This window comes from Microcaecilia unicolor, chromosome 12 (assembly GCF_901765095.1).
Source record: "Microcaecilia unicolor chromosome 12, aMicUni1.1, whole genome shotgun sequence".
NCBI lineage: Eukaryota > Metazoa > Chordata > Amphibia > Gymnophiona > Siphonopidae > Microcaecilia > Microcaecilia unicolor.
Window position 1 is genome coordinate 25,482,656 of NC_044042.1, and position 576,716 is coordinate 26,059,371.

Genomic DNA, 576,716 nt, shown 5'->3' on the forward strand with positions numbered 1-576,716 from the left:
TTTCTTTCTTATTAAGACTTAACACAATATTTATGGAAAGTTTGACAGGTAAATGGTAATAGTCCCTTTGATTTACTTTACATTCAGCATAACTCTCATTTGTAAGCTGAGTGAGTCTCCAGTGGTAGGACAGAACAGCAAGGAAAGGGTAGATTCAGTGGCATACCAAGGGGGGGGGGAGCAGTGGGGGCGGTCCGCCCCGGGTGTACACCGCTGGGGGGGGTGCCGTGGTGCGTGCTTGTTGCCCTCTCTCTGAGTTCGCAATTCGCATGTGTTCACTGCTCCCTCTGAGTCTGCCCCGGAACAGTGAACACATGCAAATTGCGAACTCAGAGACAGGGCAACAGGCGCGCGCCGCAGCACCCCCCCCCCAGCGGTGTGCACCCGGGGGGGAGTGTCATTTCGCCGGGGGGGGGGATAGGTGTCATTTCGCCAGGGGGGGGTCGCGCTGCACCCGGGGGGGGGGGTCGCATCGGCGATCCGCCCTGGGTGTCAGCTAGGGTCGGAACGCCACCGGGTAGATTGAAAAGCTTGAGTGCCTGCCTCAGGAGTCTCAACTTCAGCTAGACTTGTAAAATCCCTTGAACTGTTTAGAAACAGGTATAAACATACCCCGCCATCAAACAGCCAAACACACTACCTGCCATGGTGGCAAAATGACACCAACTGCTGAAAGTATGTGCAAATTGAGCACTTTGTTTTAGCACCAAAAACCACAATTCTGCATATCAGCTGTGTTACTCTTAGCAGTTGGTGTCAGTTTGCCACCACAGCACATATCAGTGTCATAGCCAGACCCAGATGCACTAAAGTCGTCGTTAGAGCAGTTCCCTACCGAATTCCATAGCGAATCGGTAGGGAACGGCTATGCATCGTAAAACAGTCGGCCAATCAGCCGGTCGAGCATGCGGAGAGCAGCAAAGCGTTATGCTGGCTGCTCTGCGCATGCCAAATATGCCTCCCTGTGCCACCCGAAGATGCCGCGCCGCTCACCCCCCCCCCCCCCCCCCCGCCGCAATAATAAAAACAAAAGTGCAGTTGAGGCCAGCCATTGAAAAAAGCCATCCGTTTTCGCCGTGGTTTTTGGTCGTGCTTCACTCAGCTAAACGCACTGTGATTGGCTCAGAGACTTCCAGGTCTCTCAGCTGAGTGAAGCACAGCCAAAAAAACATGTTTTTTATTATTGCGGAGGTGAATGACGGCGAAAACGGACGGCTTTTTTCGATGGCCGGCCTCAACTGCACTTTTGTTTTTATTATTGCGGCGGGGGACGGAATGACTTTTATAGCGGTTTTTCATCAGTTTTCAATCCCGCGCAGCCCCAACGAGAGGTACAGACCTCTCGTTAGAGTTTCCAGCGTTAAGGCAATCGGAAAAGCTTAGTGCATCTCATTACAATAGGGTTTCTACACAATTTGCTCATCTGCATTCCGTTTTCGTTAGCTGCTACCGTCGTCGTAAAATTGCTTTTAGTGCATGCCAGGGTTTACTACTTGCTCGTTAATGGCTCGTTATTGGCTCGTTAGGGTTTAGTGCATCTGGCCCCCAGTATTTTGGAAGGGCCCAGTTTAAACTTAGATGGTCCCTTCCACGTCATGTCACGTCACATCACGCCACACCCCACCCTCACCCCCAGAGATATAAAAAAAAGTTATAGGTTTTTTTTCACCTACCTCACATCAACTTCTTCCTCCTCTGCGGTGTCCCGGCATCTTTCGCTGAATCCTGTCCCTCCCTGGTGCACCTTACAGGCATCCCCAGCACCTTTAGTGATTTATTATTGCTGCCTGCACCGGCCCTGCAGGCTTCCATCGGCAGGGTCCCGCCAGGCAGGAAACAGGAAATGGCATCAGCGAGGGCGGGGCATGACTGATGGAAGCCTGTGGGGCCGGAGCAGGCAGCAATAATGAATCACTGCAGGCACCAGGGATGCCTGTAAGGTACAAAGGGGAGAAAATGGGGTTCAGCAGATGCTGGGTGGGCAGATGCTGGGATGCCACAGAGGAGGAGAGATGTTGATATGGGGTGCCGCCGCTGGGTGGGCCTGAGCCAAGAATGAGTGGGCCTGTGCCCACCCAGGCCCACCAATAGCTAAGTCACTGGCACATATTGCGGTTGGCTGTTTGATGGTGTTGTGTTTATACCTGTTTCTAAACAGTTCAAGTCCAATTGAAGTTGAGACTCCTAAATGCAGGATTGCGTTGATTCTTGATATTACATTTCTATGTATTTTATAGATCTCTATGTCCTTTTATGTGATGTTTATTAAATATCCCTTGATTGGTACTTCTCTGGTCATTCCCATTTTTCTTGTTGTTTCTCCATAATGCAGAGTTAATGCAGGACCACTTACCTACATAGGAGGTGACGTAGGAGCAAACTTTTCAAAATTATTGGGGGCGCTAAGCCCCACGGAAATAACCCCTCCCTGGGCATGTACAAGGAATTTTCTCAATACTGGGAGTGCTCAAGCCGGCTCCTATGGGAGGTGAAAAGTGCTTCACCTTAACCAAGAGCAGGTACCAAAGGTTAATCGGAATAAAAAATAGTGTGAACACCCCTTCTTAATGCAATATTAGTTGTGGGCTTGCTGCGCGTTAAAATCCTTCGTTATAGCATGTTAAACCCACAACTTAACGCACTTTAGTAGAAGGGCTCATAAAACCCCAGCACTGCATTAACATTATGCGGTGATGAGGATTTTGGCAGGTAACAGTTCACAAATGCAGAACTTAAAACATTTAAATGCTTTTAAAATAGATCGGACCGCACTTATAGTAAATCATCCAGGCAGACCTCATCCACCAGCTTCCCACTCACACTGCTCCATGCACGCACTGACATCCCTCATCTTTGTAAAGCCAAAGAGTTATTTAAATTTTCTAATCACTTCTGTTTGTTTTTTTTAGGGCAGTATTATAAATCACAATGACAAACCCAAGCTCTGAACATCTTTTTCAAATGTAATCTTATTTAACTGTATTATATGTGCTTGATGGAGATCAATGGTCCCTTTAGTCAACAGATTTCACATTAAGAGGGGGGTTATCTCATGGGGCCTATATAAGAAAGACATGACAGTTGGCGCTGGAACCTTTTTTCTTCATTACACAAAACGGTGCAGCCAGGACACAGGAAGGCAGAGATAATATATTTTCATGGCAAGATGCCCTGACTGTTCTTACCAGAGTGGCATCTTGCTTCTTCTGAAAGAAAAATAAGCCCTTGAAATGTTTCAAAGGGAGGGGGGTTACGCTTAGATATTCTAAAGCTGTCTTTCATGGGTTTTCTTAATAAATGATTATTTTGAAAGTCCTTTTGTGGCAAAGATTCAATTATCTAAATGCAGTTCAGTCATTATCGTCTTAATAAGAACATCTGTAAAAACAGAGCAAGCAAAACCTTGCATTTCAACTAAGAGCATGATCTATATTGTGTACTCGGTACCAAAATGCCTGAATAAGACCGTAACAGTCTTATCGGGGGCGCGGTACGGTACATGCAACTGCTTCCTGCTTTTTTTTTTTTTTTTAATTCACCCAGTACAAATTTCGCGCGTACAAAGAAAGAACTCGGCGCGCAGATTTAATTACTATTCAACTCGAGAAGAATTCAAAGTTCTGCCCTGCAGGAACAGGTAGGGAGAGTAGAGCTGCGACCCCCCCCCCCCCCCCCCCCGGGGGATTCCCTCCTCACCTGCAAGACACGGTGAGCTCCACTTTGGTGGCCGGGATGCTCCCGGAGACCGGATCGAAGTCGCTTACGGAAGCCATGTCCTCCAGTTGGTCCAGCTCGTTTTCCTCCATGGTGAAAGTGCCGGGTTCGCTGCTCCTCCACAGCTCCTGTCCAGATCTCAGCCACCGGCTCTCTCCCTGTCCTCCGCAGACTTCTGCTGAGGCTAGAGATTGGCTCCACCCCCAGCTAGGAGCCCCCCATCCCTCCTGCATTTCTATCTGCTTCGCAGCCCCCCTCCCTCCCTCTCGGATCTCCCCCCGGTCTTCCTTCGCACCCCCTTGGCAAGAACCTGAGGCACTTACTTGCAGCCTTAATTACTCCCCAAACCTACCCCGCTTTCTCTTTACCTCCTCCTCACATCCAGACCTCCTAGTTTCCAAACCCCCCTCCCCACACTCACTTCACTTATTATGGAATACCGCCTTCATATTAGAATGTTAAACAAAAATACACGTTACCAAACCAGAGATATTAGAAGTAAACGTGAATTGTAGTAACAGACCCTGGCCAGGTTTTTTCTCCCCAGGTTTCCTACCAGATCTATCAGTCGACTTGTGTTGGTAGGGCGTGTGCATTCTCCGAGGTGTTTCAAATCACTATTTTGGAGATCAGTGTGTCTATTCTTGTATTAATAGTGTACAGGTAGCTTATGGATGTGTTCCTATTTATTATTCTGGGTGTGCCCCTGTCTACGTGCTCATTTGAATATATGGCAGTGCCTAGGTATATTGTATGCATTCGTGTGTTCTCAGTGCTGTGCATGCTGTTTATACATATGTGTCCAACTCCTAGAGTGCAGCTACATGCTTATGGATATATATGAAAGAATGTTATCTGCGAGCGGGTCATTGCACAACAGCTGTGCCTGCCTGTGAATTCAATGTTGTGGGTGATTACAGTCAGCCTAGTGGTTTAATGATAGTGCTGTGTCCAACCCTGCAGAAGACCTGGCTTTGATTACCTGATTAAAGCTTCTACTCCCTAGACCCCGTCTGTTGTAGTGAGGTTTACAACCCTAACAACTTGCCCCCTCCTCCCACAGAGGGATTTTTAGACAGTGCTCCACAGTGGCACCTAGTGGCTGGCCTAAGGTCTACAGTGTTGTCTTGGTTTCAGAGAGCTAGCTGTGTATTGTAGCTTCTGATGGTCTGCCAGTAGGCTGTTTGGGGAGGAGGGGGGGGGGGGCAGTAGGTCAATAAAATGAATGCTTATGTTGTTCTAATCCAGAGATTGATTTCATTTTAACTAGAAGCTCAAGAGGGAAACGACACCTAGAAACAAAATAAAAGATTACAGAAGAGCAAAGATATTTCAAAATGTTTAATATTAACAGGTATCCAGGTCTTGCCAGGGAATTGACTGGGAGCTCAGAAACCAGGCCAGGTTGCTGAAGCAGTGGCTGCCCATGTGTATGGATGTGCACTTCTTTTCTCCCTATCCCTGCACCAGGAGAACAGTGGCATCTCTGTTTCTTGGAGCCTGATTCACAGTCGGCATCACAGAGGTCTCCCCCTGCCATTCAAACCATAAGTTGAACCCCTAAGATAGAGGAGGACACAGCCAAAGCCCAGCTATCCTCCTGCTCCTGTTGGTTTGAGTTGTTACATTGAAGGGGTCAAGGGGGACTGGAAGAAGTGAGAGAGGAGATTGGTTAGATGGAGGGTGAGAAGTGTATAAGCACTTGGGATAGGCAGAGAAAGAAGGCTCAGGGTGGAGAGGAGGACAGGGGAGGGGAAGGGTATCAACAGAGGAAGGGACATCTTTGTTTTACTTACCATATATTTATTTATTATATATGTCCCATCTTGAGTAGAGAGGTGTGGTAGCCGTGTTAGTCCACTCTTAAAGGTAATCAATAGAAATAAAACATGGAAAAGAAAATAAGATGATACCTATTTTATTGGACATAACTTAGTACATTTCTTGATTAGCTTGACTGCTTAAATACTTTAAATTTAAATGCTTTATTTTTTGTCTATTAGATTGTAAGCTCTTTGAGCAGGGATGTCTTCTGTGTTTGTACAGCGCTGCGTACACTTTGTAGCGCTCTAGAAATGTTAAATAGTAGAAGTAGCTTTCAAAGGTTGCCCTTCTTCGTCAGATCGGAAATAAGCAAATCTTGGTAGATGACAGTATATATAAGTGAGACATCAAAGCATTTCAGTGACAATCTAACAGGGTGGAGGTGGATGGGTGAGACGGGGATATGCATGGAGACAGGAGAGTGACAAACAAAGCAGTGCAATTTACAATTTTATGGCTTATAATGGGCTAGAAAGCCCAGATCTCTGTTAAGTCCTGTCTGGTGGGTGTCAAAATATTTAATCATTCTGACTTCAAATGTCTTACATTCCTGTATTGTTTTAAAGTTACCTTTCAGGATTCTTACTATGAAATCACTAGTACAGTGTTCTGTTTTTGTAAAGTGTTGCCCCACAGGCGTGGCATCCTGGTTGGCAATGGCATTTTTCATGTGATGTCTATGTAAGTTAAATTTTTTGGACACCACAGTCTCAATCAGCGATGCCAATATACAAATATCTATATACAAGAAACCCACAGACAGATGCAGCTACCTCCACAACTCCAGCTTCCATCCTTCACATACAAAAAGATCCATTATTTACAGCCAAGCCACAAGATACCACCGTATCTGCTCTGACCCAGGGGACAGAGACAGACACCTTGAAACCCTGACTGCATCCTTCAAACATAAAAGCTACAATCCTGAAATAATCTCCAAGAATATTGCCTCCTCCCTCAAAACACCCAGGGAAAATCTACTACAGTACAAAGAAAAAAAAAGCCACAGACAGAATCCCCCTTACAGTGACATACAACCCAGAGCTGGAAAAATTAAGAAGAATCATAAAAGATCTACAGCCTCTACTCCAGGAGGATGAATTACTGAAAGAGATATTCCCAGCCCCACCAGTGACAGCCACCCAACTTAAAACACAAGCTAATTAGAAGCTCCCAACACAGACTCAAAAAGAAGAGAATGGCACAAATCCTTGCAATATATCCAGCTGCAAACTATGCCAAAACAGCTCACAGGACCCCACAGTCATTCACAAAGGAAAAACATTCATCATAAAGGAATCCTTCACATGCTCATCTTCCAATGTGGTATACATCATCCAGTGTAAAAAATGTGACCAAGGATGCTATATTGGAGAAACAAGCCAGATGCTAAAAACAAGATTTAACTTACATAGACATCACATGAAAAATGCCATTGCCAGCCAGGATGCCACGCCTGTGGGGCAACACTTTACAAAAACATAAGTACATAAGTAATGCCATACTGGGAAAAGACCAAGGGTCCATCGAGCCCAGCATCTTGTCCACGACAGCGGCCAATCCAGGCCAATGGCACCTGGCAAGCTTCCCAAACGTACAAACATTCTATACATGTTATTCCTGGGATTTTGGATTTTTCCAAGTCCGTTTAGTAGCAGTTTATGGACTTGTCCTTTAGGAAACCGTCCAACCCCTTTTTAAACTCTGCTAAGCTAACCGCCTTCACCACATTTTCCGGCAATGAATTCCAGAGTTTAATTACACGTTGGGTGAAGAAACATTTTCTCCAATTTGTTTTAAATTTACTGCACTGTAGTTTAATCGCATGCCCCCTAGTCCTAGTATTTTTGGAAAGCGTGAACAGACGCTTCACATCCACCTGTTCCACTCCACTCATTATTTTATATACCTCTATCACGTCTCCCCTCAGCCGTCTCTTCTCCAAGCTGAATAGCCCTAGCCTCCTTAGTCTTTCTTCATAGGGAAGTCGTCCCATCCCCGCTATCATTGTAGTCGCCCTTCGCTGCACCTTTTCCAATTCTACTATATCTTTCTTGAGATGCGGCGACCAGAATTGAACACAATACTCAAGGTGCGGTCGCACCATGGAGCGATACAACGGCATTATAACATCCTCACACCTGTTTTCCATACCTTTCCTAATAATACCCAACATTCTATTCGCTTTCCTAGCCGCAGCAGCACACTGAGCAGAAGGTTTCAGTGTGTTATCGACGACGACACCCAGATCCCTTTCTTGGTCCGTAACTCCTAACGTGGAACCTTGCATGACGTAGCTATAATTCGGGTTCTTTTTTTCCCACATGCATCACCTTGCACTTGCTCACATTAAACGTCATCTGCCATTTAGCCGCCCAGTCTCCCAGTCTCGTAAGGTCCTCTTGTAATTTTTCACAATCCTGTTGCGAGTTAACGACTTTGAATAACTTTGTGTCATCAGCAAATTTAATTACCTCGCTAGTTACTCCTATCTCTAAATCATTTATAAATATATTAAAAAGCAGCGGTCCTAGCACAGACCCCTGAGGAACCCCACTAACTACTCTTCTCCATTGTGAATACTGCCCATTTAACCCCACTCTCTGTTTCCTATCCTTCAACCAGAACACTGTACTAGTGATTTCATAGTAAGAATCCTGAAAGGTAACTTTAAAACAATACAGGAACGTAAGACCTTTGAAGTCAGAATGATTAAATATTTTGACACCCACCAGACAGGACTTAACAGAGATCTGGGCTTTCTAGCCCATTATAAGCCATAAAATTGTAAATTGTACTGCTTTGTTTGTCACTCTCCTGTCTCCATGCATATCCCCGTCTCACTCATCTACCTCCACCCTGTTAGATTGTCACTGAAATGTTTTGATGTCTCACTTATATATACTGTCATCTACCAAGATTTGCTTATTTCCAATCTGACGAAGAAGGGCAACCTTCGAAAGCTAATCAAGAAATGTACTAAGTTATGTCCAATAAAAAAAGGTATCATCTTATTTTCTTTTTCAGGTTTTATTTTGTTTTATTTCTATTGATTACCTTATATATGTCCCGAAAGCTATCAAAATGGTGTACATTCAGATACAGTAGATATTTTTCTATCCTTGGAGGGCTCACAGTCTGTTTGTACCTGAGGCAATGGAGGGTTAAATGACTTGCCCAAGATCACAGCAAGATGCAATGGGATTTGAACTGGGCTCCGCTGGTTCTCAGCTTGCTGCTCTAACCATTAGCATATTCCTCCACTAATATTGTTTTTTTGTTCATAAATTCTATTTTATTGTATATGATGTTGCACCATGCTTTGAGCAATTTGCTTGAGAAGCTGTGTAATACATACAAGTACTATGTAATAATGCTGTTCTTTCTCTCTGATCCCTCTTGTCCCCTTCTATCCTCAAAACACTCTCTCTCTCTCTCTCTCTCTCTCTCTCTCTCTCTCTCTCTCTCTCTCTCTCTCTCTCTCTCCTCTCTCTCTCTCTCTCTCTCTCTCTCTCTCTCTCTCTCTCTCTCTCTCTCTCTCTCTCTCTCTCTCTCTCTCTCTCTCTCTCTCGCTTCCACCCTTTCATTTCAGAACCTACCTTCCTTTCCACCAATGATACTGGTACTTTCCTCCCTCTCCTGTCCCTAATCCCAGAACTTCACTCAATAGACTCCCCCCCCCCCCCCCTCCATACACACACCCCTCCAATATATCAGAACTGCCCACTTCCCCTTTTTTCTCTGCCCAAATTTACAGCTTCCATCTGCCCAATATCTCTCCCTCTTTTTCCCATCCCTGAGGTCACTTCCTCACCTCCTCCAGGCTTTCACAAGCTGTCCACCCCCATACTCACAAAGTCCCTAAAAGAACACAAGCAAGGTTGGAAAATGCTATTTTTATTTTACAAAAAAAATACATTCACATTAATATGCAAATTTATGCAACCATACTATGGAAAATATGCTTTTATACATCAATATAAACAAATTCAAATTTTCCTGTGCATGCTACAGGGAATCCCTGGAAAGAGATATAATAGGAGTTATTATAGGATATTCCAGCTATGGCCTGCAAACTCTTAATTCATCCCAGGCAGTGGGTGGAAATGCTCCTTGAGTTCCATCCTCAGACTCTCTAAATTGCTTTGAATCCTCCCAGCAATGGAATGCTACTAGCCGAAAGTGAAAGTGTAATCCTACGCAGAAACACAAGCACACTGGGCTGGATTCAGTAAAAATTTAAGCCAGAAAAAAAAAATCGATGCAGAGAGATATTCTATAAAGGATGTGCAGCCTCGAGCAGCCTTTACACAATAGCTGGTCGCAGGGGCGTAGCCAGACCCGCCATTTTGGGTGGGCCCAGAGTTAAGCTGGGTGGGTCTTCCCCCCCCCCCCCCCCCCCCCCATATTATACACAATACAGTTTGCCATACATATATACAATTTTTTTTACCTTACCCTCCATCCATCCATCTCTCTCTCTCTCTCTCTCTCTCTCTCTCTCTCTCTCTCTCTCTCTCTCTCTCTCTCTCTCTCTCTCTCTCTCTCTCTCTCTCTCTCTCTCGCTGTCCCTTTCTCAGAGAGAAAAAGACAGATGCTGAGATGCAAGTGGAGAAGAGGGAGAGAGGGGAGTGTTGCGCCGCTAGACTGGGTGGACCTTTGCCTACCCATAGGTACACCACTGGCATGTAGTGCCAATTCACCTGCCCAAATTTGGTCATCAAGACTTACGCCTACTGAAACCAGGTGTAATTCCTGGTGCCCAGGTTGGGGGCACATCTCTTGTATTCTAGAATATTGCATGCAAATGTCTGGAATGTCCCTGACCTACCCATGCCCCTCCTATAACCATGCCCCCTTTTGGGGTGCATGCTATGGGATTTGGGCACCCAGTGTCAGCCCGACACAGTTGCAAATACTGAAACCAGGGAAGCTCTTTCCAAATCCTGCTGCTGTTTCTCGAGATTTTGGGCAAGTCACTAAACCTTCCATTACCTCAAAAACCAAATTAGGGGCCCTTTTACTAAGCTGCATTAAGCAGTTAATATGGGTTTACTGTGCAGTAGACATTAGCACAGACCCATGCTAAAGTCTTCTGCAGTAGGGCTGATGACCCCTAGTGGTAGTATTGTGGTACTACCGCTACAGGGTATCTTTCCCTAGCAGTAGAACCATGAGACTACCACTAAGAGTAATCAACACCATTTTGGATCCCTGCACAGTCCCAGGAGGGAGCAGAAGAGCATCAGTTCTGCATGGGAAAACTGGACTACCACTGCTGATCCCCTGATAGGTCCCAGGATATGTCTGGGGTGTGGGGAGGGTCAGGATTTGTCACAAGGGGTGCTGATTGAGGAGTGTGGGGAGATCTGATTTGGGTAGGGAGGAGCTTGGAAGTGCAAAGGGTGTCAAGAGGATCAGAATGAAGTATTGGATGGAGGTGGAGGATTTGATCACGGAGGCTGGGTACAGATGGTGATGCTCCAGGCAGCTATCGTTTTGACAGTGCCGGGGCCATATTACATATATGATCCAGTTAAGCCAAGATCCCACACTATTAGTCCAGTCATGTAACTTACATAGTAACATAGTAGATGACGGCAGAAAAAGACGTGCACGGTCCATCCAGTCTGCCCAAGATAAACTCATGTGTATACCTTACCTTGATTTGTACCTGTCTTTCTCAGGGCACAGACCGTATAAGTCTGCCCAGCAGTTTTTCCCGCCTCCCAACCACCAGTCCCGCCTCCCATCACCGGCTCTGGCACAGACCGTATAAGTCTGCCCTCCCCTATCCTCGCCTCCCAACCACCAACCCCTCTTCCCCCCACCTGCTCTGCCACCCAATTGTAGCTAAGCTTCTGAGGATCCATTCCTTCTGCACAGGATTCCTTTATGCCCATGCTCTGTGTGGTAAATGCAGGGTAGAGGCAGGGCAAAACTTACCACACTTTAGTAAAAGAGACCCTTAGAATGTAAGACCTCTAAGGAAAGGAACACACCCAGTGTACCTGAATGTACCTCACCTTGAGCTACTACTGAAAAAGGTGTGAGGTAAATCCAGATAAATAAGTTTAAAAGCTATGGAAGAATAATGTCAAAATATAAACATTAAAATACAGATAAAACCAAATAATAAACACATAAAATGTATATTAAATAGGAAAAAAAATTAAAATATAACACACATTAAATAAAAGATCAAATGACTAAAACTAGGGGTAAAGGTACTACCTATCCAATTGATCTCATACCAGAATTAAATGAAAATAAAAACTGACAATATAGAAAATTACACACGATGAAACAAATGTGATCCCAGCAAAAAAAAAAACATTTAGCTGTAATTCTTGGTTGAGACTCTTGGAATGTGTTGCATCAAGATGGAAAAATAAGCTCGTTTTCTTCCTTGATGCAGAGAGGGGGAAGGTGTCTGCGTTGCCACACTCCGGCACGTTTTGGAAGCATGCCCACTAACTAATTCCAACTAACTGGAGCACACAGAAGTTGAAAATCTTTCAAAACTGTGACCAGCCTTCCACCTTTTGAGAAGCTGTTTACTAAAGGACGTTAAGCCCTTAATTCACAGCTAATGCACAACTACGTTAAGGGGCTTTGCAGCGGTTTGCCTGCTTCTGCGTGTTAAAACTGTGCATTTCTGCATGTTTCAGATTTTTGTTCCCCTCAGGGGATGCAGTATGGGCACAGAAGCATTAACCAGCCAGCAGTTACACTGACCCTGCAGTAACTGGCTAAAGCAGAATTAATGCAGGACCACTTATCACCTTCTAAAAGGAAGTGGTAAGTGGCCCCACGTTAATTCTCAGCAGGTACTGTGTGCTAATGGGACCGTTAATGCATGATCTGCAATAAAAAAAAAAAAAGTGGCAATGCTTCCAAAAGGTGCTGCATACATTTTACAGCTACCAATTCCACGTTGTCACGTTAAGGTACCCTTTTATCCCCACCTCTTTAAGTCCCTTACCTCTTAGTTGTTCTGTTTGCCTGTCCTATTTAGATTGTCAGCTCTTTGAGCAGGGACTGTCTTTTCATGTATGGTGTACAGCGCTGCATATGCCTTGTAGCGCTATAGAAGTGATAAGTAGTAGTAGTAATGTAGAAGCCTGCCCTTGCAGATCAGCAATGCGTCCGCGCAGGCTTCTGTTTCTGTGAGTCTGACGTCCTGCACGTACGTGCAGGACGTCAGACTCACAGAAACAGAAGCCTGCGCGGCCGCGTTGCTGATCTGCAAGGGCAGGCTTCTACATGGAATGTTGGTAGTGGAGGAGTAGCCGAGTGGTTAGTGCAGTGGAACATTGAATGTTGTTACTATTTGAGATTCTGGAATGTTGCTATTGAGATTCTACATGGAATGTTGCTACTATTTGAGATTCTACATGGAATGTTGCTATTCCACTAGCAACATTCCATATTTAGATTGTCAGCTCTTTGAGCAGGGACTGTCTTTTCATGTATGGTGTACAGCGCTGCGTATGCCTTGTAGCGCTATAGAAGTGATAAGTAGTAGTAGTAATGTAGAAGCCTGCCCTTGCAGATCAGCAATGCGGCCGCGCAGGCTTCTGTTTCTGTGAGTCTGACGTCCTGCACGTACGTGCAGGACGTCAGACTCACAGAAACAGAAGCCTGTGCGGCCGCGTTGCTGATCTGCAAGGGCAGGCTTCTACATGGAATGTTGGTAGTGGAGGAGTAGCCGAGTGGTTAGTGCAGTGGAACATTGAATGTTGTTACTATTTGAGATTCTGGAATGTTGCTATTGAGATTCTACATGGAATGTTGCTACTATTTGAGATTCTACATGGAATGTTGCTATTCCACTAGCAACATTCCATATTTAGATTGTGAGCTCTTTCAGCAGGGACTGTCTTTTCATGTATGGTGTACAGCGCTGCGTATGCCTTGTAGCACTATAGAAGTGATAAGTAGTAGTAGTAATGTAGAAGCCTGCCCTTGAAGATCAGCAACATGGCCGCGCAGGACGTCAGACTCACAGAAACAGAAGCCTGCGCGGCCGCGTTGCTGATCTGCAAGGGCAGGCTTCTACATGGAATGTTGGTAGTGGAGGAGTAGCCTAATGGTTAGTGCAGTGGAACATGGAATGTTGTTACTATTTGAGATTCTGGAATGTTGCTACTATTTGAGATTCTACATGGAATGTTGCTATTCCACTAGCAACATTCCATATTTAGATTGTGAGCTCTTTGAGCAGGGACTGTCTTTTCATGTATGGTGTGCAGCGCTGCGTATGCCTTGTAGCACTATAGAAGTGATAAGTAGTAGTAGTAATGTAGAATCCTGCCCTTGAAGATCAGCAACATGGCCGCGCAGGATGTCAGACTCACAGAAACAGAAGCCTGCGCGGCTGCGTTGCTGATCTGCAAGGCCAGGCTTCTACATGGAACAGTGGCGTAACCAAGGGTGGACTCGGGTAGGCCCAGGCCCACCCAGTAGCAGCACACCTATGATGTGACCAGCAGGGATCCCCATGCCCCACCAGCTGAAAACTCCCAACAACTGTCCCTCCTGCATACCTTGTAAATAGCAGATCTTCACCTGCAGTGAGACGCAACTGATACATACTGCTGGCACCGGCACCACAGCCTTCCCTCTGATGTATTCCCGCCTATGCGGAACCAGGAAGATGCATCAGAGGGAAGGCTTTGGGGTCAACATGAGCAATGTGTATTAGTTGCTGCTCGCTGCCAGTGAAAATCTGCTATTTAAAAGGTATGCAGGAGAGGGGGGATGTTTGATAGACCATATGGCATGCAGGCAAGAGAGGGAGAGACCAAATCACTTGTGGGACAAGGCAGAGTTCTTCTGCCCACCCATCTTAGACCAAGGCCCACCCAAGGCCCCTGACATGGAATGTTGCTAGTGGAGGAGTAGCCTAGTGGTTAGTGCAGTGGAACATGGGATGTTGTTACTATTTGAGATTCTGGAATGTTGCTATTACTTGAGATTCTACATGGAATGTTGCTACTATTTGAGATTCTACATGGAATGTTGCTATTCCACTAGCAACATTCCATATTTAGATTGTGAGCTCTTTGAGCAGGGACTGTCTTTTCATGTATAGTGTACAGCGCTGCGTATGCCTTGTAGCGCTACACAAGTGATAAGTAGTAGTAGTAGTAGTTAACTGCACATTTTAAAGCATTTTAGTAACAGGGCCTCTAGGTGCTGCCTTTAACTTTGGTTTTCATACAACAGTTGTGTTCTGATAACCTTTTCCTTGTTTTTCTTTTCCTATATTTGGCGATCTACAGGGACAATGGATCATAAATGACATTACTTGCTGGACCAGGCAGACTGGTGGTCACCAAGAGTGGCACTTTCAGGAGGGCGGCAAAGAGCAAGTGAGGTCAAAGCACAACAATCGGTCCTGACAGTCATACACTCAAAAACCCAGCAGTGTGAGCTTTATCCGCACAATGGGTGGGTAATTTTCAAATAACCCTTTTCCCAGGTAAGTGGATTTTTGAAATTACTCTCAGTGTGTGTTTATATTATATACAAATGTTATACAAAAGTTTAATATTTAAAAGTGGATGTGAATTATAAATGTTTAAAGGATTGTCCTGGGAGGGGTGGTGTTGGGATGCTTACAATTGTTGAGTTTAATTAGCAATTTTTTTTTTTTTGGGGGGGGGGGGAATAGAAAGCTGAAAATTTGCCTAGGACACTGATCGTCATTATTTTCGAAGTGGAGGCTTCAAGCCCACAGTAAGCATGTAAGGGCACAAGGGAGGGGCGCCAAAATTGCACCCTGTTTATTGCCTCCCCTGCACTAGGGGGCGTGTTGCACAGGGCACATTTCTGGCTCAGGATGCTGGTCCCTCTGTAATGATGTAGCCAGTCTAGGTGCTCAGGCATCTCAAAGTAACATCCTATATAATAATTCTCACCTCCAACATTCTGAGGCTGCCTGGAACCGTGGATCATGTTGGAGTAGATAATAGTGATGTCACACAACCCACACCAGATTGGCCAGTAGAAGGGAGAGGGGCGGAGCCACGGTACAGGGAGCAGCGAATCAGCACAACACGGGGAATGCACAGCAGCAGGAACAGAAGCCTCTCTCACACAGTCACTCTCACATACACTCTCTCAAACATACACACTCAGAGGAAAACCTTGCTAGCGCCTGTTTCCTTTCAAACAGAAACGGGCCTTTTTTACTAGTCTGTAAATAAAAGAAGGTTGATTGTCTAAACTCTTTCTCTTGTTCTATGTTGTCTCTCCCAATCCATATTTCCTCCGGAATTCTCTTCCCCAATGCAAACTCTCCTTCAAATCTGTCTCGATTATTCTCAACTCCCACCAGCCTCTCCTCCCTGTCAGCTACCATCATTCTGTTCCCAGTCTTCCGAGCTGGGTCTCCCCCATTTTGTTAATGTCCCCTAATCTTTCCCACAATCTTGCCACTGGCACTGCCTCTGGGACAGTTGTTTTCCTCCCAGAATCATGTGGCTCTTGGTAAGCTTGATCCGTGTGGCGTCTAACTTCTTTACTGTTCTCACAGTCTTGCAAGACTAGGGGGCCCTTTTGCAGAGCGGCGGTAAGTCAAATGCAGGCTTACCGCTCGCTCTTCTGGGATTACTGTCGGACCAATGCAGCCGCCAGCAGTAGTCCCGCCCCCAGCGCGCGCCATTTCCGGGGAAAAAAAAGAACACTCCTGGAAATGGCTTGCGCGGCAGTAACCTGCCAAGTTAGCGCCGGAGCCCCTTATCGCCACCTCAATGGAAAACAGCTGCCAGGCTTGGGAGCTAAGGCTGGATTGTTCCTGCGGTCGCAGCAGTACCCCTCCTAGGTCACCGTTGGCCTTTACGTGTCTCCTCCTGCTAACAGGTAGCGCTTACACCTCTCAAAGAGACTCAAGTTGGCAAACTCTGAAAGGCAGCAGTGCTCTGGGCCCTGCTGGTATTTAAAGTAAGACAGCTAAGCCTAATCAGGCAAAAACACCATGAAGAAAGCCTGAGCAATGAGAGTACTTAACACCCCTGCTAAATAGTATATAATTATTGTTCCTACATGCTAAAACCTTTCTGTTTCAAATAGGAAAGTGCAGGTTTCAAATTCAGGCAAAAGAAGTCATACGATTTGCATGTGAATAGTTAGAAAATGGATTTTATTCATGTCACTTCCTATAGAAACCGAGCACAGAGATAAGCACTTCATTCCCCAAAATTAACTTTAGATCTATCTTACTTTGAAAGTAAAAATAGCAGAGCTTTGAGAAGTCCTGGTCATGCTTTAAGTAGGGTTGCCAAGCCAACCAGAAAAGGCTCACTTTGTTCTCATTTTGCCCAATTGTATGTATGGAAATGCAACAGCCGATATTCAACCCTTGCCAGTCAGTGTTTTATTTTTTTTAATTAAAACACTGACCTCTATGATGAAATAAATCCAGATATTCAGCACTTGTATCTGGATTTGAATGTCAGACCCAGATGTAAATTCTTACCCATGGTTGCATTTGGTTGAACTGAGTCCTAAATCCTTCTTTGCACACTCCTTGCTTGTACAGTAATGTACAAATGATTTTTCATATCTTTATGCTTTTTTGAATTCCAGTTCTATCAAAACTGGGCCACGCTAGGCTATGATGCCATTAGTCTTTGTTTGAATTAAGCAGCTGCTGCGTCACATGAAACAATGACCAGGTATTATGCATTTTTGATTAAAGTCCAACTTACGGAAATAAAACTCAAGATGCACTATTGTCTAGATTAGAAAACAAAATAGAAAAGACAGTGAAATCCTGGATAATATTGCAAAATATTCTCCCAGCCCTACAAGTAGCCAACACCTAGGTGCCACCTGTATTTAAACTATCACTCTTTCCCCTCCTCCAGGGGCAGGGAAACACCTTCTTGGTTGGGAGGGAGGGGGATTTGGGGAGGAAGGCAAAGCCTAATGTCAGTGCTATGTGGGGCAAAAGTTGGTTGGGCCATCGCCTCAGTGGCCCAACACGTTCCCTGCCTAGGCCTTCTACTACCCCCAAAATACAATATTTGATTATTTTATTTATGAAAACATATGTGATCAAAACGCAGGTTGGAATCAGCCATTGAGAGGAAGCCAGAGAGAAGAGTGAGTGGTGCAGCAGGGGGATGGAATATAGCAGACTCTGGTTTGGTAAACATAAAGAGGTGATTATAAGCGAATGGAGCAAGAATTGAATGAAAAGTTCCGAGTGTGGTCAGAAGTCTCCCCAAGCTGCAGGACCACTGGAAGCCTTGTGCATCTCAAATCTTCCTTAACTGTTCATAAAGTGCATGCATCCAACATCACTCTTCTGCGACCGCAGGGCATGGTCAGGCCCCTTGGAAGCCCCTTCAAAGCACCGAAGGACCCAGAAATCTTATTTGGTATTTTATTGGAATTTTCCACTCTCCAGAACTGTGAGTATCCCGATGTGGAAAAAAAGGGGAAAGTAGTCAGCACTTCTCTTGCTCCCTCCACCCCTGCCCAATGGATAAGCACGCTGTATCGATAGCATTGACCTTGTCTGCTTTGGATGGGCCTTTGTCCATTTGTGTCTTTGAGCTCCCCCTCCTCAACCTGTGACTCTCCAATTTGACACAGCCACCTCGTCCTGACGAACGAGCCCCTAGTGTATCTGAGGACTCTAGTGTAGCCTGGTGTCCTCATGAAGTGACTATGCCTAAGTTTTCTATTCAGAGTCACCCTATTTCTGTTGATTCTATTACTTTAAAGGATAAACGGACAGCTGTAACCCATACGGAAGAATTTCTTAAATCAATCACTTCAGAATTGTGTACTTTTACTTCTGAGGTGGTTATTAAGTTTTAAGTCTTTGAATATGGCGGTTTCTACTACACAGTCCCAAATTTATTCTCTCGAGACTAAAGTATCTCCTTTGCAGACTGCCTCAGTTTCAGCTACCAAGGATTCTTTGGTTCTGCACCATAGGGTAGAATTTTCTCAGAGTTAAAAATCTTTGATTTCTAAATTTTCCTGTCACTAGATACTTGTCTCCAGAAATTCTTTTGAGTAAAGATCTTAAAGAATTCCTTCTATGCAAAAAATTGTTAAATGTTATTATGCTCCTTCCAAGAAAGCCTTGCAACATTTGCCAGATGGGGAACTTGAGAAAGGGAAATGGGACTTGATATACCGCCTTTCTGTGGTTTTTGCAGTAGCGTACCAAGGGGGGGGGCGGTGGGGGCGGTCCGCCCCGGGTGCACGCCGCTGGGGGGGTGCCGCGGTGCGCACCTGTCAGCTGAGTTTGCTGACTTTGCTAACTTCGCTGCAGCTCCCTCTGCCCCGGAACAGGTTACTTCCTGTTCCGGCCGGGGCAGAGGGAGCTGCAGCGAAGTTAGCGAACTCAGCTGACAGGCGCGCGTGCCGCAGCACCCCCCCCCCCAGCGGCGTGCACCAGGGGGGGTGTCATTTTGCCTGGGGGGGGCTGCGCTGCACCCGGGGGGGGGGGGGCGCATCGGCAATCCGCCCCGGGTGTCGTGCCGGCTAGGATCGCCACTGGTTTTTTGCAACTACATTCAAAGCGGTTTACATAGTATATACAGGTACTTATTTGTACCTGGGGCAAAGGAGGATTAAGTGACTTGCCCAGAGTCACAAGGAGCTGCAGTGGGAATCGAACCCAGTTCCCCAGGATCAACGTCCACTGCACTAACCACTAGAAATTAGTTCCACCTGATAGTATAGATCTGACAGTCTTCCTGTAAGATTCTATGGATTACATTCCCACTAGAGCGATTGTCTTGGTAGCATTTCAAGAAGAGAAAGATAGAAATGTGGTTCTTAAATTGTATTTTAGAAAAAGAAATGTGCTCTTTTGTGGAAAAGAAATGTTAATATTTTTCCTGATGTTTCTAGAATAACTCAATTGTCTAGGAAGGCTTTTTTGAACATGAAATTTTCTGTCTTGAAATTAGGTGGAACCTTTTTTTTCTAAAATTCCCCTGTGAATGCCTTATTACCCATTCAAGAGAAAATGTATATTTTCTCAGATCCTCAGCATTTGGAGACTTTCTTGGCAGAGCACAAGGATTCATTGGAACAGGCACTAGGGTATTTTTTTTTTTTTTTGCTACATTTGTACCCCACGCTTTCCCACTCATGGCAGGCTCAATGCAGCTTACAAGGGGCAATGGAGGGTTAAGTGACTTGCCCAGAATCACAAGGAGCTGCCTATGCCTGAAGTGGGAATTGAACTCAGTTCCCCAGGACCAAAGTCCACCACCCTAACCACTAGGCCACTCCTCCACTGTTGCTACTATTTGAGATTCTACATGGAATGTTGCTATTCCATTAGCAACATTCCATGTAGAAGTCAACCCTTGCAGATCACCAATGTGGCCACGCAGGCTTCTGCTTCTGTGAGTCTGACATCCTGCACATACGTGCAGGACGTCAGACTCACAGAAACAGAAGCCTGCGCAGCCTTCTACATGGAATGTTGCTAGTGGAATAGCAACATCCATGTAGAATCTCCAATAGTATCTATTTTATTTTGGTTACATTTGTACCCTGCGCTTTCCCACTCATGGCAGGCTCAATGCAGCTTACATGGGGCAATGGAGGGTTAAGTGACTTGCCCAGAGTCACAAGGAGCTGCCTGTGCCTGAAGTGGGAATCGAACTCAGTTCCTCAGGACCAAAGTCCACCACCCTAACCACTAGGCCACTCCTCCTAAAGTATAGCTCTTGTTTGGTTAAGGGATGTCCCTACAGTTTTCCTTGTTATGATATATTTCTGTTAATGTTTCAGGTATTTCTTCCCTGAGATGTGGGGCTCTAGGTGCCATTAATATTTTTACTCTCTATTATTATGATTATGTTTTTCCAATATTTTTGGTATTTTCCTACACACTGTTGTGGATGCAATAGTTACAAAATCTTCAATAAAAAGAAATAAAAGCGAGCCCCTTATGTATCAGGTGACTGGACCTTCTAGCCCGGTTGACTCCTTGGTTCCAGGTATGGGTGGGGATACTGCGTCTACTTGAAAAGCTGATCCCCGAGACTGCATTCCAATTCCTGGCACATTTTTATTTTGCCTTTGCAAAATGGTTAAAGGAAAAAAAAAATCTTCCATTTGACTGACCCTGGTGCCTTAAGGACCTCCCTCATCGTCAGCCCCTAGAGATTACGTCAATCAAAGTTTACCTGAAACACAGTGGACAGCCGCTACATTTCTCTTAACCCTCTTTCTCTGTACCTTCCCCACCACACTCCCTTCTTTACCAACTGGCTTCTTCTTCCCGCCTCCCAATAATCTCCCTTGCTGTTTTAGCTCTGCTCTGGGCTGTCTCCTTTCCTCTCCATCCTTAGTTGCAGACTCCCCCCCCCCCCCCCTTTCCGTTCTTTACACTTTTAGCTGCGTGCCTGGCACCCCATCTCCTCTGAAATATCTTCTCACTCATATCTGAAGTAATTGAGCGTTTCTATCTCTGGCACTGCCTCTGCTTTGGGGATTTAAGAAGCGAATGAAGCTAAAGTGTCAAAGCCAAAGAACCAGAAGGTTAGTGAGGGGAAAAAAATTAAAAAAGTATCCCCGTCCAATTGATCTGTGCGGCACAGCCACAGAGCTGCTAACATAAGCGAATGCAAATTGTGGATAACAGCAAGAGCCTGGTCCTCACCCCCCCCCCCCCCCCCCAATCCATCAGCACCTGGTTCTGTCACAACTGTGAGAATCTCCTTCCTCTGCCTCCCCCAGACATCCTGTAGAAAATCGCTTCAGAGAGAGAGAGAGAGAGAGCGCTCGAGCACTACTGTACTGTGCAGCAGGAATAGGATGTGACCCAGATTCTAGGGAAGACTTCAGACCAGTCCCGTTTGTCCAAAAAAAAAAAATCTCACCTCTCCTCCCTCCTTATGTCCCCCGCTCTTTCTTCCATGTGTTTTGGTACCTGGAAGGTTTATGTCAAATGCAAGAAAGTGAATGTCACATAATAGAAGACACTAGAATTTCAAAACCAAGCACTGGTTAAAAATACTTTCTTTGGAAACTGGATTCAGTTATTCAAAATCAGTTTTAAAGCATGTATGTAGCAGGTCAGAACCTGGTCATGCATTAACACATCCTAAATGTAACAAACTCCTTCAATATCAAGAACATGCAGCCATAGGTGCCGGGCTGCCAGATGGCTTTTCTCAGCTTCGTCATGAGTGTGAAACGCTCATAGGAAGATGGTCACATTCCTACCCACATGCCTCGCCTCCATGTAGTATCTTAAACAGAAGTTACCCCACTGTAACTAGTAACAGTCACTGTTTGAATAGGTTGAGGCAGCCCAGAGCACCTCAGTCCTACCCTGTAGCACTCATCTGCTATCCCAATAATGAGATCCACACATACAGCTGTCAGTGCATCTGCAATCAACAGCAACACAAACAGCCTCCTGGGAAAAACTAACGATCAGTACAAAGAGCATAATAGCCACACTAGGTCACAAGTACCCAACAGAAACCCAAATAGTAGCAACATTCCATGTAGAACCCCAAAGAGTAGCAACATTCCATTCAGAATCTCAATTAGTAGCAACATTCCATGCTACCGATCCTAGGGGCAGCAGTGGCTTTCCCCATTTCTAGCTCAATAGCAGACTATGGACGTTTCCTCCAGGAACTTGTTCAAATCTTTTTTTTAATCCAGACATGCTAACCATTGTTACCACATCCTCTGGTAACGAGTTCCCCTTCAAGCTGGCTCTCTTCCCCAGTTTCTTATTGCTCCCATTTATCTCTCCCCAAGGCCTGTTGGCAAAACCACTTCTGAATAGCTACTCTGTTTTTCTTCCAGCGCTACATGGCTCTCCAAGTTTGAACTGCATGGTGCCCAGCTCCTATACTTTTGTCCAGGTCTCATGGGAACAGTGTGGGAGACTGACCATTCTACAGGTCAAATTCACTGAGACCTGTGCAGCGCAGATAGAAACAGAACAGCTTTTGCAAGAAAGCGAGTCTCCAGAGAAGATGGAGAGACAGAGTGGGTACTGGGGGAAAACTCAGTTGTTCATGGAACCCGGAGTCTTACAATGGAAAAAAAAAAACCCACTGACTTTCATAAATTACTTTGGGACCACATGAAAAATTGCCATGCCGCAAAAGTTATCTGAATATGATAATTAAAAAATGTCTCCTCCTTCCACCTTCCTCATGTCCTTTATGGCTTTGGTAGTAGGGCCATCTTGTGTTCAAAGTTAATAATGCAAGTCCTGAGCATTTTGAAGTTAACATAGTACCTACATAATGTCAGTTGTATTCAACGAAAGTCCTCAAAGACATCCCTAATGTATATGCATGAGATGTATATAAGCAAATTTATCACATGTGTGTTCATTCTGAAAACCTGATGGTTTGCGGCCCTCAAGCACTGCAAGTGAATACTACCAACCTTTAAGCGAATAAGGCATTCAGGCTGGCTTTGTCTAGGCTCATTGATGATCTGCATGAAAACCAGAATTGATGTCCCATTCATAAAGGACCATTACTCACAGCCTCTTCTGACGTTACTACTCCTTCCATCCCTATCCAGCCACCTGTGACAGATTTAGGCTTTTGCCACACTCTGGGAACTGTTGGTACATCACCCTTTGCCCCTCAAGGAGATCAGATACACATATGACGTCCGGGGTCTGTACAGGATGAGAAAGGTCCCCAATATAATACCAGCAGCTCTGTAAACTTACCCCACATCTCCCCAACAATGGGTACAGAGAATAACCATTTTAAAATGTATTTACCACCTTTTCAAGAACTTCAGCCATGGCAATGCACAGCAAGAGTAACTTGACATAGACAGTTTACATCTATAGTAAGAATATGACCATAAAATTAGAATGGTTCCTTATACAACCTGCATATAAGACACTGGGAACCTACAGCACACAGTAAACTTGCCATATCAAAGCCACACTAACTGCTAGAACTCAAACAGCAATAAACCACCCCTATCACAAACCAACACTACAAACTTTACACCAGGCTCGAACACCTATACACCTCTTTCTGGGGAAAAAAAAAGAGGACAAGAATTAAGGTTGCAGAGGGCTGACAAAAGAATAACATCAGGAAGTACTTTTCCATAGACAGGGTAGTAGATACCTGGAAAGCCCTCCTGCGTAGGTGGTAGAGATGAAAACAGTAACGGAATTCAAAAATTCATGGGACAAAAACAAAGGAATCTTGTATGGAAAGAATGGAACCATACAAACTTAGTAGTGCTTAGATGGCAACTTCTGTAATTGAGAAAAAAGCCAGTGCCAGACAGACTTCTACGGTCTGTGCCCTTTACGTGGCTGCACAGATTTAGATGGGCTGGACTGGGCTTTGATGACAGCTTCAGTAGTTGGAGAACAAGGCCAGTGCCGTGCAGACTTCTATGGTCTGTGCCCTGAAAATGTCAAGGACAAATAAAGATCAAGTATTACATCATACCTTATGCTATGAGTTTATCTTGTTGGGCAGACTGGATGGACCATACAGGTTTTATCTGCCGTCATCTACTATGTAACTATGACTGCTATAGATACCTACACAGAAGTTGCATGCTAGCAGAATTCACCTCAATTATGAAAAAAAAAAGCCCAGACAGTCTTGCAACAAGTACAGAAAACAGGACCACAAAGTAGAAACAGAAATGTGTAGTAAAAAAAAAAAAAAACACCAAAATCCCTGCACTGGAAAATCTATATGCAGTGCAAAACTGGAGAAAAATAAAAGACAGAAATGCACATTCACAAATAGTCCAATAATTAAACAGTTTATAAATGTCTTTTTTATATCATTTGTTGTCCCCTCCCTTTTTTTTTCTTTTTACTAGTCATATGTTCCCCTTTCTTCTTGTTTGACTTAACTCTTTTCCAGGTCTTCTTTACATTTCTCTAGTCTTATATCTTGTTCACTTCTTCCTCCATGTTTGTCTTGAAATTGATTCTTCCCTTTCATCTTTTTTTCAATTGTGACCATTCATAGATCTCACCCTCTTTCTCCTCCACTTCGCCCTATCCCTCCCCTCTGTTGCCTCCTTTCAGTCAACCGTATCTTTCCTCTCACCAATCTCCAGGTACCTGGTTCTCTTGTCCTCCCCATCCATCCCAGCTTCATCTTTTCTAGCTTTCTCAAATCAAATCTCCACCCTGATTTTCTTCTTCCAACCATTCTCTCTCACGTCACCTACCGTTCCCTTTCCACTACCCACTTCTCTCCACTTTCAAGTTCTTCCATGCCAGCCAAGTCTCATCCTCTCCCTCTCACCATTTTCTACATATTTTATTTTGACCTCCATCACACTTCCCCATTGGCCCTTTTGCTCTCCCTCATCCAACACCTTTGTATATTATCCCTCCCAAAGGAGAAACAGCCTAGTGGTTAAAGTAGCAAATGAGAACCAGAGGAACTAGGGTTCAAATCTCACCAATGCTCCTTGCGACTTGGGCAAACCACTTCACTCTCCATCAAATATAACTTAGATTGTGAGCCCCCTGGGGAAGGGACCTAAAAATTACAACTGATTATGTAACCTGACTTGTACTGGATTTGGAAAAGATAAGAAATTAAGGGTCCCTTTTACTAAGCTGCGTTAGGCTCTACGCGCGCCAAAATGAACTTACAACCCAACTAGCGCGTGCCTCTTACAGTAATTTCATTTTTGGCATGTGCCCACTACGCACATCTGTAAAATATTTTTTATTTTCGGATGTGCATAGTGGATTTGCGCCAAGTGGCATCTGAGGCGTGTAGGTCCTTACCGCTGGGTCTACAGCTGGCGGTAAGGTCAGACACCCAAAATGGACACACGGCAATTTTGATTTTGCCGCACATCCATTTTTGGCAAAAATTGTTAAAAAAGGCATTTTTGGTACGTGCGCTGAAAAATATTTCTGCGCACACCCCAAACCCACGCCTACACTATCGCAAGCCACTTTTTACTGCGGCTTAGTAAAAAGACCCCTAAGTCCAATGTCCATCTCCAGCTTACATTCCTTTACGCCTCTCTTCTTTCATTCTCCTCTAACTCACCTGTCTCAAGTCCCCTTAGAGATCGGTTGTGTATCAATGAGGAACTGTTTGGCACAGTGCACCAGTGTCATTACATACCTATGAACACAATGGGGCAGCACACGTGCACACAGTAAAATGTGAACTTATAGGTGTGGCTTCAGTTACCAAAGTCCACATCGTAAAACCAATTTATAACCATAACCAAAATGCATCAGTCCCACTGGAAAACTGAAAGTGTCTAAGTCCAACACAACTTAATGGTCTTTTAAGACTAGCCACTTCTACGTTATATGCTCACCTGTATGAATGATTATAGTCCACACAGCTAAATGGGCACACTAAGGGAAGAGATAGGACTTGATATACCACCTTTCTGTGGTTACAATCAAAGTGGTTTACATATTATATACAGGTACTTATTTTGTATCTGGGGCAATGGAGGGTTGAGTGACTTGTCCAGAGTCACAAGAAGCTGCAGTGGGAACTGAACCCAATTCCCCAGGAGCAAAGTCCTCTGCACTAACTACTAGACTACTCCTCTACTCCTTCCTACATAAAATCAGTATTTGATCTGCACTTTGTTCAGCTCTAATAGTCTGCCCTTCCTTCATTAATGATTGCCTGGCACATTGAAGAGGAAAACCAAGACTCATTCCTATGACCCTCTTCAGCGGCAAAGGAGCATCCCCTCTCTTGAAGGCTGGGAATGGCAGACAAGGCATTCTACCCTGCTGTGGCTCTCTGCTATTTCTTCAAAGTGGCAAGAGGCTGTCAAAAGAATGAGTTGATTCTGGACTCTGTGGCATCCTTGAATGTTTTCTGCCTGTTTGTTTTGGCACAGCCCCTCTGCTGCCTTATGGGAAATGCCGGAATGCTGATTTATCTGATCACAGCCCTGGTCTCCTACAGCCTTCTTCCCCGTAGAAAAATGGACGAGGCTAAGACGAGGGCAAAAAAACAGAAGCCACAGAAAACCAAGAGAGAGGACTGAAGTGGAGACACACCATAGACACCACTGCAATGTCCGATTTTGAGAACAATCATTATTCCCTTTAGTCCATTCTGGGTGTTCCTAAAACAACTTCAACGTATCAGAATTTAGAAATGATGGAATGTAAAAATCTAAGCAATATAAATCAGCAAATACAGCTGAACTTGTCTAAATCAGATTGTGTGCACAGAATAAAGTTTGAAGGTCACAGGGGCTGGTCTCCAGAACCTGGCTGATTAATGGAAACATGTGTACTAAGGACATGTCTTCTTTGCTATTCCCGATGCCAGCAAAGTCTTTGGCAAGTACTGGTACTTTCTTGTTAAGGATAATTTTCAGACCACACACTTGCCCCTTTTTTCAGTAAGCACTGTATTGTTCTTTCTAGATAATAGCAACTTGTCAGGATAAATAGGATCGGCTTAATTCTAGTACAAAACAAGTTGCAACTTACGAAAAAACAGGCTGACTCTTTCAGCCAAATGTTCATCATTCATTAAAATGTATTCTGTCCTGCCGTGGAAATGTGTACATTATCTGTGAGAGTGAACTGCAAGCTCATGGTCAGCTCTTCTGCTATATAGTGTTGCACAGAAAATCCCAACGTTAAAACACGATGCCTTCCTAGGAATGACAGTTACACATCTGGATGTGCCATCGAAGTTAAAGCGTTTGTGTTTCATGTTCAACAGTGAAAAGCTCAGTGCTGGAAAAGATACATCTTCTAAGTTTTCAGCCACCTTGGGGAATCTTGGAGACAGGTCCAAGCAGGGGATTGCAGGTAACATGAAAAACTACTCTGAAACCAGAGTCCAACTAAACATCAAAAAGAGGGTTGTTGTTTTTTTTATCGATAGAATGTTTGTCACATTTGTATCCCACATTTTCCCACCTATTTGCAGGCTCAATGTGGCTTACATAGTACCAGAGAGGCGTTCGCCAACTCCGGTATGAACAAATACAAAGTGACGTTGTGGTAGGATAAGGTTCATGTGGAACAGACATATTAGGGAATCGTAGAGCGGAAGAGTTATGTTATGCCCATTACGTGCTTTGGTTTCGTTGTGTTGCAGAGTTCAGGCATTTAAGTTGGATCGGTAGGGTATGCCTTTTTGTACAGGTTAGCTTTTAGTGATTTCTGGAAGTTTATGTGCTCATACGTTGTTTTCACGGCTTTTGGTAATGTGTTCCACAGTTGTGTGCTTATGTAGGAAAAACTGGATGTATAAGTTGATTTGTATTTGAGTCCTTGCAGCTTGGGTAGTGGAGATTTAGATACGTTCGTGTTGATCTGGATGTGTTTCTGGTTGGTAGGTCTATGCGGTCTGTCATGTATCCCAGGGCTTCACTGTAGATGATTTTATGAACCAGGGTGCAGATTTTGAAAGCAATACGTTCTTTGATTGGTAGTCAGTTTTTCACGGAGGGGTTTTGCGCGTTCAAATCGCGTTTTTCCAAATATAAGCCTGGCTGCCGTGTTTTGGGCGGTCTGAAGTTTCTTTATGATTTGTTCTTTGCATCCCACATAAATTCTGTTGTAGTCTATATGGCTTAGTACCATTGATTGTATCAGGCTGTGAAATGTTTCCCTTGGGAAGAATGGTTTCCACATTGAGTTTCCACATTGAGTGAAACGCTTTTTTGTTGTGGATTTCACTTGGCTCTCTAGTGTAAGGTTACGGTCAAATGTAATGCCGAGGATTTTCAGGCTGTCTGAGATAGGGAGGGTGTAATTTGGGGTATTTATATTTGTGGGGCTGTCCGCATTGTATTGGGATGAGAAGATGAGACAGGGTGTTTTTTCTGTAGAGTTTTAGTTGAAATGCATTTGCCCGAGTCCATGATGTTCAAGCGGAGCTTGATTTCATTGACTTCTGTCAGATCATGTTTGTAAGGAATGTATATTGTGACATCGTCTGCATAGACAAAAGGGTTTAGGCCTTGGTTGGATAAGGACTTGGCTAGTGGGGTTATTAGGTTGAAGAGGATCGGTGATAGTGGTGATCCTTGGGTACTCCACAGTCTGCTTTCCACGGTGATGATATGTTTGAATTTGATTTCACTTGATATGTTCTAATGGTTAGGAAACCCTTGATCCAACTAAGTATATTTCCACCAATCCCGAAGCAATCTAGTAGTTTTAGTAGTATATTATGGTTTATCATGTTGAATGCACTAGACATGTCGAATTGGAATTATGCTTTTACCTGTTGCTATTTCTTGCTTGAATTTGGCTAGGAGACTAATTAGTACTGTTTGTGCTATGAAGGGGGCGAAATCCTGATTGTGATTCATGTTAATATTGAGAATTTGTTTATATAATCGGTAAGTTGTTTGGTTGAAAAAACTATGATGAGACAGGTATAATCTCAGTGTATAACCAAATGTGTTACAAAAAGGTGAATTCTAAAGACATACTGATGCACTAGGTCATTATTCAGCCATTTGTCCTATGAAGTTGTTTCAAAGTCTTGTAGTTTCGAACATACCAGTTGAGAGGTTTACCACCTTGTCAGGATACAGGGCTAGAGGGCCACAGCCAAGGTCTCCTCTGTCTTAATCACCGCTCCCTTTTCTGATCCTCTCCGACTCATTATAGGAATTTAACAATCACATAAATTAATGTCCCAAACTTGAACTAATGCAATGTGCATGGTTTCCTTCACCCTCACATTAGTTTGAGGAGGGAAGCAACACGCAGAATTGATTCAGCACTTCCAGGCACATAACAGTGCCACAGAGAGCAGCACAAATTGACAGAAGTGCCTACTGAGGACAAAAAGCCAGAAACTTGAGTGTTAGAACGTGTGCAAAGCTTCAGTACACTGTGTTGTAATGCACACACTAAAAAACCCAAAAACCCCATCTCACCCCTGCTGCAGAAACTTAATGGCAAGAATTTACCACAACATTAAAGTAAAAAGAAAAATAAAGTGCATACGTCATTGTTAATCTGCAGCACTTTCCTGCATCAGGAGCAAAATACCCCCTTTCCTGAAAATGAATGTGCAGTGATTGGCTCATGGATTGACAGAAGGGAGCAAATAAAAGAGGCTGGCCAGCTGGACGTCTTGGCCCCACACCCAAATTTCCTGGTGGGTCCTGGACTCCCCCCAAATGTTCCCTACCCCTGAGAACACTGACCAGTCTTCCTTCAAACAGCTGGACCCCTCTAAACCAATAACTGCTTAGTCTGGGGAGACATCCAGCAGCATCTCTCACCATTACCATCTTGTAAAATGATGACACCTGACACACTGCCAGGTGTCAGTCTGCCAAATAAGTTAATGTCTCCTCAGAAGCACTGCCTTATTTGACATACTGACACCTAGCTGTGAATCCTGGAAGCACTACCAGGGGTCAGGTACAGCCATTTTACACGATGGTGGCAGGATTAGGTGTTATTGGTGCATGGGGGAAGGGAGATTCAGCAATATGGCGGCTTCCCTATTTACAAAGCCGCACTAGCGGCTGGCGGTTCAGTACTGCCGACACAGCCCATTCACTTTGAATGGGATCTGTTGGCAAAGCCGTGCGCGGAGTTGTAAACTAGGGGGATAGGGTTTTTTTTTTTTTTTTTCAATAAAGTGACCGTTACCATACTGCTGTGGATGGTGGTTTGATATACAACTCCTTTTCATTCATCTCTGCATAATTTCTGCACACTGCTGTCTGTGCATACACTAAAAGATACCAGTTCATTTCCCGGGTGCTAAAGCTGGAGATGTCCAGCTCCTTTCTGCCGTTTGCTGATATGTGTTCAGAAGTCTCTCCGCTCTTTATGAGTCAGCAAATAAAATTTGAAACCCCTGAGCAACTGGTAATATGCGTTTGTGTCTCTTAATGTCTCCATGAAGGTAGTTGGTTAAATCACTGAGGATGGTATTCAAGAAAAGAGTTTTGCAGTTAACTTCAGAGTTAATCACATAAATCCTTTTTTTTCTTAAAGATTCAGGGTCAGCCAATACATAACTTTTGGCTAGGCAACCTTGCTGTCTGGCCAAACATTATGGAGCTTATTTTCAAAGCAAATGGACGTCTCAAAATGCCCAAATGGATGTCCGTGTGTTTGAACCGTTTCAAGTCCTGATTATACAAAGGCAGAAAAGGGGTGTCCCAACACTGCAGTACGTCCACACAGCGAGGAGGCATGCTGTGGGTGGGACTAGGACGGCCCAAACCAGGACACCCAATAGCGATAAACAAACAGGAAGAACTATCCAAATTTAAAAAGAAGGGCGTCCTAAGTTAGACTGGTTTCAGTCACGTCCAGGGTAAAAAAAAAAAAAAGGTGTTCTGATTGAGACCACTGGAGGGATTAAGGCATGACACCTCCTTAATCCCCTAGTGGTTACTGTCCCCCTCCCTGAAAGTGAACTGAAAAGGGATACCAGGCTCTATGATAGCTTCACGCATTATGGGCATTCTTAACAAAGCAGAACAGCAGGTCTGAGGAGCAGACTAGTGGTTAGTGTAGTGTACTGTAAACCAAGGGACCCAGGTTCAAATCCCAACTCTTTTTTTTTTTTTTTTAATTGTGAGCCCTCCAGAAACAGAAAAATTCATACTGCACCTAAATAGATAAGCCACCTGCAAGCTTCAAAGCTATTGAAGTCGGGTACATTCAGATAGAGTAGGTAATTTTCTGTTCCTAGAGGGCTCACAATTACAAATAAGAGAGTTAAAGTGAGATTTTAACCTGGGTCCTTTCGTTTAAAGACCACTGCACTAACCACTAGGCTGCCCCTCTGCTCTGCAGAGACACCTGTGTGGCCATCCTTCTTCTAACATCTTTGCCCCTGCTTTCTTATCATTCATATGCTGGACATTCCAGTTTGTAAAAAGGCTGATCGTGCTGGACATCCGTAGCACATAGACTTCCATCTCGTGTATTTTCCAACAGGAAAACCGGACATATTTCCTGTTGGAATATACAGGCGAGATATATGTTCATTTTGGACGTTCTGAGCAGGACGTCTCTATTCTGACTTGGACATCCTTTTGAAAATGCCCCTCTATGCGTTTAGGAAGTAGGGGCTACAGACAAGCTATTCAGTACTATTTTCATTACCTTTATCACTTTAAGTATGGCCACAAAGAATAGCCCTAGCTTAAACAGATAAGTTTAGGAAAGTATATTCAGAAGTCCTAACTTAAAACCAGATTATGCTGGATTTTCAGCAGGCCTTAAGTAAGCGGTAAGTCATCTGCCCCATGGAATACAGATCTTTTCTTTTTTTTTAACCACACCCACACATTCAATTACAACACTGCAATAAGACAAAACTCAAAATATATTTTGTAAAATTATCTAATATTAACAGGACAAGCACCGTCTAGTGACAATGGGTTTGGAAAGCAGACACCTTGGAGTTCAACTTTCACTGCAGAATAAAATACATGATGAGAGACAGGAAGAGGATACTGAAACCACCAGCCTCTTAACTGCTTTTTATTTTTCTTTCTTCAAGGCTCATCCAGAAAAGGGAAGGAGAACAAAGAGCTACTTATCACCTAGACAGCATTTGGTACCCACTGATTCCTCTTGGGCTCCTAAACCCAACTATAGTTCTCAAAGAGAAGGGAACCCTGAGAAAAAGCAGCCTTGCGGTTTCTAGCTATTCAGAACTTCTGAATCTGTCCTTATGATCACTTACCATCATGTTTCACACTTGGAAAGATCAGAAGCCTGATGCAAGAGGAGAGAGCGAGAGCACATTAAGCCCTTGGTTAAGGATACTGTAAGAGAACCTGGATTATTTCCGTCAGGCTTATATACCAAGATGCACTTTTTATCTTACATGAGAGACTTAATGGTCTAAAAAATACTCAAAAGCTCACCCCAAACGCCAGCTCTTCAGGATGCATCTTTTTTTTTTTTTTTTGTTACATTTGTACCCCGCGCTTTCCCACTCATGGCAGGCTCAATGCTGCTTACATGGGGCAATGGAGGGTTAAGTGACTTGCCCAGAGTCACAAGGAGCTGCCTGTGCCTGGAGTTGGAATTGAACTCAGTTCCTCAGTTCCCCAGGACCAAAGTCCACCACCCTAACCGCTAGGCCACTCCTCCACTGTTGCTACTATTTGAGATTCTACATGGAATGTTGCTATTCCACTAGCAACATTCCACTTAGAAGTCGGCCCTTGCAGATCACCAATGTGGCCGTGCAGGCTTCTGCTTCTGTGAGTCTGACGTCCTGCACGTATGTGCAGGACGTCAGACTCACAGAAACAGAAGCCTGCGCAGCCTTCTACATGGAATGTTGCTAGTGGAATAGCAACATTCCATGTAGAATCTCCAATAGTAGCAACCTTCCATGTAGAATCTCCAATAGTATCTATTTTATTTTTGTTACACATTTATACCCTGCGCTTTCCCACTCATGGCAGGCTCAATGCGGCTTACATAAGGCAATGGAGGGTTAAGTGACTTGCCCAGAGTCACAAGGAGCTGCCTGTGCCTGAAGTGGGAATCGAACTCAGTTCCTCAGGACCAAAGTCCACCACCCTAACCACTAGGCCACTCCTCCACTATCTTTGGGATATTAAGCCAAAAATCCACTCTTTGGCCTTGTCACCCACAGCCTGCATGAGTGTTATGCAATGGTCTGCTCCCTATATATCCAAATGTCAAAATACAAAGAACGTTGTCATCTTGTTATTGACAGACTGCTCATCGCAGAACGGGTTCGACTAATAACAGAGAAGAGCAGGAGAAGCCTTGGATCAACCAGAATGAAATCCAAGATGTGGAGAGATTTTCCGCCTAGCCTGTTAACCTGAAGGGTAAGCCTGGAGAATCTTCACATCATCCACCGGCCGATCTTGGGTATTGGTCTCTACCATGCCAATCCTGTTCACCACACTGATGCCCTGGCTCACACGGCCAAATATCGTATGCTTTCCATCAAGCCACTGAGTTGGTGCTAAGGTGATGAAGAACTGGCTACCATTTGTGTCGGGTCCAGCATTGGCCATGGCAAGGATTCCTGCACCTAGAACAAAAAGGAGGCTGGTTAAAAAGGGATTGTGATCACCAGCTATTGTATTTTAAGCTCTGGACAGGAACATAGTCTAAATGTAAATCAATAAGGCAAAATTTACAACCTCACATAAACACAGTCCCCATATGTTAATCCTCAAACACTGTCACCCTAATGCTCCCAGTCACTCTACTCAACAGCACTTGATATTGGCTAATAAAAGCAATTACAGTCAAGGCCTCTTACTGCTGCTGGACCTCACCCGACACTATGACATAACAGTCATTTCCTTTCTTACAAATGTAGTCACCTCTTGAACAAATGAAAAACGATCCCTTTGCCTATTGTTTTATTTGTTCCTCCCTTTTTGGCCCAACAACTTTCATCTGTTCTTTAGAGTTTCTAGATTAAAATCAATGTTTTACTCGTTCAAAAAGTACAGACTAGGGGACATTCAATGAAGTTATAAGGAATACTTTCAAAACAAATAGGAATAAATATTTTTTCACTCAACAAATAGTTAACCTCTTTGCCGGAGGATGTAGTAACAGCAGTTAGCGTATCTGGGTTTCAAAAAAGGTTTGAACAAGTTCCTGGAGGAAAAGTCCATAGTCTGTTATTGAGACAGATTATGAGGAAGCCACTGCTTGCCCTGAGATTGGTAGCATAGAATGTTGCTGCTATTTGAGTTTCTGCCAGGACTTGCAACTGTTGGAAACAGGATACTGGGCTAAATGGACAATTGGTCTGACCTAGTATGGCTATTTTTATGTTCTTCTAAAAGGAATTGGCCCCTAGGATATGCCACCATGAATCTTCATTAATTCATAAACTATCCCAGATGTCTCCACAGTTTTAGAAATTATCTTCAGTGTCTTAATTCAGCCATTGCAGTTCTGTCCTCGGAGGACAGAAGGTGATATCCATGCACCTTGAGTTTGGCCATTGTGTAACAGCTGTAGGGACATTCTCCTTAGATCCTCGGGGGCCATAAACACTCATCCTATAGCATCCCTAACTCTTGTGATGTAAAGGAGCAGAAGCTGGGTTGCTATTTCTTATAGCACTGCTACTGAACCTCTGAGCTGGGGGCAGCATGCCCGAGGTATCTGGATAAATCTGGATTTATGTCCTTTACTAAATCCTCTACCCACCTATCCCAACTGGTCTTTCTGAGGTATTCCTTTCAGAGGGATCAGGGGCGTAGCTATGGGTGGGCCTGTGCCCACCCAATTTCAGCTCTGGCCCACCCACCCAAGCGCACACACACTGCCCGCCCACTTTTCCTCCAGGCCCGCGCCAGCCCCAGCTCCCACTGCCAGCCACTGCTGCTTTTCCTGTTGAGCAGCAGGGCCGGCGCTACAAAAAGAAGAAGCGCTCAGAGCGCTAATGACGAAAAATGTAAAAAAAAGCGCGGCACTGCAGGCAGCCAATGCCTTAAGGCTGCCTGCGGTGCCGCACTTTTTTTTCAACATTTTTTGACGTTAGCGCGCTTCTTTTTGTAACGCCGGCCCTGCTGCTCAACAGGAAAAGCAGCAGTGGCCAGCAATGGGGGCTGGGGCTGGCGGGCCTGAATCGGGAGGGGGGAAAACAGACGGAAGGATGGGGCGAGAAAGAGGGAAAACGGACGGAAGGATGGGGCGAGAAAGAGGGAAAACGGACGGAAGGATGGCAGAGAAAGAGGGGAGATGGATGAAAGGATGCAGAGAGAAAGGGGAGAGACTGGAAGGATGTGGAAAGAGAAGGGACACTGAACAGAAAAGGGTAGAGAGATAGAGAGAGACTGGTTAGAAGAAGGGAGAGAGACAGAGGGAATGATCAGGAGAGAGGGTAGATGGGTGGAAGGATGGGGAGAGAAAGAGGGAAGACGCTGGATGGAAGGGTAGGGAGAAAGAGGTAACACTGGATAGAAGGATGCAGAAAGAAAGAGGGGAGACTACTGGAAGGATGGGGAGAGAGAGGAGAGCTGCTGGATGGAAAAGGGGAGTAGTGAAAGACTGGAGAATAAGAGGAAGGGGCATGGGGAGAACAAGGGTGAGAAAAAGATGAAAAGCCATAAGTAGATGAAGGAAATTAAAGAATGGATAGTAAGAATGAATTAAATCAGAACAGAGAGAGAGAGGCAGAAAAATATTGAAGAAAGCATAGAAAAAGGAGAGAAAAATGACAAATGGCCAGGAAACCCTGGCAGAAGAGTTAAGCGAAAACGAAGGAAAGCAGAATCTAGAGACTGGGAGCAAAACAATGAGAAAAAGTAAATGGCCATACAACAAAGGTAAAGAAAATAATTTTATTTTTAATTTAGGATAAGTAATATGGTACCTGTGTTAATAAAGTTTCAGAGACCAATACTTCCTTCCTTAGGTCAGGAGAGAATACCATAACAGCATTATACTGACCTGAGGCAGGAGGTTTTGGCCTCTGAAAGCTCACTGAAAAGGGTGTTAAGCTATTAAATAAATTGTCTGAAATCTGATGCACTGAAAAGCAGCACTTTACCCTGTGTGACAAATGCATCTGATTAGTGTGACTAAAGTTTGCTGGGGGAGGGGGGTAGAGAGAAAATTTTGTGCCCACCCACTTTGGTTTCAGGCCCACCCAAAATTGGCAGTCTGGCTACGCCACCGAGAGGGATGATTCATCAGGAAGCCAAACACACATAGGGGAGCTCATTTTCAAAGCACTCAGACTTACAAAGTTCTGTAGGTTACCATGGAACTTTGCAAGTCTAAGTGCTTTGAAAATGAGCCCCATAGCCTCTTTCATTAAGTCCTCCTTTCCAGTCCACATCAGAGAGGCCATCGATACACCTTTACCTCATGGTCCACACTTAGACAGTAATGTAAGGGGCAAATATTTCATTGATGTCCCATGGCCAGGATCACACTGCTACCTGAGCGATGCTTCACTGTCACTGGCTGCGAGAACTGTAATAGCAGTACCAGTAGGACTAATCAACAGGAGTCCAAGGAAAGAATCGGCCTCCTGGCCAGCAGAGAACACAGACCACAGACCATCAAAGCATTCCATACGTTTTCCATCTTCTGGTATCAGTGACTGGAAGGCAAATACCAGATGTCCAAAGGTTAAAAACAAAACCTATTCTGAGCCGAACACTTCAGTACTGCTTTGTGTTTGGATGGAGAGGTGAACTGTCACTGCTTCAACTATAATCATTCTTAAATTTCCCATCACATCTCACATAGGCAAGACATTCTGGTACATCAGAAACACAACTCTCACAAGTTACAGACTATCAACAGAAGGTCTGAAAACTTCAAGCAACTATAAATCACCCAGACACTATACTCTACCAACCTGTACATTTTAACTCTGGATGAAGCTCGTCTTCAAACTGTTTACCAAAGATAGATGCGCCACCTCGACCTGTTGGGCAACCAAGAAAGAATTCATACAAATTGCAGGCACTACAAATTGTGAAAGAATGTTTACCTACAATACAGTGGCGTAGCCACAGAAGAGGGGAGGAGAGGAAGCCCCCCCCAATTGGGTTCGGGCCTCCCCTCCCCCCCCCCCCCCCGTAAGGTTGCGGCGCTGCCTGCTGTTTTGGCTGGCAACAATCCCCAAGCCCTGCCAAGGGAAGCCCTCCTCCTTGTAAAGCCAAATGTCGACGTTTTTCACGACGTTGCACCTGCCCCCCCCCCCCCCGAACACGCATGGTTTCTCTGAAACCACGCATGAGAGAGGTTCATCCCCTGAGCAAGCTTGATTTTTATGCATCCACGGGAAGGCCTCCCTTGCGCATGCTCAGATTCATAATAAAAACAAGCATGTGGGGGGGGGGGGAGGGTGTTTCGGCCGGCACTGGCCCTGGAAAAGTGTCACCAACTGTCTGCCTTTGCGAGGAAGATGGTTTCCGCTGGTGGGGCTTGGGGACTCCCGCCAGCTCTGGTATGTGGATGTAGGACAACATTTTGTGTCCCGTTCCCCCACTGTGGGCTCAGCCCCCCCCCCCCCCCCCCCACTCAAAAGAAATCTGAGGTCTATGTGCCTGCTGCAGTAGGGCCTAATGTACCAAGGTGACCTTACAGAAAATGATTTTAAAAGTCTTTACTTGTATATTTGCCTCTGAAAATTGGGGGGGGGGGGGAGGAAACCTCGCAGCTTAACAGCAGCTGGATAGCATACTGTATAATGAAGGAAAATGATGTACTTTTAGACTAAAAATTAGCAACATAAGTTGGACAGAAGCAAGAATTCCTCACTGTGGACTCCTTTTACTAATGGGGCTGATTTTCAAAGCACTTAGCCTTACAAAGTTCCATCGTAACCTATGGAACTTTGTACGGCTAAGTGCTTTGAAAATACGCCTCAATGTGTGCTTAGCTTACTGCAGCTTAAAAAAGCTTATCATGGTGCACACTGAGGTGTCCTGTGGTAAAAGTCCAAAGCGTGCGAGCAAACCATTCTTTAAGATTGTTTTTTTCTCGTAGGGAGGGCGGAGTGGGCGTGACAGCGCAAATCAGTTAGCACAGCCACATTACCGTGCACGGATTAGCACATGAGCGCTTACCGCCTATCAAATAGGTGGTGGTAAGGGCTCATGAACTCATGGCAACATTAGTGCATGGCCATTAATTCAGAAAAAGGAAAATTAGCCATTTTCCAGCTGCAGTTAGAACAGCCTTAGCACGCGGGAAAAACCCACGTAAGGGCTCGCTAAAGGCATTTTTTACCGCAGCTTAGTAAAAGGACCCCTGTATGTTCTAATTCCTAGACCACCCCTTTTCTCTTATACTAAATCAATAAAGGATAAATAAACCACCAAAACAATCGGCTCTCTTGGTGCTGAACAAGAACAAAATGGCTGCATTGCTTTCATTGCCAGTAACACTGGATCTTACCTGTTCCAGTTGGATCACCTCCCTGGATCATGAAGTCTTTGATGATCCTGTGGAACTTGGTGCCGTTATAATATCCCCTTCGTGCCAGTTCTGCAAAGTTCTTGCAAGTCTTGGGGGCATGTTTCCAGTACAGCTCCACCGCGATGTTCCCCATACTAGAAGTAAAACGTGATCGAACTTAAAAGCAGCTTTGTGAGAGGTATTCCACCAGAAAAATGCTGAAGTGACAATTAGGCTCTGGAACTAACTACCAGAGCATGTGGTAAAAGCAAACATAAGTGAGTTTTAAAAAATGAGATCTGGACAAGTTCCTGGAGGAAAAAAGTTTATGAATTTAACAAGGCAGACTTGGGGAAAGCCACTGCTGGGAGCAAATAGCATGGAAATCTATATTTTGGTATCCTGCCAGGTACTTATGACCTGGATTAACCACTGTTGGAAACCGAATGTGTCCAAGGAAACTATTCCATACAACAGCCATCCACAAAGGATTAGATTTCTCGTAGATTAGTCCGCATCTCCCTAAATAAAGTACATTAAGCAGATAGCGTAGGTTTTTAGCCAGTTCAATTAAAATCCCAAGTTAATTTCTTTGCAAGGATTGGGGTGGGTTATTGGCAGAGAGAGCATGCCCAGTAATGACAGCATGCAGTATGTTACTGCTTGCTAACTGCTACCGATAGAAATGGTGATACACGTGCTACTGGCACAAGGTAGTGTGGCCACTGTACCCCCTCCAAAAACCTACCTCTGGTCACAGCGCTACAACTCAATCCACCCCTCACATCTCATTACAGTCCTCCTACCCAATCAGCATCCCCCCCCACCCCCCACACACACACACTTACCAGGCTAGCCCAGATAGTCATCTAGTGGGCAGGGCAGAAGCTATCCCTCTCTGCTCAAGTTTAAAATGGTGGCTATGACACCTAGCTGAAGGTTCACAGTCTTACCACTAGGGTCAATCTAAAAATAATAACAATCGCTCCTTATTAGCAAATTGACCCCTAGTGGTAGTAACATGAAGCTACGCAGCAATTGCTCAAATTTTGGCAGATTTATCCCTCCTAATAGTACCATAAGGCTACTGCTAGGGGTCAAAGCTGCCATTTTGAGCCCAGGAAGCAATGGGCAGAAGCGAGGGGGGAGGGAGGACTGTGTAGCTTTTCTTTTTTTCCCAAAACTTCAGAACAGAACAGCCTCCACTACACAGCGAGTGGGTAGAAGTTTTTAGTACCCAGTCTCTGTAAAAAAACAAAAAAATTCATTCCAGGTCTGGATTCTCTGTGATAGGGGTGCCAGCCACAGGGTGCAAGGCGAAGGCATTGGGAAGTGCGGGCAGCGGGAGTCCCTTTAAAGGATAATGATGATGATTAGGAGGAGGAGCAACTAGTACCATTACAGCCTCCAGAGCCCCATTCACCTGCGATGGATCAGAGGCCAATCCTGCCCCTGAGTCCTGAACTGCCGCTGAGCCCAGCAGCACCGGCTGGGTGCCAGGAGCCCCATTCTTCACAACCTGTCTCCAGCACTTTTCCCCTGGGAGTGGATCCTCACTATAGTTCCTGCCATATACGGTTGCTCCAGACGGCCCATAAAATTTATCTCGCTAAAGGTAGGTAGGTGATCCTTGCTGTGCATCCCTCGGAATGTACATTTCAACAGTAAGCAGCTCGTTTGCATAGATTTGCATGTGTTTCCTGTTGGAAGGCATTTTGATACTACAACCGCGGATGCAAAAAAAAGAGCCCACAGAACCATTTTGTGCATGTCTCGCATTAAAATTCCATGCCCACTAAACCGCTGAACCAGTCTAAATCGCACGTTCTGCCAGGTAACATATAGTAACATAGTAGATGACGGCAGAAAAAGACCTGCATGGTCCATCCAGTCTGCCCAATAAGATAACTCATATGTGCTACATTTTGTGTATACCTTACCTTGATTTGTATCTGTCTTTTTCAGGGCACAGACAGTATAAGTCTGCCCAGCACTAGCCCCGCCTCCCAACCACCAGCTCCTTGATTTGTATGTCTTTTTCAGGGCACAGACAGTATAAGTCTGCCCAGCACTAGCCCCGTCTCCCAGCACCAGCTATGCCATCCCATCTCCGCTAAGCTCCTGAGGATCTCTTCCTTCTGAACAGGATTCCTTTATGTTTATCCCACGCATGTTTGAATTCCGTTACCGTTTTCATCCACCACTCTCTCCGTGAAAAAATACTTCCTGATATTTTTCTTGAGTCTGCCCCCCCTTCAATTTCATTTCATGTCCTCTAGTTCCTCCGCCTTCCCATCTCCGGAAAAGGTTTGTTTGCGGATTAATACCTATCAAATATTTGAACGTCTGTATCATATCACCCCTGTTTCTCCTTTCCTCCAGGGTATACATGTTCAGGTCAGCAAGTCTCTCCTCATACGCCTTGAAAGGCAAATCCCATACCATTCTGGTAGCTTTTCTTTGCACCGCTTCAATTCTTTTTACATCCTTCGCAAGGTACGGCCTCCAAAACTGAACACAATTCTCCAGGTGGGGCCTCACAAACGACTTATACAGGGGCATCAACACCCCCTTTCTTCTGCTGGTCACACCTCTCTCTATACAGCCTAACAACCTTCTAGCTACGGCCACCGCCTTGTCACACTGTTTCGTCGCCTTCAAATCCTCAGATACTATCACCCCAAGATCCCTCTCCCCGTCTGTACGTATCAGACTCTCACCACCTAACACATACGTCTCCCGTGGGTTTCTACTCCCTAAGTGCATCACTTTGCATTTCTTCGCATTGAATTTTAATTGCCAAACCTTAGACCATTCTTCTAGCTTCCTCAGATCCTTTTTTATGTTTTCCACTCCCTCCCGGGTGTCCACTCTGTTACAGATCTTAGTATCATCCAAATTTTGTGCATCCGGAGCGGGAATTTTACACAGCCACAAAATAAAAACAAAAGTCTTAGGTACACCAGGTAAATGAAATTTTCAAGGAATGCGAGAAGAGAAAGGCAGCAAGCTCCCTACTCACCTGGTTTCCAGTAAGACACCCGGCGGCTGCCAAGAATCCGGAGGTACGGCCATAACTATCCCACATACGAAGCGCAGCGAGCTACCATCGCCGGCTTCCAGTTCCAACTACTTCCAAGCCTCACTCTGGACCGAGCAAGAACCAACCAGTCGTGCGCCTACCGTTAACCAATTAAAACCCAGGAGCCGAAAGGAAAAGGAGGCCACTCAACGAGGCTTGGAACGCACGTCCATTGACGTGGGGGCGGCACCTTGCGGGAGGTGGGTTTTGCCTCAGGGCCTGACGTGACGTTGAGGAGGGAGCGTTTGAATTCTGAATGGAGCATGGAGAGGGTGTGTGAATGGAAAGATCCGAGTTTGCTTTTGTTGGGATCGCGGCTGCCTTTCTGCCACGAGGGACAACAAATGAAGGTAAAACGTGCTGGTCCGGTGTGTGACGGCAGCACGCTTTTCAGTTGTCCTGATGCTCTACTTTTCTTTCCGATGCTTAATTTATTAAGTGTTGTTCCCACCACCACCATAGGCGCCAACTTTTCAAAAACATTAGAGGTGCTAAACCCTAGGGAAATTATCCCTTCCTGGATTCTGTCATGGAATTTGCTCAATATTGGGGGTTTTCAAGCAACACTGAGCCGACGCCTATGGTAAATGATATTGTCAAGGAATGCGAAAGGCAGCAAGCTCCCTACTCACCTGGTTTCCAGTAAGACACCCGGCGGCTGCCAAGAATCTGGAGGTACGGCCATAAGTACCCCGACGCACATCGAGCTACCACCGCCGCCTTCGAGTTCCAACTTCCAAGCCTCACTCTGGACCGAGCGAGAACCAACCAGTCGTGCGCCTACCGTTAACCAACTAAAATTCTGAGCCGAAAGGAAAAGGAAGCCACTCAGCGAGGCTTGGAACGCACGTCGATTGACGTGGGAGGGCGGAGTATGCGTGGAGGTGGGTTTTGCCTCTGGGGGTGGGCCGCTGGGACTGCTGACCGTTGAGGAGGAGGGAGAGTTTGAATTCTGAAATAAATGGAGTATGGAGAGGGTGTGAATGGATAGATGTGAATTTGCTTTTGTTGGGATCGCGGCTGCCTATCACGAGGGAGGGACAACAAATGAAGGTAAAACGTGCTGGTCCGGTGTGTGACAGCAGCACGCTTTTCAGTTGTCCTGATGCTCTATTTTTCTTTCCGATGCTTAATTTATTAAGTATTGTTTCGCCACCCCCCCCCCCCCCCCATAGGCGCCAACTTTTCAAAAACATTAGAGGTGCTAAACCCAAGGGATTCTGTCATGGAATTTGCTCAGTATTGGGGACTTTCAAGCAACACAGAGCTGACGCCTATGCCCCCCACCCCCCCCCCCCCCCCCCCCCCCCGCTGCTTCTGTGGGTAGAAAATAAATATATTTGTTTTGTTCACTTAGTAAAAGCTCAGTTCAAATCTCACTACAGCTCTTTGTGATTTTTTTGTCTCTGTTACATTGTGAGCCCTCCAGAGACAAGGAAATAACCTCTAATGTATATTAATGCAACTCATCTTGTGATAATGCAGGAAACCGTGTGAGCTAAATATAAATAAATACAACAGGTCTTGGCAGCCAGAGTAAATGGAAAAAAAGCAAAGGACATATTTAACCTGCGTTTTTAGATGATGTTTGCGTGATGGAAGACTTATGGGAAGTGGGATGCCTTTCTGTGGTTTTTGCATTCAAAGTGGTTTACATAGTATATACAGGTACTTCCATATCATCAAGCTGATCAATCCATAGACTGGTGGGTTGTGTCCATCTACCAGCAGGTGGAGATAGAGAGCAAACTTTTGCCTCCCTATATGTGGTCATGTGCTGCCGGAAACTCCCCAGTATGTTCTCTATCTCAGCAGGTGGTGGTCACACACAGCAGCAGCTCTGGCTAGGCCTCCAAGCCTAATTTTTAGGTTTTGTTGAGTGCCTGGGGTTGAGGGCTCTTTTGAGCAAGTGCAAACCTGGTGGTGCCAGGTCCCTCCTTTTCTCCCCCCTCCCGCTGGCTCCGTTAAAAAAAAAAAAAAAAAAAAATTTTTGAACGGCCTTAAAGGCGTTTATTTCGACGTTTATTTAAGCGTCTATTGCAGCTACTCACTGAGACACCAGGTCGTTACAACTCGGAGCGGACAGCAGGTAATTTTACCTTTTTATAGCGGGCGGGGGTTCCCCGATTCTTCTCCTCGTGGCACATGGCGTCGGAGGGCGAGGGCGCAAAGGGTCGCTCCCCGGGTCGCTTGAGCGCTTCTAGGGATGCGGGGGTCTTAAAGACTGATTCGCCCTTGTTGGGTGACAGTTTCGCGACCGATGAATGTCCCGGTCCTTCCTCCGGCGTGGCGGTTTTTCCCGCCATAAACGCCCATCCCCCGCTCCTCGCCTCCGCCATCTTGGCCGGCCACGCGGCTCGGACGGCTTCTTCTTGGGCCGCCCTTGAGGTTGGAGACATTAATGCCATGAACGCCCTTAATTTGGGCGACGGCACAGAAGCGGCTAAAGTTAAGAGCCGTTCTTCCCGCGCGGCTCCTTCGCGGAGTTTTGCGCCGGACGCCATTTTGGATGCGCAGCATGTCTCTCCCCCGCTGTTGCGAGCGCCGGTTGAGAGCGCGCCTAGGGCTGTTGCCCAGGCTGCGGAAGTGCACAGTCTGGGGGGTTTCTCCCCCGAGTTTGTTTTGCTGTTGCATCAGGCCTTCCTCTTGCACAACGCTGCCCCTGCTCCCTCGTCTGGTAAAGAGGTTGAGGTTCCCAGAGGTAAACGCCCTCGGGTTGATTCCCAGGCCTTGGAGGAATTTGTCTCCTCCGATGTAGATGAGGGCAGCGTGTCTGAGGTCTCCCAACGGTCCTTTGGGGATTCCTTGGAGGAGACGGATCCCCGCTCGGATGGAGCGGATGACCCCTCTGCAGCGCGGCTTTTTCGCCCAGAGGATTTGCCCAACCTGTTGTTACAGGCCATGGACACTTTGAAGATATCCTCTCCGGAGGACGTCTCTCCCTCAGCCCCTGTTGGCTCTGCCATTATGCTGGGGACGAAGCGCCCGCCTAGAACCTTCCACGTGCATGATGCCATGCACACCTTAATTTCAGCTCAATGGGATGTCCCAGAAGCGAGCCTTAAAGTGGCTAGGGCTATGTCCCGCCTCTATCCTTTGGCTGTGAGTGAACGTGAGGCCTATCTGTGGCCTACCGTGGACTCTTTAATCACTGCGGTGACTAAGAAAACGGCATTGCCGGTGGAAGGTGGCACGGCCCTAAAGGACGCCCAAGACAGAAGATTGGAGGCGGCCTTAAGGTCGTCCTTTGAGGCGGCTGCTTTAAGTTTGCAGGCCTCAGTTTGCGGCTCCTATGTGGCCAGGGCGTGTCTGACTATGGTGCAGCGGGCTTCCCCCTCGGATCATTCCTTGAGGGCTGATTGGCCGGCCCTGGAATCGGGCTTAGCCTATTTGGCAGACTTGCTGTATGATGTCTTGAGAGCCTCAGCTAAAGGCATGGCTCAGACAGTCTCTGCGCGGCGGTGGCTTTGGCTGAAACATTGGTCGGCTGACCACGCCTCTAAATCCCGCCTGGCTAGATTGCCTTTTAAAGGCAAGCTGCTCTTTGGGGTCGAGCTGGACAAAATCGTGACCGATCTCGGCACGTCTAAGGGCAAGAAGTTACCAGAGGTCAGGGCTCGGGCTAGTGCTCGTCCCGGTACCTCAAGAGGACGGTTTCAGGAAGCCCGTCGGTACCGCCCGGGCAGGTCGGGTTCTTCTGCCCCCTCTTCCTTTAAGAGGAATTTCTCCCCCAAGCAGCATTCCTTTCGCAGAGACCGCCGTCCCGGAGGTGCTCCCTCCGGTCCTCCCCCAGGGTCTCGTACCCAATGACGGGGTCTTGGTCCACGCCCCAGTGCAGATTGGAGGACGGCTGTCCTCGTTTCTGGGCGAGTGGACCACAATAACTTCAGACGCTTGGGTGCTGGAAGTCATCAGAGACGGCTACAAGCTAGAGTTCTGCCGACCCTTAAGAGACGGGTTTGTACTCTCTCCCTGCAAGTCTCCGGTCAAAGCTGTGGCAGTGCAGCAGACTTTGGACAATCTGATCCGCCTGGGTGCGGTCGTTCCGGTGCCAGAAAGTCAGCATGGCAAGGGGCGTTACTCCATTTACTTTGTGGTACCAAAGAAAGGAGGTTCTGTCCGGCCTATCCTCGACCTCAAAGGGGTCAATCGGGCCTTGAAAGTGCGGCACTTTCGCATGGAGACTCTCCGCTCTGTTATAGCGGCAGTGAAGGCAGGGGAGTACCTGGCATCCTTGGACATCAAGGAAGCGTACCTGCATATTCCCATCTGGCCTCCTCATCAACGCTTTCTGCGTTTTGCAGTCCTGGGCCGACACTTCCAGTTCAGAGCCCTCCCGTTCGGGTTGGCTACTGCTCCGCGGACCTTTTCCAAAGTAATGGTGGTCATAGCGGCCTTCCTGCGAAAGGAAGGAGTACAAGTCCATCCTTATCTGGACGACTGGTTGATCCGAGCCCCCTCTTATGCAGAGTGCGGCAAAGCTGTGGACCGGGTAGTTGCTCTTTTGAGCTCCCTGGGATGGATCATCAACTGGGAGAAGAGCCAGCTGCGCCCGACTCAGTCCCTGGAGTATCTGGGAGTTCGTTTCGACACCCAAGTGGGCAGAGTGTTCCTGCCAGACAATCGGATTGTCAAGCTTCAGGCTCAGGTGGAACAGTTCCTAGTAGCCTCTCCTCTTCGGGCTTGGGACTATGTGCAGCTGTTGGGCTCTATGACGGCCACGATGGAAGTAGTGCCCTGGGCCAGGGCTCATATGAGACCGCTACAACACTCTCTGCTGCAGCGCTGGACTCCGATGTCGGAGGATTATGCGGTGCGTCTTCCCTTGGATCCAGCAGTGCGCAAGGCGCTGAGCTGGTGGATGCAGACAGACAAGTTGTCTGCGGGAATGCCTCTGGTGACCCCAGAGTGGATTGTCGTCACGACGGACGCCTCGTTGTCGGGCTGGGGAGCCCACTGCTTGGGAAGGACAGCGCAGGGGCTCTGGTCTCCTGCAGAGGCAAAGTGGTCTATCAACCTCCTGGAACTCAGAGCCATTCGGTTGGCGCTTTTGGAGTTCATCCCGGTACTGGTGTTGAAGCCTGTACGGGTCCTGTCGGACAATGCCACGGCTGTGGCCTATGTCAACCGCCAGGGAGGTACCAAGAGCGCCCCTCTAGCCAAGGAGGCTATGAGTCTATGCCAGTGGGCGGAAGCGAATCTGGAACAGCTGTCAGCGGCCCACATTGCCGGAGTCATGAATGTCAAGGCGGACTTTCTCAGTCGCCATCCCTTGGAGCCCGGAGAGTGGCAGCTATCTGCTCAGGCGTTCTTGGACATCACGAAGCGCTGGGGCCAGCCGAGCCTAGATCTGATGGCGTCATCGGCCAATTGCCAAGTGCCGCGCTTCTTCAGCAGAGGACGGGACCCTCGATCCCTGGGAGTAGATGCTCTTCTCCAACAATGGCCGACACAAGAGCTTCTCTATGTGTTCCCGCCCTGGCCCATGTTGGGCAGGGTGCTAGACCGGGTGGCAAAGCATCCCGGCAGGATATTCCTGGTGGGTCCGGATTGGCCCAGACGTCCCTGGTATGCGGACTTGATCAGGCTCTCAGTCGACGATCCTCTGCGGCTGCCAGTGGAGCAGGGCCTGTTACATCAGGGTCCCGTGGTGATGGAGGATCCCTCCCCCTTTGGTCTTACGGCCTGGCTATTGAGCGGCAGCGTCTGAGGAAGAAGGGCTTCTCAGACAAGGTCATCGCCACTATGCTGAGAGCGAGGAAACGCTCTACTTCTACTGCTTACGCCAGGGTTTGGCGTATCTTTGCAGCGTGGTGTGAAGCAGGCTCTCTTTCTCCTTTCACTGCTCCAATTTCTTCAGTGTTGGCGTTCCTGCAAGAAGGTCTGGACAAAGGCCTGTCGCTCAGTTCCCTTAAGGTCCAGGTAGCGGCTCTGGCTTGCTTCAGGGGCCGCCTGAAGGGTGCTTCCCTGGCTTCGCAGCCAGATGTGGTGCGCTTTCTCAAGGGGGTTAATCACCTGCGCCCTCCTCTGCACTCAGTGGTGCCTGCGTGGAATCTCAACCTGGTGCTAAGAGCATTGCAGAAGCCGCCGTTTGAACCCTTGCCAAGGGCATCTCTGAAAGACCTGACGTTGAAAGCAGTCTTTTTGGTGGCTATCACTTCAGCCAGAAGAGTTTCCGAGCTCCAGGCGCTCTCATGTCGAGAGCCTTTTCTACAGTTCACTGAGGCAGGAGTGACTATTCGCACAGTGCCTTCCTTCCTGCCCAAGATTGTTTCTCGCTTCCATGTGAATCAGCAGCTATGTCTCCCTTCCTTTCGTAGGGAGGACTACCCAGAGGAGTACTCTGCTCTTAAATATCTGGATGTGAGACGAGTCATCATCAGATACTTGGAAGTGACCAATGATTTCCGGAAATCGGATCATCTGTTTGTCCTGTTTGCAGGTCCTCGTAAGGGTCTGCAGGCTGCTAAGCCTACAGTGGCAAGATGGGTCAAGGAAGCCATTGCAGCGGCTTATGTGGCCGCGGGGAAGGTGCCGCCTATCCAGCTGAAGGCTCACTCCACGAGAGCTCAGGCGACCTCGATGGCAGAGGCCGGATCCGTCTCCTTGGACGAGATATGCAAGGCGGCAACTTGGGCTTCGGCTCATACATTCTCCAAGCATTACCGTTTGACTGTGGCTGCACGGGCGGAGGCCCGGTTTGGAGCTTCAGTGTTGAGGTCAGGGATTTCAATGTCCCGCCCTGGGTGAGTACTGCTTCGGTACATCCCACCAGTCTATGGATTGATCAGCTTGATGATATGGAAGGTAAAATTATGTATAATCATACCTGATAATTTTCTTTCCATTAATCATAGCTGATCAATCCATAGCCCCTCCCAGATATCTGTACTGTTTTTATTCTGGTTGCATTTCAGGTTCAAGTTTAGTCTTCAGTTACTTCAGAAAGACTTCGTGTTCAAGTTTTTTCACTTGGATTCTTCAAGAGTTAAGACGAGTTTGTGTTACAGTGAGCTGCTGCATTCCTCTCCCCTCCGTTTTACGGGGCTGGATTGAGACTTAAAATTCTGCCGGCACTCCCTCCCGCTTCGTGCGGCTGTAGGGCAGTTTTGTACCCCTCCCGCTTCGGCGGTGTTAGGGTCAGTCAGCTCCTCCCGCGGTTGCGGTTGCAGGATAAGCCAGATCCCCCCGCATCGGCGGGTGTGGTGTCCCTCCCCCGCTCCGCGGGGATGAGCTGGACGGATTCCCCTCCCCCACTTGTGTGGGGATGAGCTGGGTTAATTCCCCTCCCCCGTTTCGGCGGTGGTGAGCTGGGCAGAGTGTCCCTTCGTGGGTGTAATTCTCTAAGTGCTGAGTCCGGCGGATGGAGCTTTGATATCGACATACTGAGGAGTTTCCGGCAGCACATGACCACATATAGGGAGGCAAAAGTTTGCTCTCTATCTCCACCTGCTGGTAGATGGACACAACCCACCAGTCTATGGATTGATCAGCTATGATTAATGGAAAGAAAATTATCAGGTATGATTATACATAATTTTACCTTATTTGTACCTGGGCAATGGAAGGTTAAGTGACTTGCCCAGAGTGACAAGGAGCTGCAGTGGGAATCGAACCCAGTTACCCAGCATCAAAGTCTGCTGCACTAACGGCAAGGCAAGGTGCCTGAAAGCTCATTGAACAAGGTGTATGGATGAAACTTCCAGGGATGCCACGTTTACCCAGTTCTGGGCTGGAGATTTTAGGACAGTCCTGGATTTCTAATCACCTCATCCTGGTGTATTATGGGATTTGAATTGCAGCCCTGATTTTCAATGGGCAGGATTAGCCACTAAATCCCACACTACTTTGGGATGTAGCTAAGTTCAAAACCAGGACTGGTCGAAAATCTCCAGCCTGGAACTGCTTTGTCTAAGACGCTCTGCATCCTTGCAGGGTTCTTTGCTGTGCATTCTGGGAGTATTTCTCTCAACAGTTCATTTTAGATCTAGGAAGTTTCCCAAAAGTGATTAGTTTCATGGCCTTATCTGCAGCACAGGTACATTTTTAATACTAATAAAAAGTAGTTTGCATGCAATACACTGTTCAGCACCATACTTTCTTTCATCTGTAATGATCATCAACAAGAGAATATATGCCTTACTGTTTAATATAACCCCAGATTTTGAGAGCCTTTACATTTGGTGTTGTACTGTAATGGTTTAATTTTGGCTCAATGTTGCATTTAATATTACGTGTTATTTCTTGTTTTTATAGTCTTTGGCTGGGCTGGGTTGCCTCTCACTTTTTGATATGTTTTAATAATTTTTGGTTTAAATTGTACCTTATTTTTTCTTTAAGGTACATCTGCTGTGACTCATTTGTATTTTGATAATGATAAAAGAATGGAAGGAATAAATGAAGGTAAGAAACAAAACATAAGGAAGAAATACAGTGCTAGTGAGAGAACTTGAATGAACTTAATGAAGGACTCCCAAATTGTGGCTCTGGAACTGGGCTTGGAAGATCTGTAGAACACTAACGGAAGAAAAGAAAAAAAGAATTCAGTCCTGTCTGACATTTTGTGGATGGTCCCATGGTTTAAAACGCTCTGGCTTCTATTTACTAAAGTATGTCAAGTTTTTGCAGTTACCTGCACATTAATTGCCAAAATTGACAGAGGTGTATTTTCAAAGCACTTTGCTAAATACGCCTCATAGTAACCACAAACTTCTATGTTTGCAGTCCCAGCGTCTTCTCATACAGCTAACAGACAGAACCAATATATTTACCACATTTTAACTGTCAGCATTGCACAATCCTGTTCAGTAGGGCCAGTAGCTACCATTCAGCAAACCTAAGTTAACCCGACTGAAGACCTCTGTGAAGTAGTAGTACGGACCCCTGGCCTCACCTTCTGAGGTGATGCAAGTGTTGACTGGATTTCTCCAAGCTATGATCCTCTCGCTGCCGCCGCTTGTTTAAAATGGCCGCTGATACTTCAAGCGGCAGTTTTGCAAGGCCACTGCTTGAAGTTTCGGCAACCATTTTAAACAAGCAGCGGGAAGATCAGCAGTGGGCAGGAAAAAGAGTGGAGATCTTTCCTGCCCTGAAGCAAGCCACTAGACCACCAGGTATGTGCGGGGAGGGCACCCAGGGCTGGAGGGGAGGTGGATGCAGTTATGTATGTGGCTGGGAGAGAGGGGGCTGTAAAAAGGGTGGAAGTATGGGTGCAGGGAAGAGGGAAGAAATTGGTAAGGGGCAAAGAGGATAGACTGAGGAGACGGTACGAGGGTATCTGGCCCAATGGGTTGAAACCAGTAGGCGGCGATTGCCACCACACTGGTTCACCCAAAACAATAGCAAATGCTATTGAAAACAGTAGCAAAAGATTATTAGAAATAATGGACTGCCTATGTGTAGTCCATGTGTAAAAAGTCAAAAGCTGTTCCAGTTGGATAGGCAGTGCCTTAAAAGGTGGAAGACAAAAGATGTGTGTTTCTTTTGTTACTTTATATTGTAGTTTGATGGATAATCAATAGTAAATCCAAGTGCCTATAATATATGATCCATATATGAAATCTGATATTCAGCTACAAGTCAGGAGACTATCTCTGGAGCCTGAATCTGTGATCCAGTGACTTTGATTGGTTGAACGTACCCAAGTGCTTAACAGTTGGCTAATTTTCTAACTTTTTTGCTTCTAATTTTTTTCAGATATTATTTTTATTGATGAGGAGAAGCTTGACTTTGGAACTTATTCTCCATCTGATAGGTAATCTTTATTATAGAGTATATATGCCTATATGAGCAGAGGCCACCTCCATTTAGGGTACGGTTTAAATACATCAAGATGAATTCTGCTTGCCCTGCTAAAGGTTTATGAATGCATAATAAAAAGAAATGAGTGAAGTGAGAATGTGACCAGGACCCAGTTGATTGGCCTCCGTTTTGGCTCAACCTCCCCCGTCTATAATTCCAAATTATGTTGGTCCTGTAATAATGAAATGGGCTCGCTTAGTCATGTGGTATTCTCGTGCCCTAAGCTGCCAACTCTCTGGAGCTAGATATGGAGTATGATTAAAAATAAAATTGGTTACAATATAGTTATCCTTGTGTTCACAGCTGTGCACTTACGCTCGCCACCTCTTTGATATATTGATTGCTAAACTGTTTTTCTCGCTGGTGAATCATCACTATTGGTGGAATGCTGTGTGCCTCACTTAATGCTCAGTCCGATTGCTTTGAATCTATAATAAAGCGGATGGAAAACCTTCTACGCTCCTGGGAATCTAAGAGCTCCTTGACATCGGTGTGAGAGGGCCAACTGATGCATTTTCTAAGTTTCATTGAAACAAATAGGAAGAAATATTATTTTCACTCAAAAAGAATAGTTAAACTCTGAAACTCGCTGCAAGATGTGGTAACATTGGTTAGTGCAGCTGGGTTTAAAAAAAGGTTTAGACAAGTTCCTGGAGGAAAAGTCCGTACTCTGTCATTGAAATGGACATGGGTGAAGCCACTGCTTGCCCTGGGATTGGTAAAATGGAATTATGCTATTAATTGGTTTTGTGCCAGTTACTTGTGACCTGGATTGACCACTGTTGGAAGCATGGTACTGGGCTAGATGGACCACTGGTCTCACCCAGTATGTCTACTCTTACTTTCTTAATCAATATGTAACGCTTAACTCCTGCGTGTCTTTTATTTTATTGTATTGTGTTATTTAGTTTGGTTGTCAATATAAGATGTATCTTTAGTGACTTTTTTTTTAATTCACTTTTTGTCTGTTTTACATTTATTAAATGTAAAAATAAAACTAATTCTTTGAAGTAAAGAAAGCACATTAATTTAAAGCAGGAAATGCTTATCGTGTAGTAACACTGCCAATACTTAAGGGGATGCTTATGTCAAACTTCAGGGATTTTTAATTCAGCATGGACTGTGTTGTGAGAAAACCTATATGCTAGAATCTTGAAGAGTAGAGAGATAAAAGAACTGTATGAGGTTTACATTTAACTAGCATTGGTCCATTCTTGCAAATTCCCTGGAAGATCACATGTATGCAATTAGCCTCTCACTTCTCCTTTTTATAAGGTCGCAAAATTTTATATTTTTGGAGTTTTCTTTTTGCTCTTATGGGTAAATAACTCGGTCAGAACTAGGGCTGAGATCGGATGTCATGAGCTTCCCTCTTTTGTGAACCCTTGCTTTCCACTCATAATGACTGTGGTCACCACAGCAGCAGGCGTCTGCCAATGATGCCTGATTTGGATAATGCATTTAGTAGCAATGACAATAACTGGGTCTAAATCCATGTTATAACTTTGTATACACCATTTCAGAAGGTCGCTTCACAATATGAATGGGCATTTATGATGTCATGACTCTTGAATTTAATTGTGCTTTTTGTTATTTGTAATTTTAATTTTTTAAATTAAGGCTGCATTTTGATTAAAATTTTTAATCATGATTAATCACAGGGGATAACCAGCAGCCCATTGGGGGGGGGGGGGCACACATTTGCTCTCTTCCCCCCCCCCCCCCCCCCCCCACCTCCCTCCCACACACATTAGGCATTGTAACTTTGCTGGCAGGAATGCTCAAGCTCTGCCAGTCAAAGAAATCTGCTGCCCCCTTCCTTCCTCATACATCAGGAGCAAGGAAGTTGGTGGCGTACTTCCAGCTGCCAATACTGGCACTTCCTGAACATGCTCAGGGAATGCCATCGGTGGCTGGAGACACACCGCTGACTGCCTCAGTTCTGAGGAAGAAGGGGGCTACTCGTGCAGTCGATTTTCTTCACCTGGCAGGGCTTTGGCTACCTCACCAGGTATTGAACAGGTACCTCAGTTTTGGACAGGGCCAGAGCCCAAAGTGGGAGGCCCAGGTCCCCATGGCTATGCCCCTCTTTGTCCCCTTGTGTCCAACACTTCTTTCTTCTCTTCACCCTTTCCACTCCCAGATCCTCTCTATTCACTTCCTGGCCCTGCTCACAGCTCAATCTCTCTACTCTCTCCCCCCCCCTCCCCAGTGTACCTGTTCAAAAGCAAGCACATCTTCAGTCCTGCCATACCAGCGACAGCTATACTCGCAGGCTGCAGGACTGGACATGTTTGCTTTTGAACAGGTACACTGGGGGAGGGGAGAAATAGGTGCGGGAGGGAGGGAGGGATGTTGGACCTTGCGTGGGAGGGGAAAATATGTACAGCAGTCGATTGTGATTAACATGTAGCCTTAATTTATATGAATAATTTATGTGCTGTATTTGTAGCCATACCCCTGAGGTAGCCCAATAGTAGACGAAACGTGGGCCATTTCAGGTACTCGTATCACTGTCTGTGGACCTGTAGAGCCTCTTCTGTTTCGCTGCATGTCTGTGTAATAATATTTTAGCTGTGTTATTTGGAAGCCACTTCTCCAATGAAAGGTGTGTGTTCTCTTTTGTATTTAGCCGAGATGAAGATGAAGTCTTAGTTGGCCCCATCCAGCATGTGGAAAGGTGTGTGGCACAGACAATCGACATGAACATTCAAAATGATGAAAGCAGGAGGAATAACAAAGATGTCATCTTCAACTGGAGCCCCCTCAGTGCTGAGAAACTTGAGGAGATTATGAAGGAGGCCAACCATCTGGCCACTCAGCTGGAAAAGTGTGCCCTACAGGAGAAGGAGAGTCCCAGCCAGCTGCAGGGGGACGAGACTATTCTAAATAAGTACTCGAAGGAGAGGACCCCCAACATGAAGGTCCGGCTATTGCAAGAGGAATCTAAAAGTACCAAGAGTCCACGAAGTCCTAGAAGAGAGACATACTTGATAAAGGAGAGTCCTATCAAAGCACTGCTACCCAATATTGATGGAATAGTTCAGTCGCCCCTGGCTTCCCCTCTAGCTATTCTTTCAAATGAAAACACACCTCCCCCAGAGTGCACTAAGCGTACTCCTGCTCAGGCAGGACCAAGTCCAAAAATTGGAAGCACCACCTCACTCGCCAGAAAAAAACCTCATAAGAAATCCACACCTAGCAGGACACCTGATTCAGCCTCTGCAAAGCAGCTGCCTGTGAGTAATCCTTTTGGGCTTGTGATCCAATGAAATCATAGAAAACAGAATGTACAAGTTTATTGGCTCCTGCTCATTTGATATACTGTAAAATTATTAATGTAAAAGATCTTTACAATTAGTGGAACATGTTCTATTCTGAAAGCAGCATTGCCCTTGACTGAGAATCAGACGGACCTTTGATGCGCTGTGAGGTATAACTTGGGGAGATGGCAGTTATCCAGCCTATAAGCACTGGCATAGAGGCATATTTTCAAAGCAATTAGCCTTCCAAAGTTCCATAGAAACCTATGGAACTTTGGAAGGCTAAGTGCTTTGAAAATATGCCTCATAGTCTAACTGCACACGCCAACTGATGATTGAAAGGATAAAGCATAAGCTCCTGCAGGTGGTCTTTCCTTTATGATAGTGATGGCAAAGGTGCCGAAGACCTAGAGCAGTGTAGGCAGAGGGCACTGGGAAGTGTGGCTTTGCTGGGTTTTTTTTTTTAGGTGCATTTGGTGCAGGCCGTCTCTTGGTACCAGTGGATACTTATTGGTAATCCCCATGGCAAGAAGTGCTTTTGTTTAAATTATGTTGAAAAATCCCTAATTCAGAGGAAAAGCAAAGGTTTGGTAAATCCAGATTCTGTGACCTCATTAACTGGTACTGAAATGTTCTTTATTGACCCAATTACTGTATCAGACTTCTGCTTTTCCTGTCTGTTACTGTACATCTAAAGGAAAATCACAAAAACAGCTGGTTATCCTGTGAGATAACCTAGGATCTTCAAAGCTGATCTTTTTATATCTGTAACTTAATTGCTTATATTTAACGGTCTAGGCAAGTTGCTGGGATTCTCCCAGTAAGCGCACCTCGCCCGCTGTTGTGGCAAGAAGACAAGTAACCCCGAGGCTCTCCCCAGCTTCTCCTGCTCCCAGACAGAACTCTTGTCCACAAGAGAAAGCAGAGCCAGTCAAAGCTATTACAGGTAAGGTCTTGCTTTTTTTAAACAAGAAAACTGAAACGGTGGCACACCACAAGGTGGAATGCAGAGCAGGAGCCATCTAGTGGTTGGCCATAGCAGAACACAGGAAACACTTATAGAGCAGGGGTTTCAAGCATAAGAACATAAGAGTGACCATACTGGGTCAGACCAATGGTCCATCTAGCCCAGTATCCTGTTTTCCAAATAGTGGCCAAGCCAGGTCACAAGTACCTAGCAGAAACCCAAATTGTGGTAACATTCCATACTACAAATCCCAGGGCAAGCAGTTGCTTCCCATGTCTTCTCAAAATATGGTGAGGGGGGCGGGGACAGCATAGTTGTTGCGGATGATAGACCATTCTTGAAGATTGCTTAAATTTGAGAGAGCAGTGTGAGTCCAGCTGTATCCGTTTGTGACCTGTGATTTAAGGCAGAGTTTGTGACTACTTATGTTAGGGACTCACGGGAAGTCGGTTTTTTCTTGAGTTCAGACTAAGTAAAGGGTCATGGATTTGACCAAAGCAGTTTACATTTATTATATGCAGGTACTCTCTCTGTCCCTAGTGGACTCACAATCTAAGTTTCTTACTTGAGGTAATAGAGTGACTTGCCCAGAGTCACAAGAAGCTTTCTTGAATTGCTGTTAAACAGATAGTTGTTTATCCAAGGCAGTAGATAAGTCTAGTTGAATAGTTATGAGTAGCTGCACGCCATCATCATAGATGTCCATTGATTGAATCAGCTCCAGCTAGTGGCTTGAGATAGATAGGAAATAGGCAACAGTATGGATCCTTGTACCCCACAAGTCACCGTCCAACAATAGGACCTGAATCGGGCAGGTGCAGTGTGTCCAAAGGAACTGATGTTAAGGCATTTCCTTTCAAGTGCCTCATTGACCGGCCTGTCTCGGATAGCCTACTTCTGCATCACCTCATCTTACTTTCAGTCTTTCTAGCCCTTTCCCCTTTTTCTTCTTACCCTCTTCCGTCTATCCTTATGTGATTTGTAATTCTGTATCCGCTGATCTGGTGATGGCCTAATCAGTGCATTGTAAGCCACTTTGAGTCCGCTTGCATGTGGCAAAAAAGTGGGGTATAAATGTTCAAAAATTAATTACTTAATTAAAGAAGACAACCCTTGGCCTGTATTGAAGTGCCCCTTGTCTCCTTCATGATCAATCACACCTACAAAGTTAGCTTGTATATGGTACTTCCCGATGCCTGAGAACTGGCACAACTCGAGAACTGAGAGCAGTGTGCTGCTTCCTTCCTTTGATCAGGTTTCCCTATTTTGAAATATGGTTGCCTCATATTTCAGACACCATTTATATGCCTGCACTTACTGCTGTGTGATTTCGTGAAGTTGAATCTCATTAAAAAACTCCAAACAGCCCAGAACACCGCAGCCAGACTCATCTTTGGAAAAACTAAATACGAAAGGGCGAAACCTCTAACAGAGAAACTACACTGGCTACCACTCAAGGAACGAATCGAGTTCAAGATCTGTAAAACCGTCCACAAAATCATCCACGCAGACGCCCCACTCTATATGTTAAACCTAGTGGACCTACCACCCAGAAACGCCAAAAGATCGGCCCACAAATTCCTCAATCTGAACTTCCCCAGCTGTAAAGGAATTAAATACAAACAGTCATACGCTACTACTTTTGCATATAAAAGCACACAGATCTGGAACGCACAGCCCTGAAAAATATGGACAGTCTAACCAACTTTCGCAAATCTTTGAAAACACATCTCTTCAACAAAGCCTACTAAAGACATCCTTAAATCATTCCTCAAACTACTCAGGTGCATCAAAAACACCTCTCACAACACCTTACCTAGCACCTTGCATCTAAATCACCTACCTTCTGCTTATTATCGACTGTATTTAAGATCATGTAATGACTGCATCATAACAACACTCTGTAAGCCACATTGAGCCTGCAAAAAGGTGGGATAATGTGGGGTACAAATCAATAAATAATAATAATAATTAGGTCTTTATGTGTTGGTGTATTCTGCTTGGGAACCTAGAGATGGTTTTTGACAGCATCAGGTCTTAGGAATTATTCATTGGCTTTGTTGTGTTTCATCTTAATCTACACAATGACTGTGTCCTTGCTATCCTGTGATTGATGGTAATTCTTTAAAAGGTTCTACTTGCATTACCTAAATACATATTCAACCTTAAAGATTTCATTTGTTACTTGTTTTTGTCAACAGGTAATTTAAAAATGGTAGCAGATGAAACTCTTCATAAGTCTGACTCTAAAACATCCATCAGTGTGTCCACCAACCAACACCAGATAAGAAACACAAGAATGCCCGGTCCTCAGAGCAAGCGGCCCATGTCTTCATTTCTGCCTAGACCTTCTGCAGCCCTGGGCAAAGGGAAGCTACCCATCTTTCGACACAAATCGGTTGCACAGCTACAAGTAGAACATAAAGGTAACAAGTTACAGCAATGAAAAATGCCTCCCCTGCTATTTTGGTGATAGACCCCTTGGTTTCATGACGGTGTAATAGTTCAGCAGAGTTACTAGTCATATTTGAACTTTGGCTATTATTCCTGGTCTTCTCATCACTTATGCCTGGTTGGATCCTGGAGAAGGCAACATGACACCATATATGTGCTGATTGACAAAGTAGGCCAAAAATGTGTCCTCCACAATTTTCTAAACACTGAAAACAGGAAAACCATTTAAGTAAGATAACAGATGTGATGCTTAATATTGCTTGGATGATGCTTACTGAGGCAGAGTTTTCAAGGAAAGGGAAATGGGACTTGATATACCACCTTTCTGAGGTTTTTGCAACTACATTCAAAGCGGTTTACATATATTCAGGTACTTATGTTGCTAGTGGAATAGCAACATTCTATGTAGACTCTCAAATAGTAGCACCAAAATCTCAATAGTAGCAACATTCCATGTAGAATCTTCAAATAGTAGCAACATTCCAGAATCTCAAATAGTAGCACCAAAATCTCAATAGTAGCAACATTCCCTGTAGAATCTCAAATAGGGAAAGGGAAATGGGACTTTATATACCGCCTTTCTGAGGTTTTTGCAACTACATTCAAAGCGGTTTACATATATTCAGGTACTGATTTTTGTACCAGGGGCAATGGAAGGTTAAGTGACTTGCCCAGAGTCACAAGGAGCTGCAGTGAGAATCAAACCCAGTTCCCCAGAATCAGAGTCCGCTGCACTAACCACTAGGCTACTCCTCCACTAGCAACATTCCATGTAGAAGCCTGCCCTTGCAGATCAGCAACGCGGCCATGCAGGCTTCTGTTTCTGTGAGTCGGACGTCAGACTCACAGAAACAGAAGCCTGCGCGGCTGCGTTGCTGATCTGCAAGGGCAGGCTTCTACATGGAATGTTGCTAGTGGAATAGCAACATTAACATTCCGTCTAGAATCTCCAATAGTAGCAACATTCCATGTAGAATCTCCAATAGTAGCAACATTCCATTTAGAATCTCAAGTAGGGAAAGGAAAATGGGACTTGGATATACCGCCTTTCTGAGGTTTCTGCAACTACTTTCAAAGCGGTTTACATATATTCAGGTACTTATTTTGTGCCAGGGCCAATGGAGGGTTAAGTGATTTGCCCAGAGTCACAAGGAGCTGCAGTGGGAATCAAACCCAGGATCAAAGTCCACTGCACTAATCACTAGGCTACTCCTGCACTTTTTTGTTTGCAATCATTATACGAGCAGTAATCCATTGTCGGTCTGTGATCGTTTATTCTTTTACTAGACCATCACTTATTACAAAAGTAAATCAGACGGTTTACAATTTAAAATAACAGTAAAACAGTAAATAGACATACTCTGAAATCCATTTATGATAGAAAAGCACTACAAAAATCAATACACATACAGATTTCATAAGCTATGTACCTGAACCCTGTCCAGATGATAAGCTTGTAGCTCCTGTGCCATACTGGGTGGCACAAAGCCTGCCTATTACACTACTGCATGGGATAACCTCAGTATGTCAAGGAATTTACTCACAATCCAGGCTCATCATACTACAAAGACTTACATGCAATATAACATAGCAACTCGGTAATTGGTTTATCTGGCGCAAATATTCAGCCCCCTACAGGCAGATGGGTGTGCTTACATTGGATCCAAAAGTTTTGTTCCTGTGACACAAAATGATGGATTTCTCAGCTATCTGCTCAGAACTCTCACAGTAAGCCAACGGTGCAGAAACCGAGCTTGCCACTGCTTCAAAGGAAATGGTATTCAAATTATATGTACGCTGTAAAAGCGAAAGTATGGGGGGAGGGGGCCTCGTGCTTGGTGCATGCGCAGAAAAGTTTTGCAGTAAGCTCATGTGTGCATTCACCTGGCAAAACTAAAAGCGAAGCACACATTGACATCTGTGTTCTGTGCTTTTAATTATAATTATTTTAAAAAAAAAAATTTTTTTTTTTTTTTTGGGGGGGGGGGGGGGGGTGGTTGCTTTGACTCTCACATATTGGTCTCTCACTATCAGCACTTAGGCTTGCACAGGATTCCTTCCAAATTATATAAAACCCGGCAGATTTTGAAGAGAGGATTTCTCATGATTCCCTCTTTTGAACACTTTAATGGCTGCACCGTGTTGGCAGTGGGAGGGAATAGGAAGTGGCCCCATAAATATCTGTTTGACTACATTAGTATTTGCGCTTATCTTTGGCATGCACGTTGTCTCCCACGCTAGAGCCTCTGACTATTCTGCGCTCGCTAGTCCGGCACCAATTGCCTGTAGCGCCCATGTTTGGTTCTGAGCATCAGCCCCTTTGTATTTCATTCCAGCTTTCTTCTTTTTTGCAGATCCTTTACTTAAACGTTCCCATTCTTCTGCTGCCACAACCCAGAGCAGACTGCTGCCTCCCAAGAAGGTGATTTTACCAAGCACCCAGAGATAAATCCATGCATCCCTATGCCTTGACTGCCACTCCGATTGGAACCTACCATTTGTGATGAGGAACTTGAAGGACCAACTCTACGCCTTGACTGCCAGTCCGATTGGAACCTGCCATTTGTGATGAGGAGCTTGAAGGACCAACTCAAGGGAAATGGACCTACCTTTGAGGAAACTTGAGGTGGTAGTGAAGGAGGCCTGACTGCAGAGAACAGGATAGCCCTAGCATTCACCTGGTCCGGCTGTCCATTTGAGCCATTCAGCAGGTGCTACTGGACCTCTGCGAAGCTGTGAGTTACTGTTGAGAGAAAGCCTAAAGTCCATGACACTAACCAGTGAGGACAGAAAGCATGTGAAACAAGAAGAATCTGAGGTTGTATTTCTTCAAGCAAAAATGTAGGAGGATGGGGGACCTTGAAACCAACCACCACCGTGGACTGTTTTCTCCCTTAATCCATGGTGCTACCTTTCGATTATAGCAATGGACCATATGTTTACCTAGCATCAATTGCTAGGCACACAGTAATTAACCATTGATTTATAGGGCCTATGGTTTATTATAAAACACAAACCTCACTATATGCATTTTTTTTAATCATAAAAAATGGTGTATCCCACCCATTGCTTTGTCCAATTTTTGTGTCTGGCAATGTCTACACACATCAGAAAGTAGGTACTATGTTTTTCCTAGCACCAAAGCCATCAATGCTTTATACACCGGGTTTGTTTGTATCCCACATTAGCCTGAACATACTTGAGTTTAATGTGTCTTACAATAAATAAAATAGGCAAGGTTTACAATACCATAAACAAAATAGCGAGTAAGAGCAGAGTAGCACAAATAAAATACAAATAAGAACTAAATAATAAAGCACTGATGGTCAGTTACAATCTCATACACCCCAGCAATGAGCAGAAACCTTTCAAAAAGGAGAGTTTTCAGTCTTTTGCAAAACACTAAGTAATCAGGCTGACCCTTCATTGCCATTGGCAGTGAGTTCCACCATGTAGCACCTTGATATCTTAAGTCTGCAGTGTGAACTGACGTATAGCGCACTCTTGCAATCTGGAAGATGTAGTGTGGTTTGTGCATGTCCAAACTGCAAGTGAGCAAATCCAAGACAGGAGGAGCCTCCACGTAGAATGAAAACAAAACAGCAAAAGCAGAGGCTGACAAATGTACAAACCAATCGGGAGATAATTTCAAAGAGCAGTTTATTCAAAACATTCATATCAAGGACCTGACCTGATAATTAAAAAATATATATATATATATATATATATCGGATAATATACAGTGGTGGAAATAAGTATTTGATCCCTTGCTGATTTTGTAAGTTTGCCCACTGACAAAGACATGAGCAGCCCATAATTGAAGGGTAGGTTATTGGTAACAGTGAGAGATAGCACATCACAAATTAAATCCGGAAAATCACATTGTGGAAAGTATATGAATTTATTTGCATTCTGCAGAGGGAAATAAGTATTTGATCCCCCACCAACCAGTAAGAGATCTGGCCCCTACAGACCAGGTAGATGCTCCAAATCAACTCGTTACCTGCTCATGTCTTTGTCAGTGGGCAAACTTACAAAATCAGCAAGGGATCAAATACTTATTTCCACCACTGTATCTGCCTTTATAAAATATATAACAAACATTTAACATTCTGCAAACTGCAAGTGAGAGCACACATCGGCTTCTGTGCCTAAATAGGAGCCTTGCAATAAGTGGTCGCACAATTTTTGCAAGGCTCCTATTTAATAGGTGCAGAAGACCAGGCACTGATTTGTACTTTCACTTTTGTTTTTGTTCAGACACACGCATGTGTCTTACCTCCCATCTGCCTCTGAACTATGCAGGGGCTTCCTTCAGGTTGCAAAGGGAAATAAAACTGCCGTGAAACATTCTTAGCAAACTGTTGTGTGCTGCCCTGCTCCTGCTAAAATAATTCTCATAGTAACTGCACGTTAAAAGCCCCCTGTTTACTTCTCTTTAGTGCTGCAGAATACTCGATGACCGCTTTAGCATTAATTTTAATGCAATGTTTGGCCATGTATTGTGTGTGAGTTAACACCTGTGCTCAATCCCTCTCTGCATTGCTTGGCTCGAGCAGCCTGTGTTTAACTTGTAGTAACCGCACAGGTAGGCTTGTGGTAGCTTTCTGCATTGGCCCATGAATTAGGTTGATACATTCATCAGAAGATTTATTTTATAGGGTTACTATTTAAGAGAATTTAAGTATTCAGCATCAAGAACTAATGATGTGGGGCTTTTATTTTTTTAATTCTGTGCTGTTGAATGCATAACATTTAGCTGTGACATTAGGAGGTGCAAGAGTTATAAATGGTATAGGCAGCAGCCCTACCTGAACGGATAGGGCTTCCGTCAACTGCTTATGTTCCTATAACAGCTACGTGGTTCGATAACTGTTTCATCCACCCCATATTTTTAGCCTAGATTTCAACTGTGAAACTGGCCTTATAAGATTACAAGATCTGTCTGTCTATTTCCCGCTCCACCCCCATAACATACACTAGTCATTCAGAGGCCCTTTTACAGAGTGGTGGTAAGCCCAATATGGGCTTACCACACACTAGTCTGGAACTACCACAGGCCCAACGTGGGCACTGGTGGTAGTTCCAGGCCCGGTGTGTGCCATTTGCTGTGCTAGGAAAAATAGCTAATTTCCAGTATGGCGCTAACCCCGCAGTAATCGGGCTGTGCCATGTGTGACCTGATTACCGCCAGGTTAGCGGGGGAGCCCTTAATGCCACCTCAGTGAGTGGTGTTAAGTACTCCCACCTGCATGGCCGTGCCATTTTTTTGGCCTTTTTATCCACTACAGAAAAAAGGTCCAGCGCGTATGGCAAAAATGCCCCCCCCCCCCCGCCCCGCCACTAGCGCAGGGCCCTTTTAACCACAGCTTGGTAAAAAGCCCCCTTAATGTGCTACAGATGAAACCGCTCACTGATTAACCCTTGTGCTTTCAACACCCCCTCCTCTTAGAATGTATCAGATTGATATTGCCAAAGGGTGCATAACTCCCCTATGTATATTTTTAAAAATTAAGCACATATCAAGCTGTTTAATGAGATAGCTGGCCTGATATTATCTTGAACGCATTCATAGTCTTCAATGATGCCAGTCAACAGCTGAATATTCAAGAATATTGTTGTAACAGAATAGAATATGATGGACAGGTTAAGTTTGCTGACATGTAACCAATCAGGATTTAGGTTTGATTGGTGAGAAAGATCTTTAAAAGCCTGCAGGAACACCGAGGTGGAGCACAAAGTAAGTACAGATTTACACAGGAGAACAACAGTTTTTAAATAAGAAATGAATAATGGATTGTTGGGGGTTTTTTCCGAGGTAAGTGCGGAGGTCCATTTTATTCCCTGAGGCAGCAGTATTTACACTGTGAAATAGTAACATAGTAGATGACAGCAGAAAAAGACCTGCACGGTCCATCCAGTCTGCCCAAGAAGATAAATTCATATGTGCTACTTTTTTATTTGTACTGTCCTCTTCAGTGCACAGACCGTATAAGTCTGGCCAGCCCTATCCCCGCCTCCCAACCACCAGCTCTGGCACAGACCCTATAAGTCTGCCCAGCACTATCCCTGCCTCCCACACCGGCTCTGGCACAGACCGTATAAGTCTGCCCAGCACTAGTCCCGCCTCCCACCACCAGCTCTGGCACAGACCGTATAAGTCTGCCCAGCACTATCCCTGCCTCCGGCTCTGGCACAGACCGTATAAATACTTGCCAATTGTCAGGAGGACTGTTCTGGAGCCTATTTGAACACCTGACTTAGGTTCTTGATGTTTTTTTTTTTTTTCTTTAAAGGTTTTTCTGCCAATAATCGATAAGAACAGGCATAAGAGTAAATGCCCTGCTGATATCTGAGGCTTTTGCTTCAAAGGAAAGAGAATCCTTCTGATTTGCGCTGTACTTTATAATTCTTAGAATTTGAACACTGCTTCTGTGAAGTTTTAAAATTTGTTTTGAGTTTATATTTCAACTTCATTCTTTACGATTTTGTTGTGCAGCCTTTTTTGTTTTCAACCAGAAATTAATAGAACACTGCAACCATAAAAGAATAAGGCAGAACTTTCACAGAACTAGTTTTATTCAACTCAGTGGAAGGCGAAATGGCTGCAATATTTACATCATCAAACTGTACAAGTTAGTAGCAAGTTAAAAGTCCAGCATCTTAAAAAATGTCAAGTTAACAGTAGTAAAAAAAGAAACTCCACTCCTCCCCCTCCAAAACTCCATTTAAAAACCCTGTGTGGATGCCTACTCCTGCTTTGTAACTTTGGCAGTGTGAAGACTCAAAAGGACACATTTGAGAGATTTTTGGCCTCTAGAATTGTATTTTAAGTGGTCAATTTGGTGTTTGACAAGCTATTTCTTCTGAATTCTTAAATGGAGAGCAGAGCACTAGATAACCATCTGTCATCATGGATTCTGAGATGTAGCTAAATTAAAAAGGAACAAATACGGGATAATGGAACCTGTTCAAATCCAAGCCTTGCCATTTACAAGTGTGTTCCATTAACATCTGACAGAAAAACCTGTTTAGACCAGGGTTCTAGCAAAGAAATGTGCTGTATCTACAATGTATATCAGTATCCTCCATTTCATTTACATACCCAAAGAATGTCAGAGTGAAATTCTGGTAACTCCAATCATCAGACATAGGGCTAGATTTACCAAAAGGTGCTACCATGCTTTAACACAGCCAACATAATCATTTGCAAATTTCTCTACCAAAGGAGAAAAATTGGCCATCATGAAATGTTCAGGCCCCCTTCGAGTCTTATATACTAATAACAGATAGTATCATTAGTGCACTTTAGTAAATCTAGTCCCTGTGATCCTAGCAATGCTTAATTTTGAGTTGGGATTAGTATAAATTGGTTACCCTTTCTTTTTCAAACCAGCACAAAAATCAATTACTCAGCCTAGATCCCTTAAGCATCTTGTTTAGTCTGAAATAGGGAGCTATGATTTAGCTCCACCACATACTAAAATTAGACAGACATAAGTATACAAAGCCCATTCTGTAAAATGCACCGCTACCATTACCAGAATGAAATCTGGGTTCTTTCAATAATTTGATCATTTCATTGTTTGTTGTGTAGGGGAGAGGCAGTAGTTTTGTTTAAAGGCAGGAGTTCCCAAACTTGGACCTGGAGGCACCTCAGTCAGTCAGGTTTTCAGGATATCCACAATGAATATTCATGAGACAGATTTGCATGCAGTGCATGCAAATCTCCATAAATATTCATTGTGGATATCCTGAAAACCTGTCTGGCTGGGGTGCCTCCAGGACCAGGTTTGGGAACCACTGGCTTTAAGGCTTGTCATAGGAAACTCACTTCTGTGGCTGAAATTAACCATCTTTCTCCACGGCCAAGCAGGATGAGTCAGCCACACGCTGGGTGACGTCATCCAACAAACCCGGAAATAGATAAGCTCTAAACTCCACAGCTAGAATTTGGGGACACAATTGCCAATAGGTGGAAGAACCTAGGTCCAGTTTCTATGTAGATAAGTCAAGCCTACACTGGAGAGAAGACTGAAACCAGCCTTCCTCCTCAAACACAGCCCCCTGCAAACCTGTGTCCCCAAATTGTATCAAACGTACTAATTCAACACCCTTTTGGAGCAGGTGTAAATGTGTCTGAGACAATTTGTGTGCTACTGGGAGTGAGATTATTTATAAAGGCTCATAGGCCCCCCGATGTTGCCTTTATATATATGGCAGCTTTTTGAACATTTCAAATAGGGCACCTCGTTATCAAACTATTCCCCCTGCCCACATATTTCCCCAAGCAATAAAAAAATGAAATAGATCCTAAGCTTTTATCATGGAAATATATTCTGTAGTACACAAGCTCCCTAAGTTGCAATTAATTGTACACTTTCACTAAATTCAGGGTTTATGTGTGTATTTTATGACTGGCTGTAGTATGGAAAAATCATTGACTTGTATCAAGACTCCTCCTCGGTCTTTATTTTCAGGGCTTACCTTCTAGGCTGTGACACTGGCTGATCCCTACTCCACCCTGAAACATGCCACAAGTGTAGTCTGGTAGACAGACCTGTGCAATTTGTTGCATTTTTATACAATTATTTGAGGCAGATTGGCAGGCTCAGAAGGGGTGTTCCTGACTCTGCACAGTATGGAGACGTTAGGGAGAGGTAGGGAACAAAACACAGCACAATATCTGGATGCCAAGGGGGACAACTCTTCACTTCCACCAGTGCCTTCTAAGGGGGCGACAGCTTCAAGAGCTTGTTTAGCTGAGTTATAGCCATGATAGGTACTAAGGGTCTTGCTATCTGGATCAAATATAAGATCGATAAAATTGGAAGGTCTAAGTAGATTAGGTTAGCAGCCATTCTTATGAAACCTTGACAAAGAAAGGTAGCCAAGGAGAAGACCAAGAAGGATGTCACTTCATAAGACTTCATTTATAGAAATGTTCATAGGGGCATCACTGCATTTCTGGGAGATTCCCAACTTTGCTTTCATGAATTAATCTACGGCAGCGTGTTCTATAGCCTGCTGCACCTCCAGTGAAATCCAATGCCCGAGCTTAGTCAGACCAGGAAGGAACACCACCCACAAATGTCTGTCAAGCAACTTGGTATAGGAATGCAGGCAATGCTATAAACTTCCACTGATATACTGGTATGTGGGAAGTCTGCTCTGGGGCAGAATTTGCAACAAAAAAAAAAAATCAGCTTCCTTGTGCGTTATGATACCTGTCAGTGGCTTTACCATAAGAACTATCCAAGCTCTACCTGAGTTTTGAGACCACGTAACTTTCTTCATGTGTGACCAGAGAAACTCCATACGGACTCAAGATTTGTGTGTAAATATATGGAGGCATATTTTCAAAGCACTTAGCCTTCCAGAGTTCCATAGGTTTCTATGGAACTTTGGAAGGCTAAGTGCTTTGAAAATATGCCTGAATGTATCCTCTGACTAGAACTAAGTTCACTCATACCAGTATGGCTACATAAAAATGTGAAACATCAAACGGGCAGCATCCACACAGGGTTAAAACATGGTCACCTCACACCCCCTTTTTTGTCATTTTTGTTTTGTTTGTTTTAATAAACCCACTGAATGCAAAAAATCAAACTAACATCTACTGTACAGTATCAACACACCCAGAAAAGAAGAGCTGGGATCAGTGTTCTTCTGTTTAAATAAGACATCCTTCAGATGACATCAAGTAAACGGTACATCAAAGTAAGCTCCCCCCCCCCCCCCCCACCTCCCAACAAAATGGTCTCCATGACAACAAATAGCAAAAGAACACTTCTGGGAATCAGTGCAGTAAAGTCCTCTGTCCAACGCAGGCATCAAATACTGAGGAGACTTTTCTTGTTGAAAAACAAAGGCTTTTGAGGCTGAAGGCAGAGATTCTTCTGCTGTAGCTGTGAGGGGACAGTGCAAGAGGGGCTCCCCTTTCACCCCATGTTGGAAAACTGGCTGTGTGAAAATAGACCCCTTTCCTGTTGGAGGGGATACAGTTTCCCGGTTGCTCTCCACCAGGGGCGTAGCCAGCCACCCAATTTCGGGTGGGCCTGGGCCCAAGATGAAGTGGGCAGAAGAACATCGTCTTGTCCTACAAGTGATTTGGTCTCTCCCTCTCTCACCTGCATGCCATATGGTCTCTCAAACATCCCCTCCCCTTGCATACCTTTTAAATAGCAGATTTTCACCAGCAATGAGCAGCAACTAATACACACTGCTCATGTTGGCTCCACAGCCTTCCCTCTGATGCAACTTCCTGTTTCCGCATAGGCAGGAATACATCAGAGGGAAGGCTGTGGGACCCGTCGCTGCTCACTGCAGGTGAAGATCTGCTATTTACAAGGTATGCAGGAGGGATAGTTTTGGTGAATTTTCGGCTGGTGGGGCTTGGGGATCCCTGCCAGCCACATCATAGGTGTGCTGCTACTGGGTGGGCCTGGGCCCATCCGGGCCCACCCTTGGCTACGCCACTGCTTTCCACAGGGCTTTTGAAGCACAACCTTACTACTTCCTCATCCCAAAATGCAAGCCTCTCCTGACCTTAGGGATGGACTACTCTATTGCCACAGTTGGTAACAGAATGAACTTTTAATCTGACTCAGTTCCACCCCCTTGCCCCCCCCCCCCCATACATTTTCTTTGTGCTGTGCCCTGTGCTGCTATGGTTAGCTTTCTGCACCCCTGGAAGGAAGGTACACATTTCCACATCCTGCCGTTGTATCGCTCCATGGTGCGACCGCACCTGGAGTATTGTGTTCAGTACTGGTCTCCGTATCTCAAAAAAGATATAGTAGAATTGGAAAAGGTACAGCGAAGGGCGACGAAAATGATAGTGGGGATGGGACGACTTTCCTATGAAGAGAGGCTGAGAAGGCTAGGGCTTTTTAGCTTGGAGAAGAGACGGCTGAGGGGAGATATGATAGAAGTGTATAAAATAATGAGTGGAATGGATCGGGTGGATGTGAAGCGACTGTTCACGCTATCCAAAAATACTAGGACTAGAGGGCATGAGTTGAAGCTACAGTGTGGTAAATTTAAAACGAATCGGAGAAAATTTTTCTTCACCCAACGTGTAATTAGACTCTGGAATTCGTTGCCGGAGAACGTGGTACGGGCGGTTAGCTTGACGGAGTTTAAAAAGGGGTTAGATAGATTCCTAAAGGACAAGTCCATAGACCGCTATTAAATGGACTTGGAAAAATTCCGCATTTTTAGGTATAACTTGTCTGGAATGTTTTTACGTTTGGGGAGCGTGCCAGGTGCCCTTGACCTGGATTGGCCACTGTCGGTGACAGGATGCTGGGCTAGATGGACCTTTGGTCTTTCCCAGTATGGCACTACTTATGTACTTATGCCCTAGAATCCTTTCTCCCTTTACCCAGGCCTTGGGAGGCTGGGGTAACCAAAGCATCTAGCAAGGTTTTTAAATGCTGTGGCTATTCTGTATTATTCATTTATAAAATAATCATGAGATGAAAGATCTCACCTTCCTACAGAACAGTGTATTGTGGGCAATAAAGAGATGATCCACCTTCCTTTCAACCTTTATCTCCTTTCCAACCCCATTTTCCTCATTGGCTCTTTCCCCATTTAAAACACAAGGTTTCAATACAGAACCCAGCAATCTCTCCTCTCCGCCCTGCATCCCTGCTCTCAAAAACCATAAAAACACAATGCACAGCACTACCGTTAGATCTCTGGGATAAAAGTTCATACTTTCTTTCCACCCCAAATCATCCCAGGTCCCCAAGTTGAGAGTGTGAACCCAAACTGGCCTTTCCTTCCTATCTATGTACAAGAGGAGGGATCTGTCCACGTTTCTCTGCAAATGCTCGCTCACCCCTCCCCTTTTTACTGGGTAGGTTTATGTCTTCTTTCTCTCGTTGTACTTCCTAATCGTATCTCACCTTCCACAGTAGCACACTCCTGTGCACGCAACAGAGGCCGCTACAGATTAGCAAGTCACTTCCTACCCCTGTAGCACTATCTTTCACAGGCAGCGGAATGGGTTGGGCCACTGGTGCATGGGCCAACCCTTTGCCTTTCACAACATTAGAAACTAGGGGAGCTTCAGGATCAAAGATGGATGTTGTTTTTTTTGCCCCACCAGCTGAAGTGTTCTGCTGCCCCCGGCCACTTTCATCCCAAGGTACAGAGGATTTCTGTACAGTAAGGTCGTGTCTCCAACTACACAACTTTCCACTTCTAGAGCACGGATACCTTGCTCTTCAGGAATGTGTTTCTTCCATGTTGTGCTGTGGGCCATTCAACATCTCTGGTCTTATATTCAGGTGAGAAAACATGTTACAGCAGTTAAAAATCAAGTCAGTGGTATTCCCTGCAGTTTTCATGTCTTACATATTTCTATGTTTAGAAATCAATATTTTATTTATTTTTTTGGAGCTGAGGGAACATTCAGCATGAGTTCATGTTGCAGTTTCTAGGTGCTTGCTGCACAAAATAGGATCTGAAGTGTATCCATCTCAGTCCAATGGTCTCCTGCCACCAACATCGGGATGGTAGTTTAATTTGGCACTAAACACAGTCACTTCTCAGATGAGAAAGCTTGGTCTCGGTGTGTGGCAAAACCCCTCCAAGCTCCATTGGTGCAGGTCCTCACGTGGGAGAGTTTAAATTGAACCTGGTGCTCTGATGTCACCCAGGCATCAGAGGGGAGGGGGGGTTCGGTGCGCAGCAGCATGCAGCGCTGAGCAGAAAGGAAGGGATGTCATCACCATCTCTCCAGCGAGCTCAGGCTTCCCTCAGACAGGATGGCGCACACGTCCTGCTCATATAGAGGTCTCATCACTCCTGTTTAATGGTGGAAAACAAGAAAGGGGGAGGGGAAATCAAAGAACTTTGTGCATGGCAATGAGCAATGTAGTAGGAAGGGACTCAAGACTACACATCGCCTGGTTTTGCAACAGGTATGTCTGAAGGAGAGAAGCAGGGCAGACACAGACAGGCCACTATGTTAATGGAGGAAGTTAAAGAACAGAAATCTGGACATTTGAAAAGAAAGAGAAACAGAAGTAAAGAAACAGGTTAGTTAGCAGTGGAAGACAGGCAGGTTTAAAGGCTTTAAAATACAGTGGGTTTCTTGTATACATGCCTGTGGAGCAGTACATCAGCTAAATGCATGCAGCTGAAGATGCTCTGAATACGCACAATCCTATCCCTGACATTCTGGGACATCAGCTTCAAAAGCAGGCCCTATCATTTTTTTTATTTTAGTTACATTTGTACCCCGTGCTTTCCCACTCATGGCAGGCTCAATGCGGCTTACATATACAGGTACTTATTTGTACCTGGGGCAATGGAGGGTTAGGTGACTTGCCCAGAGTCACAAGGAGCTGTGCCTGAAGTGGGAATTGAACTCAGTTCCCCAGGACCAGAGTCCACCACCCTAACCACTAGGCCACTCCTGCACTCCCTGTCACAGGTTGCCTGATGACTTGTGGGTGAGTACTGTGCCATCCAGGGCTGGCTTTACTAATTGCAAAGCCCTGTGCGGACCAGTTTGAGGGGCCCCCTGCGGTCCGGCATGTCCTCTGCTCTACTCAGGGCAGTGGCAGTGATTCACACAGGATGTTTGCTGCCAACCCTGGAGCCTGCTCTCTGCTGTGACCTGCCCTTATGGAAGTAGGAAGTTACATCACAAGCAGGCAAGGTACAGGGCAGAACGCAGCAGAGACCAGTCTTCATATGTGAATTGTTGCTGCTTTTCTGAGCCCTCTATGGAGAAACACAGTGTTAAGGTAGGAGGGGTGGGCTTGAAGACAGGAGGTGAGGCCCCCAGAGGGGGCGGAGCACTGTGTTGCCACCTCTGTTGCCCCTGCTTAAGGCCAGCCTGAGTGCCATCCAATGATAAGTGTGGCTTCCGTTCTGGACTTTAGCTATTGCTTCAGGGCCTGATCAGGAATGCTACTACTGCCCCTGACCTCGGGGCAAGGAATGACAAATACTGGCCTGAGGTAGCTCTTCCAGGAAACTGCATCTTCCTGAGCTGCAGAGGCCAGTGTTACCAGATGAACGCACAACCAGGAAGTGAGGACAAAATAATGGAGGTACCTTGAGAGCCACATGGGAAACCATAAAGAGAGCAAAGGCTAGAAAAGGAAGGGGGCGGGGGAATGCTGAAAAGGACAGAGCTGAGATGGAGGAAGATAATGTATTCGAGCTATAATATTACTGAACTGCAGGATGCAAGAGACAGAAGGGGTCATTTTACAAGGAACCACCTAATTTTTGGTGCTATGAATATACGCTGATGCTAGTATCTTAGCCATTTACACATGTTAATGACCTCTTATTAAAAACAACACCAAAGTGGAGGAACAGAAAAACCACTAAGAAATCCTCAAGGAAAAGGGAACAGGAGTAGGGTTGTAGTTGGCTCTTCCAACAGACACTCAATTTTCAACAAAAATTGTTTATTATGGACAGAAACAGAGGGTAGGGTTAAATGGCCATTTTTCTCAGTGGAGGAGGGAGAATAGTGGAGTGCCACAGGGATCTGTATCTGGACCTGTGCTATTCAGCATATTTATAAATGATCTGGAAATCAGACGACAAGTGAGGTGATTACACTTACAGATGACACAAAACTATTCAAAGTTGTCAAAACGTATTTGGATTGTGAAAAATTGCAGGAAGACCTTAGGAAACTGGAAGGCTGGGCATCTAAATAGCAGATGAAATTAAGTGATGCAAATTGGGAAGAATAATCCGAATCATAGTTATCTGATTCTAGGGTCCACTTTAAGAACCAGCACTCAAGAAAATGATCTAGGTGTCACTGTAGACAACACACTGAAATCTTCTGCTTAATGTGTGGCGGCGGCAGCCAAAAAAGCAAAGAGGATGCTAAAAATAATTAGGAGAGGGATGCAAAATAAGACCAAAAATATTATAATGCCTCTGTATCACTCCCTGGTGCGACCTCACCTTGAATACTGTGGTCAATTCTGGCTGCCGTATCTCAAAAAAGATATAGCGGGATTAAAAAAGGTTCAAAGAAAAGTGACCAAAATGATAGAGAGCAAAGGCTAAAGAGGTTAGGGCTTTACAGCTTGGAAAAGAGACGGCTGAGGGAGGGATATGATTGAGGTCTACAAAATCCTGAGTGGTGTGAAACGGGTAGAGGTGAATCGATTTTTCACTCATTCAAAATGTACAAAGACCAGGGAAATTACATAGAAATACTTTTAAAACAAAATAGGAGGAAATATTTTTTTTCATTCAAAGAATAGTTAAGCTCTGGAACTCGTTGCTGGATGATATGGGAATGGTGATTAGCATATCTGGGTTTAAAAAAAAAGTTCGGACAAGTTCCTGGAGGAAACGTCCACAGTCTGATATTGAGATGGGCATGGGGGAAGCCACTGCTTGCCCTGGGATTGGTAGCATGGAATGGTGCAACCAACTGGGTTTCTGCCAGGTACTTGTGACTTGGATTGGCCACTGCTGGAAGCGGGATACTGAGCTAGATGGACCATTGGTCTGACCCTGTATGGCTTTTCTTATGTTTTTATGGAATCAAAGCAAAGATTCGACAGCAAGCTTTGTTTTGGGGTTACCACCTGCTTCAGGAATCTGCTGGTGTGTACTTTTTTTAGTGGGTCATAAAGTATAAAAAGGCACAGTCTTATGCCTTGCTTTCCCTTATCCAGGATGCTAAATTGTAAAGCCTATAACAGGTGAGGTGGAGGGTGGATATGAAAAGCATTTAGAAAGACTTGAGTTTAGTTGACAAATGTAGGTCTAGGCCACTGTCCTTCTGTAACCTTGAGCTCAGCAGAAGAGCTTTCCTCAGGGAGGGGGCTAGGTATCTGAAAAATAATTGAGAGCTACGCAAGGCTGGAGATTTGCCCAGGACCTCTAAAACCTTTGCACTGGTCCTGGAACAATTGTGCCAGCATGATTCTATCCTTTTAGGGATACAGGATTTTCCAAAAAATCCACAGCTTCCCTTCTGGGGGTACAGCCTATAAAACTAAATACAATACTCCAGGTGAGGTCTGCCCAATGCCCTTGTGCAGAGGAGTCATCCCCTCCTCCTTTCTTTTGCTGGTTATATCTCTGCATATGCAGCCCAGCCTCCCTTCAAAAGACAAGACTAGATGCCCCAAGTACTTTAAAATGGCCATGATGTCTCTATATTTTTGGAACATCCTCACCGAGTGGTACATCAATCTGGAAAACAGCTACGGAATCTGATCTGATTTGAATTTACAATAAAGCTTTCCTATTTCAAAAATTATTTGGAGGGGAGGGGCTTTTCTCTGTTCTCGCATTCTCTGGCTGTGCTGGGGGTTTCCTAGGGGGCAACTGTCGCTCGCATCAAGTCGCATTAACTCAAGACATGCCTCAATAGCACTGAGCTGGTAATCTAAGCCAGGTATTTTCTACCACCGTAACTTTTCTTTTCTTGCTTCCTTTGTGAATTTAGAGTCAGTGACAGGAAAACTCTACTGGATTTCCAGGGCCTTTCAGGTACCATCACCAGCTGTCTGCTGGGAGCTGGGCTATTATTATTATTAGTTACATTTGTATCCCACATTTTCCCACCTTTTTGCAGGCTCAATGTGGCTTACATAGTACCGTAAACGGCGTTAGTCGATTCCGGTATGAACAAATACAGGTTTGAACAATACAAAGTTTAAAATTGTGGTAGAATGGGTTGCATGTATGGTAAATACAATTGGGGGAACTAGAGAGACCACAGATTAGCAATGATTTTCAACTGCAACCAATCTGAACCATATCACTACAGTTAGCTGCATGCACAGGGTCAGTTTAGCTGTACTGACTCAGAGCAGCCCAAGGGCGGTATTAGCTGCACTTTCTGAGAGTTGCCCAGGGGCAGTATAGCTGTTCTTACCCAGATCAGCCCAGGGGCAGTATAGCTGTACTTACTGAGAGTTGCCCAGGGGCGGTATAGCTGTACTTACTGAGAGTTGCCCAGGGGCAGTATAGCTGTACTGACTCAGATCAGCCCAGGGGCAGTATAGCTGTACTTACTGAGAGTTGCCCAGGGGCAGTATAGCTGTACTGACTCAGATCAGCCCAGGGGCAGTATAGCTGTACTTACTGAGAGTTGCCCGGGGGCAGTATAGCTGTACTGACTCAGATCAGCCCAGGGGCGGTATAGCTGTACTTACTGAGGGTTGCCCAGGGGCAGTATAGCTGTACTTACTCAGAGCCTGAGGAATCCTCATCCACTGTCCCAGCCTTGATGCTCATGGGAACTGGAGTTACGCCATTCAGCTGCTCCTGCAGTGTCTGTCTGGGTTTCGGAGCACTGCCGACACATCGGTTCCCATCAGTCCCCGAAGACTCCCGAGAAGAGGCCGTTCCTGGCCTATGGCTGGACAGCTCGTTGTGGATTCGGTTGATACTATTCTTCTCTGTAACAGTTGACAGACCCTTCTTCTTTTTCAGTATTCCTACAGAAGAAGACACAAGCATCATTCAAAGAGATGCGGAAGTCAGAAGAAAAAGGGATTTCTTTGTCATCACCATCTTTTTAAAATTCCATCATTATGATGATGGAAACACCCTGTCGGTGATTACCTTAGGTTCTTTGATGCCACTTACCAAAGTCCTTAAGTCATCTTTGGTCACTATTAACTAGTCATGTTAACTCTTCTGAGTGATATTCCTAAAACAGGAATACTTAAATCATAGTTTGGAAAGGAATAAACAGGAGACAATGCCCCCCAAATGCTCCAGGTGCTGGTTCTACTTGACCCCACTCTGCCACTATGAATTTGACCTTCCTAACCCTTAAACCAAATCTATTTGTTTACTAGGATTTATTTACTGCCTTTATGAAGAAATTAACACAAGGTGGTGTATATCAAGAATAAGCTGGACATAGACAATAGACAATCACAGCCGTAAAAATATTCAAACAACAGTACACATTACTTACAATGTCAACACATATTAAAACATCTTAAAAAGACATCATAGAGTGGAAGCAGAGGTGGAACATATAAACAGATAAGATAGAGGAACAGGAGTTAGACACAAATAAGGGTCACTAACTTAAGAAAAATTGCACGCGGATTCAGGAAAAGTACAGGAAGATGTTTTCAACTAGAGCAGGAGTGGGTGGATAAGCAAGTCCTGCTACAGTTTGTATGGCCAGTGTTCGTTCTTGTATGTGACCAGCTAGAAGGCAAACTATGGCTATGATTAAAAGCACTGGGGGGGGGGGGGGGGGGCATGATAATCCATGGAACTGCACTGTGGTGATGATTTTCAAGCTTGGCGGCAGGGAGTTCTGGATGCCTTTGGAGGAGAATTTTAGCTGGTAGGGCTTTAGGATCTCCACCAGCTCAGGTATTTATGTTGTGTTGAGTTTGGTGGTGGTGGTGATGGGGGGAAGGGGGTTGGTGCATTTTCGTGCCCACCTATTTTTCTCATAGGCCCAGCCAAAATTTGTCATTTGGCTACACTACTGGTAGGAAGGAGAGCTTTTAGAAGCCACAGAGGGGGACAGCAGAAGGGAGAGCACTTAAGAGCGGGTCATGAACAGGATGGAAGTCTGGGCTGCAGCTCTTGGACTGAGGTTGCCCACCTCTACTTTAAGGAGCTGCCTAGTTTTAAGCAGCAAGAACATGCAGAGTACAGACTTGTGGAAAAGTATATGCCATGCTTTGATGGTGTGTACTTAGCCAGTGGGTGTGTGCATGAGCAGAATTTAGGCAGAGCATGTGTAAATGATAGAATACTATAACTTAAGCAGGTTCATTTATACATCTGCCACTTTGAGTCTGCTTATTGTGGAAAAAAGTGGGGTATAAATGTCCATAAATAAATAAATGAAGGAAAACACTTAAGTATGGATAATGGTGGAGGGCAGGGGGGATTGCTCCCAGGATCTGGGGCTCCTCCCAAGTTTGTGCCCTGGGCCTCACTATATCTAAACTGGCCCTGGGAATGGGCAGGACAGTGATTCGGAAGAAGAAGATACAGGAAGAATCACAGTCTCCAAGAATTATGACCGTTGAAATCTTACAGCATGTTCAAGACAGAAGGAAATCAGGAAGGCAAGGGGTGCATACAGTTTTAGAGGCTTCAGTGGACATACTGAATTGGAGGGCAGTATCAGAGAGGACTGATGACTTGGTAACTGATAGGAGGAAGCTTTCTTTCAAGATAAGGAAGCATTAAAATCCTTCTTATCTGTTCCCTTCTCCACTACTGCCAACTCCAGACTTCGCGCCTTCTGTCTCGCTGCACCCTACGCCTGGAATAAACTTCCTGAGCCCCTACGTCTTGCCCCTTCCTTGGCCACCTTTAAATCTAGACTGAAAGCCCACCTCTTCAACATTGCTTTTGACTCGTAACCACTTGTAACCACTCGCCTCCACCTACCCTCCTCTCTTCCTTCCCATTCACATTAATTGATTTGATTTGCTTACTTTATTTATTTTTTTGTCTATTAGATTGTAAGCTCTTTGAGCAGGGACTGTCTTTCTTCTATGTTTGTGCAGCGCTGCGTATGCCTTGTAGCGCTATAGAAATGCTAAATAGTAGTAGTAGTAATTAATGCATTTTTTTATCTTAGAGCTCTCAATATTTCTTTGGTCAGGGATTCAGCTTTTTCCCAGTGTTTTCAGATGGACTCAAGGGAGGAGGCAAAGATTCCTTTGTTGCATCAGGAAATGTTATCTACTGGAACCCAACTTAAGGTTCCATATACAGAATTTGGGGGTTAGACTGTAAGCGCATGGGGAAGGCACATTTTTTTCCTGGATTCTATATAGGTCATCCAAATTTGGGTGCACAGGGCAGATGCATATGCAAATTAATTCGTTAACAAGGTGTCAACAATCAACAATTGGAGTTAATTGGCAACAATTTTGATTTGCACAAGCCTCTGCCTTAGTCGCTATTGTAGAACATCTACACCTATATTTCATAGTGTGCAACTCAAAAAGGGGCGTAGCTATGGGAGGTGTACAGGCAGATCAGGGGGTGTTCCCAGAAGTTAGGTGCGATGTTATAGAATAATGTCATTTCCGCACCTAAAGTTGGGTACTAGGTTTCAGCAGGTGTAAATCCAGCGTCCAATATTAGTTGCAAGATCCGTGCTAAGCTAGTATTTTGCACAGGGCAAGCACCCTTTGCAGAATACTTGTATATAGTGTGGATCTTTTTGGCATCTAAGTTTGGGAAGGAAGAACATAAGGAAGTAGACCATGGACTCAAGAGACAAGGACAATGGTCTGATACAAGAGAAGTCCAAACTTTGGACTTATATTTGTTCACATTGAGTTTGATACGGATGAAAAATTTCATGTACAAGGTTGGAAGTTGAGTCACCTTATAGTGGCTTGATTCTTTATTAAAAAGACTGCCTCTTGGAAGGAGATGCAAAAAACAATACATTGAAAGTGGACTTTGAATTATGATATTTGAAGATAAACAATGTGAAATGCATATGAGATTGTTAATTGTAGTCAAAATCTATCCAGCCTTGATTGAATTTGGAAGGAGTATTGGCTTGTGAACATAGGAAGATTATGTGAGTGTGTGGCTGACTGAATGAGTGTACACTGGAAATCTGATTAGGAAATATTGTTGAATATATATGTATTATCAAAAATAAAAATCTGTTTTTTTGATATAGATAGAGTACGTTTGAATTAGTACAGTTAAAATTTAATGCCAAGAAGTGTAGAGTGATGTACTTGGGGTGTGGAAACCCAAAAGAGAGATACCAGATAAGAGGGGAGAGATTAGTAAGCTCGACTCAGGAGAGAGACCTTGGGGTGTTGGTGTTGGAGGATCTGAAGGTGAAGAAACAATGCAACAAGGCGACGGCCGTGGCCAGAAGGATGCTAGACTGCATAGAGAGAGGCATAACCAGCAGAAGAAAGGAGGTGTTGATGCCCCTCTACAAGTCGTTGGTGAGGCCCCACTTGGAGTATTGTGTTCAGTTTTGGAGGCCATATCTTGCTAAAGATGTAAAAAGACTGGAAGCGGTGCAAGGAAAAGCTACGAAAATGGTATGGAATTTGCGTTGCAAACCATACGAGGAGAGACTTGCTGACCTGAACATGTATACCTTGGAGGAAAGGAGAAACAAGGATGATATGATACAGAAGTTCAAATATTTGAAAGGTACTAATCCGCAAATGAACCTTTTCCGGAGATGGGAAGGCCGTAGAACTAGAGGACATGAATTGAGGTTGAAGGGGGGCAGACTCAGGACTAATGTCAGGAAGTATTTTTTCACGGAAAGGGTGGTAGATATGTGGAATGCCCTCCCGCGGGAGGTGGTGGAGATGAAAACGGTAATGGAATTCAAATATGCGTGGGATAAACACAAAGGAATCCTGTTTAGAAGGAATGGTTCCATGGAATCTTAGCAGAGATTGAGTGGTGACGCCGGTAATTGGGAAACAAAACGGGAGCTGGGCAGACTTGTACGGTCTGCGCCCTGATCGTGACTGAATAGATAGGGATGGGCTGGAGTGTAAATTTTAAGGGGCTTCGATGTTAGCTTCAGAACTTAGTACAAGAACAGTACTGGGCAGATTTCTACGGTCTGTGCCCTGAGAAAGGCAAGGACAAATCAAACTCGGGTATACATATAAAGTATCACATACCATGTAAAATGAGTTTATCTTGTTGGGCAGACTGGATGGACCATACAGGTCTTTATCTGCCATCATTTACTATGTTACCATGATACGTCTCAGAAAGTCTTTATTGGTTGGAGACTCAACACAGTACTATGCAGAATTCTGCTGTACACTGTGCTGGGGTGACAATAGAAATACCTGGTCTTTAAAAAGACTTGGGTGCATGTATAAGCGACACCACTGGAAGTCATAGTGGTGCCAGGCATTTCTATTGTCACTCCAGCACAGTGTACACCAGAATTTTTGTATATCAAATAAGGTTCCTGAAGCAGGCCTGCTTGTGGCCGAAACACAGTATTGTGTCGAGTCTCCAACCAATAAAGACTTTCTAAAACGTATCAGACCATTGTCCTTGTCTCTTGAGTCCATGGTCTACGTCCCATTGTAATTCCTTCTTTGTCCATCATTCGGGGGAATCCAGTGTTCTTCCACCTAGGTAGATTTCATCTAAGTTTGGGAATCATTTACTGAATCTGGCCCATTCTATCTAAACACGTATCAGCACTGCACAGTGCTGCATACACTCAATAGAGCTGTAACAATAGTTACGATAGACAAGGCTCTTTGTTCTTTCTTTCCTCACTTACCTTTATGAGGCTGAGCAGTGGGATTTGGTGTCACTGGTGCTACCACATTCTCTTTATAATGTACATCTCCATTTTCTGTAGCCTTCTCCAGGTGGCTGAGGTTGTCCTTGGACAACTCAATACTGGCAACTGTCTCAACCTTCAGCTTCTCCGAGCCCGCGTGCCCTTCACTCTCACTGGCTGTGGTCACAAACTCCCCAGGCCAGTATGGCTTCACTTGTGCAGAAAGGTTATCCACTTGGGATAGTTGATGAGGGGAGGGGGGAGGGGGAGGGTAAGAAAAAAATAAAGGATCCAAGTCAAATTAGAAACGTTCTCCCAGGGCCGGCTCAATAGTGGCACCCTGAGCCAACATGCTTTGGCAGCACCTCCCCCCCCCCCCCCCATCACATCGCTGCTGGTGCCCCCTCCTTCCTCCCCTCCCACAGGTTCAGCATCTCCCCCCTCCCCATCCAGTCTCTCTTTCTTCCTCCTCTGTACCCCTCCCTTTGGGTCCAGCACTGCTCCCTCACACTCCCCCATGGTCCTGAGAGAGGTGATGGAGCAGTGCCAAATTTGCAGGGAGAGGAAGATAGAAGGGGAGAGACTGGATCAGGGACGGGGACAAAAATCAACCTGTAGACCAGGTGAAATCAAAGGCTGGGTATTTTGGTGGCCTTGATCGCCGGCACCTGGTCCAGAGCCTCACCTGGTCCAATGGTTAAGCAGGCCTTGTGTTCCCCCACTCTTGATCCAGGTCCTACTTCATTCCAACTGTTGAAAGCTTCCATCCTCAACATCATAGGTGCAAAACAGTGTTACCCTGGGATCTTTGGAGAAATTTCTCCACAAGGTTTTCAGGGTTAACCACAATTATTTTGCCCGGGTTTTTTTTGTTGTTGTTGTTCCCTTTGAACACTGCCTGTCTCTTCTGACTTATTCATGGCTTCCTCAATCTGAGGCTTGGCAGCAACTTGTGGCTTACAAAGGCCCTTGGTGTGATTGTTATATGAAAAAGACCTTCTTTGAATAGCTACAAACAGAACAATGTTAATGCCGACACATTTCAAGCCTGCCAGCTAAAAAACTCAGTTTGGCTGAAATATGCCTTGATGGTTTTTTAGGATGTAAATACAGCACCATCATTCACAGGAAAAAAAAATCCATACATTAAAATCTATTTTAAGGCATTTTTCATTCACCTTAAACCTTTCTGGCCTCTCGCAGGCAAATAACAGCTTATTTTTCAAGGTGTTTCATATATTAGATGGTGCATGCCTTTTAAAGAGCTTCACACCCCCCTATTGGTAATGTCAGGAATGAGGTAACAAGAGGTGCATATTTTTTTTAATGACATTCAGAGTGTATTTTGGGATTTTGAGGGGGGGGGGGGGGGCGGCCTTAAAAGCCACACAAAGAGGATTCACTTGCTTTTCTTGAGATAAATAAGGCTTCTAAGTCAAAAGAAATGATTATTTTTATTTAACAAAATTACTGAATCTTTCCTTGCTAGAAGGTTTTCTAAGCACAGAATCTAGCAGCAGAGTTTGGGTTATTCAGATCTCCCTCTGACCCTAGTGGATCTGCAGGATTGGCAGGCACTAGGACAAGAACACAAACTCACCCCCTCATCACATCCATCTCATGCTTATTTTCAGAGGAGGAGCTGTAAAAGGCTGTAGTAGCCCCTGTGATAACCCTCTGTGCCATTTGGCTAACAGACTTGTTGAGCAAAAGCTCTGGAGGACCAGAATTCACATTCTCAGAACTCTCATTTTCACATTTCAGGGGTGGCGAGGATAAGAGCCTCAAGACATGTGACAAGCTGTTAGAGACCTGTGCTGGAATGGTTTCTAAGGGGCCAAAATTCAGACCACGCTGACTCCCGCGATCAGCGCTAAAGCCGGATATTTAATGCTGGGGCCTTTTCCAGTGACCGGCATTGAATATCTGATTTATTTTTGGCCAGTTTGAACATAACCAGCTAAGTCAATATTTATTTATTTGTCGCATTTGTACCCCACATTTTCCCACCTATTTGCAGGCTCAATGTGGCTTACATAGTACTGTCAAAGGCGTTTGCCCAGTCGGTGGTTAACAAATACAAAGTTGTATAGTGATCATATGAGGTATAAGTGGAGGGCCGGAATGGATGAAGATTGCGTGCTGTCCTGTTCGATCATAGTCATGCTGTGTTGGTAGGTGAAGAGGGTTAGGTGGGGTCGTTGGGTATCTAAATGACTGTACCGTAGGTATTTGTTTACCAAACAGAGTAGGTGTTAAAGATGGAATAGGCCCAGGGCCAGTTATCCATGCAGTTATGGTTTTATCTGGATTTAATATCAATTTATGCTTCACCAGCCAATCGGCCACCTCCTCAAGACAATTTTGGATCGGTGCTAGGTCAATGTTTACTGCCTTAACGTAATGGATCAAAAGGAAGTCATCAGCATATGAATAAGAATTAATGCCTAAGGATTGAATAAGTAGTGAAAGTGGACTAACATATAAATTGAACAGCATAGGAGATAACACCGATCCTTGTGGTACCCCACCACAGCTGAAATAGGAAGTAGAGATTGATTGATTTTGAATAACTTTAAATGAACGGTTCTCAAGATAAGCAGTAAACCAGTTGTAGATTGTACCTGAGATCCCAATTCAGACTTAAAGTTACTGAAGACGTACCTGTTTAAAGAGACTTACAAAAAGAATCCTCCTTAATGACTTGCTTCCTAATCTATACCAGAACCAACCAAAATTGATCCCTTCTGATTTGATTATTTTACCATATTATCATTATTGAACATTACATAAGTACATAAGTAGTGCCATACTGGGAAAGACCAAAGGTCCATCTAGCCCAGCATCCTGTCACCGACAGTGGCCAATCCAGGTCAAGGGCACCTGGCACGCTCCCCAAACGTAAAAACATTCCAGACAAGTTATACCTAAAAATGCGGAATTTTTCCAAGTCCATTTAATAGCGGTCTATGGACTTGTCCTTTAGGAATCTATCTAACCCCTTTTTAAACTCCGTCAAGCTAACCGCCCGTACCACGTTCTCCGGCAACGAATTCCAGAGTCTAATTACACGTTGGGTGAAGAAAAATTTTCTCCGATTCATTTTAAATTTACCACACTGTAGCTTCAACTCATGCCCTCTAGTCCTAGTATTTTTGGATAGCGTGAACAGTCGCTTCACATCCACCCGATCCATTCCACTCATTATTTTATACACTTCTATCATATCTCCCCTCAGCCGTCTCTTCTCCAAGCTGAAAAGCCCTAGCCTTCTCAGCCTCTCTTCATAGGAAAGTCGTCCCATCCCCACTATCATTTTCGTCGCCCTTCGCTGTACCTTTTCCAATTCTTATATATCTTTTTTGAGATACGGAGACCAGTACTGAACACAATACTCCAGGTGCGGTCGCACCATGGAGCGATACAACGGCATTATAACATCCGCACACCTGGACTCCATACCCTTCCTAATAACACCCAACATTCTATTTGCTTTCCTAGCCGCAGCAGCACACTGAGCAGAAGGTTTCAGCGTATCATCGACGACGACACCCAGATCCCTTTCTTGATCCGTAACTCCTAACGCGGAACCTTGCAAGACGTAGCTATAATTCGGGTTCCTCTTACCCACATGCATCACTTTGCACTTGTCAACATTGAACTTCATCTGCCACTTGCACGCCCATTCTCCCAGTCTCGCAAGGTCCTCCTGTAATCGTTCACATTCCTCCTGCGACTTGACGACCCTGAATAATTTTGTGTCATCGGCAAATTTAATTACCTCACTAGTTATTCCCATCTCTAGGTCATTTATAAATACATTAAAAAGCAATGGACCCAGCACAGACCCCTGCGGGACCCCACTAACTACCCTCCTCCACTGAGAATACTGGCCACGCAATCCTACTCTCTGCTTCCTATCTTTCAACCAGTTCTTAATCCATAATAATACCCTACCTCCGATTCCATGACTCTGCAATTTCTTCAGGAGTCTTTCGTGCGGCACTTTGTCAAACGCCTTCTGAAAATCCAGATATACAATATCAACCGGCTCCCCATTGTCCACATGTTTGCTTACCCCCTCAAAAAAATGCATTAGATTGGTGAGGCAAGACTTCCCTTCACTAAATCCGTGCTGACTTTGTCTCATCAGTCCATGTTTTTGTATATGCTCTGCAATTTTATTCTTAATAATAGCCTCCACCATCTTGCCCGGCACCGACGTCAGACTCACCGGTCTATAATTTCCCGGATCTCCTCTGGAACCCTTCTTAAAAATCGGAGTAACATTGGCTACCCTCCAGTCTTCCGGTACTACACTCGATTTTAGGGACAGATTGCATATTTCTAACAGTAGCTCCGCAAGTTCATTTTTTAGTTCTATTAATACTCTGGGATGAATACCATCAGGTCCCGGTGATTTACTACTCTTCAGCTTGCTGAACTGACCCATTACATCCTCCAAGGTTACAGAGAATTTGTTTAGTTTCTCCGACTCCCCCGCTTCAAATATTCTTTCCGGCACCGGTGTCCCCCCCAAATCCTCCTCGGTGAAGACCGAAGCAAAGAATTCATTTAATTTCTCCGCTACGGCTTTGTCCTCCTTGATCGCCCCTTTAACACCATTTTCGTCCAGCGGCCCAACCGACTCTTTGGCCGGTTTCCTGCTTTTAATGTATCTAAAAAAATTTTTACTATGTATTTTTGCTTCCAACGCTAATTTCTTCTCAAAGTCCTTTTTTGCCCTCCTTATCTCCGCTTTGCATTTGGCTTGGCATTCCTTATGATCTATCCTGTTACTTTCAGTTGGTTCTCTTCTCCACTTTCTGAAGGATTGTTTTTTGGCTCTAATGATTTCCTTTATCTTACTGTTTAGCCACGCCGGCTGACGTTTAGTCTTTTTTCCCTTTTTTCTAATACGTGGAATATATTTGTCCTGAACCTCCAGGATGGTGTTTTTAAACAGCATCCACGCCTGATGCAAGTTTTTTACTCTGCGAGCTGCTCCTTTCAGTCTTTTTTTCACCATTTTTCTCATTTTGTCGTAATCACCTTTTCTATAGTTAAACGCTAGCGTACTTGATTTCCTAGTTTCACTTCCTTCAATGCCAATATCAAAACCGATCATATTATGATCACTTGTATGTTATGTATTATCATTTTATTTACCCTACCTACCTGTTATTCTTGTACATTAATTGTAACAATATGCTGAACCTCTTACTCTGTTAATGGTGATGCCGTTGCTATATAATGTAAGCCACGTTGAGCCTGCAAATAGGTGGGAAAATGTGGGATACAAATGCAGCAAATAAATAAATAAATAAATAACCCAGCCAAAGATATCCCATGTAATCACTTGGCCAAATACAGCAGCTAAAGTGGGGATGAACATCAGTGGATAGCCAGTTATATCGCCTGATATCAGGGGCGGACTGAGAGTGGCTTGGGCCCCCGGGCAGTGAGGATGGTCTGGACCCCTGCCCAGCTGCTGTCCACCTCCTACTGCTGCCGCCGACACCCCCTGCTGTCCCGGTCTTACCTGAAGGGTCCTGGTGGTCAAGTAATCTCTGCAGGGTGGGAGGAGGGGGAGCATGTTCTTTCCTGCCCGCTGCACTGCTGCTATTCTCTTGCCTGCCGGCACCGCCATGTTTTCAAAATGGAGGCCAAGACTTCCAGCGAGTAGTCTCACGGGTCTTGACAGTCTCCGTAGGGAGTCTCGGCCACCATTTTTAAAGTACGGCAGTGCCAGGCAGAGGGAATAGCAGCAGCATAACATGCAGGAAAGAACATGTGTCCCCCCCCCCCCCGAGGCCACTTGATCACCAGTGGCACACCTTTAAAGGGAAAGGAGGAAAAGGAAATGGGACTTGATATACCGCCTTTCTGTGGTTTTTGCAACTACATTCAAAACGGTTTAAATAGTATATTCAGATACTTATTTGTACCAGGGGCAATGGAGGGTTAAGTGACTTGCCCAGAGTCACAAGGAGCTGCAGTGGAAATCAAACTCAGTTCCCAAAGTCCACTGCACTAACCACTAGGCTACTCCTGTGCAGTGGGCATCTGGGCAGAGCCTCTGGGCCCTCGGGCACTGCCCGGTTGTTCGAATAGTCAGTCTGCCCCTGACCGATATAACCGGCTATCTGCTAGCCGTTAACTGGCAATATTCAGCGGGAGATAGCCGGCTATCCCCTGCTGAATATCGCTGGATAGCTGCTAATGAGGCATTTAACCAGCTGGGTGCCAATCCTGGCCAGTTAAATGCTTGTGAATATCAGGGGGTAAATCTTTAACAGACTATGCTCTTGACTAGGTAACCTCAGGCAGGGCAGGTACCTTTTGGGGTGCTATGTGCTTGTTTCTCACTGGGACATAAAAGGTTTTCCCAACAAGGTTCCCCCACAAATTCTTCATCCTCATCACTGTCTGAGGAATGAGTCGAGGCGTATGAGCCGCTCTGGTCATCCTCCAGGGACAAGTCGCTGTCTGAGTCTGTGTCATGCTCTAAGGAACAAACAAGACAAAATGGAAGAAATTACAGGATGGTTGATCAGCCTCAGACAGTAATAAATGCGAGTCTGACCCACATGACCATTCTCTAGGAACTAGACCAAGAGCAGCAGTTCAGCTCATACCAAGACCGTTGAATAAGACGGTTAGAACACTACACAGCTCCCATCTAGACAGGATGGATTTAAAATTCTAACTAAAAAATAAAAAGCTCTGTTTATCTGCACCAGTCTACTCAACCATCCAGTCCTAGTGAGAAAAGGCTCTGTATCTCCGTACTTATCCCCCAAGCCATCCAGTCCTTGGCGTGAAAAGGTTCTGTATCCCTATGCCCATCTGCCTAAGCCCTCCAGTCCTAGAGGTGGCAGGTCCTGTATCCCTATTTCCATTCCTCTCCAATCCTAGAGATCAGAGGCGCTGTATCCCTGTCTCTAGCCCCCAAACCCTCCAATCCTACAGATGAGAAGTGCTGCATCCTTAAGAGAATTACATGAACAATCCATAATCATTTGTGGCATAATTTATATTTAAATATGTTTATGTTTTAATGCTCTGGGTTAATTTCAATTTTGGTTTTACAGACAGTTATGGTTTAATTAGAAGTTGTTGTTTTCTATTTTTTTTTTTTTTATTAAGTTTCTTTTTTAAAATGAACCAGCTGAGCTGAATTGTGACAGTAATTTCTCAGTCTAGAGCTGCAACAGAGTAGCTGATACTGCACTGTGGAAAGGGTGGTGGAGCTGACTTGCGTTAGATAGAGAGAGTGATGGAGCTGAAGATATTGCATTAGATGAAGAGGGTGATGGAGCTGATGATGCTACATTAGGTAGAGAGAGTGATGGAGCTGGTGATATTGCATTAGGTGGAGAGGGTGATGGAGATGATGATGTTGCATTGGGTATAGAGTGATAGAGCTGATGATATTGCATTAGGTGAAGAGGGTAATGGAGATGATGATGTTGCATTGGGTATAGAGTGATAGAGCTGATGATATTGCATTAGGTGAAGAGGGTGATGGAGCTGATGATGTTGCATAGGGTAGAGAGAGTGATTGAGTTGATGAAATTGCATTAGGTGAAGAGGGTGATGGAGCTGATGATGTTGCATAGGGTAGAGAGAGTGATAGAGTTGATGAAATTGCATTAGGTGAAGAGGGTGATGGAGCTGATGATGTTGCATTGGGTATAGAGTGATAGAGCTGATGATATTGCATTAGGTGAAGAGGGTGATGGAGCTTGCATTAGGTGGAGAGAGTGATGGAGCTGATGATATTTCATTAGGTGAAGAGGGTGATGGAGCTGTTGACGTTGCATAGGGTAGAGAGAGTGATAGAGTTGATGATATTACATTAGGTGGTGTTGGAGCTGATGACGTTGCATTGGGTAGAGAGAGTGATAGAGTTGATGATATTGCATTAGGTGAAGAGGGTGTTGGAACTAATGATGTTGCATTGGGTAGAGAGAGAGATAGAGTTGATGAAATTGCATTAGGTGAAGAGGGTGATGGAGCTGATAATGTTGCATCAGGTGGAGAGGGCAATAGAGTCTCTCCTTACCTCCTTGTTGATCCTTAGCCTCAAGGAAGATGGTGTTCGGTTCTGCCATCACTAGCTGGCCATGGCTGTTATTCAAACCAGAATCCTCTCTACAGAAACAATGGGACAACATTACTTTTCTAGAAAAAGATACAAGCACAACAGATTCTGAGGACTATCTAATAATTAAAATTTCTGCCACTGCGGTTTAAAAGTAGCATAGTAGGGAAATTCTGCATAAATCAAATCATATGACTGTCAGTAAGCCAATTTGATACCAAATCTTTTTACCTATGCTTCTGAGCTACACAAATCCTGCTGTCCAAGGTTGAGCAAGTACATAACGTATAAATATATAAATTAGGCAAGAAAGGATGAAACTGCACAGGTCTGCAGATGAAGCCCTCCAGGTTCGAGCTCCCTACATTGGGTAGACCCTCTGCCTCTTTCCTGAATTCTGGATATCTTCCTTATGCCCACTCCATGTCCACCAGAAGGCTCTTCCTGACAGCTTTTATACTTTGGAGGGAGATTGGGGGTGGGAGTGGGGGTGTTGCCACAAAAGACAGACTTCACGGTGAAGGTACTATCCACAAACCCAAATGCGAGGAGCTATTACCTGAGCACAAATGGGATGTAGCTGTGCTGACTCTTCCCAGAGCGGACTGTGCTGTGCAGGGATCCTGTTGAGTCTCTGAAGGGCATGTGGTATAGCCGGCCGTCCACATAGGTGCTGTTGCAGTTGTAGGACTGTTCGTCAGAGAGAATGGGAAAAGGGAAATAGCTATGATTGTGAGGGAGAGGGAAGCCAGGTACAGCCAAGGCTGCAAGTCCAGGCATGCAACAGAGCAAAACCAGGATTACATCAAGCTAGAGTCTGTGAGCAACATTAAAGGTGTAATTGTGTAACAGTGCACCCATAAAAAGCAGTGGCGTTCCTAGGGTGGCTGACACCCGGGGCAGATCGCCGATGCGCCCCCCCCAGGTGCAGTGCGCCCCCCCCTCCCCGGTGAAAGGACACCTCCCCCTGGCGAAAGGACCCCCACCCCCCCCCGGGTGCATTTTTACCTGCTGGGGGGGTGCCGCGCGCCTGTTGGCTTTGCTCATTCCCTGCTCCCTCTGCCCTGGAACAGGAAGTAACCTGTTCTGGGGCAGAGGGAGCAGGGAACGAACGTTGTCTACAGACGCGCAGCATGCACCCGGGGCGGACCGCACCCCCTTGGTACGCCACTGATAAAAAGGCGTCGAGAGGGCACTTGATTGGTGCAGATTCTATAAAAGAAAGTAGGCACCTACTTTCCTGTATAGAACATAAGAATGGTCCATCGAGCCCAGTATCCTGTTTCCAACAGTGGCCAATCCGGGTCACAAATACCTGGCAGGACCCCAATTAGTAGCGACATTCCATGCTACCAATCCCTATCTTTGGGACCCTTTTACTAAAAGATTGGTGCGTGACAACAGACTTGCTTCGTGCCAACCCAGAACTACCACTGGGCTACCGCAGAAGCCTGGCGGTAGTTCTCAACCCCCGGCACACGCAATTTTATTTATTTTATTGGTTACATTTGTATCCCGCATTTTCCCACCTATTTGCAGGCTCAACGTGGCTTACATAGTACCGTCAATGTTTTTATTTTTGTAGCGCCAGTGCCTACCCGGCGGTAATCAGGAAGTGCCGTGCGCTGCCCGGTTACCGCCGGGTTAGTGCAGGAGCCCTTATCGCCACCTCAATAGGTGGCGGTAAGTGCTGACTCTGTGGCACTGTGGCAGTGTAGGGTTCGTAAGTCTGTAGTTCAGCGTTTCATTGGCTCTCACTGTCAACGAAGAGCCAATCAGACAGAACGGAACTTGGAGGAGGGAAGTGGAGTGGATTGAATCTCTAAGAAACAATCATATACAGGGCGGTACGAACATCAGTGGAGGCAAGTGCACAGAACGGAAGGGAGGACAAACATTTAATCACTTTGTCACTCACACACATCACATACACACACACACCACACAATCACTCTGTGTATCTCTCTCTTACACTGTCTGTAAAACACACTGTCACTCTCAGTCTCTCACATGGGCAACTGTATGTTGCATTCTCACGAGTAAGGAGCTCTTCTGATGTGATTGTTAAACTGATTGAAGGGCCTGAACAAGGAAAACTTTTACCACATTGTAACACAGTTTACACAAAAAAATATTGTATATAAAGAAATCTTACACATGTAAACAACAATTACATTCAGAATACAACCGCGGAAACATTAATGGCAGGAACTCATTACATTGCTAGCGCCCGTTTCATTGCGTTAAGAAACGGCCTTTTTTACTAGTTTATTAATATTTCCTTAAAATTGACTTTGAGTCAATTTTAAGGAAATATTAATTAATATTGTTTATTTTATTATTATAAACTTTGTCTGGTTCTAGTCTTTGGATAAGCCTGGTCCATATTCCCGCTCTTTTTGTTTTATCTCCTTCTCCGTGGGATCTACTGAGTTCGCCACGCACGTGGACTCTCTTTAGGTGTTGCAGCAAAAAAGTCTTTTATCCGCCACGGTAAAAGGGGGCCTCAGCTCACATCAAAAACACGCGCTGACACTAGCACAGGTTCCCTCCCCCCCCCCCCCCCCCCCCCGCTTTTTACCGCATCTTACTAAAAGGACCCCTTTATGCGGTGCTCCATCGCTGGTTAAGTGCTAAATAATCGCACTTAACCAGCTCTGTTTTCGCTGACTCCGTAAACCCAGAAATTCGATGTCAGAGCCCAGACATGGCCCGGCACTGGATTTTTAGAGGATAACGTCAGTGGTGGTCAGCAAAACGCTGATCACTGCCAGCTGAATATCAGGCCCTAAGATGCAATTGGTTAATGCAGTAGATGATTTAAAAAATAAAAATCAAAGCAGTGGGGTTTATATTCAAAGACATTTAAGCAGTTAATTTAAAGTAAATGTCTTGGTTTAAAAAAAAAAAAAAAAACCTCTTAACTGACAGACCAGCTGAATTCTGGACAGAGAACTAGATTTATGGCCAAAATAGATCCAGGTAATGATGGGAGGGGAAACAGGCACGCTGAATGCAGGGCTGTGGCAAAGGTGTCACTCGGAGCACAAAGGAAATGGGGGAGCAAAATTGTTCCCCATCCATTGTCTCCCCTGCGGTAACCACAGCAGAGGCACTAGGGGGCATGTCGCACAGGGGACAGGGTGCAATTCTGGCTCAGGGTACTTCCTGGCCGAATGTAGGCCAAAAGTCTACCTTGATAGCACTTATATTCTATTTCCCGGATAAACTTATACGCTTAAGCCTGACTTCAGATAAAACAGGAAACAGATATCTGCATATCTTTAAACTGCTATATCCAGTAGCATAGACTTAACCACGTAAGTCATTGAATATTTGATTAACCGAATATCCTGCAAATTAACGCTCCCTTGGAATGCACAAAGCTGAAAAGTTGATAGGAGTGGGCTGGAAATTGCCAAGACATTTCTTGCCTCAGACACTCACAGAGGTCAGGGTGGATTTGGTGGTGACAGCGGAATCGCTGCGGTGTTTCTTGCTGAAAGTGAACTTCAGAGCTTTCCTGACATCTTTGCTGAAGATGATGCAGAAGACAAAGATAAGGGGACCCTGAAGAGAGAGAGAGAAAGAAAATGTTAAAACTTTGGTTCAACACCGACTGAAGTTGAGGGTTTATGTGAGCTCAATGTGTTTTAGTCTACTCTTAGCTGCAGGAAGCAGTAGAGCAAAGGCCTAATCCCCTCGCACTGAGAGCTGCTTTGGGTTGTTGTTCAGGAAAATGGGTTGTATTAGGGGCAGACTGTTGGAGGGATATTTGGAGATTTCATTTTGCAGGCTCCACACCTAATTCCTTCTGTTTTTCCCCACACCCCTTGCACTTGTCTGACAGTAAGTTTAAAAAAGAAAAACTCCAAGGAGATCTTCCCTTTCAAAACCCACTTGCAAGCTCACAGGCAGCAAGTACAAAATAACTGGAGGGCTTCCAATTTCCAACTTAAAGTTCTTTAAACCTCTTGTAAATTAACTTGTGTAATTTGTGTGACAAAAAGACAAGTGTCAGACTTGTGAATTCTTGTACCAAGTAGAGCGCTGCTGAGCCCGGTACTTGGACCAGGTTCTGCTTGGCGGCTGGACAACCCCAGGTTTCACCTGCGCTGACCGCCGTTCCCCAGAGGTTGAGCCCCTAGGTGCGGGCGGCCTGCAGGACTTACGGGATGGAGCTGGAAGCGGGGTGATGAATGTATCAGCCAGGCAGGCAGCAGGTCAAGACAGTAATCCAGATGCAGGTGAAAGTCAGTAGGCAAGCGGCAGGCAAGAGAGTAATCCAGATGCAGGCAAAAGTCAGTAGGCAAGTGGCAGGCAAGAGAGTAATCCAGATGCAGGCGAAAGTCAGCATGCAGGCGGCAGGCAAGAGAGTAATCCAGGTACAGGCAAAAGTCAGTAGGCAGGCAGAAGAGTAATCTGGGTACAGGCAGTAGATAAGAAGCAGACGACAGAGTTAGAAACATCTACCAAAGTAGAAGCCGAAGCATGGAGACCAGGGAGCGCTCAGCTGATAAACTGCTGGCGTCCGACATCAGCAGGGAGAAAGGGCACAGCCATAGGACAAGAGCAGGGGTAGGCGGAGCCAGAAGACCAATAGGAGAGAAGCAAGGGAAGCCAGGCAGAGGAAGAGCAGACCCAGGTGGGTGGAAGCAAAGCAATCAAGGAGCCTGGAAGCCAGGCAGAGAGAGAGAGAGAGAGAGAGAGCAGAAACAGGTGCATGGAAGCAAAGCAATTAAGGAGCCTGCAACCACCGCTCTCTGAACAAACCCAGAGAGGACTACACACACATGGCTCAGGCAGTGCCAGTCAAGTGTGTGTGTCGACGGGACCCCACGCAGCCCGAGGACGCCACTTGCGTTGAGGTAGGGGACATGACAACAAGCAAGTGCCAGTATGTAGTGCCTGAGGCTCAGCCCAACAAGCCAGTAATAATCAGAACCCGCAGTGCCTCAGGCATAGCCCAATTAATTAGTAATGCTCACAGCCTGCATTTCATCCTGTGTTAATACTTAATTTTCCTCCTATGTGTTTGCATTGGTGGTGAACAAGCTGCACTTATTAACAGTTCTGCAAAAAAATAATTTCAGAAAACAAAAACAAATGGTTACTGTGAAACCCAACTAAAATTAAACTCTAAAAGCTTACGAACAGGCTAACCACGCAGGTGTTAAGGGATCCTTCCAGCCCCCTAGCCCACAAGAGAGAGAGTTATGATACCTGGATGCAGCTGGCCCCTGCGAAGAGATAGTGAAACAGGGTTGAGTCACTGTTGACTGACAGTAGGCCCAGAAGCCAGGTGGTGGTGACTGACAGCAACACAATAATGGCAGTCCTCAGCCCGGAGCTGTGAGGGGATGAGAAAGAAAAGAGCTGATGGGAAGGTCTCTGACAGACTGCTAAGTATTTTTCAGGGCCAGAGCACTGCATCAATGACTTTATGGTAAGAATACTACAAGGGAAGTTAAAAAAAACTATCCAGGAAGGTAAGACTTCTGAAGTTAAAACGATAAAATACTTTGATACCAACCAGAAAGGACGTAACCAAGATCTGGGTTTCCTAGCACATTATACACCATAAAATCATACAGCTTTGTCACCTTCTAATCACTCATCCACCTCTCCCCTGTTTCTCTCCTTCCCCATCCCTACCTTCCCCCTTGAGACTGTCACTGGAATGCTTTTATGTTTCACTTATATATTCTGATGTTTTGTCATCTTTGGCTCACAACTCAAAAGCTACTCTAAATGGAAGTAATTCTATAACAGTGGTATCCACTTTCCTTTACAGACTTCTAGAGTAATTGGGTGTATAGGATGCCACTTTCCACTTAAATGGCTCAGGGAAGGAATGATTCATGCAGCCAGATAGTCTCTGACTACAGGCAGACCTGAGAGGCCCAGAGAAGACAACAACAGCCCTCCAGCATCTGCCTTCAACACACACAGAGCAGAAGCTTAGGGTTGCCAGATTTCAATTTTGTTTCCGACCCAAACCAGTTCCCAAACCAGCCCAAAACCGCCCCGCCCCCGCAGTCATCACCCCGCCATCATCAACTCCGCCCCCGCCATCATTAACTCCGCCCTCATCATAATCAAACCCCGCCCCTGACATCATTAACCCGCCCCCAACGTCATCAACCCCATCCCCGACATCGTTAACCCCGCCTTCCGCGGGTCAAAAGGGGACAAAAAACCGCAACCAGACGAAGAAAAAAAAACGCCCTAGAAAAATCAAAAGCCGCCCAAAAAACCGCAACCCGCAGCGGTCAAAAAATTCCCGCAGCGGGTTGAGGAAAACCGCCCAGTTGGGCGGGAAAACCGCCCATCTGGCATCAACACTCTTACTTGAAACCAGGCCAGGGTCAGGCCTGGGTTTAGTTAACCTTGAAGACAAAGACTAGTGCACACTGAGACTGTGGTGCCCTGTCAGGAACAAGAGACTTTATTTCTTGTTTATCAAGCCTGTGAAGGGAACAGGATTTAACATTTTTTGACTACAAATAAAAGGGTTGATACCTAAAGCAATTTAAATGGCCAAGAGATGCTTTTGGCTGTTTAAATAGCTGGTCCAGGTGCTAAACATAGATATTCAGTGGCACTCAAGTGGTTAGTACCACTGAATATCCACAGCTAATTTGTGGACAGTCTGGGGCAGAATCGGCACTTATATCGTTAAGGACCCGATAATCAAAATTCCGACACTGGAACCAGAGGCAATAGAGGGTTAAGTGACTTTCCCAGAGTCACAAGGAGCTGCAGTGGGAAGTGAACCCAGTTTCTCTGGTTCTCAGGCCGTTGAACTGACCTCCACGTAAAATTAAGTCCTGTCTTTATGAAGTTCACCTTCTGCGGTTAAGTTCTGAATACTGCGTATAACCAAGTGGGTGTTAGCTGGCCACATGTGCTCGGATATTCAGTGCTGGTGCTGGCCATGGCCTGGCATTGAGTATGTCTTATCTGGGGATAATGCTGGCGGTGGCCAAACGACATGTCAACTGCCACCGACTGAATATTTATTGCAAAGTGTTTTGTTTACTTTCACCTCTCTCAGTGGCTGCCTACACCCTCGCTTACGCTGCTCCTCCAGGTATATACATGTATACGCGGTTATGTGCCAGCAATAGAGCATGTAACTTATAATATGCTACATGTTATGCACCTAAGATTGAGTCCCGCCCACCCTCCACCCAGACTCCGCCTATGGGTATGCCTTCCAGCAGGGGGCGTAGCCAGACCTCGGCGGGAGGGGGGTCCAGAGCCCAAGGTGGGGGGGGGCACCTTTTAGCCTGCCTCCCCTGCCGCCAACCCTCCCCACCACTTTGCTGGCAGGGGTCCCCAACCCCCGCCAGCCTTAGTCTTCTTCAGTGCTGGTCTCCAGCACGTTCGCTCACTTTGCTAATCTGTGCTGTGAGTCCTGACATCCTGCACATTCCCACTTAAAGGAACGTGCAGGATGTGCCTGGACATCAGGACTCACAACACAGATCAGCGAAGTGAGTGAACGTGCCGGAGACCGGCGCTGAAGAAAACTAAGGCTGGCAGGGGTTGGGGACCCCTGCCAGCAAGGTACCTTGTGGGGGGGGGGGGTCGAAAGTAGAGGGGGCCTGGACTAAATCTGTGGGGCCCATGCCCCCATGGCCCCACCTAGCTACGCCCCTGCCTACCTGTAGAAACATAGGGTGTACAACATGGGCCATGGCTCTACCAATATTTTGCCCAACACAGCATCACTACTACTACTACTACTACTTAGCATTTCTATAGCGCTGCCAGGGTTACGCAGCGCTGTACAAGTTTAAACATGGGGAAGGACAGTCCCTGCTCAAGAGAGCTTACAATCTAAAGGTAAAAACTATGTAGTCAGTGTAGGTATCAGGAATGGGAAGGTGGTTAGGCACCAAAAGCAAGGGAGAAGAGATGGGCCTTGAGTAAGGACTTGAAAATGGGCAGCGAGGGCGCATGGCGTATGGGCTCAGGAAGTCTGTTCCAGGCATAAGGTGATGCGAGGCAGAAGGGGCGGAGTCTGGAGTTAGCGGTGGTGGAGAAGGGTACAGAAAGGAGTGATTTGTCCTGAGAGCGGAGGTTAAGGGGTGGGAACATATGGGGAGAGGAGGGTAGAGAGGTAATGGGGGGCTGCAGATTGAGTGCACTTGAAGGTCAATAGGAGAAGCTTGAACTGTATATGGTAGCGGATCGGGAGCCAGTGAAGCGACTTGAGGAGAGGGGTGATATGAGAGTATCGGTTCACGCGGTAGATAACACGTGCGGCGGAATTTTGGACAGATTGAAGGGGGTGGCTAAGCGGGAGGCCAGCGAGGAGAAGGTTGCAATAGTCAAGACGAGAGGTAACAAGCGAGTGGACGAGGGTTCGGGTGGTCTGTTCAGAGAGGAATGGGCGAATTTTGCTAATATTATAGAGGAAGAAGAGAGCTTGGGAGCTGGGCCAGAGATAGGTTTGTTTGGCCCCTCCAGACTAAAGGTTGTTCAGCTGCTGCTGTGAAATACACCCTATGCTGTATAAGATATGTGTGTATTTAGAGAACTGTGCCCAGGCACATTTTTGGTTTTTATGCACATATAGGGCTAGATAATAATATGGCGCCTGAAAATTCTGCGTGGAAAAAAATTACCAAAATTTTATAGAATAGGCCTAAATTTTATATGTCTATTAGATTGTAAGCTCTTTGAGCAGGGACTGTCTTTCTTCTATGTTTGTGCAGCGCTGCGTACGCCTTGTAGTGCTATAGAAGTGATAAATAGTAGGTTAGTAGTCTCTTGTAACCAGAGCTAATATTGTGATGTCATAATGCCTCAGTCCACCAATAAGAGCCAACCTCATCAGTGATGTCACAATGGCTTGATTGTCCTATACTTGGCTCACTTTTATTACATAGCTCTTTGAGCAGGGACTGTCTTTCTTCTACGTTTGTGCAGCGCTGCGTACGCCTTGTAGCGCTATAGAAATGCTAAATAGTAGTAGTAGTAGTCTCTTGTAACCAGAGCTAATATTGTGATGTCATAATGCCTCAGTCCACCAATAAGAGCCAACCTCATCAGTGATGTCACAATGGCTTGATTGTCCTATACTTGGCTCACTTTTATTACATAGCTCTTTGAGCAGGGACTGTCTTTCTTCTACGTTTGTGCAGCGCTGCGTACGCCTTGTAGCGCTATAGAAATGCTAAATAGTAGTAGTAGTAGTAGAATAGGCTTACGTTTCCATGTGGTATATATGCAAGCTTGCCACGTGACCAAATTTGGTCGTGTCCATTTAGGCCACATTTTACTTAGGCGCAGATCAGTTGTATTCTATAGTAATGTGCATAGATTTTACAAATGTACATGCCACACCCCCTTTTCAACTATGCAACTTAGAATTTTGGAACACACCGTTACACAACACACAGTGAGTTTATTTATTTATTTATTTTTATTTGTACCCCGCACTTTCCCGCTCATGGCAGGCTCAATGCGGCTTAGGTACTTATTTGTACCTGGGGCAATGGAGGGTTAAGTGACTTGCCCAAAGTCACAAGCTGTGCACGTAAATCTCATTTAATGCCAATCAGTGCTGATAACTGCTAATTAACATCCAATTAACAGTACTGAATAGCTAGTTAACGAAGTAAAGGGCCCTTTTATTAAACCACGGTAAAAAATGGCCTGTGGTAGTGTAGGCAGGTGTATTAGGTGCGCGCTGGGTCAGTTTTTACCGCATCTACAAAAGAGGGCTTTTTTTTAATGGGACGGGAAAAGGGCCTGCGGTAAAAATAAAACCAGTGTACACCCAAAACCAAGCTGAGCCCTTAACGCCACCCATTGATGTAGCAGTAAAGGCTCATGTGCTACATTTGCAATGACCGGTTGGCGTCTGCCAAGTGCCAATTACCGCCAGAACCAACGCACGTAGGAGGAAATAAATAAATAAATCATCCACACGTTATGGGTGCGTGCCAAATCTGAAATTACCACAAGAGGGGCGCGCTGGTCTGGGGGTAGTCTCATTTGGCCGCGCACTGCATGTGCGTAGAGTCTAAAAGGGCCCCTAAGTTATGTGCATTGTTATAGAACACGCTTCGGTTTCCGCACAGATTTTCAGGCGCCATAAGTACATAAGTATTGCCATACTGGGAAAGACCAAAGTTCCATCAAGCCCAGCATCCTGTTTCCAACAGTGGCCAATCCAGGTCACAAATACCTGGCAAAATCCCAAAATAGTACAAAACATTCTATACTGCTAATCCCAGAAATAGTGGATTCTCCTCAAGTCCATTACCACATTCTCTGGCAACGAATTCCAGAGTTTAATTACACGTTGAGTGAAGACACATTTTCTCCGATTCGTTTTAATTTTACTACTTTGTAGCTTCATTGCATGCCCCCTAGTCCTATTATTTTTGGAAAGCGTAAACAGACTACTACTACTACTACTACTTAGCATTTCTATAGCGCTGCCAGGGTTACGCAGCGCTGTACAAGTTTAAACACGGGGAGGGACACTTCACATCTACCTGGGGACACTTCACATCTACCCGTTCAATTCCACTCATTATTTTATAGACCTCTATCATATCTCCCCTCAGCCGCCTTTTCTCCAAGCTGAAGAGCCCTAGCTGCTTTAGCCTTTCCTCATAGGGAAGTCGTCCCACCCCCTTTATCATAGAATCTGGGGGATAATGCTAATCTAAACGTTTACACACATAATTGGCCCTAAATGTTACTGCTGTTTTATAACAGTGTTTCCCAAGTAGGTCCTGGAGTACCACCTTGCCAGTCAGGTTTCCAGAATATCCACAATGAATATGTATGAAAGATTTGCATACAATGGAGGCAGTGTACGCAAATCAATCTCATGCGTATTCATTGTGATATCCTGAAAAGCTGACTGGCACAGGGATACTCCAGGACCGACTTGGGAAACACTGTTTTATAGAATTACCCAATGTATCGTTAGTCCAGGGGTTTTCAACCCAGTCAGGTTTTCAGGATACCTGCAATGAATGAGCATGAAAGAGATTTGCTTACAATGGAGGTTAACGCATGCAAATTTATTTCATGATTATTCATTGTGGTTATCCTGAAAACCTGACTGGTTGGGTGTGTTCCGAGGCCTGGATTGAGAATCTCTGCATTAGTCCAATAAAAAAAGGTATCATCTTCTTTTTTTTGTTTTATTTTACTTCGATTTAATAGGCTTCTGAATGCTTGTCCTTTTCTCCCAGCATGCAGTACTCACACTGTGCCCTTTTTCTCAAAGCCCCGGTGACGGGCTGTGCATGAAGCCTTGGCTGCCAAAATGTAAAGAAAGACGCTGACCTGTAGAGAGGGGAGAAATAGCAAAGTATCTCCTAAGAGTGGTGCTTGTACACAATTGATCACACAATACAGTCCAACACCAAGAAAATGTGGCAGAAAGACACAGAAATATTTCCCATCATTTTGGATCACAGGCTTGATCAAAAAGAACTTCCAAGCACACCTGAATAAGTTGCCTATCCATGTTACATCTTACGAACTTCAGAAGGAAGCTCTCTTTGGCACAGTGGCGTAGCTACGTGGGGCCACGGGGGCCTGGGTCCCCATAGATTTGGCCCTGGACGCCCCTGCCAACAACCCTCTCGACCCCCCCGTCCTGCCGCCAACCCTCCCCCGCCGCCGCCGTTGGCTACCTTTGCTGGCAGGGGACCCCAAACCCGCCAGCCAAGGTCCTCTTCTTCTGGCGCAAGGCTTCATTCTGTTTCTGTGAGTCTGACATCTGACGTCAGACTCACAGAAACAGAATGAAGCCTTGCAGATCAGCCAGCGGCCGATGTGCAGGACGTCAGACTCACAGAAACAGAACAAAGCCTTGCACCAGAAGAAGAGGACCTCGGCTGGTGGGGGTCGGGGTCCCCCGCCAGCAAAGGTAGCCAGCGGCGGGGAAGGGTTGGCAGCGGGAAGGGGGGGTTGAGAGGGTTGTCGGCGAGTGGGGGGGGGTCAAAGTTGGTGGTGGTGTGGACCCCCCTCCCACCGAAGTCTGGCTACGCTCCTGCTTTGGCACAATGCAAATACTATGGTGAGAGTTAGCAGTAAATTTGAGAGATCTGAGATCACATACCCTCGCTTAGGACTGAGGTTCATTCCTGTCACGTATGCTCATTTGGAGAAACTGCTCATGAAACAAGACATTGGTTTTCTAATGCTAATTGACATATGTCCAAAAGTCAATATCACTGATGCCTGGCCTGTACCAAGGTGGGTGCAGGACCTGGGGACAAATCAGCCTGTGCAGGGCTAGCTCCTTCTGCTATGATATTCTCCAGGTCCCCTCCCCCAACCCCTCCCAGTGTGATCCTCTCCCGCAGCCCATCTTGTCTGTGTCTGTCTCCTCCTCTATTGGCCTTCAATCTGAGGGCTTTTTTTTTTTTACAAAGACGCACTAGCAATTTCCACTTGGCAAATGAGAGGAAGCCCACAGGAACTGAATGGGCTTCCTCTCATTTGCCGCTCTGAAAATCGGTAGAGTGGCTTTGTAAAAGAAGCCCTGAATGCACTGGCGCTAGTAAGATCTGCAGGAATACACGGCTCCGCTCTGTACAGAATACAGACTAAAGCTAACACAGGAGAAGTCAGGCACAAGCAAGAAGCAGTGCCCTACTCCTGCCAGTAGAAGGAAACAAGAAAAAGATCAAGGAATGGGACTTTACTTAGGGCACTCGCCAGGATTCACAGCTATGCAAGCTCCCTAACCAGAGTAACATAGTAACATAGTAGATGACGGCAGAAAAAGACCTGCACAGTCCATCCAGTCCGCCCAACAAGACAAAAACACATGTGCCACCTTCCATGAACACCCTACCCCGACCCGTACCTGTCCTCTCCAGGGCACAGACCGTATAAGCCTGCCCAGCACTATCCCCGCCTCCCAACCACCAGCCCCGCCTCCCACCACTGGCTCTGGCAAAGACCCTCTGAACCACTCATCTCTTACTCATATCACATTTCAAAGCAAAGCCCACAACCCTTATAACGAGCCCACTCGCTTTTTGTTTCTCCTCTTCCCAGGGCCGGTGTTAAATGTGCTGGGGCCCATGGCAAAAATTTTGGAGGGGCCCCAACCCCCCCCCCCCCCCCACAGGTGCTCTCTCTTGCTCAGCTTCAGCAGATTTAAGGCCCCCTGAAGCATGGAGGCCCAGGGCAATTGCCCCGTTTGCAACCCCCTAACACCAGCCCTACAGATTTTGTTACAAATTTTCAAAGCAGAAGCATCTGTGTACTTTTCTGTGAAACCTGGTGCAGACACAATGTACCTGTAGACAATGGCACCTACTTTTTGTCTGGGTAAGCAATCACCCTGCATTATTTTCCTCCCTCCAATGACAACATGCTCCCAGGAATACCTGCTGCTAATGTGGTTAAAAATCATAGAGATTGCAGAACATGGGGTTTTTAGCCAAATTGAGGAAGGGAAGTTTTCAGATGCCCGATTTATGCATGCAGATTGCTAATCGTCTCCTGACACCAGTAGAATATTCTACCTTCAGCCCTCACCCACCGAGACAGAGAACACCACAGGTCCCACAAAGCTCCAGATCAACATGTCATAGATGGAAAGCCAGCAAAAATCCGGGTTCCCGTAACCTTCTGGATCCAGACCCACGGCCAGACCTGAGAAAGAGGAAAGCAAATGAAGTGAGAATCTTCCGCTACCGGACAGAGACGTCGTCTCCAAAAATAATGACGTCACCATACATAGTAACATAGTAGATGATGGCAGAGAAAGACCTGCACGGTCCATCCAGTCTGCCTAACAAGATAAACTCATATGTGTTACTTTTTGTGTATACCTGACCTTGATTAGTATCTGCCATTTTCACGGCACAGACCGTAGAAGTCTGCCCAGCACTAGCCCCGCATCCCAACCACCAGCCACCCCCCCCCCCCCCCCCCCCGCCCCGGCTCTGCCACCCAATCTCCGCTAAACTTCTGAGTATCCATTCCTTCTGAACAGGATTCCTTTATGTTTATCCCACGCATTTTTGAATTCTGTTACCATTTTCATCTCCACCACCTCCCACGGGAGGGCATTCTAAGCATCCACCACTCTCTCCATTTCCAGTATTATTAGAATTTAAGCACATCTGCAGCTTTTGCACCAAATGGGCTCACCAATATTTTAGCAAAACTGTATAGCTTTTCTTACCAGTTAAGTTCTTTCTACAAGGCAAATTTTACATTTTAGCGAGGGCTAAACTATACACCCTGAACTGTTACTCAGCCAAGGCAGAAGGATTAACATTTATCTGTATACAGAAAAGAAGAAGATTCCCCCAAGCACACCAAGAAACGAAAAGGAAAGAAAAATGGGGTACGATCAATCGAATTCCAACTCAAAGGTATCTTATTTATTTGAATGTAAAAAACAAATGTACAGTAGAACTAAAATGGTCCTTCTTATTGATAATCAACTTGTTAAAACTCAACGCAGTCCTGATTTTCGGCACAGAAGTCACCTGCCTCAGGAGTCACAAGTAATTCTGCAAATATATATACGGATAAAAGCATAAATCATGAAAACGTCTACAAATTAATTTACATACATACAGACCAAAAATAAATAATGATATGGAAATTGTGATAAATAAGAGGCTGTCCTAGCCGGGGCAGGCCACTAGATGGCGCTGTTCCCCTAAAAATGTCCAGGCTGTCCGGGGTAGGCCACTAGAGGGCGCTAGGAGAATAGGTGGAAGTTGCTAGGACCGGAGAGAGCCCTGGGAGGTCCAGAGGTGTAGGAGGTTATGGGCTGGGTCCTGTGTAGCTAATTAACCACTTTATACCCCACCTGAGATGGGAAAGAAAAGGAAGAGAGCTGGTAGCTGAAGAAAGAGAATCCCCCCTGGAAAGAACTGGCTAAACCCTATGGACTTGTGGTGGACTGTGTGCTCAAGGAAGAAAAACAGGCTGGGGTAAGAAGTCCCTAAAGCATTAGTGTTGGACTGTGTAGCCTCAGTACTTAGAGGAACTGTGTGTTCAAAGAAAGGACTGTGAGTCTAAAGAAAGAAAGGACTGTGTGTCCAAGGAAGGAAGGACTGTGTGTCCAAAGAAGAAGTAGGGCTGTGTGTCCCAGTACTGAGAAGCAGGCTGCAAAGCCTGGGGTTAGAAGTCCCCAAAGTATTGAGATTAATGCTGAGCCCAGGAATCTGTGTGGGGAGGCTCAGTGTGAAAATATGAAAATGTATAAAGTATTTAAGCTAGAAGAACTGTGCCCAGGGGCTGGAATAAAGAATTGCCTGAATATGCTGTTGGTAAGACCTGTTTAATATTGCTTCTGGAGAACCAGGTCACCCTGAGCGTGAAAGGATAACATGCTAATCTGCATACAATTTGCATACTGAGAACCAGCTCACCCTGAGTGAGAAAGGGGCCTAGGAGCTTGAGGTTGGATTGCTCAGGCTGGTGGGAAGAGACTGTTTGGAGTCCTGTTCAGAGGTCACAGGCCAGTGAGGCCTGCTGGAGAGTGGGAGCAGAAGCTTCATCTTCACAATATAAATACAAGTAATGCGATAAAAGGTTGCACAAATGAAAAAACAGTAAAATACACAGTATAACTCTGGAAAATTATACAGATAAATATAAAATACAAACTAAATACAGAAGTGAAAAACATTAAAAAGTATTAAAAACATACTGGTCTAGTTGATAATACAAGGACATTGGTCAGTAAGTCCAAAACAAAAAGTGGCACCATCTAGCCAAAATATATGTATGCAAACAGGAATTAAGAAACCTCTGAATTCATTAAAAAAGTTAAAGATATAAAAAAAATTATTAAAGATATAAAAACATCTAAACAAAAGCACCGAACAGAGAAGCGCAAAAGGGTGTATACATATATGAATCTACACAGAAGAATGCATATACACCCATTATCAAATAGACCGGTATGTTTTGAGTACTTTTTAATGCTTTTCACTTCTGTATTTATTTTATATTTATCTATATAATTTTTCCAGAGTTATACTGTGTATTTTACTGGGTTTTTTTTTTCGTTTGTGCAGTGAGGAGAATGACCCCTAAAACAATGATAGAGAAAATGTCCCCTAGAAATGTGCTGCTGTTGAAATCGGAAGTGTGAATGACGTTGTCTATTTTATTTTGTTTTAAGACTAAAGAAACAAAAAACAGTTATTCATTTTTCATTTTGTTACATGTGATTTCCAGTTCTGCAGCCCCCTGATTTCCCCCTTCCCCCACTCCCTCATTTCCCAAACTACCTGTCCTATCTCCAGTGCAGACATGTAGCCCACTAGCCTGCTTTGGGAAGGTGTGAGGACGTCTGCCCTGCCCCGCAACTGCTAGCTCTCAAACTGGCAACCAGTGCCATACAGAAAATAGTGCTGATCCAATGTCAGTGGGTGCCGTTCTAAAAACCATCAGTGGGTGGCAGGGCAACAGCCATGGGGGATCGCTTGTACCCATGGAAGACTTGTGAGCCATATGACCACATTGGAGACAGGGTATGTAGTGGGATAGGCCTGAAGGTAGAAGCTGCCTCAATGGAAGGGGGGGGGGGGGATGATTCTTTTTAACTTTGGACGTAGTGGGAGAAAGATCTGAATTGTTTTTGTTTTCATCTTTTAGTTGTTGTTTTTTTGTTTTTTTTAAAACAAAACAAATTAAAAAATGAAATAAAACAAACCAAAAAAGAATAGAAAACACCTCCCCCATTCTCCCGTGTCACCTAACAGCAGGCTGCCGACCCCTCACCTGTGATGAAGGCTGGCACACCCCAGCCCAGCATAAAGTAGAACCTCATGGGGCTGTAGTTGATGTCTCGGACCTCGGTCAGCATGCGGTAAAGGTGAAGCCCCTCCAGAAGCATCCAGGCAAAGGTGCACATGTAGAAGAAATGCAAAAGGATAGCAATGACCGTGCAGGCGAACTGAGGAGCAGAGAAAAGACAGAAAAAGGGACAAAAGCCATCAACCTATGCAGCACAAATGGCAGCCTCTATACATGAAAACCCTAAATTGCTACTGTAGGTGGCGCCAGAAGGCAGGACTAAGGTCTACTAGAGGAGCTCTGTGTGGGGGGTGGGGTGGGGGAAGCAGGTTGGTACTGAAATGGAAGAGGATACTCTAGGCCAGGAATGAGGTGCATTGGCATAACTTTGTGTGGGTTTCAGTACTGAAACAGTAGTGGGTGCTGTAGGTCAGGAATGGGGTGTACTGGCAGAGCTATGGAGGTGAGCTCAGTGCTGAAACAGCAGAGGGTGCTACAGGGCGGGACTGTGTTTGCATGCAGTGAGGGGGAGTGTTTTAGAACTGGAATAGCTGGAGAATGTAGGTCAAGTCCTAGTGCAGGGCAGCAATCTCCAAGCTGCTTGGCGGGTGTAAATGTTGACCATAAAGCTCTTTTCCCTGCCCCTACAAAAGAAACCAGAGCTAGTTACGGGGATGTCAGCTTGGTTGATCCCAAGGAGGAAGATGAGCTGGGAGAGGAAGAGCGCCACCATCAGGTTCTTCCGGATGCTGTGTTGGTTGGAGCGCAGGGACCGCAGGCAGGCGAGGAAGAGGAATGTTAGGAATATTGCACCCAAAGACACACTGACACAGACGTAGGTTATGGTCTTTAGCGGCAGGATCTCTCCATTCTAGGAAAAGCCAAAGTTCATTGAAATGCATTACCGGCAGTCCTAATAGCCCACTAAATCTAAAGCACAACATAATACTGCAATTTATAATCTGTTAATTCTTGATACAGTTATAATTTATTTTGTTATTCTGTGTGAGTGTTCTGTCTCTTAAGTAGTTTACATAATGCGGCTACTCAAGAAATTGTCAAGGTGAAGCAAGTTAGCTATCTGTAAACAAGTTTTACTCCTTGTCTGAGCTGGAAAAAATAAATTATTGATGAAATAGGAATCATCAGCTAATCAGAAGCCAAAAATAGCAGTCATTATAAACTCAGAAATTATCTAGCCAATCAGGACATGACTTTTCTCAAAAGCCACACCCATACTCAGTTACTTATCTTGAAATCCCGCCTGGGTTAATCTATTACTTATATCCATGCTCTTCCCCTCAAAACACCGTCAGCAAGCAAATGTGGCAAACAGGGCAACTGCACCTGAGTGCACCCCAAGGATGACACACAGAAGGGTCGGAAGTAACAAGTCAAAAATCACATCTTTACCTCCAGGTTTAGGCAACAAAGGAGGGAGCCCTGAACCAAATCTGATAACTAAAAAGCGGAAAATAAACTGTCACCTTGAAGAGTTCCATTCCTGAAGGGCTTGTAGGAAACTACAATCTGCGGGCAGAACTTACACAAACCTTATGAGCCTTTTTGTTTACCTATGCCTAAAACTTTAATCTAACTCACGGAACTGAAAAGGCAGAGAACCAGGGCCTGTCGTGCTAGAAAAAGTGAGGGTATACCAGGGGCGTAGCTACGTGGGGCCACGGGGGCCTGGGCCCCCGTAGATTTGGCCCTGGATCCCCCTGCTGACAACCCTCTCAACCTCCCCCCCCCCCCCCGCCGTCAACCCGCCGTCACCGTCTGCTACCTTTGCTGGCGGGGGAGCCCAACCCCCGCCAGCCGAGGTCCTCTTCTTCCTTCGTTCTGTTTCTGAGTCTGACGTCCTGCACGTCAGACTCACAGAAACAGAACGAAGCCTTGCAGAACAACCAGCGAGGTCCTCTTCTTCCGGCGCAAGGCTTCGTTCTGTTTCTGTGAGTCTGACGTCAGACTCGGAGACAGAACGAAGGAAGAAGAGGACCTTGGCTGGCGGGGGGTTGGGGTCCCCCGCCAGCAAAGATAGGTGACAGCGTGGGAGGGTTGGCGGCAGGAGGGGGGGTCAAGAGGGTCGTCGACGGGGGGGGGGGGGGTTCAAACTTGTTGGTGGTGGCGGTGGTGCCGGGGGGGGGGGCTAAAATGTGCCCCCTCACCTCTGGCTCTGGACCCCCCTCCCGCCGAAGTCTGGCTACGCCCCTGGGGTATACCTCAATGACAGTTCTTATTTCCGTAAATATGAACAGCAGGGCTGCAATCATGTAGTACATGCTGGGATAAGCATTGGTCACTCCTTCTTCCTGCCCTCACCTCTCTCCTGGAGATATCCATCAACACAGCAAAACTGGTCATGTGGTGGCACTGGCAGCTGATATGAGTCTCATTCCTGAAGACCACCTCACAGCCCTTTGCAGACCAGCCACCGACCCCGCTCACTCTGCCGGAAAGGAGAGACGGAAGACGCTAACTTAAGATGTGGCAGCCTGGGAGGGAAAATACTTGGCAATATCTAAGAGGGACAGCACCAAATACCAACAAATGCAAAAACTTTACAGAGGGCATCATGGAAGGAAAAAAGGGCTGAAAGACGTGGAGCTTCGTGGCCAAAGTGGAGAGACTATCCCTTTTAAACACAGGCGCTGGTAGCCCTGGGAGGAAGCCCACTTTATTTCGTTCTGGCACAAAAGCTTCAGCCTGCTACTTTAGGCTACCAGTTCAATATAAGTTCAGCTCTACACACTCTGTGATGCTGTAAGTGGGCAACAGGGCTGTGGTTGTTACCTCGTAAAAAGTACTTAAATGTACAAGTACTGCCTTCTGAAGTACTTAATTAAAGTAGTATTACCTCAGGTACAAAGTACCTGTATATAATATGTAAACCGCTTTAATTGTAACCATAGAATGGCGGTACTAGATCAAGTCCCACCCCCTTTCCCTTTAAGTAGCAAATCCACAAATCACTTAAAAGAAAGTACAAAAACACTAAGATATAAATATACCGGCCGCAGGCGGAAGACAGTGCGTTTTTGTCTTCCACTGGCGCTAAAAGTGGAATTTCAATTCTGGGCTCTGCGTAGGCTTCAACACTGAATTTCCATTTTTGTTTTTAAACTCAATATTCAGACTTAAGCAGTCATGGGTTAGTACATAAAGACATGACAGTATGTGATCCTATTTATGCGCTAAACATGGCTGCTTAGCTTTGAATATTGGCACCTAACTGGACTCTGCCCCTGAAATGCCTCCAGAACTCCCCGACTGAGGGCCCCTCTTGCTAAGCGGTGGTAAGCCCAATGCGGACTTACCACTCGCTAAACAGGAAGTACCACCAGGCTACCGCAACGGCCCGACAGTACTTCCCACCCCTAGCACGCCATCTTATCCGGAGTGCACCCAGTGGTAATCAGGCAGTGCCGCACGCTGCTCGGTTTCTGCCGAATTAGCGCAGAAGCCCTTACCGCCACGTCAATGGGTGGCGGTAAGGGCTCCCCCCGAAATGGCCGCGCAGCGAGTGCTTTACTTGTTGCACGGCCGTTTCCTGCAGGAAAGAGAGACTTCCCTTTTACACACCGTGGGGGCCTCGGCACGCACGAAAAACACACGCTAACGCCAGCACAGGCCCACTTTTGCCACAGCTTGGTAAAAAGGGGCCCTTAGCCGGCTTCCACTTCCGCACTAACCGGTCATTTTCAGTGCCACTGACCGGTCACGTGCTGCTGAAAATGACCAGATAGCCGGATACAAGCGAGTTAACTGGTCGGCGGCCATTCCTTGCTGGTTAACTCACTTTGAATACTGGCCGGATACTTTTTAATTACAAAGTAAAAAGTACCGCTACATCTCAGACAAAGCTCAACAGAAGAAACGATGTATAATATCAAATTAAACTGTAATTAGCAACATGTATCCAGAATTAAAAAAAAAAAAGTCAAGAATGAACAAAGAGACGCTGGATGTAAGATGGCATGCTTGATCACCATAGGAGTGAACCACAGAGAAATGAGCACTTGCAGTTAAAAATCATGTATTGAATAGTTTTTTTTTGGAAATGACTTCCTAACAAAGTAACAACATACACAGGAAATGTAATTAGTTACAAGTACAAAGTACCGTGTCCCTTTTAGTAACTCATTACAGGCTAAAGTACTCAAAAATGTAAGAAAGTAATGTAACAAAGTATTTTTACTTTGTTCCAATCCCGCTAATTATCAATAATCTGTTGTTAGCACTCAATTATTGATGTTTCTGAGCAGGGCCCGTCAAACCCCGTAAGCGGGGTAAGCACCGCAGGGGGGCACCTGCCTTCAAGGGCGCCGCTACGGCGCTGCACCGCCCTTGGAGGTTTAAATCTTTTATTTACCTCCGTCCCAGCAGCCGCGTCATTTCAAAGCCTTGCCCGTCTCTAGCCTTCCCTCCCTTCGTGCGTTCGTTCCCTCAGAGTCCCGCCTTCTGACGTCATTTCCTCTTTCCTTGAGGGCGGGACTCAGAGGGAACGAACTCATGAAGGGAGGGAAGGCTAGAGACGGGCAAGGCTTTGAAATGACGCGGCCGCTGGGACGGAGGTAAATTAAAAAAGACTTGAACCACGCAGGGTGGCAGGAAGAAAAAGGGGGATGTTGGGGGGAGAAGAGGGCGGAGATGCTAGGCGGGGCAGGGGGCACCAACTGATAGTTTGCAGGGGGGCACCAGAGACCGTAGGACCGGCCCTGTTTCCGAGCTCATTAGTCAATTTATTTGTGTGCGGATCTCTGCTGTATGCACAAAGTTGGGTGCGCAAATTTGGCCACGATATACAGAACCCACGGGATCTACGCATATACTATTCCCAGCAAATAGGTCAATTTTCTAAAAACCCTTTTCTGGGGGTAAAGCAGTGTTTACCCCATGAAATGGCTTTGAAAATTCCCCCCCAAACCAGAAGGTAACAGAACAACAAAATCCCACGGAACAAGCAATCGTACACAAATCTTGAGCGCTGACATTACTTTATGTTACATTTTGAGCATTTATTTTATGTTGCTTTTGCACATATTTCAAGCAATACATTTTAACTTTATTGTTCCTGAGTTTTGTCTAGCCTTCCTCAGTTCCCACCATCTTGTGTACGTTTGAAAATTCCCCTCCTAAGTAACAGCCCCTGTTGCACTCACAGGATGGAATGGTTCCAGAAGACACAGATGGGCTTGGAGCGTTCTTCCGTCTCCAGCAGCCGGAACTGCACAGTGATGGGCTTGTCCAGGGTCCGCTGTATCAACTCTTCATTGTCGTAGATGTTGATGCTGACCACTGGCGTGTTGATGACGGGGCGTTTGGGGACTCTGAGAAGCAGACAGCAGAGCTAGGGGTCAGGTGAAGACAAGAGCGCAGAAGAAGGCCAGAACATACCCAGACAATGAAATCAAGCAAGGCCCAACCTCACAGAACTGAAGGGATGGAGGTACTGAACTGGTGAATTGCTGACTTTGGAATGGTTCGCGGTTTCCATATTGCTTTTCCAATATTTTCTCTATTTCTAAATTCTCATTATACTACACCCCAACCATTGTAGTTACAGCTCTTTGGCTACAGACGATAGTTTCCTTCAGTGTTGTGTAAGTGCTGGAGAAAAGGCGGCTGAGGGGAGATATGATAGAGGTCTATAAAATAATGAGTGGAGTTGAACTAGGACTAGGGGGCATGCGATGATGCTACAATGTAGTAAATTTAAAATGAATCGGAGAAATTTTTTCTTCACTCAACGTGTAATTAAACTCTGGAATTCATTGCCAGAGAATGTGGTAAAGGCGGTTAGCTTAGCGGAGTTTTAAAAAGGTTTGGATGGCTTCCTGAAGGAAAAGTCTATAGACCGTTATTAAATGGACGTGGGGAAATCCCACTATTTCTGGGATAAGCAGTATAAAATGTTTTGTACTTTTTGGGATCTTGCCGGGTATTTGTGACCTGGATTGGCCACTGTTGGAAACAGGATGCTGGGCTTGATGGACCTTTGGTCTTTCCCAGTATGGCAATACTTATGTACTTATGGCTGGGATGATCTTCTCACAACCACACTAGCCCTCAGCTGAGTCAGGTCTCCAGTATAGCAGCAGATAACAACTGGTTCACCAAAACTTAACAGGAAATTGTTTGTCCCAGTCTCTAACAGGCCTAGATTTTATTACTCCCACAAGACAACAGTGGCAGAGAGGAAGTTTTATATGATAATCTGTCTTGGATAAAGGTGGAACAGACATGGAGAAATAAATAAATATATTAAAAATCTAATAAACAAATATGTAAACATAAATATTAGCATAAATAAATAAAAGTCAAAACTTGGAATTTAGGATCCGCCTAAAGGCTCAGCAGCACTGCTCTGTACCTGAGCCGGCTTCTGCTCCTTGGACTTACAGGGGCTGGGCTGGGCTGGCTACAGCAGAAGCCATTGCTCAACGTGTGAGGGATCAGGGTGTATGAGTGCAACATTCTAAAGGAAGACACGGGGCCATTGTGGAAAGATGAAAACTTCCTGAGCCTGTACGTCTAGCTTCATCTCTACCTATTTTCAACCCTCCATTGCCCCAGGTACAAATAAGTACCTGTATATAATATGTAAGCCGCATTGAGCCTGCCATGAGTGGGAAAGCGCGGGGTACAAATGTAACAAAAAAATATATATATATTAACAGAGCAATGTTAATGCATTTTTAACCTGTGCTATTGAACTTCCATTTCAGAACACCATTAGCACACCAACCCAAAGTGTGCTCATCTCTAAAAAGGGGTAAAACCTAATGCTCTGTTGTATAAATGCAAACAATGAAAGTAGAAACAATCTCCCAATGCTATCGCCAATAGTGAATTTCTCTTTTTTTTTCTTTTTCCTTTTTACAGCATTTACTATTACTTTTGAGATAAAATAGAGGAAAAAGACCTCAATAATCTTCTGTGCTCTGTCCTTTCATCATTAATGGGAAGGGGAAATGGGACTTGATATACCGCCTTTCTGAGGTTTTTGCAACTACATTCAAAGCGGTTTACATATACTCAGGTACTTATTTTGTACCAGGGACAATGGAGGGTTAAGTGACTTACCCAGAGTCACAAGGAGCTGCAGTGGGAATTGAACTCAGTTCCTGAGCATCAAATTCCATTGCACTGACCACTAGGCTACTCCTCAATTCATTCCACCAATAAGAGCCAACCTCATCAGTGATGTCACAATGGCTTGATTGCCCAATACTTGGCTCACTTCTGATATTGTGATGTCATAAGGGAATGGGGGAAAGGGAAATGGGACTTGATATACCACCTTTCTGAGGTTTTTGCAACTACATTCAAAGCGGTTTACATATATTCAGGTACTTATTTTGTACCAGGGGCAATGGAGGGTTAAGTGTCTTGCCCAGAGTCACAGGGGGCTGTAGTGCGAATCAAACCCAGTTCCCCAGAATCAGAGTCCACTGCACTAACTACTCGGCTACTCCTCCACTAGCAACATTCCATGTAGAAGGCTGCGCAGGCTTCTGTTTCTGTGAGTCTGACGTCCTGCACGTTCGTGCAGGACGTCAGACTCACAGAAGCAGAAGCCTGCACGGCCACATTGGTGATCTGCAAGGGCTGACTTCTACATGGAATGTTGCTAGTGGAATAGCAACATTCCATGTAGAATCTCAAATAGTAGCAACAGAATCTCAATAGTAGCAACATTCCTTGTAGAATCTCAAATAGGGAAAGGGAAATGGGACTTGATATACCGCCTTTCTGAGGTTTTTGCAACTACATTCAAAGCGGTTTATATATATTCAGGTACTTATTTTGTACATGGGGCAATGGAGGGTTAAGTGACTTGCCCAGAGTCACAAGGAGCTGCAGAGGGAATCGAACTCAGTTCCCCAGGATCAAAGTCCACTGCACTAACCACTAAAGCACTGTGCAGATCAAAAAGTCAACACTGGTCAAAAACCCTTTACCCTTTATACTCTTTAAACGCTTTGTGCAATGTTCATCAAAACATGTCAACTAAAGGCACACAATGTGTTTAAAGTGCATGGGACCGTCGAGGCTACACATGTGCCAAATAAAATTAGCTCCATGATATTAACCATTTTACACCCAGCACCTCAGATAACCCCAGGACTCATGAACCCTAGGCTTGGGACCACATCTTGGGGATCCCTGGCTCAGGACCACCAAGACCCTGGAAAACCAGTAGCCCTGAACTGGAGCCATGAATCCTTAAATCGTTCTGTCAACTTCACCGGACACAACTGTGTAACCCGTTGCCACTCACTACACTGCAAGTTACACTTCACCCCAGCTGAAGCTACAATTTTAGCACTAAGCAAAAAGCATTAAATTGCTAAGATTTTAACAAACGTTTGGAGGTACAATTCTAATAACAATGTTAAAATTCATTTAAAAGCTTATTAATTTTTTGCACACACATTTTCTTTGGTACATTAACCTTGTAAATTTGAAGTTAAAATAGGACAGATTGAAAATACAAGTTAAAGGTGTGCTATTGGGGCATCTTATTTTATTATATCAGCCCTGATGTAAGGACCCCAGACTCAAGATCCCAGAATCCAATACAAGTTTGCACACACACACAAAACTACCCCTCCCCTGCCTTCAATCATACTTCCTCCCTAATCGAAATACACAAACATAAGACCCCCTTCATCACTCAAAGTTCCCACAAGACCCCTTTCCTATTCAAGTTCGTCCCCAAGAAGACCCTCTCTCCCATTTCCACAAAAGATCCCATCTCCTACTCAAGTTCTCCCCCAAAGGTATATTCATCCAATGGTTGTTCTTCAGATTGTGAGGCAGAAGGAAACCCATGCTCAGGTCTATCACCTTCCAGTCTCATACTTCTGATTTCTCCTGTTCTAGAAACCTTCTTTAGCTTCACACTATGACTCTCCCTATTCTGGAATTGTCTTTAGCCTCATATAATGATCCTCCTCCATCCTAGAGTGGTCTTTCTGATGGAAACCACATGCCTCTTGTGCAGAGGCAAACCCAGCAGCCTTCATCATCCGTCCGGCCAGCCAGAACATCCCATGATCACCTCAGACTCCTTTTGTCTGTGTCGTATTGCTCCGGTAGTAGCGCGGCCAACGTGCGAAAGATGATGACACTGGCAATGGCCTGTCCTTCACTTGCATCGGGATGACGCTTCTGTCGGCTCATCATTGCAGACCCCTCTTCCAGGGCAGCACCAGGCTGCCTGCCGCTGACAGCCAAAGGATCTGAAGGTTAAGAGAGAGAAAGAGAAAATGAAAGGGAGATAGGCAGAGGTACTACTACTACTACTTAGCATTTCTAGAGCGCTACTAGGGTTACGCAGCGCTGTACAGTTTAACAAAAAGTTCAGTCCCTGCTCAAAAGAGCTTACAATCTAATGGGCGAAATGTCAAGCGTCAAGTGGGGGCAGTCTAGATTACCTGAATAGAGGTATGGTGGTTAGGGGCTGAAGGCGAGATTGAAGAGGTGGGCTTTGAGCAAGGCTTTGAAGATGGGCAGGGAGGGGGCCTGGCGTATGGGCTCAGGGAGTTTATTCCAGGCATGGGGTGAGGCGAGGCAGAAAGGGCGGAGCCTGGAGTTGGCGGTGGTGGAGAAGGGTACTGAGAGGAGGTACCAAAAGTGATCAGTATGTTTCAAGTTTGTTAAAATCTAAAATGAAAAGGGATAAACGATTTCCAAAGAAAAGCTTCTTAGGAAAGGGGAGAGCACGCCGTTTTATGATAGAAAGCGGGGATAGGTAAAAACAAAAGGTACTGCACTGCCTTCCAGCTCTACAGCGATCTAGCCAATTTCAGAGATAAAAGTATCAGTGGCGTAGCCACAGGTGGGCCTGGGTGGGCCGGGGCCCACCCACTTAGGGCTCAGGCCCATCCAACAGTAGCACATGGTAATGAAACTGCTGCTCTCCACAATACTGGCACCTTCGCATGCTCAGTTTTCAGTGCACGCCTGCTGCAGACTACCACGTTGGGGACTGGAGAGAAGCATTTTCCCACCAACTGAGATATTTTTTTGGTGTGGGGGTAGGGGAGAGAACATTTGGTGCCCACCCACTTCTTGCCTAGGCCCACCCAAAATCTGCTGATGGCTACGCCCCTGAAACGTATATGGATTGTGAATTAGAGGAATAAGCATCTTGGAAAAGAAATGTTTTAAGGTCAGTTTTAAACGTGTTAAGAGATTGGCAGTGTCTCGAGTGGCATGAAACAATTTTACTTCCTGCCTCGGGAGCTTTCAGTGTTCCAAAGGAAAACAAATGATTGAGCACACTTTGCATTTCTCTTAACAGCCATACTCACTAGTAAAACTATGCTCGCCATAAACAAAAAGCTCGCTGCAATTTGCTCAATTACCATGTCATTGAAAACAGAGCTGCTGGTGTTTTCATATTAATAAACCCATGTTAATGTCCATAATGCCCCCTTTCCCCCCCAAGGAAGTTTCAGGGAAGTCACTGTCACCCTAACAAGGTGCAAAATATGTTTCTTTTCTGTTGCAGAGCTACTGGCGTGAGAACATAAACATTCACATAATGATCTGCGGAGCTGGTTGATAACATGAAGAAGGTGAATATTAATTTGCGTGCACTGTGTAACCTTACTAATACAAACAATTGCATCCTGCGGTCAGCCAAATTTCCTGAGAATTTTACAAGAATTCACTATAATATAATGTAGAAATATGCTAGCCCTTGCTCTCAGTAAAATACAGGCCAATGGCCCAGGCTAAAGAGCTAGGCCTCTTAAAATCCAAAAATCATCTCTGATCAGTGCAGGGGCGTATCTGAGGTTCGGCGGTAGGGGGGGCAGGGGCTAGAGTGAGGGGGCACATTATAGCCCCCCCCCGCCGTCAACCCCACCCCTCGCCGTCAACCCCACCCCCTCGCCGTCAACCCCCCCCCCCACCGCCGTTAACACTCCCTCCCTCCCCCGCCTACCGTCGTCACCTACCCCGAGGTCCGCTTCCTCCGGCTTTTTAAAATATTGCTTCAGCTGGCGGGGGACCCCAACCCCCCGCCAGCCCAGCCGCGATCTTTAACTTTTTCATCCTCGTCGTGCAGCGCGCTGTGAAAGCTGCATGCATCTTTAGATCCAGTTGGATGGAGTCTGACGTCGCAGCACGTTGACGTTACAACGTGCTGCGACGTCAGACTCCATCCAACTGGCTCCATCCCCCGCCAGCTGAAGCAATATTTTAAAAAGCCAGAGGAAGCGGGCCTCGGGGTAGGTGACGGCGGTAGGCGAGGGAGGGAGGGTTAACGGCGGTAGAGGGGTCCGGGGCCAAATCTGCGGGGGCCCAGGCCCCTGTGGCCCCACGCAGATACGCCCCTGGATCAGTGGCGTAGGAAGGGGGGGTGGTGGGGCGGTCCGCCCTGGGTGCACGCGCTGGGGGGGGCGGTGTCGGCTTGCTGGTTCCCTGCTCTTTCTGCCCCGGAACAGGTTACTTCCTGTTCCGGGGCAGAGAAAGCAGGGAAGCAGCAGAGCCGACGCAGCTCCCAGTGACGTGCACTGGGGGCGGATCGGCCCTCCCGCCTGCTCTCCGCTGAAAGGTAGGGTGCATTTCGGGGGGGGGGGGGCGCTCCGGAGAGGGGGGGCGCCGTGCCCTGCACCCGGGGGGGGGGGGGGTGCAGCGGCGACCCGCCCCGGGTGTCAGGCACCCTCGCTACGGCACTGTCTCTGATACAAAATATATTTCACTGCAGCTCAAGCTGAAATGAGTTCCCAGAGAGCTAGGCTTTGTAAAAATCAGAGATCACCTTTGACACAGTTATATTTCACTGTAGCAAGTGCTGAACTGGCAAGGGAAGGGGGCATTTGCTCTTGTCCACAATCCTGAGACTGGCACCTCCAAGAAGCCATGAGCCAAGATGTTTTTGATTAAAATGAAAGATAGTAGAGGGTTAGCTGCAAGTAAAGGGAGAGGGGAGCTGTGAAGTCATCTCACAAGATCCGCTCTGAACTTATCTTGTTTAGAGTTAGAGCTTGAGAACTTGTGAAGTCATTCTGATCAACTGATAAGGGCCAAGAGCCCTGGTGACAAAGCTGGGGACCATTGAAATGAATAGGGCCAAAATGGTATATAAGGAGCAGTCTGAGGGGTATTAGATGCAGAAGTCTTCAGAAGGCTGGAGAGAGAGACGTGTTGTGAACTGCTGTACCATCATATGAATACCTGCTTGCCTGTACCATCTTTGGGTGAGATGACAATGCTAATAAACTATATTACTCTATCTACTGAATACTGGGCTCCTTTCTAATTGGGGAGGTTGCTACTGCCTGATAGTGTAAGCCTGTCATGAGCAGATACAAGGTTGGGGTGATTAAGTATCTAGAGGGGATATGCAGTTCTATCCAGGATAGTAGAGAGAGCCCCTGGCGTCCGCTGCCCAAACGGGTGAGGCAGACCTAATAAAATAAACAATAATAAGTAAAATAAGAAAAATATCAAGAAATGAATGTCATCATTTTAAAAAATTAGGTACACTGCATCCCAACCAGGAAGCTTGTACATTACATCAAGAGAGAACCACATCCTGGCAGGGATGGACTGAGATTGGTCTGGGCCCCATGGGCACTGAGAGTGGTCTTGGACCCCGCCTGACCGCTGTCTGACACCCCCCTACCACCGCACTGCTACCACCCCCCCATCGCCACAGCTGTCACCCCTGCTGCCCCAGTCCTACCTGAAGGGCCCTGGTGGTCTAGTGGCCTCTGCGAGCATGTTCTTTCCTGCCCGCTGTGTCACCGTGTTTTCAAAATGGCTGCCGAGACTTTCTGTGGAAGTCTCGTGGGTCTTGACCATCTCATGATGCCATTTTTAAAATATGGCGGTGCTGGGCGGGGGGAATAGTGGCAGCACAGCGAGCAGGAAAGAACATGTTTTCCCCCTGTAGAGGCCACTAGATCACCGGCGGCACACCTTTCAAGGTAGGACCGGGGAGGGCTGAAGTGTGCAGTGGACATCTGGGCAGAGCCTCTAGGCCCCCAGGCACTGCCTGGTTGCCCCAATGGTCAGTCCGCCCCTGCATCCTGGTAATGTTCTACCCTCCATGCAGGCACCGTGCAGATGAAAACACCCTGATGTGCTTACGTTTAATGTCTAAAGGTTTGAAGACGGATTCAGGGAGGATCACTGTAGTTTCCAAATCCGCAGGCTTCTCACCACGGAAGGCCTCATAACGTGGTAGAGTGGCACCAGCGAAATTCATCTTGTCCAACTGTACCACAGAAATGACTGCAAAAGCCAAGAAAGAGATTCCATAAGCTGAAGGAGAAGGGCACACTTTTGTGGTTAGAGTGCCAAGCCATATGTTGGCAGACTACCCAGTGGGTCCCACGAGAACAAAACTACCCACAGAATTTGCAGGTGCCAACTTCCCACTGGAAGCTGTGTATAGACAATTAAAAATAAACTCCGTGGGATAAATGTTCAGCAGGACATCCAGCATATAATTTGAAAAGTCTAATACAGAAGTTTTAAAATCTTCCTCCATACAATGTGCAACATATTACAGTACATCTTAGCTGTCACCTGGCCTGGCAAATGTTGCACTAGAATGGCAACGCTGCCTTCACCCTCCCTCTAGTGCTTTTCCTCGGTCCTATCCGATTTGAGGTTCCTCTCCAATTTCCTGTAAAATACTGAACAATCTGTAAACAGCCTTGTAGGAGGCATATCATCAAATACTAATAAAACTTGAAAATGTAAACAAACAGCACTGTATACATAACACGGGCATTCACACCGTCTCACCTCAACCTCACTTTACATACTATATAATAAAATAAAAACAACCAGCCCAGTCCTTAACGGCAAAACCGGTCGCAGCTTTATTGACTTTTCAAACGTTTCTCTGCCGGTCTCCGGTCGAGTAGTGATGCAGTTATGTTGGTATATCAAATATCCAGCTGCATTTGTGATTACATGTGGGGACTGTTAGCATCTTCAGATTGAGCAGCGTCTCACTGCAATTTTACGCATTTTTGGGACATTGTGCACTATTTTCAAGACCCCTGACGCAGGCTGACTGTGTCAGGTCTGTCCAATTAAATTTGAGTTGACGTCTCCTATCTTGAAGGCTCCTAGTGCTTTTGTTTCTTTGCTCCTGTGTGAGTGTACTTTGGTTTCCCTCTCCGATCAAATTCAGCAACACTACCAATAATATTTGAACCCCAACACATATAATCAACAAAATAATATTTTTTAGTTAGTCGGTCTCAAACTAACTACTGTCCACTCAAGATACCCCAATGAAAGGATCTACGGTGCCACAAGACCCTTCCAAGTTATCTTCCCTCCCTAAGGTCCATGACGGTGACACACATGAACCCAATCCAGCTCCCCACACCCTCAATACTTCTCCACCAATTTTGTATCTTACCCTCCATTCCAATTCACTGTCCAAAGCCCCAGCACAACCCCAGTTGCAGGCCAGTGAGGCTGGATGCAAGTTTCCAATAAATCCTGAGTACCTGATAAAAATATATCTAAACCAATTTCAGATAAATGAACCCCATCACCCTTATATAACCCAGGGCAATCTCCCAAAATCAAATCATGTATCAATACTAAACCTTCCAACATACCAACAAAACGAGCCTTGAATTCACACGTTTTCTCAGCTTCTCAATGGATTTAACATTTCTTGCATCTGCCCAAACCAAGCGCGCACCCTACTGTCAAATGCGCTAGATGTCCAGTAAAAACTCATCCCATGGGAATCACTCTACTAGCAAAGTTAAATAGACCCACCAAGGACTGTACCTGCTTCAGGGTTAGTTTTTTCGCTATACACACAGAATCAATTGCTTCCACAAACATCTCCACTTTGGTAGCAGGCAATCGAGACTCCATTTGTTGTGAATCCAACTCCACGTCCAAAAAGGTAAACAAAGTGGCCGGGCCTTCAGATTTATCCAAGACCATTGGAACTCCCAAAACAGAAGCCACATATTGAAACGCTTCCACTACCAACTGCCCACATTCTGAAGACCCCGCTGCCCCCACAAAAAAACCCCAAAACATCCAAATAATGAACCACTTTAGTACTACCTGCCACTGTCTCCATCACCTGATGCAGGAAGGACGAAAACGCTTCAAAATAAGCACACGCTACAGAGAAACTTATAGGTAAACAACAGTCAAAGTAAAATTGCCCATCAAATTCAAACCCCAACAAATAAAAAAACTCTGAGGATTAATGGGTAATAAGCGGAATGCAGCCTCAATGTCCCCTTGAGCCATAAGAGCTCCTGGACCTTGATCACAAACCAGTGCAACTGCTTGATCGAATGAAGAATATTGCATGGAACAAAACTCTGGAGCAATGAATACATTCACCCTTCCACCAACTGAAATGAGAGGTTACGGATTAAACGATAACTCCCTGGCTCCTTTTTAGGACTCAATCCCAATGGAGACAGAACCAAATTATGAAAAGGTAAGACCGTGAACGGCCCTGCAAACCTGCCCAATCTAAGTTCCTTCTGAATCTTGTTCCACACAATGTCCTAGAATTAGGGCTGCCGTGAGTGGGGATATCCATATATCCAGAATAGACTTATTATATCTGCTTGTATGACTACTATCATGTCTTATCATAATCATATCACCCAAGATTCGTCTGTAATACTAAATATCTATCTTATCATGTATTTCCACTATTCATGATGTATTGTAAGCCACATTGAGCCTGCAAAGAGGTGGGATAATGTGGGATACAAATGCAATAAATAAATAAAATCTTTATGCAGTGATCATCCCACCTTCCAAAACCATGTGTCCGGACACTGCGGCTGAAGCTTAATGCAGAGAAGACACAATGCCTTATCCTTTCATTGCAAATCATTCCAATATTAAGACCCTGAATCATACTCTTCCTGTTTCGAACACCTTGAAACTTCTAGGAGTCACAATTGATCAAAATCTCACATTAGAAAGTCACATGAAAAATATAACAAAGAAAATGTTCCACGCAATGTGGAAACTCAAAAGAGTAAAACCTCTCTTTCCAAGAGAGGTTTTCCGTAATCTGGTGCAATCAATGGTGTTGAGCCACTTGGACTACTGCAATTCCATCTATGTTGGTTGTAAAGCACAAATTATTAAGAAGCTCCAAACAGCCCAAAACACTGCAGCCAGACTTATATTTTGAAAAGCGAAATACGAAAGAGCCAAACCCCTCAGAGAAAAATTACATTGGCTCCCACTAAAGGATCGAATTGCATTCAAAACCTGCACCCTGGTTCATAGAATTATTCATGGAGAGGCCCCGATATATATGTCAGACCTTATAAACCTACCAGCAAGGAACACAAAAAGAACATCACACACATTCTTGAACCTCCACTACCCCAATTGCAAAGGACTTAAATATAAGTCAATATATGCATCTAGTTTTTCCTACATCTGTACGCAACTGTGGAATGCATTACCAAGTGCCATAAAAACAACGCACGAATTGGCAGCCTTCCGGAAAGTACTAAAGACTAACCTGTTCAAGGAAACCTATCATAAGGATCCTCCTCAAATGTAATGTCATCAAACTTTTTTACTAGAACAAGGTAATATTGTACTCTGCTATTTGTTTACTTTATCAAATTTTCATTATTGAACGTTATACTTTACCCTTGCTCTCAAATAACTGAAATGAATTGTATATTTATTTACTTCTAATTTTTTTTATTATATTTTCTGTTCCTTAAATGCAATAATATTCTGTATTTCTCATTCCAGAAATGGTCTTAGCCATTATGGTATTCTGTAAGCCACATTGAGCCTGCAAAGATAACGGATCAAATCATAAAATTGCAGAAAATGAATTGATCATAAATGGAGGAAAGGACCTCAGACTGGTGGCGACTTAATCTTGATCGTACTTAATAAGATTACATATGGTGCCACCATGATTTAATCATAGGTCCCTACCAACCTCCTTCACCTAGGGGTTGCTGAATTGTTGGCATATTGGGATTGAGCCATTATTTAATCGAGCAGTGGCGTGCAGTTGGGCGTCCTTCCCCTGATGAAGCTTGACCCGGTGAAACGGGACCGTTGGGGAGGCCCTCAGTTTAAGCTGCAACAAAGCTAAGTAGCCTTGCCCTATGTTTTGGCTGTTTCTTTTGTATTACACTATATTCATCTACTATAATAAAACGCAGCCTCAACGTTCTGAGGACACTGACGTCACTGAAGTCACTCACACACCGGTTCGTGGTTTCATGGTGGTGAAGCCACCACAACATCTTCATGCCCCGCCCTCGCGTCACACGTGATGACGTCGAGGGCGGAACATGAAAACAAATTAACGCACGGGGAGCAATAGGAAAACACGCGGAGCGTGTTTCTCTACTCCTCCCCTTCCAACAAACCCCAGCCGCCACTGACATGCACATGAACCCCGCCCCTTTCGCCACATAGCCCCACCCACAGTAGCACAAGCTTAACCTCACCAACCTCCCTCCCTCCCTGTCACCTCCCCTCCCCTTACTCATGTCTCCCTGGTGGTCTACAGGTACCTGTTCCGTCGGCCCAGGAAAGAACGAGCCCCCTCTTTCCTCCCGTAGCGGTGGCTTCCTTGCTGCATGGTGTGGGAGTCCGGCTCTCGGCGTTTCAAAATGGCCGCCGAGAGTTCAAGCTGCCTCGCGAGACTTCAACTCTCGGCGGCCACTTTGAAACGCCGAGAGCCGGACTCCCACACCATGCAGCAAGGAAGCCACCGCTACGGGAGGAAAGAGGGGACTCTTTCTTTCCTGGGCCGACGGAACAGGTACCGGAAGGGGAGGGGAAGGGAGTCCCGTGCCCGCTAGCGCCCGTTTCATCGGCGCCAGAAACAGGCCATTTTTACTAGTATATTTATATTTGTGTGAACACCGTGGAAGGAGGTTGGTAGGGACCTATGATTAAATCATGGTGGCACCATATGTAATCTTATTAAGTACGATCAAGATTAAGTCGCCACCAGTCTGAGGTCCTTTCCTCCATTTATGATCAATTCATTTTCTGCAATTTTATGATTTGATCCGCTATTGTCTGTTGGAAGATTATTAAAGCGAGCGGAGCTCTTTTTCCCATTGATTTTTGTTACTTGGATACAAATATAGCAAATAAATACATAAGATCCACTGCAATCTAACCAGCTACACCTTGAACATTTCAACTGAAAATTGCCTTTAAAATTTGGTTATGGATTCATTATTTCATCCCTAGAAGATCTCTTTCTTGGTCTGCTGGCAGCAATGACATATTTCTATCATTAACGCTTCCTTGTCTGAAGTACAATGACAGGATCTTGATCTCCTCCCCTGAAGGCTCCACAGCTTTCGGCACTCACCGACGTTTGGGGTGATGATGGTGAAGGGACTCAGGTATGTCTTCCTCATGTTCAGCGCCAACACACCAGCATACTCTTCATACTGTTGTAGGAGCCGAGCAGTGCCACCTTCCGACAGCTGGATCAGGTCCCAATGACGCTTGTTGCTGGCATCCAGGAGGGCACTGCCCACCTTCACAAGGTTCTGGGGGGGAGAAAAGATGGACAGTGGGTGAGGCAGGAAGGGGTGACCCGAAATAGGACAAACGGGTTTAGGAGTGAATTATGGGAATATTTATTCAATCTAAAATGTCTCAATGAGGTCTCATGCTAGGACCCTTCTTCCCACCTCAGAGTTGAACCAGTGGCAGAGATGAACAGCACCACACCAACAGCTGCACGGCCACACAGGGCACAAATATGGAGAGGTGTACAAACTGCTCCCAGCCCGCCGTCTCCTCTCATCATTAGTGGTGAAATTGGGGGGAGGGCAGAGGGTGAGTCTCACAGGGCACAACTATAACTCAGTATGGTCCTGAAATGGCCTGGATATTTTAACCATTTCCTGGTGGCAGGGAGAGCAAGGCCCAACGGCATCATTTCTGACCAAAACACTTTTTTCTGCTTCATTTATTCATTTAGGGGTCAATATTCAGCCGTCGGCGTTTTGCTGACAGTGGCGGCTTTATTTCCAGATATTCAATGCTGGGTCATGTCTGGGCACCAGCACTGAATATCCAGACATATGTGGCCAGATAAAACATGCCAGTTCAGTGTGAAATTCAGGACTTAACCGGCTACAGTTAAGACTGTTTTATGCGGTTCAATTTATGTAGTTATCCTAGCCGGTTAAGTGCTGACTCTGGGCCAGATGCACTAAACCTTAACGACCCTTTTACTGACCCTTAACGAATAAATTTTCAACCGTAGCATGCATCAAAGGCCATTTTCCGATGAAGCTAGCAGCTAACGAAACCGGAATGCAAATGAGAAACTACCATTGAAATGTTGACAATTCGGAATGCACTAACCATACCGATGATAGCAAGGAATCACTTACCGTCAGAAATTTAACGTGAGCTCAGACCTGTCATTAAGGCCTGAGCTGTCATCTCCCCGCTGGCCCCTGCACCATAAAAATCATGTTTAAAAAGAAAAATGAGCTCCCCGCTTCCCTCTGCCTAAAATAAAAATGAAACTAACAACAAAAAAGGATCGGGAGGGGGCAAAGGCGCTCATCAAGAGCGTCCTTCACGGACTGCCTTGCCCCCGCCCCGCCCTAATTCGCCGCTGCTCCCCGCTTCCCCCCCCCCCCCGCTTCAAAACCAAATTAAAAATAAAAATCAAACTAACTTTTAAGGCTGCCCCGGCCCCCCTCCCTTCCTGTCTCTTTCCCAGCCCCGCCTCCCGACATCCTCTACACTGTGCCCCGCCCTCTCTGCCCCCTCCTGGGGTCGTCGCCGCCATTCCCCCCCCCTCCACCGGGCCCCCCTCCTACCAGGCCCGTGCAGCACCTCTGCCTGAAGACGCTGTACGGGCAAGAAGCTCAGCTGATGCCTTCGCCCAGTCTTCTCGTTCGCGTCTCTCTCCTCCTGGGCCCGCCCCCGTCTGACGTCAGGGGCCGATTACCGACGGGGATTACACAGGTTTGATGCATTGTACTTTACAGTACTGCACCGAACATGTGCGACTTTTTTTTTTGGTGCATCCTTCGTTTTTTTTAATTCGTTACGGACTTTAACGTTTGAGATTTTTTAACGTTTGGTTGATGCATCTGGCCCTCTGTCCCTAGAATGGCCACTTTCAGTTTAGTTGCTAACTGGGAATTTTTAATGGCATCATCTGGTTCAGTGCAGCCAAATGTGCCTGGTTAGCCCTGAACAAGTGATTACTTGTTCAGATGGACTACTGCAACGCTATATATGCAGGATGCAAGAAACAACTACTAAAGAAATTACAAACAGCTCAAAATACTGCAGCTAGACTGATCTTTGGAAAACCCAAACTTGAATCTGCAAAACCACTTCAAGAAATTCTGCACTGGCTCCCCATTAGAGAACGAGTAGCCTTTAAAATATGCTCATTAATTCACAGGATAATCTTCGGTGAAGTCCCAGAATATATGCTCGAATTAATTGACTTACCACCCAGGAACAGATTCAGTACCTCAAGATCATATCTGAACTTACACTACCCAGACTGTAGTGGCCTTAAGTACAAATCAATTTACACCACCAACTTTACATATGTAGGCACTCAACTATGGAATGCTCTACCCAAACAAGTAAAATCTACCCAGAACTACCTACATTTCCCAAAATTATTGAAATCAGTATTAAGAAGGCTTATTCCCCAGGTTTAACCTAACTTGTATTAACTATTACTATAAATTCAGATCCAAGGACAATAATTACCTGTCATTATCACTTGCCTTTTGATGTTTAATCGTTATTTTATATCTTATTCTCAATTTGTATAATTGTTTTTCTTGTACTGTAGCTTACACTACAGACTTTGTAAGCCACTTTGAGCCTGCGATCAGTGGGAAAATGTGGGATATAAATGTAATAATAAATAAATAAATAATTAAAATTTAAATGGCCAGGAGCCATTTCTGGCTGTTTAAATCGCTCTGCATATCGACCTCTCAAAGTTCAGCAAAATCCAGGATGGTGCACAAATACAATCAGTGGCGTACCAAGGGGGGGGGGCAGGGGGGGCGGTCCGCCCCGGGTGCATGCCACTGGGGGGGTGCCGCGTGCCTGTTGGCCGAGTCCGCTCGTTTCCTCCCTGCTGCTCCCTCTGCGTGGAACAGGTTACTTCCTGTTCCGGGGCAGAGGGAGCACCAGGGAGGGAACAAGCGGACTCGGCCAACAGGCGTGCAGCACCCCCCCCCCCCCCCAGCAGGTAAAAATGCACCCGGGGGGGGGGGGGGGGTGTAATTTCGGCATGGGGGGGCGCGCTGCACCCGGGGGGGGGGGCGCATCGGCAATCCGCCCCCGGGTGTCAGGCAGCCTAGGAACGCCACTGAATACAATTAACTATATCAAATACATAAATAAAAAAATAATCAATACTTAAGCAAGGATCCTTTTAGGACACTCAGCAGCCCAGTATGTGGCTGTATTTCAGACTATATAAGTCAGAAACCCCTAGAGAGTATGTAGTGGATTTGTTAAGCGAAGCAGTGTGTCTCTGAAGTCAGCCTCTGGGCCTAGTTGGGTTTGTGGCTTATATGAAGCCTCTCTTGAGTTTTGAGTTAGTGTCCAGTATGAAGAGAATATAAAGGACAGAGATTTTACCCACCCCTCTGCCTGCTATTTGGTTAAGGAGTGGAGCAGCAGTTCTACACATGCAGTACGTGGTCACTTCCTTGAGAAAACCGAAGACGGCAAAACAGGACCCTGTCGGACGCAATACTGCAAGTCTGCTATACCATAATTTAGATAAGTGCAAAACACCTTATATAAAAGAATGCAATAGATAAATTCAGAGTGTAGTTGCACTTAAGGAGGTTTTTGAGCCGATGATGATTTTCTCCCCCTAAAAAAAAACAGAAGTAAAAGTTCCCGGATTGGGGATACAGAGTCTTTTCCTCCATCAGAAAAAAAGATAATAACAGCCACACGATTTACAGTCACGTTTTGTACTGAAGTTATACTTATTTCTAATTCAGTGGTTGAGTCCTACTCGTTATTGTTAAAATCTCCAATAATAGCAACATTCCATGTAGAATCTTCAATATTTATTTATTTAAATTTTGCTCACACCTTTTTCAGTAGTAGCTCAAGGTGAGTTACATTCAAGTACTCTGGATATTTCTCTGTCACAGGAGGGCTCACAATCTTAAGTTTGTACCTGAGGCAATGGAGGGTTAAGTGACTTGCCCAAGATCACAAGGAGCAGCAGTGGGATTTTAACCAGCCACCTCTGGATTGCAAGGCCAGTGCTCTAACCACTAAGCCACTCCTCCACTCTTGGATTTTGCATCACTGAGGGGTCCTTTTACAAAGCAGCAGTAGGGCTAATGCGCAGGTAGCACACGCAAAATTGGAACTATCTCAGGGGTAGTGTGGGCGGCGTGCGCCATTTCTCTCAGTAGAAAATATTTTTCTATTTTCTACCGCGGGGGCATTCCTGGCGGTAATTGGCAGTGCAGCCACATTGGTGTGCACTGCATGATTACCACACAAACAGCGTGCGAGCCCTTACTGCTAGGTCAATGGGTGGTGGTAAGGCCTCAGGCAGTAAACAGCCGCACGCTACTTTTAATTTTAGCGTACGGCCATTTACTGCCCCATTGAAAAATGCCTTTTTTTCCAGCCGCAGTAAAAAAAATGGCCCAGCGTGCACCAAAAACACATGCCCACACTACCACGGGCCACTTTTTATCACTGCTTAATAAAAGGACCCCTCAATTTGTAGAATCTTGAAGTGCAAATTAGTACCAATTAATGCTAATTAACTCCAATTATAGCCAATAATTAGTAGTTAATGCCAATTAGCAGCTAGCTGGGTGTATCTCAAGGGCTGTGTTGGGAACCTCTGTCTTATTCGGATAAAATCTGGCTGTTTAATGTGTTAAAGTCATTAGACTTTATGCAGATAACTAAAAATAAACAGATTAATGGATTATATGATCACTACCTACTGTTGAACGTATTACTTGCTATAAATATCGGACCCCAGGATGCATCACAGCAGTTTGCTGATTCTGACTCAGAGCCACACCCTTCATCAAGGCCCATACTCGGATTTCTGTCTTGTGATTAGAAAGACGGCAGTGAGGCTTGCCCGCTGGCCCAGGAAGAAAGCAATTGAAAATAACATTGGTACATTTATATAAAATGATTTTTAAAGGATAGTCACTTGGTTTACACCTCTATGCTCTTTCAATTCTTTTCCAAAGTGCTTTTATCACTAGCTGTTCTAAAGTCATGCTCTGGCAGGGACCGTATGTGGAAACTGGTGAGTGCTCCGTCCCAGGCCCTGTTCCTGGTTACCTCGGTCTATAACTGTTCTGCATAAGGCCCTACTTCCAGTTACCTCAGTAAAGTGAACGTCCTGTGTCGCTGCTAGGCCGAAGCCCTGCTCCCTGCTCTCATGCTCCAGGATCCTAGAAACCAGTTGATAAGCCACCTTTACGTCACTGCCAAAATAATGGGTCACATGTTGGGTGGCGTTGTACAGCGTCTTCGCAGCCTGCTGAGAATGCCCCGTGTTCAGCAGTGTCTCGTTACGGATCAGCTTCTCAGCCTGCACGGAAAACAAAACACTCAGTCTCTGGTTTCTGTTATTAAAATGATGTTTGCAGGAAGTGTTTCTGATGGGGACGATCCAAGCACCATTAGTGAAACGGACTGAAGAACAGTGACATGAGGGACTCCCTTTCCCTATAAGCAGGACTCCCACTGGGCCCAATCTAGTCTCAGCCAGGGGTGTAGCCAGACCTCGGCGGAAGGCGGGTCCAGAGCCCGAGGTGGGGGGGGCACAGTTTAGCCTGCCGCCGACCCCCCCCCCCCCCCCCCCGCCGCTTTTGACCCCTCCCTCCGCCGCCGCCGACACTCCACCGTCGCCACCGCTGCCACCAGGTACCTTTGCTGGCAGGGGTCCCCAACCCCCGCCAGCCGAAGTCTTCTTCAGCGCCGGTCTCCGGCGCGGTCACTGATCTGTTTCTGCGAGTCCTGACTCCTGACGTCCTGCACATGTTCAAGCAGGACGTCAGGGCTCACAGAAACAGATTAGCGAACGCACCGGAGACCATTGCTGAAGAAGACTTCGGCTAGCGGGGGTTGGGGACCCCCGCAAGCAAAGGTACCTGGCAGCGGGGGAGGGGCCGAAAGTAGAGGGGGCCAGGGCTAAATCTGTGGGGGCCCATGCCCCCGTGGCCCCACCTAGCTATGCCTCTGGTCCCAGCAAATTGAACAATTCCTAGTTTTGCTCCCAATACAACTGTGACTTCCACGTTCAATACAACAGAGGGAAAAGCAGAAATGGCTTAGCCTGCCAGGGTTGTCCCGAGTCCCGTGGCAGCATCTTTCACTCACGATGTTCCTACTGTTTCACATCAGGATGGTGAGCAGTGCCAGGACACTACAGGGGACATCTCTTAGTATGAAAAGTGAGCTCACAAAGTTTTGCTTGTTAACAGGAAACAGAGAGCTGGACAGAAATGACCCCTTCTTACTAAGCTAAAGTGTATTTTAAGCAGGAGCATAGCTATGTGGGGCCACGGGGGCTTGGGCCCCCACAGATTACGCCCTGGCCCCCTCTACATCTGACCCCGCCGCCGCCCGCCTTCTGCCCCGCCGCCGCATCAGGTACCTTGTTTGCTAGTGGGGATCCCCAAACCCCGCCAGCCGAAGAGTCTTCTTCAGCGCCAGTTGACTCTGGCGCCTTCGTTGTGTGATCATCTGTTTCTGACGCCTTACGTCCTGCACCTTGCATGTAGCCCCGTGCAGAACGTAAGGTTACAGAAACAGAAGATCACACAACAAAGGCGCCGGAGTCGACCGGCGCTGAAGAAGACTCTTCGGCTGGCGGGGTTTGGGAACCCCCACCAGCAAACAAGGTACTTGATGCGGCGGCGTGGCGTGGCGGGGTTGTGGTTGTGGGGGTGGGTCCAAAGTGGCGGGGGGGGGGTCAGCGGCTAAACTGTCTTCATCCTTTTTCTTGGTGCTAACCTGCACTTTAATCCCCCCTCCCCCAAGGAAGCAGGGGAGTAGGTAACTCACAAAATTCTTGAGCTGGGAGAAGGCCAAGGAGGTGCAATTGAAGAGGTTGGGTGGGAGCCAGCCCTTGTGTTCATCACAGTGCCGTACGGCTGTACCTACAGAGCGAGACAGACCACAAGGAAGTTACTACTATTAATCATTTCTATAGTGCTACTCATGTGTTTCTTTCTAGCAAAAAAGGTGCCGGTACTACCCTTCAGGGGTGGGGTGATCACTGAGGGACCCACCCCACAATAGCAAGGCCCCCTGCAACCAGTCACAGAATCTATGACAAGGCAAAATTGGTGTGTAGAGCCTGAGCTCTTTCATTAAAACTTGGGGACCATGTGTCCAATTTTAGCAGACAATAGAAAAGCTGCCGTTACTCAGTACCCCCTCAAAAAAAAGCCATGGGGCTACTAGATGTACGCACCGCTGTACGAATTATATATAGGTACATTTTCTGTCCCTAGTGGGCTCACAATCTAACTTTTGTACCTGGGGCAATGGAGGGTTAAGTGCAGGGCTTTTTTTGAGGGGGTACTTGGAGGACTGAGTATCGGCACCTTTTCCATGGTCTGCTACAATTAACCCATGAATCCCAAGTTTTAATGAAAGAGCTCAGGCTCTCCACATAGTAACATATAGTAACATAGTAGATGACGGCAGAAAAAGACCTGCACGGTCCATCCAGTCTGCCCAACAAGATAAACTCATATGTGCTACTTTTTGTGTATACCTTACCTTGATTTGTACCTGTCCTTTTCAGGACACAGACCGTATAAGTCTGCCCAGCACTATCCCCGCCTCCCAACCACCAGCCCCGCCTCCCACCACCGGTTCTGGCACAGACCGTATAAGTCTGCCCAGCACCATCCCCGCCTCCCACCACCGGCACACCAATTCTGCCTTGTCATAGATTCTGTAACTGGTTGCAGTCGACCTGGCTATTGTGGGATGGGTCCCTGAGTGATCACCCCACTCCCGAAGTGCAGCCTAGCGTTTGAGTACTGGCACCTTTTTTGCTAGAAAAAAATGCACTGGTTAAGTGACTTGCTCAAGATCACAAGGAGCTGCAGTGGGAATTGAACTCAGGTTGCCAGGATCAAAGCCGGCTACACTAATCATTAGGCTGCCTTCAGGAAAAGGTGCCAAACCAATTCTGTGAGGATCAGAAAGGCACCTGTTTACACATGTTTTTGGCTGGCGCAGAAACTTTTCTTCAAAGAAATTTTCCCCCTTCTGAACACTGCAGAAAAATAAGGCTTTCAGCCAAAAAGTGTCATTTCAAAAACTATGCAAAGCAAGCTCCATAAATCTGGCCCTTGTTGTCAGTCTTGAAAAAAGGGCATTAACAGTAAACCCCATTCTTGGCCTGGGCTGGTGGCTTAGTGATCCTGCCACCCACTACCATGAGGAGGGATATGGGTTCAACGTCTGGCTCAGGTCCTCCGCACTCTTTGGTCTTCCAGGGCTGGGAATGCTGTGGAGGCAGCACTCGCATCCGCTGGGGAGAGGAAGTCCTGTGCAATAGTGACACCTAGTGGCTGGACGCAGCCCTGAAACATGACTTCTGGCCAAGGACTCCAGTACATGATTGGGGAAGTGATACGAAATACAATAAACCAATTTTTTTTTTTTTTTAAATCCTGGATACTTAGGGGGTACATAGTACCAGCTTCCAAGCATGATTCTGACTGAGCTGGAATCCAACACTCCCCACCTGCCCCCCCCCCCCCCAAAAAAGAGTGACCCATTCCATCTTGGGTACAAGCAGTACAGACATGGGTATAGGACCACTAGATCATTGGAGCCAACTCTGTGGGTGCTGTGGGTGCTTGAGCACCCCCAATATTGAGAAAATTCCTTGTATGTGTCCACGGAGGGGTCATTTCCATTGGGCTTAGCACCCCCAATAATTTTGAAAAGTGGGCTCCCATGGACTAGATCATTAAACATGGACTGCCGTTCATTCTCTGATTAATGACATCCAATTACCACTGCCCTAGGACAGATATCAACCAGTTAGCTAGAGATGAATGACAGTTCTAGAAGTCACAGGCTCTGTGTCTAGATGCCAATCCGACACACGCTCTCCATATTGACATTTCTTTACATTTCTGTGTGTTGACCTCTATCCAAACTATAATCACAGCGTAATGCTTTGGCAAAGGCCAGCGCAGCACCTCCTCCTTCCACTGCTGGACCCTTTCCAAGGTTTGCTGAAGGCAGGTCCTCCTTCCACCCCATGTATCTCTTTAGATCCCGTTATAACGATTTACTCTGTGCCTGCAAAATCCCTGTCTGCTGAGCAGCAAGGGGAAGAAGAGAGCACAAATGCGACACCTTCCATGAAAAGTAATGATAACAATTCTCAATGGGATGGAATTTACAAAGACAAAAAAAAATTACCAAAAGATCCTCTTGGGCAAGGCACTGCAGCGGGCAACCCAAATCGGGTTCTGGGCCACCAGATATTGGCTTCTATCGCACGAGGGCAACTGTCGTAATTCACTGGAAGAGAAGGATGAGGTGGGAATTATGATATCAAGACTTTCTTTGAGACTAGAAGGAATAGGACTGGGGGACAGGGGTATTTAAAGCCCTAGGTGACCCTTCAGCCCAGTGGCGTAGCTAGGTGGGGTGCCAGGGGAGCGGCCGCTCCCCCAAACGGAGTTCTGCCGGCGCCTATTTTTTCCTCATCGTGTTCCATTTAAAATGTGCGCCGGCGGAAGTCCGCTCTCGTGCCGCTTTCGCTCCCCCCGCGCCATCAACCTGGCTCCGCTTCTGCTTCAGCCATACACCCCCACCTAGCACCTCCCCCGCGTAGTCCAGCATCTCCCCTTACCTAATTCCCTGTCCTCTCGGTAGTCCAGCACTCCTCCTTCCCCTTCAGCATCTGTCCTTCCTTCTCTCCCCATTGTGACCAGCATCTCTCCCCTTTCTCTTTTTCCTGCTGCTGCTGTTCCATCTCCATCTTACAAAACACGTGCAGGGCAGTGGCGTAGCTACGTGGGGCCTGAGGGGGCCGGGGCCCCCGCAGATTCACCCCAGGACCCCCCTCCCGGCGAACCCGCCCCCACCGCCGCCTACCTTTACTTTTGCTGGCGGGGGATCCCACTCCCCGCCAGCCGACGTCTTCTCAGTCCTTCCTGCTCTTCAATTTGTTTGCTGACGTCCTGCACGTAATTGTACGTGCAGGACGTCAGACTCAGAGAACAGTTCTGTTCTCTGAGTCTGACGTCCTGCAGTCAGCAAACAAATTGAAGAGCAGGAAGCGATTGAGAAGACGTCGGCTGGCGGGGAGTGTGATCCCCCGCCAGCAAAAGTAAAGGTAGGCTGCAGCGGCGGCGGGTTCGCGGCGGGAGGTGGGGGCGGCAATGTCGGCGGTGGGGGGGGCGCCGCCGGGGGGAGGGCTAAAATGTGCCCCCTCCCCCCGGGCTCTGGACCCCTCCCCCACGGAAGGCTGGCTACGCCCCTGGTGCAGGGCCATTCAATACCGCTGCAGACTGGTCTTGAGTGTGCACAGGTACTCAAAGACCCACCTTTGAACTGCTGCTGTCTTGCTGGACATGCTACTCTACCGCCCCACCAACCACCACCACCACCCCAGCCTTTTTGCTGTCCTAATTCTACCTGGATAGTTATCTGGTTAGCAGAATGAACATCACCATTAACCAGATAACTCTCGGCACCAGCCTCGCTCCATTGTCTGGACAGCGCCGGGACAGTCTGTAATGTCGCTGAAAATCACTGACTGGCCCAGTTGGCAGCACTTTCCTGAGTAGCAGGCCCTGTTACCTGGGTAAGTGCTCTTCAATATCAGGCCAATAGGAAACATGCCCTTGACTGTCCTTTACTCATACCCTGGATCATTTCATTGGGTGCTTCTATAGTGGTTTTCTGAGGTATGATGAACACAAAAAAGAGAGAAGGAAGACGAGGACAAGAGAATGAAAGGAAGGGAAGGAGGATGAGGCAAGGCAGCAGGAAACTGCACCAACCTTCGCAGCCATTTGTGGTAACCTCAGCAAAAGGGTTGTCACAACGGTCGCACTGCCTTCCGATGACACCTGGCTTGCACTGGCATTGCCCACTGTGCATGTCACAAGTACGAGAGAGCGATCCTGTGGGATAACAGTCGCACAGAAGGCAACGCTCGCTCCCTGGAGGATGGTAATGGTTCTCCTGCAAGAGACAGCAGCGGGTAGTGGAATATAAAAAAAAAGGTAGTAAATTACCTCCTTCAGGAGCCCACCCACATCCCCTCAGGGCACCTTTCTGCAACTGCTCAAACTGAGTATCCACATACCTAACTCTGTCTCTACCCACCCTGCACTTTATACCTATCCCACCCACCCCGCTCCTTGCCTTAGCCCATTCCTTTCACTACACCTGTCCTCACTTGGATTCCAGGGCTCTGTCCTTTCCTGGTTCTCTTCCTACCTCTCCCTCCGCACCTTTAGTGTTCACTCTGGTGGATCCTCTTCTACTTCTATCCCTCTGCCTGTCGGTGTACCTCAGGGTTCTGTTCTTGGTCCCCTCCTCTTTTCTATCTACACTTCTTCCCTTGGTTCATTAATCTCATCCCATGGCTTTTCCTACCACCTCTATGCTGATGACTCCCAAATCTACCTTTCTACCCCTGATATCTCACCTTGCAGCCAAACCAAAGTTTCAGCGTGCTTGTCTGACATTGCTGCCTGGATGTCTCAACGCCACCTGAAATTAAATATGACCAAAACCGAGCTTCTCATTTTCCCCCCCAAACCCACCTCCCCGCTCCCCCCGTTTTCTATTTCTGTTGATGGCTCTCTCATTCTCCCTGTCTCCTCAGCTCGAAACCTTGGGGTCATCTTTGACTCTTCTCTCTCCTTCTCTGCTCATATCCAGCAGACCGCCAAGACCTGTCGTTTCTTTCTTTACAACATCCGTAAAATCCGCCCCTTTCTTTCCGAGCACTCTACCAAAACCCTCATCCACACCCTTGTCACCTCTCGTTTAGACTACTGCAATCTGCTTCTTGCTGGCCTCCCACTTAGTCACCTCTCCCCTCTCCAGTCGGTTCAAAACTCTGCTGCCCGTCTCATCTTCCGCCAGGGTCGCTTTACTCATACTACCCCTCTCCTCAAGACCCTTCACTGGCTCCCTATCCGTTTTCGCATCCTGTTCAAACTTCTTCTACTAACCTATAAATGTATTCACTCTGCTGCTCCCCAGTATCTCTCCACACTCGTCCTTCCCTACACCCCTTCCCGTGCACTCCGCTCCATGGATAAATCCTTCTTATCTGTTCCCTTCTCCACTACTGCCAACTCCAGACTTCGCGCCTTCTATCTCGCTGCACCCTACGCCTGGAATAAACTTCCTGAGCCCCTACGTCTTGCCCCATCCTTGGCCACCTTTAAATCTAGACTGAAAACCCACCTCTTTAACATTGCTTTTGACTCGTAACCACTTGTAACCACTCGCCTCCACCTACCCTCCTCTCTTCCTTCCCGTTCACATTAATTGATTTGATTTGCTTACTTTATTTATTTTTTGTCTATTAGATTGTAAGCTCTTTGAGCAGGGACTGTCTTTCTTCTATGTTTGTACAGCGCTGCGTATGCCTTGTAGCGCTATAGAAATGCTAAATAGTAGTAGTAGTAGTAGTAGTAGTACACCTGATCCACTCAACCCTTACAATGGCTGGTCCCACTATTTTCATTTATAATTATGCTGTCGTCTCTCACCTTACATCGGCACTGCCCATTGGTTTTATTACAGTTAGAGTCAAAGCCTTTGCTGACATCACAGTTGCACGGACCACACATCGGGTGACCCCACCACCCCCGAGGACACGGCTGATCGATCCTGCCAGGGAGAGGAGAAGAAAACAGGGTAAACCTCCAAGCAAGTGTTGCTTCATGTACCATGGAAATTAGCATCCCAAACTTTTCTGCAACCTCTCCATAAAACCCACTGAGGAAGCATGGGGTTAGTAACAGAACCAAAACAAATCCATGGATGACTGAAAAACAAGAAAGCCCAGCAGATTGATAAAGTCTATGGAGAGGAGTTTTTCATTTAGAAACCGATGGACTTGATTTACTAAGGTTTGTCTCGCATTCTGTGTCTAAGGAAACAGTGGTGTTCCTTGGTCGGCTGCCACCCGGGGTGGATCGCTGCTATGCACCCCCCCCCCCCCCCCCGGGTGAAGCTTCGTTCCCCCCCTCCGGCGTATCACCTCGAAACACACACACACACACACACACACACACACAAGCCCCCCCCCCCCCCCCCCGGTGCATTGCTCTTACCGCCTGGGGTACTAGGAGCAGCTGCATGGCTGTCGGCTCCACCAGTTCCCTGCTCCCTCTGCCCTGGGTGGAGCCAACAACCGCACGGCTGCTCCCTGCATCCCCCTTGCAGCGTGGACCCGGGGTGGAACGTCCCCATCACCCCACCCTCAGTACACCGCTGTATGGGAAAACAGCTTAGGCCTAAGCCAAAGAGTCAGGATAGTGGTATCCGGTGATCAGGGGCGTATCTGGACTCCGGGGGGCCAGGGCCAGAGGGAGGGGGCACATGTTAGCCCCCCCCCCCGCCACCGACCCCCCCCCCCCCGCCATTGCCAGAGCCCCTACCGCCACCAATGACTCTCTCCAGCCCCCTCCCGCCGCCAACCCTCCCCCGCTGCCGTTGCTTACCTTTGCTGGCGGGGGGGCCCCAACCCCCGCCAGCCGAGGTCCGCTGTTGAATCCACTTCGGAGTCTGACGTCGTTGTACGTTGTATGTGCTGCGACGTCAGACTCCGAAGTGGATTCAACAGCTCCTAAACAGCAGCACGGCCACGGAGGCCGAAGATGAACTTTAAACACCTCGGGGCGGCTGGCGGGGGTTTGGGGTCCCCCGCCGGCTGAAGAAGTAGTTTTTAAGGCAGCGGCAGGTGGAAGCGGACCTCGGCTGGCGGGGGTTGGGGCCCCCCGCCAGCAAAAGTAAGCAACGGCAGCGGGGGAGGGTTGATGGCGGTAGGGGGGTCCAGGGCAAAATCTGCGGGGGCCCAGGCCCCTGAGGCCCCACGCAGATACGCCCCTGCCGATGATGCAGATGAAAGCATCAGCCAGAACACAGCACAAGCAGGATGGGAGGGAGGCGCCGTGCCAGTAGTGGAAGGAGAAGAAACGCAGGCAGTGCCTGCAGTAACTCACTTGTTCTCACAGTAAGCACCGAAGAAACTTTGTGCACACTCGCAGGTGTAGCCATGTGAGGAGCTGGGCTTTCGCACGCAGACCGATTCATGCTCACATGGATTCAAGGAGCAGACGTCAGTGCAGTTATCACCATAGTAACCTGGAGACAGAAAGGAAGTGGCACTGGTAAACAGCACTGAAGGAGGTAAGTTTTAAACTAAGCACAGGATCTTCAGGCCTACAGGTATCCTGCAGTCAGGGGTCTCCAAGCAAATTTTCAAAGGGGAATTACCCAGGGAAGAGGTAGAGATGAAGCAAGAGTGGTGGGTGTCCTAGGTGAACCTTCAGCCTCACACCTCCTTCAATCAACCTTCAGGCCCCTAGCCTGCAGCTTCCATAAGGTATTAATAATTTAATTCAACAATCACGATCGTCACAGATATTTTGGGTCCTGGTCAGTTAAATAGCTGTGAACCGGCTAAACTCTAATATTCAGTGCAAGATAGGGTTACCATAGTTTGTCAAATTAAAAAAACCCACAAGTCTTTTCCCTTTCCTGACCGAAATCTGTCCCATTTTACATATGGGGCCCCTGCTGGGAGGGTAGGGGGGCAGTTTTTGAACAAACCTGCCTTTTACCTGTATTTAAAAAAAGTCTGAAAATTACCCTCGGAGTGATGTCAGCTGCAGAAACAACTGTCCCCCTCCCCTCTCTTACCTTTTTCACAGCCACAAAAAGGAACAACTGCCCTCCTTCCCGTCCCTCACCTGCGTCACAACTATAAATATGAACTGCCTCCTGTCCCTCTTACCTGTGTCACAGGTGTAAAAAGGAACAACTGCACCCCCCCCCACCACCCCTGTTACCATGGTCGCAGAGGAACAAGCTCCCCCCCTTTACCTGGGTCACAGCTACAGGAGAAACTGTCCCAGTCATCATTGCAGTAACTGTTTGCTGGACACGGATTCGAGTCACACGGATCAGGGACACTGCAACCACGCTCTACATTCAGCCTCTCCGCCTGGTTCACATTCAGGGCTATGGCACTGGCTGCGTTCTCGCCCACATGCACTCCCTGCAATTATGCAAAACCACAGTGAGCTGGGCCTGCCGAAGAGATGCTCTGCAATTCTCTACCAAAACGCCTGAAATCTACCAATAATCTACGAAAAAAACCTAGAAACTCACCTGTTCAAGAAGGCATACCCCACAGTATCTGACATAAACACCGAATGATGAAATATGGCATTTTCCATAGTAACATAGTAGATGATGGCAGAAAAAGACCTGCACGGTCCATCCAGTCTGCCCAACAAGATAACTCATATGTGCTACTTTTTGTGTATACCTTACCTTGATTTGTATCTGTCTTTTTCAGGGCACAGACTGTATAAGTCTGCCTAGCACTAACCCTGCCTTCCCAACCACCAGCCCCGCAAATCAGGAAACGGAGCGTTTTCAACCCCGACGCATGATCACACCCTAACATTTTGTCTGATCACCCCAACCTATTTACCGATACTTCTTTACTGTAGTTGTCACTGTAATAGTAACCCTATACTGTATTTGTTCACATCGGAGTCTGTAACCACCTCTCCGGAACTATGTAAGCCCCATCATATATAAATAATATTATTGAATTACCCCCTCATAATGCTGTTTCATCATCTAGACAATATCTCGTCTTACATTTCCCTATCTGTAAGGATGTGATATATAAAACAATTCACTCTGCTAATTTCTCCTATCAAGGCACCAAAATTTGGAATTGCCTTCCTAAATCAATCAAGTTTACAAATGTTTACCTAACTTACAGAAGTCTTCTAAAAGCATATTTCTTCAGTCTTGCCTTTCTGAATACAAAGAATATTTGAATTTTACCCACACCCTTGTCTTAATCTCGTTTCCCTTCTAGTCCTGCCTAATTATGCTCTCACCTATCCACCCTTAATTATTTGTTTGTCCTTGAAATAATCTAAATCCCTGGTTACTTACTACACATGTATTAATTTGCTTCTTGAAGTTATTGTAATTTGTGTTATATTCTGTACATTATTATGTTTTATTCACTTTATTGTTTGTTTGTTAGCCATATTGAACTGGGCTAATGTGGGGTACAAATGTCATGAATAAATAAATATGCACCTAAGTGCCATTCTATAACTGTGACCAATAGAAAGATGCTCTGCTTCAGTCTATTTTCAACATACATTTATCATAGCTTACTGAGTTCAAAATCACAGTAGTTATTTATATAGATATTTTTGTAAATGGATCTCTCAGATCAGCGCACCTTCCCCTAATAAGGCTAAATGAGCCTAGCATATGTCTAGAAGGGGCGTAGCGCAATCTTCATCGATCCTTAATTATTTTTCATATCTTTTTTTCTTTTTAAACCATTTATCTCTATTGTCAATTATTACATCCAGTATTTTCACTAGGTTAAATGATATATTCAAGTACTTAACTTATCCGATTTTCTCATATCCGATATTCAGTTATGACATCTGCAGGTCTCCAGTTTTTGAAAATAGCATATGTCTAGAAGGGGCGTAGCGCAATCTTCATCGATCCTTAATTATTTTTCATATCTTTTTTTCTTTTTAAACCATTTATCTCTATTGTCAATTATTACATCCAGTATTTTCACTAGGTTAAATGATATATTCAAGTACTTAACTTATCCGATTTTCTCATATCCGATATTCAGTTATGACATCTGCAGGTCTCCAGTTTTTGAAAATAAAAATAACTGAATATCGGATATGAGAAAATCGGATAAGTTAAGTACTTGAATATATCATTTAACCTAGTGAAAATACTGGATGTAATAATTGACAATAGAGATAAATGGTTTAAAAAGAAAAAAAGATATGAAAAATAATTAAGGATCGATGAAGATTGCGCTACGCCCCTTCTAGACATATGCTAGGCTCATTTAGCCTTATTAGGGGAAGGTGCGCTGATCTGAGAGATCCATTTACAAAAATATCTATATAAATAACTACTGTGATTTTGAACTCAGTAAGCTATGATAAATGTATGTTGAAAATAGACTGAAGCAGAGCATCTTTCTATTGGTTATATTGTGAGCTCCCTTCAAGATAAATATCTTGGTGCTTATTGATTATTCTATAACTATGTGCATATCTAAGATAGTGCATAGTTTGCAGGTGGGCGTACACATGGGTGGAGTCTGGGTAGAACATGGGCAGGGCACAAAGTTACATGCATAACTTATAGAATACGGTGTCGCACAAGTATTTCTGGAACACAGGTGCACACTCCTTTGCCAGCTCTATGGCGTAAGTTCTGCATCTAAGTGCCAAGTGCTCCAGAGAACATAAGCATTGCCATACTGGGACAGACCGAGGGTCCATCAAGCCCAGTATCCTGTTGCCAACAGTGACCAATCCAGGTCACAAGTACCTGGCAAGATCCCAGAACAGTAAAACAGATTTTATACTGCTTCTCCTAGAAGTGAACTTTCCCAAGTCTATCTTAATAAAGGCTTATGGACTTTTCATTTAGGAAATTATCCAAACCTTTTTTAAACCCTGCTAAGCTAACTGCTTTTACCACATTCTCTGGCACCAAATTCCAGAGTTTAATTACACGCCGAGTGAAGAAATATTTTCTCCAGTTTGTTTTAAATGTACTACTTAGTAGTTTCATTGCGTGCCCCCTAGTCCTAGTATTTTTGGAAAGAGTAAACAAGTGATTCGCGTCTACCCATTCTACATCCCCGGCTGGGAGTGACACAACGGCTTCCTTACCTTCCACTTACCCATATCAGGTATAACATGAGAGGAAAAAGTCTGTGCCGAAAAACGTTAGCTAGCAGCCACCATCTTGGAATTAAAAAAGGTCTTCTATACTTACAACAGGCTAGGTGGTGGGACAAAAGGTGTAAGTATACCATCTATGGAGTGAATCTCTGAATGACAGATGTGCTACTAAGAATCTGCTCTCTGTCCAGGGTGAGTTCTTTTGCATACTATTAACAGCTGGAGGGCCATCAAGGAGCCTCAGTTTTGGAATAAATCAGGGCCCATTTTCCTGAACAAGCAAGCAATCTGAAGTTTGACTTTGATATGAAATTCATGCAGACCTCGAACAGCGAACCTGAGCAAGTGCTACATGTGTAATGCTCAGCAGGCGGAAGCAGCTGTGACTGTACTACAGAAGAGACTTACCTGCATGCAGCCGTGGAAGCCATGTTGCACTTCCCCTCCATCCCCTCGCACACCTCCCACGCTCAGGTTCAGCAGTTTCATTCCATGGAGTTCAGTGCTGACGTCCTCCATGACCTGTGGAGAACAGCAAAGGCCACACATAAGGAATAGGTCACAAGACCAGGGTGACCATACACTTCGGAGAGGCTGGGCCTAGGGGTACCTCAGCTGTGTGGGTTAATAGAGCTCCTTGGAGATGAACGTCTGTATTACCAAGGTGTGCCAGCAGGGTGTCCAACAGAGACTGTTACCATTAGTCTGTGAGAGGGTCATGATCAAAAGCAAAGTCCGGCTCTAGACGCTGTTAATGCCATACTAGCGCCAGAGTTTGCAGCCGACCCATGATCAGAGCCCTCGAGCGCCTGAAACAGCGCACTCGAGGGCTCTCAGCGCAAGTAGCATGCAAATGCATGCTAAACAGGGCTTCTAGCACAATTAGGCAGGCTGCGTCCCTCCTCCAACAAAAGGTAGGGGGGCCGGGAACGGGGGTGTCACGACACCACAGCACACCATGGACCACCAGGGAATCTAAGGACAACGCTGGGTGGGAGGGTAGGACAGCGTTTTTAGGGAGGCGGCTTGGGTTCGGGGGTGCGGCCACTTAAGGATTGGGTTCGGGGGGTGGGGATGCTGGAGACCCACCGGACCTCCAGCCCCCCCCCCCCCCCCCCGGTCGCTGGGCGGGAGGGTGGGAGACGGTTTGCGCGGCATGCTGTTTGACAGGTTTGGCCGTTTGACAGCCCAGACCTGTCAAACAAGTGCGGGAGGATTGTGCTGAGCTCGGCACAATTCTCCCGCACTAAAACATGATGATCAAAGATAATAGCGCTGCTTAGATTTGCATGCATTATCTTTGATCATCAATGCAGAAAAGCCCTGCGCTGTCCCTGCGCTATTTTTAGGGCGCTGTTTGGAACAGCACAGGGCTTTTGATCATCTGGGCATGAGTGTCTAAAAGTGAGGGGCAGGTAAAACATTCGTTGCATGTGCTGCTTTTTGAGACTTTCAATAATTTTCTGGGTCAATATTCAAAGTGATTTAACCAGCCAAAAAATGGCTCCTGGCTGGTTAAATCAGTTGTTCAGGACTAACCCATCATTTTCAGCGGCACTTAACTGGTTAGTACTGCTGAAAATGAGCAATTATCAGAGGAGTGGCCTAGTGGTTAGAGCACCGGTCTTGCAATCCAGAGGTGGCCCGGTTCAAATCCCACTGCTGCTCCTTGTAATCTTGGGCAAGTCACTTAACCCTCCATTACCTCAGGTACAAACTTAAGATTGTGAGCCCTCCTGGGACAGAGAAATATCCAGAGTACCTGCATGTAACTCACCTTGAGCTACTACTGAAAAAGGGGTGAGCAAAATCCAAATAAATATATGGAATGTTGCTACTATTGAAGATTCTACAAGGAAAGTTGCCACTTTTTGAGATCAGTGTTGCTACTAATTGAGATTCTAGATGGAATGTTGCTAGTGGAGGAGTGGCCTAGTGGTTAAAGCACCAATCTTGCAATCCAGAGGTTTCCGGTTCAAATCCCACAGCTGCACCTTGTGATCTTGGGCAAGTCACTTAACTCTCCATTGCCTCAGGTACAAACTTAGATTGTGAGCCCTCCTGGGACAGAGAAATATCCAGAGTACCTGAATGTAACTCACCTTGAGCTACTACTGAAAAAGGTGTGAGCAAAATCTAAATAAATAAACTCAAAAACAGCTATTTTGGGGGCAATCCAGTTAAGTGCTGACTATCGCACTTAGCTAGCTATGTTTTCAGCGGCTCCACAAACCCAGAAATTCAATGCCCAAGTTTGCACAGGGCCTGGAATTGAATTTCTAAGCAGAACACTGAGCGCCACCGAAGGAATATCGGGCCCTTCGTCTTTAATGTGTGGCAATTTCCTCCCGCTTCTTTGGGTTCCCATCTCAATTCTGTTGGGTCAGAGCCTCATGAGCCTTCCATAACTACTTTTGTCCTGTTTTATTTTCTCACCCTCATCACAGCAACAGTCCTCGGAAGAGAGCAGCAGGCTTAGGATTTCTCTGGACCCCAGTATGTGCCCACCCCGGCTCCCACCCATGGAAATGATGGTGGTGCACAGCCGAAGGCTATGAGTGCTGCCTTCACAGCATTTAGGGGGCCCTTTCACAAATGCGCGGTTGGCTCTACGCATGTACAATGCATGCCAAAACGAGACTACAGCCAGGCTAGCCTGTTAGTAATTACGGATTTGGGGCACGACCATACCGCCAGGAGAAATCTTTTTTTATTTCCTGCCGCACACGGCGTTTCCAGCGTTAATCAGCAGTTGGCGCATGCCGACTGGACATCACACGTGTAGCACGTGAGCCCTTACCGCTAGATCAATGGGTGGCATTAAGGGCTCAGGCAGTAAACAGGTGTACACTGCTTTCAATTTTACCACAGGCCCTTTTCCCGGCCCATTGAAAAAAAGCCCTTTTTCCCCCAGACATGGTAAAAACTGGCCTGGCGCACGCCAAAAACAAGCCCATACTACCACAGGCCACTTTTTGCCACATCTTAGTAAAAGGACCCTATGCTCCTCCTGTTACGTTATGTTACATCATTTTTCTATTCCGCTGCTACTTACTTAGTTCAGGGCAGGTTACAACTAAAAAGAGGCCAGACCAAAATGTCTGGGATTTATTTATTTATTTATTATTACATTTGTATCCCGCGCTTTCCCACTCAAAGCAGGTTCAATGCGGCTTACATAGTAACAGGGGTTACAGAGTATTGATAAAGAAGAAAATATATAGTCTAAGTATAATAGAATAATAAAGGAGATTGGTAGGTAGAGATAGGTAAGGGTGAAGGGAGTAGAAGAGTTATAAGTAAAGGGTACGTGAGCACGGAAGGAGGGGTAGTGGAGGCGGGAGGGGGGATGAGCAAGGGGTAGGTGAGCACGGGGAAGAGTAGTGGAGGTGAGAGGGAGAAGGACACTGGATAAGTATAGGGAAATTTGTAGGGAGATGTAGTTTGGATCATTGTCGCTGTCTCATGGATACATATAGGGTAGATGGGTTCATAAGATTACTTTGGGTCATTTGGGTAGGCTTGCCTGAACAGATGGGTTTTCCGTGATTTCCAAAAGAGTAGACAGTCACTGATTGATCTGATAGGTCTGGGAAGGGCATTCCAGAGTTGGCTGCCTAAGAAGGAGAAGTTAGATCCAAAACAGGTTTTGTACTTGAGTCCTTTGCAATTGGGGTAATGTAGGTTGAGGTAAGTTCGCGAAGTTTTAGACATGTTTCTGGTCGGAAAGTCGAGCATATAGCCCGGAGATTCACCATGGATAATCTTGTGGATTAATGTGTGGGCCTTGAAGTTGATTCGTTCTCTGATAGGGAGCCAGTGAAGTTTTCTACGAAGAGGTGTTGCACATTCAAATCGTGATTTGCCGAAAATGAGTCTTGCTGCTGTATTTTGGGCAGTCTGAAGCTTTTTCAGGATATGGATCTTGCAGCCTAAGAAAATACTATTACAGTAGTCGGCGTGGGTAAGTACCGTGGATTGAACCAAGTTCAATTTATGAACAAAGTATGATACAAGTAGTTTAATCTACTACACAAGATTTAGTCAGTACAAAAGTTGCATACAATGCAATGAATCAAAATCTGAAGACCTAAGACCAAATTTATGAAAAAGTACAGTCTTCAGGGTTTTTCTAAAAGAAAGATAGAGGTAAAGAATTCCAAATTGTAGCCATTTGATAATGTAACGACGGGAGGGGAGGGGGGGAAATGTTTAACTGATTTTAACTTGGCTGTATGTGGGAACCTCAAGAGGAACTAATTCCGGATACTGTGTTTAGAAAAAGCGCCTCGTAGCATCACAATTAGGTCTGTCATATAAGAAGGAGCATCACTAGATAAAATTTTGAATACCATTACACTCAGCTTGAAGTGGATTTGGACCATAATTGGTAACCAATGTAACAATGTCAGGCAACAAAGCCTGAGTTTGACTCAGTCTCCCATTCAGCAGGGTGGGTCATGACTCAGACCTTAATTATGTTTTCAAAGCTTTATTTGTAATCCTGCAGTGTGTAAACAACGAGACACTGACCTATGACTACTCTGGTCTATTTGGAGCTGCTTCTCCAGAGCTGTCTCTTTGCAGAGGGCTCAGCTTCATGGCAATAAGTGTAAGACCCATGAGTCTGTAATACTGGGGAGGGCTCTGCTCAGTGGCAGTGAATGTGGTAGTCACAGGAGTGCAGTAATGGGAGAGGGCTCAGCTTGGCATAGGAGACTGTTAAATAGTAATGATCAGCTTTGGAGTCAAGGCTCCTCACACTGCTCCCTCTTCCTCCTTTGTGCCCATACCTGATGCAGCCCATAGTCAAACGACATAACTGCCAAACTTTGGCTCTCCTGGCCCTCCGTGCCTCTCTGCAGCTCCAGCTGGACATGATGCCAGTCTCCATCATTCATCTTCACCTGGTCCAGCAGCAGTGAGGCGATGCAGCTACCAGCATGGTGGATGGTTGCCATCATGCTGCCTTCATTCAGCTAGAGAGAGAGAGAGAGAGAGAGAAGAGGGTAATCAGTCACCTCCCTTACCACAGACAGGCAGGTCTGAAGGGTCCATGCCACAAAGAGCTGACAATGTGCACAAGCTCTACCTGCTAACTGCCTCGGTGATCCAGGCATCGTTACCTCTTTCACTCATTTCTCATTCAATGGAGAGGGGGGAGGGTTTGTTTCTCAGAGATTGAGAGCAGGATGCACAAAGGTTCTGTTAAGAATCTGTCTGCGTTTCTTAGAAACACAGAGGGATTCACAAAGAGAACTGCATGCAAATGAGCTGCTCGTTACTTTTGCGACCCAGCTCATTTGCATGCGATATGGGGGAAGCCAGTCGGTGAGCTGAACATGCACAGAACAGTCAATCACTGCGCATGCTACAGACGGTTCTCATACATGCAGACAAGCTGCGTGTATGATAGAGGTAGATGTAGCCTTTTTTTTTTTTTTGCAAGCCCTAAAGCGCGTTTTTTTTTTTTTTTGGGATGGACAGACCTGTGTTGGGGCTCCCTGCCTCCCCGCTGCTCGGAATATGCTCGCTGCTGCTCTGGGCTCTGAAGAATCTACACCAGGGCTTGGTTCCACTCCCAGCTGTTCCTGCTGCTTCCTTCTATTGGCCAGCTGACATCCTGGAATGCCCACGTCTCTGAAGATGAATTCTCATTGGCTGACTGCTGTCCTAACTCCTCCTCCCTGCAGGGCTTCCCTGATGACGTCACTCTAGAGCTGTGAGCTGATTCCAAACTTCCTGGTGTCCCCCTCCAGTAGTGAGTGGGCGGGACACCCCAGGCTGACACTGTCCAATTGATTTAGCCCCTCTCAGTTGTGCTTCTAAGCATGGGGGATGATGTTTCCCAGGAGAAGTTGTTTGACCCTTATCTTCCTTGCATTTTTTGGTAAGCCACCATTACTTTTATGCTTTACATTTACTGTCCCCCTCTCCCATTTCTTGCCAGTAAAATGTCATGTGAGAAAAGAATCATGGCACGGCTTTCATACATGCAAAAAAGCTGCATGTAAGCTGGTGTACTTTTTCTTTTTTTTGTGCTCCATCTTCCCTGCCTTGTTTCTCCCCTTCTCCTACTTGCGATAATGAAGAACCGGCAGGTCCAGACCTCCCGTTAAAATTTCCACGGTAAAGGTAGGGACTGCTTTTGTGCATGGGGTCAGAAACGGTAGTGCATTGCATTGAAAGAACATTATAATAGTAATTAGCTCATTATAAGGGCTTTGCATTCTGTTTTTGTTAGCTGCTATCGTGACAGGAAAATGGCTCAGAGAACCCTTTTGTGCATGTCCCGGTTTACTACTTATGCGCTAAACCGGCTAGAACTAGTTTAAAAACCACATTGCTGGCTCGTTAAGTTTAGTGCATCTGGCCCTGAGTAATTTAACTTTTTTCAAGTTACAGATTCTTCACCCTCTTCTACTCATTGATTTGACTCCACATTCTTCATTTCCCCCCTGTGCCACATAATGCCAACAGATTCAGACTTCACACTCCTGCCAGGAAACAAGAACAAATCTACGCTGGGTGAGGACACAATCTATCAAAGTGCTTCCCAGACTCCCTTTTTCTCTTGTCATTTAAGGGGAAAAACTAGTAAAAGGGCAGGTGCTTGGATTAATATTTGGTCGTTAGCCATGTGATTCATCAATGAACACCTGAGCATTACTCGCCAGCATTTGTGGCCTAGTGGTTAGGGTGGTGGACTTTGGTCCTGGGGAACTGAGGAACTGAATTCAATTCCCGGCACAGGCAGCTCCTTGTGACTCTGGGCAAGTCACTTAACCCTCCATTGCCTGCCGCATTGAGCCTGCCATGAGTGGGAAAGCGCGGGGTACAAATGTAACAAAAAAAAAATGACAGGGGCTGACAAATACAATACAATTTACCTCTCCCTAGACATAATGAAGGAGCTTGCTGAATATTGGAGGTGCTCAGCACCCACTGGCACCCACACAATTGGTTCCTATGACCTGAGCAATATTTTTGCCACTCTCTGCACTAGTTCATCACAACTGCGAGAATTGGGAAGTGCTGGAAAGTAGCTGTAGTACTCCACTTTTCCAGGAGATGGCAATCAAAGACAACCGTTCCTTCATGGTCCGCGCAGAAGCAAAAAGGAGTAGATTCTATATATGAAAAATTGGTGTCAACATATTTTTCGCCTAGGCGTATTCTGTAAACCACACCTAGATTTAGGCGCGGTTTATAGAATATGCCTAGCCAGTTTATAAAATACGCCTAGAAGCCATGCCTGCGCCTAACTCTAGGCACTGCCATTTACGCCAAGTAAAACGGTGTAAATACCGACGCCTAAGTTAGGCCCGGAGCAGGTGTATTCTATAAGCATGCGCATAGATTTTCGGAATGCCCTTGGTCTATCCATGCCACACCTATGGCTATTCTTCCTTTTTGGCAGCACACATTAGAATTTACACACTCCACTGTACATAATACGCCTAGCAAGTTGTGTGCGTAAATTCTAATTAAGGCCAATTAGTATCAATAATTGCTTGTTAAGTGGCAAATTATCAGTGCTGACTGGCTTGTTAAGTACTTAAGTTGTGCACGCAAATCCAGAACATGACCAGATTTGCGAACGCAATTTCAGTCACACTATATAGAATCCAGGGGAAAACGTATTTGAAGACACTAAAGTTGGACAAAGCAAATGTCTTTATAGTTAATAAATATTTAAAGATACAGGATTTCAAGATTATAAAGCTCCTTTTTTTAGGTAAAGATTATTACTTAAGAAAGGACCTAAATACTTCAGAATGCCTGTATCTTAAAATATCCATTAACTGAACAAGGATTCACTGTATTCCTGGTTGGACAGGGAGGAACAGAGAAGGGCAAGTTCTACATATAAAATTAGACAGCAGGACTGAGCCCACATTGCTGTGGATTATTAGCAAGGCCTGAAGGTAATGTGGCACTTGAGACCACGTGCTGGTGTGTTCAACCACCTGAGAAGGGCCAATACCCCAATTCACTGTATGCTCTGGCATAGGAGCCAACTTTTCAAAATTATTGGGGGTGCTAAGCCCAATGAAAATAACCCCTCCTTGGACACATACAAGGAATTTTCTCAATATTGGGGGTGCTCAAGCACCCATAGCACCCACAGAGTCGGCTCCAATTTGCTCTGGAGTACTTTTATTGTAAATGTCATCATTATTTTTTAAAATTTAACTTGCTATCTGGATACTGACCAGGGCTATTCAGATGCACTATCCAGATAATGCCTTGGACTATCCTTACATAATGTAGACAGTGTCGGGCCACAGCATGGGTGGAGCCAGGCAGGGGCATAGCCAGACAACAGATTTTGGGTGGGCCTAGGCAAGAAGCGGGTGGGCACCAAGGGTTCTCCCCCCCCCCCAACCACCACCCAAAAAATAGCTCAACTGGAGAGAAAACGCTTCTTTCCATCTTGGCAATCTGCAGCAGGCATGCACTGAAAACTGAGCATGCGCAGGTGCTGGTATTGTGGAGAGTAGCGTTTTCGTTACCATCAGGGGGAAATCTTGAGCTGGCCGAGCTTGGGATCCCCACCAGCTACCGCTAAACGTGTGCTACTGTTGGGCGGGCCTGAGCCCTAAGTGGGTGGGCCCTGGCCCATCCAGGCCCACCTGTGGCTACACCACTGGAGCCAGGGCAGCCTGGAGCTTATCTGGATAGTGGAAGAGCAGCCTAATGGTTTATTTATTTATTTATTTTATTTGTTACATTTATATCCCACATTTTCCCACCTATTTGTAGGCTCAATGTGGCTTACATAGTACCGGAGAGGCCTTTGCAGACTCCGGTGTCAACAAATACAAAGTGATGTTGTGGTAAGATAAAGTTCATGTGGCACAGCCACACTAGGGAATCGTACAACGGAAGAGTTGTGTTATGTCCATTACGTTCTTTAGTTTTGTTGTGTTGCAGAGACCAGGCATTTATGTTGGATCGGTAGGGTATGTAAGGTTAGTACAGCAGGATCAGAACCAGGGGTGCCTGGTTCAAATCCCACCGCAGCTCCTTGTGATTTTGCAGCAAATCACTCAACCCTCCATTGTCTCAGGTGCAAGCTTAGGGCCCCTTTTACTAAGCTGCTTTAAGCAGCAGCACCTGCTTACCATAGCTTTAAAGGGCTTACCACGGGAGGCGCTCAGCTGTCCTGCGGTAAGCTCCAAATTTGCTCAAGCTACCCGTGAGCTAAAAAACATTTTTTACTTTTTAGTTGAGGAGGCATGTCTGTGCAAACCAGTTAGCACACAATTACTGCGGGAGCCCTTACCACCTACAAAATGCGTGGCGGTAATTGTTTTTAATAGTCATGTGATAATGGCAATAGCTAATGGAGTAGAGGAGTGGCCTAACGGTTAGTGTAGCAGGATGCGGAACCGAGTTTGATTCCCGCTGCTGCCTGGTGGTCAGCAGTGGGTTGACATCCTGGCGAACCAGGTTCAATTCCCCCTGCAGCTCCCTGTGGCCCTGGGCAAGTCACTTCACCCTCCGCTGCCCCGGTTACAACAGTAGTACAATGTACTGCTTAGATTGTGAGTCCACTAGGGACAGACCCAGTACCTGTAAAAGGAAACTGTAAACCGCTTAGGTCTAAGCAGAATATAAATACTTGAATGAATGAACATTAGCATATGGCCGTTAATATAAAATATAGAAAACTGGCCATTCTACTACTGCGGTAAAAATGGCCTAAGCACACGGGAAAAACACACACATAAGGGCGCACTACCCTCAGACTGTGAGCCCGCCTGCGAATGAAAAATACCTACCATGCCTGAACGTATACCAATAGCTTTCAGGGAGTCTATAAGAAAATAAATGAAGAAATAGTAGCAATATTCAGTTTGCTATCAAGGTAATTTAGGACAGATAGAATTCTGACATTAATTAGCCAGATAGCGGATTGAATACTATCACTATGAAGACAAGTTCTGCTGTTGACACCTGATCCAGATGTTCAGCATCAGCCACTACCTGGATAATGGCGCTGACCATCCAGATAGTCTCTAAATACCTCAGCTGGTGTTTAACGTGCTGAATATGGTGACTAAATCCTGAGGCAACTACACCTTCATGTAGCTGCACTGTAAAGCCAGCCTTTACCTGTGTGTGTACTGCAGCTATTCTAAAATGACCTCCATAATTCCACTGCCACCAATGCTTCCTGCACAAGACCTTTGAGAGGGAATAAGAGGTTCCTCAAATGGACAGAGCCAACTGTTTGGAAGTTTTTATCGTGAAGAAAGCAGTGTCTAGGGTCTTGGACTAACAGATGGAGCTTGGCTGTCTTGCAAGGTACTCACCTGAAGGGTGATGGTGAAGAGCTGATTGGTGTTGGCCTGCAGCAGAATGCCATTACCCTGCCGAGTGCGGAACATAAGCCCGATGTGCCAGGGCAGCGTGATGGTGATGGCCAGGTTGCTCCAGGAGACCAGGCTGGTGCCCAAGAACCGCTGTGGATTTGCCATCTCTGCCAATTGAGAATGGAAGGACAAAGGAGAGTTTTTCAATGGCTTCACTGGCTACTGTTATGTGTCTCTGCCATGACTTTAATTTGTAAGAGGACATGGCTACATCATTGATCAACATATCCAAAGAACTCCTAGGACAGGAGCACAAGACCCTCCTCAGACATAAGTTTGAGTAAGCCTGTATTTTCCCTCCACCTCAGATGTAATCCCCAGCTCTGCTATCGACTCTCCGCCTAGTTCTGGGCAATGTCACTCTAAGTTGTTGAAATTTACAAGGGTACCAACAATGTTCCACCTCAGTTTTGATGTCACCCCTACAATAAGTGTCACCAAAACATACAAACCCAATGTTTCATATGTATAGATGGGGCCCATGTGGTCTCCAAGCATGCACTGCTGCTCTGGAGAACTCTTCCTTTAGTCCAATCAAAGACATCACTCATTCTACACATCACCCAGTCTTCTCCAGTTCATTGTTTTGATAGTTGAGCTATCTCTTAATTGGCCTGCGACCAGACAGCACCACTCAGAGAGCCCTGAGGCGCTACCACCACCAGATCCTGGAACAAGTTTTTCTACAGCACACGGAATTCCCTGATCACCTTCTGAAAGAGATTTCCAGAAGTAATTGGTGGGGGTGAAAAGACATTCAGGTAAGTTATTACATCCAGCCAGCTGCTCAGAGAATCTAGAAGCTCCTTAAAGCCTCTTTCTCACACCCTGCTGTGCTTCTGTGGGGGTGGAGAGAGAGAAGCGTTCAAAGAGATCAGCTCCAAAGAATTGGGGGTAGGCGGACAAGGGATAGGGACCTAACAGGGAACAGCATGCTACCTCTGAAACTAGAAGCACAAGAGCCAGGGTTCAAATTTTGGTTCTCCACGGATGCTCTACGTGACCTCTGGCAAGTCACTTCACCCGAGGAAAGGGGGAGTAGGAGGAGTAGGCTCTTGAACAACACTAGTAGGCGACTCCTGAAGAAGGCGTCTGTAGCGCCGAAACACAGCTGTGTTGAGTCGAGTGTATATTTAAATAAAGAGATTGTTCCTAATCTACGTCGCCTACTAGTGTTGTTCAAGAGCCTACTCCTCCTACTCCCCCTTTCCTCAGATTCTACTTTTCGTAGGAATTTGTGTACCTCCACCCTTGTGGTGGTTTGGCTTGCAAGTCACTTCACCCTCCATTGCCTCGTGTTAACAGAGTAAGAAGTAAATGGCAGCAGATATGGTCTATCTAATAAACCTACTTGGGCAGAGAATTAACTTGTGTACCTGGCCCTGAGCTCAGACTGGAAAAGGTGAGTAATGTCCAAAAAAAAAAAGCCCAAAGATATCAGGGTATAACGAAACCCTTCCAGCAGTTCCGTGACCTCAAGTGGGAACTGGATGGCCAAAGCCGCTCTAACAGCACAACGGTGCCGCTCAGCTGCATTTTACCTTGGCTCCCAGCCTCTTTACTTAATTAGATTTGGTTGGTAAATCTTCAGAGGATTAAGGGGATCAGAAGCACTTTTTTTTCCCTTCTCAAAGCACATGCAGAAAAGCTTTGTGTTTCCCCCCCTGCAGCGATACAATTAGTCAGATTAATTAACATAAAGCGATATTACACCTCTCCTGTAGATCACTGTACACAGTAGGCAGCAGGTCCAATCCAGAAATCTCAACAAATTCCACATTCTGTAATCAAAGCAAGCATGTAACACTTCTGTTCCTGCTTTAGGGTTCGTTCATGAGCAGAAAAATGCTTCCAGTTCTCTGTGAAATTCCCCCCCCCCCCCCCCCCCCCAAGTCACTCTCCCCATTGGGGGCATTTCTTTACCCGGGTGCCCCCATTTAAAATGCCTCCTAGGATGCATGTTAATAGCTTATTCTCTAGGGCAGTGGTTCTCAAACCTGGTCCTGGAGACACCCCAGCCAGTCAGGTTTTCAGGATATCCACAATGAATATTCATGAGAGAGATTTGCATGCACTGCCTCCACCGCATGCAAATCTATCTCATCAATAGTCATTGTGGATATATTTTATCAATAGAAATCAAACAAAATAAAACATGGAAAAGAAAATAAGATGATACCTTTTTTATTGGACATAACTTAATACATTTCTTGATTAGCTTTCGAAGGTTGCCCTTCTTCCTCAGATCGGAAATAAGCAAATGTGCTAGCTGATCTGACGAAGAAGGGCAACCTTCGAAAGCTAATCAAGAAATGTATTAAGTTATGTCCAATAAAAAAGGCATCATCTTATTTTCTTTTCCATGTTTTATTTTGTTTGATTTCTATTGATAACCTTAAGAGTGGACTAACACGGCTACCACACTCCTCTACTTAAGATTGGATATATTTTGAAAGCCTGACTGGCTGAGGTGCCTCCAGGACCAGGTTTGGGAACCACTGCTCTAGTGGCATCTGGGCGCCCAGGCTGCATTGCAGGACACAAGCGTAACCCAGTACTGACACACGTAACATTCGTGTGCCCACAGAGTCACCAGCCAGAGACCTGGCGTAACTGTGGCTACCTAAATGCAGTAGGAAAGTGTATAACTTACAGTATTGTGTACATTATGCACATAAGTGAGAGCCCTGCCTATGCAAACAACCACGATGAATGCTCCACCCTTTGCATTTACACTGCCAATAGTGTTTTTCTTTTTTTTAATTCTGCTTTTCCAGTTGACCCCCTAAATTCCTGGAGAACAACATCTAAGCAGAAATACACTTTTCAGCCAGCACAAATGCAGCCAATTTTCAAATACAAGGCACCCATATACTTTCCCCCGCTATTAAGCTGGTGGCAGGCAGCGCAGTTAGCTGCCGGCACTGACCCCAGATATGCAATGGTGGGCTATTTCCAGTGACCGGCATTGAATATCTGTGGGGGGTTTGGTCAGCTCTATCTTAACCAGCTATGTGAGTATATATTTTTTTTTTTTTAGATTTTGCTCACACCTTATCAGTAGTAGCTCAAGGTGAGTTACATTCAGGTATACTGGGGATTTCTCTGTCGCAATCTAAGTTTGCACCTGAGGCAATGGAAGTGACTTGCCCAGGATCACAAGGAGCAGCAGCGGGATTTGAACCGGCCACCTTTGGATTGCAAGACCGGTGCTCTAACCACTAGGCCACTTCCAGATATTCAGTGCTGGCTGGTTTAGTAATGGACAAAGATAGGACTGTTATTTATGTGGTCCAATTTGAGCGCTAAACTTAGCCAGCCAGCGCTTGAATATACGCAATATAGCCAATTAGCTGCTATGCACTAAGGACTAGATTCTATATATCACACCTAAAAAATCCACACCGAAACAAAATACGCCTCTCCGTATTCTATAAAGTACACCTAAATTTAGGCGAAGTTTATAGAATAAGCCTAAATTTCCAAACAGCTTAATTAATTTAAGGCCTACCCTACGGATCCAACTTAAGGACCTAAATCTCTACAGCACAACTTAAACAAACCTTATAATGTACACTATACAGTTCTCCTTTTCTACTATTACTAACTGTTGTCTAGATCTGTAAACCTTATAAGACTACTAGTAAAAAAAGGCCCGTTTCTGGAGCCAATGAAACGGGCACTAGCAAGGCTTTCCTGTGCCCCCCCCCCCCCACCCGTCGTCGATGTTGGTGAATTGCTCCGCCTCCGCCGTCAACGTCATAACGTTTGACGCGAGGGCGGTGAATTGCTCCGCCTCCGCCCTCAACGTCATAACGTTTGACGCGAGGGCGGGGCCCAGAGACTATGATTTTCGAGGCTTCAGAGCTTCGAACATACGAACCTTGGCTTCAGTGACGTCAGCAGCCAATAGAACGTTGAGGGTGAGTTTTATATATATAGATAACATCAACCTGTATTTGTTTCTAAACAGGAGCTGGCGAATGCCGTCACGGTACTATGTAAGCCACATTGAGCCTGCAAATAGGTGGGAAAATGTGGGATACAAATGCAACAAATAAAAAAATAGAATACACCGAGTGTCCATCCACATGACTAAATTTAGTCGTGGGCAGTTACGCCAAGCATAACTTGGTGTACATGCCGACGTGTAAATTAGGCACGGACCGGGCGTATTCTATAACAACGTGCATAGATTTTAGAAACGCCCACGACCCACCCATTCCACGCCCATGACCATGCCCCCTTTTCAATTATGCGACTTAGAATTTACACACAACATGTTATAGAATACGCTTAAACAGTTGTGCATGTAAATTCTAATTAATGCCAATTAGTGTCAATAACTGGTTGTTAATTGGCATTGGCTTAACTAATTAAGTTGTGCATACAAATCCAAAATGTGAGTGGATGTGCACACGCAACTTAAGTTGCGCTATATAGAATCCGGGGGGGGGGGGAGCGCTAATATTCAGCGGAAATAACCAGCTATCTCGTGCTGAATATTGGCGCTTAGCCGGCTAATTGCTATTTAAGTGGCCAGAAGCCATTCCCGACCAGTTAAATAGCTCTGAATATTGGGCCCATTGTATCTGAAGATCAACTTGTTTAGGATTACCATATTTTGTCCCCCAAAAAGGAGGACACATGCCCTGCCCCCTTTCACACCCTCGCTCCACCCCCTGTCACATTTTCCCCTCCCCCCTGTCACACACCCCGTCACTCCCCCTACCTTACTACTGCCCTGGTGGTCTAGTGACGTCTTCGGGGCAGGAAAGAGCCCCCTCTTTCCTGCCCGGAGCGCTGCCCTGCATGCATCCTTCCTGTTCGTGATCTCGGCGCCGAGTCAAAATGGCCGCCGAGAGTTGAACTCTCGCGAGGTCACTTCAACTTTCGGTGGCCATTTTGAATTGACGCCGAGATCAGCAACAGGAAGGATGCATGCAGGGCAGTGCTCCGGGCCGGAAAGAGAGGGCTCTTTCCTGCCCCGAAGGCAGAAGAGGTCACTAGACCACCAGGGCAGTAGAGTAGTAAGTAAAGGGAGGGGAGGGCCGGGAGGCTAGCATAGGACGGCCCGCCAGCCTGTCCGTTTGTCCAGAAATCCAGACAAACGGGCAGATTGGCAAAACCCGCCCGGTTGCCCGGACATGCCCTCAAAAAGAGGACATGTCCGGGTAAATCCGGACATATGGTAACCCTAAACTTGTTGTACAGCTAAAAGTGAGGGCACAGTATAAGCGCCCGTTTCCAACCCCTGGAAATGGCTTGCATGACGATAACCCGGCGGTAATCAGGCATTGCCACGAACTGCCCGGTTACTGTCAGGTTAGCGTGGGAGCCATGATCACCACCTCAATGGGTGGCAGTAAGGGCTCCGAGCCGTATGGCCACATGGTATGAGTTATCTCACCGCATGGCCATTTTTTTTTTGGCTTTTACCGGCTGCAGAAAAAACTGCCCTGGTGCACGGGAAAAAATGGCCCCTGCTGCTAGCTAGCACAAGGCCCTTTTTCCAACAGCTTGGTAAAAGGACCCCTGAGGCTTTTCCTTCCTTCAACTTACAGTTGCTATTTCAAACGGAACTCTCTCTTTCTGTAAGTGGAAAACTTAGCGTGTGTGTGTTTTTACCTGATTCCCAGCCACATTTGGGGTTGGCAAAGCATTTTGATGATATTGTGCTAGAGAACTGGCATAGACATAGGGTGTTTTTTTTTTTTTTTCATCCATCTTCCTTGTCCTTCCCCTCCTGCCTCTCCCCCAGATTATCATAAAGAAAGTGCTGTCAGCCGTTGGAAGGAGATTCACCAGAACAGACGCCTGGTTCTCTTTCAACCTACACCAACTGTAACTTTCTAACTTCATGTAGCTCTGTAATTGTGCCATTTCAAGCTAGAAGACATTTGGAGCCTGCCAAAGCCAAATGACTGCTTTCAACACCCACTTTGCGCTAAGTTGCTGCACAGTAGAAACAGACTTGAAAGTTCAGGATTAGATAGTTAATTAGTATCAGATAGTAATCATCATACTTTGACATACTGACTCCATGGTGGTAGTCTGTCACAGTTTATTACAGCATCACCAGGTGCATACAGCAGCTGCTTTACAGCTATTGATTGATATGCAACCTCCTACTGCTGCCCCCTGCTGATGATTATGAACATACCCACAAGCCTGGAACATCACACAAGGGAGGGCGGGCAGACAGGCAGGTCATCTGATTCCAGCATATGATGCCAGAAACCTGAAATAGCTGGAGAGCTTCCAGGAAAGTCTGAGACAGGTGTAGTAACACGTGAAGACTATCATTTCTCCCACAGAGGTTTAGCTGTATTTCAGTGCCTTTGCCAGGCAAACATTACAGATTGAGGCATGCCTAACTTGGATCTAGAATACTGAAAAAGCTTTTGAAAAGCTGTGTTAGTAGAAGGATTACCTTTTTTATTCACCTCAGGCACTGTATACACCCAACAAAGCCTTGCCAGCAGACATGCACTCAGAACATTTGCATGTTAACATAAAATTCACCTTTACCATCTAAAGCGACAGAGCTGGGGACTTCAAAGACCTGGCAAGCACCGACCACACAAAATTACTGACTGTGGAATTTTCAGGTACAATACCAAATGTGTATGGAAAGATGAAAACAGCAACCCAGTTTTATAAGAAAGTGCAAATGTGAATAGAGACTTTGTGGTTAGCCTCTGTAGTGCTGGATGGCGCTAGCTTCATGTCACTGCTCTCTGGCTGGTACGTATAAGTTAGTTAGGTACCTGAAGCAAACAAGGTTGCTAAAAATCACAGCTTGTGGACCCCATCATCTGGGGAATTCTTCTCCCCCTGTCTCGCCACCCACCTTATTTGGTGGGGGGGGGGGGGGGGGTTCATCAGTGAACATTTGTTCCCAGACTTCAAGGATAATAGAGTCAGGATTTACAATCCCAATTCAGTATATCTTGCCAGTGGGAAAATCCTTGGATGAAAGGTGAGGGGAAGCGGTCTTGAACACAAAACATATAGGGCCAGGCTATTGAACCTGGAAGAGAGGAGGGAAAGAGGAGATATGATAGAGACGTTTAAATATCTCAAGGGCATTAATGTACAGGAAGTGAGCCTTTTTCAACTGAAGGAGAGCTCTGGAACGAGGGGGCATACGATGACGTTAAGAGGGAACAGGCTAAGGAGTAATCTAAGAAAGTATTATTTCACGGAAAGGGTGGTGGAAGCATGGAATGGCCTCCCGGTAGAGGTAGTGGAGTCGAGGACCGTATCAGAATTTAAAAAGGCATGGGTGATCGCTTAGGACAAGGAAGAGTTAGAGGTTACAGAGGATGGGCAGACTGGATGGGCCATTTGGCCTTTATCTGCCGTCATATTTCTATGTTTCTATGACCTTAAAATAAGCTTTTTTTAATCCCAGTCTCTAGAATAAAACAGCATGTTTATTTCTGCCTTAGAAAATTGGAGTAATTTATGCGCATACCTGCTCCACAGGTCTCATGTTATAAAAGTATTCTTTGTGGGTACAGTTTTATAAGCATGTCCCGGATTATACACACATTAAACTGGACCCCGCTACTACTACTACTACTTATCATTTCTAAAGCGCTACTAGACGCTACTCTGCTGAAGGATAACATATATATGCAGTATATAAGTACATGTTCTTGGGAGAAATCAGTGTCTCTACACGGAAGTTGCCTACAATTGATTTTGAAGTTAGATCTCCGTTAGTAACTAAATTTGAATTCTCCTTCGTTCTATATGTTCTCATATGCCTGTGCCCTCGTTTGACTGTAGACAGTAGTAAACAATCAATACCATTACAGCCAAATGAATGTAAGAGTCAATTGAGGACAGCTTGTATCTCGGCGCCACTTGGATATAACATGGAGGATAACAAACTTTGTACCTGCAAACCTCCAAAGGTGGAGACAGAAACTATCGGGAGCAGTATTAGATTTATGCTTTAGTTCTGTAGTTCCCCAAGGACTGAATGATGAGCCTTAATGGATGACTTTGGTTTGACAGCATCCGCCTGGTTGTGCGGAGTGATGTTGATATTGTACACAGGACGCCATGACGACAGTTCCCTTGCTAGCAATTGCTGTCCTGCCTCTCTCTTTACATCAAGAAGGCAAATCTTCTCCCAGTTGTGATTGCCATGATAATATCAAGACTGGATTACTGTAATACAGTCTGACTACAAAGGGTCTGCTCCAATTGATTCAGAATGCTGCAGCAAGACTAATAGAAGGTTGTAAGCGACGTGACCACACACCATTTTTGCATAAACTTCACCGGCTACCAGTACAATACAGCGTTAAATTGAAAACTCTATGTCTGATCTTCAAGGCCCTTAAAGGAAATGGCCTCGAGTACTTGAAGAACAGGATCACCTTCTACACACCTCCAAGGACATTAAGGTCCTCCCAAGAGGTATCCCTAACCACAACCTCTCCAAAAGACATTACACGATGTGATACCCGCAAGCAAGCCTTCTTCGGAGTAGCCCCCACACTCTGGAATGCACTCCCTGAAAGGTTCTGCTTCAGGAAGCAGGTGAATGCTTGACTCTTCAACCACTCACACACACACACACACACACAAGGAGTGACACGGGCTGCACATACTGAAGAAACAAGTTTATCCACTCCTACCCTAGCTGAGATAACCTTATTTTCAACTCCTCTAACTCTATCTATACGCTCCTTCTGTGCTTATACCCTTCACTGTCAATTAAAATGTTCTATTACGTATTGTGTTGACATTGTAAGTGGTATACTATGCCATACTTTGTATTGTTATTTGAATATTTTTACTGCTGTAATTGGCTATTGCTTATGTTTGATTTATTCTTACTGTACACCGCCTTAAGTGAATTCTTTCAAAAAGGCGGTAAATAAATCCTAATAAATAAATTAATTAAATAAAATGAATGAGAGCAACCAGCTGTAGCTGTAGAAACACTTGAAAAAAATCTAAAGTTAGTAATGTACTGCTGGTGTTTGCAAGTTATGAATAAAGCTCACTAAAGTTACTTCTCTGATACAGGGTTATTTCCTGAAATACAATCATGTCAGACAGCCTGATTTTTTTTTTTTTGGACTACTGAAGATTGTAACTACACTGATTTAAGATAAGTTTTGATATTTTTATCTTTATATCATTGAGTTAGTCACCTTTTCTACTACTAGTGGACTGATAATTTAAGTGATTGAAAATATCCTTTGCTTTTTTTTTTTTTTTTTGCAATAAGCTTCTACTCTTGTCCGATGGACCTTTCAGATCTTAGTTAAGTTACAGGAATAACAAACAGCTCGGTGCTATTATAAGACAGAATTTTTCCTATGTGTGACCGACCCTTTTTTTCTCATTCAATAGACAGAACAGATATTTCCGTTTGGAGACTGCCTTTATATTAAAACAGGCATGATTTTCAGAATTTTTATAGGCATATTTTTACAAAATTCATCCTCTAAGTGTCTACAAGAAATGCCTCAGAGGGTTTTTAGCATTACAAATCTAAGGGATACCGTTCCAGAGTCTCATTCATTTAATCTCCCTTCATTTTAAATTGATTGCTTGAGACAGAAATGGCCATTCCTCAGCCTCTTGAGCAAAATAACTCCACCCCCCACCAGAAGCTGATTCTCATCTCCCTCCACCCTCCCCCATTCAGAGACATATCAAACAGAAAGGGCTTTTCTCCTGTGTGTGACACCAGCACACATGTTGGTAGTGTCAAGTGGTGAGACAACATTGAGATCTGGTGGGAAAGTGAAAAGCAGAGATGACCACATGTTTGTCTTCTTAACACCTTCCTTATACAAGCATGAAGATACCGGACCCCCAATCCCTGGTGAAATCCAGCAGCTTGGTTTTTTACTAGTTTTTCTGCCTTATTTATAAGGTTCTTTACGGACTAGCTCTACAATATCTGACTAGTCATTTTCTCTTTTTACAAAAATCTAAAGTAGAGGAGTGTGGTAGCCGTGTTAGTCCACTCTTAAGGTTATCAATAGAAATCAAACAAAATAAAACATGGAAAATAAAATAAGATGATACCTTTTTTATTGGACATAACTTAATACATTTCTTGATTAACTTTCGAAGGTTGCCCTTCTTCGTCAGATTATTTCCGATCTGACGAAGAAGGGCAACCTTCAAAAGCTAATTAAGAAATGTATTAAGTTATGTCCAATAAAAAAGGTATCATCTTATTTTATTTTCCATGTTTTATTTTGTTTGATTTCTACAAAAATCTAGGAATACTAGAACCATGGCTCTTGTTTAGCTTTCCTTCTTTGAAGTTTTATTGAAAAGATTGAGGTTATTAGAACATCTTTTTTTTTTTTATTTCAAGCCGTTCGTCTTGAGAAAGAAGTTCAAACTTCTCTGCTTTCCGCTACAAATTACTTTTCTTTTCGAAAACAAGTTAAAACCTATTTATTCAGGAAAGACGTTTTGAACTCTTCTGATTAAAGATAGGAATTGTACAGGTTTATGTGGATAAATGATGTATTTCCTGGAAATATCAAGCTTTATTGTAGTGTGATCTGCACTGAACCGCAAGGTATATCGTGGAATACAAGTAGTGTTGTTAATGTTAACCTCCAGGAACACTTTCTCTCACTGTGGCCAAAAGCGCATGTCTTGCAGAACAACGCTCAGATTTGTAGCACATCCAGAGTGTCACAGTCTTACTATGACTTCTTTGATCCAAGGCTTTCCACTCCATTCAGGGCAGCTGTGGGACAGCTGCTCTCCCCGCCCCCCCTATCAGCTGCGCACCTTAGTTTATTGGGCTATTGGAAGGAACCTCCAGGGGCACGTCCATGATGACGTCAAGGGTCTGAGCATATTTCACGGTACCACAGACCCTCTTCCAGCCTTGCTCGTTCCTGAGTTCCAGCCTTGCTCGTTCCTGCCTTGCTTGGTCCTGAGTTCCAGCATTGCTAGTTCCTGCATTCCAGTTTTGCTCGTTCCTGAGTTCCAGCCTTGCTAGTTCCTGAATTCCAGCCTCACTTGTTCCTGAGTTCCAGCCTTGCTCGTTCCTGCCTTGCTTGGTCCTGAGTTCCAGCATTGCTAGTTCCTGCATTCCAGTTTTGCTCGTTCCTGAATTCCAGCCTCACTTGTTCCTGAGTTCCAGCCTTGCTCATTCCTGAATTCCAGTCTCACTCGTTCCTAAGTTCCAGCCTTGCTAGTTCCTATGCTCCTGCTTGCTGAGTCCTGTGTTCTAATCTCACCCAGCTTTTGAGTCCCTGCTTTATTTCCAAATGATTTATGCATATACAGAGCCCGAGGTGAGGGGGCACATTTTAGCCCCCCCCCTGGCGCCGCCGACCCCCCCTCGCTATTGCTGACCCCCCCCCCCACCAACTTTGATCCCCCCGCCTCTGCCGAACCCCCGCCACCAACTTTGACCCCCCCTGCCGATGACCCTCTTGATCCCCCCTCCCGCCGCCAACCCGCCGTTGCCTACCTTTGCCGGCGGGGGACCCCAACCCCCGCCAGCCGAGCCGAGGTCCTCTTCTTTCCAATCCCGCGCAAGGCTTCGTTCTAGTCTGACGTCCTGCACGTTGTACGTGCAGGACGTCAGACTCACAGGAACAGAACGAAGCCTTGCAGATCAGCCAACGAGGTCCTCTTCCTCCGGCGCAAGGCTTCGTTCTGTTTCTGTGAGTCTGACGTCCTGCACGTACAACATGCAGGACACCAGACTAGAACGAAGCCTTGCGTGTGATTGGGAAGCAGAGGACCTCGGCTCAGCTGGCAGGGGTTGGGGTCCCCCACCAGCAAAGGTAGGCGACGGCGGGTTGGCGGCGGGAGGGGGGTCGAAAGGGTCATCAGCAGGGGGGTCCAGGGGCAAATCTACGGGGGCCCAGGCCCCCGTGGCCCCATACTGGCTACGCCACTGGTTTAGCGTGCCTACAATTTTAGAGTGCCAAAAACGTAAGTGCGCCTTAGTAAAAGACGCCCCAGGATGCTGGGCTCAAGGGCCTTGGTCTGACTCCGCATGGCTTCTCTTTTGTTCTTAGGGAAGATTCCAAGCAGCTGGTGTCCTACTAAGCATGATTCAACTCAAACTCTTGCTGTAATTTGATAAAAGTTCTTATCTGTGTGTAAAACACGTTTTACATGCATTAAGTGCTTGGAATTATGTGCACACCTTAGCAATTAGCGACATTACTGAAACGTTATCCTCTAATCACCCAGGAAAAATTTCAGCTACTTTATCTAGACATTCAACTAGTAACTTATAAGTAGTAGTTTGGCAACACTGAGAATATATTTAGTGATACCTTCACTCTGCTAATTGCTGACCTGGAGATACAACCATGCATACATAATTGTTCTGTTTTCTGTTCTTGGGCTGGCTGAGATGGTTCTGTTTCAGGTGGACAAATCTGAACACATGAACACTGGAATATATTCTAGCATCAGTCCATACCTTGCTGGCAGTTCCGGCCTCCGTACCCCAGGGGGCACTCACAGCTGAAGCTGTCCCATTTGTTCACACATGTACCCCCATTGCTGCAGGCGTTGCTGTCACAGAAGTTCCTCTTGGCAGAGCATCCTTGGGTGGGCAAAGGGATAAAAAACAGACATTTGTTTTAGATGAGGGAGTATGATATCTTAAAATTCAAATGTAATAAGTCACGGCCATACTGAACACTTAAGATAAAAAAAAAAAGAGGTTGATGCTCAAAACAGTTCATTGATTAAATTCAGGAGACAACTTGGTATCCACTTAAAATGAGGACAAATCAGAGGTGTAGCAGGGTGCTTTAAACTTTAGCCGAATAGCAATGATATTCACTAGTCCAGATGTGTTGACTGCGATGTAGTAGGCCGACGTATCCAAATAAAGATACCTGGATATGTTCTGCAGCACTGACATCCAGATTTCTTTTTGAATATCCATGGATACAGTAGAAATAGACTTGCATCTGTGCAGAGAAATTTCAGCAAATCTTTGCTGCTAAAATACCCTTAATCCAGTGGTTCCCAAACCTGGTCCTGGAGGCACCCCAGACAGTCAGGGTTGTTTTTGTTACATTTGTACCCCGCGCTTTCCCATTCATGGCAGGCTCAATGCAGTAGGCAATGGAGGGTTAAGTGACTTGCCCAGAGTCACAAGGAGCTGCCTGTGCCGGGAATCGAACTCAGTTCCTCCGTTCGCCAGGACCAAAGTCCACCACCTTAACCACTAGGCCACTCCTCCACTCTATATTTCCACAGTATATCCCCAATAAATATTCATCTATCACTCTATTATGACCTAATCACCTTTTATCAAAATCAATACTAAATATTATTACAAACACATTACTTTATTCAAATCATATATATATATATGAATGTGGATTGAAACTAAACATCGCTGTGAAGGAAACTTGATATAAGGATCCGGTTTGAGTGGAGTCATTGTTTCAGAGAATACTGACCCATCCCGAGGATATTGTGTATTTCTTCTCTTTTGGATTCTGTTTCTGTTTATCAATGGACTAGTGATTGATACTCACCAATGAACTATATGATGGAACATTTAATATTCTATCGTCTGGAATGAAGATAAGATAAGTCATCTGACTTTTGTGATGATGTATTTTTTAAGAGGTTATGAAAGTTTGAAGAACTATATTGAGTATCAATGGCGTTAATACAGAACATAGTCCTTGTATAAATAGTTTGTTAAATATTAACCAGTGATTATGTTTGATTTGAATAAAGTAATGTGTTTGTAATAATATTTAGTATTGATTTTGATAAAAGGTGATTAGGTCATAATAGAGTGATAGATGACTAGATTGACCGATAATTAAGAAATTTAACCCGTGTTAGTATATTAACAATAAATATTCATGAGAAGAAAGCAGTGCATGCAAATCTCTCTCATGAATATTCATTGTGGATATCCTGAAAATTTGACTGGCTGGGGTGCCTCCAAGGCCAGGTTTGGGAACCACTGCCTTAAGCCCTCATTCTCTAACAGGTTGCCATCCATTTACATGCTTAAAGTTATCCTGCCTTATGTTTAAGTGGCAGTCATGGGCCTAGTGCTATTCTATCATTTTAGGGGCCCTTTTACCAAACAGTGGTAAAAAAAAATAGCCTTAGTGGGCTCTTACATGCCAATTCACTGACAATATTTGCCAGTACACAAATCATACACAGTCTTGGCTACATCTTGTGACTCCTGAGGCAGGCATTTATCATCAAAACCCAGATCTGTGTCAAGTCTGGCAACATGTTTAGGTGTATTGCAAACCTTTTTCTGTATGTAATTGAATCAGGGAACCAATTTATTTATTTATAACTACATTTATATCCCACATTATCCAGAGAAGTCTGGTTCAATGTGGCTTACAAAGACAGATAAGAGATATGGCAATGCTATGAGTAGATGGTTACATGGTTATATTGATGCCAGTATCATTGTTATATTGTAGAAAAGGCGATATTGTATGACGAAAATTACAGATAAGGAGGCATTGTATAAAGAAAATCATACAGGAAGAGAAGAGTTAATAAAGAAGAATTTGTCGTGGGTACATAAGTACATAAGTAACGCCACACTGGGAAAGACCAAGGGCCCATCGAGCCCAGCATCCTGTCCCCGACAGCGGCCAATCCAGGTCAAGGGCACCTGGCAGATTCCCAAACGTACAAACATTCTATACATGTTATTCCCGAAATTGTGGATTTTTCCCAAGTCTATTTAGTAGCGGTCTATGGACTTGTCCTTTAGGAAATCCTCCAAACCCTTTTTAAACTCTGCCAAGCTAACCGCCTTCACCACGTTCTCCGGCAATGAATTCCAGAGTTTAAATACACGTTGGGTGAAGAAAACTTTTCTATTTGTTTTAAATGTACTACACTGTAGTTTCATCGCCTGCCCCCTAGTCCTACTATTTTTGGTCATTATGATTGGACTAGGAGGGCTGGAGGAGATTGGGGCATACTGGTGAAAGGTGCTATATTTAGATCATGGGTCGGGTGGGTAATGCTCAGTGTGATTGATTGTGATGGTGCCCTTTATGGGATTGTGGTTACTGTTTTTATATTTTATTGGTGTTTTGTATAATTTTGTATAATTATTGTTTTATAGTTTGTTAATAAATAGCACTTTATGTATGTTTGTTGGAATATAATTGGTCCTCCCTTGCTCCATTCCCCGAGACTTGCATACATTCGTAGGGGTTTTTCTCCTTGTTTGCTTTTTTTCACATTTATGCCAGCCAAAGACCTAGCGTAAGCATGTGCTTAAATGTAGACACGCCAAAGCTGATTTATACTAGTATTCTACAGGTGTAAGTGTTCTTATAGACTAGGCTCACAGCCCACGTTAAGTGGGTGCCTAATTTGTGGTTCCCAGTTACAGAACTGCCTCCTTAATCTTTACTAGATCTGCACCTTCTGCACCACTGACAAAATGAGAGCTACATAACGTGTAGTGTAAATGTTCTTATAGACTAGGCTCACAGCCCACGTTAAGTGGGTGCCTAATTTGTGGTTCCCAGTTACAGAACTGCCTCCTTAATCTTTACTAGATCTGCACCTTCTGCACCACTGACAAAATGAGAGCTACATAACGTGTAGTGTAAGTGTTCTTATAGACTAGGCTCACAGCCCACGTTAAGTGGGTGCCTAATTTGTGGTTCCCAGTTACAGAACTGCCTCCTTAATCCTTACTAGATCTGCAGCTTCTGCACCACTGACAAAATGAGAGCTACATAACGTGTAGTGTAAGTGTTCTTATAGACTAGGCTCACAGCCCACGTTACGTGGGTGCCTAGTTTGTGGTTCCCAGTTACAGAACTGCCTCCTTAATCTTTACTAGATCTGCACCTTCTGCACCACTGACAAAATGAGAGCTACATAACGTGTAGTGTAAGTGTTCTTATAGACTAGGCTCACAGCCCACGTTAAGTGGGTGCCTAATTTGTGGTTCCCAGTTACAGAACTGCCTCCTTAATCTTAGTGGTGCAGAAGGTGCAGATCTAGTAAGATTAAGGAGGCAGTTCTGTAACTGGGAACCACAATTAGGCACCCACTTAACGTGGGCTGTGAGCCTAGTCTATAAGAACACTTACACTACACGTTATGTAGCTCTCATTTGTTAGTGGTGCAGAAGGTGCAGATCTAGTAGACAAAATGAGAGCTACATAACGCTAAAATAACAGGTACCACTATGTTAAATTAGGGAGTCTTGGTTCCATTGACTGAAGGTCAAGTCACATGATACGTTAGAATGGAACATCTGAATGACTTATTGAAATAACAGTGTCCACTGATAGGGCTTTAATAAAACATGTCTTCTTTTGATAAGGGTATGTCAGCAGAATTATCCTTGATCTTGAACCAAGGCAGAATTATCCAGAAATGACGTAGCTGAGCTTTCCAGACCCTGGAGGTCCCTCCTTGAGACGCCTGCGTGAGTCACATTGAAAGAAGGACCTTGTGTAGTCCGTAAACCTCATGTGCATCTTGGATAATTCTTGCCAGATGATGAGTTTGGAAAGAACCACTGGTGCGCCACTACCCCTCCCCCAGAAAGTGAAAAGGAAAACAGCAGTAATACCTGCAACAGTCCCATTGTTGGCAATGAAGTCTGCCATGTCCACCTGCTGGTTATCGATCAGTAGGTTTTTCATACAGCCCACAAACTGCCGGTTTTGGATGGGGAAATTCTCTGGCAGGTTCGGAACACCTCCAAGGAGTAATGGGCCTGTCAAATCCAAGGACCTAGAGAAAGCAGGACACACGTGGAAATCCAAGGTTGTCTTCTCAGAAATGGAAACGTGACAGCAGATACTCATCATACAGCCCATTCCACTTGCCCATATTCTCTGCCAGGGGTGTCAAACTGCACTCTTAGAGGGCTTCAAATCAGTCATGTTTTTAGGATATCCCTAATGGGATACACATGAGATGTATCCACATGCACTGCCTCAATTTTAGGCAATGTATCTCATGCACATGTATTAGAGCTATCCTTAAAACCAAACTGTTTGATACCCCTGTCGTAGACCCTGTTTGATCTCCAGTTCCAAACCCCCCCCCCCCCCCCCCAGGTAAGGGTCTTCCCTGCTTATCCCGCGGGAGGTGGTGGAAATGAAAACGGTCACGGAATTCAAACATGCGTGGGATAAGCATAAAGGAATCCTGTGCAGAAGGAATGGATCCTCAGGAGCTTAGTCAAGATCGGGAGGCGGGGCTGGTGGTTGGGAGGCGGGGATAGTGCTGGGCAGACTTATACGGTCTGTGCCCTGAAGAGCACAGGTACAAATCAAAGTAGGGTATACACAAAAAGTACACATATGAGTTATCTTGTTGGGCAGACTGGATGGACCGTGCAGGTCTTTTTCTGCCGTTATATACTATGTTACATGTATTAGAGCTATCCTTAACACCAAACTGTTTGACACCCCTGTCGTAGACCCTGTTTGATCTCCAGTTCCAACCCCCCCCCCCCCCCTAGGTAAGGGTCTTCCCTGCTTATCCTGCATGTTCTGCAATTCCAACCTGCCATCTCCACTGGTAGAGTGGTCTATGCACCCACCACCCTTGCTGTGAAGAAGTACTTCCCTCCGTTACTCCTTGAGTTTTCCTCCTTCCTTTCTCAAATCATGGCTCCTTATTCTTGAACATCTTTTCAACTAGAAAAGAACCTGTTTCTTCTGACGGACCTAGCTTCAAGCAGTATAACTTTGTCATTGCTAATAAACTGCAACCCACACTAATCTGGGGGATGTCTGAGACACGCGGACTAGCTGAGGATGACTCAGTTCTACATCTCCTGCATTACAAAGCTCTAACACACTCGAGCTGAATAAAATTAAGGCATCAAATAAAAGAACCCAGAAGAAATGGAAGGATATGGCAGGCAGCATAAAAACACTCTTCAGCTGCCAAGAAATGTAGACTTCATTATTTAAAGAGTGATTCGCTTTTCTATGAATTTGGTGTGAGAAAACACCCTGGTGGGAATGAAACACTGGTTGCCTCGTGTACTGTTTACATTTGGGTCTCTGTTCAGTGCTGGCCTGCCCAGGGTTAGAACTTGCAAATCAGAAGATGCATGCATTACCCAAAGGGCATCAGATTCACACTGCAATTTTTGTTAAGGAGACAGAGAGAGCTTGAGAGGGGAGTCCTTGAGGGATTCAAAGCCTGGCACAAAGCCGCAGCAAAGAAATCCCTTGAAAGAGCTGAGAAGCCCTTTGCCAGGCTCTTACTTCTTGCTGCCTGACTGCATCCCTTGCGCCGAGCAGGAATAGCTCCCCAGCTTGTCCCCAAACTGCAGAGCAACTGCCGTGTCACAGTCATCCACTGTTACTACAGCAACCTTCTGGTCTGAGGGCCCCTGTGGGACTCCGGACTTTCCAATGATGGGCTGTGAGAAGAAGGATCACAAAAGCAGTTAAGTGATAAGGGAGTGCTGGTACACAAAAGAAAAAACAGGAGATACCCTTCACAAGATGACCAGATGATTCCATCCCCCCCCCCCCTCCCCACCACCTTTTCCAGGCTGAGCCAGTCCTCGTTTTGCCCTGCTCCATGTGTGTGGAGGCCTAATCGAACCCAAGACAGACTCTGGCTTCTCCTGAAGGAATCTGGAGTCATTTGGTAGCCCTGGGTGAGATGGTCCCTGACCTTAAAGCAAACTCTACCCAAGGAATGAAGTTGCAAATTATATTGTATTTTCACGTATATAACCCGGCCTCACACGTGTATACCCCACAGAAAAGAGCACATTTTGTAATTAAAATTGTATATACCCCACACCCATTGCAATAAAATGTAAAATTGTATATTACTCCTATTGAAAAGCACTGATTTTGTAAATAAATTTGGGTATAACTCGCAGTACCCCGCACTTCTTGCAAAAAACATGTAAAATCGTGTATAATCTGTGGGTTACAAAAAGTGAAAACATGGTATTTCAAACATGTCCATGGTAGTTTATAGTTTATTCATGCTTTCCATAATGCTTTGACTAACTTTGCAGGACTAAGCGGTGTACAAGATACAAATAGAAAAAGAAAAGGAATTACGTTTTCTGATAGGAAGTGCAAATATTCACAGAGGTAAAGCATAAGCAGTAGGTGGGGAAAGACAGCATGTTGAGGCAGGGCAAACGCCATATAAATACGACACACCTTTAAGCAAATGGTACTCCAAAAGCCTGTAAAAATAACCAAGTCTTTAGTTCAACTTTGAACTACTTGAAGGAGGTGGTAAATACTACAAAGGGGCCAGTGGGAGATTGTTCCAGATGTGGGGGCGAGAGAACAAAAAAAAAAAGCACAATGCCTGGTGGATTCTAAGTAGGCGAACTTAAAACTTGGGAGAATCAAACGATGATCTTTGATCAAACGGAGGATTCTAGCTGGAGAGTACAGGATAGTAAGGGAAGAAAGATAGTCAGGTGATCCTACACGAAAAGGTCTGAACATTACAGTGGCAACCTTATAGAGAATACGTTGGTGAACTGGCAGCTAATGGCGTAGAACAACACTCTTTCCTGCCCACTGCCGCTATTCTGCCCGACCACCGTGTTTTAAAAATGGCTGCTGAGACTCCCTGCGGTAGTTCTGCAAGACTGTCGAGACCTACGAGACTACCACAGGAAGTCTTGGCAGCCATTTTGAAAACACAGCAGTGCCGGGCAGAATAGGGGTACTGGGCAGGAAAGAGTGGGGTTCTTTCCTGTCCCCGAAGAAGCCACCAGGGCCCTTCAAGGTAGGCCCAGGAAGGGCCCACTGAGGCTCAGGGGACTAGTGTGCGGGCGGGGGAGCTTTAGCTGCGGAGGTAGGGAAGGCTGTAGTGTGTGGGAGGGGGCGGTGGCAATGTGGCAGTGTGGGGGGGTTGCAAGCACTGCAGTGGTGGGAGTGCAGCGGGCAGTGGCCGAGGGGGGCCTAATGACCAGGGCCGCCGAGAGACTGGGCTGGGCCCGGGGCAAGGCTGCCCCCGAGGCCCCGCCCTTGCCGCCCTCGCCGCTCCCCCTCCATCTCCCCGAGATTGCCGCAGCCACTGCTCCCCCTCCACCCCCCCGAGGTCGCCGCCACCGCTCCTCCCCCTCCGTCCGCCACTGGGCCGGGCCCCCTGCATTGGAATCGCAGTATCACCTCCGTGAAAGCAGCGCTGCAGGCAGCAGAACGCCTTCCTTCGGCCCTCCTTCCCTTCCTGTGTCCCGCCCTCACGGAAGTTACGTCAGACGAGGGCGGGACACAGTGAGGGAAGGAGGGCCGAAAGGAGGCGTTCTGCTGCCTGCAGCGCTGCTTTCACGGAGATGAGACTGCGATTTCAATGCAGGGGGCAGACGGTCGACGACGGAGGGTGGGTGGGACTGCGGCACCAGGCCCCCCTTAGAGGCCCGGGGAATTTTGTCCCCCCTGCCCCCCCCCTCTCGGCGGCTATGCCAATGACCTTTATTGCCCAGGGGCCCAGATCACTGCCATTTCACCCCTAGTGGATTGAAAAGAACTCTTCATTGGCTGCTTATTGGGCTGTTTAGCCACTGTCTATCTTGCATTAATTATTTTATAAAAGATCCAGAGGCACATAGCCTGCATCCGTTTATAAAGATAACCCACTGGTAAGCAGGCTCAGGCAGTTACACCTGATGTCAGGCAGATGCTAATGGCCCAACTGAGCTTGTGCAGATACGTGTTTACTTTTATTTTAATTGTTATTTGCAATTTTTGAGAACACATTACAACATTCTCAGGAAAAAACGGAAATCCCAAAAGGGAATCCGGCCAATATTTAACGCTATTTAACCGGCCAAGAATAGCTCCCAAGGCTGTCTTAGAGTCTCTGGGGCCCTTTTACTAAGCCGCGTAAGAATCTACATGCGCCCAACGTGCGCCAAAATGGAGTTATCACGGCCCTTGCAGTAATTTCATTTTTGGCGCGTGTAGTGCATTACCGCCCGGTTACCATGTGAGACTTGACGGCTAGGTTAATGGCTGGCAGAAAGGTCTCAGACCCAAAATGGACACGCAGCAATTTTCATTTTGCCGCACGTCCATTTTCGGCAAAAATTTTAAAAAGGCATTTCTTGCAGGTGCGCTGAAAAATGATTCTGCACACACCCAGATCCACAATTCCAAGAATAACATGTATAGAATGTTCGTCCGTTTGGGAAGCTCGCCAGGTGCCCTTGGCCTGGATTGGCCGCTGTCGTGGACAGGATGCTGGGCTCGATGGACCCTTGGTCTTTTCCCAGTGTGGCATTACTTATGTACACGTCTACACTAGCGAAGGCCATTTTTCAGTGCACCTTAGTAAAAGGACCCCTCTATCAGCTCCAAATGCCTCCGTGGCTTTGTGTTCCAGCCTTCTTGGTTTGTTTTTTGTTAAAAAAAAAAAAAAGAGTTAAACAATTTACAAAACAATAAAACTGTTCCCAAATGCAAACAACTATGGTCCTACTGGCCAGGCTTCTGGTGATGTTCAGGCACCTCTCATTCTCCTGTGTTGGGAGCTTTCAAACCCCACCAGATCCTCTGGAAGCCAATTAATACCGTATTGTGTGGGGTGAGGGATCATTTATTCTGGACACAATATGGGTGTCCTCAGATAACACTTGTAGGTAACAACAAATACACAGGAAGATGGATTCTAACCCTCCTCCTTCCAACAGGTGCTGTAAACCTCCCTCCTCCCCAGCTTTTTGATGTGGCAGGCAGCTTAGAATAAATCAATAGGGGATAAAGGAATTCCTCTCCAATGAAGTCACCATCAGACTGACACGCCCACTGAGCCTTGCTCTCCTTGAATGGGTATGAATGAGATCCATGCAGTAAAGCACGCCAGGCTTTGCACTGTCAGTCTGCTGTAGTGCACAATTTTGTGGGCACCCTATGTAAAAGTGGGTTTTGCACGCAAGCTATGTACAGAGCCAAACACACACACCAGTGCAAAGAGCATTTAAATCCATGGTAATGAGGCTCAGAGAAGTGCACAAAAGACCAAGAGGCAGAGCACAACACGGGCTTTAACATCAGATTTGAGGAGGTGTAAAACGTTAGGGGTCCTTTTACTAAGTTGCGCTGAAAAGTGTGACCTGTGCTAGTGTCGGTGAGTGTTTTGGATGCGCGCAGATCCATTTTTCCGGAGTACCTGTAAAAAAATGCGGGGGGGGGGGGGGGGGGGGGGGGGGGGGGAATGGACATGCGGCATAATGAAAATTGACACGCGTCCATTTTGGGTCTCAGACCTTACCGCTACCCATACACTTAGCAGTAAGGTCTCACGCGTTAACCAGGCAGTAATGGTCCAATATGCGTTCGAATGCCGATTACCGCCATGCATCGGAAAATAAAATTACTTTCCGGTGCGCGTAGTGGAAGTGCGTAAAAAATGAAATTACCGCCTGGGCCACGCGGGAGTTAATTCCACACTGATGCACGTTGGCGCATGTAGGCGCCTACATGGCTTAGTAAAAGGGCCCCTTAGCTTGGAATTTCTGTGGTTGCATTAGTGAGGATGTCCTGCCTGTTTCTTCTTCCCTTTACTGTGAGCAAAAGGATCGGCAACAGTTTTAGCACGTGGTGGGAGGTGAGCTGGTAAAAAGAGAATATGCAAGTTGAACTGTGGGGAGACATAGATCTGGTCAAATTGTATCAGTTTATGCACAGAAGAGCACTGCAGCAAGTGTGCACATGCAGCTCCGACTGCAGAATTGTGTGCAAGATACAGCTGCTGCTTGCACAGAACCCCCCCCCCCCCCTCATGTGCATGACTCTGATGTCAGCGCACATTTTCTGCGCGGATCAATTTGAATGTTATTTAGTTACTGTATCGAGGAGCAAAACTTTGACATTATTCTTGCATTAGGAAGTCGAGAGCTAAGTATTCAGACATCGCTATAAGCAAAGTTGCAGCATCGGCTCCTCAGATGGCGACTCCCCTGCCCAATTTCAGAAAAATCCATCCATGGAAAGGGCCCCCAAAGTAAGGCAACAGACATCTTCACTGATGAAACGCACCACAAAAGCACATACTAGCAAAATAATTTGTGAATTATGTTTCTGACTCAAACAACTTTCAGGTTTTTTTTTTTTACATGTGCCTTGAAAGTAAGGTTATCAACTAGATCCAGATTCACATGACAGGGCAGGGTAGATCCGGTCCTGGGGTTTACTCCACTGCATGCAGGGATTTGTAGTCTTACCTTTCTTAGGGAATGCATTGGGGAAATCAGAACTACAAGTCCCTGCATACAACAGGGCAAATCTAGATCCACTTGGTAACCCTACTTAGAAGGTGACTGAACCCTTTACTGCATGATTTCAAGCACTGGTTCTGTAGGTGAACTTGGCAAAGTGCCTCACTACTACCAGGCAGGGGCATAGCTAGGTGAGGCCACACGGGCATGGGCCCTCACAGATTTAGTCCTGCCTAGGGTTACCATATGGCTCTAGAAAAAGAGGACACATTGATCCAATCCAGGTTTTGCTTCCATTGAAAGCAATGGAAGTAAAACTCAGACTGGCTCAATCTGTTCTCCTTTTTCTGGAGCCATATGGGGACCCCCCGCCAGCAAGTACCTTGCAGCAGTGGTGGGGGAGGGTCGAAAGTGGCAGGGGAGGAGCGGCGGCTGGGGGAAGCGGGCTAAAATGTGCCCCCCCCCCCACCTTGGGCTCTGGACCCCCATCCTGCTGAGGTCTGGCTACGCCCCTGCTACCAGGTGTGCCAGTGGTAATGGCCTGGCTCCCTCTGCCCACTCCCCTTCAGACAGTTTCCCACAGTTCAAAGTGTCAAGAAATATATTACGTGGTGTTTGAGCCAAGATGGACACAGTTCCAAGGCATCGAACCCTGAAAAACGTAGGCTCCTTATGGGAATGCAAAGTGCTGTATAAGCACGCTTGGAATGCCCTCCCGCGGGAGGTGGTGGAGATGAAAACGGTAATGGAGTTCAAACATGCGTGGGATATGCATAGAGGAATCCTGTGCAGAAGGAATGGATCCTCAGAAGCTTAGCTGAAATTGGGTGGCGGAGCAGTTGGGGGGAAGAGGGGGTGGTGGTTGGGAGGCGAGGATAGGGGAGGGCAGACTTATACGGTCTGTACCAGAGCCGGTGATGGGAGGCGGGACTAGTGGTTGGGAGGCGGGAAATACTGCTGGGCAGACTTATACGGTCTGTGCCCTGAAAAGGACAGGTACAAATTCAAGGTAAGGTATACACATATGAGTTTGTCTTGGGCAGACTGGATGGACCATGCAGGTCTTTTTCTGCCGTCATCTACTATGTTACTATGTAAGTACTAGATGAATTTAATATAATTTTTCTTCCATCAGCTCTCCTTTTTGTGTTTTCAAACATTGGTGGGTTGGTGTGTACTGTCATAGGCTGGTACGATTTAGCAGCTGAAACAGCATCTGAAAGGAGGATGAAACTGATATCTGTCCAAAAATGCATAAATGTCTTAAATCAGCAGGAGAGGAGGAATAGCCTAGTGGGGATTGAGTTTGGGTACTGCTGCAGCAGAGTTGGAACATACACGTCTATTTTTATAACGCAATATGTGTGAACATGCACAGATTTGCAGTATCATTAGAGCAGGTGTAAATGGAAGAAGTAACTACCGTTAGTCTCACTCACACACGCAGGGAGTGGCTTGGGCTACAGATACTGCAGCGGGACATGTTTATCCGCTCCTACTGTAGCTGGGATAATATTTAACCATCTCTCTGACCTCATGTGCAACTTTCTTCAAATCAGTCACCTTACTTTCTAACTCTTCCTACTTTCTTACCCATCTGCATGTCACAACTTTGCCTTACCTTTCACTACCAATTAAAATGTTCTATTACGTATTGTGTTGACATTGTAAGTAGTATACTACGCCATACTTTGTATTGGTATTTGAATATTTTTACTGCTGTAATTGCCTATTGCTCATGTTTGATGTAGTCTTACTGTACACCGTCTTGAATGAATTCCTTCAAAAAGGCAGTAAATAAATCCTAATAAATAAATAAAAATAATAAATTTGTGAAAGAGAATGTATGCGCTATTGAGGACGCATGTAAAAGCACATGGGAGGGGGTATGTATGTTCCAGCTACCACCTCCTTCTGCTGTTCTTTTCCTTTGCACTGATTCCGTGGTACATGTATAGACTCATAAGAACATAAGTGTTGCCTTACTGGGACAGACCAAAGGTCCATCAAGCCCTGTTTCCAACAATGGCTAATCCAGGTCACAAGTACCTAGCAAGATCCCAAAACAGTAAAACAGATTTTATGATACTTAGCCTAGAAATAAGCAGTGGATTTTCCCAAGTCCATTTTAATAATGGATTATGAACTTTTCTGTTGGGAAATTAGCCAAACCTTTTTTAAACCCTGCTAAGCTAACTGCTTTTACACTATTCCAGAGTTTAATTGCACGCAGAGTGAAGAAATATCTGCTGTATGCTTAACCTTTATGTTATCCAGTTCATTTTCCACAGCCAGTAAATGTATACATGAAACAGTCCACACATGTGCCAATAAAAAATTACAAAGATGAACATGCAGCCAGGTGCACGCGGCACAATGTTGGCACCGCAGCGTGCAAGCCTGGTGGCCAAACACAAGATGGAAACTCCCCAAGGAGCTTCTCTTTGAAAATACCAGGATGAAAGTTGCTGCCATTACTTTAGTACTCACAGGTTTTCAAAATGGCATCACCGAATGGTATCTGTCGATTCCTCCTGCCCTGCCTCTCTACAGTACCCACGCTGAAAAACAGCATATGCACTTTAACTTGTGGAGGGGGGAGGGGTAATGTTCAGCCTAACTAAGCAACACCTGATTCTTCCCAGGGAAACTCTTTTGAAAATGGCCCTTTCCCAGGCATTCCTACAGAAAGAGTAAGCGGACATAGCAAGAGGATGAGAGAGGAACCAGAGAGAATGAAGAGAGGAGAATGAAAACAGGGAAAAGGGGCAAGCTGAAAAAATGAAATATTAGCAAAGGCAGAGAAAGATTCTAGTCCATAGAGAGCATGGCGGGAGGTGGGGTTGAGAGGTCCCTTGACAGTTGGAGACAGGTGATTGGTGAGCATGTATTTGTGGTGAATTAAGCCAATAAAGAAGCGGGATAAAGGAGATGAGGAGGGGGCAGTATTTAAAGCAACCTGATCAGCAAACATAGAAAGGGGTCTAATAAAAGCGTGAATGCTGGCAGCCAACCCAAAGACACATGAAGAGAAAGGAGGAGGAGGACAGGAGGTCCAAGGACCATTGTTTTTCACCAGAGGCGTGGTCATGACAACAGGTCTGGGCATTACTCCCCAGGCTCTGAGTAAGCTCCATCCTGTTCAATAAGTTCCCATGTTTTCACCCCTTTCATTCTCTTGGCTGGAAAAGAATAAGTGAGTCTCGCCTCATCGCTTTCCTCTCCACCTTCCTAGAGCAATGGGGGCCCCACACAGCAGGCCAGAAATGTCTTTGAAATTCTCTGCACAGACCCTCCAAAGAGAAGTAACATTTAGAGTCAGAAACTCTGCAGATGAGTGATTAATAGTTAGAAAGGAAAAAAGTATCTCCTTGTTTCTCCCTCTGTTTCTACCCACTTCTCTTCCCTCTTCTGGCCCTTTCCAAGATTTTCATCCCTTCCCTCTCTGCATCCCTTTTCTCTTCTTTCCATGTTCCCTCCCTTCATCCTTCCCCCCCCCCCCCTTCACTTTCACAAAAGTGAGGACGTTATAATGCCTTTGTATCGGTCCATGGTGCGACCGCACCTCGAATTTTGTGTTCAGTTCTGGTCACCGCATCTCCAAAAAGATCGTGGAATTAGAGAAGGGTGACGAAAATGATAAAGGGGATGGGATGACTTTCCTATGAGGAAAGGCTGAAGTGTCTAGGGCTCTTCAGCTTGGAGAAAAGACGGCTGAGGGGAGATATGACAGAGGTCTATAAAATAATGAGTGGAGTTGAACAGGTAGACGTGAATCTTTCCAAAAATACTAGGACTAGGGGGCATGCGATGAACTACAAAGTAGCAAATTTAAAATGGATTGGAGAAAACTTTTCTTCACTGAACGTGTAATTAAACTCTGGAATTTGTTGCCAGAGAATGTGGTAAAGGTGGTTAGCCTAGCGGGGTTTAAGAAAAGGTTTGGATGGCTTCCTAAAGGAAAAGTCCATAGACCATTATTAAAATGACTTGGGGAAAATCCACTGCTTATTTCTGAGATAAGCAGCATAAAATGTATTGAGCTTTTTGGGGATCTTGCTTTTTGGGGATCTTGCCAGGTATTTATTTATTTTTATTTTTACCCTGCGCTTTCCCACTCATGACAGGCTCAATGTGGCTTACATGAGGCAATGGAGGGTTAAGTGACTTGCCCAGAGTCACAAGGAGGTTTATGCAGCTGAAGGCGTTCTATTTACGAGCTGTTCAAACATTGGGGAATATAACCTGATTGTTTATCATCTTTATCAACTAGCTAATTAGCTGACCTAGAAGAGCTCTTTGACCCCTGATGCAGGCGTTTGTACGCCGAAACACGGTCCGTGTCGGGTTTTCATCATAAATAAAGGACTGCATTTTTCTCATTCCTGAAGGCCCAGTGTTTACTTTGTTTGGTTGCTTTTGTATGCTGTTTTCCCTCTTTTTTGTGACTGCTAGTGGAATAGCAACATTCCATGTAGAATCTCCAATAGTATCTATTTTATTTTTGTTACATTTGTACCCTGCGCTTTCCCACTCATGGCAGGCTCAATGCGGCTTACATGGGGCAATGGAGGGTTAAGTGACTTGCCCAGAGTCACAAGGAGCTGCCTGTGCCTGAAGTGGGAATCAAACTCAGTTCCTCAGCAACATTCCATGTAGAAGTCGGCCCTTGTAGATCACCAATGTGGTCGCGCAGGCTTCTGCTTCTGTGAGTCTGACGTCCTGCACGTACATGCAGGATGTCAGACTCACAGAAACAGAAGCCTGCGCAGCCTTCTACATGGAATGTTGCTAGTGGAATAGCAATATTCCATGTAGAATCTCCAATAGTAGCAACATTCCATGTAGAATCTGCAATAGTAGCAACAGAATCTCCAATAGAAGCAACATTCCATGTAGAATCTGCAATAGTAGCATAAGTGGGCAATAGTAGCAACAGAATCTCCAATAGTAGCAACATTCCATGTAGAATCTCCAATAGTATCTATTTTATTTTTGTTACATTTGTACCCTGCGCTTTCCCACTCATGGCAGGCTCAATGCGGCTTACATGGGGCAATGGAGAGTTAAGTGACTTGCCCAGAGTCACAAGGAGCTGCCTGTGCCTGAAGTGGGAATCGAACTCAGTTCCTCAGTTCCCCAGGAACAAAGTCCACCACCCTAACCACTAGGCCACTCCTCCACTGTTGCTACTATTTGAGATTCTACATGGAATGTTGCTATTCCACTAGCAGCATTCCATGTAGAAGTTGGCCCTTGCAGATCACCAATGTGGCCGCGTAGGTGATCTGCAAGAAACAGAAGCCTGCGCAGCCTTCTACATGGAATGTTGCTAGTGGAATAGCAACATTCCATGTAGAATCTCCAATAGTAGCAACATTCCAAGTAGAATCTCAAACAGTAGCAACAGAATCTCCAATAAAAGCAACATTCCATGTAGAATCTCCAATAGTAGCAACATTTCATGTAGAATTTCCAATAGTATCTATTTTATTTTTGTTACATTTGTACCCTGCGCTTTCCCACTCATGGCAGGCTCAATGCGGCTTACATGGGGCAATGGAGGGTTAAGTGACTTTCCCAGAGTCACAAGGAGCTGCCTGTGCCTGAAGTGGGAATCGAACTCAGTTCCTCAGTTCCCCAGGACCAAAATCCACCACCCTAACCACTAGGCCATGATGTTAACTTCTTGCATGATATAATAAATATCATGAAAGAAGATAACATCATGAAAAGGATTGAAGTTATCGATTTGGACCGATGTTTAATGGACCTGTTCGATCATCTCATAAGCTAAGTACCGATTTGGTATTTAAGATACATTTGAGAAGTATAAGATACATAAAGAGATAGATGTATCTTATTTATGTGAGGTTTTACAGGAGTAAGTGATAGGACTGATTTGCTCAGCTCTGAGATTTGTGAGAGTTGAGTGTTTATTTATTTATTTAATTACACTTTAATCGCACTTTAAGCTGAGCACGGGTGGTGCTATTTTCAAAACAATATAATAGTGAGAAGTTCTATGATAGAGAAACTTACCCTAAGAGGTGCTACTTTGTATGGCACCTCGTTTTTGGGTGAGTCTACCACTCTGAGACCTTCTCTACTAAACAAACACAGTTTTGGTCACCCAGAGCAGGACCAGGTCAATCCTTGCACTTAATTATCTCCTAGAAGTACTCTGGTATTATTTTAATTGGTATGCTTATAAAAGCATAGGCAGAGAGCGATCCTACAGTACATACACTTTAAGAAGCATTTAAAGGTAAGTGTGCTGGAGTGGGGATGGGCCAAATTAGGAGTTTGCGTTCATGCTTTAAAAAATGCAAAGTATAAGTTCAAAACCCATAGTACTCCGGGGGAATTCTGCACAAGTGTATTACAGAGTAGAGGGCTGCATGGGAGCGGGGACTGCGGGAATCCTGTGGAGTCTGCAGGAAACCCACAGGTATGACTTCCGGGCAGTGGCGTTCCTAGGTCGGCTGCCACCCGGGGCAGATCACCGCTGCGCACCCCCCCCCCCCCCCGGTGCAGCAGCGTCCGTCCCCCCAGGGTGCAGCACGACACCCCCCCCCCCCCGGGTGCATTCCTAGCTGCTGGGAGCAGCCACACGGCTGTCGACTCCACTGGCTCCTTCTGCCCCAGAAGAGGAAGTAACCTGTTCCGGGGCACAGGGAGCAGGGAATCAGCGGAGCCGACAGGCACGCGGCTGCTCTCTGCATCCCTCCAGCAGCGTGCACCCGGGGCGGACCGCCCCCACCACCCCGCCCTAGGGTTACCATATGGCTCCAGAAAAAGGAGGACGGATTGAGCCAGCCGGGTTTTACTTCCATTGCTTTCAATGGAAAGCAATTGCTTTCAATGGAAGTAATTGCTTTCAATCGAAGTAATTGCCCATTGCTTTCAATGGAAAGCAATGGAAGTAAAACCCGGCTGGCTCAATCCGTCCTCCTTTTTCTGGAGCCATATGGTAACCCTACCCCGTCCTTGCTATGCCACTGCTTCCGGGTCTGTGGGATGACTTCTGGGTCCTGCAGGGATGGGAGAGGTCACCCCAGCCAGCGTTCCTCCAGGAACGTACCTCAAATCTCTGGCAAGGCCAGAACAACGCTTTGGAATGCACTGAGGGGGGGCTTTTACTAAAGATTAGCTTGAGTTATCTGCAGCAAGGCCCATAGGAATAAAATGGGCCCTGCTGCAGATAACTCGAGCTAAGCTTTAGTTAAAGACCCCCTGAGAGAAGCAATTTGAGCCCCCCCGAATGAGGTTTGGAATACACTGAATGAGGCTATTAGAGCACTGGCTCCACTGCTACAGAGAAATCAAGGGGACCTTTTAGTAAGCCGTGGTAAAAGGTGGCCCTGCATCTACCAAAAAGGGCTTTTTTTAATGGGACAGGAAAAGGGCCTGCAGTAAAAATGAAACAAGCGAACGCCCAAAACCAGCCTGAGCCTTTAACGCCACCCATTAATTTAGCGGAAACGGCTCATGTACTACACACGCGGTGACCGGCTGGTGCACGCCAAGTGCCAATTACAGCCGGAACAAGCACGTGTAGGAGGAAATAAATAATTCATCCATGCATTATGGGCGCACACCAAATCTGAAATTACCTCCAGGAGGATGCGCTGGCCTGTGTGATAGTCTCATTTGGGCGGGCACTGCACGCGCGTACAGCCTACCGCCATTCTGTAGGTATAATATAAACGTGCTTGCTGCTCTTAAGCTGTCTCGTCAAAAACGTCAGTGCCAAAAGATTAATCTGAAATAGTTTGAGCCTTTAAATATACCTGAATCTGATCTAATAATAAATTCAATGACGGGCCTCAGACTGAACAAATGGATGGAGCTAGACTTCCGAGGAAGCAATTTTATTAAGGGACCCAACATGGCCCTTGTTTCAGCAAGTGCCTGCGTCAGGAGTCAGAACCAAGTTGAAACGTACGGTAATGTAAGGCTGTCTTTGCTATTTACTGTATCAATAGAAATCAAACAAAATAAAACATGGAAAAGAAAATAAGATGATACCTTTTTTATTGGACATACAGTAACTTAATACATTTCTTTATTAGCTTTCGAAGGTTGCCCTTCTTCGTCAGATCGGAAATAAGCAAATGTGCTAGCTGACAGTGTATATAAGTGAAAACATTCAAGCATTACTATGACAGTAAAATAGATACCATTGGAGATTCTACATGGAATGTTGCTACTATTGGAGATTCTACATGGAATGTTGCTATTCCACTAGCAACATTCCATGTAGAAGGCTGCGCAGGCTTCTGTTTCTGTGAGTCTGACGTCCTGCACGTACGTGCAGGACGTCAGACTCACAGAAGCAGAAGCCTGCGCGGCCACATTGGTGATCCGCAAGGGCCGACTTCTACCTGGAATGTTGCTAGTGGAATAGCAACATTCCATGTAGAATCTATAGAAATCAAACAAAATAAAACATGGAAAAGAAAATAAGATGATACCTTTTTTTATTGGACATAACTTAATACATTTCTTGATTAGCTTTCGAAGGTTGCCCTTCTTCCTCAGATCGGAAATAAGCAAATGTGCTAGCTGACAGTGTATATAAGTGAAAACCTTCAAGCATTACTATGACAGTCTGACAGGGTGGGAGGATGGGGGTGGGTCGGAGGTATGCATGGGGACATCAAAGCATATCATTGATATTCTAACAGGATGGGTGTGGATAGGTGAGGGGTGGGGTGATCAACAGAGACATACAGCTTTATGGTTTATAATGGGCTAGGAACCCCAGATCCTTGTTAAGTCCTTTCTGTTGGGTGTTAAAATATTCAATCATTCTGACTTCAAAGGTCTTACGTTCTTGTATGGTTTTAAAGTTACCTTTCAGTATTCTCACTGTGAAATCACTGGTACAGTGTCCTGGTTCTGTCAGACTGTCATAGTAATGCTTTAATGTTTTCACTTATATACACTGTCAGCTAGCACATTTGCTTATTTCCGATCTGACGAAGAAGGGCAACCTTCGAAAGCTAATCAAGAAATGTATTAAGTTATGTCCAATAAAAAAAGGTATCATCTTATTTTCTTTTCCATGTTTTATTTTGTTTGATTTCTATAGATTCTACATGGAATGTTGCTATTCCACTAGCAACATTCCAGGTAGAAGTCGGCCCTTGCGGATCACCAATGTGGCCGCGCAGGCTTCTGCTTCTGTGAGTCTGACGTCCTGCACGTACGTGCAGGACGTCAGACTCACAGAAACAGAAGCCTGCGCAGCCTTCTACATGGAATGTTGCTAGTGGAATAGCAACATTCCATGTAGAATCTCCAATAGTAGCAACATTCCATGTAGAATCTCCAATGGTATCTATTTTACTGTCATAGTAATGCTTGAATGTTTTCACTTATATACACTGTCAGCTAGCACATTTGCTTATTTCCGATCTGACGAAGAAGGGCAACCTTCGAAAGCTAATCAAGAAATGTATTAAGCTATGTCCAATAAAAAAAGGTATCATCTTATTTTCTTTTCCTTGTTTTATTTTGTTTGATTTCTATTGATAACCTTAAGAGTGGACTAACACGGCTACCACACTCCTCTATTTACTGTAGAAAGCACATTTTCGTATGCAGATTCTTTGCACTTTGTGACCATACACGTGGCTAAGGAAAATACTATTGGGCCAAAAGGAGAAGCAACGCAGCAAAAGAGTTAAAACTGTTTGTAAAGCTGCTTTGCTCAGCCTGCTGCACAGACCACTGGAGATGAATAACCCTGGAGGACTGGAGTTTGCTTCAATGAACCCTCTTCCACTGTGGCTGTCACGGGGTGGGGGTGCACTTCTTTATGATACATGGTTTTAACTTGAGTGCTATTAGCATTAGGAGGGAATTAAATATGAGTCGTAAATTTAAAAAAAAACCCTGCATCAGACGATTGATCCTTTCTGAAAGCACAGAAGTTTACATGGCTGAGCCCAAAGCTACAGAGCTTCCTGCGACTCTGAATCTAAAGGCAGAACAAAGACCAGACTGTGAGATGATCACCGGTTTAAAAAGGATGATGGGTTCTGGGACCCGCCGTGACTCGGGCACACAGTCTGTCCCCACACCGTTTAATATAAGGGCGTTCCCAAGTCTTTCCCCAAGGGAACACCCGCATTTTGTCGGAGCAGTTCCTATTCAGTTTCACGTAGGCACCAATCCCAGCCGGAGTTCAGCCACGATCCAGGGAACAGACTCGGTTCCCTGTGCCACTTCGCCCACACGCTGGTGATGATGTCATGAGGAGGGGGCAGGGGAACGTGGAAAGCCACAACAAATGGCAGGCGGCTGGAACTGCCACCTCCACCTCCTCCTCCTCCTCCTCCTCCTCCTCCACCTGCTGTTTAGAAACAATGTCACCAAGCAACACCATGCTCCAGCAGTCTGGAAAAAATTAAAGGGGACGGTGGCCCGCTCTCCCCCCCCAAAAAAAAAGGTTTCCAAGTAGAACTGAAAGCTGAAGGTGAACACTCTGCTGTATCTTACAGAGCCGAGCTGCAGTCTGGCAATCGCCTCGCTGACCTCTTACACTGCAGATAACCAGATCCAAGTCTGGATTTTGTATAATCTCAGATCTGATGGCCAAGGTTAAAAAAATAAAAACCCCAGAGAATGGTAAAAGAGAGGAGGGAACCAGGAGAAACAAATATAGAGATACCAGAAGGCAATGTCAGATAAAGAAAAAAGAGAAAGAGAAAATAGAACCGAAGAAACCAGAATATAACGTGAAAAATAATGATATACTACATAACAAACTGAAGTAACTTCTGGTTTACGACAAAACAGAAAATAACAGTGGAGACAGCTAATACAATAGCAATGAATTAGTATTTAAAAAAACAAAAAAAGTAATCAAAAGTAACACACAGTAGTCAATAGGTGGAAAAAAGTACCATAGATGGAAGAGGAGAATAGAGAAGGTGGATTATGAGAAGAACAGGGAACGGCCAGGCACCCCAGGCCACATTGCCTTAAGTAACGCAATCCAAACACAGTCATGTATGTTGCTAAAGATGGGGTTCATTCTCCATTCCTGAGGTAACCTTCTCTAGTAGCAGATTTCCAAATGACCATTTTTTATTCTCTGATGCCTCCTCTCAAAATGCTGTCATTGGTGAGGGCCAACACTGGGGAGCTTATTCTACTGATAATCAGGGTTCTCTAGGACATGTTCCAGGGGCATGTATTCTTTGGACCTAGCTTCCTACAAGAAATGCTTGCTGTTGAGTTCTACGCCTGTCTCGGGGAAAATGGGGGACGAAGCCCAAAGCACTACACACCACCAGCACAGGTTCTAAGCCCAAAAGCGCTACACACTGCTCTCCAGCGCGTTCGCTGATCTGGATTCTGCAGAACGTTTTGCAGAACGTCAGGACTCACAGAAACAGAATCCAGATCAGCAACGCGCCAGAGAACCAGTGCTGAAGAGGACTTCGGCTGGCAGGGGTTGACGGCAGCGGCGGCAGGGGAGGGTTAGCAGCGGCAGGAGTGGGGGGTCGAATGTGGCGGGGGAGGGTCGGCGGCGGCGGAGGGAGGGTGAAAACAGGGGGGGCCAGGGCTAAATCTGCAGGGGTCCATGCCCCCATGGCCCCGCCTAGCTACGCCCCTGGCGCCGAGGCCCCCTTTTACCGCAGCAGGTAAAAGGCTGGGGGGGGGCTTTTTTAATTAAAAAGAAATGGCCATGCAACAAGTGAACCACTTACCACACAGCCATTTCCAAGGGGAGCCCTTACTGCTACCTATTTAGGTGATGGTAAGGGCTCCCACACAAACCTGATGGAATTACTACTACTTATCATTTCTATAGCGCTACAAGATGTAAGCAGTGCTGTACACTTGAACATGAAGAGACAGTCCCTGCTCGACACAGCTTACAATCTAATTAGGCCAGACAAACAGGACAAATAAGAGATAAGGGAATAACTAAGGTGGGAATGATAAAATACGGATACTTAACAAGTGAGTAAGGGTTAGGAGTTAAAAGCAACATCAGAAAGGTAGGCCTTTAGCCTAGATTTGAAGACGGCCAGAGATTGCAGACGTTTCCCTTTGAAAATATTAAGTACCCCGGCACCACAAAAATACAAAATATGTTTTTAGGACCAGAAATGGCACACGCTGGTTGTGGGAACTACCACTGGGCTCCTGCAGTAGCCCAGATTTGCGCGCAGGAAGCCCACTGCCCGAGCCAACCCTTTAGTAAAAGGGTTCCTGAGTCCTAGGGGAGAGGATTAAAACCACAGAATTTCAAATAGTTCCTACCTGAGCACACAATTCTGGAATGTGCTGCCGCGCAATTTAAAAACGATCTATGAACTAGCTAACTTCCGAATTCTGCTGAAGACTCATCTCTTCAACAAGGCATACAACAATGATCAACAAATATGAATTCCTGTAGACATATCCAGAACGACCTCCACTATATCTACCTGCCAAAATATTAACATGTTTTCTCATCATCTCACTACCCAAGATCCTCTTGCTATTACTAAATATATATTTTCTTATATAATTCTTACATATTTCTTATATTTCTCTTACTATGTTTGCTGAAAAATATTATCATGTTACCCAAAATCCTTCTGTTATTACTAAATGTATACTTTCTCATGCATTGTTACTACTCATGACGTATTGTAAGCCACATTGAGCCTGCAAAGCGGTGGGATAATGTGGGATACAAATGCAACAAATAAAATAAATAAAAATTATGCAATGGTATCGCTGGCCAGAGTCATGATATGCGCAGTCTCCCCACACCATACCAGCGAATCAGTTCCAGACAGTTCACCCTGAGTAATTGCCAAGCTTGTGTTCCCTAATCACTTAATGAAAGGAATCAAGCAATTAATACAAGATCTGTTCTCAATAGCCAGCAGCCACTGACATTCCTGGACTTCTCTGCTGCAAGGTCTCTGCTTGGAGGTCATGACATGGGCTTTTATTACACAGGGAAAGATGTGGATTCTCTGCCAAACTCCGATATCTTCTTACTGCACCATGGAAAGTTATTTAAGAACATTGCAAAGGTGCTTTCGAAAACCAGGAATCGGCAAAGAATCCGGTTTTCTCTAAAACTATTACAGCTGCCAGCGCTTTGGGAGGGAATGAACATTTAAAGAAATCAGGCCAGGCGCCCTGCCCAGAAAACGCCACCAAAGAGCGAGATGGCAGTTCCAGCAGGCAGAAGAGTCAGGTTAAAATAATATAACAAAAATGATTTTAAAGTATATATTTCATGAACTGATAATGAATAAGACTGTTGGGGCAGACTGAACGAACCGTGCAGGTTTTCATCTGCCGCCATTTACTATGTTACGATGGGGGGAGTCAATATTCAAAGCGATTTAACCGGCCAAAAACGTTTCCTGGCCAGTTAAATCGCTTGTTTGGGGCTAACTAGTTTTATTAAATGTATTTATTTATTTGTAGCATTTGTATCCCACATTTTCCCACCAATTTGCAGGCTCAATGTGGCTTACATTTGCCGTAATGGCGATTGCCATTTCCGGGTAACAGAATTACAAATGGTATTGCGTTAAGGTGCATACATACATGGTAACATACATGGGACGTAACATACATGGAATAGATCATGGTATGTATATATATATCTAGATACTAAAGACTCCAGAACTATGAAAAAACTTATTTTATTAACAAATTATCATTCATTCACACACCACGATATTTCACAATACAATTACCACCCATTCACTTTAACATGTGTCAACCAATTATCAAAATTCGGAAAAAACCTATGTAGCTGTGCCAATTGGTCTTTACAAATTACTATTATTCTTCGTTGTTTATATATAGTCCTTTAGAGCAATATACAACTTATGCATTTGATATTATAAATTCATCTTCGACTTTGGTTCTATAACATAGAACCATCGCATAATTAGTGCTTCGTTGCGTCGTTTATGTTCTTCTGTTGGTGAATTTAAAGTACAAGCTCGAGATATGAGCAATAGATTTATAGAGCGGGGTTATCCCAAACAGGTCATACGGAATGCTTACAAGAGAGCATTGTATGCATATCGCCCTTGGCTATTTCAGTCGGGTCAGGTCACCTCCAGCAATACAGTGGCATGTGTTATACCTTTTTCAAATAGAGCAGGAGGTATTTCCTCCATTATTCATAAATTTTGGCATGTTCTGTCTGTGCATCCTGAGTTCACGGAACACCCGAAGGTAGCGTACGCAAGGCAGGCAAATGTGGGTGAGCTGCTTAAACGCCCTAAACATTATAATATCACGGGTAGGCATTCCCCTTGTGGTAAGTGTGTATATTGCTGCTACTCTGTAGACACCAATGTTATCAATATCCCTCACAGTGCAAGACAATTTTATTTAAAACAGCATACAACATGCACCAGTGAAGGGGTAGTGTATTGTATTTGGTGCCCTTGTGCACTATATTACATAGGTCATACGAAGAGACAACTAAAGAAACGTTTGGCAGAACATATTAGCAATTTACGTTTGGGTAAAAGGGAGAACCCATTGGTGGATCATTGGCAGCAATATAAACACACTATTGATCAGCTTCAATGTGCTGTATTAATTCAGATTTTACCTGGTAATAGAAGTGGGGATATAAGCGCTCACTTACTTGCACTGGAGCAACGCTATATCTATACATGGGACACAGTAACACCACGTGGCCTTAATTTGGAGGTCGAATGGGTGTGACGTTTGTTAGGGCGTCAGTTACGTTGTGGAGTGCTGGGTATTTAACTCATGTGCCTTTTTGCCATGCGTATAGCAATTTCCGGTGTTGTGATTCCTGTACGGAAGCACTGCCGACCGCCACGCTGGCGAGCAGCCAAGTGTTAGATTATTCGTAAGTATATTTCAATATGATAATGCATGTAAAAATTCATACATTTTGCATGAAATGAACAATGGATGATGTGCTGTAATATTGTTACAGCTTTGGTTCCTCCTGAAGAAGGAGACGAAATGCCGATCAGCATCGGGGAACCGGCGATGTGAAAATTTCAAGCACGCCTACATGTTTTCAGCCATTTCAATTTTGGAGTGTCTTTATACTCTTAATAATTGTTGCCAGTAAGCAAGAAAATAGTTATGAACTCTTATGGACTGAGCATACTATTACGGTGCAATATGGTTCTAAAACTGTTTTAGTGCAGGACATTCAGCACTAATTATGCGATGGTTCTATGTTATAGAACCAAAGTCGAAGATGAATTTATAATATCAAATGCATAAGTTGTATATTGCTCTAAAGGACTATATATAAACAACGAAGAATAATAGTAATTTGTAAAGACCAATTGGCACAGCTACATAGGTTTTTTCCGAATTTTGATAATTGGTTGACACATGTTAAAGTGAATGGGTGGTAATTGTATTGTGAAATATCGTGGTGTGTGAATGAATGATAATTTGTTAATAAAATAAGTTTTTTCATAGTTCTGGAGTCTTTAGTATCTAGATGTTTAAACAGACTCTGGTTTTTGAATGTAACCCCTATGGTTAGATAGTTATGTATATATATATACCATCTGCACACATACATGGTAAAGAAGGATACATTATGGTATTGCATGAAGGTTCTTAAATAATAACTTGGACTGTAACATACATTAGGTCATCGACTAAAGAGATCATATTCGACATAAGGATTAAAGTATTAGTGATTGTTCATTTCTAGCAAAGAGGTTAATCAGTCAAGTGATAAGATTTCGGTTTTGTCTAGATCATGTAAAGTCTTATTATTTCGTGTTTAAGGTGGATGTTTATGGTATGCCTTCTTGAACAGATCAGCTTTCAGTAGCCTTCGGAAGATAGTCATTTTCAGAGGTGGGTTAGTCCCGCTGAAAATGACCGGTTAGCACTTACTGCAAAACCAGCTATTTTGGGGACATTCCGGGGGCAGAGTCAGCACTTACCACCGTGTAGTACACCCTCCTCACCTTATTGTAGTACTGGAGGTGGACACTATGCCACTGACCATCACTGACCCCTCCAGGAATGAACGGTGAGACCGTAGTGGTCGACTCTCCTGATAAAATAAAACACAAAAGAATAATCATCAGGTGATACCTCATGAGTTTAAAAAAACAGTGCCGTCAAAAGAACTTCTCTCCGCCATTTACCCAAATGTGGCCCAGGGTGGTCACCTTCCCCACAGTATTGAGTCCACGATGGTCAGCGGTTATTTTAAATGCTGGCCACTGTGGGCAAAACTAATATCTGGATATTCAGACAATGGCTGCTGCTGAAGATCTGGCTACAGATGCGAGAGGAGGGGGTCACTGGAGAGCTTCAGCATTTGCTGCTTTTGGTAAGACTGCTTCTCACTGAAACGGATGCCTTTGGTCTGCTTTATTTGTTTCAGTATCTTCTTGAACACTATCGTGATCCCTGAGGCAGGCGTTTGATTGCGCCGAAACACGGACCCTGTCGGGTCCCTTTCTCCAAGCAGCAAATAAAAGCGTCTTTTAAGCACCACCTCCTGTGCTGGAGTGTCTGTTGGCCAGCCTCTACTTTTGTTTGATTGTACTGTCTACGCAGAGGTCTTTCCTGTTTGCTGTGCCGGCTTTTCCAAGTTTACATGGCTAAAAATGGCTTACTGATTTTTTTTCTCCAGGAACTTATCTAAACTGCATTTAAACCTGGCTATGCTAACTGCCTTGACCACCATTTCCAGCTCCCATGTGACCCTCTTCTGTTATAAGAAGAAGGTTTGTTCACCATTGTGTAAGCAAAATGTGCACAAAAAAAACAGCAAAGGTGGTCCAGAAAGGAGGAAAACAACCAATGATGCAAGAAGAATACTTTTATTGAAGAAGGACCCAACTTGGCCAAGTTTCGACAAAAAAAAGCTTTCATCAGGGGTCATCAGATTCTTCAATAACAGATACGATAAGAATGCAAAAGGTCTGCGGGTATGACGACATAAGTCACATTCAGCACTGCGTCATTGGTTGTTCCTCCTTTCTGGACCACCTTTGCTGGATTTTTTTTGTGCCTTTTCGTCTTTTGCAAAGGTCGTATTCCTCGCTGGTCTGAACAAACCATGTGCACCAGGCTGTTCTGGTCAACTCGGAGAGTTCCCCCACCTCTACCATGGAAAAGTTTTTCTCCCTTTTTTCTGCCGTGAATGTGAACCTTGAGGCGTGGCCACTGACCTGCAGAGAACGTGAGCTGGATCTGTTCCTCGATGACCTCCAAGGCCACAAAATCATGTTTCTCATTAAAGCGACCGTTATACAGCAGAAGCCCATTCCGTTCTTTTGTGGCAAATCTATCAGTGAAAATTGGTCGGGGGGGGGGGGGGGGGGAGTGGAGAAGGTGGAGGAAGTAGAGTGAGATGAACAGTGAGAGTGGAAAGGGAATCATTATCACAAGGAGAAAATGATCATTGTTTAAATAAAGAGCTCAGTGCCGCATCGTGATAATAATCAGATACTAAAAAGAATAAATAATTATAATACATACATATATTGTGCATTGGGCAAGGTAGAAGTAAATAACAATGTAAACATAGTTTATAATATGCAATGGTCATAAAATATAACCTGCTTATTTGAACAGTGAATATACCAAAAAACATTTTTTGTGGAATAATTCTACATTATTTATGAGGGACTTTCTTTGTTCTTAGTGGACACCTATTTATTCAAGATTTATTCCTTTCTTGAAACTCCTGCACAGACTCTCCCTATATGTTTATTTATATTTTGCTCACACCATTTTGGGTAGTAGCTCAAGGTGAGTTACAGTCAGGTACTCTGGATATTCCTCTGTCCCAGGAGGGCTCACAATCTAAGTCTGTACCTTAAGCAATGGAGGGTTAAGTGACTTCCCAAGATCACACAGAGCAGCAGTGGGATTTGAACCGGCCACCTCTGGCTTGCAAGACTGGTGCTCTAACCACTGGGCCACTCCTCCACGTTGTACTCTTCCAGAACTTCTCTCAAGTTCTAATCATGAAACTTGACATTTGTGCTTCATCTAAGCCATACAATCTTAGCTGAAGAGGAAGGACCACCTTACCAAGCTCCTCTTCCGAGCACTGACAGCATACATCTATCTAGAGGGAAGAGGGTGTCAGACTGATGTGCACCTTTGAGTCTGGAATAAGAGCTGATATTCCACCAGAAAGACAGGTGATACTACAGCCTACCTCTTAACCCCCCACCCCCACTCCAGAGAAGCAGTGCACAGGTCCACTTAAGTTTCCTGCAGGGTGGGGATGAAGCAATTGCCTGTCTCCCCTTCTCCTGTAATATTTAGGCCCAAGCACACTTCACGGTCACTTTAACCTCTCAGAGACACTTTCTAAATCAGATATTCCTGACCTACACAAATCTATATCTGGCCAAAGCAGACATTCGTTGATTGCCAACCAGGTCTCTAAAGACCTCCATTTCCCTTAGAGGACAAGAGGAAGTGTAGTCATTACTTCTGAGGTTTCCAACTTAGATCATGGAATGAGGGGGAGCCTGCAACTTGAATGATGGGGAGCTCTGCTCCTGGATTGTGGAAAGGAGCCTTGTGTCTGTACCATACAAATGATTGAGGTGGCAGTAAGGGCTCCCATGGTAACCTGCTGTAACCGGGCAGTGAACGGCACTGCCCAATTACCGCCAGGTTAGTGTCATGCTACAAATTAGGGAATTATTTTCCGTAGTGCCAGAAATGGCATGCGCTTGAGGCCGAACTTCCACCTGTGGCCAGGGCCGCCAAGAGGAAGGGGGGCAGGGGGGACAAAATTCCCCGGGCCTGGGCCCGGTGCCAGGGTCAGGCCACCGGCGCTGCAGTCCCTGGTCTCACCTGCCTGCCTCCCTCCTCGGTTCCGGGCCCCCTGCATTTGAAGCGACAGTCACAGATCGCCTCCCTTCGGGCCTTCCCTCCCTGTGTCCCGCCCTAGTGGAAACTGGAAGTTACATCAGACGAGGGCGGGACACAGGGAGAGAAGGCCAGAAGAGAGGCGATCTGCGACTGCCGCTTTGAATGCAGGGGGCCCGGAGCCATGGAGGCAGGCAGGTGACACTGAGGACTGCAGCGACGGGGGGGGGGGGGCAGCAGTGGCGGGGGGAGCGACAGGGGGCGGCAGCGGCAGGGGGAGCGACAGGGGCAGCAGCAGCGGGGGAGCGGAGGCGGGGCGGCCTTGCCCCGGGCCCGGCCTAGTCTCTCGGCGGCCCTGCCTGTGGCTGCGCTGGGCCGGCGGTAGTTCTAGGTTGCTGCGCAGTAACCCTCTAGTAAAAGGGCCCTTAACTGATTATTGCAGGATTATCGCGTGAGCCCTTACCGTCTACAGAATGGTTGGTGGTTAGTGTTCGCATGGTAATTTTTTTAATGGTCATGCGTTAAAGATACCATTAATGTGTCAACACACTACAAAAGATAATGGAATAGTTCTGAAATGTCACAAACATGTTCTTTGTTTAACCGTTGTTAGATACACAACTTAGAACTGAATTAATGCATGACCATTAATACAAAAATTAGAAAATCAGCCATTTTACTGGTGCAGGAAAAATGGCCTTAGCACAAAGGAAAAAACGGTGTAAGAGAGCGCTGAGGTCAATTAACTTTATCTGCCTAACTCTGGGCTTCTTTTATCAAGCCTTGCTAGCAGTTCCTACGTGGCAAAGCCTACGGAGTCCGTGGGCTTTGTCGGCATTACCGTATCAGGAGCCACTAACGTGGCTTGATAAAAGAGGCCTCTATCTGGTTACTGGTCTGAATACCACCGCTACTCAGATAAGTAGTGACACCCACATACTGCTGCTGAACTATTCAAGTATAAAATAACCATGGTCGCCGGCATTTAAACCAAGTGCCGTCTGCTGTGACTCAATATTATCCTTTTTGCTAATTATTTTTGAAATAATTCTAACCGTAGAAGTCCACCAATATTCTACTCCAAGAACGGTGTTTGATTTGGGGATTAAAAATAATAGTTTCTTCTTTGTCCTTCTCAAAATTCCACTCCTCCAACCTCCAGTACAGGTGAATAATAGACGGACAGCCCTATTTTGCTCCAAAAGCGTCGCTCTGTATAACTTTCAGAAGTCATACATCCAGATTTTACACCTGTCGGTCTTTTATTATTTTTTTTTTATGTTGTTTTTTTTTTTTTTCTATTTTTATCTATTAGAAGCTTGAGCTGAATTTTGGAAGTCAGGAAAATGAGACAGATGGTACAAGTTCCAATCTGATCCAACGCTGGCAAGCTTCCATAGTCCAGCTGTGTGGCAGCGTATCCACTGCCACTTCTGCACTGATACCCTTTGCCAATGTAGCTGAATCCTTCCCTGCAGCACCCCCTGCTGTTCCAGTACTCAGACCCCCACTCCCCCCCCCCCCCAACACAGCTCTGTCAGTGCACCTCAGTCTGGACCTGCAGAAGATGCAGCTGTCCGGTGCCCTCTGGGCAGAACAGAAACGAGGCACTGATTGCATGATTTTGACAGATTCTTGGGGAGACCTGCACAAAACTCCTGCAAGCAGGTGCTCTAAAGGCAGAGAAAGGCTGTTTTGTGGAAGCCAAGGCTTGCAAATCTTATAAAATATGCAACGAACTGTGACAAGGCACTGCTTCACTTCGCCGCACTCTCCAGCATCCCTCTCCCACTTTACGATCTCACTAAAGCACTCTGACAGATTTATAAGGAGGACAGATCCTTCCAGTTCCCACTGCACATTCTCCGTCTCTGCATTATGCACTAGTCTGCTTCTAAGGGCAGAGAAGATGCTTAAAGAGCAGCAGAGATAAAGAGATCAGAAACAGAGAAGCTAGAAAGTAAGGAGTTAAAGGAGAGGAGAGAAACAGGGAGCCAGAGAGGGGAGGAATAAGAGTGAAGGAATTTCCACAGTGGTGCAGCTGAATCTGCTGAACCTCAGGGGCTATAATAGAAACAAAACGCAGCAATTTTATTCAGCTACTGGATATACATTGCTATACACAATAGTATATACCCCTGCCTCACGGGCGGATCAGAAGCAAATGCAGGCGCTAGAGGCTGTTAGCACCACCCCAGCGCCTGCGTTTGCTACCATCTCATGATCAGAGCCCCCGAACGCGTGAAACAACACGCTCACAGGCTCTGAATACAACTAGCATGCAAATGCATGCAAAACAAGGCTCTTAGCGCAAGTAGCATGCACATGCGTGCTAAACCTATTCATCCCCAATGATCAGCGACCAGTGCACCAAAGATTGGCTCGCTGGCTGTGGCGAACCCTATGCCAGCTCGGAGCTGGCGTTAGAGTTTCCAGACCACTGGGGAGGAATAGTGAGCCCTGTGCAGCATGCATTTGCATGACAGCAGGCCCCCATTCCCCCCCAATGCAGCAATCCCCTGCAGGAACCAACGACCCGACCGACAAGACCCCCCAGGAACCGATGACCCGACCGACGACCCCCTCCCCAAGTGACAGGAGGCTGGAGGTCCGGCGGACCTCCGGACCCCCGACCCTCTCCCCGACACAGGTTCGGGGGGGGCTGGAGATCCGTTGGGTTTCCAGCCCCCTACCCCCCCCCCCCCCCAGCATTTGTAAGAAGTCCCTGGTGGCCCAGTGGGCCGTGGTCAATCCCCTCACCCTCCCCTACCTTAGGTTGGAGAAGGGAGGTGGCCTCCCTCCTCTTCCTTCGGCGCCGCCTGAAAAAATGGCAAAGCCCAGCCCTGCCCAGTGTATCCTGGGATGCGCTGGACGGAGCTTCACACCATGTGACTGAGCGCATGCTCAGACACAATCCTCCCACACTTCTACCCCACGATCCGAAAGAACTGCGTGCTTAAATCTGCATGCAATTATCTCTTATCATAGGTGCGGTAAAGCCCCGTGTTGTTCCAGCGCTATTTTTAGAGCGCTGTTTGGAACAGCGCGGGGCTTTTGATCATCTGCCCATCAATGCGCTATAATTTAAGGACTTTTACAAAGCTGCACTAATGGCTGCCGTGCAGCAACGCTGACACAGCCCATTCAAAGTGAGCACTTAAAGACAATGGGAGATAAAGGGGATCCTTTTACTAAAGAACGGCAGTCTCTGGGCTTAATGAGTTTTCACGTGGGATTCTCCTGCACACTAAGCCCAGATTTAATGCGGCACTTTGTAAGGCATTTCTTTTCAGGTCGCACATTAGCGTTCCCATTAGCATGTGGAACCTGCAAAAAATTAATTATTTAGGAGGCACCGAGTGCCCCCCTCGTTAAGGGTTCCTTTTACCAAGACGCGCTAGAAACTGGCCAGCGCTGCGGTTAGTTGGTGGGTTTGCCGCACGCTCCGGCCACTTTCCAGTGTGGCTGAAAAATGGCCGTGGTGGGTATTTTTTTTTTTTAATGGCCGCGTGCTAAATTTCCTCATTAACATGTGGCCATTACCGCCAGGAGCCCTTACTGTCACCTATTTAGGAGGTGATAAGGGCTCCCATGCTATTCCTGCTCTAATCGAATAGCACGCGGTAATGTGCCTGCATTACCCAATTAACGCAGGCACACCTACTCTCTGCCCCCAGATATGCATCCCGCAGCAAAAATATTTATTTATTTATTTGTAACATTTGTATCCCGCATTTTCCCACATATTAGCAGGTTCAATGTGGCATACAAAATACCGTAATTTTGGACGCCAAGTACGGTAAGTTATAAACAAATACAATTAGAAAAAGGGTCAGGTAAGGTAGGGGTAAATGGGTACAATAAGGGACAAGGAAATAAGAAATAAAATGTCCATTGCAATGTATGTAGAGATGCATTGTAGAGTTGAGGCATTTAAGTAGAATCAATAGGGTAGGCCTTGCAAAACAGATAGGTCTTTAAAGTTCGCTTGAAGTTTTGATGGTCGTGCGTCGTTTTCACTCTCTTTGGTAATGCATTCCACATTTGCGTACTTAAGTAAGAAAAATTGGATGCATAGGTTGATTTGTATCTGAGTCCAATGCAGCTTGGATAGTGAAGGTTCAGATAAGTACGTGATGAACGGATTCTGTTTCTGGCTGGAAAATCTATTAAATCAATCATATATCCTGGGGCATCACCGTAGATTATCTTGTGGACCAGAGAGCAAATTTTGAAAGTGATGCGGTCCTTGACAGGGAGCCAGTGTAGTTTCAATCGAAGAGGTTTAGCGCTATCAAATCTTTTTTTGTTGAATATATTTTTTTTACCACAGGTGTAGTGTGCATTGACGGCCAAACTACCATGGGTTGCCTCAGTGTGTTCCACGGCAGTGTCCTTTTACCATGCAGTAGGCCCACATTAGGCCTACCGCGCCTTAGTACATGGGCTCCCAAATCTGCATTATCCAGTTAGCGCATGCTAATCAGAATGTGCTAGCTGGATAACACAAGACACCCACTCTCCACCCGTGACATGGCCACTCAGAAAAATATTTTTAAATAGGTAATTCATGGGTTTGCAAGAACAAATAGGCAAAATACCTCAAGACACTTGAACGCGTTTCTGTGGTAGCCTTTTTGAGTATACTAACATGCATAAAGGGCTTAACGCTCTTTAATAAAAGGGTCCCAAAGTGACCTGGCCCAACATCACAAGTAGTGTCAGAAGGAGAAGCTTACCTGGGTTCCCTCTCTACAGCAGCCTGGATTAGATTTCATGTGAAAAAGCCATGCACTTAAATCTAGAAAGTGCAAATTAACCTCTGACCAGCCAGAATTACTTCACCAGATACCTCTCAGAAATAACCAAAGCTGCAAATGTCCTACTGCCTGGAGGGAGACCTTGAGCCAGTACTGGCTTGTACACATTCTCTCTTCTGGTATTTTCTACTCCTTTTAGCAAGAGGCCAAAAGGGAAGAAGCAGGACTACAAGTACCAGAATGCAGCATTCCCCAAAGACATTCCCCCCTTTCGCCCCCATCACCTGTCCTGGGTACTCACGTGAGGGAAATGGTAAAATGGAAGCGTTGTCGAAGTCCCTTGAAAGTGATGAAGGACTGTGCAGGAAAGCTGCGGGTGGTCATCTCACAAAATGGCTTCTCGTAGTCCCCCGAGGGGCAGTCACATTTGAAGCCCCCCACGAGCAGGTTGACACAGGAGCCTCCATTCTTGCATACCCCAGGGGAGCAGCGACCAGAACGCAGGTTCAGTTCACAGTGGTCTCCTGAGAGAGAGAGAGGAGAGTATGAAGTGTGTTCATCCACACACACCCCCCCCCTTAATTGTATAAGGCCATGGACAATTCAGCTTCTTTAATCCTGTTGGTTTCCATTTGCTCAAATATTTATTGGCGTCATTGTACAATGGTTTGCTCTTTAGAAGAAGGACTGTGCAGAGTTCATCTGGAGACTCCAGGTCATCAGACACAAGCTGAGCCAGGCCTGGTTTCCCCTCACTGCATGCTTTGCTTGAGGAAAATAACTACAAGTCTCTAGATGCAATGGAGGGAAACTAGAACTGACTTACTCTATCCCTTGTGGACCAGAGTTATCTGGTAACAATGTGTGAAAAACACCACACAGTACTGTATAAGAGAAATCACAAGGTCATAATCAACGTGCCAGCCCCAAAGACCTAGCAATTGAAAGGCAGCTAAAGTGACTTGCTCAAACTTGACAATGGGTGGTAGATTTCAGTTTTCTAGGTTTCTAGGTTTCTAGGTTTCCAAGTCATAGAATAAAGGGAGAACAACCCAGAATTCTGCATAAATAAACAAACACTCAAAAACTGAAGAATTCTTTGCCCCATGATTGAGAAAAACTTACATTCATGAAGTTACAGTTTGAGCCTGGAGAGAGTGTGCAGGGTTCAGTGCATGTCTCTAAACCCCAGGCGCAGGGCCAGGTAGAACTGATCAATATAAGGTATCATAGGCTGGCAAGAACACAACAGTTTATGCAAGATACAGAATGGGCACACACACCAGCAGAGGTTCCCAACACGTGGTAGGCATATGTAAGAGATCAGCAAAGGACACGTAGCTTCTGGCACCCAACCACTAACTTCCCTTCACTGCCTCCACTTGCTCGTCTGAGGGGCTGCTGCCTTCTGAAGTCTGCAGGGGAAATAAGAAATAGAAAGTGCGACCCTCCCCTGTCCACTGCCTACCTGGCTCCATGGCTGCAAACCAATCAGAGGCAGGCATGAGGCCACAGCCTTGTGCTCACCACTGTTAGTTATTACCAGTCCTGCCCCTCCAAAACAGGAAGTTACATCATAGGGGCGGGGCCAGCAAGAGCTACCGCTGGTTGTTTTAAAATAGATAAATACTCCGCATTCCCCTGCTCAGCGAAGTTTGTATTTTAGTCCACGGTTCCTCCATGTAGATCACCCCAGCCTTCTTGGAAGCTATTATTCCTCATCACAGTGGGTACCACAGACTCGCTTAAAAGGAATTTTCAAGCACAACTTGATAAGTTGTTTATAAATATTACCCCGGATTCTATATGTAGCGCCAAAATTTCAGTACAGATCCAAGATACGTGAGCAATAAATTAGTTAACGAGCAGTCAAGTATGAACTAATGGTCCTTAACCATCAATAACTGCACTTCATTGACACTAATTTGGATTTGTGTGCGCATCTGCTTACGCGTTATTCTATACCCCGATCGCCTAAATCCCTTGGAGGGGCATAATCGAAAGGGGCTCGACGGACCTTTGGTCTTTTCCCAGTATGGCATTACCTATTTACTTATGTACCCTCAAGAGTCGTGAAAAAAGCTGCAGATGGCATCTTATTGGGCCAACGGTAATACATTTTTTCTGACTGGCTCTCGACAGCTAACCCCCTTCATCGGGTGAATGAGCTTCATTATTTCATACAGCAGTGGTTCCCAAACCCACCCCAGACAGTCAGGTTCTCAGCATATCCCTGATGAATATTAACGAGAGATAGCAAATCTCTCTCGTGAATATTCATTTTGGGAATCCTGAAAACCCAACTTGGCTATGGTGCCTCCAGGACCAGGTCTGGGAGCCACTGTCACAGGGTAACAGAATTGTATGGAGACTGGATCCTCTCTACTGACATTAACTTCCACTGGACCTACAGAACGAGTGCCAGCGTGAGCTCATATCTCAGCTTCTGGAAGAAATTCAAAATGCCGCTATTTATGGCATTTCTTGGGAGGCTGAGCTTTGGGGATGTACAGGTGTTGTACATTATTTATATGTGCTGTATATTTGATGCTGGTTTGGTTTTATTTTGTTGTGTTTAATGTTGAATTTGAAATATGTTAGTGCTTGTAGGCTGTGTTTGAGCCCTCCCTGGTTAAACGGAATAGAAATATTGGATGAAATGAAATGAAAGTGGTAGATAGGGTTACAATTAGAGGAGGAAAGGGAAAAACTGAATTTCACACTGATGTTCCTGATGGTGTTAGGATCGCAAGAGAGGAGCCAGAAGGAAGATGGCAAAAGGGAAGCACAACATGCGTGAAGAGGGGATTTGCCAGGAAATGATCTATTATGTACTCTAAGTGCAACCCAGAGGTAGATTTATAAATCCAGCAGGAACGGAGGTAAGAAATCAGAGATAAAGCCAGCGTTAACAGCAACCCCCGAAACCAACTAATGAAATGAACAGGGGCCAGAGAAGGACTGCATAGGGGGCAAGCCTTCAAGACACAACGTGCAATGTTTCTTTTGCAGGTCGGGAAAAAAAAAATCAATAGAAGGCCAAACATACAGAAAACGAAACCCTGGAACTCTCCTGCACAGGCTGTCAAGTCCCCCTCCCCCTCTCCCTTTGTCATTAACCTGTCAAGACTCATTTTCTAATCAAATCCTTGGCCTATTCTCTCCTCTCAGGCACAGGGTCTCTCCCCTAAGGGCACCCTGTAAAGAACATTACATTCCCTGCCTCTTCCCTTCCATTATTCCTCCCCCTCCCCGGAGACTGACTTTGGTTTCCATGGAAATTAAGAAGCCCCCCCCCCCCCCCAACTGCACATGAAATATGAAAAAAAGACAGCACCTCCTACCCAGCCCACCCGTTCTCAATTCTAACATGGAAGATTAGCATTTATAAGCTCAGTGCTGACAGAAGGAAAAAAAATACAGGAAAAGAACGAGAGAAGCAGGAGAAACTAAGAAATGGCTGGCCAGGGCAGGATTCAGACCCCTCCACACACTGGGTGACAGTCACTCTGACCCTGATCAATACTGACTGAATTACATCCCCTATGACTTGAGTTAATGGTCTTGGTATGGATGGATAGGGATCCATGTCACGAGATACAGCACAGGTGACTCAGACAGATAGGGCTCTGTCAATGTGCCTCAATCCTGCTCTACAGAATGCCCCTCTATTCCAGAACTGAGACCAACACATTCACACAGCTCTGTCAATGCACCACAATCCTTCCCCCGCTATTCCCTGCACCTCCCATTATCCCAGTGCTGAGATGAACATACACAGTTCTACCAACGCACCTCAATCCTGCCCTGCATGCACCCAAAGCCCTTTTTTGCAGGTGCGCTGAAAAATGGATCTGCGCACGTCCAATACACGCATCTACACCAGCACAGGCCATTTTTCAGACACCTTAGTAAAAGGACCCTTATGAAATGGGGCCTCGTTAATAATAATGAGTTGTAATAGCATTAGCACATGGTAAGCAGTAGTATATGTTACTAATTAACTGTACATTCATATAATTGTGGGCCAGGTTAGGGCAGAGGCAACCTTAAATATCAGCCATTTCTTATATGTAGAAGATGTTGCTAAAAACAAAAAAAGCTTCCAATGAGATTAAAATCAACAATAAATATGTTATAACAATGTTCTGAAAACATTCAGTTGACATCCAGCCACTAAAGGGCCAATATACAAAGCTATATAAGCGGGCAGGATCCAGCGATTGCCGCTGAATATCGACCCCTGCAATTTTTGAGATAGTTTTCAACTGTTTACAGAAGGCAGCCTTTATAGTCTCAGCAAGAAGCAGCCAACTGAAATTTATTACAGAAGCAATCTTTGATAATAGTGTCTCTGTATTGTCCTTCCGTGTAGTTGTAATGATAGCTGCCCGACATGTTTCAGCAATAAATGACTGCATCAGGAGCTCAGCTAACCCTTGTTGCTGTCACTGGTGACATCATACTAGTTATGGACCAATCAGATTTGGCCTAGGATGCAATTTGTTCCTCTCCTACTAAACATGGCTTCTTCTCGGGGTCCAGGAAGCACTTCAAAACAGTTGCACAATCAGTAACATGACAAGTATTTCTCATTTTATTAGGGGAGAAAAAAAAACCTCTTAGAAGTCTGGACAATATCCACATGGTACAGCTTTCCCTAGAAGGTAGCATTACTTTACCTAGGGTTAGTGTTGCTCGCTCTGAGGTCCTTTTACTAAGGTGAGCTGAAAAATGGCCTGCGGTAGTGTAGATGCGTGTTTTGGGCGTGCGCAGAATCATTTTTCAGGGCACCTGCAAAAAAATATTGCTGACAAAATGAAAATTGCCACACGTTCATTTTGGGTTTGAGACCTTACCGCTAGCCACTGACTTAGCGGTAAGGTCTCACGCGTTAACCAAGCAGTAATGACCTACGTGCGCCAAATGCCACTTGGCGTGCGTGGCTGATGCGCACCAGAAAATAAAAAACATTTTTTGGGTGCACGCCAAAAACGAAATTACCGCAAGGGCCACGCGGTAGCCGTGCGGTAACTCCATTTTGGCGCGCATTGGGCACGCGTACACGCTTATGCGGCTTAGTAAAAGGGCCCCTCTATTCATACGAACTTGGAGATAATTCAGAAGACATTAAGGGAGAGAGTTTTCTACCACACACATGCTGTTTGTGAAACCACAGTGCTGAGGTTTACAAGACAAAGTGGGAATCCCTCCATCCCATAATAAAGGCAGTCGCTGTTTACCGCAGTCTCTCTACCCTCTCTTCAAACTGTGTTTTTTTTTCTTTTTCTGCTCACAGTTCCTCAAATTAGCTGAGAGGAAAAATAAGTGTTTTGGGCACAAAGCCTAATATCATGCAATGCATCTTCTTAAGAAGTATCGCATTTCCTTCCCACAGGCGGGGTGCACCTTGCACGGCTCTCTGGGAGATTGCCATCATTGTCTGGGAAGCTGCTCACCCGCTGATGACATGCCAAAAAAAGACCTCTTCTAGCATATTGAGCTACAAGTCTAATGGCCTGGTGTTACAGCAATGGGCTGAGAACCAAGGAAGCCAGGATTCAAATTCCACTTCCTCTAGTGTGTACAGGTGATCTTGGGCAAGCCAACTTTATCTCCTGTTGCCTAATTACACCCAAAGTAAGGACAGGTTTGGCTTAAAATTCTAGGCAACTGTCACATGTCCTAGCTTAGTGTCAACCACAGAAATGCAAGTTCCTAGGGGGAAACATTCAAGTCTTTCCAGACATTTCTAAATGGACCCAATTCAGGAGGAAAACATTTCTTCAACTGAAAAAAAAAAAACACAGCAATTTCTATTGAAGCTGCTTATCAGCTGAGATTTCCCTGTAAATGTGTAATTTCTTTTCAGAATGTTCGTTAGATTTTTTTTTGGAAGGCAAGAGTGCACAGTTTTGTTCTAGATTCTCAGTTATTTTGGGCCGAGTTAAAGTGAGAACTGTTATGCTCCTGTCTCTTATTACTTTTTTATGCTACTACTATCTTCCTATTGTGTTTTAATGATTTCTCCCCCCCCCCCCCCCCCAGTTGTGGGCTGCATTTAAGGACCCTTTTACCAAACAGCAGTAAAAAAAGTGGCCTTACACACCCTTACGTGGGTCTTTCCCATGCGCTAAGGCGATTTTTACAACTGGGATAAAATAGGCGAGTTTCCTTTTTTTTTTTTTGTATTAATGGCCACACACAAATTTTCATCCAAATACACAGTGGTACACAATATAGTACTGTATGACTGTTACTCTGTATTCCTTCTAGGATGATCTCAGATCTATATAGTTCCACAAATCTTCTGAAAAGAAAACCCCCAAATAGTTTTGGGTTTCTTTTCTAGATTTGAAATATTTCAAGATTCACAAAAGACGGGAAATCTTTGCTTTGCGCGGGAAAATGCCTCTGTACGTCAGCGGACTGAATCACTCTCAATTCTGACATTGAAACAATAACGGACACAAGAAATGCTGGAAGACAAGCAAGGACACTGATAAAAAAAGGTTGGAAGTACAGTCCTGAATAACGAAGTTTTTCCCTGACAAAGCCAATAATAAATACAAGGGCGAAATGGGACCCCGTAGGCTGGTTGAGACCTGAAGGTAAGTAAACTTTGGGTCTTTTTTTGCTTTCAGTTGATTTGCTTCCAATATCAAAAGATCAGAAATTAAAAAAAAAAAAAAAAAAAAATCAAATTAAAAAATTAAATCGGGTTTTTGCCAATGAAGGGTCAGTTCAAAGAGTCTGTCAGAACTGAGAGTGATTCAGTCCGCTGACGTACAAAGGCATTTTCCCGCGCAAAGCAAAGATTGCCCGTCTTTTGTGAACCTTGAAATATTTCAAATCTAGAAAAGAAACCCAAAACTATTTGGGGGTTTTCTTTTCAGAAGATTTGTGGAACTATACTTCTGAGATCATCCTAGAAGGAATACAGAGTAACAGTCATAGAGTACTATATTGTGTACCACCGTGTACTTGGATGAGAATTTATGTGTGGAGGAGTTCTACTATTTTGAAAGTTGATCACACACTAATTTTGCCATTAGCATGTGGCCATTAATACAGACTAGCGCATGAGGCCTCATCACCTCCCATTATGTGGGCAGTAAAAGCTCACACGGTAAGCAAGCACTAATTGGTTTGCACGTGACAATGTAGCTACACTAAGTAATTAGCGCAGAACACTTCCACTCGCTGCCCCCAGACATGCCCCCCTGCGCCACAAAATAAATGTTATTTTTTAGCGCGTGGGTAGCATGCACACATACCGCAGCTTTGTAAAAGGGTGCGTACGTGCACGATTTCCTTCAGTTTAGGTTTGTTTTCCTGCTTGGCCTATCACATAGTAACATAGTAGATGACGGTAGAAAAAGACCTGCATGGTCCATCCAGTCTGCCCAACAAGATAAACTCATATGTGCTACTTTTTGTGTATACCTTACCTTGATTTGTATCTGCCATTTTCAGGGCACAGACCGTAGAAGTCTTGCCCAGCACTAACCCCGCCTCCCAACCATCAGCCCCGCCTCCCCCCACCAGCTACCAGCTCTTGCTGACTTTTTTTTCAAAGTTGTATCTTTGATGTATAATTTAAATGCAAGAAAAAAAATAATAAAGTCAATGGGACCGATTTCTTCCTACCACCAAAGTCTTAACATCATGGCAACCCAACCACCCAACAACATTTTGCTGACAGCAGTAGTAACTCACCAGTGAAGTCCTCCAGGCACTCACAAGCATAGCCACCCTCCCTGCTGCGACACACCCCATTGCTCCCACAGGGGTTGGAATAGCAGAGGTCCACCTCTGTCTCACAGTAGTCACCGGTAAAGCCTGGTGGGCAGCGGCAGCGCAGGCCATTAACAGGGTGGACAGGGCGGAAGAGGATAGTGTCCGAGGCAATGAAGGGGGCTGAGCTGTCGAACTTGAGTACAGAAACACAGCGCATGTAATTCTCGCAGGGCTCCCGCAGGCAAATATTGTCATCAAAGGGCAGCACGCGCTGGGCAGAGATCGCAGCCAGCAGAGTGCGGTTCAGGTACAGCTGCTCCTGCAGGGCCTCCGAGGGGAAGAAACAGTCACGGGAGCCACCGGGCAGCAGAACAGAGAGGCTGACGTTCAGGACAGGTGCCTGCACGTCTGTGTCGTTTTGGATGTTGAAGATCACCACATCGTCTCTGGGAGTGGCCAGCACGGCAGCCACACCCTCAATGAAGAGGGAGAGCAGTGGCGACAGGAAGCGCTCCTGGGACATGTTCTCCAATCGCAGGGTGATGCTGTGGGTTAGCATCTCATCCGTAATGACAATCACTTGTAGGGTGCACTGCGCAGTCACGCTGTGAATACCATCTGCAGAGAGAAGCACAGAATAAGACTTAAAAGGAACTTACAAACAGTTTATCTGATTTCATACAATATGGAAAAGCAGATAATGTTCATTAAAACATCTAGAACTTCAGAAAGCACAACAAGGAGAATGAGCAGCATCCATGCTTGTACACAGTTTTCTATGATATAACATTACGTAGTGAAAATTATTACTGAGAAAATCTTTGAGACACTCTTGCTTTGTCCGATGATGCTATATCCACTGAATACTCTTAGTAACTCACTGGTGTATGAACTTAGCTTTAATCCTAGAGGCGCTGATGACCTTCAGATAACATCACACCTACTACCTATGGATGATTTGAAGCTGTACCACTCCCATGATCATCATTTGATGGAACCAGGGCCGCTTTTAGAAATGCTGGGTCAAATGGCAGAAATTAAGGAGGGGGCCCCTGATCCCCTCTCCTCCTTTCTCTCTCCCTCCTGATCTCCCCACCTGCATCGCTACTATGCGATCCTGGCAACTGTTCCCTTTCTCCCCACCACAGTCTGTCTCCTCTTCCCTTCCCCTCACCTTGCAATCTTCTTTAAAAATTTTATTGCCCTTCTCAGACGGGCCCTGGTGCAGCAGCCATCCTCACAAGCTGCCTCCAGCTGCCCCAAAGCTTTCCCTCTCTGCCGCGATGACCCACCCAAATGGAAACAGGAAATTGAAACAGAGGGGGACACATTACGGTAGATAGGGAAACCTCGGGGCAGCCGGAGGCAGCTTGTGGGGATGGCTGCTGCACCAGGGCCCCTCTGAGAACGGAACTAAATTTTTAAAGAACATCGGGAAGGAGAGGAGAAGGAAAGGAGACGGACTGTGGTGGGGAGAAGGGAAAGAGATGCCTAGATCGCAGGTCTACTGGAGCTGTGGGGCCCAGGTTGCTCTCCCCCCCCCCCCCCCCCCCCCCCCCCACCAACACCGGCCCTAGGTAGAACACCTTCAAGAAGTGAAGACTTTCTCAGATGACATCACGATCACTTTTGGTCTGGGCAAATGTGCAAAGGCAACATTCCTTAATGGAAAACTAAGTAAAACTGAAAACATTTCTCTCACAGAAGGCTGTCAGATATAAGAGCTTGAGCAGGAAGGTATATTTAAACATTCAAGAGTTGAAGAAGATGCAGTAATTCAGGGTAAATTACTACGAGAAAATACCAGCAAAGAATGCTACAAAAGACTAAAATTGATATGAGAGAGTGCTTTAACAGGGTGGAATATGATGCAAGGTATCAATCAACTGACAATTCCCATGCTCACGTACAGCATTGAAATCAAAGACTAGCTTCTCAAAGATCTTGTAAAACTGAATATAAGAAGAAGAAAACTCCTTCATGTTCATCAGATATAAGAACATAAGAATAGTCATACTGGGTCAGACCAATGGTCCATCTAGCCCAGTATTCTGCTTCCAGCTGTGGCCAATCCAGGTCACAAGTACCTGGCAGAAACCCAATTAGTAGCAACATTCCATACTACCAATCCTGGGGCAAGCAGTGGCTTCCCCCATGTCTATCTCAACAACAGAGTACGGACTTTTTCTCCAGGAACTTGTCCAAAACTTCTTTAAACCCAGATACGCTAACCGCCCTTACTACATCCTCCAGCAACAAGTTCCAGAGCTTATGTGAAAAAAGTTTACTTCCTATTTGTTTTAAAAGTATTTCCGTGTAATTTCATGGAGCGTCCCCGGTCTTTGTACATTTTGAAAGAGTGAAAAAAAAAATCAATTCACTTTTACCTGTTCTACACCACTCAGGATTTTGTAGATCTCCATCATATCCCCCCCTCAGCTGTGTCTTTTCCAAGCTAAACAGCCCTAACCTGTTTAGCCTTTCCTCATATGAGAGGAGTTCCATCCCGTTTACCATTATGGTCGCTCTTCTTTGAACCTTTTCTAATTCCACTATCAGGCTTATTTTCGAAAGAGAAGGGCGCCCATCTTCCGACACAAATCTGGAGATGGGCGTCCTTCTCTCAGGGTTGCCCAAATCGGCATAATCAAAAGCCGATTTTGGGCGTCCTCAACTGCTTTCTGTCGCGGGGACGACCAAAGTTCACGGGGGGTGTCTGCACCACATCGAAGGCGGAACTGGGGCGTGATTAAGAGATGAGCGTCCTCGGCCGATAATGGCAAAAAGAAGGACGTCCCTGACGAGCACTTGGCCGACTTTACTTGGTCCTTTTATTCTTGCGACCAAGCCTCAAAAAGGTGCCCAAACTGACCAGATGACCACCGGAGGGAATCGAGGATAACCTCCCCTTACTCCCCCAGTGGTCGCCAACCCCCTCCCACCCTAAAAAAAATTTTAAAAATATTTTTCCAGCCTCTATGCCAGCCTCAAATATCATACCCATGACAGCAGTATGCAGGTCCCTGGAGCAGTTTTAGTGGGTGCAGTGCACTTTAGCCAGGCGGACCCAGGCCCATCTCCCCCCTACCTGTTACACTTGTGGTGGTAAATGTGCGCCCTCCAAAACCCACCTGAAACCCACTGTACCCACATGTAGGTGCCCCCTTCACCCCTTAGGGCTATGGTAGTGGTGTACAGTTGTGGGGAGTGGGGTTTTTTTTGGGGGGGGGGGTTGGGGGGCTCAGCATACAAGGTAAGGGAGCTATGCACCTGGGAGCAATTTGTGAAGTCCACTGCAGTGCCCCCTAGGGTGCCCGGTTGGTGTCCTGGCATGTCAGGAGGACCAGTGCACTAAGAATGCTGGCTCCTCCCACGACCAAAGGGCTTGGATTTGGTCGTTTTTGAGATGGGCGTCCTCAGTTTCCATTATGGCTGAAAACCGGGGACGACCATCTCTAAGGTCGACCATCTCAACATTTAGGTCGACCATCTCTAAGGTCGACCTAAATGTTGAGATTTGGGCGTCCCTGACCGTATTATCGAAACGAAAGATGGACACCCATCTTGTTTCGATAATACGGGTTTCCCCGCCCCTTCGCGGGGCCATTCTGCGAGGACGCCCTCATGAAAACTTGGGCACCCCATTCGATTATACCCCTCCACATCTTCTTTGAGATACGGTGACCAGAATTGAACGCAATACTCAAGTAGAGGTCACACCATGGAGCGATAAAGACGCATTATAATATTCCTAGGCTTATTTTACTAAGACTGTATATCCTAAGAGTTGATATACATGGAAATACATTATACGAGTCAATGATATAACTGCAGGGGACCACAGGGGCCTGGGCCCCCCAAATTGGCTCTGGGGCTCCCAGTTTGGCTGGCAGGGGTCCCCAACCCCCACCAGCAGAAGCATTTGTCCCACGCTAGTCTCGCCACATTGCCTACCCTGCTCTTCTCAGTCACGCCATGCATCTCGTTTTAGAGAAACTGAGCATGTGCGACGGCAGAGAGGCGGGCCAAAATGAACCCCTCACACTTTGGGCTTTGCCTCCCCCCCTCCCGTCGAGGTCTGGCTTCGCCCTTGATACAAGTACATATAACGCTGCTATTATAGTCCTCTAGGTATACTTAATAGCATCAAGAGACCAGGTACTCAAAAAGTGCTTAAGTACCACAGTCTACACTGTTGAGCGTAATCTGCTGAACAAAAGGAATGAGTGAGAGTCCACCAGCACATGAAGACAAGAGAACAAAGATCAGCAAACATGGGGACACAGGTGACTACAGCACAAAAGCAGAGGGAGATAACACAGATTTACTTCATAAAGCACAAGTAGATCAAAATTTGGCAGAAAAGCAGTCAAGAAGAAGGGAATTTAATAATAAAGATGAGATTGATAATTAATTGCAACACGGAACTGTGGATTCACAGCCAGCACAGACAAAAACAAAAAAACCCAGTAAAACATAGAAATGCAGGTTTTGTAGCACTGAACTAGGAAAGAGTTACACATCTTCACTGTGTGTGATGTGCTGATGTCAGAAGGTATTAATTTGTGGAATGCATTGTCTGGACAACTTCGGCAATGTAGTAGTAAAACACAATTTAGAAAGGTGCTGAAAACACAACTGTCTTTTTAACATTTTTATGAAGAATTGAACTATTTCAATATTGGCTTTGTGGTGTATGTATGTAGTTGTTCTCAGAAAAATAATATATCAAAAATCTAATAAATATAAACAAAAACATCAGAGGATCTGAAGACACACAAGTCTGGAGCAATGTGGAACAGGTGCACAGCCAGACCTCAGGTTTTGAGTTGGTCTGAGCCCAAAGTGGGGGGGGGGGGAGGGAAAACGTTTGCCCCATCTGCCCCCACTGCAACCCCACATACCTGGGCTGGTGGGGGTCCCCAAGCCCTGCCAATGGAAGCCCTCTTCCAGCCTATGTCAGCTCTGCCTAACCTTGTTCCCCCCCCCCCCCCAACTCCCAGACACATGCTTAGTTTTAGTGAAATTGAGCATGCATCAGGGATAATCACCACCTGTTTATACATGAAAACTCAGAATGCGTGGGGGCGGGCCTCCCTCATGCATGCTCAATTTCACTAAAACCAAGTATTTTGGGGTGGGGGGAACCTGGTCAGGCAGCGCGGTGGCTCAGCCCCTCCAAAACCAGAGGTCTGGCTATGCACCTGTCCCACATTGCTCGAAACTTGTGTGTCAAGAGAGCTTGAGACAAGTACATAGCAGCTCTCAGGGAGTGATAGAGAGAGTAGATGGCATGGATGAGCAGCCCGGATAGGCCAAATGGCCTTTACCTGCCTACATTTTTCTCTGTTTTTAAGTTTTAATCTCCCCCACCCCCTTACCTATACAAAGATGTAGGTCTGATTTTCCTATGAAAACTATATGTACATTTCCAAGTTTGAAAAATCTATTTGCCTGCTCAACTGGGGCAAGTAGATTTTTGTTTTTGGAAGGTGAGATAGCACTATCTTTGAGGAGAAGTAGGATCTTCAATCCCAATCATGGCCAGAAAGGAAGTTACAACTTTCACACCAATCAGGGTCTGTGAGGAGAGTTTATGGAGGAAGGGAATAGAAAAGTGAGGTGGGAAGACAGAAAATTAAGTGGGTGAGGAGAAGAAAGAGAAAGGACTGCACCATGTACTCTTAACACCCACACCCTCGAAACATGAGGGGTGTATTTTTGGGGGGTTTGAACTGTGAAGTGTTCTAGCTTCCGCAATCCTTTTGTGAGGTTCAATCAGCAAAGAATAAGGCATCACGTGTATTATATAGAGGCTATCTAAGAATTCCATACATCCAATAGAAGACTCCTGAAGAAGGCCTTTTTTGGCCGAAACACGAGTCGTGTTGAGTCTCGGATGTTGTAATAAAGCTACAATATACTTGACATTTTCTGCTGTTCCATCATTTGTCACCCTCGCTGTGTTTGACTTGTTTGTGTAACTGCAAGGGTTGCTGTACTTCTGTGTTTTTGCCGTGTCCTACTTGCATTTTGGCAAGGGCATATCAGGATGGGGTGGACTTGGGTGGTCTGTGTCACAAAAAAGGCAAAGACAGCTTGCCAAACGCCCTGTTTGTGATGCCAGTATTAAATCATGAAAGCGCGTAACTGAACACGATGCTGTATATGGCTCCGTACACCTTGTTGGATAGACTGGATGCACCAGCAGGTCTTTACTACATTTCTATATAAATGCAGGGGGGAATGGTTCAAATCCTGTGTGTTTCCACACAAGAGGGACAAAAAACCAGGATAAGATCAGCAGAGCAGCCAAGTTACCCAGTTCCAGGAGGGAGACTTTTGGTTCCTCCTAGTTTTATGGTTACATCCCAAAGCAGCGTGGTATTTGTAGCCCCTAATTCTACCCAATGAAATCAGTACTGCAGATCCCACAATGCATCAGAATGAGCTAGGCAGAAATCCAGAACTGGCTTTGAATCTCCCTCCTAGAACAAGGAGGTTTAATAAACAAGAGTGGAAGTGAGCCTATCTAGTCCACTGTAAGCAAGGAAGCCAATTAGGTTAATTTCTGTTTCCACTCCCTCATGCAGCCGTCATCTCTAGTACACTCAAAACAAAGAAAGCAAACCTGTGAGCTGTGCATCCGCGTTATTGTTCCACCTGTAACAAGTCTAAAGCTGTTTCCATTGGATAGGCACTGCCTTAAAAGGTGGAGGACAAAAGATTTTTTTAACTTATTGGACAGCTTTTTAAATTTATCTGACAGCTTCCCATATCTATATATAAAAAACTCACCCTCAACGTTCTATTGTCTGCTGACGTCACTGAAGCCAAGGTTCGTATGTTCGAAGCTCTGAAGCCACGAAAATCACAGTCTCTGGGCCCCGCCCTCGCGTCAAACGTTATGACGTTGAGGGCGGAGCAGATTCTCACCTCCAACGATCTACTCAGGCCACAAACTCCGGATTTCCACACTGTAGCTCTGCTCCGCCCTCGCGTCAAAACGCGATGACGTCGAGGGCGGGCCACAAAAACAGCCACCCACACAGAGCTACAACGGAAACAACAGCGGTGCACGCCACGAACCAGGTAAAACCGCGACGAGCCATGCAGCCATGAAACCCTTGCTAGCGCCTGTTTCATTGCTCTCAGAAACGGGCCTTTGTTTACTAGTGAAGATATAAATATCATGAAATAACAATTGAATATCACTAAAACAGCTTTTAAAAGTTGTTACAGCTGGTAGAAACAGCAATTTAAAAATCTGTATTTTGTGCTCATTTTTCTACACTAAAATCTAAGTAAATAAATACACTGTACACAATACAGATGGCTAAATTTCAGTGAGGAAATTCTGTTTCCTGATGGGTTCATATTAACTGTTGTTGTAATCTGCCTTGGGAGGCCTGGTGTTATAAAGATAATGGAATATATTGAAATTAAATGGAAATAAAATTAAACTTTCCTTTCATTGGGGCACCTTTTAGATACACAAATGGATTATTCTGTTTTTGAACATGTTTCAGGGGCAAGTGACTTTATAAGTCAAAATAAAAATAAATATTTTGTTTCATGCAGATCTCTTTTGTTTAAACATAACTAAATGGGCTATACACCCCTTATGCAGTCCATTGGTTTTCTTATATTTTGTTCCTGTGATGACTTATACTGTGCCAAAACTGAAAACGCTTATCTCTATCTGGTCGATAATAAAAGGAGTTCATTGTGAACCCTATCCACCCTAAAAGATTGTTTTGTGGCTGTACAATTGTGATATTGAATAAATAAGTGTATGTTTGTGTCCCTAGTCATGCATCCAAAGTTTATATAATCTTTTCAAGAAAGCCAGTTAATCGTTTAACTTATTAGTGGAACATAACCACAGAAGCATGGTATGGTCGCATTTTCAATATGGTAATACTAGGGCCCAGCAAAGGAACAGGTTATTTTGAGTTAGTCTTCACTGGACAAAACTTGCTCTCCTTGTGACATCACTATTCAGCGGGTAGGCAGTGTCTTATAAGGTGAAGGTTAAAGTTTTTTTTTACATTTAAATCACACATTATCCCAAGCAAAGCCAGGATCAATGTGGCTTACATTTGAAAATACAGTGAGACAGAATAATAGAGTTATTTCATGGGAGCAAATAGATGGATATGTCTGTAACATTTAGCAAATTTGAGATTAGCATATATACCCAACTGGGTGTTTAAAAGTTTATTCTTTAATGATGCCACATGTTCAGAAATCATAGCCATACGTACGGGCAGTTATTCAAAGCTTATCATATGCACACACCAGATCAGGCATCCATCATCACATTGCAAAAGTAAACAACTTCTACAGAGTACATTCAAAATTTAATTTTCATTTCCTTAATTCCATCTTCCAAAATTACAGACAGCAAATGTAGATCAGCAAGACCCAAAGCACTCCAAAACAAGTAAAGTCAGAAACATCACAGTTTATTCCTAACTAGCCGTTGAGCCCGTAAAAACGGGCTAGTATAGGAAAGGGGGGGTTGAAATCCCCTTCCCGTCGCCACTGCAAGGCCCCCCCCCCAGCTGCCGAGCTCGCCCCCCCTCCATCCGGCCCGGGCCCTCGCGCCGCTATTGAAACAGCGAGGGAACGCAGCACACAGCTCTGCTCTGCTGAGCTGCCGTCGGCCTTCCTTCTTCTTCTCTGCCTGTGTCCCGCCCTCGTGTGATGTAACGTCGTCGAGGGCGGGACACAGGCAGAGAAGAAGAAGGAAGGACAGCAGCTCAGCAGAGCTGTGTGCTGCGTTCCCTCGCTGTTTCCATAGCTGAGCGAGGGCTCGGCCGGGTGGTGGGAGCGATAGCGACGGCAGTTTCGTCCCTCGCAAATACGCAGTACAGACCCTCTCTGTTCCGCCCCCATCATCACGTATTGACGCGGGGGCGGGGCAGAGAGGGTCTCTACTGCGCATTTGCACTCAAAGCAGGTTCAATGCGGCTTACATAGTAACAGGGGATACAGAGCATTATATGTTTGATTGTTCAACCACCCTTAGGATTCACCTTTGGGTTTAAAAAGCAAAACTATGTGGATGCACGGTCTGGATAAACAAATTAAAATAATCAAAGTTTAAAGCAAATGCCCATAATATGTAATAGCAATAAAAAAACAATGACGGAATATTTACATAGCAAGCAGCCTGAGGCAAATGATTTATTTTCCACTGAAAATAATTAACTTTGTATGAACTTGGCTGCTAATATTGTGCTGAACTGGACAACGTTGGCGCATTTAGACTGACTCTGGACTTCTGCATGAAGGTAGCTCTGCCCTCATTATTTAATATCTTTCTTTTAAATAGTAGTAATAAACAATATTAAGTGCATTTTTATAATATACCACTCTAAATAAATACGTGCAAGGTAGCAAGTGAATCTAGTATGGATTTCTTATATAATTATTTTAAGCCATGTTCTAGGGAGGAAAAGACCTCAGGTGTTCGGCTCTTTCTCGTGAACTTTTATTCACAGAACTGCCGATGGAACTTCTTCACCAGTCTTAAAAACCTCCGACCATTAATTACTAGATTCACTTGCAACCTTGTACATATTTATTTAGAATAATTTAGCAAGATACCTGCCACAGATCACATCAATTATAATGTACCACTGCAATCCACTAAACAAAAGGAACAAGTTCCCACAAACCATCTTTCTCTTTTAATCTAGGCACAGGAAAAAAAAGATTTTAAATGCTCCCAGGTTTCAACCTAATTCATGTTAAATGTGGGATAAATTAGTAAATAAATATATAGATAGAAACTCTGAATGCTGAGCACCTGATTCTTATAACATGATGTCTGTTTTAGTGGCCCTAGGAGAAAAAAAAGTCTTTGCACAAATATAATACATGCTAGGGGGTCCCTATAACCAGCCCCCTCCAAATGACACATTGATTATGATTTATAATAAATTACTACTCTACCTATGAAAAGTTATTCCGTTATTATACTTCCTCTGGCATGTTTGAAAATATAAGTGAGATTAAATAAAAATGCTACCAACAATAAAGAACGACAACGTGGATGCAGAAGCTCATAGGTTGGTTTGCTCTGTTTTGAGTGTACTAGAGATGACGGCTGTGCTGGGGAGTGGAAACAAAGATTAATCTAATTGGTTTTTCAACAGGTTGACGTCACTTTGTCTCCTGTCTATTATTTATTTATTTATTAGGTTTTATTTACTGCATTTTCAAAGGAATTCACTCAAGGTGGTGTACCTTAAGAATAGATCAAACATGAGCAATAGACAATTGCAGCAGTAAAAATATTCAAAAACAATACAAAGTATGGCGTTGTATACTATTTACAATGTCAACACAATACGTAATAGAACATTATAAGTGATAGCGAAGGGTAAAGCAAAGATGTAACATATAGAAGGGTAAGGAAGTAGGAAGAGTTAGAAAGTAAGGTGATTGATTTAAAGAAAGTTGCACATGAGGTCAGAGAAATGGTTAAATGTTATCTCAGCAAGGGTAGGAATGGATAGCATGTCCTGCTGCAGTATATGCAGCCTGAGTACTCCCTGTGTGTGTGAGTGAGACTAACGAGTTAGTTAGTCGGGAATAGTGCTGGGCAGACTTATACGGTCTGTGCCAGAGCCGGTGGTGGGAGGCGGGGCTGGTGTTTGGGAGGCGGGGATAGTGCTGGGCAGACTTAAACGGTCTGTGCCAGAGCCGGTGGTGGGAGGCGGGGCTGGTGGTTGGGAGGCAGGGATAGTGCTGGGCAGACTTAAACGGTCTGTGCCAGAGCCGGTGGTGGGAGGCGGGGCTGGTGGTTGGGAGGCAGGGATAGTGCTGGGCAGACTTATACGGTCTGTGGCAGAGCCGGCGGTGGGAGGCGGGGCTGGTTGTTGGGAGGCGGGGATAGTGCTGGGCTGACTTATATGGTCTGTGCCCTGAAGAGGACAGGTACAAATCAAGGTAGGGTATACACAAAAAGTAGCACATATGAGTTTATCTTGTTGGGCAGACTGGATGGACCGTGCAGGTCTTTTTCTGCCGTCATCTACTATGTTACTATGTTACTTCTTCCAGTAAAGGCCTGTTTGAAGAGCCAAGCTTCCACCTGCTTCCTGAAGTAGAGATAGTCTTGTGTTAAGCGCAGCCTTTCAGGCAGTGCATTCCAGAGTGTGGGGGCTACTCCAGAGAAGGCTCGCTTGCGGGTATCACATCGTGTAATGTCTTTTGGAGAGGTGTGGTTAGTGAAAGTCCTTGGGAGGATCTTAGTGTCCTTGGCGGTGTGTGGAGGATCATCCTATTTTACAGGTACTCAGGGCCTTGACCTGGTTAAAAAGTTTATCTCTACTCATTCACAAAGCTGCTCAGTTACCCAGATCCAGGAGGGAGATTTTCTGGGCAGACCTGGTTGTCAACTAACATCCCAAGACAGTGTGGTTTTTGAAATCTCTGATTCTAGCCATTGAAATCAGTGCTACGGGTTTCATAAAGCATCAGGATAAGGATATCAGAAATCCAGGACTGGCCCAAAATCTCCCTCCTGGAACCAGTAACTGGGCAACTCTATAATTGTGACTCTGTAAAGCAACAGACAATACAAAGGTAGGTAATAATTGCAAGGCCCATTTCAGCATCACCATCAGTGATCCTCTTCCACTCCCACACAAAAATGATGGTATCTCTAGCAGTGGTTCCCAAACCTGGTCCTGGAGGCACCCCTGCCAGTCAGGTTTTCAGGATATCCACAATGTAAATTCATGAGAGATATTTGCATGCACTGCCTCCACTACATGCAAATCTCTCATGAATATTCATTGTGAATATCCTGAAAACCTGATTGGCTTGGGTGTCTTCTGAATCAGGTTTGGGAACTATTATTATTATTATTTATTGCATTTGTACCTCACATTTTCCCACCTATTTGCAGGCTCAATGTGGCTTACAGAGTAGTGTTATGATATAATCATTACATGATATTCGATACAATCGATAATTAGCTGAAGGTAGGTGAGGATTTAAATGGGAGATGTTAGGTACGGGAGAGATGCTAATGTCCTGTATTTGAGGGATATGTCCAGTTTCTACTTATGGAAATCAAAACGACGTCTCCCAGCTTCCAGTGGGGTAAGACCAGGACTGTATCAGGCTGTGTCTTATAGAGCGATGCAGTCACCTTCCTTTACTATTTAGCTGAGAGGATCTTGGTGAAATTTCAGCCTTTACTACTGAGTACTAGTTCAATAAAAGAAGAGGAAACTAGCCACTGTAACCCCTATCCCATCCCCCATTAATTGTGGCCCTAGGCATGATTTGTATCTGTAATGCAATGTTCCAGCAGGTACATGGAACAGAGAGCAAACTGGATCCTTTGTAAGATGAGAACCCATCACGTCTGCAAAAAGAGCCGCTGTGACCTTGGAATCTCACGTACGATTCCTACCTCAGCATATCACTGTGAAATCTTTTTATTAGAAATTATGATATGAAATAACAGCAAACACCCACCCCACCCCACTCCACCACTACTTCTGAATAGCAGACAACAGTAACCAAAGGCAGAAGCTATTCAAGGATAACATCGCTGTAGGGCCTGTGTTCTTATGATCCCAAACCAAAGCACTGTCAGCAAGAATTAATTCCCCCCTGACCCCCCCCCCCCCAAACCTCCCTCAGCACTCAGCACTCAGCATAAAGGTCAGTGCAATAAACACCAGCTCCAGCCCAGCAGGTTCTGGAGAGAAATTCCACCCTATGCAGCCCTTTGCACATTCCTGTACTAGTCTGACCAGTTCCTCTAGAGTCACTTACCACCTGATGTTCCCAGACTCCCTGAGAAGTGCAAGAATCACACAGGGGACACTCCAGGGTCTTTGGAGTTAGTAAAATCCATACTGGCTAAAATTAATTTTGCCACAAAGTTTCCTAGGGGATTAGAACCCCTAGTCAGCAGGACAAATAATACTGCAAGTTAGCCAGGAACAAGGGAAACCCAATGAAGTAGTGGTAATGCTTTGAAATCAGTGACCCAGGTTCAAATTCTGAACCCTTCTCCAGCTCTTTGGGGACAGGAAGCGAGGCTGGAAGCACTATAAAATTTAATTTAAAAAATGATGCCAAGAGGTAGGTAATAAAAGAGAGCTGCAACCTACCTCTGGCCATTAGAGGGCACTGCAGTACTTGGTTATAGAGAGAAGAAATAATGGCAAATAATAATAAACAAATAAACAAACAAATGGTCTATAAGCCCCTAATGCAGTTCATTGTTTTTCTTATATTCTGCCTATGTGATGACTTACACTGTGTCAAAACTGTAAATACAGTAAGACAGAATAATAGAATTCAGTAACATCCAAAACTTATTAATTAACATTATAATTGTGTTCGCACTTGGGTAATAACTGAGAAAATGCTGTTGAAAAATGACTTTGAACAAGAAATAAATATATATCACAGAACTGGAAAATGTTGGTACATTTAGACTGACTCTGGACTTCTGCATGAAGGTAGCTCTGCCCTCATTATTGAATATCTCTCTTTTAAATAGTAGTAATAAACAATATTAAGTGCATTTTTACAATATACCACTGCATTCCACAAAACAAAAGGAGCAAGTTCCCACAACCCATCTTTCTCTTTTGATTAAGGCACAGGAAAAAAATGATGTAAATGCTCCCAGGTTCCAACCTAATTCATGTTTAATGTGGGATATAAATGTCATAAATAAGCAAATAAATAAATAGACAGAAACTCTGAATGTTGAGCACCTGAATCTCAGAACATGATGTCTGTATTAGTGGCCCTTTAACAGGAGAAAAAAAAATCTCTGCACAAATATAACACGTGTTATGGTGTCCCTATAACCATCCCCTCCAAATGGCACACTGATTACGATTTCTAACAAATTCCTACTCTACTCATGAAAATGTATTCTGTTTTTATAGTTCCTCTGTGTACATCAGTATGCTACACAAGCTGGCATGTTTGAAAATATAAGTGAGATTAAATAAAAATGCTACCAACATTAAAGAACAAAAACGTGGATGCAACAGCTCATAGGTTTGCTTTGTTTTGAGTGTACGCAGAATGACGGCTGTGCAGGGAAGGGGAAACACAGACTAAACTAAGTGGCTTCTAATTTTGACATCATGCTGTCTCCTGTTCTCAATCTTCCTTGGGCAGGATCAGGCAAATTCCACACTGCTTTGGGATGTAAGCTCAAAACCAGGACTGGCCACAAAGTATCCAGCCTGGAATTGGGTAACTTGGCATCTCTGCTCTTGGTGGGTTGTCAGTGTTTGCAATGTGTGATTTCTTGTAAAATGGCTGAGAAATTTCAAACACTGTGATTTGTCAGACAGTATCACATGACCATGAGTAGTCATAATGCTGGCTGAGAAATTACAAACACTGTGATTTGTCAGACAGTATACTGTCCTGCTTATAATCGAACGAGAAAAACGCCCAAGTTCCGACCTAAATCGGGAGATGGACGTTTATCTCACAAAAACGAATAACACGGTTTAATCGAAAGCCGAACTTGGACGTTTTCAACTGCACTACGCATCAGGATGGGGTTGTCAAAAAACCAAGGCTAGGCTAAAATCTCCCCTCCCCTTGGAACTGGGTAACTTGGCTGCTGTGCAGTCATTGTATCATGGGGTGCTAAGCAATAACTGCGTGGCTTCAGCAATCCCTGATAACATCACAAACAATGCATCAGATCCACTAAAGTGACAGCTGAGCCACCTCATGGAAGGAAGCACAGTGGCCACTATTAGCCAACTCTATGGTAGCCATGGTGTATTGTAGCTAAAAATACCAATGAGGCCCAGCCTTTGGCATTTGTGTCTCACAAAGCACTGGGGCATCTCCTCTAACTACCAATCATCCCATCCCCACCCATTTCTCAGTCAGCGGATCAGCCATGATGTCACCTGGGAACCCTATGTCAGAGTACAGGGAAAGCAAACTCTGGTTTTCAAAAGCAGTGATTCCCAAACCCGATGCTGGAGGTACCCCAGCCAGTCAGGTTTTCAAGATATCCACAATGAGAGATATCTACAAGCACTGCCTCTACTAAATGCAAATCTCTCTCATGAATATTCATTGTGGTTATCCTGAAAATCTGACTGGCTGAGGTGCCTCCAGGACTAGGTTTGGGAACTTACTGTTCTAGAGCTACAAACTAGTCTGTGCTACTGGATAATCAGAATATGCAAACTGACCTGCTTCCTGGAAGATATGCATTATGAATATTCATTGTGTATAGTCCATAAAGCAGGCCTGTCTGTGTCCCTAGGTGCCACTTCTGGACAACTGAAGTATGTGCTTCTGTAACCCTAATAAAGGCATAGAGAGATATAAGCTGCGTGGTGCAGCAGGTACAACCCCAAATATCAGCATAGAGAGGTGTAATCTGGACAGAGCAGCAGGTACAACCTCAAACAGCACTGAGAACAGAGGTCAAGCAGATTTCGGTTTCAACACCCAAATTAGCTCGAAATCCAGGTTCAGGTTTTGCCCTTTTCAGCTGAAACTGAAACTCCTCCACCCCACCCCCACTGCTGCACACAGCCTCCCTTCTCTCTCCCCTGCCACCGCCGCCACAAACAGCCTCCCTTCCCCCCTCCCAGACCGACCCATCAGTCAGCCGCCTCCCCAGGCCTACCTTAGGGAACAGCAGGTGCAATCCTCATCTGCCTAATAGTGAACTGTTGGCAAGCATTCAGAGTAAGCTCGCCCAGCAATAAACTGTTGACAAGCTCTAAATTAAATCATTGCCATGCTTAAATACAAAGTTAAGTAACACTGTTGCTGCCAGCTTTGAACTAAATTGTTGCTAGATTAACTGAAAAATGTTAGCACTACTTCGCTTAAATTGTAACCAAGCTCAAATGCAATTGTAACGTAGTATTGCTCAAATACACACCAATCACTTATTTGCCACAACACCCAACACATAGAAATGAACACCAGCAATACACTCATAACCATCCAGTGTCTCATTATATTCTCATACGCAATCACAACACAAAACCTAGACAACAACTCCACTACTCACAATCCGCATGACACTCACACACACACCATGCACACCCAAAACAACAACCACAACAATCCACTTACATATCACCAAGCCCATGCACAACCTTTAAACAACCTACCAAATCAAAGACACAACAACCAACCAACAGGATCAAACCCCGAATATTTACGAGAAAACAGGGAAAACAATGACAACAACAAATTCAACCATCGAAGACACAGACAGTTAATAAAAATAAACACATCTAACCCCGCCTTGGAACCACATCACCAAATCAAACTAGGATACGTCAATGCAAGATCAGCAGTAAGCAACTCGATAGACATACTAGATTGGATCACCACAGACAAACTAGACCTCTTATTTATCACAGAAACCTGGTTCCATAGTCCTACGGACCCCGCCATCCTACTAACGTGCCCACCAGAATACAAAATCACGCACTGGACAAGAAATAGAGAAAAAAGAGGAGGCGGAATAGCTTTAATATACAAACCTGAATTCACCATCACAATCACAGGCGAATCTACCTCACCACAACTTGAAATTGCATCGACAAGAATCAACCATCCAAGTCTAATAGGACACCTTAACACAATCCTATTCTACAGGCCACCAGGAAAATGGCAAGATGCCCAAGCACAACTCATGGATTTCATCTCGAATACCTGCGTATCAACCTCAAACATCCTCATACTAGGAGACATCAACTTACACCTAGAAGATGACACCCTACCAAGCACACGAGAATTCAAAGAATTCCTACAACTCTGGGATCTGCAAACACCCGACGTACAACCAACACACGAAAAAGGACACACACTAGATATCATAACAAATAGACTCGAACCAAACTCAGCTATCACACTCACCAACACAAGATGGACACCCACACTGTGGTCAGACCACCATAAAGCAAATGTCACACTTTACTGGCAAAAAACACAACCGAACACAATCAACAAACATGAGCGAACAACCTACACAACAAGGGGAAAAATAGACCCCACAACATTCTGGCAACAGATCTACCAGAGTGAATGGACTGCAAACGCTGGCACCATCCAATTCCTCCAAGAATGGGACGATATAAGCACAACAACATTAGACAAAATCGCCCCAGTCCAAACCAGAACATCACACAGGAAAAATGCAAATCCATGGTTCAACGAAGAGCTGAAAAAACTGAAAACACAAGTCAGGAGACTTGAACGAGCCTGGAATAAAAAGAGAGATGAACAAACACTAAACGACTGGAAACAACTTCGGAGAAAATACAAATACACCATCAAACAGACAAAAAGACTACACTATAAAACATTAATAGGACCAAACTACAAAGACACACATAAACTCTTCAACCTCGTGAACAAACTGTTAGACACCACACCAGTTACAACCAACGGCAAAGATACACCAAGTGCTGACAACCTTGCAAAATACTTCAAGGAGAAGATTGTGCAACTACGACAAAAAATACCCGCCAGCACTACAGAATACACCACTCTCCTAGACTGTCTAGATCCAGAAGAAGGAACACACCCAGCAGACAGAACCTGGACCGAATTTGAACTATTACCAGAAGAACTCATCTCTAAAACTCTCAAAAGATATGCCAAATCCAACTGCAAACTAGACATATGTCCAAATAGCCTCATGCAAACTGCTCCTCAACAATTCATAACAAACCTAACAAATCACATAAACTACATGCTACAAAATGGACTCTTCCCAAAAGAAAAAGGAAAAATCCTACTCACACCAATTCCCAAAGACACAAAGAAAAACACAAACGAAATAACCAACTACAGGCCAATTGCATCCATACCACTAATAACCAAGCTAACCGAAGGTATGGTAACCAAACAACTCACAAACTATCTAGACAAACATTCAATACTGCATGATGCCCAATCAGGATTCCGTTCGAATCACAGCACAGAAACAGTATTAGTCACCCTAATGACCAGATTCAAACAAAGAATTGCAACCGGCAACAATATACTCCTCTTACAATTCGACATGTCCAGCGCCTTCGACATGGTTGATCATGAAATCCTAATACACATACTTGAATACTTTGGCATCGGAGGAAATGTCTTGAATTGGTTCAAGGGGTTCCTAACCCTGCGCTCATATCAAGTCACATCAAATTTAACCACGTCCAAGGCATGGACACCTGAATGTGGAGTCCCACAGGGATCACCTCTCTCTCCAACTATATTCAACCTAATGATGATCCCTTTAGCAAAACTCCTATCAAACAATAACCTCAACCCGTACATATACGCCGATGATGTGACAATATACATCCCATTCAAACAAGACATCAAAGAAATCTCCAGCGAAATCAATAAAAGTCTACACATCATGAACACATGGGCAGATGCGTTCCGCCTGAAACTGAACGCAGAAAAAACTCAATGCCTGATACTCACCTCCCAATACAACACAACAGAATTCAACGTGATAAACACACCAAACCTAAAACTTCCAATCTCAGAAACACTAAAAATCCTTGGAGTGACCATCGACCGCCACCTAACACTCGAAACCCACGCAAACAACGTAACCAAGAAGATGTTCTTCAGCATTTGGAAATTGAAAAGAATTAGACCATTCTTCCCAAGATTCGTCTTCCGCAGCCTAGTGCAATCCCTCGTCCTTAGCCACTTGGATTACTGCAACTCATTATACGCTGGCTGCAAAGAGCAAATACTAAGGAAACTTCAAACAGCCCAGAACACAGCAGCCAGGCTCATCTTCGGAAAACCGAAATATGAAAGGGCAAAACCACTACGAGAGAAACTACATTGGCTTCCACTCAAGGACCGCGTTACTTTTAAAACTTGCACACTAGTCCACAAGATCATTCACGGTGAAGCCCCAGCGTACATGTCTGATTTAATAAACCTACCACCTAGAAACGCCAAAAGATCATCCCGAACTCACCTCAACCTCCATTACCCAACCTGCAGGGGCTTGAAGTACAAGACGATACACGCGTCAACCTTTTCCTACAAGAGCACGAAATCTTGGAATACATTACCACGCAACCTAAGAATGATCAATGATCAAGCCTCCTTCCGTAAACTACTGAAGACACACCTGTTCGAACAAACTTATGGAAAGAGCCAAAACACATAGAGACCACGCATTGTCCACAATGCAATACACATCCGCATCTGTTCCATCATCCCTTTATCCAGTCATCCATACATTCGTCCACGGAACTATATACACTATATGTCTAGGCGCCTAATAACGCCTAATAATGTTTTTTCCCATTGTTTCCTTCTAATGTTTCTATGTTTTGTCCCATTGTTATACTACCAACGATATTCGAATGCCTCGCACAACTCTGTTCAATGTAATCCATAACTTATTTGTAACAAATGTATTTCTATTATTCAAGTCTTATTGTAAGCCACACTGAGCCCGCAAATAGGTGGGAAAATGTGGGATACAAATGCAATAAATAATAATAATAAATAACTAACAGCATGGAGGGATGTAACCTGCAGGAAGCGGCAGCCACAATCCCAAATAACAGCACAGAGGGCTGTCACCTGCACTGAATGGCAGATATAACTTCAAACAAGGGCACAGAGAGCAGTATGCAAATCTAGCCACCATTCTGGACAGACTAGGTGGACCATACATGTCTTTATCTGCTGTAATTTACTATGTTACTATGTAACGATATATACTTTGTTGCAGCTGACTGCTTGATTAATTATTCTTACAGTCGCTGAAGAGAGATCAGTGCAATCTGTGTATCCTTGCTATAGTAACACTGACTCATGCATCCACACCACCCAGTTTTTGGCTGTCAGCCTTTCTATCCTATAGCTCCATTGTGTGCTTACAACACACACTCTGCAGCCTTTTCATGCAAACCAACAGAATCAAAGAGAACTCGTTACCTGGGCACTAGGTGATTGGATACACTGGGCACCTGCCAGTTTTCTTGTCTACTCAACATTCAAAGTGGCAGGTGGTGAATAGTGTTCTGCCCCCATATTCATGGAGGCAGGGTGTATTGTGATGTATATTTAATATGACTATTATCTGTATTCAATTGCATTGTCTGTGTACCAGGGCCCCCCCTGCTCCCTTTAATTTTGAGATTTCGCTATGGGTTGTTAGCTCAGAGCTAGGGCCAGCCCTCCCTCTCTGCCCTTGCTAGCATGCTTTTGTGATCAGCAGCTGTTCTAGGGGCTGATCCCTCCTTAATTTACTGTAATTCCATCAGGGTTTTTCCATCATCTCCCCAAGTCATTCCCCAATTATTTTCCCCGAGTTCCTCCCTCTTATTCTTCTTTCAGAGTTACAGCTTTTCCTCTCAGCTGGGCTGAGGTTTTGGCCATCTCTTTGCCTCTGGGATAGCTAGATACAGACTCTATGTGCAGAAGGCAACAATTCTCTTCTAAGCAACTGAACTGTAAGATGGATTTGCTTTGTTTATTCTGAGTACTACAATAAATAAGATTTGCATAAGAACTGAAAGTCTACCGGTGAAGCTTCTACTTGGGGATGGTTTAAGCTGGCTGTTTAAGTTACACTATACTTTGCCTACAACAGTACAAACATAAAGCAAGAGAGGCTGGGGCTGGGCAGTCAGGTCAAGAGGCTCTACTGTCACATGGTGTACTAGTAGGGCCGGTGGCAGACACACTGGAGTGCAAGGCACAAATTTGGGAGGATGTGGCCTCAAAGTCCACCAGCAGGCTTTGTCTTCTTCAGCTTTGGGCAGGCTAGAGGCCTCCTGTGCCATTGGGATCCACAGCAATTGTTCTATTGGCACCCTCTTAATGCCAGCCCTATCTACCAGCCTTATTCCTTGTACTGTGCGATATACAGTGAGATAAAAGGGACAGGAAGGCCTAGGGGTGGTCCTTATACTCTGTAGTCTGTGATACAGTGAGATAGGAGGATAAAAATGTTTGGGGATGGTCTTTATTCCCTGCATCATGTGATGTGGAGGGGCATTTTCGATATGACGTCTAAGTCCAACTTTGGATGTTTTGCAAAAAATGTCCAAAATCTGAATAGGAAAGAAGGTTATTTTCAAAAAAGAAAAATGTCTATCTTTTTTTTTTTTTTTCAAAAATACTCTTTTAAACAATTTGGATGTTTTGTTTTTTGGTCCATTTTTGACAAAAAAAAAAAAAAAAGTCCAAGTGCAAAGCGCACAAAATCAAGCCATTGCAATGTAGAAGGAGCCAGCATTTTCAGGAGACTGGTCCCCCAAACATCCCAGGAAAGCAATAGGGCACCCTAGGGGGCACTGCATTAGACTTCATAAAATGTTCCCAGGTACACATCTCATCATTGCTGCGTTGTCTGCTGAGCCCCTCCCCCTCCCCACACACACACAAAACCCACCACCCCCAACTGTACACCATTACCATAGCCCTTACAGGTGAAGGGGGCATCTATATTTATTTTTTATTACATGTGTACCCCGCGCTTTCCCACTCATGGCAGGCTCAATGTGGCTTACATGGGGCAAAGGAGGGTTAAGTGACTTGCCCAGAGTCACAAGGAGCTGCCTGTGCCTGAAGTGGGAATCGAACTCAGTTCCTCAGGACCAAAGTCCACCACCCTAACCACTAGGCCACTGTGGTTACAGTAGGTTTCTGGTGAGTTTTGGAGGGCTCACAGTTTTCTCCACAAGTGTAACAGGTAGGGGAAGGTATGGGCCTGGGTCCACCTGTCTGCAGTGCACTTCATCCACCACTAAACTACTCCAGGGACCTGCATGCTGTTCTAATGGACCTGAGTATAACATCTCAGGCTGGCAAGTAATGTTTTTAATCACATTTTTGGGGGGTGAGGGGGTTTACACTAACAGCTCCTCAGGATCACGGAATTTACTTCATCACAGCTGAACAAGACAAAAGAGACAGAAATATTTGGGGATGGTCTTTATTCCCTGCTGTGCTACATAGAGGGGCATTTTCAATATGACGTCTAAGTCAGACTTCGGATGTTTTGCACTAAATGTCCCAAATGGAATAGAAAACATGACCACTTTCGAAACCACAAAAGCTCTATCTTTTTTTATTTTGAAAATACTGTTTGTAACAAGGTTTCGTGCTCTGTGCGTTTATTTTTTCAGGCCATTAAAAAAAAGGTACAAGTGAAAAACGTAGAAAATTAAGCCATTTGGATGTAGGAGGGGCCAGCACTTTTAGCAGTCTGGTCCCCTAGACATCCTAGGAGAGCAGTGAGGGCATCCTTGCGGACACTGCTGTGGACTTCATAGAAATACTCCCAGATACACATTCACCATTGCTCCCTGATCTTGTCTGCTGAGCCCTCCAATACCCACCCAAAACCCACTACCCCCAACTGTACACCACTACAATAGCCCTTATGGATGAAGGGGACACCTACATGTGGCCACAGTGGGTTTTACTAGTGAGTTTTGGAGGGCTCATAGTTTCCACCACAAGTGTAACAGGTAGGGGGTGGTATGGGCCTGGGTCTACCTGTCTACAGTACACTGCACCCATCACTACGCTACTCCAGGGACATTCCTGCTGTTCTAATGAACCTGAGTATAATGTCTGAGGCGGGCATAGAGGCTGGTGAGTACTATTTTTTTTCACTTCTTTGGGATGGAAGGGGGTCATTGACCACTGGGGGAGTAAGGGGGGGGTCATCCCTGATTCCCTCCAGTGGTCATTTAGGGCACTTTTTGTGTCTTATTTGTTACTAGTGAAAAAGGCCCATTTCTGACACAAATGAAATGGGCGCTAACAAGGTTTTCCTCGGCTCTCCTGCAGCCACCCATGTCCAGCGACCCTCCTCTCTCCCCTGCCCCCCCTCCAGCCACCTATGTCCAGCGACCCTCCTCTGGACATGGATCAGCTGTGAGGCATGGTTTTTTTTCCCCTCCGGGTATGAAGTTGACATCATAATGGCTACGGTGATGTCAGCCTGATCTACGGAGCCTAGCAGCCCAACTCGGAATGAGCCACGGTCCCAGGCAAGTCAGAACGTTGGAGGTGAGAATTATTATATAGGATAAAAACAGGTCTAGACCAAAACGTTGAAGTTTTCACCCTAGACGTATTTGTTTTGTTCCATTATGGCTGTACAAGTGTTAGGCACGCCCTAAGCCCGCCTTAATCTCACCTTCGAAATGCACCTGACACACCTCATTGTGATTTGGATGCACTGCAGAGGAAATGCAGAAACATCTGCAAAACAGGTTTTGAAAATACTGATTTGGACGTTTTGAGAAATATCTGTCCAAATGTTGCTTTATAACACTTTTTGTACGTTTTTCTTTTTTTGAAAATGAGCCCCACAGTAAGATAGGAGGGTTTGAACTGCCTGGGGATCGTCTTTATTCTCTGCAGTATGTAATACAGTGAGATAGAAGAGATAGAAATGCTTTTTGCTGTTCTATGTTCAGGGTCGCCGAGAGGGGGGCAGGGGGGGGGACAAAATTTCCCGCAGTCTCCTCCACCCACCACCCTTCGTCCACCACTGGGCCGGGCCCCCCTGAATTCAAATAATAGCGCCTCACCTCAACCTCGCTCCGTGTGAAAGAAGCGTAGCAGCGGCAGTCTGCAGATTGCCTCCCTTCGGGCCTTCCCTCCCTGTGACCCGCCCTCATGCAAGTTACGTCAGACGAGGGCGGGACACAGGGAGGGAAGGCCCGAAGGGAGGCGATCTGTAGGCTGTCACTGCTGTGCTTCTTTCACACGGAGCGAGGTCGAGGTGAAGCGCTATGATTTGAATTCAGGGGGGCCCGGCCCAGAGGTGGACAGAGGGGGGCGGCAACAACGACGACCTCGGGGAGGAGGGGGCGGGGCCCCGGGCCCGGCCCCGTCTCTCGGTGGCCCTATCTATGTTAACCAGATAGTTATCCGGATGTGCCTAGGTAACTCCCGGCTCTGCCCTGGACCATTAAATGGAGAGTGCCAAACAGTCAGAGAGGAAATTCAGCGACACTAACTGGTTATGGGTCACTGAATATTCTGTGGGGACCTGGTCAGCAGATAGGAGCCTCTTCTATGCGGTTAGCCTAGCGCTGAATATCATCCCCTCAGATACTTGCAAATTTAGATATATAGAATTCTTTTTGTCTTGCAAAAATGTTACGTTTATGGAATGCTTCACAAATAACCTGCTCAGAGCCGCATGTTTTCTATAACCAGAGACCCACCTGGTATCTCTATTCATCCAGAAAAGAGAAAAGTCCCAGTTATGACTACAGCAAACTCTGAAATGTCTGGGCCATGCACCTTCCTATTGTGCATCCACTGATCAGAGTTGCTGATCGCTAACATTTAGCCACATCTGAGCAGAGATATACATCAGCACCTAGGAAGCGCCTGAACCTGCAGCCCATATAAAGATGAGAAACATTTATGTTTATTAAAAAAGAGCTTTATGTACGCCATATCTAAACAAAGGTCACAGCGGTTTACAATAAATTAAAAACATAAAACACAAAAGACAGGAAGGAACTCCATTTTAAAATAGGAAAGAGGACTTTCATTCAATAATGACTAGACAGGAAGACAACAACAGTCCAAATGTTATATCGGTCAACAGGCCAACGGCCAACTCACTATGCATAAGTACATAAGTATTGCCACACTGGGACAGACCAAAGGTCCATCAAGCCCAGCATCCTGTTTCCAACAGTGGCCAATCCAGGTCACAAATACCTGGCAAGATCCCAAAAAAGCTCAACACATTTTATGCTGCTTATCCCAGAAATAAACAGTGGATTTTCCCCAAATCCATTTTAATAATGGTCTATGGACTTTTCCTTTAGGAAAGTATGTATGTATATGTATGAAGCCAGCCAAACCTTTTTTTAAACCCCGCTAAGCTAACTGCCTTTACCACATTCTCTGGCACCGAATTCCAGAATTAAATTACATGTTGAGTGAAGAAACATTTTCTCCGATTCGTTTTAAATTTACTACTTTGTAGCTTCATTGCATGCCCCCTAGTCCTAGTATTTTTGGAAAGAGTAAACAAACGATTCATGTCTACCTCTTCAACTCCACTCATTATTTTACTCCCAATTATAAGCTCCTCCTTTTCCTCCCTAGTTACAATTTATATTTAAAGTAACCCTTAAGTAACTACTACTACTACTACTACTTGACATTTCTAAAGCGCTGCTAGGGTTACGCAGCACTGTACAATTTAACATAGAAAGACAATCCCTGCTCAAAGAGCTTACAATCTAAAGGACAAATGAACAGTCAGTCCGATAGGGGCCGTCAAATTGGGCAGTCTGGATTTCCTGAAAGGTAAGAGTTAGGTGCCGAAAGCAGCACTGAAGAGGTGGGCTTTCAGCAAAGACTTGAATATGGGTAGGGAGGGGGCTTGGCGTAAGGGCTCAGGAAGGTTGTTCCAAGCATAGGGTGAGGCGAGGCAGAATGAGCGGAGCCTGGAGTTGGCGGTGGTGGAGAAGGGTACTGAGAGGAGGGATTTGTCTTGTGAGTGGAGGTTTCGGGCGGGAACGTAAGGGGAGATGAGGGTAGAGAGGTAGCGAGGGGCAGCAGACTGAGTGCCTTTGTAGGTAAAAAGGAGGAGCTTGAACTGAATGCGGTATCTGATTGGAAGCCAGTGAAGTGACCTGAGGAGGGGGGTGATATGAGTATAACGGTTCTGGCGGAATATAAGACGTGCGGCAGAGTTCTGAACAGATTGAAGGGGGGATAGATGGCTAAGTGGGAGGCCGGTGAGGAGTAAGTTGCAGTAGTCAAGGCGAGAGGTAATGAGAGCGTGGATGAGAGTTCGGGTGGTGTGTTCAGAGAGGAGAGGGCGAATTTTGCTGATGTTAAAGAGGAAGAAGCGACAGGTCTTGGCTATCTGCTGGATATGCGCAGAGAAGGAGAGGGAGGAGTCGAAGATGACTCCGAGGTTGCGGGCAGATGAGACGGGGAGGATGAGGGTGTTATCAAATGAGATAGAAAGTGGAGGAAGAGGAGAAGTGGGTTTTGGTGGAAAGACGATGAGCTCGGTCTTGGACATGTTCAGTTTCAGGTGGCGGTTGGACTACTTGTATATGTTTCTTTTTCCCTTTATTTATATCAACAAGCATTTAATAAACCATTTCAATACATATATTGCCTAATGGTTTTCTGCATCCATCCTTTCCTCTATCACTTTTCCAATCCACTCTCTCCTTTCACTCATATATTCTTCTATTACATTCGACCCATCGGGGCCCAAAGTGCACGTGATCAAAAATCCAAACTTCTATATCAGTCCAGATTCTTCTTTCCTTCCGTGGTGCTATTGTTCCCCCATATTTAAAGAGTGCGCATGCACTGGCGTTTTCAGCAGCAGCAGCCCCATTATTCTGGGACTCCTGAGGGAGATCATGCCTGTGGAAGCAGTCGTTCTGATTTTGAAGTTAAACCCCTGAAGACGCCATTGGGTGAAACGCATCGATTGCGTAGGGTTTGACGCTGTTTGGTGCTGTTCATGAAGCAGACCAACTGAGGTTAAGTTGGAGATTGAAAGTTGGTGATGCGAAGCACATAAACTAGACATTGAGACGTTAAGGGCCTGGAGTGACACGGGAAAGAAAGAAAACATTTTCAGCGAGCACTAGCGTGAATTGAAGATTTTTTTGACACAAGGTCGGAGGTAGTATACAGAAAAGAAGATACATCAAAGATGAGGACAGTGTGTACCGAGTATTAATCTGGACTGATATAGAACTTTGGATTTCGTGCAGAATCCCCTGCTCAGAAAACGATAATAAGATAAGGAGTTTTGATCACATGCACTTTGGGCCCTGATGGGTCAAATGTAATAGAAGAATATATGGTATACTAGTAAAAAAGGCCCGTTTCCGAAACCAATGAAACGGGCGCTAACATGTGGCTTTTTTTGTGTGTGTGTGTGTGTATGTGTCACAGAGTTATTTTGTGTGTGTGTGTGTGTGTGTGTGTGTGTGTGAGTGTGTGAGGGTGCGGTGTGTGTGCAGGTTGTTGATGTGTGTCTTTTTTTTTTGTTTTGTTTTTTGCTTGGGGGTTGTGGGATGTGCTGTGCCGGTCTATTTTTGCACATACCCACAGCAGGAATATTCTTCTCTTGTTCCAGTAGTGGTTCTGTGCTCTCCGTGCTGCACAGATAATGAGCCATTCTGCTGGGGAATGCTCCTCCCTTATTGTCACGTAGTTTCCTCTGATTGGTCCGTCTTACGTTGCCTAGTGTTGCCTGGGAACGGTGTTGTGATGGTCCTTTGTGTTTCAGAATGTTGAGGTTTTTTTTTCTGATTGGTCCGTCATGCGAGGGCGGGGCAGAGAGACATGGTCAGTGTTGTGGCTTCACCACCATGAATCCATGAACCCTTCAGGGAGTGACTGAGTGACTTCAGAACGTTGTCTTCAGAACGTTGAGGGTGAGTTTTATTATAGTAGATGAGTGAAAGGAGAGAGTGGATTGGAAGAGTGATAGAGGAAAGGATGGATGCAGAAAAACCATTAGGCAATATATGTATTGAAATGGTTTATTAAATGTTTGTTGATATAAATAAAGGGAAAAAGAAACATATACAAGTAGTTACTTAAGGGTTACACTCATTATTTTAGAGACCTCTATTATATCTCCCCTCAGCCGTCTTTTCTCCAAGCTGAAGAGCCCTAGCCGCTTTAGCCTTTCCTCATAGGGAAGTCGTCCCATCCCCTTTATCATTTTCATCGCCCTTCTCTGTACCAAAAGCACCAAAGGCCAAACTAAAAAGCTGAGTTTTCAACAGAACTTTAAATTTAGGAAATGATAGCTCAGTATGTGTGTGTGTGTGGAGGTAAATTATTCCACAAAAATGGAGATAGAAAGAAAAAGGCAATATTACGAGTGGATTTGTACTGGAGAATTTTGGGGGAGGGAGGAAACAGCTGGTGTGCATCCACAGAGCGAAGTGCAGGAGAGGGAGAATACGGAATTGTCAGTGAAGAAAGATAGGAAGCTCCACCCGAAAGAACGGCCTTGTGAGTCAGACAAAGAACTTTAAACCAAAGACAGTACTTAATAGGTAACCAATGCATTTGAATGAAGAGGGGGTATCATGATCCTGCTTTTTTGCTTTACATAAAAACCTGAATGCAGATTTTTGAAGGGTTTGAAGATGACTTAATTGGATGGAAGAAATAACACAGTTCACCGTGTTACAATAATCAATATGGGATATACCACACGCGTGAATGAGGATGTGTAAAGAAGTAGTATCCAGTTTACTAACGGAATGGAGACGTCTAAGTCAAAAGAGACAAGATCTGACTACCTGAGAAATTTGTTTGCTAAATGTCCAAGTGTGTATCAATGATCACTCCAAGGTACTGGAAGGAACTAACGGGTGAGATAGGATTATTGAAAAGGTTAGTGAAAGAACAGAAGGGAACCCTCAGACCTACAGCAGAAGTGCGATGACCAGCAGGTCTCAAAAGCATGCTGCACACCTGCTGGTACACCACAGGTCACTGCATGGAGTTTTATGACTGTTACTTTGTGATCTGCTTAGTACCGTAAAGAGAGCCAGAATATAGATGTATTAAAACGAAATGAAAGAATGAGGTATAAGTAAACAAAGGGTAATACAGAATTGACTCAGGGGAGAGCAGCGTATCCAATGGATGCCACATAGATTCATCTTGAGTCTGGGTTAGTCCTTTTTCATTGCTGAAGAGAAGTCTTTTATTTTTCATACCTACCAGTGTCAAGGCAGTATACTATATTGCTTAGGCTGAGACCCGTCTATATAGACCTCTTTCAAATGTATCGGTCTCAGAGCCGTTCTTATTCATTAAACAATATTCCTTCCCTAGGTATATTTTCCATAAATTGTCACAAATAATCTTATTCCATTTTCCAATCTTGCCTCAGTGGTGCATAATTGTCCAAAACGTGTTTTATGGCAATTTCGATAGCACCAAACTCCTCGTCGGCTTTACTTTATCATTTTAGTACATCTATAATATCTTAGACACTTATCTTAAAGATATTCGGACTGGGGGCTCAAAGCTGTCTGACACGCATGTTTCGCTAGAACGGCATAAAGGGGGATGTCCTTGACACAGCCCAACAAGCGAAACATGCATGTCGGACAGCTTTGAGCCCCCAGTCCGAATATCTTTAAGATAAGTGTCTAAGATATTATATATGTACTAAAATGATTAAGTAAAGCCGATGAGGAGTTTGGTGCTATTGAAAATGCCATAAAACACGTTCAATTATGCACCACTGAGGCAAGATTGGAAAATGGAATAAGATTATTTGTGACAATTTATGGGAAATATACCTAGGGAAGGAATATTGTTTAATGAATAAGAACGGCTCTGAGACCGATACATTTGAAAGAGTTTTATTTTTCATAGACAGCACTAAGATTTGGGAGAGGTGGTCACGCTCCCTTTCACCTTCAAAACTCCCTCTGTTCCATACTAGGAGGGGTCGTTTGTCTCTCTTTCACCCCCACATATTAATGCAGAAGGTGGAATGCGGTGACCTGGGGTATCTATTAGTCTCATTTGAAAGGATCGTTCTTGCTCCAGGTAGCATCACAAAAACAGCAGCAGAAAGGCACTTCAAGAGTCAGTGTTCCCACTCTGCTTTACATCATTGTGCCTTCTGCAGGTGTGATGAAAGATCCCGCATTATCTGGCGCCCACTTCGTTTGAAGAGGCTACCAACGTGTGACTCATGTACAAATCACTCAGTAAGTGCTTCTCTCTTTGAAGTAAGTGCTCTTCAGAGTATGAGAAACAGCGTGAACCCAGTCCTTCCTCATATTTCAGCCAGTGCAAGGGCCCAAAAGTTAGTAGCTCACTCAGTAAAGTGGGTCATCTGGGTTAAAGGATAACTTTATGGCCAACAGAGAGGCAGAAGGGATAGAAATACCACCAAAAGAGAAGGTCAAGGTTTATGTTGGCAATATTTAAGGAAAAGCAACAAAAAGCGGAGAGGAAAATCCTCACGCAAATCAAAGACAATGAAAACAAAAAAGTGAGGACAGATGTTGAGGAAATCCAAACAACTTTATTAATAATTAGATGACGACCTGACACAGCCGTGTTTCGGCATCAAAGCCTGCATCAGGGGTCAAACAAATCTTTTTCGGTTGTCGTTCAATTATAGACCAACAGAAAATATGGTAATGGGACTTCCTTCGAAATCAGAAATTGAGTGGTCAACTATGGAGTGCCTCAACGGCAATACACAGAAATGACAGCAATTACTGTTGGCACAATGTGGACATTCCCAGAAACGGCAGGAACCTCACACTCAAAGGAAGAGAGAGTTCTGCTGGTTAGCGTCTATCTAAAATTTACTGTAATCTCAGGCAGACACCTTCATCTAGCTGGACTTCAACCTTGTCCTTTAATTTGTCATGAGTTGCCCTTTAAATTGCTGGCTCAGGCTTCAGCTCCAGCTCTTGGGCTCGGTAGGTCTGAAGGTGCAGCTAGACAACCATTCATAACCTACATCCCTGTGACTCCAATCCCCCATGACACATGGAAAAAGAGGAAGAACCAGATCTTATAGTAACACAGTGAAACAGTTACCTCGTGACTGGCTGCGAAGTGCTGATGGCAGAAAACTTTTATACAGAAAGGCACAACAAGGTGGCATGTCTCAAGTATTACAACATCAGCATACCAGAAAAGCACTGGGATCATGACCCTAAGAGAATTATGGAAAATGAAGAGATTCTATCCCCATCCCGACCATAAAAAGCTGGATGCCAGAAAACCGGATATACTGGTAAAAGAAACATCAAAATGACATTGATTATGGAGGTGTTGGTCCCTAACGATTACTCGGTGAATCACATGGAGAGAGGGAAGATCTTCAAGTACCAAGAAATGCAGTCTGGGACCAAGAAAATGTGGCAGAAAGATACAGAAATGTTTCCCATCGTTTTGGGTGCCAGAGGCTTGATCAAAAAAGAACTTCCAAGCGCACCTGGACTGTCCATGTTACATCGTATGAAGGAAGCTCTCTTTAGCACAATGCAAGTACTATGGCAAGTGTTAGCAGTAAATTTCGGAGACTTAGATCATACTCCACATACCCTGGCTTAGGAGTGAGATTCATCCTCGTCATGGAATGCGCAAAACTAACCCATTTGAAGAAATTGCCTCATGACACCTACTGGCCATTCATGATACATATTTCTTGAGTGCCCCATGCTAATGTGTGTACCAAAAGGGTCCTCTAAAGAAAACTGGTGGCCTTAAAGTGTAGCTACCGACTCAGCATACTGACCACTTCTCCAATTATTTGCCCACCCAGTATACACATTCACCACCCTTCTCCCCTCTGCTGATGGGGCAGAAGAGTAAAGTAGCTCTACGAGAATGGTATGGGATTTGCGTTCCAAGACGTATGAGCAGAGACTTCCTGACCTGAACATGTATACCCTGGAGGAAAGGAGGAACAGGGGTGATATGATACAGACGTTCAAATACTTGAAAGGTATTAATCCACAAACAAATCTTTTCCGGAGATGGGAAGGCGGTAGAACGAGAGGACATGAAATGAGATTGAAGGGGGGCAGACTCAGGAAAGATGTCAGGAAGTATTTTTTCACAGAGAGGGTGGTGGATGCTTGGAATGCCCTCCCGAGGGAGGTGGTGGAGATGAAAACGGTAACGGAATTCAAACATGCGTGGGATATGCATAAAGGAATCCTGTGCAGTAGGAATGGATCCTCAGAAGCTTAGCCAAAATTGGATGGCGGAGCAGGTGGGGGAAGAGGGGTAGGTGGTTGGGAGGCGAGGATAGTGAAGGGCAGACTTATACGGTCTGTGCCAGACCCGTGATGGGAGGCGGGACTGATGGTTGGGAGGCGGGAAATACTGCTGGGCAGACTTGTACGGTCTGTGCCCTGAAAAAGGCAAGTACAAATCAAGGTAAGGTATACACATATGAGTTTATCTTGTTGGGCAGACTGGATGGACCATGCAGGTCTTTTTCTGCCGTCATCTACTGTTTCTACTACCACTCTTTAACATTCTGTGGCAGCTAACAGGAGAGTAGCTTATTGCTCAGCGCTCCTCCTGTCTGTTGGGGGTGAAGGGTAGGAAAGTAATGGGTAATGAACGTTTTTGGAGGGGGCTGAAGAACGCTGAGTGAGGCTCCTGTTCTTCCTTTTCCTACACTGTCTCACCTCTTCCTGTTAGGGCACCATTCATCATGCAGTGCGTGTAAGTTAAAGTATTCTGTTAGTTATGCAGGTAAGTGGGAGACACCCCCATAATCCATCCATGCTTGGCCCACATCTATGACCTCACTTGCAGTCCCATGTTATCACACTTAGGCGCAACTTTATATAACAGGGTGCTGAATTTATGGAACAGCCTCCCGGTGGAAATGGTGGAGACAAAACCAGTATCTGAATTCAAGAGAGCTTGGGACAAGTACATAGGATCTCTAAGGGAGTAATAGGGAGAGTACATGGCATGGATGGGCAGACTGGATAGGCCATATGGAGGCGATTACTGAGACCGCAGGAGAGTGCCCGGCTAACTCCTGAGGTTGGCGGCTAACCCAGAAATTCAATGCTGGGGACATATCTGCAGACTGCATTGAATTTACAGGGGGTTTTTTTGGCCACTAAAATGTAGTCGGTTAAGCTGATATTCATCGGCTGACCAGCTAAGTTATAGCGGCCAAAGATAGACCTACTATTTAAGCAGGTCTATCTGGCCGCTAAACTTAACTGATCAGCCAATGAATACTGGCGCTAACCTGCTATGTTGCGTGACATAGCCAGTGACAGGCTAGCCACTAAGCAATAATATTGACCGAGATAGCTGGCTATTTCGTGCTTAGCTGGCTTTAGGCTATTTAACTGGCCAGGAGCCATTCCTGGCTTGTTAAATAGTTTTAACTATCGGCCAGATGGTCTTTATCCGCCTACATTGTTCTATGTTTCTATAGTGTGCTAATGTGCTTAACTGTCAATTTTGGTGCCTCTGACACACATAAGTGGCTTGTAAGGTATAGGCATAGAAGAAAAAGCAGCCAAGAAGAACCAACCAGTGGTCGACCAGCAAAGTAAAGTTTGCTAAAAACAACCTTTGATTAAAAAAATAAGCTTATGTTTTCATTGTATATATATATGTGTGTGTTTTGATTGATTTGATTGTTTCTAGGTGTGTCATACGTCCTTTAGGTAAAGACCTAATGTGCCCCTGATGCACGCAATTACTTGACAAAACATGTTGCGCTTTCATTAACATATGACAGGACTACACAAGCACTTTTTTAAATCAAAGGTTACTTTTAACACACTTCATTTTGCTAGTCAATCACTGGTTTTTTCTTCTTGGCTACTTTTTCTACATTTTCTAATATTATCGGCTTTTATCTCACCTAGAAAGTAAACCGCACTGAACCCTGGAAAGGGGATATTAGCAGTATACAAGAATTGATTTGCTATTTCTGGATTTGTCGCTGCGGCTTTGTTTGTGCCTCTTTTCTTTGGATTTATCTATCGTAGGTGTGGGCCCCAAGTCATGCAATCACCCTTCACATCTGCTGCAGAGAAACTATCAGGCTTATTTTCGAAAGAGAAGGGCACCCATCTTTCGACACAAATCGGGAGTTGGGCATCCTTCTGCCAGGGTTGCCCAAATCGGCATAATTGAAAGCCGATGTTGGACGTCCTCAACTGCTTTCCGTCGTGGAGACGACCAGAGTTCACAGGGGCGTGTCGGAAGCATAACGAAGGCGGGACTGGGGCGTGCTTAACACATGGGCGTCCTCGGCCGATAATGGAAAAAAGAAGGGCGTCCCTGATGAACACTTGGCCGACTTTACTTGGTCCTTCTTTTTTTACGACCAAGCCACAAAAATGTGCCCTAAATGACCAGATGACCACCGGAGGGAATCGGGGATGACCTCCCCCTACTCCCTCTACTTGCCCAGGGGACCAGTGCACTATGAATGCTGGCTCCTCCCATGACCAAATGGCTTGGTTTTGGTCGTTTCTGAGATGGGCATCCTTGGTTTCCATTATCGCCAAAAATCGGGAACGACCGTCTCTAAGGTTGACCTAAATGTTGAGATTTGGTCATTATCGAAACGAAAGAGGGCTGCCCATCTTGTTTCGATAATACGGGTTTCCCCACCCCCTTCGCGGGGACATCCTGCGAGGATGACCTCAGGAAAACTTGGGCGCCCCATTCAATTATGCCCCTCCACGTAACACATGATCACTATGGAAATGAGTACTATATGTTATTTTATTAAAGCACTTATAGAATGCCATACGTTGCCAAGGAGTGTATTAGGCCCACAGGTGGGACAAACAGGCTTGACGCTGAAGTCACAGATCCTTTATTCCAAACCTGACACGGCCCCTACATCGGGGGTCAGTCGACGGTCAAACAAATAAATGATATCTTGCGAATTCTTCTCAGCACTAACCATGCAAGAAAACACAGAAAGGATTCTCCACACAGCTAATACCCAGCCAGCGGTAGTTGCCTACATTAGAGATTGCTTGTCCTAGGAGTATGAATGTAACTCACCTTGGGCTACTACTGAAAAGGAGTGAGCAAAAAATAAATACATTTAGGAGCTGCTATCACAAAAAAATCTTTTCTCTGTATATGTCCAACCTCACTTGCCAAAAAGACGGAACCTCAAGTAAATTCTGACTCTGGGATCTCATTTACATCCATTCCATGCCCCTGACGTGCTCCCTTCAAAAAAAACCCCAAAATATATAAAAATAATTACCGTGCACTTAGCACACACAGACGCCAAAAACTAATGCGGCACACTAGGCTATTTTTTTGCTGCATTAGGTATGCATTGGCGTTTAACGCAGCTTAGTAAAAAGGCCCCTAAAATGTTAGCAATGGGAAGGGGGCTTGAGTGTTGCTTTGAGCATTGGTTTTGTGAGAAGCCAATCTGAAACAAACCAAGCAATTTTGCCCAGTTCTCTTCTCTGGATTTGCTGCAGGGGCATCATAACCAATATCCGCCCTTAAACATCTCATGAACTACTTTCTGTTCCAGCTAACTGAGGCAACTCCAAAACGGCTATTGCTATCTTTAAATAAAGTGAATCTATCCTTAGGAGCTGATAATGAGAACAGAAGCAAACCGAGGGCATGGGTCAGGAGGCTGAGAATGGATTCTCCTACAGGAAAGCAGATGCGGAGAGCAGATAGGACATGCACTGGCAACTGAATAACCACCTGAGTTTCAGGCTTGCAGTAAGTTACTAGAGCAACCCAAGAGAAAATGAGGTTAAAGGACTCCCTGTGTGAGGACATCCTGAGGTGAGGCCAGGACAGTTTTTCACTGGTCTGTGAGCACCTGGCTGACCAGGAAGGATCTTACAGAAATATTAAACAGCAGCGGTCACTAAATACCAAACCCCTGAGTGACTAGTTGTCACCTTTCCGCCGCTGAGAATATGCCTCATTAATTATGGAGCCACCCTTTCAGTCGGCTCTTTCCCCACTCAAAAATGTCATCCCCCAACCTCTGTGGTAGGGTTTATTTCAGACACCAAGCAGCACAACCAATCAATGCATGCAATCCCTCGGAGACGTGACCTCAGATGACACTCTTTCCCCACCACCTCCCCAACCCTGAAATGATTTAACAGCTGCCAAAGGAAACTTCCATTTCTTTCACACAGACTCACAGTTCAGTGACCACATCTGAGGGCAGCCCTGTTCCTCACCAAGCCTGACTTGCCCTGCTGCAGTAACTGGATTTACACCCCTGGGTGCCTGCCCTTCTGCACAGCTAACAGACAGTTTTTCCTCAGCCCTGACACACACATCAAAAGGTCAAGATTACTAGCTATACCTAGCAGGAGGTAGGGTGAAAGGTCACCCAAATACAGCTCACGGCACTTCTGGGTCACACTAATAATGCAAACCAACCATTCTTCAAATCTTAAGGACAGGAACTTCTTGCAGGCTGGACCAGGCTAGTAAATTCAAATTTACTGTTGAAAACGAGAGTTCTAGAAGCAACATTGCCTTTGTGAATCTGAGGTAGGGACCCGGGCACTCCCTGATGCTTTATGTTCATCATCTTTGGATAATATTTATAACGGCCCAAAAAGAGGCATCAAAACCTACAAAAAAAAATCTTGTGAAAGTACAATGATTGGGGGAAACAGATTTTCTTCACTATTACGTGCTCAGCGCTGAGATGGCGGCAGTGACCATTTTAGAAATGTATAAATGTTTATAAATGCTAGCTACTGCCGCCTAAGACTCAGATATTCACATTGACTGGTCAGTGGCAATTCAGGGGCCCTTTTACTAAGCCGCATAAGCGTCTGCGCATGCCCAACGCTCGCCAAAATGGAGTTACTACACGGCTACCGCGTGGCTCTTGCGGTAATTTCATTTTTGCCGCGCATCCGATACACGCGGCCAAAAGATAATTTTCTGCCACGCGTATCGGACGCGCGCCAAGTGGCATTTAGCGCACGTAGGCCATTACCGCCCGGCAACCGCATGAGACTTTACCGCTAGGTCAGTGGCTGGCGGTAAGGTCTCAGACCCAAAATGGACGTGCGGCAATTTTCATTTTGCCGCACATCCATTTTCGGCAAAACTTTTAAAAAGGCCTTTTTTACAGGTATGCTGAAAAATGATTCTGTGTGCGCCCAAAACCCGCGTCTACACTACCGCAGGCCATTTTTCAGTGCACCTTAGTAAAAGGACCCCTCAATGTTGCTATTTATGCGGTCCTATGCCCGGCTCACAGGCACTGAACATCACCAGTGCCTGCCAGTGGCGTAGCTATGGGTTCTTGGCTCAGGCCCACCCAGCTGCAGCGCCACACTGCTCTCTTCCCCCCCTCTCCTCTGTGGCTTCCCGGCATCTGCGCTCCAGTCTCTGAACCCCTTCCCTCCCAGGTGTCGGTACAGGCGTCCTCAGCGCCTGCAGCGATTCACTCTTGCTGCTTGTGCCAGCCCTGAAAGCTTCCATCTGCCACGTTCCGCCAGACAGGAAATAGGCAATGACATCAGCGAGGGCGGGACATGGCAGATGGAAGCCTGCGGGGCTGGTGCAAGCAGCGAGAATGAATCGCTGCCGGCACTGAGGGCGCTGAGGAAGCCCGTACCGACACTGGGGAGGGACGGAGTTCAGAGACAGGAGCACAGATGCCAGGATGCTGCAGAAGAGAGGGAGAAGATGTGGGGTAGGTGAAAAAAAACCTCTATCTTAAAAAATATCTCCGGCAACATATTTGTGGTGTGGTTGGGGGGGAGGGGGCATCTGAGCGTGGAAGGGCCCATCCAATTTACCTCTGGGCCTATCCAAAATACCGAGTCTGGCTACACCTCTGGTGCCCGCATCACTCCCAGCTCCATCTAAACTCCATTCCTAGACTGCTCCAGCCCTGCCCGGACAGTGCTACAACCATCAGCGGGGAAATTCAGTGGCACTGCTGCTGAATATCCTCTCCTGCCCACCTAAATCATTATGAATATTGAGCCCACAGATTATGACAATAAATAAAGTCCGCAAGGCTCATCTGATCTGGACAGTTTCCTTTCATTTACCAGACAGCCTACAAGGGCTTCACTTTCACTTCCTGACACTGAGGATCCTCTGTGCTCATCTCAGGCTCTTCATTATGTGACTGTTTCTCTCTCCCCCACCTCTCCTGGGAGACTATTTCACATTTCTGTCACCCTTAATGTGGAGATGTATTTCCTAATGTTACTGCTCAGTGTACACCCTTGGAGACACAGCTCATCACCTCTTGCTCTTGGACTCTCTTTCCAATTAAAAATACTCAACTCTTGCTCATTATTAATACTTTTCAGGCACTTCAATATCGGGCTCATTTTCGAAAGAGAAGGACGCCCATCTTTCGACACAAATCGGAAGATGGACGTCCTTCTCACAGAAACGTCCAAATCGGTATAATCGAAAGCCGATTTTGGACGTCCTCAACTGCACTCCATCGCAGGGACGGCCAAAGTTCAAGGGGGCATGTCGGAGGCGTACCGAAGGCGGGACTTGGGCGTGCCTAACACTTGGATGTCCTTGACCCATAACCGAAAAAAAGAAGGATGTCCCTGATGAGCACTTGGACGTTTTCACCCGGACCTGTTTTTCTTGCGACTAAGGCACAAAAAGGTGCCCGAAATGACCACCGGAGGGAATCGGGGATGACCTCCCGTTACTCCCCCAGTGGTCACTAACCCTCTGCCACCCTAAAAAAACATCATTAAAAATATTTTGTGCCAGCCTCAGATGTCATACTCAGGTCCGTGACGGCAGTATGCAGGTCCCTGGAGCAGTTTTAGTGGGTGCAGTGCACTTCAGACAGGCGGACCCAGGCCCCCCCCCCCCCCACCTATTACGTTTGTGGAGGAAACAGTGAGCCCTCCAAAACCCACCAGAAACCCACTGTACCCACATCTAGGTGCCCCCCTTCACTCTTAAGGGCTATGGTAGTGGTGTACAGTTAGGGGTAGTGGGTTTTGGGGGAGTTTTGGGGGGCTCAGCACACAAGTTAAGGGAGTTATGTACTTGGGAGCAATTTAGGAAGTCCACTGCAGTGCCCCCTAGAGTGACCGGTTGTTGTCTGGACATGCCGGGGGGACCAGTGCACTAGAAATGCTGGCTCCTCCCACGACCAAATGGCTTGCATTTAGTCGTTCCTGAGATGGACGTCCTTGGTTTCGATTATCGCCGAAAATCAGAAACATCCATGTCTAGGGACGACCAAATCTAGGGTCGATCAAATTTAAGGATTTGGACGTCCCTGGCGGTATTTTCAAAATGAAAGATGGACGTCTATCTTGTTTCGAAAATACGGGTTTCCCCACCCCTGGATCGGGACGTTTTGCGAGGACGTCCAAATCAAAACTTGGACGTCTCTTTCCAAAATGCCCCTCCATGTCTGTCATACACCCCTTGCCCCTCTAGTCTAAGACATACATGTTTAGGTCTTTAAGCCTCACCTCATAGAGGTTCCATTTTGGCAGCCCCCCTCTGAATTGATTCTACTGACTGTCTGCGTCCTTTTGGAAGTGCAACCAACAAAACTGGACAAAATACTCCAAGTGAGTCTCACCAATTAGTGGTACAAAAAGCCTACACATAAATAGTCATGCCAGGCACAGGCAATCAAACAGTGAATAGTTTAATGGCGGAAACCATTTCAAGGGAGGGCGTTAACTGAGGGGCCCTTTTACTAAGGCGGACCCACAAGTGGCCTGCGCTGGTGTAGGCTCATGTTTTGGACACGTGCTGCTCCATTTCTTGAGCGCACCTGGAAAAAAATGGGATTTTCTTAATGTGCCGGAAAATGGACGTGCAGCAAAATGAAAATCGGTGCCCGTCCATTTTCAGCCTGAAACCTTAACATCACTCACTGACTTAGCGGTAAGGTCTCACGTGCTAACCTGGCGGTACGCATGCAGCATGTGCCAACAGCTGATTACCACCGGGTAAGGGCCACGCTGTAGAAAATAGAAAGTATTTTCTACCGCGTGATTTGGCGCATGCCAAAAGTGGAATTACCGTCCACGGCACTCGGTAACCGGGCGGTAGTGCCAATTTGATGTGTGTTGGACGCACGTAGGCATATACGCGCCTTTATAAAGGGGCATCTAAGGCTTTTCTACACCGATTTATGGAATCAGGATTGACAGGAGTGGAGGAGCAGCCTAGAGATCAAAGAAGTGGACTGAGAACCAGAGAAACCTACTTCAAGTCACACTGCTGCCCCTTGTGATCTTGGGCAGGTTACTTAAGCCTCCATTGCCTCAGGTTTTATAAAATTAGACTGTGCTATTTAACATATGTATAAATGATCTGGAAAACAGAACAACAAGTGAGGTGATTACATTTGCAGATGACACAAAACTATTCAAAGTTGTCAAAAAAACAGGTGGATTGTGAAAAATTGCAGTAAGTCCTTAGGAAACTGGAAGACTGGGCATCCAAATGGCAGATAAAATTTAATATGGACAAATGAAAAGTGATGCATATTGGGAAGAATAAGCCAAATCATAGTTTCGGTGCGACCTCACCTTGAGTATTGCGTTCAACTCAAGATACAGCAGAATTAGAAAAGGTTCAAAGAAGAGCGACCAAAATAATAAAGGGGATGGAACTCCTCTTGTATGAGGAAAGGCTAAAGAGGTTTGGGCTCTTCAGCTTGGAGAAGAGACGGTTGAGGGGGGATATAATTGAGGTCTATAAAATCCTGAGTGGTGTAGAATGAGTAGAAGTGAATCGATTTTTCACTCTTTCAAAAAGTACAAAGACCAAAAGACATTCCATGAAATTACATGGAAATACTTTTAAAACATAGGAGGAAATACTTTTTCACTCAATGAATAGTTAAGCTCTGGAACTCGTTGCCGGAGGATGTGGTAACAGTGGTTAGTGTATGTGGGTTTAAAAAAGGTTTGGACAAGTTCCTGGAGGAAAAGTCCATAGTCTGATATTGAGATGGACATGGAGGAAGACACTGCTTGCCCTGGAATTGGTAGCATGGAATGCTGCTACTATTGGGATTCTGCCAGATACCTGTGATCTGGATTGGCCACTGTTTGAAGAAGGATACTGGTCTGAACCAGTATGGCTATTCTTATGTTCTTAACCCTCCAGGGACAGGGAAATACCTACTCTACCCGAATGGAACTCATCTTGAGCTACTACTGAAAAAGGTGTGCGCTAAATATGTTTATGTTTATTATTTGATATACTGTTTTTTCTAAACATATAGGTCGAATAGCAATCCTACAACAGCAAAAACACAGAAAAAAACAATAAAAGAAACCTGTCCTTGCCTGCCAGAGAAACATAAATAAATATATGAAATATATGACAGGGGAGAGAGAGAGAAGAAATGCTGAATGGCACAGGAGAGAAGACGGACTGGGAAATAAGAGGAAAGGAAACAGGAAGGCCCAGGTGAGGGAAAGATATGGAAAACTGTAGGTAGACACAGTGAAGATAAAGAGATTGAAGACTGGATAGTAAGAATTAATGAAATCTGGCTGGATAGAGAGGCAGAAAAATAGAAGAGAGCCAAAATGAAAAGATCAGTGTCAGAGATGAATGCAGTGGAGGACGTGAAGACAGGAGAGAGAAGAATAACAGACAGGAGAGCTAGGAAAGAGAGTTAAAAGAAGACAGGAAAGAAGTAACCAGAGGCTAGAACTTACAGGATTAGAAAAATGAATGGACACACAGCAAAAGTAGAAAAATAAATTTTATTTTTAATTTAAAATAAAGTAGTGTAGTAGCCATTTTAGTCCACTTTAAAGGTCAATAAATAAAAATAAAACAAAAAAATGAAAAATAAGGTAATACATTTTTATTGACTGAAAGGGGCATTTTGAATAAGACGCCTAAATCTGATTCTGGATGTTTTGCTGACAACATCCAAAAATCGAGTGGCGAACATAGCGATTTTAGAACCAGAAGAAGTCTATCTTTTTGTTTCGAAAATGGTCATTTCCTAGATGTTTTGTGTTCAGTGCGTTTTTCTTTTGTGACTACTTTTGAAAAAAAAAAAAAAACAGCCAAGGGAAAAATGCACATAAACAAGCCATTGGGATGTATGGGGGGCAGCATTCTTAGTAGACTGGCCACACTTGACATACACAGAGCAGTGGGGCACCCTATAGGGTGCTGCAGTGGGCTTCACATAAAAAGACCCAGGTACATATCTCATATTACCACCTTATATTGTATGGGGAGCCCTCCAAAACCCACCAAAAACCTACAGCTCCCAACTGTGCACCACTACAATAGCCCTTATGGCTGCAGGTGTCATCTATATGTGGGTACAGTAGGTTTTTGGTGGGGTTTGGATGGCTCACACTTTCCACCACAAGTGTAACAGTTAGAGTGAGATATGGGCCTGGGTCCCCTTCTCTACTATGCACTGCACTGACCAATAGGCTACTCCAGAGATGCATTTGAGTACCAGCACCTTTTTTGCTAGAGAAAACTCATTGGTCCTGTTAGAGCAGCAAGTAGTGGGATGATCACTGAGGGACCCACCTCATAATAGCCAGGCCCCCTGCAACCGGTCACAGAATCTATGACAAGGCAGAATTGGTGTGTAGAGCCTGAGCTTGTTCATTAAAACTTGGGTTCCATGGGTCAATTTTAGCAGACAATGGAAAAGGTGCCGGTACTCAGTACCTCCAAATACCCCCTCAAAAAAAGCCCTGAACAGGACTGACGTTGTCACAGAGGCTGGTATGTACTGTTTGATTCACATCTTTGGGAGGGGGAGTGGGAGGGTGTCAGTGACCACTGGGGAAGTAAAGGGGGTCGTGCCTCAATCCCTTCAGTGGTCATCTGATTGATACACATCTAGATCAAAACATCTAACTTTTAGCCCTGGATGTTTTTGCTTTGTTCCATTGTGGCAGAAAAACGTCCACGTTTTGGGAATGCTCAAATCCTGCTCCCAACAAGCACAGAACGACGTCTTAAAAATGTGTTTCAAAAATAACGATTTAGGTATTTGGGGCAAAAAAAAATATCCATCAGCTGCTTTGTGCCACTTTTTGGATATTTTTCTGTTTCGAAAATGAGCCCCTAAATATATTTTTTGACAAGATTTTGGCCTCTGAAAGCTAGTCAAAAATGTATTTAGTCCAGTAAAAAGGTAGGTATTACTTTAGTTTTTGTTTTCAGCTCTTTTGTTTTCTTTTTTAGTTACTGTATTTTTAATTGAGTGATTGGAATATTGCGGTTTTTGAAATGTACATCTGCTGTCTTTCTATTTTGCACAGGGACACATGGGGTTCAATTTAATGTTTTGTCTACATACCCATTTTTAGCTTGTGGTAACTTATTCTATCTATATTTTGAAAGTTTATCAGTGGCGTAGCCAAGGGTGGGCCTGGATGGGCCCAGGGCCCCCCACTTTGGGCTCAGGCCCACCCAGTAGCAGCACACCTATGATGTGGCTGGCAGGGATCCTTAAGCCTCACCAGCCAAAAACTCCCAACAACTGTCCCTCCTGCATACCTTGTAAATAGCAGATCTTCGCCTGCAGCGAGGAGCGATGGATACATACTATTCGCATCAGCCCCACAGCCTTCCCTCTGATGTATTCCCACCTATGCGGAAACAGGAAGTTGCATCAGAGGGAAGGGTGTGGGGCCAACATGAGCAGTGTGTATTAGTTGCTGCATGCGAGGGAGGGAGGATGTTTAAGAGACCAAACGGCATGCAGGCGAGAGAGGGAGAGACCAAATCACTTGTGGGACAGGGCAAAGTTATTCTGCCCACCCATCCTGGGCCCAGGCCCACCCAAAATTGGGTGTCTGGCTACGCCCCTGGTTTGCCTAAGGTATCCAATACCCTTGAGCCAGCCCTGGCAGGAGGTGGTCCAATGTGCAGCTGTTCCCCTCCTTCTTCTGCACATAATTGTAAGGAGCTGGCGGGGGGAGGGGGAAGTACCAGATAATGCGCACCAATGCTGCTGCTGCCTGTGCAGAATTCTGCGGGGAATTCTGCAAGGAGTAGCAGATGCAGGAATAGAGTGCATGCACTGGCAAATGAATAAGGGGTCCTTTTTATTAAGGTGCCCTGAAAAATGGGCTGCGCTAGTGTAGGTACATTTTGGGCATGCGCAGATTCATTTTTCAGCGCGCCTATAAAAAAGGCCTTTTTTTTTTTTATTTTGCTGAAAATGGACGTGCGTCAAAATAAAAATGGCACACGTCCATTTTGGATCTGAGACCTTACCGCCACCCATTCACTTAGCAAGTTACTTCATACAAATAATATATTGATGTTACTAGTTACTGCAAAGAAAAAGTAATATACCACAGTTACTTGTTTGATAAAGTAATACGTTAAGTTATTGTGAAAAGAAATATTTTACTTTTAGTTACTTTATAATTGTTGAATATAAACAGTGTCCTCAAATATAGGGATCCAATACAATTGGAAAGATATTTAAATCAAATAAGGAAAAAAAAACAGGACAATAGCTAGCCTTCTTCTGGCATCAACGGTTCACAAAATCATCTACGGAGAAGACCCGAGTTACATGACAGACTTGATCAACTTACCAATTAGAAATACATCCGAATCAACATGATCTTATCTAAATCTGCACTACCCAAGCTGCAAAGGACTTAAATACAAAACAACTTACGCATCTCGTTTTTCCTACATAAGCACACAACTGTGGAACGCATTACCAAAAGCCTTGAAAACGACATACGACCACCTAAAATTCCGGAAATCACTAAAAACCAGCCTGTTTAAAAAGGCATACCCTACCGATCCAACTTAAATGCCTAATCTCTTCAACGCAACCAAACTAAAGCACGTAATGGACATAACACAACTCTTCCGTTCTCCGATTCCCTAATGTGGCTGTGCCACATGAACTTGATCTTACCACAACATCACCCTGTATTTGTTCACACCGGAGTCTGCAATGGCCTCTCCGGTACTATGTAAGCCACACTGAGCCTACAAATAGGTGGGAAAATGTGGGATACAAATGTAACAAAATAAAATAAAAAACTTGTTCAATCAGAATGATCGATCGTAGAGTTCCAGTTTTTAATGTTATAGGTTCCTATTACAATGAAGGAGCAATTGCATTTCAAAATGTTCGTCTGTTGTTCCACATCTTCTTGGAGTCATAATTGTCTGCCCATGCTGAAAAATCGTTCAACAGGAGCACTTGAAGGCAAACTTGTATTATTCTTCAAAAATTATGCCTTCGTATGAGTGATACACTGATTAGCTCACTAGAATTATCATTCAGAAATAGCTCCAATTCATCAGCAACACCGCTTCTGTCACTGCCATCAACACTCTGGAAACAGAAGAAGTCACCTTCATCACCACAACCACTGCTGGACGAAGCTGGTGAAGTTTGTTCAGATGACAGCTTCGTTGTTTTCACTGTTTCGAAAAGAAATTCTTTGTATTTCATCTTCAATTTCATCACCTTCATTTGAAGGGTATGAACCAGAGGTGAAGCATATTTGAAGTCTGTACCAACTTTACGCCTGTGTTTAAAAAGGCGCTATAGGCGTGTTAGCGGTTTTAATGCACGTTAAACGCTAACGCGCATCAAACGCTAACACGCCTATAGGAATGTATTGGTGCATTAGCGTTTAATGCGCCTTAACTTTATCGGCGCTTTAAAAACGCTAACGTGTCTTAGTAAATATACCCCTTAGTCAGCTTCGTTTTGAACATGACCAAAGTTGGCAGCAAAAAGCTCAAGTAACATTTAGCTTCACTTTGTAGGATGTCCAGAGCAGCTGCCAGTGGACCCAAACATGGCATTACTCACCCAGAAAAATTATTTCATGCTGTCTGAATCTAGTCCTCCCAAAGCTATGCACAATTCATTCAGCAGGCTATTCGAGTTCATGTGTTTGTCAACGATAGAATACATTTTCTCAACAGCATAGAAAAAAGATTTCCACCTCGTTGCATTAGGAACGATCACCTGCATATTGCATTTTTCTTGTACAATACCAGCTGCCTGAGGTCTTTGACTTGTCTTGTTCCATAATGCTGCACACGTTGAATTGCACTTCGAAAAAATCTCCTTGTACACTGTATCATTAACAAGCATCATCTGAGTCATTAACAGGTACCAGCACATCGTTGGTATGGAGGCAAATCATACTGCTCCTCTGCTGTATCATGACCATCAGTAAAGACCTCACTGATAATAGTAAAGACAATCTATTCTGATTCAGATTCTTGAGGACTGAGAAACAAGCCATGATCAGTTGAGTCATCCGAAAACAAATTGGAAGGCTTTGACAAAGTTACAGCCATTGTCTATGATGGTCACTGTCACCTTAGCTGCCAGATTATATGTATTGTGGACAGCCTCGAGAGTCGACGCTATCAGATCGTGTGTCGCCCCTTAATATACTGACATGTAAGAGCAGCAGAATCGTGCTGTAGAGAAGTTTCATCCAACCAGTGAACAGCCACACCGAAGAAACTGTGATTATAACTTGTCCAGATATCAGCAGTTGTACAAACATATGGTGTTTTGCTCAAATGAGTTATCCTCAAGACTTCTAACCAGAGTATTTTGGCTCATAACGGATCTCCCTGGTTGCAACCCAGTGATGAGCTTAACGAAAGCTGGCTGCTCAACCACATTCAATGCCTGCATATCTTCTACGACAAAGTTCACAATGAGGTTATCCACTTGAGTCTGCGACACTTTGATGTTGTGGTTAAAATTAACGGCTGATTGAACAAGTTTTTGCTTCTTTGCTAGTACTGATGCCACTTCATTACTTTAAGTAGGCCGCTTACATGACTCCAGCTGCTTCAAAGATGTTGGGTGGGCCACCTAAAATAAGAATATAAGTTAATATCAGGTATGTAAGTTAGTTAGTGTAGGTCTATATAGGAAATAGGAACCCAAAAAATTGATCGTGTGTACCTGCACGTGTTTCTTCAAATTTGCAGTACTGTTTCTCGATATGCTCAAGGTTTGTAGCTTACCGGACATAACTTGCACTGAACATAGATCTTGTTATGTTTTTTGCTTACTAAATCGAAAAATTTGACATAAACAGAGCGCACAAATATCAAAGATGAAGACGCAGTCATCTTTGTTATCACTACATACTACACACTTGAACAATTTCGGAAACTCGAAGCCGCAGTGAGATCTACACCAAGGATCCCTAAATGGAAACCAAACATTGATGTCATCTATTATTCTCTTGCCAGGTTCTCCTGTCCATCTCCCTATGTGCCCATGTCTCCTACACCCCCCCCCCCCCCCCTTTGCCAGTATTGCTCCTGAGTCCCTATGCTCCTCTGCCTAGCATCTCTCGGCAATATTTCACTGTCTCATCTTGTTATGTGGACACAGGGACAAGGATCCCTCTTTACAGAAAGCTGTGTGGAAGTTAACAGTTCTGAGAGAATATAATGAATAATAGAAGAAACCTCAGAGATCAGAGAAGAGAGGAAACATGGGAAAAAAATAAAATCAATTATCAGGGGAAAACTAAATGAAATAATAATACAACAGAAACAGGAAGGAAGATTTTAAGAATAAATCAAGGAATGAAAAGGTTTGAAAAAATGTTACCGTGTCACCCTGCTGCAGGTACAGCAATATTTTGGTAATGGCAAAATTTTCCAAAACATTTTGAAACAGTGGAGATAAGGAACCAGAAGAGGGGAAAGAGAAAGAAGGAACCAGATAGGGGAATGAAATCAGAAACCTAAGAGGACACTGGACACTTTAAGAATGCCAGACTGCACCCACAGTATCCATGCTCCCACCAGAGTTAATTTTACTTTGTATTCTCCTACCTCCCAACTCCCCATGGTTAAACTTACCATTGCTAGTGGTGCCCAGTTGGTACAGTACCCAGCAGTAATAGAGAGAGACTACCTCCGTCAGCCACATCTGAGACTCAGGAAATCTAGACTACCCCAACTTGACATTTCGTCCTTTAGATTGTAAGCTCTTCTGAGCAGGGACCGTCCTTAGTTATTAATTTGTACAGCACTGCGTAACCCTAGTAGCGCTCTAGAAATGTTAAGTAGCAGTAGTAGTAGGTCCTTATCTCTGCCGCATCCTGCCTATGCGGATACAGGAAGGCAGAGAGAAGGACCCATGGTCAGCAGAGTCACTCTCTCTACCACTGTTCCCTGCCAGCCAATGACGAGGAAAGTAGAGGACTGTTGGTGGGGGGGGGGGGGAAGTGGAGTAGAAGGGAAGTAAAGACGCTGGATCTGCTTGGGGGAAGGATTGATTCAAGGTGCGGGACGCGGTGGGGAGGGAGAGAGAGATGCTGGACCATGAGAGCTGGGAAAGTAGCGAGCCATTATATTACCCATTACTGGGTAAAAGTAACAATTACAATTACTTCATTATATTTGCGCAAATGTAATCATTACAGTTACTCATGACATTTTTTTTAGTAATATATTTTCAGTAATATGTTACTTGATAATAAATTACTGCACAACACTGGCAATGATTAACCTCTCTAATCCCAGAAATGGCAGGAATTTGGACTTTGTGTATTTTACTGCATTTGTTTCTCATGCTCCCAGGCTTGAGCACTCACTAGGAAATTCCTTCACTCCCTGAAACTCTTAGAATTCCTCCTAACCATGATCAAATATTTTGTGCCAGCAGCATTTCAACATACTACAAGAGATCAAACAGCCAACCGCCAATATATGGTGGCTGGAAGGATAAGACACTCTACAGCTGAGGAATACAGAAAGCGATAGCTGCCAGGCCATGAGAGGACACTGCAGCTCAATCAGTCCTGACGCTTTTGACTTCCTTTTCCTAGGCATTCTGAGCTTTTTCCTTTTTTACTGTTCTGATGCTGTCAATCAAAGGAAAGCAGAACTACAAATCCCAAAATCCTTAGAGGTTCTAGCTACAAATGTCAGGGTTAACTTGACGGGTCTCTGGCCCAGATGCACAATACCTAATGAGCCAGCAACGTGGTTTTTACACTGGTTGAGCACGGAGTACAGCCAGACATGCGCAAAAGGGTTCTCTTGTCCTGTGATGGTAGCAGCTAACGAAAATCGTATGCAAAGCTATTATAATAAGCTAATTACCATACAATTCTGCATGCAAAGCAATGCACAGCCATTTTCCGAACGATGCACACAAGCAGCCCCTACCTTTATCGTGGAAATTTTAACAGGAGGTCTGGAGCGGTCGGTCCTGATAGTTCTTTATAGCAAGGACTCCACAGCCACCTCCTCTGCCACTCCTGCAAGAGGAGAAGGACCTGCTGCAGAGCTCCCGCCTGAGCAATGCCCTCCAGAAGCTGGGCTGAGGCTCCCCTCACCAGAAGCTCTGGCAGTAATACGAATTCCGGTGTGAGGGAGAACTGCAGGAGGAGTGCTTGTGCTGCTGCTGCCCTGTCCTGCCCCCTGGAGAACAAGCCAGAACCCAGGGGTGGGGGGCTGCTCTTCCTGAGGGCTGCAGGTGTTTCAGCTGTCTCCCTCCTCCTACCTCTGCGCTGAAGAGTGCACTTTTCTGAGCAGATTGATTTCCGCACTCCAGTCTTGAGAGAAGCAAGTTTTCTTTTTGTTTATTCTGTTCAGAGAGTTTTGGTATCTGCCGCCGCCCCCCTCCTCTCCCCAGGCAAGAGACTGCAGGCTCCCGGCATCAGCGGGCTGTGGCAGTTTTTGAAAAAAAAAAAAAAAAAAGAAAAGCTACGCTGGCTTTTATACACACAACTTGTCTACGTGTAAGCCATCTGTAGCATGCGCAGAGTAGCCACGCTTAGCGACTGGGCTGTTCTGTGCATGCTCAGCTCGCTGGCTTCCCCCATATCGCATGCAAATGAGCTGGGACGCAAAAGCAACAAGCAGCTCATTTGCATGGGATTCTCTTTGTGAATCCCTCTGTATTCTTAACGGGGAGCTTTGTGCATCTGGGCCTCTGATAGGAAATGACTTTCAGAGGAAAGAAAGAGTGGAGGAGTGGCCTAGTGGTTAGAGTGGTGGACTTTGGTCCTGGGGAACTGAGGAACTGAGTTTGATTCTCACTTCGGGCACAGGCAGCTCCTTGCGACTCTGGGCAAGTCACTTAACCCTCCATTGCCCCATGTAAGCCGCATTGAGCCTGCCATGAGTGGGAAAGCGCAGGGTACAAATGTAACAAAAATAAAATAGATACTATTGGAGATTCTACATGGAATGTTGCTACTATTGGAGATTCTACATGGAATGTTGCTATTCCACTAGCAACATTCCATGCGCAGGCTTCTGTTTCTGTGAGTCTGACGTCCTGGACGTCAGACTCACAGAAGCAGAAGCCTGTGCGGCCACATTGGTGATCTGCAAGGGCCAATGTTGCTAGTGGAATAGCAACATTCCATGTAGAATCTCAAATAGTAGCAACAGTGGAGGAGTGGCCTAGTGGTTAGGGTGGTGGACTTTGGTCCTGAGGAACTGAGTTCAATTCCCACTTCAGGCACAGGCAGCTCCTTGTGACTCAGGGCAATGGAGGGTTAAGTGACTTGCCCAAGGTACAAATAAGTACCTGTATACAATATGTAAGCCGCATTGAGCCTGCTATGAGTGGGAAAGCGCGGGGTACAAATGTAACAAAAAATAAATAAAGTTGATAAAAGGCAACACCTAGCTGTGTAACACAAAATTAGGTGTGTAAAGATCTCCCCCCTCAGTGACTCCTTGGAGGCCGATCCCTGTATTCGTGGATGCCATCCTCTCTTTCTGTTCTTGGTGCTTAGTAAATTAATCTGGTACTGTGCACAGTGTTAGCAAAGGAAACACCTGGCCACAATTTCTTTACGTTGGCTGTCTAAGCCCCTCCTTATCCTATGAGCGGGGCTTTATTGTTTTTATCATACACCATCCCTTGGGCTATTCCCCCCCCCCCCCTTCCCTACCACTCTCCATCCAAGGGCTGCCTTTGGTATTGTTCCGCTCAAAATACTCCAGAGACCAGTCATCACATCTCATTCCTTTTTCTAACCATTATATAGAAACAGCTCATCCATGCACTCCTCCACCTCGTTCAGACAGGAGGGGGAAGGAAAGGAGTTGAGTCATGGAGCTGGGGACAGCAGGGACGACCAACTGTTCTGCTGTTCACAGAAATAGGAAAGTGACACGCTGGGAAACAAGCGATGGGAGCGATCGTCCTTCTTCTGCCGAACACGGCACAGACACGTTCCTGCAGAATTTGTACAAAACTCATCACAGGGACCTAGAACCAGCGAGAACAGCATCGGCCCACACAAGCCAGAAAAGAAAGCTCTTATCCTGTATGCCTTAAAAAGGGCAGCTGCTACTGCATTATGCTATATAGACCAGGGTGCAGAAGGGAGCATTGGGGGGGGGGGGGGGGCAAGCCTAGGAAGGGGGCAGGTGGGGATGGCGTTTCAAACTAAGCCTAGGAAGGGGGCAGCTGGGGATGGTGTTTCAAACCTCAGTGTGTAATGGTTGAGCCTTATGGAAAAAGCATTTTGCATCTTTTAATATATTTTTTGTATAGCATAGTAACATAGTAGATGACGGCAGATAAAGACCTGCATGGTCCATCCAGTCTGCCCAAGACAAACTCATATGTGTATACCTTACCTTGAATTTGTACCTGTCCTTTTCAGGGCACACACCATATAAGTCTGCCCAGCAGTATTTCCCGCCTCCCAACCACCAGTCCCGCCTCCCATCACCGGCTCTGGTACAGACCGTATAAGTCTGCCCTCCCCTATCCTCGCCTCCCAACCACCACCCCCTCTTCCCCCCAACTGCTCCGCCACCCAATTTCAGCTAAGCTTCTGAGGATCCATTCTGAAATTTGAAATTAGCATTTCAAATTATTACATAAAGATGGCCAGACCAATATTGAAAAGAATTTATCCAGGTAGCAGCCTCTATTACCCAGGTAAGGGTCACAGAGTGGGGGAGTCATCGACTTTCAGCAGTAGTCTCAAGCGGACCCAGGAAGAGACACAATCAGCACTGATGGAGAGTTTGTAGGTTAACACCAGCTGGTCAAAAGTAACACAACAATTAAACTAAGTAACGGATAATACTCAATCCCTCGCCGAACGATCCCACCCTTGCAACCCGCATGGAATGAACCACACCAAATCTATAAATTGTACTATCCATTTTCTATTTCTTCACACCGGAGTCTTTAACCACCTCTCCGGAACTGTGTAAGCCACATTGAGCCTATAAATAGGTGGGAAAATGTGGGATGCAAATGTAACAAATAAATAAATAAAATTTCCCCGATGCACCTGTACTTCTGGTGAAACATGGCCATGTCGGGCACTCGTTTGTAAATCCTGGGAGCTTTAAAACAACCCACTGAGGACTGTTTTTCTCCAATAAGGTCTGCTCTTTTCTTCTATTCCATGGTGGATCGTGTAGTTCGGTTTGCCTCCTTGTTTTCTTACCCCTGCTTAAAACCACTGCAGACCCCCCAGACACTATCTGTTACCATTATCTGGATAACTCTGCAGCACACAAGGATATTGAACACCACTATCTAGAGAGAAGCTGGGAATATGCTTAGAGTTTAAAAGAGTTGAAATATTGACCCGTGATTTTATTATTTTCACAGATAAAGTATGCAAGAACTTTACAAACGTTTTAAAGATTATATGCATAAGCTTTGAATTTTTTTGTGCAGAATTCTCCCCAAAAGCAGCCAGTTTTTGGGGCGGCCAACGAGTAGGATGGGTGGACAGCAGAAAAGTGAAGAGGATACACCAAAAGAGACAAGGAACACAAATGCCAAAAGCTGCTTTCTTGTACTGCTATTTCAACATTCAGTATATATGCGATTACTTGTCTGAAGTTCATATTTCTTGGGTATCCCCCTACCCCGATATTCAAAACCATTTAACTGGCCAGAAATAGCACCTGGCCAATTAAATTACACTTAACCGGCTAGCCGTCGGGTAGCGACTAGGAGATAACCGGCTACATCAGGCGAAATAGCCAGCTATCCCTAAATATTCAATCCATATCCAGCTATCACAAGCGGCCACACTGAGCAACTTAAATAGCTGGTATATCTTTAGCCAGTTTAAAAATAACCGGCTGTCTCTGGATATTGACCTAGCCGGTTAATTTTAAACTGGCTAAAAATAAAGTGGATATTCAATGCTGGCCACCGGAAATGGCTGACCACCAACTGCAGGAGTTAGCTGGACTCCCTCCCGCAGTTTTAATTTTGGCCCCTATATCTTTTGGCTCCTGACACAGATATTGCTGCTGAAATGCAGCTGTGTCAAGTCTGATCCCAGAGTTATCTCTTTGTGCACCTTAACTGAACCTTGCTCAATAAAGCTTCTTCTTTGAGTACAAGGCACTGGTGTTCCTTGTCTCTTTTGGCGTTTCTCCTTACTTTTCTGGTTTCCAGAAGATTTCGTGAGGTTTGCTTTCCTTCTTTTTGTGCTTCCATTAGGATGGGCAGACATACATTTTCTCTCCTCACCCCCTCCTGCTTCACCTTTCTCCCACCAAACTTAAAAATTGAACACCTTAACTGACAGGGATCCCCCAAGCCCCGCTGAAGTGCTCAACCACCGAACCACCATCAGAAAACCATGGCAGTCAGCAGCAGTGCTCCAAATCACCACCATCACCCCGCGCATGCTCAGTTGTTGCCCCTGAACTGAGCACGTGCAAGAAATGAGTACGTGCAGGGTGCTGGTGTCGGCGGCTCAAGGTGCTGCTGCTGACTGCTGTAGTTTTCTGAAGGGCTTTGGCACTTCAGCAGGCTGCAGGTACCCAGCTGGCTACACCAATGGTGCATGGCTGTTGGATAGGCCTGAAGTGAAAGTAAATGGGCCCAGGCCCACCTGTGACTATGACCCTACCCCAGAAATAAAGGAAGAGCTGCCATGGATTATCTTATATAGGCATGCTGTAAGCAGGCATTCTGGACCTGCTTTACTGATAATGAATATAGGTATGGTGGCTAAGTACCGGCGAAAGCTCAGGATACCGGCATGGTGAGTCCTTATGGCAGGTTGTACCCTTACAGGGTACACCGGTGAAATTATCTTTCTATGAATAGGCATTTTCCAGTATAAATTAGTTCCCCATCTCCATTTTTGTTCACGCTTATGGAATCATGTGTTGGAGACCATCACATTCTGTTTAGCTCTGGCATGGAGTGGAGGAGTGGCCTGGGGAACTGAGGAACTGAGTTCGATTCCCACTTCAGGCACAGGCAGCTCCTTGTGACTCTGGGCAAGTCACTTAACCCTCCATTGCCCCATGTAAGCCGCATTGAGCCTGCCAAGAGTGGGGAAGCGCAGGGTACAAATGTAACAAAAATAAAATAGATACTATTGGAGATTCTACATGGAATGTTGCTACTATTGGAGATTCTACATGGAATGTTGCTATTCCACTAGCAACATTCCATGTAGAAGGCTGCACAGGCTTCTGTTTCTGTGAGTCTGACGTCCTGCATGTACGTGCAGGACGTCAGACTCACAGAAGCAGAAGCCTGCGTGGCCACATTGGTGATCTGCAAGGGCCGACTTCTACATGGAATGTTGCTAGTGGAATAGCAACATTCCATGTAGAATCTCAAATAGTAGCAACAGTGGAGGAGTGGCCTAGTGGTTAGGGTGGTGGACTTTGTTCCTGAGGAACTGAGTTTGATTCCCACTTCAGGCACAGGCAACTCCTTGTGACCCTGGGCAAGTCACTTAACCCTCCATTGCCCCATGTAAGCCGCATTGAGCCTGCCATGAGTGGGAAAGCGCGGGGTACAAATGTTACAAAAATAAAAATAAATCTGAACCCCTCCCTCACGCACTTTGACTGGGGACAATGAAACTTTCCAATGCCTGGCTGTCCTGTTCATGATACCCCCATCCATCCTTGCCCTGGAGAGCAGGCTGAGTACTTCCCACATAGCTACTATACCATGGGATGAAGAAGGGGGTGAACATTGCAGTCAATGAGTAACGCAAAAACTACTTGAATTAGAAAAGTATCACATAAGCAGTCGACGTTCTATAGCAGGCAGCTGCGATTTACCATTAGAAGAGGACCAGATGAACTGGGAAGACTGGACAGGCCAAATGGCCTTTTTCTGCTGTCATGTTGCAATGAGAGTGACAGAGAATTGCAGTGACTCAAAAGTGACAGGAGGAGCAGAGGGCTTGCAGTTACCTTCACCAGCCTTTTGGGACAAAGAGGGAGTTAACCCTGGTCCCCTCCTCCTCCTCCATCCTGAAAGGAAAGGTTTCTTTGCAGCTTAGCAGTTGCTACGGCAACAGCCTCCAAAAACAAAGCATGCCTCCAAACCATCTTATCCCTTTCACTGGATCCCCGAGGGGAAGCAGAAATACAAAAAGGCAGATCTTTATCAGGGGATAGGGGGAGGCGGCAGGATCTTCTGGTGCACAGAACATTTTGGCCAGCTCTATTCACACTCACTGGTCCACACAACAGGGCCGCGGAATCAGTCAACCAGCCAATGAGCTTTCATATTGGACTCTCCTCACCTCAGGATTCCGGCTACCCTCTGATTATTAATTAACCTCCCCCTACCCCCCTCTGTTTTAATGCAGTCACAGCTCTATTCACATATGCTCCCTGCTAGAGTTGCTATCTCACCCCAGGTCAGCTGAAGAGGTTGATCCAGTCCTGGTCCTGTCCCACTGCACCCACAGACATAGAGTTCAGTTTTCCAAAGGGAAAACAACAGGATAATCCAAACTACAGGGATAATATTCAGTCCATGGTATTAAGTGGCTTGTAAACTGCTTCCAGCCGCAGGTTGATCTAACCCCAGATATTCAATACTGGACACTGCACTGCAGTTCACAAAATTATCTACGGTGAAGCACTGGGATACATGACAGACTTGATTGACCTACCAACCAGAAACACATCCGAATCAACATGAGCATACCTAAATTTGCACTACCCAAGCTGCAAAGGACTCAAATACAAATCAACGTATGCATCCAGTTTTTCCTACATCAGCACAAAACTGTGGAATGCACTACCAAAAGCCTTGAAAACTATGTACGACCACCTACACTTCAGGAAAACTCTAAAAACTCACCTGTTTAAAAAGGCATACCCTACCGATCCAACATAAATGCCTGACCTCTGCAACACAACAACACTAAAGCACACAATGGACATTACACCACTCTCACGTTGTACAATTCCTTTATGTGGTCTTATCACATGAACCTTATCCTACCATAACATCACTTTGTATTTGTTTACCCCGGAGTCTGCAAACACCTCTCCGGTACTACGAAAGCCACATCGAGCCTACAAATAGGTGGGAAAATGTGGGATACAAATGTAACAAATAAATAAATACTGGGGTATGCGAGATCACCCTGAAGTTAACTGGGCAACGATCAATATTCTGACTGGTGTCGGTTAAATCAGCGCATAAAGAGGCCATTTTACAAAGGCGCGGCTGCTGGAGGGCTAAGACACTGGTAGCATGTGCCCAATTGGCACTACTGCCAGGGTAGCGCGTGTGCCCAGCGGTAATCCTGAAGTTGGCATGTGCTGAATCCCACAGTAGAAAATAATTTTCTATTTTCTACTGCGGTGTGTGTTTCCCAGCGGTAACTGGCAGCACGCCCACGTTGGGGTGCGTTGTATGGTTACCCATGTAGGTAGTGCGTGAACCCTTACCTATATAGGTCCATGGCTGGCGGTAAGGGTCTCAGGCCGTAAATAGGCACGAACTAGTTTTAATATTAGTGCAGTCCCATTTCCCGGTCCATTAAAAAATAGCTGTTTTCCCAGCCATGGTAAAAAAAAATGGCGCAGCACAAGTCTAAAAGACGTGCCCGCACTTTTGCAGGCCAGTTTTTACCGCAGCTTTGTAAAAGGACATAAGTACATAAGAAATGCCACACTGGGAAAAGACCAAGGGTCCATTGAGCCCAGCATCCTGTCCACGACAGCGGCTAATCCAGGCCAAGGGCACCTGGCGAGCTTCCCAAACGTACAAACATTCTATACATATTATTCCTGGAATTGTGGATTTTTCCCAAGACCATTTAGTAGTGGTTTATGGATTTGTCCTTTAGGAAACCATCCAACCCCTTTTTAAACTCTGCCAAGCTAACCGCCTTCACCACATTCTCCGGCAACGAATTCCAGAATTTAATTATGCGTTGGGTGAAGAAAAAGTTTCTCCAATTTGGTTTAAATTTACTACACTCTAGTTTCATCGCATGCCCTCTAGTCCTAGTATTTTTGGAAAACGTGAACAGACGCTTCACATCCACCTGTTCCACTCCACTATCATGTCTCCCCTCACCTGTCTCTTCTCCAAGCAGAAAAGCCCTAGCCTCCTTAGTCTTTCTTCATAGGGAAGTCGTCCCACCCCGCTATCATTTTAGTCGCCCTTCGCTGCACCTTTTCCAATTCTACTATATCTTTCTTGAGATGCGGCGACCAGAATTGAACACAATACTCAAGTTGCGGTCGCACCATGGAGTGATACAACAGCATTATAACATCCTCACACCTGTTTTCCATACCTTTCCTAATAATACCCAACATTCTATTCGCTTTCCTAGCCGCAGGACAACCTTTTCACACTTGCTTAGCCAATTAGCAGGCTGAATATCGCTTTTAAATGGTTGAGTGCTGGCTCCGGCTAAGCTCCACCCCCAGACCACCCCTAACCTAGCTAGTTAGGGAAAACCTGGTTAGTGGTGATACTCAACAGCACTACTCGGTTAAGTGCCACTGAATACCACTGGCCAGCCAGTTCAGAAGGTTTAACCGGGCAGAAGCCTCTCCTCCCTGGTTAAACCCTTTTGAATATTGATCACTACAAGTTTATATATGAAATACGGCAGAAAGCAGGACTAGGTCAGTCTGTTCAGTTGCCTATCTTCCCCTTCCCCCACAGCTTTCAACAACACCAACCAGAGCACTATTACATAATGTCCATCATGATTACCAACTGGCACATACACCTCATTTCTCTGTGGTCGGCAAGGCAAAAGCATGCCAGAATGGGGTGTGTTTGCTCAGAACATGCTTTCTGCAGAACTGGATGCAGCCCTAATAGTCCCTGGATAAGAAATTTAGCAACCAAAATATTTAAAATTTTGCAATTGGCGCTTCTTTTAAACATTGACCACAACGTTTAAAAACATTCACAGGTTATTTATGTAATTATTTATTTTATTTATTAGGATTTATTTACTGCCTTTTTGAAGGAATTCACTCAAGGCGGTGTACAGCAAGAATAAGTCAAACATAAGCAATAGACAATTAAAGCAGCAAAAATAATCAAACAACAATACAAAGTATGGCATAGTACACTACTTACAATGTCAACACAATAAGTAACAGAACATTTTCTTAGACAGCCTAGAGTATAAGCAAAGATGGAACATACAGATAGATAAGATAGAGTAACAGGAGTAAGAAAATAAGGGGATTAATTTAAAGAAAGTTGCAAATGAGGTCAGAAAGATGTCAACCATTTTTATTTTCAGAAAACGATAAACTACTGTTTGATTTCTTAGTTTCTGTTGCATTGAAACTAATAATATCGCAATGGAAAGACAATTCTCAAGTCAATGTTATCCTTTGGTGGAACTGGATTTTATTATACAAAAAATATGAGCAGTCTGTAATAAACTCTATACCTGGACATAAAACTAGTCATCAGAAATGGAAAGCTTTAGATCTTTTTCTCTCATCTACGGCTTAAACTTATAGAACTTTTTTAGCTTGAACTCAGCTTTGTGTATCTTATTATATTGTACAAAAAGTACATGTTGTTGTTTTTTTTCTTTTGTTTGATGTATCTTTCAAAAATCTAATAAAAATACTATAAAAAAAAAAAGAAAGATGTCAACCACTGTCCGGATGGCAGTGTATTGCCAGAGTTACCTGGACAACAGTGATAGTCAATGCCGCTATCTTGATAACCTCACGCTCCACTCACGTATCACCCTGGCACTATCCGTTTTCAGTTCCAGTCAGCGGCACTAGGTAGCCAGTGCTGCTATCCAGACAAATCGGGCGCTAGGGTCTTGGCAGGCTGTGCTCCCTAATATCAGACCAACATCAGAATCAAAGCTATTCCACAAGTTTTTGAGAGCAGCGCCTTCTTCAGGTTCTCCTCATCACAGTATCTCTGAGGAAGGGACTGTTGTGATCTCAAAGGCATCGTCCTTTTCACCTACTTCTCTTATCAATCCAACACAACGACTGATTTATTTTATTAATTTATATATCACATTAAAACATCTACAATCAACATCAAACAGAAAATAAGCTGAACAACCTCTCTGTGCTATACCTGTACTACCAGCAAACCAGCAGAAATGCCATCAGAAGCAAATGAGTCTTCAGTAAACTGAATCACATTCACGGCAAGATGTAACTACCCAGCAAATTGTTCCACAAGCATGGTCCCTGCGATAGAAAATGCAGCTTCCCTTGTATCTGCTTTGAATGTAGTTGTATCTTGTATCTGTATCAGTATCCCCAAATTTACAGTCTGCTCAGAATCTCAGCTGAATGTATCAACTCTTTCATGACATCAACTGAGAAAAAACACATCCTGCACTTCAGAATCCACTTCCTTCATCTCATAACTAAGGCCATTACACCAGCTCAAATGAACCCATAAGCTGAAAACATGTGCTCTTTGGGGCCAGGGCTTTACATAAGGGCTTAAGGGAGTCATTCTCTTAATCCCATGGAGTTGACTTCCACCTCCAAAATGAAATTAGTTAAAATTGTGGCTTCACTACTTAATTCATGGCAGTTCCCTGGGTAGGTTTGTAAAATGAGGCAGATACATGTGGCAATCAGGCCTGCCGAGAGACGCAGCTGGGACTGGGGCAAAAAATGCGACCTCCTTGCAGCCCCCCCTGCCTGCCCGCCGCTGACTCCCCTGCCGCCTGCCCGCTGCTGCCACCACACCCCCACCTGGTTCAATATTTCTCTTCTTTCCCTCCTCCCCTCGGTAGTGTTCCGACTGCGAGCAGCATCAACAGAGAAGCAACTTATCTCTGGCTGGCTTCCAAAGTGTTTCCTCTGCTGTGTGTCCCGCCTGTGTGGACACAGGAAGTTGTGTCAGAGGAGGCGGGAAAAAGCAGAGGGAACATGTCCGAGGCCAGCTGGAGGCAAGTTGCTTTCTTTTTTGATGCTGCCAGTAGCTTGCAGGAACACTGCCGAGGGGAGGACGCTTATGACTGGGCCCAGGGCAATTTTGCACCCCCCCCCCCCCCCCCCTCTTGGCAGCCCTGGTAGCAATAATACCACTTCCACATGCAGGAGCAGACACCTCCACTGGAAGCTGCCAGGTTCATGCCATTCATTTTTTAATGTAGTGCAATTCTTGCCTCAGGCACGTACTGTATATATGTCTGTATTCTAAATTCCTCCTCCTCTTGGCAAACCATTCAGTTGCCAGGAAAGAACCAGCTTGAGCTACACTAGAAATATGAAGGAGGGAGCAGACGTAGATACATACAAAAATCCTTCATCAATAGCTAGTGTGAAAAAGGACCTCACACAAACCTCTTCAAAGGGAGAGGGCAAAGGTCATCTCCCCCCACAAATCAGGAGATGAGGCGGGCATACAGCCCTCACTATGTCATTTGGCTAATGGTAAATTAATGACAGAGCAAGCAATTAAAAGGAAAGAGAGAAAATGGCCATTCTTGACCGGAGATCCTACTAGACCAAGGGGTTAGGTTGGGAAGTGAGGGACTGGCACTGTCTTCCAGCTGAGATCATAGGGCACCAACTTTTAAAAATGCTTTGGGGTGCTAAACAATACAAATGATATCTCCCTGGACAAAACACAGGAACTTGCTCAGTATTGCGGGTGCTCAGCATGCACTTCATCCACAGAGCTGGCATCTATGGCTCAGAAAGAAATACCCCCCCCCCCCCCAATATTCAAAACTATTTAACCAGCCAGGACCCATTCCTGACCTGTTAAATAGCGTTTAAGAGCCTAACCGCGGATATTCAGCGGGAGATAACCGGTTATCTCCCACTGAATATCCCAGTGAGCAGCTAGCTGCTAACTGGCTATATCGCACAATATAGCAGGCTAGGTGTGGATGGATAGGTTGAGCAGTCAAAATAGGCCACTTAAATAGCAGCCCTATCTTTGACGGCTAAAAAGTTAACCGGTTAGTGCTGAATATCGGCATAGCCAGTTAACATTTCAGCAGCCAAAATAAACCCAGATATTGAATGCCGGCATAGGAGCTGACTCTGGGTGCTTGAGCACCCCCAATATTGACAAAATTCCTGCTGCATTAACCACTAGGCTACTCCTCCTCCTCCTACTACTACTACTTATCATTTCTAAAGCGCTACTAGACGTACGCAGCGCTGTACACTTGAACATGAAGAGACAGTCCCTGCTCATCTAATTAGGACAGACAGACAGAACAAACAAGAGATAAGGGAATATTAAAGTGAGGATGATAAAATACGAGTTCTGAACAAAGTGAATAAGGGTTAGGAGTTAAAAGCAGCATCAAAAAGGTGGGCTTTTAGCTTAGATTTGAAGTCGGCCAGAGATGGAGCTTGACGTACCGGCTCAGGAAGTCTATTCCAGGCATATGGTGCAGCAAGATAAAAGGAACGGAGTCTGGAGTTAGCGGTGGAGGAGAAGGGTGCAGATAAGAGAGATTTACCCAGTGAACGGAGTTCCCAGGGAGGAATGTAGTGAGAGATGAGAGTGGAGAGGTACTGAGGAGCTGCAGAGTGAATGCACTTATAGGTCAATAAGAGGAGTTTGAACTGTATGCGGAAACGGATAGGAGGCCAGTGAAGTGACTTGAGGAGAGGGCTAATATGAGCATAACGACACTGGCGGAATATTAGTCGTGCAGCAGAATTTTGAACAGATTGAAGAGGAGAGAGATGGCTAAGTGGGAGACCTGTGAGAAGCAAGTTGCAATAGTCTAAGTGAGAGGTGACAAGAGTGTGGATGAGGGTTCTGGTAGTGTGCTCAGAAAGGAAAGGGCGAATTTTGCTGATATTATAGAGAAAGAAACAACAGGTTTTAGCAGTCTGCTGAATTTGTGCAGAGAAGGAGAGGGAGGAGTCGAAGATGACCCCAAGGTTACGAGCTGATGAGACAGGAAGGATGAGAGTGTTATCCACAGAAACAGAGAATGGGGGAGGAGGAGAGGTTGGTTTAGGGGGAAAGATGAGAAGCTCAGTCTTGGTCATGTTTAGCAACATTCAATGTAGAATCTCAAATAGGGAAAGGGAAATGGGACTTGATATGCTACCTTTCTGTGGTTTTTGCAACTACATTCAAAGCAGTTTACATAGTATACACAGGTACTTATTTTTGTACCTGGGGCAATGGAGGGTTAAGTGGCTTGCCCAGAGTCACAAGGAGATGCAGTGGGAATTGAACCCAGTTCCCCAGGATCAAAGTCCACTACACTAACCACTAGGCTACTCCTTCAGGTAACTCCTATTTAACCTAACAGGAGTCATTCCCGGTCAGTTATATAGCGCTGAATATCGGCCAGACTGACTTTAAAACGGCTGATTTTTCATACCATGGGTCCATGAGCATTCTGAAAAAGTTACGCGTTTGAACTTTTTTCACATTAAAGGATGGAGTTTGGACTGTTGTTATGTTACTACTTCTTTGCTCCAGCAGAATTCATTAAAACCTCATCTTTTGTTTCTGGTGACTTTTCCCCAGAGATGGTCACATATGTGCTTTGTTTGGAAGATGTCTAGATTGGGATTCAGAAGTGTAAATGAAACCTGAAGCCACAAGTTCAAGCCCCACCACTAACAATTTGCCAAAGTACCACCCAAGCGAAAGTCAATCAAGCATGGCCTTGATTTTTTTTTTCTCTAAATCAAACATTTCTGTCTAAATGTGAACTTGCCTTCTTATCATCTTTTATGCAAAGCAGTCTGGTCCAAGGCACAGGACAAGTCAGTGTAATGAATTCTATCTGAAGAGCACCATCAGCAGCCCCATGTCCAGTTTGCAGGCCAGGTACGGTGCTCCTTTCCGTTATCCATTATCCTAATATATCGGAAATTACTGAAATCTTTTTTTTAGAAATTACCTGCTTTAATGATTGTTATGCTCAGTCTTGATTTTTGATTTTTAATGTGATTTTTATATTTTTAATTTTATGTAATATATTTATTTTTCTATTGTGATAGTCCTGTAAATGCTCAGTCTTCTTGACATGTAAGCCACATAACTCAGGAGGTATGTGTGGGCTATAAGTGTCCTTTAAATATATAATGTAATGTGCATTCCTCCTCCCTCTTTTGTTCGTCTCACCAAGTCCAGATTACTGTAGTTCCTGCCATGGTTTGTCCAGAACACCCCAACCCTGACCAGAGGCAGCTTCAAAGCACTTCAGATTGGCAAGACATTCATTCAGGAAACACCATCAGAAACTGAGGTGAACAAGCAAGGTGGCACTGTCTGGACACTTCACCCGAGTCACAGAAGATAGCAGTGGATTCAGGGGAGATGGGAGAGGGGGTAAAGGACACAGACACACACATAGGAGCCAGCTCTGTGGGTTCTTGAGCACTCCCAACATTGAGCAAACCCTTTGACTGTTTCCAGGGAGGGGTAATTTCCATTGGATTTTCACCCCTAATCGTTATGAAACGTTGCCTCCTATGTACACACCCTTTGCTGAAAATTAACCTGGGTTTCCCTGTTGTCTTCTTTGAGACTGAATAGGATTTTAGGGTAGGTTTGTAGTTGATGCCAGACTATCTGGATCACGTTGACACCATTCTGGTTTTCTCCTATGACATGCATGGAATAGATAAACATGACCACGCATTCCTGTATTGAAGTGTAAGCTGGGATTGTCCCAACCTGTTGGAGTTGACTGCAACTATAGGTTGGGAATAGGATGGACCACTGGCTATCCCTCCCAACTCAGGTCAAATGTTACCCATGTCCAATTTTGTGTCCCTAATTAAATAGCGGCTTAAATTATAACTGGTGAGAGATCCATTTCCACCTAAGAACTAATCCTTGCCCCCCCCCCCTTTTCCGTCATGGGATTTGAGCGTTTATAGCTGGTACCCCACATTTGATCAGAGAAAGATAAAGGCATTCCTAGTAATATAGTAGATTTATTATTTGTTTAATGCGCATTATTTACCATTAAAAGGGGGCTGCAGGATTAATGTATGAGTAGAAAGGGAGACTGAGATGAGACAGACTCTGTGGTCATTATCTGATTCTGCGTTTACGGAACGGATGGATTCAGACAGCGTCCAGATAAGAACCAACTGGGAGTAAAGTAAATGAGTACACCGTTGTTCCACGTTGTCCCTGCCTTTCCTCTATACTGGCATCTGCTGTTTTGATCACTGACAGACACCCCCACATGCCACACTGTGCAGGCTCAGATATGCTGCCAAACCTCCCGCCCCCACACCAGCTCTCTAGTTGAATTTTTGGTTTTTATCATATCTCTGGTGCAACAGGAGCAAGATCTACTAATGGTTACTGGTGTTCTACCACGAAGAACCCCCTCCCCCCCCCCACACACACAGCCCCCTTCTAGCCAGTGCACCTCAATCCTGTCCTGCAGTACCTCTTATTATGCTGGTTTCAAACCACCTCCTTCCCACACACAGGTCTGTCGATACACCTCAGTCCTGTTCTGCTGCTCCCCCCTGTTATTCCCTTATTGAAATGACTCCTCCTCCCTCCTCAACACACACACACACACATATAAAGTTCTACCAATACCAATACTAAAAACTCAAGTGAGATCTTTTTTTTTTTTTTTAATTAAGCCCTTAGTCTTCCCTTCCAGTCCTCAATGGCTGCCAATGGGCCAGGTTTTCAGGACATTCCTACTCAATGTGCATGAGAGAGATTTGCATACAATGGAAGCAGTAGGCATGCAGATCTGTCTCATGCATATTCATTAGGGATATCCTGAAAACCTGACCCATTGGTGGCCCTGAGAACTGGGAGTGAAGACCAAGGGACTAAGCTAGAACATTTGCGACTGGCTTTGGAACACTAAACTCCCCTCAGGAGAGGGAGTCATGGCAAAGGATGTCCCACTAAAGTGATTAATTGATGAGTTACTGGGATAGGCAGCAGCAAGGAAGTGTCCTAAGCCAAACCAACACCTGAATTTAAAACTGTACTTTAAGAAACCTGACAACTAACCAAAAGGCTACAATAAGACAGCAAATAATTACTGAAGCTTAGAGGCCACAGCAGAGCAAGATGAAGAAGTCGAAAACCATTATCCAAAAACGTGTTAGAAAAAAGAACGCTCTCTGTCCTTTCTGTGACTCTGCTTCAGCTACAGGGGATGTCAGGAGGGACAAGGGTGATGAAATATTCTAACCTCCTACACAAAGGCAGAAAATGAGGGGTTTCTAGCACAAAGACCCTACTCCACAATAGGGATGAAAAAAAAGGGGGCATTGGGCACATAACAAAGAGAAGGCACAGAAAGAGGCCATCCTGCCCTTCCCCCACCCTCACATCACCATGGATGAATACTTCTCTTTCATCTCTGCCGACTGACTGACAAGACAGACAGAAAGCTCTCAAATCCGCCTTTTCCAGCCTTCCTCAAAGCATGACCTCATGGTGTTCATTTTTTTTTTTTTTATAACAGCCACATGTTTAAAACCCTGTACAGGACAAACTTGCTGAGTCTGGGTTAGCCTGGGACAAAGAATTTGCCACCAAAAGCAAGACACAGTAGAGAGAGTTCTGGGTAACCCCTAGTACAACTTCGTAGTCCATAGTTCACCTTTATTTGTTATACCACAAATAATATTCATATTATCTAAGCCTACCCTGACTGGGGTATAGCTAGGGAAGGGGCAAAGAGCTGGTGTGGTGGAGAAATCAAGAGGGGTGGAAGGAAAGTTGAAGAGTGAAGAGGTGGAAAATGAAGCGTTGGGAGACTGGAAAAGTGGAAAGGTTAGGAACAGAGAGGGAGGAGATGTGGTGAGATAAAAGCCTCAAGAGGGAGAGGAGAGAAGCATATTATTCCTGTTCCTCAAGCTAATGCTTGGGAGGTGAGCGAAAAAACCGTGGTTGGGGGGAAGGAGGGCCAGATGCTTCTAATGTAGGCCTCAGGTGGTGGGAAGGTAGGTGGGACAATAACACAGTCTACATAGACCCACCCTACATGAAAGTATTGCTCAACTTCAATGCTGCCTTCGGCGCCTAACCCCTCGAGAAATATAAAATGCCCCAATCTATCCACCCTATCAGATTAACTGTTCACTCATCCTCTAGATTGTTCACTTGTCTTTAGATTGTTCTCTTGTCTTTTAGATCGTAAGCTCTTTGAGCAGGGACTGTCCTTCTATGTTTGAATTGTACAGCGCTGTGTAACCCTAGTAGCGCTTTAGAAATCTTTATTAGTAGTAGTAGTAACTTAGTTCAGAAGTAAATGGACTCCTTTTTTTTTTCTCTCCCTGTTGTTTTTCTCCACCTCTCTCTTTACACTCCACTCTCCCCAAACCATGAGCTTGCCCTCCTTCCCATGTCTCTCTTCACTTATATCTTTTTATCTCCTTACATATAACCTCTCGTTCCTTTTGCTCTCATCGGTCCCCTGCACCAACCTCCCTTTAGCGTGGCATCTCCTCTCTAAAAACAGGAGCCATTTTGTATCTCTCGGCTCGGCGTGTCACCCAATGTTAGGCCAGTTACTGGTTCTGTAATCTTTACAGCCTAATTAATTCCTGCTCTTCACTGGGAGTGGAATCCCACTTGATTAAAGAAAACAAAAGTTTGCACAAGTTGATGAGCTGGGAGTAAAAACAGAATCAGGGTGTTCACTAAGTGACGATGAGCCTGTCATAACAGCTGCATCTCATAGGCCTGGGAACCCTGCCCAGTGACTCTTACTCCAGTGCCCAGTGGTGATGACGCATCCAAGGTTCTCAGATACACCCATATTTTTAGCCCGGCACATTGATTCTCACCTCTAATCTTTGTGGCATCCAGACATGCAAATATTCACGGAGCAGCAGGGGTGAGGGTGGGGGTAAACTGGCTCTAGGGTAGGTAGGGGGGGATTGAACCCCAGTTCTAGGAGCCTTATATCCTCAGGCACCAGAAAATTGGGAGCAATGAAACAAAGATACAGGATCTAATAAGCAGAGATAAGGGGCAGGAAAGGGAGAAACACAAAAGAATTATATTAACGGATGAGAGACTGGGGTGAGCAGGGTAACACTAGGGGCAATACAGAGAGATAGGGCAACTGCTGAGGTGAGAAGTGGATACAAGCTGAACATCTTTGCAAGATCAAAAGCTGAAAGCATGCTAGAAACTAGAGCTAGCATTCCTTTACTGCTTCTGGAAGTCAAGTCCAGAATTTGGTACATCAGAGCTGTCCAGGCAGTGCTAGTAGGTACGGATATACCTATAGCTTATTCCTCCCAGTGTAACGCCAGTAATAAGAAGTTACTCAGTGATAATGCTTCCCACTGGCATCTCCTGCTGTAAATCAGAGGGGTCCGTATTCAAAGCAATTTAAACGGCCAAGAGAGGCTCCTGGCCATTTAAATCACTCGCTCAGGGCTAACCAGATACATTCAGCATGGCTTAACCAGATAGTGCCGCCGAATAAGTCTTTGCTTAAAGCCCACCTCTTCAATGCTGCGTTCGGCACCTAACCCTTACCGTTCAGTGAATCCAGACTGCCCCAATTTGACTGCCCCTATCGGACCGACCGTTCACTTGTCTATTAGATTGTAAGCTCTTTGAGCAGGGACTGTCTCTCTTTGTTAAATTGTACAGCGCTGCGTAACCCTAGTAGCGCTCTAGAAATGTTAAGTACTAATAGTAGTAGTAGTTAGCACCCAAGCTGAAACTGACGCGTTACCGGGGGGGGGGGGGGGGGGGGGGGGAGAGTCAGGATTTATCCAATTAAGTGCCAGTATTCAGCACTTAACTGGATAAGTTAACCGGACAAATACAACACAGTTCTGTTTTTATCCGGTTCAATTTATCCAGTTAAGTTCCGATTATCACGCTTAACCAAATAATTGCTATCCAACTATGTGTATAACCGGACATTTAATGCCAATGTCCAGACATGGCCCAGCACTGAAAATCTACCAGCAGCAGCCACAGAAATGGTGACTGTTGGCTGAATAGGCAACCTAAATGACCAGACGAATGCCAGACACTAATAGAGCCGATATTCAGACCGCGGGAGAAGCCACCTAACTCCTGCAGTCAGCAGTGAGGCTGGATATTTAATGCCAGGTCATTTCCGGTTTATGTTGGCCGCTGTAAACTTTAACTGGCCAAGCCAATATTCAGCTCTAGCTGGTTAAATTTATAGCAGCCAAATATAGGCCTGCTATTTGGGTGGCCCAATTTGGCTGCCAAACTTGGACAGCGATGAACTGAATATTCACTGATAGCCAGTTACATTGTGTGATATAACCATTTTGCCGCTAACTGCTAATCACAAATATTCAGCGGGAGATAACCTGCTATCTCCCGCTGGATATTCACAGATAGCCGATTAAGTGCTATTTAACTAGCCAGGGGGGGAGGGGATTCAGGAATAATGTCAGGAAGTACTTTTTCTCGGAGAGGGTGGTAGATACCTAGAATGCCCTCCTGCGGGAGGTGCTAGCAATGACAACAGTAACAGAATTCAAAAATGCAAGCAAGCCTACACAAATGACCTGACTTAAACTAGGAATTCTACTCGGATCAGACTATAAAGACAGAACCTGGAATATGCTCCCCTACTCAATCCTCTCTAAATTCATCCCTCTTCCAACCCTTTACTTCTTTCCTTACTTACAATACGCTACCCAATAACTCGCCCTCCTTCCACTCCCTACCTCGACTATCCTCCTACCTCACCCATCCCATCTCATTTACCCACTTATAATTAACTACCTCTTTTCACTATATGACAGCTGTATCCATTCTATGTTATTTTGTAAACCTATTATACTATGTAAGCCGCAAAGAACCTGCTAATAAGTGGGAAAGCGTGGGGTATAAGTGTTACAAATAAACACAAATGAATCCTGTATAGAAGGCATGATGGATCCAAACAAGTTTAGCAGTGATTAGATAGCTACACCAGTAATTGGGAAGCAAACCCAGTGCTAGGCAGGCTTCCACAGTCTGTGCCCTGATCATGGCTGGACAGATTCAGCTTCAGTAGCTACAGAACAAGACCAGTGATGTGCAAACTTCTACGGTCTGTGCCCTGAAAATGGCAAGGACAAATCAAACTTGGGTATACATATAAAGTATCACACACCATGTAAAATGAGTTTATCTTGTTGGGCAGACTGCATGGACTATACAGGTCTTTAGTCGTCATCTACTCTGTTACTATGAAAATATGCGCTATGTAAATTAAGCAGAAATTTGCAGATTAATCTTAAGGCAGAACACTGGCATTTACGTTTGCACATACACATCTATGTGTCTTTATTCTAAATATTTGTGCACTTGGTGTATGCATAAATGGGAGCAACTGGTGTATAGACTTACCCTTCAAATATTTAACATGGTGCCTTGCTGTTACTGCACATTGAAAATTGCTTTAAGCACCTAAAGAGCCATTTTATAATAGGATGCCTATAATTAGACCTCCAGAGGACATGTGGTAGGAGCCCTTTCTATAAAAGAAAGTAGCCACCTACTTTTCTTTACAGAATACTAGCGTAAACAGGTACATAAGAATATAAGAATAGCCATACTGGGGCAAACCGATAGTCCATCTTGCCCAGTATCCTGCTTCCAACAGTGGGCAGAATCCCAAAGAGTAGCAAGATTCTGGAATCCCAAAGAGTAGCAAGATTCCGGAATCCCAAAGAGTAGCAAGATTCTGGAATCTCAAAGATTAACAAGATTCCGGAATCCCAAAGAGCAGCAAGATTTCAGAATCACATCCTGCTGATCCCAGTGGCTTCCCCATGTTTGTCTCAATAGCAGGCTATGGACTTTTCCTCCAGTAAATTGTCCAAACCTTTCTTTAAACCCACATATGCTAACCGCTATTACCACATACTCTAGTAACGAATTCCAGAGCTCAACTATACACTGAGTAAAAAAAAAATATTTCCTCTTATTTGTTTTAAAAGTATTAGCATGTAACTTCATTGAGTATCCCCTAGTCTTAGTACTGCAATTGATTCATGGTTACCCCTTCTACACCACTCAGGATTTTGTAGACGCTTAGGCATGAGCACTTATGCTGGTCATAGAACTGGTAGTAGTGCCTAAGTGGGGCACATTTCCCACTCAGCCAAAACCAGTTTTCTGGTCCTCCAACAACTGCAATTAGTCCGATAGTATTTTGATCAAGAGATTTTTCACTCCCTTGTCCTTTCACTGTTAGTAACCAGACTTGACTACTGCAACACAATCTACCTCAGCTGTTCGCACACAAACCTAAAAAGACTTAAATCTATACAAAATACTGCTATAAGATTAATAACTCGTGTCTGATCATGTGTCCCCCTTATTCCAGAAATTTAATAGGCTCTCTATTGAGAAATGGATCATCTTCAAATAACTCACACTGGCATTCAAAGCCGACAGATTAGGGCTTCTAGATTACCTAGCATCACTGACCATTCAATACTCCCTTCTGGGGTCTATTAATGATCATCGCCTTGTTCTCCCAAGCCCAAAAGCTGCCCTGCTAGAATTTACTAGACAAAAAGCCTTTTTCTTTGCCACTCATTTTCATTGGAATTCTCTTCCTTGGACGATTTGCCACGAATGGTCCTTCAAAAATGTCAAGACTGCTATAAAAACCTGGCTTTCTCATCAAGCCTTTAATGTTCTCGGATCCACTATAGGGGGGATGAAATTCAGGCTCACGGTTGTTCTCATTCTCCCCTCTCCTTTTCTCTTTTGCCTTCTATAACCCTTCCTGCTCGCTGCTCTATAGCTTATGCCTCCTTCTCACATGTGTATGATTTATTCCTTTCCTATCTCATATTGTCATTCCTCTCTGCCTATTTCTGTACCCTTAGTTTTGTAAACTGCTCAGGTCTGCAAGTTAGGTTAAGTGTTACAGTAAATTCTAATAAACCATAAAGTATAAACTGTGTAACTGTGTCTTCCAACACTTCTCCCATGTGTACACCCCCCTTAGAAATGTGCACTATGGAGCCCTTTTACTAACGCTTAGTATGCTCTAAATGCTAAGAATCCCATTTTATATCATGGGCTTCTTAGCATTTAGCGCGTGATAATAGAATTAGCATACATTAAGCTTTAGTAAAAGGGCCCCTATGTAAGTTAAAAGGGGAAGTATAGTTATACATATATGTGCACATACATGTATGAAAGCCATTATTCTAAACATTTACCTGCTTAATGGGTGCGTGGATGTTAGCGCCTAGATAACAGAATTGATACCTAGAGGGGCATAATCGAACGGGGTGCCCAAGTTTTCCTGAGGGTGTCCTCGCAGGATGTCCCGGTGAAGGGGCGGGGAAACCCATATTATCGGAACAAGATGGGCGGCCATCTTTTGTTTCGATAATACGGTCGGTACCCACTAAAACTGCTCCAGGGACCTGCATACTGCTGTCATGGAGCTGGGTATGATATTTGAGGCTGGCATAGAGGCTGGAAAAAATATTTAACAATTTTTTTTAGGGTGGGAGGGGGTTAGTGACCACTGGGGGAGTATGGGGAGGTCATCCCCGATTCCCTCTGGTGGTCATCTGGTCATTTAGGGCACATTTTTGTGGCTTGGTCATAAAAAAAAAGGACCAAGTAAAGTCGGCCAAGTGTTCGTCAGGGACACCCTTCTTTTTTCCATTATTGGCCGAGAATGCCCATGTGTTAAGCACGCCCCAGTCCTGCCTTCGCTATGCCTCCGACACGCCCCCGGGAATTTTGGTCGTCCCCGTGACGGAAAGCAGTTGAGGACGCCCATCTCCCGATTTGTGTCAAAAGATGTGCACCATTCTCTTTCGAAAATAAGCCTGCTAGTCAGCTTAGTAAATAGGCCCTGTAAGAATCAGATTTAAAGTGATCCGTGGCAAGTAAGAGTGAATTCTGCATTGGATTTGATTAGTGAGAGCCCTGATCTGGAAGTTCTTAACCTGGTCAGTTACTTCCATGACATATCTTATTGTGTGAATTCATAGTTCTGTATAGACCTGGGAAAATATGAATCTCTCTAGCTCTCCCAATAGAATCTAGCAATTATAACAATTAAATCAGACTCGACCTTTTGAAAAGTGAACAGACTAAAGCATTCTTGAAAAGTTCCACTAATGTCACAACACTAACTACCAGTCAAAAGCAAGACTGATTGGAGAAAGATAAGATCTTCAAATACCAAGCAATACAGTCAAAGACCAAGAATATGTGGCAGAAAGATACAGAAATACTTCCCATCGTTTTGGGTGCCACAGACATGATTAAAAGAAAAAGTTTTAAGGGCATCTGGATAGGTTGCCTGTTATACATGTTGCATCTTATGAACTCCAGAAGGAAGCTTTCTTTGACACAATGCTAGAATTAAGATGAGGATTAGCAGTAAACTGGAGAGACGGAGATCATACTCCGCATACCCTGGCATAGGAGTGAGGTTCATTACTGTCATTCACAAAACTAAGAAAACAAAAAGCAACCTTTTACCAAACAAAAACGAACAGGAGAAAAAGGAACTTCAGAATATGGGCCCTGCTGTGTAACTTTCACTGAAACAAAAAGGGGTTCGAAATTTCCACAAAAGTTCAACAAAAAAGAAAAAAGTGGAAAAACACAACTTCAAGAGATCAATCCGAGACAAGGGGTGAGATGCTCCAGGAAAGCTTTATTAGGGACCCTACACGGTCCGTGTTTCGGCTTTTAAAAAAAGGGTGAGATGCTCCAGGAAAGCTTTATTAGGGACCCTACACGGTCCGTGTTTCGGCTTTTAAAAAAGCCTTCATCAGGGGTCGATCAGTGGTTGCACAGAATATACTGACAGACAATGGAGCTCATAAAATGTTGTCTAGAGGAACGTTTCACCAGCCAAACGGACTACACGGGCCGCTGCAGGAACCTCGCTCGCACTCTCGGAGCACGCACGCACTGTTTACGCAGCAGCCCTCGCGCAGTCCGAAACACGGACCGTGTAGGGTCCCTAATAAAGCTTTCCTGGAGCATCTCACCCCTTGTCTCGGATTGATCTCTTGAAGTTGTGTTTTTCCACTTTTTTCTTTTTTGTGTAACTTTCACTACCAATTGTTCACTCAATCACCGGACCAAAAACACCAAATAAATTGCAAAATTCTAACTATTAAACAAAACGTATCTTGTGGAAAAAATGTACCAACCGCAGTCCACTCCAGCCTTTCTGTCCTCTTCTCCCCAGCCCAATGGGGAAAACTGCTGCCTTAGGGGCAATGTTCACTGAGATACCTTAAAGTGGACCAAAATGTATTTATTTGGATTCAGCTCAGGCCTTTTCATCTGTAGCTCAAGGCACATTCAAGTAAAGTAGGTATTTCCCTGTCCCTAAGGGGCTCACAATTTAAGGGGGTCTTTTTACTAAAGATTAGCTCGAGTTATCTGCAGCAGGGCCCGTAGGAATAAAATGGAACCTGCTGCAGGTAACTCGAGCTAACCTTTAGCAAAAGACCTCCTAAGTTTGTACTTGAGGGTAAAATGACTTATCAAAAGATGGGCATTCCCACGACCCTTTGCGACCATGTACATCTCTGCATATGATGTCAGCACTCACATCATGGCTGGTCCAGTGGCAGTGCTGTGCAGAATTAAGTGGGGAGACCTGGATTTGATTTCTGGCTCAGTTCTTTCCCTTCCCTGGCCAGCCAGGGCTGAGGATACTATAAATGAGTAGGGGAGTTAACTAAGTGGATTTTTGAACACCCTTGATATTAAGCAAATCACTGTGTTCAGGGAGAGGTAATTATCATTTTGAAAAGCTGGCTGAAATGCATTCTGAGATAGATTTAGGGTCCAGAATTGCAGGGTCACAGATAACCCGTATCCCAAATGCAGGCAGGATTGCTGAAACATGGCCCATGTCGAGTCTATATGGTTTCTGTCTACTGCAATAATATTAACTAAAGAAATTCTTTATTATTATTAGCATTTGTATAGTGCTACCAGTGCATTCACTCTGCAGCTTCTCAGTACCTCTCCTCTCTCTTCTCTCCCTACACTCCTCCCCAGGAACTCCGTTCACTGGTTAAATCTCTCTTATCTGCACCCTTCTCTTCCACCGCTAACTCCAGACTCCGTTCCTTTTATCTTGCTGCACCATATGCCTGGAATAGCCGGTACGTCAAGCTCCATCTCTGGCCATCTTCAAATCTAAGCTAAAAGCCCACCTTTTTGATGCTGCTTTTAACTCCTAACCCTTATTCACTTGTTCAGAACCCTTATTTTATCATCCTCACTTTAATATTCCCTTATCTCTTGTTTGTCCTGTTTGTCTGTCCTAACTAGATTGTAAGCTCTGTCGAGCAGGGACTGTCTCTTCATGTTCAAGTGTACAGCGCTGCGTATGTCTAGTAGCGCTATAGAAATGATAAGTAGTAGTAGTAGTAGGGTTCCAGAAAGAGCCCTAAACGCATGGCTTCCAGCCCCTCTCACGTGCAACAATGACTAGACGGAACATGTTGGGAAAGGATATAAAATAGAGGGGTAGTGGGGTGGGATCCCTCAGTAGTTTGTGATTGAAGGTTTATTGCACCAGATCCCAGCCAATTACACTGAAAGGCCAAGGGAGGAAGAAAAGGAAACTGCAGGATATAACTTCAGGAAGACAAATAAAATCCCTAGAGAAAACTCTACAAGCCAACAATTGTATAACACACTGTAGGACTTTCACCCCAGGGGCTACATTTAAGGATAATGGAACAGTTTGCAGAAAGAACTCTTGAACCACACATATTTGGCTAGAGTCTATATATGGCGCCTAAAAATATTGGCGCAGAAGAAAAACGCACTTAGTGCTATTCTATAAACCTCCAAAACAACAACAAAAGCGGAAGAAGACCAAAAAAAAACCAGACTGAAACCACAGATGGTAAGAGCACCAAGGAAGTTTTTATTTGGACCCTACACGGTCCGTGTTTCAGCCTAAAGGCCTTCTTCAGGGGTCTTCAAATTGATGCATATAGATGTTCCTCTATACTTTGGTTCGGATTGCACCAGATTTTTATTCATTTTGTCCTTGTGCTCTATGTAGTCCATGCCCTTCTACTTTATGAGAGGTTCGGAAGAACATCTATATGCGTCAATTCGAAGACCCCTGAAGAAGGCCTTTAGGCCGAAACACGGACCGTGTAGGGTCCAAATAAAAACATCTTTGGTGCTCTTACCATCTGTGGTTTCAGTCTGGATTTTTTTTGGTCTTCTTCCGCTTTTGTTGTTGTTTTGTGCGTTTGGCATTTTTTGCCGGAGATTTTGGACTCTTTTTGTTGTTCTTTATTCTATAAACCTCACCTAACAATAGACGCAATATAGAATACACGTAGCGGCCATCCACGCAATCCAATTTATGCGCATCATTTTATAGAATATGCTTAGTGAGTTATGAACATAAATCCTCATTAGTCCCAATTAGTACCGATAATTGCTCGTTAGCATCCAATTATCGGCGCTGTTTGACTTGTTAGCCAATTAAGTTCCACACACAAATTTGTGTGTGGAACTTTAGTCGCCATTTATAGAATCTGCAGATGTGAGACTATTAATTGAAGGGTTACCATATTTGCGGAAACAAAAAAAAGGACACAAAAAATTAAAATGCCACCCTGCCCCCGGGCAGCGAGGCCGCAATTTTGAACAAATAGCAGTAGAAGTAAGTGAGCGGCAGCGGGCAGGAAAGAGTGGGGTTCTTTCTGCCCCAAAGAGGCCACCAGACCACCAGGGTGCATTAAGGAAGGTTTGAGGAGGGCATCCTGAGGCTTGAGGGAAGGCGAGCCAGCCAGCCAGCCGGACCGTCCATCCCAGTCCAGAAAGCTGGACAAACAGGTGGACTTGAAAAAACTGCCCAGACCCCCCCTCCCGACAGTCCCCTGAAAAGGAGGTTATGTCCAGGGAAATCCAGATGTATGGTAACCCTAATTAAATGGAACAGGATGTAGTTTTCATTTCAGAACCTGGATACCTTTGCCAGCCTCACTATCAGTTTATCAGACAGAGAAGCGCTCCGATTACTTTTCAGTTCGGCAGGGAATATTTAGCTGCACACCCTAAATTCCTTTCTGCAAAGCTGCTCATTTAAACAAAGTACATTTTTAAAATGTTATTTGGCGTTAAGAAATGATCAGGGTTTTGTAAGCATTGTTTAAGCAAAAAAGGTCCCAATAAGACTTAGGAATTTGGTACTTTAGAAGGGAACATGAATAGCTACCCACTGGCTATGCAGAGGAATTTGGCCTCAATTCCTTGATTAGGTCTGAGTCCGTCAGGTCTAGGGCTGCAACAGGGGCAGAGTTCACCACCCTTGGTGGGAGGCGGAAGTCCTGATCTTTGTATAACAATCACTTCTGATGACCAGTATGAGAGGCCCAGGATTTTCCAAGCTTAGCTGAACTGGAAGCCCAATGGGGCAGGAGGGAAAAAAAAGGTGCGTGCAGCCACTCCCAGGATGGATGTTCTTGTGGCAGATCTCAGGCATTAAGGCTGTTTCAGCTTTTATATGTAGAGGAGTGTGGTAGCCGTGTTAGTCCACTCTTAAGGTTATCAATAGAAATCAAACAATCCACACCCACCCTGTTAGAATATCAATGATATGCTTTGATGTCCCCATGCATACTTCCTACCCACCCCCCTCCTCCCACCCTGTCAGACTGTCATAGTAATGCTTGAATGTTTTCACTTATATACACTGTCAGCTAGCACATTTGCTTATTTCCGATCTGAGGAAGAAGGGCAACCTTCGAAAGCTAATCAAGAAATGTATTAAGTTATGTCCAATAAAAAAGGTATCATCTTATTTTCTTTTCCATGTTTTCTTTTGTTTGATTTCTATAGATTCTACATGGAATGTTGCTATTCCACTAGCAACATTCCATGTAGAAGTCGGCCCTTGTAGATCACCAATGTGGCCGCGCAGGCTTCTGCTTCTGTGAGTCTGACGTCCTGCACGTACGTGCAGGACGTCAGACTCACAGAAACAGAAGCCTGCGCAGCCTTCTACATGGAATGTTGCTAGTGGAATAGCAACATTCCATGTAGAATCTCCAATAGTAGCAACATTCCATGTAGAATCTCCAAAGGTATCTATTTTACTGTCATAGTAATGCTTGAATGTTTTCACTTATATACACTGTCAGCTAGCACATTTGCTTATTTCCGATCTGAGGAAGAAGGGCAACCTTCGAAAGCTAATCAAGAAATGTATTAAGTTATGTCCAATAAAAAAGGTATCATCTTATTTTCTTTTCCATGTTTTATTTTGTTTGATTTCTATAGATTCTACATGGAATGTTGCTATTCCACTAGCAACATTCCATGTAGAAGTCGGCCCTTGCAGATCACCAATGTGGCCGCGCAGGCTTCTGCTTCTGTGAGTCTGACGTCCTGCACGTACGTGCAGGACGTCAGACTCACAGAAACAGAAGCCTGCGCAGGAATGTTGCTAGTGGAATAGCAACATTCCATGTAGAATGTCCAATAGTAGCAACATTCTATGTAGAATCTCCAATAGTATCTATTTTACTGTCATAGTAATGCTTGAATGTTTTCACTTATATACACTGTCAGCTAGCACATTTGCTTATTTCCGATCTGAGGAAGAAGGGCAACCTTCGAAAGCTAATCAAGAAATGTATTAAGTTATGTCCAATAAAAAAGGTATCATCTTATTTTCTTTTCCATGTTTTATTTTGTTTGATTTCTATAGATTCTACATGGAATGTTGCTATTCCACTAGCAACATTCCATGTAGAAGTCGGCCCTTGCAGATCACCAATGTGGCCGCGCAGGCTTCTGCTTCTGTGAGTCTGACGTCCTGCACGTACGTGCAGGACGTCAGACTCACAGAAACAGAAGCCTGCGCAGGAATGTTGCTAGTGGAATAGCAACATTCCATGTAGAATGTCCAATAGTAGCAACATTCTATGTAGAATCTCCAATAGTATCTATTTTACTGTCATAGTAATGCTTGAATGTTTTCACTTATATACACTGTCAGCTAGCACATTTGCTTATTTCCGATCTGAGGAAGAAGGGCAACCTTCGAAAGCTAATCAAGCAATGTATTAAGTTATGTCCAATAAAAAAGGTATCATCTTATTTTCTTTTCCATGTTTTATTTTGTTTGATTTCTATTGATAGCTTTTATATGGCATCCTGCTCAGAGCTTTTTAAAATAAAATATTCAAAACAGAGCAAGCACTCCATAAATAACATAACATAACGTATAAATTCTTATAAACCGTAGCAACTCCAATTAAGGCTCAGAATGGCTAACAAAAAAAAAAGAAAAGAAAAGTACACAAACTTAAACGTATAAAACCTTTTTTCCCCCGAGAGAAATATTCCGCAAGTTGATATAATCAATGGTAATGAGCCACGCAGACTACTGCAACGGAATACATGCGGGATGTAAAGAACAATTCATAAAGGAACTCCAGACAGCCCAAAACACAGCAGCCAGGCTGATGTTCGGTAAAACACGGTTCGAAAGTGCCAAACCCCTCCGAGAAAAACTGCACTGGCTCCCAATCAAGGAACGTATCACCTTCAAAATCTGCACCTTGGTCCACAAGATTATCCACAGTGTAGTCCCAGGTTATATGGTCGACCTGATCGATCTCCCAGCCAGAAACAGAACCAAAGCATCACGTACCTACTTGAATCTCCACTACCCAAGCTGCAAAGGACTCAGATACAAACTAACTCATGCATCCAACTTCTCCTACATAGACACACAATTGCGGAATGCACTGCCAAAGTCTGTGAAAACAATCTACAACCATCTAAACTTCAGGAGATCATTAAAGACCTACTTATTCAGAAAAGCATTCCCCACCGACATAAATTAGATGCATCAACTCTGCAACACAGCAAAACCTTAGACTGTACTGGACACTATGAGGCTTATTTTCAAAGCACTTAGCCTCCCAAAGTTCCATAGAAACATATGGAACTTAGCCTCCCAAAGTGCTTTGAAAATATGCCTCTATATATTACTACTACTTAACATTTCTACTACTACTTAACATTTCTAAAGCGCTACTAGGGTTACGCAGCGCTGTACAGTTTAACAAAGGACAGTCCCTGCTCAAAGGAGCTTACAATCTAATGGACAAAATATATTCCTTCCTACCCTCGATCCCTATGTACCTGAATATACCAACCTACCCAACCTAACATCAAATTGTATTTGTTTCCATATCGGACTTGGCGATCGCCTTTACGGTACTATGTAAGCCACATTGAGCCTGCAAATAGGTGGGAAAATGTGGGATACAAATGTAACAAATAAATAAATGGAAAATTAACCAAAGCTTATTAATTAAATTAGTGGAGTTGAAGAGTATCCTAGTGGTTAGTGCAGTGGACTTTGATCCTGTGGAACATTCCCACTGCAGCTCCTTGTGACTCTGGGTGAGTCACTTAACCCTCCATTGCCCCAGGTATAAAATAAGTACCTGTATATAATATGTAAACCACTTTGAATGTGACCACACAAAGGCGGCATATCAAGTCCCATTCCTCTAAATAGAAATGAATGCTTTCAGACCTAACCTCCAACATACTGGGCTAGGTAGAATAAAACATGGTGGCCAAGCTGGCAGCCTGAAGCACAGAGGGTAGGTCCATCAGCTATTCTTTGTGCTGGCCACAATTTACTTAAAATTGGTGGGAAAATGGATTTGAACTTGTGTCCCAGGGTTCCTCTGGACTCATCTCCTTAACAAACAGAGGCCCCTCTTTTACAACAATGTTCACTTTCAATTTATCATGTTCAGAAGTTACTTTACCCTGCATAGGCCCACAGAGTCATTATTCCACCTCATGTTTCGTGCTTCTCCAGGTTCTGCACTGACAAAAGCTGGCTCAACTCCTGGCTTCAGCATTAAAGCCCCAAAACAGGGGCGCTATCTGCTTTTTTCCCTCCCTAGGCAGGCCCAGAGCCAGGAATTCACAGTAATCCCGACAATTTCCCCTGGCTCTCCTCCAGTGCTCTGCATCCATCCTTGCTCTCCTGTTACCTCCGTCTCCTGCAAGCACTCCTCCAAATCTCTTCTTCTCATTCTCAGCTTTTCTAATTCCAGATTTTTTCTTTTGCTATTCGACAAAAATCCTCGCACTTCCTCCCACCACGGGTTCCCCCAGCACGTGCATCCCAAGCAATTACAAACCGTTCGTTCTGTTGGTTGTGCAACTGGCACATTAATAACACACCAATAACACGTTAGAGCCCTGCACGGTGGCGCGATCGAGTGTATTGTGTTCGCTCTGGTGGTTACCAAGGAGGAATTCTGGCAGCAACTGAAAACAAGGAATGTAAGGGTTTCCTTTTTGTACTGAATGCCCTGAACAGGGTTCATGAAAGATGGCACGCTGGCTGAACTGGAAAACAAAGTTCAGATTATTCACAGAACAGAATCAATCTAAGCAGGTGTATGGCAAGCTCTCCTCCCTCCCCCCTACTAAAAAAAGCACATACATACTGACCCACCCCAGGAGAAACACAGCACAGGCAATACTCATACCCCCAAATGCTCAGTGCTATTTAACTGGCTAGAAAGGCTGCTGACCAGTTAAATAGTGATTAACCAGCTATCTGCTGATATTCAGCTGGGAGTTAACCAGCTATCCCCTGCTGAATATCCCCAGTTAGCGGCTAGCAGATTGCTGATTATATTGCACAATATAACCAGTTATCCACTGATTTTTTAAAGCCAGTTTATCGGCCATATTGGGATATTTCTGGCCGGTTTAAAGATAACCGGCTAAGTCTGAATATCAGCCAAAAATAAACTGGATATTCAATGCTGGTCACCGGAAAAGGCCCAGCATTGAATATATCCAGGCTCAGCGCCGACTGCAGGAGTTAACTGGTCTAACTCCTGCGGTATGAATATCGGCCCCATAGAGCTGGATTCAGTAAATGATGCCCAAAAACTAGTGTAACCAGGTAGATAAAAATATAAGAATAGCCATACTGGGGCAGGCTGATGGTCCATCTAGCCCAGTATCCTGATTCCAACAGTGAACAATCCAGGTCACAAGTGCCTGGTAGAATCCCAAAGAGTAGCAACATTCTGGAATCCCAAAGAGTAACAAGAGACTGGAATCTCAAAGAGTAACAAGATTCCGCAATTCCAAATAGTATCGGCGGCAGAAAGATCCACGCTAAACTAGCAGTGCTCCATGCAAAATGTCCTTTACAGAATAGCACTTGGAGCAAATTCCCGCATCCAATTTTAGCTCATTTATGCTTGCTGAAACCTGGTGTAAATGCTGGCGCCTAATTTTTAGGAGTTGGGCGCACAAATGACAATATTCTATAACGCTGTACTGAACTTCCAGGAGTAACTCCTAATCCGCCCATACCCCTCCCATGCCCCTTTTGAGTTCCACACTTGAAAATGTAGGCACCATGTTTATAAAATAGTGACTAGGGCAGATGCGTATGCAAATTTATTTAGCACATTTGATATACTGCTGAGGTCATCACATAGGCATTCAGCGGTTAACAATTTTTTACACAGGTACTGCTACTGTCTCTAATGACTCACAAGTAGTACCTGGGGCAATAGAGGGCTACGTGACTTGGCCAGGGTCACACAGACCTGCAGAGGGAATTGAACCTGGTTCCCCAGGATTAGGGTTACCGTATTTTGTCCCCCAAAAATGAGGACACATGCCCCGCCCCACCACACACACCACCCCGCCGCCTTTCACACCCTCGCTCCGCCCCTGTCACATTTTCCCCTCCCCCCTGTCACACACCCCATCACCCCCACTCCCCCTTACCTTACTACTGCCCTGGTGGTCCAGTGACCTCTTCGGGGGCAGGAAAGAGCCCCCTCTTTCCTGCCCGGAACGCTGTCCTGCATGCATCCTTCCTGTTGTTGATCTCGGCGCCGATTCAAAATGGCCGCCAAGAGTTGAAGTCTCGTGAGGTCACGTCAACTCTCGGCGGCCATTTTGAATTGGCACCATCAGCAACAGGAAGGATGCATGCAGGGCAGCACTCCGGGCAGGAAAGAAGGGACTCTTTCCTGCCCTGAAGGCGGAAGAGGTCACTAGACCACCAGGGCAGTAGTAAGTAAGGGGAGGCTAGCAATCTGCCCGTTTGTCCAGAGTTCAGAAATCCAGACAAACGGGCAGATTTGCAAAACCCGCCCGGTTGCCCGGACATGTCCTCAAAAAGAGGACATGTCCGGGTAAATCCGGACATATGGTAACCCTACCCAGGATCTGAACCCACTACCAACCGTTAGGCAGCAGTAGGAATTGAACCCAGTTCCCCAGGTCCAGAACCCACTGCACTAACCATCAGGCCACGCCTCCACTCCAAATTGTTGCTAATTAACTCCAATTATTGATTGCTAATGCCTTGTTAACTAATTAATTTGTGCATGCAGCGGGCCTGCGCATGCAAATTTTGGCAACCTATTTAGAATCTGGGGGATAGCTTCCTCTTGTACACACATACATGTTGCCCAACACAGAAATGAGAGAACATGGGATGCAAGATTGCAATTTTTCCTCCTACACACGCACTGCACCATGATAGGACAGGTATAGCATGGGGGAGAAGTGTACTAGAGAAGCTCATTGCAGTGAAAAAGGAAATCAGGGCCCCTTTGAAAGAATAGGAGCATCTGCAGGAGGGGATTGGCCTATGAACCCTGGTACTGCTGGAAGGAGAATGCATGCACATCTACCATGGTGCTTCTAAAGTTAGGGACAATGTGAACACATCTCATGAATATTTACACAAGGCCTCTGAAAAATTAGAGCAGAATGTCACCCTCTGGCAATGGAGGAGACATTTGTCTGTTTCCTGTGGACTGGCCAAGATGGCTAGAAGTATAGCAAGTGCCTTTTAACCTGTTGGGTCATATGAGGCCAGGGTGGAAGTCTCCAGCAAACATGCCAAGTCACATAGATTTGGCGTGTGACACATGTAGTCGGGCCCCTTCTCCAGCTAACATGCTTAAGAGGCCTGATCTCACGCATTGGCATCCTCCTCTCCTCTCCTGTGGGTCGGGCATCTCTCCCCACTGTCCCCCCTTGAGTGCAACACCTCTCTCTTTGTCTTTCCCCTGCCACTGCTAGTGCCACAATCTGGTACCTCTAATCTCTTCTTATTGCAATTAATCTTTTTATGCAGTGCTGGCAATGTCAGCAATAGCAGGCTGCATCAGCCAATCCAGGGGGGCTTCCTTAAGCTGTGTCCCGCCCCTTCTGAAGCAACTTCCTGTTTCCTCAAGGGCAGGATGCAGCTCAAGGAAGGCCCCCGGGATTGCCTGAAGCATTCTGCTATTGCTGATGGTTCTGACACTGCAAAAAAAAGATTAATCGTGGCAAGAAGATAGGTACCAGATTGCAGGGGTGGAGGGAGACAGGTGCTGCATCATGGGGGTGCAATGAGAGAGACAGGTGCTGCATTGTGGGAGGGGCAAGGGAGGCAGGTGCTGCATCATGGGGTGGCAATGAGTTAGACAGATGCTGTATTGTGGGAGGCAAGGAGGGAGACAGCCAGGTGCTGCATCAGGGGTGGGGGCAAAGAGGATGTGCATTGGGGGGGCAAGAAGGAAGAGAGGTGCTGGACAGAGAGGTCAAGTAGGGAAGGGAGAGACATAATGAGGGGGTGAGGAAGTAAGTGGGCGTGGAGAGGGAAAAAAGTGCTGGATGGTGGGGGGAAGGACATGAAAGGAGAAAGGTGCCAGGACCTGTGGGGAAAGAACAAAGAGGGAGAGGAGCTGGTCCTGCAAAGGGGAGACAGAACAGGAGCAAGGGAAGAGAGAGGAATACTTTCTGGACCCCTAGGGGTGGGCAGAAGGAGGGAAGAGAGAGGGAGAGATGCTGGCACGTGGCAGGGGGCATAGGGACACAGAAGAGTTAAGTTGGACAGGGCAAGAATAGGGACACAGAGATGGGAGATGCTCTCAACATGGTGGGAAGAAGGGGTGATGCTGTGTCAAATAGATAGGGATGCAGAGAGATGGATGGTGGACATGAAGAGAAAAGAAGTCCCAAATGGACAAGGAGACTCTGGCAAGACAGTTAAGAGAGGAAAGCAGAAACCAGAGACTGGGACCAACACAATAAGAAAAATAAACTGACCAGACAATAAAGGTAGAAAAAAGAATGTTGTTTTCTATTTATTGATTAGAATATGTCAGTTTTTGGAATGTACATCTGCCAGAACTGGTTTTAGACATGGCTTGAGCCCGCAAGAAAAATCTCACTCATTGCCCTTCAATCTCCAGCTTTGAGATGGGCCATCCTTGGCATCTCTGCATCAGTGGTCCTACTTTTAAGTGTGCAGTGGAGTACTTTAAAGACTAAGGAACAGTCAGCTGACTGCCTGGAATCTAAGGTGTCTGGCTACTGATCTCTCCTCATTGACATCCTCTCACTTGCTTCATCGCCAGAAGTATGAGCCACAGGTATGTGGAGGGTAATTCTATAAAAGGATCACAGAATTAGACAACAGGAGGGTCCATAATAGGAGCCTATTCTATAAAGGAAAGTAGGCATCTATTTTCTTTCTTTTTTTTTTTTAACTTAACTTTATTGATTTTCCAGAAAGAACAGAGCAGTAAAAACTGTAAGTGCACATTCAATGTACCCACCCCTTACACATCTCCCTTCTCCCCCTCCCTCACTCTCACAAAACAGAAACAGCCCCCTATATAACTTTTAACAATATAAAATCTCCTCCCAACCCCCTTTCCCCCTACTCCTCTGTCAACAATAATGTCTCCTTTTCTAAATTTGGAAGCAGCACCACCTCCTCAAAACAGCCCACCTTATTGTATCGAAGGGCTGTTGACCTATATATTTCATACCACCTCCCCAACTTCTTTACCACCAGCACCTAGTTTGGAGCCTTTGGTTGCTTGGCTGACTTATCCTGCTGTCCACGGAGAACCCACGCTACAGGTAAGTAACCTTACTTTGTGCCGCTAGCACAATTCTGACTACTGTGAATCCCAACTGGAGCAATTTATTCTCCACATTTTCTGTCCCTAGAATAGGCATATTTAACAGGGCAATTTCCACTGGGGGAGGGGGGAGTAACTCGGTCTATAACTTGTGACAGTAAAGAAAAAAATCTGGTGCCAGTATGGCTGAATCACTGGGCAACCCCACCACATATGGGCATAGGTCCATAGTGCTCCACAACCTCTCCAACAACTCCCAGTGCCCTCCCCCCCCCCCCCCAACCCAAGCATTTTCTGTAGTCTCACTGGCATATAGTACCAGCACAATAAGACCTTAAGATCATTCTGTAGGCTTCTACATTCCTTTACAGCATAACCAGGTATATATGTGCATATGCGGTTAGGCAAGAGCACCTATGCCAGCCATAGAGCTGGTGTAAATGATTGTACCTATATACTGGAGATAGGGGTGTAACTCATAGCAGGGTTTAAAAAAGGTTTGGATAATTTCCTAAAAGAAAAGTCCATAAGCCATTATTAAGATGGACTTGGGGAAAATCCACTGCTTATTTCTAGGATAAGCAGTATAAAGTTTGTTTTACTGCTCTGGAATCTTGCCAGGTACTTGTGGTCACTGTTGCAAATAGGATACTAGGCATGATGGACCTTCAGTCTATCCCAGTATGGTAACGCTTATGTTCTTATGTTATGCTCTTAAGCTCTTAATCTACAAGTTACGTGTGTGGTGTAAGATCCACCCACACTCCACAAATGTGTATTACCTACCTGTCAAATACACACTATGGGGTCCTGTTACTAAGCCACGGCAAAAGGTGGCCTGTGGTAGTGTACGTGCATGTATTGGGAATGCACCGGGCCAGTTTCTACCGAATTTACAAAAACCTTTTTTTTTTTAATGGAATGGGAAAAGGGCCTGCAGTAGAAATAAAACCAGTGCACACCCAAAACCGGCCTGAGCCCTTAACGCCACCCATTGATCTAGCGGTAATGGCTCACGCACTACACGTGCGGTGACCGGTTGGCACACGTCAAGTGCCGGTGCGAGAAAGCTTATTTTCCTTGAGCAAGAGACATTTGTTTTATGTGCTCCATCGTCAATCATTACATAACCGTCCACTCATTGATTGACCCCTGTTGAAGGCTTTTTAAAGCCAAAACATGGACCGTGTAGGGTCCAAATAAAAGTTTTGATTTGGGAGCATCTTACTCTTGCGTTTGGACTGATCTCTTGAAGTTGGTTTCTTTCCACTCTTCTTGTGTTGCTGAAGTTAGCAGCAACACAGATCTCACACAGAGCATGTCATGAAAGCGCCAAACCCCTAAGAGAAAAACTACACTGGCTCCCACTAAAAGAACGAATTATGTTCAAAATCTGTACTCTGGTTCATAAAATTATTCATGGCGAGGCCCCGGTATATATGTCAGACCTCATAGACTTACCAAGCAGGAACTCAAAAAGATCATCATGCACATTCTTGAACCTCCATTACCCTAGTTGCAAAGGACTTAAACATCTATATAAATAATTCTCACCTCCAATTCTGAAGCTCACTGTGTGGCAGGGAAACACTGAAGCCCTGTACTGTTGCAGCCTCTCACACCACTCATTCTCACTCATACACCTGCCCTCAGCCACGCCCCATCTAGACATAATTCGCAACCCCAACGTTCAAATGAAGCCACTCAAGCTCCACCCACTTTCGTGAAGGGTTCGTGGATTCATGGTAGTGAATCCTCTCCACTGCCCATACCTGTGTGTCACGCCCTCGCGTCCACCGTGATGACGTCACGACCGACGTCACGACCGGACTGACGTAGGGAACGAACGGGTCATGAGGAGGTGGAGCCAGGACGCAAGTGGTGAATCCGGGGGCATCGGAGGCATGAGAACAGTTCCCGGGTCCCGCAACCGCAACACAAGCAACGCCGAAGGGGTGAGTAGGGAGAGGGGAGGGAGGAAAACCGCGCTAGCGCCCGTTTCATTTTCGCACGAAACGGGCATGTTTTACTAGTAAATCAATATATGCATCAAGCTTCTCCTACATCAGCACGCAACTTTGGAATGCACTACCAAACGCCATAAAAACAACGCATGACCTAACAGCCTTTCGGAAATTACTAAAGACCAACCTGTTCAAAAAGACTTACCATAATGATCCTTCATAAATGACCTGACATCAAAACTCTATCAGAACCAGACAAAATCAAACTCTCTATACCTGTTTGCTTCAATCAATTTGTCACCAATAAATGTTAATGCATTACCCCCTTATTTCTCACACCTGAGATGTACTATTTATCTAATTTACTTTATAATTTATTTTAACATTTATGAACTTTAAATGTAATACAACTTTGTATTTCTCTTTCCGGAATTGGCGATCGCCATTACGGCATAATGTAAGCCACACTGAGCCTGCAAAAAGGTGTGAAAATGTGGGATACAAATGCAACAAATAGATAAATAAATACACTATTGACACCTTCTTGGGAAACCAGGATTAATGACTGCCTTTCAGTTACTAACAGAGAGCACAGTATACATCTATCCAGGGGATACCCATCTGCCAGTCCTATAAACACCTCATCCATCCCCACCAGCAGACAGCTCTGCCTTCCCTACTGCCCCCTCCTTCACCCCTTTTGCCCGGGACTCTTCAGGCAGGTGCTAGGAGCAGGCTGCATGCTGAGATTTTAATTGCCAGGGCTGGAGGACAGCTGTGCCAAGGATGGCTCCTAGTTTGTTCAAACCTTCTCCAGACTGTTCTGACCTGGGGGGTGGGGGAAGGGTGTTAGTTTCTCCAGTTTTGAGGCATTGGGCCTGTCAGTCCCCGTAGTGGGTGACATTTTGCATAGGAGCTGAACATGGAATTAATAAACAGCTCTATGTAAAAGCTTCATTCCCCTGTCTCTGTCCAAGGAGAATCCTTGTTTTTTATGAGGGGTCTCCAGGGTCTGCGGCTGGGTGAGGTGAGCACCTGGAGCCCGGACGCGAAAGAGGGCGTCCGGGCTCCTCCCCAGGGCTTTTATCCCCGTTTTCTCTCCTCCCTATCCCAGCGGGGTGCCCCTTTCTCGTTGATCACGCGGCCACCTTGTACCTGGCCTGGGCACCCCGCTGGGCAGGAACGCGCATGCCCCCTCGGTGCACGGCGCCACATTATCTTCGGCTCCGTGCACCCTAGGGGGCACTGCGCCTCTCTGAAAGCTTCATTCCCCTGTCTCTGTCCAAGGAGAATCCTTATTTTCTATGAGGGATCTCCAGGGTCTGCAGGGAGACATAGTTTGTTTTTATAATATCACAGCTTACAAAGTGATTCTTTGTGTAGGCTGACCTGGCCTCCTCTGTATCAGAGGTAAACAACCCCTCATCCAGCAGCTGAAGCTCTGTACACAGAACCAACATGCAAAACCCACAGAGACCAAGTGCAAACTAGAGACGGGTGGACCAGCCTATTTCTGGTGCACTGTGCTCCATCTAAACAGCTCCATTCAATACAGCAGTTCCTGTTAGAATGAGCACTTTGGGCAAGATATATTTTGACAAAAACATAAGAACATAAGAATAGCCATAGTGGGTCAGACCAAGGGTCCATATAGCCAGGTATCCTGCTTCCAACAGTGGCCAATTCAGATCACAAGTACCTGGCAGAATCGCTAATTGTAGTAAGATTCATGCTACTGATCCCAAGGACAAATGGTGGCTTACCCCACGTCTATCTCAATAGCGGACTTTTCCTCCAGGAACTTGTTCAAACCTTTTTTAAACCCATACCACATCCTCTGGCAACGAGTTCCAGAGCTTAACTATTCGTCGAGTGAGAAAATATTTTCTCCTGTTTGTTTTATAAGTAGTACTACTACTACTACTACTACTTAGCATTTCTATAGCGCTGCCAGGGTTACGCAGCGCTGTACAAGTTTAAACATGGGGAAGGACGGTCCCTGCTCAAGAGAGCTTACAATCTAAAGGTAACAAACTATGTAGTCAGTGTAGGTATCATGAATGGGGAAGGTGGTTAGGCGCCAAAAGCAAGGGAGAAGAGATGGGCTTTGAGTAAGGACTTGAAAATGGGCAGGGAGAGCGCACGGCGTATGGGCTCGGGAAGTCTGTTCCAGGCATAAGGTGATGCGAGGCAGAAGGGGCGGAGTCTGGAGTTAGCGGTGGTGGAGAAGGGTACAGATAGGAGTGATTTGTCCTGAGAGCGGAGGTTACGGGTGGGAACATACGGGGAGAGGAGGGGAGAGAGGTAATGGGGGGCAGCAGATTGAGTGCCATCATGTAACTTCACTGAGTGTCCCCTGGTCTTTGTACATTTTGCAAGAGTAAAAAATCGATTTAAGTTTACCTGTTCTACACCATTCAGCATTTTGTAGATCTCTATCATGTCCCCCCTCAGCCATCTCTTTTCCAAACTGAAGAGCCCTAACCTCATTAACCTATCCTCATACGGGAGGAATTCCATCCCCTTGATCATTTTGGTCGCTCTTCTTTGAACCTTTTCTAATTCTGCTATATTCTTTTTAAGGTACGGCGACCAGAATTGCGCTCAAGGTGTGGTCGCACCATAGAGTGATTGATACAGAAGCATTATAATATTCTTTGTCTTATTTTCTATCCCTTTCCTAATAACTCCTAACAGAAGATTTCAGTGTATTGTCGCGCGTGCTCTGTTTCACTAAAACGAGTGTGCATGGTGCGACTGAGAAGAGCAGGGTAGGCAACGCAGCGAGACCAGAGCGGGACAAATGCTTCAGCTGGCGGGGGGGTTGGGACCCCCGCCACCCAAACCGGGGGCCCCACAGTCAATTTGAGGGGGCCCAGGCCTCTGTGGCCCCCCATAGCTATGCCACTGCTTTACAGCGCAACCCCCTCTCCAATTTGATCTACCCTATCATTGCGATATAATTTGTACCCTGGTAGCACAGTGTCCCATTGATTGTCCTCCTTCTACCAGGCCTCTGAGATATTTATTATATCTTCCTCTTCAATTAGTGCTATATACTCCAACTCTCCTCCCATCTTATTATTTAGGCATCTAGCATTTGTATACTACAGACTTAAAAATGTATCTTTCTTTGCATGTACTAGCTGCTGAGAAGTTGACAGGGATAATTTGCAATCTTGGCTGTATGCTCCTGGCTTTCTTTCACCTTTGTTGAAAGCTCTCTATTAGGATTCCCTAAATGTCCTGTTTTAATAGTATATACTTCAAGGATAATCCACACCGAACTATGCACTCCTGAGTGACTGTGCTTCCACCCCCCCCCCCCCCCCCCCACCCGGTTCTAATTTAAAAGTTGCTCTAATTCCTTTTTAAATGTTAGTGCCAGCATCCTGGTTCCATTCTGGTTAAGGTGGAGTCCATCCTTTCGGAATAGGCTCTCCCTTCCCCAAAATTTTGCCCAGTCCCTAGCAAATCTAAATCCCTCCTCCCTGCATCATCATCTCATCCACGCATTGAGACTTCAGAGCTCTGCCTGCCTCTTGGGTCCTGCGTGCAGAACGGGGAGAAATTCTGAAAATGCTACCCTGGAGGTTCTGGATTTTAGCTCTTTACCTAAGAATCTAAATTTGACTTCCAGAACCTCCCTCCCACATTTTCCTATGTTGTTGATATCCACATGTACCAGAGCAGCCGGCTCCTCCCCAGCACTGTCTGAAATCTTATCTAGGTGACACATAAGGTCCACCGTCTTCGCACCAGGCAGGAAAATAACCAAGTAAAAATCAGATGATTGGTGAAATAGAAAAAGGAAGCAGAATGGCAGGAGATGGAGATCAGCAGCTCAAGCAGGTTTGAAGGGACGGACACAGGAACACACAGCCTCTCACCTCTAAGACCTGGAGGATTCAAGGGATGTGATCATAAGAGCGTAAGAATAGCCATACTGGGTCAGACCAATGGTCCTTCTAGCCCAGTATCCTGCTTCCAGCAGTGGCCAATCCATGTCACATGTACCTGGCAGAAACCCAATTAATAGCAAGCTTCCATTCTACCAATCTCAGGGCAAGCAGTGGCTTCCCCCATGTCCATCTCAATAACAAACTGTGGACTTTTCCTTTGGGAACTTGCCCAAACCTTTTTTAAACCTAGATACACTGACCACTGTTATCGCATCCTCTGGCAGCAAGTTCCAGAGCTTGACTATTCTCTGAGTGAAAAAATATTTCCCCTTATTTGTTTCCAAAGTATTTCTGTGTAATTTCATTGAGTGTCCCCTGGTCTTTGTACTTTCTGAAAGAATGCACAGGACTACAAAGCCTGTCAGCTCTAGGGCTGGAGAGTTCAGAGGACAGGCACAGGGATATAGAACCTGTCTCTTCTAGGACCTGTAGGATTTAGGAGTTGGGCAGTAGAATACAGAACCTGTCATCTCTATAGCTGAACTGTTCAAAGGACAGGGAAAGGGACAGGGAGCCACAGCCTGACAGCCCTAGGACCGAGAGGATTTAAGGGATGGGAACATGGATACAGAAACTGTCATCTCTTGGGCCAGATGGCTCAGAGTACAGACACGGAGACACAAAGCCAGTTATCTCTAGGGTTAGATGGTTCAGGGGATGGGCAGAAGGATAGGGAGACTGTCAGGGGATGGTCCTAGCATACTGTTATTACCAGGCTCAAGAGATTAATACAGAGATAAGATCCTGTCACCTATAGGACCCGGAATTTTCAGAGGGAGGGTGCATTTCTGAATTGCCAGATGATAGGAGACTTAACATACTGGAAGTTATTGATTGGTTTGTCTATAATAAGATGTCACGAAACACTTCTAACATCTAAAGTCTCAGAATGAGCAGCACCTCCCACACCTTCAGCTCTGCCATCCATTAGTGTGCATTATAGAAACCAATGTACCGTTCAAGGGAAAAGCCCACACACCAAGCTTGCTGCTCCAGGATTAACACTTTAATAGGAAATCGTCTTTTCTATTGCCTGCATTGTTTGATTTTTATGCTTGTGTTGGGACTGTAGGTTTCCTCCTCAGACCTGTGAACGGATCGTACAGCAGGGCCCCATCTGACAGCAGCTCCGCTTGACCTAAGTTCAAGAGCTGACTGGAAAGGAACAATAGACATATCACATACAGTATCACTCAGAGATGGAAAACGTCTAGGAAATGTGGAAGCCAACTATCAATTTGGAGCCAAAGGGAGGTGTGGTAGCCATGTTAGTCCACTCTTAAAGGTTATCAATAGAAATCAAACAAAACAAAACATGGAAAAGAAAATAAGATGATACCTTTTTTATTGGACATAACTTAATACATTTCTTGATTAGCTTTCGAAGGTTGCCCTTCTTCCTCAGATCGGAAATAAGCAAATGTGGTAGATGACAGTATACAGTGGTGGAAATAAGTATTTGATCCCTTGCTGATTTTGTAAGTTTGCCCACTGACAAAGACATGAGCAGCCCATAATTGAAGGGTAGGTTATTGGTAACAGTGAGAGATAGCACATCACAAATTAAATCCGGAAAATCACATTGTGGAAAGTATATGAATTTATTTGCATTCTGCAGAGGGAAATAAGTATTTAATCCCTCTGGCAAACAAGACCTAATACTTGGTGGCAAAACCCTTGTTGGCAAGCACAGCGGTCAGACGTCTTCTGTAGTTGATGATGAGGTTTGCACACATGTCAGGAGGAATTTTGGTCCACTCCTCTTTGCAGATCATCTCTAAATCATTAAGAGTTCTGGGCTGTCGCTTGGCAACTCGCAGCTTCAGCTCCCTCCATAAGTTTTCAATGGGATTAAGGTCTGGTGACTGGCTAGGCCACTCCATGACCCTAATGTGCTTCTTCCTGAGCCACTCCTTTGTTGCCTTGGCTGTATGTTTTGGGTCATTGTCGTGCTGGAAGACCCAGCCACGACCCATTTTTAAGGCCCTGGCGGAGGGAAGGAGGTTGTCACTCAGAATTGTACGGTACATGGCCCCATCCATTCTCCCATTGATGCGGTGAAGTAGTCCTGTGCCCTTAGCAGAGAAACACCCCCAAAACATAACATTTCCACCTCCATGCTTGACAGTGGGGACGGTGTTCTTTGGGTCATAGGCAGCATTTCTCTTCCTCCAAACACGGCGAGTTGAGTTCATGCCAAAGAGCTCAATTTTTGTCTCATCTGACCACAGCACCTTCTCCCAATCACTCTCGGCATCATCCAGGTGTTCACTGGCAAACTTCAGACGGGCCGTCACATGTGCCTTCCGGAGCAGGGGGACCTTGCGGGCACTGCAGGATTGCAATCCGTTATGTCGTAATGTGTTACCAATGGTTTTCGTGGTGACAGTGGTCCCAGCTGCCTTGAGATCATTGACAAGTTCCCCCCTTGTAGTTGTAGGCTGATTTCTAACCTTCCTCATGATCAAGGATACCCCACGAGGTGAGATTTTGCGTGGAGCCCCAGATCTTTGTCGATTGACAGTCATTTTGTACTTCTTCCATTTTCTTACTATGGCACCAACAGTTGTCTCCTTCTCGCCCAGCGTCTTACTGATGGTTTTGTAGCCCATTCCAGCCTTGTGCAGGTGTATGATCTTGTCCCTGACATCCTTAGACAGCTCCTTGCTCTTGGCCATTTTGTAGAGGTTAGAGTCTGACTGATTCACTGAGTCTGTGGACAGGTGTCTTTCATACAGGTGACCATTGCCGACAGCTGTCTGTCATGCAGGTAACGAGTTGATTTGGAGCATCTACCTGGTCTGTAGGGGCCAGATCTCTTACTGGTTGGTGGGGGATCAAATACTTATTTCCCTCTGCAGAATGCAAATAAATTCATATACTTTCCACAATGTGATTTTCCGGATTTAATTTGTGATGTGCTATCTCTCACTGTTACCAATAACCTACCCTTCAATTATGGGCTGCTCATGTCTTTGTCAGTAGGCAAACTTACAAAATCAGCAAGGGATCAAATACTTATTTCCACCACTGTATATATCAGTGAAACATCCAAGCTTTTCATTGACAGTCTAACAGAGTGGGGATGGGTAGGAGGTATGCATAGGAACATCAAAGCATATTTACTTGTCACCTATCCACCCCCACCCTGTTAGACTGTCAATGAAAAGCTTGGATGTTTCACTTATATATACTGTCATCTACCACATTTGCTTATTTCCGATCTGACGAAGAAGGGCAACCTTCGAAAGCTAATCAGGAAATGTATTAAGTTATGTCCAATAAAAAAGGTATCATCTTATTTTCTTTTCCATGTTTTATTTTGTTTGATTTCTATTGAGAGCCAAAGGGAAAAATTCCTTCTAACCTTGATGTATTTAGTTAGGTTGTCTTTGGAGTGGAGGAGTAGCCTAGTGGTTAGTGCAGTGGACTTTGATCCTGGGACTCTGGGCAAGCCACTTAACCTTCCATTGCCCCAGGTACAAAGTACCTGTATATACTATGTAAACCGCTTTGAATATAACTGCAAAAACCACAGAAAGGCAGTATATCCTTTCCTTTCCCCCCCCCCCCCCCCTTTCTCTCGTTCCCAACCTTTCTTCTTCCTTTTTCCCCCTTCAAGTCTCTCCTCTTCTGGACACGCAAGGGACAGTCTGAGCCGCGGTGGCTCTACTCAGGCCCAAACCAGCAGCAGGAACCACCTATTGGGCATTTGGGCAACTTAAAACCTAAATTTTTCCGCCCCTCATACTAATAAGGTCTGTCCTATCTTTAACTGAATAGCTATCCAGATAACAAAGTGCATATAATCACTATCCAGATAGCAGCTCTCGCCAGGTATTCAGCGTCAGCCAGATACAGGCACTGAATATCCAGACTTAACCTGGCTGCTGCAGCCAGTGTTTAAACAAAATGCTGAATGTATCAGCTGAATATTAGGTGGAAAATTCCTTCACCCATCCCCATGGTTTAGGATGTAGCACAGAGCACTGAGTCACAGGAGATCCGGATTCAAACCCCATGTCCACTGGGATTAGTCAGGCCTAGGCATACAGTGAAGGTGGCACAGTGATGCCCAAAGGATCTTCGGGGGGGGGGGGGGGGGATGAGAGCAGCTGTATTGTAGCTGGAGAGTGGTTCATGGGTCCTTCCAGCAGATTGGTACATGGGGGGAGAGACTATGCCTGGTACCTGGTGTTCATACTCAGTGCTGCAGTCTTCTGGGTGAGGACTTTCAGGTCACTGTGCTCCGGGAGCACAAAAATTACAGCCTCTGTGAAATCCACCACCCCTGCCATGCTTGGCTGACGCACTCTCTCAAAGCCTGGGCTTCCCACGCTACCTGTTCATTCAGGCCTCGTAAATAACTTATTCACAGTTTGATGTGGTACAAGGAACTGCCTGCCGGCTCCTGGTTTCATAAAGGAACAACATGGGTAGTGAGACAAGGAGAGGTACAGAAAGTTTTTAAAAGAAATCCACCCAGCATTAGGCAAACATTAAGCAATAGAGGCTTATATCTGGGCCCATCTCAGTGGCCCAGTGTCAGCCCTACGTGGGAGGAGTCGGTTCCATTCCTGCAGACGCGGGCGTTTTACCACGGCATTGCTCAGAAGCGACACCTACAAGCTGCTTCAACAGCGCACTTTCACGGGCTTCCTTATAGTGGACATCCCTTATGCAGAGAACCATGACCACCATGATTAGGATGAAAACAAGGCAAAATCTCCATCTGCTGTGAGTGAAGGGAACAGTCCAAACAGGCTGTGACAAGATCTCTCAAGATACAATGGAAAAATAATACCCTGAAGGTTCTCGTAACATCAGAAACAACCAGAGTTCATTCTCCTTTTCTATAAAACCAGACATATTATGTTTCCATATTGTTATACAACTACTTATCTTTCATTTACTATATTAATTAACAACCATTTGGCTTTCCTGCTTTGGTCAGATAAGTAGTCAACAGTTATTAAATGAAGACTACAGATTTTTTTTTTTAAATTTAAATGAACATTAGGTTAACAAGCAGAATAAATCCTGTACCACAGGAGGCTGCGAGTCTGGAAGAAGCATCCGTTTAAAGAAATTAGGGGCCCTTTTACTAAGCTGCGTAAGCACCAAAATAGTTACCACACGGCTACCACGTGGCCCTTGTGGTAATTTCATTTTTGGCGCATGTCAGCTACGTGTGCCAAGTGGCATTTGGCGCCCATAGGTCATTACCGCCCGGTTACCACGTGAGACTTTGCTGCTAGGTCAACGGCTGGCGGTAAGGTCTCAGCCCCGAAATGGACGCGCGGCAATTTTGATTTTGCCGCACGTCCATTTTCGGCAAAAATTTTTAAAAGGCAATTTTTTGCAAGTGCGCTGAAAAATGATTCTGAGCGCGCCCAAAACATGCGTCTACACTACCGCAGGCCATGTTTCAGCGCGCCTTAGTAAAAGGACCCCAAAGTGTTTACAAATCAAGTCCTGGATCCAAGATAGCGCCACGTAAAGCGAGCTGTTTTCAAGTCTCAGCTTTGGATCAGCCAAGTTGAAGGATGATGTGGACTAAAGCTCACAGCCCTGGGTGGGAGCAAATCCTAGTCATCGTGCAATAGTGACACCATGTGCCTGGATTTAGGGGCAGGATTGCAGGGTTTCAGAGGAGGCCCTGGATGCGTAGCCCCTCCTTCCCCACCCCGCCACAAATTAGGAATGCTGATGCCACTCCTGTAACGGCATCTGTGCGCCAAGGTGCTGGTATAGAAATCTAGCATTAATCAGTATGGGCGTGGCCCACTTATGCTAGGTCTATGGCACCTAAATTCCGCAATTATGCACATAATTTACAGTATTCTGTAAATTGCCTGTGTAACTATGAGATACACCTATATCCCACCCATGCTCCTCCCCTGTGAACGCCCCCTTGCATTTCCGTGCTAAGCAACTCGCACACCTATAGTGTTGAATAGTGCTGAGTGTGCAACTGCCATTTAAACACATAAGTGTACAGTATCCGGGTAAAAGACAGTTTGTTCTTTTTTTTTTTTTTACTTTATTTTTAACTATACATTTTTACAAAAACAAAAGGTAATACAAAAAATAAGAAGATGTACAAAATTCTTTCAACCAGCATCATAGATAACTCAATTTACCATATTATGGAGGTCTTGACACCAATAACAAAATAACTCTCTTGAAATACTACCATTACTATTATAATAATAGAAAAAAAGGAAAAGAGATCTACACATTATAACATCAATTAAATGTCCAATTACTTGCTTATCTAACAAAAAAGCCTCCAGGTAAGCAGGTTCCAGCAAAATATGATTGGTACCTTGATAGGAAACACAACATCGGCACGGGAAACGGAGGAAAAAAGAGGCACCTACAGCCAAAACCCTAGGTTTCATTTGTAGGGACTGCCTTCTCTTCTGTTGAGTCAATTTGGAGACATCTGGAAAAACCATCATCTTATAACCACAATAAAGAGAGCATCTTTTTTAGAAAAATAAGCCTTAAGAACTGTTTATCTTATCCAACTCATTTGTAAAGGTGACAACCAAGATCGCTCTTGCAGAGATCAAATCCTAGGAAGATTCTAGGAAATCAGTTACATTAACAATAGTAGGATCCTATACACGTATGGCACATCCACTGGCAACCAATGAGGGAGTTTGGGGTTGATATTCAGTGGGAGATAACTGGGTACCAGCATCTCCTATCTGGTTACCTCCACTAACTAGGTGATCCCCAGATTTTCAGCAGCACATTACTAGACAAAGCAACTGAAAATCCAGGGAGCTCTGGCTAGTGCCAGGGCGGCCCAGGAATGGAGTCCTAAATTAATCTGGATAATGTCATTGAATACTGACAGCCCCCAGGTAACTCTTCAAAAAAGTGGATAATAAAACTCTCAGGAGGCTGCAAACTGCCTGGATATTGAGTGTTGGTACCCAAATAGGTGCCAAAACAGTTCAGCCAGTGGCAGCCAGTGTTTAAAAAATACTAACAGCCCCAGCTGAATATTATCCCCTTTGTTTCTGCCCAAAACATGGGCACCTAAGTTTGGCTAAAAATAAGGACCTAACTTTATGTGCTCAGCTTTTTCTGAATGTTAGCCCTTGAGAATTCAGTAGAAAGGGGATTTATTCTCGATGATCATGAGTGGAACGAGCGGACTCTGCAACTTATAAATAAATACTAAAACTCCTCCCTTTATGTAGAAGCAGCAAGAATAAAAACTGTATCTAATGCAGTGTTCTTCAAAGACATCCTCTCAGCCCTTACCACGAACATGTGGAAACAAAACATCCAATTCTTAGACCATAGTTATCCTAAAAGCCAGAACCACTTAGAGGCCACAAGGACCGGATTTAAGAACCTCCGGCCAAGCATTCTATATTTACGCCACCTAATGTGATTGGCCCATGGTCTGACTGGAACTGCTGGATTGTTTTTGTGATGTCACTATTCACTAGAACTGTCAGGTGGTCTTTGTGATGTCATCATGCACTAAAACTGTGGGAGTGCCTTTGTGATATCATCATGCACTAGAACTGCCAGAGTGCCTTTGTGATGTCATCATGCACTAAGGGGCCCTTTTACTAAGCAGCAGCAAAAAGTGGGCGCATGTTTTTGGCACGTGCTGGGCCAGTTTTTACCATGTCTGGGAAAAAGGGCTTTTTTTTTTTAATGGGCTGGGAAAAGGGTCTGCGGTAAAATTGAAACCAGCACGCGCCTATTTACAGCCTGAGCCCTTAATGATACCCACTGATCTTGCAGTGAACCGGTCGGCACGCGCCAACTGCCAAGTAACGCCGAAAATGTCGCGTGTGGTAGGAAATAAAATCATTTGTCCTTGCAGTATGGGCGCGCGCCAAATCCAAAATTACCATCGGGGGGGGCATGCTAGCCTGGCAGTAGTCTCATTTTGGCGCATGCTGCACGTGCATAGATCCTCCTGCACCTTTGTAAAAGGGCCCCTAAGAGCGCAGTAGAATCTGGACCAGTCAGTCTCACATCTTAACATTGCATTTGAGTCTCAGAATAAACTATGAACTTAATGTTGCTGATTCTTCAAGCAAAGTTTATACAGTTTGTCTCTCTTATTCACATTATTCTCTGAAAATCTCACCATTCATGAAATCTTTTATTTAGAGCAAAACTGAGGCACTTAGTTCCAAAACCAGTTAAATGCAAAAAGCTTGTTTTCTGGATAAATGGATGCCTTTATTTTCACGAATTCTAATCAACATAAGAAAATATTTTCACTTACTATCACATACCTTACAAATAAGTGCTCTTTAGTACAAATTTCACACATTCTATGGCTATCTCTGAAGGCAGTCTTTTTCCGGTATAAACTTATTTTTAAAAAGTACTTAGCAGGTTTTGGAATTATGTTTGGAATTAAGCTCTTCAATTGTTTCGGACGCTATCACATAACTGAAAGCAGAATGGCCCATTACCCTCTGGTCTGTTCTTATATTTCTTACACTCAATGAGTCTGTTCAATGTACATCACTTGGAAGGCAAATTTCAAAAGTAATTTACACAGAAAAATTGCCCTTCCTCAACCCAATTAAATATGCATTGACAATCCATAACTATATTTTTAACAGCCTTATCTTAAACAAACAAAGCATCTTACCTGAAACAGAGACCTTCATGACCGCCTCCAGAGGCCTGTTGTTATCCAGAGCCCAACTCAACTTCAGTTCCCCAGTGGTGTTATTCAGAAGGACCAAATTTAGCTCATTCCCTTGCTCAAAGCTGAAGTGTAATGTATCAGAAACATCTGGATCGTAGGCCGGAATCTTCCCAATTGAACCATTAGGAAAGCTGCTGGATTTGTTGGTTATATAATTGTTGAAGATTATCAGGAAATTCTTCAAAACCGGAAGGTTGTCATTTTTATCTAAAAGTCGTATGTGGACAGTAGCCCTGCTCACTAAGGGGGCCGAGGTGGCTTGAACCACAATGACATATTCTGACTTTACTTCATAATCCAGGTCCATGAGTGCTGTCAGCTCTCCGGAAAAGATGTCCAGCTGGAAGACCTCCGGAATGTTGCCCTCAACAATTTGATACATGATCTGTGCGTTGGTGCCCTCATCTGGGTCCATGGCTGTTATCCGGGCCACTACCAACCCTATCGGGCTGTTTTCTTCCACGAAAATGTCAAACTCATCCATTTCAAAAACAGGGGGGTTGTCATTCACATCTAGGACTGTGATCTGAATGTCAATGGGGGTTTTTAAGGCTGGTGTCCCCTTGTCCACAGCAAATGCCTTCAGTTCATAGAGGGGAACATTCTCCCTGTCCAATCTCCTCAGGGTTCGAACAATGCCAGATGTTGATTCAATGATGAAGTCTCCATCTCCATCATCTCCACCCTGAAAGCTATAGAAGACCCTTCCATTCAAGCCAGAGTCTTGATCAGTAGCTGACACCTGAAGGACACTGGTAAAAGCAGGCACATCTTCATACACAGAACCTTGGTAATTGTGTCTGAGAAACTGAGGGGCATTGTCATTGACATCATTGACCAGGATCTCCAGGTAAGTTGTGTCAGACTTTTGAGGGATGCCATTGTCTTTGGCAGTGATAGCCAAGGTGTAAGATACCTGGTCCTCATAATCCAAGTCCATCTGGGTAGTGACAGCACCAGTATCCGAATCAATTTTAAACTGAGGAATACTATCTTCCATTAAATAAGTGATACGTGCATTCTCACCAGTATCCTCATCCGTGGCACTGATGATCACCACAGTCGTACCCACAGGCCTGTCTTCATTGATGTTAACAGTATAGTGGGAACTCTGGAATACTGGACGGTGAGTGTTGGCATCTGTGACATTAATAAATGCTTGGGCAGTGTCAAATCGCGTCCCATCTGAAGCGGTGATCATTAACATGTACTGTCGCTCTAGTTTGTAATCCAGAGGTAAGGCCAGGGTAATAAGACCCCCACCACTTTGGCTGGTAATGGAGAAACGGTTTCTGGTGTTGCCATTGGAGATCTGATAGGTAATCACACTATTGACATCACGGTCTATAGCTGAGACTGTTAAAACACTTGTCCCCACTGCAGCATCCTCGTTCAGCCTCATATAGTACTCTTTCTGGGTAAACTCAGGATTATTGTCATTGACATCCAAGATGGTAATACTGACACTGGCTGATGAGGTCAAGGGAGGGTTCCCATGGTCCTTTGCTTCCACCTCAAAACTATAAAAATCCACTGTTTCTCTATCTAGCTCTGAAGCCACCACAATCCATCCATTGTTATTATTGATAGTAAAAGGGAAATTAGGACCAGTATCCACCAATTTGTAATCCAGACGTGCATTCTCACCAGAATCTGCGTCAATAGCTTGAATGTGTATAACCGAATAGCCTATGGGCACATTCTCCAAAACAGTAGACTGAAAAGGGGTACTCACAAAAATAGGTGCATTGTCATTGACATCCAAGACCTGGACAGTCACTAGTCCACTAATGTTGGATAGTGGTGGCCTTCCACCATCTTGTGCTCTAATCCTGATAGTGTATTCCTTGGTCATTTCATAATCCAACTGACTAACAACGTCAATGTTGCCAGACTGAGCATCAATGTAGAATTGCCCACGGGTGTTTCCACTCATAATACTATAGTGAACCACAGCATTTGTTCCTTTGTCTCGATCAGTAGCAGTAACCTGTAAGATATGAGTGTTGGGCGTCACATCCTCTGCCACCTGGACCATGTAACGTTTTTCACTAAACTGGGGACCGTTATCATTGTCATCTTCTACGGTGATCTGAATAGTGGCAGTAGTGCTACGAGGTCCAGGGTCCCTGCCTTGATCAGTAGCTTCTACCAGTAGCTGGTATGACTCAACACTTTCTCTGTCTACCAGACCTTTAGTTCTTATGACTCCTGATCTTGGGTCAATTTCAAACACCTCATTAACTGAGTCATTGTTAAGGATCTTGTACAGGATATTGGCATTGAAACTGGCATCCCCATCGGTGGCTCTGACTGTGAGCACTTCATAACCAATCTCCAGGTTCTCCCGCACACTCTCTTTGTATTCCTGTTGCTCAAATACAGGATCGTGGTCATTGGTGTCACTAACTGTGATAGAAAGGGTGGCCATGGCAGTGCGCCTGGGAGAGCCATGGTCTATAGCAGTAACTCGAAACACATGGGTGCTTTTGGTTTCTCTGTCCAGTTCCTCCACAGTGGTTACAGCCCCAGTCTGAGGATCAATGGCAAAAAAGCTATCAGACCTGCTGTCAAAAAGAGCATCCATAGAGTAGTCCAGCCTGCCGGCTTCTCCCTCATCAGGGTCAACGGCTTTCAGTAAAATAACAGGTGTGCCCGCTGGCCTGTTCTCTGGCACAGACACCTGGTAAGTAGGGGGTTGAAACTGGGGGCTACTATTTACATTTCTTTTTCTCCTGTTGGTCCCACCCCTTGAATCCATCCCCGCAATCTTCTCGAGTTGCTTTTCCAAACCTACTGTCCCTTGAGAAATTAAACTCAATCGCCAGTGAATTTGAAAAGAATCTCCATGATCTTGAGGCTTTTCACCTTCACTCCCTTGCCAGCCATGTTCTGGACATCGGTGGCAACGGAGCTTCAAGTGTCGGAGATCCTCCAGATGGGAAAGACAAAGCTCCTTGACAGTGAACAACCCTCCATCCTGGTAGAAGAATGCAGGGGTGCCTAAGACCTTACAGCGTGGTTCACAGTCTCCCCATGGAGATGGCACCAACTGGGGCAAAGCCAGCAGAGGCATCCCCACCCCCAGACACACAGTTTGCTCTTCCACTCTGTTGTCTCTGGAGTCCAGCAAGGTGAAGATCTCCAGGTATCTAGGCTGGTGCGCCCTAGTGCGATTGCTGCACTGCTTGCCAATCTCTGGCACCACAAGACAGGCAGATATAAAGCTACCAAGGACCACCAGAGATGAAGCCGGGAAGATTTGCCCTTCCCAGCAGCTCCAAGTCAGCAGGAGAGGGAATGATGTGGTAGAGCACCTGGCTTGCCAGTGGGGCAGTGTCTGCCGTCTGTGTAGTCTCCTAGCGGAGTCCACAGAGGGCCCCTCTCTGACTGAACTCAACAAACAAGTTCCATTCCAGGAGGTCCTGGAAGGGGAGACTGGCAGAGCACTGGGCCACAGAATAAAGCTGTGCACTACAGGCAACAACAGGAACAGCAGTGCCCAGGGCAAGAGCAGGAAAAAGGGCACCGAAGAGCGGCTTAGGTGACACCTGAAGCCTGGGAGCAGCATCACTTCCCACAGAGCCTGGCTCCCTTAGTCAGAGGTAGCAATGACAGTGTTTCTTCCTGGCTGAAGGCCTCCTCCTGTGCATGGTGCAGAGAGAGAGCCAGGCTGCCCCGGCTCCCTCTACTCAACTGCCCCAGTATAGAACAGTCCCACAGCCTCCCTGACACCCGGTACATCCACTTTCCCTGTAACAGGGCTCAAAAGAACTTCACTGGAAGACACGACATTCCCTGCCACTAAAGCCCCCCTTGTCTTCTGCGGCACCAAGAAACCCCTAGCAACATCTTTTTCCTGCACCCAGGAACACCCCCCCCCCCCCGGCTTAACTAAGCACCTGGGAATCCCCCAACCTTTTGCATCGCCTCTTTCCTGCACCCGGGAACCCCAGCTTTCAGAACCTCTTGCCGCTCTTTCTCCGGTGGCTTTTTGGTGCTCCCGGGGACGATCCGGAGCTTCTCTCCTTACACTGATCGGATCAGCTCCTGCCCCGGCAGTTCCTGGTGCTGCCGGTTTATATCTCCGAGAATTTGCTCCCAGCGTTGCTCCGGGGTTCCCGCTCCAGGAATTCCTCCGATGTACCTCCGGAACGTTGTCTGGTGTTCCCGCTGCCGGTGTAGCTCCGGTGATTCTCTCTTTACATTGATCTGATCGGCTCCTGCACCAGACTGCGACCCGGAGCGCCTTAAAGCGGCAATGCCTCAGGTGGGGCCCACCGCCCATCCAGCACACAAGCCGAGCGCGGGAGGATCTGCACCTCTTTCCAGGAGGCATACTGGTGTCACACCACTTTCCTTACCTAAATAGTGACCGAAATTCCTCTTCTATGGTAAATACAAGCATGAGTTTAGTTCAGAAGCTTACAGCTTTTTAAATTAAGGAAAGAAAAATGATATATGTGAACGCTGATTAAGTACATTTAAATGCTATTCTTGGTCTGTATGCAGGGCACTGCCATGTCAATCTTCAATGGTAATTCTGGGGGGGAAAAACATAAGAATATAAAAATTGCCTTACTCGGTCAGATCAAAGGTCCACCTAGTCCAATATCCTGATTCCAACAGTGGCCAATCCAGGTCAGAAGTACCTGGCAGAATCCCAAATCATGCTACCAATACAGGGATATGTAGTGTTTTTCCCCCTGTGTCTACCTTAATAGCAATGTATGGACTTTAGCTCCAGGAATTTGTTGTAACCTTTTTTAAACCCAGCTATGCTAACTGCTTTCTCCACATTTCTCTTTATCAAGGAGTTTCAGAGCTTAACTATATACCTTGAATGAAAACAATACTTTCTCCAATTTGTTTTAAAAGTATTACTATCCAGCTTATAATCGAAAAAGAAAAATGCCTATATTGCGACCCAAATCGGGAGATAGACGTTTATCTCCCCAAAACGAATAAATCGGTATAATCGAAAGCCGATTTTGGACGTTTTCAACTGCACTCCATCGCGGATGCGGACAAAGTTGATGGGGGCGTGTCAGAGGTGTGGCGAAGGCGGAACTGGGGCGTGGTTATCGGCCGAACAGAGATGGACGCATTTCACCGATAATGGAAAAAAAGGATGCGTTTTTAGCTAAATTTAGGACACTTTTCCTGGACCCTGTTTTTTCACGAATAAGGCCCCAAAAAGTGCCCTAATGCTTAGTCGTCCAACCCCCCCAAACCCACTGTACCCACATGTAGGTGCCCCCCTTCACCCCTTAGGGCTATAGTAATGGTGTAGACTTGTGGGCAGTGGGTTTTGAGGGGGATTTGGGGGGCTCAACACACAAGGGAAGAGTGCTATGCACCTGGGAGCTCTTTTACCTTTTTTTTTTGTTTTTGTCAAAGTGCCCCCTAGGGTGCCCGGTTGGTGTCCTGGCATGTGAGGGGGACCAGTGCACTACGAATCCTGGCCCCTCCCACGAACAAATGCCTTGGATTTATTCATTTTTGAGCTGGGCGCTTTCATTTTCCATTATCACTGAAAAACAAAAACGCCCAGCTCACAAATTGTCGAATAAAACATGGACGTCTATTTTTTTTCCAAAATACGGTTCGGTCCGCCCCTTCACGGACCCGTTCTCGGAGATAAACGCCCATGGAGATAGACGTTTTCGTTCAATTATGCCCCTCCATGTAACTTCATGGTGTGTCCCAAGTCTTTGTACTTTTTGAGAAAGTAAACAAATAATTCATGCTTACCCTTCTCACTCCACTCAGGATTTTGTATACCCTTATTATATCTCTCTTCAGCTGCGTCTCCTCCAAACTAAAGAGCCCCAACCTCTCTGGTTTTTCTTCATGTGTTGTTACAATCCCAACCCTTCTCTGTACCTTTTCTAATTCCACATATGAGGCTCGTTTTCAAAGCACTTAAGACTTACAAAGTTCCATAGGTTACTACTGTAACTTTGTAAGTCTAAATGCTTTAAAAATACACCTCAATCTTTTTTGAGATCTGGTGACCAGAATTGCACCCAGTACTCAAGGTGTGATCTCAGCATGGAGCAATAGAGAGGCATAATATTATTGTTTTATTCCCTATTTCTTTCCTAATCAGTCCTAATATCCTGTTTGCTTTTTTGGCCACCACCACACACTGAGCAGAACATTTCAATGTCCTGTCCATGAAAACACCTAGATCTTTTTCTTAGGTAGTGGTTCAGTCCTAATGCCATTCATCCCTATGTGCATCGCTTAGCACTTAATCCCAATAAAATTTCATCTTCTATGGTCTGTGACCTGAAAATGGCAGATACAAATCAAGGTAAGGTATACACAAGAAGTAGCACATATGAGTTTATCTTGTTGGGCAGACTAGATGGACCGTGCAGGTCTTTTTCTGCCGTCATCTACTATTTATTTATTTATTTATTACATTTGTATCCCACATTTTCCCACCTATTTGCGGGCTCAGTGTGGCTTACAATACATTGTGAATGATGGAAATACAGTTTGTTACAATGCGATTATAGGTTACATTGTGAGGAGTTATGGAAGACGGAGTTACATTGTGAAGGATTACTATATGTTACTATCTGGATTTCCAGTCTTCTAGTATTCCAAGATCTTCTTGCAAGTTCTCACAGTTCATATGCAATGTAATAACTGTGATAAATTTTGTGCAATCTACAAATCTGATCACCTCGCTCTTCATTCTTATTTCCATGTCATTTATAAGTATGTTAAAATTCACCAGTCCCAGTACAGATCCTTGCAGCATTTCACTATTTCACTTGAGCTACTACTGAAAAAAAAAAAAGTTGTGAGCAAAATCCAAATAAATCCTCCATTGAGACAATCGGCCATTTAAGTCTACTATTTTCTACCTTTTAACCAGTTCCCAGTCCACAACAGAACATCCCTTCCTATTCCGTGGCTTTTTAATTTCCTCAGGAGTCTCTTATGAGGGACTTTGTCAAAAGCTTTTTTAAAATCCTTTAATCCACATTAGCAGATTTGGAGGGGTCTGTTGATGTGCCTGAAGTGACACCAGCCATAGACTTGACCTAACTATGGTCACGTAAATGTGACAGTAACAGATGTAACTTACAATATTCTATAAATTATGTGTGTAACTGGGCGCTCCGCCCATGCCCTACCCATGTATACACCCCCTTGCATTTACAGAATGGCACTTGGTTACTCTGCTGTCACTTTCATGGGTGACAGTATTCTCTACGTTGATGTGCTCAAATGGCAGATAAATGCAGGCACCCTGTTACAGAACTGCCCATAGTATGATTTAAAAGCATGTGTTTTTGATATTCAGGGGTCAAGGTTCAAAGCGATTAAAATGGCCAGGAGGGGCATGCAAATCTCTCTGATAAATATTTATTGTGGATATCCTGAAAACCAGACTGGCTGGGTGGATTCCAAGGATTGGTTTGGGAACCCCCTGGGTTGTAATGAGCTTCCTAGACTAAGTGGGCATTCAATAAATCCCACTGGGTTGTTCTCCCTTAAAATGAAATCCTAACTATACCTAAAGCAGTCTTGGATAGCTGTTCAAATCACCTCTTAAGGAGCTAAAGCAGTCTGAACAGAAATCACCCCAGCAGTGAACTTAATAAGTATTGTACAAGCCTTAGAAACACAGATGCCTTATAGGAGAGACAAGTAAAAAGGAACAATAGTGCTATGACTACACCTAGGGGCTCCAATGCTCAAAATGAGATGTGGGGGGTGGGGGGGGGGGGGGGGGAGCCTGCATGCAATTCAGTAGGAAAAGAGTCCAGCACATTCAGAGAACAGCCTCACAATAAGCGTGGATGTCCTGCACATGCCCAACTGATCTTTTGGACCCTGCTGTAAAGGCATGCATCATAGACTCATGTCATATATCCACGTTTATGGTCTGTTCTTGTTGGTTACCTTTTTCTTGTTGTCTTTTTTGATTGTTGCATTTTGTGTGTGGCAACCAGAAAACTTTTCTTTTTTAAGGTTGCACTACTGTTACGGGCACACACACAGCACACATATGATACACGCCACACGTGAAAAATGCTGCAGATCACTCCACCGAGAAGTTGCCCTTTCACTTGCAACACCACCTCAGATCTGCCGGAAAACTGTAAACCGTTACAAGTAGGCGCTGCCTTCTGTGTATTGCACGGAAACGTCAGTGCATCGCACGGAATGCTCGTTTTAATACATTTGCATCTAGTTTTCGGCTGCTGCTTTCGTGAAAGGTAAAAGCAGTGCCAAAACCCTTTGAGCATTAGGCGCACAATAACATACATGCAAAACCGGTTAAAACCAGTCAAAACAGAACATTACAAGCCCTGTAAGCTTTGAGCATCTGGACCCTAGAGGTTCTGCTAGCTTTCAGATGAGCATTTGCAGCCCGGTCCCAGACTGGCAGATTTTTGGAAGCAGGAACCTTTTGAACAGGAAGGCCAGGGGTCTTAAAGAGGCAATGCCATGGCAAGGAGCCTGCCAGAAAATGACAGCCTGAAACCTTGGCACTAGCTGGAGCAACAGAAGAATCTCTTACAAAAGGCACTTTCTTTTCCCTTTTCACATTTGCATTTGAATCAGGAAGCAGAAGGCCCCAGAATGTGTGTGAAAAGGATAGTACTTTTGAGAAGCATTCTTTTTCTGTGTGCCAGTAAGGCTGAGTGTCTCAGGGGTTCAGCCAAATTCCAGAGTCTTTCTGATATTTCGGGGTGGGGGTTAGTGAAGATCAGTGAAACAAAAAAATGTTATGGGGGGTAAAGCAGGCTGGTGCACTCACTACCAGCCCAAGTGCCATTAAGCTCCTTTCTCTATTCGCCCCACTACTTTTTTCTCTCCTTTCATTACACACTGCGCCTTTCCCAAAATGCTGATTCTTCTGCCTTCCTCTCCATCACCTATGCACTCATTTACAAAAAAGCTGTTAATTCGGAAATGAATGGAACCTGGTTTGAAGAAAGAGGAAAACCTCTAATCTCCTTCTCTCTGCCCCCACAGACATCCACCCCACCAGGCAGCAGGAACAGCATGGGCAGTGGTGTTGCAAGCTTCCCTTTTAACCAGATATGTCATTTGGGGACAACAGCCAAAGCAAATTATTTGGGTAACTCCCGGAATTACCCTGACGTATAATTTAATTCCAGTTTCCCCACAGATTTTGTCACTTTTGACTGGCTAACTTTATGTCCAGCCAAATTTATCCGGTTAACTGTGGGCAGGGAAATAGGTGTCTCTAAGTGAGTCAAAGATTTAGTTTTGCCTTTAACTAGATAAGATGCTTCTGAATATTGCCTGTAGGAGAGTTCTGTACCTCTAAGGGAATTTAGACTTTGCATGCAAATTGTGCTTCCTCAGCCTTATGCATGTCTGATAAAATCTGTCTAAATATGGTGGAAGATCCTGTGTCTGGCATTGTTTGATCTGGAGCATACCTGAATTACTCCTCAATACCCTCTGCCCATCCTCTTTTCTCCTGTTGCCCACACAGTCTCTGGAAAGTCACCTCCACACAACCACTGTTGCCATAGGGGAATCTCATCATCTTTGCAGAAAATTGCAAGATCTGAACTCCAGGACACCCTTCAGGACAGAAAAGGTCATGAAAATACACCCACAGCCCAGCTATGGGCAGAAAAGCTGGACTTCGGCCCCTAACAGACTTTCTATATTTAGGAAGTAGATTCACAAATCTCAGTGCCTCAAGCTTTTGCCTTCTAGAGATGTGAATGGGCAACTGACCTCGTCACAGATCCTGCACCAGTATGTAAGCATTCTCAGATTCATAATTATAGAAGTCATTAAACCTCTAGGAAATCGTTTCCACTCCTTACAACATGCTGAGTCCTTAAGAGAGGGATAACAATGGATTTTTAGTAATCATGAAGCCAGTCAAAGAGGGTGAAGCTATTTAATAATGTGTGAAAAATAAGTTATCCGACAAGACTCATCCTGTACATTCATTCATAAAACAACTTTCCAAAGCCTTTAAAGCAATGTTCTCCAATACGTGGCCCCGGATGTCCTCTGTTGCAGCACTCAAATAGTTGGGAGAAATGATTGACAGCCTCCCCCCTGCAAGTACTTATCTCTCACTCTCAGCTCAATCTACCTGCCTGTCTCGGCCCTCTGAACTTGCCTTTAATGCTGCTGCGCTGAAGGCATGCTGCTTCTCTCTCACCCACCCGAAGCCTCTCTCTGTAGCGTCCCGCCTCCTCAGACAGAACTTCCTGTTTCATGGTGGGATGCAGTGGATAAAAATGCCTGAAAATAGCCATGGCCATGTGCTCAAGATTGCTTTTACCGCGTGAGGGGGGGGGGGGCAAAATTCCCCGGGCCCAGGACTCCAAGGGGGGACCAGTGCCGGGGTCAGGCCGCCAGCGCTGCAGTCCCCGGTCTCACCTGCCTGCCTCCTCGGCTCCGGGCCCCCTGCATTCAAAGCGGCAGTTGCAGATCGTGTCTCTTCTAGCCTTCCCTCCCTGTGTCCCGCCCTCGCGGAAACCGGAAGTTACATCAGACGAGGGCGGGACACAGGGAGGGAAGGCCAGAAAAGACACGATCTGTGACTGCCGCTTTGAATGAAGGGGGCCTGGAGCTGTGGAGGCAGGCAGGTGAGACCGCGGACTGCAGCGGTGGGGGGAGCGACGGGGGGCGGCAGTGGCAGGGGAAGAGATGGGGGGTGTCAGTGGCAGGGGGCAGCGGGGGTGGCAGAGGTGGGGCGGCCTTGCCCCGGGCTCAGCCTAGTCTCTCGGTGGCCCTGCAAGGGGGAGCGCACTTACTGCCACCCAATGAGGTGACAGTAAGGGCTTCTGTGCTAACCCAGTGGTAACCTGGTAGCATGTGACGCTGACCAATTACTGAACCCAGGTAGCTAAATCCCGCCATGTAGGTGGACTTGTATAGTACGTTTTTGCAGTTGGGCAGGTGAAGTAGTAGGTAATCTCTGGTTCCTGGGTTTGCATTTCTTGGTGATAGTTTGATCATGTCTAGCATGTAGTCCGGTGACATGTCGGCAATGTGCTGAATAATACCGGATAACCGGTTCTATCACACAATATAAGTGGTTATCCGCTAAGCGCTAACCAGCAATGTTCAGCAGGAGATTACCAGCTATCTCCTGCTCAATGTTGCTGGATAGCCACTTAAGTGCTCTTTAACCGGCCAGGAACCATTCCTGGCGCGTTAAATGGTTGTAAATATCAGGCAGTGTATTTAGCTCTCCTGCAAACGCTAGCTCCAGAAGCTAAATGGCATCATAATATATTGTTCCTGAAAGCACATGATATCAGTTCTTGTATGTACAGTAGCAGCTCTGTAGCTATTATACATTCTGCCTTGCCTCACTAATTTCAGCTCAGGTTTCTTAGAACACAAGTGGAAAAAGCCCTAGATATAGGATCATTTGAAGGATTTTGGCGCCATCCTGAGGATATATAGAAGAATGCAATTCCTTATTCCTCATTATTTTAGTCTTTCGAATTTCAAAATAATTTAAAATATGTTCATTTATGAATAAAGCTAATTTTGTTTGTTCTGTTTGATTACAGAGTAGGTTTCTCTCTCACAGACACTCATTCATTCAGAATTGAATGCTACAGAAATACTTAGACTATCAGCCTCAGCTGAAGTGTCATGTCCAGTTCAGGAGAGACTGCACCTCTACAGAGACAGAGATTAAGTAGAGCATAAGAGCAGAAGAATAGGCATATTGGGGCAGATTGATGGGTCCATTTAACTCAGTATCTTGCTTCCAGCAGTGGACAATCTAGGTCACAAGTTTCTGGCAGAATCCCAAAGAGCAGCAACATTCTATGCTATAAATCCTAGGGCGAAGCACTGGCTTTCCCCATGTCTATCTCAATAACAGACATAGACTTTTCCTCCAGGAATTTGTCCAAACCTTTTTAAAACCCAGATATGCTAATTGCTATTACCATATTCTCTGGTAACAAGTTCCAGAGCTTAACTATTCGTTGAGTGAAAAAATATTTTCTCCTATTTATTTTAAAAGTATTACCATATAACTTCATTGAGTGTCTGCTAGTCTTAGTACTATTTGAAAGAATAAACAATTGATTCATGTTTATCCATTCTGTACCACCACCTGTACTGATGATCCCAGTCAACTGGGTCTTCAAGATACCCCAATAAATACGAATGAAATAAAGGTCCATATTGTCTAAGGCAGGGGTAGGCAACTCCAGTCCTCGAGAGCTACAGGCAGGTCAGGTTTTCAGGATATCCACAATGAATATGCAGGAGATAGATTTGCATACCATGGAGGCAGTGCTTGCAAATCTATCTCCTGCACATTCATTGTGGATATCCTGAAAACCTGACCTGCCTGCGGCTCTCAAGGACCGGAGTTGCCTACCCCTGGTCTAAGGTGTAATAAAATAGACCTTTTCCACACTATCCTGCTGCATCTCTGTACAACGGTTTAGTAAATCCCAGTATAATTTTCAGTTCAGATGACTGTGGCCAGGAACAACTTCCATTCTTGGCCACACTAATGCCTAGGGCTTGTCAACTTTAAATAGTCTGCAAAGTCAAAATGAACCATCTCCCCTCCCCGATTGCAAGTAATCTCTAGTGGGCTAGGATGAAAGGAGCTAGTTTCCTTCCTATCCTCACCCCTGCAGCCCCCTGTCAGAGTAGGCATATGTCCTTGCAAACTACGCCCCCTGTGGGCCACCCTCTTTTCATCCCTTGGCTATGCTCACGCTTACTTCCATATCCTTAAGTGGTAAGTAGCTCATTATATACCTAGGGGCTTCTTAGAATTTAGTGCATTCTAAGTGCATGCCAAGCTTTAGTAAAAGGGCTCCTAAATTAGGAACATAAATCCTTTCAATATCAGGTCCCTGAAGTCTATGGGAGAAGGTTTCAATGATTACTGTCTTGTCCTGCATCAGAAGAATAGTCATGTGTGAATGCAGTATTACCCAGTTGCCACCAGATGGCGCCTATTGTTATGACAGTCAACAGCAGCATATGGTTTTTCTTCCACCTGAGCTCTCGTTCCCAATTCAGATGCACTTTGCAGAAGCCTTCTCCCATCTTCCTTCTAGTCTGCCTCCTATTACCCCCAAAATCTGAACAGCTTCAGTTTCTGATGGAGTTGATCCCTGGAGCTGGAAACAGGCCATCAAGTCTCTTACAGGGACTGGGCCTAGCCCATGAGCTATTTCTAGTTCAGTCTGTGCTTTGGGACTGGAATAGATCTTGAGTGAGGAACAGCTGAGACATGAGCCCACAGAGTCTATATAAAACCCAGCCTGGGAGAACCCCAGCACAGTCCTGCACAACAGTAGAGAGCACCCAAACCAAGGTATCATGCCTGCCAAGGCCCCCATCGAGAAAGCTCTGGCCAAGAAGCTGCCTGCCAAGACAGCCAAAGAAGACGACACTGTGACTCCTGCCCCAGAGGAGGCTGCAGCTCCGCTGGAACCACAGGCATCTGCCACAGGTCTATCATCTTCAGAGCCTGAGATGCCCAAAGAGGGTGAGGCATGGAACTGGAAATTACAGCATGGGGAGGACAAGGGGTGGGAAGAGATAAAAAGGCTGCAGGAAAGACTGGGAGGATGAAATGATTCTAGGGTATGGAAAAAATACCCCTGTGGTACAAAAAGGCTATGATAGTCTTTGAAATTAAGTTGTTTTTAGGGTAATCAAACATCTAGAGATCTGCTTCATATATAAGCAATGTAGATATCCTGAGAACCAGATCTCAATCAGGGGACCTCAGTGATCAGATCTCTATACTGTGGGGAAGGAAAGAAGGTGCTAGGAGCAGAGGTGGTCTAATACAACCTTTGTACATGGGGTTTTCAGCAGCATCATGTCAAGAAGGTCTGTAATTTGCTGCTGATCATCTCTTTTGTAGAACCTCCCAGCCAACCACTGAACCTGTCGGTGGAAGATGTGAGTGATAACTCTGTGACCCTGAAATGGAAAGCCCCAGAGAGGGTGGGAGCTGCAGGCCTGGATGGCTACCTGCTGGAGTACATCAAGGAAGGAAGTATGGCTCTTTTCATTTTCCCTGTCTGCGTGTCTGTAGGCTTGAACCACTTCTATAAAAAATGGCTCTGTGTAGGAGTTTATGATAGCTGAACCAGTAAATGGGTACATCATTAATATTAAGGTGCTGTGCGGGTTGAAAATGAGGCTGGGCTTTGGTGTTAGGAGGATTGGGAATTATTTTAATATTACACGTATTGTCTTTTAACGATGACTGTTTTTCTGTGATTGAAAAAGTGGAATACAAGCAGTATTCTTAGAGTAAATTAACTAAATTAAATTATTACCCAGTCAGAAGGCCAGATATAGTAAACATCATAGACCTTAAGCCGCTTTACTAAAGTGAGTGAAAAGTAGCAATTTGTCCCCTGCAGCGTTTTTACTGGGGCTCATCAGCAGGTGAGTGAGGTAGAAAACTTACATGCAGAACTTTTCTAGCGATAACTTTTTCACTTCAGCGCATTCTTGTTTGTCTTACATATGTCGCAAGAAATGCACAAATGAGCTGATTTACATGCTTTTATATTGCAGCAGCTCGTTATTGGTGAGTTTGCACAATGTCTGGCACATAGCAGCTTCCAGGGTAAATGTTTACTATGAGGACTGGCTAAATTGTGTGCAGAATTTCAGAAACTGACCCTGTGGGTAACACCAGGGCTTAATTTCTCAGGGAATGGGCAGACTCCGGAGCAGCAGGGGATGTCCTGCCCCAGCCCCTCCCTTCCAGGCAGTCTGCAAGGAAGAGGAGGGGAGGGAGGAGCCTGGAACAGAGCAGAGAATAGTCCCTGACCCTAGTCCAGCCTCTCCGCTCCTGTTGCTCCTGCCTCTGGTCCACTCCTTTCCCCAGCTCCACAGTTCCTATTTTTTTGCTTAACGCACAGCCACATAAAAGTCTGAAACATTGATCTTTTTGCATGTTTCAGGCCATTTTGTGCCAGGGGTGTAGCCAGACTTCGGTGGGAGGGGGTCCAGACCCCGAGGTGAGGGGGCACATTTTAGCCCCCCCCAAGCGCCGCCGACCTCCCCGCCACTTTTGACCCCCCCCCCCCCCCGGTGCCACCATCCCTCCCCCATCCTACCGCAACAAACTTTTCCCCGCCACCGCCAGGTACCTTTGCTGGCGGGGGTCCCCAACCCCCGCCAGCCGAAGTTCGCTGATCTGTTTCTGTGAGTCCTGACGTCCTACACGAACCCCCGCCAGCCGAAGTCCCCTTTAGCACTGGTCTCCGAGTTTGGCGCGTTCGCTGATCTGGATTTTGTTTCTGTGAGACTCACAAAAACAGAATCCAGATCAGCAACGTGCCGGAGACCAGCACTGAAGAGGACTTCAGCTGGTGGGGGTTGGGGAACCCTGCCAGCAAATGTACCTGACGGCAGCGGTGGGGGAGGGTTGGCGGCGGCGGGAGGGGGAGTGAAATGTAGCAGGGGAGGGTCGGCGGCGGGGGGTGAAAGCAGGGGGGCCATGGCTAAATCTGCGGGAGCCCATGCCCCCGTGGCCCCACCTAGCTACGTCCCTGTTTTGTGCATTGTTACATATGGAGACCTCTATTTGTGAAACCCTGCACACTTTGCTGTATGAGTCTTCTCGTGCTCAAATTATCACACAGAAAGGAACTCCATAGGCCAGATAGGAAAGCCACAATCACTCAGAGAACCTATCTCACTTTCTAAAATAGTAACCATCTCTTCAATGGCAGAAAGCGTAAAAGATCCTTAATCCTGTAACACTATCAATATTAAAAACCAAACAGAAATAAATACATTTAAATAAAGTGTTAAATTTCTATGTCATCATTTTTACTTGGATGTACTTAGGAAGTTCATTCCAGGGCCACCAAGAGGGGGGGGGGGGGGGGGCAAGGGGGAAAGGCAGATCGCCTCCCTTCGGACCGGAAGTTACATCAGATGAGGGCGGGACACAGTGAGGGAAGGCCCGAAGGGTGGCGATCTACCTTTCCAAACGGAGCTGAGGCGCTGCCGATTTTAATGCAGGGGGCCCAGTGGTGGACGTAGCTGAGGGCAGGCAGGTGAGACTGGGGACTGCAGTGGCAGCGGTGGAGGCGAGGGCGGCGGCGCGGGGGGAGGGCGGCCTTGCCCTGGGCCTGGCTTAGTCTGTTGGCAGCCCTGGTTCATTCTACAAACTAGGAGTCAAACACGAAAAGGCTCCTTCCCTAGCCCAATCCCGTTTTACTCTAGTCCTGGATGGAACCTCCAAAGTCACAAGAAATATGTTTATAACTCATTTAGGACAAGTTCTTTGTGCCCCTTGAGGGGATTTCTATAGGTGGTGCTGAAAAATGGACACTGGAAAAGATCGGTGCTAAGCGATAGTCTATAAAAGGTAGAATAGTGCTTACTGCCAAATCTGTGGGCACCAAACCTACGCCTGCTGAAACCTGTTGCCCAAGTTGGATGTGCTGATGCATTATTCTATAACACTGCGTGCAACTTCTGGGACCACCCCTGACCCGCCCGTGTGCTGACACATTACTGTATAACACTGCGTGCAACTTCTGGGACCACCTCTGACCCACCCATGTGCTGATGCATTATTCTATAACACTGCGTGTAACTTTTAGAACCACACCTGACCTATCTATGTGCTGACACATTGCTCTATAACACTGCGTGCAACTTCTGGGACCACCCCTGACCCACCCATGTGCTGACGCATTATTCTATAACACTGCGTGTAACTTTTAGAACCACACCTGACCTATGTGCTGACACATTGCTCTATAACACTGCATGCAACTTCTGGGACCACCTCGACCCGCCCATGTGCTGATGCATTACTGTATAACACTGCGTGTAACTTTTAGAACCACACCTGACCTATGTGCTGACACATTGCTCTATAACACTGCGTACAACTTCTGGGACCACCTCTGACCCGCCCATGTGCTGACACATTATAACACTGCGTGCAACTTCTGGGACCACCTCTGACCCGCCCATGTGCTGACACATTATTCTATAGCACTACGTGGAACTTCTGGGACCACCTCTGACCCGTCCATGTGCTGACGCCTTACTGTATAACACTGCATGTAACTTTTAGAACCACACCTGACCTGTCTATGTGCTGACACATTGCTCTATAACACTGCGTGCAACTTCTGAGATCACTGCTGACCCGCCCATGTGCTGACGCATTATTCTATAGCACTGCGTGCAACTTCTGAGACCACCCCTGACCCGCCCATGTGCTGATGCATTATTCTATAATACTGCATGTAACTTTTAGGACCATACCTGACCTGTCCATGTTCTGACACATTACTCTATAACATTGCATGCAACTTCTGGGACCACCCCTGACCCACCCATGTGCTGACACATTACTCTATAACACTGTGTGCAACTTCTGGGACCACCTCTGGCCCGTCCATGTGCTGACACATTATTCTATAACACTGCGTGCAACTTCTGGGACCACCTCTGACCCGTCCATATGCTGACGCATTATTCTATAGAACTCTGTGCAACTTCTGGGACCACCCCTGACCCGCCCATGTGCTGACACATTATTCTATAACACTGCGTGCAAGTTTTGGGAACACCCATGACCCGCCCATGCCTCCTTTTTGGTTGTGCACTATTAGCTCCTGGTTCAACAAAGGGTTATTGATAAAATTTTGGTTCTCATTTTTAAGGTCTTTAAGATGGGGTCCCCTGCGTATTTATTGGCATTTACAATCCCTTATTCGCCAACACATGTTCTACGATCCATTATCGATGAGTGCTGCCAGGCCCTAGATCTGTCCAACTTGAAACCACTAGGGACAGTGGGGTTGATATTAAGACCACAGGAGTTAGACCATCTAACTCCCATGGTCGGCACAAAGCTTGGATATTCAATGCTGGGCCGTTTCTGGTGACCGGCATTGAATATCCGTTTTATTTTGGATGGTTTAAAGATAACTGGCTAAGTCAGTATTCAGACTTAGCCGGTTATCTTTAAACTGGCCAAAGATTTACCAGGTTTTCACGCGGCCAAATATAACCGGTTAAATCGGGCAATATAACCAGCTGTCTGCTAGCCGCCATATTCAGCAGGAGATAGCCAATTATTCGGCAATATTCAGCAGGGGATAACCAGCTATGTACCATTTAACCAGCCAGGTGCCGTTCCTGGACGGTTAAATTGCTTTGAAAATCGGGGGCATGCTGTGCTGTACAAATTTATATGCAGGTACCTTCTCTGTCCCTAGAGGGCTCACAATCTAAGTTTTGTAGCTGGGGCAATGGAGGGTTAAGTGACTTTCCCAAGGTCACAAGGAGTTGCAGTGGGAATTAAACCCAGGTCACCAGGATCAAGGCCCACTACACCAACCATTATGCTTCTCCTCTACTCCAATGGAGATGTGCCAGGGGATAGAGCCAGGAGGTAAAGAAGGAGGGGATGGGGGTGGGGCTGGGCAGAATGGGATAGGGCTAGTGGCATGTCTTAAAATCTCTATCTCTCTCTCTCTCTCTCAAAAATTGGGCACCTGTGGCAGCTCTGCAGCATACAGCAGCAATCAATGGAGGGAGATTCAGAGGAGGTGGAGATTAGCACAAATTCATAATTCAGCTTCAACTGGCCTACCAATGGGGTGTGTTGCAGTTGCCAGCCAATGAATGGATTACAGTCAAGTAAATCACAATGTAATGCTACTTGGGCCACTGTTTAAAAATCCCCTGGGCCACTTTGTTGCTGCAATATACCCCAATGTCCATATTGGGTCTTTATCAAGACCTATTTATGTTTCATATGACTATTGGTTGTTGTATCCAGACCATTTTGGACCCTGACGGAGGTATTGTTTTGCCAAAACACGGCTGTGTTGAGTCATTGGAAATGTTGACTTTGGATATTCAATATCCAGTCTCTAGATTCTCATCTTGGCCACTCCTGTTATTTTCGCAGGCAGAGCTGTCATGTTCAAGCTGGGTTTTGCACCTGTCGTTCGGGGGATTTTCTGCAGATGTGAGCATGTGTCACAGACTTGGAGGTGTGAGGTTTATATTGAGATTCTGTCTCATCCCGTGTAGACTCCAGACCTCTTTTCCTGTGATTGCTATCCAAGACATGCCCGAGACTGAAATCAGAATGGTACAAGTTTGTCATTCTAACGTGTTGAGTGACTTTTCTTTTTCTTCTTTAGCAGACGCTTGGCTTACTGCAAATTCAGAACCCGTCATTACCACGCACTATATGATCCGGGGCCTGACCACCAGCAATAAAATCCTTGTCCGAGTAAAGGCAACCAATTGTGTTGGAGTCAGCAGTCCTGCTGTCCTTAACCAAGCCATCCACGTTAGGGAGATAGGAGGTAAATAGACTTCTCAGTGATCTATGTTACGTGTTCTCTTCCATGATGAAGGGAAGCCTATAGATCATGATAAATGAACAGCGTACTCTGTTTCTTAATATGTAGGCTTGTCCCTCTGGCAGATTGTACAATGGAATATCCTGGCAATTTTTCTAGTGTATAGATTCAGCACAGGTTAGAATTGGGCTGATTCAGGCCTACTAACTTCCAGTTCCGTTGCAGCAAAGGGGTCATTGCTATGATCCTGGTTCACACTGAGGGCAAACTTTGTATTTATTTATATTTTTAATCAAAGGTTGTGTTGGAGCAATGCTTACTTCAGATCCCAAGTGGAATTACATGAGTATCCACTTCCGTTCGTAGTTATGGATCCAAACACTGGAATGATATTCTTATTGATTTCAATGCTATTCTTCTTTTAGAAACATTTGAAGGCCTAGTATTTTTAAAAATGTTTTGGTATTTAAGACTATGGGAGGTTCACACTGAGGGCAAACTTTGTATTTATTTATATTTTTAATCAAAGGTTGTGTTGGAGCAATGCTTACTTCAGATCCCAAGTGGAATTACATGAGTATCCACTTCCGTTCGTAGTTATGGATCCAAACACTGGAATGATATTCTTATTGATTTCAATGCTATTCTTCTTTTAGAAACATTTGAAGGCCTAGTATTTTTAAAAATGTTTTGGTATTTAAGACTATGGGAGGTTTTATATAGGGGTGGGGGAAGTTATGTAAGGTTTATTTACTGTAATTTTTATTGTATCTATTTTTATCAAGGTGTGTTATTATTGCCTTGTTATATTGTTGTTTATGTATAATTTTGTTACTCGCTTCGAGCTTGCTGGAGAAGAGTGTCTTCAAATCAGGTAAAATAGTGTTCATGATGCAGGAAGTGGAGAGAGAAAGATTCCCAATCTCATAAAATGAAAAGTAACAAACAACTTTTAATTGCTAAAGTTTCGTTGGACTTGTGATGAGCTCTCCAGCCTTCTGCTCCTTCCTTAGGTCAGTGCAGAGTGAGTTGGGGTGTACTGGCCTCTTAGGAATTCAAGTCTCCCACCCCGCCCACCCTTGAATCACTCAGGGCCCTTTTAAAGACACCGGCTCCTTGTGAGGAAGGAGGAGGCCGCTGGAGCTTGTAGGCTGCTGGTAAAGAGGAGAATGTACCATTTTGCCTGGGCTGCGATTCAGTGCGTTTTAGGCCTGATATTTGAAACAAACAAATAGAAAACAAAAGAGAGGGAAACCTAAAGCCAAAAGCAAAAAATCACAAGGAGCCTTCAAGAAAAGGGGTGTCTCAACCTTGCTTTATTGGTCGGCGGGAACAGCCTGCGTCAGGGGTCTATCAATAGTATTTGAATCCAAGAAAAACCATCCACAGTTGCAAAACACCCTTGTGGCTGCTGCAACATTTGGCGGTTGTGTCGAAGGCGAGAAGATTTTATGGAATCTGTTTTGCGTTTGCGCTGCCTGGGTTTGGTGCTATTTAGTTCAGTTTACAGCAGCACCTGTCTTTTTAAAGACAAGGGTGTTTTGCGACTGTGGATGCTTTTTCTTGGATTCAGATACTATTGATACATCCCTGACGGAAACACGGACCGTGCCGGATCTGACTAATAAAGCAAGGTTGAGACACCCCTTTCCTTGAAGGCTCATTTCGCTTTTGGCTTAGGCTGATATTTGATCATCGTTATGCTATTAAAAGAATGTAAGTTGTTTATATCAAGCTATACCTTGGGTGAATCTCTTCATCCAGGTGATTAATAAATCCTAATTTATGAGCAGATAAATTGCCTACAGTCTGCTACTGGAGATAGGGGTGATGTTTCTCAATTGTGTTATAGGTTGCTTTGCAGTTCTGGTGGGGTGGACTGATCTATACAGAGAGAAAGCACATCAGAGACATAAAGGAATATGCTATATCTGCCATAATAACATACAGTTATAGAATAAGTAGAAATCTTTCTGACGAGATCCCACCCTCTGTACTACATAGTGCAATGATCACTTCTCACTAAGGGCCTCTTTTACTGAGCCGTGCTAGTGATTCCCGATGCGGCAAATGAGAGGAAGCCCATTAAATTCCTATGGGCTTCCTCTCATTTACCTCATGGGAATCTCTAGTGAGGCCTAGTAAAAGAAGCCCTAACGGCACAGACAAGACTGATTCACTTAGTACATTATTTTCAAACAATGCGGTGAGATGTGTACCTGGGAGCATTTTTATAAGGTGCACAGAAGTGCCCTCTAGAGTGCCCCATTGCTCTCCTGGGATGTCTGGGGAACCTGTCTGCTAAAAATGCTGGCTCCTCCTACATCCAAATAGCATGAATCTCTACATTTTGCACTTTTTCAGATTTTTGTTTTCGAAAATGGACCAAAAAACAAAATGTCCAAAGAACAAAACCTTGTTTGAAACAGTATTTTGGGGGGGGGGGGGGGGGGGGGGGGGAAACCCAGACATTTTTCTTTTTCGAAAATGACCTTTCCTATTCGGATTTTGGACGTTTTGTGCAAAACATTCCAAATCGGACTTAGACATCATATCAAAAATGACCCCTATGTAACTTTATAGGTCTAGGTGCTTTGAAAATATGCCTCTTAGTTTCATAGATGCCTTAAATAATCTTAAACCCATTGCGGATCAGTCAACTATTTCTTACATTCTTCCACCAAACTATTACACAGCAAACACCCAAGCAGTCTAGAATAAAGAGTCTTGTCATGCACATTTAAAGGAATCATGGTATCTCGCTGCAGAGTGACTGCCAAAAATGTACACTAGACTCTAGTGGAACAATTTTTGTGTTTGTAGGGATTGATAGTGGAAGGCGCTCAGGCATATCATTCTTTACTGGAAAGAGAGTCAAGTTTCTGGATTCCTCTGAGACAGATAAAGACAAGTGTTTACATCAGAAAGCAAATTCCAGGACCCAGTTTTGCTGTGAGAGGAGAAAAGGAGGTCTCAGCTGTTAGCCAGCAATCTACACCTTCCCTTCCCCCATCTGTTTTTGCTGCCTGGTGGCTTACTGCTCCTCTGCCAAAATTTAATCTGGTTTAGGGTGAAGGATGCACAGGTGCCCTGACTGGGCATTTCAATAGCCCTGGATTTGCAGTAAAGCTTGTGAGATTTGATGGTCATAGTATTACAGCAAAGCAAACAAAAAGAGCAGACACTGGGCCTTCAGGATTGAGAAAAATGTAGTCCTTTAATATAACAAAGACCCGACACGGGCCGTGTTTCGGCGTATAACCGCCTGCATCAGGGGTCAATAGAGTCCTATAGGTCAGCTTGCGAACTATTGCGCAAGGGGTAAGTAAGGCAATTGGGGTAGACTTCCCGTTGTGTTAACAGCTCGTCTGTAATCGATAGAGCTTACAATCTAATTAGTACAGACAAACAGGACAAACAAGAGATAAGGGAATATTAAAGTGCAGGATATGCTATCCTGAAACACAGGTATAGGGAATATGATGGCAAAACGTAAGCAAAAGGCCCACCTCGCCCTGGCCAAGCAGCTGATCTCTGTCATTCCTTGAGAAGTTTGTCAGTGATTGAAGGTTTATCATCACTGTGCAGTGTGTCAGGATCAGCCTTATCTAACCTAGTGATGGGACAGACCCGGGAGCCCCTCAACCAGTAAAGAGGGGGCTCGAGGATCCTTCAAACTGGAAAAAAAGGGTATCCCCGAAACCTGAGAGTGAAACCCTGAGATAGGAGCATAAAAAAATTTCCAGCTGCGAGATGCAGATAACAAAAGTGCAAGCCAAATTATTCAGTTAAATAAACCACCTTCAAAGTTTCTATAATGCTATATTGGCTTTGTGCTAGCAGGAGGAAAGAAAAGTGAGAAATCAAGAGGCATTGAAGGGACCACAGAGAAAACCCAGCCACACACAGCACCGCAGTAAGAATACATTTTCCTAACTGGCACCAAGCGGTAACCAGTATCCCTGGGCAATCCGAAACAGCCCAATTCAAAGTCTCCAGATTCCCATCCAACAACACTGGTAGAAAATCAAATAACCAGTTTCCATAGCATTATAAGAAAGTGTTTATCGTATCAGCGCTTGAGAGGCAGAGCTTCAGCAATCAGATTCTCTGTCTGAATTACAGAGCATTGTGCTGTACCTTATATAGCATTACAATATTGCGATTTCCATAGTACCACCCAGGATAATACATACATGACTTATTGGTGTATACATATAATACTGATTAGTAACATAACACTTGCTAATTTTGTTAACCACTCCTCACTAATGAGTGATGCCCTTTAGCGCTACCTATTTTGGCAGAAGGTGCATAAAATGATATACGCCAGACATGCGTAGTTAGCAGAAATCAGTCAAGAGGTAGCTTGAAGAAGTCAATGTCTGACCTGTCATGTCTTCACACACTATTGAGGAAAACAAATTCTGCCCAAATCCAGTTTGTACTTGAATGATAGGGCTATGCTACGTGCCAGGTATTTTATATAAGACACATCCCCGTTATTTACATAACTTCTACTTGACCATCTCATTTCATTTCTGAGCAGACCCCCTCCTATATGCTTGGCATGGCCTTCAGTGTGTATCCCTGAATACTTGCTACCGTATTCCCCCAACATTCCCTCACTGACTGGCTGTACAAGTCATAATAGCAGAAGACATAGGATTATGATTTCCTTCACTAGATTGACAATGGGCCCGATATTTAGCCGGCAGCGGTCAGTCATTTTTAAGGCTGTGACTGTCGCAGGCTGAATTTGATATTCAATGATGGACCTAATCCAGAGACTGGCAACGGATATCTGACTGCTGTCCGGTCGCCAGAAATTATCTGGGTACCAACTGATTGTGTGGTCCTACTTGTTCAGATAGTTGTCTGGGGACTGGCATTTAATATTGGAGGCCCGGATAACTTCTGGGTCTGGCCTGGCACTAACCAGAGACTGCCGCAGCAATCAGAGCAAATATTCAGTGGCAGTCTCTGGTTAACTGCTGCCGAATATCTGCTCTAGGACAGGTCAGTGCGACTGAACCAGGCAGAGGCCTCCTTTGCCCTGTTAAAATTGTTCCAGCCTCATCCTTACAGGGAACAGGAGGCGAGAACTGTTAATATATGAAGACGAGAATTGACTTATGAACCTGATTCTTAATTTATTTATTTATGATATTTATACCCCACATTATCCCATGCTGGCTCAGGTTCAATGTGGTTTACAAGCAATAAACAGCAGTGACTAACAGTAAGCATAGATTAAATCATGCCAAAAGACATAGATTATTACAATCAGAGAAGCGTTGAAGACAGATAATATTGTTAACAGTTGAATTATATTTTGTCATTATTAAAAGCAGTACTCATCAAGAATGTTTTCAGCATTTTGCAGAAGGACATATCATATTTTCAAAGCACTTAGACTTACAAAATTCAGTAGGTTACTTTCAGGCTTATTTTCGAAAGAGAAGGGCGCCCAGCTTTTGACACAAATCGGGAGATGGGCGTCCTTCTCACAGGGTCGCCCAAATCGGCATAATCAAAAGCCGATTTTGGGCATCCTCAACTGCTTTTCGTCACGGGGACGACCAAAGTTCACGGGGGCGTGTCGGAAGCATAGCGAAGGCGGGACTGGGGCGTGCCTAACACATGGGTGTCCTCGACCGATAATGGAAAAATAACGGCGTCCTTGATGAGCACTTGGACAACTTTACTTGATCCATTTTTCCTTACGACCAAGCCTCAAAAAGGTGCCCGAACTGACCAGATGACCACCAGAGGGAATCGGGAATGACTTCCTCTTACTCCCCCAGTGGTCACTAATCTCCCACCCTAAAAGAAACTTTAAAAATATTTTTCCAGCCTCTATGCCAGCCTCAAATATCATACCCAGCACCATGACAGCGATATGCAGGTCCCTGGAACAGTTTTAGTGGGTGCAGTGCACTTCAGGCAGGCGGACCCAGGCCCATATCCCCCCTACTTGTTACACTTGTGGTGGTAAATGTGAGCCCTCCAAAACCCACCACAAACCCATTGTACCCACATGTAGGTGCCCCCCTTCATCCCTAAGGGCTATAGTAGTGGTGTACAGTTGTGGGGAATGGGTTTTGGGGGGGTTTGGGGGACTCAGCACACAAGGTAAGGGAGCTTTGCAGCTGGGAGCTTTTTCTGAATTCGACTGCAGTGCCCCCTAGGGTGCCCGGTTGGTGTCCTGGCATGTGAGGGGACCAGTGCACTATGAATGCTGGCTCCTCCCACGACCAAATGGCTTGGATTTGGTCGCTTCTGAGATGGGCGTCCTCGGTTTCCATTATCGTCGAAAATCGGGGATGACTATCTCTAAGGACGACCATCTCTAAGGTCGACCTAAATGTTGAGATTTGGGCGTGTCCGACCGTATTATCAAAACGAAAGATGGCCACCCATCCTTTGCAGGGATGTCCTGTAAGGACTTCCTCAGGAATACTTGGGCACCCCGTTCGATTATGTCCCTCCATGTAACTTTGTAAGTCTAAGTGCTTTGAAAATGAGCCTCAGGGTCTACTAGGAATCTAAGATGTTTAGGTAATGAATTCCATTTCTTAGTGGTTTGATAGGAAAAGCCTGCAGTATGAATAGATTTGTAGATAACTTTCTTACAAGGATAGTGAAGAGATAAAAAGTCTTTAGAAGTGGTTAGAGTATTTCGTGTAGGCAGTTCAATGAAGTTTTGCATGCATGTGAGGTTTATACAAGATCTGGTATACAAATACACATAGTTTAAAGTTAATTCTGGCCTTTACTGGAAGCCAGTGTAATTTTAGAAGTAAAGAGGAGGCTTTCAAGTAATGTGGTACCCTGCAGACCAGGCAAGCAATGGTATTCTGTGCTGTTTGAAGTTTTCTAATTTGCTGGTTCTTGCATCCAGCATAAATGGCGTTGCAATAGTTGAGCTTGGAAAGTATTAAGGATTGGGTCAAAGTGCGGATGATTGAACTAGGAAAAAAAGGCCTAATTTTTTTTAAACTTTCATAGTGAGTTGAAGATAGAGGAGACTATTTTTGAAATTTGGAAGTCAAATGTCAGATGTTGATCGATGCATACTCCCAGGATTTTCATTGTTGTATCTATTGGGTATGTTATATTGTTAATAGTGAAATTACTATAAGGCATGGGATGTTGTACTTTTCTATCTATAATGGATTTCTTATCATTCTCCAATGTATTTTAGTCTTTGTAAACCTCTTTGACTTACTGGCTAGAAAGATGTGGTATAATAAGTTCCTAATAAATGATAAATAGGGCTGAAGTTTTCCCCAGAGTGCCTATTACCCTCACACTGACTGGTTGTAGTCTCCCCAGTTAGGTCATGTGGCAGGGTGGAACCCCATCTGTGGTCAGCTTGTGGCTCAGAATCTGCACTCGGATCTTATCCAAAGAGAAGTCAAGAAGTGATTGGTGCTACATCCATAAAAAATATATATCTATATTCACTCAGCTAACTATTATTTTGGACTTTTCCTTCTTCATGATGTCATTATTAGCTCACTGTGAGAATTATCAAAAGACAGCATTGTACCCGGGCTTTAGAGATCACCCATAGTTCCTTTCTTTTATTTAGCATAACGTGATGATGGTACCATGGAAATGCTTCTAATAAAGATTCCTTCATTTGTATCGTTTGGTTAGATCGCCCCAAAATCCGTCTGCCCCGTAACTTGAGGGAAACCCTTGTTTGTGTGGTTGGTGAGGCCATCAATCTGCATATTCCTTTCCAGGTAGGTGTTACCAGTTTCGATCCATATGGACAGGGTTACTGTGACTGTTGTGATGTTGTTCGGTTGGTAAGAACATTGTAAGCCCGTTATGTGCTTACCCCTCTGCCCCCAATCTTCAAAAGCATTTAACTGGCCAAGATCAGCACCTTGTCCCATAACCAGGTATCCGGCAATATTCAGCCCCAGTTTAGTGTTTCCAGAATTTTGACGCAGTGTTATAGAACATCTGCATTTGCATGCCTAACTGCCATTAGTCGGGCACAAATATTTACACCAGCCATTGCAGGCATAAATGTTTGCGCTCAAAGTTAGATGTGAAATGGACAATAAGGGGCCCTTTTACTAAGCCGCGGCAAAAAAAATGGCCTGCAGCAGTGCGAGCGCATCTTTTGGGTGCGCGCCGGCCAGTTTTTACCACATCGTGGAAAAAGGGCCCTTTTTTAAGGGGCCGGAAAATGGATGCGCAGCAAACTAAAAACCAGTGCGTGTCCATTTTTGGCATGAGACCTTACCGCCACCCATTGACTTAGCGATAAGGTCTCATGCGCTACCCGTGCGGTAGGCATGTAGCACGCGTCCACTGCCGTTTTCCACCAGGTAAGCACCATCCAGTAGCAAATAGAACAATATTTTCTACCGCGTGTTTTTGGCGCACGCCAAATTCAGAATTAATGCCTGCGGCATGCGGTAGCCGGGCAGTAATGCAGATTTGGTGCACCCTGGATGCACATAGGCCCTCAGACGCCTTTGTAAAAGGGAGCTAGTATTCTGTAAAGGCCTATATGGAATTCACACTTACTGCAGATCACCCTGGCGTCTAACTCTGGGTGACCTATACAGAATTCCCAAGATAGTTGATAGCTGCAGCACATTTCCAAGAATGTTGATCAGGGGGAAGCTGAAGCGTGGAGAAAAATCCCCAAAAATAAATACAGTTGAAAAAGAACAAGCTAGGTGCCGAATCAGTGTCCTGGATAGCAGCAGGGAGCAGAGTAGAGATGTTCCAAAGATGGTATTAGAAAGGTAGAATCAAAGGGGAAATTTTCATAAAAGCATTTTTGTGTGCAAATGACAATATGGTGGTTATTTTAGAAGTCCTGTTTGTGATTTACTTGTGGTGTCGGGACTTGTCTTGGTCACCTTTGCAGTTGTGCTGTTTTGGTTTGCGTTTTGCAAAGGTTTTGTTTTTGTCGTTCTTACATGTGAGTCTGACATACATGTAGAAAACCCGATTTTAGAAAGTTGAGATTTATGCATGTAAATCGGGAATACACGCATATGGCAACGAGCATAGTTTAGATGTGTTTTGGGTAGAACTAAGGCAGCCCTGGAAAATACACGTGTTATTCCCCATTTCAGAAAGGAAATGTACATTTGTGTTTACCAAGATTTACAGCTGCCCCTGGGCACCTCTGTGTTTTGGAAAAGTTCTTATTTTGAGCAGTGCTCTATGTGAGGGATTAGGGAAGGTTAACCCCTTAGTCTCCCTGTTGTTTTGTTTTGGTTCTGCCGATGGACTGTGGGATCTGTACCTAATTGGGGAACTGTAGATGCATAAGTTGCCAACATGGATGACATACAGGCCTATTTGCTGATATTCTGTGCTGAAATACCAACGTACCATGGAAGCCCTGACATTTAGATGCTTATAGAGGAGTAGCCTAGTGGTTAGTGCAGTGGACTTTGATCCTGGGGAACTGAGTTCAATTCCCACTGCAGCTCCTTGTGACTCTGGGCAAGTCACTTAACCCTCCATTGCCCCTGGTACAAAATAAGTACCTGAATATATGTAAACTGCTTTGAATGTAGTTGCAAAAACCTCAGAAAGGCTGTATATCAAGTCCCATTTCCCTATTTGAGATTCTACATGGAATGTTGCTATTCCACTAGCAACATTCCATGTAGAAGCCTGCCCTTGCAGATCAGCAACGCGGCTGCGCAGGCTTCTGTTTCTGTGAGTCTGACGTCCTGCACGTACGTGCAGGATGTCAGACTCACAGAAACAGAAGCCTGCACGGCCACATTGCTGATCTGCAAGGGCAGGCTTCTACATGGAATGTTGCTAATGGAGGAGTAGCCTAGTGGTTAGTGCAGCGGAGTCTGATTCTGGGGAACTGGGCTCGATTCCCATTGCAGCTCCTTGTGACTCTGGGCAAGTCACTTAACCCTCCATTGCCCCTGGAACAAAATAAGTACCTGAATATATGTAAAACCGCTTTGAATGTAGTTGCAAAAACCTCAGAAAGGCCGTGTATCAAGTCCCATTTCCCTTTCCCTTCCCTTATGTTGCCTCTGTTGGTATTTTAAGTGGCTGCTCCCACTGCTCGTAACAAGCACATCCATTTTTCCTGCTGCCATTTTAGAACAAGATCTATATCGGCAACCCGGACATCTCAATTTTGATTTGTACATTCTACCTAAAATACAGTGTGTTCTCGCTATTCGGGATGGTATGATTCTTGGAAAACTTTGCGAACTGTGAATTCGCGAATACTGAACCATTGCCCTTATGGGAAAATCGGGGTTTGGTTCCAGGTTTACCTATGTTCCTAAAAAAAAAACGGATAGCAAATAATAGACTCTATGGGAGTCAGGGGCTTAGGTTCCTGTTCCGGAAAACCATATAGGATTGGTAGCGTGCAACTCACTCCCTGGACGCTTGGTGGCCATTCCCAGAAGCAAACACCAAAATGAGAAAAGCAAAAGTGAAAGCAAAGAAGGCTGTTTTGAAACACGCATATCCGCGAATACGTGAACAATGCAGCGCGAATAGCAAAGTGTTCTCAAAGCACATCGCCGCTGATAAGCGAAATTGCGAAGACCGAATGCACGAATAGCGAGAACACACTGTATGCCTTCACGTGATTGTAAAATACCACTTATAAAGTTATCCTCCAAGAAAAACTAATCACGATGACAAGAATGTGTTCGCTTTTATGTGATTCAGGAGTAACCACTGGGCAGAGCGTAGGTGGAATCACAATCACAAACCTTTACAAATATTCTTAAGCAGGTGCAAGTAAATGACTGTGGCTTCATTTTAGCTGTGATTTCTGAATCTTTCAGGGATATTTTTGTAAAGACACATGTCATGGGCACCTATGTGTGTCTATATAATAGGCCCACTTACTCTCCCAAGTCTGATATAACATCCGGCTTGCAGTGATTATATTTACTGCTGTTATTGTCTATTGCCTATGTTCGAATTATTCTTGCTGTACACCACCAAAGTTGAATTTCTTCAAAAAGACTGTAAATAGATCCTAATAAATAAATAAATGGCCTGATACTCAAATGCAACTAGCTTTCCATGTCATATAAAGCACTGCCAGGCAGAAGACCTGGGTGTGAATCTCGGGTCAGCTGTAGCCAGGATGCTGCAGAGGCAGCTTTCAGACCCCAAAGGGGGAGGACAACCCAGCTATTGCACAATGGTGACACCTAGTGGCTCAATTTAGGACCCATTATTGCAGGGTCCAAAAGGGGACCTTAGTATATGGCCTAGGACCAAGAACTGTGGCTGCAATGATAGGGTAAATTAGTTAAAGGGGGACATGAAAGGAAGGGAAAACCTGTTGAATCTATAGCTTAATGAGAGTGAATTCCAACTGAACTTGAAGCCCCCTCTCCCTCCCAAAATAGATATATTTATCCATATTAATCTATCTACCTGTGTATCTATATATACAAGCCGGCTAAACTTAGCAGTTTGAACTAATTCTGTGTCCAACAAATTTCAGGGAAAGCCACGGCCTCAGGTTAGTTGGTCTAAGAATGGCCAGCCACTGGATCCCAAACAGGTCATTGTCCGGAACAGCGACAAGGACACGATCCTCTTCATTCGTGAGTCTGAAAGGAAGGATTCTGGCAAATATGAATTAACAGTACAGATCGACAGCCTGCAAGACAAAGCCATCTTTGAAATCCAAGTTATAGGTAAGAGAGAGCTGGAGCAGTTGTAGGTCAATATTTTGACATTCTCTTGTCCAGTAAGTCTTATCTGAGGAAATCATGAGCTCAGCCAGATCTAACACAGGATATAACTTGTATGTAAGTGCTAGAATTCTGCCATGCCCAAAGCATGCTACTCGGTCTAGCATTTCTATGTACACGGGATCCTGTAGCTGTGATGGTCCTGGGTCAGCCCCATGGCCTTACCTTGCAGAGATGGTGAATTCTAGATGCAGGGAACATAAGGAGCCACTGTGCTTGAGACCCTCCAGTACAGAGCAAATTCCTTCTGTGTCCAGGGAGGGGTAATTTGGGTTGGTGTTTTGAACAGTTGACGCCTATGGAAGGAAGCACAGCAACCGCCACAAACGAAGAGCCTCTTACTGGCTCTCAAGTTGTGGGAGGAGCCTTTCTATCCAGACCTTAGCTAGCTAGGAGATTGAAATCCTTGGGAAGTTGTTCTGAGGGTTGGAGAGGAGGTAGAATGAGTCACTTGTTCAGTTTCAGTCTGGCGCCATTACAGACCAAACACAACATTAAAAACCTGCTTGGGTTCCTCTTCCACCATTTTGAACTGTTCAAATCTTGTGTGGCTAGTGTTAAATATCATAATTTGGATCTGCCAAACATTTTCCAGTGCAAACGCTTTCACTTGATTTGTATGTATGTAGGGGTCCTTTTACTAAGCCGCGGTAAAAATTGGCCTGCGGTCGTGTAAGCGTGTGTATTGGGCGTGCGCCGGGCCAGTTTTTACCGCATCTACAAAAAAGGGCTTTTTTTTAATGGGACGGGAAAAGGGCCTGCAATAAAAATGAAACCAGTGCGCGCCCAAAACCGGCCTGCGCCCTTAACTCCACCCATTGATCTAGCGGTAAAGGCTCACACGCTACAGGTGTGGTGACCGGTCAGCGCGCACCAAGTGCCATGCATAGGAGGAAATAAGTAAATAATTCATCCATGTGTTATGGGCACGCGCCAAATCTGAAATTACCACTCGCATGGAGCCTACCGCGGCTTAGTAAAAGGGCCCCATTAGATAGGTAAGGTTGATACCACGTAAAATGTTGTCAGTTTGCAACATTGTTCTGTGGCTCTGGCCACCTTGTTGGGCAGGACTGGATGGGCCATGTGGGTCATTATCTGCTGTCATTTACTATGGTGCTGTTTTATGTTAGTAAATATGAGGTTATGGTTCCGCTTCCAACTGATCTGTAGTTGGGATGATGCCAACCCAAGCTTCACCCCCAGGGTTACTATCCAGCTTATAATCGAACGAGAATAACGCCCAAGTTCCGACCTAAATCGGGAGATGGGCGTTCTTCTCACAAAAACAAATAAAGCGGCATAATCGAAAGCCGAACTTTGGACGCTTTCAACTGCACTCCGTCGCGGATGCGGACAAAGTTGACGGGGGAGTGTCGGAGGCGTGGTGAAGGCGGAACTGGGGCGTGGTTATCGGGCGAACAGAGATGGGCGCCCTTCGCCGATAATGGATGCGTTTGTAGCTAGAATTTAGGGCACTTTTCCTGGACCCTGTTTTTTGACGAATAGGGCCCCAAAAAGTGCCCTAAATGACCAGATGACCCCCAGAGGGAGTCGGGGATGACCTCCCCTGACTCCCCCAGTGGTCACTAACCCCCTCCCACCACAACAAATGATGTTTCACAACTTTTTACTTTCACCCTCAAATGTCATACCCTCCTCCCAAGCAGCAGTATGCAGGTCCCTGGAGCAGTTGTTAGGGGGTGCAGTGGACGTCAGGCAGGTGGACCCAGGCCCATCCCCCCCCTACCTGTTACAATTGTGCTGCTTAATGCTACTAGTCGTCCAACCCCCCCCAAACCCCTGTACCCACATGTAGGTGCCCCCCTTCACCTCTTAGGGCTATAGTAATGGTGTAGACTTGTGGGCAGTGGGTTTTGAGGGGGATTTGGGGGGCTCAACACCCAAGGGAAGGGTGCTATGCACCTGGGAGCTCTTTTACCTTTTTTTTTGTTTTTGTAAAAGTGCCCCCTAGGGTGCCCGGTTGGTGTCCTGGCATGTGAGGGGGACCAGTGCACTATGAATCCTGGCCCCTCCCACGAACAAATGCCTTGCATTTATTCGTTTTTGAGCTGGGCGATTTCATTTTCCATTATCGGTGAAAAGCAAAAACGCCCAGCTCACACCTTGGCGAATAAAACATGGGCGTCTATTTTTTTTAAAAAATACGGTTCACTCCGCCCCTTCACGGACCCGTTCTCGGAGATTAACGCCCATGGAGATGGGCGTTTCTGGTCGATTATGCCCCTCTATATGTCCGGTTTTACCCGGACGCGTCCTCTTTTTGAGGACATGGCTGGGTAACTGGGCGGGTTTTGCCAACCTGCCCGTTTGTCCGGATTTCCAGACAAACGGGCAGGCTGGCGAGCGGGCCTAGTGGTGTCCTATCCTCCACTCCCCTTACCTTACTTTACTGCCCTGGTGGTCTAGTGACCTCTTTGGGGCAGGAAAGAGCCCCCTGTTTTCTGCCCAGAGCGCCTGCATACTGTTCCATGCTGACGGTCCCGGCGCCGATTCAAAATGGCTGCCGAGAGTTAAAGTCAGCAAGGAACAGTATGCAGGCACTCTGGGCAGAAAGAGTTCACTAGACCACCAGGGCAGTATAGTAAGGTAAGGGGAGGGGAGAGTAGGACACCCTTAGGGGGGTGTGTGTGTGTGTGTGTGTGTGTGTGTATGACAGGGGGCAGGGGGTGTGGCTTGGGCGGGTTGGGTCATGGCGTGGGTGTGGCATGGGCGTGGCATGTGTCCTCCTTTTGGGGGGAGCAAATATGGTAACCCTACCCCCGGACCACCTTGGCACTAATTGGACAGTGCCACTCAATAGGGACTCATTAGAAATTGCTGGAGCTATCTATATAATATTTACACACTTGCTCCAACTTATTATAACAAATCTCTTTATTAGAAAAATGTACTGTCATGCTAAACGCATAACTTTTTTTAAAAACACAAAATCACAATAATACTGTCTTTTCACGCATTCTCCATTCACTCATAGTACCTGTCTAACAACATTACTTGACTTTCCCTTTTTAACATATACCGATGTTATATTTATATACAAATAATGATCTCACTTTGCTTGTGTTGAATTAAATTACTATGACAATATCAGAGTTATTTTGTGATCCCCTGAGCAATCTTATCCCAGCCTTCCGCATGGGTACTTGGTATTTTACAAATCCAAAGTTCTATTCTTAAAGTTGTAATATAGTCTCTGACTCAGTTCTCCATTTTAGAAAACAACACTTTCAATCGTCCACAGGTACTTGGTGAAGGACTGAGGTAATCGCTCCTGAATTTGATGTCAGTTTTTTCCTTATGCAAATGTCGGTTCCTCAATGCAGGACCGCATTTCGCTCACTTCCTCAGGAGGAACCACCGCATCATTTTAATCAATTCGCACCGGCTGCATGCCTGGGTGAGACTTCTCAGCTCGAGAACCAACTGCCTTATCACTGAGTTTCAGTGGCAGTCACAGGCAATATTCAGTGGCAGTACCAGCTGAAGTGCCACTCAGTATTGATGGCTGTCCATCTCAGTGTGATTTAACTGTCCTGCTTGATTAAACCTTTGTGAATATCTCTCTCCTCTTCATTCTGTTCAAAATTCTGCTGCACGATTAATATTTCGTCAAAGTCGCTATGCCCATATCAGCCCTCTTCTGAAGTCACTTCACTGGCTCCCTATCCATATACAGTTCAAGCTCCTCTTATTAACCTATAAGTGCATTCACTCTGCTGCCCCTCACTACCTCTCCACCCTCATCTCTCCCTACACTCCTTCCAGGAACTCCGTTCACTAGGCAAATCTCTCCTAATTGCACCCTTCTCCTCCATCGCTAACTCCAGACTCCGTTCCTTTTATCTCGCCACACCCCATGCCTGGAATAGACGTCCTGAGCCATTACGTCTAGCTCCATCCCTGGCCGCCTTCAAATCCGGGCTAAAGGCCTACCTGTTTGATGCTGCTTTTAATTCCTAACTTGTCACCTGCTCGTAACCTTTATCTTGTCTTCCTCTCTTCAATAGTCCCTTTTCCCCTATGTGTCCTATCTGTCTGTCCTACCCTTATCCCTTATTTGTCCTGTCTGTCTGTCCTGATTTAGATTGTAAGCTCTTTTTGAGCAGGGACTGTCTTTTCTTCATGTTCAATTGTGAAGCGCTGCGTACGACTGGTAGCGCTATAGAAATGATTTGTAGTAGTAGTAGTGAATATCGAGCTCTAAGTGTGCACATTGCAACTCCACCTCCGCTCTTCCTAAGCTATAACCCCCCCCCCCCCCCCGAACTTCTACATGCAAATTGCTTAAAAGAATGTGTAGCCTTCCCAAGCACCTACTTTTCAAGCATGTATGCAGTTGCTCAGCTTACACATGGAAAAGCTATGTAAAATTACCCCCCATGTGACTTAGACAGAGTTGTCATATATATCCTAATATTTATATGTAGTATCACTCTTATCAGAAGTCATTTGTCCAGGTATTCCATAACCTCCCATGTCATTCGCCCACACTAGGGCCCTGTGGATTTCTCCGTGGAACTGCGATTATCAGTTTGCCCTGGCTAACCTTTGCTCTTCACTAGTTTTGTCTTTGCAAATGCTCCAGGAAATGCAAGAATTCCAGGAAGCTCATTGCCTGCCAATCCCAGGGATTCTGGTTTCCCCAGATGTTTATCAACAGCACATGACAAAAGGCATCGGGTTGAAATTTGGCTCAGGAGTCTTACTCAGTGGCCAAAACACCCTGTGCATTGCATCTATGCAGCTTTGGATGTTATAAGCCGTCTGGTGTGGATATCTATGAATGATATATGTCTAACTAGGTATCTTAACGCAATGCTGACTGTTCCAGGAATGTTCAGCAGAAACAAGCTGTTACTCTTGAGAAGGGCAACGGTTAATATCCTGGGCACCTGTGTCTTTCATGCATGTCTAAAGGACCATAAGAATGTCAAACGAAAAGTGTGATATAGTGTTCTGGAGTGAAAGGTTTAACTATCTGATATGAATCAATGTGTGTGTGTGGGGGGGGGGGGGTGTGGCAGTTACAGATTCAGAAAATGATACTAGAAGAAGGATGGGAAAAAAATGATTGTTGTAAGGCTGTGACATCAGTGTTCGCTCGCTCTATGGGCTTCAAGAAACCATCAGAGTTCTGTAGGCTGCAATGTAGACATTAAGTTGGGCAACCCAGGCAGAGTCTGACCCTTGTTAGCAAGGACCTGTAACATGAGAGAGGACCGGTCTTTATTATGTGCATTTTTTAGGCAGCGTATACAGAATCTCCCCCAAAATGGGAGAAAAACTTTAGTACACAGGGCCCTAAGGTGGTCATGATCAAAAGCAAACGCTGGCGCTAGAGGCTGTTAGCGCCATACTAGCGCCGGCATTTGCTACCGCCCCATGATTAGAGCCCTCAAGCACGTGAAATAACACGCTCGAGGGCTCTTTGCGCAAGTAGCATGCAAATGCATGCTAAACAGGGCTTAGCGCATTCATCACCAATGATCAGCGGCCAGCGCACCGAGCTGGTGTTAGGGTTTGCAGATCATTGGGGAGGAATGGTGAGCCCTGTCCAGCATGCAGTTGCATGCTGGCAGGCCCCCGTCCCCCCCCCCAAAAGCAAACCTGCAAACAGGGGGCTGGAGGTCCGGTGGACCTCCGGTCCCCCCGATGATTCTACCCCCCCCCCCAGGTTCAGGGAGGGCTGGAGATCCGGTGGGTCTCCAGCCCCCCCAACCCCACCCCCCGAAAAAATGGTCCCTGGTGGTCTAGTGGCCGCCGGCCAAACCCCCTCCCACCCTCCCTCCCAATGAGCGACGGGGGGGGGGGGCTGGAGGTCCAGTGGACCTCCAGCCCACCCCAACTCCACCCAGCGTTGTCTGCAGTGGTGGTCCAGTGTACAAACGGAACCCCCTCCTGGCCCCCCTACCTTAGTTGGAGGAGGGAGATAGCCTGCCTCCCTCCTCTTCCTTGGGTTGATGTCGGCACAAAATGGCGGGCGCTGGGCGGGGCTACAGACCATATAAGGGAGCGATTCCCTTATATGGTTTGTAGCCCTGCCCAGCGCATCGCAGGATGCATTGGGCAGGGCTGGGCGCCACCATTTTGTGTCATCAACCCAAGGAAGAGGAGGGAGGCAGGTTATCTCCCTCCTCCAACTAAGGTAGGGGGGCCGGGAAGGGGTTCCGTTTGACCACCACTGCAGACAACACTGTGGGGGGGGGGGAGTTGGGGTGGGCTGGAGGTCCGCCGGACCTCCAGCCCCCCGTCGCTCGTTGGGAGAGAGGGTGGGAGGGGGTTTGACCGGCGGCCACTAGACCACTAGGGAACATTTTTTCGGGGAGGGGGTTGGGGGGGTTGGAGACCCACCGGATCTCCAGCCCTCCCTGAACCTGGGGGGGGGGGGAATCGGAGGTGGGATTGGAGGTCCGCCGGACTTCCAGCCCTGTTTTTCCTTACTCGGGGCAGGGGTAGTCAGGGCCTGGTTGTCCCATGGACCTCCAGCCCCTGTGTTTAGGTTTGGGCTTTTGACAGCCCAGACCTGTCAAACAAGTGCGGGAGGATTGTGCTGAGCGCATGCTCAGGCACAATTCGCCTGCACTTCTACCCCATGATCAGAGATAATTGCGCTGCTTAAATTTGCATTTATTCATTTTTTATCATCCGTGTGGTAAAGCCCCGCGCTGTTCCAGCGCTATTTTAGAGCGCTGTTTGGAACAGCGCGAGGCTTTTGATCATCTGAGCCTAAGTCCTTAAAGAGATTCACCTCTATGACCTCTTCTGCTATCTGGTCTCAGGTTCTGTCCTTATCAGTCCCTTTATCTCACCCTCTGGTCTTGTGGGTGCTCTTCTTGATCACTTTGTCTCCATGAGCTCAGACGTTCTCCATCTTGTCTGGGATGCACATGTCCCTGCTCCTCTGGAGTGAACTTGTCTTTTGACCTCACAATATTGCACGACTCAGCACCCCATCCCTGAACTGACCATCCTCTCTGGCACAAAACTTCCTTTCTTTCAATTTTCCACCTCCAACCACCGGTACAGCTATCAGAACTACAAAGTCTCTTGCCCTGGAGCAACTACTTTTGAGAATGTACGAATTGTGAGTAAATTAGCCTACATTAATTTAGTGAAAGTAAATTTCAGAAAAGAAAAGAGACTCCTGGTGTGTGTTGATGTGCTTGAGGTTATACTTTGGGGTATTATAGCGCATATCTGCTTTAAAAGGACATTTAACAGGTGAATCTCTTCATAAAGGCAGTTAATAAATCCCAATAAATAGATAAAACTAAAGAAAAATAAAAAAAACTTTCCAAGTATACATTTAAAATATCCGTATAAATAATGAATCTGATTCAAGCTATTTATCTGGCCACGTGACGGGATTTATTAATGGGAAAAGACAAAATGAAGCAGCCTGATTGCCTTCTGACTTTTCCTTTCTACAGTGCTGAGAACACATCAGAACTCAGCCGTCTATGGATTCAAGATCTTAATGCTTTGAGTCTGGGGTATTTAGTTGGACCCTGAGTGGGTTCTGGTTTTGAACAGCCTTAGGGCCGGATTTGTCAAAGCTGGTCTCTCAGTCTGTCTCTACTGGAAAAAAAAGTTCAGTGAATCAGACCCTTGGTATCCTGGAGCCAGCCATTCAAATACTAGATGTGAGTGAGGTGAAATGAACTCTAAATGATTACATTGGAAACAGTCCAGGAAACCAAGGAAAAGCAAACAGATACAGTCAGTCATGGATAGCAAACACCCAGTGGCTTTCCTGCGCTGAGTACTGTCCAGCCTCATGGAGTCAGGAAAGACCAGTGATTTATCTATTCAAGTAGTGTGTGCAGGGCTGCCGAGAGGGGGGGCAGAGAGAGGCAAAATTCCCCTGGCCCGAGCCTCCAAGGGGGGCCCGGCGCCGGGGTCAGGCCACCGGCACTGCAGTCCCTGGTGTCACCTGCCTGCCTCCACGGCTCCGGGCCCCCTTCATTCAAAGCGGCAGTCGCAGATTGCGTCTCTTCTGGCCTTCCCTCCCTGTGTCCCGCCCTCGCGGAAAACGGAAGTTGCATCAGACGAGGGCAGGACACAGGGAGGAAGTGACTTGCCCAGAGTCACAAGGAGCTGCAGTAGAAATTGAACCCTGTTCCCCAGGATCAAAGTCTGCCGAACTACACACTAGGCTACTCCTCCACTCAGGGCATCTACATTAAGACACCTGTGATATACCTACTCGTACCTATTCTATATTTCTTTATAGAACACTAGCATGATCCCCTGGATTCTATATAGCATGACTTTTAAGTTGAGCACGCAAATCTGGTCATATTCTGGATTTGCGCGCACAACTTAATTAGTTAACAAGCCAATCGGTGCCGATGTATTCATCTTTAACATAGTAACATAGTAGATGACGGCAGAAAAAGACCTGCACGGTCCATCCAGTCTGCCCAACAAGATAAACTCATATGTGCTAGTTTTTTGTGTATACCTTACCTTGATTTGTACCTGTCTTTTTCAGGGCACAGACCGTATAAGTCCGCCCAGTACTATCCCCGCCTCCCAACCACCAGCCCCGCCTCCCACCACCGGCTCTGGCACAGACCGTATAAGTCTACCCAGCACTATCCCCACCTCCCAACCACCAGCCCTGGCACAGACCGTATAAGTCTGCCCAGCACTAGCCCCGCCTCCCAACCGTCTCTGCCACCCATTCAAGGCTAAGCTCCTGAGGATCCCTTCCTTCCGAACAGGATTCCTTTATGTTTATCCCACGCATGTTTGAATTCCGTTACCATTTTCCTCTCCACCACCTCCCGTGGGAGGGCATTCCAAGCATCCACCACCCTCTCCGTGAAAAAATACTTCCTGACATTTTTCTTAAGTCTGCCCCCCTTCAATCTCATTTCATGCCCTCTCGTTCTACTGCCTTCCCAATGTAAGTTGATGATAGCTGCTTACAATTTAGAAGTTTTTTAAAAATATGAACATGAAATATTGTTACTGATGTATGGCTTACAAAATGTTTAAAGGATTTTTTTTTGGACCAGTGATTGAATGATTGCTAAAGATGGGACGTGCGACAATAAACCCGGTTGGGCGTCAATGTCTTGCGATGTCTGAGGTCCTTTTTTCCCCTAATATTGAAAGGTTTTTAGATCTGTGAAGTCCTCTATTTTGATTTGAGTGAATATTTATGTTTAGCCAAACTGGCTGTACAGACATCATTTGTGAAAGACAGAGGAGATAATCTGCTGTCTTGTTGTCTTTGAAGAGAAACCTGGACCGCCTCAAAGCATTAAGCTGGTTGACGTGTGGGGATTTAATGCCGCTTTGGAGTGGACGCCACCAAAAGATGATGGTAACAGTGACATCAAGGGGTATACAGTACAGAAATCAGACGAAAAGACCGGGGTAAGTTCAGTTTATGCATGTAGTCAAGTTCAAGTACACGAACAGTGGATCCAAAAAAGTCCTCTCACAAATGGTGTTTCCTAAACAAGGTCTTTATTCAAATCAATAAAAACAACTCGGCACGATTCGTGTTTCGGCCGTAGAGGCCTGCGTCAGGGGTCTATTGATTTTTGATACAAAGAAATTGGCAAAACAGATGACTCACAGTCAATTGTCTATTAACAGAGATATCTGAAGTAACGTTTAACGACACTGCCCTTCTCCTGCCTTGTGGGTGTCCTTATCACAATGCACACAAACTGAAGCCGATCTCCGCCTCTCGTATCTGGATCAAATACTCCTCAACTCTCTTGACCCGCCTTTCTCTGCTTCAGTTTGTGTGCATTGTGTCAGGACTCTCAAGGCTAAACCTGGATTTGTGAGCCCTTGGACCACTGCCGAGGAGTGGCAGCGGCAGGCAAAACCCCCCAACCAGCACTGGGCTAGCACACCAGCAAGGCAGGGACTGCAGACGCAGATAAGCAAGCCGGAACACATGGACTGGAACACACTGGACTGGAACTAGGCTTCATCTACATTTGACTGCCGTTCCCCAGGGGTTGAGCCCCTGGGTGCAGGCAGCCGGCCGGACTTAGAGGAAAGCTGGTACTGGAGCAAGCAGGCTGGAACACCAAGAAACTCACACTAGAAAAGATTCTTAAACAAGCTTGGCCAAAACAGGGTTCAGGATAGGAATCAGGATTCAGGATTTCCAAACAGGCTTGGCTGGAAGGAAACTGAAAGCAAGCAGGGCAGACACAAGCAGGAGGGGAACTGAAGTTGAAGACAACCAGCCACAAACAGAGGAAGAACGGATACTATACAGGGTAGACTTTAAGACAAGCTTGACTAACCAAGGTAGCACAGAAGCCCCAGGTAAACAGGGAACCAAACAAGACAGGACACAAAGCTAGGCTACGCAGGCAAGAACTAGGGCAATGACTGAAAGATGCCAAGCAGCAACTAAGAAAGACATACATACAAGCAATAAAGCTAGACTGAAAGCAGAACCTAGCAGACAAACAAACAGAGAACACAAAGGCTAAAGTACACACAGGCACCACGATCTAAACACAGAACAGGACAAGGCTAAAGTACACACAGGCACCAAGAAATAAGCACAGAACAGGACAAGGCTAAAGTACACACAGGCACCACGATCTAAACACAGAACAGGACAAGGCTAAAGTACACACAGGCACCAAGAAATAAGCACAGAACAGAACAAGGCAAGAGTGCAACTGCGCACCGGTTACCTCGAGACCCTTTGCAATGCAAAGGCCCTGTTGAAAGGGCCAGTTGCCTAATAAAGGCAATCAGCAGCTGAGGTTCAAGCTGCAGGAATCTCAAGGCAGCTAAGGGTGAGGCTAGCTGCCAAACTTCCAACCAAGTCTGTAGGGCTAGAATATCTGGACCGGACTGGAATGAAAGTCTGGAATGTGTAGGGAGACAGCAAGACAGTCTATGGCAGCCACCGGTTCTGGCCACCAGAGGGCGAGGTGAGCACAGCCAAGGAAAATAGTCACCATCATGATGCATTGTGATAAGGACACCCACAAGGCAGGACAAGGGCAGTGTCGTTAAACGTTACTTCAGATATCTCTGTTAATAGACAATTGACTGTGAGTCATCTGTTTTGCCAGTTTCTTTGTATCAAAAATCAATAGACCCCTGACGCAGGCCTCTACGGCCAAAACACGAATCATGTCGGGTTGTTTTTATTGATTTGAATAAAGACCTTGTTTAGGAAACACCATTTGTGAGAGGACTTTTTTGGATCCACTGTTCATGTATTTGGCTTTCGTTTCTCCTGTGGAGAGATCACCTTCTGTAGGTGTTGGCTTCGTTGTAGTCAAGTTCATACATAAACCATGTTGCTGGGATCTCAGGCAAAGGCTTAAAAATTGGAAAATGTCGACCTAAAAGCATCCAGGTTCTAGCATCATCTTCTGAAATATTTTCAGGGAGAACTACATACAGTGACCTCCAGTGTCTGCTGGTCCAGCTTTGTGTTTTCAAGCATTAAAATTTGTTATTTATCCCTTCCAAGTATGGGAGTCTGTGGTTCATGTTGGGATTATTCAGACAATGTGCATCTGCCATGAGACTGCCGGGTGCTGATGGACATCTGGACTTCAGACAAGCAGAAAGCCATGTGAGGGTCGGAGAGTGTAGTACAGAAGCAATGGGAACCTGAACAGGCTTAAGAGGCAGCTGGTGTGTGTTCTATAAACAGCTCTGACTCTGAGCAGCTAAGCCATTTCTTGATCTGCGAAATAGATTTCATGAAAGGCTTTACAGAGAACGAAGTGAATGCTTCCTATTTTTCATGGGGAAGGTCTGGAAAAATATTAGCATGTTGCAAATACATTTTTACTATTCCAGGCTGTTTTAAGCAATAAGGGAACAATTCTGCAGCGAGGCACCTCCGTTTCGGGTCTCGTGGTTGGAGCCTCTGCTATAGCAGCACCTGAGCATCCAGGCTTCTTTATACAAAACTAGAGTAACTCAGTGTCAGTACACCTAGGGCTGGATTCAGTAAAAGTTGCCCAAATTGTGGCTCTGGAAAGATCTGTGCTAGGCTCCTATTCCATACAGTGTGCTCTGCGCCAAGTGCCCTCTTTAGAAAAGCGCGTAGCACCAATTCCCATACCCAAGTTTGGGCACGAGAACTTATGCCTGCCGAAAGCTGGAGTAAATCCCGGCACACAAGTTGGGTGCGCAACTGACTAATTCTATACAGCATTCCTACATTTTTGGAACACCCCTGACCCGCCCATGCCACTCCCCTTTTGGGCTGCACCCAAGACACTTTGGGCATGCAGCGTTACAGAATAGCGCATAGGCAGATGTGCATGTAAGTCCAAATTAATGCCAATTAACGTCAATAATTGATTGTTAACGGCTCATTAACACTGCCCTGCATGCCCAAATTTGGGCGGCCTATATAGAATCTGGGGGCTGATGTCTATGGGGCCGATATTCAGATCGTGGGAGGTAGCCTGGCGGTGAGACTGGATATTCAATATTTGGTTTATTTTTGGCTGGTTTAAACTTAGTTGGCCATGCCAATGTTCAGCGCTGACTGGTTACGTTTAAACCGGCCAAACATAGGCCTACTATTTTGGAGGCTCAATTTGCTGCCAAACGTAGCCAGCAATGCTCTAAAGATTAGCGGATAGCGGGTTAAGCGCTATTTAACTGGCCAGGAGTCGTTCCTGGCCAGTTAAATAGCACTGAATATCGGGGGGGGGGGGGAGGGGGGTATTTGTCTGCAGTTAAACCAACTGGCATAACTTTGACACCTAAATATGGCAAGGACCTGTGTAATATACAGTATTCTCCAAGTTATTTATTTATTTATTTGTTGCATTTGTAGCCCACATTTTCCCACTTATTTGTAGACTCAACGTGGCTTACAATAATACATCATAGCAAGCGTCAATCAAGAGTAGATAAACAATTGGTTACATAAAGAACAGGTGTAACATAATGGATATAATCAATTCAAAAAACATATCAGAAAACAGTTAGATTATCAAGTAATTGGTGATGTGTTAGAGTTCCTATTGTAGATCATTATGGTAAGTCTTGTTATCCCACCTATGTATAGCCTATGCTCTGCCCATGTGTATGCCCCTTGCATTCATGTGATATATAAGTTATGTGTGCTTAGGTACCCTGTTGGCATTTTCTTGGGGAAGTATACGCTTACAGGGGAATTCTATATACGGTACTGATCACCTCAGTGGGTGGCGGTAAGTCCTCCCCCGCAAAATGGCCGCACGGCAAGTGCTTCACTTGCCGCACGGCCATTTCTTTTAAAAAAACCCAGCCTTTTACCCGCTGCAGTAAAAAGGGGGAGGGGGGGGCTCAGTGCACATCAACAACACATGCTGAAGCCAGCACAGGCCCCCTATTGCCGCAGCTTAGTAAAAGGACCCCTTTCAGCTTTCAGTGCCCAGCATGTGGCATGCACGATGTTTTGCTCTAGGTTTGATAGATTCTGGTATTATTTGTCTCACATCTGGCCAGCTGGTCTGTAATGCTCTGTTCTAGAAACCTCAAAGCATCTTCTTGGGGCACTGGTTTATCTGCTGGCTGTGGGGTCTTCAAAGTAACACGGCAGCACAGTTGACTCAGAAATGGTTTGTGGTTGTAGTGCAAAGAAAGAGAGCCTGATGCAGGAGAAAGCAACATTTCTTTTAAATGTCATTTTTTAAATTACATTTGTACCCTGCGCTTTCCCACTCATGGCAGGCTCAATGCGGCTTATATGGGGCAATGGAGGGTTAAGTGACTTGCCCAGAGTCACAAGGAGCTTGTCACAGGAAGCCCAGAGAGAGAATTCTGTTTATTGGGGAAACTTACTATCATCTTGCCTTTATCATCATTAACTTTATTCCAACCAGCACCTACGTCACATGCAGCAAGACCCGACACGGCCGTGTTTCGGCAAATGATGCCTGTATCAGGGGTCAATTTGTGCATTGCTTTCTGGTGCTTTCTGTAGTGCTCGTATTATAGAATTCTGTTGCATTGCTGATGTTCATTGACCCCTGACGCAGGCGTTCTTTGCCGAAACAGGGCCGTGTCGGGTATTGTTGCATGTGACATAGATTCTGATTGGAATAAAGTTGTTTTGGTTCTTCAAGAGTGTCATAAGTACATAAGTAATGCCACACTGGGAAAAGACCAAAGGTCCATCGAGCCCAGCATCCTGTCCACGACAGCGGCCAATCCAGGCCAAGGGCACCTAGCAAGCTTCCCAAACATAGAAACATTCTATACATGTTGTTCCTGGAATTGTGGATTTTTCCCAAGTCCATTTAGTAGCGGTTTATGGACTTGTCCTTTAGGAAACCGTCCAGCCCCTTTTTAAACTCTGCCAAGCTAACCGCCTTCACCACGTTCTCCGGCAACGAATTCCAGAGTTTAATTATGCGTTGGGTGAAGAAAAATTTTCTCCGATTTGTTTTAAATTTACTGCACTGTAGTTTCATCGCATGCTCCCTAGTCCTAGTATTTTTGGAAAGCGTGAACAGACGCTTCACATCCACCTGTTCCACTCCACTCAATATTTTATATGCCTCTATCATGTCTCCCCTCAGCCGTCTCTTCTCCAAGCTGTCATTCCACTGTTTTGTTTCTTCTGACATTGTTTCCCATGGGGACCTTATCCTTCTTTGTTTTTTTCAACCTTTTGGGTTTCATATCCTAACTCCACGCCTTTTATGGGGTTTTAAGGTCAGATGGTTCCCTGACATGTCCTCGTTAATTCCACAGAAAAGAAAACCATTCTTTGTTTTCATTCTGAGGTTATTCATGTTGCTGCCTCTTTCTCTCAGAAAATATTATTTATTTGTTACATTTTATACTGTTCCATCTAAACAGCTCCAGGCAGTGTACAACGAATTATAATACATTACCCAGCCTAAACATTTTAAAAAACAATGTGAGAATTACAAGGGCCCACAAGGGCTCCATTGTTTTTTTTACCTTTCTCACAGCCGCCCTCCCTCCCCTGGTGACATTTGTTCCCCAAATATGGAAGAGCCTTGGAAGCACGGACCGAACGATGTCTTTTCTGAGGCACTGCTTCATTTCTGTAAGGTGGCTTTTGTTTGACTGCCTGCTAGCTGAGATTAGTTCTTCAGCTTCAGCAGTTTTGTGTAAGCTTTGCCCTTCTTTTTACATCTCTTGCCCTTCCATTTTGGAGGGCTTGAGCTTAGGTTTCAATCAGTAATCTATAGGGATATCGCTTTTCTATTTTTAGCCTACTTTCTGAGGTGAAGAATGTGAATGACGCGGGCAAGTACATGTGTGTGTGTTTTCCCAATAATAACGTTTGTGCAGGGCAGTTCTGGGACAGATTCCTAATACAGAGGTCCCCAGAGCCTCCCTAATTCAATAAACTCATATGTACAATTTGATGTGTACCCCCTAATTCTGCAAAATTAGAAATTGTGCGTGCAAATGTCATTAATTAAAGTTAATTGAACTTTAGACAAATAAATTTAGGCGTGGGGATCTGTGCCTGAATGTATTGCAAGAAATAATCTTTTCATTTGAAATACGTACAAATACAGTTTTTCCTGAGGAGTTACTAGCATTACGCGGTCACCGAGAGCATTTTCTTCCAAGTCACTGTTGGCTGGGCAGTGCTGAAGTTACATTTTATTGCTTATGTTGCCGGCTGCCAAAATGCTAAGTCATTGCAGTTGCAAACAGAAAATTCTGGCCCCTTCTCCAGAATTCAGATGTCAATCAAAGGATAGCAGTAGGTGGTACATTCAGAGACTGATCCAATAGGATTCAAGCAGGAGTTTCAGGAGGGAAGTATATAAAATCCAGTTGCAAGCCATGTCTTTCCTCTCCTAGAGATGTAGAGGAGCCTAACAGAGCCTTAGCTGCCTGCTCAAGGGACTAAGGAACACAGTAGGCACAGTTCCCCCCCCCCCCCCCCCCCCCCCCCGATATTCAGAGCTATTTAACCTGTCAGAATGGCTGCTAACCAGCTATCCACCGATTTGTAAACTGGGTTTCATGGCCAACCTGGTATATATTTGGTCGGTTTAAATATAACCAGATAAGCCTGAATATTGACTTACATATAGTAGATGACGGCAGAAAAAAGACCTGCATGGTCCATCCAGTCTGCCCAAGACAAACTCATATGTGTATACCTTACCTTGACTTTGTACCTGTGCTCTTCAGGGCACAGACCGTATAAGTCTGCCCAGCACTATCCCCTCCTCCCAACCACCAGCTCTGGCACAGACCGTATAAGTCTGCCCAGCACTATCCTCACCTCCCAACCACCAGCCCTGCCTCCCAACCACCAGCTCTGGCACAGACCGTACAAGTCTGTCCAGCACTATCCCTGCCTCCCAACCACCAGTCCCGCTTCCCACCACCGGCTCTGGCACAGACCGTATAAGTCTGCCCAGCACTATCCCCGCCTCCCAACCACCAGCCCCGCCTCCCGATCTTGACTAAGCTCCTGAGGATCCATTCCTTCGGCACAGGATTCCTTTATGCTTATCCCACGCATGTTTGAATTCCGTTACCGTTTTCATTTCCACCACCTCCCGCGGGAGGGCATTCCAAGGTTATCTTTAAACCGGCCAAAAATAAACCAGATGTTCAATGCTGGCTACCGGTAACTATACAGGAAATAGAGAAGCAGCCTAGTGGTTAGTGGAGAGGGCTGAGAATCTTGGGATCTGGGCTCAATTCTCACTACTGTTCCTTGTGATCCTGGGCAAGTCACTTAACCCTCCAAGGTTCAAAAACTCAGGGGCTTTTACTAAGACACATAGACATCTATGCACGTACAATGTGTGTCAAATTAGAACTGCGGCCCAGCAACCTTGTGCCCCGGGCGTTAATTCTAATTTTGATGCGTGTCCAAAACGCGGGGCAGAAAATTATTTCTATTTTTTTTTCTACCATGTGGAGCTAACCGGGCGGTAATTGGCAGTATGCACATGCTGACAATTACCGCCCAATTAATGCGCGAGACCTTACCGCTATGTCAATGGGTGGGCTGTAAGGTCTCAGGCCCAAAATGGATGCGCATTGATTTTTATTTTTCCGCACGTCCGTTTTCGGCAAAAAAACAGGCCCTTTTTTGCAGGCGCTCTGAAAAATGGACCTGCACGTGTCCAATACACATGCCTACACCAGCACAGGCAATTTTTTCGGCACGCCTTAGTAAAAGGGCCCCTTTGATTGTGAGCCACTGGAGACAGAAAAAATACTTGCATATCAAACATATAAAAGGCGAGTGTCGTACTCACTCGCAAATGCGCAGTAGAGACTTCCCTCTCTGCCCCGCCCCTGCATCAATACGTGATGAGGGGGGCGGGACAGAGCGGGAAGTCTCTACTGCGCATGCCGCAGACGTACTTGCAACCGCTCCGCCTTCCCCCTCCCCCCCGAGGTCACTGCTACCGCTCCCCCCACCCGGAGTCGCCGCCACCGCCGCCCCTCCACCCGGCCCGAGCACTGTCTTTCTTATTGAACCTTACATCGCACCACGCAGACGCAGCAGGCACATCAGCAAAGCTGCCATCGGGATGGGCTTCTTTCTCTGCCTGTGTCCCGCCCTCGCCGCGTTACGTCACACGAGGGCGGGACACAGGCAGAGAAGGAAGCCCGTCCCGATGGCAGCTTTGCTGATGTGCCTGCTGCGTCTGCGTGGTGCGATGTAAGTTCAATAACAGACAGTGCTCGGGCCGGGGGGGGGGGGCCGAGCAGCGGCGACCTCGGGGGGGGGGGCCTCGGAACCCCCCCATTCCAAAACTAGCCCGTTTACACGGGCTCAATGGCTAGTAATAAATATAAGCCACTTTGGCGTGGCAAAAAAAACAGGAATATAACTTCTGCAGAATCAGTAGACACTCCAAAAAGTTGGTCTAAAAAACAGTTACAACCATGTGGTATAACATAAAACTTTTTGAAGAAGGACCCAACTATGCTGAAACTGCCGTTGAAAATGTATATGAAAACCAATGTGTATATCATAGTTGGAGCTCTGGCCACTTAAATAAAAAAAAAAAAAAAAAGGGGGGGGGGAATTATGTGGAGTAGGCAACTGGTAGAAAACACAATCTGTGTTATCTCTCACTGTAAGGAAAATGTATCAAGATGTCTATATCAAGGAAAGCACACCCAACTGGAGAGGTATATACATATAGTTGAACAACAGAATGCAAACCCCAAAAAGAAATAATCTATAATATACCTAAAGAAACCAATATATCTTAGGAGTCCTTTTATGAATCTGCGGCAAGAGGGGGCCTGCGCTGGTGTTGACATATGTTTTAACACATGTCGAGGCCCCCTTTTACCGCAGTGGGTAAAAGGAATGTCTTTCTTTTTTTTTCAATGGCCATGTGGTAAGTGAAGCAATTGCCGTGCAGCCATTTCGGGAGGGGGGGCACTTACCCCACCCATTAAGGTGTGCGCTAACACTGCCCAGTTACCACCGGGTACACACCGGTGCTACAAAGATTGAAATATTTTTGCAGCACCAGAAATGGCGCGTGCTGGGGGAGGGAACTACCGCTGGGCTGTTGCTGTAGCCCGGCGGTATTTCTCTTTTAACGAGCGGTAAGCCTACATTGGGATTACTGCCGCTTTGTAAAAGGGCCCTGAATGCCAAATAAATCGTGAAAATAAAAACAGCAAGCCATTCTTGCACGCATAATAAGATGCATAATATTTCTCTGCCTCCAAACTGTCTATTGCTCATGTTTGATTTATTCTTACTGTACACCGCCTTGAGTGAATTCCTTCTAAAAGGTGGTAAATAAATCCTAATAAATAAATAAATAAACTAAGGATGGACAAGCAGCCGTTGGGCAATCAAGGAATGCATCACATTCAAAATATGCTCATTAGTTCATAAAATTATCCATGGAGATGCAACAGCTTACATGTCAGACCTGATAGACCTACCACCTAGGAATGCCAAAAGATCATCCCGCACATTCCTTGATCTGCACTTCCCCAGCTGCAAAGGAATGAAATACAAACTAATGCATGTGTCAAACTTTACCTACCTGAGCACGCAGTTATGGAACGCACTGCCGCGCAGCTCGAAATCGACATTCGAAAGAACGAACTTCCGCATATTACTGAAGACACATCTCTTTAATAAAGCGTACCACAAAGATCAACAACTGTGAATACGCTCAACACACATATCTATATTCAGAACTTGTTTCATAATATCTGCTGTACACAATGATTTCGTTTATTTTTGTTTGTTTTACTATCATCATGCTGACCAAGATCCTGCAATACCAAATGTTTACCTATTAACATTCCTCCACTACTCGTGATGTATTGTAAGCCACTTTGAGCCTGCAAAGAGGTGGGATACAAATGCGACAAACAAATAAATAAATAAATATATTAACTCTCACTATAAAAGAAACTTATCAAAATGCTCGTAGTAAGAAAAAAAAAACACCAAAATAATTAACTGCATACTTACTGTGTATCGTCAGGGCACATACCACGATGATGAACAAAAAGTTAGAAAACATTGAACCAGCAAGCCCACAAGTGCTAACATGTTCAAATTCATAAACTAAAAAGTCAACCTTAATTCTATTTATTTATTAGGATTTATTTGAAGGAATTCACTCAAGGCGGTATAAAGTAAGAATAAACCAAACATGAGCAACAGACAATTACAGCAGTAAAAATATTCAAATAATGATGCAAAGTATGGCATAGTATACTACTTACAATGTCAACACAATGTGTAATAGAACATTTTAATTGACAGTGTAGGATATGAATGAGACATAAAGAAACTTAATGCAAAGGCAAAGGCGCACCTTACAAAATGACTATTAAAGTAAGGAGCATGGCGCAAACTTACCCATTCAAGAGACAACGCAGTGGTGACATCATTGCTGACAACATCACATTTGCATATCAGACATCAAAGCATATTGTCAATGAAGACACTCAGTTACGTGGCAATTTTAATATCACTGAGCCACCCCAGTACATAAATCCAAAACTAAAAAGTAAAAAAAAACTTTAAATAGAGGCAAAGCTGTCCTATGACATAACAAAAACTTGAAAAGGTGACAGCATAAGAAACTTGGAAAGGTGACACCAAAGCCCAGTTACCTTTACCAATATGTGCAGAGAGGCAACATAGAGGTTTAATATGATATCCAATGCTGTAAAATTCTAAAAATACAAAAATCAAATAACAAAAAAAACAAAAACAAAATCAAAAGGGCTAAGGATAAGAATTGCACAATTATGGCTTGTCCTAATGTGACAGATAAGCTTCTAAATTGCAATGCCTGGGGAAGGATGCAGGAATGGACAAAAAACAGCTTGACAAGCCAACCACGTAGGAAGGCTGCATAAAGGCCAGTGGGTCTTACATAAAAACTTTAAAATTAAGTTCACTATTCAGTCCCTCTGAAGGAAGAGAGAGAGAGACCTGGAGCAAAGGGGAGGGGAAGAGAGGGGGCAGATGCTGGACTGGGAAGGAGCAGAGGGAAGAGAGACAGAGGCAGAGACTGCACTGAGGGAGAGACACTGGTCCAATTGGAAGGGAGGGGGGGGGGGGGAGAGAGAGAGAGATGCCAGATTACAGAAGGTGGATGGGTGGAAGTTTGGGGGGGGGGGGGGTCAAGGGAGTGGAAGAGGAAAGGAAAGGAAGAGGAGAGAAGCCTTCATCTCATACATGAACATATAAACCCTGCTTTTCTTGGGAAAATCAGAACTACAACCCCATACACATGCTGGAGGTACACCCAGGACAAGATTGAGCTGTTCTACACAAAAGGGAATCACTTGGCAGCACCTATTCTGGAAACAAATGTATGCAGATATCCAGATCTAGATGTGCTTTTAGCTGAACTGACTCCTGCCCCCCTCCCCCCAGTGTTTTTCTTGGCATGATGCACGAGTGGCTTGCCATTGTCTTCTCCTGTGCAGTGTAAGGTACCACTTTATTGCTTCTTCCCAATATAGGGGGTATGACTTGGACTGACAATGCTGCCAGAGCCTACCCAGCATCAGATTCAAGGCGTAGAGTCACATGACTTGCTCAAGGCCAGAAGGAACTGCTGTGAGATTTGAACCTGTGCCTTCTAGTCCCCAGCCCACTGCTCTAGCCATTAGGCTCCTCCTCTGCTCTGAATGTAGCTACATCTCATGAATATCTATGCTGAATGCTGTCAAAACCAAAGTAGTACTTTTGAAAACAGTCTTCAGAGCACATTTAGTCAATCAGATCGGTGGATTGAGGGGTCCTTTTACTGAGCTGTGCTGAAAAATGGCCTGCGGTAGTGTAAGCATGTGTTTTGGCTGCATGCAGGGTAATTTTTCAGGGCACCTATAAAAAAAATGCCTTTTTTTTTGGTCCGAAAAAGGATGTGCGGCAAAATGAAAATTGGCGCACATTCATTTTGGGTCTGAGACCTTACCGCCAGCCATTGACTTAGCGGTAAAGTCTCACGCATTAACCGGGTGGTAACGGTCAATGCTTGTCAAAATGCAGATTATTGCCCACGCGCCAGAAAACAAAAATATTTTATGACGCTTGTATCGGACGCGCGTCATAATTGAAATTACCTCCCGAACCATGCAGTAGCTAGGCGGTAACTTGGAATTGGCATGCGTTGGGCGCACGTAGGTGCTTACGCAGCTTAGTAAAAGTGAATTACACCAAGAGGAGGGTGAAAAGAGCTTAAGTATGTGGGTGAATGATTGTTTGTGGGTCCATCTTTGAGTGCCTTCTATTGTGACTTCTGCTTCAAAGTACACCAAATACCTTTGTGAGAGTATGAGCTAATATTTTCCTTTTTTTCAAACTGTACCAGCTTTCTCTTCATGTAACTGCAGTTGTTCAGCAAGGTGGGGTTGAGGGTTTCAGGTATTTGCCCTGTGGATGCCAAGAAGATGTTAATTTAGGGGCGTAGCCAGACAACAGATTTGGGGTGGGCCTAGGCAAGAAGTGGGTGGGCACTAAGTGTTCTCCCCTCACCCACCACCCAAAAAAATATCTCAGCTGGTGAGAAAACGCTTCTTTCCATCTTGGCAGTCTGCAGCAGGCATGCGCTGAAAACGGAGCATGTACAGGTGCCAGTATCGTGGAGAGTAGCGTTTTCATTACCATCAGGGGGGAGGTCTTCAGCTGGCAGAGCTTGGGATCCCCACCAGCTACCGCTAAACGTATGCTACTGTTAGGTGGGCCGGAGCCCTAAGTGGGTGGGCCCCGGCCCACCTAGGCCCACCTGTGGCTACGCCACTGTGTTAATTGCATAGAGTGTAGTTTTCAGCTATGTTCATTAAACCAAGGTTGTTGTTTTTTTGTTTGTTTTAGAAGTGGTTCACCGTTCTGGAGCACTACCACAGGACCTACTGCACCGTTTCCGACCTCGTCATGGGTAACTCCTTTTACTTCCAAGTTTTTGCAGAAAACCAGTGTGGTCTAAGTGAAAAGGCGTCGGTGACAAAGGACTGTGCATTTATCAAGAAGGCAGGTGTGTGGCGAGGCAGAGGACTATTCCAGCAGCATGGGTTTTCTTCACCGGCTTTTATTCATTTATATTAATATTTTAAGCACACTTATCTTAGGTGCGTTCGGACTAGGGGGCTCAAAGCTATCCGACATGCATATTTCGCCTCCTGGCTGTGTCAAGGACCTCCCCCTTACGCTGTTCCAGCGCCAGCTCAACCAATTTTACCAAGGGAACTATTCCTGTCACCATTACTATTCGGTAAATGGTTTTGATTAAAAAGTCATAAAATTGCCATAAAATCATTGTTTGGCAATTTGGCACTACTGAGGCAAGAATAATACTGCTTGAGTTGCATGTGAAAACCGTGATGTGAGAATATATTGTACTGGGACTAATGAAAGTAAAGATAGTTTAGGTGTAAAGTCCCTAGTAAGAGAGTTACGTTGAATGCTGCCTGCATTTTGGTAGGATACAGGCTGAAATGTTGTTCAACATTAGGGGACCCTTTTACTAAGCCGCGGTAAAAAGTGGCCTGCGGTAGTGTAAGCATGTGTATTGGGCGTGCGCCGGGCCAGTTTTTACCACATCTACAAAAAAAGGGCTTTTTAAAAAATGGGACGGGAAAAGAGCCTGCGGTAAAAATGAAAGCAGCGCGCACCCTAAATCGGCCTGAGCCCTTAACGCCATCCATTGATCTGGCGGTAAAGGCTCACGTTCTTCACGTGTGGTGACCGGTGCACGCCAAGTGCCGATTACCATAGGAGGAAATAATTATTTCAACCACGCATTATGGGCACACATTAAATCTGAAATTACCGCCAGGAGGGTTCTAGCCTGGCAGTAGTCTCATTTGTGTGCACGCTGTGTGCGCGTAGAGCCTACCGCGACTTAGTAAAAGGGCCCCTAGGTTTGTTAAATCTGCACCCTATACACCTTCGGCTTACTCAGGAGAGATGGAATAAGTCAGTAAGACAAGAATCCCTTTATTCTGTATCTCCAGAACTCGTGGATACAGGAAATAATTCAAGTGCCTTTCAGTTAGAAGTCAAAAGGTTGGGTTTATTGGTTCATGTTGACCTTTTGGTTTCTTTCACCAGGTATTGTGTACAGTCCTCCGGAGTTCCCTCAACATGATTTCTCAGAAGCTCCTATATTTACTCACGCTCTGAGTGACAGGACTACCACCACTGGATATAGCACCAAGTTGTTCTGCTCTGTCCGTGGGACTCCTACGGTAAACGGGGAAGGATGCAAATGATTTATCTTTCTTAGCATGGTAACATGATACGATACCAGTGTTTCCCAGGTTGGTCCTGGAGTATCCCCTTGCCAGTCAGGTTTTCAGGATATCCATAATAAATATTCATAAACTTGATTTTTTTTTTGTTCAATTATGTTTATTGATTTTTTATCAGAATAACAAATGTAACCAGATAAGACAAATTAACAAGTTGATATGTTTATACTATTAATATCAATATATATAAACGGCGAGTGACCGTACTCACTGCAAATGCGCAGTAGAGACTTCCCTCTCTGTCCCGCCCCCGCGTCAATACGTGATGACGGGGGGGGGGGGGGGGGCGGGACAGAGAGGGAAACTGCGCCGCCGACGTTGCTACCGCTCCCTCCCCCCACTCGGAGTCGCCGCCGCCACCCCTCCACCCGGGCCCTCTCTTCCCTTCTGAACTTACAGATCCATTCGCCGAACGCAGCAACGCACATCAGCTGAGCTGCAGCGAGCCCTTCCTTCTTTGCCTGTGGACCCGCCCTCCTGTGACGTAACGTCAGCGAGGGCGGGACACACACAGGCAGAGAAGGAAGGGGCAGCTCAGCTGATGTGCGTTGCTGCGTTCGGCGAATGGATCTGTAAGTTCAGAAGTGAAGAGAGGGCCCGGACCGGGTGGAGGGGTGGCGGCGGCGGCGACGACTTCGAGGGGGGGGGGAGCAGTGGCGACTTTGCGGGGGGGAGGGGAGCGGTGGTGACCGCGGGGGGAGGAAAACTTCTATACCAGCCCGTTTTTACGGGCTCAACGGCTATCAAACATATAAACGGCGAGTGACCGTACTCACTGCAAATGCGCAGTAGAGACTTCCCTCTCTGTCCCGCCCCCGCGTCAATACGTGATGACGGGGGGGGCGGGACAGAGAGGGAAACTGCGCCGCCGACGTTGCTACCGCTCCCTCCCCCCACTCGGAGTCGCCGCCGCCACCCCTCCACCCGGGCCCTCTCTTCCCTTCTGAACTTACAGATCCATTCGCCGAACGCAGCAACGCACATCAGCTGAGCTGCAGCGAGCCCTTCCTTCTTTGCCTGTGGCCCCGCCCTCCTGTGACGTAACGTCAGTGAGGGCGGGACACACACAGGCAGAGAAGGAAGGGGCAGCTCAGCTGACGTGCGTTGCTGCGTTCGGCGAATGGATCTGTAAGTTCAGAAGTGAAGAGAGGGCCCGGGCCGGGTGGAGGGGTGGCGGCGGCGGCGACGACTTCGAGGGGGGGGGAGCGGTGGCGACTTCGCGGGGGGGAGGGGAGCGGTGGTGACCGCGGGGGGAGGAAAACCTCTATACCAGCCCGTTTTTACGGGCTCAACGGCTAGTTAACTTATAGAGTACGCTATCGAGTACAATACAAAGAATAAGCTTGTAATAAATGAATTACATACCAAGGGGTCTATGTTTGCCTTTGTGTCATGGAAAATTAAAGTTTATTTGTGGAATATGCTGCAATGTGAAGATCGTATAAATTAGTACCCGCTCTTGATCTTGAACGTTAGATGAATGAGTATTTGTGTACAGGAGACCAAATTTTATTAAAGGATATAATGGAACCACATTTTTCCGCTGCTACTTTTTCATATTTAGCAGTCAAGCAAACTGATTTGAATGCACTGCATCCATTATATGCACATCTCCTTCATGCATATTCATGGTGGATATCCTGAAAACCTGACCGGCAAAGGGGTACTTCACAGCTGACTTGGGAAACTCTGTACTGCACCATTCATTGTGTTTCTCACAAGCCCATATACCTCTTTCATCAATGAGGAGGATTTCTATGAAAACAACAGGCCTTGAAGGTGGTTGGGATAGTGGTGGAAGTAGTGTTAGTACTATGAGAGGGAGTGAGTTGTAGTGATAAAAATTAGATATCCAGGGGTTTGAGCTGAGAATAGTTAGATGGGAGTCCTGGGGAGAGCACCGAGATGGGATCTATCATAAGAACATAAAGAGGGTCAGACAGTGGCGTAGCAAGGGCGGGGCGGTCCGCCCTGGGTGCACACCGCTGGGGGGGGGGGGGGTCGGCTCCGCTGGTTCCCTGTTCCCTCTGCCCCGGAACAGGTTACTTCCTGTTCCGGGGCACAGGGAGCAGGGAACCAGCAGAACCAACATCCCCCCAGCGGCGTGCACATGGCAGGCAAGAATGCACTCGGGGGGGGGGGGGCTTGGGTGATGCGCCGAGGGGGGGGGTTGATGCGCCGAGGGGGGTGTCATGCTGCACCCGAGGGGGGGGGGTGCGCAGCGGCAAACCGCCCTGGGTGGCAGCCACCCTCGCTACGCCACTGGGGTCAGAAATGTTTAAAATAAGCTATACTGGGTCAGACCGATGGTCAATCTAGCCCAGTGTCCTGCTTCCAACAGTGGCCAATCCAGGTCACCGAATCCTAAATAGGAGCAAGATTGCATGCTACCAATCAGAAGGAAAGCAGCAGATAACCCCGTGTCTATCGTATTAGCATCGGGCCCTGAGTGTGCAAAGTTCCTGCTTCATCGTATGAGTGCAACCTGTTATCTAGATTAGGAAATATGCAAATAATAATAGGTCATATTTTGAAACCTTGAATATGGAAATTAGATTTTTGTGAAGGCCTGTCCAAAGTAATGGAAGCCCTTGTTCTAAAGTGTTTATCAGATCATGTGGATACTGTCGCTGCTCTTCAATCACACCAGACGGAGTTTCATCAGTTCTGTAGTACAGAATCTGCACTGTTGCTTTGGCTATTACAGTGCAGGCTGCTTTAGCCCGCAACCAAGCAGTCTTATTACAGTCTATCGATCTCTTATCAATATTTAATCTTTTAGATCATACCTTAGTCCTCGAGAGATTACAACAGATCGGAGTAGTTGGCACTGCATGGCATTGGTTCCAATCTTATCTCTGTGATCATTCATACCATATTTTATGGAACAATGTCTGATCTGACGCCTTTCCTTCGCACTCGAGTTCCTCAGGGCTCACTTTTGGCTCCCCTGTTATTCAATATATTCTTGGCCCCATTGGCATCAAGTGTCACAGACCTTGGGTTTTGGCCCTTTATCTACGCAGATGTTATTCAAGTACTGGCTGTGTTTGATTCCTCAGACCAGGTAGCCTGGGGTGCTTTATTTCCAAAATTGGAAAGGATTCTGTTGTGGATTGAGACTCATAAGCACATAAATATTACCATAAGATGAAGTTAAATCTTTCCAGAACACAGGCAATGGTATTTTCTCATGGTATTCCCCCGACTAATAGAAAGCCTCCCTGTCTCCTTGGTAACCCCAATTCCATTGTCAATTCACTTAAAATCCTGGGTGCTACCTTTGATGCAAATCTTACATTTGCTACCTATATCTCTAATATAGTGTTGACATCTTTCTATGGGCTTGTCAGATATGTTTGCTTCATCCATTTTTGGACGCTGACGCTCTTCATATCATAACATATGCCTTGGTACTCACAAGTATTGACTATTGTAATATCTTTAATAGATTGTGGCAATGTGACCCCCATCACGTTCAAATAATACAAATTACAGCTGTTAAGTTGATCTCCGTCAGTCGGAAATATGATCACATTACCCCTCTTCTACAGCAAGAGTACTGGCTCCCGGTAGAACACACAAATCTCATGCAAGATTCTGACTCTTATTCATAAAACATTTACTTTTGGTCAACTGCCCATTCTGTTGCAGTATCTGCTTCCTTACTCTCCCGCCCAATCATTGCGTTCCACGGATCAATCTCTCTAGGTTGTACCTGCTCCTCAAATAGTCCTTTTGGCCACTTTTCGAAAGAGGTTGTAGGACTGGCTCCTTGGAATGCTCTTCCTGTTGAGTTGTGGCGATTCCAATCCCATGGGGAGTTTAGAACTGCCCTAAAAATGCATTCTTTTTAGGCAAGTGTATGGTTTGGGTATATAATTTTTTCATATCTTCCTTCCTTTCTTCCCCCAAGAATGTTCTCATTGCAATACTTAGCCTACCTCCCTTTCTTTTCCTTTCCTGTCTCCTCTCTGTTCTCCCTTTCATCTTCCTGCTACTCTCTTTGGCTTTCCTTTAGAAATTGTATTTATTTTCCTTCTTTGGGTTCTGTTATGTTAGTGATAATGTGAACCGCTGTGATGGCATACGTTCTACTGCGGTATATCGAATAAAGGAAACTTGAACTTGACATATTTAAGACAACATTGGATCATTTTGTGAGCACATGAGGTAATGATATTGTGATGAGGTGCACCATTGAACTACAGTACAGTCTCGATTATCCGACCTCTGCTAATCTGTGCATTGTGTGAGGGGATACCATTGTTTACTGTATTATCCGACTTTTCACTTACCCAACAATGGGCCGGTCCTGGTTTCATCGAATAATCGAGACTCTAATGTTAAATGCATACACAACTAGAGGAAGGATGAGCCAGAGAAGGGGAGTGGGCTCAGTGTAGCACACATGTTACGTAAGCTGGTCAGGTACAAAGATCATCAAGGTCCATCGTATCGAACCTTTTGATTTGCTGTGTTATAGTCCTATTAGATCTATACAGCACTGCATTTTAAATAGCATTTCACTGTCTAAAAGCTTTGAAGATTTACAGTAATTGCACAGATCATTAAAAAGAATAATTTGAAAGCATAGAATAAATCATCAAAAATCAATGCTTTTCTTTATTTCAGCCAAAAATAGTTTGGATGAAAAATCAGATGGAGATTGGAGAAGATCCCAAGTACAGAGCACTGACAAACCACGGTATCTGCTCCCTGGAAATCCGGAAACCTCGTCCCTTTGATGGTGGTGTTTATACATGTAAAGCCGTTAACTCACTTGGCGAAGCTTCGGTGGACTGCAGGCTTGATGTGAAAGGTATGCAGCAGTAGTCCGTTAAGAAATGAGGGAGGGATAAGCTGAAATAGTAAACCCTCTTTCTCCAATGCAAAACTTGCCCCGGTTATCTCCGATCTGTGATTTTTATATTTTCAACAATAAATGCAGAGCAATATGTGGATTAGAACAAAATTCTAATGCATCGACCCCAGGATCTGCCTCACCTCTGATTAGTGTCAGTGAGACTGACAGGGGTTCAATAAAAATCCTTCTGTCGATATTCTGCCTATGGTGGTTGGTGCTCTTTGTAAAATGCCAACCACCAGTGGCAAAAACAAAACCTGGATATTCAGCAGCAGTACCTGGGTAGTGGCTGTTGCTGAATCACTGCAAGGGGGACATGGATCAGCAGTGTGTGCAATTCATAGAATATTGATATTCCGAGTACCACAGACAATTTTAATCTCAATATAGTCCAGGTACTTCAAATGTCATATCCATATCCACCTAGAACTATTAGGCCTTAAAGTTTCAAGACCTCATTGGTATAAATCCATAGCATATATTTTATATCGCTATCGAGATTTACACACCTACCTCATCATCAGTTTTTTAGCTACAATTTGGCAATCCTTGGCTTTCAATCCAAAATTTATATCTTTAAATATTTATTTAAAAAAATAATACTCATCTGACACTGACCATCTTTGATGCTGTGAGTCTTCATGTCGAAGAGATGGGTTCAGTTTAATGAAGGGGACAATCCTTGAGGCAGCCTGAAGGCGAAACATGAGTCATGTTGTTAGAGGTCCCCCAACTGACTTAATTTAAAAGTTTCAAATAAGTATTATTTTTGAAATAAATATTTAAAGATGTAAATTTTAGATTGAAAGCTAAGGATTGCCAAATTGTAGATTAAAAAATACTATAGAGACCATTTCCGATGACCGGTATTGACTATCCGGTTAATTGTAGGTGGTTAGAAGATAACCGGATATGTTGGTATTCAGACTTAACCAGTTATCCTCTAGCTGATGAAAAATATCCCCCTGTTTACTAAGCCGCAGTAATGGCTGCTGCGTGGCAATGCCTACACAGACCATTCAAAGAGTCGGCTTAGTAAACAGGGGGCATAGCCGCTAAAGTGGGTGCGAAAATCAGTGGATAGTCGGTTATTTTGGCCAATATAACCGGCTATCTGCTAGCCACTAACCAGCGATATTCAGTAGGAGATAGCCAGCTATCCCCCACCGAATATCGCCGGATAGACGGTTATGGGGCATTTATCCGGTCACATGCTTTTGAATAACGGAGGAGGCGATAACTCCCAATTAAGGCCAATTAATGCCAATAATTGGTTGTTAGCAGCCAATTATTGGTGCTGATTGGCTCATTAATCAATTAAGTTGTGCGCGCAAATTGGCTATGAGCACTGATTTGCGCACATAACTTTAGTCGCCATGTACAGAATCCGGGGGAATATGTCTAGCACTGACCCTGTCTTCACTGAACAGCTTTTCTAGGGGGTCCTTTTACTAAGCTGTGGTAAAAAGTGGCCTGTGGTAGCCTAGGCAAGTGTATTGGGTGCGCACCGGGCCAGTTTTTCCGCATGTACAAAAAAGGCTTTTTAATTAATGGGACGGGAAAAGGGCCTGCAGTAAAAATGAAACCAGCAAATGTCCAAAAACGGCCTGAGCCCTTAACGCCACCCATTGATCTAGCGGTAAAGGCGCATGCGCTACGTGCACGGTGACTGGTTGGCGTGTGCCAAGTGCTGATTACCACTGGAACCGGTGCACGTAGGAGGAAATAAATAAATAAATCATCCAAGCATTATGGGCCTGCACTAAATCTGAAATTACTACCAGGAGGGCGTTTTTGGCATGGCCGTAGTCTCATTTTGGCACATGCTGCACGCATGTAGAGCCTACCACGGCTTAGTAAAAGGGTCGCTAGGCATGGGTGTAGCTACGTGGGGCCACAGGGGCATGGGCCCCCGTAGATTTGGCCCTGCCCCCCCGCCAACCCCTTCGACTCCCCCCCTCCCGCCGCCAACCCTCCCCCGCCATCGTCGGGTACCTTTGCTGGCGGGGATCCCCAACCCCCACCAGCCGAAGTCCTCTTCTCCGGTGCGGCCGCATTGCTGATCTGCAAGGACAGGCTTCTGTTTCTGTGCCCCCTCACCTCGGGCTCTGGACCCCCCCCTCTCACCGAAGTCTGGCTATGCCCCTGCCGCTAGGTGTCCACCACCTTCTCAGTGTGAAAGTGGTGATTAGTGGAAACGCCTCTACAGGTAAACGCTGTTGATTGCCCAGTGGTGGCTTTGACAGTTCGCTTTAAGTCTCCTCCTAATTTATCCCGTTCATAAGTGATCCGGAAGGAGAACCAATTTCAGTTTAGCCAGTTTTGTTTATGTTGCTGCTCTTGCCTGTGTAACCTGTTTATTAAATCGTCCGACAAATGGAGTTTCCATGGGGCAGCTTTGTGCTAATGAACCTCTTTTTTCAAATTTTACAGTGCCTTACTAAGGACAGTGGTTCAAGATAAGGTAGGCATAGACAGAAGTCTACATAAACCCATATTGTTGCAATTCTGTCATTTTTCAGCACATGGATTCTTTGCAGGTTGCAGTTCCCTTTTCTGGACCAGCGTGGGAATTATCAAAAGTCGAGCCTCAAAGGCAATGTACATTGGCGGACTTCTGAAGAAGAGTGCCGTCTCCAAGTTCATGTGTGGAAACCTCTTTCACAAGGCCTTCTTTAGACACGGAATATATGCATTTGTTTTGTACGGCGATAAATTTGCTTTATACCAAAATTTTGTTTTAACTTGTTTTTTTTTTTGTAACTGTTCGGCCTCTGTATTTCTTCTCCAGATCAAATCTTAAGTAAGAGAATTTGCTGCTTCGTTTTCTGAAGAAGCCCCACTTTTGCTAGCGAGCACTTTCTCAGCTATGTAGCTGTACCTCATTACCTTCCATCAACCAATTCTATGGGGCCCTTTTTCGAAGTGGCGGTAAGGCCAATGTGGGCTTACCACTTGCTACAAGGGAAGTACCGCTGCGCTATGGCAACAGCCCGGCGGTAGTTCCCCACCCCAGTACGCACCATTTCTGGCGCTGCAAAAATATTTCAATTTTTGTAGCGCTGGTATGTACCTGGCGGTAACAGGACAGTGCCACGCGCTTCCCAGTTACCGCTGGGTTAGCATGGGAGCCCTTACCACCAAGTCAATGGGTGGCGGTAAGTGCTCCCCCCCAAAATGGCCACACAGCTAGTGCTCCACTTACCACAGGGCCATTTCTTGAATAAAACAAAGACCTGCCTTTTACCCGTTGTAGTAAAAGAGGGTCTCCCTTTTGCCACGGCTTCTTAAAAGGACTCCTACGTGCATTAAATTTGAAGGGAAAGTACTGTCAAACACTATGTTAGCTATGGAGCTGTACCTCATCCTGATCTAGAAAAAATCACAGTGGGAACGACCCAATGGGTGAACCAAGATTTCATCAAGGACGTCCTTTCTTCAGGTGTGCAATGCACATATGCTCAGGATCAATCATAGTAGTCAGACAACAAGACTCAACACTGGCCATGTTTCAGCATCAACTGCTTCATCAGGAGTCCTAGTTGAGGTCTTATATGTTAGCAGGATTAAAAGAAGGTCTACCAAATAGATTATTACCAAAGAAACCAATGTGAGCTGTCATTTTTCAATGATAGAACTGGAAATCCAAAATAGGTAGTGGGTTTGATAATTCTATGAATACCCCTCCTGGGAGTCTTTGAGGTTTCATTTGTTTTTTTTAATAACTGATATCTGACTAGCCACATAGGGTGGTACCCTTTAACAAACAAACGGGTTTGCTGTTTTGATAGAGATACTAGTTTGTTTCCCTAATTCTTTGGATTGTTATAAATGAAAGTGAGTCACAGAGAACATGAGGGGAGAGAGAGACTGTGAGAGCATGCTGTGGTGTTGATTGTATTGAAAATGCTGAAGTTATGGAAATGGATGCAGGGAGTTGCCTGCTGAGATAGAAAAGAAGACAGGAAAGCTGAGAAGTTCTGTAATACAGAAGCTGGTCGTAAGGTAGGAAATAAGATTCCACTTCCCCTTCCCCCTCTCCAAGTTCTGTTCCCCCTGGACCTTTCCTGCTCATAATAGGGGTCAATCCCAGGCTTGATCGTCATGGTGAATGACAGCGGCAACAGCATTAAAGGGCCCTTTCACTAAACCGCGTAGGCGCCTACGTGGTTCCAATTCAGACTTACTGCTCGACTACAGCATGGCCTATGCAATAATTTCATTTTTGACGCTTGTCCGCTACGCACGCCAGAAAATATATTTTACTAGCCGTTAAGCCCGTTAAAAACGGGCGAGATTTCCAGCGACCCTCCTCGCCGCCGCTCCCTCCCCTCTCCGTGCCGGGCCCCCTTCACTGACCTGACAGCGCCTCTCACCTCCATGTGAAAGCGCTGCAGGCAGCAGCAGATCGCTCTGCTGCTGCCTGCAGCGGCTCCACACAGAGGTGAGAGGCGCTGTCAGGTCAGTTCAGGGGGCCTGATGCGGAGGAGGGCGGGAGTGGCGGCGGGGATGGGGGGAGGGTGGAGGTTGGTGCGCGCGATGTTCATTTCCAGGTGGCAGCGTCTGACAGTGACTCTGACTCCGTTTCCCTCTCTGTTCCGCCCTCTGATGTCATCACATCTTGACGCGAGGGTGGGACAGAGAGGGAAGTCTCTACTGCGCATTTGCAGGTGAGTCGGTCACTTGCCGTTTATATGTTTGATTTTCTGGCGCGCAGTGAAAATCGGCGGTAACTCCGATGATACGCATAGACGATTACCGCGTGGTTAACGTGAGAGGCCTTACCGCTAATTCAATGGCGGGCAGTAAGGTCTCAGACCCAAAACGGAAGTGTGCCAATTTTTATTTTGCCGCAAGTCCATTTTGGGCAAAAATGTTAAAAAGGCCTTTTTTTACAGGTGCGCTGAAAAATGGATCTGCGCACGTCCATAACACACGCCTACACTGCCGCAGCCCATTTTTCAGCACACCTTAATAAAAGGACCTCCAACGTTTTGCAAAGGTGCAGAGCAGGGGCGTAGCCAGACTTTGGCAGGAGGGGGGGTCCAGAGCCCGAGGTGAGGGGCACATTTTAGCTCCCCCCCGGTGCCACCGACCCCCCCACCCATTATCGCCCCCTCTGCCGCCAACGACCCTCCCCATTATTGCCGACTCCCCCTGCCGCCGCCAACTTTGACGACCCCTGCCGATGACCCTCTCGACCCCCCCTCCCGCCACCAACCCTCCCCCGCCATCGCCTACCTTTGCTGGCGGGGGACCCCAATCCCCACCAGCTGAGGTCCTCTTCTTCCCGCGAAGGCTTCAATCTGTTTCTGACGTCAGACTCACAGAAACAGAACAAAGCCTGGCTGAGTCAGAAGCAGAACGAAGCCTTCGTGGGAAGAAGAGGACCTCCTCGGCTGGCGGGGATTGGGGTCCCCCGCCAGCTAAGGTAGCCCCCGGCGACGGCAGGGGAGGGTTGGCGGCGGGAGGGGGGGTCAAGAGTGTTGTCGGCAGGGGGATCCAGGGCCAAATCTATGGGGGCACAGCCCCCCCTGGCCCCACGTAGCTACGCCACTGGTGCTGAGGCTAGAGACTGGGCCAGCATGTGCTCTGCTCCCAGGCCCTGTCTATGAGGATACCAAAAAATATTTATTCACATGAAAAATAAAAATTAAAAAGTAACATAATATACATAAAAATGACCCGACACGGCCGTGTTTCGGCCCAAAGGCCTGCCTCAGGGGTCTTTGTAACCTCAGAAAATATAACTCGGAATGTGTGCTCCAAGGGAAATAAGACAAAACTCTCTTGGGTCTCCTCTCTTCTAAAAAATATATTAAAAAGCAAAACGAACTTGTTATACTCCTCTCCGAAGAGATGTGTACAAATGTGAAGAGAGGAGTATAACAAGTTCGTTTTGCTTTTTAATATATTTTTTAGAAGAGAGGAGACCTAAGAGAGTTTTGTCTTGTTATTTCCCTTGGAGCACACATTCCGAGTTATATTTTCTGAGGTTACAAAGACCCCTGAGGCAGGCCTTTGGGCCGAAACACGGCCGTGTCGGGTCATTTTTATGTATATTATGTTACTTTTTAATTTTTATTTTTCATGTGAATAAATATTTTTTGGTATCCTCATTCACTCTCCTCACTTTTTGTTTTATATCTCACGGTTCCGTGAGGGTTTTTACCTCCTTTTTTGTTTTTGTTCCCAGGCCCTGTCTCCCATACGGAAGCTAAGAAGGGCTGGGTCCACTGCAGAGCTTGAAATCAGAGCACACATTTTCACTGTGAGCTACTGCTGCTGCTTTTGCGGCAACACTCAGGCCCTTGCACTGGCCCCTGCCATGAAAAGTCCACAAGGGAAGGTAGCGTCTCTGCCTGGAGACTGGTGGTGGTAGGCAGAAAACTGATGCTATATTGGTTGATTTTTCTGGTCCTGTTTGCTACTAGCTTGCTTCCCTTCAAAAACCTGTCAGGTCACTTGACAGCTGTAATTCCACTGAGACTGTTGTCAACCAATATCCCTGCATTTATGAAACATGGGAGAATGACTGACAACCCCGTAAAGTTACCCAGCACCGAGTCCTCATCAAAGTGAACCTATTAATCACTTCTTGAACCTGGAAAAAAAGCAAAATGAAGCAGCAAAATGAGGTTAAATCCTAGAAGAATAATCTATTTTCATATGCTCCGTAAGACATGAACAAGATAAGAAATATATTTTTGTAAAATCTTCCCTTTAAATTTTACGCCTGTGTTTACAAAGGTGCGCTATAGGCACGCTCTCCTGTTTAACGCACATTAAACACTAACACGCGTTAAATGCTAATATGCCTATAGGAATGCATTTATTGTATAATAATTGTCCCAAACATTAGTATTAAAGCAGGAGAATTAATTACAGAATCTGCAACAGTAGTGACTTGCATATGTTAATTTATAAATGTTTTTTTGGGGGGGGGATCATCAGATCTTAATGCAGCTCACACCATTAGAACATATTGTTCTTTCTTCATATAGAGGAAAATGGTCGAGGTGCAAATCTTCACTGGATCACCCTTGTTTTTTTTTTTTTTTTTAATTATAGCATATATTTTATGCAGTAGATCATAATTGTTCACAAAAAGCATGTAATATAACACAGCACAGCACTTATCTTTATAAGACGGCAGCAGTGTTTAGTAGCAGGAGAACATCCACCGACACGGCCAGGTTTCGCAAAAACTTCCTCAGGGAAAAGGTTCTCATAATATAGGTCTCATATACTCCTGCATAGAAACAAAAATGGCACACTAGCGTTTAACGCACCTTAACTTTATAGGCGCGTTAAAAACGCTAATGCGCCTTAGTAAACATGCCCCTTAGTGTTTTTAAAAATCTCTGTGAAACTGTATTACTGTATTTTCTCTGTTGTTTCTGTAGGGGAATGTCTGCTTCTTTCAAAGCCATAATCAGTCTTTCAGTGTTAAAAATCAGCTCAGAGGAAAAATATTTCTCTTTGTTTTTATTTCTGGAAAGATTAAATAAACTAGAATCTGGCAGAATCATTACGGAATGTGTTTCTTTTATTCCATCGAAGTACGGATGATTTAAAAAAAATCCCCTTATTTCACATTCAAGTACAGCCTGGATTTAAACATATTCCATATGTCATCTCTTCTGAATTCTAATTGATGAAATAATTTTGGCAAATTCTGCTCCTGATTGTACAAGAATAGATCACACCTGAGATGACCTCCCCAGTACAATTTACTGAAAGGAACATAATATTATCTTTAAAGGCAGTGGAATAGCAAGGGGGAGCGGGAGGGGCGGTCCGCCCCGGGTGTCAGCTCAGGGGGGGGGGGTGCTCCCTGCCAGCTCCCCCCCTCGGCGCATCGACATCCCCCCCCCCCGACCAGCTCCCGCACCCTACCTTTAAAAAGAATATCGGGATCCGAGGTGAGGCGCAGCGCCTCGCGCCTGCCCTGCACGTAAAAGAAATGTGGACCGTCGGGCCTTCCCTCGCTCTATCTGTCCCGCCCTCCGCTGACGCAACTTCCTATTTCCGCAAGGGCGGGACAGACAGAGCGCGAGAAGGCCCGACGGACCACATTTCTTTTACGTGCAGGGCAGGCGCGAGGCGCTGCGCCTCACCTCGGATCCCGATATCCTTTTTAAAGGTAGGGTGTGGGAGCTGATCGGGGGGACGGGACGGGGGTGTCGATGGCCCGAGGGGGGGATGTCATCGTGCTGCACCCGGGGGGGGGGTGCAACGGCGAACCGCCCCGCCCCGGGTGGCAGCCCCCCCCCCGCTACGCCACTGTTTAAAGGTTACATTATTACTGCATTCTGTACCCCAAAACAAATCCAAAGAAAAGCATGTGTACATACAGTATTTGTTCTTTGGTTAAATAAGACATAGATCTCACTAAGACGATCTGTTGTTCCATCTTTCCTCTCCTCCATCTTTATATGCTCTTCAGCTGAGGTCCTGTGTTGCTTTTCTCAGGGGCTCTTTCACTAAGGCATGTAGGCGCCTACACGCGTCAATTTGGAACTACCACCACAGGCGGTAATTCCATTTTTTACGCACGTCCGATACGCGTGGCAGAAAATATTTTTTTTAACTTTCTACCGCATGGCGCTAACTGGGTGGTAATTGGCAGTTTACGCACGCTGACGATTACCACCTGGTTAATGCACGAGACCTTACCGCTAAGTCAATGGGTGGCGGTAAGGTCTCAGGCCCAAAATAGACGCGTGCCAGTTTTTATTTTGCCGCACATCCATTTTTGCCCCCCCCCCCAAAAAAAAAATAGGCCTGCGCGCGTCCAATACACGTGTCTACACCAGCGCAGGCCATTTTTCAGCGCACCTTAGTAAAAGGACCCCTCAGTGAGTTCTATAGCCTCTGCTTGCTCTCTCTCTCTCTCTCTCTCTCTCTCTCTCTCTCTCTCTGATTTTCCTCCACCTTGCCTTCAACTGGGGTCTTCTTGAGTCACTTAGCTCATAGGTAAGACCATTTGTGGCAACATTTTAAAATAATTTGGGGAGCCAAACGCAATACAAATTATCCTCCCTGGATATAGTGAAGGAGCTTGCTCAGTGTTGAGGGTTTTCAGCAGCCACTACTACTTCTACTTATCACTTCTACAGTGCTACAAGGCATACGCAGCGCTGTACATCATACCCATAAAGACAGTCCCTGCTCAAAGAGCTTACAATCTAAATAAGACAGGTAACAGACAGAACAATTAAGAGGCAAGGGGAATTAAAGAGGAGGGGATAAAGGTACAGACAAGTGAGCAGTGGTTAGGACTCAAAATCAGCGTCAAAGAGGTGGGCTTTTAGCTTGGACTTAAAAATGGCCAAAGACGGGGCTAGACGTACATGCTCTGGAAGTGCAGCGAGATAGAAGGAACGGAGTCTGGAATTAGCAGTAGAGGAGAAGGGGACAGACAAGAGAGATTGGTCAACACCCACCCACAGAGCTGGCTCCTATGGCTAAGGCTGTGATCTTTGAACTCTCAGCCCCACCTCCTTCTGGTCCTCAGCTAGGGTCCTAGTTCTCTTAGTGGTATCCTCATCTTTACCGCTAGGTCAATGGCTGACAGTAAGGTCTCAGACCCAAAAAGGACGCACGGCAATTTTCATTTTGCTGCATGTCCATTTTCGGCAAAAAAAATAAAAATAAAGGACTTTTTTACAGGCGCTAAAAATGGATCGGTGAGTGCCCGCAACCCGCGCCTACACTACCGCAAGCCATTTTTCAGCGTGCTTTTGTAAAAGGACCCCTTAGTTTTTATTTTATTTTTATCTTAAATTTTCAAAAATTACATCAAGTATCCACTTGTATCAGTAACACAGATACAAGTTCTTATTAGGAAATTTCAAACAATCCAGAATACGGCTGTCTGTTTAATCTTTGGATCATCCAAATTTAATAATATTTCCCCTTGTTATTTGAAATTACGCTGGTTGCCTATTGAAGCTACAATATATTTTAAGTTAGCTTGTTTTCTTTTTAAGATTCTATATGATTTAGCACCTCATTATTTATATTCTCTCTTTTTTTTTTTTTTTTTTTGCTATTCAGAGAACAAGACGTAATGGTACAGTGGGTTTTTCATTCTCTTCAGTGAAACGAAAAAAAAAGAGATACGTCTATTTGAATTAAGTTTGGCTTTTCAAGGAGTAGGTTCTGGAAAGAGATTGCAGCTAGTTTTTACTCCTCTGAAACATATTTTGTTTTCAGGAAAACGATGAAAACATTTCTGTTTCAAGAATATATATCGCATCCAAATCACTAAATTACACTGCTTTTTCCCAGTTAAATGACACTGCTTTTTTTTATAACTATACTAGTAAGAAATGCCCGTTTCTGGCAAAAATGAAACGGGAGCTAGCAGGGCAATCCCCCCCCCCCCCCCCCCCCCCCCCGTCCTTCCTCCCTCCTTCCCTCCCGAGTTGCAGACACCCCCTCCGTGCCGAGTTGCACACCTCTCCTCTTTGTCCCTTCGTCCCTCAGTGACGTGGTTGCGAGGGCCACCCCGCCCTCAACGTCATCGCGTTTTGACGCGAGGGCGGAGCTACAGTGACTGGAGCCTGCAGGCCAAACCGGATATCTCGGGCGCCTCAAGTTTCCGGCTTGAGGCTTCAAAGTGCCTTTTCTATATATAGATGTGACCCGCTTTGAACTGCAAGGTAATAGCGAGATAAAAGACCGATTTATCACTATCGTTATCAGAATAGACACAATATTAACGAAAATACTCCCTAAACAATATAAAACAATATAAAAAACAAACAGGAAGAAACTAATAAAGATAGGGAGTTAAAAAAAAGGAAAAACATTAATCCTGCTTAGACCACTAAAAGAAAACATTTAGGAGTATCCACTAGAAGAAAATCTTAAAGCAGCAAAACTTAACATGAGTCTAATTCACCCCGAATCTAATCATTGTCCAACTTGCACTTGAACCAATCCTGGAGAGGACCACAGTTGTTCTGGACTGAAAAAAAACCCCATATCTAGTTCCGACCACACATTCACATGGATAAGACAACAGAAAGGATACCCCAATATCTGGGGGTTTCTTGACGCACAGCAAGAAATGCTTTTCTCCTTTTCTGAGTAGATTTAATAACATCTGGATCAATCCAAACCTTCTGACCATGAAACAAAGTCTTAGCATTATGAAAACAGAGTTTCATGATATGATTGAGATCTTAGTCAAAAACGAAAGGAATCACCAAGGTGCCTCTTTCTATGTCATAAATAAGTGACTCCTCCAACATTGCTGATAAATTATTCAGATCCAAACCCTCTTCTTTAAACATTGCTCCCTCTGGATTATTACTGTCTGGAAATGTAGAATTAGAAACAAAGTGGCCCTTTTACAAAGGCATGCTGAAAAATGGCCTACGGTAGTGTAGGCGCATGTTTTGGGCATGTGCAGAATCATTTTTCAATGCATCTGTAAAAAAATGTCTTTTTTAAAATTTTTGCCAAAAATGGACGTGCGGCAAAATGAAAATTGCCACACGTCCATTTTAGGTCTGAGACCTTACCGCCAGCCATTAACCTAGCAGTAAGATCTCAAGCGGTAATCGGGTGGTAATGGTACCCACATGTAGGTGCCCCCCTTCACCCATAAGGGCTATGGTAATGGTGTAGAATTGTGGGGGATTTGGGGGGGGGCTCAGCACCCAAGGTAAGGGAGCTATGCTCCTGGGAGCTATTGTAATTTTTTTTTTAATTTTTAGAAGTGCCCCCTAGGGTGCCCGGTTGGTGTCCTGGCATGTGAGGGGGACCAGTGCACTACAAATGCTGGCTCCTCCAATGACCAAATGCCTTGGATTTGACCGGGTTTGAGATGGCCGGCCTTGGTTTCCATTATCGGCAAAAACCGAGGCCAACCATCTCAAACATTTGGCCAGCCCCAACCGTATTATCGAAACAAAAGATGGCCGGCCATCTCGTTCAAAAATACGGTTGGCCCCGCCACTTCACGGCGCTGTCCTCAGAGATGGACGCCCTTAGAGATGGCTGGCCCTGTTCGAAAATGCCCCTCTAAGCAGCTTAGTAAAGGGGCCCCAAAGTAAATCCAGTTCCAAGGCAGAATAGTTTCTAAGGGGAAATGCAAAACTTCAATTAAATATTTCTTAAATAACTCTCCAGGAGAAAAGATGGAGATTCAAAAGACAGAGATTCAATCTCCTATTCTTGTTTTCCAGTTGCTCTATCTTCCTATGGAAGAACAATTTATCTCTAGCCTATAGTAGATTTAAAGTCCTGAAGAACATTTACACCTTCATTAAGCTGCTGAATCCGAGAAGCACAATCCTCTTTCACACTGTCCAAAAAAAAAAAGAAAAATTAGAAAATTTTAAAGACAAAGTTTTTACCTCTGCTGTGGACTCTGCTACTGTGGTGTTCAAATGTCGCAGACCTCTCCAGATATGCTCCAGGGTAACTCCCACGGAGGCCTCCAAGAAAATCTCAGGCCCAACGCTGGATTCTTCAGCCGGATTTTGCATCAAACCTGCACCCTCACTAACGGGGCTTGAAGAAACGACTTCCGCCTCAACAGCTACCACTGGGCATGGGGCGGGTTGGCATCCGGTGGGGATCATGATACCTCCAACCCCAAAGTGGGAGGTGCTTCTCTGTCATGCGCAGCGGCAGGGCCATCGCCGGATGTTACTGCGGGGGTGCCGACAGCGTGTCAGTCTATCTTCTGCTGGACCAGTGAGGAGGTCTGGCTTTGTTAGGTAAATGCCCGGAACAAACCTTTCCTCTTATTATGCAGCATAGAAGGAAAAGAGTAGAAATCAATAGCATACAAACAGGAAAACCGTGTCAGAAACAAGAATCAGCCTCACATCACTGACCTCATGCCACTATTTGTTTTGTTTTGTTTTGTTTTATTAATTACAATCATTTATACCAGGGGCGTATCTGCATGGGGCCACAGGGGCCTGGGCCCCCACAGGTTTCGCCCTGGACCCCCCTACCGCCACCGTCAACCCTCCCCCGCTGTTAAAAGCTGCATCCCTTCCATTCCAGTATTGGACAGAGTCTGACGTCGCAGCACGTTGACGTCATGCACGTACAACGTGCTGCAATGTCAGACTCCGTCCGAAACTGGAAGGGAAGGGACGCAGCTTTTAACAACACAGCACGAGGAAGAAAACTTAAACAAGACCTCGGCTGGGCTGGCAGGGGTTGGGTCCCCTGCCAGCTAAAGTAAAAGGCACCGGCAGGCAGGAGGAAGCGGACCTCGGCGGGGGTAGGTGACGGCAACAGCGGGGGGGGGGGGGTCAGCGGCGGCAGCCGGGGGGCCTATAATGTGCCCCCTCACTCTGGCCCCTGCCCCCCCTACCGCTGAACCTCAGATACGCCCCTGATTTATACTATTTCATTTTTGGAAATTGTCCTCCCAATATTCAGCCAGTGAGCATTTTGCTGCCCTCCACTACTGTTATTCCCAAATATTCAATGCTGGGCCCTGTCTGGGCTTCGGCACTAAATATCCAGTTTATTTTAGCCGGCAATGTCAATATTCAGCCCTTGATCACATAATAAGCCAAACTGCTTAAAGATAGGATTTGTATTGATGTGGCCCGATTTAAGTGGTTTACTTATACAGTGAGGGGCTGAACATTGGTACTTATTTATTAGGATTTATTTACCGTCTTTTTGAAGGAATTCATTCAAGGCAGTGTACAGTAAGAATAGATCAAACATCAGCAGCAGACAATTACAGCAGTAAGAATATTCAAATAACAATGCAAAGTGTGACATAGAGGGGCATAATCGAACGGGAGCACCCATCTCTAAGGACTGCGCCACGAAGGGGTGGGGAAACCCATATTATCGAAACAAGATGGGCGTCCATCTTTCGTTTCGATAATACGGTCGGGGATGCCCAAATCTTGGCATTTAGGTCGACCTTTGAGATGGCCGACCTTGGTTTTCGCCGATAATGGAAACCAAAGACGTCCATCTCAAAAATGGCCAAATCCAAGCCATTTGGTCGTGGGAGGAGCCAGCATTTCTAGTGCACTGGTCCCCCTCACATGCCAGGACACCAACCAGGCACCCTAGGGGGCACTGCAGTGGACTTCACAAATTGCTCCCAGGTGCATAGCTCCCTTACCTTGGGTGCTGAGCCCCCCAACCCCCCCCAGGTCCGCCTGCCTGAAGTACACTGCACCCACTACGACTGCTCCAGGTATCTGTATACTGCTGCGATGGACCTGAGTATGGCATTTGAGGCTGGCAAAAAAGTATTTTTAACCTGTTTTTTTAATGGTGGGAGGGGGTTAGTGACCACTGGGGGAGTAAGGGGAGGTCATCCCCGATTCCCTCCGGTGGTCATCTGCTCAGTTCGGGCATCTTTTCATGGCTTGGTCATGAAAAAAATGGACCAAGTAAAGTCGGCCAAGTGCTCGTCAGGGATGCCCTTCTTTTTTCCATTATCGGCTGAGGACTCCCATCTCCTAATCACGCCCCAGTCCCGCCTTCACTACCCTGCCAACATGCCCACATTAACTTTGGTCATCCCCGCAACAGAAAGCCGTCGAGGTGGTCGTTCCCGCGACGGAAAGCAGTTGAGGACGCCCGATTTGTGTCGGAAGATGGGCACCCTACTCTTTCGAAAATAAGCTAGATAGTATATTACTTACAATATCAACACAATATCTAATAGACAGGGGCGTAGCCAGACCTCAAGGTGGGAGGGGGCCAGAGCCCAAGGTGGGGGCACACATTTTGGTGTGCCGCCCTCTCACTGGCCTCCCCTCCACCACCTCACCACTGCCACTGCTGTATATATCTTGGCTGCCGTAGGTCCTCAATCCCCGCCAGCTGAAGATTTTGTCCAGTGTTGGTCTCTGGCACTGCCGGAGACTAGCACTGGACAAAGGCTTCAGCAGGTGGGGGTTGCAGACCCCTGCCACCCAAACCAGGGGCCCAGAGCAAATTTGTGGGGCCCAGGCCCCCATGTAGCTATGCCACTGGTAATAGAACATTTTAATTGACAGTGTAGGGTGACCCGACTCCACCCCCTGGAATGTCCACGTTAGTCACTTTTGAGTTTGGCACTAACCGGTCATTTTCAGTGGCAATAACCGGATAAGGACCGCTAAAAATGACCAGATGGGCAAGAACAAGCAATTTAATCAGTGGGTGGCCATTTCTGGCTGGTTAAATCATTTTTAATATAGGACAGTATGGGTTTTGTTTGTTGTTTTTTTTTAATTAAAACATTTTTTTGTATTTTAGACTGGTGACAAATTAAAGGGTCATAACTGCTTTGGGAGGTGAGTTTCTTAAGCCTGCTCCCTTTCTAATGGCCTATTTCAGTATTATTTTGAAAGGTGGAATTGGAGAAGCATTTATTGATTTCTCCCTGATTCTGTAAAGGTCACCAAAAATAGCGCATGCAACTTTAGATGCATCCCTGATCTGCGTGCGCAATTTAATAGAATAACAAGCCAATTAGTGTCAATAATTTATTTATTGGTGCTTATATCCCACATAATTCGAATGTTCTATGTGGCTTACAATAATTAAGACTAGAAATACATACAATATATTGTTACAAGTATGAGGAAAACATTTTACAGTAAGATTTTTGTATTAAGCACACAAATAAGGTATCATAACATTTACTGTTTAGTTCATTGTCTAACAATAAAATTTATTGAAAAAGAGTGTCTTGAGAAATTTGTGAAATACGAGATAGTTAATACTTTTTCTCTCACTAGGGATGGTGTTCCACCATTTTGAACCTGTATGTGAGAAATCTTTGCTCAATACAGGTTTATATGTGATGTTTTTATAAGTAGGAAAATGTAGTTCAAGGTAATTTCTTGTTCAATTAGACGCATTGTAGGCCGGCAGATCTATCAACTCCATCAAGTAATCTGGGCTCATACCATAGATAATTTTGTAGATGAACGTACATGTTTTAAACATGATTCTAGCTTTGATATTTATTTATTTATTTGTTGCATTTGTACCCCACATTTTCCCACCTATTTGCAGGCTCAATGTGGCTTACATATTACCGTCAAAGGCATTTGCCTAGTCGGTGGATAACAAATACAAATTTGTCTAGTGATCGTATGAGGTATAAGTGGAGGGTCGGAATGGATGAAGATTGTGTAATGTCCTGTTCGATCGTAGTCATGCTGTGTTGGTAGGTGAAGAGGGTTACATGGGGTCATTGGGGTAGGTAGCCAATGTAATTTAGGGGCCCTTTTACTAAGCTGTGTAGGCACGTATGCGTGTCCTATGTGCATCAGTTTGGAGTTACTGTCTGGCTATCGCATGGCCCGAGTAGTAATTTTGTTTTTTATGTGCGTCCGCTACATGCGCCGGCAAATAATTTTTATTTTCCTGTGTGTGGTGGAAACCGGACGTAATTGTCATTCTTCGCTTGTAAATGATTACCGCACAGTTCCCATGCAAGGCCTTACCGGTAAGTCAATGGGTGGAGGCAAGGTCTCAGACCCAAAATGGATGTGCATTAATTTTTAAATTTTCGGCAAAACTTTTTTAAAAGGCCTTTTTTTTGCAGACGCATTGAAAAATGGATCTGCGTGTGCCCAAAACACGCGCCTACACTAGTGCAGCCCATTTATCAGTAAAAGGACCCCTTAGATAATAGTGGGGAGGCCCTATCGGATTTTGAAGCAGTATTTAGGGTAGTTTGATGAGGGATTACTTATTGCCTACAATGAGTTGCAGTAATCCAACTGTGATATAACTAACTAACGATTGTACAAGGGAGTGGAAGCTAGTAAATAGGAAGAAAGGTCTGATTCATTTTAGCTTCCATAAAGTCCTGAAGGTTTTGGTTACTACGGAATTAACTTGATCTTCGCATGATAGGAATTGGTTGATAATGGTCCAAAGTATTTTCAAATTATGGTCCAATGGATAGTTCGTCTGATTGATGGTAAAACTGGTCTGGATTGTGGTAGTTATTAGGACTAAAAATTCTGAGAAATTTTCTCCCTATTTAATTTTAGATGGAAGGATGTTGCCCAATTCTCCATGAGATCCAAGATTGACTGAATGAGGATATCCTGAATCTGATTGTCGAAGGGAAGATAAATGGTCATGTCGTCGGCCTATATAAAAGACTGCAGACCTTTGTCCTCTAGGAGGTGACCTAGAAGTTCCATCATGATGTTGAAGAGAATGGGATATTGCTGTGGTGCTCCACAATCTGGGGACCAGGCTGAGGAAGTGGATCCTCCCATTTCGACTTTGTATGTCACAGCTTTGAGGAACCCCATGAACCACTTGTGAACATTTCTGCAAATGGTTTCTAACAAGCAATTATTAGCACTAATTAGATTTAATTGGGACTTACCTATGTAAAATTAGGCGCAGGATCCACACCTAAAATTTACACATGGCCTGAAAAATGGAGCACAGAAATGGGAGAGTCATGGGTATTTCGGGGCAGATCATGGGCATGGTTTTTAGTTACGTGCGTAATTGTAGAATAACAGTGCTCAGTGTGTAACTGTAGGTGCAGGCATTTGCACGTTTTCGTTGATGCAAATGGCAACACCTAAATTTACACTCAACCTCTCTGCTTAAGAGTTAATTCTATAACTGGGCCTAACTTTAGGTGCAGTTTATAGAATACCGCTTAAGCAGGGGGGTTTTCAGCGCCAATTTTTTTAGGGTCAGATTCTATATATGGTACCTAAAAAAAACTGCGCAGTTCCACTTAGATTTAGGCTCGGTATATAGAATACACTTAGTTGATATCCTAGTGCATAAAACCACGTGCCTCCATTTACACCAGTGAAAACATGGTGTAAATCCCAGCGAGTAGGTTTAGGCACAGAGGGCCATATTCTGTAATAGTGCATATAAATTTTGGAACGCCCACAAAACGCCCCTTTTTTGCCTGCACACATTAGAATTTAGGCACAGTGCTTTACAGAATACACTTAGTGAGTCGTGTGCCTAAATTCTAATTATTGCCAATTAGTGCTCATTATTGCTTGTTAAGTACTATTAACAATGCTGATTGACTTGTTAAACCAATTAAGTTACACACGATGTTATAGAATACATTTGGATTTCAGCACGGAATGCTAGGCGTTCTATATAGAATTTAGCCCCTTGTGTTTTGGCCTTTAGAGAATAGGGACAACATATGCACCTATGTACCCTTGGCACCCCAGGCCCCTTATAAAATGACTCTCAACTGCTTTTAAGGAAGGCGATTTTCAGACAACTAATTTACTTGGGTAAATAGCTATTGAACTTTACAAATGACTTTAGTAGAGGAGTGTGGTAGCCGTGTTAGTCCACTCTTAAGGTTATCAATAGAAATCAAATAAAATAAAACATGGAAAAGAAAATAAGATGATACCTTTTTTATTGGACATAACTTAATACATTTCTTGATTAGCTTTCGAAGGTTGCCCGTCTTCCTCAGATCGGAAATAAGCAAATGTGCTAGCTGACAGTATATATAAGTGAAAACATTCAAGCATTGCTATGACAGTCTGACAGGGTGGGAGGATGGGGGTGGGTCGGAGGTATGCATGGGGACATCAAAGCATATCATTGATATTCTAACAGGCTGGGTGTGGATAGGTGAGGGGTGGGGTGATCAACAGAGACATACAGTTTTATGGTTTATTAAGTTATGTCCAATAAAAAAGGTATCATCTTATTTTCTTTTCCATGTTTTATTTTGTTTGATTTCTATAGATTCTACATGGAATGTTGCTATTCCACTAGCAACATTCCATGTAGAAGTCGGCCCTTGCGGATCACCAATGTGGCCGCGCAGGCTTCTGCTTCTGTGAGTCTGACGTCCTGCACGTACGTGCAGGACGTCAGACTCACAGAAACAGAAGCCTGCGCAGCCTTCTACATGGAATGTTGCTAGTGGAATAGCAACATTCCATGTAGAATCTCCAATAGTAGCAACATTCCATGTAGAATGTCCAATGGTATCTATTTTACTGTCATAGTAATGCTTGAATGTTTTCACTTATATACACTGTCAGCTAGCACATTTGCTTATTTCCGATCTGAGGAAGAAGGGCAACCTTCGAAAGCTAATCAAGAAATGTATTAAGTTATGTCCAATAAAAAAGGTATCATCTTATTTTCTTTTCCATGTTTGATTTTGTTTGATTTCTATTGATAACCAAATGACTTTAAAAACTGCCTTATTAAAGTGTCCAGAAACAAAGCCTCTGGTTTTCTCCAGGGCCAACATAGCTAATAGAACTCTGTATTACTGAAAAGGTCCATCTAAGCATGTTTTTATTTTCCAAAGCATGTTTTATGATAGCACTAGTACATTTCAAGAGTCTTGTGCATTGTAGGTCATCATTGCTGGGGAGCATACAGAGCATAGGAGCCAACTTTTCAAAATTATTGGGGGTGCTAAGCCCAATGGAAATAACCCCTCCCTGGACACATACAAGGAATTTTCTCAATATTGGGGGTGCTCAAGCACCCACAGCACCCACAGAGTCGGCTCCAATGATACAGAGTATGACACATCCAAGGCACGCAGACAGACTCCTGGGATACAGAATGTCTGCTTCGTTTATTATTACTTAATTATATGGCATGGCAGGGAGAAAATCTGAAATACAGGTCACTGGATAAAACCAACCCCACAGCAGCCTGTCCAGCAAAACTGGAGCCAGCTGGTAACCTTAATTGTCAAGAGATTGTCAGCCTCTCCTCTAAGGAGACAAAAAAAAAGCCAGCACAGTATATTCCCTTGTTACATTATTAAATCATTCTAGCTGTGTTTAGGCACATCAGATGTGGGAACAGATGGTTCTGTATCACTCAGCATTTCCGCTGGATGCATCACATTAAAAATTATGCCGCTCCAACCTGGCTTTTGAAGGCCTTGAGATGCTGAATTTGGAAACATCTCTTGTCTGTTACATTTGCATAGACAGACAATTGATGGTTTCCAGTGGCTTTAGTACCATGCGATGTCTTATTTGATTACATTTTATTCTCTGAAACATCTTCACGTCTCCAATAAATATGAGGATTCTTAAGATATATGACTCAGCCATGTGGCCTGAGTCTTAACCAGTAAGCACAGTTGCTTTAATGACACTCTGACTTTTGAATTTTGTTATCATAACCAGTAGGGGTGTAAAACTATATATATTTTATTTTTCTATTGTCTTTTTTTCTATTTTATTTTTGCATTTTTTGCACATGATAAAATAGAGAAACAAAAATATGTTTTTCATGTCATTTTAGACTGGAAATAGAAAGGCCTATGGATCCTTGTAGTAAGCAAAAACAACAACAACAAAAAAAAAATCAGAAAAACAAACCCCTACGTATTGTCCAACAAACAAAACAAAATACAAAGTTGTAGGGGTGGACTAAGCAAACCTCCAGCAGCCAGTAAATGGATTTAAAATCTTTGGGGCCCTTTTACTAAGCCGCGTAAGGCTCTACGCGCGTCCAATGTGCGCCAAAATGGAGTTACCACCTGGCTCTTGCGTGGCCGAAAAATAACTTATTTTCAGAAGTGCGTATTGGACGCGCGCCAAGTGCATTTGGTGCGCATAGGTCATTACCGCCCGGTTACCATGCAAGACCTTACCACTAGGTCAATGCCTGGCGGTAAGGCCACAGACCCAAAATGGACACGCGGCCATTTTGATTTTGCCGCACATCCATTTTCGGCAAAAATTTTAAAAAGGGCTTTTTTTTTTTACAGGGGCATTGAAAAAAGGATCGGCACGCGCCCAAAACCCATGCCTACACTACCGCAAGCCATTAGTAAAGCATCTCACTTGAAAGGGACCCGACATGGGATCATGTTTTGACGGGAAGTCGCCTGCCTCGGGGCTGACATGCACTGTGCTGGCATGATTGTAACACAGAGGACTTTTATGTCTGCATGTTGACAGTAGTTCCCTGGTGAAGACCAGTTTCAGCACAAGACTTTACCACTAGGTCAATGGCTGGCGGTAAGGTCTCAGACACAAAATGGACGCACGGCTATTTTGATTTTGCCGCACGTCCATTTTCAGCAGGAAAAAAAAAAGGCCTTTTTTACAGGCGCGCTAAAAAATGGATCGGCGCGCGCCCAAAACCCGCGCCTACACTACCACAAGCCATTTTTCAACGCATCTTTGTAAAAGGACCCCTATATGTCAAGTGTGAAAAGCTATTAAGAAGTCTATAGAAAAGCTTACCATCTAAACTATTCACTTACATTTGCAAAGTCTGTTAATAATACTCAAATGCCCTTTTCATTCATGGTAAATACACGAATACTGAGTTTCTGGCCCAGAAAGCTAACCCAGAAGAGATCAACGATCTGTCTAAGCTGTGTAAAGTCCTCCATCCTCATTCTTGCTAGTGGGAGGTTCAGGCAGGTCCCCTGAAAGTCCTGCAGAACCTGTCTGTCCCTTGTGATTGAAATATTATTTGAACCAATCAGCAGGAATGAAGGCAGAGGATTCCTCTGCTGGAAAGGACTGTTTTATCAAACTGTGTACCTTCAGCAGCACTATAATAAAGATAAGTAGGCAGCAGTATTTATTTAATACATTTATATCCAGTGGTGTGCTGGAGCAGGCTCTCACAGGCTCGCAAGAGCCGGTTGTTAAGTTTTTAAGAATTTTGGGAGCCGGTTGTTAAAGTAGGGCTCTCCATGTCTACTTTAACAGCTGGCTCTCAAAATGTGGGCTTGGGCCCCCTGCTGAAGTATCTTTTACTTTGCTGGTGGGGATGCTGAGCCCTGCCAGCCAAGTAAATAGACTACTGCTGCTCCCTGCTCCTTTTGTTTCCAGCTCTGGGCAGCAGGCTGGGACTTCTTGAGCATGTGAGAGAAGTTCCAGCATGCTGCTCAGAGCAAGACCTTGGGAGTGGTGGCAGTCCCATTTATTGGCTGCCAGCAAAGGTATGCCTAGCGTGCCCGCACGAAGGGAGGGAGGAGAGAGAGGCAAGTGTTGCTCCCCCACCCCACCCCCACGGCCACGCCTGGCCCTTCCGACTGCAGAGCTGGCTACGTCCGGAGAAAGAGCCTGTTGTTAAAAATTTACCAGCACACCCCTATATCCCACCTTTTCCTACTAATTGCAGGCTCAATGTGGCTTACACTAATCTGTAGGCAGGCTACGGTGCATGAAGTACAATTATACAGTTGATAGTAAGATAGTAAATATCATTTAAAACAACAATATGTAAAAGATAAAAAAAGATAATTAATGTCATTGAACCTTTTTAAGACTAAACGTTGAACAGAGTCATGTTGAACCTGGAGAATAAGCTTTTTTAACTTCAGTAATTTTCTGAAATTTAGGTAAATCTGGGTAGATTTTACCGATTTGGGTAAAGCATTCCACAATTGTGTGCCTATAAAAGTAAAGTTGAGGCATACATAGATTTGTACTTAAGACCATTACGATCTGGGTAGCGTAAATTCAAGTAGGATCGTGAGAGACTGGATCTATTTCTAGGTGGCAAATCAATCAGTTCGAGCATATATTCTGGAACGTCTCCGTAGATTATCCTGCGAATTAAGGTGCAAACTTTTGAAGGCAACTCGTTCCTTAATGGGAAGCCAGTGCAGTATTTCACGAAGAGGCTTGTCGGGTTCGAATTTAGATTTTTTCCAAAGATCAGTCTTGCCGCAGTGTTCTGGGCAGTCTGTAACTTCTTGAGTAGATGTGATGTGAAATCTAAGTTATCCACAGCATTGCAAACAGGAGAATGTTAAGGATGGAACATGAGCAAGTTTTGATAGTTTGACCAAATCCTGCTTTGGGAACTTCCATCCCAGTGTACTACAGTCGAGCAAGGAGGAGCAGGAAGGGGATGCTAAAACAAAAAAAACAGGAGTGGCCTAATCTTTCATCAAGAATTGAGCCACAACATATCCCATTTAAGGGAAGAAAACATTTAGGGGTCGTTATTCAAAGTGATTTAACCAGCCAGAAATGTCTCCTGGCTGGATAAATCACGTGTTTGGGGCTTAACCGGTCATATTCAGTGGCAGTTAACTGGAAAGTTCCCAAAGAAACAAAATACACCAAGAGACCATCAAGCAAAAGGTGGTATCTTATCACAAATAAACAACAAAAATAAAAAAAACAAAAACGAGCTTTATCAATCTTTTATATTTCCCCAACAATTCAAAATGTCTGGGATATTTAAAACAAAGGAGACATAGAGGCATATTTTCAAAGCACTTAGCCTTCCAAACTTCTTCCAAAGTTCCATAGAAACCTATGGAACTTTGGAAGGCTAAGTGCTTTGAAAATATGCCTCATAATAGTCCATTCCAACCATCAAACATGTTATTACAAAGACTCACAAAACCATTGAAAACTGTTTATACAATCAATTATAGCTGCTGCTTCTCCAACCAGTTTCACCCTTCGCAAACTTCGTTAGGGAGCTATTAACTAAAATAAGACAACAACAATATGAACCAATCACCACAACCCACAAGAAATTAAAACAAAACACATATAGTTAAAAAAAAAAAAAAGAAGAAATTAAAACTTGGTGTCACAAGGCAGCGCCACTCAGACCAAAGGGAACGCTATGGCAGAACAGCGAGAGAGAGCAAAAAATGCCTACACGTGCATGCTCAATTTATACCCCAAAAAGCACACCAAACTTAAGCAGATGGGGCAACTGAAAATGTCTGGTTGGTGCCCAACATGAAAACAGTTATTTTGGGGGTGTTCCACGGGCAGAGTCAGCACTTGTCAGGGATAACACCAGCAGCAGGGCCGCCGAGAGACTGGGCCGGGCCCCCCCACGAGGTCTCCGCCGCCGCCCCCCCCCCCCCCCCACACCGGGCTGGGCACGGCACTCTGCATTGAACTCACAGCACCTCACCTCCGAAGGCGCAGCAAGCAGCGGCAGATCGCCTGCCTTCGGCCCTCCTTCCCTCCCTGTGTCCCGCCCTCGCGGAAGTTACGTCAGATGAGGGCGGGACACAGGGAGGGAAGGAGGGCCGAAGGCAGGCGATCTGCCGCTGCTTGCTGCGCCTTCGGAGATGAGGTGCTGTGAGTTCAATGCAGGGGGCCCAGTGGCAGATGGTCAGACGATGGAGCCGCCGGCGGGCAGGTGGGACTGCGGTGCCAGGCCCCCCCTGGAGGTCCGGACCCGGGGAATTTTGTCCCCCCCTCTCGGCGGCCCTGACCAGCAGTGATCAACACAACGCTGATTGTTGCCGGCTGAATATCGAGACATTAATTCCTTTCAATAAGAAGCCTTATCTAGGCTGCTCCAGTAGCAGTTCTGTGGAGAGACCTGGGTTTGAATTCTAGGATAGGTCTTCCGCTCCCCGGCTTGGCCAACGCTGAGGATTCTGCCACAGCAGCATTCACAGCTTTGGGGGGGGGGGGGGGGAAGGGGGGGGGAGAATCCCAGTCATCACTTAACAATGTGGGTGGGCCTACCGCATGCTAAAATAGAACTACCACCGGCCCAACGCGGCTGCCGCTGGTAGTTCTGGCTGAAGCATGCCCCATTTCCGGCGCTCTGGGAAATGTTTTTTCCCCATAGCGCTAACCCAGCAGTAATCAGGCAGGTTGCCGCTGGGTTACTGTAGGGAGCCCTAACCACATGGCCATTTCTTAGGGGGGGGGGGGCATTTTACCGGCTGTGGTAGAAAGGGCCCTGGTGCACAGGAGAAACGGCCCCTGCCGCTACCACAGGGCCCTTTCTTCCGCAGCTTTGTAAAAAGAGCCCCTAGTGACCAAACCATGGGTCTACAATTGCAGGGATCTGGAGGTTCCCTGGTGCACAGCCCCTTGGGTCAAGAACTATGGCTTTATTAAAAGACCCCCCTAAGAGAGGAATATAAAATTAAAAAAAAAAAAAAACTCCCTGAACAGTTGGAAATGAAAGCTGACGGTGCTGCAGCTCAATGGTATCTAGTTCTGACTGCTCTGGAGATTCAAAGGAAAACAATTAAAGCTGCCTGGCCCTGGCAGTAAAAAGTGGTCTGATGTTATTGATATAAGGAGAAGGAAGGAGCATGCTAAGATTTATACTTACTGATAAAATAGTGAAGAAGTTATATTTTCTGCTGTATCTAATATAAAGTTTCCAGTTTTATTTGAGAAAACAGAAGCATGGAATGTAAAATAGACACTCAGAGGGCAAATTATGAATAAATAATATAATTTTATTTATAGCTCAGATCATTTCCATTTTGGATAGGATGTACTTTTGGTGTAAAGCCCCCAAAAAATCCAGAATATTGAGGACTATTTCAGATCCTGCAAAGTCCGAATACCATAATATGAAGATTAAATACAGAGGACAGAGGGAAACCGATCAGAGAGACCTTAGTGAGCGACGTGGAGGAGAATGTACTCATGTCAGATAACTTCCCTTGAATCCACATTGACCAGTGAAATATTGTTTATATTGTTCACAGTCATGTTTGATTTGCAGCAGAAATAATGTTTCCAGATCTGTAGAAACGTGGTTCTGAATTTCTCAATTCTGAAGGCGTAGACTATTGGATTCATCGCCGAGTTGCCATGAGTTAGGAAGATAGCAATATAAGTTACTATCATTGGGGTATCACATGTCGGACAGAATAATGTGATACAGTTTAACATATGCAGGGGCAGCCAGCTCAATGCAAATAATAAGAGAATGAGTGCTAAGGATTTGGCAATTTTCAGTTCCTTCCCAAAGTACTTCTGGGGGTCTTTTGAGTTAGAAGACAGTTTCTTGTTCAGCTGTTTCTGGATAAGGTTAAACACCTCTAGGTAGATCACCAGCATCAGGAAAAGTGGCGGCAGAACCCAAATGAAAAAATTGAAATAAACCATGTACTCCATGCTCATCACAGTCTCAAACTTGCAAGTGATGATAAATTCAGATTGACTGGAGTTTGGTTCCTCACCCTTCTTGATTTCATGAAAGTTATTCCACCCAAACATTGGCGTCAGTCCCACTATGAAAGCCAACGTCCAGCAGGCAACAATGGCAAGCACAGCTCGCTTTGTGGTGACAACCCTCTTGTAGCTGTGATAAGAAAAAGAAAAAGAAGCATTAATTAAGGTATTAAAATATCTGCAGAGTTTCAGCCTTAAATAGTCTCTTCAGTCATCTGTCAACCTCAGTCTGGATGAGTCTACATCAGGTTTGGGTATGGGCATAGCCCAAAATAATACCAATAAACTCAGTTCAAAGACCAAATGTATGCAAACGTGTCTTATGAATATTAATTATATAGATATTCCTCCATAGATGCAATGGGTAAAAACTGAGGCTGTCTGGGCTTAATCCTGATAACGTGAATCTTGTTGGCCAACCATAGTAGGACCAATGAAGAAAAGGTCAACCTTAAAGAGATGCATCTCTCTAAACAGCACAACAGAACAAAATTTAGAGAGAGGTCATCACAACAGCGGTACATTTATTCAGGTGTTTGATTGCAGCAGCAGCCATAACTCAATAATTGACTTTTCGGCATCTGTGTAATACCATGATGCTATTTTAACATAGCTTTTCTGAGTGAAATTTAATCTAACATGCTCTATGTGTAAGCGATAAATGAAAACGTTGCCAGCTGTTTGGATCTGCTTTGATAGTTTCAATTAATACTTATACCATTTATTGCTGCATATAACAGTCTACAATATTTCACACTGTTGTTTCCAGCCCACTTCAGAGGAAAGTGATTTTTCCACAACTCTTTACATGATGGATTTATAGACAATACTTCAGTTTTGTTACAATTAATATAAAAAACAAACACATTCAAATTGTTCAGTATAATGAATAAAACATTGTAAGTAAATGTTAATAAGAAGTAATACCATTGGCAAAGGATATTGATTATAGTGGAGGAGTGGCCTAGTGGTTAGGGTGGTGGACTTTGGTCCTGGGGAACTAAGGAACTGAGTTCGATTCCCGGCACAGGCAGCTCCTTGTGACTCTGGGCAAGTCACTTAACCCTCCATTGCCCCATGTAAGCCGCATTGAGCCTGTCATGAGTGGGAAAGTGCAGGGTACAAATGTAACAAAAATAAAATAGATACTATTGGAGATTCTACATGGAATGTTGCTACTAGTGGAGATTCTACATGGAATGTTGCTATTCCACTAGCAACATTCCATGTAGAAGGCTGCGCAGGCTTCTGCTTCTGTGAGTCTGACGTCCTGCACGTACGTGCAGGACGTCAGACTCACAGAAGCAGAAGCCTGCGCGGCCACATTGGTGATCTGCAGGTGGTGGACTTTGGTCCTGGGGAACTGAGGAACTGAGTTTGATTCCCACTTCAGGCACAGGCAGCTCCTTGTGACTCTGGGCAAGTCACTTAACCCTCCATTGCCCCATGTAAGCTGCATTGAGCCTGCCATGAGTGGGAAAGCGCGGGGTACAAATGTAACAAAAATAAAATAGATACTATTGGAGATTCTACATGGAATGTTGCTATTCCACTAGCAACATTCCATGTAGAAGGCTGTGCAGGCTTCTGTTTCTGTGAGTCTGACATCCTGCACGTACGTGCAGGACGTCAGACTCACAGAAGCAGAAGCCTGCGCGGCCACATTGGTGATCTGCAAGGGTCGACTTCTACATGGAATGTTGCTAGTGGAATAGCAACATTCCATGTAGAATCTCAAATAGTAGCAACAGTGGAGGAGTGGCCTAGTGGTTAGGGTAGTGGACTTTGGTCCTGGGGAACTGAGGAGCTGAGTTCGATTCCCGGCCCAGGCAGCTCCTTGTGACTCTGGGCAAGTCACTTAACCCTCCATTGCCCCATGTAAGCCGCATTGAGCCTGCCATGAGTGGGAAAGCGCGGGGTACAAATGTAACAAAAATAAAATAGATACCATTGGAGATTCTACATGGAATGTTGCTATTCCACTAGCAACATTCCATGTAGAAGGCTGCGCAGGCTTCTGTTTCTGTGAGTCTGACGTCCTGCACGTACGTGCAGGACGTCAGACTCACAGAAGCAGAAGCCTGCGCGGCCACATTGATGATCTGTAAGGGTCGACTTTTACATGGAATGTTGCTAGTGGAATAGCAACATTCCATGTAGAATCTCAAATAGTAGCAACAGTGGAGGAGTGGCCTAGTGGTTAGGGTGGTGGACTTTGGTCCTGGGGAACTGAGGAACTGAGTTCAATTCCCACTTCAGGCACAGGCAGCTCCTTGTGACTCTGGGCAAGTCACTTAACTCTCCATTGCCCGCCGCATAGAGCCTGCCATGAGTGGGAAAGCGCGGGGTACAAATGTAACAAAAAAATAAAATAAAATAAAATAATCTCCACCTTGAATCCCTTCAAATCCTCTTCAGTTTTCTTAGTGAACCAGCTTAAACTAGAAGCTATCCTGCATGAATTGACTTGGGTTAATTTGCATAGTTATCTTGAAAACCAGAGCTGGATGAGAATCTGAAAGACCACCTTTAAGAGCCTTGTCTTATTCTGTATTTGGTGGGGGTCTATCTGAGCTCTAAATGGCTGTCCAATATGTGATGCCCTTTAGACCCCACCACATGTTAAGAATGTATATGATAAAGGAGAAAAAGAGGGGGGGATTCTGGATGAAAGGGAAAGAGAAACAGGAAATACTCTGGACAGAAGAATAGGGAGACAAAGAGGGAGATGATGGATGGGGAGAGAAAGAGGGGAAATAGATGGAAGGGGAAAGAAAAAGGGAAGACACTAGATGGCAGGATGGGGAGAGAGAGGGGAGAAGCTGGATGGAAGGGAGGAAGAGAATAGAGTTAGTGAAAGACAGGGGAATAAGAGGAGGGGGGAAAGGAGAGCAGGGTGAGGGAAAGAGAAGGAAAGCTGTAGGTAGACACAGTAAAAAGAGGGAAATTGAAGACTGGATAAGAATGAACTAAATCTAAACAGAAAGGCATAAAAATAAATTTAAAAAAGATGAAAGGCATAGCAGAAGGGCAAAAAATACATGAGTTAAGAGAAGATAGAGGAAAGCAGAAACCAGAGCTCAGACCAACACAATTAGAAAAATAAAATGGCCAGACAACAAAGGTTGAAAAATTAATTTCATTTTCTATTTCATGATTAGAATATGTATTTTTTTGGAAAGTCCATTTCAAACTTTTCTGGCTGGCCATCCCAACTGAGACTCCAGTTTTCTTGAAGATCAATTTAGCATTCTAAATTGTTTGAAGATGCACCTCCTCAGACCAAATTTTTCAAGTTCATATGTATGAGACTTGGTTCCATGCAGGTGAGAAATACAGAGTATATAAATAAGGCTTCATTTAGAAAGGACATTTCTGTGTCTATGGAAAATACCTTAATTGAACAAAGCAGCTTCTCTCAGAATGCAAAGTTCTTCAAGTGTTCAGAGGAGGGAACTTTTGGAACAAATGTTATACTCCAGATTTGTCCTGGTTTTCCTAGTTATCATGAGTGAAACAATGGAGCCCAGTGTCAGTCCATTTCAATATACTGAAACAGAGGTTGCCAAATCAATTAACTGGAGAGAACTAGTATATTTCTAACTAGTTTTGGATAGAAAAGTGTGGTTATCGTGTTAAATCACATGCTCTTCTTTGTAATGCAATACATGATCAAGGCCAAATAAAATTGTGTGACCCCCCCCCCCCCCCCCCACAGAGTTAAAAGACAATAATACACCTTTGGAGATCCTACCCAGGTTGTGGCCCCATTTGGGGTCCTGGATTCACAGTTTGGGAAGCTCTATTGTAGTGTATTTCGTGTCTGCAAAGGTATATTCTTAAATTTGTGTTCTGGCCTGTTGTGTTGGACACAAGACACAAGATCCAGATATGCTGTCCAATCAGATTTGACTCCTGGTGACTAGACAGTGAGGGGTCCCCCTTGTGATTGTCTTGGCAAGATACATGACTGGTTTACCATTTTCTTCTCCTGAGGCATAGAAAGTTAAGGGGGTCTTTTACTTACCGCTCGTTAAAGCAGAAGGTACCGCTGGTGTTTACCTGGCGGTAATCACTGCCCGGTTACCGCTGGGTTAGTGGGCGGGAGCCCTTACCGCCACTTCAATAGGTGGCGGTAATTGCTCCCCCTCAAAATGGCTGCGTGGCAACTGCTTCACTTGTTGCACTGCCATTTCTTTAAAAAATAAAACAGCCTTTTACCCACTGCAGTAAAAGGAGGCCTCAGTGCGCATTAAAAACACGTGCTGCCCCCAGCGCAGGCCCCCTTTTGCCACAGCTTAGAAAACAGACCCCCTGAGTGACTTGTCCGAGGCCACAGGCAGCTGCTGTGGGATTTGAATGGGCCTGTCTGGTTCCCAGCCCACTGCTCTAACCGTTAGGCTATTCCTCCACTCTCATAGACACCAGATACCCTATTACAAAGAAGAGCAAGGCCACGCCTACATCAGGGGAACTTTGTTTGGGACAAGACCCCTAAATTGGTGACCTGCGGTCAGAATAGTAAAAACGGAAATTCAGCACAATCGAGGAATATAATGTATTTGGAATTAAAATGATCAGACACTTCAGACAAGCATAAGAGGACTTAAAAGGGACCTGGATTTTGTCACCCATTAAGAGACATAATCCTGCTGTTTCCCAGTAGCGTAGCCACAGGTGGGCCTGGGTGGGGCCCACCCCACCCAACAGTAGCATATGTTTAGTCGTAGCTGGTAGCTGAAGACTTCCCCCTGGTGGTAATGAAAACACTATTCTCCACGATACCGGCACCTGTGCATTCTCAGTTTTCAGTCATGCCTGCTTCAAACTGCCAAGGTGGAAAGAAGCGTTTTCCTGCCAGCTGAGATATTTTTTTTTTGGGGGGGGGGGGGGGGGGGAGAACACTTGGTGCCCACCCGCTTCTTGCCTAGGCTCACCCAAAATCTGTTGTCTGGCTACACCCCTGTTGTCTCCTTGTCAGCCTTCTGCTAACCGATCACAATCACATATCTCCCTCCCCCTTTCACACCACCCTCATAATGTAATCCCTGCATCACCTATACATTCCAACAGCACCCTTTGCTTTTAGGAAGCTCCAAAGAGTTTTCAAGGTTTATTCATACTTGATATACTGCTCCTCAAAAGGGGGTTATTTTTAGTAGCCTGCACACTTGAAAAGAGCAGCTACTTGTGCCACATGTAGCTTGTAGCTAATTTTCAAAGGGGGTAAATTTGATAGCAGGGCACCTATGGGAGAAGTCCAAAAAGGAGCCTATTATAAGTCTATTTTACGTTTAAATCATTTTATTAGTTTCTATAAACAGATACTACCAACAAAAGAAGTAAAACGTACAATAGCTAACAAGGAAACTCACCCACCCATCGACATCCATCCTATTTCTTCCCTCCCCACCTTCCTTCCCAGTAAATACCAGCTATCGAACAAATCTATATAGCAACAGGTTATGGTTCCAGTAGTTTAGGGTAGAGAGATATAGTAACATAGTAGATGACGGCAGAAAAAGACCTGCATGGTCCATCCAGTCTGCCCAAGAAGATAAAAAAGTAGCACATATGAATTTATTTGTACTGTCCTCTTCAGGGCACAGACCATATAAGTCTGGCCAGCCCTATCCCCGCCTCCCAACCACCAACCCCGCCTCCCACCACCAGCTCTGGCACAGACTGTATTAAGTCTGCCCAGCACTATCCTCGCCTCCCAACTACCAGTCCCGCCTCCCACCACCACAGTCCACTTGTAAAGGTAATCAATAGAAATAGAATAAAATAAAACAAAACAAAGGAAAGAAGATTATACTGTTTTTATTGGACCAAATACAATTTGTGATTAGCTTTTGAAGGTAGCCCTTCTTCGTCAGATCAGAAATAAGCTTATTTCTGATCTGACAAAGAAGGGCTGCCTTTGAAAGCTAATCACAAAATGTATTGTTAGTCCAGTAGTTTAGGGGAAATTATGTGCTAATGTTCCAAGTGTGATGTAAGTCTATTTTGTCAAGACAAGATAGGTGCTGGCATAAGTGGTGTGTGTGTGTGTGTGTGTGGTTGTGCAAATCTATTTTGTCAAGGCAAGATAGGTGCTGGCATAAGTGCTGTGTGTGTGTGTGTGTGTTTGTGTGTGTGGTTGTGTAAATCTATTCTGTCAAGGCAAGATAGGTGCTGGCATAAGTGCTGTGTGTGTGTGTGTTTGTGTAAATCTATTCTGTCAAGGCAAGATAGGTGCTGGCATAAGTGGTGTGTGTGTTTGTGTGTGTGGTTGTGTAAATCTATTCTGTCAAGGCAAGATAGGTGCTGGCATAAGTGGTGTGTGTGTTTGTGTGTGTGGTTGTGTAAATCTATTCTGTCAAGGCAAGATAGGTGCTGGCATAAGTGGTGTGTGTGTTTGTGTGTGTGGTTGTGTAAATCTATTCTGTCAAGGCAAGATAGGTGCTGGCATAAGTGGTGTGTGTGGTTGTGTGTGTGGTTGTGTAAATCTATTCTGTCAAGGCAAGATAGGCGCTGGCATAAGTGGTGTGTGTGGTTGTGTGTGTGGTTGTGTAAATCTATTCTGTCAAGGCATGATAGGTGCTAGCATAAGTGGTGTGTGCGTGTTTGTGTGTGTGGTTGTGCGAGTCTATTTTGTCAAGGCAAGATAGGCGCTGGCATAAGTGGTGTGTGTGTGTATTCTATGCATGTACCCCTGTAATTTGTATATCACAATTCCACCTCTGCTCTGCTTATACTATGTCCCTGGGAATGCCGAAGTGAAAATCACATAATGGAAAATGCAATCTTTACTTTATTTGAGGACGTGCCTCACCAGAACAGTTTGAGATGAGTTACAATTCAAAAGTATAACATTTCAAAATTAAATAGAATATACATTAAATTAAGAAAAATACATTATGCAAAATCATGCTAGACAGCCTACCTACACATTAATAAAGCAAAATGTCACTTAAAATGAAAACATCATCACTCCAAATATATCCTACGCTTCAGAATAAAAATATTTTTGAAAGCACCAAGCTTTCAACTGCTTCTTAAAAGAATTAAAACAAAATCTTTTTTTAGGTCTTTCGGGATATTATTCCACAGTTTAGAGTCCATTTTACTAAATATAATTATTGTTTGTTTATATGGGAAAACGTTGATACACATTTAATTTTGTTAAGGATTTGAAGCAAATTTTTCTGAGATGAAAATAACATCCTGGAAGGTTCATAAGATAGTAACAACTCTTTTAAATATAACAAACCATCTTTTAAGTACAGTGCCCTTTTATTTCAAGTGTATTACTCATGTGCATAATTTTATAAAAGCCATTTGCAGGGTGCAATACAGGCTTTACACATGGGAAGGTTTATAAAATTACTCCCATGGCCCTAATTATGGTACTTATTCTATAGGCCAAAGAGTAGGGTGGGTAGGCTCTTCCAAAGGACACAAGGGAGACACAATGATTCTTGTGCGTGATTGAAAATACAAAAGACTTGACACAGTGGCTGTGTTTTGGAACAAAGGTGCCTACTTCAGGACAGAGTATGGTATACGCTGATATATACTGTGCATCCGATCCTGCACGCAGGGAAACAGACACTGTTGGGAAACAACAAGTATACCAATAGAGGAAGCAGCTTCGATCCTCAAGGAATTCACAAGAAGTAGCCATCGGACTATGCTGAGAGGTAAGCGTTCCTCCACAGTTCCTCCACACTTTTTGGTAGTTCTCACCTATTCTATAGGTCCTACTTTTCTTTAGAGAATACTAGTGCAAATGGCATGTACATCAATGTGCGATCACTTGAACCAGCCATGCCCCACCTAGATGTTAGCACATATAAGTGGAAATGAGAGAATTCTATTAGTTGCATACCTGCCTCTACACTCCACCCACATTCCACCCGTGTGCACCTCACTGGCAAAATAGAGGTCATGCAGCATACAACGGAGAAGGTCACAGCACAAGCAGTCCAGAAAAAAAAGTACAAAGGGTCTCAACAATGGAACAAGTGTGCTTTATTAGTGGCCTGACATGGGCCGTGTTTCAGCGTAACAAATGTCTGCCTCAGGGGTCAATTCATCAACTCCTGTTTAAAGCACCACTGCAATTCTTTTTCAGCCACATACTTTAGCAGACTTGCTCCATTCTTGACAGCCCTTGGTACTTTTTTCTGGACTCCAAAATACAGGTCATCAAAATCATGGTGTGCACTTTTGCACTAGACAGTTTTCTATAAGATGACCAGAATACCACCATTTACGAGCTTTCCATTAAAAAGGGCCACCTAATTTTAGGTAGAGATGGGCTGTTAGCAATATGAGAAATGTTAACAACATATCCCATGTTTTGCTGGGGTTAAATACCTATTCTTTGTCCTGGAACAACTGAGGTACTTTCTTGATTTGAAGAAGGTGCCCCTTTCGCCAGCTAATCCTTTACCTTCATTAGAGACTGGAAAATAGCAAAGAAGGCAGTGACACTAAGGCCCCCTTTTACCGCAACTGTGGTAGTGTCAGCCAGTGGCATAGCTAAGTGGGTCCCCGTAGATTTGGCCCTGGACCCCCCTACCGACGACCCCCTTCACACCGTCAACCCGCCGTCGTCTTCCTTTGCTGGCGGGGGACCCCAACCCCCGCCAGCCGAGATCCTCTTCTTCCGGTGCAAGGCTTTGTTCAGTTTTTGAGTCTTGAAATCCTTGCGCCGAAAGAAGAGGACCTCGGTTGGGGTCCCCCGCCAGCAAAGGTAGGCGGCGGCGGGGGAGGGTTGGCGGCAGGAGGGGGGGGTCGAGAGAGTCATCGGCGGGGGGGGGGCAAAGTTGGTAGTGGCAGAGGGTCGACGGCACCGGGGAGGGGGCTAAAATGTGCCCCCTCACCTCGGGCTCTGGACCCCCCTCCCGCCGAAGTCTGGCTATGCCCCTGACTCCTAGGAATTGCGCCTAACTATAGGTGTGGCCATTTGCACCAACTGAAATGTGGTGCAAATGTACACACCTACATTAGGCGCATATCCCCATTATTCTACAACAACGCGTGTTAAATTTAGAAGCGCACCTGTTCCGCTCATAATCCTCCCACCACCTTGGATGAATCTCTTCAAAAAGGTGGTTAATAAATCCCAATAAATAATTTCCACACCTCCTTTTTCAAATCACGTGTAAAATTTAGATGTAGATCCCACGTCTAAATTTACATATGTAAAATTCAATTCAATTTAATTAGTGACATTTGCTTGATAAAAAGCCAATTATTAGCGCTAATTAGCTTGTTATTTAATTAAATTGCATGTGTAAATTGTGCACGTGGGCAATTTATGGTGACTTTTACAGAATTAGGGGGATAGTGGGCTTCTTGTAATAGAATCACCCTCCACATGAGTAAACCCCAAACTCCATCTATCAAAATAAAAAGCTGGAAAAGGAGAGGCTAGAGAAAGAGAACCCTTCTTTCCAACGTTGTTTCTCTCAACGCTCAATTTCTTCTGCCCCCTATTCCTCCTATTTTTATTTATTGCATTTGTATCCCACATTTTCCCACCTCTTTGCAGGCTCAATGTGGCTTACAATAAATCATGGATAGTGGAAATGTGAGGAGAGTAGACATTTGGTGTTACAAAAGGAATTGGGTTGCATGGTAATGTAATACATAATAGTAGGGAAAAAAAGAAAAAAACAGAAGGCAATAATTTACATTCAGGGTATATGTGGAGGAGTGTGGTAGCCGTGTTAGTCCACTCTTAAGGTTATCAATAGAAATCAAACAAAATAAAACATGGAAAAGAAAATATGATACCTTTTTTATTGGACATAACTTAATACATTTCTTGATAAGCAAATGTGCTAGCTGACAGTGTATATAAGTGAAAATATTCAAGCATTACTATGACAGTCTGACAGGGTGGGAGGATGGGGGTGGGTAGGAGGTATGCATGGGGACATCAAAGCATATCATTGATATTCTAACAGGATGGGTGTGGATAGGTGAGGAGAGGGTGATCAACATGTGATCAATATGTGGGAAATTCAGATGACTTGGTCTTTGTGATAGGTCTTGTCGAAGAGATGGGTCTTTAGCAGTTTCCAGAAGTTGGTCAATTCGTAGACCGCTTTCAGGTTACGTGGCAGTTCGTTCCAGAGTTGTGCACTCATATAAGAAAAGGTTGATGCGTGCATTAGTTTGTACTTTAGACCTTTACAACTGGGGAAATGGAGATTGAGGAATGTTCATTTTACTTATCCGTTAACCCATTAATTTTGCGTTCACTATAAACTGTATTTTCTTCTTAAAACTTTGTAATTCTTTATATTGTTACTATGTAAGCCGCATTGAGCCTGCCATGTGTAAAATTTGTACCCCGCCATGGGAAAGCGCGGGGTACAAATGTAATAAATAAATAAGTGTTTAAGTTGGATACAGCCTGCCTTTCTCCCATTCCTCACATGCTACTGAGTAATCAGCCTGTCTTCTGTTTTAGCTCTTATCTCCATGAAGCAAAGCAGTGACAGAATAAATTCAAGCACTGGGACAGATAGAGAGGGCAGTAGGAAGGGTAAGGGAGGGGAGATGACAGGGTTGGTCGTGAAGTGGTGGGCCGGGAGCCCCTGGGGCAACTATCTGGAAATGAGGTCTTTACCTGATCACAACTGCTCTGTTATGCTCTCCCTTTTCCATTTTAGCCAAGAGAAATACATGGCAGTATTTCATAATTCATCTGCACCAATCGATAGCTGACCTCTGGTAATAAGAGATCCAACAGGAAGAGGAACAACTCAACAATGCCTGGAAATTGTCTTTCACAAGAAGTGAGCACTAATGTTTATTACCAGTCTGTAAATAATGAACAAGTTTGCAGTCCTGTCTCCTGTGGTTACTACTGACATGTGAGAGCTGGTCCTTGACATATGGTATCATAAACAGTCAGAATAATTAGAATCTGTATTAAATACATTTAAAATGCAATTCTTAGCTCATCAATAGACTGGGCTCAGGTGCAGCCAGGGACATACCATATGTGTGTCCCTTTCCAGACTCCAGAAGGGCTTCAGAGGAAGAATGATCATGAGTTATTATTTAATCTGGAGCGTTATGTCAGTTCTGAAGGCTGTATGTCCAAAAGGGTATAAACAGAGTGGATGTGGCCCTGAAAAGGATTATCAAAGTGATACCAAGTCTGCACCAAAAATTCCATCAGATGAGATTTAAAGACCCAGATAAGTACAGTAAAATGGAAAGAAAGATTCAAAGACTTCAAAAGTATAAATACAATATAGAGGAAATAAACCCTTGTTGAGTGGATAAGATATCCTAAGAAAAAAAAAAGTAATGATGCAAAGGATTCATAGTAACATAGTAAATGATGGCAGATAAAGACCTGTACAGTCCATCCAGTCTGCCCAACAAGATAAACTCATTTTACATAGTATGTGATACTTTATACCAGAGTTTGATTTGTCCTTGCCTTTCCCAGAGCACAGACCGTAGAAGTCTGCCCAGTACTGTTCTTGTACTAAAAGTTCTGAAGATTCTGGAATCCTAAAGAGTTACAAGATTCCGGAATCCCAATGAGTAGCAACATTCCATGTAGAACCCCAAAGAGTAACATAGTAAATGACAGTAGATAAAGGCCTGAATGGTCCATTCAGTCTGCCCAACAAGGTAAACGCATTTTACATGGTATATCATACTTTATATGTATACCCGAGTTTGATTTGTCCCTTTCTTTCTCAGGGCACAGACTGTATAAGTCTGCCCAGCAAACTTCATGTACTAAGTTCTGAAGCGTGTAAATTTTGTCCAATATCCATCTGCTGGAAAAAAAGAACTATCATCCTCCAAACATCAGTGTCTTCCTTCCATGCCTGGTTTACCTATTCCACCAGTCCTGTTCCCACATAAAGTCACAACACCAACAGATGTGTGTCAATGACATCGATCCCTATCAATCTGTGTCTCTCTGTAATATCCCCCTTACCTAGGATTATGCCATCAATTTCTTTCTCTCTTCCTTCACCCCCCCCCCCCCCCACCAGTCCAGCAGCTGTCATCCTCACTTCCTCCCCCCCCCTCAGGTCTAGCTGCTTTCCTTCCCCCAGCCTTGCTCCCCCACTGGACACCCCACCAGCCAGTCCACACCTGGGCCCACATCTAAAGACAGGAGTGGAGCAGCAGCCTAATGGTTAACACAGTGGGCTGAGGACCTGGAGAACTGGGTTCAGTTCCCAATGCAGCTCCTTGCAATCCTGGACAAGTCACCCGGCCCCAGGTACAAAAACTTAGACTATGAGCCTACTAGCAACAGAGAAAGTACCTGATATTGTAAACCCTTTACCCTTCTTCTAGTGCTGCCATCTTTCAGCAGTATTTACCTGCGATCTCACCTTTGCTGGTCTTGGCCAAACCATTCTGTTATAACAATACTAGCCGTTAAGCCCGTAAAAACGGGCGAGTATTGCAGCCCTCCTCTCTTCCCTGGCCTCACCCCGTCCACCGATCCTCCCCCCCCCCCCCATATCCAGCAACCCTCCTCTGTGCCCTGCTCTCACCCCAAGTCCAGCAACCATGGCCTCTCCCCCTGGCCCCTGCCCTCCCCCCATGTCCAGCTACCCTCATTGCCGCCGCTCCCTCCCCCCTCCGTGTCGGGACCCCTCCACACGGAGGTGAGAGGCGCTGTCAGGTCAGTGCAGGGGGCCCGATACAGAGGGGGCGGGAGTGGCAGCAGGGATGGGGGGAGGGTGGAGGTTGTTTTGCGCGATGTTCCTTTCCAGGCAGCAGTGGCGGCGTCCGACAATTCGACTCAGTTTCCCTCTCTGTTCCGCCCTCTGACATCATGACGTCTTGACGCGAGGGCAGGACAGAGAGGGAAGTCTGTACTGTGCATTTGCAAGTGAGTAGGATCACTTGCCGTTTATATGTTTGATGGATACTTCTGCCTGTGGCCTGCATGCATCTGTAACCATCAGAAACCAGCTTTGCTACAAACGGAAAATTACTGCTGAGCATACCATGATGACTTCATCCAAGGACATATTTGTTGCAAACTAGACAAGTTATCTCCTGGGAAGAATGGAGGAGAGAGACACAGATGGCTCCAGGAGTATGGGATCCGACAGGGAAATTTGCATTCCATTGATAACCATTTCTTTGCTATAACAAAGGCCTCTCTTCATCACCAAGAAGCTGACTGGACATTATTACACCTGCTGTGCATAAGTACACAAGTATTGCCATACTGGGAAAGACCAAAGGTCCATCAAGCCCAGCATCCTGTTTCCAACAGTGGCCAATCCAGGTCACAAATACCTGGCAAGATCCCCAAAAAGTACAAAAAATTTTATACTGCTTATCCCAGAAATAGTGGATTTTCCCCAAGTCCATTTAATAATGGTCTGTGGACTTTTCCTTTAGGAAGATGTCCAAATCTTTTTTAAAAAGCTAACCGCCTTTACCACATTCTCTGGCAACGAATTCCAGAGTTTAATTACACGCTGAGCGAAGAAAATGTTTCTCTGATTTTAAATGCACTACACATTGTAGCTTCATCGCATGCCCCCAGTCCTAGTATTTTTGGAAAGCGTAAACAAACGCTTCACATCTACCCGTTCAACTCCACTCATTATTTTATAGACCTCTATCAGATCTCCCTTCAGCCGCCTTTTCTCCAAGCTGAAGAGCCCTAGCCGCTTTAGCCTTTCCTCATAGAGAAGTTGTCCCATCCCCTTTATCATTTTCGTCGCCCTTCTCTATACCTTTTCTAATTCCACTATACCTTTTTTGAGATGCGTCAACCAGAATTGAACACAATATTCAAGGTGCGGCCGCACCATGGAGCGATACAAAGGCATTATAACATCCTCATTTTTGTTTTTCATTCCTTTCCTAATAATACCTAACATTCTATTTGCTTTCTTAGCCGCAGCAGCAGCACACTGAGCAGAAGGTTTTAATGTATCATCAACAATAACACCTAGATCCCTTTCTTGGTCTGTGACTCCTAACGTGGAACCTTGCATGACGTAGCTATAATTTGGGTTCCTCTTTCCCACATGCATCACTTTGCACTTGCTCACATTAAACATCATCTGCCATTCAGATGCCCAGTTTCCCAGTCTCGTAAGGTCCTCTTGTAATTTTTCACAATCCTCCCGCGATTTAACGACTTTGAATAACTTTGTGTCATCAGCAAATTTAATTACCTCACTAGTTAAGTACAGAAGTAATGCCACACTGGGAAAAGACCAAAGGTCCATTGAGCCCAGCATCCTTGTCCACGACAGCGGCCAATCCCATCTCTAGGTCATTTATAAATATGTGATTGGTTCACAGGGATCATGTGACCCTTGGATGCCAATGTGGGAAGAAGGGAGAGGACGAGAAGACTTGCAGGAGGATAGAAGGCTCTGAGAGAGAGAGCAAGAGACTGATTTCATAAACACCAATGAACTGCATACCTTGTAACAAACTCGCAAGGTTAGCTCAGCTACAATATACGGCCTTACCTAAAGACAGTGCCATCTGCATCCAGAATACAGACCTTGGACTTCATTCCTGGATTGAGAGACTCGCTGAGACTTCAGCTTGAGTCTCAGAGGAGGAAACCACTTCTTTACCATTGGAAGTCTGCCACAGACTGCAGGGTAAGATAACAGGATTTGCTACCTATTAGTTAGGGGATAACTAGTTCTTGGCTTTTGTCTGAGACAGATGGGTTTTATGTCATGACTTAAGGTCTGAGAATTTAGCTAACTGTGTATTTTGCATAAGACGTGTGGTGTAAGTTCTCATAATAATCATTAGGATATCAGTATCTTCAGTTTTGGAGGCCATATCTTGCTAGAGATGTAAAAAGACTGGAGGCGGTGCAAAGAAAAGCTACAAAAATGGAATGGGATTTGCATTGCAAACCGTACGAGGAGAGACTTGCTGACCTGAACATGTGTACCTTAGAGGAAAGGAGAAACAGGGGTGACATGATATAGACATTCAAATATTTGAAAGGTATTAATCCGCAAATGAACCGTTTTCAGAGACAGGAAGGCGGTAGAACTAGAGGACATGAATTGAAGTTGAAGGGGGCCAAACTCAGGTCTAATGTCAGGAAGTATTTTTTCACGGAGAGGGTGGTGGATACTTGGAATGCCCTCCCGTGGGAGGTGGTGGAGATGAAAATGGTAATGGAATTCAAACGTATGTGGGATAAACACAAAGGAATCCTGTTTAGAAGGAATGGTTCCATGGAATCTTAGCGGAGATTGGGTGGTGACACCGGTAATTGGGAAACAAAATGGGAGCTGGGCAGACTTCTACTTTCTATGCCCTGATTGTAACTGAATAGATAGGGATGGGCTGGAGTGTAAATTTTAAGGGGCTTCGATGTTGCTTCAGAACTTAGTACAAGAACAGTTCTGGGCAGACTTCTACGGTTTGTGCCCTGAGAATGGCAAGGACAAATCAAAGTCGGGTATGAAGTATCACATACCATGTAAAATGAGTTTATCTTGTTGGGCAGACTGGATGGACCGTACAGGTCTTTATCTGCCATCATTTACTATGTTACTATCACGCTTATTTTTGAAAGAGAAGGACGCCCATCTTTCGACACAAATCGGGAGATGGGCATCCTTCTCGCAGGGTCAACCAAATCGGCATAATCGAAAGCCGATTTTTGGACACCCTCGACTGCTTTCTGTCGCGAAGGCGACCAAAGTTCACGGGGGCATGTTGGCAGGGTAGCGAAGGCAGGACTGGGGCATGATTAGGATATGGTCTTCCTCGCCCGATAATAGAAGAAGGGCGTCCCTGATGAGCACTTGGCTGACTTTGCTTGGTCCCTTTTTTTTTCACGACCAAGCCTCAAAAAGGTGCCCGAACTGACCAGATGACCACCGGAGGGAATCGGGGATGACCTCCCCTTACTCCTCCAGTGGTCACTAACCCTTTCCCACCATAAAAAAAGTTTTAAAATAATTTTTTGCCAGCCTCAAATGCCGTACTCAGGTCCATCGCAGCAGTATACAGGTACCTGGAGCAGTTGTAGTGGGTGCAGTGTACTTCAGACATGCGGACCTGGGAGGGGGGTTTGGGGGGGGGGGCTCAGCACCCAAGGTAAGGGAGCTATGCAGCTGGGAGCAATTTGTGAAGTCCACTGCAGTGCCCCCTAGGGTGCCCGGTTGGTGTCCTGGCATGTGAGGGGGACCAGTGTACTATGAATGCTGGCTCCTCCCACGACCAAATACCTTGGATTTGGGCGTCCTCGGTTTCCATTATTGCCGAAAACCGGGGACGACCATCTCAAAAACGACCTAAGGACGACCATCTCTAAGGTTGTCCTAAATTTCATGATTTGGGCGTCCCCGACCATATTATCGAAACAACAGATGGGCGCCCATCTTGTTTCGATAATACGAGTTGCCCCGCCCCTTTACAGGGCAGTCCTGCGAGGACGCCCTCATGACAACTTGGGCGCCCGTTCGATTATGCCCCTCCACGTTACTATGTTACTATGTTGAAGATGGGGCCATCAGTAAGAATAGAAGTGTAGCACTTACCACCCCAGAACAGTTAAACAGTAAAAATAGCTTTACAATGTCACAGTAACAATATAAAAACTAGGTACACTCCAACTGCCATTGCGTCATCTCAATAGCAAAAAAAGGCTAAAACCCAAATGACATTTCCATGCATAAGTACAGAATACGGTTCAGTGCGCCTAATTCTACGCATGGTACCTTGGCTGGTGGACTGCAGCTTGGTAAAAGAGGCACCTTTATTATCTAGGCCTGTGGATTGCTATAACAGGGTTTCTGAAGATCAATCCATATTACAGTGAGATTTCTACTTTTCTTATCACTGACCATGATCTCCCCCCCCCCCCCCCCCCCCCAATTTTCAAAAGCATTTAACCAGCTGGGATCGACACCTGACCAGTTAAATGCCCTATAACCAGCTATCCGCAAATTTTCAGCTCAGTTTTGGTGGCCATGTTTGGCCACATGAATTCCAGGCCTATCTTTGGCCATTTTAAACTTAACAAGCCAGCACTGACTATCAGCTTGGCCGGTTAAGTTTGAACCGCTCAAAAATAAACTGGATATTGAATATCTGTACTCAGCGCCGACTGCGAGAGTCAGCCAGGCTAACTCCCATGGTCTGAATATTGGGCCCGATGATTTTATTCAGGATTAACTTGTCTTTGGTTCTCTATGCTCTCCTCCGATTGCCTTCCTGCTCTATTGCCATGATGTTACAATATATTTTATTTCCATTTCTCACGGTGAACAGTTTTATTATGAGTTTAAAAAAGGTCTGGACGGCTTCCTAGTCCGTAGGCCATTATTAAATTGACATGGGGAAAATCCACTGCTTATTTCTGGGATAAGCAGCATAAAATGTATTTTTCGGGATCTTGCCAGGTATTTGTGACCTGGATTGGCCACTGTTGGAAACAGGATGCTGGGCTTGATGGACCTTTGGTCTGTCCCAGTGTGGTAATACTTATGTACTTATGATTTTGGTGGTCAATCCTTATTTTTGATGTTCTGCCTCTTTTTTGTGATAGGGAAAAGGTTTACACCATAAATAACCACTTTCATAATATCTAAGTAATAAGGGAGCACAATTACATTGGAAAATGTCTTGACTATGCACGTAAATAGGTTTGGGTACATGCCGGTTTGGGTACATGCCCGTGAGACTGAAACCATGTGCATATGGGTTAATGTGTGAGAATGAGGGTTTGCACCTGACAGATGCAACCAAACTCGAAAGTTACCTAGATTCAGTGGTGTTCTGGAGTGGGCTCTCACAGGCTCGCAAGAGCCGTTTGTTAAGTTGTTAAGAATTTTGGGAGCCGGTTGTTGAAGTAGCCCCCCCCCCCCCCCCCCACTGGCTACTTTAACAACTGGTTCCCAAAATGTAGGCTTAAGCCCCCTCCTGAATTTCCTTTTACTTTGCTGGCGGGGATGCTGAGTCCTACCAGCCAAGTAAATAGACAGCTGCCTCTCCCCGCTTCTTGTTTCCATCTCAGAGCAGCAAGAGAAGTCCCAGCATGCTGCTCAAAGCCAGAAACAAGCAGCAGGGTGTGGTGGCAGTCCATTTATTGGCTGGTGGGGCTCGGCATCCCTGCAAGCAAAGGCATGCCTAGTGTGCCCGCACGAGGGAGGGGGGAGAGAGAGGCATGCGTTGCCCCTGCCAGTCCATTCCTGCCCCCCCCCTCCTAAATTGCAGGGCTGGCTAGGCCTGGAGAGAGCCCGTTGTTAAAAATTTACTAGCACACCCCTGCCTACAGTGCTGCGAGTTTAAGCTCTCATACTGGAACACTTCCGTTTACTGAAGTGAAGAAAGCCAAGTTAATAATGTACAGTGCATATAAACACTGTACTAATTATGAAGAAAGTCAAATTCTCTTTCTTCTATTTATCTAGCCAGCTGCATTAGCATTTTATGAATACGACTCAGCTTTGCCACAGGCGTAAGACAGGAAAACATCTTAAATACTTACTTAAAATCATATTAATAGTTAATGGTCCAGGCTTAAATATGATGACCACCCTGGGGAGAGGCCTGTCTCAGTGTGAGCTATCTCATCTCTTCTTCATGAAATGCTCACAAGGATATGCCTGGAGGTGGTGTCAAGACTTGGAAGGTTTAATGAAATGGCTCACACACACTTCACATCCTACATGAATAGTCCATGTGTGGCTTCTGAGAATGAATAGGGAGGATTTCTCAACACCAGGAAACAGCCCTTGGCTCTTCTGAGAAACATGACTTGTACCATTCTTCATTCATGGAATGCCCAATGCTTATTAGCTCAATGAACTGTATTCAGAATAGAACCTTCTATCTGAGTTCCCATTTGCTAGAAACATTGGGATATTCTAATATGTTGATTGACAGGACAGAAAATACGAAGGGTCCATCTTATCTAATCAAGCTAACACAAGAAGCAGCTCAGGGGAAAGTGAAATGTTAAACTTCGGAAGTTTGGGAGCTTAGAGTAAAATATCATCATCTAAGAGGAAAGACTACAACAGAACTGACCAAAACTAATCCTTAGCATAGATATATTTCTCTCAAAAAGGAATAAGCCCTGCAAAAAAAATGGATTCTTTGTATGTTATGATACCTTGAATGAATTCAAAAATACTATGGGGCTCCTTTATGAAAGAGAAAAAACGTCCAAAAAGTGTCATAAAGCAGCACTTGGACAAATTTCTTCTCAAAACAAACCTATTTTGCATCTATATCACAAGGGGGTGTGTCAGGGGCGGGCTTAGGGCGTTCTAACACTTGGGCATTTTACAGCCATAATGGAACAAAACGTTAGCATTTTGTCTAGGCCTGTTTTTAGAATGAATAAGGCACAAAAAAGTGTCCTGGATGACCACTGGAGGGACGCACAGGCAAGCCAAACCACCACGAGGGTGGAGGTACACAAATTCCTACGAAAAGTAGAATCTGAGGAAAGGGGGAGTAGGAGGAGTAGCTCTTGAACAACACTAGTAAGCGACGTAGGTTAGGAACAATCTCTTTATACTCTAGAGTATTTAACCTCTGTTAGTTGGTAACCATCTATGCGTTTGGGAGAGCAGTTCTAGCTTACCACCGCATCGCTGGTATTTGACTACCCCACCACCTGGATGAGCCAGTAAGTGTATCTACGATAGCATGTTAATGTATTTTGAGAGTTTTTAATAATGATACAGTGGGGGAAATAAGTATTTGATCCCTTGCTGATTTTGTAAGTTTGCCCACTGACAAAGACATGAGCAGCCCATAATTGAAGGGTAGGTTATTGGTAACAGTGAGAGATAGCACATCACAAATTAAATCCGGAAAATCACATTGTGGAAAGTATATGAATTTATTTGCATTCTGCAGAGGGAAATAAGTATTTAATCCCTCTGGCAACAAGACCTAATACTTGGTGGCAAAACCCTTGTTGGCAAGCACAGCGGTCAGACGTCTTCTGTAGTTGATGATGAGGTTTGCACACATGTCAGGAGGAATTTTGGTCCACTCCTCTTTGCAGATCATCTCTAAATCATTAAGAGTTCTGGGCTGTCGCTTGGCAACTCGCAGCTTCAGCTCCCTCCATAAGTTTTCAATGGGATTAAGGTCTGGTGACTGGCTAGGCCACTCCATGACCCTAATGTGCTTCTTCCTGAGCCACTCCTTTGTTGCCTTGGCTGTATGTTTTGGGTCATTGTCGTGCTGGAAGACCCAGCCACGACCCATTTTAAGGCCCTGGCGGAGGGAAGGAGGTTGTCACTCAGAATTGTACGGTACATGGCCCCATCCATTCTCCCATTGATGCGGTGAAGTAGTCCTGTGCCCTTAGCAGAGAAACACCCCCAAAACATAACATTTCCACCTCCATGCTTGACAGTGGGGACGGTGTTCTTTGGGTCATAGGCAGCATTTCTCTTCCTCCAAACACGGCGAGTTGAGTTCATGCCAAAGAGCTCAATTTTTGTCTCATCTGACCACAGCACCTTCTCCCAATCACTCTCGGCATCATCCAGGTGTTCACTGGCAAACTTCAGACGGGCCGTCACATGTGCCTTCCGGAGCAGGGGGACCTTGCGGGCACTGCAGGATTGCAATCCGTTATGTCGTAATGTGTTACCAATGGTTTTCGTGGTGACAGTGGTCCCAGCTGCCTTGAGATCATTGACAAGTTCCCCCCTTGTAGTTGTAGGCTGATTTCTAACCTTCCTCATGATCAAGGATACCCCACGAGGTGAGATTTTGCGTGGAGCCCCAGATCTTTGTCGATTGACAGTCATTTTGTACTTCTTCCATTTTCTTACTATGGCACCAACAGTTGTCTCCTTCTCGCCCAGCGTCTTACTGATGGTTTTGTAGCCCATTCCAGCCTTGTGCAGGTGTATGATCTTGTCCCTGACATCCTTAGACAGCTCCTTGCTCTTGGCCATTTTGTAGAGGTTAGAGTCTGACTGATTCACTGAGTCTGTGGACAGGTGTCTTTCATACAGGTGACCATTGCCGACAGCTGTCTGTCATGCAGGTAACGAGTTGATTTGGAGCATCTACCTGGTCTGTAGGGGCCAGATCTCTTACTGGTTGGTGGGGGATCAAATACTTATTTCCCTCTGCAGAATGCAAATAAATTCATATACTTTCCACAATGTGATTTTCCGGATTTAATTTGTGATGTGCTATCTCTCACTGTTACCAATAACCTACCCTTCAATTATGGGCTGCTCATGTCTTTGTCAGTGGGCAAACTTACAAAATCAGCAAGGGATCAAATACTTATTTCCCCCACTGTATATATTAAGTAGAATTAGAGTTAACCCACTGTTATTGTGTTTAGAATTCAAGACCCCTGATGACGCTTTTATAGCGAAACATGAGCATGTTGGGTCCTGGTCGTATGGTGGAATACTATAAGAATTGGAGAGATTGAAACTCTAATACAAATGTAACCACATTTTCAAAAAATACATATATCTGGAACACATGATACTGCTAATGGTGAAACTGGACAGTTTTGGATGTTGCTGACTGATATCATCAATGGTTGTTCAAGATTTATTACTAACGTTACAATGGTTTGTTGGAAAAAAGGACAGAACTATTTCACAAGTTGGTGATTCAATGAGTCTGATTTGAAGCAACGCTGAATCTTGTGGGAGACTCTGGAGCAGTGGATTAATACATGACTAAAGAGCTATGATCACACATTGATGTAAAAGATTGCCAGATATATGCTATTTGAATGTGTATTGAAAGAGTATTGTGGAGAATTGTTTGGTTTTAAATGTCTTGGTGTATGGATTGGTTAATAACTATGGGTTAAGGGAATGGATTTTATTTTAGGAAAATTGTATGGATTTATTAATAAAGAAATATATTTTAAAATGTTAAACAGTTACAAGTGAGTAATTTGTAATATAATGTGTAACTAATCATAGAGTTGAGACCTAGATTGTAATTGTGATTCACATTTATTTAAATATACACTCAAGTGTATATTTAAATAAAGAGATTGTTCCTAACCTACGTCGCCTACTAGTGTTGTTCAAGAGCTACTCCTCCTACTCCCCCTTTCCTCTGACCACTGGAGGGAATCAGGGATGACCCTTCCATACTCCCTTTGTGGTCACTGATCCCCCCCCCCCCCCCCCCCCCCAAAGAAGTGATTAAAAATCTTACTTACCAGCCTCTATGACAGCTTCAGAAGTTATAGCCAGATCTATCAGAGCAGCAAGCAGGTCCCTGGAGTAGTACAGTAGTCAGTGAAGTGCACTATAGAAAGGAGGACCCAGGTCCATATCCTACTCTACCTTTTACACTTGTGGTGGAAAGTGTGAGCCCTCCCATAATCCCCCAAAACCTATTGTACCCACACATAGGAGATCTCTTCACCCATATGGGCTACCGTAGTGGTGAAATATGAGAAAAGCCACACGGAGGTGGAGGTGTACTTCTAACAAAACAAGTTATTTTATCCATATCAGGTTTTACCATGTACATTTGCATGTTTAAACTTGCTTTGATATGATATCATTTATTATCTTTATGTATGTTTAGTTATTTTTGGCTCTTTATTTATATGTATTTTTGTAGACTCCTGAGGCAGGCTGAAACACAGCAGCTGTGTCGAGTCACCTTTGATGCAGGTCTTTTTTCTGCCATCATCTACTATGTTACTATGTTATCCAATAAAGTCTTTTTTTTTTTTAATTTGTACCCCGCGCTTTCCCACTCGTGGCAGGCTCAATGCGGCTTAGGTACTTGTTTGTACCTGGGGCAATGGAGGGTTAAGTGACTTGCCCAGAGTCACAAGGAGCTGCCTGTGCCTGCAGTGGGAATCAAACCCAGTTCCCTAGGACCAAAGTCCACCACTCTAACCACTAGGCCACTCCTCCATACGTCTCCTTCACTGATTGGAAAGAGCCTACCTTCCCTACTCCCTTCTCTGCTCTACATCTACTGTAGCGGTGTACAGATGGGTTCAGTAGGTTTTTAGTGGATTTGGGAGGGCTCAGCATACAGTATAATGGGGTAACTATGAGATGTGTACCTGGGAGTTTTTATATGAAGTCCGCTGCAGTGCCCCCTAGGGTGCCCCATTGCTCTCCTGGGATGTCTGCGTCTCCAGTCTACTAAGAATGCTTGCTCTTCTTATATCTCAATAGCTTGATTTTTCTATGTTTTTCATTTGGACTTTTTTTTGTTTCAAAAATGTCCCAAAAAGATAAAAGCACAGAGCACGCAAACATCTCGCATGTGGCCATTTAAACAAACAAACAAACAAACAAACAAACAAAAAAGATAGATATTTTGCTGTTTCAAAAATAGTCATATTTCCTATTTGGATTTGGTACATTTAGAGCAAAATGTCCACTGTCATGCCTACACATCTGGAGGAAAAATCTATGATGTTTAAAAAGCTTATATGCTACAATAGCTTGATATCCTTCTTTTGGTAGCCTCGACAAATGGTTTCACAGCCTACAAAGATAGACGGTTTTGAAAAAAGGAATGCTTTTATTAGTACAAAATTTATGGCTATGGTCTGGCAGCAGCTTCACTCTTGTGTGTGTCAAGAATCAGATCTCCCTGATTATCTGTCCCCTCCTCTATAAAGTGGCTATCTGTGCCTCGGGGGACAGCTGTAGGTCAGACTGGCAATCCCTGATTAGTTCTGTATTTTAGGAACAGGCCTCTCTCCTTTCAGCATACAGTGATACCTCGGTTTTTGTCGATAATCCATCCAAAAACAATCGGCGAAATCCGAAACCGACGAAAACCAAGGCAATTATTTCCATATGAATCAACACTGCAAAGCAATGGAATTGTCTGGCTAGACGCGCGGGGTGGTGCTCACACAACGAGAAATGACGCCACACTGAGCAGGAGAACGCGTGGGTCGCCCTTTGTTTTCGCAAAATTAGCAGCGAGGTTGCGTGGGCATGCCGATGAAATCCGAGACAAATTTTTCGCGGGGAAAAAAAAAATCGATGAAAACTGAAACCGACGATAACCGAAGTCAATGAAAACCAGGTATTACTGTATATCTCCAGGTCATAGAGGACAGATTGAGCCAATCCAGGTTTTACTTCCGTTGTTGTCAATGGAAGGAAAACCTGGATTGGATCAATCTGTCCTCCATGACCTAGAGCCATATGGTAACCATATAGTATGCACCATGGGACAGCTGTGAACCAGACTAGTACCCCTGTGCTTTTTCCTTCTCTTCTCAGACCCTAGAATAGGGAGCCAAGGCTCAAGTAGGCCCTAGAGTGGACCCACCACTGTAGCTCTACATGATTCTTCACGTTGGACCTCTGTGGTGAATAAGACAAAGGTCCTCCCTGCAAAAGTTCAGACTTCAATTCTACTGGCTACTTTCCCTGAATAGACCACGCCCTACAGATTTGATTGGCACCTTTCTGGAGCAGGGGCTCACAGTCACAATGAACTTCCTGCAAACTGCAAAGGAATACACATTTTGGCAGCCTGCTGCTCATAGATTTAAATATTTTTCCAAGTTTATTAGAGCTTGATATACCTGCAGTTTATAGAGCACACTAAAATATAATAATATTAATAAAGAAAGGTGTCAGGTTCTCAGGTTCAGAGCCTGCGGGGCTGGGCTCTGGAGCAAACGTGAGCCCTTGGGCTGCTGACGAGGAGCGACAGCAGCAGGCAAAACCCACTAACCAATGCTGGGCAAGCACACCGGCACCGGCAGGACTGCAGGCACCGCCCAGTGAGCCGGAACACACGGACTGGAATCCCCCGGACTGAAGGACACAGGACTGAAACACTGGACTGGAATCCCCCAGACTGGAGGACACTGGACTGGAATCCCCCAGACTGGAGGACACTGGACTGGAACACACCGGACTGGAACACACTGGACCGGAGCACACTGGACTGGTCCGTACAGCTTCACCTGCACTTAGCCACTTCCCCCCAAGGGTTGAGCCCCTGGGTTCGAGTGGCCAGCTGGACTTATGACACAGGGACCAGGACTAGAACAAGCTGGAAACAGCAGTACTCCTAAATCCTAAACTGACATAAGTGCTCCCAAGCCTTAACCAACAGAAGAACTCCAAACGGAAACCAACAAAAGTGTTCCTAACAATAAACCAGCAAAAGGACTTCCTAAGCCCTATACTAACAGAAGTGCTACCAATAGCACCACTAGGAAAAGCAGGGGAGCCACAGGGAAAGAGCAGGGAACCTAAACACAAACTAGCACAGGTGCTCCTAAGCACCAAGCACAACAGCTCTACAACCCTAAACTAACTACGGTGCTCCTAAGCACCAAACTACCAGCAGAGCTCCTAGCACTAAAAGGGAAGACAGGGGAGCCAAAAGGGAAAAAACAGGGAAGCTAAACACAGAAGACAGCAGTGCTTCCAAAGCACTAAACACAACAGAGCTTCCAAAGCCCCAAACACAACAGAGCTTCCAAAGCCCCAAACACAGAAATGCTTCTAAAGCACTAAACACAACCCATTGCCCCAGGTACAAATAAGTACCTGTATACAATATGTAAGCCGCATTGAGCCTGCCATGAGTGGGAAAGCGCGGGGTACAAATGTAACAAAAAAAAAACAAACCCAGTAAATATGGAAGCTTAATGGCATGAAACGAGGGATCTGACAAGTGGTTCTGTTGGCTAGAGCAGAAAGCATGACCTGGTACAGATGCTGTGACCAGTGAAGAAAGAAACTGGAAAATCCTGACTGGCGAACATGATATACCAGGGTTATGATCTTGTATGGGATGGGTAACCAGTGTTCCTTTTTGAGCAATGGCTTGATGTGATCCCTACTGTGATGTGATATGCTGTGTGCTGACATCCATCTGAGGCTTTGTGCACACAGTTAGCTCGTGTACAAATCTTGTTTATACAAAGGGCATTCATAAAATTGTGTGCAAAACAGTGGCGTAGCCAAAGGTGGGCCCAGGCCCACCCATTTTGGGCTCAGGCCCACCCAGTAGCAGCATACCTATGAAGTGTCTGGCAGGGATCCCCAAGCCACACCAGCTGAAAATTCTCAACAATTGTCCTTCCTGCTTACCAGCCTTCTCTCTAATGTATTCCCGCCTACGCAGAAACAGGAAGTTGCATCAGAGGGAAGGCTGTGAGGCCAACATGAACAGTGTGTATTAGTTGCTGCTCGCTGCCGGTGAAATTCTGCTATATAAAAGGTATGCGGGGTAGGGGGGATGTTTGAGAGACCATATGGCATGCAGGCGAGAGAGGGAGAGACCAAATCACTTGTGAGACAGGGCGGAATTCTGCCCACCCATCTTGGGCCCAGGCCCACCCAAAATTGGGTGTCTGGCAATGCCCCTGGTGTAAATGCCAAGCAAACCTATACACAAAGCCTAGAGTACTTTACTGCGTCAGTTCCTAAGGGGAAGGAGATGATTGCTGCTCCTTGTGATGCGGGATTGGCAGTGATGACCAACCACTCCCCCAAACAGACTTCGAATGGCGCCAGTGCCCATTTTTCAGGAGGTTTGTCACATCTACGCAGTGTGTGCGTGGGCCTCTCCACTCCCCCTGGCATAAGAACCTGGCTACGCTTCTGGGGGTCGGGCGTATGCATTTATCTCCTTGCTGCAGGGATGCAGCACTGGGAATGTGTACAAGTTCTTTCGACTCTTGGAGCGGCAGGACCAGAATGTGTGCAAGTGCATTTTGATCCAGGACTGTAAGACTGGGGGAGAGGGTGAAGATGAGAGGAGGGGAAGGGGTAAGAGAATGGAGCAAGAAGGAAGAGATAGAAGGAAGAGATGAGAAGGAGGGGGACAAAAGTATGGAGTGAGAGGAGAAGGTATGAGGAAAAGGAGAGAGAGAGAGAGGGGGTGAAAAAAGGGAGTGAAAGCATATTGAGGGGGGACGAGTAAGTGGGTGTGTGCCATGTCCACACTCACACCCCAAACTGCCATTCACTCACTTTGCACTCCCTTAAGGGGGCAGATTCTAGGGACATAGAGGGAGCTAGAGGGTACTGTTCTCTGCCTCGTCCTGGGAACCATGCCATCTGCCTCCATCCTCCTCTAGCATTTGAAATCACTGAAAAGGCAAGACTTGGCCCCTTTCCCCATCCTTCTCCCCAGCTCAGCAAAGTTTGTCCAGGGGGTACCCCACCCCCAGCTGGCCCACTCTGTGATCTGAAATGACCTACATGGTCTTTCACCATAGTTTTGGAGACCGTTCCACTAGTGGCTGGAAGAACCTTTGTGTTTCAATGCACACGCATAGAGAGGCACCAAAATGATTGCAGGTGCCAAACAAATGACCCCTCTCTGGACACATGACGCTTGCTCAATATTAGGGGTGCCCAGCACCCACAGAGCTGGATCTTATGCATGCATGTCAGATTAACATGTGTGTCTTTAGGCAACATAGACAGAGATGGGCATTTTCATTTGACGTCTAAATCCGACTTTGGATGTTTTGCTCAAAATGTCCAGAAACCAAATTGCAACTATAGCCATTTTCAAAACAGCAAAATGTCTTTTTTTTTTTTTTCAAAAATGGCACATGCTAGATGTTTTTGTGCTCTGTGCGTTTATATTTTTGGTTCATTTCTGAAAAAAAACAAAACACTGTCCCCCACTACAATGGAACTTTTGGGTGAAGGGGTCACTTATATGTGGGTACAGTAGGTTTTTGGGGAGTTTTGGAGGGCTCACACATTCCATCACAAGAGTAACTTTTACAGTAGGATATGGGCCTGGGTCCCCTTCTCCACAGTGTACTGCATCGACCACTAGGCTACTCCAGGGACCTGCTTGCTGCTTTGATAGGACTGGCTATAACATCTGTCATAGAGGCTGGTATGTACTGTTTCTTTTACATCTTTGAGAGGTGGGAGGAGGTCACTGACCACTGGGGGAGTAAGAGGAGATCATTCCTTTATTCCTCCAGTGGTCACCTGGTCATTTAGGGCACTTTTTATGGCTTAGTCATTATTAAACTGGTCTAGCTCAAAATGTCTTGAATGTTTTTGTTTTGTTCCATTATGGCTGAAAAACGTCTTGTTCCTAAAACGTCCAGGTCTTTGGAATGTCCAAATCCTGCCCTTAACACGTCCTCAACATGCCCCCTTGAGATTTGGGCACGCAGCAGACGAACAGCATAGAAAAAATGTATGGAAAATGGGTTTCGAAAATAGCAATCTGGATGTTTCGGTGAGAAAAACGTTCGAATGCTGCTTTATTCCACTTTTTAAGAAGTTCTTCTCTTTCGAAAATGAGACCCAGAGTGACTTTATCAACTCTTGCCGACTTTCCGTTTATACAACAGACCACCTAGAGCTGTAACTGCAATTCATGATCCAACGACTGGTAAATCATTTCCCCTCTATGCAGTAGAATGTCATTTCATGCACACTCACGGAGAAAGCTAGAAATATATTTCTGTTTGCATTAATCTGCGCTTTTCCTTTTCCAGATTGCTTTGGTCCATTATAAAGTAAAAAGACTTCCTTACTTACGTCACAGAATGTTACAGATGCAACATTTTCTCCTGTAGAAGTTGGTAGTGATAATTGAAACAGCAGGAACAACAATTAGCCCACTAACAGAGAACACAATTCCGTGACAGAAGAAATTTCCCTAGATGCTGCTTGTTTGGATCTAAGAAATGAACAGTACGGTGGCATGCAGTAATTTAGGGTCCTCTAAGGAAAGCCTCCAGTCCATTAAGATGCAGAATCTGGCTATCCTGCAATGCTTTAATGTTTCAGCAGGGAGAGAAGCCGGGGTGGGGTGGGGGGGGGGGGTCAGGCACTGACCATTTATCCCTGATCTATTTCTTGGTGGTATGCCATGAGTCTGTGAAACCACAAGAAACTATGCCAAAATGCCCATGGTGAGAGAATGAACATCATTTTGCCTCATCGGGGTTACGGCTTTTGACTCGTAACCACTCGCCTCCACCTACCCTCCTCTCCTCCTTCGTGTACACATTAATTGATTTGATTTGAATTGCTTACTTTATTTCTTGTCTATTAGATTGTAAGCTCTTTGAGCAGGGACTGTCTTTCTTCTATGTTTGTGCAGCGCTGCGTACGCCTTGTAGCGCTATAGAAATGCTAAATAGTAGTAGTAGTTATGAGGGACCCATGGATTTTACTCCTGCTTTTTTCTGAGAGTCTGGAAAATAGTGAGTTTCACTTACAAACTCCCCCCCTCCCCCGAAGCACTGTTTTCCAACCCATGCCTTTAACATACCTGCCAGCAGAGGAGTAGCTAGACGGTATTTTGGATGGGTCCAGAGGTAAATTGGATGGGCCCTTCCATGCACACGTGCTGCCCCCCCCACCCCCACCACAAATATCTTCCCAGAGATATTTTATAAGAGCATAGATTTTATTAATCTGCCCCACATCTTCTTCCTCTCCTCCGCAGCATCCCGGCACCTGCGCTCCTGTCTCTGAACTCCGTCCCTCCCCGGTGTCGGTACAAGCGTCCTCAGGGCTTACAGTAATTCATTCTCACTGCTTGTGCTGACTCCACAGGCTTCCATCTTATGTGTCCTGCCTTCTCTGACATCATTGTCCATTTCCTGTCTGGTGGAACGCAGCAGGTGGGAAGCCTGTGGAGCTCGCGCAAGCAATGCGGATGAATCGCTGTAGGCGCCAAGGACGCCTGTACCGACTCCGGGGAGGGAAGGGGTTCAGAGACAGGAGTGCAGATGCCGGAACGCTATGGAGGACAGCGGGGAAGCGAGCAGTGTGGTGCTGCAGCTGGGTGGGCCTGAGCCAAGAATGGGTGGGCCTGTGCCCACTCAGGCCCACCCATAGCTACGCCACTGCCTGCCAGGACTGAGATCTGTGTTTAAATGTGTCCATGCAATGGAACCCTGCACTTCCTTTTAGTCAGATTGCGGTAGGGGAGTTTTCGTACAGTCAATTTGCTCAGATAAGTTGCTATGTACTTGTGCAAATTATTTTTGAAATTACCCTCCCATACAGAATGCAGATTATTTATGGTTCATTTCTACCCCACAGTTTCCCACCAATGCAGGCACAATGTGGCTTCCATGAATTACAAAAGTAGAGAGATACAACGCATGAATTGTACAGTAGAATAAGGATAAAATGCTAACAGCAATTAGGACGGTTAAACAGCAGAATTACTGATGGAATACACGTTTTCAAAAAGGTACGTTTTCAGCAGCTTCTTGAAAAGATGGTGGTCCACTTGCGATTTTAGGTGCAGGGGTAAAGCATTCCAAGTCTTCGGGCTGGAGTAGTGGAAAGTAGAGGCAAAAAGAAGCTTGTATTTAACACCCCTGCAAGATGGGTAATGTAGTTGTAGAAAGGTGCGTGCTGTTGAGATGGCATTTCTTGGTGGGAGATCTATTAAAGGGATCTTGTATTCTGGAGCTAATCCGTAGATTATTTTATGTGTCAAAGTGCAGATCTTGAATGCGATTCGTTCTCTTACAGGTAGCCAGTGTAGATTGAAACGTAGGGGCTGCGCAGGAACCATGCAGATTACCCAGCCTAAATTATTTTAAATAGGAGTGGCAAATCTTATAACAAATGTACAATATAAATTATATTTGTGTTCTAAGCAGAACTTAGAGGCCTCAAGCAAATATCGTATGGTGTCAAGTCATTTTGATCTTGAACCAAAATGATGATTAAAGAATCATTCCAACGTGATTTCAACAGAATGATACATATATCCACGGCCAGCCCTAAGCAAACCTTCAGACATGTGACCCCACCCCACACCCCTACCCCAGGGTGGCTCAGGGTCTTCCACCAAACCCCTCACATCTAGCATTTCCTCTTCCTTACCTGACCCCCTCCCCCACTGTGGTATCCAGCATCTCCCCTTTCCTACCTATCTTCCATGATGTCCAGAATCTCTCCCCTTCCCTATCCTTCCCCTTTGGTGTCCAACATCTCCCCATCCTCCCCTCAATGTTCAGCAGCTTCCCTTCTCTACAGTATCACCAGTATGTCAATCAACTTGTGTAACACTCATTGAACTCTTCACAGGGCCTTGAGCTTCTACACATGCTCGAGGCCCATCAGATCCCATCCCTTCAGAAACAGAAGTTTGTAGGGGGCAGAACCCATTGGATCTTGAGCATGTGAAGACGCTCAAGCCCTGTGCCAGGTGCAATGAGTGCTGTGTTGGTAAACTGACCGACATGCTGCCACAGAGGGGGCAAGGAAGGGAAGGGAAATAGCTGAATACCTTTGGGGAGAATGGAGAGATGCTGAACATGGACACATTGATTGCTGAACTATCCTTCCCTCCAAATGGTGTCACCATAGACAAACGCCTAGTCTATCTGGTGGTCAGGCTGGCTCTCATTGCAAAGTGACCCACAATGTAGTATATTAAATAAACTAAACCATAACAGAGGCACTGGGGTAAAAGGTAGCCGTATCATGCCCTTATGCAGGCCTTTCACATGCACTGAGACCATTTGCACTGCAGCAGTAAAATGGCCGAAAATCCTGTTTTTTGTATTAATGGCCATGCGTTAATTTTCCCATTAGCACATGGCAATTAGTGTACGAGTCCCTATCGCTACCTATTTTGTAGGCAGTAAGGGCTCGTGCAGTAACCACACGCTAATCGGTTGGCGTGCGGCAATGTACCTGCACTTAGGGGTCCTTTTGCAAAGGCATGGTAAAAAGTGGCCTGCAGTAGTATGGGCGCATCTTTTAGGTGCATGCTGGGCCACCGTTTACCACGCCTGGGAAAAGGGCTATTTCTTAATGGGCTAGGAAGTGGGCTAATATTAAAAGTAGTGCACGCCTATTTACAGCCTGAGCCCTTACTGCCACCCATTGACCTAACGGTAAGGGCTCACATGCTACCCACGCGGTGACCATACAGCATGCGCCCAATATGGGACTGTAGGTGGAGATCTCCCGTTCAGCTTAAAGAGAACAGTTCCAGGGAAGCCCAGTTCAAGTCCTACTGCTGCTCCTTGTGATCTTGGCCAAGTTACTTCACCCTCCGTTGCTTCAGGTACACAATTACAGGGCAATTCTATAAATTGGCACCCCAGTTTCGGCCCCCAAATGTCAAGCACTTCGAATCAATTCTATAGCAGCATTCTGGCACCAAGATTCCATTACAGAATACTAGTGTATGTTGACAATGTGCCCATATTTAGGTTCACCCGCTTACACAGCGTCAACGGCAGGCATAAGCTGGCGTACCTAAGTGTACTAAGTGATGCTCAGATTTCTACAGTCTATGCCCTGAAAATGGCAATGACAAATCAAGATCAAGTATACATATGTAGTATCACATCATACCTTATGCTATGAGTTTATCTTGTTGGGCAGACTGGATGGGCCATACATGTCTTTATCTGCTGTCATCTACTATGTTATATATATGTTACTATGTTCTACAAGGTAGCACCTAAGCGCCATAGTGCCTACTGAAAAGGTGTGAGCTAAATCCAAATACACAAAAGAGAAATAAGCCAGATTACGTGCGGTCTGATTTACAACTAGGAAACTGAAGAGACATACAAAGGGTTAAAGGTGCGAGAGGACAGGATTTGAATAATAAATCCACAGAAGGCTCTGTTCAAGGCCTTTTGATGTATTCATAAGAACTCCTGACCTGAGAAATGGTTGTTTTAGCTCCCAAAAGCTCGTCAATAACTGTATCAAGTTATTCCAATAAAAGGTAGCATCTCTTATTCCCCTCATCCCCTTATGCTTGGAATGCCCTCCCGCGGGAAGTGGTGGAGATGAAAACGGTAACGGAATTCAAACGCGTGGGATAAACATAAAGGAATCCTGTTCAGAAGGAAGGGATCCTCAGGACCTTAGCGGAGATTGGATGGCAGTGCCGGTAGTGGGAGGCGGGGCTGGAGGTTGGGAGGCGGGGATAGTGCTGGGCAGACTTATACGGTTTGTGCCCTGAAGAGCATAGGTACAAATCAAAGTAGGGTATACACAAAAAGTAGCACACATGAGTTGTCTTGTTGGGCAGACTGGATGGACCGTGCAGGTCTTTTTCTGCCGTCATCTACTATGTTACTATTCTATACAGTATCCCTTGGACTTTATATATCAAGCCCAAATTTCCACACCCAACTTTGTGCGTGTATCAGAGATGTGCATGCAAATAAATTGACTAATGAGCTCAGAAACATCAATAATTGGGTGCTAACAACTAATTATTGACGTTAATCAGCAATTTTAAATATCAGCGTGTGTATCTCGCTGGGTGCTATTCTATAAAGCAAAGCGCCTAACTTCAATCGTGTGTATCTGAAAAAGGGGGCATGTCGGGGTGTTCCAAGAAGTCGCACACGAATTTACAAAATTCACCTAAAGCACCTAAGTTGGGAACCAGCATTTACTCCGGCTTTTAGCAGGCCTAAGTACGGCACCCATGAGTTAGGCACCTGATCTGTGCCCAACGCTATTCTATAAAGGGTGTGCTCTCTTTATAGAATGGGGCTTAGCACTCCATTTTTTTGGGGCACCGTATTTTCAGTCAACCAAAGGGCAAGAAAAGTTTTTGACAGGAAAGCACAGCCAACACACAAAAGCGGAAGACGCCAAACACAAAGTCCACTGGATCAAGACTAAAGTTTATTGTCCAAAAATACAGAGAAATGCTGACATACAGACCCAACACGGGCCATGTTTCAGCACTCCAGCCTCCATCAACATTGTGTTTGGCGTCTTCCACTTTTGTGTGTTGACCGTATTTTCAGCGCCATTTCCTGAATTCCCTCCTAAATGTATATGGGACAGTACACAGTGACAATGTTATTGAGGTGACACATATACCCCAAATTCTATATATGACGCCTTAAGTTGTGTGTTAACTTGGCCGCATGGACAAATTGCACGCACAACTTAATTGACTAACAAGCCAATCAGCAACAATTGGTACTTAACCAATTAGCGGCCCTAATTTCTATTAAGCAGCATTAATGCGCACAATTTTTAGGCGTATTCTATAATGTGGTATGCTTAAATTCTAATGCATGCCATCAAAAACGGGGTGTGGCCAAGGGTATGGAATGGGCAGGTTGTGTGTGTTTCAAAAAACTATGCGTATAATTATAGAATACGCCCGATCTGCGCCTAACTTAGGCACAGGTATTTAGGCCTGGTTTTAGGTTGTCTAAATGGGTGCGCTTAAATTTTAGTTGCAAGTGAGCATATTCTATAAACTACGTGTAACTTTAGGCGTAGTTTATAGAATCATGCTAACTGCGTGGTTTTTCGGCACCGTTTTTTTAAGGCGTCATTTATAGAATTTGACCCATAATAAACAACTTAGCAATAGTCAGCAGAACACTGCCAGCATTTCACTAAGGGATCTGGCGTAGTGGATGTTTTAAGATATGAATGTGTGGATAATCCAGCTATCAGTCTCTCCTTTATTTATTCCCCGATGCCTCCTTCAGCAGTTATAGGAGGGAACTGGGAAAGCACAATTTCATTAATTCTGTTCATGAAGATACAGAAAGGAGAATGCTGACATCAGAAAATACTATGAAAAGAAAACTGCTGTGTTTGATGGCTTTCTATTCCAAGAGGAGATTTAGAAACATGTTATGCACTGATCAACAGCTGTCATGAGGAGATACTAGAGGCTCTCTTCATTTATTTAAATATCACATATATACCACATTCTGTAATCAAAGCTAATTTAAAATAGTGTATAACGAATATTCATTTCACAGAATAAAACATAACAACATATAACAAAAAATAAAAACTCATGGCATTGACTATCTGGGTCATCGACGGACCTGGAAATTATACGGGTGTCAGCTGATATTCAATGATGGTAGCCACGTAACCTAACCAGACAAAGACAGTACTGTTTTATATATGGTCCTCTCTACTGGGTTAGCTATGGCTCTGCCCCAACTACACCCCCAGACCACCATGGCACTGTTTAGAATCTGCCAGGGCAGTCAGAGCTGATATTGAGCAGCACCACCTGGCTAAGTGAAGCTGAATGTCTGTGGACAGCCAGCTCAGAGTGGTTTAAGTGGATAAGAGCCTCTCCTGCCCATTTGTACCACACTGAATAAGGACCCAAACCTGTCCTGGGGGAACTCCAGCCAGTCAGGTCTCCAGGATATCCACATTGAATATTCAAGAGATTTTTGCATACACTGGAACCCCTGCCCCCCCAGGAGGTTTGGGAACCCCTTCCTTAGCCATTTCCATCCAGTAATATATAAAAACCAAAACGCAGAATGCAGTTAGCAGAAAAATCATGTAATGAAAAAAATGTAACAAAGGATGCTATATTGGAGAAACAGGCCAGATGCTTAAGACAAGATTCAATCTGCACAGACATCACATGAAAATAGCCGATGCCAGTCAAGCCCCCACCCCTGTGGGCCAACACTTCACAAGACCAGAACACTGCACCAGTGATTTCACAGTAAGAATACTGAAAGGTAATTTTAAAACAATACAGGAACGTAAGACCTTTGAAATAAGAATGATTGAATATTTTGACACCCAACAAACAGGACTTAATAAGGATCTGGGTTTTCTAACCCATTATAAACCATAAGCTGTATTTCTCTGTTTATTACCCTCCTCTCACCTACCAACACCCATCCTGTTAGAATATCAATGAAATGCTTTGATGTCCCCATGCATACCCCCACCCTCCCACTCTGTCAGACTGTCAAAGTAATGCTTTGATGTTTCTCTTATATATACTATCTGCTAACACATTTGCTTATTTCCGATCTGACGAAGAAGGGCAACCTTTGAAAGCTAATCAAGAAATGTATTAAGTTATGTCCAATAAAAAAGGTATCATCTTATTTTCTTTTCCATGTTTTATTTTGTTTGATTTCTATTGATAACCTTTAAGAGTGGACTAACACGGCTACCACACCTCTCTACAGAAAAATCAGTAAGCAAGGAATAAATACACCTTCAGTTCTTTATGTCATAAGTATGTTTCTGGATGCAGTTCAATCAGTAGACTGTCCCATAGCTGCAGAGCAGCTATCAAAAGGCTCAGCCCCTCGACTGTACCTTGCAAATGAACAATCTAGTAGAGACCACCAACTGCAGTGATACACTCTTCTTGTACACCTGAGTACAACACATGATGTGACTTGACTAACTGAAATGACAAGCCTAATTTTACTGAAAGGTGTCTCTCCCCTTCCTCCAGCACTTTCATCCTGTTCCTTTCGCCTCTGCCTAGGGCTATGGTGCCCTGAGGGGTCATTTACACATGCAAAGCATTTCCCCCCAATTTGTTTCCCCCCTTCTGTCTAGCCCAGACAACAGGAAGTATCATCCAGCTGTGAGGCAGGTCAGGTCCTGCTGCACTTACAACTTGTGATGACAGGAGTTTACTTTGTAAGGGGTTGGGAAAGGGGAACTGTGGGGGCTGCCTCTGCAGTAGCCCCATTCCTTAAGCAGCCTAAGGAGATGTAGTGTGCAATAGAGGAGTGCATACCCAGAGCTGTCAAGGGGGCCCTGATCTTTCAGGAGGAGATTGTAAGGCATGCCCTATATGGTGCCAAGGCCAGCCTCACCCACCTCACCTCCTGGCTCCACCACCAAAAGACCTCAGTTCAGTGGGTGGCTCTGTCACCAGCAAACCGCCTCGTTCTCAGGCAGCAGGAGACGCCTTATTAACTTCCATCTTCTGCTGCCATGGGACCAGTCTTGCGATAAGAGCTGTGAGATTATGCAACTCTTATTGCGAGACTGGTCCTGCGGTAGCAGGAGATGACATCTTATGAATGAGTCACTTGCTGCCAATGGAGGGGGTGGCCTGCATACCACAGCCCCACAGACATCCTGGGTCAACAATAATGACAAATGTTTACTTACATTTTACAAGAAACACTGATCTTTTAGGAGTTAAATTATAATATTCTCTTCTTGTACACAGCCCAACACATATATACACACACATAAACTATGGAGGTCAACTTTCAAAGACCAGGGGCAGATTACCTATTAGGCATTCAGTCATGCCCTGGAGGGCCGAGTGCTGCTGGGACTGGGAACCTGCTGCACCACTGCTGAGGAGAAAAGAAAAAAATGAACGGAAGGGCCTCTGAGCTGCTGCACAGTTCAAGGCCTTACTGGGTTCCCACCTTCCTTTGCCACAGACTTCCTTAATACCAAAGGAGGCAACGCAAAGAGCCTTGTTTTTTTAACTGCTGCAGGCTACTACTATTACTTAACATTTCTAAAGTGCTACTAGGGTTACGCAGCGCTGTACAGTTTAACAAAGAAGGACAGTCCCTGTTCAAAGGAGCTTACAGTCTAAAGGACGAAATGTCAAGCTGGGCAGTCTAGATTTCCTGAGTAGAGGTAAAAGGTTAGGTGCCGAAGGCATCATTGAAGAGGTGGGCGTTGAGCAAGGATTTGAAGATGGGCAGGGAGGGGGCTTGGTGTATGGGCTCAGGGAGTTTATTCCAAGCATAGGGTGAGGCGAGGCAGAAAGGGCGGAGCCTGGAGTTGGCGACGGTGGAGAAGGGTGCTGAGGAGGGATTTGTCTTGTGAGCAGAGGTTTTGGGTAGGAACGTAAGGGGAGATGAGGGTAGAGAGGTAAGGAGGGGCTGCAGATCGAGTGCATTTGTAGGTTAGTAGGAGAAGCTTGAACTGTATGCGGTACCTGATCGGACGCCAGTGAAGTGACTTGAGGAGAGGCTGAGTCAAGGGGATCCTTCTGGTATCTATGAGGGGAGGAGGAGATGAACTGGTATGAAAAAAATCCCTCAGCAGGGCTGGCTTAAGCCATGAGCCAAGGGAGGCACTGGCTCAGGGCACCCAAGATAAAGGGTGCTAAAATCATTTGCCTTTGATAGCACCAGCTTACCCTAAGATTGGGGGGGGGGGGGCAGGGAAGGACTAATTGACTCACGATGGCAGAACCTCTTGAGCCAGCCCTGTCTGGGACAGTATTTTGATACATTCTGCCTCTGTGAAACACCCACATAGAGGTAAAACAACCAGGTAGCTTTAGTAGAATTTTCAGCCACACCAATTTGACTAGGTTTCTGCTACCAATTCTTCCTAAACCTAGTGTCAAATTTACCTGGCATGGTTTAAGAAAGATGTTTGAGCGACTGGGATTGCCTGACTAGAAATCAGTGCTAACCAGTTAAATCAACTACCTGCTGTGTGTGTATGTACACATGCACATATGTATGTCTATACTATGTGGTGTATTCTGTTTCTGTATGTACACATTGTATGTTCGCTGTTCTATACTTGCCTCTGTATGGTCAGAAAGTATAACCTATATAAATCTTTCATTATGTAGTAAAAATATGAGAAGTTCTTCTGCATGCTAGCTCACAAGACAAGCTAGGAACTCCGCCAGAGATTTCGCTTGATAGCCAAATATCCCTGTATTTAAAGACATAAAATGATTTGGCTAGATAATTTACTCTCTGAAATCTGCCATTCCTTGTAATTAAACCAAACGTCCTCTATCGCTGACTTACTCTCTGAAACCTACCATTCCCTGTAATAAAGCCAAAATTAACACTCATTTCTGTGTCAGAAGGTTCAGCTAAAATGTTTCAGTAGAACACAAAGTCGAAAGACACTGAACCATGAATAATGTTATGGGTGTCTACAGCCCATGCAACACATTTCCAACATCAATCTCTTGTAGATGTGTGCAAACACCCCTCGGCTTTGTTTAACTACAAACACAATTTTGCACTGCAGGCTGAAGATTAAAAGGCATGAGATTTCCCATGCTCCAAATGTGTCAGAGCTAAACAGACTGCAATGAAGCAAAGGAAGGGAGATAGAAACAGGAAAATGGAGTACAAAAAAACATAAAAGGCTTCAACTGGATTCGCTGTACTCTCTGTCCAGGATAAGTCAGGCCCCGCAAGACAGCACAAAGGACCCCAGCAGTGACCTCAAACAGCAAGGTCGAAGAAGAGAATCTTTTACAAAAGAAATTCCCTCAGCAGCTAATTTTTAACATTTAAGTCCTGCTTTGTCGGTTTGTGTGGGAAATGATCAGCAGAGGGCGCTATTGCCCAAGGGTGAGCAGCATAGTTGTATTGGTCCTGGAGAAGATTTGATTCTTACTGGTCTTGCTACTTTCACTCTCGGAAAACCTGTGCCCCCCCCCCCCCCCCCCCCCACACGCCAAAAAATAAAAAAATAGCAATTCTCTGTGCAATATTTGAAAATCTAGCCTAGTGGTTAGTGCAGCGGACTTTGGTCCTGGGGAACTGGGATCGATTCCCGCTGCAGCTCCTTGTGACTCTGGGTAAAAGTCACTTAACCCTCCGTTGCCCCAGATAAATCGCTTTGGATGTGGTTGCAAAAACTGTAGAAAAGTGGTATATTGAGTCCCATTCCCCTTATACTTAGATTCAGCTCACGCCTTTTGCAGTAGTAGCTCAGGGTGAGTTACATTTAGGCAGAGCAGGTATTTCCCTGTGCTAAAACATTGAAGGCCCCAGCATTTTAAAGTTTATTTTATTTTATTGCCGGTCTGATGCTAATTTTTGTGTTTGAACAGAGGATTTGTAAAAACTTAACATGGGAGCACTTACTGCCTCCTACTTAAATCCATGTTATCCAATTAGCGTGTGCTAATCAGAACGTGCTAGCTGGATAATGCTAGAATGCCCATGACACACCCTTTCCTGAAAAAAACCCAAAAATTAAATAATGCACAATTAGTGGACACAAACAGGCACATTACCTTTTTTTTTTTTTTGGCACGTAAACGCATGTTAGGACTTTTAATTGCTCTTTAGTGAAAGGGCTCCTAAGTTTGTACCTGAGGGAATGGAGGGTTAAATGATTCACCCAAGATCACAAGGAGCAACAGCAGGATTTTAACTGAGCTTCTCTGGTTCTCATCTGGTACTCTAACCACTCACAAAAACAGAATACAGCTCACAGCTGTGGCTTTCTAGTCCACTACTAGCGATCCTTAGGGCCAGATGTACTAAACTTAACAAGCCCTTAACGAGCAAGTAGTAAACCCTGGCATGCACTAAAGACTTTTTTTCCTACGTCGGTAGCAGCTAACGAAAATGGAATGCAGATGAGCAAATTGTGTAGAAACCCTATTGTAATGAGATGCACTAACCTTTTCCGATTGCCTTAACGCTGGAAAATCTAACGAGAGGTCTGTACCTCTCATGGGGGCTGCACGGGACAAAACTTGGCCCAAAGTAACAACAAAAAAAAAAAATCGGGGAACAAAAAAACATCCTTCACTCGAAAGAACACCCAAGTGCTCGTCAACCCCCCCACCCCAAAAAAAAATAGCGCTCCGCTTAAAAAAAATGTCCATTTTGGGCGTCATTCAATGCAGGGCAGTTGAGGCCACCCATCCATAAAGACGTCCATTTTGGCTGTCATCCCCCCCCCCCCCCCCCGCAATAATAAAAACGGCCTTTTTGGACGTGCTTCACTCAGTTGAGAGACCTGGAAGTCTCTGAGCCCATCACAGCGCGTTTAGGGTTCAGGCCCACCCAACAGTAGCACACGTTTACTGGTAGCTGGTGGGGATCCCCAGCTCCACCAGCTGAAGACCTCTCCCTGATGGTAATGAAAACGCTACTCTCCTTGATACCGGCACCTGCACATGCTCAGTCTTCAGCGCATGCCTGCTGCAGACTGCCAAGGTGGAAAGCAGCGTTTTCCTGCCAGCTAAGATATTTTTTTTTTTGGTGGTGGTGTGTGTGTGGGGGGGGGGGGGAGAATACTTGGCGTCCACCCACTTCTTGCCTTGGCCCACCCAAAATCTGTTGTCTGGCTACGCCCCTGCTCGCCACGCAACCAAGTTTGGTCGCATCCATTTAAGCCTCATTTTACTAGGTGTAATTCCTGATGCTTATATTAGGTTCAGAGCGGGTGAATTCTATAACAATGTGCATAGATTTTAGAAAAGCCCATGCCCTGCCCATGACCACACCCCACCTATGGCCACACCCCCTTTCAACTGTGTGGCTTAGAATTTAGGCGCACCACGTTTATCTCTTGAGTTGTGCGCTTAAATCTCAGTTGATGCCAATTAGTGTTGATAATTGCTTGTTAACAGCACTGATTAGCTAGTTAACCAATTAAGTTATACGCATTGTTATAGAAAACACTTTGGTGTCCGCATGGATTTTCAGGTACCATATATAGAATCCCAGGGAAAACTCCTCCCACTAGGAGTGCGCAAATGAATTTTACACACCCAAAACACATTGGGGGCAATTCTCTAAAGTGGCACCTAAATGAAGACGTAACATAGAAGCATACTTAACCCTAATTCTGTAACAGTGCTTAGATGTGCCTAACCCAGTGGTTCCCAAACCTGATCCTGGAGGCAGTTAGCTTAGCGGGGTTTAAAAAAAAAAGGTTTGGATGGCTTCCTAAAGGAAAAGTCCATAGACCATTACTAAAATGGACTTGGGGAAAATCCACTGCTTATAAGCATCATAAAATGTACTGTGCTTTTTTAGGATCTGTGGAGTTCTCTGCATTTCTGGTTCTGACATTTACACATATTGTGACCCGCTAGGGACAGTAACTGACGTTCCTGCCACCCCCTGTGTATAAAGGTTGTCCACCCCTGATCTAGGCGCCTGCAAGTAGGAGTCTATTATCACTAGGAACTCAAGAAGGTCCCTCACTAAGGTACGCTAGCGTTTTTAGCTTGCACTAAAACTCAGCTGGAGCTAAACGCCAAGATGCCCATTATATTCCTATGGGCGTCTCAGTGTTTTATCACAAGATTATTTTTAGCGTGATCTAAATACACTAGCACACCATAGTAAAAGACCCCCTTTAAATTCCTAAAAAGTGGGCAGCTACAATAATTAAGTTAGGGCAGGAAAAATATTAGGAGCTTTAATACTGATTTTCAGCACTAGGGCATCCAAGTTAGGTTCATAAATCTGGGCAAATGAATTGCAAGCCTAAAGGTCTTTGTAGATTGAATGTTGACATCAGAACTGAGATGTGCGCCATTTCAGTGGCATTTTAGAAAAAGATCTGCTTATGTAGAGCTTTTCCTAAAATACACACACTCTGGCACATGCTATGGGAGCAGCCGGTTTATGTGTAAAACAAACGGCATGGACCTGGCACTTTACACGTGTCGGCACTTAAGAACATACATAAGAACATACTGGGACAGACCGAAGGTCAATCAAGCCCAGCATCCTGTTTCCAACAGTGGTCAATCCAGATCACAAGTACCAGGCCCAGAACAGTAAAACAAATTTTATGCTGCTTATCTTAAAAATAAGCAGTGGATTTTCCCAAGTCCATCACAATAATGACTTATGGACTTTTAGGAAAGTATCCAAGCCTTTTTTAAACCTTGCTAAGCTAACTACTTTTACCATATTGTCTGGCAACAAATTCCAGAGTTTAATTACACCAGTGCAGGGAACATTTTGTTTTCTTTTTTTCATTTGATACACTGGCATTTGCTCACACATCAATACTTGTCCTGCTTTACAAACTTTGTCCCAATTGACCATCAATTTGTTTTACCCACAGAAGTTGCAGCAGTATATTCATTGCTGATAAGAAGCTCAATTTGTGTACTGTCTGAAAAATAGGGCCATTAGTCACATCCCAGCCCACACCATATCACTTACAAGCTAATAGAACAATACAACACATTAACAAAAAGCTTTTGGCAAAGACAAGACCCAGCAATGCTGCTTTAAATAGATCTTACAACACTTCTTAAGCGACACCCTTCTTAATGCTTGGAAAGAATCAGAAACACCGACTTCAATAATGCCAGTCTTCTAATCTACACCAATGTGAAGGCCAGCTCTATCCCCTGATACAGGGGAGCTTCTTGAGAATAAGTTTTCAAGTTTTATTCAAGCCCGATATACTGCTCTGAAACAATTTGGGGGCCGTTTACAACACACAAAATGTGAAAAATAAGAACAGAAATACAATAATTTAAAGGATAGTACGAGAAATGTTTTTTTAAAAGGTGGAGAGGTTAAGGGGAAGGGGACTGTAATGGCAGATCCTTCACGCTCAGGCCCCGATGCACAAAGCTTTCGGTGCTTGCAATGTTTGCAGCCAGGTCTAAAGCAAACATTATGTAGTGTCTAATGCACAAAGGGGTTCTGCATGGCTTTAACCATTCGCTTTAGCAGTTACCGATAATTCAATGCAAATGTTTGGGTGGTGGGTGTTTGGGTGGTGGGGCTAGTTCTGGGCAAGACTTCTACAGTCTGTGTCCTGAAAATGGCAGATACAAATCAAGGTAAGGTATACACAAGAAGTAGCACATATGAGTTTATCTTGTTGGGCAGACTAGATGGACCATGCAGGTCTTTTTCTGCCGTCATCTACTATGTTACTATGTTCAATGCAAATGTATTACAATGAGCTCATCGTTATTAAAATGAGCATTCTGTGCGATGCATGGAAAGGAGCACCTACGTTTTAATGTGCAAACTTTTCCAGCAGGTCTGGAGCTGTCTTTGTGTGACCCAATATCTCTACCTACCTTTTTCCCCAGGGGGGTTTCTCTCTCTTCCCTTTGCTGTAGAGACTCCAGACGCCCCTGTATGAATTCACATCTCAGCTCTAACCTGGGATAAAGTCTCCATTTCTGTCCAGGGTTCCTGGGATCCGAGAGCCAGAAGGAGAGAACCTGCAGACACTCCAACCCTGGGATTCTGCAGATCTTAGGGTCCAATCTTGTAGGCACAGGGAGAAAGTGAACCCCGGATTTGCCAGGCACAGGCAGGATCAGAGCCCACCGGCAGAACGTACAACAGGAGGACAACTTGATTCCTGGACACGCACAGAACATGGACACTTATTGAGAGTGTTCTGCGCCTGTGCTAGGTGCTTTCCCTTGCATCTCATTTGCATGCAATTCCCTTTGAGCATCGGTCGCTGTTTTCAAATCGGTAAGTTCAACCACAGCTGTATTTAATGGTGACCTTTGCGCATTGGGGCCTGAGTGGCCACAGAGGGAGGTTGTATTAGTTGAGCTGGAAAAGGCCTCCATAGACAGAAATGTTTTTAGTTCTGACAAACTTTTCAAGAGAAGACTCCAATTGGAGATGTAAGCGTTCCATAGCTTAGGACCCACTACACAGAAAATGTTCTATTAGTATCTAAGTGTTCATGGTTACAGGAGGGTACAATAAGACAGTTATGTTGTGATGAATGGAGAGACCAGAAAGGAACATAAGGTATCAGATACTCTGAAAGGTACTTGGGGACACTTGTAGTCCATATTTTAAAAACTAAAAGAAATATTTTAAGTTTAAAGTTTATCAATTTGATATACCACCTCTTTCGAAGCATGAATCGAGGGAGTTTACATATAATTATACAGGTACTTGCACTTGTGTGTCCCTGATGGCTCACAATCAAGTATGACCTCGAGGTTCTTTCCAGTCCAACAGTTTTTGGACTCTATGATTCCTTGACTACAATATAGATCAGAAAAACAGTAGAGCCACTGATAGTCCCTTAATGCAATGGTCAGATCTTCATCTGACCATAAAGGCCTTGGATGAGACCAGTTGGCTTATGCCATCCATTGTTAAACAGTCAACTGGCAGACCAGTTCTGCATGGAGAAATGTTGATCTATGGTAGAGTCAGTAAGGATGGTGACAAAATCCAGCGACTGGAAGAAGCTATAATCACTGATGCCAAAGATCCATTAAACAGGCATGAGACAGCACGAGAGAAGCAGACCTCACCGCGTAATGGAGTCTTAGGATAGTGCTCACCAGTTTTTCTGTAGCTGGGAACCTAAATCGAATGGCTGCAGAAAGTTGCGATCCCCAGACAGTGCAGGACGATGATGTTCGATGAGGCGCCCATCCACAAGTTTCATGACTCATTTGGGGTCCCAACATACAGTTTGAGAAGTTCTATTTTAGGATATAATCCATGAACCCAAAAAAGGCAAAGAGCAGGTTGTTTTGAAGAGGAACCTAAATGTCATAAATGCTGAGATTACCCAAACCTTGGCATTTATGTTGATATAGTTTCTATACCTTTAAGAAAGCCTGATAATCCCGAGAGGCATAGGGGTACAAAGCTAGCACTCTGAAAACCCTCCACCCGCTCATCCCCTATGCCTTTGCTCCACCTCCCTCAGGTCACCTGTGTGCCCGCCACTTCCTTTCCTGTTTATCTCGCGTCTTATTAGGAAGAAAAAGATGTCCCTAGAACTTGATTCATCTCAGTGGTCACCCATCCTCTTCTCATACAGGCTTACTGCAGGAGGTGGTTACCACAGAGACTGTGAGCCCACATTGATCTATTATTCTTGTGCTAAGGAGACAGGCAGTAGTTTAGACTGCTGGTTAAAAAAAAAAAACCCAGCTGGCTGCCAGCCTCCCCTAATAAAAACTAACCCAATAAGTTAAATGCCAGTTAGAAACCCTAGGGAAGCTCCAGGAAATGGAGCCAGCTCACTGTTAATTACATCTGAGTTTACTCACTGAAAAGTGAAAAGCTTGATCAGATTGTCCTGTGCCCACTGGCATCTCTAGACAGAAATGTGTGGGGTGGTAACAAGGGGGCAAGCTAGATATGGTTGGGGGGGGGGGGGAGGAGGAAGCCAAAGCAACACTTCCACACATTATACTCCTCTTTTCCCCCCTTTTAAATTACCAGTATAAAACAGCAGGATCTTCTTTGAATGAAGAAATCTTCCACCCTTTAGCCAGTTTCAGCTACCCTGTAAAACCACCATTATAATTTAAAGCATCATCCAAGTTCTACAATGTGGGAGTGGAGTCTGGATTCTCTAGTGGATTGGTCAGAATCTCGTTCAGCATCATACACTCCATATCCCCCATCATTGGATCTATTCATCTTACAACACGTCATATAAAAAATATTCAGATTCTAATTTTCACTTCAGGAACAGCACATGCTCCTTCCATTGCCAGATGCAGGGTGGGAGGGTGGGAGAGGGTAGGGGGGCCGGGAGGGGGCTTGTCACTACTCCTACTGGACCACCAGGGATTGGTACAACAACGCGGGGGGGGGGGGGAGTTGGGGTGGACCTCCAGCCCCCCCCCCCCCGTCGCTCGCTGGGCGGGAGGGTGGGAGAGGGTTTGGCCGGCGGTGGCGGCCACTTGATATTTTCTGGGGGTTCGGGGGGGCTAGAGACCCACCGGATCTCCAGCCCTCCCTGAACTTGGGGGAGGTGAGATCGTTGGGGGGACCGGATGTCCGCCGGACCTCCAGCCCCCGTTTTGCCTTGCTCGGGGCAGGGGTAATCAGGGCTTGGTGGTCCCATGGACCTCCAGCCCCTGTGTTTGATAGGCTTGGGCTTTTGACAGCCCAGACCTGTCAAACAAGTGCGGGAGAATTGTGCTGAGATCAGAGATAATTGCGCTGCTTAAATTTGCATGCATTATCTCTGATCATCGATGCAGAAAAGCCCTGCGCTGTTCCAGCGCTATTTTTAGAGCGCTGTTTGGAACAGCGCGGGGCTTTGGATCACGAGGGCCTTAGTATACAGCAGACAGGTTTTTGTTTCTTTGGTGACTCTACAGGATGTGAATCCCAATAGCTTTTGAGCATTTAAAATTTTGGGTGACAAGGGCCCAATGTAATATTTATAGAACTGTCTTTTCATAGGTAGCATTGTTGCGGTTTGAGTCCTGAGGGTTAGCACTGTTACGGCGTGGTAAGTTTGCAGTACAGGTTCTCAGTATCTTTTTGCAGGGTTTGTCACAAAGTGTCTGGCCCTGTGTGAAATGCAGCCCTTGCCCCAGAGCCTGCTTTCAAATAGGATCAGACACTACGAAATAACACAAAACCCTGCAGTCTTCTCCTAAATTCCTTTTTTTTTCCAGTGTCTCCTTTCCTTTTCTTCTCTGTCCTCCTATCTTCCTTTTCATCTCCCCCCCCCCCCCCCCCCAATTTCTTTCTTCTCTGCTTCTCCACTCAGGTATTATCCTTCATTTTCTCATTCTCTCCCTCCAGTGCTCAGTCTCCCTCTTTTCACTTCTCACCTACCAGTTTTCCATCTCCCACCCCCTCCAGCAATCCCTTCTCCTTTCTTAGTTTAGTCTCCTCGTCTTTCCCTCAATCCATCATGTTCCAGATTTATGCATAAGCTGTACAAGCTTAGGGCCTCTTATCAAGCCACACTAGCAGGTTCCCATGCAGCAATGCCAACGGAGCACAATCAAAGTGATTGGGCTTTTGTCGGCATTACAGCACCGGGAGCCACTAGCGTGGCTTGAAAGAAGTGGTCCTTAGAGCCTGACATCACAAGGATCCTCATTGCTTCACTAAAAAAAAAAATTACAAAATAAAATAATCATAATTATTGTTTTTATTATAGACTATTGTTGGTTGTTATATATATATATATATTTTTTTTTTTATTGCCTGATAAAACATAAAATTTACTTAATCAAGCTGGGGGGGGGGGGGGTCTCTTAAATGTTCATAAATCTTAGCTCCATCCTCCATTTCCATTCTCTGTTCTCATCACCTTCCCAAGTGTCATCTACCTTCCTCTGTCTATTTCCCACACCAGACCCAGTTCATTCCCTCTCATTCAACCCTCCTGACATCAAGGCCCTTTCTTTCTTTTTCTTACCCCCTTCTCAGCTTCCTATTGCTCCTCTTTCAACTTCTTTCCAGTCCTATTATCACATTCTGTTTGCTTTTCAATACTCCCATCTCTTACACTGCCTCTCAACCTCTTCCTTAGCCCTCTAGACACACTTTCCTTTTTCATGTCCACCCCCCCTGCCCCCAGGGCCATCCCAAAAGGTATCTGATGCCCTAGGTGGGCCTTCAGCCTTGTGCCATTCACACCCACCTTCCACATATTTTTTTTTTTTGTTACATTTGTACCCCGCACTTTCCCACTCATGGCAGGCTCAATGCGGCTTACATGGGGCAATGGAGGATTAAAGTGACTTGCCCAGAGTCACAAGGAGCTGCCTGTGCCTGAAGTGGGAATCAAAACTCAGTTCCTCAGTTCCCCAGGACCAAAGCCCACCACCCTAACCACTAGGCCACTCCTCCACTGTTGCTACTATTTGAGATTCTACATGGAATGTTGCTATTCCACTAGCAACATTCCATGTAGAAGTCGGCCCTTGCAGATCACCAATGTGGCCGCGTAGAATCTCCAATAGTAGCAACATTCCATGTAGAATCTCCAATAGTATCTATTTTATTTTTGTTACATTTGTACCCTGCGCTTTCCCACTCATGGCAGGCTCAATGCGGCTTACATGGGGCAATGGAGGGTTAAGTGACTTGCCCAGAGTCACAAGAAGCTGCCTGTGCCCTGAAGTGGGAATCAAACTCAGTTCCTCAGGACCAAAGTCCACCACCCTAACCACTAGGCCACTCCTCCACTCCAATTGGAAAATTAACATTGAACATACATTCTGCATTTACACTAATGATTTTATTTTATATGAAAGAATAGCACTGAGGTACCCTTTTACAAAGGCGCTCTAGGCACATGAAGTGCATGCCAAAATGAGGCTACCATGCCCCCCCCCCCCCCCGATGGTAATTTCAGATTTGCCATGTGCCCATAATGCCTGGACGATTTATTTATTTCCTGCCATGCATGGACTTTCTGGTGGTAAATTGACACTTGGCGTGTGCTAACCGGTCACCGCACATGTAGCGTGTGAGGCCTTACTGCTAGAACAATGGGTGCGTTAATGGCTCAAGCCGGTTTTAGGCGCATGCTGATTTCAGTTTTGCCGCATGCCCTTTTCCTATCCCATTTTTAAAAAGGCCCTTTTTTGCAGATATGGTAAAAACTGGCCCAGCGCATGCCCAAAACACGTGCCTAGACTACCGGCCACGTTTTACTGCGGTTTAGTAAAAGGACCCCTGAAAATGTAAACATAGTACACAAATAAAGAGAGAAAATACAGTATTCTGAGGTAAAGGGATTTATGAAAAGTTATAAACAGGATGAAGTTGGTCCAAAGGGCGGCTACAAAATTAGTAAGCAGTCTTGAACACAAAAAATATAGGGACAGGCTTATGAACCTCAACATGTATACGCTGGAAGAGGGGAGGGAGAGAGGAGATATGATAGAGACGTTTAAATATCTCAAGGGCATTAATGTACAGGAAGTGAGCCTTTTTCAACTGAAGGAAAACTCTGGAACGAGGGGGCATACGATGACGTTAAGAGGGAACAGGCTAAGGAGCAATCTAAGAAAGTATTATTTCACGGAAAGGGTGGTGGAAGCGTGGAATGGCCTCCCGGTAGAGGTAGTGAAGTCGAGGACCGTATCAGAATTTAAAAAGGCATGGGTGATCGCTTAGGACAAGGAAGAGTTAGGGGTTACAGAGGATGGGCAGACTGGATGGGCCATTTGGCCTTTACCTGCCGTCATGTTTCTATGTGCAGTGAAATGTATATTATATTTACATGCACTGCTGTGGCGATACCAAAACGGTTATAGCAAACCTTGCAAAAACATTACAAAAGAACGTAAGAATAGCCATACTGGGTCAGACCAATGGTCCGTCTAGCCCAGTATAACAATGGCCAATCCAGGTCACAAGTACCTGGCAGAAACCCAATTAGTAGCAAGCAACATTCCATGCTGCCAAACCATGTACTATACCAGACCACCACTAACTTCCAGGGTTCACACAGTATCGCAAAGGTATCAGTGGAAGTATGCTGGGCCCAGGTCCACTAGTACATCTCCTATTGGGAAAACAGATCAAGCCAAACTGTGATAGATCCCTACAGAGAAACTAAATGCAAGCTTATGCCTTCTCTGTACAGAAAAGAGACAGACCCTCATTAAATATAAGATAAGGGACTATACATTAGAGAAAATCCGAACTTAAACTCTAGGATGGCAGATTAGGCCAGATTCCTACACAGAACCTACATGTTAGCCTATGGAGACTCTGCTGGGCAGACTTATACGGTCTGTGCCAGAGCCGGTGGTGGGAGGCGGGGCTGGTGGAAGGGAGGCGGGGATAGTGCTGGGCAGACTTATACGGTCTGTGCCCTGAAGAGGACAGCTACAAATCAAGGTAGGGTATACACAAAAAGTAGCACATATGAGGATCTTGTTGGGCAGACTAGATGGACCGTGCATGTCTTTTTCTGCCGTCATCTACTACGTTACTATATATGTTACTATGATATTTGCAGTGGCGTAGGAAGGGGGGGGGGCGGTGGGGCGGTCCGCCCCGGGTGCACGCCGCTGGGGGGTGTCGGCGCCTCGCTGGTTCCTTGCTCTCTCTGCCCCAGAACAGGTTACTTCCTGTTCCGGGCGAGAGCAAGGAACCAGCGAGGTGCCGACACCCCCCAGCGGCGTGCTCTCGGCGGATTGGCCCGCCCACCCGCCCCTCACCGCCTTCCAGGTATGTTGTCACGGGCGGGGGGTGTTGCGCTACGGAGTGGGGAGGGTGTGTCGCACTGCACCCGGGGGGGGGGGGTGCACAGCAGCGACCCGCCCCGGGTGTCAGCTGCCCTCGCGACGCCACTGGATATTTGTACTGGTTTTAGTGAAGAGCAGCATTTTTTTGTTGGTCAGCTTGGACATATCAGCTGCATTTAATACTGTAAAGCATATTTTTATTTATTTGTTACATTTATACCCCTCATTTTCCCACCTATTTGCAGGCTCAATGTGGCTTACAAAGTATCGTAGTGGCGATTGCCCTTACGGTTGATAGCAAATACAAGGTTATGGTCACAGGTAGAAGTGTTTCAGGCGTCATAGGGATTGTAGTGGGCTATAAGTATCTGTCACCATCACTATCATTATCATCAAAGGTTGCAAAGGTATTTCATCAGGAATGCTGCCATTCCAAGAGAGATAAGTGATAAGAAAGGGCCATAGCTAGCAAAAGATTAGTAGAAAGCATATGCAAGAGAAATAGGCCTGTCTGTAACTGTGCCCATGCAAAATATAGGTACAACGGGTGGTTGACGCTACCGTCTTCCCTCACTTAGATTAGTGCAACACTGCACTACTGGTTAAACATATGATTAACCTAAAAACGACCTATGAACAAGTTAACTTCCGAAGTCTACTGAAGACCCACCTCTTTAATAAGACATACAAAAATGATCAACAAACATGAACGCTATACACATTTCCAGAAATGCCCCAACCTTATTTGGTTGTCAAACTACTACCATCTTCTTTCTCAGCATCATGTTACTATCATCTTTCTTCTCAGTTTCATGCTACCCAAAAACCTTTTGTTATCACTAAATGCACACTTTCCTTAATTCTTATACTCCTCCTATATATCTCTTATTATGTTTGCTTGATATAATATTACCATGTCCTTTTACTATCATGTACCAAAACACTTCTGCTATTACTAAATGTATAATTCCTTATGTATTACAATTATTCATGATGTATTGTAAGCCACATTGAGCCTGCAAAGAGGTGGGATAATGTGGGATACAAATGCAACTAATAATAATAATAATAATTATGTTTAAAGATTACCATCTATTGGTTTTTGAAGAGAAGATATTGAATTGTTTTTCTTTATGCCTTCAAACGTAGACAGTTGTATGTTTCTCAGAAAGAAGATGTCTCTAATTTTAGGACGATGCCAACTGCAGTTTGGAGGAGACGGGGCAGTCGCGGAGGAAGCAGCCACAGCGTGCAGGGAGCCATGTGGCTTTGCTATTAGTACTGCGGCCACCAGAGATGGCAACAGGAGGAAGGGAAGGAGAAGTGCTACAGCTCAGAGGGCGGCTTAGGGAGAGAGAGACAGAAGCGGTGTTTGGGGCAGGGGCGTATCTGCGTGGGGCCTCAGGGGCCTGGGCCCCCGCAGATTTCGCCCTGGACCCCCCTACCGCTGCCAACCCTCCCCCTCCGTTGCTCGCCTACCTTCGCTGGCGGGGGACCCCAACCCCCGCCAGCCGAGGTCCGCGTCCTCCTGCCGCTGCCGGCTGCCTTTGGTCCTTTAATTCTTCCATTGAAGCTGGCGCCGACGAAAGTTTCTTTTGAGTCTGACGTCGCTGCACGTTGTACGTGCAGGACGTCAGACTCAGAAATTGTTTCTGAGTCTGACGTCCTGCACGTACAACGTGCAACGTGCAGCAGCGACGTCAGATTCAAAAGAAACTTTTTCGTCGGCGCCAGCTTCAATGGAAGAATGAAAGGACCAAAGGCAGCCGGCAGCGGCAGGAGGACGCGGACCTCGGCTGGCGGGGGTTGGGGTCCCCCGCCAGCGAAGGTAGGCGAGCAACGGAGGGGGAGGGTTAGCAATGGCAGCGGCTGGAGGGAGGGGGATCGGCAATGGCGGCGGCGGCGGCGGGGGGGGGGGGGGCTATAATGTGCCCCACCTCTCTGGCCCTGGCCCCCCCTACCGCCGCAGTTCAGATACGCCCCTGGTTTGGGGGTAGATAGAAGCAGGGTGGGGGGGACTGAGGGGCGTGGGGAGAGAGAAGCAGTGCTGGGACCAGTATAAAGAGAGAGAGAGGAGCAATGCTAGGTGGGAGGGGAGGGTATTGAGAGGCAGGAGCAATGCTAAATGGTGTGTGTGAGGGTAGAGAGAGGGGGAGCAATGCAGGATAAGGGGGTGGGGTGGGAGAGAGACAGAGACAGAGGTAACACTGCATGAGGGGAGTAGAGAGAGAAAGATGGAGCAATGCTGAATGGTGCAGGTGGAGGGAGGGAGGGAGAGAGAGAGATGAAAAATGCTGGAAGGCAGGAGGGTAGGGAGAAAGGAAAGAGTTAGTGAAAGACTGGGGAATAAAAGGAGAATGGGTGGGTTCAAGGTGAGGGAAAGAAATGAAAAGTTGTAGGTAGATGCAGTAACAAAAGGGAGATGCTGGGTGGTGGAAGAGAGAGAGACATAGGCAATGTTGAATGATGCAGGGGGAGGGAGGAAGACAGACGGGGCAATGCTGGATGGAAGGAGGGCGGGGAGAAAGGAAAGTTAGTGAAAGACGGGGGAGTAAAAGGAGAATGGGTGGAGGTGAGGGGAAAAGATGTAAACCCATTGGTAGAAGCAGTAACACAAGGGAGATACTAGATAAGAATATATGAAATCTGAATAGGTAGAGAGGCAGAATAAAAATGGAAGAAAGCTGAAAGGAACAGATCAATGTTGGAGATGGATGTAACAGAGGAAGTGAAGATGACAGATGGAGAGAAAAAATGATAAATGGACAGGAGGCATTTGGAAAGAGATTAAAGAAGACAGAAAGCAGTAACCAGAGACTGGGGTCAACACGATTAGAAAAATTAAGTGGCCAGAACAAAGGTAGAAAAAGAATTGTATTTTTAATTTTGGATGAAGTAATGTGGTAGTTGTGTTAGCCCACATTAAAGGTTAATAAATGAAAAGAAAAAAATGGAAAATAAGATGATACCTTTTTATTGGACTAAATATATTGTTGACTAGTTTTCTAGCTTTCTGAGGCCAAAGCTTCCTTCCCCAGGTTGGGACAATATACTTGTTATGATATACTGTCCTGACCTAAGAAAAGAGGTTTGGGCCTTCGAAAGCTAGTCACTTTTTTTCTTTAGGTTAGTCCAATAAACCATATTACATTTGTTTTCCATTTTTGTTTTATTTGTTAATTTGTAATATAATGATATCCCAAAGTTTACATCTGCTATCTTTTTATTTTGCACAGCAGAGGGGGTGGGGGGGGGGGGGGGGTTACGCAACCTTGCTTCTCTTTCCCTGGTTGTTGTATTATATGCAGAGTCTGGCTTCTTGGGGGTTTTAATTTAATTTTGGTGTGCATATTTCTAATTTTAGTTTGTGGTTATTTATTTTGTACGTGAGAGTCTGTTCTGCATGTGTGGAAGAGACCAGGTCCGTAGATGGGCTATTATGCCCCCGTTTACTAAGCTGTGCTAGCGACTGCTGCGTGGCAATGCTGACATAGCTCAGGCCTAATGCTTTCCACATCTGGTAGAGTCACCGCGCAAACAAAAACCCATCCGCTTTAAATGGAGTCTAGCGGTGGAAGGAGCATGTGCTGTTCCAAGGGTGATAGTCGCAAGTTGAATATTTTTTGAATGGTGAGCTGTTATCCGGTATTCCCTGTGATACCCCCACAATGAGAACTCCCAGCTCTTAGGCTGACATTCAGCACTCTATGTCATCCAGTAATCCCGTGACACCCCCACAGTGAAACGTACCAGTTCCCCACACTGCCACCCAGCACTCTCTGTTAGCCAATATTCCCTGTGACACTCCCACAGTGAGACCTTCCAACTCCCTACACTGTCATCCACAATTCTCTATGACATGTCCCCACAATGAGACCTCCCAGCTCTTAGGCTGCCATTCAGCAATCTATGTCATCCAGTACTCCTTGTGACACCCCTGCAATGAGACCTCCTAACTCCCTATGCTGGCTTCCAGCCAGGGCCGCCTAGAGGCAGGGGCAGGGGGGACAAAATTCCCCACGCCTCTAAGGGGGGCCCGGCGCCGCAGTCCCACCTGCCTGCCCTCAGTTCCGTCGTCAACCATCTGCCACCGGGCCGGGTCCCCTGCATTGAAATCACAGCGCCTCTCACCTCCATGTGAAAGCGCTGCAAGCAGCAGCAGATGGCCTCCTTTCGGGCCTCCTTCCTTCCCTTCCTGTGTCCCGCCCTCGTTGAAGTTTTTTTTGTTACATTTGTACCCCGCGCTTTCCCACTCATGGCAGGCTCAATGCGGCTTACATGGGGCAATGGAGGGTTAAGTGACTTGTCCAGAGTCACAAGGAGCTGCCTGTGCCTGAAGTGGGAATCGAACTCAGTTCCTCAGGACCAAAGTCCACCACCCTAACCACTAGGCCACTCCTTTGTTACATCAGACGAGGGCGGGACACAGGGAGGGAAGGAAGGAGGCCCGAAAGGAGGCGATCTGGCCTCCCTTCGGGCCTCCTTCCCTCCGTGTCACGCCTTTGCGGAAGTTAAATAAGACGAGGGCAGGACACAGGGAGGGAAGAAAGAAATGTTGGAATGTAATTGTATTTTACATGCATTGCCTGTCACCTATTATTTCTCTGTGATTACTCTGTGACCTCTGATGTGAATTACTTAGAGAGGTCACACAGCTATGCAACTTCCTGTGGGGTTAGATGCAGCACATGGAGCACATGGAGCTCATGATCTCTCCTAACCTGAGAGGATCTATGGTGGTGTGAGCATCCATTACCATCTAAGCACATGGAAGGAGCTGATAATACAAATGTATAGTAATATGTATATATAAGCCTGTCTGATTATAATCTAACTACAAACTGTGAGTAAACAGATGTTTTGTTACTTCAACTTTAAAGTGACTCAGCAGTGAATTATTCAGGGGTGAATGAGAGAGAGATGAAGAAAGAAATTAACATTTCTAAAGCTGAAGCTGTGTGTACTAAAATCTGCTAATTATTTACTACAAATAATCCAACAAGAAAGCCCGAAGGGAGGCGATCTGGCCTCTCTTCGGGCCTCCTTCCCTCCCTGTGTCCCGCCCTCGCGGAAGTTCCATCAGACGAGGGCGGAACACAGGGAGGGAAGGAAGGAAGCCCGAAGGAAGGCGATCTGCTGCTGCCTGCAGCGCTTTCACATGGAGGTGAGAGGCGCTGTGATTTCAATGCAGGGGGTCCGGTGGCGGACAGAGGGGGGGCGGTGGTGCAGCGGCCTCGGGGGGGGGGGGGAGTGGCAGCAGCGGTGACCTTGGGGCGGGGCCCCGGGGGCAGCCTTGCCCCAGGCCCGGCCCAGTCTCTCGGCAGCCCTGCTTCCAGCACTCTCTGTGACACCCCTGCAGTGAGACCCTCCCTTGCATGGGACTGGGAGATCAATACACAGTTATAGCACCTATCTGGATACTGAAGAAATCTGAGGTTTGTGAAACCCTATATTGCTGAGTCTGCATTTTGTGGTTCCAGCGCAGCAGGTCTCGTGATCACTCCATTACCCACTTGCAACTGCCCTTTGCTTATAATCACTACAGTCAAAATTGCTTTCTCGTAATAGTTTTTTTGTCTTGTTTTTAAAACAAAAAGCAAATGCCTCAGACATTATCGTCTATCACATTTGTCAGATTTAGGAAATGATATTTCTGGGGGAATCAAATGCCCTGCATTCCATTCAGATTTCTTAGAATCAAACTCAATATATACTCTTGGTATAAATGAAATTTTTTTTATCAAGATGGATGCTTTTGTCATTTAGAGTCAGAATGTGTATCTCACTTGCAGAGGCTCATAATGACACAGTTTCTGTATAGTATAGGAGACTGGGTTATGGCTGCTTGGTTTCCTGCATGCTCAGTCCACAAAACTGCATCTTGCTACTGTCCTGGGAATTTCTGAGAGTGTGATGAATCCATGAGGTGCATATGAGTCTCCAGAAAAATTAGCAAAACCATTATCCTAACCATCAGAAGCATAGCTGCAAAAATCTCCTGAAAGCTGTTTTATCAGGGGATAAATGCCAGGGCAAGAATTAAGCTTCAGGCGGCCAGCGAGTCTACTGGCCTGTTTTGAAATAGGCCATATTTTGCCCAAAGAATGTAGCTTCTGTTAAATTTCAGAGCTGCCAAGTGGCCCCAGCTCATGAAAGATAATTTTAGGCCAGGTCTGGTTTTCACACAATCCCTCATCCTATTGCACCCTGGTACCTGAAGTGCTCATGCCAAATGGTAGAAGCAGAAACTACAAGCACAGAGAGCGTTCCAGAAGCTTGGGGAGGGACTGAAATCTTTGGTTCGGACTCTGGCTTTTTCTGAAGTAATTCCTACATGGGAGAAGGGAAAGGAAAGACTACGCAAAACAGTGGCATTCAAGAAGCGGCTTGAGTCTTGGTGTAAAGAAGAAGGTTTTAGATACACAGGAGCGTGGGGTAATACGTGGAAAAATAACAGACTGTACTGTAATGATGGGCGCAGTGCCGTAGCGAGGGCGGCTGACACCCGGGGCGGGTCGCCGCTGCGCATCCCCCCCGGGTGCAGAACGGCGGACCCCCCCCTCAGCACGCATTCTTACTGCCATATGAAAGCGGGGGGCGGGAACACCGATCCGCCCCGAGTGCACGTCGTTGGGAGCTGCGTCGGCTCCGCTGGTTCCCTGCTCTCTCTGCCCCGGAACAGGAAGTAACCTGTTCTGGGGCAGAGGGAGCAAGGAACCAGCGGAGCCGACTCCTCCCCAGCGGCGTGCACCCGGGGCGGACCGCCCCCCCTTCCTATGCTACTGAATGGGCGGAACAAAACAGCGAGGTTGACTAAAAAATGGACGATGCTACAGGTAAATAAAACAATTTATTGATCGGTGAATCCGACTCGACACAGCTGTGTTTCAGCCTGCATCAGGAGTCTTTTTATGATCCAAAATCTCACTCGTTGTGTTTGATAAGAAAATCACTCGTTGTGTTCGTTATTCAATTTATGATATTCAAATGGAGCTGCAGCATCTTGTACGTCAAAATGCAGTAGTGCTCTTCAAAAACTTTCCTAATCTCAAGAGTGGACCCGGATTGGAAGATGAGGGGTCCACTCTCGAGATATTTCCACAGGGGGTTACCTGGTGGTAATCGGGCAGAGTGGCGCACTACCCAGTTGCAGCCTGGTTAGAGCAGGAGCCCTTACCTCCACCCCTCAATGGATGGCATTAAGTGTTCCCTCCAAAATGGCCGTGTGGCAAGTGCGAACTTACTACTACTACTACTATTTAGCATTTCTATAGCGCTACAAGGCGTACGCAGCGCTGCACAAACATAGAAGAAAGACAGTCCCTGCTCAAAGAGCTTACAATCTAATAGACTTACCACACGGCCATTTAATTTTTGGCCTTTTTACCTGCTGCGGTAAAAGGGGCCCTGGCACACGGCAAAAATGGCCGCCGCAAGACCCATTTTACTTCAGCTTAGTAAAAAGGGCCCCTTAGCAAGTCAGATTTTCAGGATGCTCACAATGAATAGGCTTGAGATAGAATTAGGGGGCAAATGTGCAAATCCTATAAAATTCACAAAAAATTACGTGTTCAAATTTGGGCAGGTGCCCGAATAATTAGCACCAACCACAAGCAATTACTGGCACTAGTTAGATGTAATTGGAACTTACACGTGTAAATTTTATTTTACACGCGAGTAAAAAAAAAGGGATGTGGAAATGGGAGGGTCATGGGCGGAACAGCGGGCGTTCCTAGCATTTACGTGCATTGTTATAGAATACAGGGGATACACTCCCAGCTTAGATGCGTACATTTGTGCCATGTTTCAGTTGGTGCAAACATCCGTGCCGAAAGTTAGGCTCAAGTCCTGGGTGTAAGCGCTTCTAAAAATCACACCTAATTTTAAGTGCAGCTCATAGAATAGCACTTTTTTTCGGCCCCGTATATTGAATTCACCCCTTAATTCATACATTTTCAGTGTGGATATCCCGAAAACATGACTGACTAGGTTTGTCCTGTGGACTCGGTTGAGAACCACTGACCTAGGGTTTTAAGGCAACCCTACGTTTCGGGCAGGGGTTCACAACCCTGTCCAGGGACCCACAATGAATATACATGACATAAATTTGCATGTACTATTTATGGAGACCTCTCCCTTGCATATTCATTGTGGATATTCTGACAAACCCTGACTGGCTAAGTTGAGAAGCACTGGTTTAGGGTACCCAGCTGACTTCAAAGTTGCCCCTTCTTTTACCCTATGTTTAAGGCAGTGTTTCTCAAACCAAATTTGGAGTGCCCTCGAGTCAGGCTGGTTCTCACAATGAATATGCATGAGATAGGAGACCCATTCCATAAAAATATGTCTCGTGCATATCTGTCTGGCTAGGTGTGTCCAGAGGACTGGATTCAGAACTCCTGGCTCAGGAGAATATGCAGATGCTCTGCAATCTGCACTATATATAGAGAAGGCAGGATAAAATTAAATAGATGGCAAGTAGAGAAAAAGATAACACTCCCAGGGACATATTTACACATCATCTAACACTTAAACTGATGTAAGCTAATTACGCAAAGATACCAAGTGACCCAGTTAAAGCAGGTACATTTTAAGCCAGTTCTGGATGTCTGACAACTCCATCTTTATATATTCCTGTGCCTGTAGGATGGTGTCCTATGGTGGAAGCAGGAACTACAAATACCACAATGCACTGGAATGTAAGTTCCAAAACCAGGGCTAGTCTAAAATCTCACTTCAGTTCTGGATTGTTAACAACCTAAAATTTGTTAATCCAAATCATACATATTTGTTTTAATAAACAGACTATTACAATTCTTTCGAGCTTCACGTTATATATACACATAAGAGTCCTGGGGACAGTAGGGGAGATTTAAGGTGACCATTCACATAAGATTCCTTAGGTTAATTGAGTCCTGTTACCTGGGGAAGTGACAGAGGGGCCCTTTTACTAATCCACGCAAGCGCCTACACACGCCCGACGTGTGCCATTTCTGAGTTACCGCCCGGCTACCATGTGACCCTTGCGGTAATTTCATTTTTGGCATGCATCTGCCACGCGCTTCCGAAAAATATCTTATTTTCTAGCGCACGTCAGCTATGCGCGTCAAGTGGCATTTGATGTGCATAGGTCGTTACCGCCCGGTTACCGCATGAGACACTACCGCTAGGTCCATGGCTGGCAGTTAAGGTCTCAGACCCAAAATGGATACGCGGAAATTTTCATTTCTCTGCATGTCCATTTTCAGCAAAAATTTTAAAAAGGCAATTTTTACAGGTGCGCTAAAAAATGATTCTGTGTGTGCCCAAAACACGCATCTACACTACTGCAGGCCATTTTTCAGTGCACCTTAATAAAAGGACCCCAGAGTCTCTGTGACTGGAGGTGGCTGAGAACAGATTAAACGCTTGTCTGGAGTGATATACATAAAGTGGATCCCTCTACAAGTGACTCTTTGCAGTCTTATCATTTTATTGATCCACTAATAAAAAAAAGCTCATTTCTCATTGAAATGAAACGGGCACTAGCAAGGTAATCACCTTCTGCCATTAATGTTTTTAAGGGAAGTTCCAGCGTCTTCCCTCCCTCTCAATTCCAGGGTCCCCCCCTCCCTTCTTCCCAGTTCCAGGGTCGTTGTCCCTCCCTCTGAGTTCCAGGGTTGTCGTCCCTCCCTCCCTTCCAGTTCCAGCCCCCCTCCCTCCGAATTTTAAAAGTCATCCTGACTTACCTCGTCGGGGTTACGGCAGCCGGCAGCAGCAGTAAAAAGCGTGCAGGCTCGGCACTTACTTCAGTTTTCCCTTCTCTGTCTCTCAGCTCTGGTCCCGTCCTCATTTCCTGTTTCCGCAAGGCCGGGACCAGAGCTGAGAGACAGAGAAGGGAAAACTAAAGTAAGTGCCGAGCCTGCACGCTTTTTACTGCTGCTGCCGGCTGCCGTAACCCCGACGAGGTAAGTCAGGATGACTTTTAAAATTCGGAGGGAGGGGGTCTGGAACTGGAAGGAAGGGAGGGACGACGACCCTGGAACTGGGAGGGAGGGGGGGGGGGGGACGGACGACGACCCTGGAACTCGGAGGGAGGGAACAAACTTCCGGTGGGTGAATATGATATGCAGCCTTCCCTTCCCTCCGAGGGCGGGGCACTGAGAGCGAGTGCGAGGCCTGTGGTTGGTCCCTTCTCCTTCCGACGTTGCAACTATACAGAGTTCCCTCGAGGGCGGGGCGATTACGAACACTACACGGCTTCACTGCAACGGAGTCAGCTTCAGAACGTTGAAGGTGCAAATTATTATATTAGATAAGTAACGGAAGATGTCTTGATAGAGTAGAAGAAGGCCTCTCTCCCGGCCTCTTTTTCCAAGCTGGGAAGAGCAGGGTTATCGTGGTAAGAACAACCCTTTCTTTCCATAGTCAGGGATTCTCAACCCAGGGCTCGGGGAATCCCAAGCCAGTTAGTTTTCAAGCTATCCGCAATGAATATGCATGTACTGCCTCCATTGGATGCAAACGTCTCATGCGTATTCATTGTGGGCATCTTGGAAACCTAACTGTTTTGGGACTGGGTCGAGAAACCCTGATACTGAAGAACCAGTGGGGCTTATGTTCTTTTGAGTTCAAACATTTTATTGAATTTTTATAACAAAATACAACTGAGAACTGTATAGAACACAAAATATAAATAAAACAGAATTACATCACTGTCAGAAGGGAAGAAATACTACAGTCATAGTCAGTTTATATATAATTAACAGAAAAACAATCATAATACCCTTTGAAGAGATAGTATAGTAAATCAGTGAAAGGTAAGTTTCAAGAGGTTTCCAAATCTTACGGTTATCTGTTGGGTTTTTTTTTTGGTTTTTTTTGCAGCCTTAAGTTTGTATTCATAGATACGACCAGTTGTATTCCACCAAAAGATATCATTCGGAATTGTGGCAGTCTTCCAACCACCAAGAATCATTTGAATTACAAGTGCAATATGTCAAATAAAGATTGTTGCGTATCATCTAATTGTAAAAAAAGGATGTACTGAACATAGGATGATGATGTATTGCAAAACTGAATTGTTGATTTTTGGATAGTTATTTTATTTTATTTATTTTTGTTACATTTGTACCCCGCACTTTTTCCCACTCATGGCAGGCTCAATGCGGCAGGGAGTCACAAGGAGCTGCCTGTGCCTGAAGTGGGAGTCGAACTCAGTTCCTCAGGCCCAAAGTCCACCACCCTAACCACTAGGCCACTCCTCCACTGTTGCTACTATTTGAGATTCTACATGGAATGTTGCTATTCCACTAGCAAAAGTCAGCCCTTGCAGATCACCAATGTGGCCGCGCAGGCTTCTGCTTCTGTGAGTCTGACGTCCTGCACGTACGTGCAGGATGTCAGACTCACAGAAGCAGAAGCCTGCGCAGCCTTCTACATGGAGTGTTGCTAGTGGAATAGCAACATTCCATGTAGAATGTCCAATAGTAGCAACATTCCATGTAGAATCTCCAATAGTATCTATTTTATTTTTGTTACATTTGTACCCTGCGCTTTCCCACTCATGGCAGGCTCAATGCGGCTTACATGGGGCAATGGAGGGTTAAGTGACTTGCCCAGAGTCACAAGGAGCTGCCTGGGCCGGGAATCGAACTCAGTTCCTCAGTTCCCCAGGACCAAAGTCCACCACCCTAACCACTAGGCCACCCCTCCATACCTTTTGCCAGAAAGTATTGATACCTGAGTAGTCGATAATCATATGGGCTAAAGTGCCATCATTTTGTTTACAATGCCAGCAAAGTTTGGTAGTGGCAATGTTCACCCTCCATTTTCAAACCAGAGTCCATATTGCCCTTTGGGCTAGACAATATAGAGATTGGGATAGGCTAACCAATTGTGTTGATCTGTTAACCTTATAGCAACAGGATTCCCAGTTTACAATTTGATCAGTAATTTCCAGATCTTGTTCCCAGACTTTTTTTAAGTCCAAAATGTGGCATGAAAAGAGAAACTAAGAATTTTGTAAATGAGTGAGACAAACTTGCAGGACGTCAGACTCAGAAACAGAACAAAGCCTTGTGCCAGAAGAAGAGGACCTCGGCTGGCGGGGATTGGGGTCCCCCGCCAGCAAAGGTAGGCATCGGCGGCAGCGGGGGAGGGTTGGCAGCGGGAGGGGGGGTCAAAGTTGTTGTTGTTGTTGGTGGTGGTGTCTGGCTATGCTCCTGGTACCTGCATTACCCAATTAGCGCAGGGCATGCCTACTCTCCGCCCATAGTCACGCCTCCTGCCACTATGACTTAGTAAAAGGGCCCCTTAGGGAGTTCCAACAGTCAATTTTTAGACATTTGTCTAATAATATTAAGGCTTTATGAGTGTTTAATAATAATTTACAATCTATGACCTTGGGAGGTATTATACAAGTTGGGAGTAAATGTTAAAAGTGGAAACAACATTTCCCATTCAAGTTGCAACCATAGAAATTCTTGTTCTTGCGACACATCTGATGTTAACCATTTAGATACCATATCAAAGTAGAGACGTAGCGTGATAAGAATAAAAATCAGGAAAGTTAATACCAACCTTATCGTTAGTAGCTTTTAAGTGTTTCCATGGCTATCCTTGGAGGTTTGTTTTTCCAAAGGAATTCAGACAATTTTGAAATCAATTTGTTTGTAAAATTCTTTAGAGCCATGTCCAGGTAGCATCATCAATATATAATTAATCTGTGGGGTTAGTGCCATTTTGATTGTATCTAGCCTACCCCACCAAGCAGTGGCATAGCTACATGGGGCCAGGGGGGCCTGGGCCCCCGTAGATTTGGCCCTGGACCCCCCTGCCGATGACCCTCTCGACCCCCCCTCCCGCCGTCAACCTGCCATCACCATCGCCTGCCTTTGCTGGTGGGGGACCCCAACCCCCGCCAGCCAAGGTCCTCTTCTTCTCGCAAAAGGCTTCCTTCTGTTTCCGACATCCTGCACGTCAGAAACAGAAGGAAGCCTTTTGCAGGGCAAAGTTGGTGGTCTAAAATGTGCCCCCTCACCTCGGGCTCTGGACCCCCCCCCCTCCCACCGAAGTCTGGCTACGCCCCTGCCACCAAGACAAATTAAGGGGTGACCATTTTGTGGTAGCTTCATTAATAGGTGGTCAAAATTTCTTTTTTAGTATTAAGGTATATATACCTCCCTCTTTACTAAGCCGCACGGTAATGCCAACACAGCCCATTCAAAGTGAATGGGCTGTGTTGGCATTAGCGCATGGCAGCCGCTAGTGCGACTTAGTAAACACCGGGGGGGGGGGGGGGGGGGATAGTTTGCTCTATTAAGCCATATTCCTAGTTACTTTAATTGAATTGGGGACCATTTAAAGTTGTGTTGCTCCAATATTACACTGTGCAATGTATTGATTCATTGGCATGATTTCAGATTTTTCCCAGTTTATTTTGTATCCTGAGAAACTGTAGAAATTATTTACTGTAATTATCAAGCATTTGACGGATAATTCTGGCTGGGATAGGAACAGAAGGAGATCATAATATTAGTAGTGCCTATTCCCATAATATTGGGATTCTGCCTAATTGTCAATAGTAGCGGTTTCAAAGCCAGATTAAAGAGTAATGGGGAGAGAGGACAACCTTATCTCATGCTTCCTGTAAACTGTATAATGTTATTTTCAATCTTGATCCTTGAGGTTGATGAACGATACAGAATTTTAAGCCAATTTGAATAATCACCTCCTAGACTGAACCAGTTTATGATCGTCAAAAGATAAGGCCATTCTATTCTGTCAAAGGCTTTTTCAGCATCTAGTGATAGGGCTACACAAGATTCTTTTTTTATTATTATTTTTAGAGGCAATATAGAGGGGAATAATCAAACGGCGCCGGCGAAATACATGGCCGGCGATGTATTTTGGCGACGCCGCAAACAGCTGGCCAGACCCGTATTTTCAAAAAAGATGGCCGGCCATCTTTTGTTTTGATAATACGGTTCCAGCCAGCCAAATGCCTTGAATTTGGCCGGGGTTTGAGATGGCTGGCTTCGTTTTTTTAGCGATAATGGAAAGTTATGTCGGCCATCTCAAACCCCGGGCAAATTCAAGGCATTTGGCCGAGGGAGGAGCCAGCATTTTTTGTGCACTGGCCCCCCTGACATGCCAGGACACCAACCGGGCTCCCTAGGGGTCACTGCGGTGGACTTCAGAAAAGCTCCCACGTGCATAGCTCCCTTACTTTGGGAGCTGAGCCCCCCACCCCCCCAAAAAAAACACTACCCACAAATGTACTGCACTCACTAAAACTGCTCCAGGGACCTGCATAAAGCCTCTAGGACTTATTGCTGCTGTATAACTTTGGCACACCAGTTCACACCTGAAGACTAATCTCTCTGAAAAAGTCCTTTCTTGAAATAACCACATTTACTCACAGTTAACTGCAGATCAGAGGTTGTGCCCCACTGGCAAAGAGTCCCCTGGTACTAAGATTAGCAGTAGGTCAGAGCTGGCACAATGGTGTACAATGCCGTCTTTCAGCAACATTCAAGGTAAGAACTACGTTCTCTGACATGGGTAACACAGGAAAGGGATCTAAAACTGTCTTACAAAAATGGCCACTACCACATGGACTACAACAGGAAACAAAACGGGGCACACTCTGACCCAGTAAGCAGGGGGAAAAGCAGAGCCTACCAACTACCAATACCTATACCCACCACAATGCATTGCTGATGTAACTCTGCAGTGCAAATAACAGAAAAGGTGCCACACTCACCCCAGAGCCACATCACAAGCAGGCAAAGGCTGTCGGAGGACAGAACACATTCTGCTGTCATGGAGGTGGGTACGGCATTTGAGGCTGGCAAAAAAGTATTTGTAACCTGTTTTTTATGCTGGGAGGGGGTTGGTGACCACTGGGGGAGTACGAGGAGGTCATCCCCGATTCCTTCCGGTGGTCATGTGGTCAGTTTGGCCACCTTTTTGAAGCTTGGACCTGAAAAAAAAAGGGACCAAGTAAAAGCGGCCAAATGCTCTTCATCGTCATTATGGGCTAAAGCCGGCCATTTCGTAACCTTCGCGTCACTGCCAACATGCCCCCTTGAACTTTCGCCGGCTCTGCAACGGGAAAGCGGCAATAGTGTCAAAATAGTGGCTTTCAATTATACCGATTTGGCCGCTTTTGCGAGATCGCCGGTCATCTCCCAATTTGTGTTGGAAGATAGCCGGCGATCACTTTCGAAAATGAGCTGGATAGTTAAAATTATAAAATAGTCTGAGATTATCTCTTATATATCCATTTTTCATGAACCCAACTTGATTGGGATGGTCAATACAATCCAGTATTTTGAAAAGCCTCGTTACTAGTAACTAAAGTTGTATTAAAAAAATGTTATAATCAATATTTCAGCCTGTAACTTTGTGTGAAAGTAGGATCTCATCCAGGTTTAGTAATCAACGTAATGGTGGCATTTGCAAAATTACATGGGTTAGAAGGAGATTGATGAAAATAAAATTGTAATATTTGGTTAATAGGGGAGAGAGGAATTTATGGAAGGTGGGGCTTATGTTCTTATAGTTTGTGAGGTTCTGTTTTTCCACTGCGGTGATGGTACATAAGAACCCAGAAGTGTGGGGGAAGGGGGCTGCACCATTAGCATCGCCTTCATCTACAGTATGCTTCTGTTAACACCAGAATATGAAAGATATACATCAGGCTTTTCCAAGTTCAATCCTCGAGGGCTGCAGGCAAACCAGGTTTTCAGGATGTCCCCAATAAAATGCATGAGAGAGAGTTGCATACAATGGATATAGTGGGCATGCATATCTTTCTCATGCATATTTATTAGCTGTATTCTGAAAACCTGGCCCATCTGCAGCCCTCGAGGACTGAAATTGGACAAGTCCGAAATAAATGAACAAACCTTTTCCAAAAACAGAGAGACTATAAGAACAGGACATGAAATAATGCGGCAAGAGAGGAAAAGCAACATCGACAAAAAGATTTTTTTTCACAGGGAGAGTGGTGGATGCCTGGACACCTTTCTGGGCAAACTGGATAGACCATCTGCCATCATTTACTATTTCACTGTGTATTATTAATTAAAGAAGATCTCTCCTATGGTGGGGGGGGGGGGGGGGGGGGGAGGAAAAAACATCCTTTTAAATATGGCCTAATGTGCTTGTGCACAGATACAGGAAGTGGTATCAGCATCCACACTGCCTTGATCCCCACCCATGTAAAGCCTCAGTTCTGGCTGCATCACCATTTTGCGGCTGCTTTAACTACTAACTCGTATTCATTTGTTGAGAACCCATGTCTATTTTATAATTCCCACCATAAGTAATTCCCTTATCCCTTATTTGTCCCATTGTCTGTCTTAATTAGGATTGTAAGCTCTGTCGAGCAGGGACTGTCTCTTACATGTTCAGTACCGTGTATGCCTAGCAGCACTAGAGAAATGATAAGTCACAGTAGTCGTCATCTTTGGGATCCCAGAATCTTGCTACTCTTTGTCCTTATCTCTTATTTGTTCTGTTTATCTGTCTTGATTAGATTGTAAGCTCTGTCCAGCAGGGCCTGTCTCTTTCATATTCAGTGTACAGTGCTGTGTACGTCTAGTAGCGCTATAGAAATAATAAGTAGTAGTAGTAGTCTTTGGGATTCCGGAATCTTGTTACTCTTTGGGATTCCGGAATCTTGCTACTCTTTGTCCTTATCCCTGTTTGTCTTGATTAGATTGTAGCTCTGTAGAGCAGGGACTGTCTCTTCATGTTCAAGTGTACAGCGCTGCGTACGTCTAGTAGCGCTATAGAAATGATAAGTAGTAGTAGTACTCTTTGAGATTCCAGACTTTGGCTACTCTTTGTCCTTGTCTCTTATTTATCCTGTTTGCCTGCCTCAATTAGCTTGTAAGCGCTGTTGAGCAAGGACTGTTTTTTACATGTTCAGTGAATAGAAATGATAAATAGTAGTAGTAGTATCACTGGGGTGTACACTCATGCCAACACCACTGTCTGTACAAAAATAGTTATATGATTTTCTTGTTAAATAATTGCTCTCTGAGGACATCATGGGGGGGGGGGGGGGGGGGGATTAGGGTGGAGCAACCATTTTCTAAGGTTCTTCTGCTTTATTTTTTTACACATCATCTGCTGATGTTTCTTTCTGTTGCACACTATAAAGTTTGCAGTTGTGACTTTTTGCAATCTGCTTGGTTTCAAAAACTCAATCTCTGGCTCATCCTTACTGTACCTTGATTCGTTAAAAGGTCTCAGGGTTAGCCAGGAATCTTCATGTCAGTCCGGTGCCTTGTGAGCTTGGCTGAGTGGGGAAACAACATGTGAAGGGAGGCCTCAGGCATCACAGACCACGGTAGAGGGAATGGAATGTCCAATTGCTTCCAAGTTTCCCCCCCTCCAAGGCATAACTCCCCCCCCTGACCTCTACATGCCACAGTAAACATTACTCTCTTGGATCAGAACTGTTGAGCAATCAAAAATATGTTAGGACTCCACGAGCATTTAGGGGTGGAAGTTAGCAATGTGGAGTACCATTAAGACTGGTTATTTTACCACTAACTCGTACAGATCCTTATGCAGTGATACCTTGGTGGGGGGGGGGGGGAGGGGGGGGGAGAATTCATCAAGTTGCAGTAAAATTTTGCCTTTACTTCACCTTGATCTCCTGTGGGATCCTGGTAATGCAGGTTGCCGAATCCCGCTTTAAAAGGCATGACAAAATCATCCGGGCCAACAGGACTGGGTCCCCCTCTCCCCAATCAAGCCCTATCTTTCCTGAGCAATACCCCCCCTCTGGCCTTGGGCACCCCCCTCCCTTGAGCAAGAATCCCCTACCCCTGTCCTCAGGGGCTGTCACAGCATTGGTGGTCCGGGGGTTATACCAGTAGGATTGTCTGAGGAATCCATGGGGGTCTTTGGGCAGGAGTGCCACTGTCCAAATGTTTTCTCTATAAGCAGTCTCGTGCAGCTACCGCAAGGGGTCAGATTTCCATATAAGGAGATATTGTTCCTGCCCAGAGGCCCCTTGGATCTCCCTGAACCCTTGGGTAACCCCCCCCCCCCCATTCCCCAAATGATCATCAATGCTGTGACATTTATTTTATTTTTATTACATTTGTACCCTGCGCTTTCCCACTCATGGCAGGCTCAATGTGGCTTACATATACAGGTACTTATTTGTACCTGGGGCAATGGAGGGTTAAATGATTTGCCCAGAGTCACAAGGAGCTGCCTGTGCCTGAAGTGGGAATCGAACTCAGTTCCCCAGGACCAGAGTCCACCACCCTAACCACTGCTCCACTCCATCCCCTGTGAGGTATGGAGGCAGGGAGTCTTGCTCGGGGGGGGGGGGGAAGAGAGAGCGAGAGAGAGAGGGGTGTCACCAAACAGCACATTTTGTAAAACTGAGAAACCCAGAGCAAAAGCATGTCATCAGAACTAAGACTCATTCAAGGGTTGAGCTCCAGTGAGGTCTTTTTCATTCAAAGTTTAAACAAGGCTGGGACACTGGACCTGGAGATCAGCCCGCAAGTGCCAGCTCTTAAAGTGCAGTGGGCTCTTGAGCATCATCAGTATTGACCAAACCTCTTCACTGTGTCCAGGTGGTACATTCATTGTGACTAGTATCTAAAATCATTTTGAAAAGTTGCCTCCTACGATGTGCAGAAAGATGCAGGACTGCAGAGAGACACAACTGCGACAGCCTCTGACATTCTTAGATGAAATTATCAATCCTTTCCACTTTATGGAAGCTACAGAGAAGGTGTCCGCATCTTTGGCCCCAAAGGAAAAAGAGGGGGGAAAAAAGGGCCCAGGAGGGTGAACACAATGACAAGAGGTCATTCTACATTGAAATATTTGTGCCATACCTGGGATCAGGGCCACCGGCAGACGCTACAGTGCCTTCAGCACAGAAATGACCTTGACAGGGAGACCTCAAGCACACTTCTTTAATTAACGGAGGAGGACTGAGGACCAGAAAGTTGGCTTTATTCAGAGACATTGCGTTAAGTCTTTCAGGGCTGCCAACCAGTGTGTCTGCCCCTGTCTCATTTAATTCTCTCCTCCCCTTCTGGCTGTTTTCTGTTGTGAAAACACTTCTGAGCAGCAAAAGGGGCTCTGTTCTCATCACTGATTTTCTAGAATATTTCAGCAAGGTGCTCTGGAGAGTCCCTGAAAGATCCCCACAACCACCCATAGCTTCTCGTTGCTACTGAACCCGATTGCACGGTTTTCCTTCACTGTCATTGAAAACAAAGCAAAACCAAAACAGTCTTGTGTTTATGTCTATCCAATGCTCTTTGCAAGCCAAAATGCTACCCCTGATCTGTTATGAGCTCTGATACTGATGTTTGCCCTACACTCCTCAAGAGAAGGGAATAAAGCTAGCCAGGACTACCCACCCTCTGGTGTGCTGGAGGGGGCTCTGGAGAGCTCGGCATACTGTTATTTTACTTAAAGGGTCTCATGGATAGACGCTAGCTCTGGCCAGACCCCCCCCCCCCCCTCTTGTCATAAAGCTAGCCAGGACTACCCACTCTCTGGTGTGCTGGAGGGGGCTCTGGAGAGCTCAGCATACTGTTATTTTACTTAAAGGGTCTCATGGATAGACGCTAGCTCTGGCCAGACCCCCCCCCCCCCCCTCTCATCATAAAGCTAGCCAGGACTACCCACCCTCTGGTGTGCTGGAGGGGGCTCTGGAGAACTCAGCATACTGTTATTTTACTTAAAGGGTCTCATGGATAGACGCTAGCTCTGGCCAGACCCCCCCCCCCTCTTGTCATAAAACTAGCCAGGACTACCCACCCTCTGATGTGCTGGAGGGGGCTCTGAAGAGCTGGGCATACTGTTATTTTACTTAAAGGGTCTCATGGATAGACGCTAGCTCTGGCCAGACCCCCCCCCCCCCTCTCATCATAAAGCTAGCCAGGACTACCCACCCTCTGGTGTGCTGGAGGGGGCTCTGGAGAGCTCAGCATACTGTTATCTTACTTAAAGTGTCTCATGGATAGAAACTAGCTCTGGCCAGACCCCCCCCCCCCCCCCTCTTGTCATAAAGCTAGCCAGGACTACCCACCCTCTGATGTGCTGGAGGGGGCTCTGGAGAGCTCGGCATACTGTTATCTTACTTAAAGTGTCTCATGGATAGAAGCTAGCTCTGGCCAGACCCCCCCCCCCCCCTCTCTTGTCATAAAGCTAGCCAGGACTACCCACCCTCTGGTGTGCTGGAGGGGGCTCTGGAGAGCTCAGCATACTGTTATCTTACTTAAAGTGTCTCATGGATAGAAACTAGCTGTGGCCAGACCCCCCCCCCCCCCCCCCCCACTCTCTTGTCTGAACAGCACTCTGCCATTGTTCAGGGGTCATCTTGTAAACAGACGGAAATTCAGGACGCTAGCTCCGCAGACAGCAGCGTTACAGCGAGGCAGGTATTGGACACAACCCAGACACATGCAGCAGAGAGAACCTCCCAGCCTGCCTGCAGAGAACATTTAATATTGAAGGCACAGTTTGGAGAACTGACAGAGGCTGATGCCGCAAGGCGTAAAGCGAGTATTTTGAGTCTGCTGCCCGGAGGGCACCCTGTCTCCCCCCCCCTCCCCCCCTCTCCCTCTGCCCCTGCAATGATCCAGATCCTGAGCTCCGGTCACTCACAGGAGATTGTTCCGATCCAGCACAGTAATTCATTCCTCAGTGCACCCCATACTTCACCTGAAACAACCACTTTCATACATAAAGGAAACACAGGGAAACGGGACGGGGGGGGGGGGGGGGGGGCAGGCACCATTTCATCATTCAAGATAACGGGCTGAAAGTTCTTTGTCTGAAGGCGCAAAAGCGCTTTCTGAATATCTCTAGACAATGTTTTAAAAAAAAGGGATTTAAGTGCGAATTCTTCCCTCTTACCTGGTCGGGATTTTCACCCTGAGATACCGGTCGACTGCAATGGCCAGGAGGGCCAGGATGGAGCTCTGGGTTAATATGAGCATACTGCAGGCGACTATAAGGCAACTGTAAAACTCCGTCTGTAGCCCAACGCTGATGATAATGGCCAGAGGAATGACCAGGGCTCCCACCGCAATGTCAGCCACAGCCAGAGAGACAATGAAGCAGAATGTCGTGTCCCTGAGAGCCTGGTTCACGGCCACGGCCCAGATCACCAGCACGTTGCCAAAGACCGAGACCAGGGCGATCAGCAGCTCGATGCCGATGTAGATAGCCTGAGAGGGGAACATTCTCTCCTGGGTCTGGTCGAACCGGGACCTCAAGGCGTAGTGATCCAGCTAAGCACCTGCAAGCCAAGGGGAAGTAACAGCATGCTGAGGTCAGTCCGATCCTGCGCTAGGGATGCAATTCCTCAGCCGAGAAAGCGGGGCACACCTGGAAGTTTCAGTCAGTGCTTCTCCCTCCCATGGAGCGTTGGCTCACTTTTACAGCGCGGAATTTCTGGGCAGCGCTGTCGCTGAGGGGCCAGGATGCATACTCAAAGGGAGGGCAGAAGATCTCCGACTGCAGCTCTCCCCACGATCAGCTCTTAGGGGCTCACTTCAACTGGGGGGGTTCCTTGCACTGGGCTCCAGATGTGGCTCTCCCGGGCTGGGACTGGCAGCTGCTTCCCTGCCGTGGAACCAGAGGTTCATGCTGAAAAGGCACCGGGGGTGTTTGCCGTTCTTATTCTGCCCTCCTCTTCCACCTTTTTTCCTCCTGCTTTGAACTGGATTTCAATCAATCAAGGGGAAGAAAAAAAAATCACATGGTCCCGCTCTCTCAGCTCCTGCCTCCACTAATTTAAAGAGAAAGCTGTTTCCTGCCCAGTGCCAGCAACAGTGAGCTAACAAACTGATCACAACACGTCAGAGACGCTCGCTCCGTCCTACTTCGTGCACCGACTAATTACTGAGAAGTGCACACTGAGCTAGGAGGACACGTCACGTGCTCTTTCTTGTAGGGTAGGTGCAGGGCAGATGTGAGCACAGCGTGTTTCTGGATGCAGTACATGGTATGCACGGTACTGCATTTCTACGTGTGCAGCACTAGGTTGCACGTTGTACTGGATGTGTTTTGTACACGTGTTCACTACAGTGCCTTGTACGCACAATATTGCATATGCACGCGTGCACAGCGTGCTCCTGGCTGCGGTGTCAGTCGTGTACGGTGCAGGCCACTAAAAAGTGGCAGAACTCCAAGGGCAGCCACCTTGAGCCCCCACCCCAAACAAGAGAAGCACCTTGTTTCACAGACAAAACAGAAAAATGCATGGTCAGCAGGTGTCACAGGAACGGTTCTCAGGGAGGCAAGGAAAACAGCTGGGTGATTGTGACTTTTAGGAGAGACAGCCAGGGGTCTTCGCAGCACCTTTTTGATTGGAGGGGACCAAACAAATCAACTCCTACACCTACCTAGCCTTGGCCCTAGCCCTGTGGTTGTCGACGCTGAGTTGGGAAAAACAAAACCAAGAGTAACTTGGCTGGACCATGGCCCAGTGACCTACCCTAGTCCACTACCTAGGGGCCATAGGAAAAAAAAGGGGCGGGGTTATGAGATTATGGGTTCTGGCTTGATCCTAGAAATATTGGGGTGCTTCGGATGTCTCATGGTGTGAGTGAAGGTTTTTGGGACAGAGGTGCATGATGGTTCCTTTGAAACACAGGGATGTCTTGGTGCATATATTAAAGACCACCGAATCTGATTAGGGGGAACGACTGCTTCCAATAAAAAAATAATAATTGGAGGATAATTAATAGTATAAGGAAGGGATCTGTTCACATTCTGAACTGGAGGCGTTGCGTTTGCCCGCGGAAGACTTGGAAACAAGGACAAAGGCAGTGCCAATGTGTCTGCATTTATTTCGTGTCGTTCGGGTTTTTTGGTTTTTTTTCATAATAGGCTACATAACTGAAATAAGATGAAAATAAAAAAAAACCCTGCGAAATAAATAGCAACAAAGCGAAAAATGAAAAGAAACCAAACCCCTCAGCCGCTTTTGCTTTCCAGTGCTGTATTTCAAAACGTTGTTGCCCTCAAGTCAGCCGATTGCAATTGCCCGTTTGGACTTCAGCTGCAGAAGGTAAGTTAAGGTTTGGCCCAAAGGATGCGGCTTTATTTTAAATTTGGTAATGTTTTTCTTTTGTTTGTCAGGACTGTCGGCTATGTTTTAGTGTGCCCCTTTGGAAAATAGCATATATTTGAAAAAGCAGCAAAAATAAACAAAACCCCAAGAAATAAAACACACCAATGACATGAATGACACCCTTCCACCCCCACCCACCCCATACCTCTAGGTGTTACCTTCAGGAAGAATTACCCATATGGAGGAAAACATAAAAATTAGCTTTCCAGAGACTGCTTAATAGAGGGATGAGAGTAAGTGGGGGGTTTGGATTTAAAAACATAGCCAGAGATCACCAGCTTGGGGTCGATGCAAGAAGCCTTGCCCGAGCACTGTGCCCAAAAGCAGTGGTGTTCAATCCAGTCCTCAGGGGCAACCTGGCCAGTCAGGTTTTCAGGATATCCACAATGAATATGCATGAGAGAAATTTGAATGTACATAAGTATTGCCATACTGGGAAAGACCAAAGGTCCATCAAGCCCAGCATCCTGTTTCCAACAGTGGCCAATCCAGGTCACAAATACCAGGCAAGATCCCCAAAAATACAAAACATTTTATACTGCTTATCCCAGAAATAGTGGATTTTCCCCAAGTCCATTTAATTATGGTCTATGGACTTTTCCTTTAGGAAGCCGTCCAAAACTTTTTAAAACTCCGCTAATCTAACCACTTTTACCACATTCTCTGGCAACGAATTCCAGAGTTTAATTACACGTTGAGTGAAGAAAGATTTTCTTTGATTTGTTTTAAATTTACTACATTGTAGCTTCATCGCATGCCCCCTAGTCCTAGTATTTTTGGAAAGCGTGAACAGACGCTTCACATCTACCCGTTCAACTCCACTCATTATTTTATAGACCTCTATCATATCTCCCCTCAGCCACCTGTTCTCCAAGCTGAAGAGCCCTAGCCAATTTAGCCTTTCCTCATAGGGAAGTTGTCCCATCCCCTTTATCATTTTCATCGGCCTTCTCTGCACCTTTTCTAATTCCACTATGTCTTTTTTGAGATACGGCGACCAGAATTGAACACAATATTCGAGGTGCGGTCGCACCATGGAGCAATACAAAGGCATTATAACATCCTCATTTTTGTTTTTCATTCCTTTCCTAATAATACCTAACATTCTATTTGCTTTCTTAGCCGCAGCAGCACACTGAGCAGAAGGTTTCAACGTATCATCAACGACGACACCTAGATCCCTTTCTTGGTCCGTGACTCCCCGAGGATTGGGTTCAAAACCAATGCTCAGTGCAGGGTTTCTTACGTCCTGCTTACAAGAAGCTAATTGCTCCCTGCTGCAGTAAGCAAATCCAGTCCAAACAGCCTATGTGTTAAAAATGTGCATTAATTATGAGACAGCACACGAGATGCATGCACAGACTGTGTCAGCAGTGGTGCACAAGGAAGTTATATGGCACCTGGAGTTGCTTGTGCATACATTTGCACCTGTGCTATTCTGTGCATACAGTTTTGCTGTGCTATTATTTACACACAGATTAGCCTTCTAGCACAGGTGCAGATGTGTGTGCATGCAAGTTGAAGTGCCCATACAGCATACTGTCAAGAGTCCAGCATTCCTTTGTTCCAGCACACCTTCTCCCCAGTGGCGTAGGAAGGGGGGGGCGGTGGTGAGGTCTGCCCCGGGTGCACGCCGCTGGGGGGGGGGGGTGTCGGCTCCGCTGGTTCACTGCTTTCTCTGCCCCGGAATAGGTTACTTCCTGTTCCAGGGCAGAGAGAGCAGGGAACCAGCGGAGCCGACGCAGCTCCCAGCGACGTGCACTCGGGGCAGAGCGGCCCTCCCGCCGTCCCCTTTGGTAAGTATGCGCTCCGGGGGGTGCTCGCGTGCGCCAAGGGTGGGTGCGCCGTGCTGCACCTGGGGGGGACTCAAGGTAATCCGCTGTCTGAAGCAAGGGATGAACTGATGCACCTTCCCTCCGCCAAAGCATCCAAAATTGGGGGGGGGGGGCTTCTCAGAACTCCATTCAGGAAGCAGAGGGTCCCTCACTCAAAACACTGGTCAAGTGATTGTCCCAAGAATAAAGCAAGCAACACATTTTCCAGGCTACATAGAGGTCAATTTTCAAAAGTTCCTTGGGCATTCAGCTTAGTTTTGTGTAACCATTTTTGACAGAAGTGCAAGAATAGTTTCATATGTTGGGAAAATGGGGTGTAGAAGGGTTGGAACCAAGTACACATATACCCTACACATGTGGAGGGGCATAATCGAATGGGGGCGCCCATCTTCGGGGCTGGCCCTGGGAAGGGGCGGAGCCAACCGTATTATCGAACAAGATGGGCGTTCATCTTTCGTTTTGATAATGCGGTCGGGGCCGGCCAAATCTCAACATTTAGGTCAACCTTAGAGATGGTCGACCTAAATGTTGAGATCGCCGGACTTAGAGATGGCCGGCCTCGGTTTTCGCCGATAATGGAAACTGAGGCCAGCCATCTCAAAACCAGCCAAATCCAAGCCATTTGGTCATGGGAGGAGCCAGCTTAAAGTAATTAGCTACGGTAATTAAATCACCCATCTAGGAAAGTAAGATACATAACATAGTAACATAGTAGATGATGGCAGATAAAGACCTGTATAGTCAATCCAGTCTGCCCAATAAGATAAACTCATTACATAAGGTATGATGTGGTCCTTCATATGTATACCTGATCTTGATTTGTCCTTGCAGTTACCGGTTTAAAGTAACTAATTAATTAAAGTAACTAATTACTTTTCCTTGCTTTTATAACTACTTTTGTTCTGGTGGTATAAACTGCACTGAATTTCTCGCTTTTTCTTTTTGAACGTGTATTCTGTATCCACAGAAATCCTTCCTCGAAAAATGGGTGCAGAACAGAACTGCAATATTTTTTTCATAGAATGCAACATGCAAAAAAAAAAATGCTTACTGATTCTGGTGTCCTCAGTAACAGTACCAGGCATATTGTGAAGTAATACAAAATCCTACAAATCTACTATACCGTCATAACACCAACTTCCAAAGTGAACCCAACAAGGAGCTTACCCAGAAAAGACAGCACCATAAACATTGCAGTGGGCTCTAGAACATCAATACACTTGGGGGAGTAGCCTAACGGTTAGTGCAGCGGGCTTTGATCCTGGCAACCTGGGTTCAGTTCCCACCTCCTTATGACCTTGGGCAAGTCACTTAACCCTCCATTGCCCCAGGTACAAAAAACATAGATTGTGAGCCCCCTAGGGACACAGAGTACCTGTATATAACGTGTACAGTGCTGCTTACGTCCAGTAGTGCTATAAAAATGGTTAGTAGTTAGTGAGAAAACTAAACAAGCCAGATTACTATATAGAATCTTCATGCTAAAAGAACACATGAGGTTAGTTACATTCTTAGTACACAGATAGATCCTTGGAGAGTACAGAATAAGCGACCACAAGCTTTAGAAATATATACACAAAAATTAAACTAAGGAGCCCCTTTACTAAGGGGTGCTGAACTTAGCTGTTAATGTGGTGTAGTGCTCAAAAGTAGCTTGTGCTAAAAGTGAAATTAGCATGCCAGTGTGTGGGGGAGTTCCTGCGACCATTTGCTCCTGGTTCGTGCCTCTGTGTTCACATCAAAATTTGGCAGAGTTAGTACATAGTGAGGCCCTTTGACAAAGCTGTGGTAAGCACTAATGAGTGCTTACCACCACAAAAAATGGTGTATCACAAGGTGCACTGAGGCGTCCCACATGATTTTGGCTACCCACGCGCTAATTTTTTTTTTCTAATTTGGTGCAGGGGGCGTATCTGGGGACAGAGAGTGGATGTGCTCTGCTCTAATCAGTTAGCACAGCTGCATTGCCATGTGCTAGCCAATTAGTGCGTGCTTAGCAAAAGAGCCCTTACCATCTACATAATGGGTGGCAGTAGCAGCTCACGCGCTAGTGTGTGCCAATACGACTATACCTCGGCTGTAGTTTCATCCAATTCAATCTCAGAAGCTTAGCCGAGATTGGGTGGCAGAGCTGGTGGGGGGAGGCGGGGCCGGTGGTTGGGAGGCGGGGCTAGTGCTGGGCAGACTTCTACGGTCTGTGCCCTGAAAATGGCAGAAACAAATCAAGGTCAGGTATACACATAAAGTAGCACATATGAGTTTAAATTGTTGGGCAGACTAGATGGACCGTGCAGGTCTTTTTCTGCCGTCATCTACTATGTTACTATTATGCATATTTTCAAAGCACTTTGGGAGGCTAAGTTCCATAGGTTTCTATGGAACTTTGGGAGGCTAAGTGCTTTGAAAATGAGCCTCTATATGTTACTATGTATGTAAAGGACCATCAGAGGTGGACTTCCTTAAGAGACAAGTCTCTCAAATGTGCAGGAAGTAGGTGACATTGGTCCATAATGGATTTGTTAAACCTTTTTAAATCTTATTTTATAGCCTTTTATAACTTTTTATAACTTTTTTTTAACAAAATCTTTTTTTACTTATCTTTTCAATTTTAATCAGGGATCTGTATACCCTTATCTTCACATATGATTCAGGGGTTGATGTGCCGACACGTGTTTTGCCTGTGTCCACCTTTGATGGTCCTTTACAAATCAAATATTTAAAGATTGAATTGGAAGAAACTACAGACCAGGTATTGTCATATTGGTATATATTTATATCTGTAGTTGTGTAAATACATATTAAGTTTGAGGTTTGGAAAATTAGTGTGTGGCCATTAATAAAAATATAGAAAATTTGGCCATTTTACCCCAGCAGTAAACATAGCGTTAGTGCACACTCACAGGAAAGACCCGCAGAAAAGCATGGGCGCTGATATCCCACACTAGCCTCATGAGTTCAGTGTAACTCACAATTGCAAAAAAAAAAAAAAAGGGCAAGATGAATGAGTGTACCCAGGAAAAAAATGAAATGTTTTTCGCACAGATCTCATTAACCTCCCTGTTTACAAAGCTGCGTTAGCGGCTGCTGTGCGGCAATGCCGATACTGCTCATTCAAAGTGAATGGGCTGTGTCAGCATTACCGCACAGCTTTGTAAAAAGTGGTGTTAGTTATCACCAACTTTTCAAATAGAAAGGTTTTTAACATCCTGCAAAACTGTGCATAATTGGTTTAATATGTAATCACTGAAAGTAATATGTTCTACCATTTGGCCGATTGGTAAGGAAACATGGCCGAATGAACTGTTTTATAAACAATTTTCCTCGAATTTAGATAGTGGAAAGTTAAAAATTCTCTGGAGTGAGAATTAAATTTTTTCATAGACAAAACAATAAGACCTTTCATGTAGCTAGGGGTATGACGATGCAAGAAATGATAAACTAATGAACACAATTTAAAGATGGTACGTGCCTCCATTGGTAACCAATGCAACCTCATAATCAATGGTGTGACTTTCTCAAACTTTGATGCCCAATAAATCAATCAAATGTCAGACTTGTGAGTTCTTGTACCAAGTAGAGTGATGCTGAGCCAGGTACTCGGACCAGGTTATGATTGGCGGCTGGACAACCCCAGGTTTCACCTGCGCTGACTGCCGTTCCCCAGAGGTTGAGCCCCTAGGTCCGGGCGGCCTGCAGGACTTACAGGATGGAGCTGGAAGCAGGGTGATGAATGTATCGGCCAGGCAGGCAGTAGGTCAAGAGAGTAATCCAGGTACAAGCTGCAGTCAGTAGGCAGGCGGCAGGCAACAGAGTAATTCAGGTACAGGCGAAAGGCAGGCGGCAGACAACAGGCGAAGCACGACTATCCCCCCTCCCCTTACTCTGCTATCCCAATCCCTGGTGGTCTAGAGGTACCTCTTCGGGGCAGGAAAGAGCCCCCTCTTTCCTGCCCGGAGCTTCTAGCTGCCCTGCATCCTCCTGTCCAGTGGTGAGTCCGGCTCTCGGAATTTCAAAATGGCCGCCGAGAGTTGAAGTCTCGGGAGGCTGCTTCAACTCTCGGCGGCCATTTTGAAATGCCGAGAGCCGGACTCACCACAGGACAGGAGGATGCAGAGCAGCTAGCAGCTCCGGGCAGGAAAGAGGGGGCTCTTTCCTGCCCCGAAGAGGTACCTCTAGACCACCAGGGATTGGGATAGCAGAGGGAGGGGAGGGGGAGGAGAGATGACGGGGGGAGGTGAGGGCGTGGAAGGGGCGGGACAGGGGACGAGAAAGGGGCAGCTCCCTCCAGCGAAACGACACCCCCCCCCCCCCGGTGCATCTTTACCTGCTGGGGGGGGGGGGGTGGCGGCGTGTGTCTGTCAGCAACACTCGTTCCTTGCTCCCTCTGCCCCGTTACAGGAAATAACCCGTTCCGGGGCCAGAGGGAGCAGAGAACGAGTGTTGCTGACAGACGCGCGGCACCCCCCCAGCGGCGTGCACCCGGGGCAGACCGTCCCCACCGTCCCCCCCCCCCCTTAGTACGCCACTGAATATGGCTCAATGCAAGTAAATCTATGCACTGGGATTTACGCATGTTTTCATTGGTGTAAATGGAGGCATGACGTTTTATGCGCTGTAATATCAACTAAGCATATTCTATATACCGTGCTTAAATCTAGGTGCAGTTTATAGAATATGCTTAGTCGGTACTATTTTCTGCGTGGATTTTTTAGGCGCCATATATCGAGTCATCCCCTTAGGGGCTCATTTTCAAAGCACTTAGACTTACAAAGTTCCAGAGGTTATTATGGGGCTCATTTTTGAAAGAGAAAAGCATTTAAAAAGTGGCAAAAAGCAGCATTTGGACTGGAGCAAACATTTGTTGATAGAGGTGTTCTGATATCAGAATTTCATTGTATTAGACGTCCTCCTGGTAGTCTTTTTAAAGATTCCACTCTAGTTATTTATTTATTGCTTATATATGGATGTTATAGTACCGTGTTAAGACTGCAGACCCCTGACGCAAGCCTTAGTGCCCAAACACGATCTGTGTCGAGTCATTTTCATTGAATAAAGATCTCTGCCAACCATCATTCGCTTTGCTGCTGTGTTGTACATCTTTGGAGTAGAAAACCTGACATAACATAACATAATAGACCCAACTGCAATTTTTGTCTTAATATTTCTACTGCATCCGTGTCGTGTTCTAAAGCAAAGGAAAAGTAATTAGTTACTTTAAACCAGTAACTGCAAGGACAAATCAAGATCAGGTACACACATGAAGGATCATATCATACCTTACGTAATGAGTTTATCTTATTGGGCAGACTGGATGGACTATACAGGTCTTTATCTGCCATCATCTACTATGTTACCAAGTTATGCATCTTACTTTCCTAGATGGGTGATTTAATTACCTTAGCTAATTACTTTAAGCTGAGAAGTAAAAGTAGCTGTAATTTAATTACTTTTCATGAGCAATTGGCACAACACTGGGAACTGGGTGGGGAAAAAAACTTGGTAAAGTGTGTCTCCATAGTGTGACAGGACTGTATGAGGCATTTGTGAGTGAGTGTGTATGTGTATGCATGTGTTTGTGTCTGTTTTGGTGTATGTTTGTGTCTGTGTCTTTGTGTGTGTGTACGTGTGCTTGTGTGTGTGTTAATCTCTGTCTTTGTATATATGTGTCTGTTTGTTTGTTTGTTTGTTTGTTTGTTTGTGTCTGTATCTTTGTGTGTGTGTGTGTTAATCTCTGTCTTTGTATATATGTGTCTGTTTGTTTGTTTGTTTGTGTCTGTATCTTTGTGTGTGTGTACGTGTGTGTGTGTGTGTGTGTGGAGGGGTGTCTGTGTCTTTGTGTGTGTTTCTTTATGTCTATGTCTTTGTGTGTGTGTGTGGAGGGGTGTCTGTGTCTTTGTGTTTGTTTATGTCTATGTCTTTGTGTGTATGTACGTTGGGGGGGGGGTGTCTGTACTTGTGTCTGTGTCTTTTTGTATGCTTGTGTGTGTGCTTATGCGTACAGACAGACAGATGGAGCCTCCCCAACGGACACTATCACTTGGCTGAAAATGCCTAACAATGCATGTAAATGGAGGTAGCACATGCTAACACAGTAATACAGGTTAGTAACTCTAGCTGTTGGATTGTAAGCCCTCCGGGGACAGAGAGATAGTTACTGTGCCTAAATATAACTCACCTTGAGCTAGAAAAAATAAAATCCACCCATAGGTGTGGTATGACTGAGACTCCCTCACAGCTTGAAAACACTGTCTCTACAGCATCTCAGGTCCCTGCCAGCCCAATACCCCAAAAGTAGATTTGGTAATCCAATTCAGGTCGGCCCATAATTAATTTCACTTCTTACCTACATTTTTTTAATATAGTTCAAGATGTTCCCTTTGAGGTCTTCCTGTAAGTCTCATTAGTGTAGCTTTGTCTTTTGTAGATTTTTGTCTGGTTTTGATCATGTAACCTTGGATTGGATTTCCCTGTCTTTCCTTATCTTTCTTCCTGGGTCTTCTGGTGTATTTCTGTTATTATTTGTATTTCTGTCACAGTCTGTGGTTTTGCTTGCTTCTGGTTTCCTGAGATGTCTTTTATAGTCTTGCCACAGTTCATATTGTCTGATCTGTGCAATCTTTCCCTCTCCAGATCCTGTTAGACTGTGCCCCTGTGGTTTTTTTTCACTCAGTTTGTGTTATTTGTCTTCGTTTTTATAGCTTTTAAGGCTCTGCTGTTGTTTTTAACACTGAGCTTTTATCTCACTTTCCCTTTTTGGTCTGAAGGATGCAACTCCCGGAGGATATTGGAATGGAGGCAGTCTAGAGTTGGGATACTGAAATAGTACAGGTCTGTGCCATAAACCTTATGAAGCGAGTGTTAAGGACCTCATTTCTATGTATGTTAGAGAAGAGGGAAGAGAGGGGGAGAGAAAGATAGGATAAAGCCATTTAAAATGCTCAAAGGTGTACAGGATGCATAAGAAACACATTTTTCTTGGGAAAGTTCTAGAATGAGAAGTTATATGTTCCAAGTTTGTAGACTCCAATGATACATGGAACAAATTCTCATGGTCATGTACTAACTCACATTAAACTTTGAGCATTAGTATCTACTTTTGCAAAATTAAAGTACAAAATGCAAATCAGTTCACGCCTCATTTGCATCCCATAGTGATATTTAACAAGATAGTTTTCACACATTGCCATGACCAGGACTTTTGCACCCGACAGCAGCAGCAACGTGTGACCTTTGCACCAGACAGCCAATTTTGGGTGGGCCTGAGCACAATGTGGGTGGGCACAAAATTTTCTCTCTCCCCCCTCCCAGCCAAGCATCTGTTCCCTCTTTCTACCCTCCTCACCCTCATAGCCTATTTCCCTATACCTTTTACCTCCCACCACCAGCATCTTCCTGTTCCGTTTCTCTCCCCTCCCCCATTGTCCAGCATTTTCCCTTTCTCTTCCCTACCATCCATTATCTATCTTCTCTTTAACATCTCTCTTCCCCCCACCATCTCTCTATCCTTCCTTTCCCTCACCTCAATGCCATGTTCAACATTTCCCCTCTCATCTCTCCCTCCCTTCCACTTTCATGTCCAACACATTTTTTTCTCTCATGCCCTTTCCCTCCCTCTCCCCATCCCACCCATATCCAACCATTCTCCCTCTCTTTTCCCTTGCAGCATCTCTCCGTCCCTCCCCCTACCTGTCTCACTCCCTCATCCCAACAGTGCTCCTGTCTCTCCCTGACCCCCCCCCCCCCCACCAGCACACACACACCAAACCTACCACCCGCCAGCATGCTGCAGGTTTTTTTTCCCTCCCTTTCCCCAGCCACCACTCACTGACATGCTGGCTTTAGGCCTTCTTTCCCTCGGGCCCTCCCTCCCCTTTGGGCAGCGCCGCAGTCTACCTGTACAGGAAAGCTGCACGGCACCGGGTCATCCTGCCGCTACGCTGCTGCCCTCTGCTCCGTTGTCATCATCTTTCTGGCACAGAGATCTTCTGCTGCTTATCTGCAGCGGATCCGCGCTGCCAGGGCTGTATGCTGCTGCGACTGCTTCCTCTGCGCTGGCCCTGCCTTCCGCCTCTTCAAGAAGGCGGGGCCAGCGCAGAGGAAGCAGTCGCTGCAGCATACAGCCCTGGCAGCGCGCGGATCCGCTGCAGATAAGCAGCAGAAGAACTCTGTGCCAGAAAGATGATGACTGGAGCGGAGGGCAGCAGCGTAGCGGCAGGACGACCCAGTGCCGTGCAGCTTTCCTGTACAGGTAGACTGCGGTGCTGCCCGAAGGGGAGGGAGGGCCCGAGGGAAAGAAGGCCTGCAGCATGCACCATTGCTGGGTGGGCCCCGGCCCACCCAGGCCCACCCGTGGCTACGCCCCTGCTTTGCACGTTTAGTTATTATTTATTTATTAGGATTTATTTACCGCCTCTTTGAAGGAATTCACTCAAGGCGGTGTACAGTAAGAATAAATCAAGCATGAGCAATAGGCCATTACAGCAGTGAAAATATTCCAATAAGCCGCGTAGGCCTCCACGCACATCCAACGTGCACCAAATTGGCATTATCACCCGGTTACCGAATGGCCCTTGCAGTAATTTAAATTTTGGCACTCGACCGCTATGTGCGTCTGAAAAATATTTTTTATTTTCTGGTGCACGGCAGCTACGCGCGTCAAGTGGCATTTGACATGCGTATGACATAGTATAAGTACTTTCAATGTCAACACTTTGGTCCTGGGGAACTGAGGAACTGAGTTCAATTCCCACTTCAGGCACAGGCAGCTCCTTGTGACTCTGGGCAAGTTACTTAACCCTCCATTGCCCCATGTAAGCCGCATTGAGCCTGCCATGAGTGGGAAAGCGCAGGGTACAAATGTAACAAAAATAAAATAGATACTATTGGAGATTCTACATGGAATGTTGCTACTATTGGAGATCTACATGGAATGTTGCTATTTCACTAGCAACATTCCATGTAGAAGGCTGCGCACAGGGCCGGTCTTAGACCGAGGCGGCCGCATAGGGCCCCGCGCTTAGGGGGGGCCCCGCGCGGCGTGCCTCAGTCAGCCTCTTCCCAGGGCCGGACCGACTCCGACACGGACGGTAAGCATGCATGGCTGGAGGGCGCTGTCGTGCCAAGCTTACCGCCACTGTCCGCCCTGGTGCCCTTTTCTTCTCCCCCCAACCAAGGATTTTTCTTTTAAATTTACCCTCCATTGCCGGAATCCCACAGCAGCGTCCTGCGTGCGTCACTGAAAGTGCACCTCACCTCCCGAGTCCCCCCGACGTCTCTAGCAAAACGCAGCTCTTCCTGATTCATTCATTCTCAGTGTCCCGCCCTCGAGGGCGGGACACTGAGAATGAACGAATCAGGAAGAGCTTCTGCGTTCTGCTAGAGATGTCAGGGGGACTCGGAAGGGGAGGAGCGCTTTCAGTGAAGCACGCTGCTGTGGGATGCCGGCGACGGAGGGTAAATTTAAAAGAAAAATCCTTGGTTGGGGGGAGAAGAAAAGGGCGCCAGGGCGGACAGGCAGGCAGTTGAACTTGGGAGCGGGAGAGAGGACCTGGGCATGGATGGCAGGGCTCATGGAGAGAGGGGAATTGCTGGATAGGGATGATGAATGGAGGGGGCAGGGGCCAGAGAGGAGCATGGATGGGAGGGGAGGGCAGGGCTTATGGAGAGAGGGGAATTGCTGGATAGGGATGAATGGAGGGGGCAGGGGCCAGAGAGGAGCATGGATGGGAGGGCAGGGCTCAGGGAGAGAGGGGAATTGCTGGATAGGGATGATGAATGGAGGGGGCAGGGGCCAGAGAGGAGCATGGATGGGATGGGAGGGGAGGGCAGGGCTCATGGAGAGAGGGGAATTGCTGGATAGGGATGAATGGAGGGGGCAGGGGCCAGAGAGGAGCATAGATGGGAGGGCAGGGCTCAGGGAGAGAGGGGAATTGCTGGATAGGGATGATGAATGGAGGGGGCAGGGGCCAGAGAGGAGCATGGATGGGAGGGCAGGGCTCAGGGAGAGAGGGGAATTGCTGGATAAGGATGATGAATGGAGGGGGCAGGGGCCAGAGAGGAGCATGGATGGGAGGGGAGGGCAGGGCTCATGGAGAGAGGGGAATTGCTGGATAGGGATGAATGGAGGGGGCAGAGGACAGAGAGGAACATGGATGGGAGGGCAGGGCTCAGGGAGAGAGGGGAATTGCTGGATAGGGATCAATGGAGGGGGCAGAGGACAGAGAGGAGCATGGATGGGAGGGCAGGGCTCAGGGAGAGAGGGGAATTGCTGGATAGGGATGATGAATGGAGGGGGCAGGGGCCAGAGAGGAGCATGGATGGGAGGGGAGGGCAGGGCTCATGGAGAGAGGGGAATTGCTGGATAGGGATGAATGGAGGGGGCAGAGGACAGAGAGGAGCATGGATGGGAGGGCAGGGCTCAGGGAGAGAGGGGAATTGCTGGATAGGGATCAATGGAGGGGGCAGGGGACGGAGGAGCATGGATGGGAGGGCAGGGCCCAGGGAGAGAGGAGAAATTGCTGGACATGGAGGGCAGGGGAGAGAGGAGAAATGTTGGGCAGGAATGGAGGGAAGGAAAGACAAAGGAAGGAGATGCACATGGATGGAGGGGAAGGGATATAGGAGAAATGCTGGACATGGATGTAGGGGAGGGGAGGAAAGTAGATGTACATGGAAGGAGGGGAGTGAGGAGAAATGCTGGATATGCATGGAGGGGAAATTGCTGAATTTAAGGGCTGGATCGGAACACTTTGAAGGCAGATGCTGAAACTGGAGAAAGGATAGGGACAGGGCTACAGATGGTAGACAGGACACAGGAGGATGGTGGACATGGTGAGAGAAAAAATATCAAATGGAAAGACACTGCATAAAACAGAAGACACTGGGACCAAAGCGAATAGAAAAAACAAATGATCAGACAACAAAGGTAGAAAAAAGTATTTTATTCAGAATTTATTAATTGGAATATGTCAGCTTTTGGAAATGTGCATCTGTGATATTTTGCATGTAAGTTTCAATTTTTCTAGTATTGCTGCATGCTGAGTCTGATTTCTTGAGGTAACTTTTCAGTTCCGTATTTTGCCTTCATATCTGTTGTGTCATGTGTGATCAAGGTGCAGTATCCTGCTAGCGTGTAGCATTTGCAGCCCTTTTTGTTTTGTTTTTTTTCACGAGATAGTGTATTGGTGTTTTAGAGCCTGGTGTAATTACAGTTCTGCCTTTCCACGCATAAGGTTGTTCTCGTCCTGTCCATGGAATTAGTGCTGTTATGGTTTGGTAAGGTTATGAGTGTGTTTTTGCACAAGTTTGTGTATAGTGTTTTGCAGTGGAGAGATTGTGTGTCCGCACCTCTGACCCCCCCCCCCCCCCCCCCCGGGGTTATGAGAATTGGAACTAATTGTAGTGGACTTGAACTGAATAATTTCGGGGGGGGGGGGGGGGTCATGATAGCATTGTGCTTATTATTTCAATCAGTTTTTCTGTACAAGTTTAGCTTCATTTGTCTTTATTTGAAATTTCATAAATAACAAATTTTCTAAAAATTGAATAATATTATCAATGGGGTGGAGCTGGAGTGGGGGCGGGGCTAGGATGGGGCCCCACCAAATTGGTCTGCATAGGGCCCCGCACTTGCTAAGACTGGCCCTGGCTGCGCAGGCTTCTGTTTCTGTGAGTCTGACGTCCTGCATCAGACTCACAGAAGCAGAAGCCTGCACGGCCACATTGGTGATCTGCAAGGGCTGACTTCTCTATGGAATTTTAGTAGTGGAATAGCAACATTCCATGTAGAATCTCAAATAGTAGCAACTGTGGAGGAGTGGCCTAGTGGTTAGGGTGGTGGACTTTGGTCCTAAGGAACTGAGTTCGATTCCCACTTCAGGCACAGGCAGCTCCTTGTAACTCTGGGCAAGTCACTTAACCCTCCATTGCCCCTTGTAAGCCGCATTGAGCCTGCCATGAATGGGAAAGCGCAGGGTACAAATGTAACAAAAATAAAATAGATACTATTGGAGATTCTACATGGAATGTTGCTATTCCACTAGCAACATTCCATGTACAAGGCTGCGCAGGCTTCTGTTTCTGTGAGTCTGACGTCAGACTCACAGAAGCAGAAGCCTGCGCAGCCACATTGCTGATCTGCAAGGGCCGACTTCTACATGGAATGTTGCTAGTGGAATAGCAACATTCCATGTAGAATCTCAAATAGTAGCAACTGTGGAGGAGTGGCCTAGTGGTTAGGGTGGTGGACTTTGGTCCTGAGGAACTGAGTTTGATTCCCACTTCAGGCACAGGCAGCTCCTTGTGACTCTGGGCAAGTCACTTAACCCTCCATTGCCCCATGTAAGCCGCATTGAGCCTGCCATGAGTGGGAAAGCGCGGGGTACAAATGTAACAAAAAAAACCCACAATACGTAATAGAACATTTTAATTGACAGTAGGGGCATAGCTACATGCAGGACGTCAGACTCACAGAAACAGAAGCCTACCCTTACAGATAGCAACATTGCATGAAAGGTTATGTACATTTAGCATTAAATGAACATCCGCAATTCAAATGCAAGCAAAGTACCTCATTATTGTCAAAGATTTTTTAAAAATGCAAAAAAGGTTTCATGGATCCAGTTGCACACATACACACACACACAAATACCTACACCTCTAGAAACTGAGTTATATTTTCAGAGCTGCAAAAAAGAAAATAACTTTAAACGGTGGCAGCTGCAATTTAAAGAGTCCATGTGACCCAAATTGGAGACTGCCAGGCACATCCCAGGGCTCTGTGCCCTTGTAGACCCACTACCCTTCTCACCAACCTTGATGAGGGCTAAAATGTAAAAAAAAAAAACCAGACCCTTGAAGCCCAACCCTCATATAAAGCAAATTGAGGGCCAGCCTGCCCCCTTCCCCCCTGCCTTCCCTGGGACCCTGACTCATGCAGGGAATTTAGGAGATGTGGGAGACAAGAGAAATCCCCACGCACTCCTGTCCTGGAGCTTCCTCTACCAAAATGGCTTGCGCTGACCCATGAACGAAGCACATTAGCGAAGATGACTCAGGAACAATGGACGACGTTTCAGATCAGAAAAACTGTTTATTATAGATGTTGGAGACTCGACACAGCTGTGTTTCGGCCAACTAGGCCTGCATCAGGAGTCTCTTGTATCAAATAAGATCATCCACTGAAGATATTTTTCGTCGTCTGTGTATTTTAACAAATTGATGCACCTGGTGCACCAAAACAAAAGCTATTGCAGACAAAAGAACTTCGAGCATGAACCCGCAGTTTGAGCAATAAAATCTTATTTGATACAACAGACACCTGATGCAGGCCTAGTTGCCGAAACACAGCTGTGTCGAGTCTCCACCATCTTTAATAAACAGTTTTTCTTATCTGAAGCATCGTTCATTGTTCTTGAGTCACCTTCGCTGTTGGGCTTCATACTGTATACTTTTGCGGAGATTTGTTTCTTTTGCGCTGACCCCTAACAGTAATATCACGATTATTACTAGGCCTCAGTGGTGGGTGTTTTGGTAGAATGAACTGCCATGGTAGGACTGAGTAGGAATCAATCTGGCCTCCCACATCTCCCAGACCCTTGGGTGAGTCAGGGTTCCAGGAGAAAGAAAGGGGATAATGGTTCCAGCCCTCCAATTGATTGATTTAAGGGGCAGGGCTTTGAGGAGGGGGGCCTCTTTTTTATATTTGACCCCCACATCAGGACTGAAGAGGGATACTGGAGTCTCCGAGAGGGGGTGCCAGTGGAAGCTCCAATTCAGAATTGCAGACACTATCATGTCAAATATCTCTGTACATTTTTCACTTGCTGCTGCTACTGCCATGTCCTGCAGCAGGACATGTTTATCCGCTCCTACCCTAGCTGAGATAATATTTAACCATCTCTCTGACCTCATGTGCAACTTTCTTTAAATTAGTCACTTTACTTTCTAACTCTTCTTATTCTCTTACCTATCTATATGTTGCATCTTTGCTTTACCCTTTGCTGTCAATCAGGGGCGTTGTTTTTAGGTACTTTGTACTGATTTCTATTGATTTGAGTTGCTATCTATTAGAACATGGAAACCCACTGATTCTTACTTTTTAACAAAGTGAATATTAATTTCAATAATTTTTGTATCATTGAATGTGCATAAAAGACGGCAGTTGAGGCCAAACATTGTGAGATTTTATTTATTTATTTTATTTTGTATTTTTTTAGGTGGTTGTTTGACTACTTTTAGGGGTTCACTTTGCTTTTTACCCCTATTAGGTAGGTGATATTTAGTAAGTACGGTCATTCAGTTATTTTAGTGTTGTATATCTCCACCTATCTGTCCTATGCAGTTCTGTTGATATACATTTAGTGTTGATATTATTATTTTTTGTTGATATCATGTCTTGTATTAAAATTATTATTTTATTGCATGCATATTTAATCTGAATGTTTTTAACTGATATTAATTCGATATTATATTTTATTGTATTACGTTTTTAGATTTGATCTGTTTTTATTTTATATGATGTGATAGTGTTTTTAGATATGTTTTATTATCAAATATATAATGTGATGTTTATGTTTTATTCATTATGTATTTTTATTTTGTAGTTTTTTTTTACCCTTGGCGCAGCCGCTCCTCTAAGTTTTTTTTTTTCACCGTTCTTCTCATTTTATCATAGTCTCCTTTTTTTAAAGTTAAAACGCTAACATATTTGATTTTCTGTGTATACTTACTTCAAAGCTAATATCAAATCCAATCATATTATGATCGCTGTTATCAAGCGGCCCCAGCACCATTACCTCCCGCACCAGATCATGCGCTCCTCTAAGGACTAGGTCTAGAATTTTTCCTTCTCTTGTTGGCTCCTGTACCAGCTGCTCCATAAAGCTTTCCTTGATTTCATCAAGGAATTTTACCTCCCTAGCGTGCCCCGATGTTACGTCATGTGAAAATGAACACAAAGGGCCAGATTTTACATATGGCACCAATAAAATCTGCGCTGAAAAAATCTACGCATAATGGTATTCTATAAACCTTGCCTAAAATTAGGCTCGGTTTATATAATATGCATAGCAGCCATCCTGCAACTAAAATTTAGGCACTTCTATTGATGCCAACTAAAACCTGGTGTAAATGCCCACATCTTATTTAGGCACAGATCGGACATATTCTGTAACTGTGTGCGTAATTTTCAGGAATGCCCACCAACTGCCCATGCTCCTCCCATGACCATAGCCCCGTTTGTGATCTGCGCATCAGAATTTACATGGACCACTTTACAGAATACACTTAGAAAGTTACGTTAATAAATTCTAATTATTTATTTTATTTATTTTTTTAGATTTTACTCACACCGTTTTCAAGTAGTAGCTCAAGGTGAGTTACATTCAGGTACTCTGGATATTTCTCTGTCCCAGGAGGGGACCTGAAGCAATGGAGGGTTAAGTGACTTGCCCAAGATAACAAGAAGCAGCAGTGGGATTTGAACCAGCCACCTCTGGTTTGCAAGACCAGTGCTCTAACTACTAGGCCACTCCTCCACTAATTAGCAAAATTAGTGCTAATTAGTGCAGATAATTGCTTGTTATTGGCCAATTAGTGATGATTAGCTTGTTAAACAATTAAGTTGCTCACACAACACTCAGCACTGACTGTGGGGAGTTAGCGTGTTTAACTCCCAGGGTCTGCAAAAAGGCCTCTATGTGTATTCCATGTTTTAGAATGGCATTATACATATTTCTCAAAAAATTTCCCTTTTGGCATATGCTCCTGCTTTGAGCTTACTCTGCTAACTTGTCATTTGTATCTGGGCTTTGGAGAAGAGCTTGAGGAGGGAATTGTGCCCATCTTTCCGGTGTTCAAGACCATCTTCAATCACAAAAAGTCTGAGGGGTCCTTTTACTAAGGTGCGCTGAAAAATGGCATGCGGTAGTGTAGACTTGTGTTTTGGGCGTGTGCAGAATTATTTTTTAGTGCACCTACAAAAAATGCCTTTTTCGGGGGGGGGGGCGAAAACGGATTTGCGGCAAAATGAAAATTGCCGCGTGTCGAATTTGGGTCTGAGACCTTACCGCAAACCATTGACCTAGCAGTAAGGTCTCACGCAGTAACTGGGCGGTAATGGTCTACGCACGTCAAATACCACTTGACGTGTGTAGATGCTGCATGTCAGAAAATAAAAAATATTTTTCAGATACGCATAATGGACGCACGCCAAAATTGAAATTACCTCAAGGGCCACTTGGTAAGAAGGTGGAAACTGCAATTTGACACATGTGTGCGCGTAGGCACCTATGCAGCTTAGTAAAAGGGCCCTTGAGTTTTGGAGGACAGCTCCAGTTTCCAAAAGTTGTCACTTGTTTGTGCAAGTAACACCACTTACACTTATAAGGAGCAAAATCACATCTTACACGTTCTGCTGCTCTTTCTTTGAATGTGTTGTCTTCTAAAATGGATTTTCATGCTGTGCACGCAGCCCATGATAATGTATGTACTTGATTGGCAGTACTCAAGGATTTTAGTAAAGGCTCCATGTTCACTGTATCTTTTCTAAATTCTAGAGTTTTTCTGAGCACATGGAGTTTAACATCTGTTTTCCAACCTAAACAATTTATACAACATTAATCCTCATTCATTTTGCTGGAAAAAATGCCTGCAGAGAAAAAAATACAAATCTCTGTAGGCACTTTGACTTTTTCTTTGACAGTTTTTAAGGGAAAGCATGCACCACTTTCCCTTGGAGAAATGGGGCAAAATCTGGAGGTCAAAACATCCCTGGTGGCTCTGCAGCTGCCTGCATGGCATTGAAAATGACTCTTAGGGAGGGTAATATTATTTTAAAAAATGCCTAGGCAAGACACAGAGGTGCATATGCTGTGCCTAGTTTATAAGGGAGAAGAAAAGGCAGGGACGGCCAAAGTAGATCAGAACGTCACAGAGGCCACACTACTGGAAATAGTTTATTGATGTGACCCAATGCAGCTGCGTTTCGCCATGTGCCTGCATCAGGAATCCTTAATGGTAGATTCAGAGGGGCATAATGGAACAGAAACGCCTATCTCCATGGGCGTTAATCTCCGAGAACGGGTCCGTGAAGGGGCGGACCAAACTGTATTAACGAAAAAAATAGACGCCCATGTTTTATTCGCCAATGTGTGAGCTGGGCGTTTTTGCTTTTCAGCGATAACGGAAAATGAAAGCGCCCAGCTCAGAAACGAATAACTCCAAGGCATTTGTTCGTGGGAGGGGCCAGGATTCGTAGTGCACTGGTCCCCCTCACATGCCAGGACACCAACCGGGCACCCTAGGGGGCACTTTTACAAAAACAAAAAAACAGGTAAAAGAGCTCCCAGGTGCATAGCACCCTTCCATTGTGTGTTGAGCCCCCCCAAATCCCCCTCAAAACCCACTGCCCACAAGTCTACACCATTACTATAGCCCTAAGGGGTGAAGGGGGGCACCTACATGTGGGTACAGTGGGTTTGGGGGGGTTGGACGACTAATAAGCATTAAGCAGCACAATTGTAACAGGTAGGGGGGATGGGCCTGGGTCCACCTGCCTGACGTCCACTGCACCCCCTAACAACTGCTCCAGGGACCTGCATACTGCTGCCAGGGAGGTGGGTATGACATTTGAGGGTGAAAATAAAAAGTTGTGAAACATCATTTTTTTGTGGTGGGAGGGGGTTAGTGACCACTGGGGGAGTCAGGGGAGGTCATCCCCGATTCCCTCCAGTGGTCATCTGGTCATTTAGGGCACTTTTTGGGGCCTTATTCGTGAAAAAACAGGGTCCAGGAAAAGTGCCCTAAATTCTAGCTACAAACGCATCCATTATCGGCGAAGGGCGCCCATCTCTGTTCGGGTGATAACCACGCCCCAGTTCCGCCTTCGACACGCCTTCGACACGCCCCCGTCCACTTTGTCCGCATCCGCGACGGAGTGCAGTTGAAAGCGTCCCAAATTCGGCTTTTGATTATACCGCGTTCTTCGTTTTTGTGAGATAAACGCCCATCTCCCGATTTAGGTCGGAACTTGGGCATTTTTCTCGTTCGATTATAAGCTGGTCAGTATCCCTCAGCACTCTCTTCTGTGGTTACATCAACTCACTTTACGACTACTGCAATTCCTTATAAGCAAGTATGACCAAGGCCAACTTAAAGCGTTTTCAAACGCTGCTGAATTCCTCTGCCAGTATAATCTGTAAAACAAAATGCTATGGCCATGCATCCCCATCATTGCAATGTCTTCACTGGCTTTCCACAGAATATCGAATTAAATTTAAAATTTTAATACTGACACACAAGGCACTACATACTACCACTCCCTTTTAATCTTGCCTGCCTAACAATACCCTATACACCTACGTGTACCCTTCAATCGTTGACAGATAACATACTTGTCCAACCCCTCCATCCAAAGCACGGTACATAAGTACATAAGTAATGCCATACTGGGAAAAGAGCAAAGGTCCATCGAGCCCAGCATCCTGTTCTCGACAGCAGCCAATCCAGGTCAAGGGCACCTGGCGAGCTACCCAAACGTACAAACATTTTAAACATTTTATACGGTAGGAGTCTACAAGATCCTCGGCACTTTTCTTTCTTGCTCCTGCCCTTTGCAACTTGGTCCCGAGATATTTTCGACTAGAAAACTCATTACCAGCATTCCGTTCAGCATTAAAAGCATACTTTTTTCAATTGGCCTACAATTAATTACATTACATGTAATTTCAGCTAACAACTGTGCAGCAAGGGAAATGAAATGATTTTATATTTTTATTATTAAATTGTGTTTTTATATATGTAATGAACACTGTGAACACTATACAACTCCTCTTCTCTACGATTCCCTAATACGTCTGTAACACATTTATCTCATTGACAATAACACCACTCTGTATTTCATCACCGGAGGTGGCTAACGCCTCACTGTGCTATGTAAGGCACATTGAGCCTGCAAATAGGTGGGAAAATGTGGGGTACAAATGTAACAAACAAATATATAAATATATATATATATAATACTGTGCTTTTCTTCCTTTTGGTATGATAGATTGCCTGAATGATGTCTGAGGATCTGACTTCTTTCCTATCAGTAAACTGGTGTTCCTTTCTTATTTTTTGAAATTTATATTTTCTTTTGTAAACTATTTTGAATTGGTTTTCAACGAGGAATGGTATGTCAGGTTTTAATAAACGATAAATAGTAATGCACTGTACACAGAACTGTATGACCTGTGGAAAGCTATCTGCACATTGCTGAGCGGGAGTCTTCCACCTACAAGTTGGGGAGGGGGTGCTGTTTCACTATTGCATTTTCAATAGTAAGGGGCAGGCAAGCTCTGCAGAACTCCAGGGAATCTGCCTGTCCCTAGCGATTAAATATAGAAGCACCACTCCCCAATGGCAGCAATGTAGTTGGAGGACTCCCACTCAGCTTTGAGGGAACAGTGGATATATGGTCTCAAGACTAGCTATCACATCTTTCCCCCCTATCACGATAGAATAATAAACTTCACCTGTGCCAAAGAATCTCAACTGGCAGTGGTCTGTGAAGCTCAGCACTTTATCTAAGCTTCTTGTTATAAATTAGCCCCCACAAGATGCCCAGGTTTACACAAGGAAATGTATTCTTGCTTTTCTTAAGGAAGTCAGACTCACGAACACAAACTGATTCAAACTTAATCACATCATTCGTCCATGCCGCGCGGCCGAGAAGAGGACTTCGGCTGGCGGGGGTTGGGGTCCCCTGCCAGCACAGGTACACGACGGCAGCGGGGAAGGGTTGACAGTGGGAAGGGGGCTCGAGAGGGTCACGGCAGGGAGGTCCAGGGGTCAGGAACTCCAAGGGGGTCTGTAAATCGGAGGGAGGGGGTCTGCAAATCGGAGGGAGGAAGGCAGGGAGGTGGGGTCTGGAACTCGGAGAGAGGGAGGGGGTCTGCAAATCGGAGGGAGGGAGGCAGGGTCTGGAACTCGGACAGCGGGAGGGAGGGGTCTGGAACTCGGAGGGGGGTCTGGAATTCGGAGGGAGGGGGTCTGGAACTGGGGGGAGGGAGGGGTCTGGAATTCGGAGGGGGGGTCTGGAACTGGGGGGGGGGGCGGGGTCTGGAATTCGGAGGGGGGACGAGAGGGGAGGAATGCACCACCTGTACAAAAACTTAAAAAAAAAAACGGGATGACGACCCTGGAACTTAGAGGAACGGAGGGAGGGAAGGAGGGATGTCGACCCTGGAACAAGGAGGAAGGGGGGACACTGGAACTGGGTGGGAGGGAGGGGCCCCAGGCACACACACTCTCTCTCACAGACACACACTCGCACACAGTCTCACTCTGTCACGCACACACACTCGCAAATTCACTCTCTCTCTCTCTCTCACACAGTCACTCTCACACACACTCTCTCAAACATACACACTCCGAGGAAAACCTTGCTAACGCCCGTTTCATTTCTATCTGAAATGGGCCTTTTCTACTAGTATGCACATAAATGTAAAAAATGTGCCCATGCACTATTCTGTAAATATGGGCCTATCTTACATAGGAAACGAAAAAGTGAGGACAAGTGTGGAGGAAATCCAAGAAAATTTATTGATAAACAAATAACGACCCGACACGGCCGTGTTTCAGCATCAAAACCTGCATCAGGGGCCAAACAAATCTTCTTCGGTTGTCACTCTTACATAGTGCGTATTTTACAGGTAGGCAAACATATGGGTAGAGCGTGGGAGGAGCCCACATTTACGGGTCCTTTTCCTAAGGTGTATAGGTGCCTATGTGCGTACAACGCACATGGCTGGCTACCATGTGCCCCAGGTGGTAATTCTATTTTTTACGTGCATCTGAAAATATTTTTTATTTTCTACTGCTTGGCGATAATTGGGCGGTGTATGCGCACTGACGATTACTGCCTGGTTAATGCGTGAGACCTTACCGCTAAGTCAATGGGTGGCAGTAAGGTCTCAGGCCCAAAATGGACACGCACTAATTTTTATTTTGCCGCACATCCATTTTCAGCCCCAAAAAGACCTTTTTTGCAGGCGCACTGAAAAATGGACCTGCGCTCGTCCAATACATGTGCCTACACCAGCGCAGGCCATTTTTCGGCATGCCTTAGTAAAAGGGCCCCTTAGACACCTAACTTATAGAATACTATGAATTACATGTATCTCTCTGGAATTTAGGTGCGAGCACATAAGCACCGCCATACTGGTAAAAGACCGAGGGTCCATCAAGCCCAGCATCCTGTCTCCGACAGGGGCCAATCCAGGCTTCAAGAACCCGGCAAAACCCCCCAAAAATAAATAAAATAATTTTTTAATAATGTTCAATGGCCTTTTCCTTCAGGAATCTGTCCAAACCCCCCTTAAACTCCGTAAGGCCAGCTGCTGTCACTACGTTCTCCGGCAACGAGTTCCAGAGTCCAACTACACGCTGAGTGAAGAAAACTTTCTCCCATTTGTTTTAAATCTACCATATTCTAGCTTCATCGTGCGTCCCCTGGTTCTATTATTGTTTGAAAGTGTAAACAAACGCTTCACATCTGTCCGCTCTACTCCGCTCATTATCTTGTAGTCTTCTATCATATCACCCCTCAGCCGCCTTTTCTCTGTGGATTGTGTATGTGCTCACACCTAACCATATACGTGCATCTACACTCCTGCCAGTGGGGGGAGCTGTTTCACTATCACATTTTCAATAGTGAGGGACAGGCAAGCTCTGCAGGACTTCAGGGAACCTGCCTTTCTCTAGCAATTGAAAATACAATATTAAAGCACTGCCCTCTACTGGCAGCAATGCAGTTGGGGGACTCCTGCTCAACAGAGGGAGAGTGGCTCTAGTCTTTTCTGTATTACCACCTGAGTATTCCTCTGTTTTATTTATCTCTGCTTCCCCTGGTGCATCAGCCATTTTGTCTGCTTTCTGCAGCTGTTAGCACAATGCTTTTCTTAGCTGAATCTTGTTACTTTGATTTTGTTTTGGGTGTCACACATCACGATGATTATTTAATGCCTCTTGGCTGTGTTCTGTACTCTTGAATGAACTTGTTTAGACAATGGTATTTGATTTCATGTCTAGAGGAGACAGAACTGAGGTATCAGGCACCATTTTTCCTTCCCAGCACCACATGACCATCAAAGAGATGAATTTTCAAATTTGGGACCAAAGAGGCAGGTCTAAGAGGGTGTCACTGTCAGGATGGGTAGGGTTACCATATGGCTTCAGAAAAAGGAGCAAAAAAAAAAAGCACAAAAGGGCCTCATGAACTGGAAACAATGGTACAATCTTTAATGAACGAGAACCCGACACGGGACATGTTTCGGCGCTCAAACGCACCTGCCTCAGGGGTCTGATAAAAAACAATAATAAAAATACTACTACTACTACTACTTAATACTTCTATAGCGCTACAAGGCATACACAGCGCTGTACACCATACACATAAAGACAGTCACTGCTCAAAGAGCTCACAATCTAAATAAGACAGGTAATAGACAGAACAACTAAAGGGTAAGGGGAATTAAAGAGGAGGGGGATAAAAAACATATTGAACATCACATACATACAAAATCATTTTATATATAGACAACGTATATATTCAAGACATCAAAAAATATATTAAAATATGTTCTAATTACAGACCTATTTTTTGCGGTTAAAAAATCTTTATATAGAATATTTATTGTGCAAACCAAAAATATAAATAAAGAAAGGATATAATTAAAAACAGAACCAATTCATGCACACCATGATTGGATGTGTGTTTGTTTAAAAAATATATTTTTTTAATTTTTTGTAAAAATAAAATTTAGAAATATAAGTTAGATTGAACATGTGTGTCTAGTCCATGCATCCAGAGTGAGGGTAAATGTCCATTATATTAAGCTAAACTATTTATATCCATCCAATAAAGGATGAAAGAGTGATAAAACCAAATTTCAATACCTTACCAAACTGCAATAAGTACTGCAGTTTGGTAAGGTTTTGAAAATTGGTTTTATCAAAGCCAAAATCTGATCTACCCCGCAGTTCTGACCAGTAGCCCTCCAATGGGCCATATGGATGCTCATGTCCTTTGTGGAATTTCTACGTTAACTCTGGTGCCAACTGAGCGAGATCCTGGGGAAACTTTGCTGAGTAGCTCACCCCTCGGTGAGACATCTTAACACCAGAGCTTCAGATATGCCCGCTCCAGCCTAGTTTGCTGTCAGATGCGGGTCACAGAGCTGGAGGTGCTTGATCCAAGATGGCCATTTGTGATTCCAATGTGGGGAGTAGAACTGGTTATCCACCAATGGTGGGTGATCTACAGCAGCAGTTTGTAGCTGCAGAGCAGGCTGGAGAAAGCCACGGCAGGAGTTACCCAGAACGTTGACTCTTTGCCACCTCCAGGAGCCTTCTCAGATAAGTTTAACATCTTTCCAGACTTCCTTGCTTAAACCTAAAAGTATTACTTTAGACTGTATTTAGGAAGCATTGATGACTATGGAAAATTATTTGTCTTCTCAGAATGCTTTCCTTTATCCACAATTTGGATAGGTGTTGGGTAGAACTGAAAAGTTGGAAAAAGACATTGATATGTTGGATAAATGAGTCCAGAAATTAGAGAAGGATTGTCAAGATATCCGTGGAAAAGAATCTGCTTTTATGCAGAATTCTCTTAATAATCGAAGAAAAGTTGATGAAATCAAAAAACAGCATGAGAGAAAGAACCTTAAGATTCAATTAATTTTCCAAGATCCTCTCTGTGCCAACCTGTTGAAATGTTTAAAAAAATACTTTTTTGAGATAAGGTTCCAGAGCCTGCTTGTCCCCCTATTATTTGTACTATTTACCCTCTTATAAGAAAACACTGGCCCTGATATTGAGACAGTGGGAGTTATACCAGCTAACTCCTGCTGTTGCTGGTGAACCTGAAAATTCAATGCTGGGGCCATATCCGGCCACCAGCATTGAATTTCGGGGGGGGGGGGGGGGGGGAGGGGGGTTGGCACAGCAAACATAGCCAGTTAAACTGATATTCATCAGCTGACCGGCTAGGTTCTAGTGGCCAACAATAGACCTCCTATTTACGCAAGTCTATCTGGCCACTAAACTTAACCGGTCAGCTAGTGAAAATCAGCGGTAACTGGCTATGTCACGAGACATAGCCAGTGACCTGGCTAGCTGCTGACTTGGAGGCAGCATTCACAGATTTAAGAGATGGGGACTGGAGGGAATCTCATTCATTGCTCAAAGGTGAGACACCAAGTAGCTGGACTTTGAGTCTGTGTTGGCAGGGTTTGAATGGACCCATGACCTGTAGCCCCCAGATTGTCACTACAATTGCTGGACTAATTTGGGAGGGGAATCAAAATAAGGGAAACCCTTGCATACTTGCAAATGAAGGCTCATTGCATCATAGTCCAATAGTCCTGATTGGGCTGGAAGCCCAGAGGATCAGGAAGAGATTGCTGGGCCATAAAATAAAAACAGAATGTGCTTGTCTACGCAAGCTCCCAATGGCTCTAGGGAAAGATTTTGCTCTTTGCTGAAACATGTAAAAAATGAGCTCTATTCGTCAGTAAAGCAAAGCAAAATATTACTGGCAACAACTTAACCATTCTGTTTGATTTTAGCAGAAAAAAAATGATTAAAGCCAGCTACTTTCACCTCTAGAGTAGAAGCCAGACACTGTGCAGTCGTGTGTGTTTGAACACTATAATTATTTTCGTAGACATGGGAGTAATGCTAATAGGCAATATTTTATCACTTTCTCATATATTTTAACATTTTTAACTTTATCCAGCAAAGTACTGACATTGAGACCTTGCCAGTAACCTCTAGATACTTCAAGCTCATCTCCAAGAGCCCAACGGCTTCTTTCGTTTCAGATTGACGAGTTCTACAGACTGCATTATCTCATTTTTCATCAGGAGGTGTTTGAAGACTGAAGGAACTGCGCCATGAGATATGGAAGTGGATCACAGTGACTATTTTATCACCTAGAAAGATGAAGGATGCATCCTACCTGAGACTGAAAGAAGTGGAAGAACATTTGAGAGAAGGTACTGGAAGCTCAGGTCCCAGTATGGCTCCTGAAGGAGCTGGAGGCCATAAAGGGGGGGTTATTCTGTAGGTGCCAAGAACAGGCCCAGATGGAGCCTATTCTGTAAAGCAAAGTATGTGTCTATTTTCCTTTATAGAATGCTAGCACAATGTGGGTTATGGCTATGGTTTATTAGAATTTGCTATACCGCCATGACTAACAGGCAGCTCTCGACGGTTTACAATAAAGCAAAGTTAGAAAAAGGAAAGGAACTACAAAATTGACAGAGAAATCAGAACGGTAGGGAGGAAGGGATAGAAGGGGGTAGGGCAACAGCAGTTCACCATAACAGTTCAATCTAGGGTGAAAGCTTTACTGAAGAACCAGGCCTTTAGGTGCGAGCACTTAACACCGTGTAAATGATCATATATAGATTGCTATAAAAACAAACACATAAATTATAGTATTCTATAATCGTGTGGTCTGCCCACATGTATGCTCACCCAGCAGCGTCCCGAGGGCGGGGCGGTGGAGGCGGTCCGCCTCAGGTGCACGATACAGGACGAGTGCAGGCAGTAGCCGCGTGGCCGTCGGCTCTGCTGGTTCCCTGCTCCCACTGATGTTACTTCCTGTGCCGAAGCACATACATATGTCGTCTGTCCAAAGTCCTTAGATTAAAAAATCAACTGCTTTTCACTCAGGATCTTACGGAGAGGCATAAGAATAAGACTGAGTACCTTGTGTGCCACTTATAATAAAAACCACTATGGAAAAACACAACTGAGGAACGGTGTTAAAACAGGAGGCTCGTAAGATCCTGAGTGAAAAGCAGTTGATTTTTTCATCTAAGGACTTTGGATAGACGACATATGTATACGTTGACGTGTATATTGTATTCAAGATTGTATTGATGATCATGTGGTAATACAAATGAGTGAGGAGGGCACAGAAGGGCTCGGTCGAATAATGAAGGTAATGAATGTAAAGTAAAAGTTAGTAAAGTATAGTGTATACTTATATGTGAAAAAGAAGACTGTTACTTGGAGTATTGTATAGATAAGTAGTATTCAGTTATAAATAGATAACTCAGTTGCAGTGGCGTAGCCACAGGTGGGCCTGGGTGGGCTGGGGCCCACCCATATAGGGCTCAGGCCCAGCCAACAGTAGTATACTTTTAGCGGTAGCTGGTGGGGATCCCAATCTCTGCCAGCTGAAGACTTTCCCCTGATGGTAACGAAAATGCTGCTGTCCACGATTCTGGCACCTACGCATGCTCAGTTTTCAGCGCATGTCTGATGCAGACTGCCAAGGCAGAGAGAAGCATTTTTCCACCAGCTGAGATATTTTTTTGTTGCGGTGGCGAACACATGGTGCCCACCCACTTCTGGCTTAGGCCCACCCAAAATCTGCTGTCTGGCTACGCCCCTGCTCAGTTGGGCATTTATGCATATTCATTAGAGATATCCTGAAAACCTGACTGTTGGCGGCCCTCAGGAAATGGGAGAAAAGAGCATTCTCTCAGACATTCAAATTTAAGCTGAATTGAACTTGCATTTAGATAATTAGAAAACAATAGAAATGCTGATTGTGCATATTTCCCAAGAAAGCACAATCAGCATAGAATGCAATAAATGTTTCCTCATGAAATTAAAGTAATGAGAACTCTCTAGAAGGTAAATCTCCTCTGCCTGTGCCACTCAGATTGGAAAGAGACAGCTTGGTCTCTATTGATAGAAGAATATATCATGACAAAAATGCAAGCGCACTTTTCTTTGGGAATAAACTCATCACTTAACAAGAGACCGGTGGTTTTAAACTTGAAGCTTTTAAACTGTAGCACAGTTTTTTACAAAAAGAAACACTTGAGGACTTTCAATCATTGACCTCATTGATGTTTTACCACTTATCTGTTGGTATGAGGGGAATGGTGGACAGGAATAGCAGGGATAAGGTATCACCCCAGGGGATGTTAGAAGCACTTAGGAGTCAAATTCCAAGAATATTTAGTACTTCACTTAGGTGCCTAGATTTAGGAAGTAAATGTATGTTTTAAAGAGAAATATGTGGTTCAGAGAAAAGCACCAAAAATGGTATGGGGTTTGCATCCAAGATGTATGAGGAGAGCCTTGAGGACCTGAACATGAATATCCTGAAGGAAAGACGAGACAGGGTGCTATAATACAGAACTTCAAATATTTGAATGGTATTAATCTACAAACAAACCTTTTCCAGAGATGGGCAGGTGGTAGAACTAGAGGACGTGAATTGAGGTTGCAGGGGGGCCAACTTGGGAATAATATCAGGAAGTACTTTTTCATGGAGAGAGTGGTAGACACCTGGAATGCCCTCCTGCAGGAAGTAGTGGAAATTCAAAAATGCACGGGATAAACACAAAGGAATCCTGTATAGAAGGCATGGAATGAAACAAGCTTAGCAGTGATTAGATGGCAGCATGAGTAATTGGAAGGCAATGCCAGTGCCAGGCAGACTTCTACAGTCTCTGCCCCAAAAATGGCAAAGACAAGTCAAGATCAAGTAGACGTATGTAGTATCTCATCATACCTTATACTATGAGTTTAACTTGTTGGACAGACTGAATGGACCATGCAGGTCTTAATCTACTATAATTCTCTATGTTACTATGGGGTCCTTTTACTAAACCGCGTAGGCGCCTATGTGCGTCCAACGCATGTCAGTTTTGAATTACCGCCCGGCTGCCGTGTGGCCCGGGCGGTAAATTAATTTTTTATGTGCTTCCACTATGTGTGTCGTAAAATATTTTTTATTTTCCGGCACGTGGCGCTAACCAGGCAATAATCGGCATAGTATGCAAGCTGACATTACCACCCAGTTAACACGTGAAACCTTACCGCTAGGTGAATAGGTGGCGGTAAGGTCTCAGACTCAAAATGAACGTGCGCCAATTTTTAGTTTGCCACACATCCATTTTCCACTCGATGTGGAAACTTAAACGCTTAAAACCTTTCTTCCCGAGGGAAATATTTCATAACCTAATACAATGCAAAGTCACGCAGACTATTGCAACAGAATTTATGCTGGATGCAAAGAACAACTTACAAAGAAACTCCAGCCCGCTCAGAATACAGCAGCCAGACTAATATTTGGCAAATCGCGATTCGACAGTGCCAAGCCCCTCCGTGAAAAACTGCATTGGCTGCCAATCAAAGAACGTATTACTTTCAAAATCTGCACCCTGGTCCACAAAATTATCTATGGCCAAGTCCCAGGATACATGACAGAACTTATAGACCTACCAGTCAGAAACATAACCAGATCATCTCGAACATACCTAAACCTCCACTATCCAAACTGAAAAAAAATTAAATACAAAACAACCTATGCGTCCAGCTTCTCCTATACAAGCACACAATTATGGAACGCACTGCCAAAAGTTGTAAAGACAACCTACGACCACCAAAACTTCAGGAAATCATTAAAGACCTACCTGTTCAAAAAGGCATACCCCACCGACCTAACATAAATGCCTGTGCTCTGCAACACAACATAACCAACGCTTGTACTGGACATTAAATAATCTTTCCTGTCCTTGATTTCCATTGTAACTGAAACATATGTTCCTTACTCAACCATAATAACACCTGTATTTGTTTCTTTACCGAACTGGCGAATGCCTCTATGGTACTATGTAAGCCACATTGAGCCTGCAAATAGGTGGGAAAATGTGGGATACAAATGTAATAAATAAATACATACATTTTCAGCAAAAAAAAAAGAGGCCTTTTTGCAGGTGTGCTGAACAATGGATCTGCACGCGTCCAAAACACGTACCTACATTAGCGCAGGCCATTTTTCAGCGCACCTTAGTAAAAGGACCCCTATGTTAGGTATTTTGTGTTTTGTGGGTGGCAGCTACTCATATACCAAAAGCATTCAGAAAGATTTAAGAAACCTTCATATGAATCCTAGAAGCTGGCCAACAATAAGAGTTGAAATCTCATAATCAAGAGGACAAAGTCAGATTTTTTTTCTGTCAAGACTGGCCATTCCCAGTCTGAGAGGTCCTGAGAAAAGAGCATTTTAAGAGCCCCGTCACATTTAGATGGCTATCAATGATGTCTGGGAAAGTGTACTTCAAAAATACAACATAACATGCTCTGCAGCATGAACTTTCAACACTGAAGAAAGGGTGAGAATTTTTCTAGAAGACTATTTGAAAAAATTTGAATAAAAGCTGATGATATAGTTTGAGGATGATGGGGTGGCAGAGACAGAGGGGAGAGGTAAATAGATTTTTTAAATATCCATAAGATCTCCTGAATGCCTACTTTTTTTCTTTATTTTACAGCTTCCTCCACTTCTTTTTGGGCTTAGAGTTTAGTTGAAAATTGCCCCCTCTACAATCTCCTCAACCTTCATTCAGTCAAAATCGTTCTCACTATTTTTAATATCTCACAGCTCTCTATCGGTAATCCAGCCATTGCACCAACAGTCTTTGGTAGAGGTCCACAGATCACAGTCCCTTTTGGAATCCAGAATACATACACTTTGAATTGTAGGTGTCACTATTCCATGGTGGTTGGGCATCCCTCCCCACAGGAGCTGTGAACACAGACTCTACAACATATCAGCCTCCCCACTGGTGCAAGGTTCCACATTAGGAGTCACCACCCAGGAAAAGGATTTAGATATCATCGTTGAAACATTGAAAGCCTCTGCTCAGTGTGCAGCGGCGTCTACGAAAGCAAATAGAATGTTAGGAATTATTAGAACAGGAATGGAGATCAAAACTGCCTTTGTTTCACTCCATGGTGCAACTGTACCTCGAATATTATGTGCAGTTCTGGTCACTGCATCTCAGAAAAGATATATAGGGCTTCTTTTACAAAGCTGTTCTACTGGTTAGCGGCACGCTGAATACAAATAAGCCCATGGTAATAGAATGGACTTCTTCGCATTCAGCACGCCGCTAATCAGTAGCATAACATTGTAACAGGTACAGAGAAGGGTGATGAAAATGATAGAGGAGAAGCGTTGAAACATATCAAGGGAATTTATTTACAGAAAGAGAGCCTTTTTCAAATGAAGGAGAGCTCTAGAATGAGGGGCATACAACAAAGTTGAGAGGGAATAGGCTTAGGAGCAACCTAAGGAAGTATTATTTCACTGAAAGGGTGGTGGAGGCGTGGAATGGCCTCCAGGTGGAGATGGTGGAGTCTAGGACTGTTCCAGAGTTTAAAAAGGCATGGGATAAGCATGTGGGATCGCTTAGGAACAGGAAGAATTAGGGGTTACAGAGGATGGGCAGACTGGATGGGTCATATGGCCTTTATCTGCCGTCATGTTTCTATGTGATGACGTCCTTATGAGGAAAGGATAAAGTGGCTAGGGTTCTTCAGCGTGGAGAAAAGACAGCTGAGGGGGGGATATGATAGAGGTTTATAAAATACTGAGTGGAGTGGAACAGGTAGACATGAATCTCTTGTTTAACTTTTCCAAAAATACAAGAACTAGGGGGCATGCAATAAAGTTACTAAGTAGTAAATTTAAAATAAATTGGGGAAAATATTTCTTCATTAAACATGTAATTAAACTCTGGAATTTGTTGCCAGAGAATGTGGTAAAAGTAGTTAGATTAGCAGGGTTTAAAAAAAGGTTTGGACAAGCTCCTAAAAGAAAAGTCCACAAACCATTATTAAAATGGTTATTGGGAAAATCCACTGCTTACGTCTAGGATACGTAGCATAAAATCTGTTTTACTGTTTTGGGATCTTACCAGGTACTTGTGACCTAGATTGACTACTTAGGAAACTGGGCTTGATGAACTTTCGGTTCGTTTGTCCCAATGATTATGTACTTAAGGAGTTCAAGTTGGATCTAGATATTGAACTTAGGCCTCTTGCCTGACAGCCACGAGGCCATGGGACCACTTCAATAGCAGTCTTAGGAGACATCATGGGGTCTGCTAGTTGAACTTGAAAGGATTTCATTGATCAAAATCCCCTAGGCCTGCAGCAGGGCAGTGAACAAGAGCAACCTAATGTGTTTAGGCAGGGATGGCGATAAGAAATGAATTGTATAGCCTGCTCAGCTTATGGTGTGTACTGAACTTAATTTAAATCATGATTTACCTTCAGAACAAAATATAATTCCACTTTTGACTCCGAAAAAGTTAACAATCATGACTGACCTCTTCTGCGAGATACTACCTATGTATTGCCAAACTATTTTGCATTACTTTTGAATAACAGCAATATCTCAAGGAGAGCATAAAGCAGAAGTTTTCCACCCAGTGCTCAGGGCACACCCAGCCAATCTGGGTTTTCAGGATATCCCTACTTAATTCAGTAGGGATATCCTGAAAACTCTGACTGGCTGGGTATGCCCTAATGACTGGGTTGAAATCCTCTGGCATAAAGTTATTCTGAACAAACATTCCATATATGTCTACATTGTAGTCTAAATCAACCCCATTAAGTGTAAATGAACAAGGGAAAAGCAAACCTTTTGAAAACTGTGTAGGAGTTAGAAGCACAACAACACGTAAACAAGGTTAAAAAAAACATCAGGAAAAGCAGAGGGAGCTGCTAGGTGGAAAATCCTTCTTGCTGGGATTTGATTGGTTTTGTGTTTGAATGTCTGCAGCTGCAGCCAGCCTTTGTTTTCAATGCAATGAGTCTTCCCAACCCTTCATCTAAACTGCTTGTCAATGAAAGATGAAAACACTACTAAAAATGAAAGACAGAAGGTTCTCGGCTACTGTACCTGCACTTGGGCTCTTTTAATTAGACTTGAATTTTTAACAGGTTTGGGAAGTGGGAAGCACAGCATCCGAGCAGTTCACAACCATCATATATTGAAAGTGAGGCCTGAAGCACTTATGAATTATAATGATTTAAGAACAATAATTCAAGAGAAAGAGAGAGGAAAAATCCAGAGAGACAGGAAAGGAGATGGGGGTGGGGGTGGGGAAGAGAGATGGGGGTGGGGATGGAAGAAAGAGAAGGACGCTATAAAGAGGGTAGAGAGAGAGAAAAAAGGACGCGAAGAGACAGTAAAGCAAGATCGGAGGGAGAAAACTGAGGGAGAGAGAAATAATTAGGTAAGGAGATGGAGGGGGAAGACAAGACACAAGTACAGTATCAGTCAATTATCAGCACAAACCTTCTTAAATATGCAAAGGGATTATGATAATGATGTTCACATGGAATCCCATGAACTATCACTGAAGTGGATTTTATTTGCAACTTTCCCTTTATGTTGACTTTTTCCCTGGAAAGGGGAGCTCAAGAAGGGAATTCTTAGTCCCATTCTGGGTTTTCTCTTACTGGGAAGAAATCTCTGGATTCACGTTCACTTTGCTTCCTAGTCCTTGATGATGGGATCTCTGATTCTTCTTACCTCCTGGCCCTGTACTTCTTACTCTAGTCTGCTCCTGGGCAGTGGGAAAAGGTTCTCCTGCACTACACCCTGTGTCTCTTTCTACCCTGATCACATGACACAGGAAACTCCATGTAGCATACGGCGGCCATTTTTACAGTGCAACTGTAACGGCCATTGCACAGATCATTTTATCCGTCTTCTTTTTTTTTTTTTAACTTAAGCTATAATTTTTAGCAAATTACTGTTCACAGAACTACAGCTTTATTCAGATAATACCTAAAGTATATGCACAGAGACAGAGCAAAGTGGTTCTCAACCCAGCTAAGATATTTGGTCTGTATTAGGTCAAAAGGAAGAGCTTCCCCTAAAACTGGACTGGCTCAGATTTTTAGGATATCCGCAAAGAATGGAGTGGAGGAGTGGCCTAGTGGTTAGGGTGGTGGACTTTGGTCCTGAGGAACTGAGTTCAATTCCCACTTCAGGCACAGGCAGCTCCTTGTGACTCTGGGCAAGTCACTTAACCCTCCATTGCCCCATGTAAGCCGCATTGAGCCTGCCATGAGTGCCAAGCGCAGGGTACGAATGTAACAAAAATAAAATAGATACTACTGGAGATTCTACATGGAATGTTGCTACTATTGGAGATTCTACATGGAATGTTGCTAGTGGACGTCAGACTCACAGAAGCAGAAGCCTGCGCGGCCACATTGGTGATCTGCAAGGGCCGACTTCTACATGGAATGTTGCTAGTGGAGGAGTGGCCTAGTGGTTAGGGTGGTGGACTTTGGACCTGAGGAACTGAGTTCAATTCCCACTTCAGGCACAGGCAGCTCCTTGTGACTGGGCAAGTCACCTAATCCTCCATTGCCCCATGTAAACCACATTGAGCCTGCCATGAGTGGGAAAGCGTGGGATAAAATGTAATTAAAAAAATACGCATGAGATAGATTTGGAAGCAATACATGCAAATCAGTCTGTTTCATATTCATTATGGATATCCTGAAAACCTGACTTATTCGGTGTCTCCTGAGGAATGGATTGAGAACATTCATGTACAAAGCTAAGGTATATTAAGTGATTTATTTTTTCTGGCAGGCCACATTGTACAATCTTTTTTGGCCATCACACCATTATTAACATCTTTGCTGTTTGAAAATGTGCCTTGGCATTTATACCTCCCATACAGCAGAACCTCAGTTTAAAATGTTGTTTAAAAGATGACACCCTAAGCAGCAATGTGAGGACATATTAATGCTGACTCAGAGGGAAGAATGTCAACGAACACTAGACTAGGGCATTTGGTTTGTATTAACTTAGTGTGAGGAGTGTCCCCTAATGCCATCCTGGGACACTGGGTCCATACTGGCTCAAAGGGGAGATTGACACCTAAAACCATGGTGGGGCATTGTATCAGTATTGGCTTAGAGGGAAGAGTGTTTCCTAGGTTTGTGCTGGGCAAGGGGTCATTACTGGCTTGGAGAAAAAAAGCACCCCCGACATCATATTACTACTACTACTACTTATCATTTCTGTAGCACTACTAGACGTACGCAGTGCTGTACACTGGACATGAAGAGACAGTTCCTGCTCAACAGAGCTTACAATCTAATTAGGACAGACAAACAGGACAAATAAGGGATAAGGACAAAGAGTAGCAAGATTCCGGAATCCCAAAGAGTAGCAAGATTCCGTGCAGAATCCCAAAGAGTAGCAAGATTCCAGAATCCCAAAGACTACTACTACTACTTATCATTTCTGTAGCAGTACTAGACGTATGCAGCGCTGTACACTTGAACATGAAGAGACAGTCCCTGCTCGACAGAGCTTACAATCTAATTAGGACAGGCAAACAGAACAAATAAGGAATAAGGGAATTACTAAGGTGGGTACTGAACAAGTGAGTAAGGGTTAGGAGTTAAAAACAGCCTCAAAAATGTGGGCTTTTAGCCTAGATTTGAAGATGGCCAGAGATGGAGCTTGACTTACCAGCTCAGGAAGTCTATTCCTGGAATATGGTGCAGCAAGATAAAGGGAACGGAGTCTGGAGTTAGCAATGCAGGAGAAGGGTGCAGATAAGAGAGATTTACCCAGTGAACGGAATCCGAATTGACTCATTAAAAAGAATCCTCTACCATCTAGCTTGGACATTCACTCCAAAATTCTATAAATGGTGATAAAATTTGCATATGCAAATTTAAGCATGCACCCAATTTGCATGCACAATTTAATTGATTAATGAGCCAATTAGCACTGATGATTGGGTGCTAATAATTATCAGCACTAGGAGGCCATTGAAGGGTCATGGGTGAATCTGGGGCATTCTTAGAATGTATGTGCAATGTTATAGAATAAGGGGGATCTGCTCCCAACTTAGACACGAGGATTTACACTAGGATTTTCTTGCTGTAAACCCTCATGCCTAAAGTTAGGTGCTAAGCGTATTCTATAAACAGTGCCTATCCTTCAGCGCTGTGTATAGAATAGTGCTTAGTGCATTATTTTTCGGCCACAAATTTTTGGCACTATTTAAAAAAATTTGGTCCACATTCTCCAGAAAAAACATAGAAAGTGACAGCAAATAAGATCCAAGATGGCCGCTGCTAACTGAGTTTGCACACACCTTGTTTTCCTGTACTGTTATTTCGATGGGAAAGCAGGAGGGGAGTTGTCATTTTTCTCGACCAATTCCAGTGCCTTCGAGCCCTCTTGATAGACACTTGGTGCATGGTACGACGCAAGAGATGCAGTCCGAGCAAACCCTGGCTTTGATGTTGCCGCTGGAGGGAGTGAGTGGTACTTCATAGCAAGGTCACTCTTAGCCCAGACCGGAGAGCTATCTCCCTGCAGCCCAGAGTTTTCCATTACTATCTGTGGTGGCATTGATTCAGGAACACACCGCCGCTTCTGTAGCAGAACTGGGTTCAGATGGGGTCCCCTCTGGCTTACAGGGGACAGCCCAAGCTGTGCCGGTATTGACTGCAGGAGTCACTGCAGACGAGAGAGAAGCTACACCAGTTACAGCTGACTTTCACCCCAAGAAAGGGAGCTCAGGTATATTAATTCCTTCGGTTCTTGTCACCCGACCAGCAGTTATTAATCTAGAGACAAATTGGGAAGCTGTCTCTGAATAAACTAAACTGTTTTTTCCTAAAGTTCACGAGTTGGTTCAGGCAACTGATAAATTGAGTCATCGTGGATAGGACGTTGAAATCTTCAACTCAATGTGCTGCGGCGGCTAAGAAGGCGAACAGAATGTTGAGTATTATTAGAAAAGGGATGGAAAACAAGCATGAGGATGTTATAATGCTGTATATATCGCTCCATGATGCGACCGCACCTGGAGTATTGTGTTCAGTTCTGGTCGCCTCATCTCAAAAAAGATATAAAGGAATTGGAGAAGGTGCAGAGAAGGGCGACGAAAATGATAAAAGGGATGGGACGACTACCTTATGAGGAGAGGTTAAGAAGGCTAGGACTCTTTAGCCTGGAGAAAAGGCGGCTGAGGGGTGATTTGATAGAGGTCTACAAAATAATGAGTGGGGTAGAGCGGACAGATGTGAAGCATTTGTTTACGCTTTCTAACAATAATAGAACCAGGGGACACAAGATGAAATTAGAATGTGGTAGGTTTAAAACAAATCGGAGAAAGTTTTTTTTTACTCAGCGCGTGGTTAGACTCTGGAACTCATTGCCGGAGAAGGTAGTGACAGCAGCTGGCCTTGCTGAGTTTAAAGGGGGTCTGGACAGATTCCTGAAGGAAAAGTCCATTGATCGTTATTAAATTTTGAGGTTTTGCCAGGTTCTTGGGGCCTGGATTGGCAGCTGTCGGAGACAGAGTGCTGGGCTTGATGCACCTTTGGTCTTTTCTCAGCGTGACAGTGCTTATGTACTTATGTACGTAAGAGTCAAGTGTTGCAACTGAAGTCTGAACTAGATCAAGCTACTGGAAAGATAAAAGAATTGGAGGTTAATCTTTCTTCTATGAAAAATTTACAGATGGAAATGATTAAAGATTTAACTGCTATAAAATTAAGAAATGAGACTCTGGAAAATACAGCTCGGAGTGGTAATTTACGTGTTTTGAACTTTCCTAAAACTCCTGCCGTCTCAGCAAAGGAAATGTTTAAAAGTTATTTACGAGAAGTGTTGATGGTTCCTGAAGCTAATTTTCCACCTTTGACTCGGGTTTATTATTTGCCAACAACAACAACAAAAAAAAAAGAGTTCCACAACAACCAAATGTTGAGTTGCCAGAATTAGAGGTGGATAGATTTAATGTTTTAGACTTATTAGAATCTTTTTGTTGTTGTTGTTACGTTTGTACCTCGCGCTTTCCCACTCATGGCAGGCTCAATGCAGCTTACATGGGGCAATGGAGGGTTAAGTAACTTGCCCAGAGTCACAAGGAGCTGCCTGTGCCTGAAGTGGGAATCAAACTCAGTTCCTCAGTTCCCCAGGACCAAAGTCCACCACCCTAACCAGTAGGCCACTCCTCCACTAGCAACATTCCATGTAGAGGTCGGCCCTTGCAGATCACCAATGTGGCCGCGCAGGCTTCTACATGGAATGTTGCTATTGGAATAGCAACATTCCATATAGAATCTCCAATAGTAGCAACATTCCATGTAGAATCTGCAATAGTATCTATTTTATTTTTGTTACATTTGTACCCCGCGCTTTCCCACTCATGGCAGGCTCAATGCGGCTAACATGGGGCAATGGAGGGTTAAGTGACTTGCCCAGAGTCACAAGGAGCTGCCTGTGCCGGGAATCAAACTCAGTTCCTCAGTTCCCCAGGACCAAAGTCCACCAGCCTAACCACTAGGCCACTCCTCCACTAGCAACATTCCATGTAGAGGTCGGCCCTTGCAGATCACCAATGTGGCCGCGCAGGCTTCTACATGGAATATTGCTAGTGGAATAGCAACATTCCATGTAGAATCTCCAATAGTATCTATTTTATTTTTGTTACATTTGTACCCTGCGCTTTCCCACTCATGGCAGGTTCAATGCGGCTTACATGGGGCAATGGAGGGTTAAGTGACTTGCCCAGAGTCGCAAGGAGCTGCCTGTGCCTGAAGTGGGAATCGAACTCAGTTCCTCAGTTCCCCAGGACCAAAGTCCACCATCCTAACCACTAGGCCACTTCTTTTTATCTGAGCCATGTTCTGCATCCACATTGATAGTGACTTTCGCACTATATTCAGAGAATGGCTTCTAAAATTGTTCTTTAGACACAGAAAATGTTTCATTCTTTTAGAGGTTCTATGTTTCCTGACTTGGCCAGGGAGGCACAAAGAAGGAGGAAGCAGTTCCTGTTGCTGAAGCCTGGAGTTGTGCAGTTGGGGGCATTATTTTTCCAAAAGTTTCCATATAAATGTGTAATTAAACCGACGACTGTTTATACACTGACCATGTTTTCCCATTATCCTTATTGCTATCCCATATCTATTTCCTCTCCATTTTCCTTACGCCTACCTACTTACGCTTAATTCCTTTACGACTTTGTAATTCTTCATATTGTTTTTTAATTATTTTATGTATCATTTTACTTAATTACATTCACATTTATCACGTAAATGTAAGGAAAAACAGAAATTAATATAAAGGAACAAGAAAACATTTTCTCTCATCAATATATATTATATAATTGTCCACAATTGGGAGATCCAAGATCAGGAAAACAATCTTAAAAGAAAATAAGAAAAACTCAAAATGGTTAATCTTACAATTCACATTTTCTGAGGGAGGAAGTTTAATCGGTAATTGAGATTTTATTCTCTCTTTATTATTGTTCGTATAGCTTTTATGTACAAGTTATGTTTATTGCTTGAATGTATTTTGAAAAGTGATAAAGAAAAAAAAAAGAAAGAGACAGAAAGTAAGGATTGTAAGGTCCATTTAGTCCTTTTAATTTTATTCTTGGTACAAAGAGACCAACCCCCTCAGTTTATGTCTGACTTTTGCTTCACTTCTTCATGGCTAGGAATCCTCTGTGCTTATCCCAGGCATCAGGTACTATTTCTGTCTCCACCATGTCCCTCGGCAGCCAATTCCATACCCCTCTGCATTTTTTTTCCCTTCAAAGCTTCCTCTGATGAATTCTTCCTTTAACTTTTAGTTCCCTCATAGCACATCCAAGCAGCTTCTTAGCTTGACCTTTCTCACTAAGAACTATGTCAGGTTCTCAACAAGGGTTACCTGAGACAGCAATTTTTAGGGGTTCGGGCATTGTTCAACTAAGCAACATGCATTACAAAGATACTAGATCATTATAAGCACACAAACAGCCTTATTTTCGAAAGTGATGGGCGCCCAGATTTCGACCCAAATCGGGAGATAGGCGCCCATCTCGCAAAGGTGCCCAAATCGGTATAATCGAAAGCCGATTTTGGGCGTCTTCAACTGCAATCTGTCTCGGAAACAGGCAAAGTTGATGGGGGCATGTCAGAGGCGTGGTGAAGGCGGGACTGGGGCGTGTTTATCGGCCGAGGAGAGATGGGCGCCTTCGGCCGATAATCGAAAAAAGAAAGGCGTTTTTAGTGCGAATGTGGGTCATTGTCACATCCGTCGCTCCCTCCGGCTGCTCCTCCGCGGGAAGCAAGAGCCGGCATCCACCACGACGAAGGCCGGCCTTCTTGAGGCCATGGAGGGGAGCCGGGGCTCGCCGTGGTGATGGCTGCCCAGTCCGGGGCCGAGGCCGGCGATCGCGGCTGCCGGACTCTTGATTGCCGGCTACGGGGGCTGTGTTTGCACCAGTAAGGGAAATGGCGCTGAGGCGCAATGGCCGGCGTCTCCTTCATTCTTGGGCGCGGGAACACCAAGCTCCGCCTCAGAGGAGTTAGACTGGAAGGCCAGCACGATAGATCCGCCTGGGAGGTCGGTCAGAGCCAATCCGAAGAGTTCTCTCGATAACCAAGTTCTGATTGGCCGGCTTTGTCTACGGGGGCTGGGTGGCTGACTGCCGAACAGTATTTAAGGAGTGAGCCTGAGGTAGGAGGTTGCTTCAGGTTCTGTTACCCGAGGCCAGTCTCCGTGGTTCCTGTGTTCCGTTGATTCCCTGGTGTTACTGATTTTGGACTGTTTCCTGGTTTTCTCTGCTAGCTGCCTGCCTTGACCTCTTGCCTGACTCTGACTACGTTGTTAGCTGCCTGCCCAGATCTGCTGCCTGTTTGTGGACTCTCTATTCCATCTGCCCGCTTCTCTCCTGGTTCCAGTCCAGGTCAGTCCGTCAACCCCGCGGCTCCTGAAGTCCCGTTGACCGCCTGCAGCTGGGGGCTCAACCCTTGGTGAACGGTGGTCGCCGCGGGTGAAGACTTGGGGTTGCACGGCTGTCCTTTGAGGTCCTTCGGGGCCTTTCGGGACCTAAGGGCTCACCTTCCTTGCGGACAAGACAGTCATTTTTATTGGACCCTTTTTTTCCACAAACAAGTCCCAAATAAAGTGCCCTAAATGACCACATGACCACCAGAGGGAATCGGGGATGACCACCCCTGACTCCCCCAGTGGTCACTAACCCCCTCCCAGCATAAAAAAAACACAACTTTAACAACATTTTTTCCAGCCTGTATGCCAGCCTCAAATGTCATACCCAGCTCCATCACAGCAGTATGCAGGTCCCTGGAGCAGTTGTTAGTGGGTGCAGTGCACTTCACCCAGGTGGACCCAGGCCCATCCCCCCCTACCTGTTACACTTGTGGTGGTAAATGGGAGCCCTCCAAACCACCCACTGTACCCACATGTAGGTGCCCCCCTTCAGCCATAAGTGCTATGGTAATGGTGTAGAGTTGTGGGCAGTGGGTTTTGGGGGGGAATTGAGGGGCTCAGCACCAAGGGATGGACTTGGGAGGGATTTAATTTTTTTTTTAATTGTTACATGTGCCCCTAGGGTGCCCAGTTGGTGTCCTGGAATGTGAGGGGGACCAGTGAACTACGAATCCTGGCCCCTCCCACGACCCAATGCCTTGGATTTGTTCGTTTTTGAGCTGGGCACCTTTGGTTTCCATTATCGCTGAAAAACGAAACTGCCCAGCTCAAATCCGCACAAATCCGATGCATTTGCCGGGCACAAACCGTATTATCGAAAAAAAGATGGGCGCCCATTTTTTTCGAAAATACGGTCTGTCCCGCCCCTTCACGTACCCATTCTCTGACATAGACGCCCATGGAGATGGGTGTTCGCGTTCGATTATGCCCCTCCACGTCCCCTGAAGAAACCTCATGGTGAAATGGGAACCCCATAGGGATTTGTAAAGATAAGTGCTTGGAATTATACATTCAATTTTGACTCGAATTGCTTTTTCATGAAATGTGTTATATTAGTTCAAATGAAAAGAAAAAAGTTCAAAAATGAAGAAAAAAAATAGTTTAATAAAGTATTATTGGAGATTTTTGGCCAAGGATTATTCAGATATTTGTTGAGACTATAAACTTCTGCAATAGATAAGAGGCCACAAACTGGTTCTGAGGTCTTTTCCTTCATTTTGTTTTTTGAATTTTTTGGAAGTATACAACATTGATGCACCTTATTCACTCATTTCTTTTTTAAGTTAGTGATACTGAAGCACCCACAGAGTTGCCACTTATGCCTCAGTTTTCCCTGTGCTGAAGGCTTGGCACAGTAGCCAGAACAATCTACTGCAATCTGCTTCTTGCTGGCCTCCCACTTAGTCACCTCTCCCCTCTCCAATCGGTTCAAAACTCTGCTGCCCGTCTCGTCTTCCGCCAAGGTCGCTTTACCCATACTACCCCTCTCCTCAAGTCGCTTCACTGGCTCCCTATCCGTTTTCGCATCCTGTTCAAACTTCTTCTACTAACCTATAAATGTACTCACTCTGCTGCTCCCCAGTATCTCTCCACACTCATCCTTCCCTACACCCCTTCCCGTGCACTCCGCTCCATGGATAAATCCTTCTTATCTGTTCCCTTCTCCACTACTGCCAACTCCAGACCGCGCCTTCTGTCTCGCTGCACCCTACGCCTGGAATAAACTTCCTGAGCCCCTACGTCTTGCCCCATCCTTGGCCACCTTTAAATCTAGACTGAAAGCCCACCTCTTTAACATTGCTTTTGACTCGTAACCACTTGCCTCCACCTACCCTCCTCTCTTCCGTCCCGTCCACATTAATTGATTTGATTTGCTTACTTTATTTATTTTTTGTCTATTAGATTGTAAGCTCTTTGAGCAGGGACTGTCTTTCTTCTATGTTTGTGCAGCGCTGCGTACGCCTTGTAGCGCTATAGAAATGCTAAATAGTAGTAGTAGTAGAGCAGTGATCTCCTTCCATGAACATCCTCTGGTTTAAGTCCCAACAGTGGTCAGATCAGGCAGACTGCTCTGAATGGTGATGCAGACTGGGCAAATCATGCTCAAAGGCTGTAGAGCATTTTTCATTAGCACTAGTCTGACAGAGGTAATAGAAGCTATGGGCCGATGCAGAAAGCTTCAAGAAACAGGCAGCAGAATGGGATGGGCCACTGTGGCCATGACCCTACCAATGTTTTGTTCAACACAGGGGCAGACTGACCATTTGGGCAATCGGGCAGTGCCTGAGGGCCCAGAGGCTCTGCCTGGTTGCCCTTGCCTGCCGCTGCCTGTGTCCTGTGCCGGCTTCATGGTTTAAAATGGTGGCCGCAAACTCTCACAAGACTACTGTGAGAGGTCACAGATGTCATTTTAAACTGTGGAACCAGCACGGGCAGCAGCAATAATAGGACCAAACTACAAAGACACACATAAACTCTTCAACCTTGTGAACAAACTGTTAGACACCACACCAGTTACAAACAACGGCAAAGATGTATCAGATGTGGACAACCTTGCGAAATACTTCAAGGAGAAAATTATACAACTACGACTCAAATACCTGCCAGCCCTATTGAGTACGCCACAATTTTAGACTGTCTAGACCCAGAAGAAGGAACATACCCTGCAGACAGAACTTGGACCGAATTCGAAATAATATCTGAAGACCTCATATCTGAAACTCTCAAAAGATATGCAAAATCCAACTGCAAACTAGACACGTGCCCGAACAACCTCATGAAATCTGCTCCTCAACAATTCATAACAGACCTAACGAGCCACATAAACTTCATGCTACAAAATGGACTTTTCCCAAAAGAAAAAGGAAAAATCTTACTCACCCCAATCCCTAAAGACACAAAGAAAGCACAAGTGAAATAACCAACTACAGGCCAGTAGCATCCATACCTTTAATAACCAAAATAACAGAAGGAATGGTAACCAAACAACTCACAACTATCTAAACAAACACTCAATACTACATGACGCCCAATCAGGATTCCGGTCGAATCATAGCACAGAAACAGTATTAGTCACCCTTATGACCAAATTCAAACAGACAATTGCAACTGGCAACAATATACTCCTCCTTCAATTTGACATGTCAAGTGCCTTTGACATGGTTGACCACGGAATCCTATTACACATACTCAAATACTTTGGCATTGGAGGTAATGTCCTGAATTGGTTCGAAGGGTTCCTAACCCAACGTTCATATCAAGTCACATCAAATTCGACCACATCTAAGGCATGGATACCTGAATGTGGAGTACCACAAGGATCACCTCTCTCACCAACCATTTTAACTTAATGATGATCCCTTTGGCAAAACTCCTATCAAACCATAACCTTAACCCATATATCTACGCTGATGATGTGACAATATACATCCCCTTCAAACAGGACATAAACGAAATCCTCAACGAAATTGATCAAAGCCTACACATCATGAACACATGGGCGGATGCATTTCGACTAAAATTAAATGCAGAAAAAACTCAATGCCTGATTCTCACATCTCAATACAACACAAAAGAATTCACAACCATAAACACTCCAAACCTGAACCTTCAAGTCTCAGAAACGCTAAAAATCCTTGGAATCACCATCGACCGCCACCTAACGCTTGAAACTCATGCTAACAACACAACAAAAAAGATGTTTTACAGCATATGGAAACTAAAAAGGATAAGACCATACTTCCCAAGATCCGTCTTTCGCAGCCTACTGCAATCCCTTGTGCTCAGCCATTTGGATTATTGCAACTCACTATACGCAGGCTGCAAAGAACAAACACTGAGGAAACTTCAAACAGCCCAGAATACAGCAGCCAGACTCATCTTTGGAAAGCCAAAATACGAAAGTGCAAAACCATTAAGAGAAAACTGCACTGGCTTCCACTCAAGGAACGCGTCACTTTTAAAGTATGCACATTAGTCCACAAAATCATTCTCGGCGAAGCCCCAGCCTACATGTCTGAGTTAATAGACTTACCACCCAGAAACGCCAAAAGATCACCCCGAACCTTCCTTAACCTCCACTTCCCCAATAGCAAAGGCGTGAAATACAAAACATTACACGCGTCAACCTTTTCTCACATGAGCATGCAGTATTGGAATAAACTGCCGCGCAACCTAAGAACAACCAACGAGCAAGCTTCCTTCCGCAGATTATTGAAGACTCATCTTTTCGAACAAGTCTATGGATAGAAACAAAACACATAAAGTCCACACTTACTGTTCACTAATGCATCGTACATTCACCTCGGAACTCCATTCCCCGTATTATCACATCACTCATACCTTTTCTCACAGAAAGTTATATACCATATGACTCATGCCTTTCTATCGCCTCTAAGCTCCCATTGTTTCCTTCCAAAGTTGCAATGCCTATGTTCCAGTATTACATCCCCTAACGACACCCCAATTGTTTCGCATAACCCTGCATAATATTATCCACAACTATCTGTAACAATTGTATTTCCAATATTCAACTCATATTGTAAGCCACACTGAACCCGCAAAAAGGTGGGAAAATGTGGGATACAAATGCAATAAATAAATAAATGAAAGAAGGTGGCAAAGGGGAGATCAGAGGACAAGCTGCTGGGCATGGAGGAAAGTAAGAGTTGTGGGGATGGTGGTATGTTTGGGGGGGCGGCGGTAGCATGTGGGGGGGGCAGCAGTAGCATGTGGCGGGCAGGAGGTGGCAGCGGGGGACCCAGAGTACTCTCAGTCCACCCCTTGTCCAACATAACATCAGTGACTATAAAGCCTGGGGAAGAGACTGGTGCCTCCAATCATAAAGGCATTCTGCTGTCTCTGCTGGAAGAGAATGGTCTGATACAGCTAGGTGCTTTTCTCACACTGCCAAGCTATTTGTATAACATGCAAATAGCTTGGAAGTGCCAACACAACTTCTTCCGTGCAAAAACATTAGCCAGAAACCACAGCTTTCACACACACAAAAAAGCTTACTACACCCTGATGAGCTGTAGCTAGGTTTGTGGATTGTCCATTTGAGTGATTCTCATGCAAAATTCTACTTATGCTGAATCACTAATGAGCTGATTTACATGATTTCTCAACTCATTAAGGATGCTGTATAAGTATGGTGAACAGGTTGGCAAGGGAAAAATAGCATGTGAAAAAAATGCCCAAATTGGATAGCAGTGCACTGAAATTCAAAACATGATTTCTGTTTCATTTACTGCTACAGCTGATCATTTCTAAAGCACTACTAGGCATACACAGTGCTGGTATTTTTCCACCCACTGTCCTGTTTGTGAGTCTATTTGTGCAACAATACATTGCCTGAATATGTTTGATCGGATGGTTAGATTGCAGAGCTTCTCTCCTTCCTCGTACCTCGGGATTCAGAAAACATCTGGAAGATTTTACATTGTGTTTTGTCAGATCAAAGGACTTTGGAATTTTTTTTTTATAAAAAGTGATCGCACCTGTGCACAAATGTCAGTTTTCCAGTGCAGTACAGGTGGACTGTCAAATGAGGGGAAGGAAAGGAAATAGGACTTGATAGACTGCCTTTCTGTGGGTTTGCAACTACATTCAAAGCAGTTTACGTGGTATATACAGGTACTTATTTGTACCTGGGGCAATGGAGAGTTAAGTGACTTACCCAGAGTCACAAGGAGCCGCAGTGGGAATCAAACCCAGTTCCCCAGCATCAACACTGCACTAACCACTAGGCTACTCCACTCCTCAGAGCAGTAGGCAGGGTTATGGTAATTAGCACAAGCACATGGGTAGACATCCCAGAATCAGTGAAATATAGTAGGGATGGACAGGCAGAAAATGTTCCTGTCGTTTCTGGGAATGTTCATTTTATTTATTTTCATTTGCTCTATATCAATGTGTTTCACTCAAAAACTAGAGAGAAAACAATGGCCAGCGTTTTGCACTGTTGCTCCAGGGTCCACGAAACTGGGGTTCTCTTAAAAATGCGAAATGCTGGCCATCGTTTTCTCTCTAGGGTTTGAGTGAAATACATTGATATAGAGTTTGTGATTTTTGTGTGTTTTCACACCCGTTTTATTTTCAGTTGGCCATTTTTTCATCCCAGGAGCAGCCATTGAGTGTGTACTCTTATTTTTGCTTGCATTGGCTTTTTCTGCCTCTACTTTCTCCTTTCCTGTCTATATTGTAATTCCTTTTACTTTTTCATTAGTTACCGAGGGCCTCTTTTACAAAGTTGTGCTACCAATTCCCGGTGCGGCAAATGAGAGGAAGCCCTTTCAATTCCTATGGGTTTCCTCTCATTTGTCGCATGGGAATCGCTAGCGCGGCTTTGTAAAAGAAGCCCTCCGTTATTGATTTGCATTGCAAACCGCTTTGAGTTTTCTCTAAAGCAGTGTATCAAGCCTGATAATAAGCTTGAATAAACTTAAACTTCCCTGGAGTCTATATAGGGTGCCCAAATTTGCATGGCCTACTTTGAGTTCGCTTCCGAGATGCACACACATACATTGGATAATGAGCTCTGAACCATCAATAACTGAGTGCTAACAACCAATTACTGATGTTAATCATCACTTATTAAAATTTGTGTGTGCACCAGGATATGTGCTATTCTTTAAGGCACAGCGTCTAACTCTCTTGGTGCATATTTTAAAAGGGGGCATGGCCAAGGGCATTCCAAACAGTTGCACGTAGAATTACAGAATACTGCCTAACCTGGGCACCAGCATTTACATCAGGTTTTAGCAGGTGTAAGTCCAGCACCCAAAACTTAGGCTAAACACTATTCCATATAAGGTGCATGTCCTTTATAGAATTTCAGTTAGCGATGAATTTTTTTGGCTCCTAAATTTCAGTGCTGTTTATTGAATTCCCTCCACTATGTGCAAAGAGAGCACACTGTTTCTCACAGAGTGAGACTTTGGGGTGATAGTGTCTGAGGATCTCAAGGTGACAACAATGCGTCAAGGCGATGGCCACGGCCGGAAGGATGCTAGGCTGCATAGAGAGAAGGTGTTGATGCCCCTCTACAAGTCGTTGGTGAGGTCCCACTTGGAGCATTGTGTTTTGGAAGCCATTTCTTGCTAAGAATGTAAAAAGACTTGAAGCGGGTTAGAGAACAGTGATGAAAATGGTATGGGGTTTGTGTAACAAGACGTATGATCAGAGACTTGATGACCTGAATATGTATATCATGGAGAAAAGTAGAAACAGGCGATATGACACAGATGTTCAAGTATTTGAAAGGTATTAATTTACAAACACACCTTTTCCAGAGACAGAGAGGTGGTAGAATTAGAGGACATGAGGTTGCGGGGGGGCCGACTCAGGAATAATGTGCTTTTTCACTGAGAGGGTGGAAAAATTCCATGGGAATGCCCTCCCATGGGAATGGTAGAGATTAAAATGGTAACGGAATTCAACAATGGATGGAATAAACACAACGGAATCCTGCATAGAAGGAATGGATCCAAAGAAGCTTAGTGGTGATTAGATGGAAACACCAGTAATTGGGAAGCAAAGCCAGTGATTGTATTCTAGTCCAGTTTTTCTATCCCATTAATTTCACTCAAAAAATCAAAGCGGGTTACAACACGTAATCATTTCACTACAATATCATTCACACTTCAAACATTTTTTTAAGTCTTCCTAAACTGATAGTAGTCTGAAATCCCCTGGAGTTGAATAGGAATTGAGTTCCACAATTGACTACGGAATAGCTAAAGGAACTATAAAAAAAAAAAAGTTTATATTGAATTGTTCATCGAAGGAAGAGCTAGATTTAAAGAATAATGACTATGAGTTGGTCGATCTACAGAAGGATAGTGGATCAGAGTAATGTGGTCAGACGGACTAGAACCATTAACGAACCATCTTAAATTCAACCCTTGCAGAGACAGGCAGCCAATGAAGATCTCGAAGCAAAGGTGTCACATGCTCATATTTCTTGCAGCTAAAGATCATCCTCGCAGCACTGTTCCGCAATAATTGAAGTCTTTTTACAAGAAGCAGGTTAATCCCAGCATACAGAGAACTGAAATAATCTAGTTGAGGTATACTATGGCCTGGACCAACAATCTAAATTGTATCAAATGGAAAGAGGATCTTATTGCTCTAAGCTGTCGTAATTATGCAAAGACTCTTTTGGACAGATTAGCAACTTGATGTTTCAAAGTTAATTGAGTGTCTAGAATAATGCCTAGCACTCTAGAAGATGTAGCAAAAGGGAGAGATTCCCCAGTGTTGAGAACCAGATTTTGTGGTACTCTGCTTAAACATGTATCAACGTAGAGCAATTTAGTCAGCATTATTAAGCTTTAACGAGTTCACTGATGCCCAATGATGTGTCTTACAAATGCATTCTGAAATTAAATCATCTGTATCTGTAGTACCGTTTAGCAATGGTACCAAAATAAAAATATCATCTGCATTAGAAACAGCATAAAATAATGAGGATATTAAGAAATTACCTAGACTTCTAAGGTCTGTGCCCTGATTGTGGCTGGACAGATTTAGCTTCAGAAGTTGGAGAACCAGGTCAGTGCCGGGCAGACTTCTACAGTCTGTGCCCTGAAAATGGCAATGACAAATCAAGACCAGGTATACATGTGAAGTATCACATCATACCTTATGCTATGAGTTCATCTTGTTGGGCAGACTGGATGGACTATACAGGTCGTCATCTGTCGTCATCTACTATGTATGTGTGTGCACCATGCATGCATGGGCAGTATAGTTCACACAAGGGCAAGGGATGCCCTCTTTGCAAATAGTGCGCAATCTCTTGAAAGAGTGAGCACTATTATTGGCTAATGATAAAACATTCATTTTCATGTTTTGTTCTGCTCATTTTCATTTGATAAAAACATGCAGCAACATGAGATAATTCATTGACATTTTCCATATCGTTGCAAAAATATACCCATCTCTAAAAATAGGCTTGAAGGATCCTCACAAGATCATCTAGTCCTCCTCCTGCTTCCTGGCGGCATCCACTACCTACATCACAGCAGACAGGGATTTGCATAACCTACTTTTAAAAACTTCCAGTATCAGAGGTGTCCTTTTCTCTGTGGATTAGAGAAATGTGATTTGAATGCATAATCACCCTACTGTCATTGTGATCAGGATCTTCTGCCTGGAAGGCTGGATTGAAGTTTCCAAGAGCACCTGAACATAAGACCATGAGCACAAGGAGTATTCTAACAAATATGTTATTTATTTATTTATTTATTTATTTTATGCATTCTTGTAGCCCACTGTTATCAAAAAACAAGTTTTGGTTCAAAGTGGTTTATAGTAAAATTACAGTAGTGTTTTACATTTATGACTTACTAAGGTCATTTGTAGCTTATGTGATTAGCTATAGAATTTTTTTGAAGAGGTATGTTTTTCATTTCTGAACTGAAGATAGTTAGTGATACTTCTTATGGCTTTCGGAATTGAGTTCCACCATTTGGAGCTCAGGTAGCTGAATCCTGCTGTGTATACTGTTTTGTGGGTTATGTCTCTGCAGTTGGGTAGGTGAAGAAGTATCTGCAGCAGGTCCCATTTTATTCCTATGGATCTTGCTGCAGATAACTCAAGCTAATCTTTAGTAAAAAAAAAAAAAAAACAAACGAACCATAAAACCCTTAACCCTCCATTACCCAAGGTACCAATATGTAAACTGCTTTAATTGCAACTACAGAAAGGCGGTCTATCAAGTCCCATCTCCTTCCCCTTTACTCTATCTGTGATTGGGACATCACTTATTTTGAGTCAACATCTCTTCATCACATCTCTGTGCCCTGGACAGATATTATTTCATCAGGTTTCTGTGTTTGCATTTCTTGGAGATAGTTTGACCATATCTTGCATGTATACAGGTGCCATTCCAAATAGTATCTTCAAAATGGGGGTGCTCGCTTTGAAGAGTAGTCTTGCCTTGATTGGCAGCCAGTGTAATGTTTCAAGTAGTGGGGTAGCTCTTTCATATTTTGACTTTTTGAATATTAGTCTTGCTGTGTTTTGGATGGTTTGTAATGATTTTAGTATGTTTTCCTTAAACCCTATGTATGCCACATTACAGTAATCTAATTGTGATAGTATCATCGATTGTACCATTATCCGGAATGATTGTCTGGGAAAGTAGTCTCTTATCCTTCTCAGTTTCCTTAGTGTTCTGAAGCATTTTGATGTTACATTAGTCTTAGCAGTTTTAAGCTTTAACAAGTTCATTGATGCCCAGTAATGTGTCTTAGAAATACATTCTGAAATTAAATCATCTATATCTGTAGGATCGGAGGTAGTGTATTGTTATGGATTAAAAACTGGTTGAAAGATAGGAAACAGAGAGTAGGGTTAAATGGTCACTATTCGCAATGGAGAAGGGTAGTTAGTGGGGTCCCTCAGGGATCTGTGCTGGGACCGTTACTTTTTAACATTTTCATAAATGACCTGGAGGTGGGGGTAACTAGCGAGGTTATCAAATTTGCTGATGACACAAAGTTGTTTAAGGTCATCAAATCACGGGAAGATTGTGAAAAGTTACAAGAAGATATTGCGAGACTAGGAGACTGGGCGTCTAAATGGCAGATGACGTTCAATGTTAGCAAGTGCAAAGTGATGCATGTGGGAAAGAGGAACCCAAACTATAGCTACGTCATGCAAGGTTCAGCATTAGGAGTCATGGAACGAGAAAGGGACCTGAGAGTCATCATTGATGATACATTGAAACCTTCTGCTCAGTGTGCTGCTGCGCCTCAGAAAGCAAATAGAATGTTAGGTATTATTAGGAAAGGGATGGAAAACAAAAATGAGGATATTATAATGCTACTGTATCAGTCCATGGTGCGACCGCACCTAGATTATTGGATTCAATTCTGGTCGCCACACCTCAAAAAAGATATAGTGGAATTAGAAAAGATGCAGAGAAGGGCGACAAAGATGATTAAGGGAATGGGACGACATTCCTATGAGGAAAGGCTAAAGCGGCTGGGGCTCTTCAGCTTGGAGAAAAGGTGGCTGAGGGGTGATATGATAGATGTATATAAAATGAGTGGAGTGGAAAAGATAGATATGGAGCGGCTGTTTACGCTTTCCAAAAATACTAGGACAAGGGGGCATGCGATGAAGCTGGAGTGCAGTAAGTTTAAAACAAATAAGAGAAAATATTTCTTTACTCAGCGCGTAATTCGACTCTGGAATTCATTGCCAGAGAATGTTGTTAAAGCGGTTAGCTTAGCAGAGTTTAAGAAAGGTTTGGACGGCTTCCTGAAGGAAAAAGGCCATAGAATGTTATTAAATGGACGTAGGGAAAAATCCACTATTCCTGGGATAAGCAGTACAAAATGCTTTGCTCCGTGGATCTTGTCGGGTGATTGTGACCTGGATTGGCCACTGTCGGAGACAGGGTGCTGGGCTAGATGGACCTTTGGTCTGTCCCAGTGTGGCGATGCTTATGTCTTATTTAGCAATGGTACCAAAATAAAAGCTAAACATTATAAGAACGGGAGCTGTGAGGAGCTGATGGTTCTGTGCAATGCCCCCTGCTCTTGTCACTTTTCTTAAATGAAAACCTGAGAAGAAGTGAAGAAATCGCACTGTCCTTTGAAAGTCATCCAAAATGTGTTCTTGTTTCACTGTTTTGTTGAAGATTCAGAATCTGCAGGCACCTGATTCAAGTTCCAGCTGCCCCAAGCTGGTGCTGTATCCCTTCTCCTTCTTGTGAACTTAAATACATTTTGTCCGGTAACTGTTGCTGTGTGGAAAAACTGCCGGCTGATTTGTTTAAGAGTAGCGGAAGATGATGAAAAAGCTCCCTGTTACCTGATGTAATAATATCTGTCCAGGGCACAGAGATGTGATGAAGAGATGTTGACTCAAAATAAGTGATGTCCCAATCAGAGATAGAGTAAAGGGTAAGGAGATGGGACTTGATAGACTGCCTTTCTGTAGTTGCAATTAAAGCAGTTTACATATTGGTACCTTGGGTAATGGAGAGTTAAGGGTTTTATGGTTCATTTGTTTTGTTTTTTTTTGCTAAAGATTAGCTTGAGTTATCTGCAGCAAGATCCATAGGAATAAAATGGGACCTGCTGCAGATACATATAAGTACATAAGCAATGCCACACTGGGAAAAGACCAATGGTCCATCGAGCCCAGCATCCTGTCCACGACAGCGGCCAATCCAGGCCAAGGGCACCTGGCAAGTTTCCCAAACGTACAAACATTCTATACATGTTATTCCTGGAATTGTGGATTTTTCCCAAGTCCATTTAGTAGTGGTTTATGGACTTGTCCTTTAGGAAACCGTCTAACCCCTTTTTAAACTCTGCCAAGCTAACCGCCTTCACCACGTTCTCCGGCTAACCTCAAGCTAACCTTTAGTAAAAGACCCCCTAAGTGACTTGCCTAGAGTCACAAGGAGCTGCAGTGGGAATTGAACCTAGTTTACCAGGAACAAAGCCTGCTGCATTAACCACTAGACCAGTGGTTCTCAAACCTGGTCCTAGAGGCACCCCAGCCAGTCAGGTTTTCAGGATATCCACAATGAATATTCATGAGAGAGATTTATATGCACTGCCTCCACTGCATGCAAATCTCTCTCATGAATATTCATTGTGGATATCCTGAAAACCTGACTGGCTGGGGTGCCTCCAGTACCAGGTTTGGGACCCATTTTACTAGGCATGCTACTGCACTCCAAGGGTGCATCAGTCCACTTCCTCCCCCCCTCCCCCCAATTCTCATTCACATCCTATAGTAATAGATACCCTTTTTCCTACCCTGTATATCCCCCTCCTCTAGGCCCCCGGTGTCTGCCCGATCTGATATTCCCTTTGGGGCCCATTTACTAAGCTGCATTATTTATTTATTTATTTATTGGGATTTATTAACCACCTTTATGAACATATTTATCCAATAGGAGGGAAAGAGGAGACATGATAGAGACGTTTAAATATCTCAAGGGCATTTATGTACAGGAAGAGAGCCATTTTCAACTGATGGAGAGCTCTGGAATGAGGGGGCTTACGATGAAGTTAAGAGGGAATAGGCTTAGGAGTAATCTAAGGAAGTATTATTTCACAGAAAGGAGGCATGGAATGGCCTCCCGGTGGAGGTTGTGGAGTCGAGGACTGTTCCAGAATTTAAAAAGGCATGGGATAAGCATGTGGGATCGCTTAGGAACAGGAAGAATTAGGGGTTACAGAGGATGGGCAGACTGGATGGGTCATATGGCCTTTATCTGCCGTCATGTTTCTATGTTTCTATTCCACCAATGCCAACCTCATCAGTGATGTCACAATGGCTCAATTGTCCTATTCTTGGCTTACTTTCCCCCCTTAGTGTGAAGAGTTTCAGTCTCTGGTAACCAGAGCTCATATTGTGATGTCATAATGGGAATAGGCTTAGGAATAACCTAAGAAAGTATTATTTCACAGAAAGGGTGGTGGAGGCGTGGAATGGCCTCCCGGTGGAGGTGGTGGAGTCTAGGACTGTTCCAGAATTTAAAAAGGCATGGGATAAGCATGTGGGATCGCTTAGGAACAGGAAGAATTAGGGGTTACAGAGGATGGGCAGACTGGATGGGTCATATGGCCTTTATCTGCCGTCATGTTTCTATGTTTCTATTCCACCAATGCCTAAGAGCCAACCTCATCAGTGATGTCACAATGGCTCAATTGTCCTATTCTTGGCTTACTTTCCCCCCTTAGTGTGAAGAGTTTCAGTCTCTGGTAACCAGAGCTCATATTGTGATGTCATAATGGGAATAGGCTTAGGAGTAACCTAAGGAAGTACTATTTCACAGAAAGGGTGGTGGAGGCGTGGAATGGCCTCCCGGTGGAGGTTGTGGAGTCGAGGACTGTTCCAGAATTTAAAAAGGCATGGGATAAGCATGTGGTGGGAATCGCATAGGAAAAGGAAGAGTTAGGGGTTACAGAGGATGGGCAGACTGGATGGGTCGTTTCTAACATGTGCCTAATGCAGCTTAAAATGGCGTACCACGAAATTGTCAGGCATCTTGCGGCAACTGCCAAATGTGCGGGCGCTAACCACGTGTTAAAAATATGTTTTATTTTTCAAGGCTGCGAGAGGGGGCGGAGGGGGAGGCGTTCCTGCACTAAGTGAGTGCAGCTACATTACCGTTCATCAGCCTTTACTGGCTACAAAATGGGCGGCAGTAAATGTTCACTTGGTAAATTTTTTTAATGCCCATGCGCACGCTATTCTGGAGCTACCACCTTTCCCGTGCTAGAGAAAATTGTCCTGTATCATTTAGTGTGGTGCTAACCCGACAGTAATCAAGCAGCGCTGTGTGTCACCTAGTTACCGGCAGGTTAGCGCAGGAGCCCTTATCACTATCTCAATGGGTGGTGGTAAGTGCTCCCCCCCCCTCATGTGGCCACACAGTAAGAGCAATCTTACCATATGGCCATGGTTTATTTTTGAAGTTTTTACCCCCTGTGGTAAAAAGGGCTTCAGCACATGACAACCCCCCCCCCCCCCCCCCACACACACACACACACACACCGCTAGCGCAGGGCCCTTTTTAGCGCAGCTTGGTAAAAGGACCCCTTAATTTCTTCTCTACCACCTGCAAGACCAAAAGCTATTGAAGTGGTGGACATTCGTGTACAGTGGGTATTTTTCAATCCCTGGAAGGCTCACAAGCTGAGTTTAGACCTGAGGCAAAGAGGGGTTAAGTGAGTTGCCCAGACAAGGAGCTATAGTGAGATTTGAATCGGGCTCTCCTGGGTCTCAGCCTGCTGCTCTAACCATTAGGCTGCTCCTGCACTCTGTAGAATAAGCAAATATGGCAGGGAGTACCTGGTTTATTTTTACTTATTCATTATGTACACTCGTTAAACCGGCATGTCCACAAAAGCACTTGCAATTCACAGAATGACTGCAGCTTTTCCATTATAGGGAATGAACGTATAAGGAGAAAACAAAGGAAATTGGTCCATTTTCATTTCCTATGGTTTAAAGTACAAGGATGACTGCTATTACCTCTTATTTCTATAGTTGCTACTAGATTTGTACAGTGTTGACTATCCCAGCTCTAATAAAGTCAAGACACAAAGGCAAGTCAAATAAATCGTCCCACATGGCACATCAGTTCCAACTGTATGTAATCTTCGGTTTATTAGGCATTTTGAATCTGTGCTGTGATGTGCTCTGAACTGAGGGCAGAGCAGAAAAAGTGGCCTATAAATTCTATATCAAATTAAACTAAATCAATAATCGTTAAGACTTATAGGAGAGACTTTTCCTGGAGCCTTCACAGCAAATGAGCAGCAGCCATGTGAACAATAAAAAAGGGCAAACCAAACCAAGAATCAAATAAGTTATCTGTTCGTTGTCAACTGTGCCTGGTGGGATTATATCCTGTCTCCCTCCTCCCCACCCTGGCTCCTGGTACCCTGCGAAGCATTTCTCCCCTTTTACCCTCCCCTCTATGGAACCTCAGTTGGATCTTCATGCAATATTCATACCACAATCTCACTAGAGGCCAAGGAAATTCTTGGAATGGCCTCCTGCTATCTCTCCAATCATCTGTATTCATGGCTATTAATGATGTCTATGTTTGTTTAGATAATGTAATGCAGTCTTCTAATAGCCATTGGGAACTGGAGAAAATTGCAGTCTTGATACGTTGTGGTCTTTCAAAGGACTATCTGGAAAAATAAAACCCCTGCACTGTAGCATATTTATTTAAAATATTACCTGCTGTATTCATGGTATCTAGTATATGAGGTTTCGTGGCGACAAAGTAAAATGATGACAGATGATGACCAATTAGCCAATCCAGTCAGCCCAGTTGTCTTCTCACGTTCTCCACTACTCTGGGTAGACAAGCACGCAGAATCTCAGTACCCAAACCAGCATCAGACCCCCCTTCCCCTAAACCTGACTACTCAGTCTCCCTCCCAGCACTGCCCTCCACATCAGCCCTATTTAGCAGTAGTATAGTTATATCAGGGGATTGATTTTGCGCATGCCAATGACAAATGTGAGAAGAGAGCTGAGAAGACACGTATAAGACATAGGCTAGTGGGGATTTGGTGTTGGGTTATGTTTGAGAATTGTGTTCATACATCTACCAACAGATGACTAATCTCAATTGGTCAGTCTGAATGGGCTATTTGGGTCTTCACTTGCAGTCATTTATTATGTCCAAATGTTAAAGTTATAACCATGGTGGCTTTATACACTGGGGGTGGGGAAACAACAAAGACTATAACAGATATTTCCTATAGGAACTTTCAAAATGAATTCCTAATGGAAGCAAATTCTATAGGGACGGGACTAGAAAACCAAAGGCTGCATTTCAGGAGGACTGGAGAATAATCATTAGGTTAGATTGTGAATTTATTTATTTGTTGCATTTATACCCCACGCTTTCCCGCTGTTAGCAGGTTCAGTGCGGCTTACAAAGTATGGTACAGAGTTACAATGTCTGATACAAAGTATCACAGAAATAACATAATTGTATAGAGTAGGACAAGAGGAAGAGATGTGGGGGAGGGTTTAATGTAAGGATAATGCTAGTGGTGTGGATTAGGTTCGTGAAGAACACAAAGCACATTGAAAGCAATATGGAATAATCAATGCAATTACAATGGAGAGGCAAACGTGTATAGATAGGCTGCAGAGAATACCTTCTCCTGCTTTAGACTTAGTCCCGCCCACCCTACCCCTCTACCCACCCACCCCTAGAGTGACATGTCTTATATAACCTCCCTATCAACCCACTCATTACTTTACATCACCCATTTCTATTCTTCTATCACCTTCTCCCACTACTCCAACCAGAGTTACACCTAATCACACTGACCACCCTTCAACATCTTCAGTCCTTCTGTGACTGTTCTCTTGTGCTTGACTGCTTAAATATTTTAAATTTAAATGCTTTACTTTTTGTCTATTAGATTGTAAGCTCTTTGAGCAGGGACTGTCTTTCTTCTGTGTTTGTACAGCGCTGCGTACACTTTGTAGCGCTCTAGAAATGTTAAATAGTAGTAGTAGTAGTAGTATAGAAGGCCTGATGGGTTAATATTAATATTTTATATTTCATGCTGCCAGTTACAGACAGCCAGTGCTGGTCAATCAGAAAGGGGGAAACATGGTTGGAGCGCTTTGTATTGTATAGAATATGTACTACAATGTTTTGACGAAGCTGAATATGGCTCAGTCTAAAGTGGGGATGCCAGCTAGAAGGCCCAGGACAAGCAGTGACCCCTTTTTCCACAGTGCACAATCTCCCCCCAACTTTTCTCCAGACTTGCTACTGGCATACGCTATCTCCATAACAGTTACCTCCAGTGGTCATCTCTGATTCCCTCCAGTAGCCGTCTTGTCATTTAGGGCACCTTTTTGTGCCTTATTCCTTCTAAAAACAGGTCTAGACCAAAGGTTTAGATCTTCACCCTGGACGTTTTCATTTTGTATCATTATGACTGGAAAAGGTCCAAGTGTTAGACACACCCTAAGCCCACCCTAATCCTGCCTTTGAAACTCCCCCTTTTGATTTGGACGCACTGCAAATGAATTGCATAGATAGATGTTTTGAATCACCTACTGCTTTGCTCAATCAAACCAATGTTTTAGTAACTCTAATAGCAAGCTAAATACTTATACACAGTGTCTTTTAATTTTTATTAAGGTAAACAGGACTTCAGATCCCTAGTGTTGTTCTTTATTTTTTGAACAGCGCCGCTATGTCGCTGGGATTTTTGCTTTAACTTTCCCAATGCGATAACATACGGGAATCCTCATCAGTCTCGTCTGCCTGTTTTTCTTTTTTTTTCTCTACATTTTAATATATAAATGCATGATATTAGCACTTATCCTTTTCATCGGGCGTTTTGTCTTACTAGTCGGTGCGCTCTACAGTGAGCTCCTGTTTCGCATCAGCTTCCTAAGGAGCTGAACCTTTACCAATGTTGCCCTTTTATCATGCTCAGTTCTCTCCTGACTTTTGCCGGATAGATGTTTGCAAAACAGGTTTCAAATATACCGATTTGGATGTTTTGAGAAGACTTTCGTCCAAATGCTGCTTTATGACACTTTTTAAACATTTTTCTCTTTCAAAAATGAGCCTCTTGGTGTAGCAAAGACTCCAGACACCAAACCTTTTTGGGACACACATACAGAGCAATCTCACAAGCCTTCCCTTTGGAAAGTAGGTTTAAAATTTGAAGTAAATCCCTAAGTATTCACAAATAAAGGCTCCATTTCAGCTGGAAACCTAAGGACTGAGAAGGAAACTGTAGAGAAGGGGGGGGGGGGGGGGGGGGAAATCCTCTTTTTTTTTTTTTTTCTGATCTGAAAATGTTTTCCTACTGCTCTAGGGTCCCAGCATGGGCAGACTTATACGGTCTGTGCCAGAGCCGGTGGTGGGAAGCGGGACTGGTGGTTGGGAGGCGGGGGTAGTGCTGGGCAGACTTATATGGTCTGTGCCCTGAAAAGCACAGGTACAAATCAAAGTAGGGTATACACAAAAAGTAGCAAATATGAGTTATCTTGTTGGGCAGACTGGATGGACCGTGCAGGTCTTTTTTCTGCCGTCATCTACTATGTTACTATGTTACCATGGCTAGGGTCTGGTGCCATAATCCAGTTTATTCATAACTATCAAGGGATTTTCCTCCTATTTCATATCCTCTCCCAAGTTATTTTAGTCAAGTTATTGCAGTGAGAGTCCTAGCCCAGTGTTTCCCAAGTCCGGTCCTGGAGTATCCCCCTTGCCAATCGGGTTTTCAGGATATCCACAATGAATATGCATGAAAGAGATTTGCAAATAATGTAGGCAGTGTACGCAAATCAAGTTCATGCATATTCATTGTAGATATCCTGAAAACCTGACCGACAAAGGGGTACTCCAGGACTGGACTTGGGAACCAACCACTGGGTTAGCGCCTAGTCCTGCCTCAGGATATGTTCTAGAACCCTGCAATCATGGGTTCTAAATCTTCCATCATTATACAGTACCTACCGGTCTCTTCCTCCCAGGGGTTGTTGCTGCTCCCAGGAAGCAAAGGACACGAGCTGGAAACCAAAGTTAGGTCCCTCGTGGCAGTGTGCAGTACTTCTATTGAGCCACCAATCTGATGCAGATTGCCATCACCGGAATATGTTGTTCTCACCTGGAACTCATTATTTTTGTAAATATTTTGCAAGCTGTGCTCAGCAATTAAAGGGGATGATTGTTTTCCATAGGACTTTGCACCTTTGCCTTTCTTGATTAGCTGCAATGCCAGGTAGTAGTAAGCGCTTCGTAAGAAGGCAAAGGAAAGAGATTTCTCCTGATGGATGTTATTGAAAGCCAAGAAAGAACTGAGGGATTGCTAAGTTTCTATACATCTGCTAGCAGTGAGCCCTGGACGTGCTGCTCTTCCTTGCACAAACCAATAGCTCTTAATCATTTCCACAAGTAATAGTGGCTGATTGAATTTTTCTGGAGCTCTTTGAGACATTTTTTTCCAGCAACCCATTTAATGGCCTGATCTAAACGTACTAGTGTTCTGTTATATCAGGACTGCTATCATCAGCAGAGGCAGTTTACGTTTATTTAAGTATATCCCTGTGAGACAGTTTAACTGGGCTAATTCTTTACCTAATAGCGTCTCTCTTTTTTTTTTTTTTGTCAAACTAGAAACTTACTTATGTTTATTACCACTGTTAAGGAAATTATTTTTGCTCATCCAGAACTGATATGCTGTATATTCTCCATTACGAGGCTTATTCACTGAAGGTTAGCAGTCACACCAAGGTCATTTAGTATGTACAAAAAACAGCATTCTGTACACTAATGACTTATCATGCACATGCTGAAATTAATCTCTATATGCATGTAAATTAGGCTATATAGAGGCATATTTTCAAAGCACTTAGCCTTCCAAAGTTCCATAGAAACCTATGGAACTTTGGAAGGCTAAGTGCTTTGAAAATGAGAATGATAGCAGATATGTGCTAAATCAGTGTTTCCCAAGTCGGGCCTGGAGTACCCCCTTGCCAGTCAGGTTTTTGGGATATTCCACAATGAAATTGCATTAAAGAGGTTTGCATATAACGGAAGGCAGTGTATGCCAGTTTATTTCAGTCACATTCACTGAAGATGCCCTGAAAGCCTGACTGGCAAGGGGGTACTCCAGGACCTACTTTGGAACCAGGGCCGCCAAGAGACTGGGCCGGGCCCGGGGCAAGGCTGCCCCCCGAGGTCGCCGCTCCCCCCTCCCCCTGCCCCCCTCCGTCCGCCACCGGGCCCCCTGCATTGAAATCATAGCGCCTCTCGCCTCCATGTGAAAGCGCTGCAGGCAGCAGGGCAGCAGATCGCTTCCCTTCGGGCCTCCTTCCCTCCCTGTGTCCCGCCCTCGCTGCTGAAGGAAAATGGCTGTCGCATCTCGTTGGGCCCCAGCATGTCTAACAGCAGCCCTGTTTTCGGTCCCTTGAACTGGACTTCTACAATCCTCTTGGCTCTGAGTGAAAGCTAATATAAACACTGCTATCTACTCTCTATTATTTCAGAGCTTGCCTGTTTGTTTTTGCAATTCTTCTCACTTATTTTCTAACTACTGAAAGAAAACAAACAATTTTCCTTCTCCCTAGACCACATTTGGTTGGCAATATTTGACTCCTGCCAATTAGGAGCTAATGACATTTGAAAAGCTTTTTTAAAGACTGGAATTACACCAGTTTTTCACTACACGCCCACCCAAGCTCAGTTCTAATTAACATGAGCAATAACGATGCAATTTGCACAAATCAAAACAATGAGCCCCCTTCATCTGCTGCTCCTCTGGGCCAGATTTGCTAAGCTTTGTCCCCACAGAGAATTGGGGGGTAGGGGGGAGGGAGGAGACCCCTTGTAAATCAGGCCCAAATTTGTCATGTCTATACTTATCATCACCATACAGAGATTTAGGGCCCCCTTTACCAAGCTGAAGCAAAAGGGGGCCGGCGCTGCCTTCGGTGCATGTTTTACACGTGCGCCGAGGCCCCCTTTTACCGCAGCTGGTAAAAGGGAAATCATACTTTCTTACAGGAAATGGCCAGGTGGCAAGTAAAGCACTTGCCGTGTGGCCATTCAGGAGGAAGCCCTTATCGCCACCCATTGAGGTGGCAGTAAGGGCTCGCACATTAACCCAGCAGTAACCGGGCAGTGTGCGGCACTGCCGGGTACACTCCAGCGCTACAAAAATAAATAAATTTTTGTAGTGCTGGAAATGACAGCATGCTAGGGGTGGGAAGTACAGCTGGGCTGCTGCGGTAGCCCGGCCGTACTTCCTGTATAGCGAGCGGTAAGCCTGCATTGGGCTTACCACCGCTTAGTAAAAGGAGCCCTTAAATTCTTTTACTGCATTTTAGATCTGTCAGTGTTACTTTTCCTCTTTCTGTGCCTGTGTTCTTTATTTAAAAAACCTGGCAGACTTGCATATTTTCTAACAGCAAAGAAGGGGGGGGGGGGGGGGAAGGAAAATGATATACCGCCTTTCTGAGGTTTTTTGCAACTACATTCAAAGTGGTTTTACATATTCAGGTACTTATTTTGTACCAGGGGCAATGGAGGGTTAAGTGACTTGCCCAGAGTCACAAGGAGCTGCAGTGGGAATCGAACTCAGTTCCCCAGGATCAAAGTCCACTGCACTAACCACTAGGCTACTCTTCCACTAGCAACAGTCCATGTGGAAGCCTGCCCTTGCAGATCAGCAACGCGGCCGCGCAGGCTTCTGTTTCTGTGAGTCTGACGTCCTGCACGTACGTGCAGGACGTCAGACTCACAGAAACAGAAGCCTACGTGGCCACATTGCTAATCTGCAAGGCCAGGCTTCTACATGGAATGTTGCTGGTGGAATAACAACATTCCATGTAGAATCTCAAATAGTAGCAACAGAATCTCAATAGTAGCAACATTCCATTTAGAACCTCAAATAGGGAAAGGGAAATTGGACTTGATATACCACCTTTCTGAGGTTTTTGCAACTACATTCAAAGCAGTTTACATATATTCAGGTACTTATTTTGTACCAGGGGCAATGGAGGGTTAAGTGACTTGCCCAGAGTCACAAGGAGCTGGAGTGGGAATTGAACTCAGTTCCCCAGGATCAAAGTCCACTGCACTAACCACTAGGCTAGTCCTCCACTCCACTAGACACCTGCTTTCCTCATCCTACTATTGGTCTTTATAGGGTATTACTATAAGATGCAGTTCCCTATTGGTTAGAATGAATCTTGCTGATTAAATCTATAAGACAAAGGAGGTTTAATGCCAGGAAACGGCATGACATCAAAAGGGTGAAGCTGACCCCTCCTGCGCAAGTGCCATTTTGGTCGGAACAAAACAAATGATCAGCTGCTGTATCCATGTTGTTGTTCATTGTTGTTTTATCTCAGTTATAGTTAGAAACATGCTGGTTTGTGCAGCATACGGATGTGCACAGTGGAAGTATCACAATGGAATGACCTTTCATCAGTTAGAGTAATAATTACTTCTAAATTGTAATCAGTATGTCATTTCGAGAGGCTGGTGATAGGGACACCCTAGCATGCATTGTATTCATGCAGAGATTTATTTCACCTAGTAAAGGGCCACCAAAACAGATATCATGTTATAAGAATCAGCGGATTTCCTCTCATAAGAATCAGGTGCTCAACTTTCACGTGTTTATTTTTAACTACAAAGTATTTTTTTAAAACCTTAATTAGGTTGAAACCTGGGAACATTTAAAATCTTTTTTAATGCTTAGTGCTGCCCTGTTACTGCCAGGTTACAGCGGGAGCCCTTATCGCCACCTCAGTGGGTGGCGGTAAGGGTTCTCTGCCACATGGCCATGCGGTAAGAGTTCTCTTACCGCATGGCCATGTTTGTCTGGGGGCTTTTTGCCTGCTGTGATAAAAAGGGCCCTGGTGTGTGGGAAAAACATCCCCCACCACCAGCACAGGGTCTTTTTTCTGTAGTTTTGTATAAGGACCCCTTAGTTATGTTTCAACAAATGAGAGATCTTCATGAAACCAAATATTTATTTTTATTATTTTGACTTCTAAAACCACTTATCCCTCAAACATGCTCAAAACAGAATAATCCATTTGTGTATCTAAAATGTAAACTTCTACAAAAGAGAAGAAGTGAAGATGTGATTCCATGTGCCCCAATAAAAGGAGAGTTTAATTTTACTTCCATTTAATTTCAATATATTCCAACTTAATAACATTAGGCTTCCCAATATGGCGGCAAGCTCCACCCACTGCCTTCAGCCCAGATAATGAGCCAGATAGGATCATGCCTTCTCCTGTCATTAAGCCTCCTTGTATAAGACCATTGGTTACAGCACCAACATTCTACATACCATTAGGCAAACTACTATGATGTCACAGAGCATCTTGAGGTTCCAACCAATTTAGGGGTCCTTTTACCAAGCTGTGAGAAATAGGGCCCTGCGCTGGTGGTGGGGGCCATTTTTCCCACATGCCAGGGCCCTTTTTACCGCAGCAGGTAAAAAAGCCCTCAGCACATATGGCCATGTGGTATGAGAACTCTTAGCACATGGCCATGCTATGGGGAGCCCTTACCACCACCCATTAAGGTGGCGATAAGGACTCCCATGCTAACCCGGCGGTAACCGGGTAATGCGTGGCGATGCCCAATTACCGTTGGCTTACCGCCACACAAGCCATTTCCGGGGGTTTTCTTTTTCTCCCGGAAATGGTGCACGCTTGGGGCAGGACTACTGCCGGCAGCCGCATTGGGCCAGCGGTAATCCAAGAAGACCGAAAGGTAAGCCCGTGTTGGGTTTACTGCTGCTCTGTAAAAGGGCCCCTAAGGTATTAAAAAAAAATCTTTGTAGTTAAAAATAAAAACTGTGAATGTTGAGCACCTGATTCTCATAACATAATGTCTGCTTTGGTGGCCCTTTACTAGTGAAAGAAATCTCAGTACCAACATAATGCTTGCTAGGGTGTCCCTGTAACCATTCTCTCGAAATGACACACTGATTATGATTTATTTATTTTGCTGCATTTATATCCCACATTTCCCCACCTATTTGCAAGCTCAATGTGGCTTACAATATAATACAACTACAATCACATTGATGGAATAGAGAATCAGAGTTTATATAACAAATATATAGAACAAATTACTACTCTAACTGATGAAAGGTTATTCCTTTGTGATACTTCCTCTGTATACATCCGTATGCTGCACAAGTTGACATGTTTCTAACTATAACTGAGATAAAATAACAATGACAATGTGGATGCAGCAGCTGATAGTTTGTTTTGGAAGTACCAAGATGGCGGCTGCTGGGGGAAACCAGCTTCAGCATTGGGCATCATGCCACTCCTGTCTTATTAAACCTCCATGCTTAGATCTCTCTGACTTTTAAAGCATAAAGTTCTCTCAAATTTAATTCCAAAAGAATAAAAATAGAATTCACAGGATCAACCAAGGTTTTCAAAGGATATTTACTATTTATTCTCCAATTTGCTAAAGGCCAATAAATTGGGTGGGAGTGAACAATGTTCTTATCAGTGGTTTATGTCTTATTTAACTGATAGAGCTCACGCTGTTGTTTGGAGAGAATCTCTGTCCAGTTTCTGACCAGTAAAGAGTGTCATCCCACAGGGCTCCTTATTGTCTCCAATTTTATTTGATCTCTGTCACCTTTGACTTGGATTATTGATTCTTTTGGTCTTGTTTGGGTTTTTTTTTTTTCTGAAGACATACAACTTGTCTATGTCAATTTGCATCAGCAACCAGACATTGAACATTTGAATTCATCTTTCCTAGCCATATAGGGTTGCTTGCAATCTCATAGGCTCAACTTCAATCACTTCAAATCCATGGGCATATGGTTATCTTGTTCAAATCATTCTTTATCCAAACTGCCAATGCTAGGGAGCATTGCTGTTACTATGATGGATCATCTGTCCAGTTTAGGAGTCTTTTTGGCCATTAAGTTAAAATTAGATAATCAAATCAGCAAGGTGGTATTATCATAATACCACCTTGTTTTCTTTCTCTATGGTTAATACAGAAGTTGAAGGTGTTTTTCAAACCTAAGAAAGCAAAAGGGAGTAGGGATGCACAAACAACCTTTCAATGAAATCCAAAATGAGGCTCTCAAAGATTTAATCTGAATATATTTATTAAAACACCAGCTGTAAAAGGCTCAATGTTTGTTGCAGTACCCAAGGACTCATTCCTGTACCCAAGGACTCAACACAGACCCATGTATCGGTGTAAACACGCATGCTTCAGGAGTATATAGTCTTTTTAAATCATCCACTATTTATTTATTGGGATTTATTTACCACCTTTATGAAGAGATTCACCCAAGGCAGTGTACAGTTTAACATAAAACTTATAATTTAGTTAATACCATAACAATAGTAAAATAACCAAGAATAAACATAAATACAATAAATAAGATAAATTTGAAAACAGTAAATTGAAATCTAATAATAGAACTACCGTGAAACATACACATTTAACAATACTGGAAGTCAAATACCAGAGATATAATACAATGTTAGCATAATACTAATGATACACCTAATAAGCATGCATTAGAACATTCAACTAACATAGATATGATGCTAAAGATTTTCGACAATACGGCTTACCATATATCTGAGGGACCAAGATGTGTGGTACAGAGTCAGTTGGGATAATTTGATGGTTAGTTAAAGTCAAGGCAAGTTTGTTGTATAGTTAAGCAAGAGATAAGGAACTGATCTAAGTTACAGTGAGGCATATTTTCAAAGCACTTTGGGAGGCTAAGTTCCATAGGTTTCTATGGAACTTTGGGAGGCTAAGTGCTTTGAAAATGAGCTTGAGTGTGTGTAGCAAGCTAGTCCATGTGCAGAATGAGTGTAAAGTCAGTCACCCTAGAGGCTTGAGAGAAGAGCCAGGTTTTTACCAGCTTCCTGAAATAGAGGTAGTCTCGAGTTATACTTAGCCTTTCTGAGTGTGGGAGTTACTCCTGAGAAGGTTCGCTGGCGGATAACACATCGCACAATTTCCTTTGACACAGGTACCAGATAGTGATGATCCTTGAGAAGACCTTAGAGGTCTTAAAGGTATGTAAAGAGCTAATTTATTCTTTAAGTACTCTGGCCCATTTTGTCTGAGAACCTTGAAAATCAAACAGAGAGTTTTAAATTTAGCCCTGTAAGGTTCTGGTAGCCAGTGTAGTGTTTGCAGGAAGGGTGTGATGTGGTCACACCACTTGCAGCCTTCTATCAGTGGTGCTGCAGCATTCTGAATTAGTTGGAGCTGATGCAAACTCTTTTTGGTTTGACCAGTGTACAGGGCATTACAGTAGTCTAGTCGTGATGTTATCATGGCATGGACCAATGTGGTCAGACTTGCCTTTTCAATATATGGAGAGAGATTGGTGGGTATTTAAAAGCACCCATAGGCAGTGGCGTCACGAGGGCAGCTGACACCCGGGGCGGGTCGCCGCTGCGCACCCCCCCCCCCCCCCCGGGTGCAGCGCAACGCACCCTCCCCCCTCCGTAGCGCAACACCCCCCCTGCCCGCGAGAACATACCTGGAAGGCGGTGAGGGGCGGGTGGGAGGGCCAATCCGCCGAGAGCACGCTGCTGGGGGGTGTCGGCGCCTCGCTGGTTCCTTGCTCTCGCCCGGAACAGGAAGTAACCTGTTCTGGGGCAGAGAGAGCAAGGAACCAGCGAGGCGCCGACACCCCCCAGCGGCATGCAACCGGGGCGGACCGCCCTACCGCCCCCCCCTTCCTACGCCACTGCCCATAGGGAAACAGAAATTGTTGGAACAACTAAATGTATAAAGCAAACACACCATGGTTGGTGAAATTAAGACCTTCTAAAGTTTGGCTCAACAGCAACGCCAGAAATGGCCGACCCACATAAAAAGACACTTACACATCATTTATAGAATAACATCTTAAGTGTTTCCAAGTAGATCTGCTAAGGAGGTGTGGCCATGGGAGGAGGATGGGTGGGTCAGGAGTGTTCTCTTAAAATGCGGGCAGTGTTAGAATACTGTAGATCTTCACCTAACTTGTGTGCCACAATGTATGCCTGGTTTCAGTTGATGTAACTCCTCACACCCAAAAGTTGACTGTGGATCCTAGCGCTATGCGCTGATCCTGAAACACCCATTATAGAATACTGTTCAGCACTGATTTTTTTTTCAGTGCCAAATTTTGAGTGTCATTTACTGAATCCAGCCTCTAGGCATTTTCTCATTGCCTTATGCAGACGACACTTTTGCACTCTGCTCGGCTTTAGCCACTGTAGATAATAGCACCTTACATTTATTTATTTGTTTGTTTGTTTGTTTGTTTGTTACATTTGTATCCCACATTTTCCCAACTTTTTGCAGGCTCAATGTGGCTTAGATATAGCCGTAATGGCGATCGCCATTTACGGAATGAGAAATACAAGGTAATACAACATTTAGAGTACAAACAGTATTAAAATAAAGTAAGTATATAAATAGTTCATAACAGGCGTAAGAGATAAGGGGGTAATGCATAACATTCAATTGGCGATAAAATAATTGAAGTAAACAAGTATAAAGAGTTCAATGTTATCTTGTTTTGGTAGAGTTTTGATGTCAGGTCATTTATGAAGGATCATTATGATAAGTCTTTTTGAACAGGTTGGTCTTTAGTAATTTCCAGAAGGTTGTCAAGTCGTGCATTGTTTTTATGGCGTTTGGTAGTGCATTCCATAGTTGCGTGCTGATGGAGGAGAAGCTAGATGCATATATTGATTTATATTTCAGTCCTTTGCAACTGGGGTAATGAAGGTTCAAGAATGTACGCGATGATCTTTTTGTGTTCCTGGCTGGTAAGTCTATGAGGTCTGACATATATAACGGGGCCTCGCCATGAATAATTTTATGAACCAGGGTACAGGTTTTGAACATAATTCGTTCATAATATGTGACATATAGTATCTCTGTAATAGAAGACAGGGCCAAATCCAATCTTCTTAAACTTAATGCACAAAAGACCATATTGCTATGGTTTGGGGATTTCCAACAAGTCTCAATCTATGTAGTTTTACCTTCAGGGGCCATTCTTAAATTTGAAGAGAATTTGAGGCTATTGGGTATAATGTTGGACTCCAAGTTCTCTCTCGAACACCAGAAAAATGGGTTGGTAAAAAGTCTTTCTTTATATTACATCGATTATGATCTACTAGATCAAGTTTAAGCCCTATATAATTTTAGAACCATCACTCAAGCTGTTCTAATACCACACTTAGAAAATTGTAATACTTTTTGAGGCCCTTTTACTAAGGCGTGCCAGACCAATGGCCTGCGCTGGTATAGGCACATGTTTTGGATGCACGCAGATCCATTTTTCAGTGCACCTGGAAAAAAGGCCTTTTTTGTGGCCGAAAATGGATGCACAGCAAAATTAAAACCAGTGCACGGCCATTTTCAGCCTGAGACGTTACTGCCACCCATTGACTTAGCAGTACGGTCTCATGCGCTAACCCGGGCAGTAATCGTCAGCGAGCATAAACTGCCAATTACCACCGAGAAAACGCCACGTGGTAGAAAATAAAAATGGACGCACATCAAAAATGGAATTATCGTCTCAGTGCATGCGGTAGATGGGCAGCAGGGGCGTAGCTACGTGGGGCCACGGGGGCCTGGGCCCCCGTAGATTTGGCCCTGGACCCCCCCTGCTGATGACCCTCTCGACCCCCCTCCTGCCATCAACCCGTCATTGCCGCCTGCTACCTTTGCTGATGTCAGACTCAGAAACAGAACGAAGGAAGAAGAGGGCCTCGGCCGGCGGGGGTTGGGGTCCCCCGCCAGCAAAGGTAGGCGACGGCAACGGCGGGGGAGGGTTGGCAGTGGGAGGGGGGTTGAGAGGTTCGGCGGCGGGAGGGGAGGGGTCAAAGTTGGTGGCGGCGGCGGCAGGGGGGAGGTTGGCAATGGCGGGGGGGGGTCGGCGGCACCGGGGGGAGAGGGCTAAAATGTGCCCTCTCACCTCGGGCTCTGGACCCCCCTCCCAGCGAAGTCTGATTATGCCCCAGTAGTTCCAATTTGACGTGCATTGGTCGTGTGTAGGCGCCTACGCATTTTTGTAAAAGGGCCCCTTTATTATTCCCTTACTCAACAGCTTAGAAGGAAAATTCAGTCATTCCAAAATTCTTCTGCTAGATTAGTATATGGCATGGGAAGGTACTCTGAAGTCTTTCCACTATTGAATGATATACATTGGCTCAAGGTTGATGGTCATATCTATTTTAAACTGGCATGTATGGTTTATAAAAGTGTTTATGAACTTAATGCAGAGTCAGTAGGTCGATTTCTAATTTTTTCCTAACAGTAGACCTTATTTAAGAAGTGGAAACATTTTGCATTAGATTTACCATCTAAGGTGAATGTTAATTGTGAATCATTTAGGGAGCATTCCTTTGATTTTCAAAGCATTAAGTTTTGGAACAGCATTCCAACCCTAATTCATCAAATGACTCCATATATTTATTTAGAAAAGCTCTTAAGACCTACCTTTATTCCAGACAGAGATTGTGATTTTATGTTTTGATAGAAATTACTACTACTACTAATTATCATTTCTAGAGCGCTACTAGACGTATGCAGCGCTGTACGCTGGACATGAAGAGACACTGCTCGAAAGTATTGTTAAGTTTTGTAATGTAAATTGAATTTCTTCTTAAATGCATATTGAGTATTGCAATTTCCTTCAAACGTTTAAGTTTCTTATTTGTAATCCACCTTGTAACATTTATGAAGGGCAGAATAAAAGTCTGTAAATACATTTCAGTACAATACAAATGGAATTCAGATGGCAAATGGCTTTCAGTCAGTACCAAGATGTAAATGAGTGGTCTAGAGAAGAGTGCCAAGATGGATGTCTTCATTTTTAGATGCTGTCGTAATGGGTGTAAGAGGATGGCAAGGTGCAGGGCTGGGTCACGACTGCCTGTGATACACTACCTTATTTCTTCTCATTCCATGCAATGAGATATTTTGTCACAAATTACATTTCCTAAAATGGGACACAACAATTAACCAGGGATGGGTGACATCTCTTTGTCATGCAGACATGGCAGTTTTCTAATTAGACTTTTTGCTGTCTAATTAAAGTTCTCTGTCCACTCGGAGCAATCTTTCATTGAAGGGCCCATCAGAGCTGTGACTTCTTAGATGAAATTAGTTTATGGCGCATAATCTCTTTCTTGTGAGACACAGACAGTAGCCATGCTGACTCAAGATTGAAACTTGTGAGCAGTTTAACAGGGATTCAGAAGCGCGTCAAGGGACAGTTCATACTGGCAGGACATCAGTTTAAAGTGAGCTGGAATGCAGAGGATGTAGGGGTCACTCTGCAGGACCAAGGTAGATTTATTAATCAGAAGAGGAGTGTGGTAGCCGTGTTAGTCCACTCTTAAGGTTATCAATAGAAATCAAACAAAATAAAACATGGAAAAGAAAATAAGATGATACCTTTTTTATTGGACATAACTTAATACATTTCTTGATTAGCTTTCGAAGGTTGCCCTTCTTCCTCAGATCGGAAATAAGCAAATGTGCTGACAGTGTATATAAGTGAAAACATTCAAGCATTACTATGACAGTAAAATAGATACTATTGGAGATTCTACATGGAATGTTGCTACTATTGGAGATTCTACATGGAATGTTGCTATTCCACTAGCAACATTCCATGTAGAAGGCTGCGCAGGCTTCTGTTTCTGTGAGTCTGACATCCTGCACGTACGTGCAGGATGTCAGACTCACAGAAGCAGAAGTCTGCGCGGCCACATTGGTGATCTGCAAGGGCGACTTCTACATGGAATGTTGCTAGTGGAATAGCAACATTCCATGTAGAATCTATAGAAATCAAACAAAATAAAACATGGAAAAGAAAATAAGACGATACCTTTTTTTATTGGACATAACTTAATACATTTCTTGATTAGCTTTCGAAGGTTGCCCTTCTTCGTCAGATCGGAAATTAGCAAATGCGCTAGCTGACAGTGTATATAAGTGAAAACATTCAAGCATTACTATGACAGTAAAATAGATACTATTGGAGATTCTACATGGAATGTTGCTACTATTGGAGATTCTACATGGAATGTTGCTATTCCACTAGCAACATTCCATGTAGAAGCCTGCGCGGCCACATTGGTGATCCGCAAGGGCCGACTTCTACATGGAATGTTGCTAGTGGAATAGCAACATTTCATGTAGAATCTATAGAAATCAAACAAAATAAAACATGGAAAAGAAAATAAGATGATACCTTTTTTATTGGACATAACTTAATACATTTCTTGATTAGCTTTCGAAGGTTGCCCTTCTTCGTCAGATGGGAAATAAGCAAATGTGCTAGCTGTTATGTCCAATAAAAAAGGTATCATCTTATTTTCTTTTCCATGTTTTATTTTGTTTGATTTCTATTGATAACCTTAATCAGAAGAGTAATCAAGTGCCCGTGGGCAGTTGCGCTGTTGTGAGAGTCATGTGTGTTTTGCATTATCAGCAGTGATGCTGGGACATTTCTTCTTCATGGTCAGTCGCTAAACTGCCAGGTCCCTGTTGAACTGAAATAGCCTCTAGGAACTGTTCTGTTCTAACAGTACTCAGTGGCATGGGAGCCAACTTTTCAAAAGAATTAAAGATGCTAAACTCAATGTACATTACCTCACCCTGGACATATTGATGGGCTTTACTAAATGTATGGGGAACTGAGCACTCACTTAAATTTGAGAGACTGAGATCGTACTCCACATATCCTGGTTTAGGCATAAGTTTCATTACTGTCATAGTATGCACAGAAATGATAAACGTCAGCAAGTTACCACATTACAGAATCATCAAACGCCCCATGGGGAGGAAACTGCTGTTACAAATAAGATGGAGAAAAAGCCTCAAACTAACGTTGCAGTCTGGATTTCATTTATGGATGGATTTCTCCCGAAGCAGCCGGATTTACTGGCGAAAACAAGTTTCCTCATTGGGATTAGTTGTGGGCTTTCCGTGGAATTTAGGCTTCCCCTTGGAGACTTGGGAAATTGCTACTGTTGAAGAAAAGAAGCAGACGTGCATTATATTTTTCCTTGTATGGGTGGTGGTGGTTCAATAGATAGAGGTTGTTTTTTTGGGGGGGGGAGGGGGGTTGCCGATGATAAGACTTAAGACAACTTTATACAATTACATCACGTTAGTTTGAGACTTTTACTCCATCTTAAATTTGTAACGGCAGTTTCCTCCCCATGAGGCATTTGATAATTTTGTAACGTGGTAACTTGCTGAAGTTTATTGCGTGCCGGATTTTCTGTTACTATTATTTTATTTATTTATTTGTTACATTTGTATCCCACCTATTTGCTGGAGGTTTTTGTGTGATGCACAGAAATGACCCCATTTGAAGATATTGTCCCCTGGTACTTTCTCATTTGTATGTTTTTTTTTATTATTATTAATCATATTTATTTATTTGTTGCATTTGTATCCCACATTTTCCCACCGTTTTGCAGGTTGTACAGATGCATATTTACACGCACATATATACATTTTTATATCATTGTTTTTTAAACATTTTTATATTATTGTTTTGTTTATTTTAGGCCCCTGAGGCAGGCACTTGGCCGAAACATGATGCCTTCTCACGCATCATAAGAATAAAATTTTTTCCACTGTAGCTCCGTCTTCCTGTTGCTATTGGAAGTGCCTTGCTGGTTGCACTACTCATTTGTGTGGACTCTTATACATAGAGGGGCATTTTCGACCGTGGACGCCCATCTCTAAGGGTGGCGCCGTGAAGTGGCGGGGCCGACCATATTTTCGAACGAGATGGACGGCCATCTTTCGTTTCGATAATACGTTTGGGGCCGGCCAAATGTCAGAGATGGCCGGGTTTGAGATGGCCGGCCTCGGTTTTTTCCAATAATGGAAATCGGGGCCAGCCATCTCAAACCCAGCCAAATCCAAGGCATTTGGTCGTGGGAGGGGCTAGCATTTGTAGTGCACTGGTCCCCCTGACATGCCAGGACACCAACCGGGCACCCTAGGGGGCACTTCTAAAAATTAAAAAATAAATAAATAAAAATAGCTCCCAGGTGCATAGCTCCCTTACCTTGGGTGCTGAGCCCCCCAAATCCCCCCCAAATCCCACTCCCCACAACTCTACACCATTACCATAGCCCTTATGGGTGAAGGGGGCACCTACATGTGGGTACAGTGGGTTTCAGGTGGGTTTTGAAGGGCTCCCATTTTCCACCACAAGTGTAACAGGTGAGGGGTGCCGGGCCTGGGTCCGCCTGCCTGAAGTCCATTGCACCCACTAAAACTGCTCCAGGGACCTGTATACTGCTGCGATGGACCTGAGTATGACATTTGAGGCTGGCAAAAAAAGTTTTTTAAAGTTGTTTTTTTGAGGGTGGGAGGGGGGGTTAGTGACCACTGGGGGAGTCAGGGGAGGTGATCCCCGATTCCCTCCGGTGGTCATCTGGTCAGTTCGGGCACTTTTTTGGGATTGAACCTGAAAAAAAAAGGGATTAAATAAAGCGGACCCTTCTTTTTTCCATTAACGGCCGAGGGCGCCCATCTCTTAAGCACACCCCGGCACGCCTCTGTCCTGCCTTTGCTACCCTTCTGACACGCCCCCTTGAAGTTTGGCCGGCTCCGTGACGGACTGCAGTTGAGGCCGGCCAAAATCAGCTTTCGATTATGCTGATTTCACCGGCCTTGAGAGATGGCCGGCCTTCTCTTTCGAAACTAAGCTGGATACTGGACCACAGTCTTCCACTTCTGCGGTCTTCTTTTTCATCCATGCTCAGTGGAAAGGACTATTACCACCACTGGTATGCCAGGATGGGAGGGTGAGATGGGGAATAATAACTGGTTGTCTACTTGCCTAAGAACAATCAGGACTATAAATGTGCCAGTGTACAAGACATCAAGTGATGATCCACTGCGACAAAGTACAATCTCAAGTATTTCAGTAGACCAAGGATGCAGGAGTTCAGGTTTCCAGTGCTGCAAGCAGGCCAAGTTTTCAGGATAACCCTAATGAATATGCATGAGACAGATCTGTAGGGATACTATTTCCATTATATGCAAACCTAGCTCATGCATATTCATTAGTATAAAACACACTGTCAGTTATATTGAAATCCTTTTAATAATTTATTTGTTTCTTACAAAATATCCTGTGTCAATATTTGTTATTTCTCCATGCATACTCATACATATTCATACCCCATTCATACATCAAGGCACTTTTGGAGCGAAAACTCCCTAATACAAATTCAATCTGACTGCTCACAATATCCGCGGACCTCAACAAGATTTCTTATTTGGAAAGTCCACCTGGACCCCCCCAAAAATCACTTCTGGATGCTGCGCTCCACCAGTTGGTTGCGCACAGTCCTTTACAGTCCCACAATTTGTATCGCAACGCTTGAACGTGATCGTGATCCACTTTACACCACTCCTCCTCGGTCCCAGATATTCCAAACAGGGAGCAAATCAAACCTCTGAGTTCTCCTCTGAGTTCTGAGTTCTCGGCTCCTGTGCTAAATCCGCATCCAATCATTAGATATACCCCGGACTCTACTAGTATGCATGGAGAAATAACAAATATTGACACAGGATATTTTGTAAGAAACAAATAAATTATTAAAAGGATTTCAACTATGTAAGAGTATAACTGAGTGTGCTTTATACTAATTGTCTATAGGGTGCAGTTATTCAGTGCAGAATTTAGCCCAGTATATTGGTTTGTATGCATATTCATTAGGGATACCCTGAAAAACTGGTCTGTTTGCAGCACTGGAGACCTGAACTCCTGCATCCCTGTGATAGACCAGTGCTTCTCAACCCAGTCCTCTGGGGGGGGGGGGGGCACAACTCAGACAGTGGGATTTTCAGGATATCCACAATGAATGTGCCTAAGATAGATTTGCATACCAAGGAGGCAATGCATGCATGTCTATCTCATGCATATTCATTGTAGATATCCTGAAAACCTGACTGGCTGAATGTGCCCTGAGGACTGGGTTGAGAAGCACTGCAGTAGACAGTCTATGGGGCATCAAATGACAATCCCCAAGCTGTGAGACAGAGGCTACATGATGCTGGTTTCTGGAGGCATTCTGCTATGGGGCATCCCTGCAACTCATGTCCATTTGTGAAGCAGGCAGCACCCTCTCTGAAGAACCCAGAACTCACTTGTAAAGTCAGATGAGACATTTGAATGCCCCCTAGTTCTGCTTCAATAAACCACCTGTGAACATTCCTTTCAGGCCTGGAGCTCGTGATTCTCTCTTCAGGTTTGTGAATTCTGTACACTCCATTAACTTCCTCTGATTCAGACTTGTGCATTTCCCACAGGTTCCTGGTATATGGGGGAGGGGGGGAGGGTGTCACGATCCATCGCCACAGGGCAGGGGTCACATTCAGGTGCTGCCTGGCTCTGCAAACACAGCCTGACATTGCAGAGATGTTTGTTTCCCTTAGCTAGGCTTGACCACCTGAATGAGTCAGCTTCAGAAAGTTGCAGATTTAGGCAAGCAAGGGACACTGAGTCACATCCAGCTTCTGCTGGACCTGGCACATTGAAGCAGGGATCACAAGCAAGGCATACAATTCAGCAGAACCAATTAAAAGTGCATGAAAAGACTTTATGGTTTCAACAATGAGAGTCTTATTTGACTATCAGGCTTATTTTCAAAAGAGAAGGGCGCCCATCTTCCGACACAAATCGGGAGATGGGCGTCCTTCTCTCAGGGTCACCCAAATCGGCATAATCGAAAGCCAATTTTGGGCGTCCTCAACTGCTTCCCATCACGGGGACGACCAAAGTTCCCGGGGGCGTATCGGAAGCATAGTGAAGACGGGACTGGGGCGTGCTTAACACATGGGCGTCCTCAGCTGATAATGGAAAAAAGAAGGGCATCCCTGATGAGCACTTGGCCGACTTTACTTGGTCCATTTTTTCTTGCGACCAAGCCTCAAAAAGGTGCCCGAACTGACCAGATGACCAACGGAGGGAATCGGGGATGACCTCCTCTTACTTCCCCAGTTGTCACCAATCCCCTCCCACCCTAAAAAAAAAACTTAGAAAATGTTTTTTGCCAGCCTCAAATGTCATACCCAGCTCCATGACAGCAGTATGCAGGTCTGTGGAGCAGTTTTAGTGGGTGCAGTGCATTTCACCCCTACCTGTTACACTTGTGGTGGTAAATGGGAGCCCTTCAAAACCCACCCGAAACCCACTGTACCCACATGTAGGTGCCCCCCTTCAGCCCTAAGGGCTGTGGTAGTGTAGTACAGTTATGGGGAGTGGGTTTTGGGAGGGGTTTGGGGGGCTCAGCACCCAAGGTAAGGGAGCTATGCACCTGGGAGCAATTTCTGAAGTCCACTGCAGTGCCCCCTAGGGTGCCCAGTTGGTGTCCTGGCATGTGAGGGGGACCAGTGCACTACGAATGCTGGCTCCTCCCATGACCAAATGGCTTGGATTTGGTCGTTTCTGAGATGGACGTCCTCGGTTTCCATTATCGCCGAAAACTGGGGACGACCATCTCTAAGGTCGACCATCTCTAAGGTTGACCTAAATGTTGAGATTTGGGCGTCCCCAACCGTATTATTGAAATGAAAGATGGACGCCCATCTTGTTTCGATAATAGCGGTTTCCCCGCCCCTTCGCCAGGACGTCCTTAGAGATGGTCGGCCCCGTTCGATTATGCCCCTCAATGTCATTCTTTTCACATTGATATCAAACTACTGCCATATCTACACACATATTGTCATTTCCTTCTCATTAAAATAGTTCATAATATCATTTGACACCTGTGCATAGATTGAACATTTACTATTTGTTCTCCATCCTTTTATTGCACCTTATTATATGTATGTTGTCTCTTAACACATGTGTATTTTTAATGTACCAGTATGTATTTTTGCCATTAATAATGTACTAATGTATTTTTATCATGGTTCTGTGAAGGTTCATGGACTCCTAATGCAGGTGTCATTGCCGAAACACGTTCGTGTCGAGTCCCTACAATAAAGTTGCCATTATTTTCCCTACTTTGAGTCATCATTTGCACCTCACTTTTATTTTTTTGTTACATTTGTACCCCACGCTTTCCCACTCATGGCAGGCTCAATGCGGCTTACATGGGGCAATGGAGGGTTAAGTGACTTGCCCAGAATCACAAGGAGCTGCCTGTGCCTGAAGTGGGAATCAAACTAGTTCCTCAGTTCCCCAGGACCAAAGTCCATCACCCTAACCATTAGGCCACTCCTCCACTCCCTCTTCACTGGTTCACTCCACTTCCTGGTTCCTTCCTGAGTTACCTCCACGAGGTTCTCCTTGCTTCTTTGTTGTTCCTTAGCTACCACATTGAGCATGTCCCCTGCATTTACCACATGGGCTTCGCACTTACTGCATGCCGTCTCCCCTGATATTTTCACCTTTCTCTCCCACACGGTTTTCCAATACTAACATGCACGTAATGCCTTGGATAGAGTTTGCATCTAAAGTAAAATGAAGATACATATTCCAACTATTATTATCTTGATTATCTAATCAGTGTTCATTTTATACTGAGCTCAGAAAGATGAGCTGATAATACTGGAAGCTAAACCAAGAAACCCCTGGTTTCCACCCATGCTGCAGAATGATCTCCTAGAGAATGCAGCAATCCATCCTGTTTTCACAGGCCTATTGCTGTGTACGATGGCGGCTGCTGCTGTATTCTCGGGTACTTGCAGATAAATATTCGGTAGCTAAGGTAATGTTCAGCCATTGTTCATATACATGACTCATAGACTTCTACTCTTCTGCATTTGCATTTTAATTCATTGTTGGCCCTGAGCACCAAATGTATTAAATGCTGCCTCAAATATGACCATAAAAAAGTCTAAATTAGTGCTTCCAATTCTTTCCCCTCCCCTCTCTCCCATACACCTTCCATAAGTGATTAATTTCTATGGTAATATGCTTTATAGAAGGTATTGCCACTCTAGCTGCTGAAGATATCTTTCACATAATTGGTCTTCTGCCAGTTGCTGATGTGAGACTGACTAGTGTATGAGGGGAACGCTGATTATGGAACCAAGGTGAAGGCAAGCTTAACGGGACACCACATGTAGTTTTTCAGTGGCTAACATTCACATTCTGATTTCTAGAGAATTGAATTTTCCAATCAAAAAAATCCCTAAATTGGCCTGAAAAGTTATACGGACCAGGGAAAGTCTATTTCTGAAGTAAGACATTTCCAGGACAATTTTCAAATTCCCTGCCTAGGCGCAAAATCTGTGGGGTGCCTTGTACCTAATTTTCAAAGAGAAGTTTCCAAGTTTATTCACATATTTGATATAGCAGATATACCATCTAAGAAAAATACCATCTAGGTGGTTTACAATATAATCAATAATCATCAATGAAAAGGGAAAGAAAGTACAACAAAGATAGGAAAGAGAGAATAGGGACTAAGATGTAAGGTACTGATGGCCGAGAGCCAAGAAGGACGCTGCTATGTGGGAATGGCTGAAGACGCTAGCGGCAGAGCAGGGCAAAAAGAGTTGAAAGCTAAGATGATCAAATGGGCCTTGAGTTGGGATTTAAAAATGGACAATATAGTTTCCAGTCATAGTGACAAGGGTATAGCATTCCATAGCAGAGGACCCATTATATTAAAAATACGGGAGTGGGCTGTGGAAAGATGAAGGAAACAGGGAGAAGGGTCATGTAAAAGAGAAAGGATGTACTTACTTCCCTTTGAAAACTTATCCCTGAGTACGAAGCCTCCTTGCAACACGGCAATGGTAGACCTCCCCCAACACAAAACACCACAGAGCGGTCTCACAGTCTTACTTCATCTGCCATACAGCTGAGAGTGTCACATGATTGCCATCCTTTTCCAAAATTAAAGGAATAACTCCAGGGGCATCTGTGAACAACTGGTTGAAGAGACAAGCTGTGCAGTTCTTTCATGACGGCTTTGAGTCATTTGTCCATCATTGGCAGAAATGTGTGGCAAATGGTGGTGACTATATAGAAAAGTAAATAGATGTAATAAAAGAGCAAGTTTCGAGCATTATTTTCATATTTTATTCATTACAATATCTTCATTTAAAGAAAAGTTATGGAGGTGGAAGCATTACTTTTTTTATTACATTTGTACCCCGCGCTTTCCCACTCATTGCAGGCTCAATGCGGCAGGCAATGTAGGGTTAAGTGACTTGCCCAGAGTCACAAGGAGCTGCCTGTGCCAGGAATCGAACTCAGTTCCTCAGGACCAAAGTCCACCACCCTAACCACTAGGCCACTCCTCCACGTTTGCTACTATTTGAGATTCTACATGGAATGTTGCTATTCCACTAGCAACATTCCATGTAGAAGTCGGCCCTTGCAGATCACCAATGTGGCCACACAGGCTTCTGCTTCTGTGAGTCTGACGTCCTGCACGTACGTGCAGGACGTCAGACTCACAGAAACAGAAGCCTGCGCAGCCTTCTACATGGAATGTTGCTAGTGGAATAGCAGCATTCCATGTAGAATCTCCAATAGTAGCAACATTCCATGTAGAATCTCCAATAGTATCTATTTTATTTTTGTTACATTTGTACCCTGCGCTTTCCCACTCATGGCAGGCTCAATGCGGCTTACATGGGGCAATGGAGGGTTACGTGACTTGCCCGGTGTCACAAGGAGCTGCCTGTGCCTGAAGTGAGAATCGAACTCAGTTCCTCAGGACCAAAGTCCACCACCCTAACCACTAGGCCACTCCTCCACTCTTGTATGTTATTTGAATGTTCTAATATTTGCCTATTAAGCTGTTTCATTTGTATTATGCTAACACTAGTAAAAGAGGCCCGCTTCTGGAGCAAATGAAACGGGCACTAGCAAGGTTTTCCTCCTCAACACCCCCCCCCCCCCCCCGTTCTCCCTCCCTCCCTACCTACCTACCGACCCCTTCGTCGTTCTGACGCCATTGCTCCGCACCTCCTGAACGCACCGTACGCCATTGCTCCGCCCTCGACGTCATCACGTTTGACACAAGGGCGGGGTCCCGAGACTTGGCGATTTCGGTGGCTTCGCCACCACGAACCCTTCGAACCCGTCTTGAAGGAAGTGACGTCAGTGTCTTCAGAACATTGAGGGTGAGTTTTATTATATAAGATGTGAGTACCATGTCTGTTATATGAATGTTCTACCATGTTGTCTATTATAGTGTATCATTTGTATTCTGCTGGCATATAATATATTATTGTTATATAAATGTTCTACGGTGCTGTTTTAATGTGTATATTTCTGGCATTGTATTATATTATTGCTATTACTAGGATTTAATTTCCTCATCTCCAAGTTTACCTCGTTCATTTAATTGTGTTTTATGCTGGCATTTGATCATTTTACTGTTGCTATCTTGTTAATAGAATGCAAGTTGTTTATGTCAAAATAATTCTGTTGTACACCATCTTGGATGACTCTTTTCATAAAGGCGGTGTGATACTGCAAGCGAAGGTTGAGGGTAGGCCTCCAAATAACACAGCCAGCCAAGGTTGGGGAAATAAGGTAAATGCTTTATTCACTAAGCCCGAGTGTTGCTTCACAGGGTCAGGAACAAAAGGTAAAGTCTCTTTAAATTCAGAGGGGAAAAAGTCTTGATAAGGGCTTGTGGCTGACAAGGCCCAAACACAGTCTATAAAATTCTTTCTCACTCTCTCTGGGCCAGCCAGGTCTCAGAACCAGGTTCACAAATATCCAATTGAAAAGGTTGGTTTACTTCACCCAGGTCATACCAGCTAGATGTATATAGTGAAGGCATATGCTGGAGACCAGTTCTTTCATCCCTGGGCCTCCTTAAACCCACTCTGGCCCTGCCTATTTTTATATTTCCTGGTTCCTGTCCTTTCGTCTCCACCCCTTCTATCTCACTTCCTCTCTGGGTGGGACTACAGATTTTAAGGTAGCTTGCAGTACCTGCGGGATCATCCTTAAGGGTGAGGTGCAGTATTCTATATACCCCCTCTCAGGCGGTTAATAAATCCTAATAAATAAAGTATGTGTATCTTTTTGTATGTACAATCCCAAATATCTTTACAAAGAAGTACATCAGCTCTTCTCAGTGAAGTTTTCTTCCTTGACTCAATTCAGTTAAACTGGAGTGGAGGAGTGGCCTAGTGGTTAGGGGTTAGGGTCAGTGTTGCCAGGTGGGCGGTTTTACCGCCCAATTGGGCGGTTTTCCGCGACCCGCCACGGGACATTTTTGCCCGCGGCGGGTTGCGGTTTTTTGGGCTGCTTTTTGGTCTTTTGGGCTGTTTTTTTGGGCGTTTTTTTCAGCTGCGGGGGGCTGGGTTAGTGACGTTCTGGGCGTGGTTAGTGATGTTTTGGGCAGGGCCAATGAGGAGGGAGGCGGGGCTGATGACGGGGCGGGGCCGATGACGGCGGGGGCGGGGCCGATGACGGCGGGGTGGGGTTGATGATGGCGGGGGCGGGGGTGATGACGCGGGGGTGGGGGTGTCAGGGGCGGGGTTTGAGTTTGGGCGGGTTTTGGGCTGGATTTAGGCTGGTTTGGGTGGGAAAAAAATTTTCCACCTGGCAACCCTGGTTAGGGTGGTGGACTTTGGTCCTGAGGAACTGAGTTCGATTCCTGACACAGGCAGCTCCTTGTGACTCTGGGCAAGTCACTTAACCCTCCATTGCCTGCCGCATTGAGTCTGCCATGAGTGGGAAAGCGCAGGGTACAAATGTAACAAATAAAAATAGGCTTTTTGTTAGATGGGAAGCTCTCTGCTAATTGAAATTAGCAGCATTACTAGCTACGTTTGCTTTTGTAAAGTCTTAAGACCTGGCTTTCTACGTGCACTTTTGCTTGTTCTTAATTTTCCTTGGTTGTAATGCTTTTTGATTTATTGTACTAATGTCGTTAGGTTTCTGCTGTTTTTATTATAAAGTACTTTAAAATCTTGCTGTATTAAGCAGTATATCAAATTAATAATTCAAATCTACATTGTTTTTGGATAATTCTTATTCTTAGATCAGTCCAATAAAAGCAGAAACTTGACAAAGAATCACGTTTTCTCAAGGAAGCAATATTCAAAGGTATAGCCACTGTATAAAATACACACATACAGCGCATTCTTGCTATTCATGATAGTATGGAAAAACTTTGCGAACCACGAAATCACGAATACCAAACCATTGCCCCTAAGGGAAAATAAGGATTTGGTTCCAGGTTTAACTATGTTTCTAAAAAAAACACGGATAGCAAATAATAGACTCTGTGGGATTCAGGGGCTTAGGTTCCTGTTCTGGAAAACCATATAGGATTGGTAGCGTGCAACTCACTCCCTGGACGCTTGGTGGCCATTCCCAGAAGCAAACGCCAAAACGAGAACAGTGAAAGTGAAAGCAAAGAAGGCCGTTTTGAAACACACATATCAGTGAATATACCAACAATGTGGTGCAAATAGTGAATAGCGGTCTCAAACCATGTCACCGCGGATAAGTGAAATCGCGAAGTCTGAATGCGCAAATAGCAAAAATGCACTTAATATAGCAATGGCAGGGTGGGTAGAGCTGAGACAGAGTTGCATTTTGCTATTATAAGAGTAATGGTATTAACCCCTTAATTCTGTAAAAGTCGCCAAAGATTGCATGTGCAAATTTGGGCGTGCACCCAATTTGCATGCACAATTTAATTAAATAGCCAGCTAATTAGCACCAATAATTGGCTTTTTAACAAGCAATTATTGGCACTAATTACATTTAATTGAACATTATGTGCATAAATTTAGGTGTTTTGATGCGCACCTAAAATGTATGCACAATCTGAAAAGGGGGGGGGGGGGCGGAAATGGGAGGGTCATGGGCATAACGGGGGCATTCCTAAAATTAATTCACATTGTTATGGAATAAAAGGGATGGCATGTACATCTGCACCATGTGTTGGTGGAAATGGCCATGCCTAAAGCTAGGTGCGATTCCCAGGCATAAGCACTATTCTATAAACCACGCCTAACTTTAAGTGTGGCTTATAGAATAGTGCTTTTATCAGTGCCAAATTTTTTGATGTCATATATAGAGGGGCATAATCAAACGGGGACAACCATCTCTAAGGGCGCCCATCTTTAAGGACGTCCCAGCGAAGGGGGCGTGCATCTTTCGTTTCGATAATTTGGTCGGGGACGCCCAAATCTCAAAATTTAGGTCGACCTTAGAGATGGTCAACCTAAATGTTGAGATGGTTGACCTTAGAGATGGTCGTCCCCAGTTTTCGGCCATAATGGAAACCGAGGACGCCCATCTCAAAAATGACCAAATCCAACTCATTTGGTCATGGGAGGAGCCAGCATTCGTAGTGCACTGGTCCCCCTCACATGCCAGGACACCAACCAGGCACCCTAGGGGGCACTGCAGTGGACTTCACAAATTGCTCCCAGGTGCATAGCTCCCTTACCTTGGGTGCTGAGCCCCCCAAACTCACTCCCCACAACTGTACACCACTACCATAGCCCTAAGGGGTGAAGGGGGGCACCTACATGTGGATACAGTGGGTTTTGAAGGGCTCACATTTACCAGCACAAGTGTAACAGGAAGGGGGGGATGGGCCTGGGTCTGCCTGGCTGAAGTGCACTGCACCCACTAAAACTGCTCCATTGACCTGCATACTGTTGCCATGGAGCTGGGTATGACATTTGAGGCTGGCAAAAAAATGTAAAAAAATTATTTTTTAGGGTGGGAGGGGGTTGATGACCACTGGGAGAGTAAGGGAAGGTCATCCCCAATTCCCTCCAGTGGGCATCTGATCAGTTTGGGCACCTTTTTGAGGCTTGATCGCAAGAAAAAATGGACCAAGTAAAGTTGACCAAATGCTCATCAGGGACGCCCTTCTTATTTCCATTATGGGCCGAGGACGCCCATCTCTTAATCATGCCCCAGTCCCGCCTTCGCTACGCTGCCGACATGCCCCCGGGAACTTTGGTCATCCCTACAACGGGAAGCAGTTGAGGATGCCCAAAATCAGCTTTCGATTATGCTGATTTGGGCGACCCTGAGAGAAGGACGCCCATCTCCCGATTTGTATCGGAAGATGGGCGCCCTTCTCTTTCGAAAATGCCCCTGATAGAATGCAGACCTAAGAATGTGCACTCTTTCAGCACAAGTATGCACTCTTCTTAGTGAGCACTCACTCTTTGACAAGAGTGTGCACTGTGCAAAGCGTGTACATTATTCATGAAGAGTGTGCACTCTTGCTCTCTTTCAAGAGTGTGCACTATTCACAACACACAAAATTTCATGTTTTTCCTGCTGTTTTTTTTTTTTTTCCAAAAACCACATGAAACGACATAGAGAAAATGTCACTGACATCTTTCATGGCATTTGAACTTAGTGCACATCCCTAATGCAGGTTAGTGATTCCAGAAAAAAACAAATTAAGGACAAGCAAAAGCTTCACGGGTAAACGCGGCAACAAAAAGGAGTGAGATCCAGCAAAAAGAAGAGACCAAGATGTAAAAGTCACATCACTTTATTAATAATCGTACTATCAGGGCCGGTCTTAGGCAGAGTCGACCAAGGCGGCTGCATAGGGCCCCGCGCCTAAGGGGGCCCCGCTCAGCATGCCTCAACTCTGCCTCATGCCTCCACTCCGACCTCCGACCCGGACCGGGACCGCATCGAGTCACTCAACCTCTCTCCAACCATAGGCAGATAAAGCATTCCTGGCATACCTTGTACACTGTAGCACTGTGCTGGATCTTTTCTTAATATTTTTCCTTATTTTCTCCTTTGCTATGAGAATTGGAACTACTAATTGTAGTGGACTTGAACTGAATAATTTCTGGGAAGGAGTGGTTTCATGACGATAGCATTGTGCTTATTATTTCAATCAGTTTTTTTTGTACAAGTTTAGCTTCATTTGTCTTTATTTGAAATTTCATAAATAAAAAAAAATTTCTAAAAATGGAATAATCTTATCAATGGGGTGGAGCTAGGGTGGGGGCGGAGCTAGGGTAGGGGCGGGGCTAGGATGGGGCACCACCAAATTGGTCTGCACATGGCCCCGCACTTGCTAAGACCGGCCCTGCGTACTATCATAACACGGGGCTTGACACAGTGGTTAGTGATTCCATACAGGGAAACTAAATTCTCTAAATGGAGAAGAGGAGAGAGGATAGGTTCAGAGAAAGATGCAGAGAGAATTGGAAAGAGAGACAATGCAAGAATGGCTCATTCATTTTATAGATCTATTTTTAGTCTGTTGATGGCTTCTGGGAGAAAGCGAAACAAGTTATTCCCCCCGTTCCAGAATCAGGTTGTGGATATAGTTGGGTCTCAACTGACTGTGTACAATTGCTGACATGGGGACCTGGGACTTTGGAATAAAAGAGCCCTTTCTTTTCATGTGTATAGGAGTGTGGTAGCCGTGTTAGTCCACTCTTAAGGTTATCAATAGAAATCAAACAAAATAAAACATGGAAAAGAAAATAAGATGATACCTTTTTTATTGGACATAACTTAATACATTTCTTGATTAGCTTTCGAAGGTTGCCCTTCTTCCTCAGATCGGAAATAAGCAAATGTGCTAGCTGACAGTGTATATAAGTGAAAACATTCAAGCATTACTATGACAGTAAAATAGATACCATTGGAGATTCTACATGGAATGTTGCTACTATTGGAGATTCTACATGGAATGTTGCTATTCCACTAGCAACATTCCATGTAGAAGGTTGCGCAGGCTTCTGTTTCTGTGAGTCTGACGTCCTGCACGTACGTGCAGGACGTCAGACTCACAGAAGCAGAAGCCTGCGCGGCCACATTGGTGATCTACAAGGGCCGACTTCTACATGGAATGTTGCTAGTGGAATAGCAACATTTCATGTAGAATCTATAGAAATCAAACAAAATAAAACATGGAAAAGAAAATAAGATGATACCTTTTTTATTAGACATAACTTAATACATTTCTTGATTAGCTTTCGAAGGTTGCCCTTCTTCGTCAGATCGGAAATAAGCAAATGTTGGTAATGACAGTATATATAAGTGAAACATCAAAGCATTTCAGTTACAGTCTAACAGGATGGGGGGTGGATAGGTGAGAGACAGGAAGAGTCGGGTGGATGAGAGACAGGAAGTTATGTCCAATAAAAAAGGTATCATCTTATTTTCTTTTCCATGTTTTATTTTGTTTGATTTCTATTGATAACCTTAAGAGTGGACTAACACGGCTACCACACTCCTCTGCTTTTCATGTGTATGAAATCCTGGATTGACACCATCCAGTTCCAAATTTCTAAACACAGCTGAGGTAGGTTCTGACTATCTCAAAAGTACTGAAGCGCTTCTGCATCCCATCCACACTGTACCCCCATCTGGCTGGCTCCCTCAGCTCATGACGCTGTTTATGCAACTTGATTTTAATCTGAATAAAATGTTTGAGTTCTTTAATCATTGTGAAAAGCAGGAGGGAGTCCAGTTTGTATGTTTCTTATTAAAGATCTGTAGTATCTGACCTCAGCGACTTGTGTGATTTGAAGTCAGATAACCCATTCCCTGAGTACAACTCATAGCAATAACTTGCTCACATTTCTTCCCATGGCTTTTACATCTTGTAGTTCTCAACACTAATGGCTCCCCTGTGACTCAGAAAATGCAAATGTCTCTGGGAATTGGATTTGGGTAGCAGTCTTACCAAAGATTAATATCTTGACATGCTTCTCTATGTTTAGGCATGTCGAAGTCAGCCTGTTGGCTACCTGAATTACTCGTCCACATAATATTATATGTTTTCATTGTTATCCGCTCAGAGAGAGAAATATTGGACCAATGGAATGTAAATATTTGCAAATAATTAGTAATAAATCATTTGAAAAACAAGCACTTTGACTGCCCGCCGCTGGCGTTCAACCTGGATATTCAGTGTCGGGCCACGTCCGGCGACCGGCATTGAATATCCAGGTTTTTAAATGCTGGCTAGGTGGTCAGGTCGATATTCAGACTTAACTGGCCATGGCTTAGAGGGCAAAGATAGGCCTGCTATTTATGCAGCCTTATTTGGCCACTAAGCCTGGCTTGTTAAGTATCAAATACACTCCTGTAATGCCCCCAACATCACTGGCTTTATTTTTGGTGCTAATTGGGCATTATGAGCAGCGATAACCATTTAAATGCCGCTGAAAATGAGCGGTTATCCTCCGAGATGTGAGTTAAACAGTCGGCGGCTGTTCCCGGCAGATTAACTTGCGCTGAATATCGGCCAGAAAGTTTCTATTGACATCGGTCCATGTCCAACTTTGATAGGTGGCATATAGGTGAAGCTAAATGGCTGACCCTCATTAGTTCTTTCCCGGTATTCATTCATTCTTCTAGCACCACCAACATCTGGAACTGGAGAGAGGAAAAACACCATAAGAACTTGAACTATGATGGGCAAACTAAACCTTTTGCCCACACCAGTCAGTTGTGTGCCTCATTTCAAATGTGCTCCACATTACTTGCACAGCCCAAATCCATAGCTGCGTGGGTTGGGTAGCACTCTAGAAGTGATAGGTAGAAGTAGCAGAAATCCTTGTGGAGAAGGTGCTGGCAAGTGTGGGCAATGGCTCTGCTTACCTAAACCTTTCCTCATCTTGGAAATGGGGCAGGAGCTTAGAGAAGGTCAGTTTCTTGCAAAGTTAATGCAGCTTTCGTTCTTTGGGGTTGGATGGGGAGGTTAGGGAATTAGTTAATAATAGAGATAAATAACTCTCCCTCTCTTTTGTTCCTGCTGCCCACAAGTAGCAACTGTGAATGGCTCATGGGGCCACCACAAGTGTGATGGTTTCAGTGGCAGGCCTAAGTGGAGTGAGATTGCTAGTGCCACCCCTGATGAATACCGGCATTTATAAAATATTTTGGCTTATTTTTGCAGTAGAAAAGCATGGACTATGGTTTGGGGGATTATTGAGCCCTTTGTGCCACTTATAAAATTTCCTGGGACAATCATGCACACTGATGCACAGCATGTACATAAGTACATAAGTAATGCCATACTGGGAAAAGACCAAGGGTCCATCGAGCCCAGCATCCTGTCCACGACAGCGGCCAATCCAGGCCAAGGGCACCTGGCAAGCTTCCCAAACGTACAAACATTCTATACATGTTATTCCTGGAATTTTGGATTTTTCCAAGTCCGTTTAGTAGCGGTTTATGGACTTGTCCTTTAGGAAACCGTCCAACCTCTTTTTAAACTCTGCTAAGCTAACCGCCTTCACCACTTTCTCCGGCAACGAATTCCAGAGTTTAATTACACGTTGGGTGAAGAAACATTTTCTCCGATTTGTTTTAAATTTAGTGCATGTACTTAAACATAGTATATTCCTGGAAGGGGGGGAGGCTGGGTAGAACTGCAAGATATGTGCCTATGTTATAAAATAGTGCACATTCATGCAAACACTGATAAAAAAAAAGTAACACCTGCATGTTACTTGTACTGGCCAATATGTGTCTTCTATAGCTGTTGACTAAGAACATAAAAATAGCCATATTGGGTCAGACCAATGGTACGTCTAGCCCAGTATTCTGCTTTCAGTAGTGGCCAATCCAGGTCACAAGTACCTGGTAGAAACCCAATTAGTAGCAATATTCCATGTAGAATCTCAGATAGTAGCAACATTCCATGTCGAACCCCAAAGAGTAGCAACATTCCATGCTACCAATCCCAGGGCAAGCAGTGGCTTCTCCCATGTCCATCTCAATAACAGACTATAGAATTTTCCTCCAGGAACTTGTCCAAACCTTTTTTAAACCCAGATACGCTAACCACTGTTACCACATCCTCTGGCAACAAGTTCCAGAGCTTAACTATTCTTTGAAGTTCAAGAGCTTAACTATTCTTTGACGACCATGTCTATTCTCTAGTAGGAGGTAAGACAAACACATCAGGGTGGAGGGAGGGAAGGAAGGAGAGGGTGCTGGAAACCATGGTGAAGGGATGCTGGAGGCCAAGTGCTAGTACTGCCCTTAAATTGTTCTACCCCCTGAATTGTGTCATCCCAGGCAGCTGCCTATTTCCCTAGTGGATCGGCCTGCCTCTGCTGATCCTGAGGGCAAATGGGCTATGGTTCATATGCTAGTATTGCTCTTTTGGTGTAAGTGTGGCACAAGCTATAGATGGTATGAGAGATGGACAGATGAGGATCAGTGATATCTGAAAGATGGGGTTACTAGCAAACGCCAAGCCATTAAAGTCTATCCTGGTTTTACCCCATTTCAGTCATTGACTTACAGCCCTGCCTTCCTCAGAGACACTGGCCCTTTAAATTCATAGATGCACTGGGGTAAAACCAAGACTGGTCAACCTATCTCTTATGGAATCGAAAGGAGGGAGAAAGGAGGGGAGAAGGACAGATAAGTAATAAGCAGAGAGATGGATGCAGGGTAGATGTGTGCAGCCTGAACATTTTCATGTTGTGTCATTTTGTGTGTCATTTACAGGAATTTTTGTTTTGTTCGGGAGAGGGGTGACTGGCATTTTGTCATTATGGGTGTAATGTCATTAAGAGAGTGCACTCTTTCAGCACAAACAAACACACTTCCTAAAGACCATTCATGTTTTGATAAGAGTGTGCATTTTGTAAAGTGTACACTTTTCACGAAAGGTGTGCAGTCTTTTCTGAACGTGTGTGACCTTTTTGCAGTGTGTACTATTGACAACACATAATAACAACACAAAATTTCATATTTTTCCTGTTCTTTTTGTTTGAAAACAACATGAATCAACATGGGTAATGCCATTTCACATTTTCTATGGCATTTCAAATGAATGCACATCCCTAGTGCAAGCAGGTGCGATGTCCTTGAAAATTGCCCAAGGAGTTCTCATCTGCAGCTGCTTTATATGTGGGTACTTTGAAAATGCTGAACTATGCTGTTTATTCCCTCCTCCGGTCTAATTCCACCCAAGGAAGTATATGCATTATGGAATGATATGCAAGCTTGCCCCCCTTACAGTGTGAGCAATTTTCAAAAAGCCTTTTATGCCCTGGTAAATGGTTTTTGAAAATTGCCCTTATCATGGCCATAATGATGACTCTTTCTTGGAACAGATGAATAAATTGGGGGAGGAGGAATTTAATTTAGAGAAAGACACTAAATTAAACCACATGTTTTAGACATAAGGTCATACAGGAGCAAAATATTCCCTGAAATCTGGAGATTAGATAATCAGACAGAAGATTTTTCATTCTTTTCAAACAGACAGAAATTCTTCTCCACAACGGATTTATTTCTTATATCGGTCACACTTATGCAAAATAACATACCATAATATAAAAACTTTTTGTATACCGTGTCAACCAGTGACTCTGAATGGTTTACATGACAATAATTATCTAAAGCAATTCATTACAATCAATGAAAACTGTAACTTAGCTAACGGAAATCAATCTAATAGTTACAATGCTTCTGAAATAGCCAAAACTTCAGTTTGCAAAATTTCTAATAACTTGATCCAATCTAAGATGAGTTGGCATAGAATTCTATAATACAATTGTTGCAAAGTTATTTTAACAGAAGGCATATTAATTTAGCACAGGATCTCATTGGATAAAATGAATTAAAATAACCTATCTTAACAGAAGCCTACATTGATAACCTCCCCACTGAATACTCAGGAGTACGTTCAAGCAACATTCTAAAAACTAGACTTAAAGGGCCAGATTCAATATATGGTGCTTTAAAAAATCCGCACAGGAAACATTTCCGCCTAAGCGTATCCTATAAGCGCAGAATATAGAATACACTTAGGGGTCCTTTTACTAAGGCGCACCGAAAAATGGCCTGTGCTAGTGTAGGTGCGTGTTTTGGATTCGTGTGGGTCCATTTTCTAGCACGCCCCTAAAAAAGGCCTTTTGGGGGGGGGGGGGTGAAAATGGACAAGCAGTAAAATAAAAATTGGCGCCTATCCATTTTGGGCCTGAGACCTTACTGCCACCCATTGACTTAGCAGTAAGGTCTCATGCGCTAACCGGGCAGTAATTGTCAGCAGTACACTGCCGATTACCGCCTGGTCAGTGCCACGCAGTAGTAAATAAAAAAATATTTTCTGCGTATCGGATGCACATAAAAAAAGGAATTACCGCTCGGGGCATGTGGTAGTGGTAGCTCCAAATTGACGCATGTTGGACGTGGATAGGCGCCTACGCACCTTTGTAAAAGGGTCCCTTAGTCGATACCCTAGTGCCTAAAACTATTTATGTCCATTTACACCAACGAAAACGTGGTGTAAATCCTGGCTCGTAGATGTATTTATATGTTGCATTTGTATCCCACATTTTCCCACCTATTTGCAAGCTCAATGTGGCTTACAATGTTACGTCATGGCAATCGCCATTCCAGAGTAAAAGATACAACTGGTATTACATAATAAACATGGATGACATAATAGAATTAAGCAATCAGGTATAGAGAGATCACATTCGGAATATCAGGTAAGCAGTGATATGTTACAGTTCCTATGATGGAACATTGTGGTATGCCTTGTTGAAGAGATCAGTGATTTCCGAAAGTTGATTAGGTCACACATTGTTTTCACGTTAAATGGCAATGCATTCTACAGCTGCGTGCTCATGTAGGAAAAGCTGGATGCATGTGTTAATCTGTATTTTAGTCCTTTACAGCTAGGGAAGTGAAGATTTGGGAATGTGCGTGCTGATCTTTTAGCGTTCCTGGATGGCAGGTCAATGAGGTCTGACATGTAGGCCGGGGTATCTCCGTGAATGATTTTATGAACCAGAGTGCAGACCTTGAACGTAATACGTTCTTTGAGTGGAAGCCAATGTAGCTTTTCTCTTAGGGGTTTGGCACTTTCGTATTTTGTTTTACCAAATATGAGTCTGGCTGCAGTGTTGTGGGCTGTTTGAAGTTTATTGATAATTTGCTCTTTACAGCCAGCATAGAGTGCATTGCAGTAGTCTAGATGACTTAGCACCATTGAAGTGCAGAAGGCCATATTCTATAACAATGCACATAAATTTTGGAATGCCCATGAAACGCCCATTTCCCTACCCATAACCACACTCCTTTTTGCCTGCATGCATTAAAATTTAGGTGCAGTGCAATACAGAATATGCTTACGGAATCCTGCATGTAAATTCTAATTATTGCCAATTAGTGCTGATTATTGCTTGTTAATGCTGTTAATGCTGATTAGCTAGTTAAGCCAATTAAGCTACACGTGTTGTAATACAATATGCTTGGATATCGGTACGGAATGCTAGGTGCACTATATAGAATCCAGGGAAAAGTTTTAAACGCTATCCTAGCAGCAACAAGGAGCCCATGCAGAGATTTTATTAAAGGAGTTGCCCTGCCAAATTTAGATCTATAAAGCAATACTCTTTCTATAGTGTTTTATAATCCGTTTGTAAGCTCTCTTGAGCAGGGACTGTCCTTCCCCATGTTTAAACTTGTACAGCGCTGCGTAACCCTGGCAGCGCTATAGAAATGCTAAGTAGTAGTAGTAGTAATAATCAATGTGGAAACTCAAAAGAGTAAAACCTTTCTTCCCAAGGGAAATATTTCGCAGCCTGGTACAATCAATGGTGCTAAGTCACCTAGACTACTGCAATGCACTCTATGCTGGCTGTAAAGAGCAAATCATCAAGAAACTTCAAACGGCCCAAAACACTGCAGCCAGACTCATATTTGGCAAAACAAAATACGAACGTGCCAAACCCTAAGAGAAAAACTACACTGGCTTCCACTTAAAGAACGTATTACGTTCAAAGTCTGCACCCTGGTTCATAAAATCATTAAAAGAAAAAGATGTTTCACCCGTAGAGACTCCCATAGTTAATGCTGTTTAAGCCGGCTGTGATCATCTGTTTTTCCCTTCCGTTTGTAATAGTTATACTATGTTATTGTATTACTCAGTAGAAATTTCTTAGTATCTTGATCTATTTCTTCTTATTGTGGACAAATAATAATGTTTATTTCAAGATTATATCAGTTTGATATAATGTATTATACTGCTATTATAATTTCTGATATTTCCAATACATTTATGTTGATGGATATAAATGTAAAAATTTTAATAAATAAAAAATTTAAAAGAAAATCATTTAGGGAGAGGCCTCGGTCTACATGTCAGACCTCATAGACTTACCACCCAGGAACACTAAAAGATCAGCATGGACATTCCCGAATCTCCATTTCCCCAGCTCCAAAGGACTAAAATACAAATTAACACATGCATCCTGCTTTTCCTACATAAGCACGCAGCTATGAAATGCACTACCACTCGATGTGAATAAAATGCGCGACCTAACCATCTTTCAGAAATCACTGAAGACCTGCCTCTTCAACAAGGCATACTGCAATGATCCATCCTATGATCTTTAACGCAATACCACTTTATCTCTTATTCCGAATATGATCTCTTTATACTTGATTGCTTAATCTATTACATCACTCATGATCTTTATGTAATACCACTTGTATCTCTCACTCTGGAATGGCGATCGCCATGACGGAACAATGTAAGCCACATTGAGCCTGCAAATAGAAAAACCCAAATGCAACAAATTAAGGGGCCCATTTACAGCGCGGCGGTAAGCCCAACGCGGGCTTACCGCTCGTTCTTCCAGGACTACCGCCGGCTCAATGTGGCTGCCAGCAGTAGTCCCACCCTGAGTACATGCCATTTCCAGGGGGAAAAAAGAAAACTCCCAGAAATGGCTTGCAAGGCGATAACCTGGCAGTAATCGGGCATCACCGCACACTTCCCGGTTACCGCCGGGTTAGCTTGGGAGCCCTTATCGCCACCTCAGTGGGTGGTGGTAAAGGCTCCTTGCCGTATGGCCATGCAGTAAGAGTTCTCTCACCACATGGCCATGTGTGCGGGGGGAGGGTATTTTTTACCCGCTGCAGTAAAAAGGACCCTGGCGTATGGGAAAAACAGTCCCCCCGGCTAGTGCAGAGCCCTTTTTCCCACAGCTTGGCAAAAGGACCCCTAAATTAATCAACTCTGAAAAATATCAGAGCATGACCGATTTTTTGCAAATCAACCAAAATAAAATTAGACCGAATCTGACATATTAGATAAAGCTGAAAAAATACAGATGAAGATAATCATTTAATTTGAAATGCAAAATGCAACCAGACCCCTAAACTATGTACTACAGATTGAAGATTAATCTTATAAAAGTGCCATTTTTCAACCAGAATTATCAGATCATTCTTCAGCTGTCTTGACACGTGAATGTTTTGGTGTTTGCTCCGGAGTCTCATAGAGGGGGGGTGGGGGTGAGTGTCAGCCTCCTGAGAGATAACAAAATAACAGAAGCTGAATCAGCAACAAATCTCTATTTTTGAGACAACTCTACTGTAGATTGTAGCCTACAAACAATGTGAAGTGTCAAAAGCAATACTTAGATGCAGTAAGAAAAGGAGATAAGAAATGTGGACAAGAAAGCAAGGAGAGACAATAAAGATGGAGAAGCAGTATGTCACATCAATAGGTCTTTATTGAGCTATTATGGCGACAAACGTCATAATGCAAAAAGAAGTCGGTCCAAGGCACAGAGGACTCAACACCTAATATTCGGTACTGTTGACTCCTGATGCAGGCCTAGGGCACCTTCTATGAAGTTGTAGCAAAAGGGGGCCTGCGCACCGAGGCCCCCTTTTACCACAGCGGGAGGTCTTTCTTTTTTTCAGGAAATGGCCTTGCGGCATGTGAAGCACTTGCGACACGGCCATTTCTGGGGGGGGGGGGGGGGGGGGGGGGGATGGGAGCACTTTCTGCCACTTATTGAGGTGGTGGTAAGGGCTCCCACCCTAACCCAAGAGTAACCAGGCAGTGCATAGCACTGCCAGATTACCACCGGGTACACACTGGCACTATAAGAGTCCAGGCCCTCTGTACCTTTTGTAATCTTCATTTTTCCCTTGTATGGGAAGATAGGGTAGACTTGGAGATTGGGATGTAATCTCTTTCACTGATCTTTACAGGTTTCTTGATATTTGTTTTTCATTATTGTGTGATGAGAAATGCATGTGTGGAGGAGTGGCCTAGTGTTTAGGGTGGTGGACTTTGGTCCTGGGGAACTGAGGAACTGAGTTCAATTCCCGGCACAGGCAGCTCCTTGTGACTCTGGGCAAGTCACTTAACCCTCCATTGCCCCATGTAAGCCGCATTGAGCCTGCCATGAGTGGGAAAGCGCAGGGTACAAATGTAACAAAAATAAAATAGATACTATTGAAGATTCTACATGGAATGTTGCTACTATTGGAGATTCTACATGGAATGTTGCTATTCCACTAGCAACATTCCATGTAGAAGGCTGCGCAGGCTTCTGTTTCTGTGAGTCTGACGTCCTGCACGTACATGCAGGACGTCAGACTCACAGAAGCAGAAGCCTGCGCGGCCACATTGGTGATCTGCAAGGGCCGACTTCTACATGGAATGTTGCTAGTGGAATAGCAACATTCCATGTAGAATCTCAAATAGTAGCAACAGTGGAGGAGTGGCCTAGTGGTTAGGGTGGTGGACTTTGGTCCTGAGGAACTGAGTTCAATTCCCGGCACAGGCAGCTCCTTGTGACTCTGGGCAAGTCACTTAACCCTCCATTGCCTGCCGCATTGAGCTGCCATGAGTGGGAAAGTGCAGGGTACAAATGTAACAAAAATAAATGTTTAATGTTGAATTGTTTGTATTATTCATCTATAATTGTTCATTGCCATTTAATAAAATAAAAGTATAATTGAAAAAAAAATGAGATATGTCTTCAACATGTAAGATATGCGATGAGGAATGTTAATTTTTAACTTTTTAAATATCTTTTGTTCTCTTCATTGCTCCTGTTGCTTTGGAGCTTCTCGATAAAATTTTTAAACATAAACTTATTGGGGAAAGTAGGACATTCTGAAGCCATGACTGTGAATAGAGGCAAAAAGCAAATCGAACACTTATTAATTAGCAAAAGGCAAAGCATCTGCAAAAGGAGCATCTTTATTTGATATTTGGGTCCAGAGCCATGGAAACCACTTGGGCATCTCACAAAGACTAATTAAAAAGGAGGAGATAAAAGGCACACGGCATACACTGAAAACATTCTCCTGATAGATGTGATCTTTTAAATAGTAGACTGGGAATGTGCTGTTTGACAATAACAGCGAAACAATATAATTTGTGCTCTCCTTATTGATTGGGAATGACACAAAAAAATGCTGCTTTCTTTCAAGTCATCTTTTTTTTCATTTTAGCGTGCACCAAATCAATTTGATACATGCTGAAACCAAAAAAAAACAAACGAAAAGAAGGCAGCTAACACTGCACTGATATTACAGGATGCCAAATGACTATCAGAGCTACCTGCAACACAGGTCTTTCCATCTGGGAAATTTATTTTTCCGAGCATTTTTTTTTCCTGACATCTTATCGGTGGCCAGGCAATCATAGTAACATAGTAACATAGTAGATGACAGCAGAAAAAGACCTGCACGGTCCATCCAGTCTGCCCAACAAGACAACTCACATGTGCCACTCTGTGTATACCCCACCCCAACCTGCACCCGTGCTCCCCAGGGCACAGACCGCACAAGTCTGCCCAGCACCATCCCCGCCTCCCAACCATCGGCTCCGGCACAGACCGTACAAGTCTGCCCAGCACTATCCCCACCTCCCAACCACCAGCCCCGCCTCCCAACCACCAGCTCCGGCACAGACCGTACAAGTCTGCCCAGCACTATCCCTGCCTCCCAACCACCAGTCCCGCCTCCCACCACTGGCTCTGGCACAGACCGTATAAGTCTGCCCAGCACTATCCCCGCCTCCCAACCACCAGCCCTGCCTCCCGATCTTGACTAAGCTCCTGAGGATCCATTCCTTCTGCACAGGATTCCTTTATGCTTATCCCACGCATGTTTGAATTCCGTTACCGTTTTCATTTCCACCACCTCCCGCGGGAGGGCTGCCTCTGCCCCTCACAAATGACTTTCATTAATATATTATTTTTAAATAAGTCCATGTTTCCCAGCTTTCCAAGGTCATTCACACATATCTCTGTGTCTCCGACAAAGGGAAGATAAAGAAAACACAGAGCAGTACTACAGACCAATGAGTTTTCAGCTTCCCAGAAAACAACTGGGTTGAGGCCATCAGCTTGTGGTTGGCTAAGTGTCTCCCAACAAGGCCACAAAGACCTGGGAGGCTGGATGGTCAGGAAACAGCCTTATAATTTATGGGGCTATTTTACTAAAGGGCATTAAGCCCTTAACTTGGCTTTAGTACAGGAAAACAGGCTGCCACAAAACGTGTTAGAGAGCATTTGCAGTACCTTGCTTGTTTCTCCATTAGTGCAGCAGCATCAGTGCATGATCTGCAAATAACAAAATGAAAAGTTCAAAAAAAAAAGTGCCGCGTTATATCTGGGCTTCTCCAGGTTTTTTTTCTGCGTGCAGCAATCAGCACTGCAAAAATTGATGACAGCCACAGGCTCAGTATCAAACCCTATGCCATTATCTCTCTCTGGAAAAACTCATATACCTTCTGCATCAGCTCCAATCTCTGTTTTAATAGGCAAATTTTTAGCTTTTACAAAAGACATGAGGAGCCCCACTTTGGGACACGAGGAGCAGCCTAGTGGTTATAGGGTTACCATATTTTGTCCCCCAAAAAGGAGGACACATGCCACGCCCCAACACACCCACCCACCCCCTTTCCCACACCACCCCGCCCCCTTTCACACCCTCGCTCCTCCCCCTGTCACACCGCTCCGCCCCTGTCACGTTTTCCCCTCCCCTCTGTCACATACCCCGTCGCCCCCCCTCCCGTCACCTCCCTCCCCTTACCTTCCTACTGCCCTGGTGGTCTACTGACCTCTTCAGGGCAGGAAAGAGCCCCCTCTTTCCTGCCCAGAGCGCTGCCCTGCATGCATCCTTCCTGTAGGTGATCCACGGCACCGATTCAAATGGCCGCTGAGAGTCACCAACAGGAAGGATGCATGCAGGGCAGCACTCCAGGCAGGAAGAGGGGCTCTTTCCTGCCCCGAAGGCGGAAGATGTCACTAGACTACCAGGGCACTAGTAAGTAAGGGGAGGGGAGGCTAGCAATCTGCCCATTTGTCCGGATTTCTGGACAAGCGGGCAGGCTGGTGGGTGGGCCGTCCACCCACCAGCCTGCCCGTTTGTCCAGAAATCTGGACAAACGGGCAGATTGGCAAAACCCGCCCGGTTGCCCGGACATGCCCTCAAAAAGAGGACATATGGTAACCCTAAGTGGTTAATGCAACAGACCTTAATCTTGGCAACCTGGGTTCAATTCCCACTGCAGTTCTTATGACCAAAGGTTCTTTTACTAAGGTACACTGAAAAATGGCCTGCAGTAGTGTAGGCACGTGTTTTCGGCACAGACAGCTCCATTTTTCAGCACGCCTGCAAAAAAATGCCTTTTTAAAATCTTTGCCAAAAATGGGCGCGCATCCATTATGGGTCTGAGACCTTACCGCCAGCCATTGATGTAACAGTAAAGTCTCACTTGGTAACTGGGCGGTGACGTACACGCATCAAATGCCTTGTGGCATGCGTCCGATATGCATGTCCCAAAATTATTTTTTGGTATGCGCGTATCAGATGCGCACCAAAAATGAAATTACCGCAAGAGCCACGTGGTAGCCGGGCGATAACTCCATTTTGGTGCACCTTAGGTGTGCGTAGATGCTTAAGTGACTTAGTAAATGGACTCCATGGAGGGGCAAAATTGAATGGAACGCCCAAGTTTTCCCTTATTATCGAAACAAGATGGGCGTCCATCTTTCATTTCGATAATACTGTTGGGGACGCCTAAATCTCGACATTTAGGTAGACCTTAGAGATGGTCGTCCTTAAAGATAGTCGTCCCCGGTTTTCGGCGATAATGGAAACCGAGGACGCCCATCTCTGAAACGACCAAATGCAAGCCCTTTGGTCATGGGAAGAGCCAGCATTCATAGTGCACTGGTCCCCCTGACATGCCAGGACACCAACCGGGCACCCTAGGGGGCCCTGCAGTGGACTTCAGAAATTGCTTCCAGGTGCTAAGCCTCCCCCCCCCCCCCCCGCAAAACCCACTACCCACAACTGTACAACACTACCATAGCCCTTATGGGTGAAGGGGGCATCTACATGTGGGTACAGTGGGTTTGTGGTGGGTTTTGAAGGGCTCACATTTACCACCACAAGTGTAACAGGTAGGGGGGGATAGGCCTGGGTCCGCCTGCCTTGAGTTCACTGCATCCACTAAAACTGCTCCAGGGGCCTGCATATTGCTGTCAGGGAGCTAGGTATGACATTTGAGGCTGGCATAGAGGCTGGCAAAAAATATTTTTAAAGTTTTTTTTTTTTTTTAGGGTCGGAGGGTGTTGTGACCACTGGGGGAGTAAGGGGAGGTGATCCCCGATTCCCTCCAGTGGTCATCTGGTCAGTTCGGGCACCTTTTTGAGGCTTGGTCACAAGCTCCTTGTGACTTTGGGCAAGTCACTTAACCCTCCATTGCCCCATGTAAGCCGCATTGAGCCTGCCACAAGTGGGAAAGCGTGGGGTACAAATGTAACAAATAAGAAAAAATGGACCAAGTAAAGTCGGCCAAGTGCTCGTCAGGGACGCCTTCTTTTTTCCATTATCGGCCGAAGACGCCCATGTGCTAAGCATGCCCCAGTCCCGCCTTCGCTGTGCTTCCGACACGCCCCCGGGAACTTTGGTCGTCCCCGCGATGGAAAGCAGTTGGGGACGCCCAAAATCGGCTTTCGATTATGCCGATTTGAACGACCCTGGGAGAAAGACGCCTATCTCCCGATTTGTGTCGATAGATGGGTGCCCTTCTCTTTCAAAAATAAGCCTGCTAGTCACTTAACCCTCCATGGCCCCAGGTACAAAAACTTAGATTGTGAGCCCTCTAGGGACGGAGAAAGTACCTGCACATAATGTATACAGTGCTGCATATTTCTAGTACTGCTATAGAAATGATTCATAGTAGTTGCACTTTGGCCCCAGTCATAATATTGCAATGTCCCCAGTGGAGCAACAGAGCATTAAGCCATCCATATTGTACAGGTTCTCTGTCTGAGTCAAAAGGCCATGAAAGGCCATCCTCAGCTCTCATACTTCATCCCAGACATAAGAGGCTGAGAAATGAGCCTTGTTGTAATGTTGCCATAACAAGGACAAACGACTGGAGCCATTTGCACAGTTCAGTTGCTTTACTGGTGCCTGCCTGCAAATTTAGTGCTGGTGTTGCATCTTTTACTCCCACCTGCTGAAAAGTACATTTATCTTTCCAACCCCTGGGTTAACTGTTAGTTTAGTTAACAAATTGCATACACCCAGAAAAAGAAAACATGCCATACATGAGTAGAATAAAGGCAGTTCAGGGGGGAAGAATAAGAGAGAGGGAGGGAGGAGGAAGCTGACTGTGACCCCAAAGCTCAGTCTTTGAGAGCCTGCTCAAGACTCTCTGCAAGCATTGGAGAAGAGTTGTGTTTTCAGAGCAGTCTTAAACCGAGAGAAGTTTACTTCACCTCTTATATCGGAGGGAGAAAGTTCCAGTAAGAGAAGCATGTAAGCCTAGTGCATTCTGAGTGGTTGGTGGAGGGGGAAGGGAGGACTATCTGATTCCCATACTGGAAGCACTTGGCATGGGAGGAAACTGAGGGGATGAGAAAGTCGGCAAGGTAGAGAGGATGGTCTTATATTGAATGGGGAAGCTTATTGGAAACAGTGAAGGCTTTTGAGAACTGCCTTGCGTCAACCTACTGCATATGTGTGTCTGGTGCCAGCCAAAATTCCTACTCCCGCTTGTCTTAAACAAGGATAATTGTTGACCAGTGTGAAACTGTTTAGTCACCATGAAGGTATTGACCTTCCATTTTAATAAAACCTTCCAAAGGAAGGGGCAGAATTATCTTGCTGGTTAGATAAATATTGACTTGCATGACAGCAGATCCTGCCAGGTGGCAGGGGGTGGATACTGTGACCTAGGGTCTCTTCAAGCCCTTCATTCGCATGAGTCATTTCAAATCTCATTTCCCTGCTAAATGCAGAGCATTTTGTAAAATACTTCAAGGGAGCAGAGAAACACATATGCAGTTGGGAAACACATGCACGCAAACATATATTTAACATGTTCAAAAGAGTGGCATCACTTGGTGCTCTGCGCTCAGAATCTGGTGTTTACATGCGTAAGTAGTGGATTTTGCAACCTAATACCAGGGGCAGACTAACAGTGCCCCTCCCCCCGCACACCAGCACGCCCTCCCCGATGGTCTAGTTTTGGAGGAGGTAACATTACTCTGCCAATTCTATACTATGTTATTTTCTGAGCATCAACTATTAAGACTCCTGAGGCAGGCCAGTTGGCCGAAACACGGCCATGTCGAGTCTCTTTGAGTTACATATTTGATCTGGACTTGCTGTGTCCAAATGGCAGATGACATTTAATGTGAGCAAGTGCAAAATGATGCACATGGGAAACAGGAATCTGAACTATAGTTGCGTGGTGCAAGGTTCCACATTAGGAGTCACCAACCAGGAAAAGGATCTAGGTGTCATCGTTGATGATATGTTGAACCCTCTGCTCAGTGTTGTGGCGGTGGCAGCGGCTAAGAAAGCAAATAGAATGTTAGGTATTATTAGGAAAGGAATGGAAAATAAAACTGAGGATGTTACAATGCCTTTGTATCGCTCCGTGGTGCCACCGTACCTTGAATACTGTGTGCGATTCTGGCCACTGCATCTCAAAAAAGATATAGTGGAATTAGAAAAGGTACAGCAAAGGGCAACAAAAATGATAAAGGTGATTGGACGACTTCCCTATGAGGAAAGGCTAAAGCGGCTAGGGCTCTTCATTCAGCTTAGAGAAAAGACGGCTGAGGGGAGATATAAGAGCTGTATAAAACAATGAGTGGAGTGGAACGGGTAGATGTGAATCGCTTGTTCACTCTTTCCAAAACTATTAGCACTAGGGGGCATGCAATTAAGCTACAAAGCAGTAGATTTAAAAGAAATCCAAGAAAATATTTCATCACTGAACATGTAATTAGACTCTTGAATTCGTTTCCAGAGAATGTGGTAAAAGCAGTTAGCTTAGTGGCGTTTAAAAAAGAGTTTGAATAGTTTCCTAAAAGAAAAGTCCATAGACCATTATTAAGATGGACTTGGGGAAAATCCACTGCTTATTTCTGGAATAAGCAGCATAAAATGTATTGAACTTTTTTGGGATCTTGCCAGGTATTTGTAACCTGGATTGGCCACTGTTGGAAACAGGATGCTGGGCTTGATGGACCTTTGGTCTGTCCCAATATGGCAACACTTATGTACTTCTGTCTGTTGGACTATATAATAAATTTGGACTTTTTAACATCATCTGAAGACTATATCCTTGTGTCATCTTCACTGTGTTTTGTGCGATCACCTGGAAGTTAACCAGGTTCCAGCCGAAATTCAGCCCAGTTAACTTGGTGCATAAAGTTAGGACAGCCTTTTTACTGAATATCACCACTAACCGGCTAAGTCAAGGAGGTTCAATGACAGGAGACGGCATGATGTCAAAAAGCCGAAGCCGGCCTGCCGCCATATTGGTGTACTTTGAAAAAAATTATCAGCTAACAGTTACTGAGAAGAAAAATCCAAATACCTGACTCCACAAACATGAAGAATAGGTACAAAAAAAGAGAAAAACGTCTTTAAATTCTTCGACGAGACACTGCCTTCATTTACTGTCACCTAAGCACTTTCCTACCCGCGTTCCAATTTGGCGCGTGGCACCTCGTCCGATTTGAAGTTCGTCTTTCTCGGGTGCTTGGTTTTTAGCTGAAATGCCAACAATAATTTTTTTTAACTGTTTTATTGATTTTAAATTTTATTTCATGATATATATGTGCAAGAAGCTTTCAAATAAATAAAAAAAATCTGTCAAATTTTGAAAAAACACACATAGGCAGTCATAAGCATTTGCTATGGTTTTTATACAGAAATATCTTTATTGTCATCATAAGCAAAAATAAAGGCATATAGCGCAGCACTGAAATCCACAATACATCATTGCAAATAACAAAGGAAGCTCTAGAGCACTGGCAAACACATTTATTTCCCAGTTTTTCCATCTCTGTGAGCCACACTGAGCTCCAATGGTATGTGTGAGATGTCAGTGTCATGTAATGTAATTTTGAATACAACCCTCACCCTCTTCACAGACCCCTTGAAAACTCCTCAAACCCTCCCCCAACTCCCCTTACATCCCTATCCCCGATCCCCTTCTAAAAGAAAGAATGCAAAAACCAATGAGGTTTACTAAAACAATATAAACCTCACAAGTTTGCTATTGTTTTCAATAGCATCTTCGAATGGTTGGGGTCACTCAATATGGCGTCAAGCTCCGCCTACTGACTTCAGCCCAGGTAATGGACCAGATAGGCTCATGCTGTGTCCTGTCATAAAACGTCCTTGATCAGCACTATGGCACCACCCAAGCTCCACCCCTGGACTACTTCTAATCTTGCCAGTTAGGGAATGACTGATTAGCAGTGATATTCTGCAGCACAAGCCGTTAAAGTGCTGCTGAATATCAACTGCTGGCCAGCTCAGTGGGGTGTAACTGGGCAGGAGGCACCTGCCTAGTTAAATCCCTATGAATATTGACCCATAACATTTTTGCTATCATGCTTCCAGGTCAATGGTGGGGGGTGGGGGAGTGGAGGAGTAGCCTAGTGGCTAGGGTGGTGGACTTTGGTCCTGGGGAACTGAGCAACTGAGTTCAATTCCCACTTCAGGCACAGGCAGCTCCTTGTGATTCTGGGCAAGTCACTTAACCCTCCATTGCCCCATGTAAGCCACATTGAGCCTGCCATGAGTGGGAAAGAGCAGGGTACAAATGTAACTAAAATAGATACTATTGGAGATTCTACATGGAATGTTGCTATTCCACCAGCAACATTCCATGCACAGGCTTCTGTTTCTGTGAGTCTGACATCCTGCACATATGTGCAGGACGTCAGACTCACAGGCCCACGCAGCCATATTGGTGATCTGCAAGGGCTGACTTCTACATGGAATGTTGCTAGTGGAATAGCAACACTCCATGTAGAATCTCAAATAGTAGCAACAGTGAAGGAATGGCCTAGTGGTTAGGGTGGTGGACTTTGGTCCTGAGGAACTGAGTTTGATTCCCACTTCAGGCACAGGCAGCTCCTTGTGACCCTGGGCAAGCCACCTAACCCCCCATTGCCCCATGTAAGCCACACTGAGCCTGCCATGAGTGGGAAAGAACAGGGTACAAATGTAAGAAAAATAAAATTTGTTATACTGCCTTTTGTGATTACAATCAAGGCATTTGCATATTATATACAGGTACTTATTTTGTACCTGGGGCAATGGAGGATCAACTGACTTGCCCAGAGTCACAAGGAGCTGCAGTGGGAATCGAATCCAGTTCCCCAGGTTCTTAGGCTACTCCTCCACTCCTGAGTGCATAAATGTTTAGTATAAATTTATGCACTCAGTCCTAGTAAACTTTCAGAGGCCAATTTAGGAATATAACTCTCAAATTAAGGGCAAAAATGCTTTGAATATTGGGCCCCATAACTTTATACATTGGTCTGAAACAATACATGTTGCATGCTTACATTTAGCTATATAACAACCCAGGATTCAAACACAATTTATGTACGTGTCTTGCGTTTCAAAATTGATTGCTGTGTGCATATTTCAAAATACACATATAACTTTGTAGTTAGGAGCAGTACTGGGAATTTACCTGCACATCTTTTCCAAGAAGAAGACACCCTGAGAACGTCTGAATTTTTCCATGACATGAATGTATTTTTCATAGGTGCTTTCCAGATTCCTGACATTACCCTTTTGAGGCATTCCTAATTGCTTGTTCATTGTCAGAAGTGAATCCCTATATTCCATTCCTTGTCTAGGTCAGTTGTTCCAAATTTCATCTTTCAAATCCTAGGTGACATTGTTTAAAAAAAAAAAGGAATTTACAGGAAATAAATCACAACAGCAGAAATTTCAGTGGGAATAATAAATGGCTATATGATGGCTCCTTTCCAAGGAGAGACAGTTTTTAACATTATCCAGTAGAGAGATGTGGTAGCCGTGTTAGTCCACTTTTAAAGGTACTCAATTGAAATAGAATAAAATAAAACAGAGAAAAGAAAATAAGATGATACCTTTTTTATTGGACTAACAATACATTTTAGATTAGCTTTCGAAGGTAGCCCTTCTGATCTGATGAAGAAGGGCTACTACCTTTGAAAGCTAATCTAAAAATGTATTAAGTTAGTCCAATAAAAAAGGTATCATCTTATTTTCTTTTCTGTGTTTTATTTTATTCTGTTTCAATTGATTAACATTATCCAGAAACAAAATCAAATCTTTTGGAATTCTTAACTTGTGTGCACATTCTGCTAGAAACCATCTTCTTCCACCTCCTTGAAATAGTCTTCCATTGCTTCAGTTACTCTCATGTTACCCCTTCCTCCCTACTCCTGCCTCTCCTCTCTCTCTCTCTCTCACTCACCCTTCAATTCTCAGACTCTTTCACTGTAGGGAATGGAGCTCTCAGGAACAGTGCAGCAGAATAACTTCCAAATGCTTAACACTAATAGCATGCAAATTATATGTGCACCATTAGCATTGAGCATTTGGAAGTTAAAGGGGGATCAAACTGGGGAGCAGGGAGCCAATGTATAAAAAAAAACCCAGAAATCTGCAATGGCTTATTTATTTATTTATTTGTTGCATTTGTATCCCACATTTTCCCACCTACAGTATTTGCAGGCTCAATGTGGCTTATATAGTTTATGAGAGCAAGAAGACCAGAGCTATGGAGACATTCTTCAATAGGATTTCATAGACCCATTTTTCAACCTAATGCTCAAGGAAGTAAGTTTTCTGACGTACTGCCACAACTACCAGTTTATCTTCAGAGAGGATGATGACATTTTCGTGCACAGAATGTGTTAGATTTTCTGGACTTCAGAAAAGACTTCTTTGAGAAATCCTTTCTTCAAATAGCCCAACCCCAGATCCAACCTGACGTTACGTTTCCAGCGTTAGGGCAGTGAGTTTTTGAGTGCTGTTTCTCTGAGCATAGGAGGTAATAGCTGATGACCTCATTTGCATCTATCTGATTACATTTTAATACTATTTGCGGCTATCTTTGGCGTACACATCTCCAGCATCGGTGCCCTCTGAATGTCCTGTGCAACCCAATGCCAGCTCTAGTTTGGTGCTAATCAGCTCTAGCACCAGTGTTAGGCTTTGAGCATCAGCCCATAAATTTGTCTCTTCCAGGCTGATGCTGGGAGGTGAGAATTCAGCAATAGTGGGTTAATTTGTTTTCGTCTCACTGTCTGTCTTCCATTCCTCTCTTTCTCTCTCTCTCTCTCTCTCCTTCCTTCTCACTCTCTTTCTCCCATCTTCTTCTTTCTTTGGCTTCCCCCGCTTATAGAACAACCAACAAATTGCACACAAATGAGATGAAAGCTGGAGAAATCTTTTCATGCAGCTAGAGATGTGAAATGGATACAATTACATAGTAACATAGTAGATGACGGCAGAAAAAAGACCTACACGGTCCATCCAGTCTGCCCAACAAGATAAACTCATATGTGCTACTTTTTGTGTATACCTTACCTTGATTTGTATCTGTCATTTTCAGGGCACAGACCATATAAGTCTGCCCAGCACTATCCCGCCTCCCAACCAGCCCCCCTCCCACCACCGGCTCTGTGGCTAGCCACTCAACTAGTAAGGGATAATCAGAAATGGAATAAGGGAGAGGATTCATTGCACCAAGCATTGTCCATTGGCAATAGAGGGTAATTCTTTAAGAGGGGGCATGACAAGAACGTGCTTATTTAGATCCTATTCTGAAAAGGCAAGTAGACACCTACTTTTCTTTATGGAATTACTTGCATAACAGGTCCAATACACGCCTATCTCTTTAGGAATGAACGTTTATACTACCATAGAGCTGATGCATAAGTTTGTGCCCTGACTGTTGAAGAACACACATTAACCATAGAATTCAGTAATTTACATGCATAATTGTGTGCCTCTCCCATGATCTGCCCAAACTCCGCCTGCATTGAAGATTGACGCATATTTACTGAATAGCACATAGCCGGATTGTCATTTACTCATGTAAACGAGTAGAATAGCAACCTTCATGCATGTACTTCCTGCTTAAATCTGGGCAGCTGCTAATGGAATTACCTCCAAGGAAGGGGGGTGTGATTCTATAACATTGGCACTAACATTTATCAGCTCATGAAATGTATAAATTACATTACATTACATCCAGGCTTGTAGCCCACTAACACCTTACAGTGCTAAGCTGGTTCCAGTCAAAGAGACCAGAACAAACTTCTGGGAAGCATAATTTCATTTACACACCTTGCACACACATATACACATAAATGGCAAAATTCTGTCTTAGTGCTATTCTGCAAGGACCCACTTAACTTATACAGCTCATACTTGCAAAGGGTGTACATGTGGGTGGAGCATGGGAGAAGCATGGGCGGGGCTTACACACATCAATTATAGAATACTATTTTTACATACATATCTCTTGTCATTTAGGCGCTAACAAACCAGCTCTGTGGCTTGCGTAAATGCTCACACCTAAATTTTAAGCGTGTATGTACCTGGTTAGGCTGATATTCTATAAAAAAAAAAGTAGGCACCCATCTTCTTTTATAGAATAGGATCCTGCCAGGTGCCCAGTTATACAATTGTCCTCTTAATGGGGAAATGAGCAGGAGAGGAAGGGGCGAAGCAGTCACATGTGGATCATTATTCAAAAGCCCTTATGTAACCAGCATCAGCTGTTGGGTACACATAACAACATGGACAGCAAAATTTGTCTGTTCAAAGCGTGATTAAGGGAGGTAAGGAGTGGAGCCAAACGTTTTATGAAATGTGTCGAAATACAGCTGCACTCCATGTAGTTTGCGCATTTACGTCCGATAATCTGCTGTAGTTTGTTGCATCGGTTTTTGTCTCTTTCCCAACAGTGGGTGAGTGAGGATTAGTTCACTGACAGAAAGGGAGACAAACAAAAAAGCAGCCCATTAAACACTCTCTGGTGACTCAGTGGCCACAGACCACCCTTCTCTGACCCCTTCCACCCTGCCCCCTAGGGCTATCTGGTCCAGGGTACTCCGGCACCTGGCACTGAGAGGACCTCAATCAGAGGACACCCTCATACCCCACTCCAGTCAATACTACTTACCTAGGGAGGTATCTAGTGGCTTCCTGCTCCCCCTGGTGGTGCCTGACCCCTGGCACTATATCAGGAAGTATTGCTAAGGGTCAGTCTGCTAAACAAGAAACTGCTTCCCTCATTTCATAGAAACCCTAAATAAGGTAGAAGAAAGGTGTAATGTTGGGGTGTTCCTGGATCGCTGGAAATGGGGAGAAAATGACAGGAAATGGGTCACTCTGTACATACCCTGTTTTAATACACATTCTCTAAGCACCCGCTGCTTACAACTGTTGGACATAAGATTTTGGACTAGATGAACCTGTGGCAGTTTTTATGATCTTATGTTACAGTGAAGAAAGCAAGAAATAAATACATGACTCTCTGAATAGACAGCAGAGACCTCTAAAAAGTAGTAAATCCAGCAGCAATCTGAATATTTGCAGGCTGTGTAACTGCTGTAACTGGATCCACCTCAAGAAATCTGCTGCTTTTCATCAGTCTGTGCTTTACAGAGGTTTCCTCTGCATTCACGCTGAATCAACGTAAGCAGACAGAAATAAATTAGCTGAATGCAGTAAATCTACTGTCCTTTGAGACACAATTAGAGTAGGAAGATACGAGTTAGACTTCATTGAGTTCCCATGGAATTTGCCATCAAGCTTTGGAGTCACTTACATTGATTTAGCTCTACAACTGGCCGGGGCTCAGTCCAAACCAGATTCTGTGGTGGGACTTTACCCACTTCAGAAGTCTTGGAAGGAAATGGAATTAAAGTCCCACTTATTGCCTGATGAAGGCTGGTACATTGAACTTCACATGGATTGAAAATTACCTACATAGAAGTCATGTATAACATCCATATAACATACACTGAAAAAACTAGTCTGACCACAGTGGTCCATGTCATGATAACAACACGACTAGACTACTGTAATGCCCTGCACACTGGCCGAACCAAAAAGAGTTTGTATCAGCTCCAACCAATTCAGAATGATGCAGCACGAGTGATAGAAGGCTGCAAGTGGTGTGACCACATCACACCCTTCCTCCAAAAGCTACACTGGCTACCAGTACCTTACAGGGTTCAATTTAAAACTCTATGTTTGATTTTCAAGGTCCTCAGAAAAAATGGGCCAGAGTACTTAAAGAATAAGCTAGCCCTTTACACACCTTTGAGACCGCTAAGGTCCTCTCAAGGATCATCACTATCTGTACCTTCATCAAAAGAAATTGTACGATGTGACACCCACCAGCGAGCCTTCTCAGGAGTAGCCCCCCATGCTCTGGAATTTACTCCCAGAGGGGTTACACATAACTCGAGACTACCTCTGTCAACGGCGCTACAAGAAGAGTAGACAGTCATTATGGAAATGGGTGGAAGTTCTAGGTGTTTCAGCTAGTTTGGAAGGTTCTGGGTAGCGGTGGTTAGTGATAATGGTGGCTGGCTTGCCATGTGTATGTCGTGATCATGGGGTGATTGCTAGTCATGTCAGCCTCTTGATTTGAGGTTTGGGAATTGGGGGGAGGGGGACGGTACTGGTTTTATGCCTGTTTTGGCACATATTTGTGACTTTCTGTTTGTATTTTCATTAACACTCAATAAAAGCTCAATAAAAACAAATCTTACTTCTGAAAGTTATGGGTACGGGCAGGGATGGTGGAGATTATTTGCGGGGATGGGTTGAATTTCCAGCGGGAACGGGTTGAATTTCCAGCAGGGATGGATAGGGACGGATTGGATTCCAGTGGGAACGGGTTAGATTTCTGTCCCCATGCAACTCTCTAACACCTAGTCCCATCAGGTTTTCAGGATATCCACAGTGACTATGCATGGAGGCAGTGCATGCAAATCTATCTCATGCATATTCATTGGACTGGGTTGAGAAACACTGCATTACATATTTGTTACTCAATCATTTTATAGCTCTATCATAGGCCAGGTTTTATTAACGCACTTTGGAGGTCATTTTAAAAGCATCTCTACTTGTAAGTAGCATCTCTTGCACATGTAGCTTGTGCATACATGTGTAAGTGTGATTTCAGAAAACCATTAGGGTTGTTTTTTTTTGCTGCATTAGAGCATACATTAGCGCCTAATACAGCTTAGCAAAAGTGCCCCTAAGTTTGTACCTGAGATAAAGGAGGATTAAGTGGCTTGCCCAAGATCCCAAGGAACAGCAGTGGGATTTGAAGCAGGCTACTACTACTACTACTACTTAACATTTCTAGAGCGCTACTAGGGTTACGCAGCGCTGTACAATTTAACAAAGAGAGACAGTCCCTGCTCAAAGAGCTTACAATCTAATAGACAAGTGAACGGTCGGTCCGATAGGGGCAGTCAAATTGGGGCAGTTTGGATTCACTGAACGGTAAGGGTTAGGTGCCGAACGCAGCATTGAAGAGGTGGGCTTTAAGCAAAGACTTGAAGACGGGCAGGGAGGGGGCTTGGCGTAAGGGTTCAGGAAGGTTGTTCCAAGCATAGGGTGAGGCGAGGCAGAATGAGCGGAGCCTGGAGTTGGCGGTGGTGGAGAAGGGTACTGAGAGGAGGGATTTATCCTGTGAACGGAGGTTACGGGCGGGAACGTAAGGGGAGATGAGGGTAGAGAGGTAGTGAGGGGCAGCAGACTGAGTGC

The 576,716-nt window shown here is 45.0% G+C and overlaps 6 protein-coding genes across 8 annotated transcripts in view; 2 read left to right on the forward strand and 4 right to left on the reverse strand.

Annotated features, from left to right (window-relative positions):
* Positions 1 to 3,806, reverse strand: part of LOC115482102 (copine-5-like) — a 267,201-nt gene extending 263,395 nt beyond the window's left edge. The window contains exon 1 of the mRNA XM_030221668.1: positions 3,697 to 3,806. Within this exon, the coding sequence (XP_030077528.1) occupies positions 3,697 to 3,806 (110 nt within the window). The remainder of the gene's footprint in view (positions 1 to 3,696) is intronic.
* A 29,203-nt stretch (positions 3,807 to 33,009) lies between these two features.
* PPIL1 (peptidylprolyl isomerase like 1) lies at positions 33,010 to 42,277 on the reverse strand. Of its 2 annotated transcripts, none has more exons than XM_030221233.1 (4): positions 42,110 to 42,277; positions 38,396 to 38,550; positions 36,849 to 36,917; positions 33,010 to 33,542 (listed from the first exon to the last, which is right to left on the reverse strand). In XM_030221233.1, exons 1-4 carry the CDS (start codon positions 42,178 to 42,180, stop codon positions 33,322 to 33,324), a joined length of 516 nt encoding a protein of 171 aa, XP_030077093.1. In that variant the 5' UTR covers positions 42,181 to 42,277; the 3' UTR covers positions 33,010 to 33,321. The 2 variants fall into 2 exon arrangements, with proteins under 2 accessions (XP_030077093.1, XP_030077094.1); XM_030221234.1 differs by lacking the exon at positions 42,110 to 42,277 and adding an exon at positions 41,418 to 41,571.
* On the forward strand, positions 41,727 to 61,017 carry PSRC1 (proline and serine rich coiled-coil 1). 2 transcript variants are annotated; one of them, XM_030221231.1, is made up of 7 exons: positions 41,727 to 41,827; positions 49,818 to 49,880; positions 51,174 to 51,231; positions 53,911 to 54,517; positions 55,340 to 55,487; positions 57,710 to 57,934; positions 60,317 to 61,017. In XM_030221231.1, the coding sequence occupies exons 1-7, from the start codon at positions 41,758 to 41,760 to the stop codon at positions 60,409 to 60,411; spliced, it is 1,266 nt and encodes a 421-aa protein (XP_030077091.1). In that variant the 5' UTR covers positions 41,727 to 41,757; the 3' UTR covers positions 60,412 to 61,017. The 2 variants fall into 2 exon arrangements, with proteins under 2 accessions (XP_030077091.1, XP_030077092.1); XM_030221232.1 differs by lacking the exon at positions 41,727 to 41,827 and adding an exon at positions 42,449 to 42,530.
* Positions 61,018 to 69,328: 8,311 nt separating this feature from the next.
* Positions 69,329 to 309,469, reverse strand: CELSR2 (cadherin EGF LAG seven-pass G-type receptor 2). Its single transcript, XM_030221921.1, has 35 exons — positions 305,225 to 309,469; positions 206,001 to 206,639; positions 198,583 to 198,805; positions 191,859 to 191,974; positions 190,641 to 190,729; positions 169,733 to 169,890; positions 168,076 to 168,239; positions 163,942 to 164,067; positions 151,431 to 151,597; positions 145,902 to 146,087; positions 141,517 to 141,630; positions 138,221 to 138,395; positions 137,338 to 137,479; positions 135,880 to 136,000; positions 134,149 to 134,332; positions 132,557 to 132,658; positions 130,166 to 130,260; positions 128,478 to 128,687; positions 123,453 to 123,636; positions 118,211 to 118,354; positions 114,165 to 114,345; positions 110,260 to 110,427; positions 107,420 to 107,546; positions 105,768 to 105,968; positions 105,083 to 105,257; positions 101,871 to 101,983; positions 99,573 to 99,652; positions 93,554 to 93,680; positions 91,778 to 91,900; positions 88,890 to 89,020; positions 88,292 to 88,380; positions 86,563 to 86,730; positions 80,221 to 80,457; positions 75,169 to 75,418; positions 69,329 to 70,781 (listed from the first exon to the last, which is right to left on the reverse strand). The coding sequence occupies exons 1-35, from the start codon at positions 308,853 to 308,855 to the stop codon at positions 70,760 to 70,762; spliced, it is 9,162 nt and encodes a 3,053-aa protein (XP_030077781.1). The 5' UTR covers positions 308,856 to 309,469; the 3' UTR covers positions 69,329 to 70,759.
* A 9,254-nt stretch (positions 309,470 to 318,723) lies between these two features.
* Positions 318,724 to 367,626, forward strand: MYBPH (myosin binding protein H). Its single transcript, XM_030221464.1, has 11 exons — positions 318,724 to 318,794; positions 319,179 to 319,313; positions 324,463 to 324,630; positions 332,293 to 332,381; positions 336,122 to 336,317; positions 345,646 to 345,785; positions 358,696 to 358,855; positions 359,932 to 360,068; positions 364,767 to 364,953; positions 367,432 to 367,462; positions 367,539 to 367,626. The coding sequence occupies exons 1-10, from the start codon at positions 318,782 to 318,784 to the stop codon at positions 367,440 to 367,442; spliced, it is 1,236 nt and encodes a 411-aa protein (XP_030077324.1). The 5' UTR covers positions 318,724 to 318,781; the 3' UTR covers positions 367,443 to 367,462; positions 367,539 to 367,626.
* A 22,277-nt stretch (positions 367,627 to 389,903) lies between these two features.
* On the reverse strand, positions 389,904 to 463,106 carry ADORA1 (adenosine A1 receptor). The gene is made up of 2 exons (XM_030220991.1): positions 462,138 to 463,106; positions 389,904 to 391,014 (listed from the first exon to the last, which is right to left on the reverse strand). The coding sequence occupies exons 1-2, from the start codon at positions 462,464 to 462,466 to the stop codon at positions 390,357 to 390,359; spliced, it is 987 nt and encodes a 328-aa protein (XP_030076851.1). The 5' UTR covers positions 462,467 to 463,106; the 3' UTR covers positions 389,904 to 390,356.
* Positions 463,107 to 576,716: the final 113,610 nt, after the last annotated feature.

Excerpts from the sequence above, each read along its gene's own strand:
- PSRC1 (XM_030221231.1), top strand. The coding sequence starts at position 41,758 with ATGGAAAGATCCGAGTTTGCTTTTGTTGGGATCGCGGCTGCCTTTCTG. Across the intron at positions 41,828-49,817 it reads ACGAGGGACAACAAATGAAG|GTACATCTGCTGTGACTCAT; the intron begins GTAAAACGTGCT and ends TTTTTCTTTAAG. Across the intron at positions 49,881-51,173 it reads AATGGAAGGAATAAATGAAG|ATATTATTTTTATTGATGAG; the intron begins GTAAGAAACAAA and ends AATTTTTTTCAG.
- PPIL1 (XM_030221233.1), bottom strand. The coding sequence starts at position 42,180 with ATGTGCGTCGGGGTACTTATGGCCGTACCTCCAGATTCTTGGCAGCCG. Across the intron at positions 38,551-42,109 it reads GGTGTCTTACTGGAAACCAG|TATGGGGAACATCGCGGTGG; the intron begins GTGAGTAGGGAG and ends TTTTACTTCTAG. Across the intron at positions 36,918-38,395 it reads AGGTGATCCAACTGGAACAG|GTCGAGGTGGCGCATCTATC; the intron begins GTAAGATCCAGT and ends GTTGCCCAACAG.
- CELSR2 (XM_030221921.1), bottom strand. The coding sequence starts at position 308,855 with ATGCTGCTCCCAGGCTTCAGGTGTCACCTAAGCCGCTCTTCGGTGCCC. Across the intron at positions 99,653-101,870 it reads CTGTGGTGTTCTCTGTCTCG|GTCAGCGTCTTTCTTTACAT; the intron begins GTGGGTGAGGGC and ends CCCTCTCTACAG. Across the intron at positions 70,782-75,168 it reads GAGGATTCCTCAGGCTCTGA|GAGTGATGAGACCTCTATAT; the intron begins GTAAGTACAGCT and ends ACCATTAAACAG.
- MYBPH (XM_030221464.1), top strand. Across the intron at positions 319,314-324,462 it reads GGAGTACATCAAGGAAGGAA|CAGACGCTTGGCTTACTGCA; the intron begins GTATGGCTCTTT and ends TTTCTTCTTTAG. Across the intron at positions 345,786-358,695 it reads AATCAGACGAAAAGACCGGG|AAGTGGTTCACCGTTCTGGA; the intron begins GTAAGTTCAGTT and ends TGTTTGTTTTAG.
- ADORA1 (XM_030220991.1), bottom strand. The coding sequence starts at position 462,466 with ATGTTCCCCTCTCAGGCTATCTACATCGGCATCGAGCTGCTGATCGCC. Across the intron at positions 391,015-462,137 it reads AGGGTGAAAATCCCGACCAG|CTACAAGAGGGTTGTCACCA; the intron begins GTAAGAGGGAAG and ends TTCTTATCACAG.